We start from the raw sequence: 576,716 nt of genomic DNA, 5'->3' as shown, positions 1-576,716 counted from the left end.
GAACGAGTGAAGATGCATGTCGACGATCCGGTGACGCTGTGCTTGAGTTTTGTACTGGCGGCGTGTGAAACGAACGCGTCATTAGCTCATGGACCTGCTTGGCCCCGAGACAGATTTCAGATGTTTGTGAGGGCAGCGTATGTCAAGGTTTGGTTCTGGCTCGACACGGCAAACCCACCCACACCGCGAAGACCTCTGCGTCGGCTCGCGCTGGGAGGTGCCAGTGGGAAAATTGGTAAAACAGTGCCGCATACTGTCCACGCCACGGCACTCAAGAGGTGATGGAAGGATTAAATTGCCCCATGCGCTAATTTGCTCCATGGAAGTTCCGATCGAAAATTGCCTCCATTGGTGTTTCCTGGCCTGGGTAAGTCATCAACCGGCTATTCTTACTTCACCATTCGCTGATCGCCAATTGCGTAAAGACGCCCACTCCTCTAGTTCTAACTTAGCTATCAAGGAACCAGGTTTCATCAGCTGTGAACTGCTGTGATCTTAGGTCGTATACTTCGGTGGTATTACCACCTTAGTTCATGGTATACTACTTAACGTGGAGAACGTTGAAGTTAAATCCATTTAATAATGATGATTTCAACTTGTAATGCGCCATATTTGATTTGTTCACTCTCGAAGATAAAGAACGACTCGGAGGCATGAGGAACCACAAAGAGGTAGGAAGGAAGCAGCCGGGTCGTGAGCTGGTGCCAACAATTGTCCAAGCTCTGTGCTCCTCTATATATTAAGATGTTTTCAGCCAGAGCAATGTGTCTATACGTGGGGGACGAAACCGGAGCACCCGGAGAAAAACCCACGCGTGCACTAGGCAACATTCTATCCCATATGGATGTAACCAATGGAGATTTTGTTAACATTCTGCTGTATCGCATTATCCAGGAAAGTCAGGGAATGGCACCTCAACACTCACGAGATGAAGACCTACCCCAAACCGTCATAATCACGGGGGTTGTTTGACCATACTTCACCATGGCTGTCACTGCGGGTTTTCCAAAGTGGCACCAATTTCTTATATGGGCAAATAGAAGTCATTTATGCAATTACCTGCTCATTTTTGTCAATGGGTTTCACGTAGAACACTTTTCATTGCCAGTGTTAGAGACATTGGTGCGAGTGGAGATTTCCCTTCCACGTGTGGCACCCATAAGGTGATGTACGGTTGTTGGGCATTGGGCTCACGCATTTCCTATTGATATTTCACAATGTGGATGGGAATGAGAGTACCGGTGACAACACTGTGGGTAGCACACCGGTATTTATATTTATAAATACAAATGAGTCTTAAGACTCATTTTAGGGAGGGTCCTGCCAGTGGCTGATTCAGGGTGTGGGGGCAATACGGGCAATCCCCCCCCCCCCACCATCGACCTCCACCCCCTCCCACACCACCTGGAGACTCCGAAAAGAGGTAATCTATTTCGATTTAAAGCTTTCGTGACTGCAGGGATTCATCTTCTTGGTTCTTTCGGTAAAGTCACGTAGAAGGGAAATAATAAAATAATAAAAATAAAACATAATAAAATAAAGAAAATATGATTTTATTATGTTTTATTTTAATTATTTTATTTCCCTTCTACGTGACTTTACCGAAAATAAAACATAATAAAATAATATTTGATTTGATTATGTTTTATTTTTATTATTTTATTATTTCCCTTCTACGTGACTTTACCGAAAGGATCAAGAAGATGAAAATAATAAAAATAAAACATAATAAAATAATATATTCTTTTATTTCCTTTATTTTAATTATTTATTATTTCCCTTCTACGTGACTTTACCGAAAGAACCAAGAAGAGGTAATCTATTGATATATATATCAAGTAAAGTACCGTATATTGAATGTTTATTGTGATTAATGTAGGGACTTATTTAAAAACTTGGCATTTTGGGATCTCTCCTAAATCCCTTGGGAAGCTCCTAAATCTGCCCCCTGCATTGGAATATTTGGCAAATTTCCTGCAGGAATTGAAGTGCCGAGACAAAACCGAAGGGAAACGAAAGGATAACACAAATAAAAAAAACACAGGCAGGTTCACGTACGGTACCGACTTTCTGTACTGCCATCTGCTGGCCAACGCATGCCTCAGCAGGTTTGAGAATTTCGCGAGCGAACACGATCCACCCAGCCCCCCTGCACCCCCCCCCCCAGTGCTGGACCATCACAAGCGTGTTCCGATATATTTCCACGAGTGCGGGATTTTAATCGTCGCAATTAGTCCACAAGAAAGCGTAGATGCACGCGCGAAGGATGCACGTGCTTGTTGCGGTGTCTGTGGCGATGTAGTGTTTGTGCTAGGAATGGGCCATTTCGTGGGCGCGAAAATAATAATAATAATGTGGTGCATGTGCTAATTAGTAGGCAAGAAAATCTGTTGCCCATAGCGGTAGATGTTGGGTTCTGCTGTGTTGGGATAAAAGGTGGAAGTTGCACAAATACTCGACTGTTTGGTGCTACCCTAACTATTATTACTTTCATCATCATTATCATCATGATCATTATCATCATCATCACCTTCATCATCATCAGCATTGCCACAATCATCATCATTATCATCATGATCATTATCATCATCATCACCTTCATCATCATCATCATTGCCACAATCATCATCATCAGAACCAGCATCATTATTTGTACAGCGTTTCGAGATGCGGTTTACATTGGAGGTATAAGAAATAGACATTGCGTTGAGCTCGCTTGCGACAATCACCAGCGCTCAGAAGCTGTTTCCCGGGTCTCAGCCATGATAATGTAGAATTTCAGAACCGCCAAGACGTTCACCACCCAATTCTCATTTAAGCAAAGAGGACACCGGGAGATTTTGTTTTTAATTTTGACAGAAAACTCGTGAGTTACAAATGTGAAAGTGTCCCAATGTAGGACCATTCTGAAAAGGATTGGCATTATTATTTTGTTATTTATGACGCAGAGTATATTGATGTAAAGTGTGTATTTTGTGTGTGCCGTGTGATTGCTACAGTGCAGTGATTATGCAGATGGCTAAGATTATACTCCCCGTGTATAATATCTTTAGACGCCGACTTCATCGTTTAATTATATTTTTAACATCGCACACCAAGCCTTATAAGCCCACATTAGGCTTAACATGGTGAGACGTATGCGCTAATTAAATAGCCAAGCATGGATTAATGATGGCATTACATTTAATGTGCACTTACACTGCCAGTTCGGTTACGATCCACTTCATCGCCGCGATGAAGGAATGGTACGGCTGCAAATAAAACACACACACAAACAAAGACAAAGGTCCCCCATTTGCGTTCCACAGACCATGTGGGGCAAGTTCTGGAAGGTCACGAAAGTGTGAGTGGTCAGCACGACGCCCGGCCGAATTGTTCCCATGATTGTGATGTTTACACAACCGCGCCTGGGACTCTTTTTTAAAGGCTGAGTCGACCTAGGGGAGGCTCAGGGACCAGTTCAAATATTCGTCATCAAATGTAGTTCCCGAGCGGGAATTGAACTTTGTTTTGCCGGGCTCGCATCGCCACCGCCCGCCACACACACATCTCCACTGGCTACGTGCGGTGCCAGAGAAGTTCAATACATTGCATACGTACGCACGTGTGTGCGCGCGCGCACACGCAGAGGCGCACACAACTGCTTGTTGAGCCAAGTGCTCCATTATAGTTGGCGACAACGCCCAAGGTGTTGTTGTTGTTGTTGCAGCACCGTGCCGCAGTGCTGCAACATTACAGGACCACGTTGCTTTGCTCCGGTGGTAAAAGCGCGCGGTGCGATCGAGTGAGCGAGCGAGCATGCCGCTGCGAAGTCTATTTTTGAGCGCAAGATGCCCGCGGGGAAGCAAGGGGTGGAGGCGAGGGGGGGGGGGGCTTTGTGAGAAAGAGGGCAACGCAAAGCTGGGCGAGCGTGAGCAGATCTGCCGTTCAATTAAATTCGAACGCTTCGGGAATCGCGGGTCACTCACGTTGAGCAAGTTGAAAGCGCTGCTCTCATATTCCAGGTGCCTCTTGCACATGGCTTGGTAGTCGTACATCTCCCGTCTGCAATGCAACGGAAGTTATTTGCAGCGGTCCCGCTTGCCACGGGTGAGAAGGGGGAGTCGAAGGGCAGCTCGTATGGGACAGGCTGCAGGCAGCACTGATTGATACTCAGTGCAAGACTGGTTAGCCTCGGTCTGCGTCACCTGGCCACCATCTCCCGCGTGGTTATAGGGGCCGTCCATAAATGACGTCACGCGATTTTGGACGATTTTTTACCACCCCCCCCTTCGTCACACGCCGTCACAAAAATTCAGACCCCCCCCCCCCTCAAAAATGACGTCACAAAGCTCTGCCCCCCCCCCAAAAAAAAATGCTTCAAATCGCTTTAAACTATTGTCATTGTAGTGCGTATTTAATGTGCCGCTGCACTCTGATGTTGTAGGAGAAAACATTTATTAAGAAGTATTTTTAATTAAGTAGAACGTGTTGTCTATATTTATTTAAAGTTGCGCATTTTGATGTGACGTCACATTTCTCAACCCCCACCCCACTCGTCACACATCGTCACAAATGTCTGCCCCCCCCCCCCCCCTAGGTGCATGACGTCTATTTAGGGACGGCCCCGTTACAAGCTTATAAACGCCACAAGATTGTACATGCAAGGACATTTGTGTTTGTTAATCCGTGACCGGACGAGGGCCTTCCCATGCCGTGCTTTTTTGAGCGAGGTTATTTGGCCATGCACTTCGCTGAGCTGGTGAGAATGGGTTGGTGCAAGTGGGGAGCGTACACCTCCTGGGAGACGAGAAGTAGAGCAGAACAAATGTTGTTACAAAGACCCTACGCTGCCCACAACATAGCCCAACAGCCCCGTGGCAACTTGCTCTGTTCCTGGTGGTCAACCCATACGAGAAGCATCCAGGCTCACAACTGCTTAGCTACCAAGCTATGACAAGATTAATCACATATTCTTAGGTTGTTTCGGTAAAGTCACGTAGGTAAAAAATTAAAATTAATAAAAGTAAAATAAAATAAAAATCACGACGTTTCGATTGCAACACAAGCAATCATCATCAGGTATAAATGAAATAGCAACAAAAAATTCTAACCAGAAAAACTATAGACAGACATATAAGCAGACAGATATCACCAAGATACATAGAGAGAGTAACACAGGTACAGAGAGGGAGATCGTCTCTGTTGAGTGGCCTTAAATAGGCAGAGGGGGCAGAGAGATGGAGGGGATTAGATAAAAAATTAACATGTCAATGAGTGCGGAAAACGCGTAGTAAAGTAAGCAAGTTTGAACATGTTTTACCTACGTGACTTTACCGAAAAAACCTAAGAATATGAATCCTTGCAGTCACGAAAGCTTCAAATCCAAGATTAATCACGTTCGGGGTGATTTCACCATCGGGATAAAACTGTACCCCGATTAAAATTGCACACCTACATAGAGGCATTATTGGTAAATTAAAAACAATGTTAAATGAAAAGATCGGATTTTTATTTTGTTTTGTAATCGTATGAACAGCCTGTTGGTAATTGTTTTTACTCTTTTATCTGGCAAAACAAAACTGTCACCTTTTTTACAAGAAGTCATGTTTGCATTGACCACAATACCTGCGGTCGGAATGCAAACAAAAAACACAACTCTGATAATGTATGCACTGTCAGTTTTGTTGCCAGATAAAAGGGTAAAAAACCAATTATCATATTTTGCTACTGGCAAAGGATGTTCCAATGGAGCCTGTTGGTAACGAAGAGTTTTTCTCGTTCGAAAGCCCTTCGCTTCTTTTTCTAAGGCGGTGCTATTTAGTGAGGAATTAATATATTTCTCTACCGGCTGACACAAAATTGCCGAGATTTCCACGGGAATTCACCGTCCAATGGGAAGCAGTGTCGGCGGCTTTGACCAGTGGTGGTTGTGTGGCCAACAGAGGTAGGGTAAGGGCCCAAGGCCGCCACTGCGCCAACCGTGGCACTTGCCAAGGCCCTCCAACTGGTCTGAACACTCCATCAATACCAGCCCGACCACCATCATTACCACCACGAACATTACCCCCACATGCAACACCACCACCATTTGTACCATTACCACGACAATCACCACCAGCCAGCACCATTACAACATTACCACCACAGCCAATTGTCACTATGATCACCACCACAATCATCACTACCGTTACCAGCATCACTATCATTAACATTACCTCTACACAGCTCTCTCATTTGACTACATCTGTTCCATTCGTATATACCCACATCAGCACTCTCATCACCATCAATGACACGATCACCACCATCACCACTAGAATCACCACCATCAGCATCACCATTCCCATTAAGTCCACAACTCGCATCACGACCACGTTGTTGCTTCACATGCTATGCAAACGATATCCTCCACTTACACTCCACAGAACACGTGCTTCTCACTTGCTAAGTTCCCACGCGGTGACGCGGCCCAGCGGTAACGTGTCCTCCACTTGCTGCAGAGGTTCGCGGTTCGAATCGCGCGGCCACCCCGATTATCACCGCGTGTTTGATCCCCATTATTATAATGATAATACGCGCCCTGCCTGCTTCGCAGTGGACGTTAAAGATCCGCTGATGTCGTCCACAAGAGCAGGCCATTGTGTGTCGGCGTCAGGGTGCAAATTTGCCATCTCAGAAAATTTCCCACAAATTGCTGCGGTTGATGGTGGTGAAGGTGGCACGTTGGCCAATCCTGCTCGCCCGGTTAACGTTCTCGCGGTCGTCTCTGCGTCCCCGCCCCGACACCCGAACTCACCGTATGAACGCTCCAACGCTGAGCAGCTCGCTCATAACGGCCCCGTCCACCACCCCGAAGAATTCTCCCGTCTGCGGACAGGCGAGAGGCGCGCGTGGATAACGTGGGGATGGTGAGTTGGTGCTGCTAGCAAGCTCAGCAGAAGCTTAGGGGGCCCCCGATCGGCTCAAGGTGCCCCGGATTGATGGAAAAAAATATGGGACCATCAAATATCGAATTAAATTTAAATCCTTATAAGCATGGCAAAATGGCAATAATCTCATCAGTACATTGTCTGCATATCCCTTTTTTAAAAATCTAACTTCATGTCGCTCTTGTCCAAATCTCTTCCATTTCACTCTCATCTCACCACATTTCTTTCTCTCGCCTACGTCTCTTCTGTTATCTTATTCGGTTTGGTGAAAAATATAAAGCGGTGCTCCAACACTTTAGATGGTGACCGTGACATTTTTGATTTGCATTTCCATCGTGATATCGGTATTGCTGGGTATGCACGGTGCCTCTGGAAGTTGGCAGCTTTCACACACACGGCAAATAACAAAAACGTCAATCGTTACTTTATGAATTTGTATACAATTGGGAGTCAGTATACATTGCGGTTTCATTCGTACATAAATGTTGGTAATAAAGATGTAGCAATGAGTAATTATTATTGTTAATTGTGTTAGAAACTAAACATTTCTTGTATTTTATTTCCACATTTTGGATTGTCCCCCTTCTCGCTGTGCTAATTTAAATCCCGTTTTATGTCGTTCATATCCATAACACAAATATTGTGGCTTGGCTCTCCAACACACCGGTGTGCTGTACTAGTGACGAATTGGCCACGTTCTGTTTACGTGACAACCCTTACTAGTTGGCTGTGTCGGGTGGTGACGGGTTTTAACGACACGTTTATATATTTACGCGATCTAACCCCCAAAACCCCCCTCTATTATGCATGATATTGGTCGCGAAAGCCTCCTACGTGTTAAACCGTTAATATCGTTGTATGCACGACACCGATATTATGGGTCGCTTCTGCTTGGCTGCTTGGCTACGGTTTCGGCAGCAGAGGGCAGTGCAGTACAACAACACCCGTTGTTGTACTGCACTATGCTTCCGCATCTATGCTCTCCCCACCTTCACCAACCCGCACGGAGGATGGTCAAACATGCCCCCATAACCAGCACGGCACGGGGAGGCCCTCATCCAGCAGTGACTTGACAAAGGGGCCATGCGTGTGAAATGTATATTTAAAGCTAAGCATCTTTAAATAAAGAGATCCTTCTGGATTTGAAGCTTTCGTGACTGCAGGAATCCACACTCTTTTGTTCTTTCTGTAAAGTCACGTGGGTAGGAAACATAATAGATCACGACGTTTCGATCGCAACACAAGCGACCGTCATCAGGTGAAACAATCACAGCAGGGAAACTGCTGAAACAGGCTGTTTCGAAACGTCGTGATCTATTATTTTCTGCCTACGTGACTTTACCGAAAGAACCAAAAAGAGTAGAGAGATTCTTGTTCTAATTAACTCTTATTCAGATTTAAAATTATGTTTTGTTTATCACTGTTCTGCTGTATTGATGTAGAGTTCATGCGCACTTGCAATCTTATAGACAATCTGTTGTTTCTCAACTGCAGTTTTTGCGATTTTAACGTGTTTGTTTTTTTAAACGAAATGTTCAGCCTCTTTGTGCTCGTTTCACTGTCGCTGCCATTCGTTGTCACGTGCCACGAGTCGACACAAAGGCAAATTTGTGAATTTGGGGTGGTAGTCGGGAGGGGGAAGGGCGAGATGGGGGGGGGACAATGTCAAGGAACAGCGATTATTGATGCGTCAATTTCAGACGTTGCTCAATATTTCCGAAGTAGCGGCGACGGCGTCATTTTACCTCCCAGCGTTTTTTTTGTTGTTGAGGTAACTGCCGAGAAGCCATCACGACGATTGAAGGAGACAAATATTACGAACGTTCTCAACCGCTGATCGTTGGCAGCTGTTTCGGCAAATGGCAGCGATGTCGCTACGCCCCGGAATGTCACCATTCAAGCAAAGGTTTGAACGTTCAGTTTTTAGCCATCGAAATCTGACGATGCAAGCAAGTAGGACTTTAATTTCACATTAATTGGAGATGATTTCATAAAATGGATGACAGCGGGCGGATGACGATAATGAGAATCAAGTATTTTGCACATTTGAGCTAAACGATACAAGACACCGTGCGTGCCTACGGCGATGGGCATTGCCAAATGTGGCTTCAGAGCTTGCGATCGAATTAGCCATGCTACTTACAGCGCTTCGGAATAAATTAACGCTCAGCTTCGTGCAATGCACGGTCCAATTGCGCTTATGTAAACACGCGCAGCAGAAGCAGATGTTTTGAAAGATGAATATTTGACATAAGGTAAGACTTTTTTTGCATGACATCCCATGACTAAATACAGCGAGGTGAAGGTAAACATGTGGAGCCCAGCGACTGCTGTCGAAAGGCCCTCCACGAGAAGGAACTCTCGAGAGCCGGGTTATTTGGCCTACTCTTCCACGCTGGCCAGACGGCTTAGAAGAAGTGGGAATACCCACGCTATACCCCCAAGAGAGCATCTACGAACGTCAAAGCAATTTGCAGCTCTCATTCAATCCACGACTCCCTGAACGCCTTCCCGCGTTCCTTCAATGGGGGTTGTTTGACCCACACTTAGCCACGCTCTTCAGTACAAATTGGTGAATGTTAGATTTCAGACTCGACTGGGAATCGAAATCAGATCAGTGGGTTTGATAATGTGATAACCGTCGCTCCAGAGAGATGTGTAACAATTAAAACTAAATATTGGAGTTAAATAATAAATAATCTGTGCAAACACAATATGGATGTATAAACATCACGATGCGTGGTCAGAAATTGTGATATAGCAACAGTTTAGTGTACTAGTTTTGAAATGTCTTGACAGCCACTCATACACCGGTGCACCGACACATAACTAGATGGGCTTCGCTCACTGATCGTAATCATGACGAGGGTAGCACTGCAAGACGCCTCTGCACTAGGAAACGCTGACCGGAGGTGAAAACAAATGTCAAAGAAATGCCTCTAAAAGTTTCGGACAAGGGCAAAAAACGGGGGTCATCGATCCTCTGAATGCACGGCTAGAAGATGGTGCTTGTGTAGTGACACGGAATGGGTCACTACGTAGCATAGCGCTGGTTGCTGGCAGAGAAGGGGCTCTGCAGTTGCAGCAGCCCTGTCTGTGAGCAGGTCACCGGATACGCAGGGAGAAGGATGTAGGGATAGAGGGGGCACGTGAGGTCACCCCGGGAACCCGTTGGTAGGTTCTAGAAGGGGGGCGTGGCCGGGGCGGAGCGAGGCCACGCTGGGAGGATAAAAGGGGACCCCAAGCGAAGGCTCGGGGCTGTCGCTGTGAGCGGGATCCCCTCGTCGTGCTGCTGGAAGTCTTCGTCGCCGTCGTCACCATCTCGGCGTCGTCAGTCAGGCAGTCTGCCAGCTGTCCTGACTGGGAGCTGTAGTTACCTTTGTATCCTGAGAAGGCTGTTAATAGAGTGCCTCCTACTCCTAGTGTCTCTGAGTCAGTCACTACACTTGTACGTTATTTTTTTTCGAGTCATGTCAATGGGAGGGACTCATGTGACCCACAAAAGCAGGTCATTGTTTGGGTGCAAAAGCCAAGGGTTAGAGCAAGGAAGCCGCGTAGCTGTGACCCTGTGTTGTGTCTGAGGGGTTCATGTGGAGGTGTAATGTTCCTTTGTCTGAAGGAGTGGCATAGCTATCGAGTGTGCATGTGGTGCAACTGCTCATGGGCCCACGTAGAAATGTATAGCAGCAGTAGTCAAATAGAATAGAAATAATAAAATAATAAAAATCAAACGTAAAAAAATTATTCTTTTATAATGTTTTATTATTTTATTATTTACCTTCTACGTGACTTTACCGAAAGAACCAAGAAGATGAATCCCTGCAGTCACGAAAGCTTTAAATCGAAATTTAGTAGTCAAATACTCTCGGCAGCAGCCTTTGGAAGTCCGCAGATGGGGCCCCATTTCCATACCTCGCAACAGGGCCGGTGGCCAACCATGCCGTGCCACGCCGCTCGTCTAAAGTGCGCTTCTGCAAGACGGGGTTCATGTGGAGGTGTAATGTTCCTTTGTCTGAAGGAGTGGCATAGCTATCGAGTGTGCATGTGGTGCAACTGCTCATGGGCCCACGTAGAAATGTATAGCAGCAGTAGTCAAATAGAATAGAAATAATAAAATAATAAAAATCAAACATAAAAATTATTCTTTTATAATGTTTTATTTTATTATTTTATTATTTACCTTCTACGTGACTTTACCGAAAGAACCAAGAAGATGAATCCCTGCAGTCACGAAAGCTTTAAATCGAAATTTAGTAGTCAAATACTCTCGGCAGCAGCCTTTGGAAGTCCGCAGATGGGGCCCCATTTCCATACCTCGCAACAGGGCCGGTGGCCAACCATGCCGTGCCACGCCGCTCGTCTGAAGTGCGCTTCTGCAAGACGGGGTTCATGTGGAGGTGTAATGTTCCTTTGTCTGAAGGAGTGGCATAGCTATCGAGTGTGCATGTGGTGCAACTGCTCATGGGCCCACGTAGAAATGTATAGCAGCAGTAGTCAAATAGAATAGAAATAATAAAATAATAAAAATCAAACATAAAAAAATAATTATTTTATAATGTTTTAATTTATTATTTTATTATTTACCTTCTACGTGACTTTACCGAAAGAACCAAGAAGATGAATCCCTGCAGTCACGAAAGCTTTAAATCGAAATTTAGTAGTCAAATACTCTCGGCAGCAGCCTTTGGAAGTCCGCAGATGGGGCCCCATTTCCATACCTCGCAACAGGGCCGGTGGCCAACCATGCCGTGCCACGCCGCTCGTCTGAAGTGCGCTTCTGCAAGACGGGGTTCATGTGGAGGTGTAATGTTCCTTTGTCTGAAGGAGTGGCATAGCTATCGAGTGTGCATGTGGTGCAACTGCTCATGGGCCCACGTAGAAATGTATAGCAGCAGTAGTCAAATAGAATAGAAATAATAAAATAATAAAAATCAAACATAAAAATTATTCTTTTATAATGTTTTATTTTATTATTTTATTATTTACCTTCTACGTGACTTTACCGAAAGAACCAAGAAGATGAATCCCTGCAGTCACGAAAGCTTTAAATCGAAATTTAGTAGTCAAATACTCTCGGCAGCAGCCTTTGGAAGTCCGCAGATGGGGCCCCATTTCCATACCTCGCAACAGGGCCGGTGGCCAACCATGCCGTGCCACGCCGCTCGTCTGAAGTGCGCTTCTGCAAGACGCATCCTGCACGCTCACCTCTTCGTCGTTCTTGGAGACGATGACGAATCCGTTGTCGTCTACGATGTAGCAGTTCAGCGTCTGGCAAGAGGGTAACCGACGGGATAAATACCACAGGCAGTGTGCAAGGTGAAGGCCCCATTGCGTTCGAGTGTAGAAACCTCACCCTGAGATGCGATGCCAGAACTTACCGGGTCCTCGCAGTCGATAGGACATCGGCCTTCGATGGCTGAGCACTGGAAGACAGCGGGAGTGAAGACAGTTTAAATTAAATTGTTATTTTGGGGTTTCCCCCCCCCCCCCAGTAATTTTAGCTGACTAGTGGATGAAAAGGCACATGGAGTCGAGTGTTTCACTCACGTCAGTATCCTGTGGCTGAGATGTCGTTCGTGTACGTCGAGAAAAAAAGAGAATAGGATATTGGTGATTCCACACAATTGTGTAAATACATAGTAACTGGCAAAACTATATTTTATAATCAACGTTTTTGGGTTTAGATCGCGTTATTTATAAATGTGTCGTAACCCTCCACCACCCGACACGGCCAATCAGTAAAAAAGTGTCACGTTGACAAAAGATAAATAGTTCACTGCTTTAGCCCACCGGTGTGTTGAAGCCACAACATTTACAATTTGAGTACGACGTTTCGTTGGTAATTGCATCCAGCATCAAATAACGCGATCTAAACCCAAAAACGTTGATTATGAATAACATTGGTCGCGAAAGCCTACGCGTTAAACCAAAAAAAACGATATTTTGTTATCAATATTAAAACACCAAGAACATAACCTCGGTGTTTTACAATTTGGTGGCCATTTTGTGAGATTAATACAATCCTTTGGTGCTACCGGCTTGTCAAAAATGCATTCGTAATTTCAATATCCGTAGCAGCTGTAGACGAAATTCCATCCTCGCATTAATGCTGAATAACGAGACGCGTCGACACGGTCGGTTTGGATAAAAAAAACAATCACCTCTTCGTTTAATAATTACTTAATCACCTGTTTAGCTGCAGATAAAAACTTCTTCCTGAAGAAGTCCACTTTTATTTGTATTCCCACAGCTGAAAGATAAGTTGGTTGGGGGGGGGGCAGGGGGGGGGGGCAGGGGGAGAGAAGGAGGGGGGTGCAGACGAGAGGGCAGAGCAGTTAGACATCACGAACTTTGTAACGCACAATTAAATCAACCCGGCAGAGCTGCTCCCCACCCACTCGCTGTCAAACTCATGCCAGGACACCGAGGGTTGACTTCAGCGTAGCTCGTGTAATTAAACCGGACCACCTGCTGGTGATCGCGAGAACAATTCAGAGTCAGAATATTTATTTAAACTGAAGGAATCCGATGTGCTGTAAAGCTCTTTTTTTCATGGATGTCCAGTAGCGGGGCGGGGTCAGGACGTTACAGAAACAAAAAACTATAGGAGTGCAAAGTATAGGAAAGGTAAATGAAACCATCTTCTTGGTTCTTTCGGTAAAGTCACGTAGAATTGAAATAATAAAATAATAAAAATAAAACATAATAAAATAATTCTCACGACGTTTCGGCCACAACGCAAGTAGCCGTCCTCAGGTGGAGAACAAGTAGCCGTCCTCGACAGACCTGTTCTCCACCTGGGGACGGCTACTTGCGTTGTGGCCGAAACGTCGTGAGAATTATTTTATTATGTTTAATTTTTATTATTTTATTATTTCAATTCTACGAAACAAGAAGATGAATCCCTGCAGTCACGAAAGCTTTAAATCGAAATTTAAATGAAACCACTAAAAATATTTCCAAATAAAACTAAACATTGTTTTTAACCTTACCAGGTAAGGCCCACTGAGCTATTAGCCTATTTTTCAGAAGCGACCTGGCCACAAATGATAGCTCAGCCAAGTGGCTTATCACGTGGACATTTAAAGCGGCAACAATAATCGAAATAATCTCGACGCATGTTTCTAAATGTGAGAGGGAAAAACCGAAGGACCCGGAGTTTCGTCCCCTTTAGGAGTGGAGTGGAGAGGTTTGTGAGACGATGGGCAAAAAATATGGGGTTCGAATATGTTTGCATTTGAAAACGCAGGTCTCCTTTGGAAAATAAAAGAAAGACGCGTGGTATAAATGGAGATCTCACCTGGTTGTAAATAGATGTTTCTCTCGGTCTATTTTTATCTCATCTTTGAACCAACAAACGAAACGCTAGACTTTACTATTTTTCCGCGGAGAAACATGTTGCTGCCCTTCGGCTGACAACAATGATCGTTATTTGTTCAATATGATTTTCCTTCTGAAAATACAAACAAAATATTGCGGTGGGACGCGTCCGAAACGAGTTTGTTTTTTCTTTCCCGACGAGAGAGAGCGAAGACGTCACGTCATGTTGCGTGTTCTCGCTGGGTTGTTACATCGTACAACTTTCAGTGATGGCGACGACTTTTAGGGAGGCTTCCATCCAGCAGTGAGTGGATTGATCATGGTTCATGATAATGATAATTCGTTTTGGAAAAAAAAATTCACGGCAATCTTGGGCAGTTTTGAATTCATACATTTGACGTACGTTTCTTTTTTACTTTCAAATAAGTGCGTGAACAAAGCAAGTGAAAGTTGTCGGGCGTGGAATTTCGACAACTGATAACAATTATGGACTAAGGTGACATCCTCGAATGTAAGCAGTTTCCTATCCTCGGGCGCGCGCGACACAATGGCACGAGGCCTTTTACCCCGACGATTGCGAGTGCGCAACAATGGACGGGATAGAGTTACACAGCGCGGAGAACACGCTGGTCGTAACAAGGCTTACGGCAAAAACTGCGTCGTGTGTGTGTGTGTCACGCCTAGAACAGCGCATTGTGTGTGCGTGCGTGCGTTTCGTGCGCGCGGCGCCCGGGTGTGTGTGTGTGCCTTTGAGCGAACGCGCGCATCAGTCGCGTGCTCGCTGGGCACGTGTGTGCGTGCAGAGTCCTGTGTCATTTTTTTTGCGTCTATTCCCCCCTCCTCCCCCTTTCACGCTCGCAGCGCAACTGAAGTCGATTTGGCTCGGCGAAAACAGACAGTGCTTGTCAAGTAGGGCATCGTTGTCGTCGTCGTCATCATCATCGTCGTCGTCTTTGCAGCTATTCCCAGCAGAAGCGGTGAGTTCATTTGTTATGATTCCGTCTGCCTTCTTGTTGCGTTCCCATGTGGATGTTTAGAATTAGTGGCTGATTGAGGGCACGTTGTCTGCGCGATATGGTCGTCGTACAGACACGGACTGACTCCGTCGTTGCGACGTGGATGCTTAGGAATTGGTCAAAGTGCCAACGCAGGACGCTGCTGAAAAATAAAGGCTTGAGACTCGGTGAGGCCCAAATGGATACATTACTTAGATTGCTACATTTCATAAAGCACGTGTATTATACGGTCATAACTGGGGTTTCTGCTCAAATTGTGACGTTTTATATCATTGTTGACAGTTCTAATTCCGCTTTATTCTTTGCAATCCAATGCATTTTTTTTACTATATTAAAATAATAAAATGTAACTTCATTAATCATTGACGAAGGCAGGAATACCAATTTACAATCAAATACAATTCTGGTAAAATGTCAAATTGCTTTGTATATGGTTGAACACAGCACCGGCCGTGGCACTGCATGGGGAAATAATGCAATAATGCAGTCTCTTTGCCCCGAGGCTCTCATACACAACATAGCACTGTCACATTCAATAGTAATAACAATGTGACCTTAACCATTATTTCATAACTGTGCCATGACAGGCTGAAAACTCCAACATTCATGAAGCTATTTTAAATGTTTATCGGTACAACACATTGGATGCAAGCATGACGTACCATTGTAAACCACTCCACGAGTTTACATTGAATGTCTGTCAACGTGAATGTATCTATATATATTTACACCACAGCTGCGAAACGTTTAGCGGACAACTAGGAGATAAATAATAGTAAGAATATTAGTTTTATAAACGGCATAGCCACGCGGCGAAACCGGTATCAACAATTGCCCAAACTCCGCATTCCTCTATATATTCAGATGTTTTCAGCCAATTTGTGAGTACTGTATTCATATTTCTTTGCGTCTTTCGGTAAAGTCACGTGGATAGGTTCAAAAAATAATAAAATAAACAAAAAACAATGGACGTTTCGATCGCAAACACAAGCGAGTGTTTCCAAAACCGAAACACGTGGAGGAAACACATATATTGCGTGTATCACGCCTGGCATAAAAAAACAATAATCGGACACGCACGTTCCTGCCCTTCAATGCCCTCACAGTCTGCAGGACTAAAGTGACACATTTTAATCCTCGTGCCTCATATGCTATCGATGACGTGATCGAAGAAGCAACGAGAAGCATGCTCTGCTATTGCCTTTAGCGCCACACTCTGCAAATAATCACCGTTTGGACGTATCACTTTATGTAATTGATTCAGAATCATTCAAACCAACTTTCATAGTAGGCCGACGTCAAAAAATGTAAACATAATCTCCCCCCCCCCCATCATTTTTGGGGTCTCACAATGAAAAACAATTATTTTAGATGTTTTTTCTTGAGTTAAATTAATATCGTGGACAACAATTGTGCCAATGTACGATGTGTAGCCCCTGTAGAACGTCACTTAGTCACAACTGTCTATTTGTAGTGAAGATACCTGCACGCACATGGAGCCATAAATATCTGGATGATGTTCGTGACAACTCCCTGTCTTCAGTCAAGGCTTAGAACTTTGTTGTATATGTTCCCAAGTGTACTTGCATTGGATATCAAGCAGTGCAACCTCCTGTAGTAGGGAAAAGCCTGCAGAAGTGGATATCACTGAACTAATTCTTTAAGGGATTTTTCGATTTAAAGTATTCGTGACTGCAGGGATTCATCTTCTGGTTATTTAGGTAAAGTCACGTAGAAGGGAAGGGAAGTAATAAATAATAAAAATAAAACATAATAAAATAATTGTCACGACGTTTCGGCTACAACGCAAGCAGCCGTCTTCACCTGAAGACGGCTGCTTGCGTCTTTTATGTTATTACTTCCCTTCTACGTGACTTTACCGAAAGAACCAAGAAGATCTTTAAGGGATCTTTGATTCCCGAACTGCTGCTGTTCCACACTCCCTGGCGCAATGTTCGTCGCGTAACAGTCAAAAATAATAAAAATGTTAACTTTCAGAGCTCAAATGTAGTCACATTAAGTGCGATCATTGGTGACTGTGATGAGCCGGTCAACTCAATGCACCTGATAACATGGTTTAATCACAGGCGGCTGCCTGGATTTGGAACCTGAATCCAAGCGGTACCGGCTCCGCGCTCAGACTGCTGGGCTACCGGGCTTCCTCTTGAGGAACTATGTTGAGGTTGAGGGAGCTCGGAGACCAATGCCGAGTAGCCGTCGGGTGCAATGAAGGTTCATTATAATCAAAGGGGTACTGCGTTTGGATTGGCCACTGTCCGAAAGTTTGGGGGACAGCTCGTTGTCCGCCTCGCCCGCTATATTCTCATGCTGCATCATCATCATCATATGATGTTTGAAAACTATGAACTGAACTATAGTGAATTTTTCATAATCAACGTTTTTGGGTTTAGATCGCGTTATTTATAAATGTGTCATAACCCTCCACCACCCGACACGGCCAATCAGTAAAAAAGTGTCACGTTGACAAAAGACAAATAGTTTACTGCTTTAGCCCACCGGTGTGTTGAAGCGTGAAACCACAACATGTACAATTTTTGAGTACGACGTTTCGCTGGTAATTGCATCCTAGCATCATCGGGCAATTCGCCAGAATGGTGAGGCTCTGCTGTGTCTCCCGTTCTTATATAGAGCAGCAGCCGGGTGACGTCATCATTAACTCATCAACTCATCAGGCAAGGCAAGGCCCACACTGAGCTATGTAGCTCTTTTTCAGAAGCGACCTGGCCACAAACGACAGCTCAGCCAAGTGGCTTATCATGTGGACATTTCTCGCAGCCAAACACTCTAAAGGCGTGATGTTGATTCTAAATGTGGAGAGAAAAACCGGAGGAGCCGGAGAAAAATCCACGCGACCACGGCGAGACAGACATGCAGACTCCAATTATACAGCAGCAGGCGTCAGGGTCGGGATCAAACCCACGTCCTCCTGTACGCCAGGCGAGGGAGATAACATCTCCCCACCGCGACGCCCCTTTTAACATTCGAACCGCGTCTCCCACGCAGCACATCTCAAAGCGCCCTGCGGTAAGGAAACCCCCGCTGCCAGCTGTCCCTGCGTGACACCAAGTGAACGCAGCAGCCAGCCACAGCCAGCCAGTAGGCACGAGTCTGCATGTAGGGGGGGGGGGGGTGTTGCTATCTATGTGGCTTCCCAATAAGAAATTTGGGAGCAAAATGATTGCCGGCACATGCAGCCGCATGATCCTTCGCGTCCGCTGTGAATAACCAGGTCGGCCGCTGGGCTAGAACATTTTGTTCGAGCTGATTTTTCCGTTCAGTTTGTTACCGATCCTCCCCCTCCACCTCCGATCAGCACGGTTGGCTACGTAGTGTGCGAAAGAAGTTCCACGTACATACATCCATACGTCAGATTAACACGTAGGCTGTCGCGAACAATATTATCCATAAGAAGTCATCCTGCGTCGTTCACCCACCACCACCCGACAAAGCCAACGGGTAAGGGTTGTTACGTAAACAAAACCTGCTGCTTCCGCGCATCGGTATTATGGACACGTACAGCGTGTTATCGCTGGGCCTTTGCCCTGTTTTGCGGCCTTGGCGACAAACTCAGCAATTTACTTGGCGCAGTGTCTACGCTGCTGCTGCTGCTGATGCTGCTGCTGCTGATGATGCTGCTACTCTCGTGGAGGATGGAGAGGGAGGAGCGGTGCCCCAGGCGCACCTCGCATCGCGACGGGCAACCGTCTGGGACAGCTTCTCACATTTGTTCTGCGGTTGGCGGTAGCCAGCAGAATTTACAGTCTATCTCTCTCGCTCTCAAGCAGACTGCACGAATAGCTTAAACAGACGTTATTCGAATGATGATTGTTATTATTATTTTTTTGTGTAGTGTTTTCGTTGCGTTCTGTTAGACGTTAAGATTATTGTTAGTATTTTTGCCAAGGATCGCATGAAGGTAAGCAAGGTCGTTCAATGCTGCTTGCCATAGCAATGTGGAATTTCCAACATGGCTCAGTGCTGCTGCACACAGCGATGGGCACCACCCTCGTTTGATGTTTAGGTTGGGATTACTGACAATTCCTTTTTTGTAAAGATATATTATTTCGATTCCTGTGTTACAATGCGTTGACCATTCAATGTCTTGAATTAAATTGGCTGGATACGGTGCGCATTTAACGGACCTGTTCTGCTGCTACCAACCCTGATTGATGTTTGTGTCGATCACAAGGATGTCTAGGCTGTGTGTGGTTTGTGTTCTCACATGCTTGTTATTTTTCTTCTCTTCCCCCAGAGGTGACGCGGATTCAGGGACACAGTGTGGATGAAAGGACAACTATCTTCATCTTACAACTCAACAGGCATTGACACCAGCGTCAAGGAACTTTCACATCCATTGGATCCATTGGATTAACTACAATAATAATAAAAAGCCAAAGGTGCTTACTGGCAGATTTGGATCGTCACATTGTCATCATGTACTTGCCAGGTAAGCAGTTTGTTTATTGATCCTTATCTTACCCTGTTGCATTCATATGGTATATTATAATTTTGTTATAATAATTATTACAATTACGCTAATTTACCCAAGAAAAACCTCACTGAGCCTCAAGACACCTTTTCAGGAGAGTCCATGATAAGTTATGCAAGTAGCGGACAATATTGCTGCGTGCAATCCCAATTGAGTAATTTGCAGGTGATGTTTCAGCATTGGGAAGTTTTGGCCAATCTCAGTTACGGGTTTTTAATCTTGATTTGAAGCTTACGGGTTTTTCGTTTAATCTATGCGGGGAAACCAGATCACCCGGAGGAAACTCCATGCAAAACAGGGGGAGAACACACACAACTCAGCACAGAAAGTCTCTTGAGTTGGCAATCGAACCCAGGTGCCTTCCTTCTGTGAGCGAAGAGTGTTACCACTACGCCAACCTGCCGCCTCTGCGATGACGTTTCGCGTGTAAAGATGTGCTACGTAAATTCCAGATAGCAGCAACTGTGCCAAACTTGATCCACCCCAACTAGATTCGAAGCTTTCGTGACTGCAGGAATTACTCTTTGGTTCTTTCGGTAAAGTCACGTGGGAAATGAAATCAAATAATAATAGAATACGACGTTTCGATTGCAACACAAGCAACCATCATCAGGCAAGAATGAATGAGAAAAAACAAACATAGTAAAGTTGGAAATATAATGCAACACAACACAGAGAACCGGCCAACACAACAGCCAACACCCCGCCTGGCTGACCACACTCCTCCAAAGAATGACAAACAGAAAAACAGCGCCACTGTGTCGAGGCCTTACATAGAGAGAGGGGGGTTGGGGCAGAGAGAGAGAGGGGAGGGGGGGATTGGGGCAGAGGACAATGAGAGAGTTGCGTGGAATTCTGGACCATAGTGGCTGGAGGCTGGCCACGCTCCTCCAAAGAAGAGTTGTGTGGAATTCTGGACCATAGTGGCCGGAGGCTGACCATGCTCCTCCAGAGATGAGTTGTGTGGAATTCTGGACCATAGTGGCCGGAGGCTGACCATGCTCCTCCAAAGATGAGTTTTGTGGAATTCTGGACCATAGTGGCCGGAGGTTGATCATGTTCCTCCAAAGATGAGTTGTGTGGAATTCTGGACCATAGTGGCCGGAGGCTGACCACGTTCCTCCAAAGATGAGTTGTGTGGAATTCTGGACCATGGTGGCCGGAGGCTGACCACGCTCCTCCAAAGAAAAGTTTTGTGGAATTCTGGACCATAGTGGCCGGAGGCTGACCACGCTCCTCCAAAGAAAAGTTTCGTGGAATTCTGGACCATAGTGGCCTGAGGCTGACCACGTTCTTCCAAAGAAGAGTTTTGTGGAATTCTGGACCATAGTGGCCGGAGGCTGACCACGCTCCTCCAAAGATGAGTTGCGTGGAATTCTGGACCATAGTGGCCGGAGGCTGACCACGCTCCTCCAAAGAAGAGTTGCGTGGAATTCTGGACCATAGTGGCCGGAGGCTGACCACGCTCCTCCAAAGATGAGTTGCGTGGAATTCTGGACCATAGTGGCCGGAGGCTGACCACAGCTCCTCCAAAGATGAGTTGTGTGGAATTCTGGACCATAGTGGCCGGAGGCTGACAACGCTCCTCCAAAGATGAGTTGTGTGGAATTCTGGACCATAGTGGCCGGAGGCTGACCATGCTCCTCCAAAGATGAGTTTTGTGGAATTCTGGACCATAGTGGCCAGAGGTTGACCATGTTCCTCCAAAGATGAATTGCGTGGAATTCTGGACCATAGTGGCCGGAGGCTGACCACGCTCCTCCAAAGATGAGTTGTGTGGAATTCTGGACCATAGTGGCGGGAGGCTGACCACGCTCCTCCAAAGATGAGTTGTGTGGAATTCTGGACCATAGTGGCCGGAGGCTGACCACGCTCCTCCAAAGATGAGTTGTGTGGAATTCTGGACCATAGTGGCCGGAGGCTGACCACGCTCCTCCAAAGAAAAGTTTCGTGGAATTCTGGACCATAGTGGCCGGAGGCTGACCACGCTCCTCCAAAGATGAGTTGTGTGGAATTCTGGACCATAGTGGCCGGAGGCTGACCACGCTCCTCCAAAGATGAGTTGCGTGGAATTCTGGACCATAGTGGCCGGAGGCTGACCACGCTCCTCCAAAGATGAGTTGTGTGGAATTCTGGACCATAGTGGCCGGAGGCTGACCACGCTCCTCCAAAGAAAAGTTTTGTGGAATTCTGGACCATAGTGGCCGGAGGCTGACCACGCTCCTCCAAAGATGAGTTGTGTGGAATTCTGGACCATAGTGGCCGGAGGCTGACCACGCTCCTCCAAAGATGAGTTGTGTAGAATTCTGGACCATAGTGGCCGGAGGAGAGACCGTGGACTATAAACAAACCAGCACAGCAATATTTAGAGCCAGAAAATCGGAAGTTCGAAAAAGCAAATTTAGTAAAATTAGGAAGTGTAATGCAATGCAACACAGAGAGTCGGTTAACACACAATTGTGCAATCGAAACGTCGTATTCTATTATTTGATTTTGTTTTCTACGTGACTTTACCGAAAGAACCAAAGAGTTGATCCACCCGGTTGTATCTGCTCGGGACTTGCCGTCTGTGAGATTGGCATTTGTACGGGCAGGCAGTTTCTTAGCAATGCCGACTAGAACACAGAAATCATTTAGATAATGGATGCGTAATCTTTTTCGAAAATATTAATTGCGTTAACGTTTCTATGTTATGCATTTTTCACGACGACAGCCTAGATTATAATTGGAAATGTTGCCAAACATTTTTGTAAAAACCTTCCGATAAAAAAATCAACATCGTAATGTTTAATTTCACTACACAGCATAACAATCTGGGAAACAGAATAGTCGTTTATTATTAATCTGCACAAACTGGACCACGTGCTCATCATGGGCCCTAAAACCCCGGCTTACTTCGTGGGGAGGTGGGAGAGGCAGAAACTTGACCTTCAATTCCACCCCTTAATTAATTACAAACAAACCAAACGAATACGTGCGTTCATAGGAAATGCTGGCAAACATTACGCGGAGTTTGGTTCCGTAACGATGCCCTCTTAGGAAGTGGCAGGAGAAGAGAAGCACAGATGAGCGCAGCGAATGGGAGTGACCGCTGTATCGTGCTTACAAAGCGAGAATGCCCGCTCCCCCGTCCCAGCGAGGCACGTTCAGGTGATGTTTCGACCAAATATTGACTTGCGTTTGAGCGGCCTCTTGTTGCTTCAGAACAAACAAACACAAAGATCCACCGTATAGTCTTACATACTGTTGGGGCAAGTGCTGTGAGCGAGCACAGCACACGAGGGAGTGGATAGCAAGCACCATACCCGACCACCTTTGTCTCCCTAGTGGCGATGTTTGCACGCCGCACCAGGTACTCATTTGAGGCTGAGTCGACCTAGGGGAGGCCCAGGATCGCTCCAGATTATTGTCACTGCTGTTGGCCTTGACCGGGAATCGAATCTGTGTTGCCGGGTTCGTAGTGTGGCGCACTAACGACGACACTACCGCTCCACGACATCTGTTGTTTCAGAACACACAACACACACAACACACACAGAGGCCCATGCGCTCATAACCTCTGACTCCCGTGAGTTTGCGCACGTGGCTCAACCGATGTGGCCCAACTTACGAGCGGCATTTGTATCCATTTGTCACCCGTGCAAGGTGACTATTATTTGGGCTCGGAGTGCGGTTATGAAACCCACACCCACACACACGCGTGCTCTGCTCGTGGTATCCATAATAAAGGTTTTTTTTGGAGGGTTAGATCGTATAAGTATAAATGCGTCGTTAAACCTGCCACCACCCGACACAGCAAATTGGTCAAGTTTGTCATGTAAACAACATGTGCCAATCATAGGCAGAGTTTGACATATATTTGGGGGAGGGGGAGGCAGGGGATAGCTTTGTCCCTCCCATTGGGAATCGCGGGTGCATATAATTAATTGGTGTTTTAATCTTAATTGATGGTGCCAATGAGTTACTACTTCAGCATACTAGTGTGTTATGGAGTAAACCCAGAACATTTACGATTCGAGCACGACGTTTCGCTGGTGATTGCAGCCACCGTCATCATGCGATTAGCAAAAATTGTGAAGTCCTCCTGCTTCGGTCTTAAATCGAGCAAACGGGATGGGATGTCATCAGTCGCGAAGACCAGATTTGGGGCGGGGGGGGGTGTTAATGTATAGTCATATAAATTACAATGGATCATGCTAATTTCAGAATATACGGTACCGATTATTGGACGGGTTATTTCAAACAAAACAAATAACCATGGATGCTATCGGTCGCGAAAGCCTACGCGCTGAATTGCCACAGTAATTGCTGCAATTGAGGTCACTCGTTCGAATAATCGACGAGCCGGTTTACAAGCACGTGGCCGCGCGCTGTTTGCTCGTGCTTGTTTGCTTGAGCGATTGTCTTTCTGTGCTCGGCGGCGGCGGACGTTGTGGTGGGGTGGGTGGGCAGGTGGGGTGGGGTGGGTGGGCAGGTGCTGTGGCGAGGCGACGTTCAACAGTGGGGAGCGAGCGGCCCTGTTACTCCTCGTGCGACGCGCGCACGGTGCTGCTGCTGCTGCTGCTGTGCTCGTGTTACGCGCGTAGTTTAGAAACTGCCGCCGGAACAAACAAGAGCAGCCAAGCCAGCAGCAGCAAGCAGCACCCCCCCACCACCCCCACAATCCCTGAATGACGTCGCCCTCCTTTCAAAACATAATCGTCCGGCGTGGCTGCGAGCACACATGGCCATCACGATCTGCAACATTTATTATTGATCGCAAACCTCTTTGACGTTGGCCAGGTCACCCCTGGGGGTGGAGGAGGCGGGTCTGGTGTTTAGTTCCTCTCCCTCTGGAGTACAGATTGAAAACTAAATTTTTTTCGATTGAAAACTATTTTTTTTTATTGAAAACTTTTTCTTTAGATGGAAAACTAATTTTTTGAGATTGAAAACTAATTTCTTTAGATTGAAAACTCATTCCTTTAGATTGAAAACTCATTCATTTAGATTGAATACTCATTTCTTTAGATGGAAAACTTTATTTAGATTGAAAACTCATTTATTTAGATGGAAAACTAATTTATTTAGATTGAAAACTCATTCCTTTAGATTGAAAACTCATTTCTTTAGATTGAAAAAGAATTTCTTTAGATTGAAAACTAATTTCTTTAGATGGAAAACTAATTTCTTTAGATTGAAAACTAATTTCTTTAGATTGAAAAATAATTTCTTTAGATTGAAAACGAATTTCTTTAGATTGAAAAATAATTTCTTTAGATTGAAAACGAATTTCTTTAGATTGAAAAATAATTTCTTTAGATTGAAAACTCATTCCTTTAGATTGAAAACTCTTTCTTTAGATTGAAAACTAATTTCTTTAGATTGAAAAATAATTTCTTTAGATTGAAAACTCTTTCTTTAGATTGCAAACTAATTTCTTTAGATTGAAAACTATTTTTTTTAGATTGAAAACTAATTTCTTTATATTGAAAACTAATTTCTTTAGATTGAAAACTAATTTCTTTAGATTGAAAACTATTTTTTTTAGATTGAAAACGAATTTCTTTAGATTCAAAACGAATTTCTTTAGATTGAAAATGCATTTCTTTAGATTCAAAACTCATTTCTTTAGATTGAAAACTAATTTCTTTAGATTGAAAATGATTTTTGTGTTTAGTTTAATGCCCTTACTCCGTACCTCCAATTAGCAAGGCTACAAAGAAGATAAACATACATTTTATTTTATGCGTAGGTATAAAATAAAATATATATAAATAAAATATCTTTTATACCGACGTGACTTTACCGAAAGAAAAAAAGAGGATGGATTCCTGCAGTCACGAAAGCTTCAAATCAAGATTCATACATACAGAGTTTGCAAGTTTGAATTTGACCTCGACGCCTTGACGGATGTGTTTCTGTGTCATTTATCAAATGAACTTGCTGTCTGACAAAAAAAAATCGCGTGGATGTAAAATGAAAATGGAGCGATCTATAATTGGTAATTCGATGCCATTTGTAGAAGCAGGTGAGCGTACGGTATTGTTGCAGTCAAATCGTGAGACTAGTGCTGTTTAGCTTTCCAACTTGCTCGTCAAATCATTGAACCGGCAACTCTGAGAATCTGGGTTCAAACCCTGCCAACCACCGGCAATGATTGAAATGGTTTCCCAAGTAAAACGACTTGACAGTTTCAGCTTCGTGGCCACTATTAATTGCTCAAAAACAACATCGTGTGAATGTTGCTGTCACACTTAATTTGGATTATAATGGTTCTGAGGATGAAACCTACGGTTTGATTTCCATTCGCTTTGCAGAGCATAATCAAGTCTGCTTTGTATATATAAAACCATACCCAGACTTAATGTACTCTGATCTCACCAAATCTCAGAAGCTCAGCAGTGGTGGAGCCTGGGTAATACTGAGATGGGTGATCACCAGTGCCTGGTAGGTGTTGTTGATGAGGGGCTACAAGTTAGCCAGGAGATGGCAGTGTTGAGTTTGACCTGTTGTCAGTGTAGGTATTCTCTAGGTATTGTGGTTCCCTGTGAAATACAAAACCACTCATTTCATTGACTTGCACAAATATTCCTCGCAATACAGGACCTTCCTGACTACAGACTCTGGTGTTTCATTGAGGCTTTCCTGGGTAAATAATTTTAATTTTTCTGTGCTGATAGGAGGCCTATCAAAGGGGCTTCAGAAGAGGCATTTAAATTCATACGTTTGTCATATGAAAAAAATAGGTGTAGTATCGGAATACAATTGCAGAAATAAGCAAATAAAACACATATGGGAGGCAAGTATAAAATATAATACACATGTACACAAATGTTTCTATTTATGGCAGTTTAATTGACAAATCTGTTGGTATTGGCGCAGTACCAAAGCCTCGGTACTGCGCTGAACACCACTGCCAGCGCAACACCAAAACCTTCCGCGGATAAATAAACGTATCGTCGCGCTAACCCTGACCCTGCAGGCCACGGCGCCGCGTGGACTCTCGCGCTGCTCGCCCTGCTCTGGAGCCGGGCCGCCCGCTGCTGCCCGGCGCAGTGCGACTGCTCAGAGCGCGCCGGCTCCGTGGACTGCGCCGCCCGGGGCCTCTCCGCCGTGCCCTCCGACCTGCCGCCCGGCACCCGCTCGCTGCACCTGCAGCTCAACGGCATCGCCGAGCTGCCCGACGGCGCCTTCGGGGCGGCGGCGCCCTCCCTCGAGCTGCTCGACGTGTCCGGCAACGGCCTGGCGGCGCTGCGGGCGGACGCCCTGCTAGGGCTGTCGCGCCTCCGCGAGCTGTGGCTCGCCAACAACAGCCTGCGCGCGCTGGCGCCGGGGGCCCTGCGCCACTCGCCGGCGCTCCGGGAGCTCGACCTCTCGCTCAACGAGCTGCCGCGCCTCCCGCGCCGCCTCTTCTACGGCCTGCGCAACCTGAGCCGCCTGTCGCTGCGCCGGAACCGGCTGGCAGGCGTGGAGCGCGACTTGGTGGAGCCGCTCGTGGGACTCCGCTCGCTGCAGGTGGCCGGCAACCCCTGGAGGTGCGACTGCTACACGGCCGAGCTGCGCAGCTGGCTCGAGTGGTACACCTACCGAGGTGCGACGGGGGGGGGGGTGGGGGTCTGTCCCTCCGAAGATCGTCGCGCCTACTGCGGGTTTTTGTCGCATCGTGTTGATTGAGCCATGCGGTTTCAGCTTCGATTGTCTGGTTTTTGGTGATTCATGGGGTCTTGTTTGCATCGGTCGGTTGTGATCGATCCATGTGGTCGTGATTGATCCGTGTGGTTTTTGGCTGATCCATCCGTTTTTGTTTCGTTTTTGTGATCCTAGAAACTTAGTTCGATCAATGTGATATTTAAAAAAATCTTTATAGTTGTTTCATGGTTTTCTTTGATCTGTACGGCTTAGTGTGAAAAGTATGCACGATTCTGTTTGATTTGCGAATTTCTGCAACACTTAATTCGTTTCGATTGTCCTGCGTTTTGTCTTGACTGTCCTGCTAAATGTGCTTTATTTAATCAATTCGTTGCCATGTAAGAGATGGGGGGGGGGGGGGGGGGTCACAAAGGAAACGACATCCGTTTGTCTCTATCACAGGAGGCCTTGTGGACGAGCTTCACTGTGCCCTGCCACAGGAGTTTAAGGGCAGGAACCTGCTCTCCATCCCCTCCGAGGTGTTCTTCCTCTGCTCCCTCGTGCGCGACGGCTCGCCCTCGAGGGGGCAAGGAGGAGGGGACCGGGCGGGCAGCGTTCAGAGCGGCGCGGCGCCGTGCACCGTCGCGTCCCGCAACCCGCCGGCGAGCGTGCGCAGGGCGGTCGGCACGCTCGCCGTGGCGGGCGTCATCTGCGGCGTCATCTCGCTCATGATGGTGGTGGCCGCCACCTACGGCTGCCTCTACGCGGCCATGATGTCCAAGGTGCACCAGCCCGAGGCCGCCGCCTGCCAGCTGCTGGTCCGCGACGCGTCCGACGAGAACCGCGAGGCCAAGGAGCCGCTCAACCCCGGCACGGTGTGAGGGAGGGCCACCCACCCCCCGCCACGCCTCGGAGGGCCCCCCCCTGCCACGCCTCGGAGGACCCCCCCCTGCCACGCCTCGGCTCCCGAGGTAGCGGCGCGACCGGTGGCGGGCCATCACGACGTTGCCACCACGGGTCGGCGGTCTCAAATAAATGGGCCGCGTAGTGCGCAGCTTCCCGCTTCGACTGCTTAGGCCTGTGGGCCTCTGTGCGTGAGCCCGCGGGTCCCTTTGTGAGTCTGTGAATCTCAACGCGAGTCAATATCTCGAAATCGCTGAACGTATCGTTCAACGCCACTGCTGCCCGCTTCGATCAGTCACCGGCAGCATTTCAGATATTCACCAGGCTACTCGTGAAGCCACCTGCTTGCTGACCCACATCGACATGAAACTGCAAACATCCATGCTCTACTTCTCCCCACCACACGAGAGAAGAAGGGGACGATGCAGGGATTGTCAGGGTCTCGACGCGCGGCCACAGACCGCGTTTCTGAATCCGTGCGCCAACTCATAAGTTTGGGTGCCAACTCTGAGGTACAAGAAGCCGGGACATATGACGACAAGAATAATATCTCACAACACCTCAAGAGGGAAGAACCACGTGGTTGTGCGGTGTAGCATTGTTGTTATTATTTAGAAAGCGGCAATAACTGGGACATTCTATGTTCTGAATAGATTTGAAGATTTTCCAGGACAGCTTCCTCAAAAAAAGTTTCGATCCTGGGAAAACCAGGTACAAGTGGCAACTCTGCTCAAACACAAGCACTTTCGCAGCCGCCAGCCTGCAAAAAAATGCGCTTTTTTATTTTATTTTCCAACAAAATTGAACAGAGCTAACCCGAGCGCGTTAGTCATGCTCTCCTGCGGCACAGCAGCACTTATTCGCCGCCGGATAAACATCGCCTCCAGCGTCGACGCTTTACGACTTAGGTAGCAATTAGGTGTCCCTGCGCTTGATGGAACTTGAAGCTGCGATGACTAAAAACAATGGTGGTCTAACAACCTCTCCGCGGCTTGAGCGGCGAGTGTAGAATGTTTATTTTGGGGGGGGGGGGCGGGGGTAAGTGATGCAGAACGCGTAGCTTGTATGCACCCAGAGGTGCTTTCAAGGTGGGAGGAACTTGTATTTGGATCAACGGGTGATTTGTACAATGGTGAATTCAACAAGAGAGCACTTTTTCTTAAGGCCCCACTTGTCTTCCTCCGGGAAAAAGCCAAGATCCTTTCTGTCCTCTTCAGATTAACTACCACTGATGCGAGATGCTGTGTCTCACAGGGATGCGTGTAGGCTCACATGTTTTAAATGATAAATTGGGAAAACATTGACGTTTTGCGGGAGTTTTAACAATCTCAAAGCTCTGTGCGGTTGCCGTTTATTGAACTAGGAAAGCCTGATATCCACAGGATTATTTTTCGCCAGTTTCCTGCAATTCCACGATTGAGTGTTTGGCGTCGTGTGGTAGGAACCCGGAGGGTACCCACAGAATTCCCCGCGCATGGGAGGGGATGACACGAAAAAGCTCGGCACAGATGGATTCAGTCCGCCGCTGCCCTGCCATCTCCTGGCCACCTTGCGAGCCAAGCTGGAAACTCCCTAGGGCCGTCTCCTACCTAAGAACAAACCAGGAGCTCGAGCGTGATTAGCTAGCTCCTGAGTCCTGGCGATATTGGTCACATTCAGGGTCATATGGTCATAAGGCCATGTTTGATGTATTTGTTGTAAAACATAATGGTTCAAGTGCAATAAGACGTCAAACTGCGCAGGCACTGATGGAATGTGACATGATTCTTGATGATACACGTATATATAAAATCACAATCAATACCACGACAAAACAATTTCACATTGTCAACATGGAACGTTTTCGAATTAATTTTCAAGTCGATAGGAATTGATTTTCCTTCCAAGGTTGTAGTTTTTTTCTGACCTCCATCTCCAATCCTCTTGTTGTCTCGCTCAGTAACTGCGGGGCTATGCTCGTGCATCGATGGAGAAAGACACCCGCCCACCCTTCACGTCTCATTCTGCAAATTTCCAGCCACCAGACAAATTCAGATACGGAATTCTATTTGCGATCATAATTTAATTACCAGAGAAGTGAAACGTTGAAATTTGTATCAGTGTTGTTAAATGTCCAGACCGCTGACCAGAATTTCAAAATATTTTCCGAAAGTGTAATTCACATTGGATAGTTTGTTGTTATTTTTTTTCCAAATGATGAAGAATGAAAAGTGTCCGAGAAAATGTGAGTTGTTGGAATAATAGTTTCTGATCTTGGGAATGTTAACTTCTTCAAATAACGTCCGGTATTTATTCCAAAGTCTCGTATGTTTCTGTTGCGATGCTTCACTCCATTTGTACAGCAGACAAAGAGAGAGTTCACAGATAATCTGACAGTAAGTACATTTTCACCCTCTTCTGAGTTTTCCGGTTGTTCGGCACGATGCCCGACGTTCCGCTCCACCGCTCTGGTAGGAACTAATCACATCAGAGAGCTGCGCAGTACAGCTGCTAAGACCTATGCAGTAGTAGCAAATCATATTCCTCGTTTATTGGACGGCTATATGTATAGTTTTATGATCAAGGATCGTCTGCATTTTCTAGCTTTCCCCACTCCAAATACTTCCTGCAAAGCAAGAGTGCTGCTTTGTGTTCAAGTTGTTATGAGCACAATTATTAAGTTGCTGCCCCTTCTCAAGCCCCAGCTGTTTTCCTGGAACACGAAGTATCCAGTCAGCCTCCGCACAAATGCGCCCGTTTTCCCGTGGTTAACGCTTTTTTTGTTTTTGTACAGCCAGAGCAGTTAGTCCCCTCACCATTGCACCGCAATGCTTGCTGGCGAGTCGTGGAGGTGATAACCGACTGGACGATTGAAGCCCCACTTGACTACTTTTGCAAAGATGGAGTGATACAATCAGTAAAGTCACGTAGGTAAAATTTTTTAATTTAAATTAATAAAAGTAAAATAATAAAAAAATCACGACGTTTCGGAGGCAACACAAGCTTCCGTCTTCAGATGGAACAGTCACAGCACGATAGCTGTATCAAGTGATTTTTATTTTATTTTTTATTTTACTTTTATAAATTTTAATTTTTTACCTACGTGACTTTACCGAAAAAAACCTAAGAATATGAATCCTTGCAGTGAACGAAAGCTTCAAATCTAGAATTGATACAATCAGCTCGTGCACGGGATGGGTGGCTGCATCGCAAGATCACGAGACAAGGCAGCAGCTTGGGAAGACCCTTGTCGAGCAGTGGATAGAACGTGCCTGGTGATGATGATGGGGACTCTTTTATTTTCAACCCACTGGCAGTGAATCGAGCGTGTACTCATTTACTGAATATTGTTCACTGATTGAGGTTACGTTTGTTTCACTAATAGCTCATGAGCGCATATCCAAGAGTCGCATGCATTACTTGACAAGGCGACTTCCCAAAATTGGTGTTATTTTTCCTTCAGTGAGCATAGCTGACCTTGCGTAGATTATTACAGAAAATGGATGGATGTTTTAGTGCCTTTTCCTTTGTAAACGGCATACAGAATAAGCAAAATTGTTTAGAATAAAGTAAGCTACATATTTTATATTCAGTTTACCTAAATCGTATTGCTAAGCCATTCACAGAGTGTCTTCCATGCAACAGCAAAGTATATTTTGGATGCTACGTACTTATCCGCGATGCTTTTGCTAAGACTCTCCCCTCGTTACGGATAACCCTGAGAAGCATAACCCTCACCGTCCCCAATAAATACCGCGTTTCCTTTAATCACGGCTCGCGTCTGCTCGGGCGAGCGAGGCTGTCCGTGCGAGGAAGTTTCGCCGTCTGGATGACCGCGGCGACTGTGGTCCTCACCCAGAAAGCAACCGCGGAATGTCTAAAGACTCGGCGCCTCATTCGCGCATACCGAAAGAAGAGGCGGAGGAGGAGTAGGCGCCATCACAGTGACGCGCCACTCCGCTATCGCCCGGCCCGATCACCTTGATGTAAATGTACAGGTGTTGCTCTACACGTGAGTCAACCATACGAAGGAAAGCTAAGTCGCCTGGAACGAAAGCTCCACTAGTGGCTGTTGGCAAGTACCCACGTGACCTCGACCACGTGGCCATTGGCATGTACCCACGTGACCTCGACCACGTGGCCGTTGGCAAGTACCCACGTGACCTCGACCACGTGGCCGTTGGCAAGTACCCACGTGACCTCGACCACGTGGCCGTTGGCAAGTACCCACGTGACCTCGACCACGTGGCCGTTGGCAAGTACCCACGTGCCACTCGACCGCGTGGCCGTTGGCAAGTACCCACGTGACCTCAACCACGTGGCCATTGGCAAGTACCCACGTGACCTCAACCACGTGGCCATTGGCAAGTACCCACGTGACCTCGACCACGTGGCCGTTGGCATGTACCCACGTGACCTCGACTGCGTGGCCGTTGGCAAGTACCCACGTGACCTCGACCGCGTGGCCGTTGGCAAGTACCCACGTGCCCTCGACCGCGTGGCCGTTGGCAAGTACCCACGTGACCTCGACTGCGTGGCCGTTGGCAAGTACCCACGTGACCTCGACTGCGTGGCCGTTGGCAAGTACCCACGTGACCTCGACCACGTGGCCGTTGGCAAGTACCCACGTGACCTCGACCACGTGGCCGTTGGCAAGTACCCACGTGCCACTCGACCGCGTGGCCGTTGGCAAGTACCCACGTGACCTCAACCACGTGGCCATTGGCAAGTACCCACGTGACCTCAACCACGTGGCCATTGGCAAGTACCCACGTGACCTCGACCACGTGGCCGTTGGCATGTACCCACGTGACCTCGACTGCGTGGCCGTTGGCAAGTACCCACGTGACCTCGACCGCGTGGCCGTTGGCAAGTACCCACGTGCCCTCGACCGCGTGGCCATTGGCAAGTACCCACGTGACCTCGACCGCGTGGCCGTTGGCAAGTACCCACGTGACCTCGACTGCGTGGCCGTTGGCAAGTACCCACGTGACCTCGACTGCGTGGCCGTTGGCAAGTACCCACGTGACCTCGACCACGTGGCCGTTGGCAAGTACCCACGTGACCTCGACCACGTGGCCGTTGGCAAGTACCCACGTGCCACTCGACCGCGTGGCCGTTGGCAAGTACCCACGTGACCTCAACCACGTGGCCATTGGCAAGTACCCACGTGACCTCAACCACGTGGCCATTGGCAAGTACCCACGTGACCTCGACCACGTGGCCGTTGGCATGTACCCACGTGACCTCGACTGCGTGGCCGTTGGCAAGTACCCACGTGACCTCGACCGCGTGGCCGTTGGCAAGTACCCACGTGCCCTCGACCGCGTGGCCATTGGCAAGTACCCACGTGACCTCGACTGCGTGGCCGTTGGCAAGTACCCACGTGACCTCGACTGCGTGGCCGTTGGCAAGTACCCACGTGACCTCGACTGCGTGGCCGTTGGCAAGTACCCACGTGACCTCGACCACGTGGCCGTTGGCAAGTACCCACGTGACCTCGACTGCGTGGCCGTTGGCAAGTACCCACGTGACCTCGACCGCGTCCTCTCCCAGGAAGCACTCACCAGCAGCCACGGCTGTCCTCACGTCCTCGGTGACCGTGATGACGACGCTTGCTGTCACCACCATTTTTTTGTTGCGTTTCGCCCCTGCGGTGACAAACGCGGGGAAGGTTGGGTGGGCGGAGGGACATCAACAGCAAGGCACGGCATCCCGCGGGCCACGCACCCCAGAGCGCAACGCCTGTGCTGTTGTAGGTTCTGCTCACGTTGACTGTAGTCACGACGATAGCCCGGATCGCAACACTCACCGCAAATCCGACGCTCTCCATGTCTGTGGCTATAATCGCTTATTCATACGCTGTTCATGCCCCTAATTCTAACTCTATCCTTAAATCCTAGCGCGTTTCCTAATCTTGACATTTATCGTACCGCCGGCTCTATCCCCATCATAAACACTAACCTCAAATAATGTCAGACATTTAACCGAAAGCTGACATCAGCCACAGGCCAGGACATTCTTACATTTGTTAAAGATGAAGCAATATTCTGGTTGCATTTGTCATGGGCACCGTTACCCCAATACGTAATGTCAATTATTTGTTGCATTCGATTGGAAATGTAATATCATGGGCATCTAAAACGGGCCACCGCCTTCACAATCGTACGCACACCATTTACATTTTCACGCGGAACTTTGACACGCGCGGTGCTCAAGCCATCAAGGTCAGACTGGCTGGATGTCTGTTTGTGCGAGCGTGTAGCGCAATCAACCGTAATCAGGTCAACTGATTCTCAAAGAAATCGGTTGATTGCTGCCCCTGTTAAATCAATCGTGCGAGTGCCCAGTTGGGTTGATGGAAGGTCACCCATTCTCTTCTCTCCCCCAGCCACGTATGCCACTGTCTCCCTGCTCCAGTTCAAGTCCAGGTTCAAGGCCTTCCGTATTTCCTCTGCCCATGACCGATTGTCTATCATTTATAAAATCAACATATGCCCACTGTAGGTTCTCGCTAACAGCTCTTGCCCTGACAGCTTGTTAGATGCTACACGAGTTATCTTTGTCTGCGTGTGTGTGCGCGCTAACCTGCTTGGTAGGGCACGGTGTAGATGATTGTGCCCGGCGGTTGCTCAGCGGCGCGGCGGTACCAGATGGGGAAGTGGTCCATCGTGAAGACGCTTTCCTGGTCCTTGGTCAGGAAATCTCTGCCGGTGCACACGCTCAACGCAGCCTCGTTAGTTCACGCTCGTGACGTTGCCACACGGCACCGTGGTGACATCGGTAATTGGGGACATACCTAACCCCCATCCCCCCCTCTCAAACGTTTATACGGGGAGAAAAAGCCATGCGCTGTGTCATCTAAACCCCTTGTTGGCCTCCTTAGCTGCTTACCTGACAGTTAAAAGGGTGCTGCTATGTACCCACACGAACATTTACGATCTCGCCACCGCAACCACTACAATCACAATCACCATCACCCTGAACACCATCACAACTAGCTCAAGAAACCAGTTGTAGGCGCAGCAGAGAGGAACTAACGACCTCCTATTGGGGGCTTTTAAAGCACCCCTTGGTTACTTGAACAGAGGACACATGGCAGAGCGGAGACTAACGTGAGAGGGGGATCAGTAGACCGGGGGTGAGTCTATGGACGACCTTGGATGCCCTTGATCGCACGACAAAAGCCACTGCGGCAACTGTTCAAAGCCACGCGCACGGAGCTTCTTACTTGTCAGAGAGTTTCTCCTTGCCGATGTAGAAGCTGGTTCTGGTCAGTCCAGCCCGTGTCCCCAGGAAAGCCATTTCAATGCCCTTTTCAACGTTCCTGCGGTCAACCCAAGATCGTAAGAGCCATATGGTCACGACGGATTGGCTTTGTGATATTTCTTGTAAACCTTAGCCCCTCCGTTCCCCGTTCCCCCGCTTCCAAACACAATGCTGTCCCGATGCTACCGTCAAGTGTGTATGTTTTCCACGTTTGCAACAAATTACCCTCGAATAGGTACCGTAACACTCGACACGACTGAAAAACGATCTTGAGACTCGGCGAGGCTTTTCATGGGGTAAACAAGCATAAGTAACGGTATTCCATACTCTTTGCTTATTTCGGTAAAGTCACGTAGATGAAAAAAATATATAAAATGAAAATAACTAAATTAAATCATGACGTTTCGGAGGCACCACAAGCTTCCGTCATCAGGTGGAACAGCCACAGCAAAATTACTACTCACTACAGTAATTTTGCTGTGGCTGTTCCACCTGATGACGGAAGCTTGTGTTGCCTCCGAAACGTCGTGATTTAATTTATTTATTTTCATTTTATTTATATATTTTTATTTCTTTATTTTTCACCTACGTGACTTTACCGAAAGAACCAAACAGTATGGATCCTTGCAGTCACGAAAATTTCAAATCTAGAATTAACGGTATTCCATAGCAATGTCGTGCGACAAATAATACATTTGGATCTCTTGCAGCAAAGTGCGATCCTCCTTGTCACATACAATGTCCGAAAGAAGCAAATATCACAAAATATATTTCTGAGATTATTTGAGTGACCTTTGCGCCGCCGCACTAAGGCGCAACACTTTCTCACCTGTCCCCGCTACGGTGTAGTATCTGTCACGCGGCGGCCAGAAGCAACGTTGAATTCTCGCCGCTGGCTTTTAGCCACATTAAGTACAGGACCAAATATGCGTGAGCGAACAAACAAAAATTTGCGCAGTCATTGGTGACTGAGACCATCAACCCCACGACACTTGAGAGCTGCCCGGACCCGAATCCCGGCACTCAGCGGTGCCAGGTCAGCGCTGTGACCTCTGAGTCAATAGGCCACCTTTGTTTTGTATTTGTTTAAGTCGCAAAGCGATATTGCGCGTGCTCTCCTCGCAGCAGCCCGCCTTCAATAAAGAGTCGTCTGCTCACAGGGGCATGACAATGAAAGCATCCTCCACCGCCATCCCTCCATGATTACAATTCCTCCTAAAACGCTGCCCTGTGTGAAAAATAAGAATACGTTTTACCCTTTCTGACAATAAAACAGGTGTTACGTTATAATCTTGGTTCTTTCGGTAAAGTCACGTAGAAGGGAAATAACTAAATAATATAAATATTAAACAATAAAAATTCTCATGACGTTTCGACTGCAACACAAGCAATCACCATTAGGTGTGAAATCCACAGAAAGAAAATTAAATAAAAATGTAGGTGTTACATTGTTCAAACACCGAATAACAAACGTGCTCTGATAATGATATATGCATTATCTTTGAAACTGATTGGTCTACACCAGAGATAGCAGCCTTCTTTATAACACTACAAAGGCAATGAACCATCAGAGCATTTATAGCTCGGGGTGAGTAGCTATATCATGGGACCTTTTTGCATATATATCAAAGTGTGAAATATATGAATAAGGTTTCGCCTGTTTGCCTTTCTGGCGTTCTCTGCTCTGACACTGGCAGTGAGACTAGGCCCGAAGCAAGGCTGTCTCTGGTGAAGGACAATCAGTTTCAAAGTCAACGCCATTTATGATCAGAGCACGTGTGTTTGCATGTTCACCACAAGTACGTGTGGTTAATGCAGACTTGATTCCTGACAAAAGGTATAATCTACGTGGTGTTTGAACATCTTAATACCTTTGATTTAAAGCTTTCGTGACTGCAGGGATTCATAGTCTTGGTTCTTTCGGTAAAGTCATGTAGAAGGGAAACAATAAAATATAAAAAATATTGTTTCATATTTTTATTATTTTATTGTTTCCCGTCTACGTGACTTTACCGAAAGAACCAAAAATATCTTAATACCTGTTTATTGCCAGAAAGGGTAAAAGCTATTATTATTATTTGACGTACTTTGATGCTAGCAAAAAGGTCCCATGATAACGATGCTCTGATCTGCAAACCGGTTGGAACATGGCTACGAATAATGACAAATAATGGTTGACAACATTGAGTGGATGCAAAGAATGAGAAAAGTAAGTGGGCCTGGGCTAGGGACACGTTAGCTAGAAGGCACGTTGGCCAGTGGGCAAGTGTGTAACGCCAGGGTGACAGCTAAAGGAGGGATCGTGTCTGAGAAGACGTCCAGTTCAAGTTGGCAGCTTATTTTGTTGAGCCACGCGGTGAGAACTCGAGAGATAATGATAAGGCTCATTGGCAAGAGTGACCTGGGGCATTGATCTGCCCAGGAGGGGGCGATGAATGCTTTGTTGAATCTCGATTAAGTGATTTGTGAGCAATTTCGGAATTTGGGAAATTGGATCCTGACTTGGGCACGCAATGTCCTCCTCTTGCGAATGGCGTCAGGGGATATTTACCAGCAGGCAGCACGTATCATTGTTATTGTTGTAGTGGTTATCACGCACGCAGTGATAATTGGGGCAGCCTCTGGATTCGAACCGTGCACCTCTCTACAGCAAGAGGCGGACGCGCTGCTACTGGGCCGTGCCACCACCCCATCAACCGTGGAAGGTGGACCGATAAACTCAGCTCGAGCGATTGTGCGAGGTGGAATGTTACATCGCAGGATCGTGAGAGATGGCGACGACTTGGGGAGACCTTCATCCAGCAGTGGATCAAACATGTACGATGTATGTTGAACTTCTTTCGCACAGTACGTAGCCAACCGCGGTAATCAGAGGTGCGGGGGAAGGACAACAAGCTAAACACAAACGGCAGTTCTAAAGAAATGAGTTCTCAATCTAGATGATGTAAAAGCGTGTAGCTCCGGTGGCTTCCTAATATCGGAAGGGAAGAGCGTTCCAGACGGCCGCAGAAGCGCATCTGAAAGCGCGCGACGCGGTGACCGCCGTCTTTTTATTCGATGGTCAGCCGCTGGGGTTGGCCCTGATGACGACGACGACGTAAACTCACTCTGACTTGTTCATCACGAGGCTCGTCCAGTAGGCTTCGAGCGGGGCCGTCACGACGGCGTCAAACAGCACCTCCTGGAGGAGCTCATCGTCACCTGCGACCACAGCGCCCGGTGCAGCGCGCGTCAGGGATAGGTGACTCGTCCTGTTTAACAGCCCCCCCCCCTGCTCACCGATGCCCCCCACAACCCACACCCCCATCGCCTGCATTGTGGTGCCTCGCTGAACACGAAATGGCGAGCGTGCATTGAGCGCGTGTGCTGCTGGGAATAGACTTCCTGACAAAAAAATTAGAAAAGGAAGCATTCGTGATGAAGGTTCTTCGCTTCACACCGTTGTGCTGTACTAGTAACTCATATATTGGCACCGTTGTCTTAACGTGACCTTACTAATTGGCTGTGTAGGGTGGTGGTGGGTGAACGACACATATATTTACGCGATCTAACCCAAAAAAACATTTACGATGGAGAATATTGGTCGCGAAACCGCAAAAGAAATGAAAACAGGTTTCGGTAACGGTACTCAATGAAAGGGCTTACATTGCAGATCAGGTTCAATTCCCAGCAGATATCTCCTGACAGCCTCCAACTGCGTGAGCTTGCGATGGTCCGGGTCAATGTCCACGTTGCAGTAGATCCTGCGCGAGACGAGAAGTGGCAGTGACACGGCCGGGTGGAAACGGAGCACATTGCGTGCCAGGCGAGGGAGATAACATCTCGCCACCACGGCACCCCTTCTAACATTTAAACGGCGTCTCAAGGCGCCCTGCTGGCAAAGGGAACACCCGCTGGCAGCTGTTCCCTGCGTGACACCAGGTGAACGCTAGCGCCCAGCCACAGCCAGCCAGTAGGCACGAGTCTGCCTCTAGCGGGGCCATGTTGCTAGGTGGCATCCCAATGAAGTAATTTGGGGGCAAATTATATTGCGTTTGGATGCCGGCACACGTAGCCATAGTATCCTTTGTGTCCACTGTGAAGTGAGTGGTGCATATTTATTGTTTAATATCGCCAATAACCAGGTCGGCCGCTGGGCTCGAACATTTCTTTAGAATAGTTTTTTTGAGATTAGTTTTTTGTCCTTTCCCCGCACCTACGATTAGCACGGTTGGCTACGTACGGTGCGAAAGAAGTTCAACATGTGACTGGCTGTGGTTAGGCTGTCAAAAATAACAGCAGCAGGGTGGCTGGGTGGCTCAGCTTAATCGCTTAGTTGCAGGTTGTATGGGTCACACTCAGAAGGTTGCGTGTATCAATCCTGGTCGGTTATATATCAACCCGCAGCGCGTCATCGTGCCAAGAGTAATTGAGCCAGACGTGCTGAGATCCTGGGTTATATTTTAAGGCAGCCACGTGAACTGGATTCTCAAGTGGAGTATATATGCTGAACTTATTTCGCGCCGTACGTAGCAAACCGTGCTAGTCGGAGGGGCAGTGGAAGGACAACAAACTAAACATAAAAAACAATTCCAAAGAAATTAGTTTTCAATCTAGAGTAGGGTTCATTGTCTCAGCCCAGTCACCAATGACCGCACCAAAACAATTTAAAATCAAATGTGTTTTTTAATTCTTAATTTTGCAAGTTTCAGCATTAAAAAACAATTTCCGTTAATTGCCATTTCCAAGAGCACTCGTTGCAGGGCACGTGCGAAGATGCACCACCTCACGTGGACAAGAGACGATTAAAGAGACTTCAGAAATAGTTCTGGGACATCAACTTCCGAAGGCCCTTCACTGACAAAAGGTGATTTGCACTACTTTCTTTCTGTGACAGATCTAAGATAAGATGACTTCATCCCATGATGAGGTACGAATAGCACAATGCAAATATAATTATTAGAGCAGAAGAGCAACATGTCTCCATTATATTTCCCAACACTGCAGTGCTGTTCATAATCATGGTTTCTGGGGTTAGATCGCTTAAGCAGAAATGATGACGTCGACCTGCACTATTTAAGACCGGAAGCAGGTGGATAGCTTCACTATTCTGGCAAATCGCCCGAAGATGCTGGATGTAATTACCAACGAAACGTCGTACTACTAAATGTTGTGGATTCACTCTTCAAACACCCCGGTGGGCTGAAGAAGTAACTAATTGGCGTTTTGTCAACGTGACACATTTTTTACTGATTGGCCATGTCGGGTGGTGGAGGGTGGCGACGCATTTATACTTACGCGATCTAACCCAAAATAAAACATTATTATGAATAATAGTGGTCGCGAAAGCCTACCTGTTAAACTGACTGCGGTGCTGGTTGGCTGGAACTTCCAAGAGCACATTCTTTTACCCCCTAAATAAACAAACCATGTATCATTGGCTCTTACCAGTCACTGGCAATGTTGAGGTCAGGGTGCAATAGATCATGTAAGCCTGTGAAGGGAACGGTACAAACATGTTGTGTCACGTGTCAGACGATAGACACAAAATGAGACTTGGCAGGTAGGTTTTCGCCAGCCAATATTACGACTCGTAATTGATTCATCTTCTTGGTTCTTTCGGTAAAGTCACTTAGAAGGGAAATAATAAAATAATAAAAATTAAACATAATAATTCTCACGACGTTTCGGCCACAACGCAAGAATTATTATGTATTATTTTTATTATTTTATTATTTCCCTTCTACGTGACTTTACCGAAAGAACCAAGAAGATGAATCCCTGCAGTGACGAAAGCTTTAAATCGAAATCGTAATTGATTGCGAGTTCAGTCACAGGAGGATCCGTTCCATTACGAACCCTCCACACGGTCCAGTCAGTCATCATAACAATCCATGAAGTCATATTCGGACTCAATGAATTGTTCCTCTGACCCTCTGGATCTTGCTCTGATGGTGCCTGACGTCGTTTCAAGCGAAACGTTGAATCTCATTGGCACAATTTAATTAGTTTGGATGTGTTGGGTGGTGGAGGGTTCTTAATGGCACGGACATGGTCAGATCATTACGTGGCCAAATGAAATAATTTATAGTAAATTAAAGGAACATATATTGCAATTACATAGTCATGTTTCAGAGGCGTATTTGTATTTAACGTGCACACATGTCAGTATATTGTAATGTATGAATGAAATGTCACTTACGTGTTGTTTTTGTAAGCATCGTAAAGTTTGTAGCTTAATATACACATTCCAATGATGTATTTACTGGGGCATATAGAGTATTCATGGGTCCACGCTATTTTAACTGATACGATGTTCATCATCATTATCCATGATATATCTGTCCCGCAGTATAAATGGTCATCATCATCATGTTTATATGTTTTACATCGGGCTTGGATTGTGAGAGCTTGGGATTTACTGCCTTAATTTCCACTGAGTCAGTGCATATTTGTAGTCGACCTTGGGGTATTTTTACATCCTTTATATTAAGTTCGCTTGCTTGCTTGCTTGCGTGCTTGCTTGCGACTGTGCAAATCTTTCGGTCGTTTTTTAACCCACTTCCCGTGATCCAATCGAGCTGACATTTTGCACACAGACTCGTTGTGCGAGACAATTAATGTTCGTGAAAAAAATTCGAAAATTTTACACTGTTTAGGGAAAACAAATTAAATATTTAATTACCAATTGCTTAATACTGGCAGACAATCATCTGACCCATAGGTGGCAGCCATCTCAAGCCAGAGGACGAGAGGACTCTAGCCGCCACGCATATAAAGGATTTATAGTGAAAAACTTAGTTTTTACGGGTTATACTTATTGTAGTCGACCTTGGGGTATGCATCATGGTATTTCATATTCATTCGTCTTTTTTCCAGGAAACCGATTGATAACATAGCCTCCAATCACAGTGAGATGAATTGTCCACCAAGATCATTGGGAACGAAATAATAACAATAGTGGCCTACCAACCACGTGAGCAAAGCAGGATTAGCCAAGGTACGTTTATTTTATTTCTACCATCGCTACGATTAAAACGTTCGCATTACTCTTCTGTGGTACGTTTTGCTCAAGTGAAACTGACGACATCGCTGCTCAACAGAACCACAAATCCATTGATTTTGAAGGCTAACGGCTCGGTCGCTGCCGATGATAACGATGACGATGTGCGCGCACGTGCGCGTGCGTGTGCTCGTGCGCGTGCGTGTATCTCCGTTTCGCGGCCGCGGAAAATCGTCGAGAGCCGGTCCTCGTGTTGCGGTCATTCACCCTCCTCCTTGGACACGTTCCCCATCAGCACGTACTCTCCGTGGCCACGCGACAGGACAACTCCTAAACTGAACGAGACACGGGCGATTATTCCGCGTGGCCTTCCGACGTCGGCGGCGCGTTCACGCAGAACAGGACGACGCGACGGAGCCGCGGGGAACAGCTGGCAACCACCGACCTGAAGGGCGTGTCCTTGAGCGCCGTGAAGAAGTAGTCGTTGGTCAGCATGAGAACGCGTCTCTGAGAGCCACGAGGGTTGGAGGGGGAGAGGGAACGCACCTGACATCCGGTCACCAATTCCGGGCCGTGATTTCAAAGGCGAACGGCCACAGAATGCACCGACGTTTGCGGCTGATTCGACGGGTCTTACCCCATCGTCCACGGAGTTTTTCACTTCCATCGAGAAGGTGCCCGTCTGTCTGTTGACCATCGCAGTCCGCAGCTGGGAGGAGAGGCGGTCGCAGACGCGCCATGTGGATGAAAACAGACGGCGGAGAGACGCCCGAGTAAACGTGATTTCAGTGAACAAGATTGAAGTTTACCGCGGAGAACAGATGGGCAAGCGGCGAGGCAGTGCCGTTCCCTCGAGCGCAGTCGTGTCGTTTAAACGAAAGATAGTCGCAGAAAGTCGATCATCATGAATCACAATTCAATAGCGATGTTCACGTAAACATCTCAGGTGCCACGGCAAGGGGTCAAGAAGCATAACAACCCAGGTATACGCATTTCTTTTTTTTAAATAAACATCATCATCAGCTATGATAAGTCCACTGCTAGATTAAGGCTTTCCCAAGTCGTGATCTAACAATACACCTATTTCATCGTTTCATCTCCTCCGTGGACGTCATCTTAGACCAATTCCGTTCCTCGGCTGCCACGCCATCCGAAATACTACGGTAACGTTCAGTCAGCCTACAATAATAACAATATTCATAAATACTTAGCCAAAATATAACTTGATATCAGGTATAACCTTACCACATGACTGATTTGATCACGGACATGTGCGACTACGTGCAAGTTAACATTTTCATCAAACAGCAATGAGAGAGGTAATTAAGGAAATCACAACTCGGGATGTGACTATGAATTGCTGTTCGGTCAAACCGTTCCACAAGAGGGCACTATACATTAGCCCAGCTCTTTGAGTTCAAACATCGTGTGCACGTACTAAACTGTATATATTTTTTAATTTGACCAAGTAAGGCCTACTGAGCTATATAGCTCTTTGTCAGAAGCGACCTGGCCACAAATGATAGCTCAACGAAGTGGCTTATCGTGTGGACATTTATAGCAGCCAAATACTCTAAACGCATGTTTCTAAATGTGGAGGGAGAAACCAGAAGACCCAAAGAAAAATCCACGTGACCACGGGGAGAACATGCAAATTGAAAATATACAGGCTTCAGGGTTGGGCTCGAACCCCCCCCAATTGTCAATCCACTGCTGGATGAGGGCCTCCCCACTCGGAGGTGGCTGTGTGGCTCAGTAGGGCAATGCTGTTAGAGCACTCTGAGTTCACACTGCTGCTGAGAATCTGAGTAGAGATCTGGGCAAACTGTATGTGATGAAACTGGGTTGCAAGCTGATGATTGCATAAAAATACATTGAAATATGGTTTTGTAATTAATTTGGTTAAATTCCAGCTCAGTGAATCAAAATGTTTGGTTTCATTGGCATTTGACGGCCACTCGAGTGTGCATACGATGCAATACAAGGAGACCTCAGAATTAGTTCCATGACAACAATATTTCGGAGTCATTCTCTGCCACCAGGTGGTGCAATGGTAACTGCAAGTGTTCCACATGCGCGTGTGTTGATACGATCACGTGATACCGATAACAACATCGGAAAAATGAAGACATTTGAAAAAGGCCGCTGCCCTTCGTGTGGATTTTGCAGTGACAGCTCGTGGCTCCGGGTCTAAGAGGACGTCTAGTCCCCCGCGGGGGTTCCAGTCTCAGGTGATATCGCGTGCAGGTAGCCAATCGGTAATTGGGACAGAGGGACCACGTGGTGATCATTTAAAGCACCGGTGCTGGGCTCCCACAAGAGCAGTTCTCCTTGGAAACTGCACGGGCCGCGTACACCTGTTTGGCCAGGAAAGCAGGGATGATGAATTCTAGATTTGAAGCTTTCGTGACTGCAAGGATTCATATTCTTAGGTTTTTTTCGGTAAAGTCACGTAGGTAAAAATTTTTAATTAATAAAAGTAAAATAAAAATAAAATAAAAATCACGACGTTTTCGGAGGCAACAGCTATCGTGCTGTGGCGGTTCCACCTGAAGACGGAAGCTTGTGTTGCCTCCGAAACGTCGTGATTTTTATTACATTTTTATTTTACTTTTATTAATTTAAAATTTTTACCTACGTGACTTTACCGAAAAAACCTAAGAATAGGGATGATGAAGCCACTGACAGCGCATTCACGTTTCTCAGTGGGTCGCTGTGTGAGTCTACATAGCTCTAGGTTAAGCCTATGGATCTCAATGGAAGTCGCTCGCTTTCTACATCACTCTGTGCATCTCTTATATCTCTGTATGAGTCTGTGGGACTCGTCGCAAGAAACCACTGCCGGCACATTCTAGTTTCTCAATTAGGTCCACCTGCACGCGTTATGAATCTGAGACTGGAAAAGTCGAGGCGGACTTGGTTTCAGCTTCAACTTGAACGTGCAGCACGTGTTGGCACTGCCCAATTGGGAGGGAGGCGCTCCCCCCAAACATTTGCGGCGACGAACGCGACGGGCGCAGCACCTCACCACTTCGTCCACGTCCTCCCACTCCACCTCGGAGAGATCCACGCTGTTGTAGTTCGGCTTTGGCTTCATCTTCTTGCCCTCTTTGTACTGTGGAGAGGGAACGTCACCCCCGCGGAGGAGTTACCCGAGCCACCGGAGGGTGCGGCCACGTGGCCACCGCTCCCCCACGTCTCATTCGCTCTATGCCGTGGCCACGCGGCCAATTTAGGAAGAAGCCATGAGGGGCAGGAGTTTGCAACGTGCGTCGCATTCCCAACAAAGAGCCCTACCCACCGCGAGCGGCGCCAACCGCCGTTCGTGCGCTTTTTGTCAGCGCTGTCACAATTTGATCTGAATCCAGGTAAGTCGCAGCCTGTCCTCGGTCGGAATCGCCAGGGCAATAGGTTGAATGCAGATTGCCGCTGTTCGTGATTACACTGGGTTCTCAAGTGCAGCGAGTTGATGGTTTCAGCATCACTGATTGCGTGCACAATTTTTTTTAATCAGATATTGTTACCCTTTAATAATTCATTATAGCTCTGAAAATAAAAACATAATTTTGGCTGACATGTGATGAACACTATTTGCAGGGCAAATACAAAGTATGTTCCGAATCTTCTTGGTTCTTTCAGTAAAGTCACGTAGAAGGGAAATAATAAAATAATAAAAATAAAACATAATAAAATAATTCTCACGACGTTTCGGCCACAACGCAAGCAGCCGTCCTCAGGTGAAGACCAGGTCTGTCGGGGAGACAACCATTCAGACGCTGTCTCCTCGACAGACCTGGTCTGCTTGCGTTGTGGCCGAAACGTCGTGAGAATTATTTTATTATGTTTATTATTTTATTATTTCCCTTCTACGTGACTTTACTGAAAGAACCAAGAAGATGAATCCCTGCAGTCACGAAAGCTTTAAATCGAAATTTATGTTCCGAATGTGGATAAGATGTAACAGACGGGACATCAGACGAACAGTAGTTAAATGGGCAGCTTTTTCCTGTGTGCAAGTGGGCGGTGTAACGGTAAGATCGATTGGCCCACCTATTCGCACTGAACATATTCAAGTGCGGGAAATGCAGTTAAAGACATCTGCTTGTAAATTCTAGGTGCCATACAGACATTAACCCACAATTCAGATTAATTAGGTGGAAGACGCAACACTAAATAGGTCATCTCAATTTACAGGCATCCGTTGACTCAAACTTCTGCAGGAGAATGCATAGGTGGTCGTTGTCTGCAGTGGCGGCTCCTGCAAAATCTCTCAGGGGGGGGCAAATGTCTGGATGATAGATAAGGATAAGGTCCAGCCATGCAATGGATAAATTAACAGCTTAAGCATGTAAAGGCAACTTCACTTCTTTAATATTAATGAAAAATAAAGTGACTCTTACAATACATCTTGTTTGTTTCTATACTCACTATTAAAACAAACCACTCAAGTTTCTTTTAAAGATTCCACTAGGTGGCCACAAATTATATTGTTGGATGAAACGTGCTTACGTATGATGACGTAAGCACGTATGATGACGTAAGCACGTTAGGGCGAGCCCTCCCGGAAGCCATAGAGAATGCATTGCAGCGCCCCCGTTCGAAAAAAAAACATCTTTGAATGTAAGTCTATGGGGCCACTCGGGGCGATTCTCAGCCGGAGTGAAATCGCCCAAAAAGAGGCGGTACTCCACAGAACGTGACATGACGCTGATTGGACTATATCCAGAGGCTGCAGTGACGGCTAGCGTGACTCTGTGGTTGAATGACATTGGTGGTGCGTCGCCCAATCGCCCTAATGAAGAAACCGCCCCTGGTTGTCTGGCTCTAACAGGGCCAAGCTCCTTCGAAGTTATTCAGTAAAACCTCTTGATGCCAGACTCGGTGAGAGAGCACAAAAGGTGACCGCTAGTCGCGCACGTGGTCAACTGCCGCACTTGGTGACCCCGTGCCCAAGGACGTGTGTCAGTGCCCGCGAGCGGAAAACCGTGTGTTCTCTAATTTTTGAGATTTATTTTAAAACATATCGTTGTAAAAAAAATACAAATCGTTTATAAACAATTAAAATAATTCAGCCGCCAAAATATAGTTATGTCTACAGCCGAAACAGTATTTTCACCTTCAACCTATGGGCCTGCTAAAGGCATGAGTCACAAATTCACTTTAAGATGTTTTTTGTTCATGTTTGTGTTTTTTGTTTGTTGCGGTTGCACCCGATTCGAGAGCCGAATGGCTCACAGGGCTATACCTAATAAATTAACTTGAACTTGAACCAACATCCAAAGTTGCGAGAGGGCCAGACAACTAGAAACAGGTAGCGCTGCCTGGGGGTGAAGAGGCGTCACCGAGGTTGATGCTTCGTGCCACCGCAGCAGGGAAATGAGCAACGTCAACACGAGCTCGAGACGGAGGTAAAAAATAAGAAAAAATTAAAAAAAATAACTAATTAAAATAACTCAATTAAATCACGACGTTTCGGAGGCAACACAAGTAAATGTGGCTGTGATGGTCCCACCTGAAGACGGAGACTTGTGTTGCCTCCGAAACGTCGTGATTTAATTTAGTTATTTTCATTTAATATTTTATTTTTTACCTACGTGACTTTACCGAAAAACCCTAAGAGTATGAATCATTGCAGTCACGAAAGCTTCAAATCTAGAACGACCTCGAGAGTCTTAACAGAGAGTGGAAACTGGGGGGGGGGGGGGGGTCGACAAGAATGACGTCTGGGTGGATTAGAAGGACTCTCAATGAAAGACCGGTGGAACAATCTTGGCAGACAAATAATCGAATGGACCATACACACATAGTAACCGCCTGCGCTGGAGAAGTGAGCGTCTTCCCCCGAGGCTTTCCCATCACTCTCTGTTGCTTGAAAGCAGCGTGGCAGTACACTTACAATTGAAGCTTCGGACCCGTTGGGAGACGTCAGCCCTGTGTGCTCGCTGATGCCCTCATGTCGCTTTGCACACGAGGGCATCGGTTGGAGGCGCGGGTCGGGAGTGCGAAGAGGCTCTCCGTCTCGTTGTTTTGTGCGAGTGCAGGACAACTCACCATTGGGCGCAGGTCCGGGTGGGTGACGATGTAGCCGTTGTTAGTGATGATGAACGCATAGCCGTGGACGCCAAGCTGCAGCACACGATACAATCGTCACAACCAAGCATCTCAAATAAGCTCAATCTCTCCGACAGTGTAAGACTTTTTGAAAGTTAAATGAAAATGGAACACCCCCCCAAAAAAAACAAGAGACATTTTCTTGTAGATAAAATACACATGTCCCAGGCTGTCTAAAACAGATGTGAAGATATTTTTTTAAATAAAAACACATTAAAGTTCTGGCCAAGCACACCACGAATGTACTTGAGTGATGTCACTGCAGTGACGTATTGAAATGCACGGCAGTGATGTCACAACGATGTCGTGACGGTGATGGCTCTACAATGACAGCGTGTGACACACCGCATGCATCTACAAATTGGGAGCTCTTTTTAAATCCTTTATATTAAGTTCGCTTGCGTGCTTGCTTGCTTGCTTACGACCGTGCAAATCTTTCGGTCGTTTTTTAACCCACTTCCCGTGATCCAATCGAGCTGACATTTTCCACACAGACTCGTTGTGCCAGACAATTAATGTTCGTGAAAAAAAATTCCCAAAATTTGACACTTTTTAGGCAAAACAAATTTATTTTACATATATTCAAATAGAACTGATTCATGGCTTTGGCTGAACATCACAGTATAAGAGCCCAGAGCGTAACCCCTCCACAAGCCGTGGCGGAGTAGCGCAGTTGGTAGCGCCCTCGCTTCCCATGCCAAAGGTCGCGGGATCGATCCCCGCGTCGTCCACAGGCGAATATATTCTTAAATCCTTTATATTAAGTTCGCTGCCACGCATATAAAGGATTTATAGTGAAAAACTTTGTTTTTATGGGTTTACTTATATTAAGTTCGCTTGCTTGCTTGCGTGCTTGCGTGCTTGCTTGCTTACGACCGTGCAAACCTTTCGGTCGTTTTTTAACCCACTTACCGTGATCCAATCAAGCTGACATTTTGCACATAGACTCGTTGTGCGAGACAATTAATGTTCGTGAAAATTTTTTTCCAAAATTTTACACTGTTTAGGGAAAACAAATTAAATATTTAATTACCAATTGTTTAATACTGCAGACAATCATCTGACCCATAGGTGGCAGCCATCTCAAGCCAGAGGACGAGAGGACTCTAGCCGCCACGCATATAAAGGATTTAGAGTGAAAAACTTTGTTTTTATGGGTTATACTTATTTGTCAATTTTGTACTCCTGAGCTACTCCCTGGATGAGTTGTGCAAACAGAAAAAAGATTAATTCTAGATTTGAAGCTTTCGTGACTGCAAGGATTCATATTTTAGGTTGTTTCTGTAAAGTCACGTAGGTAAAAAATTAAAATTAATAAAAGTAAAATAAAAATAAAATAAAAATCACAATTTTAATTTTAATTTTTTACATACGTGACTTTACCGAAAACAACCTAAGAATAGTAAAAATATTAGTTTAATTATCCAAGTCCTTAGAGTTTACATTTTCACCCAAAAATGGCCATGACTAATGTTCCATGAGTAAAGAGACGCTGCTGATAATGCACAAACAGCTGCACGGATGGTAAGGTGTGGAGAGGCCTTCATCCAGCAGTGGAATGGTAAAGGGCTTCAATTCAAATAAATGGGAAGTGTTGTGACCCATGACCCCACCGGGACAAGCGCACAATCGCGAGGTTGACCCAATATGCGCCCATCATCATCATCATCAGGCCTTGAACGTACCTCCCTTTTATTCCCCCGTGCCTCTGATTGGCGCTGCTGGCTATGTACGGTGCGAGAGAAGTTCTACAAACACACACACACACACTGGACATGCCTTGTAGCGAGGAGCCATCTTGAGCAGCTCCTTGAGTGGCACGTCTGTGCCCACCACGCCCAGGAGGATGCCATGGGACCTCTGAACGCGCAAACCGGCAAAAGAATTCGTGAATGCAAACGCGTTTCGTCCCTGCCAGCTAATAGGGAATAATGCCCATCAGCCGATGCTCTCCGATACATTTCACTAAATTCAAAAGTCAATTGCCAAAGGGCATCAGGGCCTTACTAAGTAATGCAGCACCGCTGTTATTCCTGGTGCGGGTTTCCAGGTTGGGGGCGTGTTGAACATTTGCTATCGCAAGCCTTTGCCGCGCACTGCTGCCGGCATCTTCAGGAATATGCCTGGTGCATGCAAAAACCCACGTACGTGGCTAAACGCCTCTTGTTCGTGACCAGCATTGAGCCAGTGGTGGCAACCCGTTTTTATTAAAATCTGGGTCATGAATCGTCCGAGCCTGGTTAATTGTGTTGCCTGCCAACTCCTGTTGGAACAACTCATTAACGTTATTTTAAAATGTACGTTTTGATAAAAGTCTTTCATACTTTATATATTTTGCGGGAATGCTGCCATAAAGTGCAGTGGCTCTGCAGTCGAGCTCTATGAATTGAGGGCAGCACTGGGTGTATCTGATGCCGAATTCAGCCCATGTTTACGTATGCTGCACAGCACGAATGAGATGCAAGCATCTCTTCATTTCTTAAAAGTCCCGTTTCCACCGGTCTAAACAGAACTTGGAGTGGCATTCATGTGCAACACACAGAAAACACAACGATGCATTTCAATGCAGTATTAGGTGAACCCCACTCCCCCTTAAAAAGAGAAATACATAAAACATTTCGAAGGCCAAACAGGGAATATACGTCTCAATATGGCCGTGTTCCATCAGGTAATTTAATAAAGCACTTGTGGCAATGAGTAATGTCTACCACAGGGCCTCGAAGCGCCCGGCCCCAACTGATTTACATTTTGGTTTTAAACTGCTCTGTGAACAGGAATTGGATCCCATTTTTTGTTGTTGATCCGAGTCGGTAAGCTGATTTCGGTTTACCCCGTTGGTCAAATGTCTGTTGCAGGCTTCACTTCATTTGATTTACAATTCAATTTTGATGAGAAAAAAAACCCAACCCATTCCTAGACGTTCCACCCCCCCACCCCCCATTACTGTTTTTACAGTGGTCAATTCTGAACTGCTTGGCATTTGTAACCCTGTGACCTCTGGCTCGCAGAATAGTTAAACACCACATGTTGTGGTCAGATTGGAGGAATATTATTTGTGTGTGTGTATCTGTATCTGTTTGTACGTGTGTGGGGAGCGGTGGTGTAGCGGTTAGCGCGCTGCGCTACAAACCCGGCGACCCAAGTTCAATTCCCGCTCACGGCCAACGCTGGTGACGATTATTTGAACTGGTCCTGCGCCTCCCCTAGGCGGACTCAGCCTCAAATGAGTACCTGGTGCGGTGTGTAAACATCGCCATTGTGGAGACAAAGGCGGCCGGGCGTGGTGCTGGTCACCCACCCCCTCGTGTACCGTGCCGGCCTTCATAAGTGCTCGCTAACAGCACTTGCCCCAACAGTCTGTTCAGGCTATAGGGGGGATTTTGTCTTTGTGTGTGTGTGTACCTGCTTATGTGCATATGCATGCTTGTGTGTTGCGGGGAGAAATATTATTGGGACTAGTAGACTGCACTCCGATCCCAGCAACCTGGGTTCGGAGATTATCTAAACTGGTCCTAGGCCTCCCCTAGGTGAATTTATCATTAAATGAATACCATGTGCAGTGTTATAAGCAACAGCACGAGGGAGACAAAGGTGGTCAGACGTGGTGCTAGTCACACCACCCCCACGTGCGCTGGTCTTGATGGGTCCTTGTGTAGAGGAGTAAAATGGGGACGTGACGTCAGGTGTGCCGTTCAGTGCGATGACGTCACGTCTCCTAGGGTACTTAAGGGATACCCCGTGACGTAAGCGGGGTCACTGTGTGAACGGGTAGAGTAAGCAGGGTGAAGAGGGAACCAGGGGTAGAGAGAGGGATCGAATAGGGAGTCTGGGGAGAAGCCAGTGGTAGCCGTAGAGGTGCTTCTCTCTCCGCTCGGTGGAGTCGGCAGAGTCCCCGATCCGACACGAGAGAGAGAGAGACCGGAGCTAGCCGGCAGGGACCCGGACTCAGAGTAGGACCCCTAGCCCCTGGGAGTTGTGTACCCTGCTGTGTATTATTGTAACAGCTTTAATAAACCCTGGCGAAAGCCCTTAACATACCTCCGTCTCCGAGTACTTTTTCTTGGTTCTTTCGGTAAAGTCACGTAGAAGGGAAATAATAAAATAATAAAAATAAAACTTAATAAAAAAATTCTCACGACGTTTCGGCCACAACGCAAGCAGCCGTCCTCAGGTGAAGAACAGGTCTGTCGGACGCTGTCTTCCCGACAGACCTGTTCTTCACCTGAGGACGGCTGCTTGCGTTGTGGCCGAAACGTCGTGAGAATTATTTTATTATGTTTTATTAATATTATTGTATTATTTCCCTTCTACGTGACTTTACCGAAAGAACCAAGAAGATGAATCCCTGCAGTCACGAAAGCTTTAAATCGAAATTCTCTACACTTGTAACAGCACTTGCCTCGGCAGACTGTCTCGGCTACACACGGGATCTTTGTGTGTGTTTGTGAGTCTTTGTGTGTGTTTGCGTACGTGTCGTTTCCCACCGTTTCATTTTTCTTGCTGAAGACAGGCATGGCCACGGTGGTCATGAGCAGTAGCCCCTGGGATGAGGTTGAGTAGAGCTGGCGGGTAACAGAGCAATCGGCGTCAGTCATCGTCACGTCTGCGCGAGACAACTCACATCTCCCGCGAGACTACGGCTGAAAGTTTAAACAACACAACAACAATAACAACATATTGACGTTACGTTACATTGTCCTTCGTGAAAACGTGACATTTATCTGACAGGCGAGTTTGCAAATTATTTATTTAAACGTATTTGCAATGGCGTGTCCGGCGAGGCGTGCAAATTACTCTTTCGCAGGTTCCAGTAGCTTCTTCTGTCGCCAATGAGAAAGAGGTGGACTAATCGTCGCGAGGTGGACTAATCGTCGCGAGGTAGACTAATCGTCGCACGGTGGAACGACGGTGGAGCGGACTGGCATTGACATCTTCAAAGCGCCACGAAGTGCGACTCACTGAGCGTCAGGCTCAAGGGGTCGCACACCAAATGCCACGGCGAGTCTCTCTCTCTCTCTCTCGTTCGTTTATCGATCAGTTGACAATCAAAGTGCGCCTTTGCATTTCAAGGGCTGTAAAGCGTCAACAGGCAAGTGTTTTCCCTCTCTGTTTACCTTAATATTAACTTTATTCACGTTATTATTATTAATAACGAGGTGGATAATTAATTCGCAAAATTCACAGCTGGAATCAGCTATGTTTGAGCTGGTCCAACTATAGCGGGAGATAATTCATTGCCGATTTAGCAAAGACAACGCGACACAACTGCATTAACTGCAGATGACATTAAGCAATAGGTGCAGTCCACGGGTAGAGTTGGTCCTCTCTGAATCGCGTCTGTCTGCATAGTGAATCCATCTGTGCGGAGCTTTGAGTGCAATCCCCTCGGATGCATAGATTTTCTTCAGCCAATTATTCCCACGCGCCAAATGCTCATGAATGTAAATGGCCAAACATCCCAATGCAGGACCCTCGTAAAAAAATGTCTTGAGACTGAGTGAGGCTTTCTTTGGTAAATAACCAGCATATCTTATTATTACTGGTTTCCCTGCAGTAAAATTAATTTGCTGTGCTCTTACCTTTTGGGCTTGGGGCAGCTGTTGATTTGAATAGCCAGCATGCACAAAGTATAGCCAACCATTCAGAGAGAAAGAAAAGTGTATTTCAGCAACTCAGAATCAAAACGCAATCCCCAAATCAGTGGTAATCTCACACGTTGCGAGGGCCGCAAAATTATTCAATAAGCAAGCAAACAAAACTCACATTCATCAATAAAAGTGGCCTTAAAATGGAGAATATATAATCGCAATGGCCCTTCTTCATGTGTATATCTGGCTTGTTTTAGTTTATTATCCTTCCCCCGCACCTCCCAAGAGCACGGTTGGCTACGTACGGTGCAAAATAAGTTCAACACACATACATTTGAAACTTTAGTTGTTGCTGTGCATCTACATTAGCCTTGCCGAAGAAGAAGAAGCTCTTCTTCATAGCACAGAAAGGACATACCGTCCTTATGCAGCATCACAAAATAAATTATTAAGCAAACCACGTTGTTGCAAATGTAGTGTCAACGAGTCAGAGACAGAGTTTCTAGGTGGCACTTTCTTTATTGGAGGGGAGTGAGATGAGAGAGAGGGGGGGGGGGTAAGGAGAGTATTTGGAGGGTAGTGGAGTGAGGAGAGAGGTAGGAGGGTGCGGGGCGGGGAGTAGAGTGAGATGACAATTGAACTTATTTCACACCGTACGCAGCCAACCGCGCTAATCGGGCGCGCGAGGCGTGTCACCCATGCCGTGTTGCCGCGTTTCTCGGCCCCTCTGTGCACGTCGAAGGGTTGGCGGGGTGGGTGACGAGGGTGGTCGGGTGGGGGTCACGGCGGCCAGCCCCTCGGCCGTGACACTCACCGTGCTGTCCATGTACGCCTCGGTCCAGATGATGTCGTGGTCGTGGTTGATGACCATGGGACGGCTGAGCACGTGTAGGTACTCCATCACATTCTCCTGCACGTCGGCCAGCGTTGAGATCTGTGTGTAGTAGCCTGCGTACACACACACACACAGCACAGAGCACTGCAGATCACTCTGCTGCCTACTTCCCCCCCCCCTCTCATCTCACTCCCCTCCACGCACTCTCCTACCTCTCCCCTCTCATCTCGCTCGACTCTCCTCCACGCACTCTCCTACCTCTCCCCCCACCACGTACCCCCTACCTGTGTGCCGGCCACCTGGGCGCCCCTCCCCTCTGCGAGCTGGGCGGCGCATGGCCTCCAGCCAATCAAAATGCGCGCTGGGCGGTGCACGGGAAGTCATCCAGCCAGCCAGCAAAACTTGATTTTTTTATTTTAAACAAGTACGATAGTTTTTCGATTTAAAGCTTTCGTTACTGCAGGGATTCATCTTCTTGGTTCTTTCGGTAAAGTCACGTAGAAGGGAAGAAATAAAATAATAAAAATAAAACATAATAAAATAATTCTCATGACGTTTCGGCCACAACGCAAGCAGCCGTCCTCAGGTGAAGAATGAAACACCACCAAGCTTGGAGCGTATATTTAAGCTGGGTTGGAGGGGGGGGGGAGGTGGGAAGAAGAGCGCCTTGACAAAATAATTTGCATATCAAGAGGAATGTGTAGGAGGTAGGCGGGGGGGGGGTTCAAATTATTTTGTCAAGGCGCTCTTCTTCCCACCTCCCCCCCTCCAACCCAGCTTAAATATACGCTCCAAGCTTGGTGGTGTTTCATTCTTCACCTGAGGACGGCTGCTTGCGTTGTGGCCGAAACGTCGTGAGAATTATTTTATTATGTTTTATTTTTATTATTTTATTACTTCCCTTCTACGTGACTTTACCGAAAGAACCGAGAATAAGTACGATAGTGTAATTTAAACGTTTAATATCAACATTGCTGTAAAAAACATGAACGGCTTCAGATTAGAAAATACAATAATGCTGTGGTGTGGAAAGTAGGCTGTTCAGTTCAATTACTCTTGATTCTTTCGGTAAAGTCACGTAGAAATAAATAAAATTAAATTATTATTTAATCTGCCTGCATTTTATTTAATTTATTTCTACATGACTTTACCGAAAGAACCAAGAGTAATTCCTGCAGTCACGAAAGCTTCGAATCTAGTTTGTTCAGTTAAATGTTTCCAAAAAACTTCTGCACTACAACTGCAGGAGCAGCCACGTGATGTTGTGAGCGATGCACACAAGAAAAACTAAACCAGAGACGGTGGTAGCAACTGGATTTGTGTTCGCTGTGATTTATGCGTCTGCTTTTGGGCAGAAATTCATTAACGGCAAAGAGCCCAGGATCTTAGACAAATAGCCCGGCGAGAAAATTGGTGACTCTTCCACTTAAGAGCAGCACATATTGTTGCAAAAAAATCCATCTTGTTTCACAGTGTGGTGTTCTGCTTATCTTGCAGTCTGTGTTGCACGAGGGAAAACTAAGTTACAGGTATCGGGAATTAGTTTCCATTATCACTGCACTTTCTTTACTCTCTGTCCTGCATTTTTTAAAATTGTCCTTGTGTCGTGCCATTTACATCAATAATTATTTACGTGAGATGAAACGCCTGAGCAGCCAGCCATGCCAACGGAATGAATAAATACATTTTTAAAAAATCCTTTATATTAAGTTCACTTGCTTGCTTGCGTGCTTGCGTGCTTGCTTGCTTACGACCGTGCAAATCTTTCGGTCGTTGTTTAACCCACTTCCCGTGATCCAATCGAGCTGACATTTTGCACACAGACTCGTTGTGCGTGACAATTAATTTTCGTGAAAAATGTTTTCCCAAATTTTACACTTTTTAGGGATTTAAAAAAAGATATTTAATTACCAATTGCTTAATGGTGGCAGACAATCATCTGACCCATAGGTGGCAGCCATCTCAAGCCAGAGGACGAGAGGACTCTAGCCGCCACGCATATAAAGGATTTATAGTGAAAAACCTTGTTTTTACGGGTTAATTTTTTTTTATTGTCCTTGTGTCGTGCCATTTACATCAATACTGATTTACGTGAGATGAAACGCCTGAGCACCCAGCCATGCCAACGGAATGAATGAATACTTTTGTGACCCACAGTGTTCCCTTGTTCAACCACGTCGCTAATGTCAGCCGCGTCTCGTTCGTTCTTCCCAGTGGCACAGTGTTGCCTTCGGCGGGACGCAAGGATTATGCAAAAATGGACTCGGTGGAATCATTGGGGAACAAAATACAGCTGTGACATTTTGCGCAGGGACGGATCGTTCTCAGCCATGGGGACTAATTTACGTGGACGTGAAGGCAGAGTGAGTCCTTGTCCTTTATGAGCCAAGAGTCAGCCCTGCTCGCTGCTTGCACATGCATACTGTGTCACGCAGGCAGTGGCAGATCTTCGCAAGCGTAGCAGCAAATGGTAAAGGTGCAGCCCTGCAATTTCTTGGATCACGCCACTGCGGGTAGAAGGGCATCCACGAGCGGCTGCTTTTAAAGAGCCCCATCCAGATGTCTTGGAAGAGGTGGGCGCACCCACACACCTTTACCCCACAACGCACGACCTGCCGATCAACTTCATTGTGGTGGTGCCCATTTTCACTGCTGGGTGGACAGAGTCGGAGGAATTGAAGAAACCTGGACCATCGTTTTAATTGCCGTGCCGGGAGATCGCACCACACCTCTGGATTGTAATTCCAGTGCGCTCACGATGATACTCGGGCGGCATTTATGCGCTGAATTGCATACCGAGTCTCTTGAAGCCCACATAGAAGCAGACCTGATGTAGGCAGTAATGAGAAGGAAACTGGCACTTTTTGGGACAAAAATTTGTAAAAGGTGGACAACAACGGGAGAATTAAAAGTGTGTTTTGTTTGGGAAAAATGGAAGGAAACGGAAAGAGAGGAAGCCCTAACAGAGAATGGCTTGACAACAACATCAGAGATTGGTGTCAGAAAGATGTGGCACTACTTGAGAATATTGGCACACGACAGAAGAAAGTGTAAACAACTTGACGAAATGTGCAGTGGACACCTCTGGGATATTATCCCATGGATCGCGATGATGATGGCCTACCTGCGATACATTATTGAGTAGTGTCTTTCAAAACAGTAATTCTGGTGAAGTGAGCATTACATGTCACTCATTTGCCTTTTGTATATGTGAGCCAGGGGTGGAAATTCCATATTTCTATGGTGGAGGACGAGTTAGATCGTAAGGCAACCACTGTGGACATCCCTGTAAAATAGTACTTATGTTATCGACCCTGGATGGACGAAGTTACTGAGCCGACCGCCACTCTGTACTGCTGTAGCACGCGGCCGGTAGACGTGTATTATACTGAGCCGACCGCCACTCTGTACTGCTGTAGCACGCGGCCGGTAGACGTGTATTATACTGAGCCGACCGCCACTCTGTACTGCTGTAGCACGCGGCCGGTAGACGTGTATTATACTGAGCCGACCGCCACTCTGTACTGCTGTAGCACGCGGCCTGTAGACGTGTATTATACTGAGCCGACCGCCACTCTGTACTGCTGTAGCACGCGGCCGGTAGACGTGTATTATACTGAGCCGACCGCCACTCTGTACTGCTGTAGCACGCGGCCGGTAGACGTGTATTATACTGAGCCGACCGCCACTCTGTACTGCTGTAGCACGCGGCCGGTAGACGTGTATTATACTGCGCTGTATGTGTATCGATTACGACTTACCTTTGTTTGCACAGGCCATCCACTTGATCGGTTTGGCAAATGCCTGCTCTCGCCCAATGAGGTAGGTGAATATGCGGACCTGTGAAAGGCAGTGCTCGCAGAATGTCACCACAGGACATTGACAGAAATAGAATATCCACGATGCATGCACGCATGTACACTTACATATTAGTGTCTTCATTAGCATTACAATACAAAAAAACGCCTTTCACGCTTAATTAGAGAGAACAACTTCGCGGTTCTTCTCTCTATAATGAGCTGCATTTTAATTGGAGCTCTCTAATTTATACTGTTGGCCTCACTATGAAAGGCAGAATTAATGGTATGGAATGGACCCCAATTCAAGGTATTTAAAGAGGGCTGCTGCTTCGTTTAAATTCGGAGAAAATAGGACGTTCCCTCTGACCTCTGCGGAATCTTGACGTAAGTTGCGTTTTTTTAAAGCCAGATAATTGACTCCAACGGCTTTCGTATCTCACCTCGATATTTCGACAAAACATGCTCATGTCCCCATTCACCATTGGCTAACGTATTAAATACAGGCTGCGTTATTAATGAACGATAAAGTGGTCGCAACCTAATAACACTTTTTTTTTACTGCAGCTTCACATTATCAATTTTTCTGAGGCCCTCACGAATCTTGACTTATAAATGATATTCTTGGTTATTTCGGTAAAGTCACGTAGAAGGGAAATAATAAAATAATATAAATATAAAACAATAAAAATTCTCACGACGTTTCCCCTGGCTCACACATACAAGACAGAGGTTATTTGCAAGCCATCTGGCTACCATGAGAGGTTCGTTCATGAGGCTATTCATATATACAAACACAGACAATTTCAACAGAGAAGATGGATTCTGGCTTAGCAATCATTGGAAGGATTTTATCAACCATTTCGGGTCTTAATTGATTGTGTTCACGCTTACGGTGACTTTCAGACCGCATTCCATTCTCTTCCTCTCCCCTCTCCTCTTTACCGAACATAGATGACTCATCCATCTGGCCAACTGCTAAATCGCTGTTCGTGGTGCTGACGTTAAGAAAAACCGCCACTTTTTCAAATTTTCTTTCTGTGTATTTCACACTTGATGATGATTGCTTGTGTTGCAGTCGAAACGTCGTGAGAATTTTTTTTAATATTTATATTATTTTATTATTTCCCTTCTACGTGACTTTACCGAAAGAACCAAGAATATGAATCCCTGCAGTCACGAAAGCTTTAAATCAAAATTTTACGAATGATAATTAAATACAATTTAATAAAAGCGATCAAAATTGTGAAGAAGATGAAGAAGAAAAACGCGATGGTAAGGCCGGGGGGCCCATCGGACCATTCCCAACGGGCAAATTAAATTCCAGCAGCGCTGGTTAAATAAAGCACAGATGGACACGGGAGCTGAGGGGATGAGGTAAACGAAGGACCCCCTCTGTCTACCCCTAGCACTCGCTCCGCTTCTCACAGCAGCCGTCACTCGGCGTGAAAAATAAATCGTCACGTGGCTCCGTGTTTGTGCCTCCTTCCTCCGGTCTCGTCTTCCTCTATCCGTCCTTTCGATCCCTCCTTCGTAAAGTAGGCCTCTGCCCTCGATTTTAAGTTTTCGTGACTGCAAGGATCCATACTTTTAGTTTTTTTCGGTAAAGTCACGTAAGTAAAAATTGTAATAAATTAAGATGAAAACAACTCAATGAAATTACGACGTTTCGGAAGCAACACAAGCCTCCGTCTTCAGGTGGAACCGCCACAGCAAAATTGCTGTAGTGAAAAAAAAGGAGGCTTGTTTTGCTACCGAAATGTCGTGATTTAATTGAGTTGTTTTCATTTAAATTTATTTTATTTCATTTTTTACCTACGTGACTTTACCGAAAAAAACTGAAAGTATAGTCCTCTGCCCCTTCCATTCAAATTGGTTCAGCTAACGTGCAAATTGTTACAATGTCACCCGACCATATTGTACCGCTCTCTTTAAGATGATTTGCTATTCCCCTGCCTCCCACGCAAACCTTCATGTCCACCGGACGTGGTCCCCATCTGGGTGGGGTCAGCTAGCCCCACAATTTTTTCTTGACCCCATCAATGTGTCCTGCTCGTGCCAAAATCGGGCTGCTTTCCCACCCGCTACGTTCTGTGATCGGCCTTTTGTACCGGGCTCGCGTTGAGTTGTAATAAAAACAACAACAACAACAACAACCATAATAATCATACGACATATATTATTTGTCATTCTTTCGCTTGCGCCTTCGTGCCATCGTTATTATCGTTGTTGTTAAGACACATTTAAAGGCGCAGCCCTACAATTGCTTGCTCACACCCACTGCTGACAAGAAGGGTTTTCACAAAGATGAGCTCGGCGGAGGGTACTTTGCCTAATCTTCCACACGAGCCAAACGTGGGAGTACGGACACTACCCCACTGCACGCGACCTGCCGATGGACTAAATTTGGTGAACTCGTTCAACTGTCACTACGGAAGAATGAACGGGCGACCTCAATATATTGCAAGTCCACTGTGCTAACCATTGCATTGCGGCGGCATCTCTGCTAACGAAACACACGCGGTTGCGTCCCTTAACGGAACACATTTAAATAAAGTGTGCGTGTGTTAGTTCTTTCGGTAAAGTCACGTTGAAGGGAAATAATATAAAACAATATTTAATAATAAAAATAGAAAAAATATGAAATTTATTTTATTTTATTATTTCCCTTCTACTTGACTTTAGCGAAAGAACCAAGAATATCAATCCCTGCAGTCACGAAAGCTTTAAATACAAATGTGTGTGTGTTGTATATAATATGAGGAGCGGTAGTGTAGCGGTTAGCACGCAGTGCTACGAACCTGGTGACCAGAGTACGATTCCTGCTCATGCCCATCACCAGTGATTATCTGAATCGGTACTGGGCCTCCTCTACGTCGACTTATAACATATCATATAAGTTTAACAAGGCCCAAAACGTGGATATATATATTTTTTTACCTCAGAATAAACGGACGCACTACATCAGCTATAATTATTGTTAATTGTGTGTCGGGTGGCTCATTAAGCTACGCCACATGCTTGGCCCAGCCAGGAGCATCTCTGTTGGTAGTAGCCCATTACCGCTAATGGAATGTGAAGCCCTCTAAATTCGTTTTGAAGCTGCCTGGAAAAAGCCACTTTAGTAACCGAATCCTACGAATGGTGCATCAAAGTGCTAAAGTTAATTTACTTACAGTATAAGCTTTAGATTCAGTCGTGTGTCCTCTCAATGTTGCCTTTGGAGAGTAGAAATATAATAATTCGGCGCCTAAACCAACGCTGGCAATTTGCAAAGGTGTACGTTACAATGTTTTAAAACCATAATGTCCAAGCATTCCAAACAGCGTCCTCCTGATGAACAGTTGCATCGATGCTCAGGTTTTTCCTGAAATTTAGTCAGGGAAGGTGAGTATGATGCTGGAATTTTATATTTCCATAGTTTGCGATGAAAGAAAGTAGGGCTTCGCTTCAACCCCATCGTGAAGCTAAACGATAAAGGTGCAGACCTGTAATTTCTTGGTCATACCCTTGCTGGAGGAAGGGACTAGAAGGACATCGGGAGAACCCTTCTCGAGGGTGTTTGGCCTACTCTTCCACGCTGGCCACATAGTTGTTGCACGCGCAGGAAATCCATGCTTCGCAGCTCTCAATCGCAACCCAACAGTGTAGAATTTGTTCGTATTATTCGAGCGGGTCGTCTATAAATGGATCACCCTGCGTTGCACAAAAAAAAGAAAAGAGCTTCTTCTTGGTTCATCTTCTTGGTTCTTTCGGTAAAGTCACGTAGAAGGGAAGTAATAAGAAAGAACCAAGAAGATGAATCCCTGCAGTCACGAAAGCTTTAAATCGAAATCTTCTTGGTTCTTTCAGTAAAGTCACGTAGAATGGAAATAATAAAATAATAAAAAATAAAACATAATAAAATAATTCTCACGACGTTTCGGCCACAACGCAAGCAGCCGTCCTCAGGTGAAGAACAGGTCTGTCGGGTCCTTCAGACGCTGTCTCCCCGACAGACTTGGTCTTCACCTGAGGATGGCTGCTTGCGTTGTGGCCAAAACGTCGTGAGAATTATTTTATTATGTTTTATTTTTTTTATTTTATTATTTCCCTTCTACGTGACTTTACCGAAAGAACCAAGAAGATGAATCCCTGCAGTCACGAAAGCTTTGAATAGAAAAAGAAAAGAGCAATTCCTAAAAGCGTGAAAGCAGCGAGTGTTGTCAGTTGACCGTGAGGATCCACTGCGAATTGTACCTTCTTGTCGGGCGAGTTGTACTTCTCAAACACCTCTGCAAAGGTCTCGACGGCTCCGTCGGTGACGACCATCAGCGCCTGGTTGCATATGCTACCCTGCCCCGTGCCGTTGAACTGCAGAAGAGTCAAGCGAAGCGTGGTCACAGCACCGAAGGTAGAGCTCGGCGTGGTGTGCAAGGTGCTGGGCACGAAGATTTTTATTCTTGGTTCTTTCGGTAAAGTCACGTAGAAGGGAAGTGATAAAATAATAAAAATAAAACATAATAAAATAATATATTATATTATTTAATTATGTTTTATTTTAATAATAAAAATACTTCCCTTCTACGTGACTTTACCGAAAGAACCAAGAAGATGAATCCCTGCAGTCACGAAAGCTTTAAATCGAAATTTAACCACGAAGATTATGTTGTTGTTGTTACCATTCAATTAGATGGAGAATATGGCCTGGTGGATCGTGGTGGTGGGGGGGGGGTTAATATCATTGAGATTCTAGGTTCAAACCTGGGTAGCCAGCTGTGATTCTACTGCGTTGATGGTCTGTGCAAAGAGTGGTTGTATTGCATGTGCAGGAGGTCGGGGGTTCGATGCCGACCCTGATGCCTGTATGTTTTGAGTGTGCGAGTTCTCCCCGTGGTCGTCGTGTAGATTTATTTATCTGGGTCCTCCGGTTTTCCCCTCCATATTCAGAGACACGCATTTAGAGTCGTTGGCTGCTCTACAATTTCCACTTAATTGAGCTATCGTTTGTGGCCAGGTCGCTTCTGAAATAGAAGCTAATACTGTAGCTCATTGGGCTTTACCTTGTAAGATAAAAAAAAATGTGTTTAGTTTGATTTGTATGCATTTTTAAGTGATTTGTTTATCTTTCCTTAAATTTCTGACTCCTATCGTGTTTTTTATTGTCTGTTTTTATCACGTTCTGACCTGCCCCTACTAGACAGCTGTGTAGAAGAGCTTCATAGCTCATCGGATTCCTCAATGATAAATACCCATTCTGATTCTGATAATAATTAGACATTTCAGTTCGAGGGGGCACAGACGGTGTGCCCCGCGTGTTGGCAACCACATCTGTCAAGGTGATTTCAGAAATAGTTCAGGTGACACCATCTTCTGGGACCATTCTACGACACAAGGTGGTGCACTGATATCTGTAGAAGTTAGAAATAGAGATTTCTGCATGTCGTGACATACTCGAATTATTATTCTTTTTTTTACCAGATAAAGCCCAGTGAGTTATTAGCTCTTTTTCAGACGCGACTTGGTCAATATGATAGCTAATAGAAGTGGCTTATCATCATATGTCGGAATTTATAGTCATAGCCAAACAATATAAACGCATAGTTCTAAATGTGAAAGGAAAATCCAAAGGAGCCAGACAAAATCCAGGCGACCATGTGGAGAGAGAGAGAGAGAGCACGCAAACTCCAAATATACAACAGGCATCGTCAGGGTTGGGATCGAACTCACAAACTCCTGCATAGCAGACGAGGGAGATGATATTTGCAATATACTTTAGAGAAAGGAATGAAAGAGATGCAAATCATTGCAAATCACGAGGTCATGGATTTCATGCAGCTCGGTGGAAGAGGATGCAGTGATTTAAAACTGTACACATTTTCACGCTGCCTTTTAGAATTTGTACATTTGTCGAGATGAATGTAACAGGGCTCTGCATGAAAAAGACACCACAGGTGTGGCCTGAAGCTGAGCTTACCTGGTCCAAAATCACGAAACCTTCCTCCAGGGCATTTGACAAATCTGCCACCCCCTGTGCATGCATATCCTCCAAAAGCTGCTTAAAGTGCTGCAACATGAATCCAACACACGTACAACATACATTAAAAAAGTGTTACGATATAAACACACTTAAACCTAGGCACAAGCACACTTCTTTAGATATTTTTCATTTATGTTGATTTCCCCTGAGAGAAAGCCCCATTTCTTGCAGCGATCGTTGGATGTGTTTAAAGTTTTTACAAAATGTAAATGTTTTATGTTCTGTGAAATTCACCAGAATTACGATGTTGAGTGGGACATACAAGACTGGCAATCGATATTGAACATTTGAGCAATGAGCCAGAGCCACGATTCCTGGAAGCCACATGCGAAATAAAGTCAGACCGATCAGATGAGTAAGTGCAAACACATCAGGCAAACAAGATCACATGCTAACTGCTCTGTGCTTTGAACTAGTTTCGGCAATGCTTTTTGCCATTATCTCACCACAGTAGCCATGTACACAGGCGCTCATCCTGATGCAATCCTAGTACTTTTGGTTCTCCAGTTGGAAGACAGACCGGCAGGCACCCCCGTGCCAATGTCCAGCTGAGACTTCTCCAAATGCCCCCCCCTCCCGCCGCACTAGTGGCCTCGTGTGGTGACAAGCGGCAAGTCTCATGTACACTTTGGCAGTCCTCAATGAGCCGTTGTAAGATAACGGGTAATTGACCACTCTCCACTTCAGGTTATTCCTCCTCAAAAAAAGGTTAATTGTATTTTGCAAAAGGGCCAATTGGTGCCATTTCTACGTGAATCGCTCATCCTCGGTTCACATTTGGTCATTGATGTATAAAGTGTAAGTAATAGCATATTTTATAAAAATAATATATCTAGTGCTAAGATTATAAAAAAAAATACAGTAACCACATTCGACTCAAATGCCGAGTATGTCGAAAAACTTTTTTGCTGTGAACGCCATTTTGTTTTAATTCTCAAAGAGTGTGCTTTGTTCTAACCGCTTTACAAAGCACCGTTTAGGAATGAACATTTACAGTCCAATTTGTAATTCTACTGCTGGATGAGGGCCTCCTCCTGTGCCTTGTGACCAGTGCAGGATATCCGATCAATTCCCTCTCCTGCCCACAACGCCCATCAAACCCGCCTCTCGTGGACGTTTCTCACCCACATCCCAAACGCAGTCCCGGATCGAATCCTGCTTAGCTTCTGAGGTCTGACTGAGATCGCGAGCATGGAGGGTTGATTTGGTTATAGGCCATTTTAAAATTATGCTATGGGGGGTATCATTTTAGAGAGGGGGGGGGGGGTTCTTTTCTCACAAACGAACTAAAAGCAGTGGAAAAGATGGTGGTTGTCTGGTGATTTTAGTTCAATTAAATGCGCTCTTTGGGGCGGGCACAGCGGATCATTAGCATTGAAAATCGCCATTATTCAGAACCCGGAGTCCCACAGTCAAATCGAAAGGGTCCCTATAGGGGAGCAATCCAGTGTGACAATCTGGAAGCGGATTTCTTTGTAGCATTCATGAATGCCCCTTATAAAGTATCATTACCCCCGCACTCCCTGCCATCCGCACCTCCGATTCACACGGTTGGCTACGTTCGGTGTCAGAGAAGTTCAACAGACGTGTTGGAAAAAGAGTACCCGCACTTTACCCCGCCATACGCAACCTGCAGATCGACTTAATTGCAGTGCACTCATTCACACTGGTGGGTGGACAGAGGCGGGATGAATTTAATAAACCTACATACGTACACATACCCACTTCCCCAGCACCCTCGGTAAAACCGTTTCTGTGAAGCCATTCTAATCCTAGATTTCAAGCTTTCGTGACTGCAAGGATTCATACTCTTAGTTCTTTCGGTAAAGTCACGTAGGTAAAAAATGAAATTAAAATTAATAAAAATAAAACAATAAAATCACGACGTTTCGGAGGCAACACAAGTCTCCGTCATCAGGTGGGACCGTCACAGCCAGATTTGCTGCATCTAATCACCGTTTCACTCAGCCTGAAACGGCTTGCTCGTGACACTGCCGGCTGAAGGACCTCCAATGTTGAGAGCTCTTGAGAGCGCCCACTCTGGAGTGTATTTTGCCCTCCTCTTCCTACGCTGGCCAGACGTTTTGGAAGAGGTGGGAATGCCACACACGTTACCCCACCACGCGCGGCACTTTCCATCATTCATACCGCTGCATCGACAGAGACGTGGGGTGGATTTAGGAAACTAGCCTCATTGTTTCCCCTACCCATGCCAGGAGACGGAATCAAACTGGCAGGTTCTGGCTTGCTGGTCCAGCGCGCTTCTCATTATTCCACGACAGCTTCCGTTAAAATTAAACAATAGCGACCAGTTTGTTGTTAATGGTGCCACGCGTGTTTAACGATGGTTGTTTACTCTTCCATCAGCCATCGATCTTTTTTTTCGATTTAAAGCTTTCGTGACTGCAGGGATTCATATTCCTGGTTCTTTTGGTAAGGTCACGTAGAAGAGAAATAATAAAATAATAAAAATAAACATAATAAAATTCTCACGACTTTTCAGCCACAACGGCTGCTTTGTGGCCAAAACGTCGTGAGAATTGTATTATGTTCGAAAGAACCAAGAATATGCATCGATCTTTTATCAGGTGGCTTTGAAGAAGATTAGAAAAACAGTAAATTATCTCTGCCCCTCCTACCCCCACGTGATTAACGCAACTGCATTGTAAAAATGCGCAAACACAGTTGCCTAAACAAGTATGAATATAAATTGATCGCCGCATGCATCTCTAAATATCTGATTAGTTTGTTGGATTTTAGTGAGGGTGAGAAAAAAAAAACACTAACAAATTAACATTTTTATGGCGACGAATTTACATTTATTGACGTTCGCGCTTAGAAATCACGACTTTTTTTTAAGCCTTCAAATATATTGGCGAATTATTTTTGAATGACTATTACATATTCTACATGAAGCTCTGAGTTATAACATAATTGAAAACATCACGTACTTGACGATTTATTTATAGCTGACAAACTTCACAGGCCCAAGTAATACCTTCTGACGGTGATGTTAAATGCATGAGTTGTAGCGGTGGATGCTGGTGAGGTGTAATGGTCAGCACACTAGACTTGAAATCCAGAGGTCACTGGTTCAGTATCTAAAAGGGGCACAATACTTTTTTAAAATGGGAATGTTTCGTTACCCCCCCTCCCTCATCCCACCTCTATTTCAATTATTTGGCTGTTATAAATGTCCACGTGATAAACCACTTCGTTGCGAAGCTATCACTTGTGGCCAGGCCGCTTCTGAAGAAGAAGCTTATAGCTCAGTGGGCTTTACCTCGTCAAATTAAAATAGTTTATCTTCATTGTTCATTTTTTTGTAATTTGATTACTTTTTCTGCACTTCGCACTCCTATCGTGTTTTTGTATTGTGTGTTGTTGTTACTCTCTGACCCGCTGGTACTAGTCATCTGTGAAAAATAGTTTGATAGCTCATCAGATTCCTCCAGCATAAATAAGTATTCTGATCCGTATACAAAGCAGTCTGAATAAGAACACCACACTTAGTAGATCAGGTGGGTTGCGTGCGATGGGGTAAAGAGTGTGGATACTCTCACCTCTTCCAAATGTCTGATCGGCGTGGAAGAGTAGGCCAAAAATACCCACTTAGAGGGGCCTAAAGAATGGAACATACATTGAGGAGATGGAGCATTGAAATCAGCTGGTGTGTGGGTGCCAGGTGGTCGCTACAATCGTAGAGAGATGGCAACAGCTCGCGGTCGCCTTCACCCAGCAGTGAATTTATCATGGCTGATGATGACATTGATGACGATCTTATGATGTGGTTGCATTGAGCCGTCACATCCATTGTTGTTGTTGTATGAGGCACAAGTGCAAATCATCTTCTTGGTTCTTTCGGTAAAGCCGCGTGACTTTACCGAAAGAACCAAGAAGATGAATCCCTGCAGTCACGAAAGCTTTAAATCGAAAAGTATAAATCAGCCAAGGTACAGGAAAGATTGTTGTTTCACGAGCCGTTGTGCAGGCTTACCTCTCTGTTGTCACGGTTTGCCTGTACCATCCCTCCTTCGAAGCACGGCTCAATGTAATGCAGCTGCTCATTGTACTGGCACACAGAGAAGGGACACGCCATCATCATAATCAAACCATCATCTTAAGTCTTAAAGTCTTAAAGTCACTTTATTGTCAAGTGTGTTACATGCATGACATACAACACAGATGAAATTACAGTCCTCTCTCTTGGTCCCACGGTGCAACCAAGCAATTAAAAAATTAATCACAATTAACAGACATAAATAAACAATAAACAATCGGCGATCAACACAAGATAAATAATCAAAAATGTAATAAACTTAAAATAAACAACAGTCAAGAATTTTTTAAATGTAAAATATTATTTAAATTATTTAAATCATCATCACCATCATCATCATCGCCGCAGGAGTCAAAGCCACTCTGCCTCTTGCCAGGTCATCTAGATCAGCCATTGTTAACTTATTTCTTTACTGCAGTTTTTTGTGTTTAGTTTGTTGTCCTTTGCCCACACTTCCGATTAGCAAGGTTCACTACCTACGGTGCAAAAGAAGTTCAACATACATACATTATACTCCTGCACGTGACTGGATCTCATCGCCCCATCTCACGGACGCACAATACCTATGCACTCCTCTACGGAATGGCTACCAATCTGTTCGCAGTCTCGTCCGTTAGCAATCATCCATTCAACAAGTATTTCCCGCCCAATCCGACATTTCTCAGCATTCAACTTTCCGCCTCTGAGTTATGTTTGCTTCCTGATCCACGACCCCCTGTGTTTGCCATTCAATGCAAGTCAGAACATGCATCTGGTGCATGTTTTTTTGCACACTTTTCAGCTTTTGCTCCATTTGTTGTTTCAGTGTCCGCATTTCTGCTCAATGTGTGACTAATGGCAGTATAGGGTCAATCAAACAAAATGTTCCTCTTCAGCCAGACAACGAGTTATTGCTATCATCATTTATTGCACTTGTACGGTGAGATGTGACTTTGAGCCACATTCATTTTTAGGGGTTGGCTGGCCACGTGGTGGTTGTTTGATGTCTACATTTTTTAAATCCTTTATATTAAGTTCACTTGCTTGCTTGCTTGCGCGCTTACGACAATTTATTTTCGTGAAAATTTTTCCCAAAATTTTACACTTTTTTGGAAAAAATTAATTATATTTAATTACCAATTGCTTAATGGTGGCAGGCAATCATCTGACCCATAGGTGGCAGCCACCTCAAGCCAGAGGACGAGAGGACTCTAGCCGCCACGCATATAAAGGATTTGTAGTGAAAAACTTTGTTTTTACGGGTTAATTTTTTTAGGGGTTGTCTGGCCACGTGGTGGTTGTTTGATGTCTACATTTCTTGTCGTTAACCCTCCACCCACCCGACAAGGTTGCCACGCTCACAAAGTCATTGTTCGTACGTGACCAAGTGTCTCGATCGAGTTCTGGCCGACAGAGCCCCTCAGCAGCTGCTCAAGGGGGGGGTTATTTTTTTTGTTCACGGCGGAATTCGACGCGTCGCTTCGGGCTTCACCGGGGTGGTGGGGCTTGGCAAATGGAGCACGAGATGCCACATTGTGGCACTGCGACCCGCGAGAGAGATACGCAACCGCCGTCCGTGCATTCCGAACACTGCGAACACGTCAGAACGCCGTGGCTCTGCAGTGGCGCTCTTACGTTCACAATGGAAGTTGATTGATGGTGCGATGTTTCTCACGAATTACATATTTCTATAGAAATTATAATTTTACAAAAACAAATGATGAATTGGTTATAACTCATGTATTCACTTGATTTACACTGGAAGTGCTACTTAAATGCAAAAAAAGCCATTATTTATCTCATGGGATGATGATCAGTTGAAATGTGAGGCTTATTAGCAGCACATTACAACGTCCATTATTTATGATTTGGAGCAAAATATGGCACAAGTAATGGGGCGTGTAGTTCTGTGGATTAACAGACACACATCGAGCCAAACTGTTTAGCCAGGAGGTTCTAAACGCCATTTAAAATGCAATTGATGCCAGGTGTTGCGCCATCATCAGCGTTCTTTAAAATAAATGTACATCAACTAGATTCGTCATGCCTCATAGAATGATTGAAAAAGAACAGCGACGCGCTTCAAGGGAAGGCCGCTCCCTGGGCTGGTGCCACAGTCTTTTGATCACACGTGACGATGTTTTATTCAAGGATTTTTGGATAATGCTTTCAAACCGCCAAGAATTCTGGATCGATGCGCTCTCCGATGTGTTTTCGGGTTGTGCCGCGCGTTTGGAACTACGCAGTTCATCGTGAAGCTTCCAGGCACGTGGAGATCAACGTTGGACATCACGCTGAACAATACGTGGTTACAATTGGGATACACATCGTTGAAAAGCTACACGGCACAACGCGACAATCCTACACAGTATTATCAACGAGTTTTTTTTTACATTTGCTTACGACATTACAACTTGGGGTGCTGCAGTGGCGAGATGTTAATTACCTCGCCTGGTATGCAAGAGATTGTGAGTTCGATCCCGACCCTGACGCCTGCTGTATACTTGGAGTTTGCACGTTTCCCCCCGTGGTTACGTGGATATTTTCTCCGGGTTCTCCGGTTTTTCCCTCCACATTTATAAACGTGCGTTTAGAGCATTTAGCTGATATTAATTTTCCACGTGATAAACTTTTTCATTGGGCTATCATCTGTGGCCAGGTCGCTTCTGAACACAGAGCTATATAGCTCAGTGGGCCTTACTTGGTAAAATAAAAATAAAAAATAATTCGTTTTTAGTTCAACTTACACACTGTACAATGGCGAATGGTGCAGATGGAAGCCTAATACAGTGTGGATTTGTAATAGTAATACACGAGTATTTTGTTTGTTTTACTTATAAGCCCTTAATCCCACGGACGGTTTTAGTTTTGACAAGGTACGCACCCATTTTTTCCCATAAATTATTCCGGCAACATAAAGCAACGTGAATAAGGACACGTGCCTTGGGACTGGGAGGAAATTGAAGTGGGGCTGATAAAGTAAAGGACGTCGCTTGATTTGTTGCATGAAATTGCACAAGAAAGCACTTCCTCTGCCAACAGGGGTTGGCAGAGGAAATATTTTATTTTATTTTATAGAAATTAATCCATTGGTCATAGGTTAAAAGCAGTACTGGCACATTCCCAGATGTGTTGCTGCTTAAAAGATATTATACATACAAAGAGAGTCCTTTAATTAAAACGTCGATATAATTTATGACTAAAGTGCTCGCCATTAAGTTACAGGTAGAACTAACACAAAACAGTTTATTTTATGAACTCGAAAGGCAATATGCCCCGAACGTTAGACCATTTATCTGTGAATACGGAAATTCGATGTTCAACGCAAGTTCATGCGCACAACATCGATTGCCCGCCAAGGCTTAAACAGTGCTGCTTGCCTGTACCTCGTGTGCCCAACGATCATGTATGTATGTTGAACTTCTTCTTGGTTCTTTCGGTAAAGTCACGTAGAAGGGAAATAATAAAATACTAGAACAGGTCTGTCGGACGCTGTCTTTCCGACAGACCTATTCTTCACCTGAGGACGGCTGCTTGCGTTGTGGCCGAAACGTCGTGAGAATTATTTTACTAGTTTAAATTTTTATTATTCTATTATTTCCCTTCTACGTGACTTTACCGAAAAAACCAAGAAGATGAATCCATGCAGTCGCGAAAGCTTTAAATCGAAAAATATGTTGAACTTATTTTGCACTGTCCGTGCGAATCGCAACGAGCCGGGCATCCTTGCGAGCGAATTCGGAGTGAAGCAGGCAGCGCTGGTGAAGCAGGCTTTATGCAAGAGCACTCACTCTGCTGGGTTCAGTGACTTCCCCTAGCGGCCTAGCCTAAGCCCCAATGAAAGCTCTGGGTTCGGCCCTGCTGTAGGAAACACACGAGGGACGTTCTTGCCTAGCAGCAGCAGCAACAGCTGCAGCACTGAAACAAAGCAATCATCCCAATTCCTTAGTGACAATAGGCGACCGTCCTTCAGCGAACCATGCATTGAATGAAACGCCCGAGCAAGGCCCACGAGAGAAAATTAGGTGCTAATGCTCCGCGTTTGTTTAGTTTTTTTTTTGCACGATAGAAACACCGCGATGAGAATTCTAGCGGCAGACGGATGTGGCCTGGAAACCGTGGATTTGCTGAGCAAGTGGGGAGCTTTTTAACCTTTAAATAATGGAAGACAACCTTTTTACATTTTAAAATTCGTAAAGAGGGGTCGATTTCTGGAGCGTGTAATTGTGTATATGTGTGCGCATGCATGAATATATGTCAGTGCGCACTTATAGGGTAATGGTATAGTGTTAGGTTTGTGTTACAGACGGTTATTATTTTGGCAGAACAGCTTGTCTCAACGTTACATAGAACAGTGCTTCACATTGGAATTATAATTTTGACTTCATTTTTCTGGCTATATCACTGTGCTTTGAACTGGTGACCTGTGGTTAATACGGTCAACCCTATAACTGACATGGAGTAGAGAAGCGCATTGACAGAGCTACGTAAATTGCTCAGACAGTATTTTATTTCGAAACGGTATCAACGAATTGAGGCTCAATTATTTTCGTGCGGCCGCTTTTTCCGATGAAAACGCAGCAACGGCCGAGACGGTCGATGACACCGATGGAACGTGCACAACGTCGTGGGGGACACTCACAGCGATTCATATTCTTAGGTTTTTTTCGGTAAAGTCACGTAAGGTAAAAAATTAAAATTAATAAAAGTAAAATAAAAATAAAATAAAAGGTCACGACGTTTCGGAGGCTGATACAGCAATCGTGCTGTGACGGTTCCAGTTGATACAGCTATCGTGCTGTGACGGTTCCACCTGAAGACGGAAGCTTGTGTTGCCTCCGAAACGTCGTGATTTTTATTTTATTTTTTATTAATTATAATTTTTTACCTACGTGACTTTACCGAAAAAACCTAAGAATTTGAATCCTTGCAGTCACGAAAGCTTCAAATCTAGAACTCACAGCGATGACGTTCACAAAGTCGTTGTCCCCGAGTGTGTCCAGGATGGTGCTGATGGTCTGCTTGGCGATGGTGAGGCGCAGACCCTTCATGCTGCCACTCACGTCCACCAGAATGACGATGTCCTTGGGCGACGTCGCCGCCTGAATGTACCTTGCGTGCGGCGAGATCACGAGAGTGGTACAGACCAGAACGACGAGCAGTCTTGGCTTACCGGTGGAGTGTCTAATCAACTAAATGCCTGACTCACTAGCTCACTAATCAACTGAGTTAGTAATATACTGACTGACAGACTAATTGACCGACCCCCTGATTGACTGACCAATTCACTTATTGATAGACTGATTGATCATCCGATTGACCAATTAATTTCCTGGCCCACTGACTTAATGACCAATTATCTTATTTGATAATTGGCATAGGAACTGATTGATCAACTAATTTACTGAGAAACATATTGACTTAGCGACTGAATGATGGATGTAGCAAATGACCCACGGACTGACAATAAACATTTTATCAGCTGACTCATGCCTTTAGTGCATGCCTTTGGGGCAAAGCTGAGTACGGACCATGTAACTCACTTTGGGGGCAAGGGTCGTTGGATCACGTAGATTATGTGAACCTCCAAAACACACTCGGCTGAGTACTGGCCACAAGATAGCAGTACAGAAAGTAGGTTAGAAACCCATCTCTTATGGACCTCTTCTTAGTAATTGTCCCTTTTATATGCATGGTGGGGTTTCTCTGAGTATGTGAGCTTCCCCCTCCACGATCATTCGTGAAATCGGTCAAACATCCAAATTGCAGAAAGTGTTTTGAAACTCAGTGAGCATTTCCCTGGGTAAATAAATGACCTTATTTTTATTACTTTTACAAGTATGTACAGATACTCACCAGCCCCTGTTCCTGCAATCAAATGAAATCACTCCATTTTCATCTGGCGTCCATTTGATACCTGGAGACATGGGCATCTTAGAATCGGCATCTGGTGTAGGTGAATCATATATCACGGGGGTATTTCATTAAGTAAAGAGACAAATGCTGTAAGTTATGCGAGTGCAATTTTAGTCAAATAAGATGTGTTACTGATTGGGAAATCATACCATCACTTTTGTACATCGGTTTAATTCAGATGTTTCCACTAGATGGCAGATGTATCACGTGATTTATGATGGTAGTGCCCTTACACAACTGTACATCAGAAGAGCACTGTGCTGTTATTTGATGAAAATCATCAAGCATGACTGAAGCCGATGGCCTCGCGTAGCTGTCTACAATTAAATACCCTGAACCAAGATGCAGGCTAAGGTAGTTTAGTAGAATTATTAGAGACTGCAGTGCAGTGGGGAAGACTACATGTCATCATTAGATATATATGTATGTATCTAAACATTATTACTGACTGCACTGATTTGGCTGATGTGACAATTGAGGATCCCTTGCATAAAACGTGACTTTACCGAAAGAACCAAGAAGATGAATCCCTGCAGTCACGAAAGCTTTAAATCGAAACGTAAGGATGGACTAAAATTCCACACGGTAAAGGTGAAAAGGTAAAGGTGTAGCCCTGCAAAATCCGTTCATTGCTATTACTGGCGTAAGAGCCTCCACCAGAGGGAGCTCCAGACAGGGCCCTCTCGAGTATATTTGGCCTACTCTTCCACACTGGCCAGACGTCTTAGAAGAGGCGAGAATACCCGCACTTCACAGCACCATACGGCTGGGCGGTCAGAGAGTGCCAGGAGGATTTAAGAAACGTGCCCCTCTTGTTTCAACTGCCGCACCGGTGAACCACGTGACCAGCGTGCGAACCGTTGCACCGTGGCTCAGTCCACAGCCAGGGGGTACAATGGCGTAAAAAGTTCAGCCAGTTGGCAGATGTCTGAAGACGCACGGATGTTGCCCCGTTGCAGCGCCAACGCTCCGCTTACCCGGGTACTGGCGGAAGAATCCTGTGGAGCTGCCGTAGTATTGCCAGGTGAGGGTGGCATCGCGCTCGAAGTTGTCCTCAAACACGGGGTTCAGGGCCTCGGACCAGAATGCACCATTCACGATGTTTGGCTCTGAACACAAGAGGAGAGAGTTGGGGGGCTGCTCACTGCTGGCTTACTGTTTCACTTGTGGTCGCGACTGATGCTTCGCGCACACAGAGGGAATCAGGGCGATTCTTCCACGATTGACGCTGGCTGTGAAGTGAGAGGCAATATAATGAAGGGGTGTGCAGAGAGGCATCAAGCGGAGAAGAAGACACAGATACCCTAATGTAATAATTCGCTCCCCAATTCGATGAATTCTGGGTTGTGACTTGAATTAAGAGTCAATGTTTGTTTTACATATGTTGTCTTTTGTTAGAGCAGCTTTGTTAGCCATACGTGATGAACCGAGCATTATATGCTTAGGTGGCATACATACGTCAGGATAGATAAATACGGTATATGGAAATCATGAATGCAGAAGTATTACATGTAGATTCAAGCAGACAGGAGAATGGACGAGTGTAACTCATGAATAGAGGATGACCAGTGGGTATTGCTTTGATTGCCCAGAAATGACGTACAAAGGCTTTCAAATCAGAGACTTCTTTACAACGAGAGTGACTGGCAGATGAAACAAAATTAGCGCAACTTAAACTTGCTTAAGTCCCCTTTGGTGACTCCCATCTCTCCAGCAGCGAGGGAGTCCAATCTCGTGATTTAAAATGAAATTTGACAAACAATCAGAGAAGCAATGAAGAAGTTTTGCATCCTGCTAGAGACAATGAATAACCAGAAGCTGGCATATTCTATCCGCAGGAACAGTGGTGGTCTCCGATTCAGGGTGTTTAAAAATGATGTACCCAATATCAAAGCAGTATATTACACGATGGCAACATGTTACAATTACACGAAAAGTTGCAAACGGTTTAATGAGTTATCAAGTTTAACTAACCATTTTATAAATGCTCTATGTGCCCTCCACCTGCTGTACGGACAACATCCACTCCTTTACCAAAACGGCATTGAAACGCACGCTGCACCCCAATTACAGATTCAGTCTTGCTGAACTGCAGAACGCAAAACGCCTTGTGTTGCGGGGGTCACCATCTTGCCATATGACTGAGGCTAGGGGCTGTTTGTGCGCTGGGAGAGGCATCGAGCGGTAATCATTTAAAACTCTAAGCCCCGCCCTCTCTATGCCCCGCCCTCTCTATGCCCCGCCCTCTCTATGCCCCGCCCTCTCTATGCCCCGCCCTTTCAAGTGGTAAGAGTTTCGTTCATGGGCGGTTCGTGGTTGCAGAGATATAGCGATTTCAAATCGGGTCCATCACTTTTAAACATCCTATACAAATTTACGATGTTTTTTGCACAAAAAAATACGGTTAAGTAGATCGGGATGAAGTAAAATAAGCAAGGGAGTAGTGCTCATATCCATTGCTGACTGAGCCAATGTTCCACATTCCCTTGGCTGGGTCCATTATGTCCATAGGTTGACCACTGTTCACGTCCTGCAAAGTGGCACTTTATTTATTTGTTAGTCTTTTTCCCACAATGTATTCCAATAGTGTGAATGGCATAATGTTATGAAAAGAGAAATCAATCATGAAAATTTCACAGGGAAATGTGTCTATGTGCCAGATAATGGCTGCACGAGAGATTTTTCACAGGACTTCTGCAAAAAAATGCAAATAGCATTCTGATCCTAAAATTAATTACAGGTGTCTCTTGGCATTTTAACCAAGGTTCTCAGCGCTTCCAGTTGAGCGATCTGACGTCTGGACCACTCGGGCATGTTGGTACTTCCATATTTGCCCAGAATTAATGGTAGTCTCTCTCAACCCTCCAACCAGGATTTTAACTCACCAGCCTAGGTCCCACTATGAATATTGGGTGAGAGCAGTGGAGAGGTGGTGAGCAAAACCGTGCCATGAACCCAGAAAGCCAAATTAAATTCCTGGCCACGACCAACATCTGAAATCATCCAGGGTGCCCCTTGCTCTTTACCAATCCTCACTGAGCAGTATGCTGAAGTATGGTCTCAAACAACCTCCAGTATTTTGAGATATTCTTCTTCCTGTGACAATCTGTGTTTCCTGGTTTCTGGTACCTCCGGGGTTAGTGTGAGCTACTTAGAGTTCCCCTGGCTGTCACCTTTGTTGTACACGTTGGTCGGCACTTGCACGTTGCTGAGCGATGTGTTGACGGCCAGGTTGTTGAAGTGCGCGTTGGGCTCCAGGATGAACTCCCTCGCCAGCTCAATGTAGTTCCCCTCCTCATCCACGTCGTTGATGAACACCGCGTTGTAGTAGTCGTACTGCGAAACCAGGCCCAAGAGCGAAATGCGTTCACCCAGTGAGTGCAATTATCAAGTGGCCAGGCGGTGCAGCTGGCCCATGAGCTGGTGATGCTCGGGTGCTAGATTCCGAAGAGTTGGCAAGGGGTTAGTGAGCGCTGGCGATTGGCTGAGGGCCCTGGCACCACCGGATTTAGGCGGAGAGGCAACGTGAGGCATTTGCCGAGGGTGCTGGCAGATTGTTGGGACTCGGGAGGGGCACAAATGTCAAAGTCCTGTAAACTTAAACTATAAACTATTTTTTTATTTTTTCAGGTAAGGCCCACTGAGCTATATAGTTCTTTTTCAGAAGCGACTTGGCCAAAAAATTATCGCTTAACGAAGTAGTTTATCACGTGTGAATTTATAGTAGCAACCAAATATCCTAAACGCGTGTTGATTCTAAATGTGGAGGGACAAACCGGAGGACCAAGAGAAAAATCAATGTGACCACCGGGGAAAACGTGTAAACTCCAAATATACAGCAGGCGTCAGGGTCGGGATCGAACCCACGGCTTCCTGCATAGCGGGCGAGGGAGTTAATATCTCCGAGCCACCGCAGCACGGTGGGGAGTGCACACGTGAACTGTTCAAGTGGAGCCAAGATGCCTTGGCCATACATCAACGCGCATGGGCACGTGAAGACGCGAGTTGAGACGGGACAGTGATAGAACACCGGGGGCCTGATGTATGCGTAGCACCGGGGCCCAGGCCAACCACGCCACACTGCTGCGCTCAGCATGAGGAAATGAAGGAAAGACATCGTACACAGCTGAGAATTGGCATTAGTTAACGGTGGCCGGCAAGGACAGATAAGAGCGCCGCTCTGCGGCATCCATATAAATGACGGCCACGCTTTCAATAATTACGCATCCATCTTATGGCATATGCAGACGTTATTTACGTAGGTCCGACGTCGCCATGTGGCTGACAGCGAAACGCAATGGAGAAACGTGAAGCGCCAACCTTTACCGTGCCCACGCTCGCCCGGGACAAATGTCCTGTGCCGTTTGCTCACAGCGTTTCGGTCTGATTTCGGACTCACCTGCATTTCTGAGTTGAACTCATGCTTGAGGTCTGCCTCCTCAGCTGCCTCCACCAGTCTCTGTATTAAAAAAAAAATAAACAATATTATTCTGCTGCTGCTGCTGCTGCACATTGACAAGCGCCACCAATGCTGAAGGTGCGCGGGCTCATTTACTCTGCAGCGTGCATTTGTCAGTGGCGTAAAGTCCAACTCCTCTACACCGGCTGTGTAGAGGCGCTGCAGCCAAGGGAATAGGACACTGGGTGACTTCCTATAACGCGCGAAGGAAATGGATTTGGATCTCCGCGTACTTTTGTAGTGTAATAGCGCCGGCTGGTGGACAGCAGCGGCAACTGTGGTGGACAGACAGTACACACGCCGGTGAGGGTGTAAGCACGGTGTGTGGGCAGAGCGGAGGAACTAGGGCAAGGGTCACGGAGGACCCCGTCTGGAGGCCCCTGGAACCTGCTAGTGGGTTCGAGAAGGGAGGTGCGGTCAGGGCGGCGCCAGGCCACGCTGGGAGCATAAAAGGAGCCAAAGCGGGGAGCTCGAGGCTGCCGGTTCTGGGAGTGGACTCGTCTCGTCGTCGCTGTCGTCTCGTCGCCGTCGTCGCTAAACTTCTCCGCTATATATTGCGCTACATAGGATAGTAGTTGGCTATCTCAGTCAGCGCCGCAGTGTTAGACGGGATAGTGTTGTGTACAGGCCGCTGGGCCCTCCACTCCTTTACCAACCCGCAAGGCGCAGCGTGGGCCAAGAGCATTCGACCACCTCCACCCCGCCCCCACCTCTTCCGATGGCATTGCCATTGACGCGACACGAAATGGAATTGTTGACCAGAGGATTGACTGCAACACGTTGTCACCATCCACGTTTCTGCTGCCCCACGTCTCGTCTCTTTTGGTTGTTTTGAGTCTGGCAAGTACTTCCCTCCTAGGTGACGGCTACAAGGCATTGAGGGAGCAAGCCTGCCACAGAGGTGGGCAAGGGCACAGGTCATTACTAGAATTATAACGAGGCCAGTGTTAGTCTGTGTGCGTGCGTGTGTGCGTGTGTGTGTTGGAGGTGAGGTGTTTGTAAATTGACACGGTGTGCATGCACGATGCTTTATCGTGGTGTCGGGAGCAGTGGTGCAGCGGTTATCACAGCTTCGCTATAAAACCAGTGAACCAAGTTCTATTCCCGCTGGCTATTATCTGAACCAGACCTGGGCCTCCCCTAGGTCGACTCAGACTCAATGAGTACCTAGTGTGGTGTGTAAACATTCCCACTGGGGAGACAACGGCGCTCGGGCGTGGTGCTGGTCACCGCTGACTCGGTAAACCGTGCCGGCCTTCATAGTTGCTTACTAAGAGCGCTTAGTCCAACAGTCTGTTCAGTCTGCGAAAAGGGGATCTTTATCTTTGTTGGAGGTGAGGTGCTTGTAAATTGACACGGTGTGCATACAAGATGCGTTATCGTGGTGTTTGTGTTTCTGTGTGCGAGCGTTACAGAAACATTGCATGTGAGGTGCATATAAATGTGCCAAATAATCACGATATAGAAACATCTTGACTTAAAGCTTTCGTAACTGCAGGAATTCATATTCTTTGGCTCTTTCGGTAAAGCCACGTAGATTGATCAAATAATAAAAATATTTTTATTATAATTTTTTATCTATGTGGCTTTACCGAAAGACTCAAAGAATATGATATAGAAAAAGTAATATTCACATGCTCCGCACATTTTGTGGCGTAAAAAATTGAGTGAGAAAAGCAAATTCATTATTGTAAGAAGCTCTAGCTGGATTGTTTAATAAGGAAGAATATATATATAGATTGCACTCAGTGATTAATGGCAATGCTCGCTTAATATAAAAAAAAACATCTTCAGAAATTATGTTTTCTGCATCGGTCTCGGACAGCGTTAAATGTTCCAACTATACGTTATTGATTTAAACAACAGAAAATGAAATGTGCAAATTCATATACGAGCCAGAAATAAAACTTATTTTATTAATTGTTTAAGCTTGTTCTTTCATGAAATAATCAACGGTGTGTGCAATTGAATTACTGTGATGTGTTGACACTGCACCAAAATACAAATGAAATGCATGTGTTTGTCACGATTTATGAGCAGTCTGCGCAACTCCTAAAACACTTTAAAAGGAGTGTCTGTGTCAGGGCAAAAACAAATCCATCACGCATCCTATCCTTCATAAATAATAATTAGTTTTTTTAAAGAGCTCCCATTACGCCTGAGCGTCTCAGAGTGTTTTACAAGCAATATGTCAAGGAGCATAAACAATCAAGCGAACTCCGGTCATCCTCGCAGCGGCTTTTGGCTAGACATTGAACAAAGACGGTCACTGCATCGCGCGATTTCAGTTGAGCTTCTGCGGCCGTCTGGAAAGCCCTTCCTTCCGACATTAGGTAGCCACTGGAGCTATGCACTTTTAAATCTCGATTGAAAATTCATTTATTGAGAACAGCTGTTTGTGTTCAGTTTGTTGTCCTTCCCCGACACCTCCGTGTAGCACGGTTGACTACGCTCGGTGCGACACACATACGTGTGACCGCATCACATCTCAAATATTGGAAACGGCACCGCCAATAATAGCTGATCTTGTGTGGCAAAATGTGGCCAAGCACCTGGCGTGCAGGCGTAAGTTAGTTTGCCAGTAGGGGGCGATAATTGCAACGTGTAATTCTAATTGTAGCAACGTGCAGGTCATTTTTTTCTATTTTGGCAATTGGGCTACGGTGCCGGCACACAAATGGCCCACTCATTGCAAATGACGTGAGGCAATCGTTAACGTCCACTGTGACGCAGACGGCACGTGTTTTTGTTAAGGTTGCGACACCTGTAGTAATAACCAGCGCGGCCTGACGGATGCGAACCGTGAACCGCATAGAAGTACAACACGACAATAGTGACCGTATTTTTTGCCGCGCTGTCCTCTACTGACAAAATAGTCCCACAGCACAACAGCCTTCGACGGCCGTTAAATGCGTGATGGTCACCTATCAAAACATGATCGACTATCAATGTTGATTAGCTTTCGAGATCTGGCGATATCCGGCGCATTCAGAGAGAAGTGGTTTTCGGCATTACATCCCTTTTAAACAGAGTGTGTAAATGGATATTTCCTGACTAATCACGAGAAAAACATGTTTTTGTAACAAACGTAGCAGTGTTCGGGAAAGCATGGCTTATAGAAACCAAACTGTCCCCGGTTTTTGATGTCACGACCACATTTAAAGACGGAATTTATGTTTTGGTGTGTGGCTGTCACTCTGGTGGCTGTTGAGATGAAATTGTATTGCACAGGTTACACTGGTTCAAGGTATCTCTTTTTAGAGGGAGACTGAGAGCCAGAAATGCAGACACGTTTCACTGACGGTTCATTGTGATTGTTGCCAAGATTAATTATACTGTCATGCGTTCTCTGCAATGAGGTTAACCTTAGCTGTGACAGACAGAACCGGTGAATTCAACGATGGCCCATATATACATATGGCAAAGACAATTCTCGAAACATCCATGAATCTTTTATGTCAACTAGGGCGGAGCTGTTGACTGTAATGTTGCATCGATACACTGTGAATGCAAATGTGCCCGTACGAATTTGCATGTTACCAGGTAAAGATGTATGGCTCGTTTTCCACAAGCGACTTGGCCACAAATGATAGCTCAACGGGGTTGCTTATCACGTGCAAATTTATAGCAGCCAATTACTCCGCATCATCGTCACCAGCCATGGTCAATCCACTGCTGGATGAAGGCCTCCCCTAAGCCGTCCCTATCCCTTATGCCCCTGCCTGCGATGCAACAAGCCACTGAGTACCTGCGAAACAAGCTGATTTTGATGCTCCATCTCCCCAGTAGCCGTCCCTCTCGGGCACTCACATATCTACGCTGTATTCTCCATGGACATTCTTCGTCATAAATTTATGAGATTCCGGTCAAAAAAAGTTCACAAAGTTACACTATTAAAATATGGCATCAGCTATTGAATTGATATTGACCTTATATCATTCGTACCCCCTCCCTGAGTCTGTATGCATGGAGTCAAATGATTCAGCAGGGCCAATTACACAAGCAGGCCCTGTCCAATTCCAATGTAATCTCGGTAGGTCACCCACCGAACCTCCCACTGCGTTACAACAGCCTATGCATGGAACAGCGCTCACTTTGAGAGGAACCCGCTTTTTTAAGTCATCGAGGATGTCAAAGCGAATATGACGAAGCGACGGAGAGGCTACTTAGCGCAAGACTTCCAGCGCTGCTCGCAGAAGCCGCAAGATCGATGGCAGAGATAAATGAGTTGTAAAATTGACCGCCAATAACATCTGGTAACATGGCAGCATTTGTTTAACGGGCCTGACTCGACAGCGTCGATGACACCCAGAAGGTCAAAAACCGGTGCAGAGTTTGTGTGCTTAAACAAATGCTTATTGACAATTTAGGACTGGAAAGCCAATAGGCCGATTGACTGAAAAGTATGCCTATTGATACGTGAAGGCAGAGGAGGAATCTTTACTTATACTGCCATTGGAGCGACACTCTTGGTTATCCAGAACAGAGCATACAACATCCAACAATGCAATGCGCGATCCACAAATACAAAGGAGACATTGCAGTGATACATTCCGCTGCGCCTGACGTGGTTGTCTGGCTTGACCACCTGAATGTGCAATTGTAGAGTTGTTGCTCTGCGTCTCACATCAGCAGCCATACGGAGGAATAAGAAGAAGGAGGAGAAGGACTATCATCAAAAACTCGGAGCTCAACTGTAACGGATATTAAACACATTCCTGCGGAGGGAGCTGGTAGGAACGTTGGGTTGCTCGGTCAATGGCCAGGGTCAACGGCGGCGTGGTGTATTCTGCAAATATGGTCGACTGTGAGGGCGGGCACAAGCCGGCGTGAGTAGGTTAAACGTTGAGTTTTATATGGGCACCACGGGGTGACCAGCCCCTCCCCACCCAGCCCCACCCCTCCCAGCCCCACCCTCCCCACCCAGCCCCTCCCCACCCTCCCCTCTCCACCCAGTCCGACGCCTCCCATTTTTGGATTCACGACGGACGGACGGACACAATAATCCCGTGGAATGGTGGAACCAGGTGGTTCCTACCAGTACAACGTTGCCCTATCTGATCAGCAATGCTTTGGGCAATGACTCTTATTCATAGCAGATGAAGAATCCCAGACGAAGCAGGACCATCGCCCAACATGTTGATTGCAATGTGCACTGTTTGCTATTATGGCAGTGTTGTGGATGGATGTGTCGAGTACTTTGTTGTCTTGCGCTTACGCATGCCTGCCAGCACAGTATCACGGAGAAACATCTTCATGGTTCTTTCGGTAAAGTCACGTAGAATGGAAATAATAAAATAATAAAAATTTAAACATAATAAAGTAATTCTCACGACGTTTCGGCCACAACGCAAGCAGCCGTCCTCAGGTGAAGAAACAGGTCTTAGAGTCGCGGCATCTCTTCAGAAAGGTGAGAGACTCGATTAGCTCGATCGATTTAAATCGAAATTGAATCGCCACTACGGGGTGGGATTCCACAAAACTTTAAGATCTTTCAACAAACTCCGGGATAAGAAGGCTCAGCTAATCGAGTCTCTCGCCTTTCTGAAGAGATGCCGCGACTCTAAGACCTGTTTCTTCACCTGAGAACGGCTGCTTGCGTTGTGGCCGAAAAGTCGTGAGAATTATTTTATTATGTTTTATTTTTATTATTTATTATTTCCATTCTACGTGACTTTACCGAAAGAACCAAGAAGATGAATCCCTAGATTTGAAGCTTTCGTGACTGCAAGGATTCATATTCTTAGGTTTTTTCGGTAAAGTCACGTAGGTAAAACATCAAAATTAATAAAAATAAAATAAAATAAAGATCACGACGTTTCGGAGGCAACACAAGTCTCCGTCATCAGGTGGGACAGTCACAGCCAAATTAGCTGCATCAAGTGAGGCAATGATTCAAGATGTAATCCCTTAAAAGCGAGTTGGGGGGGAGGAGAGGGGGGGGCTCATCAGAATGTACGTTCCATTCATTGGCTACCACATTCTGATGAGCTCCCCCCCCCCTCTCCTCCCCCCCCAACTCGCTTTTAAGGGATTACATCTTGAATCATTGCCTCACTTGATGCAGCTAATCTGGCTGTGACGGTCCCACCTGATGACGTGTGTTGCCTCCGAAACGTCGTGATCTTTATTTTATTTTATTTTTATTAATTTTGATGTTTTACCTACGTGACTTTACCGAAAAAACCTAAGAAGATGAATCCCCGCAGTCACGAAAGCTTTAAATCGAAACGGAGAAACATGTTCGTTTCTGGACGTGATGCAGTGGGGGTGCGCAGTTTGCGTGCGCTGCACATTGGGTTGAGGAGGGTGAATGCCACAGGGTCACGACCTTCACTGCCTCCGTCTTCCTGCTCAGCATGTCCTCCATGAGCCGCGCCAGCTTGCGCACCATCTTCAGCCCGTGCATCTCCTCGATGTAGACCCTCTTCTCGTAGTCCTTGTATTTCTGTCGAGAGATGGAGAGCGCCAACAGCAGCAGCAGCAGCAACAACAACAACAACAACGGGTTAACACGTAGCAGGCTTTCGCGACCAATATTATTCATAATAAAGGTTTTTTTGTGGATTAGAGCGCTTAAGTATAAATGTGTCGTAACCCTCCACCATCCGACACAGCCTATTCTGGAAAATAACCCGATGATGCTGGATGTAATTACCAGCGAAACGTCGTACTACTCAAATTGTAAATGGTATGGATTTACTCTCCAATACACCGGTGGACTGGATATAACTATTTGGCGTTTTGTTTACGTGACAAATCCCTTATTAATTGGCTGTGTCGGGTGGTGGAGGGTTTCTACACATTCATACTTACGCGATCTAACTCAAAAACCTTTAATATGAACAACAACCGCCATTCGCCACAAAGCGGCAGTGACGTCACCACGGCCACGTGCACGATGTGCCAGGCCACGTGCACTCAGTGTGGAGAGCCAGGCTCCTCGGTCAGCCGAAGGAGCCGACGGCAGCGAGTCAACGTGAAGCAGCAACGTAGGATGGGTTTTGCACGCTGCCTGTGCTGATATTAATCACGACTGCAACAAGAACAGCAGCAGCAGCAGCAGAAAGCAGCGTCTTACGTTTGTAATGCGCTCAGAGCGTAACGGACGTCTCAAAGCGCAGGAGCAGATGATGATGATGATGAAGAAGAACGGGATAGGGAGGCAACGGGGAGCGACTGAGCAAAGGGAATTAGAGAAAATTGGGCAATTGTGGGAATCCAAAGGTGAGTTCAAAGAGGAAGGTTTTGAGGAGACAATTGAAAACAGAGAGAGAGGGGGAGGGGGCACACAGAGACTTGGAGGCAAGGTTGGTGGATCACAGCAAGATGGAGCAGTCATGGATGTGAGATACACAACCGCAGGGAGACAAAGTGCCACCTGTAAGAAGCAGTATAGAAAGTAGATTTTAATGCATCTGTATTCTTCACAGCTTTCCGTCCAAACACTTTGAACTTTGACAGTTCAACTAGTAGCTTTCTCCCGCTGAATATTGGGATTTATCCAGTCGCTGTAAATGTATTTTCTCGTGTACAATTACTCAGGGAGATTGTGAAACAGCGTGAGCAGGTACCTCCTGAGCAGGATGGTGTTGGTGTATCACATGCATTAAATAAAGTTTCCCAAACCCCATGGGCTGTGTGGTGGCTATTTGAGTGCTAACCCCTTGTGTCTATGGGTTTTCTCTGGGAGCTCCAGCTTAATTTAATTCCACACACAATTTAATTCCACAGATAAAACACCCCGTCACATTTAAGTGGATGCAACACAATGGTATGACCGTCTTTAAAAACGAGCGTAAAACACATTATTAGTGATATTTCGTGTTATAGAGGAATGCAGCCACCGCTAACATCAGTGGCGAGCGATACAATCAGAACTGGTCCTACCATCGCCTCACGCTCTTCCCTCCCCCCCTTCTTCACCAAGCCGAAGTGACCAGCATGGTGAAGTATGTAAAAATAACATACCTATGCCCGACATGGCATGAGCAAATCTTCAAATATCGGTGGATAAAAAAAACGGCTTAGAATGTCTAACTTCACATTTTTTTAAACCTTTGTTATGCAATTTCAAGGGAGACTCTTAGCATAGACATCAGTGTCGGATTAAGCTAGTGCGGGGCCTGTAGCATATTGTTATAAAGGGGCCCTAAATAAACAAACACACGTAAATATAAAAACACACATTTTTTACTTGCATAGTAAATTGTATTTTTTCACTTGCTATACAGCCAGATAATACAACAAATCGCTAACCTTAAACATCCAGTCGTTAATAAAAGTTGAAGGCAGTATAGTACTTTAGTAATAGAGCAAGTGCAGAATCACTGCACCGGAATTGATAGCTTGAAATCATTAAGCGCGGGGCCCTTGAAAGCGCGGGGCCCGTAGCTACATCCGTCACTGATAGACATAATGAGTTCATAATCAAGGTTCTCAGAAGTAAAGTTATGGAAACATGGCAAAGTGCCTCGCATCGCTGCTGACCGCTCTCGGTGGTGTTCGCTCACCTGGCGGCCGCCAGCAGGTCGGGCTGCTCGTGTGCAGGTGCGAAGCGAGGCTGATATCGATCTTTTTAAATCCTTTATATTAAGTTCGCTTGCTTGCGTGCTTGCTTGCTTAGGACCGTGCAAATCTTTCGCTCGTTTTTTAACCCACTTCCCGTGATCCAATCGAGCTGACATTTTGCACACAGACTCGTTGTGCGAGACAATTAATGTTCGTGAAATTTTTTTCTCCAAAATTATACATTGTTTAGGGAAAACAAATTAAATATTTAATTACCAATTGCTTAATACTGGCAGACAATCATCTGACCCATAGGTGGCAGCCATCTCAAGCCAGAGGACGAGAGGACTCTAGCCGCCACGCATATAAAGGATTTATAGTGAAAAACTTTGTTTTTACGGGTTTACTTGTTCGATTTAAAGCTTTCGTGACTGCAGGGATTCATCTTCTTGGTTCTTTCGGTAAAGTCACGTAGAATGGAATTAATAAAATAATAAAAATAAAACATAATAAAATAATTCTCACGACGTTTCGGCCACAACGCAAGCAGCCGACCTCAGGTGAAGAACAGGTCTGTCGAGAAGACCTCAGGTGAAGAACAGGTCTGTCGAGAAGACAGAGTCTGTCTTCTCGACAGACCTGTTCTTCACATGAGGACGGCTGCTTGCGTTGTGGCCGAAACGTCGTGAGAATTATTTTATTATGTTTTATTTTTATTATTTTATTATTTCCATTCTACGTGACTTTACCGAAAGAACCAAGAAGCTGATATCGATCGCTGCGAATATCCAGCCCATGCACCCCCCCCCTCCCCACGTCTCGCGCGCTGCTGCTAGGAGACCCAGAAAGGTCACAGCTCCCAGCGTGGAACAAAACGAACCCATCAGCAGGATCAAATGACGGATAACTCGGCGCCTGTCGGAGCTATCAAATCGGTTTATAACAGCTCATGAAGGGTATAATTATTATTATTGGTATGGGACAATCATTATCAGCAACATCGTAGTTTGTATCATCACCATCATCATCCTCATCAGCCATGGTTTATCCCACGGCTGGATGAAGAAGACCTCTTGTCGCCTGCCCACGCTGGTGATGAATGATGTGGAACTCACTCCCGCACAGGATGCTTAACGCATTGTCCCATCCCTTTAGTGATTGCCCCTATAGGCGCGCTCTCTCCTTTACGACAATTCTTGTCCATTTTGTGATGTGTCCTGCAAAAGGCAATTTTTTTAAAATTGATGAATATCAATCACTTTTTGTTCACAGTGTAACTGCGATTCTCGCTATCGCCTGGGTATTCCATATCGAGACGTAAACACAGCTGAACTTAAAATATTTATGGTTCTCATGTTAAGGGTTGTGACCGAGAATATTTTACGTACGCTATGAATAATTATGGGTTGTTTATATAGACACCAGTAAGCTACATGTGTAGTGCTTCAATAAAGACATACACACTACGTGAGTTGAGGCATTACACATGTACGAGTGATATGGCGTAATCATACGCGTGGTTCAGGACTTGTTTTCTTTTTAAATGTGGCTGCGATGAGGGTAACCGCACACCACGTGGATCCTGGGGGTTATTTGACCATACTTCGACGCGCTCAGTGTAGGTTGGTGCAGTGGGGAAGCATAGGTTTTGATTTATCATACAGTACAACAATGGATTTTACTGCACGGCGATCTGCGGGCAACTCAGCCCCGCAGCAGCAGCAGCAGCCTACAGACACCAGTTCTGTACGTGGTGGTCGCACAATTGTTTGACTTGCATCCCACTGGGATTTTTGCGCACAGCATTGATATTCGGTGCTTTTCCTGGAAGACTTTGCTGTTTTTCCCGTATTTTTCTGTTGCGCGTAGTCACTTTAAGATGTTTCTTGTTCATGTTTTTGTTTGTTGCGGTTGCACCCGATTCAAGAGCCGAATGGTTCACAGGGCTATACCTAATAAATGAAACTGAAACTGAAAAACATCCAAGCAGTATCCAGACTCGACGTAGCGTGGCTTCTGAGATCTGACACTATCAGGCAACATAGTTGTGAATGTATGAGTCGGTTCTTTCATGGGATGAGATACCTCAAGACAAACAAAATTAGGTTACCACCGTTCTAAACCAGTGTTTCATTGGGCCAGCTTAGCCTCAACAGGCGTGTGCGGTTAAAGACCACGATATGTGTATTATGTGACAGCAGCAGGCAAGCGAGTGAGGAAGCAGAGGCCTCTTCCTTCCCATAATTGGCTCATTCTCTACGTGCCGTAAGAATGTAAATGAGCTTAAACTACAACAGAATCGCGAGCCGAACAACGGGTTTTCCCTGCCGAGTGGACACCGCGAGAAGGCAAAAAGAAGCAGAGGAAGACAGAGGAGGAGTGCGGAGGAGACGACGAGACGAAATCAACGAGGTGGGGAGGCCAATGCCGCGCAGGAGCAAACGGGGGAAATGGAATGAATGGAAGAATATTGGGGAAGCATTCTAGATTTGAAGCTTTCGTGACTGCAAGGATTCATATTCTTGGGTTTTTTTACGGTAAAGTCACGTAGGTAAAAAATTTAAATTAATAAAAGTAAAATAAAAATAAATTAAAAATCACGACGTTTCGGAGGCAACACAAGCTTCCGTCTTCAGGTGGAACCGTCACAGCACGATAGCTGTATTTTTTACCTACGTGACATCACCGAAAAAACCTAAGAATATTGGGGGTTACCAGCTGACGAGAACAACGACAACAGCAGCAGCAGCAGCGTGGGCTCGTCGCAAAAAAGGACAAAATTGCAATGAAATTTCACCAACATGGAACGTTCACACGCGATGACATGTCGTGCACGCTGCCATTGAGTCCAATCGGGATATTGCATTCCCAGCCAACTTGGCAGAACAATCTCCTTGGCACTGAAATTTGCAGCGCTGCGCAACATTGTGAACACTCGGTGCGCATGCCACATGAAAACATTCAACAGATTTTACTCTTCAAACGCAAAAAAGCCGTGAGAGGTAGCCAGATGCACCATTGGAACCTCATTTGCCAATAAAAAATATGATAATTGATTTTTTACCCTTCTATCTGGCAACAAAACTGACACCTTTTTTTTTTACAAGGAGTCATGTTTGCATAGACCACAATACCTGCAGTCATAATGCAAACAAAAAACATAACTCTGATAATGTGCACTGTCCTTGAAGTTGATTGGTCCACACCCGAGACAGCTTTCCTTAGAGCCTAGTCTCACATGGGTTGGACCAGATGACGCCAAAAGGCGCACAACTCAAAGACAATGCACCATCAGAGTATGAGAGCTCGGGGTAAGCATTTACACCATTGGAACCTCATTTGCCAGTAAAACATATGATAATAGATTTTTTACCCTTCTATCTGTCAACAAAACGGACACCTTTTTTCATGTTTGCATAAACCACAATACCTGCAGTCATAATGCAAACAAAAAACATAACTCTGATAATAATAAAAAAAGGTGTCAGTTTTGTTGCCAGATAGAAGAGTAAAAAAATCTATTATCAGGTAGCCAGATGGTTTCAGGTTTCGCAGCACTGAATGGTACCCATTGATATCCTGGGCTTCAAATTGGGCAGCTAGCTGTAATGAAACCTGGTCCTATTGTGTAACGAGTTGACTGCACGGAAATTATATGTAATATTACATTTATGTTTTCACTTAATTTGCCAAAATTCCAGCACTGAGAAGAGAAGAAGAAAACACAATTGGCTTGACTGCCACGCAGCGAACACGGGAAGTGTGCCCACCAGTTTTTGTACCAGAATATTTATATATACTGGAAGAATCCGATGAACTATAAAGCTCTTTTTCACAGATGTCCAGGAGGGGCGGATAAAAACGTTACTACAACAAACAATACAAAGACACGATGAAAGTGCAAAATACAATCACCCAAACACATACAAGTAAAACTAAACCAACTCCATCCTACCATGCAGGCAAAGCCCACTCAAGTTTTAACTTATTTTTCAGAAGCGACCTGGTCATAAATGATAGCTGAACAAAGTGGCCTATAATTTGGAGATTTATAGTACTAAAATAATCTAAATAATGTCAATGCATCTTTCTAAATGTGGAGGGATAAATAAATCCACGTAACCACGGGGAGAGAGACATGCAAACTGCACTTAAAAAGTGGACATAAAGGCATCTTTGAACTCGTTCTATGAATTAAACAAAACATTTGACGATGCTGCTGCGTTCACTGATGCACAAATAACAACAAGCTCCATGCATTCGGGAATAACACTGCACTAAAAAAGCATGCATTCATTATTATAGATAATCGGCAATGTTTTGGGAAATGGCTCATCTTCATGCTTCAGAACATCAATTATGTATATTTGTTTTCCTTTTAAGGATGTGCTTGAATGGATGCGTTACGGGTTTTTTTCTTCCAATCTTATTTTTTCACAACTGCTGTCTAACATGGGGGGGGGGGGGGGTGCGCACCACTGACCAATATTTCTGAATGTCTATTTCGTCTCGTCATGCAATGCCGATAGCACAATTACCACCGCAACATATATACGAACACTTTCGTATTCATATACAAAAACAACCGAACTTAAAAAATTCCAGATGCAACGCAATTTCACCCCGGTTTGTGCCAGTGCTAAATTGGCGTTACTTAACAAAGTACGAATGGAGGGCGCGGCCACGTGCCGACGGAGTCGGGCGGGAGGATCTCGGGATAAGCTGTGTGATGTGGCAAGCTGCTTAGCCCAGCTGGAATCCGTGGCTCCGATACCCAACATCCCCCGCCCCCCCTCAACGTGTGCCGCGCGTGTGTCATTGGCATTTGTCAAGCCGAGTGGTCCATACATCAGGGATGTAGGCACACACGGCTAGCTGAGCTCACCTCTCGTCACAGTCAATGTTGACGCTCGGCGCTTCACAGGCCGGGACAATGTTTCCAAACACTGTTCCGGAACATTGTGCCGGGAGAGATTTTTTTGTATTTTGTACTTGTGATTTCTATAAAACCATTAATTGAATCATTTGGAATGTATGGTAGAAAAGTAAATGTTTATTATGGATAGGCGTACATTGTATTCTAGTGGTAGTGCCTTATACTGGGATTCACTTTAAGCCGGCCTACCAGAATTCGGTAAAATATAAAGTGAGAAATGAATCCCTGTTGATGATACTCATTATGCTCATTTGAATATCTCTTGTATTATTTATGAGCTTCATAACAATTTCACAATTTTTTTCATCGTAATAATTAATTCACATCTCTTTGTGTCAATCTCTTGCTGGATGAAGGCCTCCCCATACTGTTTCAGTCATGGAGGTTGCCTGACCATCCCTCACCACACTGGACAGTGTGGTTTGGTGAAGGGGGAGCTCAGGACCGGTTGTCACTCACTACTGAGGTTGGCCATCGCTGGGAATTGAACTCAGGTGCGCCGTGTTAATAGTGCAGTGCGCTGACCGCTCTGCCACTGCTCCACATCAGCCCATTTACATGTTCTGGGGTGGTAAATTTGGTACCGCTTTGTGATACGTCAAGAGTGTTGATACTATGGAGCAAAGACGGTCACTGCATCGAGCATTTTCAGATGAGCTCCTGCGGCCGTTTGGAACGCTCTTCCAATATTAAGAAGCCACTGGAGCTATGCATTTTTAGACCTTTATTGGAAACTAATTTCTTTAGAACATCTTCTTGTGTGTAGTTTGTTGTCCTTACCCCGCACCTCCGATTAGCGCGGTTGGCTAGGTACGGTGCGAGAGAAATTCAACATAAAAACACAGAATTACGGAATCTCAATCACTGGCTAAGGCACACCAGTGGAGCTGAGTGCTCGCTCTGTTGCTAATTTGAGCGGGAAGAAATTTCAACTTTGGCTTTTGAATTAAATTTAGAATCTAACAAGTGAAGTGGTTCATCGAATTAACGTCCCGTCTCTATGGTTTTTGACGAGTAGTGGCAATGAAGAGTTTTGCTCCGTGTCCTCATAGCGGAGATGCAGTCTCCAGTACAGCTGCGAGAGTGTACATGTCCATGTGCAGCCCTTTGTCTAAATCCACTGCTGGATGAGAGCCCCCCTGCTCCGTGGTGCAGGTCAGTGCAAGTCGTGGAAGACGGGAAAGCGTAGACATGGAAACGTCGAAGGGCAAATGCCTCCTTTGGATTCGCGACACAATCCACGGCTGCCCACAACATGGCACAGACCCACATGAGCCTGTGGGAATCCAGCGTGCGTGGCGACAGCCCATGGAAGCCTTGGCCCGGGCTCAACTCTGCTTAGATTCGGAGTTCTGACGAGATCGGGCGCATGCTGTGTCATTTGGTCAAAGGGACAGAACATGAAAACATGTGAATATAGGTACTGTATTCATATTATTTGGGTCTTTCGGTGAAGTCACGTAAATAGGAAAAAATATATTATTTTTCTACCTACGTGACTTTACCGAAAGACCCAAAGAGGATGAATTCCTGCAGTCACGAAAGCTTTAAGTCAAGATTTATACTGTATACACTTACCTGTATAAACGTGTATATTTACACATACATGACCGTAATAAAGAATTTGAAGCAGAGCAGTAGGGTAGTAAGTTAGAACACCGTGACACGGACCCGGCTTCGTGAGTCTGGAGGACAATTTACCAAGACATATTCCGTATGCACCGATTGGAAATCACTGGACGGAGACAGAAGGGCCGCACGTGCAATTATTCATTCAATGCAGATATCGTCACTCAAATGGCCACAATTGACCACGACTGCACGCAACTGTACGTTGTCTCCATTAGTCGTCAATGTTGATGGATTCAACTGAAACCGTCCCATTTCCTTTGCTAAGTGGGGCATTACCAGGACAATTGTAACCCACCGCGCAGCTCCTCGTTAAGTAGCACTCGCCCGGCGGCACGTGGGCGCGAGATCAGATGGGCACACCGCACCAAGCGGCGGCGGCTGCGGGGTGTCTGTGCGACGAGAACTGAGCTCGCTAATGTTTCACTCCGTGACATTGGCCGTAATCCGACGGGGTCAGGGAATCGCACGGGGATCACGGTGGTGCCTCTGGCTGTGTGTAAGGCACAGAAGCCCGTAGCGTGAGGTCAAAAAATAGCGCTCGCCATGATGCCGATCAGGGGCTGTGTTCAAATCCAGGAGAACAAAGCCCTGCATGCACGCTGCCTATCTATTCTTCACATCCCTGCATCCTCAGCCCACCTGCATTGTTGTTACGTGCTGACCTGCCCTTACAGCTTTGTAGCACATGGGATTTTTTTCCAGTAGAAGTAAATATTTTGATTCTGATTCTGACCCATTTGCGTTGCTTTTGGCCACCCGTTGGCATTGCTCAGTCAAGCTACACCTTGCGGACGAGGGTCCAGTTCGAGGCTGACCTCGTATCTATAAATCCTAATGGGACAATTGTTACATCACGGCACCGTGAAAGGTGGCGACGGGTTCGGGAGGCCTTCATCCAGCAGCGGATTGATGATGGTTGATGACGACGATGCAGAGTATTTGGCTGCTGTACATTGCCACGTGATAAGCAACTTTGTTGAGCTATCATTTGTGGCCAGGTCGCGTCTGGAAAACGAGCGAAATAGCTTCAGCTGGCAAAATACAAATTTCGGTACGGACACATTTGCATTCACAGTGTATCGATGCAACGTTAGTGAAAACAGCTCCGCCCTAGTTGACGTAAAGACGGGGACACATAACCCACAACTGTTGAATTCCTCCATTGAAACCTCATTTGCCAGTAAAAAATATGATTATGATTTTGTTGCCAGATAGAAGGGTAAAAAAACAATTATCATATTTTTTACTGGCAAATGACGTTCCAATGGTGTAAATGCTTACCCCGAGCTCTCATACTCTGATGGTGCATTGTCCTTGAGTTGTGCGCCTTTTGGCTTCATCTGGTCCAACCCATGTGAGACTAGGCTCTAAGGAAAGCTGTCTCGGGTGTGGACCAATCAACTTCAAGGACAGTGCGTATATTATCAGATTTATGTTTTTTGTTTGCATTATGGCTGCAGGTATTGTGGTCTATGCAAACATGACTCCTTGTAAAAAAAGTTGTCAGTTTTGTTGTGGAATTCCCGTTTACCCACGATATACATATCATATCAAAATCTACTTTTACTGCACCACAAATTGGGGAAAGCGCCATCAGCAAGCACAACATCACCTGCTGCGGGGTCCACTTTCTGCCCCGCTTCCCCCATTCTCTCACCCCCCTGCAGCCGAGGCCTACTATATAAACTCGTGCCACGGCAGATCTCTCACCAGTTTTTTTAAATCCTTTATATTAAGTTCACTTGCTTGCTTGCGCGCTTATGACCGTGCAAATCTTTCCGTCGTTTTTTAACCCACTTCCCGTGATCCAATCGAGCTGACATTTTTCGTTGTGCGTGACAATTTATATTCGTGGAAATTTTTTCCCCCAAAATGTTACACTTATTAGGAATTTTTTTTATATTTAATTACCAATTGCTTAATGGTGGCAGGCAATCATCCGACCCATAGGTGGCAGCCATCTCAAGCCAGAGGACGAGAGGACTCTAGCCGCCACGCATATAAAGGATTTATAGTGAAAAACTTTGTTTTTACGGGTTAATTTTTTTATGGCTGTGGTTGTCCCACCTGATGACGATTGCTTGTGTTTTGCGATCGAAACGTCGTGATCTATTAAATTTCTACCTACGTGACTTTACCGAAAGAACCAAAGAGTATGGATTGCTGGAGTCACGAAAGCTTCAAATCAAGATACAACACCACCTATTAAAGCCATAGCATTACAGGAGGGTAGTTTCGTGGTCAACACCACCCCCAGCAGCCTTTGTCTCCCCGGTTCTGACAACTACACCAAGTACCCATCAAGTAATCATTTAAGACTGTGTTGACGTTTGGGAGGCACAGAACAATATCTGATATCAATCTTATTCTTAAGTGTTTTCGGTAGAGTCACGTAGGTAAAAAATAAAATAAATGAAAACAACTAAATTAAATCACGACGTTTCGGAGGCAACACAAGCTTCCGTCTTCAGGTGGATTAATTTAGATTTTTACCTACGTGACTTTACCGAAAAAACCTAAGAATATGAATCCTTGCAGTCACGAAAGCGTCAAATCTTGAAATGATATCAATCTTGATTTGAAGCTTTCGTGACTACAGGAATCCATACTCACAGGCCCTTTGGATTGCACCCGTTGGGTTGCACTCCCTCGTCTAGCTTACTTTTACATGCTAATTCCTCACATTAACATAATGCTAATCTCTCACATTAACATCATGCTAATCTCTCACATTAACATAGCCACTTCCGTGCCCTCGTCGAGGAGGCCGCTCTCCTCCTATCTTACAGTTACATGCTAATTTCTCACATTAACATCACTCGCCCCAGCCACTTCTTTATGACCCTTGGGCTACACCCATTTAAAACATTTTAAAACAGTCTGCCTCAGCAGCAGACCATGCTTTCCCACCTGATGACGGACGCTTGTGTTGCGCCCGAAACGTCGTGATTTATTTTATTTTAATATCTGACATCACTTCCCACGGATGTTTTCTGTGGCCAGAATCGATAATTTCGGCGGTCGCGTTCGTAGCGCTGGGTGCTAACCACTCTGCCACCGCTCATCGTCAACATGTACATCCATTGTGTCAATCTGCTGATGGCCGATTGTCGTGTGCGTCACGGTGGTTGTATTACCATGCTGCACCAGGCTGGTTTGTACATGATATCCATACGCAGTATACGCAGAGCTTGAGCAGAGTTATTTTACGTGATGTGTTGGGTGAGTCAGATAACTGATGGATATCTTCTTGGTTCTTTCGGTAAAAGTCACGTAGAATGGAAATAATAAAATAATAAAAAATAAAACATGATAAAATAATTCTCACGACGTTTCGGCCAGGACGGCTGCTTGCGTTGTGGCCGAAACGTCGTGAGAATTATTTTATCATGTTTTATTTTTTATTATTTTATTATTTCCATTCGACGTGACTTTACCGAAAGAACCGAGAAGATGAATCCCTGCAGTCATGAAAGCTTTAAATTGAAATTTAACTGATGGATATCTTTATTATACTGCACATCTGTGAAAAAGAGCTTTATTGCTAATCGGATTCTTCCAGTATAAATGTACAGTAAAACCTTGGATTGCGAGTAACTTGGCAATGCGAGTGTTTTGCAAGACGAGCAAAATTTTTAAATAATTAGTAATTTGATAAACAAGCGAGGTCTTGCAATACGAGTAGTACGTGTATACGCATTGTCTGCCGAGCGTCACGTGATCACAACTGATATACGAATGCTTTGATATACGAGTGCTTTGGATTACAAACACGTTTCCGGAACGAATTGTGCTCACAATCAAAGGTTTTACTGTATATTCTGATTATTACATTTTCGTCTTGCTTTCTTGTTGGCATGTTATCAATTTGGTTCTTGCAATGCACTTTTAGAAATGCATACGAGACGTTGCGGCACTCATCATTGGGATGCCACGCGGCATGAGTGGCTTCTACTTGGCTTCTAAAAGGCAGATTGACTGAGAATGCGTGTAGCTTGTTTTTATTTGCAGCGAGCCTCGACAAATCTGTTCGAATAGCACAATGGACAGCACACATGGGCAGCACGTAAGTTGCAGTGGAAAAAGCGCACGTGTCAGCAGACTGTCGTGAATATACACAGTACATACATCCTTCATAAAATACGAACATGACATTAATTTACGGACATCTTTTATATATATAAATATTTACAGTGCTATATATGAAAACTCAAATAGCAAGTGCATTTGACCACGTTATCTCAGAAGCCTCCAGACAGTCGCTGCTATTCCCAGTACAAAGTGCAGGATCCCCAACTCCGGCTTAATCCAGAACATCCAGAGATTTCCACTGGTGCCGACTGCTGTCACAGAGACAAGCCTCTGACTTAAAGTGGCTGCCTGTGGAAGGGCGGGGGGGGGGTATGCAGACACCACGGGAGTTGGGACACGTGTTTTTGTGTGGTGCACGTGGCCTGATTATTCCTGTGCATGGAAACCGGCCAAGTGGCTCAGTGGTAGAGCGAGCAGCTCGGAAGCAAAAAGTTGCGAGTTAAAATCCTGGTTGGGGGTTGACTCAGCCCACGCATCCCTCCGAGTACCACTTTACAAGAAAGTCAACCGTCATATATGCCTATATTTGACCCCAACATAGAAATGTGGAATTTCAAGCCACTGGCTCCTGGGCTGGCTGTACACGGGCGATGAACACCGTCTCGCTGCTCATTAGAGCAGGGAATCATTTTTGCTTTTTGACGGGAAATGTGATCTCCGTCCGTCTGTCTGTTAGAGGACAATTCACATGCTTTGACGAAAACCAGAAAAGCCCCTTGAGCCAATCACTCTGAAAGTTACCACACAGCTGGACACATCCACTGTCCAGATAGCTTATGGGTTACAATGGTCAACAAAACTGCGTACGCAATTAGTTTGGGTGCATTGGAATGCCTGCGTGCGTTTGGACATTACGGTTGCACGCCGAACACCTTCAGGTGTGATGTTGTTCTTCACACAGTGCAAGTCCCGAATAAGTGTGAAAGCTTCCTTAATGTACTGGCTTTTCAAGCTCGTTTTCATGCTATATTTCAGCATAGAGGGCGTGAATTATATTGCAGTATTTTTTGTTTAATGATTTTTTTTATGGTGCACACTCATTTTTACTTAGTGGCCTCTATAACTCAAAGCACAGGGAAGATTTCTGAAAAGAGTCAACCTCTCCTCCATCCATTCTGCTCTCAGACAACCACGCATCCATATATTTCAGCCATATATTCCATCAAGATCATTAAGATCCTCAGATTGTGCATTGCCCAGTCCCCACGGTCGAGGCGACACACTTGGTGGTGACGGTGCCTTTGCAATTGCGGCACCTAAACTCTATAACTCGTTGCCCTTCGAGGCCACGACTTACGAGGCACTTACACATTTTAAAATCTCGACTAAAACGTATCTGCTTAAAGTGGCTTTCTCTCTCTTTAGTTATTTTCAAACGTCCATCTCACTTTTTCTTTCCTTGGTTGGTGTTAAACCAACTTCCGCCATTTAATGCAGTGCCGTGAGAACGAATGTTTAAGGACACTTTATACATTCCCATTATTACTAAGCACGTCCTTAACATATCCCAGTGGTAGGTACAGTGACACTGGGGCATGTTGGGTAAATGACATCACCCTCTGTCTGACCCGGTTATTTGTGTAGAGGCTGTCCGATCCATCCTCACACACTCGCACCAGATGAAGATGAGTCGGAGACTGGTAAGCACCTTCTCACTGGTAGGAACCTACTGGTTCCACAAGCCCACAGGGGTTTCTTCTGTCCGTCCGTCCGTTGTGCAGGGAGGGGCTGGGTGGGGAGGGTGGGGCTGGGTGGAGAGGGGAGGGTGGGGAGTGGCTGGGTGGAGAGGGGAGGGTGGGGCTGGGTGGGGGGTGGGAGGGGTGGGGCTGGGTGGGGAGGGGAGGGTGGGGCTGGGTGGGGGGTGGGAGGGTGGGGCTGGGTGGGGGGTGGGAGGGTGGGGCTGGGTGGAGAGGGGAGGGTGGGGCTGGGTGGAGAGGGGAGGGTGGGGCTGGGTGGGGGGTGGGAGAGGTGGGGCTGGGTGGGGAGGGGCTGGTCACCCCGTGGTGTGGGGGGGGGGTCAAAAATCGTCCAAAATCGCGTGACGTCATTTATGGACGGCCCCTAAGGCCCACAAGGCACACGGAGGGGTGCTGTGTCTGTAAACGCACTTTGCACTGGGTACCCGTGCGAGGCTGAGACGCCCCCTGAGGGAGGGTCCGGATCCATCCAGATATCCGTCACCGATGTTGACCCGTGAGCGAGAATCGAACTCGGGTCACCGGGTTCGCAGCGGAGCGAGCTCACCACGATCCGACACCGCCCCCCCCACCAACGCTCACACACAACCCACGTTTTACCAGACATTAACAATGACGCACTGACACTGACACACTCTGGTAACGACAAAGACAAAGACCCCCCCGTATAGCTTTAACAGGCTGTAGGGGCAAGTTCTGTTAGCGAGCACCTATGAAGGCCGGCACGGCACACGAGGGGGTGGGTGGTCAGCACCACGCCCGACCGCCTTTGTTTCCCCAGTGGCGATGTTTACACACCGCACCAGGTACTCATTTGAGGCTCAGTCGACCTAGGGAAGTCCCATGACGGGTTCAGATACTCGTCACATGTGTTGGCCGTGAGCGGGAATCGAACTCGGGTCGCGCAGCGCGCTAACTGCTACTACACTACCGCTCCCCACTCACACCCACACACTCACACACACCCACTCACACCCACACACTCACACACACCCACTCACACCCACCCACACCACTCACACCCACACCCACTCACACCCACCCACCCACACCTACCCACTCACATCCACACACACCCACTCACACACACACCCACTCACACACACACCCACTCACACACCCACTCACACACACACCCACTCACACCCACACACACCCACCCACACCCACCCACTCACCCACACACACCCACCCACACACACCCACTCACACCCACACACACCCACCCACACACACCCACTCACACTCACACCCACCCACCCACACACACCCACACACACTCATCCACACACCCACACCCACCCACCCAATCCGACACGCGGCACTGCACGCTGACGCCACGCTAAAAGCGGTGCGTGTTGTATCGAGCCGGCTGCTCGATTCTGGAGGGGCGATGCAAATGAACTCAGCTGCACTCCCATTAGGCCAAGCGGCCACCCCACCTCCCCCCGGTATTTTTCGAGAGTGCCATCGTTAGCCATGGCCATCAGATTTAGCGCGCACATTGAATGGAAAACTATCAATCACGGGATGAAAATGTATTGACCACGTTGTGTGTGTGCGTGCGTGCGCGCAATCTGCACTACCCGGACTGACTCATTTCAATTATGAGAGAGTTTAGTTTATTTTTCCACCGGTGGGATTTGAGAAATGAGGAATGCGTTCTGAAAGCCCTCGTTTGTCATTGAGAACCCTCAGACTTAGCGTGGCTTAACGTGGGCTCGCTCTGTGGAAATTAATACCGCAGTAGGCATTCGTCAATTCATAAATTACAATTAATTGCTACGAGCATGATACAGGCACCACATTGTTCGTGTGAGAATTGGCAATGTTCAAGGTGGCGCGGAAGTGGAGCGGTTAGCGCGCTGCGCTACGATCCTGGCGACCCGAGTTCGATTCCCGCTCACGGCCAACACATGTGACGAGTATCTGAACCGGTCATGGGCCTTCCCTAGGTCGACTCAGCGTCAAATGAGTACCTGGTGCGGTGTGTAAACATCGCCACTGGGGAGGCGTGGTGTTGGCCACCCACCCCATCGTGTGCCGTGCTGGCCTTCATAGGTGCTCGCTAACAGCACTTGCCACAACAGTCTGTTAAGGCTATACGGGGGATATTTGTCTACGTTAAACGTATGCAAATGTATTGCAAATAATTGCAATAAATAAAATCAACACATTCTCAAGCTCTCCATTTAGGCAAAATTTTGGAACACGACAAAACGACCGAGACAGAAGAGACACAGGAGAGGCAGAACAACACGACATGACATGGAGAGAGAGAACAACCGATAAAGGACAAATGAGATTCAGAACGATGGATACAAATTAGACAGACACAACACACGAGACGGTACAATGCGAGACGCACGAAACAGTCGGCACAAACTACACAAGCGACAGGAGGAGTACGGTCACATATGAGAGAGTACAGACAAGAGAGGCGGTACTGGAAGTCTAAATGAGACGAGACAAAAATAAATCAACTACGAATGGCTCATCATAAACAAACATCGTGCTTCGTTCTATCACTTCCTATCAGTGACCCGTAAGCAACCACATCTTGTAGCTGGGGTCAATGAAGACCTTCACCACAGTCATCCATGAACCATTTTCCATCCTATTAGCTTAATAATATAGTAATATATCACATTAATAAAAATATTAATAGGTTCCTTCGTATACATCTCTGTTTCATCTTGCGTCATACTGTTCAGCCCACCGTACACAATGAAACACGTGTCCTGAAGCATGCCTCTTCAAATATGTCTCGGAAATATTGGCAGGAAACATGGCTTGGGAAAATGTTCCCTAGCAAGTGACAAGATCGATGGCTCATTCTCGCAGTCTCCCCGCACAGGCCGAAGGTGAAATGTTTCTTGACAATTCTAGATTTGAAGCTTTCGTGACTGCAAGGATTCATACTCTTAGGTTTTTTCGGTAAAGTCACGTAGGTAAAAAATGAAATTAAAAGTTAATAAAAGTAATAATGGAAATAAAATAATAAATCACGACGTTTCGGAGGCAACACAAGTCTCCGTCATCAGGTGGGACCGTCACAGCTAAACTTAGTGCATCACTTGATGCTAAAATTACTGCATCACTTGATGCAGTAATCACTTGATGCAGTAATTTTAGTTGTGATGGTCCCACCTGATGACGGAGGCTTGTGTTGCCTCCAAAATGTCGTGATTTATTATTTTATTTTATTTCCATTATTACTTTTATTAACTTTTAATTTTATTTTTTACCTACGTGACTTCACCGAAAAAACCTAAGAGTATGAATTTCTTGACAATGTTTTCCAGAGTAGAAACCGAGTCCTACTTCCTTGGCAACGTTGTTCCCTTGCTGCTGGAAACACGGAAACATCCAGGGCAGCGGAGGAAACGCTTCTTGTCGTCTTCTGGGGGACACGCTTTCTCGTGCACGCTCGGCTAAGAGGAGCCGGTAACCTGCGAATAATGAAGCTGAATGGGATACATTTCAACAGTCCGAATCGCAGCTACCCTTACCTTACTGTGATCGATAACCAGACTAAAGGCGTGTGTTGGTAACTAGTGGTAGAGATCTTCTTGGTTCTTTCGGTAAAGTCACGTAGAAGGGAAGTAATAAAATGATGAAAATACCAAAAATAAAAATAATTCTCACGACGTTTCGGCCACAACGCAAGCAGCCGTCCTCAGGTGAAGAATGAAATATACGCTCCAAGCTTGGTGGTGTTTCATTCTTCACCTGAGGACGGCTGCTTGCGTTGTGGCCGAAACGTCGTGAGAATTATTTTTATTTTTGGTATTTTCATCATTTTATTACTTCCCTTCTACGTGACTTTACCGAAAGAACCAAGAAGATGAATCCCTGCAGTCACGAAAGCTTGCAATCGAAATTTAGTGGTAGAGAGTGTATCTGTTTGTGCTGGGAAATTCTCCCCTCCGGCCCAAAAGCAACCTCAAGCCACGGGCACTGGACTGCCCTCACTCGTCCGCAACGACAAAACTAGGGGACATTGGAGTCGATGCTGGACATGCAGACTCAGGTGGCGTTTTTCTAAACACGATCTGTAGAGCAAAACCTCTCGAATCCGCACTGGGAGAGAGAGAGACAAAGAGAGAGAGAGAGAGAGCACAGGGACCCCACTCCTCGTGGCGCACGTGGCAGACTGACGCAATCGGTGTAGTCTTGCAATTTAATGTTTTCATAAATGTCAGCAAAGGAGAGAGGGAGAGATAGAGCACGGTCACCACTGACACGTGGTGGACCCATGAGTGACACACGGTGAATCTTTAACCTTGGGAGTGTCAGTCTATGATGCGTTCTGCTAGTCACAATATTGTAGCCTTCTCGTTTTGGGACATTAATGTTGTAAATATAACACGTATTTATTTGGTGAAATGTTTAGTTATTTGTTTCTAATTACATTTCAGTCACCAAAAAAACAAATCAGACACCTCCCAAATAATACGTTCACCCGCCATGCGAACTGCAGTAAAGATCCAGGGTGATCACGTGATTCACACACATTGCCTGTGTCAGGGCTTGCACTGCTGGCAGCTTAGCCTTGTGCCCACATGTCCTCACACCTCACCTGTCGGCTGTGTGAGTACGTGCGGGCACACACTCGTTTCGGGTGAATTAGACATACATGCGGGCAGTGTTTAATTTAGCAGTCGGAATAGTCCAGAGCATGTCACATCCATCCTGCCTTATTTTGTGCATTTAATATTTTTTTTAGAAATCAATGTAGGATTCTTTTTTTAATGTATAGGCGCACCGTGTATTCTAGTGGTAGTGCCTTACGCCGATACTCGCTGTCCCAAGCCAGCTTAGCAGTGTCTCGGAAAATACCGAGTGCAAAATTAAGCCCTGCATTGCAAGTGCCTGTGAACTACGCACGCAGATGCAGTTGCATATCGTGGTCACAGTATTTCACAGCGATGTTGATGGCAGAGACACGTTAAATGTCACCACACTATCGTTTGAGCAATGGAGAAAATGTACATGGCCATCCCTTATTTCCGGATGAGAGCCATTGGTTAGCGTGGGTTGGTGAACACGAGCCGTTACATTGATACTGGTAATTACATTAATCCCTCCAGAAAAAAATGAGGACAGAGTCTCACGGCTCGCTTTCAGGAGGGTCTTGCATTGCAATGCTTGGCCAATTCCTTTCTTGCGTGTGGGAGGAAACTGGCGTGCCTGGAGCAAACTCACTCGCACGTGGGGGTAAGACACACAGGGTCACACCGACTGGATGCATGAAGCTGCTTGCTGCACCGTCAATTCACTGCTGGATAAGGGCTTCCCCACATCGAGCGGGCCATGGGGGTTATTTGATCATACTTCACCACGCTGGTCAGTGCGAGTTGGTGAAGGCGGGTAGCATAGACATGGGAGCATATAAGTACAGTATAACCCTGGGTTTTTACGCACCGCCTTCTGCCCACCACATGACCACATAACACTTGTTATGCGTACACTCATCAATTATTTCACGAAGCTTTGCTTATGCTACTCTTGTGCTCAGCAGCAATGCCGTCAAACAGCAGAATTCTCTCTGAGCTGATCATTGCTGAATAACTGCTTCTCCGTGTGCAGCGCAGTGCAGAAAAAAAAACTGGGTCATCTCTACAGACTGATCGGGAACAAACGGCAGATGTGCCTTTACGGTGCATGACTGTGAAAATTGACGAGGACTCTTATGGGATGAAAACCGCATCCCATTCAATCACTGGCATTAAGCGCTGTAGCATTGTTAAGAGTTTTTTTTTTACGTGATAGTTTTTGATAAGGGCCTTTCTGAGGCCCACCCCTTGTAAGGTTATAACCGCCTCTGAGGTACAGAAACGCTGCCACATCATGGGAAGAAGACAGTGGCGTAGGCAACTACATTATCGGCTCAGGAGGTGCGGCAATTGGCCATGTGGGGCCCCAATATTGGATATGCGCAATTTGTAGAAACCAAAAGTTACCGCTCCCATTTAATGAAAATAATACGTGGAACGTAAAATGAACGCGTTTTCTTGAAATTCACTTCAACCGCTTTTTTCCACGAGTTTTTGTTCTTTTCACACTTTTGAAAACATATCTCTCATGGTAGTTGTCAAGGGTGGCCTATCTTGTGGCTTTGGCCACGAGGGGGGGGGGGGGGGTAAGGCACCCACTGCCCCCACGCTCGTTACGCTACTGAAAGAAGAATATCTCACACTAACTGAAGAGGCGACAACTACACGCACTTTGCGCGCATCGTCTTGTGAGGTGTGTTGTTACACGTTGGCACAACACTGGAACGTTTAATGTCTTCGGATTTGTCTGGATGGCGACCTCAAAAAAGAAGATCCCAGGAAAATCAGGAGGTGTGGCAATCCTGCCAGTTGGGTCCTTTTTTGAGGCCCCCCTCTGATCTAAGGCCCAGATTAAACTGCATCACCTCACCACCAGAAAGACGCATCATTGAATCGATTATTACATATTTTGCTCAGGATAATGCAGCTAAATTGTCCGTGTAAGAACATTTTTTTTGTTGGTATATGTTGTGCGTATTTGGTGTACGTGACCCCCAAACTATTGACCACAAGTGTAAAATCTTAATTGATTAATGAATGAAATCGCAGCCCTGAAATTCAACAATTAATGAAACTGCTGTAAAGATGGGAGGGGTAAACAATCCCACCCATCATCATTATCACAATCAGCCATTGTCTATCCACCGCTAGATGAAGGCCTCTCCATTTTATCACAATCCCGCAATGTCACAATCAATCTCACATCTTCTGCACACCAACTAATCTCACCGCTAAATCTGCATCGTGGCCATCCTCTCAGTCGCATTTCCCTCGTTTGACTGCCATTCCATCAGCAGTCTCGTCCATCTGTCGTCTCAATCCCTGCTCCCCCGTGTCCACGCGTGCGGCATGGAAAACACGTGCTGAGTGTGACCGTTGAGGCGCGGCGTATCAAGCGTCCGTCCCTGGCGACGACTCTGTGTACCTTTTGCATGAAGCTGTACCCAGAGTAGCGGGTGGAAACGAACCGCATCTCCTCCGCAAATGTCCTTGCCCATTCTCGTACGCTGCGAGAAGCAAACGCGGTAACAGGCTTAGGTCTCGGCGATCAAAATCGGGAGCTTAGCGCAATCAGGGAGGGGGGACATCCTCGGTTGGACTTGGCGTGCCAGCGCCTCGGTGGCTGCTCGCGCAGGGTCAAGTTCACGGGTGCGACAAATTCCGTCTCGCGGTTTACCACTTGCAGGCGGCGAATGCAGGCGGGTTGATTGACGATTTGGCAAGCGATGTCAATAAGTAACAATGCAGCTGTTCGTTACTGGGAAAAGACCAACTCCTTCTGGTTATGAACGCCAGGTGTTCTAGTTTGTCATAATAATTGACAATGACATTGGTTTTCTCTGCACGGCTTTAATTTGACATGAAGGATAGAGAAGGCGTATTCTCTCTCTGCATTCAACGTAACCGATTACACGTTAACCCAGAGTATAAAAACCTGAGACGGAGTTTGTCAAATGTGTGAACTGCAGCGGTGATCTGCCACCCAACTTATTTGTGCTGCCCAACCCAACCAACTTGGCTGCTCATGTATACGGATGCCTGGCAGAGCGGTGTATATATATGACGTATGCATTTTTGACTTCTTTCGCACCGTACGTAGCCACCTGTGCTAATCGGAGGTGCGCGAAACAATGGATGCACCCTTGCTACTTGGTACATGCCGTTACTTGCTATGTGTGCACGAGTGGTGGAGTTGAATAACTGAACCCAGTTTTGGAGTCGTGCCTCCAAACATGTGTCCTTGGCTCACAACATTGCTCTCTCTCTCTCTTTGTTCGTTCCAGCTTAAGCCACTGGGACCAATTTGTAAATCAATAGTTAAAAAATATAATGGTGCTGAATTCCCCCGGGATGTTTGTGAGCCATCCGAGCAATTTTACCATGGCTTTATGCACAAGTGTCACGTGATGCTGAAGCATGGTTTAAAAGCTCATCCACTGACAACTCATAACCAGAAAAAATGCGTAATGCTTATAGGACTGCCACTGCTATAAAAAAAAAACCGATGTATTGTCCCTGGGTGGATTTTGCAAGGTGCTTAATGCAATAAGTAGAATTTAATCATTAACGTTACAAACAAAGTAAATAAACAATGCATGCATTGTATTATTACAAAAGAAAACAATTGCATATGTAGCCACAAAAAAAACACAAAAGGGTAAACTGAACTGTCATGAAATGCACGTCGAAAGCGCCACTTACGTTTCTGAAGGTAACCGTTTCTGCGCGTCAGTGGCATGCAGGGCGATGCCGCTCAGTGCGAGAGCCACGCATGCCAGCCTTAAACCCACCGCCTGTCCGCCCAACTGCATGGCCACCGATTTCACGATCAGCCCCACAGACGAATGAATACAAAGCGAACTTGGAGAATTCCCTTCAGCCCGTCCACACGCACGCGGCGCTCAAATGGACACAAAAAGGCAGTTGCGCATGCTTCCGTCACTTAGCCGCCGCATTTGTCAAACGATCGGCTGCCCCCATAATCCAAGGACACTAATATAATGTAACAAAGTCGACGTCAAATCGATGAAACTGGCTTCATGGTCAATCCACCACCACGGTTAAGTTTTTTGTCGTGAAGCGCCGACTCTTCGTCGTTGTTCCGTACAAAAACCGCGAAGATCTCTCGGCCATCAAACTTAAAATGTGCCGAGTCTTTAAATCCTCCGTAAGCAAAAAAAAAACACAACAAAAATTATCGAGTGCGTCCTCCCTCCAAGCCGCCGCTCCCCTCTTTTCGTTGACCGTGGAAGCTTCGCCGCTGGCAACGCCGGGTAGCGGTGCTCGGAGGAGGGATGCTTCTTGCCAGGGATCCCTGCTTCACACTGTACACACCTAATCCAGCCTCCTTGCCTGCCGCCTAAATAGGATGAGGCTCTCGCTCCTGTCACTTCCAATATGTGCCAGGCGAATTTACCTGCGGCGGCTACGCCGGGGGCAAAGGAAACTAAGCTCCGTGCCCGGCCATGCGCCGGCCTCTGTGCTGAAAGGGAACGCGCGCACGCTGCCTCCTACAGGCTTGCGGTTCGGGATGGGTTGAGGCGGGTGGGGGGTGTAGAGGAGAGACGGATGGACGGAGGGAGTGAGCGAGGGAGCGAGCGAGCGAGCGAGTGGTTGAATGGGAGGGAGCTGCAAAGGGAGAGAAACAGAATACCATATAATTTGACAGGCACTCTGCGGAGCCTTTGCCTGTGGCTCATGTGCAATGATATACAATTATAATGCCACGTACCCAATAACGCAGCTTGTAAATTAAGTCACAATTGTACCGTGTAGCGAAGTATACACGAAAATATGAAAATCACTTTTTTGGCAAATGACTCATGACCATGCTGAATTGACTGTGCAGTCGATAAATTGTCAGCCTCTGCTGAAGTTTACATTAACACGTAAATCAAAGCTGGTCCTTAACTGCAGTGTACTAAATTGCTTACGAATGCATCATCCCACAATCTGCCGGACGAGAAAACTCTGGAGCATCACCCTTTTTGTTTTATTCTCCAAATATCAACTTTAAACAAACGTAAAATGCTGATCAGGCAGCACGGTCTGATTTCGTCTCCCGTGCTACTGCCGTAGCTCTCACGTCCCGTGTATGTGAACCACAGCCTCTGACGGCCATCACTTAACGTTACTCATCTCTGCATTTGGTGCAGTTTGAATATGACATGAAGCTTGCAAATCGAGATAAGGATATTACAGCAGGCCAGTCAACGTGTGTGTGTGTGAGAGAGTAGCAATTACAACATAGTAACAGCTATTTTTAAATCCTTTATATTAAGTTCACTTGCTTACTTGCTTGCGCGCTTACGACCGTGCAAATCTTTCGGTCGTTTTTTAACCCACTTCCCGTGATCCAATCGAGCTGACATTTTGCACACAGACTCGTTGTGCGTGACAATTTATTTTAGTGAAGTTTTTTTTCCAAAATGTTCCACTTTTTAGGAAATTTTTTTTCATATTTAATTTAAAATACCAATGTGATAAAAATGAAACTCTTACTCAAGAAAAACAGAAATGAATAATAAAATAAAACCGACGCCACGCATATAAAGGATTTATAGTGAAAAACTTTGTTTTTACGGGTTAATTTTTTTGACCTGACTTCAAAAGTTAGAAGTAGGGGTTGGCTGGGCTTTCAGTGCAGAGAAACACTCGGGATGGAAATATGGCCACAATGAAATTGAATTTCTAAGCGCCAGTAGTCAATGAATCCCAAGTACGCGTGGCGACCCAAAGCAATATATATCAAGCCCAACAACAATCACACGTTTTAATGTTTTTCACTCCAAAGTTTTGAAATGTTACGCTTTTTTTTAATCTCCTAGGAGACCAAAGCAACTGGAGGAAATGGCGGAAAATAAATTGACCAATTCCCCCAAGTATTTAGGGGACATTTCTGAGGTCATATCATAGCTCTTTTGCAGACCAAAATCAATGTAGTGAAATCTTGATTTGAAGCTTTCGTGACTGCAGGAATCCATGACTTTCGGTAAAAGAATCAAAGAGTGACTTTACCGACAGAACCAAAGAGAATGTTAAGAAATGTCGCACGTGCTAATTGTTGTGGCTTGTGGCCGCTTGTTGGGTTGTGTGTCGTTCTATGTATTTGCGTCTGTCACGATTGTGTGCTGATTTGTTTACTATCGAACACAATTTCATACCGATTTGCATTATTGACCCAAATTTTGAGGAAGAATACTTGGACAATTTTGTATGCCGCAATAGAAATCACATTTATTTTCACGAATTAATTTTGGCAGAAGCAAACAATTGCAGGGGTGCACTTTTGTTTCTTCTTATTTATTTAGAAGTGCAAATTATAATAATTATTTCATCATAGACAGCAACAACCTATAACGGCTATGATAAAAAAAACACAGCACATGTATATGATGTGATGCATTTGCTATTGCCGACCAAAACAACAACAGCATCACCACAAAGCACGCACCTTGACCATTTGCGCAGTTGCATGTCGTACCATCAGCATCAGAACAGAATCAGAACCATACACACGAGTGGGCGAATAAAAGGTCAAGTTTTATATGCACGGCCATTCACAAGTTTCGCATAGCATTATATTTATGTGCAAATCTCACATTAAGTTTTAAATATGTTCAGTATGAAGGGTCAATTCTGTCAGCAGGGATTCATTTTCGTGGCATTTGCACAGATAAGCAGCTGACATTTGTAATAGCAACAAATGCTATACATTGATGTCTGGGGTTATTCAGCCACTCAACGACTCTGGCTGCGAGCCGGTGAATTGCTCTGCTGCCACCGTCTAATGGTCTTGATGGACACTCAGCAGTTGTGCTTCATTTTTTATTCCACTCCGCACTTTCAGGTGGAACTAATCATTCAGGAAGATCATTGTTTTTTTTTCTCTAAAACAATCCAAACACGTTCTTCTGCCTGAATACACACGAATACACCAACAAACGTTCAACATACTTGCTGAAGTACCTCGTCCTCTTCCTCGAGAAACTGCTTGCCCTCTGCAGGCGACCGTCTGTTGCTCATGACACACGCGCTCGTGATCCACCTGCCTGCGTGCAAACAATGCACGTATATTGCTCTTGTCGAGACAGCTGGCCATTGCTTGTAATCCCCGCGCACCCACGTCGACATCGGATTTTGAATAACGCATTGCCCATGCCACAGCACGGCGCTTTACAAATACGTGTTCATCTGCATGCATCTGCCAGGGATGGTGTGTGCAAACTCTATGACATCTCAGTGGCAGGATGCGTGCAGTGGTATTTAACGTGTTTGTGCTTTGTGCTACGCAGCATTGTTTAAAAATATGTTTACTCGCACGTATGGATGCACAGTCCATTCATTGACAATTTGTGCTGAGTGGAATATCAGCTCTGCACATGAAGAATATAGTTTATAATCACAATAGCACCCTCTGTTGGAAATGTTGCATGATAGCAACGTAAGTTGTGCTGGTGACCGAATTGGAGATCTTTATTGATTTGTGTAGAAATCCAAAGGGTTGTTGGGATCATTATTGAGGAGGGGATGGAAAGGACATCAGTTTCATGTCCCTTGTGAAGGAGGACATCTCCTTGAGCAGCGGTCTCTAACCCGTGGTCCGTCGAAGACTGGTGACCCGCATGCCCATAGGAAGTGATCCGCGGATCTGTTGCAGACTTCGTTTTTCACAGAACACGATAGTGGTCACTGCATGGCGGTCCGCAAAATGTCTTGAGGGTTGATGGTGGTCTGCAAGCCCAGAAAGTTTGGGGAATACTGCCTTAGAGATGATTGCTCTGCCACTAAACACGATCAAGTTCAAAGGACGCGAGGTACAAATTCTATGGGCCTTCTAGTTGTTATTAGGGTATGGTGGCACTTTGCAGACAAGAGTTTGTGCATTACATAGATTTTTGAAATTCCCATATTTGGGCTATGATTGAACCAGGAGACAGCAGCACATTATTTTGGTTCATAATCCCATGCGTGTGAACCTTTAGAGTACTATCCGCCTGTATATGTGGGGTTTATCTGGGTTATTTGGCGACGCCTGGACGATTGATTGTTCAAACATCCCAAATAAAATTGGTCAAATGCCAGCAAGACCCTCCTAAAAGAGGGTGATGAATTTTTTTTTTTAAACAGTCAGAGAATTGGTCAATTTTAAAAGCATGCTCAGATTGGTTGCGGGTGGAGCTGGAGACGAATAAGATAAGCTGACAGCTGTCTGGTCTGTTTTCTAGAATATCAACAGGAGCTCATCTGGACATTGTGAAGATAGTGGGGCCGATAGCAAAGAGTGTCTTTTAATGTTAAGTGGATACGAATGCCTGCCCCAGAGCCTGTCTAATGTTAAAGGTCACATTCTGTGCTTGACAAAATGACCTTTACAATGCATGGTGGGGCCTGTAACCAATCACATCTATTTATGTTCAAGCCGGACTATGTAAATACATTATTCAAGTAACTCATGTGTTTCCAAATGTCCATGGCTTTATATTTAAAACGTGGTCGTATTTGTATTCTCAATTGAATTTAGCAGGAATTGTTTGGTAGGATACACTATTGGCTCACAAATACATTACGTTCCACTCTTTGTCTCATTAGTGACCTCCGCCACAACATTAAGTGGCTTTTCTTCGCAAAAAGCAACTGCAATGGAAAACAAGACAAGGCCTATTGAGCAATTAGATGCATTTTTCAGAACCACCGCGTGCTCTCTGACATGAAGTCTGACGTTTCACTGCCATGTGCTGGGGGCTTTTTCAGGAGCTGGCACGTGGAGTGAAATGTTAGGCAACATGCCGAACAACAGATGGTACAACTCGAACAGACATCCGAGAATTACAGAGCACAACCTTGAAAACTCACGCAGTTGTATTACGGGGGCTGTGCTTATGAACGTTATCGAAACCCATCACGATTGTTTCTGTCATTTCTGTAACATGCGCGATTCGTGCCAATTCACGTTTACCATGGACGATGATTGTTGACGAGCAGACTACTCTAAACTTTTTTTAAAATAAATATATAAAAATAAAATACACGGGGGATGATGCTGGAGCCACTGTGGAACAAAATCCAAGGACTAAGACTCGTCATCGTCACTGTTTAAAATATAGCCATTACTCAATTGCTGTGCCAACAGCTTATAAATGAGAATGCAGTGATGCTCAGTGGATTTCCCCGGGGAACTCAGCACTAAACCTCAAGCATGATAGTTATTCAATTGTATCTCATGATGTGCTGCGTAGGAGCTTATGTCAGCATTAGACGTACTGTCAGCCTTGTTTAACTGCCGTGCACATTTTTTTCGGTTTTTACTTCATCGAGTTTTTGAGTGTATTGTCTTTTTTTAAAAACAAAACTACGACAAGAGTGTGTGCCTCTCTCGTGGCGTGCAAACATGCTGCACTTTGAAAAGTTTTCACATTCAGTGGTGTATGTGCAGCAGTATTCATATATCCAATATAATCAGCAACCACATTAATTAATCCACTGGTGCTGGGGATTCCTTCAGAAAGTGAAGCTCCCAGCAAGTGGAGCGAAACGGTTAGGCACCATGCTGAACAACATGCGGCACAAGCGAAAGCAACATCGGAGAGCTATGCAGCACCACGACGAGAACGCACGCATCGCTAAAACTCCTCCACCCTCTTCTTGGTTCTTTCGGTAAAGTCACGTAGAATGGAAGTAATAAAATAATAAAAAATAAAATATAATAATAAAATAATAAAACATAATAATTATTATGTTTTATTATTATATTTTACGTGACTTTACCGAAAGAACCAAGAAGATGAATCCCTGCAGTCACGAAAGCTTTAAATCGAAACTCCTCCACCCTGTTTACGGCACTGCCGCTGCTGCTCACCGGGCTTGGTGGTGGCTGCCGTTCGCTAAGGCAGCCGCTCAACTTTGCCTGGCGAACCTGGCAGTGGCATCAAATAACGAAGTTCCCCCGTGTAGCCTCAGCACGTGCCGTTAGCGAGCGGCACCTATGAAGGCCGGCACGGCACACGAGGGGGTGGGTGGCCAACACAACGCCCTTTGTCTCCGCGGCGGTGATGTTTACACATCGCAACGGGTACTCATTTGAGGCTTAGTCGATCTAGGGCAGGCCCAGGACTGGTTCAGATAATCGTCACCGATGTTGGCCGTGAGGTAGCCGGGTTTGCAGTGCAGCGCACTAACCGCTACGCTACCGCTAACCGCTACACTCCCGCTCTCCAGCACTAAAGAGGGTGTCAGTGTTTAGGGGGTAGGGTCAGCGTTAGGGTAAGCAATATGGTTGGTGATGGTGCGCTGTATGCACACCATCACCAACATGCACAACAGCTTTTACCTCGGTCAAACAGCGTGCTTTGCAGAGATTCCTGCTATGACGTTTTCAGTAAGTAAAGATAAACAATGTATGCAGTAGTTCCAAGTAAAAATGCATTTTCAGAATTAAATGCTCGTACACTGTCCTGCGCAGATTTTTACGGAAAAGACGAATCGCAACACATGGTTTGTCGATGATTACGATTATGGTGATTGCTCACGTGTATGTGTTTTGTGGTTCATAGTATTGCTTTGAATTAACGCAATCGTCCATGGCACCGAGCAGGAACGTATACCATATGAAGGAACATTTTTTTAAACAACGCCTGTATACGTGCTGGGTGTTTTGGCGTGCGCCGCTATAGCGTGCCGTCGTATACCGGCACATACCTGCATGTGCCCCCAACACTAAATATGTTTGAGAATACGATCGGTGGCATCGAACGACGTGCAGGGAAATTACAAAAATCGGAAATGCCGGTCGACAATTAGACGGTCCTCTCCGTGTGTCACTGCAGAGGGAGCCATGCATGGGAGAGCCATGCATGGGAGAGCCATGCATGGGAGAGCCATGCATGGGAGAGCCATGCATGGGAGAGCCATGCATGGGAGAGCCATTCATGGGAGAGCCATGCATGGGAGAGCCATGCATGGGAGAGCCATGCATGGGAGAGCCATGCATGGGAGAGCCATGCATGGGAGTGCCATGCATGGGAGAGCCATGCATGGGAGAGCCATGCAGCTTTCCATGGTACTAATGCGTCAGGCGTCGATCAAAGCACCAAATAGCGCCGCCGCGTGGAGATTTTCATCGATGCCAAGTTCGTTTTGTTTCACCGGTAGAGAACACAAATGCCCATTGATGTCTAATTTGCAAGAGTTTGCTGGGGCGTTGGGGCGTTCGTCTGCCATTAGGGGGCGATGATTGTAGTGTGTAATCCCAAATTTAGTTACTGGTTACTAGTAAGTTACTAATTTTATAAATTGGGAAATTTGGACCCTGATGACGGCATGCATTGCCCTGCTCTTGGGCAATGAGGTCAGGAGATCTCTCATGTTCACTGTGACGCAGACAGCGTGCATTTCTGTGGTTTTAACAGCTGCAGTAATGATCCGGACAGCCACTGGATTTGACCCTGAACCTCTGTAACAAGCAGCGAACGCACTACCATTAGGCCTTATCACAGTTCAGAACTAAAGAGGGTGTCAGCGTTAGGGTCAAGAATTGCGTCAGTGTCCAGGCTAGAGATAAGGTCGGAGTTAGAGGTAGGATAGCAAGCTAAGGCTTTTGTGGGATGAGGAGTAAACGTAAAGATGCAGCCAATTGGTGGGCAGGCCTCCACTAATATGAGCTCTAGCGATACCCTCTTAATGGGGATTTGGCCTTGTTGTCCACGCTGGACTGGCATCTCGAAAGGGGTGAGATTATCCACGCTTTACTCTACCAGACGTGAATTGCATATCGACTCACTGTAGTGTACTGATACTGCTGAGTAGACAGGAGAAGGGATTTTAAAAAGTTGCCACCCATTCGTTTCAACGACCACACCGAGAGATCAAATTGAAGTCATGGGTTGCAAGGCACATGAAGGCTGCCAGTGGAAAACACTGCAGCACAGTGCAGTACACATACGGCCCAGGAGAAATGATCTTTCTCCCTTTCGCCGGAGGCAGGGGTGAGTTAAAATTGAATGAGCTAATATCACTGTGTAATTGCCGCTATGAATACGAATCATACAACTTTAATTTTTACACCCAACAGTAAAAGCAGGGGCCTTTTTCACATTAACTCCATTAAATTACCACGCACAATGGCTGATAGTTTATTTTAGTAATTTACGTAAAAAAAAGCTATGTCCGTGCTGTAACTATGCAAACATCACAATGTGTACATTTTAAACACCGAAACAAATTTCGTCATAATCTGCCAAATGTTAAGAAAGTTAAGCAAAATATGCATGTTTTTATTGGGAAAAAAAACACCGGTTTTAGGACAACACATTTTAAAGCTCGTTGTCAATCCATTGTTGAATGAATGAAGGCTTCCCTGCACCACCATGTCAATCAAGAGGCTTGTGCGACTACACACCAGAACCTTGCCATTCGCGGGTTTCCACCATCGCGGATCTGACCATTCGCGTAAATTGTATCGCGCAAGGAGAGACGCGTCTCCCCGTCCTGCACCTCCTGTGCAAGCCCATGATCACGTGCAAGCTCAGGATCACGTGCTTCTCTTCCCAGCATTCCGGTGAAGCAATGTGGCTCTCGGCCACCCACGATTGTTCTCACTCTTAGTGTCCATTAATGTACACGTATACCCAATCCTGTTGCATTACTGTAAGACGAAATTAGGTGTTTTTGTCTTCGTTCTATACATTGACTGTACTGTACAAGTAATGTTTAACGGTAAAGAAAATATGAATAATATTTTAGGTTAAAACACTTCCTGTTTGGGTTGATGTAAGGTAACATTAAAAAGCAGGGGGTGTTTTATTATGAACCTTGAACCAAAAACCCTCTTTTTCCAATTTGCCTTTGAGTTTGCAGATCGCAGATTTGCCGATTGCGGCTATTTTCAAGAGCATAACCCTCGCGATGGGCAAGTTTTTGCTGTATTTCACTGTGCTCATTAATGCGGGTTGGTGAAGGGAAGGGGCAAGAGACAAGTTGAGATGTCATTAGCCGATAACTTTAGCCATGACCAGGAATCAAACTTGGATGACAAGGTTGATAGCGCAGTCCACTGACCGCTACGCCACTACTCCAACCCATATTTAATGTGCGTACAATACCTTTAAGCACAATAATTGTGGCCGCTTTGAAAAATAAAAGCAAGCAAAATAATGCCTTTAAAATTATTTGAGCAAAGTTTGTTAAATGTTAACAAATATTAATAATATTCTATGAATTATATTCTTGGTTCTTTCGGTAAAGTCATGTAGAAGGGAAATAATAAAATAATATAAATATAAAACAATCAAAATTCTCACGACGTTTCGACTGCAACACAAGCAAACATCATCAGGTGTGTTTTATATTTATATTATTATTTTATATTTAGATTATTTTATGATTTCCCTTCTACGTGACTTTACCGAAAGAACCAAGATTATGAATCCCTGCAGTCACGAAAGCTTTAAATCGAAATTCTACGAATTACTTGATTCTTCGCACACAACATTTCAATTAAATCGATTGACATGAAGCTACACCTGACAAGTTATTGCTTTAAAATAAAAATGCCAACGCTCATGTCTTGTGCAATTAAAAAAAATGACTGCAATGAAGTGCATTGTTTTGTGCTTTATTTAATTTAAGCAAACAACCTTTGAAAAGTTAATTTTTGCATTTTAAAGAAATGTACGGGTGTTTTAAAAAGCTTTCAGAGTTCCTCATTAAAGTGTGCATAGAACCACACGTATACTGTACTTTTTAACATCTTAAGCAACGGCATTAATACATTTATCCCCCAATATACAATTAATGCGTGCACGTGGGCCTAAATAGACGCATCAACTCATAATTTTGTAATTAACTCTTTTAAGTATTTTATTTTGTTACATATTTACCGCCACTCAAATCTAGCCCAGAAAGCCTTGCGCTTAAGAATATTAACACCATTTTTTTTTATCCATCTCACATTAGAAAAATCCATATATTAACCCAAAGAAGCCGCATATTGATGTGTACATTTTATTTTATGACAAAACAAATCTATTGTCCTTCCTCTGCAATCAATTGTACAGTTACGACAACAGTAGCGTAGATTTAACAGCGTCGATAGGACTCGCGTAGAGCGGACGAGCCTGTTCAACAGCAGCCTGGCCATGGCAGTCTTAAGCACCCCCCCCCCCCCCCCCCCGATGAAGTGCCAAGCAAGGAGCATGAACATCAATGTAATACACAATGTGGGTGGCTGTTGTGAAGTTAATTTTCTCTTTTTTATTCAGCTACAGAAACAAAAAATGATAATAATTCAATGGTGCAGAGCCAAGCACGATGTCTTGTTTTTCACAGAAAGCTTCCACAGGCGCGGTGGCATCATGCATGTGACGCACATGTTGGTTCAGCCACTTTGCACTGACGACCAAATCATGTTTAGTCTCCCCACGATTGGTAACCGAGTACAACAATTGGTAACATTGTGATCTCGTGGTAGGGAGATCATACTCTTATCTCCATATTGGCAACAAATACATAGATGTTTTTTGGCTCCTTTAAGATTGTTTTTTTTATTTGAGCCACTGTCGCTGCATCGGGCTGCTTTGAATCACATTTTGCACAAGCAAAGTTACTCTTGCTAAAAACGTTCATGCTTATGTTGGAATCAGTTAAGCAACATCACTGCCGATGAATGAAGTTTGGTGTATGAGATATTACCCTGTTTAAGCTAATCAAAATATCAAACCGGATAGCGGATTACTTACTGTATTTAGTTTTCTAATGTTCAAAATTAATCTTTTATTTGAGTGGCCTTATTTACATGTGACCGTTCAGCCCTTTTGTAAATTCTACGAACAGATGAGGGCCTCCCCAGGGCGTGTGGGTCACGGGGTCTATTTGGCCATGCCTCTCTCCGGTCAGTACAGTACGACTTTGGATTGTGTTGCACCGTCCTCTGTTGAACAAAACACAGCCCTGCAGCCTACAACAAACCTGTTCTACACAACGCTGGCCTTCTGGCGCAAGACCCTGATTATCTTTCCAAGATCTGACGAAATCGGTTCCATCCCGTTGATTTGATAAGACAATTATTTCCTTCTGCCTCTCGTGAAATCATACAAGAAAAAACAAACCTCCCCGCGCCGTTGTAATGTTCACAATAATGCTATAAACAGTATGTGCAACACGACGTGGATAACCCAACGTTGGATCGCATTGGCTGGCCATACAAAAAAAAATCCTCCACTTGTCGTGTGATCCAAGTGGGCGGCCGTCAGGAGGAAAAGCTCAGGAGGCCACAGACCGTGGGGGCAGCATCCAGACCTGGGGTCAACACTACAAATGTCATCACAAAATAAAATAAATTTCAGCCAACGATGCTGCTGTAATTGTAATGTATTATTGACCCCCCCAGGTCTGGGCAGCTACACTCATCTCCCAAGAAAAACACGTGCGTTTCACCATCATCTTGTGTTAAAAAAATACATTTATAAGCTTGTTTTTTTTACTTTAATATTATGAAAGCCCTTTGTTACTGTGATTCACTTTTCGAACAAGTCACCCAACGGTACGTCAACTTTCAGGTGAAAGTGCAAGGTAAAATACATCATGTCGTATGTGTCTGTATGTGCATATATACACAGAGGTATATGTATACATCGACACATTTATATATATACAGTATATACGTAGGCCTATACAGTCTATATAGATATTTGTTTTCTTGTCATTCGCATAGCACACACATCGCAACGTTAATCCCATCAACAGTCAATGCAGTGTAAGCTGTATCAGCACCCAGTGCTGCTGCTGCTGCTGCAAACAAAATATAATTAGCCAAAAAATTAGTCACACGCTGCAGCAATATGAACAAATGGGTAATGCACAATTGCTCCGAAGCAGACAAAGATGTGCACAAATCAATAAACACGAGCACTGCCCCGCCGCATTGGCGTGGGACACACGGACGGGGTGGAGGGTGGGTGGATTGGGGGGGGGGTGACGTCGGCACGACGCACGAACCCGGCTCAATGCCCACCCGCGCGCCAGCCAGCCAGCAAAACTTTTTTTTTAAAAATATATATAGCATGATTTTTTTCATTTTGCGATCAGACCTCATGCCTAATGGATGGAAAGTTGGTAGAAATTTTAGGCTGTGGGTATGGCACACTAGCGCAGTTAAGGATGTTTGCAGTGTGTCTTTGTTCTGGATTAATTTTCTAAACAAACAAAAAATCACACACAAAAAAACTAACACAAAAAATCCGAGCCATCTATTGTCAGCAGAAATGCTCGAAATTAACTTTTCTCAAAACTCCAATTTGTGTGGCTAGTCACTTTCCATTCGCCCCGGTCCAGACGTCATATCAAATCAACATTTTCATTCAATTTCGATGTAAAGCTTTCGTGACTGCAGGGATTCATCTTATTGGTTACACAGCCCCGCCTTCCCACTATGAGCAGCCATTCACCCAGTTACATTGATTGGCCAACCACGTTACCTTGAATGAAAATCTTCTTGGTTCTTTCGGTAAAGTCACGTAGAAGGGAAATAATAAAATAATAATAAAACATAATAAAAATTTAATGAAATAATAAAAATAAAACATAATAAAACATTTATTATGTTTTATTTTTATTATTTTATAATTTCCCTTCTACGTGACTTCACCGAAAGAACCAAGAAGATTTTCATTCAAGGTAACGTGGTTGGCCAATCACTGCAACTGGGTGAATGGCTGCTCATAGTGGGAAGGCGGGGCTGTGTAACTGGAGTTTTAGGGGGAAAGCCACCGTAAGGATATCCCCTCCGCGTCTGTCACTGTTGCAATGAAGAACACAAATAAAAAAAACGAATGACCTGAAATCACCATACCTATCACCTGTGCAGGTGGCGTCTTGAGCACAGATTCAACAAACACGGGTGTAATACAGAGTATTTCAAATGCACGTGCGCGTAGTGGTGTATAGCGATGCAAACACAAAAGTAACCCCCTCTTTTGCATACGGCCAGACACGCCTTTCACGACTCGCCAAACTTCCAAAAAACATTTACGTGAATAACCACTAGGGGGTGGGGGCAAACCTCATTCACAGACCCCATCGAGTTAGGACTGAAATCTCGTGCCATGTCCCATCAAGAGAAAGTAATTTGTAAGAACTATGCATTGGGTGCGGTGGGGAGGAGGGGGGGGGGGAAATACATTCTGCCAAATATAAATATAGTTTGTTTTGGTGAACCTTTCCACCTAATGCAAGTTTTGAAAGTGTCTGTCGGAGTACTTTACTCACCTTAAAAATTCACATTGCATTTCAGAATGACCCAGGCGACGGCTTTCTCGATTGCAAGCAGAGGAGAAATTGAATGGCAATCACCCTCGGGAGCCCAATGCGTCAATACTTGATTTCAGTTGTTTCTCTGCATTTTATTGTTGCTGTAGAATGACGCAGTGGCCTACGCAAACCTTTGCTACAAAATCGAAATGAACAACACTTGCGCGTGTCGAGCTTGTCAGTAAGATTCATGCCCATGAACGGTACCCTAAACCTGCCAGCTGATCTCTCACCCCCCCTCCCCCTCAGTAAACATGTTCTTTGGTAATACTCTTAGTTCTTTCGGTAAAGTCACGTAGGTAAAAAATGAAATAAAAATTAATAAAAATAAAACAATAAAAATCACGACGTTTAAATGTTTTACCTACGTGACTTTACCGAAAGAACTGAGTATGAATCCTTGCAGTCACGAAAGCTTCAAATCTAGAATGTTCTTTGGTAAGCCAATGAGAACATCAGTGATGAACACGTTGGGTCGACATTACCGCCTTAACATTTTTCAACAGAGAGTGACTAAAAAAAAAACCACAAACGGCAACGGAAACCGGCTAACGCGCACCGACGTACAACAGAAACGGAACAAGGGAATGCCGCTAGAGAACGGTGCGCGAACAAAAAACGTTCTCTCCGCTCCGTTCAAGTTAAGGGGTAGATTGAATGAAACGTTGCTGCCCGTGAAATGCGCGCAATCGAAGCGGGGGGTCATACAACGAGCTCTCGTACTGGGCAGACGAAGACATCGGAATCCCACGACAATGCGTCGGGCAACAACTCTTAGACGGGCCAAATTGAGGACAGCGTTTACCGGCAACGCAGCCGCGAAACGAAGTAACATCGAGGGCTCCCGCTGGCGATCGACGTGATTCGCCGTGCCTTGCGAGTATTGTGCTAGCGGATGTTTTGTATGCTGGCACCATAGGCTAAATTGTTATTAGAAACAACGCTTAGCAAACTCATAGATTCCCCGAAACGATGGCACTACGCTAGACTGCGTACGTGAAACACTTCTCTGACGAGCGTTTATATATAAATTGTGTTTCTGATTTGAACGCGCGTGTGCAACCCATACGGCGCACGTCTATAGCTCAAAAGTATATCGATGTTTTACATTTTGTACAAATTTTAAGATTGATAGATATTTTTTTTATAAAAACGACAACACATGGCCTGCAGCAATAATCTATAAAGCTTGTACGTACATGTTGCTCAAGGGCAACGGCAAAGCAACTTAATACATTCGAAACAAACCTAACGTTAGGTGGCCTTGAGTTTGTGCGCGCGTGCGTGTGTGTGCGTCTTCATTTGTGTTGTGCGGTGTGACTGCAGCGGTGATTCTCATGCCGTGTTAACAGAGCTGGCCCAGCCACTAAGCGACCCTTGCAATTGCAAAGGGCCCCGTGGCCAGCAGAGGGCCCCCTAGAGTCACTGCTAGCTTGTGGGTGAAAAAAAATCATACATCAAAGGGGCCTCCAACCAAATTTTGCTTAGGGCCCCCAAAGGTCTAGGGCCGGCTCTGCGTGTTAACGTCCAAGCGACCTGGAATCAATTCATCATCATTCACACTGGCGCCGATTGCTATACGAACCTTCCCTTGTCCATCCTAAAAGTAAGCGTCTGCTGCAGTGCAGCTGAGACCGAGCTGGTATCATCAACAAGGCCCACATGCTCGCTAACAGTGCCTGCCAAGAGCTGAGCCAGGTTTAACGAATGACCACGAGGTGCGTAAAACGTGTGCGCGTTTGCCTGAGCGTTTGTGTAAATATGATACGAGACTTAACCCGTTCGTTTCTTCCAGAAGAAAGTAAAATATGTTTAGCTGCCCAATAGCCCACAAGTCCTTCACGCGAATATTACTCAATGGCATTTGTTTCAAAACTCCGAATAACAATCGCTGAGAGATAACGCTCAGTTATGGAGGGCCCATGGGCTGGTGGGTTCAGCGCATAATGAGTTGTGTTGTTGTTGTTGTATGTCAATATCAGTAGGTTTGCAGCATCTTAGTTAATAAAAGTTACGTAGAAGGGAAATAATAAAAAGAAAACATAATAAAATAAAAATTATCACGACGTTTCGGCCACAACACAAGCAGCCATCCTCAGGTGAAGAAACAGAGCTGACGGAAAGACAGCGTCCCAATGAACACCGCCAAGCTTGGCTGCTTGTGTTGTGGCCGAAACGTCGTGAGAATTTTTTTTTTATTATGTTTCATTTTTATTATTTTATTATTTCCCTTCTACGCGACTTTACCGAAAGAACCAAGAAGATGAATCCCTGCAGTCACAAAAACTTTAAATCGAAATTTAATAAAAGTGTTGACGCAATATTGAAACGGCTATCCTCGGTGACTCTCCCCGCGGCGGATAAGAATCGCGTATCCCTGAGTAGGCAACCACGCTACCTCTGCAGGACCTGGCACGTCAAACCCAACCGATCGTTCGACCACAGTGGACGCCTCAAAACCACAACTAACACGGAGCTCACACTGTTGCGAGGGGTAGGCTGACATTCTAGAGCAGCATTGAGGCACCGTTCTCTCACTGAGGGCCTCATGATACCTTCAATTTCCTTTGGCGGGCCACGCGTTAACACCAGCGGCAGTCTATTCTGCCACTGCAAGAGGCCCTTGCAGTGGCAGGAGTGACCGAGCACGCGAAAACTAGAAACACAGTGTTGCCGGGTTGAAAATATTCCCCTCTATTATGCAATTAGTCTGGTTAAGATACTTGCAGTGATGGATATAGATATTTAACACGTAGGCTTTCGCGACCAATATTATTCATAATATAGGTTTTTAGGTCAGATGGCGTTATTTATAAATGTGTCGTAACCCTCCACCACCCGACACGGCCAAACAGTAAAAAATGTGTCACGTTTTTTAAAGGAAGTGAATTATTTTGTCCTTTGAAAAACGTGACACATTTTTTACTGTTTGGCCGTGTCGGGTGGTGGTAGGTTACAACACATTTATAAATAATGCGATCTGACCCAAAAACCTATATTATGGATATAGATATTGTTAGTTGGGCCCGTGCAGTGACAAGAGGTGAGTGAGCGTGTTAATATGGGAAACGCAAGTGTTGCCGGATCGAACATACTCTTCTCTTGCACGTGACTGGTGAGGCTTAGATGCTTGCGGTGATAAATATTGTTTGTGGGCCGTCTTTAAGTGGTAGGCCTCACGTGGCTGAGTGCCCAATGAAATGAAGTTGCAGGCTGTGTACGGCACCCGCGCGCCAGCCAGCCAGCAAAACTTTTATTTTTTTATATATACAGGCATTGACACAGATGGATCGGTCTCTCAGCTGCGTCCACTCGCCTTCGCGTTCACATGATTAACCAGGAGGGGTGTGGCGTTTATGTGGACTCAGCTCGGGGCTGTACCAAACTACCAGGTGTTGAATCCATGCGAAACCGTGCCACTTTCACAGACTGCATTCACTACCAAGATGAGACATTCAAAATATGATCGCTGCATGTGAAGACACATTGAGTGTACGCATCTCACGTGTGGGTTAAGCTTTCCACGGAATACAATGTGCAAAGATCATTTAAAAGTGTTAAAAATGTCATTCTGTTTGACTAAACTGCTTGATTTTCTGATATATATATATTTTTCCCCATTTTTTATGAAATACTAAACAAATGTTTTATTAGAAATTCCCACGTGTTGTAAAACAACTTTAAATCTCTTATCTTCAGTACCCTGAAGAGCTATGCTTTAAAAATAATTAGATCAAGTTTTCATTCAAGTACTTACAGCAATAGGTATGTATATTATATCTCTATATAAATAAACTTTAGCTGATTTGTGCTGTCTATGCCGATTTATAAAACAGGCTCATGGTAACGATATGGTCTGAAATGAATGATGATTGTGTCTGCATTAGATACTAAACAGAGCTGTAGGATGCACGCCTTAAAATGTATGTGCCATGCATGCCCAGTGAAGTATAAATAATATTAATACTTTTGCGTAATTCAATGTCTTAAGCAAAATTGTATAAAATCACACTTGTGGGCAAGTGGTATACATGTGTATGGCGGACATGCAAATATCTGCTGTGCAGAATGATGTGTCGAAAAGTGTCTGAGCCGCACTACGTCCTTCGAATGTGTCTCTATAAACACTGATGATTCCTGCTGTGGTCTTGCCAAACAGGGCGACATTCGTGGTCGCTTCTTATGAGCTTATTCTTTCACAGAAGATCCATCCTCCTGCCTCTGTGTTCCATTTTAACGATAAAAACAACGCTCAATGACGAGCCAAGGAATAAAGTAGCGGCGCAATGAGTCCTGGTCGTCCTGCACGTGACTCTTGCACTCCTCCAATACTTCAGGGGTATATATCCTCCGCTACCGCACGGTAGACGAAGGGGCCACAGCCGCCACTCCGATCAACAGGTGCCAACGCGGCACTGCCCGTGGCTCTGGCTCGAGCGAAAAATGGTCCCAGCGATTCTGTCCAATTGGCATCGTTTTACTACGAAAGCAGCTCAGAGAGCAGTGCTCGAGGGAAGGATGCGTGGAGTGGGGTTGGTCTGGAGGTGAGTGGGGGGGGGGGGGCAGGGAGGCGTCGAAGGAAATTCTCGGCGACTGGAAGACAGCCCCAATTAAGTGGCCACCCCGCCATTCGCATCGCTCTCAACGGCACATGTCGAGTCACAACGGGGGTGCTCTTCCAGCTGTGTTCCTCCACACCTCCCACGCGTCCCCTTCGCTTGTCCGGCTTTTGGTTGCAGACAGGCAGGGAAGCGGGCGGGCGGGCGGGCGGACGAGCGATCGCGACGTTCGCCGCACGTCGGCGGGGCGGGGGGGGCCTACGCTACAAAGTGGTGACGCAGATCATCTCGTCCGACAGGTCCTCGTCGTACTTGACGTGCACCGGCTCGTCGTCGCTGGCGCCCGAGCCGAAGTCCTGGGGGTCGTAGTCGCGGCGCGGGGTCACCGGCGCCGAGCGGGCGTGCAGGCCGCCCCCGCCGCCCGCGGTGGGGCTGCCGTTGAGGAGGTGGCTGGCGGCGCTCTCCATCTCGTCCATCGTCATCTCGCAGGCGTCGGCCAGCTCGTGCTTGGTGACCGCCACGAAGCGTGGGTCACGGGCGAAGCGGCCCAGCCCCTCCGAGATCAGCACCTAGGCGCAAGCGCAATGGCAGCACGACGTCCGCTGTGCCGCTCGTTCCCAATGCTGCCCGTTGTGTGAAACTCACCGCCCCGTCTCCCCCCCCTGCAAAATCATTCGAGCTAGCGGCTCCCTGCACCTTGTTGTTTGTCTAAGCCGGTGACTGACTGCCTCTAATCCTATTGGAGTGCATTCTCAGTCAACGTTGTATTTTGTTGAATTTGTCGTCCTTCCCCGCAACTCCAATTAGCATGGTTGGCTATGTACGGTGTGAAACAAGTTCAACCTACATACATGCGTATTAAACACTGCCTGTGTGTCTTTTGCCCCTGTGTCTTGGGATACAGAGGCTGCAAGAAGCACATGTTTTACTCTACCACAAGTGGAAGTGACTCCTTTGGTACCATTCCATTTGTGGCACATTAGAAATGTATCACTCTTTTAATTATATCATTGTGCAGCAAGGGAGCAAAGTGTGGTTCTGTGAAAGTCCTGATGTGCTGTGCAGTGCATCAATGCATGTGTGTACAGCAGCCTGCGATGACTGAGTTGGGCCTGTAGGTGGCTGGCAAGGTTATTGAATAACCGCACTTGGACACCAGCCACATGGTTAATGGCGACTCGGAAGAATTGTTGTGTGTGACACACGTGCTGTTGCATTTTACAGAGTGACGGTGCTGTTCTTCACAAGATTGCCATTAACCACAAGAAATGTGTTTGCCCTCGATTTGGAGCACCGGCCCACGTCCTTCATTTCGAGTGTGCAGCACGTTATCTTGGGCAGTGTCCACTGTTGTCCGTTTACCGCAACGGATGGATGATGAATGCCATGCAATGTCCACAACTCTCTCACTTTGCCTTATCCAAACACACTCTTTTGTATACTCTCTGATATGCAATCAACATGCGTTGCTCTTCAATTCGCAGATGGCAGTGGGGTGCAGGCGATGACCCGCCCCGACTGGACATCTGTGAAAAAGAGCTTCATAGCTCATCGGATTCCTCCAGTATAAATAGATATTGAGATTTTGACGAAACTGTTCTCTCCAAGAAATAGCTTTGCCTAATCACCAGGTATGGTCAAACCCTTTCAAAACAACAAATTAGCTTTTTAGAAAATGCAATCGTGCATTGCTTATCCTTGTGCTACTTTCGGTTCTCAAATGATCACCTTTCATTACATCGGTCGTCGTGTGATAACCACATTCTCTGTGTGCTGCTCAGTGTGATGTTTATTGATCAATGCATTATGGATTTTGATGTTTGACCGTATCATAGCTTGAGAGAGACCGTTTGTGATTGAGGCAGTGTCTGTGGCACCGGCTACATGTGTACAGGAGAGGGCGCTAGTGTTATACCGCAACTGGCTAAATCTTAGAAGAGTGTCTTCTTCAAAATACACAGCAGGGGAACACAGATGGGAAGTAGTCAGGCTTTCCCTTGATTCATCAACAAGTATTGATTCTTGCACTCAGAATTTCTGCGTAACATTATGCATTTAAGAATACATTGTTTTAGGTGTGCATGTGTTACGTGTGTTATTTATTGATGGAAGCACCCTCGCCAATAGCGGGTGCAACATTCACAATGGTACAAAAAGATAACAACCATCAATTTGTTTTATTCCATTGAATCACGAAAGTGTCCCGAATCGTTACGGGGTTGAATTGTTGCACGCCTAAGTGCATATTAGGATGAATTCATGCAATACCCGGGCCCGTTAATGTCAACATTTATTTCTAGACAAAGGGTCAGAGCCAAGTTTGCAGCTGGCAGAAAGTCCAGGGGGAGGCCCCACCAATCCCATTAAACATGAGTTTATTCCCCCTTTACACTGAACACGCGAATTTTCACACAGCCCAGGGTCAAATTTTTTGTAACCTTCCCCTGCTCGAGTACAATGTGCACCTTGGCTCCAGCTCGTCTGGCCATGGATTGAGGTTGTGGGCTTCTGTACAAAGAGATTTAATTTTCATTAAAAAAATGGCTTTCTATTTAAAGCTTTCGTGACTGCAGGGATTCATCTTCTTGGTTTCTGTCGGTAAAGTCACGTAGAAAGAAGCAAGTAGCTACTTGCGTTGTGGCTGAAATGTCGTGAGAATTATTTTATGTTTTATTTTTATTATTTTATTAATTTCTTTCTACGTGACTTTACCAAAAGAACCAAGAAGAATATAACCCGTAAAAACAAAGTTTTTCACTATAAATGCTTTATATGCGTGGCGGCTAGCGTCCTCTCGTCCTATGGCTTGAGATGGCTGCCACCTATGGGTCAGATGATTGCATGGCAGCATTAAGCAATTGGTATTTAAATATAATATTTTCGTCCTAAAAAGTATAAAATTTTGGAAAAAATTTTTCACAAACATTGTCACGCACAACGAGTCTGTGTGGAAAATGTCAGCTCGATTGGATCACGGGAAGTGGGTTAAAAAACGACCGAAAGATTTGCACGGTCCTAAGCAAGCAAGCAAGTGAACTTAATATAAAGGATTTAAAAATGGCTTTCATCGCAGCATAGCTGCTCCCAGGTGTGGGTGGGTGGGTGGGTGAGGAGGGGATTTCTGCACCCTCAGCCCAGCCTCACTTCCTACGCCACGCGCAGCCCTGCGTCCCGAAGTAGCGTCTGCTCGAAATGTTGCCGATGCGCTCGAGACATCCGGTGGGATATATCCCAAATTCTAGCGTCATCACCACGGATCTTTGTCGGTCCGCCAACTACCGGATGAAGGCCTCCTCTCCCCAACGCCATGGCAGCCGTGCAGGTTGTGCTTGGGTCGCACGGCTCTCGGGAGTGATGCCAACGGATATAACAGGAATAGCATGCGGGCAAATAATATGAAACATAATGTAAACTAGTTGGCAAAATCATGCACACGCTATAAAATGCTTTCCAAAATGCATTTATCTTTGGAAGAATATCCGTCACTCGACTGCATGTTTGCAAATAGTGATTTTTGGCTATGATTTGTGTCCCCAAGTTCTGGGCAAAGCTTGTATCGATTTGGTTAGTTTTCAAAAAGGGTAAGTTCTTTAAAGGAGCATTACTTTATACTAATGCTTAATTAACATTGGACGACCTTTACAAGAGTTAAAGCATGCATTTGAACGTGAAGGTAATTGGACGCAGCTGAGAGACCGGTCAATATGGGGTACAGACTGTGTCAACGCTCTTTAAAACTGAGGTGGCGGGCACCTATAGGTCTAGATTTGAACCTCACTTGATACAGTAAATCTAGCTGTGACGGTCCCACCTGATGACGGAGACTTGTGCTGCCTCCGAAACGTCGTGATTTATTATTTTATTTCTATTATTATTTCTATTATTTTTTATTTTTTACCTACGTGACTTTACCAAAAAACCTAAGAGTATGGGCACCTATAGCCCATGGGCCGTACGCAGCCTGCGACTTAATTCCATATGGCACTCAGCCACGTGAGGCCTACCACTTCAAAATGGCCCACAAACAAGAAGGCGCCAGTGTATGAGACGAGCACTCGACGACTCACGGCTTCCACGAGGCTGTCGGCGCTGCCACGCGTCTCGGCGTATCGGTCCCGCAGTCGGGCAGACGGCACGGCGAGCCCTCCCGGCACGAAGCTGCGGTACGGCGCGTCGGGCCCGTCCGTGTACCACGAGCTGCGGTCCACCGATGGCAGGCTGCCGTTGAGCTTGCCGCCGTGGTGATGCTGCTGCTGGTGGTGGTGGTGGTGGTGGAGGAGGGCGGAGGTCGCGGATGCCCGCGAATCGGCGCGCTCGATGAGGATGGCGGGCGTGTAGTAGGGCGGCCGCGGCAGCGAGGACACGGGGGACGGCAACGACGGTGGCGCCGGCGCAGGCGGCATTGGCGGCATCGTGCGGCTGTTGTGGTACGAGGAGCCGCGTCCCGGCGTGGAGGATGGCGTGGCGGGTGGCGTGGCCCACGACGTGGTCGCATGCGCCGATGAGTGGCGCCGGTGTTCAGCGGCGAAGCCATCCAGGCCGGCCACGGCGAGGACCTGCGGTTGTTCGCACGTGGGAGGACACAGGGAGAGTTCGTCGGCTTCACTCGTCAGGAAGCGAAATACAACTCGATTCCTCAACCTTGCTGCAAAGCGGAGTGGGGAGGTGGAGTTTCTTGAACATTCTTTGCAAGCCCCTCCATTCGAATAAGTAATGAGAATAATAATGAGCATGTCGCTTTATAGACAATAGGTCTCCCTTCAGTAAGATACCACGCTGAAGAATGGTTACCCAGGATGTCGTGTGTCAGCAACTTTTCATCGTTTCACTCAATACAAATGAGTTCACGTTTAAAATTTCAAGGGCTACTAAGTATCTACTGATGGGTAACTCTTCATATTAAAATGTAACACTGTCCATCTAGAAACATTATTAAAAAAAACAATCACCATGGCGTACAGTTGAAGGTTTCCAACTGCCCTGATATTAACTCAAATCTCTCTGCCCTCTCTATCTCTCTGCTACGAAGCTTGGACCCTGGAATGGAACGAGGCCCCCTGCACAATGCCCTCTGTCTTCGTAGTGTGGGACAATGACTTCCAGTGCAGTTGCACTGCCTGTGCACTCGATAGCCACGTCGCTGCCACAGAACACTGGATCCACCCCCTGGGAAGGAATGGACTGCAGAAATGTTTGGGATGTTGCATCCGTGCAACAAGAGGTGTTCTGCTTGAGAGGCTCAATATATATATTTTTAAAAACCTGTAATTACGTTCAATACAAAGTGAAAACAACTGCTTCATCGCTGGGACATTTATTCATATTGATATTTATCAATTGATATAATAAAACACAACCCTTTAACTCGGTGAATCCAAGTCATATTGAGATGTAAAATACACAGCAAGTATGATATTATTTTTATAAATGTGCCATGGATAAAAAATAGCTGTGAAGTCATTGCAAGCACGTGTCAGTGGAGAGCGGTAACTTTTGGTCTTAAGTAATTGTTAATATAAAGTGATACATTGCTCAATAATGCATCCTTCCAAATGTGCATATGATTTTACACAAGTCAATGCACGTCCAAATGAGAAACTGATTGATTTATTGAGAACACGATTTTGTTATTACTGGCCTACTGAGCACAAAACCTACTGGCCACAGGTCTGCAATAAATTAATGCTGCATTCCATCAAACCCAGCGAGAGAGAGAGCGAAAGGAATGATACCAAGAATTTTCATTTCAATTCAAATGCAATTTGACATTATTACCAATCGCATTCCTAATGCAGGCTGGCTGAGCAGCTTCAGCTAATTGGGCACTTATCTCCCCAACCCTCGGCCTAACAATGCCCCTGATGAATGCGATAACTGTCAGTCACATGTAAATCACCATCAGTCTTTTTTTGAGCCGCTCGAGTCATTTCCACCCACATTGTCACCATTTCATCGCAGAGGTAAAGCAAGGTTGTTGTATGAGCGTGGGACAAAAACTAAATCATAAACACGTGGCAATTTTGGGGGGGGGGGAATTCGTCGCATTTTTTTCGGATTGCCCGTGAAAAACAAGAGATATTAAAGTTAAAAAAGCGTACTCTGTAGGTGAATTAATGAAAAAAATTAATAGATCCAATGCCAACAGGAAAATACTTGAAATTGCGCGCGTTCAAACTAAATGAACTTTTCTCTTTAAAGACAAAGCCTTACAGACTCTGTTGACAACCACCTGTGAAGGTATGCAGTACATATGAGAATGTGGTTAGCACTATTCCTGCTAACCTTTGTTTCCCCGTCACAGCATAAGGAACTCAATTAAAGCTCAGTACATTTAGAGACCCACACACTCATATACTAATTGTTACTCATATTATACGTGGCTAAATATCAAATTAAAACCTCTTGGATTCTAGCGCAGTGGACAAACCACTACTCAACCACTCTTCACACAGAAAAGAGCCAGACGAAGCTAAATTAAGTAAAGCATTACATTTGTTATGATGGTGTTTTGTGTCACCCTTAATCACAGGTGGTTGCCAGAATTTGAATCCGGCATGTCAATAGTGCAAGCTCAGTGACACAAGCTCCAAGCTGAAGGGCCACCATACTCTACTTGAGAACCTCGCTTGTTCACAGGTGGCTGAAAAACCCAGATCCAAACCCAAGATCTCAGAGCGGCACTCTTACACAAGTCACGTCTTTTGTCTGATGCAAGTGAAAGCGCACAATGTCTCCCATCACAGGCAATGGGTAAAATCACCAAAGCCCCTTATCTTCTTGGTTCTTTCGGTAAAGTCACGTAGAAGGGAAATAATAAAAAATAAGGCACGTAGAAGAGAAATAATAAAATAATAAAAATAAACAAGGGAAATAATAAAAAAAATAAGCCCTTTTATTATTTTTATTATTTTATTATTTCCCTTCTACGTGACTTTACCGAAAGAACCAAGAAGATGAATCCCTGCAGTCACGAATGCTTTAAATCGAAAAAAAAGCCCCTTATGTTGAGATGTGAATCTGGCCCGCAACAGCCGCTCGGCGCGATGCCCTCACCTGTTGTTGGGCGAGCCGCAGAGGAAGGGACGAATTGGGCGCGTAGTTCAAGGACATGGGTAGGTCCGACTCGAGACTCGACTGTCTCCGCAGGCAGTCGATGTTAAACGAGGGTCTCCTCCCTGCGCTCACACGCACACAAAGATCCCCACGTATCGCCTTAACAGACTGGAGGAGCAAGTGCTGTTAGCGAGCACCTATAAAGGCCGGCACGGCACACGATGGGGTGGGTGGCCAACACCACGCCCGGCCGCCTTTGTCTCCCAAGTGGCGATGATTACACATCGAACCAGGTACTCATTTGAGGCTGAGTCGACCTAGGGGAGGTTCAGGACCGGTTCAGATAATCGTCACTGGTTTTGGGTTTTGGCCGTGAGCGGGAATCGAACTCGGGTCGCCAGGTTCGTAGCGCAGCACGCTAATCGCTACACTACCGCTCCCCACGCACACACACACACGTGCACACACACACACATTCACACAGGAGACAAAGCACCCCCCTCGTATAGCCTTAACAGACTTGTGGGGCAAGTGCTGTTAGTGAGCACCTATGAAGGCACACAATGGGGTGGGTGACCAGCACCACATCTGGCCATTTTTGTCTCCCTAGGACAGGCACAGGACCGGTTCAGGATAATCATCACTGGTGTTGGCCAAGAGCGGGAATTTAACTCGGGTCGCCGGGATCAAAGGCACCAATGCTAACCACTACACTACCGCTCCACTGCACACGCACAACACAAACAGCTGCCATCTGCCATTGAAATGGCGGTGATGTCACAATGGCCCTTCTGCCAAGTCAGGTGCACTCAGAGGCCACACATTGCACAAAGACAAAGGTCATCCGTATAGCCTGAACAGACTGTTGGGGCAAGTGCTGGCAGCGAGCACCTTTAAAGGCCGTTACAGCACACGAGGGGATGGGTGGCCAACATTAGGCCCGGTCGCCTTTGTCTCCCCAGTGGTGATGTTTACACACCATACCAGGTACTCATTTAAGGCTGAGTCCACCTAGGGGAGGCCCAGGAACGGTTCAGATAATCGTTACTGGTGTTGGCCGTGAGCGGGAATTGAATCTCGGTCGCCAGGTTCGTAGCGCAGCCCGGTAACCGCTGCACTACCGCTCCCCACGGTGCACACACGCACACACACACACATGCACCGCGCACACACACATGCACCGCGCACACACAAATATGCACTTGAACAGCAAGGAGTGCCGGTGTCAGAGAATATATTATGCCCCCCCCCCCCCAAATATTTGTCCCCTGAGGAAATAATATGCGTTGGCTCGAGAAACCAATATTTTGAAATATTGGATCCCCTTCTGAATATTTGTATGCCCTTATTTTTTTAATAAGAAAAGTCACAATTGTTTTGGCATATGGTTATGGACATGAATTTTCAACAAAAGCCTTAATTTTTTTTTATTACTTTCCAAACTTATTTGTGAAATTATTTCTCAGTTTATTTTATGGACACTTTTACCTTTCCATACCATCTGTTTGGTCCAAACCTTGCACGAACCAAATGTCGTGCCTAACCCTAACCCGAGGCTACAAACAAGTTCCCTGGGGAGAACACATGTTCACCGGTGAGTACACATTTTCGATCCACTGGAGGCCAAATTACACCGGCGTGTCTTGTGCCATGTTATTGCAGGTGCCACCTTTATCACACTGCCCGGCACAATGCCTGGGCCTAATGGCACCCCCTGTGAGACTGCAACTGCTTCTTATCTCAAGAAACCTGGTGTTATTTTGCATAAATAATCAAAATGAAATAAAATAGAATTTGTCTATGAATTAAATAATTGCTGAATTTAAATATTCTTCTACAGACAGCGACTGCTGGGTTGAGCCAGAAGGGGCTACACTCGAGGGAGCTAGTGGGAACTCCTCGCGAGGGGAATTTGGCATGGCCAGGTGTCTTGGACGAGGTAGGAGTACCCAGACTTTAACCGACTCACTGCTGGGTGGACAGATCGTGGGCCGGGTGGGGGATGGGATTTTGTAAACTTGCCCATTGTTACATCTTTGGGACCTTTTTTCAGTATCAGGTGGGGGGTGGGAGGGGTGGGGCTGGGTGGAGAGGGGCTGGTCACCCCGTGGTGCCCTTTTAAAACTCAACGTTTAACCTACTCACGCCGGCTTGTGCCCGCCCTCACAGTCGGGCATATTTGCGGAATACACCACGCCGCTGTTGACCCTGGCCATTGACCGAGCAACCCAACGTTCCTACCAGCTCCCTCCGCAGGAATGTGTTTTCGCGGGGGTGGTGGGTGACCGCCAACCCACTCACCTGGCGGAGTTGGGGGCAGCAGTCTCCTGCGCTGGGGATTCCTGCTCAGCTCCTTGTCGTAGGAGCGGCAGGAGGACGTGTGGGTCAGCGGCTCATCGTACTGCCGGTCAGCTCCCCGGTAGCGCCCGCTCGACTCCTTGTAGTATTGCCTGCCGGGGGCACAGCATTGTGAAGTGCAGAATCACAACAAAAATGGTCAAAGATCCAGTTTCAAGTTGATTTCGTGAAAGTCGGTGAGAAGGCAAGGGACCCGGATAGGAGTCTCATTTGCGAGAGTGATCTGGGCCACCAATATGACGAAAGCTAAACAAATAAAACATAGTACAGCAATGAAACGACTGGAGATCACATGTAAAAAAACTGCATCACATGATGAAATCGAAAATATTGCACAAACATAAATCGGTGTTAATACGATCACTGTAGTGTAAGACTCACTTCGGGAAGATAATTTTTTGACTAATAATAGTACAAATATTGATTTAAAGCTTTCGTGACTGCAGGGATTCATATTCTTGGTTAAAGTCCCTTCTACGTGACTTTACCGAAAGAACCAAGAATAATAGTACAATTAAATTTAAGTTACGCAGATATCGTGTGACTCATTGTACTTAAATGTGCGCAGGTCGAATTGTCTAAAATTCAAAGCAGCCACCAATACAGAGAGAGCGAGCTGATGAGAACAGAGCAGATAAGAACTTACACGTGTCTTGAGCTGAGAAAAAAATCGAAACCAGGGAACAGAGATGATAGGGTAGAGGGAGAATAACGAAGGTGGAAAAGAAAAGTTCTATCCTTCAATACCGTCGATTGAACACGGCATAAAATTGAGAGGAAACATTCAGTCTGGTAAAAACTTGTTATTTGGTATTGAAGTGAAGTTTACGGGAACAATGGCTGTAGTCGGCCCTACGTTGAAATATAGAGGGCGCGGAAATAGTATGGGGTTAGAAGACACTCGCCAATTAAATAATAGCAATGTCTATAACCATAACCAACGACTAGCACTCCCACTGACTCTAATCCTACCTCTAACCCCACCTTATGCACTTAGAAGTGCTCTCAGAGGTAGCTCTGTGCTATCTTCTTCCATGCTCCGTTCTCTAATGCGATGTGCTCTGCAAGAGATCCGATTGGATCTTTCGCCATTCTGCCTATAGCACCCATGGTGATAAAACTGATATATATATATGTGTTTATATATGTGTTTAACCCGTCTTGTCACTCAGCAATAGGGCAAATCTAGTGATTTCACACCAGTGGAATGCATGTGCTTATTAACACATCTATATCAATATATCTATACGGGAGGTCTGGACCGCCCTACTCAATATGCTGCCGCCGCGACCTTCGCCAGGACAAGCGGATTGAGTCACGAACGAATATCAATAGACACATGAATATGAACGTGAATATATCTATATGGATATGCAGCAATGGCACTAGAGCATGCCCATTGCAGTGATGTGAAAGCACGTTTTTCCTCACGAGAAAAACTGTCAAATGTTCGGACAGCCCACGACGTACATCCGTGACATAAGAGTTCCATTTAAAAAGAGTAAAGATGGCTTTTGAGTCCCAACAGCCATTTTCTATGGCAGTCCCTGCTTTGTAACGCGTGGACAAATGATCTTTTCTACTTCTGTCATCCAAGCTTTTATCGGAGCTTCCTCTCCCAAACGGCGACATTGGAGGACAAATCGAGGAGAGAACGAGTAGTGTAGGGTAGTTTCAGTTTCATATATTTGGTACAGCCCTGTGAGCCATTCGGCTCTTGGTTGGCATGGTGACTGGGCCCCTCCGGCCTGTGGACACAGGTGCTGTTTCACCGCATTCACACCCAATATTCAATACACTGGCGAGCGCCCACCGTGCATTAACACCGCACTCCGATTGTAAGTCCATCAGACGGACACTTACTCTGAGACCGGAAAAGGTGAGGTGCAGTCCTTCCATATTAAAACCGCTGCTATTGGAACCACACAATGGAGACACTAATTATTATAAATGGCTTCCGTTTACCTCGGACAGTTCTCACTAGGCCTGAAGACTCGTTTTAAGGAGGGTCCTGCATCTGGGTGTTTTGGCCATTTCTGTAAATGAATGCTTGAAGTACTGTAGGTATGTCACGACTCACCGCCATGAAATTCTGTGAAATGTCATAACTTTATTTAGGAATTCTTTCACCGTCTCGTTTTGACCATCTCAGATGTACTGCTCCTTTTTTATATTCTTGGTTCTTTCGGTAAAGTCACGCAAGAAACGTAAACATTTTCTTGCTGTGGATGTCACACCTGATGATGATTGCTTGTGTTGCAGTCGAAACGTCGTGATAATTTTTATCGTTTAATATTTATATTATTTTATTATTTCCCTTCTACGTGACTTTAGCGAAAGAACCAAGAATATGAATCCCTGCAGTCACGAAAGCTTTAAATCAAAATGCTCCTTTTTTGTTCCGTTTCACGTGTGCACCTTTGTTCCATCCCATCAACACGGGCAATCTATTTGCATATACATTACATAAATCGTCACAAATCTATTCTCACACACATTATTTGATGCACATATCCTGTCTGTAAGAATCAAACTTAATTGAAGAATCGTTGGACCTCTACAATGAAGCACATGGACTCCTGCCTGAGGATAATTTTTCCCCTATGTTGCTTCCCCAAGTCATCCGTGCTCTTGATTTCCTGCCTCCGTTCAAGTCCATGCTCAAGGCCTCCCTGTTTTCTTCTTGCTGTCTCTTGCCTGCCTGTCTTTTTCTCAATACGATCTATATTCCCACTCCTTTTGTACGGCATCATAAGATTCAATTGAATTCATATGCTACCTAAACACAAAGTGTACCGCATCAAACACTGCCCTGTATCCGTACACAGATCCTGCTTTAATTGCCTGGTGTGCTTCACACAGCGACTGCAAGCAGCACATATTTAGTGGGCCATGAGCAGGACACATCGCTTAAGAGGAATGAAGGTCGAGACTAACAACAGAGTGGCAGCTAAAGGAGGGTTTAACGCCCGAAAGAGTATGTACGATCACGCGTATGGAACGGTGAGATTAACTGATGTGCGGGTAGGCGCGAGATGGATTGCTGCATCCCAGGAACGTGAGATGTGGCAATGGCCTGGGGAAGCCTTCATCCAGGACTGTGTTGATCACGCCTGATGATGAAGACGACGACGGATGGAGAGGTGATACTGAGTCAGCGGTTCCGCGTGTCCGGCAGCCACACAAATACGGGGCAATGAGCGTTGACGACGATGTTCCGGTGGGCATGGGGTTGAGCACCTGTCCCTGGTGAGCGGGCTGCCCTCCTCGTCGTCGCTGTAGAAGCTGGGCTCCGCCGCGTAGCCGTCCTCGTCGTCGACGGCCGCCTCCCTCTGGATGACGGGGACGCGTCCATCCCCGGTGGACGAGCTGCGGGACAGAGCGCGGGGACACGGTCCATCCCTCCGCACGTGGACGCACCCGCACGCCCGCGTTCTCGTTTTGCTAACGAAATGAGCGAGGTTGAAAAAAAAGGTAAGTGCCAAACCTAGTGGAATTTTTTTTTCGTTCTTTTTCATTTTAGCCAATGGTGAAAATCACCAAGCGTGATGACGACTTGTGACTGTGCACCGACTATCTAAGCGCGACCATGACGTCACAACGTGACCGGAAAAATTAGTGACGTTATTAGAGACTGCAGTGCGCCGGGGAAGACCAAAGGTGGTAATTTGCTCACATATCCTGTCATAGAAATATTACACAATGGTGGACTTTGCGGCACTGCCCTCTGTTGTCCACCGCTAAGCCTCGCAAGCCTACGGCAGCCTATTTGTGCAGGGTACTTATCCATCTTATGCGATATCCAGGCCCAAATTCCTGCTTCGATTTTGACATCTGAGGAGACCGGTTGATTTGGTCACAGGCAATTCACAAATTGAAGGTGAAAAATGTAAATGTCCAATTGGGGGCTTGACTGCCCATCAATCGCCCCTTTAACGTGATCCTCCAACTGTTTCCTCCAAAGCTTTGGATCAAAGTTGTGCACCGCCTTGCCTATAGCTTGATTCAGCAGCAGTCACTGGTGAATTATGGACAAGTAGAGCGAGTTCCCTCATCGCATTGCAGGTCCAGGTTTTTCAGTCAATGTACGCAAGATCGGTTCGTCATTTCAAAATAATGTTTCACTCATGACGATCATTGTCCCCGCCACACGAACGTGTAGTTTGTACGCGAACACTCAGGGGCTCCCAATGGCGATGAGAACTGCCCAATGTTCATTTGAGCAGAGACAAAACTTTGAATTTCTATCATGTGAGTATCAAGGGCCCAGTGAATGTAATTAGGGTGAACATAATTAGCTTTGAAGATTCCACCTGATTTTAGTGCGGGTGAGAAATTATTGTGAAAATGCAATTGGTGAATGATTCATTTGCACGAGCAACAATCGCTGCTTTCAATGACATCAAAGAGGGAGGAGAAGTGAAGGTCTATGTGGAATTGGCATAAGCCTGAAAGGATAATTTGGCTTAATGAACAAGTTGTGCTCATTAAACGTTAATTATATCACGGTATAACTCCTAACTCTTACCACCAGACTCTCACTCGATATCCGTATTGATTATAAGTCCACTACGCTCACCATTACACCATGGTACCACCCCCCGTGACTGGGCATTTATTGAAAGCAAATGACTAATTACAACTGTTTTAAGAGATAATTGATGTGTAGCTGTTTACACATTATTTACATGACAATTTGGAAATATGAATCGAATTAACGTATTGCCCTCTGTCATTCGACTGTTGGATGCAGACCTTCCTATGTCTGTTGATCATAGCTGTTTTATTGTTTACGTATAGTTTTTATATTATTATAATGCTTGTTTTACCCAGGAAGACCTCACTGAGTCTCAAGACTCCTTTTCAGGACGGTCCTGCCAAGTTTCCGCAGGAGAAAGTGATGTTTGCTGCGTGTAATCTCAATTGCGAAATAAAAAATCTTTGGTTTAGCTTTGAACCCCAGGTTATTCTTACTGCGAGGCACAAGCATACGCTGGAGTCAGAAGATGTGATCTAAACTCGACTCTTGGCAGTATTTATAATATTATAATTAAAAAAAATATGCCCAGTGTCTGCTGCGGCTGTCTCCTGTACAGCGCTTTGAGATCCTTGATGGAAAGCACTATAGAAATTGAATTATTATTATCAGTAATGAGTAATGTTTGAACAAATCATGGTGGCCCACTTCGCCAAACCTGCGCTGACTAGCAAGGTGAAGTATGGTCAAACAGCCTCGATGACTGACACAGTTTGGGGTAGGCCTTCATCCAGCAGTGGTTTGAAGACGGGTTGTAACGTATTATTATTTTATGTTTAACATTGATATCTTAGGACTGTTGTCGTCCACTGCTTCTTAAAAAATTAAGAATACATTTCGGAAATGTGGATACGAGACATGACACGGTATTATGGGTAAGATGAGCGACAACGAGAGATGAGACACGACGCGAGTTACGACAAACGCAGGTGGCGCACATTGACGAAAAGCGCACACTGAAAGGGCCGCCGTGGCAAACACATCTGCCAGCGTGGTCCATTCCATACGGGAGGAAGCTCCAGTCCGGGTTTCACCGTAGCGTGCCAACGCCGAGCTGTTGTTAGCGGGAGCATCTATAATGATACTACGCATGCTACTGGTTCACCTTTTCCCTGCTTGATAATTGTTTTTTTACCCTTATATCTGGCAATAAAACTGACACCTTTTTTTACAAGGAGTCATGGTTGCATAGACCACAATACCTGCAGCCATAATGCAAATAAAAAACATAACTCTGATAATATATGCACTGTCCTTGAAGTTGATTGGTCCACACCCGAGACAGCTTTCCTTAGAGCCTAGTCTCAAATGGGTTGGACCAGATGACGCCAAAAGGCGCACAACTCAAAGACAATGCACCATCAGAGTATGAGAGCTCGGGGTAAGCATTTACACCATTGGAAGCTCATTTTCCATTAAAAAATATGATAATTGTTTTTGTACCCTGCTTCTTCTCGGTAGAAGGGTCTGGTTATGCTATTTATTCACGTATTTCTATTGCGTCCCTCGCTTGCATTCACGTCCACTGTCGACTTAGCTCGTTTCACCGCTCACCTCCCATCTCGCCCTCCGTCTGCCCCCCTACTCCGTCTGTTTACGCACCGGTGGCGTCTCCACAGCCCTCATAGCTGCATCTTCTTTGTCTCTGCTCGATACGTGTCAAAACCACCTCAGGCTAGAATATTAGTACCTGCGAGGCGAATCGATGAGTTGTGGAAAATTGTGGTTGTGTTTATATAAAAAAAAAAAATCGAGCCTTTTCATCTACTTTGTTTCAACCTCATTTGCATCGTTGATCTCCTATGTTACGTATTGTTTGACCTGTCTCATTCGTTAAATTAACATTTGCAGGAGATCTTCATTCAAGTAGCATCGATCGTGAAGACGCATTCCTTACAATGCACAATCAGATTGCGTGCATCATGAATATATGCAAAAATTATCTTACTTGAAAAATGATTAAATGCTTCAAAATTTACAACTATCCTTCCATAGCCTCGCTAATGATGATGGATTCACGATCGTTGACAAGAGGAAAAGCCCGAGTAGGAGCTACCTCCCCGATGGAATTGGAGCCACATTTTGAGTCAGACACACACACACATGTAATGTATGACACATTAAATCCAACCTTATTACAGTTTGGAGACATTTTAAGTATTTATGACTGTCGGTCATGATACAAACACACTTGAAATAAGTCATGCATTATACAGCTTCGCAGGCTTTAAGAGAAGACATAACATGCACACGTTGACCTGAAGTCTGGTACATACCGTACATACGTCTCATAGTAGCGATTTCGGCTTTAAAAAATACATATAATCACATCCGTATGTTGGCAGAATAGGAAAAAATATATATTGGTTAGCGGAAAACATTTCAACATGGTGCAATTTACCCTACAAAACAAACAGCGCCTTATGAATGAATAAAAACCACTTTCGATTTGGTGTTTGTAAAAAATAAAATATTTCCATCGAAAACGGAAGGACAGAAAATGACAATGAATTAGAGGTCGAGACAAAGGTTCCCCTATATAGCCATACAGACTGGTGGGGCAAGTCCTGTTCGCAGGCGCCTACGAAGGTCAGTGCGGTGCACAGGACAGAGTTGTGACCAGCAACACGCCCGGCCACGTGCGTCTGCCCAGTGCCGATGTTTACACACCGCATAAGGTACTCATTTGAGGCTGAGTCGATCTAGGCGGAGGCCCAAAGACCCGTTCAGATAGTAGCCACTTAATGCCGGCCGCGAGCGGGACATTCTCAGGTCGCCGGGTTCGTCGCGCAGTGAGCTAACCGCTGCGCCATCGCTCCACACCGACTGGTAAAACCATAAATAAATATGTCCCACAGAACACTGCACACTCACATCCACCCACAATCCTCAATCAATATGTTTGTCAGCATTCGATCTGGAGGCTTCAACCGATAACACAACAAATATGAAATGGGCCATATAATTTATTCTGGGCAGAATATTAATTTACAACGTGCAATTTTATTATTATTTCTATTGTTATTTGATAATGCCATTCGGTAATACGATCAGTACTGATGTTACATGGCTTATGTGTCCTCCATAGAATGTATATTTCTGTGCACAAAGGTCTCTTGTATGGTCTTACCGACTGTCAGTGAGCACCTATTTGGGCTGGTACTGCGCATGAGGTGTGGTGCAAACAGTAGCACACATTCCTCCTTTGTCACACAACATCTGCCATTAATCACAGCACCACACCATAAAAGCAATTGATGGTATTACACAAACACACACACACCACACCGCTCAGTTTAGGCCGAGTCAAATTAGGGGACGTGCAGATTAAGTAACCAGTTGCCACCACTGGCGTGGTGTAGTATCGTAACCAGGAATGAAACCATGGATTTCTCTATACTCTTAGTTCTTTCGGTAAAGTCACGTAGGTAAAAAATGAAATTAAAATTAAAATAAAACAATAAAAAATCACGACGTTTCGGAGGCAACACAAGTCTCCGTCATCAGGTGGGACCGTCACAGCCAGATTAGCTGCTGATGACGGAGACTTGTGTTGCCTCCGAAACGTCGTGATTTTTTATTGTTTAATTTTAATTTAATTTTTTACCTACGTGACTTTACCGAAAGAACTAAGAGTATGAATCCTTGCAGTCACGAAAGCTTCAAATCTAGAATGGATTTATCCGATTGTTGAATCGATGTTTTTTTTTTATTTGTACATGTTGCACGTGATAGGTTTGCTTGACCTCCTCTAGCCACTCGAGGCCACGGCATTCACCACAATGTTAAATAAGTATAACCCGTAAAAACAAAGTTTTTCACTATAAATCCTTTATATGCGTGGCAGCGAACTTAATATAAAGGATTTAAAAAATATATTCGCCTGTGGAGGACGCGGGGATCGATCCCACGACATTTGGCATGGGAAGCGAGGGCGCTACCAACTGCGCTACTCCGCCACGGCCTTTGGAAGGGTTACGCTCTGGGCTCTTACACTCTGACGTTCAGCCAAAGCCATGAATGCGTTTTATTTGAATATATGTAAAATACATTTTTTTGCCTAAAAAGTGTAAAATTTTGGGAATTTTTTTTCACGAACAATAATTGTCTGGCACAACGAGTCTGTGTGGAAAATGTCAGCTCGATTGGATCACGGGAAGTGGGTTAAAAAACGACCGAAAGATTTGCACGGTCCTAAGCAAGCACGCAAGCAAGCAAGCAAGCACGCGAACTTAATATAAAGGATTTAAAAATAAAAATAGGATCAAATCAGCAACACCACGTCCAGAATGCATTCAACCACACAGGCAGGGACTTTTTTTAAAATCCTTCATATTAAGTTCGCGTGCTTGCTTAGGACCGTGCAAATCTTTCGGTCGTTTTTTAACCCACTTCCCGTGATCCAATCGAGCTGACATTTTCCACACAGACTCGTTGTGCGTGACAATTAATGTTCGTGAACATTTTTTTTCCAAAATTTTACACTGTTTAGGGAAACTCTTTTTTTAATTACCAATTGTTTAATGCTGCCAGACAATAATCTGACCCATAGGTGGCAGCCATCTCAAGCCAGAGGACGAGAGGACTCTAGCCACCCCGATGCCACGCATATAAAGGATTTATAGTGAAAAACTTTGTTTTTACGGGTTAATTTTTTGCACACTTGAATTGAACTTCCCCTGTTATCTGTTTATATTCTTTCAAATCTTTGGCGCTTAATATATTCGGATCAACGAAGCCCAACGAGCTGAAATATTATATACAGACTCGTCTCACGTGAAAAGTCAAGATTTCATTATAAAAATCGGTCCAGGTCCCGCCGATCCTGGGTCTATTCGTGTTTTTTTACTTCATTTTAACAATTGATACCCACACATTCCGCCCCACCATGCCCTTTCGAAATGTTTAATTTGCCTTATGCAAGCCACTCACTTTTATTCAGCACATCAACTTTTATTAATTCTGGGGTCAGACATTTATTTTCTAATTTAGAGTGCAAATAAATGTGTGTGCAATGAAAAACTTGTTTTTCACTTATTATTTTTTAATGATCCCTGCCCAAAGACAAGCACATACAGAGACAAAGCTCACTGATTTCGCCATATAAACGTGTTGGGGTTAACTACCGTTAGCATCAACAATAACAGCGACTTCCATTCGCCACTAAGTGGCAGTCAAGCCATCACGGCCCTTGTGCCAGGCGAGATGCACTTGAGGCCACGTGCAATATTGAACGCTCGCTGGCAGGAGGTCACGGGACAGACCCAGGTGTAATGGGGTTACTGATTGAAACGACTGACAGATGCACCACCTGTGCTCCCCACTGTACCGACTTGCTGTGTGTTAGCCACCCTGTGCTCGTTTCATTGTTGTTTTACTTGCTCCACACTGTTTGCGAGCACACGTGCCCACAAAGACAAAGATCCCCCATATAGCCTTAACATACTACTGGGGCAAGTGCTGATACCGAGCACCTATGAATGCCGGAACGGAACATCAGGGGGTGGGGTGGCCAGCACCACGCCCGGCCGCCTTTGTCTCCCTAGTGGCAATGTTTTATACATCGCATTAGGTACTCATTTTAGGCTGAGTCGACCTAGAGGAGTCCCAGGACCGAGTCAAATAATCGTCACTGGTCTTGGTCGTGAGCGGGAATCGGAAATTGGGTCGCTAGGTTCATAGCGCAACGCGCTAACCGCAAGACCTCCGCTCCCCACCACACATGCACACGCAACACATACACACAAAGACATACACACCAACACACACACACACACGATACCTTTTAGCCGAGGCCCTCCTGACTGTGCCGTTGGGGTGGTGCAGGGACACGTGCTGCCCCGTGTCAGACGGGAATAAGCCCCCCTTGCAGTTGCCTGCCGCGGGCAGGTGGCTGTTGTTGCCATTGTTGATGTTGGAGTTGGGCGGAGACCCCGGAACCTTGGCTCCGTTCTGGCCAGGCTGCACGTGGTTGCCGAGCAGGTGGCTCTCCGGTCCTTCCTCCGCATCTTGGCCACAGCTGCCCTGGTGGCGGTCGTCCTCCGTGTTCTTGGTCAGCTGCAGCGGCCGCTGAGTGGCCTGGCTCTGCGGGAGGGTGTCCTTCCTTTCGGACGATGGCTGCGGCCCCACGGAGTCACCGAAGAGACCCCCGGATCTCTGCGTGGTGTCGTCGGGTGTGAGGATCAGAGAAATCGGCGTTTCTGAATCGTGAATATTTTACCAGTAAGATTGATAACACTCGCTGCGTAAGTTTTGCGCAGTTGTGCTACGTGGCTCTCGAATGGTATTTCGAGTTATACCATGATGTCCGACGTTTTGGCACGTGGAGCGAAATGTCAGACAGTGTGCTGAATAATACGCGATATAACTAAAAAACATATTGGAGGGCAATTGCAAAAAGTGGGCACGTATCAATGCATCTCCTCCCACCAGCAATTCTATAAATTGTCACAAATCAGGGGTGCAATAAAATAAGAGAATATTTTATTGATGAATTTAAAGAAACAATTAATTGCTGTGTCATTACATGTCTAACAAAAATGGCAACACACAAATGCTTGCAACCATGAGCTTGATTACAGCATCATTTTAATGTATTGTGCACCACATCGTGTGACAAATGGAAGGAAAAATGTAATGAACGTATTATGATTCGTGACACTGGCTGACATGCTCGCAGCCATACTGGGCAGCAGTCTGCTGCAGCCGTTTTTTAATCACATCCTGGCAATGGGGTTCCCTGTGGGTTTTTTCTGGCACTCAGCCCGGATTTGATCCCACTGAGAGCCAGGGTTAGAATCGGGCAGCCACATCTGATTGAACTGAATTCTGAAGTGTTCGTGGTCTTAGCTGGGTCATCAATAATTGCACGCGATAAAAAAAATCCATCACATGAAATTTGCTTCTGGACTTAACGTGGCTAAATTTCACATCTGCCAATTAAAATTCCAGTCTGTCATGTGATGAACATTACTCCCATGGACGGGAAAAGTTCTGCTCCCTGCTGTGTGGACCAGAGGTCACTTGAAGGAATCTCAGAGGGAGCTCTGCGACATACACTTCCGTGGGTTGTACTCTTACACACGCTGCTCTGCGATCGTTCCAAATAGATACGTCGCCTCGTGACAAAATGCCTGTATCACAATCAATATCAAACTGAAAGTACAATGAAAACAATTTTGAAAAGAAAATAGCAATGGGGAGGCCCTAGACCATGGTAATGGATCACGTGACACATTGTCCCCAGTGAAATTGGCTAAGAGTGCACATCTGGTGTCAGTCACTCACCCGGAAGATGGCTTCGTCTTCTTCCTGCGAGTGCACCGACGTCGCGTCCTCCTCCTGCAGGTCACCCGAGATGGCTCTGCGGATCTCTGGACCGATATCATGCAGCGTCCGCAAGCCCGCCTGTCGAGTAAACGGAACAATGCAACAACGCGGGGGACAGGGGGGGGACGCACACGAGCAGGGGAGTCACGACTCGCCTTGCTATAGCAGAGACAACACCATGACGAGGGGTAAGGGAGGTTGCTCGAGGGGTACACAGAGGGGGAGCCGCATCTGGCTCCCGCGCACCACCAGTGTACCGCCAATATGTTCATTCGTATCTGTTGCCAGCCCTCTAAGGGAATAATTAATTGCATCATTCATTCGGACTGAAATCACAGAGCTTTGTTGTCCCTTGACTCTTTGAAGGCCTTTGGCATTATCGTTGCTTCTAGATCTCACTGGAATTTAAAAGGAGAGACAGTAAAGCTGAATTTGTGTGTTGTCCATCATCGCCACTGATATATGCCATCATCACAAGTTTACTGTTTTTATACGGCATAACTTGGATAATATTTGAGATAATGCACCTTTCAGTTGCAATCACGTTTTCCAACTGCCTTTGTACATTTCCGAAGTTGCGTTCTGAAATAAATTACTGCATTCACTCAACTAAAGTGGAAAATAGCATTATTAGATGTTCTACTTTTTGAGCTGATAAAACAGAATTTTAATTCCCGAGTGTGAAAAGAGCTTTCATTATAATGCAGAAATCTGCCCATGACCACATCACTCGGATTGTGCCCGATCTCGGAAGCGAAGCAGGGCTGATCCTTTCCTGTGAAGTGCTTGCAAAGGCAACCACTTTATTTTGGTGATTTTCGCTAAGTTTTTTGATTTGGCCATGTTTGTTTATTGTAGTACAGAGTTAGACTAATGGCCTTAATCTAAGTTGTCTTGTGGTTGTTGTTTGACTTGCATCCCACTGGGATTTTTGCACACAGTGTTGGTGTACGGTGCTTTTTCTGCAATATTTTGCTGTCTTTTTCTTGGATTTTCTGTTTGCACTTAGTCACTTTAAGATGTTTTCTTGTTCATGTTTTTGTTTTCTGTTTGTTGCAGTTGCACCCGATTCAAGAGCCGAATGGCTCACAGGGCTATACACAATAAATGAACTTGAACTTGAACATGACGCACACGTCATCCACCGCTGTCGGGCGCCATCGTGACCAGCGGAGGGGATGGTACAGCCAAATCCATTGTCGTACTGCATTTCTACGCTTCCACATCTAATACGTCCCCCCCCCCCCCTTCATCGATCCCCACTGATCAGCGTGGTGAACTATGGTAAGATCACCTCCACAACCAGCATGGAGTGGGTGGGAGGCCCTCATCTAGCTGTGGGTTGACAAAAGCACTCCACCGTATTCTGTATCGGATTGTAAGACGTTCCGAAAAAATATAAAACATCACCCAAAACTTGTCCCCCCGGTGTCAATAAAATTGTACAAATCCTGTCACACGCAAACGCACGCGCGCAACCCGCCAGATTGTAACACCACTCAACACTTTTGCTTTCAAATACATCGGGGGAAAGGAGAACGTGGCACATGTACACGAATATAATGCAGAAGCAGCAAGTGCTCAGTCCTGTTTTCCGGCCTATCCACCAACACCCTCCGCTCACATGCTCGCAATTTTGCAAATTATAACGATACTTTTTTTTACGTGGGTGACTACGATGAGGCTGAGACTAAATAACGGTGCCGTTGTCAAGGTCGGCGCTGCCGGAGGGCACCGCGAGACGAACCCACGGCCTGGCACCGCACCAGCGGCAGCTCTCGTCTGTCCAAGTGGCAGACAAGCTTGCACGCTAATCCATCTCTACGGGCGATTACTGCAGCCCCGGCATCACGGCTCCCCAGCGCCGGGCAGACACTCGAGCCTCCGAACAACACCCACCGCCTGTATCGCAGTCGGCGGTCGCATGGGAACACCTGCGCGTGTGCGCCGAGAGCGGCTAATGTCGAACGCGCGAATGATAACGCCGCGCCGTCGTCCTTGACAAAATTGCCGCGTGCTTTCTCGAAGGCTCTCTAGCCAGGATGTTAATACTGTGGGGAGAAGTTTTGTGAATTTATTCGGGCGTTTGTGTGTGTCTTTGTGTGGGGATCGGTGGCGCGGCGGTACAAATCCGACAAACCGAGTTCGATTCCCGCTCACGGCCAACACCTGGTGACGATTATTTGAACCGGTTCTGGGCATCCCCTAGGTCGACTCAGCCTCAAATGAATACCTGGTGTGGTGTGTAAACATCGCCACTAGGGAGATAAAGGCGACCGGGCGTGGTGCTGGCCAACCACCCTCTCCTGTACCGTGCCGGCCTTCATAGGTGCTCGCTAACAGCACTTGCCCCAAAAGTCTGTCAAGGCTATACAGGGGGATCTTTGTCTTCGTGTGTATTTTTAAGGGCATATTTTTTTTAATTAATATATACATATATTTTAATTCAGCATGTAACAATCCTTTCAGTGGATTCATCATCGCTGACTATGGTGACGATGACGATGATGAATCGAAGACTTGCCACGATATCGAGGGTTCTGATTCTTTTCATGAATCAATTCTATATTTTTTTAAATAAAATTTTCACGTTTAATTCATCTTGTTTCTAATTTATTTGTCTCGTCTAAATGTATTGTTACATTATTGTCCGCATACCGATTTAATAAATTGTGAACAATTGATTCTCAAACGCATGATTCGATGCACGTATCATCACTGTAAGAATTATATTTGAAGCGATGTAAATGTTGTGGCTTGGCTCTCCAACACACCGGTGTGCTGTACTAGTGATGAATTGGCATGTTCTGTTTACGTGACAACCCTTACTAGTTGGCTGTGTCGGGTGGTGGCGGGTATTTTAACGGCACATTTATATATTACCGCGATCTAAACCAAAAGCCTCTATTATAGATCTAGCCCAAGTTTAGTGATCAGAAAATCCACTACATAAAATCCTCCTTATACTATGCAAGAAGCGAAGGCAATGGCTTTCGTAAATATACCAATATATATTTGGTAAAAAAATAGACACCTGATTGAAAATTGAAAATAACGTTTACGATTGCTCCTTCAAAAACATAAATATATATGAATCTCCTCCAAGCGGACAACTAAACACTTTTTTTAAAATACATATTTGCCTCTTCCACACATTAGGTCATTGGTAGTGACCTCTGTCCCACGGGAGTTGCACCGGGTGGCCCATTTCCCCATCCCGGCCAAAGTCACGTTGAGGGCTCCGGTGCGTCGGTGACAGTGAGCGCCGGCCCCGCGCTACGAGCATCGCCTCCGATCATTGCGACGCCGACGACCTCACTCCCTGAGCTGACACGGCAGAGCCTTCTGGGCAGACTTGGCAGCCGCCCCAGGCAAGCGGGCAGCTGGACTTTACAACGAGGTCTGCCTTCTTCGTAAGCTCGGGGTTTAAGCCCCGGCGAAAATTAATTCTTCCACCGTGACGGTCGGCACACGTGGACGAAAGTCCGTCTCGCTGCGGTGCGCGTGAGCTCACATTGAACATTGAGGGCGGGTGATTTGCATGCACTGGCATACACGCGGAGACTAAAACCACGCGTCCTATTGCCGTGCGCAGACTGTTGTTGGGGAGCAAGTGCCGATAGCGAGCATCTGTTAAAGGCGGCAAGGGTAACGCCTGTGCCTCAAAAGAAGAAGCTCCTGGGTTGGATTCCTGACCGACAGCTTTCTGTGTGGGGTTTGTATGTTTCCCCCCCTGTTCTGTATGGGTTTTCTCCAGGTTCTCTGGTTTTCTCCCATAGTTAAACAAAAAAACACATATAATCTAACTGGCATTGGCCAAACATCCCAATGCTCAGAAATGATCTGAAATTTCCTCATTTGGGACTAGAGATAAAACATCCAGCCCCCTACAGCAAATCTCTGGCAGGACCCTCGTTAAAAAGAGTCTTAAGCCTCCGTGAGGCTTTTCTGGTAAAAAGGTGTAGTAATAATACAATAATAAGACTGGTATGGCACACAAGTGGGTGGTGTGGACAGTACCATTCTCGACCGCCTTTGTCTCTCCAGTTCTGATGTGCACACACCACAACAATTACTCATTTTGAGGCCGAGTTGACCGAGGGGAGGCCCGGGACCGGTTAACACGTTCACCACTAATGTTGGCCGTGGTCAAAAATCCAAACTCCGGTCGCTGCGTTTCGTCGCGCAGTCCGCAACGCCGCGACGCCCACCCCTTCACTCAAATGCCACGCCGTAAAGGTTGAACCATTGAGAGCCAGAGACCTCTGGATTGCAAATTCCAGTGTTACTAATCATGGACACCACGGCAACATCCCATCCGAACACAATGGGGGGGGGGGGGAGTGTTGCATGCGTAGCGGTGGGTCGATGGTCTCTGCAGAAAATGCCACTCAGGTAATGTTGCTGACGTGAGCATTCGGCGCATCTGCTTTTTGACCCAAATTAAATTTGTTGGTAAGGGTCCACAGGAGGTGGGTGGGAAGGAGGGGGGTAGCTGGGTGGGAGAGAGTTGGAGGGAAAGTGGGGGGGGGGGGGGGCACAAAATGCGGGGGGGGGGGGCGGGGGGAGGGAGGCTACAATCACGCACAGAATCCAGCCTCTCACTCGCCACCCATTCCACACAATGCCACGGTCATCGCTCCACATCCTGGCCTACTTTCAGAATTCTTCTGCTGTGTAAGCAAGCCAAGGTGCCACGGGATGCAACCCCCCCCCCCCCATCGTACTCAATAATTATGTACGGAAAAAAACTCCCCTCTAAGGAACACGATCTCTACTTGCTTTGATGCCTTGTTGCGAGTGTTACCGAAGCAAAAGTATGCAAATATTTTCAGACATGCAATTAAAAACAAATCTACCCCTGTTTTCCTTTTGCGTGCATTAAAAACGAAATCCTTAAGGCAAAAATCATTGTCTTTCAGCAAACCAGTGTTAACGCAGAAGCTGCTGCATTATAATGTGTTTTGCAGGCGAAACGATTCTCTAATTACAATTCTTTGAAATAATTCAAGTCTGTGTATATGGAAATGCATTTTTTTTCTCTGCTGCTGTATTACATTCATAATCCATAAGCGTTTTAATGTTAATGAACTCTTGCTAAGAAGCGATGCGAGTAAAAGTAAACCTATAGAGACAAAGACAATGGTGCACCGCGTATAGCCTTTAGAGGCTGTGGAGCAAGTGGAGATAAACACCACCCATGAATACTCTTAGGTTTTTTCGGTAAAGTCACGTAGGTAAAAATAAACAATATAAATATTATGTCTATTTTTTTATAAAAATTCTGCATTATTTATTTCTTTATTTCCCCCTACGTGACTTTACCGAAAAAACCCTAAGAGTATGAATCCTTGCAGTCACGAAAACTTCAAATCTCGAAGCACCCATGAAGACCGGCACGGCTCACGAGGGGGGTGATGGAGCCAGCACCATACCCAGGTGCCTTTGTCTCCCCAGTGTTGTTGTTTACGCACCGGACCAACTCCTCGTTTAAGACTGAGTCGCCATAGGGGAGGCCCAGGATTGAGACTGGTTCATATTTTTTTTGCCACTGATGAAGTCCGTGAGGGAGAATAGAACTGAGGTCACCTGGCTCAAAGCGCAGCAGCAGCGGGCTATGCATTATGTCACCGCTCCCCAAATGCACACACTCTTGAAATTGCGATGATGCTGGTGTGTTGGGAGTTCTCGCCTGGCTAAACAATTAAAAAAGAATCACGACTTGACACACACACAAACAAAATCAACACAATGTAAAGTTTGCACAGTGGGCAATATTCAGCAGAGGTATTTCCCAGGGAGCCTTTGAGCGTGCCAGACCATCAGTAACGACGCACGGCCTCAGCTGCACAAACTCCTTGCTCGCTCTGCCGCACAGCTGGGCAAGCTGCTTGCACAGCCTGTGCCGGCGCCTGAGCGAGAGTGTGGGGGGGCGGCGGGCATGTGGTCAGCTGGTGGCTGGGGAGTGATCGACGGGAATGCCAGAGGGCCGGCTCAAGGGGGAGGCAGGTGGAGAGCAGGAGAGGGCCAGAGTCTGGTGCTGATGCTGCCCATGAGTGAGATGGCATCATGGGAAAGTGATGCCCTCTACTGCGTAGGACAGAGGCCACTTGAAGATATCTCAGAGGTGTATCTCTGTGTTATCCACTTGCACAGGATGTTCTCTAATACGCAGACGAGCATAGAGGAAGATAGGCGAGAGATGGGGAGAGGAGAGCGAGACAGAGGGGACAAGAAGGGAGAGGCGGTGATGGGAAGACGACATGAAGAATAATTCTCAGAAAGGTAAAGGAAAGGAGAGAGAGGATGATAGATTTCGATTTAAAGCTTTCGTGACTGCGGGGATTCATCTTCTTGGTTCTTTCGGTAAAGTCACGTAGAAGGGAAGTAATAAAATAATAAAAATAAAACATAATAAAATACACTTCTCACGACGTTTCGGCCACAACGCAAGCAGCCGTCTTCAGGTGGAGAACAGGTCTGTCAAGTAGACAGAGTCTGAATGTTAGGTAGGGGAGATATGGGACGAGGTGAGGGAGAGAGAGAGAGCAGGAGAGAAGAAGGGAGCAAAGACGGCAGAAATATTTACGTGCAGAATTTGGAGAGAGGAACGTAAAGGAAGACGTGGGAAGTGACGAGAAGACAATCCTCTTGAGATTTATTATTGGTGATTAATTCTTTTATTTCTATTATTAATTTTATTAATTTTAATTTTATTTTTAAATCCTTTATATTAAGTTCACTTGCTTGCTTGTGCGCTTACGACCGTGCAAATCTTTCTGTTGTTTTTTAACCCACTTCCCGTGATCCAATCGAGCTGACATTTTGCACACAGACTCGTTGTGCCTGACAATTTATTTTAGTGAAAATTTTTTCCAAAATTTTACGCTTTTTAGGAAAAAATAAATTATATTTAATTAACAATTGCTTAATGGTGGCAGGCAATCATCTGACCCATAGGTGGCAGCCATCTCAAGCCAGAGGACGAGAGGACTCTAGCCGCCACACATATAAAGGATTTATAGTGAAAAACTTTGTTTTTACGGGTTAATTTTTTTACCTACGTGACTTTACCGAAGAAACCTGAGAGCAATCCTCTTGAGATGTATTATTGGTGATCTATTATTTTATTTCTATTATTAATTTTATTCATTTTTATTTTTTTACCTACGTGACTTTACCGAAGAAACCTGAGAGCAATCCTCTTGAGATGTATTATTGGTGATCTATTATTTTATTTCTATTATTAATTTTATTCATTTTTTTTTTTTACCTACGTGACTTTACCGAAGAAACCTGAGAGCAATCCTCTTGAGATGTATTATTGGTGATCTATTATTTTATTTCTATTATTAATTTTATTCATTTTTATTTTTTTACCTACGTGACTTTACCGAAGAAACCTGAGAGCAATCCTCTTGAGATGTATTATTGGTGATCTATTATTTTATTTCTATTATTAATTTTATTCATTTTTATTTTTTTACCTACGTGACTTTACCGAAGAAACCTGAGAGCAATCCTCTTGAGATGTATTATTGGTGATCTATTATTTTATTTCTATTATTAATTTTATTCATTTTTATTTTTTTACCTACGTGACTTTACCGAAGAAACCTGAGAGCAATCCTCTTGAGATGTATTATTGGTGATCTATTATTTTATTTCTATTATTAATTTTATTCATTTTTATTTTTTTACCTACGTGACTTTACCGAAGAAACCTGAGAGCAATCCTCTTGAGATGTATTATTGGTGATCTATTATTTTATTTCTATTATTAATTTTATTCATTTTTATTTTTTACCTACGTGACTTTACCGAAGAAACCTGAGAGCAATCCTCTTGAGATGTATTATTGGTGATCTATTATTTTATTTCTATTATTAATTTTATTCATTTTTATTTTTTTACCTACGTGACTTTACCGAAAAAACCTGGGAGCAATCCTCTTGAGATGTATTATTGGTGATCTATTATTTTATTTCTATTATTAATTTTATTCATTTTTATTTTTTTACCTACGTGACTTTACCGAAGAAACCTGAGAGCAATCCTCTTGAGATGTATTATTGGTGATCTATTATTTTATTTCTATTATTAATTTTATTCATTTTTATTTTTTTACCTACGTGACTTTACCGAAGAAACCTGAGAGCAATCCTCTTGAGATGTATTATTGGTGATCTATTATTTTATTTCTATTATTAATTTTATTCATTTTTATTTTTTTACCTATGTGACTTTACCGAAGAAACCTGAGAGCAATCCTCTTGAGATGTATTATTGGTGATCTATTATTTTATTTCTATTATTAATTTTATTCATTTTAATTTTTTTACCTACGTGACTTTACCGAAGAAACCTGAGAGCAATCCTCTTGAGATGTATTATTGGTGATCTATTATTTTATTTCTATTATTAATTTTATTCATTTTTATTTTTTTACCTACGTGACTTTACCGAAGAAACCTGAGAGCAATCCTCTTGAGATGTATTATTGGTGATCTATTATTTTATTTCTATTATTAATTTTATTCATTTCTAATTTTTTACCTACGTGACTTTACCGAAGAAACCTGAGAGCAATCCTCTTGAGATGTATTATTGGTGATCTATTATTTTATTTCTATTATTAATTTTATTCATTTCTAATTTTTTTACCTACGTGACTTTACCGAAAAAACCTGGGAGCAATCCTCTTGAGAGACGGAGCGGCTCACCTGGAGTGCCATCGTGGTGCTCCGGGCCGGGTGCCTTCCCAGAACTCCCTGCTCCTTCCTCCTCTTGAACTTGCGGAAGTAGTCCTGGATGAGGAAGGTGGCGTAGAACTTGCCCACCGTCACCTCGTCATCTGTCGCGATTGACGACGAGCACACGTAACGGACCGGCGTTGTGCCAGTGGGTGGGCAGAGTCTCAAACAAGGGGGCAATAGGGTGGGCAGAGAACATCGGTTATAGTGACCTTCACAAAGAACACGCGGCCACTTACCACCTGACGGAGGGATGACCTGGTCCAGCAGCTTCATGCTGGTCCTCTTCCAGATCTTCTTGATCACCGCTCTCAGCTCCTCGTTGGCTTGGTCCAAATTCCCTTGGGTGCAGAATTGACGTATATTGTTGAGACTCGATACAGCAGTTTGTATAGCTACGAGAACATGCACCGATTGTACATTGTTCACAACAGCACCGTTGTTATTATTTTCCTGTTTCTTTCATTCTCTACAATACAGATAATCCACAAACACACTTTGGTGGGGGAACCTTCCACGTGCGGGTTGAATCTGACTTGTGACTTTCCTTTCACATGGCGAAATACCCCACTCACAACATTGATCCGTCGCTGCAGGTTATCTGAGCCGCACCAATCGGGTACCGGATTGGAATATTTGTGACCTGGCAAAGTTGTGTTTTCATTATTTTTCATTTCAGCGCCACACTCAGTCAATGCATACAGTCGTGGCGTCATCAAAGTCTAGCGTCAACTAACGTACGGCTCGCCAAAGGTAATTTTTTAAAGTCCTTATTTGCCCATCATTTAAAGGGGCCTTCGAGGTCACCAAGAACAAAGCAAGGAGCTCACCCTCTGTTTTAATCTTGAGGGACGTTCTAACCAGGGCGAACAGCGTTGCGTTGAACATGACCGTGCCGTCGCTGTTCAGCGGCATGTTCATTGAGACCAGCCTCTGTTAGGAGAGTGAGCACAGACAATCACATGTGTGTATGTTAAACTTATTTTGCACCGTATGTAGCCGACCGTGCTAATCGGAGGTGCACGAGTGGTCTTGTGTAGCAATCTCTGCATTGTAGTAACCATTTCCAGGGGCTATGTATCCAGCGTGGCTTATGAGTGCTGAATAACTGCTAATTAATAATAATTGTCACTACACCCAAATTGAAAAAGATAAATATATCCACGTGCCGTCAACTCACTGCTGGATGAGTGCCTCCCGGTGCCGTGCAGGGCCGTGTGGATGGTTTTGTCAATTGTTCACTATGCATATTCAGATTCCAAAGAACACAGGATGAGATGTTACTATCCTTTGTGCAAGCACTTTCAAGAGTTCATGAACAGTGAGCCTGGTGAAATTTGGGGAGTGCATCGTCAGTAGTGAACCTTTGGTTCCTAGGGTGTTTCGGCCTTTCATACTATACAGGTCAGTATTGTTTAGTGAAGGTGAAGAGCAAAGACGTAAGAGCACATAAGTACAGTACAACAATGAATTGTGCTGCACTGTTGCTAAGCACTTCAGCCTCACAGCCTTTAACAACTTGTTCTGAATTGCTGGTCACTCAACCAAGCACTATCCCAGGCTACACCGGGTGCATTCTGGGTTGGTTGGTGACAAGCAAAATAAAAATATACGATCAGAATTTGTCCAGAAAGTTTTCTACAAAGTATCTGAAGACTCATCCAGGATGGTCCCCCCAAGTGGGATGTTTGGCCAAATTGATTTTAAATATTGTTTTTATTTGTTTGCATGTGGAAGGTAACCGCAGTCAAAACTGCTATGGAAATTGAATTCTTTTGGCAACATTCTGTTTGCCAAAAACAGTAAACGTAGTCCTTTAGTAAAAGTAAAGGTGCAGCCCTGCAACGTCTTACTTATGGCACAGCCGGTGGAAGGGCCTTCATTAGTTGGAGCTCTAGAAAGCCCTTTAGCAACTAGAAATATTTAGGAGTAATGAGAAGTCAGCATTATTGCCAACGCGGGGAAAAGAAGCTTCCGTGTTTTAAGAGCAATTACATCAACGAAACTTTTTGGAGCAGTCACTACAAATTGACAAAGGAAACGATGTACAGCGGAGTGTGCGTGTAGAGACGATACCTTGCAGGCGACGCGATGCGGACACAGTTTACCGAACCCCAGGGGAGGCTGGATCCTTCTCAGGAGTGTGACAACATCCAGATGTTTTATCCGTCCCCTAGATACGACGGTGAGTAAACAAGCACACACACACATACATGCACACATGAGAAAAGAGTCTTGCATTGGGATGTTTGGCCAGTTGGCCGATTCAATTAATGAGTTTATTTGGCATCTGGGAGGAAACAAGAGGACCCGGAGAAACCCCACTCATGCATTAGGAAATCCACAGTGCATCGCGGATTTTTCGAAACTGATTTAAAGGCCTCATTATACCTGTGCAGTAACACCATCATCATCATTCATCATCACATTCATCGAACTGCACAGGTCTGTCATCGTCGTCATCGTCATCGTCATTGTCATCGTCGTCGTCGTCATTACTGGAGTCAAGTCTCAAGATACTACTGTCATTGGTGAGTGTAGAACACCATAATACGTATCGTATGAGAGAGAGAATGGATAATATTAAGGTTTTATAATTAAATAGATTTAAGTAAAATATATATATAAAGTATAAATATACATATTTTAAACATTCTGGTACCCACACACACATATTCCTAGGGGGCCAATTCTACTTCGCGGATTTTAACCTATCGCGAGGGGTTCCGGTCCCATTAACCGCGATAAGCGAGGGATCACTGTACTCGTATTCACGGGAGTCTTCCCATCCAAATACGAGCCATACTCAAGCCTACTTAGCTTCTGAGATCTGACGAGACTGTGGCCACATTCAGGGGTGATTTGGTCACAAAATCAGGGGGTAGGGGCTCACTTGGCTTCTGGGTCGTACTCAGACCAGATCCTCTTGAACTCGTCGAGGTGGTGAGGCCCCAGGATGGACCAGTCTCGCGTCAGGTAGTCAAAGTTGTCCATGATGACGGCCACGAACAAGTTGATGATCTGAGAGACAGAGAATGCGGGGAAATTCCCCGACGAGGATGACAACAAAAAAATAACGTACATTTTGGATCATCGCAAAGCTGTGGAACAATGGTGAGCCTTGAGCCATGCCTCGTTTCATGTCATTTAACCTCCCCAGAAATGTCCCTGTCGATGTAAAAATTTGGTTTAGATTAATTGTTTCAAAGAGGGGGGCACTTAGAGTGAAAAGTCATGCATTCCGAGAATGTTTGTGTCAAACTATAATTACTTTTATCTTAAAACGTTCGGCAAATGAGACAACGTGGCTGTGACGGCCTCATTCAATGAATTGCTGGATTAATCCTAACACCACAGACAAGATTCAGAAATGACATACCACCGACATTAGCTGTGGCCGGGAATTAAACAAAATTCGCCGGGTTTCATTCTGCAGTGCGAAAACCATTGCGTGCGCCACGTAATTTTCATCACTCGTGGGAATCACGAAATCTACTTAGAAAGTTTCATGAATCTGTGGATCGTTCCGAGCGTCGCGGCGAGCGAGACGCACCAGGAAGGCGCACAGCATGTAGAAGCTGATGAAGTAGATGATGGCGAAGTTGCTGCCGCAGGTGAACTCTTCCCCGACGTTGTAGTCCGACTCGGGGTCGCAGCGCCGGCCGGACATGCACCCGAGCAAGATCTCCTGCCACGCCTCGCCCGTCGCACAACTGCCACAGCAGAAGCCACCCCCGCGGGAGGAGGGGGAGGGAGATAATTAGCATCGCCGGTAGTTGCCACCTCCAAGGTGCAAAAAGCACCGGGAAATATCGCGGGGAAGAACGAGATATCGAAATTTCAGAGAAGAAGAGAGAACTCAGTGTGTGGTATATGCGCTGTCTTGACTGGTGTAGTATTGGGCAAATGACAGGTTTGTTTGTTTATCGTGTGCTCATCTTGCCGAGCCAGGCGGAAGCCGCTTCAGTAGCGGAGGGAGGGCCCTGAGACCACTGACAAGGCAAGCCAAGGATTGTTCGTCTAGAAACAAGTATAACCCGTAAAAACAAAGTTTTTCACTATAAATCCTTTATATACGTGGCGGCTAGAGTCCTCTCGTCCTCTGGCTTGATGATTGCATGGCACCATTAAGCAATTGGTAATTAAATATAATATTTTTGTCCTAAAAAGTGTAAAATTTTGGGAAAAAAATTTCACGAACATTAATTGTCATGCACAACGAGTCTGTGTGCAAAATGTCAGCTCGATTGGATCACGGGAAGTGGGTTATAAAACGACCGAAAGATTTGCACGGTCGTAAGCAAGCAAGCAAGCGCGCAAGTGAACTTAATATAAAGGCTTTAAAAAAGAAAACTCAACTGACAGAAAAGGGGGACTTTTTGTGTGTCCCGGGAAGACTTACAAATTTACCGGGACAGCTACTCAACTGATAGAAAAGGAGACTATTTAAATCCTGGGAAGACTTAGACATTTAGCAGGACAGCGACCGAAACAAGAAGACGATGCTAGGAAAACCAGAATATGTGACACCCGCTAGATTCACCGCCAGCAGCGGTGAAAGGAGAAATTGATCTTCTTGGTTCTTTCGGTAAAGTCACGTAGAAAGGAAGTAATAAAGTAATAAAAATTAAACATAATAAAATAATTCTCACGACGTTTCGGCGACAACGCAAGCAGCCGTCCTCAAGTGAAACCAGGTCTGTCGAGGCGAAAGCGTCTGAATGACTCTGTCTACTTGACAGACCTGTTCTCCACCTGAAGACGGCTGCTTGCGTTGTGGCCGAAACGTCGTGAGAATTATTTTATTATGTGTAATTTTTATTATTTTATTACTTCCCTTCTACGTGACTTTACCGAAAGAACCAAGAAGATGAATCCCTGCAGTCACGAAAGCTTTAAATCGGAGAAATTGAGTTTCACGCAGGAATAACGTGGGTGGATATAATGTGCCTGGCGTATAAAAGGGTTTATTTTGGTAGAGGAAGACGGGGGGGGGTGGGGGGGGGGGTTGGAAGGAATTCACAAAAGTTAAAAGAAATTGGAAAAAATGAAAATCTAACCCCCGAAGCTCAAATACTGAGAAACGAGCAAATAAATACTGTGGCTCTTTTCTGAGGAAACATGCAAAATATAGGGTGACGTTGACACCACTGGTTATGAGTGACTCCTGTTAAATTTGGAAAAACAAAACATTAATAAGGCTTCTTGGAAATCTCTTCCTAGTGACTAATTTGTGGACAGACGCGAGTATGTTGAGTGTGCTTCCAATTCTGGGTCTTTCATCTTCTCTGCAAAATTGTTTTCATACAATAGAAAATCTGCATCTGGATTCCAGGATGTTTTCCCAGACCAATTGGGGCAGATGTTGTGGAAATCCCTGTACATTATTTCATCTTTGGATTTGCCCTTCCTCCCTGTTATTATTCACGCCACGAAATGAAGAAACGTCCAATAATAAAGTCCCAGTGGATTTTGGAAACCCAATCCCCGCAGAACAGTCCCCGTTTCCTAGCCCCGGGAAAGCAACCACCCCACCTGGTGTTTGGTAAATTTGACAAGAAGCATCCCACAATGATGCTGACTATCTGCATTAAATACACGCCGGTGAGCTGCTCTCTGTCGCAGTTAATTCGTGCTATCATTATGCACAATCGACAGTCCGGAGGTTTTTGATTATTGGATAGAATCCCTAAACGAGACCGTTTTCAAGTAAATACATTCTGAATGAAAACCTGTTTATGTGCACAGCACAGGGCAGTTATTTCTGGGTAAAGGAGCGGCCGTTGCTTTACTCCGAGGGCGCGAGAGGGTTTACATGGAGCTGTGTGCAGGAGCCAGCCGTCAGGGCGTTGCGTGCAGGATTTACCCAGGAGGTGAAATTGCTCCCAGGAAGGAGGGGGGTGTCTATGATGTCAGATTTTTCAACTGGTTCATAACTCTGGTCGCAGACGCTTAGAGTGAAAGAGGCTAACGTTTTTGTTTTATTTTCTGAAAAATAAATTTACATCCTTGTTACCCATAGAATCTTGTTGCCCATTGAATATCATCTTCTGCTTCTTCTTGTTTCGTCTCGTATGGCTGATGTTGATTTACAGCAGCAGCAGCAGCAGCTTTAATTTCATATCGAGGTGGTTGAGCCCAGATAATCGCGTCAGGAGTAGCGGGGAGGCTGTGCTTAATCCTTTGGAACAGCAGAGACAACAAGGCTGAAGAGGTCTGCGCTTGAAGCAGCGAGGCTCGGCAGATGGTGCAATGCTCAAAAGCGGCCACCTGCTTTGTGAGCTCAGCCGCAGCCGACGGGAAGTAACGAGCGCGCTCAATTGCTTACCGGAAAAGCAGGAAGCACAGCCTGAGGGAATGTTTGAAAGTTGTTGTTGCGGTTGATTTGCATTCCATCTTGCATCGCGATTTTTCCAAATATCTGACAAAGAAGAGAAAATCGTTTACTGCTGATACAAATCAAACGAATATAGGTTTTTTTTGTTTACGTAATAATTAACAGATACAAGAATCCATCTCTCCACAAGAAATAAGTTGTCACCTCTACGATGTATTTTTGGGTTTTACCACCTGTCATTCGGGTGTGCTGTGAATCTTGACACGTGGAATGAAACGTCGGACATCGTGCAGAACAATACGTGGTACAACCCGACAACACATGAGACAGCTATTGGAAGAAACTGTGGAAATCTACTCAGTAAATAATGTTTTAGCTTGGAAAGAAAGCCCGTGGGCTTATGGACTGAAGTATTATTTCATGCAGAGCCATGACCTATAGTCAATTTAATTCCAAAATTATGTTCGATAGCAGCATTTGCTTAAGCAGGAAAACTCTGGAGAGGCTTTAGCCATCATTAGACCTCCTTTGCCAGTACCAAAATATAATAGTAGAGTTTTCCCCCTTTTTCTGGCAACAAAACTGAAACCTTTTAACAAGGAATCATGTGTGCATTAACCACAATACTTGTGGACAAAATGCAAACAAAAAACACACTGATAATATCTGCATTGTCCTTGAAACTGATTGATCCACCCCAGAGACGGCTTTCTTTTAAGCCTAGTCTCAATTGGTGCTAGACCAGAGGACGCCAAAAGGCGTACAGCTCAAAGACAATGCACGATCAAAGTAATGAGGGCTCTGGGTAAGCATCTACATCATTAGACCTCCTTTGCCAGTACCGACATATAATAATAGGCTTTCGCCAGTCAATTCTACATCATGGGACCTCCTTTGCCAGTGCCAAAATACGAGAAGAGGTTTTTCCTCTTTTTTCAGGCAATGCCTTTTGGTGTCCTCTGGTCTAACACCGCTTGAGACGAAGAAAGCTGTCTCTGGTGTGGACCAATCAGTTTCAAAGACAATGCATATATTATGAGAGTATGTTTTTTGTTTGCATTTTGACCACACGTATTGTGGTTAATGCAGACATGATACCTTGTAAAAAGGTTTCAGTTTGGTGTTTTAACAACTTAACACCTGTTTTGTTGTCAGATAAAAGGGGAAAAACCTATTCTCCATTCAATTCTCATCATCGGGAGTCACCTACACAAGCAAAACTAGAACAGAACAAAAACTACACTGATCACATTTGAATTTCCAGATATGCCATCCAAGCTCGGCATTGTTTGCGGCACTTCGTGCTCTGACTGAGTGATCCACATCGATGCGTAGGAATCACCTGCATTCCGATCACGGCGTAGATGAAAAACATCATCACGATAAGCAGGGCGACATATGGCAGGGCCTGTGGAGAGAAGCAAGGGAAATAAGCGCGATAACATCATGGCATACTCCGGTACTCGACATGGCTTTTGGCCTTATACGAAGGAAAGAATCCTCATTGCCGCGATACATTCAAGTTTATCGGTTCGGTTGCAACATACATTTTAAAGAAAGTTTTGCTAAATAACGATAGTCGCTTTTACTCCTTTGCTAATCGACTACTGGTTGGTCAGCATGGCGTTTCGGAGGCAACACAAGCTTCCGTCTTCAGGTGGAACCGTCATAGCACGATAGCTGTATCAAGTGAGAGAAATTATTTTTTTATTTTACTCTTATTATTTTTTATTTTTGACCTACGTGACTTTACCGAAAAAACCTAAGAATATGAATCCTTGCAGTCACGAAAGCTTCAAATCTAGAATTAATGGTCAGCATGGGTCTGTGAAGGATGGGTCCCCAGCTCAGATCCCCATTTAATTCGCCACTGATGTTAGCCGTGGCTGTGAATCGAACTCGGATCTAGATTTGTGGATATGAGATTTGTAGCATAGTGCGCTAACCACTGTGCCCACCGCTCCTTCCCCAAAGCATTATCGACTTATATTTCCGCCGCTATTCACGCGTAACTTATTATTTCATTGTTCACGTATTTGATTCTGTAATTACCCGCTGTGCCGATAAGCTTTGACAAGAACTGATGGAACGAATCTCAATTTCACGATACGCTCAAGTTTATTGGTTTGCATGTAACAACGCTTTGGAAATTGAAACTAAAGTTTAAATAGAAACTGTCAAGAAGTAGTATGCCTTGCAGTGGTTCAGTGTTCCCTATTTAACAGACTTTGAAACACAAGTTAATTTTTTGAAATCGATTTTTGCTCTGTGTAGACTTGTGCCTCAAATGTCCCCTCGTGTTTTCTCACAAATGTCTCGTTATAAATCGAGTTTGTCTCATACAATGACGTGTAGTTTTCCATGCAAGATATAAATGCACGCAATCATACATTAAGGGATTAGTGTATGTATGCGTATTTATTCTCCAATTCCGTAACCATGATATGTATGGATCGTGATTTTGTATGTTAAAATCAATAAATAACCTTGGTGTGTGTATATATGCATGCATGTTAGAGCAGTTAACACTCTTTGCCCTGAAGCTAGTGACTTGAGTTTGATTCTAGACCACGGCTGACATTAGTGACAAATAATATTGGAACTGGTTCTACCATTCCACCCCTTCCCCCCCCCCCCGCCACCTGAGGACGGCTGCTTGCGTTGTGGCCGAAACGTCGTGAGAATTATTTTATTATGTTTTATTTTTATTATTTTATTACTTCCCTTCTACGTGACTTTACCGAAAGAACCAAGAAGATGAATCCCTGCAGTCACGAAAGCTTTAAATCGAAACTGAACACTGTCATATATATCGAAATAAGAATATTTATTGGGACTGGAAGAATCCGATGAGCTATAAAGCTCTTTTTCACAAACGTCCAGGAGATGCAGGTCAAAACGTAACAACAAGAAACAATATACACACACTTAGACTAACAGAATGAACCAAACGCTATAAAATAGACTAAAACAATAAGAAACTGTACAAAGGGGGCCATAGATAAAGGATAATCAGAGAATAAATGATTCAATCTAAACGTGACCCCAAATTGTGACAAGACATCGGATATCTGTAATTCATTGACAAAACTTGTTGCATGCCTAGCGACTATTGTCATGATCGAATACGTTTGCGGTCACGTGTGTTTGGGTGTTCACCTTCAGTTGACGCTTAAATACCCCGGATAAGCAAACAACAAGGTAGACGACCTCTGTTTATAACCAGGTGAGAACCCATTAAGGTGAAAGTCTATTTTGTCAAAGACAACTGGGAAGCAAAATTGGCACTTCTACGGAACTTCAGATTTACCGGAGGAGGAGTGTGCAGACCTTTGCACTGTGCAAATTGAATTTCTCGCTGCAAGAGGGGGTCATCGGGACTTGATGAAGGTCTATCCCGGACCTGACGCAGCGCTCACCTGGAATGATTTTATGAAGGTCCACAGGAGGGTGCGAATGCCCTCCCCTTGCTTAGGAGCTTGACGAGTCTCATCACACGGAAGAGACGGAAGAATGTGATGGAGATGCGGGAGCTGTCCTCGGAACTCTGACGGATAAAATCGACGAGCAATCCGGACGTTAGCGTCGAGCTCCGTGCGCCGTCCGCACGCCCATTCAGGGTCCTCGTCCGCATATAGCGCATCATCACAAAACAGCAAATAAAAACAAAACGACAACGAAAAAACACCATGCGCTAAGGTTGTTGTTGGGTTTTTTTTTTTTGGTCGCGTGAACGTCTCAAACGCAAAAATGCAGTTTTGGACAGCCATGCTGAATACGCAGCAATTGGCGCAAACGAAAAAAAAAAGGCAATGCAATGCCACCCAGCTTGCATCCCAAAACGTAAACATCACTGCAAAAAAATCACTGCGATGGCTGGAGGAGAGGGAGGAGTTGTGGGGGCGGAGTGTGACCATGCCAGGGCGTGCATTGGTTGTCACGGCACAAGGTGCTGGGGGAAGGGACGAGAGGGCACCTTTGTCTGGCCCATCTTACCATCGTGGGCAGATCAAAATTAGTATCAGCGGCAGGAACATCATCATCATCATCATCTAAAGGGCAAGTTCCAGTTGGCTTCGAAGAGGGGAACACAGACAGGATGAAGTGAAGTGTCTCACAATCGACAAAATACACGGTGGTGTCGACTGCGTAACGTGGACGCGCGATGGCATGCTGGTGATTTTTAGAAGGCTCGGAAATTCACACAATCGGGTTAATAATGCAACGGGACAGGCACGGGAGTACGCCAGAATGAGAGCCACACTACGAAACGTCAATGGATGCGATGCAAGTAAAGACGACTATGCACAATCCAGGCACAGGAAACTAGAATCTCTTAAACAGTAAATAAAAGCCAAGTGAATCCGTTCACACAACATAATCGACGGACGTTGGTAAAAAAAAAAACCTGACATTTCTTAACACTGAGCAAACGATGACTGGGCAATAAATATTTTCAGCTTTTATGCTCGTACCGGTAAGCCTTGGGGTGTAGATATCTCTGTTGGAAAAGGGGTTCAGAGCCAGGACCCGCAATTTCCCTCTTAAGTGGCATCGACTTTTGACGGACATAATTTGCAGGAACAAGGAAAGTTTGCGATCTGGCATTTTGAAGGCAAATCTTTTTTTGGACTCTCAAAACTGCTGGATTGCGAGGTGGCCATGGTGTTGGCAATATATATCAAAGGTATTCACGTGCCCATCTGTGTCGACCTTTTGGTGCTGTACAGACGTCTGCACGGGTTTTCTCTGGCTATTGAGGTTTACTGTCGCATCCAAAAGACTCCTTTAAAAAGACAATGGCCGATCAAGACAAAAATAACATTGAGCCTCAATGAGGTTTTTCTCTATTATGTAAAAAAGTTAAAGGAGCGGCCCTGCAAATGCTTGCTTATGCCACCGCAGAAGGGCCTCCACTCGGAGAAGCTGGGGAATTCTCACGACCCGAATTTGAACCATTCTCACAGCTTCTTGATTACCAACTCCACCTTTCCAAAGGCACCATCTTAACACTGGGTAGAGTCAGTGGCCACGGAGCCTCGCTAGTCAAGAGGCGAGAGCCCACGGCAAGCGGACAACGTTCAGGAACGCCCGCGGGCGCCCGTGGCGGCGGCAACTCAGACGGACGGCACGGCGAGGTGGACGGCAAGCGTGATGGTGCATTACCTCTCCCAGGTGGCCTCCGTTCTGATGGATAGAAGCAAGCGGCAAGCGTGGGAAGCGGCCGACGAGGAAAAAAAAAATGGGCACAAAAAAGTAGAATAACAAAATAAATAAAATGACATGAGTGGCTGTGGGGATAATAAAGGGGCGAGCCATTTTGATGGTGGTGGTGGATATGGGGGGGGGGGGGGGGCAGGAAGGGAAGGAGCGATGGTGGTGGTAGCAGTGAGGGTAAGCATGGTGTAGGCAGGGTACGTTGTGCGGTTGGGATGGTTTTGGCGGTAGTGGGTTAGTGGTGATTTGCGCGGGCGGGCGGGTGGCTTTTTGCAGCGAAACGCGCAGTATGGGCAGGGAGAGCACGCATGCAGACACAACAATGACAATGAGCCGGTGAGTTATGCACAAACAATTCCTGCCCACTCCCATCGTCTAGGACTCATCACCCAGTGGTTGTAGCATGCACCCTTGGGTGCAAGGACTTAAATGGAGCCCCGTGTCCAATTCCCCCCCCCCCCCCACCACTCTTCACAGACTGGCACCTGGGCCGCTGCACTGCCTACACACTCAATCGCTCCGCTGTGGTCGCGAGTGAAGCATCCAGTTAACCAGGTTGTTCGGCGTAACCCCTTTCACTCTGCCCAACGGCCGTCCTGGGTTAACACTGCAGGTCCGATGAGCCGTGAAATACTACGGCGCCATCTGCTTCGCTTCACAGTGGACTTTATTGAAAAGTCCAGTATGCCACGGTGTGTGTGTGTGTGTCAGCGTCACAGTCGAGATTTGGCAATTTAGAATTTTTTTTACCAGGATTTACCGTACTTAATTGCGTAAAAAACACATTGCAACATCGCACCCGCTGCTGGTGATCTCATGCCCATTTGCAGGCCAGCGCTGCATACTCCTTGTGCGGTGAAGGGGCAAACTGCAACAAACCTAGCAGGTCCTTCCCAATAAAAATAGTATCTCTCTCTCTCTGTCATCTTTCTGGTGTAAAGAAGGGACATCGCATGAAATATCAGCCTACAGTATATGTCCTATTAAACACAGCGTCAACTACAAATTTAGCGTATTTTCAAATTGAGCCTGAGCACCACTTGCCAAAGCAGTCCCTCGATAGTTTTTTTTGTCCTTTTCAGCACCGTTTAAGCATTCCTGTAAATAAGTGTGGTGGCAGAAGGGCACCTAATCAAATCGATCGTCGCGGAAATGTAAATGAGCGGGGGAGTACTTACGTTCACTTCGGTGATAGCAATATCAACGACGCTACCCACAACAATCAAGGCATCAAACGAGTTCCATGCGTCAAAGAAATAGTGCTGTGCACAGCGAGCGGCAGCGAGAGAAGAGGAGAGACAGAAAACAAAGGAGGGAATGGAAGAAAAAGAACAACAACAACAAAAGAACAAAAGAGAGAAACATTTAAAAACAAGCAGCCACCAATGACGCTGACTCTAAGAGCAAACTCGGGCTTGAGCTGGACGCAAGGATGTCAGTTTTCTGCCACAACCCTGGTGGCCTACCTCTCGGACATTAACCTGCAGGGAGAATAGAGAGAGGGCTTCTAATTCATCCCCTAGACAAAGAAGTGTAGGACTGTTTATGCGTATGCTCACCAGGAGGTATGAAAAATAACAGTCATGCGGTTATTGGTGGCTGCCCCAAGAGCATCAACTCACGGCACTCGAGAGTCCAGTATAGTCACGGTTTGACTGAAACCCAGATTCAAACTCCCTGCGGTTTTGGCTCAATGCTCTCGCAAAGTATTGGTCTCTGAAGCACCCAGCCACCTTCGGAAAGGTGTCTTAAGTTTACGTTTCTTTTGCATAACCTGGTGAGACCTCAAGCGACGGGATGCATCTGGTTTGCAAGAGTGAGCCGGGTCACCGAAATGACGACGGCAAAAATGAATTGAATAAAGGTACAGCGATAAATTCGGCACTGCATTAAAAACCCTCTCCTATATTCGCCGCGGGGTCGTCTACGTTCACCGGGAGGTGTGTAGTCATGTGTGACTTGCCAAACAGAGGCACGGGGTGGAGGAGGAAGAGGGGGAGGAGGATGAACGCAAAGCAGCTGGGCCTGATGTAGGCGAAAGGCGACGGGGGGATAAGCGAGGGGACGAGCGGAGGGAGAGAAGGGACAAGGGTGGCTCACATACTCACGTCGATTTCACTGAGAACGACGTCTATAATGCTGCCAATCACGATGAGGGAGTCAAACACGTTCCAGGGGTCACTAAAATAGCCCTAGACAACACGAGGATCAGGACGCAAGGGTAGACGTGTCAGGGGCAAGGAGGTCAACGGCGACTCGGCATCCCGGGGAACTCTGTGAAAACACTGAAAATGGTTTCAGATAAAAGGGTGGGGGGGGGGGGAACCACTCGAGGTGCAAAAAAACCACAGCGACTTAACATTCCACACGTGACAAACGAAGGGACAGATGTTTGTCTGGCCAACCAAATATCAAACGAAATAGAATGTACGTCCATTAGCCTACGGCCTTGTTGAATCGATCTTTATCGGCAGTAGTTTTCTAAGCGCCAAACCCTGCACCGATTTTGTGATTCTCAGGCTCATCAGCAGTGCGTGACCTGTTTAAGGATTGCTGCTGATGCTGCTGATTTGCCCTGGCGTTATGGGAACGAGCGATCAGCAGACAACACGACGCTCGCCCAGCGTGTTGCAGGCTCTTGTCTGTCACGCCGGGCAACGCGTCGGCATTTGTTGAATAAGCCACGCTGCCGATGAGAGGCAAAATGGGCAAAACTGGTCCAGAATTTGCAGCCGAAACTATTTCTGATGGGAAACATTTGTCCAGAAATCCCACAGGACGATGTTCGTGAGCATCATTCTATTTTTACTCGTGAGAAGCAGACATTCGCACGTTTATTTATATCTTAACAATCTTTTAGCCAAAACCCACCAAGATGGTGCGTAATTTTGTAACGTTAAATTCCATTTATTTTAATAAATTACGGGCCAGATTCACATCTTCATGATATGGATACAAACCTATTATTTTGGCAATACTGTCCACCCCCAAGTAGTTCACCCCCAAGTTGTTCATCGAAGCATTGGCACAACTTCATCAAAATATGTTTTTTCAAGATAATGGGGGACACTTTAACAATCACGATGACATCTTTACTGCCGAATATGTACCGTTCATTTTTCAGGAAGAGCGAAACAGCTCCTGTGGATATGGAGCTCGGATTACATCGTGCCGTGTCTGGGGTATGTGAATGTTAAATACTGCCACTGCCGTCTCTCACTGGCACCACTGCCAGGCTGTCTGGCCAGGCAATGAGCCCCCCCCCCCCACCCACGTCACCATCATCTCAGAGAAACATTTGACACATCTACTGTTGTCATTTTACAAAGCGCAAAAATTCACTCTCCTGCGTGCATTGTTCATTAGCAGCCACGTTAGCCGTGTTGCTGCAAACGCAGTTTCCATTCTGCAAGTGCTAGAGCGGCTGTTTTGATTAATATTCGGCTGCTCGGATATCAGGCGTGGGATCTCTGAAATGAGCACATTATTACCATCCAATTCACTGGACGTCAACACGATTCAATTCCCCGCAGCAGCCGAACTATTACCGCCATCGCACACGCACTTGCAAGCAATGCCGAGAATGAATCTTCACGTCGCACGGCATAGCACACGGTTACAGATCCTGGGGTTATTGTTACGCAGGATTTCAGGGGAACAAACACACACGCACACACACGCTAGGGTCCAAATCGTGGGGCGGTTTTCATGGGGGCAGAGGGAAATGTTTGGTCAAGTCATTTCATGATCCTGATAGAAGAAAACAAATCAAGAGCTTTCCATAGCCAAACAAAACTGTGGCAGCCTAGGGCTGAGAACTCACAAGCATCCGTTCCTTTTTGTTGACAAACACCTGCAATGCATTTGTTTAGGACATCAACACATAATCTGCCTGTTGGGGAATATCCACGCCTTGCTTGAACAGTGCAGGCCCAGAACACGGAATAACGAGATGACGACAAATTATTTATTAGTCTACTAGATTAGCCCGTCATTAGCAATGACACACAGCCTAATCCCATATGACAGACACACGAGTTAATTATACTTGCCCTTATTGTTTAGGCATGTCCCGTAAAGCACGCATTACACTGCATTACGAATAAATGCTGTCTCTCTGTGTATGCAGGCACACATGCTCACGCGAGCGTGTAGCGGTAACGTGAGTGTAGTTGTTCACACAACTGCAACTCCAAACCCAGCCAACTCGGTTGAACTCCCCGTAGCGAATGGTATCTGAGCCCGTCCTGAACCTCTCCTCGATCGACTCAGCCTCAGATGACTCACTGGTGGTGTGTGCACATCTGAGCAGTGGGGAGAATAAAGGTGGCTGGGAGTGGTGCTCACCTCACCACCCTCTCGTGCGTGCCCGGCTAACCTGAATTGCTGCCCGATAACAGAATGGGGACCCCCCTCCCCCCACCGCGCTATGGGTGGATAAACAGGGGACGCACAATTTAACCGTATATCATTGCGTGAAGGTGGAGATAGGATGTTCGATTTCCAGCCTTGACGGAAATCCCCGTGGTAATTGCTCTACGAATCTGGCCGATGTAGACTCAGGCTAGAATTGGTGACTCGGTGGCAATAGTGTGGGCAACGTTGACACTGGGGATATGAAGGCAGCTGGGAGCGCATGTTTATGGCTACGACACTTGTCCTGCGTAGTAAGACATGTCATAGTTAAAAAGACTCCACTGAAGATCTTTGGCTATTGTGTGTAATTTCTAGGGATGTTTTGTTTGAATGCACCCTTTAAAGGATACACGGGGGGGCTTTGTTCGTGTGTGAGTGCAGCGGTTAGCGGGCTGCGCTACGAACTCGGCAACCCGAGTTCGATTCCCGCTCGTGGCCAGCACCGGTGACAATTATCTCAACCGGTCCCAGGCCTCCCCTAGGTTAACTCAGCCTGGCGCGATGTGCAAACGTCGCCACTGGGAATACAAACGAGACCGGGCGTGGTGCTGGCCACCCGCCCCCTCGCGTGCCGTGCCTGCCCTTCATAGGTGCTCGCTAACAGCACTTGCCCCAACAGTCTTACAAAGCTACACGGGGGATCTTTGTCTTAATTCGCACGCCATTGTCAATCACTTGTGGGATAAAGCCCCCCCCCACCTCCCCGCACCCAGGCTTGGTTGTTGTTGTTATTTGCCATACTTCACCACACTGGCTTGTGAAGGGGAGGTGGTTGGTTCGCACGTCGATTGCCACTGACGTTAAACCCGTGGCCGTGAAAGTGAGCCAAGGTTCATCATGCAGCGCAAGATCCACCGGCCTAATCTAGATTTGAAGTTTTCGTGACTGCAGGGATCCATACTCTTTGTTTCTTTCGGTAAAGTCACGTAGGTATAAAATAAAATAAATTAAATCTGTGGACGTCCCACCTGATGACGGACGCTTGTGTTGCGCCCGAAACGTCGTTATTTAATTTATGTTATTTTATACCTACGTGACTTTACCGAAAGAACCAGATAGCAGAGGTGTGGACTCGAGTCATGTGACTTGGACTCGAGTCAGACTCGAGTCATGAATTTGATGACTTCAGACTCGACTTGGACTTGCATAACAATGACTTTGTCCCACCTCTGAGGTGTGGACTCGAGTCATGTGACTTGGACTCGAGTCAGACTCGAGTCATGAATTTGATGACTTCAGACTCGACTTGGACTTGCATAACAATGACTTTGTCCCACCTCTGCCAGATAGTATCCACCGGCCTCACTGCTGCTCCACCCTGCCCGTGCATTCACGTGAACTTATCTAGCTAGACGATCTCATTACCTTGTCTCCAGACCGAGAGATGCTTACGTATTGAGTAACTGTGTCAAATTGTATATACACACACACATATATATGAAGTAATTATACTTGCCAACCCTATTGTTTGAAGCTGCAGGCTGCCGAATCTTTAACCCCCTATTGGGCCGGACCGGTTTAGAAGGGAAAAATTTGCGACATTTTTTCTCGCAAAAATTGGGGCAATATTTTTTTGGCGGGAGAAACGAAAACTATATTTAATATTTCTAGATTTGAAGCTTTCGTGACTGCAAGGATTCATATTCTTAGGTTTTTTCGGTAAAGTCACGTAGGTAGAAAATTTAAATTAATAAAATAAAAATAAAATAAAAATCACGACGTTTCGGAGGAAACACAAGCTTCCACCTCAAGACGGAAGCTTGTGTTGCCTCCGAAACGTCGTGATTTTTATCTTATTTTTATTTAACTTTTATTAATTTTTATTTTTTACCTACGTGACTTTACCGAAAAAACCTAAGAATATATATTTAATATATATAAAAAAATATTCTTTGATGCGTTACTTTGCTTTTGCAAAGCAGCACGAGTAGCTTCTGTGCGAGGAGAAGTGTTATTGCGTTGCCTGGATAAGAGGTGGCAGCGGCTCGGGAAGTCCTTCATCCAGCAGTGGATTGAGCATGGCTGAAGATCATATTTGAAAACTGGCATGCGGTAACAAAAATATTTAAACATAGGCAGCTACCGTTTAAATCTGCACGGCTGGCAAGTATGCGGTGTATAGCATGTTGAAGTGCACATTGCAGCACGGATATGGTGCAGATACAGAGAAAGTAATGCACATCCCCTTGATATCTATACAACACATTGCATTATTACGTCGCATCAATATTGTCAATTCCCACCATATATAATTCACATGGGATGAAACGTATACATCAATATGTGTTGCACACTTCATGTAGGTGGAGTGGGAGCTGGCGAATATGAATAGGTGGAGTGGGCGTCTCTTTGCAGTATGCCGACAGCCAAGGCTTACCCTCGGCTTGAAGGCAATTATCTTGAGGACCATCTCCACAGTGAAGAGCCCAGTGAACACCATATTGAGGATATCCATGGCGTAGTTAAACAGGAAGGTTTGGTTGTAATGCTGAAAAAACAACAACAACAAGCGGCCGTCTTCAGTGGTTTCATGCGCTCAAGTGACAGCAGCAGGGGACGAAACCCATTGAAGCTGCAAGTGCTACTGCTCCATGGCGCCGTGACGCCGGGTGATATGCGTCCGTGTACGAACTGTACACGTCTTGTGTCGTGGGGGGTTAATTGGCCGTACAACGAGATGCTGGCTAATTCAGGTGGGCGAAGGCAGAGAGAGCGTAGACAGGGGAGCATAGAGGCGCAGTACAGCGATGGATTTTTCTCTGCGCTGCCCTCCCTCTGCCGCTCACCACATAGCCCCCGCAGCCTTATGACGCATAGCGGTCAGTCATTCGAGTACTGCTTCGAGGCTCGACGCTGCTCGGCCTCTGATATTTGATGACATCAGGGAACATTTGGGGTGATGAGCGATATGGCACAACATGCACAGTGTATCACATGTATTCACACTCAAGGCACGTGCGTATATCCAAGCTGCATTGCCGGTAATCACAGGCACAGCTGTCATGTCAGGTGAGCTGGCAGCACGCCTGTGATTCAGTGCTTTGTAGGCAAGGGTTGGTGAATTAGGCAGATTTAAGAAAAAGCCCAAACAAAACAGGGTTTGCAGGTGGTTAAGAGGTGGCAATGCGGAAAACTTGAGTGTCAAATCCGTCTGTGTAGGACTTTGTAATGTGCGGGCTTTCTCTGTGTACTCTGGTTCCCACTCTGCATCTTGAATCGAATTGGCCAAAACATTCCAATGCAGGACCCTCCAAAAAAAAGAGAGTGTTTAAGACTCAGAGAGGCTTTCCGGGAGGAATAAAATAAAGGGCATATCAAGGGGGCAACCTGGTCCTCCGATTGACATCGGCAGCTCCGAGCAAAGATGTTCCCCAGCCGTGATGCTGATAGCGAACAACTAAAGGTGACAGACCCGGACCACGCATTTCTCGAGATAGACAGGCGGACAGAAAACGTGATGCAATGTCAGTGACAGATGGACATTAATCCATAGGCCAGTGATCACGTATATGACGTCTGGTGCCAATGCTGCTCTCCGGGATAACAACTGTCCTCTCCTGTGTTCAAGTGGTAGTCGCAGTTTTTTTGCCTGCAGTTTGGTAGCCACAGTCCATGGGAACGTCTTGATTCATAGTAATAATCATGATGCTAATAATTCACGTGATTGGTATTCATGCCATTCGTACAGCACAATGGCACGCATGATGGTGCTGTGTTTCACAGACCAATATAGTCTGCCAGTGGTAAGGCAATCCCGACACATAGTTGATCTCAATCCACCCATCTGGCAAATTTGTACCATGATGCTGACACACATGGCCTAGTCTTTTTTGAATGACGTCACGGGATCTTTTGACATCCACTTAGCAAGCAGACGGCACGTACTGTATGTATTTTTTGTTAAATATATCCAAAGTATTAATCAGGATGGTCGCCTGGTTCGACCCATGAACCTCTGCACCTAGCATGCTACCGCTCGGCAGTGTCACAACCCCCACTGATTGTAGACACTAAACAAAAAACTAAACACTATTTTTATTTTATCAGGTAAGGCCCACTAAGCTATATAGCTCTTTTTCAGAATCGACCCGGCCACAAATGATAGCTCAACAAAACGTGGAGGGAAAACCCGGAGGACCCGGAGAAAAATTCACACAACCACGTGGAAAACATGCAAACTCCAAATATACAGCAGCAGGCGTCAGGGTCTGGATTGAACCGACGACCTCCCGTATACCAGGCGAGGTAGTTAACATCTCGCCATGGTGGCACCCACAGTAACGAGATGTTATCCAGCCTAGGCATGAACCTAGGCTGGTTATCCCAGGCTATGAGACAAGAGTTTTAAGTTTAGATGCAAGTGTTTTTGTTTACCCAGGTGAAAACCCCCCAACGGTCCATTTGCCAGAGTGACCTGGGGTGTTTGTCTGCCAGAAAGGGGGGGGGGGGGATTGCTCTGCATTGTCCCCAGTTGAGTAATTTACGGTATGATTTTTTAATTTGACCAATATGGACACCGAATTTGAAGCATCATTGTAAAAATAGACATTAAAGTGTATCATTATCGTACTCTCGTGACATTGGCGTGCGACATCGCTGACACATGTTTAAATACAGTGATTTTATTTTGTTCTTTATGCCAGAGCAACTGACCTTGACATGAGGCTATCGTCTCGTTAGCGAAGCTTCAAACTGGAGTCAGAGAGTCTAGAACACGCACGGCTTAGGTCATAACTACACATTCGGACCTTTATGATTCCGTAAGTTGTAAGCAGTGCGCTCTGCAACTCTCTGGTTTGTTTTTGGTTTGTACCGCGTGTCGTTCGGCATGATGCCCGACGTTCCGCTCCACGTGAAGAAGCTCGCAAATACGTGGAGTGAAGCGTCGTACGTCACACGTTCCACAAAACGCGGAACAACCCAAAAAACACAAGGGAGAGCTGAGACTCATTTTCACGTGGATTAAATCATTCTTTGAGAGCTCACGTAGTCAGAGCAGTCAGGGGAGAGCGATTGATGGGAGTTAAGTGTGAACGTGTGCTTTGTGTGTGTGTTTGTGTGTCTTTGTTTTGTGTCGAGCTGTAGTGCAGCGTTTAGCACTGCTCCGCTTCAAATCCGGCGACCCGTGTTTAATTCCTGCTCGTGACCATCACAAGTGAAGATCATCTGAATTGGTTTTGGGCTTCCCCTAGGTCGACTGAACCTCAAATGAGTACATGGTGTGATTTCGATTTAAAGCTTTCGTGACTGCAGGGATTCATCTTCTTGGTTCTTTCGGTAAAGTCACGTAGAATGGAAATAATAACATTTTCACCTGAGGACGGCTACTTGCGTTGTGGCCGAAACGTCGTGAGAATTATTTTATTATGTTTCATTGTTATTTTTATTATTTTATTATTTCCATTCTACGTGACTTTACCGAAAGAACCAAGAACATGGTGTGATGTTCAAACATCTGCACTCGGGAGACGAAGATGGCCGGACGTGATGCTGGCCACCCACCCCTTTGTGTACTGTGCCGACCTTCATAGGTGCTCGCTAACAGCACCCGTCCCAAAAGTCTGTTAAGGCTAAGTGGGGGAGCGTGGGTGGGGGGGGATCTTTGCGTTTGCATAGCGCGGCTTTTGTACAGACAGGCACTGACCTGCATGCCAAGGCAGAGGGTGTTGAGCATGATCAGCACGAACATGACGTACTCGAAGGCGGTTGAGTTGACGACGTACCAGAACTTGTACTGGTACGGGTTTTTGGGGATGTATCGGCGGAAGGGCTTGGCTTTGAGGGCATACTCCACACACTGACGCTGCGCGCACACAACGCACCGATTGGTCAATCGCACCGCTGCTGCTTTGCGGAGAGGTCCATTGCTCCATTGCTCGCCGTTCCGAGTATAATGCAAGAACCAACGACAGTGCGAGGAGGAGAATTACGTTTCAAATGACAGTAAAGTATACATGTTTTTTCAAGCAGGTAAGGCCCACTGAGCTATCTAGCTCTTTATCAGAAGCGGCCTGGCTGTCACAGATGATAGCTCAATGAAGTAGCTTTTCATCATGCGGAATTATATAGCAGCCAAATACTCTAAACGCGTGTTTCTAAATGTGGAGGGAAAAACAGGAGGACCCGGATAAAAATCCGCGTGACCCCAAGGAGAACATGCAGACTCCAAATATACAGGAGGCGTTAGGATCGGGATCGAACCCACGACCTCCTGTATAACAGGCTAGGTAGTTAACATCTCGCCACCGTGGCACCCAAACTAGCAAATAAATCTCCGCACGTCACGGGTTGGTGAAAATAAAATGGAAGAGAAGCCAAGAAGTGAACAATTAAGCCTGTGTAGATCAAGAGAAACGTGCTTGGAATAACACTAATTGACAGGAAAAGGAACGCACGGATTAGAGAACATATGCAAGTCATAGACATTGTATATTGAGAGTTAAGAAAATAATGCGGGCTTGGGTAGGATATGTCACTGGAAGAAATTATTCTCAGTGGTCAAGGTTAACGACAAGAGTGGCAGCCAAAGAGGGATAACATGCCCTTGTAGGTCGTCCAGCCTGCAGATGAAGCGATAATATTAGCTCCTAATTTTCATTTCTATTTATTACATTTTGATCCATGACCTCGATGGATTTTTCTATCGCAAGACGTGGAACAGTTTTGGGAGGCCATCATCATCCAAGCCGTAGATAGATCATGGCTGATGCTGATGATGTTGAATCAAAATGAAGCACCAATCGGTGCTCCCTTCACACATCGCCTGCCGTGTCTCCACCCAGTGCCCGGACACTAACCTGGTTCTTGTCAAGCTCACAGTTTTCGTACTCCTTCTCTCCCTGTTCCTGGAAGGTGATGATGACGAAACCCACGAAGATATTCATCATGAAGAAGGCGATGATAATAATGTAGATGATGAAGAAAATGGAGATTTCTACGCGGTAGTTGTAGATGGGTCCAGAGTTCTCTGCGTTGGAGTCAATCGCCTTGTACAGCAACCTGCCCAATGCAAACGCAAAAAAAAATTAACCCGTAAAAACAAAGTTTTTCACTATAAATCCTTTATATGCGTGGCGGCTAGAGTCCTCTCGTCCTCTGGCTTGAAATGGCTGCCACCTATGGGTCAGATGATTGCCTGCCACCATTAAGCAATTGGTAATTAAATATAATTTTTTTTTTGCAAAATGTCAGCTCGATTGGATCACGGGAAGTGGGTTAAAAAACGACCGAAATATTTGCACGGTCGTAAGCGTGCAAGCAAGCAAGCAAATGAACTTAATATAAAGGATTTAAAAAAACATTGCATTCTCCTCATCATCATCACTTAATATTTAAACCTCACTGCCACCTAAGGTAGAGGACCCTCAGTGGCAGCTGTCTTTGCGTAGCACCAGGTGAACATATTACTGGCCTCCACATCGACATGAGCCTGCCGGTAGGGGGGCAACGTTGCTATGTGGCTTCCCAATGAAGCAATTTGCGAGTAAACTTTGGTGAATTTGGTGCCATGTTGCCGGCACGGAATATTAACATCCACAGTCAACCAGACGACACACATTAATCGTTAATACATCCGTAATATTAACATCCAGCCAACCAGACGACACACATTAATCGTTAATACATCCGTAATATTAACATCCAGCCAACCAGACGACACACATTAATCGTTAATACATCCGTAATATTAACCAGGGTGGCCACTAACCTCTAACCATGACCGTGAACCTCTCGGCCATGTAACTGTCCTGAATTTCCAGTGAAACACATTTTTAGTTTTTATTTCCACCGATAAATTCATCACTTTCTAATGGGTAAGCGCAACGACATTAGCACTGCGGCTTTATTTGATAAAAACACTTTTCCATTTAAAGCTTTCGTGACTGCAGGGATTCATCTTCTTGGTTCTTTTGGTAAAGTCACGTAGAAGGGAAGTAATAAAATAATAAAAATAAAACATAATAAGATAATTCTCACGACGTTTCGGCCACAACGCAAGCAGCCGTCCTCAGGTGAAGACCAGGTCTGTCGGGGAGACAGCGTCTCCACTTTGTACTCAACAGACAGCGTCTCCCCGACAGACCTGGTCTTCACCTGAGGACGGCTGCTTGCGTTTGTGGCCGAAACGTCGTGAGAATAATTTTATTATGTTTTATTTTTATTATTTGATTACTTCCCTTCTACGTGACTTTACCGAAAAAACCAAGAATAAAAAACACTTTTTTTGGGGGGCCCGGCACCAAAACACCCTCGCCACCACCGCCGCCGCCGCCGCCCTGCTGCGTCCGTCCCTTACGCGGGCCAGCCCTCAAAGGTGGAGACGGTGAAGAGGGCCATCATGCCCGTGAGGACGTTGTCGAAGTTGAAGTCGTTGTTGTGCCAGTTGCGCTCGCGGAATCATCGGCTGGTTCACGTCGCCGTCCTTGTACACGATGTACGTTCCCCTGGAAAACGAGGGCGCCTCCGGTTTAGCACGTCGCAATCGTCGGCGTGGGGGGGGGGGGGGGCAATTCGAACATCGCACTTGGTTGCATTTGGGGGATTGCTGCTCATAGGAGACACTTCAGGTGATGCATACGAATTCGTATGAATTTGGGACTTATACTTTATTCGTGGGAATGTCATCAGTGCCGTGATCTATTTCATTGTTGTACTGTACAATATTCCAATATCTACGCTCCCCTGACCAAACGTGGTGAAGTATGGTCAAGAAGCCCTCACCATCCGCATGGCGTGGGAAAGCCCTCAGCCAGACAGCCATGGATTGACACAAGGGCTGTGCATGTGAATGTTCGTATACAATCGTGGGGACTGAGATAATTAATAAATGGCCACATGTTCATGATATCCCCATGAACGAGTGTCTACAAATCTAAATCTGTTGAGTACAAAGTGGAGACCTTATTTATTTGGGTATCGCTCGTATAATTATCATAATACCGTTTACTTATTAACCCTGGAATTCCACAGAGTCCGCAGACCCTTTTTTAAAGAGGTTCCTGCTACATTGGATATTTGGCTAACGCCAATTATATTTAAAGTTTTTTTTTTTACTCTGGGAGCAATCCGGAGAACCCAGAGGAAACCCACGCAGAACAGAGGGTAAAACATCCACACTCCACATGGGAAGGCACCCGAATCAGGAATCGAACCCAGGCGCTTCTTGCTTGCGAGGCGCACGTGCTCACAACTTCGTACCACCCAGCATACCCCCCAAACAATGTCGAGGACTAATACGCGGCGTGAACACGCACAGACACACGGGATTCACAAAGCGACGCGTTGCAAAAGGCACGGTGTGGCGCGCGCAGGAACAGTGCGTACTTGCATTCCTCGGGGTTGTGCTTCGCCTCGTCCGTGCAGCTGTAGAACTTCCCCTGCGGGAGAGGAATTAAATTATCGCAGCCCGGAAAACTCACCGCGGTGTTGTCGGCAACCCTTCACACCGAAACGGCAACCCGGTTTGCGCGAACAGCGGTTCGCGCAGTGCGCTTCAGACTTTCGCTTCGTTTCGGTGAGCGCGTGATTATTTAGTTAGTGATTCGTTTGTTTCTCGAGGTAAAAGGTGCAGGTCCTCTAATTGCTTGCTGAGGCCCACTGCTGGCAGGAAGGGCCGCTACTGGAGGGAGTTCTTGAGGACTCCCCCAGAGTGTTTGGCCTACTGTTTGCACGCTGGCCAGAAATCTTAGAAGAGGTGGCAATGCCCACGCTTTCTACCACCACACGCGACCTGCCGATCGACTCGCTGGTGTAGATTCATTGACACCACTGGGTGGACAGCGGGGTTTAAGAAACTTGCACCGATATTTCAACTGTTCCGGAAGATTGAAGAGAACCGGAAATCTGTAGATTGCACATTCGGTGTGCTATCCTTGGCCACCATGGCAGCAGCCATGTAACAATTTATTTGTTTATTAAAAGACAATCACGTAAACTCTGTATATATTTGATGGTGGCTTTCCTAAGGGCCCGAGCGTGTGAACATGCTGAGCTCTCATGAATTTTGACTACGCACAAATCATCCCCACCATCACACCATCGACCACCCCCCGGACATTTCACACGCGACGTGCGATCGTGAATGTGTGGCTGCCGCTCTCGTCGGAAGAGAGATCCGCTTCGCAGCGAACACGCCGCTGCGCTCCATTTGCTCAACGCATTGTTCCATTTCGTTCACCTGGGGCGTGGACTCCCATGGGCCACAAGGCGTATTCGAGTTAACAATCGCCAATGATGCTCAGCCTTTCGTCGATCCACTGCTGGAATGTGGAAAGCCTCCCCGCGGGGCTCCATCAGCCATGCTTAGGAGAAAATGAGGGTCGCTTGGCTTGAATGTGCATAGCGCACTGCACTATAAACACAGCCACTCGAGCTTCAACTCCCGGCCGTGATTTCCTGCTGTCAGTCGAGAGTGATGTCAGAACAGGTCCTGGGCCCTCATCCCCAGATAACAGATGGGAGACCACGACACGTTAAGCAGGTGTCATAGATTGCTGCCGGAAGGGCTACATTGTGGGCAGCAGAGGGCTTTAAAAATAAATATTGTACTTTACTATGAACTCAAGTCGATGCTCCCCCATCTTCACCAACCTGCACAGACCCACGTGACAATGTATAATCAAACGGACCATTTGACTGGGACAGCTTGGGTGAGAGGAGGCCTCTGTCCCACGGTAGATTTATGAAAGTCTGTAAACTACTCTTGATTATTATCAATACCCATTACGAGAATGAGGCATTTCCTCAATACAGTAGAACCCCTCTTAACGACCACCCCTGTTAATGACTAATTGCTTAACGACGGGCCTCCATAGAGCCCAATGTGTTCACTTACCGATCCATTCGCCTGTTAACGACGGGCTTACAACGAGCACGCGACGGCCAATTTCGGCCAATCGGTGAGCTCCAAAGCGGTCTGACTAGGCCTCGGGCAATCAGCGACGTTCATTCTTGAGCGTTGGAGCATTGTTAAAATGCAATGTCTGCTGTGCTTTGAAGTGGAAACATGTCGTTAAGCGAGTGGAACCAATTACCGTCGTGAAGGGGGGTTCTACTGTATTTCCGAGATCCCTTAGCAAACAGCCCCGTGGTGGCTTAAGCGTACCTTGAAGAGCTGCACTCCAATGCAGGCAAACATGAACTGCAGCAGTGTGGTGACGATCATGATGTTGCCGATGGTCCGAATAGCCACGAACACGCACTGGACCACGTGCTGCCCGACAAATCAGCACGCACCACCAGATGCATGATGTAACACGTAGGCTTTCGCAGCCAATATTGTAATACATGGATCATTCTTTTGGGTCAGGCCATTTAAGTGATCTGGTCAAATGTGTCGTAAGACCCTTCACCACCCAACATAGTCAAACATATGTAGATGTGACACGTACAAGTGTTGCACGTGCCAATAGTTATTGGTTCAACTTATCGGTAAGTTGAAAAACGACCCTCAGCAATCAAATTCAGCGATTAGATATGCCACGTTTGGCTTCGAAACTACGTTAAGCATCTTCAGGACAAAATACAGGAAAGTCACAATAAAATCTAGGAAGATGCTCGGCTTCCTGGATTTGTCTTGAAGGTTTTTTGTTTTAACTGTTGTATCTAAGTGGTAGCTTTGGTTGTGAGAACTATTGTTCAATGTAGCGCTGAGCGGAAATAATAATAGAGCGTTAAACGCGTTGTACACAGTGAACATTTCATTTGTTCAGCTATGTCCGGTTGTGAAGGGTCTTATGACAAAATTTGACCAGATCAGCTTCAGCCAAAAACCATTATGAGCATCATTACATCTATTCATCAAAATCATCATCATATTTCAATCATCATGATACATACATAATCGTGACCAGCAGAAATACATCTGAATCATCATTAGACTCACCATCAATCGTGATAATTATTATTATAAATGTTATCATCATCAATCAACCACCATCATCATCATTAATGCATCCACCATAAATAACAATTACAACATTCATCATTATCAATACTAATAATTCAATCATCACAATCATAATAAACAAACCCATGATCAACATATACTCTTCACCACCATCATCGGCTCCATGCGAACTGCCTATGAACTCTGAGCAGCCAATTGACCATTGCTCATCATTATTACATATTGTACGTGTAATTTAATGAGGGCAACTCATATGAATTACTCATTGGACTTATGAATGAGTGAGCGGGCCAAAGGGCTCAGACGTGACAACATCATAGGCATTAATGAAAGGAGAGAGAGAGAGAGCGAGAGAGCCACGGCGTACGAGATAATGGGGCGAACATTTTACCTTGAGGCCTTTTGCTCTGTTAATGGCCCTGAGAGGCCTTAGCACTCGAAGCACGCGGAGGATCTTTACCACGGAGATTCGCGCTTGATCTACAAAGAGAAGTCGACAACAACCATCGCTCAGAGGTGGCTATTGTGCCACGTGGTGACCATGAAGGCGCGAGCGAACTGGCCGTGGGGCAGGGTAGTAATCCCTAACCTCTGTCCTGGCTACAAAAAGGCTCTAACACCTAAAGGTTGCCACCAACGGCTCATTGGAATCTGCGGATGAAATGCTCCTTAAAAATGTTGATTTGTTATTATCTTTAGATTGAAAGCTTTCGTGACTGCAGGGATTCATATTCTTAGTTCTTTCGGTAAAGTCACATAGAAGGGAAATAATAAAATAATAAAAATTAAATTATCACGACGTTTCGGCCACAATGCAAGCAGACGTCCTCAGGTGAAGAAACAGAGCTGTCGTAAAGACAGCGTCTTAATGAACACTGCTAAGTGTGGCAGCGTATTTTAAGCTGGGTGGGAGGAGGAGAGAGCCTTGTCCTGGTTTTCCCATACCGTCATCTATTTGTGGTAGCTGTTCTGAGAAAAATCTGGAAGTCTTCCTGGAACAATAAAAGTCCCCGGGTTTTTGTCAGTTGCATAATTATGCACTCCTTAAGACGATGCATTCGCATGTAGTTATTCCCTCTCACAGTGGAATATTCTTCTTCGCGTGATATGTCCTGGTGTTTGATACCCCAGAGATGACAACTATATTCTGACTTTTGGGTTGTTCAAGGTCAGGGCTGGAAAAAAAGTCAGACTCCATTCAAAGCCACGGCCATTTTGCAAGTGAATCATTATCCACAAGATGAGAACAATCCATCTCTGTGAATGCAATTCAAGTGAACTCAACTCTAAGACAGAATGATCGTTTCACTACAATGTAATATGATTTATTTCTCGAGAAAAAACCTCACCGTATCTCAAAACTTTTTCCAGGAGAGTCCAAGATTGAAAATGATGGCCAATTCCATTGTCTGAGTGGTTTGCAAGCAGGTTTTCAAAAAGGTCTGCACAGATGGGTTTATGAACCCGCATTTAGCCATGCCACCATCTCCTGGCCAACTCTCGCAGCCCAGCGGCTTTGAAAGTTGCACGAACATGTAAGCTCTACCAACCCTTGCCACAGTTCACTGTTTTATTCTTACAAATCAACAGCAACACTGAATTACCATCTCATGTATAAGTGAATGTGGTGATGCGGGTGAACGAGCGTGGTTATATTATAAATGGTACCCTGTATTCTTTTGCCTATTTTCTTTTGACATTATTGTCACATGCCACAGACAGATGATGAAATTACCCATTTCACTGATGATGGAAAATGTATATTTCTAAGTGCACCCAGGCACTCAAATTACTTAAAGCAATGTAAAACTTCTAGGCTGACTCCGCCCAATGAGTGAAGCCAATCATACTGTGTTACCTCTTCCCTTTCAGAAGCCCAAATGTGAAAATTAGCATTTTTGTATTATTTTAGACATAGGCGTACACCAGACAATAGTTGTGATAAATGTCATGTTTTTATCCCTACAATAACTTAATCTGAATTTGCATGAGTCTTTCCATGATGATGTATCATACTTTTTCTAAAGTAATATTTAAAAATGAATACATACTCTGGAATAGACTAGGCTATTCCCGCATGCCATGTAATGGTATGCCTTATTATAGTACCTATACATATGTCTTTAAGGTGGTGCAGTGTTTGTGTGTTCGGCAGGTGTGGTGGGCAGCTGGGGGCTTTGGCTTACTGAATTCCAAAGGAGACCAGAGAAACGCCAACCACGAGGAGGTCAAGGAGGTTAAAGTAGTTCCTGCAGAAGGAGCCTTTGTGGAGGAACGCACCGTAGGAGGTCATCTATTAAATAGAAACAGTCACTTGCATCAACACGACCTTGAGACGGTTAAATAACTTCTTCCAATGTAATTCATTTAACGTTGTAATACCTCTCCCGCATTACAAGCAACATATCATGGCATGCAGGAGAGAGAGAGAGAAAAAAAATCGAGCAAATGAAAAGCACAGATAAAAAATAAAATTCACAGCACTGATTTAGCCTCTCTTGAAAATAGACTTTACCTTCATGATAATAACTGGCACAGAGGCGCTACATTTACATAGAATCCCCCACTTTCCGCCACCACCAGAGTAAAAAAAATAATCACATGCAGTAATTTAACCAAAGCTGGGAGGGTGGGTGGGGGGGAGCACACAGGAGGAGAAGACATAGGTCGTGCCTGCCACGACTCTCATTTCGTTATTTTTGGTGGCAGGTCTGCACAGTGAGGTTCAGGAGGCAGTGCACGAGGGAAGACACTGGACGGAGAGCGCCAAAGTTCACGCCCAGGGCGCTCGTGTGGGTGGGGGTGGGAGAGGCTGTGTGGGAGAGGCTGTGCCCGAATTTGAGGACGCACCTCGGACACCGCCAGATTGTTTCGTAATTGCGAACGTGCGATTGCAATTGGATTAAAGTCACATTTGTATCAAGCGCAGATGCCCCATGCAAGAAAGGCACTTTCGTCGCAATTGTTATTTTGTCCATTGCAAAGCATTTTTTTTCTTTCTACGTACTATTGCGTTACGTATCTAATTGTGCAGGTGCACTGTTACAACCCGCAGCATTTCGCAATGGGGATAAACAAAAGGTTACGCCGTGGTATTTTCTCTATTTTGAGCTGTCCTTGGCATTTGTGTGCGAATGAAAAAAATTGTTCATTAAAATTCCGATGCACATCTACTCGAATTATGAGGCTTGCGCGTGGCGATACTCGGAGACTGTACGAGGCGCCTCTGAATGAATGAAGCCAATCGGTCTCTACTCGGCACTCCCAACAGATTTCACTCTTGGGCACGGGGCATGCGTACGTACGTGCGTGCGCATGTGTGCGTGCGTCTCCTCGTGGAATGCATGGACACCTCACTGTGCGTCGTGCGCACGGAATGTTGTGCTGCAGATTGAAGCGATTCATTGTGTGCTCAGGAGAATTTGGATCGATGTTGTCTGTCTGCAGCTTTCATGTGCGAGGTGTGGGCAAGGCAATTGATAGTTCACCCATAATAGAGTTTTTTTTGGGTTAGATCACTTAAATAGATAAATGTGTGATAGTTCACACTTGTTTATGAATACCTCGACTGGGGTATGTGTGCGAGTTCACATGCCACTGTGGCGATTAACTCAGACCATCAGCTCTCTTGGATGAATAAAATGGTACAACTATGTGAGACGTCAGCGAATGTTTGTCTTTTAGATTGACTCAGCCATGCCATAGAAAGGTGGCATTGCCACTTATGGTTCAGGAATAATAATAATAATAACAAGATATACGCTCTTTTGAGCAGAACATCTTTTTCTCAAATGTCACATCCCACTTGCTTGCCTCGTAGCCCTCCGATGTGTTTTCGGGTCCGGAACTAACGGGTAAGCAAGTGGAGTGTGGACTTTGGCGTGACTCATATACCCGACATTTCGTTCCCTGTGGCTGGGAGATTCTTCGGGCAAGTTTCTTCAGCGCACCAGAAAAACGTCGGAGAGCCGTACGGCAGAATCGCAATAACCTACGGAGATTTTTTATCATCTGACACGCTTTTGTGTGTGTGTGTGTATTTTAGATTGATAAACTTGGTGGATATATTGCAGAAATTCCTACTTCTTTACAAAATCAAATAATAAACATTTCGCTGAGCAACACACAGCATGAATCATTAAATTATTTGCATAATTATCAAACACTTGTCCTGACACAATGTATTGTAAGTTGAAACCCATGCCCTGCAAACATTCAAAGGAACTCCAAACAAAAGCACTAAAAACCTTGTGTTCATAACAGAATACATTCAGTTTGAAACAAACGCCGTCATAAATGTAAAAGTGACAATTTGGAGCCAGCTGCAAACTTTTTGTTTTTTCATTGGTTCAATGTGGTCAGGTCAAGCGTATTTGTTATATTTGGATGTCAAAGGAATGCCAAAGTAAAAGTAATATTGAAGGGCAGTGCACTGGCAAGTCTTGCAGAAACACAAAGATGAAAATGATTTATCACAGTAGTAGCTATCAGAGACAACCTCACAAGTGAAATACGTGACAAGCCAATGATGTAAAAAAAAGCCATCGCCTGCACCATTCGTATATGATGTTTTTTTTCCCCAACATTGCAATGCAGTGTTTGTTAATGATGCAGGTGGCTTTGGAATTTGCGAATTTAAAGTAGTGCAATAGATGTATTTGGTACGAAAAATGTGCCACATTAAAAAAAAATGAACTCCGTTGACCAATTTATTGTGATCTGGTCTTCGGGTAGCCAATAGGAATCGCGAGTATTTAATTTTTAACTGAATATTTTCAGTGTTAATATTCAACACAAGCTTCACTAGGCGGGGGGGGGGGAGGATGGCCACTACTGCCACCCAAGATCGTGGGTATATTACACGGGAGAGAGAGAGAGAGATATTCATATTCTTAGGTTTTTTCGGTAAAGTCATGTAGGTAAAAACATTAAAATTAATAAAAGTAAAATAAAAATCACGACGTTTCGGAGGCTTGTGTTGCCTCCGAAACGTCGTGATTTTTATTTTACTTTTATTAATTTAAATGTTTTTACCTACGTGACTTTACCGAAAATTTTTATGTTTTTACCTACGTGACTTTACCGAAAAAACCTAAGAATATGAGAGAGAGTCTTCTGAAGAACGCGGGTAGGTAGGGGGGGTCACACGAATTGGCACGGCACACCCACAGCAGCGAGGATGCCTAAGTGGCCACCACACTCTGCTTTACCTTCAGCACGATCTCAAACGTAAAAATACCAGTGAAGACATAATCTGCATAGCCTAGGATCTGCAAGGCAAGGACAGCATCATCACCCTTGTTACAGCGACTACTTTGGCCGGGCACGACACGCAGGGAACATGATTACCTTCAGGAGGATCTCAACAGTGAAGATGGCTGTGAAAGCATAGTCAAAGTAACCGAGAATCTGCAAGGGCGGAACATCGAAGGGATAAAAACAGGGTGAGCAGAACATTCCTGTGGCTTATCAAGAACCACCACACACGTGCAGAGCAGCTTGCAAGCAAACAACCACTGAGAAGTTAAATATGGCAGTGTCCCTCTTACTGGCAACCCTATTATTCGTCACGATTGTTATCCGGGGCGAGTCAACACGCAAAATTTCGTATTATACGTGGGACAGATTGCTCCAAACGTATCTGTGGATATTTCCCGGATAAGTACGTGTGTGTGTGTGTGTCTGTCTGTGTGTGTCTGTGTGTGTGTGTGTCTGTGTGTGTGTGTGGGGAGCGATAGTGTAGCGGTTAGCGCGCTGCGCTATGAACCTGGCGACCCGAGTTCGATTCCCGCTCACGGCCAACACCAGTGACGATTATCTGAACCGTAAACATCGCCACTGGGGAAACAAAGGCGGTCGGGCGTGGTGTGGTGCTGGCCACCCACCCCCTCTTGTACCGTTCCGGCCTTCATAATTACTCGCTAACACACTTGCCCCTACAGTCTGTTAAGGCTAGCCAGCACTGCTGAGAACCGGGGGTTCGAATGCAAACTGCCGCCAGTGATTGCACAAGATTCTGTGGAGCGATTTGATGGGAAATAGTAGAAAATCACCACTGTCATGCATGCCAATCCACTGTCTGCATGAATACGAGGAGGGTTGTTTTGTGGACAAGAGGATCGGTAAAGTGCCGCCTCCCATATCACCCCACGGATCATGGGAGTCTCACTCCTGAACACATTGTAAATGCTCCAGTAGAGCTCTCAATTGCCAGTGTTTCAGTGACCACGATACGCTTTAAAACTGGTTTATTGGGTAGTCATAATAACACAATTTTAGACGGGGAATAGATTATAGTTACATTTTAACTGATATTTAAAACCATTAGCGCAAGATAATATGGTAAAAGGGCGATTGCCACTTATTTACTCGATTACCAATTTATTTCAGACTCCCCGGCGTGCACAGCGGCGCATCATGGGGCTTACGCTGCCTCGGACTCGTGCCCCGAATCCTTCCCAACCCTTCACCCAAAATCCCAGCGATCCCACCGTGGAATGCGCTGGGACGCCGTGCCCACCGGCGGGCGTCTGCCTCTGGGTCGGGCGCACACAATAGAACGAGACAATAAACACCCGGCAGCATTTCCAATCGGCCGTGGCCTTCACTGGCACGCTAAGGCAAAGGTGCAGCGCTGAAATTCCCTGCTCGTGCCGCTCGCTGCCGGAAGACAGCCTCCACTGGAGGAAGCTCTGGAGAGCCCCTCCAGAGGATAACTTTGGCCTAACTCTTCAACGCTTTGCTGGAAAATCTTGGAAGAGGTGGCGGTATCCACACCACACGCGACAAGCCCATCGACTAACTTTGGTGTGCCCATTTATACTGCTGGGTGGACAGAGGTGGCGGGACTTTCAAGATTTGCCGGTGTGCAAACGGTCACACACCACGGCAGCGTCCACGACCCAACTCAGGACTTCTCTGCCAGTGCACTAAATACGGAATAGAGTGAGCTCCAGAGGTCGCAACAGGGTACCCGATACCCGTACCCTACCCGATACCCGGCTACCCGTACCCGGCCAGGTACGGGTACGGATACGCGTTTGCGACCCTGGTGTGGCCGGGTACGGGTACGGGTAGGCCGTGAGTCACTGGTGAGTAACTGTTTGTCACTCATTTCGGGTAGGGTACGGGTACGGGTAGAGTACGGGTACCCATTTGCGACCCTGGTGTGGCCGAGGTACGGTTAAGGAATCAAAACCCGTTTGCGACCTCTGGTGAGCTCACATTTGTTGGCCGTGGTAGGGCATAGCCGGGCCATACGTTAGGGTCAGACCAATGCAACATAACAATATGCAAGCCTTGGGTGTGTCGTATCAATTGCGGCAGCTATCACAGCTTGAAGGATGTTATTTAACGGGTAAAAGACGGACACATCTGCTGTCACCAGTAATCAAGAGTCCTCGAATCTGATGCAGGGGTAACATGTGGTTTTGGACCATGTACCCTGGCCACCTGGTACCCCAGTCAAGCAGGCTGGGGCTGCGTTGCGTAGACACATCTGCCGTGGGTGGAATGACAGTGCATTTCAAGTGACAATCCCAGGACAGCCAGGTGAAAAATAAATCCACACACGCCCACGTGCTCCAACACGCAGTGCGTTTTCCACACCCGACTAAAGGTTGTTGTTTGCTAACAAGCTGATCTGAGCAACAGTAAATGCAATATTCGCTTTATTACGTATACACGATAACAGCATTAAAAGTTGCATATTAAAGCATTTATATTTGTAAAACAAGATTGGATGGCAGCATCCAAAGACCCTATCCAGCTTCAAATGATCTATTCCATGTTTTACAAATTATTTTGTGATGCTGCTCCTGTATTGGCCGTGGTGCTCCAACACAAAAAAAGACTCATCACATCCGTGAATAAATAACACTGTCGTCAAAGGTCAAAATATGTAATAGGTGATGTTTCTGGCAATAGCCCTTCTTCATGGCATATAATTTATCCATAATAGAGTTTTTTGGGGGGTTAGATCGCGTAAATATATAAACGTGTCGTTAAAACCCGCCACCACCCGACACAGCCAACTAGTAAGGGTTGTCACGTAAACAGAACGTGGCCAATTCGTCACTAGTACAGCACTAGTGTATAGTGTAGTGTATAGTGTAGTGTATAGTGTAGTCTGTAGTGTAGTGTATAGTGTAGTGTATAGTGTAGTGTATAGTAGTGTATAGTGTAGTGTATAGTGTAGTGTATAGTGTAGTGTATAGTGTAGTGTATAGTAGTGTATAGTAGTGTATAGTGTAGTGTATAGTGTAGTGTGTAGTGTCGTGTATAGTGTAGTATACTAGTACAGCACACCGGTGTGTTGGAGAGCCAAGCCACAGCATTTACAATGTGAGTACGACGTTTCGCCAGTAATTACAACTAGCTTCATCAGGCAGACAGCCAGATTTGCAGAGAAGTCTTACTGTTTCGTTCCTTATATAGAGGCGTAGATGTGTTTTGTAGGCATGCATTTAAATAATGTATTATTTTATGATTCGCTTCCACGCAGCACTAAGGCGGTAGCTATCCAAACGGTTAAAGTTATTTTGCCTTTAACCGTTCGGATAGCTACTTCAATAGGGATTACCGTTGGTAGGGCTATTTGAATAACACAATAGACAGGAAGGACAAGTTGAAAGGGCCCGCATAATGCACACGCATAATGTACGTTGCCTCAGTAATCCCCCCCCCCGCCCCCCACATTGAGCAAGAGCGCAGAAGGGTGGTCAACACATCTATGCCTCTACGTAAGGAACGAAACAGGTGGACTTCTCCACAAACCTGGCTGTCGCCTGATGAAGCTAGTTGTAATTTCTGGCGAAACGTCGTACTCAGATTGTAAATGTTGTGGCTTGGCTCTCCAACACACCGGCGTGCTGTAGTAATACACTACACTATACACTACACTTTTCACTACACTATACGATACACTACACTACTATACACTACACAATACACTACACAATACACTACAAAATACACTACACTATACACTACACTACTATACACTACACCAGGGGTCGGCAACCTACGGCTCCGGAGCCGCATGCGGCTCTTTATGGGCTGCTTCTTGACGATATGTACGTATGTATAGTATGTACTCAGATGCATTGCGGCTCTTGAAATACTGAATTTTGTACCGAATTGGAAAGAAATGGCTCTTCTTGTTATTTTGGTTGCCGACCCCTGCACTACCCTATACATTACACACTAGTGCTGTACTAGTACACTACACTATACACTACACAATACACTACACTATACACTACACTACTATACACTACACTATACAACTATACACTATACTATACACTACACACTAGTGCTGTACTAGTGACGAATTGGCCACGTTCTGTTTACGTGACAACCCTTACTAGTTGGCTGTGTCGGGTGGTGGCGGGTTTCAACGACACATTTATATATTTACGCGATCTAACCCAAAAACCTCTTTTTATGTTCACAGTGCTTAAAACAGCATGAATTAGACTTCTCTGACAGGTGCACTAATTGGAATAGTGGTGTACTCACACGTATTGGCTGTGGTACTGTGAAGCTGGGATATACAAATTAGGTTCAGACCCATGAAACACAACATTATGATTCCGTATGGCCAATGAAAAAAGATTCAGCTCTCAGTAAATTAGCAATCGCATTGCTTTGCTGAGAGTCGGTGAATAGATTTAGTTTTTATGTATTGTAAATAAATTTGATGTTTTTCTTTTGTAAATCCCATGACCGCTCTCTGTGTTCCGTTATGCCAATCATTGTTCGTGCGAGGTGTGCGTGTCATCCTTCACAATAGAACAATTGCGATGGCAGGGAGTCATTGGGTTGCCACTGTTCTCAAATACAAAATGCTTTTTTTGAGAATGTGATAAACGGGGATCATGACAGCAGGATAGGGCGAGCATGGCGACACAGACACAACGTGCGCAACTCATAGCAAACACAACAGGCAGGCTTACGACAACAACAACAACAAATAAAACAACATTCATGCAAAACTAAAATAATTTCATTTATAAATATCACGAACAAGCAAATAAATAAATAATGAAAGGTCAAATGCATATCTTGGCATGCTAGAGATGTAAGGTCGGATTACATGCTGATGTTATCGTTATGACTGTATGCACAGTTGTAAAGTGATGTACGGTGCCGCATCATGTTCATTTATTAAGGGAAGTCACTCACGTTGTTTCGGAAAGAATGATTGCGAATCGGGTCCTCCGCGGCCAAAGAAACACTGCTCAGCATGATCATGGCCAAAATGAGGTTGGTGAAAATGTGATGATGAATAAGGCGATGGCAACACACTCGAACGCTGAAGAAAGAAAGACAAAAAGAAAACGTCAAACGCCAGCGTCACGGCATCACGAGCTAAACGGTGGTTAAGGCGCAGCCGTGCTACCGCTTGCTCAAGGCACTGCTGGCAAGAAAGGCCTCCTCCACCGGTCAAAGCTATAGAGAGCCCGTCTATTCGGTATTTAGCCTCCTCTTCCATTCTGCCCACACAATCTTGGAAGAGAGGTGGGTGCATCCACACTTTATCCCACCGCACCTGACCGACCTTATCGACTGACTGTGGTGCGTCCCATTTATACTGCTGGGCGGACAGAGGCACAGGGTGGGGGAATAAAAAAAAAGCCGCCAAGATTGAATAGGCAACCTCTGGATTTCAAGTCCAGCGTTGCTAATTGCACCGCACGCCGTCAGCTCTCCTTGCTGCCAGCGTCGCTAGCGAGAGACGCGCGCTAATTGGCGAGGCTCGCAGCAGCCGAGCACTAAGGGAATAGCAGGGATGCGGCTCAAGGCTCGATGAGCAGGACGGCTACGCGGACACGTGTCGTCCGCCGCGCACGCTTGACAGCTAATTCGCACAGCTTCACACTCCGCGGGCCTCGCACTCCAAGCTCCTGCAGTGTGCGCCGGCGCGCGGCTTCATCGGGGGCTTTCGAGGGAGGCTTACCGAAGCGCGCTTGGCCACGTGGTCGCATGCCTCGTGAACAAAAAAAACAGCGTCGTGGCTGAGCTAATTTTGTTTCGCAGTAGGGAGGCCAGAATTAAACCCCGCAGCGGGCTGCTTGGGTACGAAAATTGCTATCGCACACACGATTACAAAGGGGACACGTATGCACTCGGAATGCAAGAATGAGTTTTTGGTGGTAAATTGTTGAGGCTTGGGATTTTTGGGAATTTGAAGGACAATGTTGGATCTTTATTTCAGGTATATTCAGATCAATTTACGATGCGATGATTTTTACGCATCTTCGTGCTGACAAATGCGATGCCACCCAATGCCAAAGAAGTGTGACGTCAATGTGACGTCACACTTTCATATTGCCTGGAATTTTGTGTCTAGGCCTAATTTTTTCTGATTTTGTAGATTTAATCTCGAAACACATCCCAAGTGTATCTACACAACTATCCACATTCGATATACGTGGCTGGGTCCACAATCCCCAAAACAATTCAGGCATACATATTAAAACCGTGGAGATTTAATGGGCTCATTTATGTTTCGTATCAAGCTACTGTGTAAGGACATTTAGGCACTATAAAAGCACAAATTATACCTCTGTTAAATGATGTGATTATCATGTCCCCATACTGTAATTGTATTACCTTGGGCTTGACCTTATGAAGCCCACAGCCAACCCCTTGCCAATCCACTGCTGGATAAAACACCTGCCCAATGTGGTATTGGCCATGGGGGGATGTTTCACCATACTCCACCTTGGCACCATTGTTTCAAATGATGCACCGGGAGGTGAAATTGAACCAGGGAGCTCTGGCTTGCAAGTCCAGTGCATTAACCATTACACCACGGCAGCATCGCTGGTGAACGGGTATATGCAGTATACTTTAATTACTGTAATCATCATCATCATTCATAATCAACGTTTTTGGGTTTAGATCGCGTTATTTATAAATGTGTCGTAACGCTCCACCACCCGACACGGCCAATCAGTAAAAAAGTGTCACGTTGACAAAAGACAAATAGTTCACTGCTTTAGCCCACCGGTGTGTTGAAGCGTGAAACCACAACATTTACAATTTGAGTACGACGTTTCGCTGGTAATTGCATCCAGCATCATCGGGCAATTTGCCAGAATGGTGAGGCTCTGCTCTGTCTCCCGTTCTTATATAGAGCGAAAGCCTACGTGTTAAACCATCATCATCATTTACAGCCCTTTCTCCACGCAGCACTAAGACATTTGCACAAGCAACCGTGTAAACAAATCAGTGGGCTATGTTTTAGACTTTGGAGGACAAGGGGAGGTACAAGGAGAGGCATGCGGCGTACGGGTTCGTGCTGCTGAAGATAAAGAAAGAGCTCCCCTCTGGAATGGGGACCACTTTCTCCTTCAGGTTGAGGTCAGAGAGGCGACGGGGCCGAGGACCAGAGGGCATGTCCGGCTCCTCCTCGTCCTCCTCCTCTTCCTCCTCCTCCTCTTCCTCCCCCTCGCCGAGCTGCTCCTCTTCCTCCTCCGCCGCCGCCTCATCTTTAAACAAAAAACGCGAGGGCAAAAACGCAGTGGGATCCGCCCGTTTAGAATCGTTGGGGCGAGCGTTATTCGCGAAATTTTGCTTTTGAGATCGGGCGGGGGTTCAGGGTGACTTAGTCACAATTAAATTAAACTAAACTAAACTTTTTATTTTACCAGGTTAAGGCCCACTGAGCTATATAGCTCTGCAACTCCTTTTCAGAAGCGACCTGGCCATCATGTGGAAATTCACAGCAGCCAAATACTCTGAACGCGTGATATTGATTCTAAGTGTGGAGGGGAAAACAGGAGAAAAATCCACGCTAGTGAACGCATTCGGCGTTCACGGAATTCTAGCGGCACGAAGGCCACGTGGAAGACGCTGATGTTGATTCCTTGAGAACTTTACACAACGTTTCTGACTGTTCCAGATCAACACTTGCCCCGCCGTCGTCCCCGCGTGTCCGAGTGTCTCCACACCTCTTCCACAAACCTCCTATGTCCGCTCGCTTCGTTCAACCGGATCAGAGCCCGTTATTCAAATTAAAAGCTAGCAGATGCTTTTAATTCCCGCAAAGACAATCAATGGAAGCGTTACCTGCGGCATGAGATCCGGAGGATGGAAGAGCCTTCTTCCCGTCGTCGGCAGTAATCTGCAACTACAAATAAATCGGGCGCCGCCCATCGTTACCGCAGGGCAATGCGGAGGTGTACCTTGGGTTAGCGCAATGCGTGGCATCGTGTGCCCATCATTACCACCGCACTGATCGCGTGCGGGAGACCTTTTGCCAGCGTCGATTGGACCACAAAAGGAAACATGAAGGTCACGGCCGCATCGCTGGTGCACCGTTCTTCGCGCGACGCAGAAATTTAGATCATGCCTGTGGCTCAGCTCGAAGCTTCGTGCCATGGTCTTGAAAATGTCTGCTCGTCAGGACGTAAGCTCGTTCATTGTGAATTAACGAGGTTGCCAAATTAAGAGAGAATGAGCAGCAGGTGAGTCCAAAAATAGAATAATCGACTGCCAGTGACAGGAAAGGATGATCTGAGTGTGTCAGCTGACTGACCTTTATAAGGACGAGTTGACCTTCATTGACAGTAATAGAGAAGCCCTGTTGTTACTCATAATTGGGTCTGTTGTTTTTTGTACAGGGTGATCCGTGTACTGATGCCCCACTGACATATGCCCCTCTCTTCCTTCTTAACAGCTAATTGACAACTGTGACAACGACGACTCCGCATCTTGCAAAAGCGACCAGACACCTCAAGTCAATGCAAACATTAAACAGAGAACAATAAAACAGCAATGAATAACACAGCAATAATAAACACTTAATTAACAGCAAGCAAAACACAGTCTAAATTAAAGCATTACAACTTAATATTACAGCAGAGAAAATTTTAGGTGTTGAGAAGGGTATAATTAAAAGTAAATTATATTCATGATGACAAAACTACAAATCCAATGTTTCCATTAAAAATAGTTTCATCAGCAAAATAGTTTTTGTTAAGTTTCTTTGTTAAGTGATTATATGTCCCTGATTTCTTTAACCAACCAGGTACCTCAGGGGTAGAGCGAGTGGCTCGCATTTGGAAGGTTCCGAGTTCAGAATTAGAATATTTATTTATTCTAGAGAAATCCGATGAGCTATGAAGCTCTTTTCACGGATGTCAAGTAGAGGCAAGGCCAGAGAGTTACACGAACAAATGGTAAAAAACGAAAGGAGTACAAAGAAGAGGAATGACAAGCAAATCACTCTAAACAAGTCAATTCACTTTAACTAAACCATTTTTATTTTACCAGGTAAAGCCCACCGAGCTATTTGTTATTTTCATAAGCAACCTGGCTGCAAATGAGAGCTCAACGAAGTGGCCTATCATGTGTAAATCTATACCGGCCAAATATTCAAAATTCATGTTTATATTGAGAATTCACACAGCCCATCATCCTTATGGGGTCGATAAAGTAAGTACCACTTTGTAAGACAGTCAACAGTGGTTGTCCTCTGGAGAGACTGACCTGCGCCATATGAATTATTCACAGATGATGAGCACTGCTTCGATGCTCATATAACATAAATTAAATGCATCAAATATACCAACGTGCCTGGGTAAAATGCAGCTGTATAATCACCACCAATGTATGCTAATCACGTAATGTGAAGGACAACTCACACGTACACCCAGGTGTGTAAATTACCTGGCGTTCAGGTCACCTGGCCCGTCGTCTGGCCGATGTTAGGCCACGTTTCTCACGGACTCTCTGGTGGGCAAACCAGCTGGAATTCTGGTAAACTTGGCACAAAGGCCACATGGTGCATATGTCTGGAGCGCTCAATTGAGTTTTGGATGCAGCCACAAGGACACGCTGCATGAACAGGTGGTTACCAATTAGAGCATTGCCCTTGGCTGTGTGTGTGTGTGTGTGCTCAGAGGGCTGGGTGTTACTGCTGTTGCTGCGGCCGATGTCCTATCGTACCTTGGTGCTGGCATCAGCGATTTTATCGAGTTTGCCCCTCTCCCCGTCCTCTTTCTTTTCCAACTTGCCATTCTTCTCTGCCCTGTGATGGTGTGAAAGCAGCATCCGCGAGTCAGCGGATTTCCTCTTTGTTGTATAGTTACGTACATGTACAGTATATGGAATATTGTGGGTTTGTGATGTTAAGGATATGACATCGTCCTATATGAGTATAAAGTATAATCTGAAGTCACTCAATTAAATGTTTCCTTCCATCAGCCTATTGGCTTTCCAGTCCAATATGATCATACAAACATTTGTTTAAGCGAGCGAAACATGTCTTTGCGTTCATGTTCTCTATTAGCAAGCCGTAATGTAAACATGTTACTAAACATTGCTTTTTTATTGAATAAATTACATCTTTCAATTACATTTTCTTGTACATTTTGATGTGTTCATCACGATTACGCTTTGGATGACCCACATATTCCATTTGCTTTGATAATTGGCCAAATACCAGCTTTCAAAAATATTCTAATCGGGCCGAATAGATGCATCCAAACGAATCTAGAATTTCAAATAACAGTTCACTGTTTTAAAACCCTCACAGACATCGCCCGCAACCGATGATGATGATCATTAACAAGCGATTGATAATGTTCACAATGATGATACATTGGTGATTGATAAATGGATGACTGCTAGATGGACGATGACCACATTGATGATTCAATGACAGTACAATTGCCATTCAAAGATGTGGACGTCATTGATGATGACGACGATGATTCTACCTGGCACTCTTTTTCTTTTCCTTCTCCTCCTCGTCCTCTTTCTGCGCAGTGTTGAGACTTTCAGCGTCGGCCAAGTTATCCACGGCAATGGCCAAGAACACGTTCAGGAGGATGTCTGTGGCCCAACAGCCGCTCAGGATCCAAACCTGCACTTACAACTTGGGAGCTCGGCTCGGCAAAAATTCGGACGAACGGCAAATTTTTTGCACCGAATTTGTCCCAAAGCCTGCAGCGCTCTCATTCGGCTAGGGTGAACCCGTGGTGTGACGAGCTAATGACATCTCTGTTGTGAAATAAAACAAAGTGTAAATAAATAATGGCAACCAATGCCCGGTGTTGTAGTATTATTTTTCTTTCTATCAGATTTTATGTAATGACTCTTTTAGAGCTGAATCATCCGAGTGATGCATTAAACTCATAATGGGAACACTGGCCTCTTTGTATAAGGCTTATTTGTAACAGCGTGTGTTGGACCGCAGTCAGTGCACGGGTTCCTACAAATGTAAAGGTAAAAGCGCAGCCCTGAAATTGCTTGCTAACGTCACTACTGGCAAAAGGGCCTTCACTCAAAAGAGCTCAAGAGGGACCCTATAGTGATGGGTATTGTGGCCTAATGTCTGTGCGCTGGTCAGATGCCCTGAAAGAAGTGGGAGCGCTCACACTTTAACCCACCACGCGCGACCAACCAATCGACTGATTTACACTGCGGGGTGGACAGAGGCATGGGGGCATTTAAGAAACTTGCACCATTGTTTAAAATGCCAAACTAGCGGAGATCAAATCGAGCCGGAGACCTCTGAATTTCAAGTTCAGCGTGCTAACCATTGCACCACGGCAGTATCCCCGGCACCTACAAAACGCTTTACAAGCAAAGTGAAATAGGTGACAACAGATAAATAAATCCAGCCAGTGCCCGTGTGACGACATTGTCCGTGGGGCTGAAGGTGACCAAGGGAGTTTACACCTCTCATCCGCGCACAGCGGTGCGGGCGGAGGTTCTGCTTTCCGTTTGGCGACGAGGATACAGTTACCGCAGATGAAGAGGATGATGAAGTAGATGCACACGAGCATTCCCGTGGAGGAGGGCCCACCGTACGCCATGATGCCGTCGTACATGACAGCGTTCCAATCCTCTCCGGTCAAGATCTGGTGGGGGGGGGGGGGGTCACACGATGAGTCTCGGTGCAGCCACGCTCATTGTCGCCATCATCGCAGTCGTCATGAGCGACGATCTGCTGGATGGGGGGGGGGGGGGGGTCACACGATGAGTCTCGGTGCGGCCACGCTCATTGTCGCCATCATCGCAGTCGTCATGAGCGACGATCTATCCACTGCCTCGCCAAGCTATCGCAAATCTCCTGCGGTCCTGCCATGCAACAATCTACGTAGCTCCCGCACACAGGCTGATTTCCTCGCTCCATCTCCGCATCTGGCGTCCTCTCGCGCATTTTTCTGCCTCCTCCTTTTGGCTGCCACTCCCATTGTTCGTGTCGACCACCGGCTGTCATCTCCACCAGCGACGCGTCCTGCCCAAGTCCACTTAATTCTTCTTAATGGTCAATAAGAAGTCTATAGATTGAGTCTGCACGAGCTCTTCCACCCCGTTATTGAGTTGAACTACAGAGAATATCTTCTTTCACTTGTGTATAATAAATAGCACTTTGAAACCATCACACTGTGCGATTTACAAAAAAAAGGAGCGAATGTTTTCCGATATCGCGAACGGAGCACGGGAGAGGAGCACGCGCGTGTGTCACTGCATAGGTTTTCGCAGTCGTGCTGCGTGTTCGTCCGACGTTTCGCTCCATGTGCTCGGGCAGAGCTACGTCTGCGCGTGCAAGCTCGCGGAACGACGGAGGCCTGGCCGCAGGCGTCGCTCGAAGCCTGACCTGGAACACGGTGAGCAGAGACTGCGGAAAGTTGTCGAAGGTGCTGCGCTTGGTCTGCGTCTCGTCGAAGTTGAACTTGCCCCCGAAGAGCTGCATGCCGAGCAGCGAGAAGATGATGATGAAGAGGAAAAGGAGCAGCAGCAGGGAGGCAATGGATCGCATGGAGTTGAGCAGCGAAGCCACCAGGTTGCTCAGGGCGGCCCAGTACCTGCGGGGTGGAGTGCGAGCATTGTGAACAAAAGCCGTGGACCCAAATACCTTTTTTCCACTGGCACATCTGAGCCGAGCCAGGTGGTTTTTTTCCGTGAGTTTGGTCACGAGCCACGGTTTAGCTCACAACCGTCACGCACTGACTTCACGCAATGTATGGATCTACCCCCTGGCCAAAGCAGAGCCTAGGGCGAGGTTATCGTCAGTTTAATACGTAGGCTTACGCAATTAATATTTTTCACAATAAAGGTTTGTCTTTTGGGTTAGATCGCGGAAATATAAATTTGTCGTTAACCCACCGCCACCCGACACAGCCAATTAGTAAGGCTTGTCATGTAAACAAACCATGCCCGTTAGTTATTACTTCAGCACACCGGTGTGTTGGAGCGTAAACCCACGACATTTAAAATTGTTGGCCGACACGCAACACAACCGCGTTTTGTTCTCACACGCGAGCCCCAATCCGCGAGTCGCTCACTTGGTGACTTTGAAGATGCGGAGGAGGCGCACGCATCGGAGCACGGAGATGCCCAGGGGCGACATGACGCCGAACTCCACGAGGATCGTCTCAATGATGCCGCCGAACACCACGAAGCAGTCGAAGCGGTTGAAGAGCGACACGAAGTAGGCCTGCAGGCCCAGGCTGTACATCTTGGTGAGCATCTCCACGGTGAACATCGCCAGCAGAACCTTGTTGGCGATGTCTGCACACGGGAACACAGCACGTGGGTGGGTGGGGAGACTGCTGAGAGAGGTCCACATCACGATTCTGACCCTCGCAGGTTCATCCAAGAATTGATTCTCCTTCGGCTCATTCGCAACGTAATACGGGGTCGCCGTTGATGGTGGATAATAACGGCAATCACAGACAGCAGCGAAGGGGGAAAGTGTGGAGTGTTTGGGCGGCAGGGTAGCGCAGTCGTAACACTCGTGGCTCAAAGCAAGAATGCCCTGGGTTTGATTCCTGACTCGAGCACCTTTCTGCTCTCCCCCTGTTCTAGATTCGTTTCTTCTGGGTTCTCCGGTTTCCTCCAATTGCTAAACAAAACCATACAACATGAGGCCTCCTTTGCCAGTACCAAAATATACTAATAGAGGTTTTCTCCTTTTTTCTGGCAACAAAACTGACACCTTTTGCAAGGAATCATGTTAACATTAACCACAATACTTGCAGTCAAATACAAACAAAAAACAATACTCTGATAATTTATGCTCTCATTACTCTGATAGTGCGTTGTCTTTGAACTGTGCGCCTTTTGGCGTCATCTGATCGAACACCGTATGAGACTAGGCTCGAATCAGTTTCAAGGACAATGCATATGTAGTAAGTATATGGAGGCTTGACGACAGGATCGGAGGCACACTTATTTATTACACCAACACAGTTATTTACAGGTCACTGGGCTACAGGGATTTCTCGACAGCTAACCCCTCTAACCTATACCAATTCCTCCACTACGGGACTAGGGGAGGCTATCTGTCCCAGCTTGGTTAAGCTGGGATCCCGGCTCCCTGAGTCACCAGACCAGCTTCGTCTGGGCTCTCGGGGCCACGCCACCGGCTTGCCCTGGTCGGCCCTTATAAGGACAGCGAGCCAGGGGAGCTCTGGGGCCTACACTAGCTGGTCTTCCGTCTTCTCTGGTTATAGCTGAGTCCCGACCCCGAGCCCTCGAGCTCATCACCTTTTATAGGACTCGCCCCCGAGGGGGGGCCCGTGGGGGATACACATGCGGACGTCGGTGCTAGCGCCACCCTTGTGTACGGCCGTAACCCCGCCCATTGTGTTTGTTGGCCATCCGTGGCCATGCATAATCACACCTCAACATTCGTAGCCATGCGCAATTACACCTCTACATCACCCCCCCCTGTACAGCTCGCAGCCGTCCCTGGCTGCAAAAAAAAAATCAGAATAAAGGTGCATCCCTCACAAAAACCCCGTGTGTGTGCCTCGCGTAATTTTTAACAAGAACAAGAACAACGAGAGGAAGAGAGAGAGAGAGAGAAAAAAAATAACCCGACGCACCCCCCCCGGATAACACCCCAAAACCAACATATATATACACTCCGGACGTCACCTTTCCCATCGTCCGCAAGGCCCCCCAACGGCCGACCTCACAACACCCCTCCCCTTTTGTCCGCAAGGCCCCCCAACGGCCGACCTCACAAAAGTCTGCGCGTTTTGGCGCGCGTTCTCGCGGCGGGTCCGTCACAAGGGTCCGTCCCGGCACGCTCAGTGACGGTTGTTGACGGTCCGGGTGCAAGAGGGTCAGGCTCCGCTGCCGAGTGACCCCCGACCCCTCCGGGAGGGGTTGGTGGGCGTGGGCCCGTCACTCCTGTTTCACCTGGGGGCGGAACAGTTGGCGTCAGGTTAGGCGAGTGCAGCGACGACGGGGAGTCGGCGACACCCTCACACGTTTGGCCATGCGTGTGTGTGTGTGAACCCCGGGGCGGCGTGACGAATGGTTTTAACCTTGAGGGGTGCACATACCACCGGCGCCTCCCCCATTTGACGCGAACACATTGCGGCCGCAAAACCTGCACGACCTCCACTGGCCCCCGCCACGGCCGTACCAATTTCGACGAGGTTGCCAGCGGCACCTGAGGACAGTGCAACCACGCCCTGTCCCCTGGTACCCATTTGACCACCTGCACCCGCCCCAACCGAAGCCTCTCGTTCGCCTTCTGGCGGAGTTCAGAATTTTGCACGGCCGCTTCCCGCGCCTCAGACAATTGAGCGATGTTAAATTTAACGTGTTCGGACAACTTAGACTTCGCCTGGAGCGCCGAGAGCTTCAGCTGGGTCGCCACAGGAGGGTTAACTTCGCGCCCATACATTAAAAAGAAAGGGGAAAATCCGGTGGCCGCATGGGGAGCCATTCTGTAGGCCTGCAACACACCGGCTATGCGGAGGTCCCAATCCGTCTGGGATACCGACACCTGCTGGGACAGCATGGACGTGATGGTCCGATGCAGCCGTTCCACCATCCCGTCAGTTTGTGGGTGATACGGAGAGGTCCGAACCTTCTCCGTACCCAAGAGGTCGCACACCTCACGTAGGAGTTTACCAGAAAAATTCCTACCCTGGTCAGTAAGCAGCCGTTCCGGAGCACCCTTGTCGAGGACATAGCCCTGGACAAAGGCCTCCGCGATGGCTGCTGCCGATTGGTTCGCCAGGGGCCAGGCCATAGGCCATCTCGTGAAGTATTCAACCCCCGTTAGTAAATACCTATTGCCCCTGGGTGTAGCGGGAAATGGGCCAAGTATGTCCAGAGCGACGAGCTCGTTAACCCTGGAAACTTTTATGGACTGCAGCGGAGGGTTGGATCCCCTAGCAGGTGGCTTCCTCTGCGCGCATTGCGTGCACGACCCCAAGAGGTCCCCCACGTCCTTTTCCATGCCCGGCCAGAAGAAATCTAGCTGGAGCGTGGCAAAGGTCTTATGAACCCCCAAGTGCAGAAGCCGCTCATGAACAGCCCATACCACCTTACCCCTTAAAGCAGCAGGCACCACGAGCCGCTGGCGCCGGGTTTTACCATTCCAGTGCATCAAAAGTCCCTGGAACAACCCCCACGAGTCAATGTTTTCCACCCCCTGGCCAATCCCCCCGGCGCGACGGCGCAGAGCGAGGAGGGAGGTGTCCTCCATTTGGAGGCGACCCCATTCCGCGACTGACAACCCCAGCAACGAATCCCTCCCTTCTTGCTCGATAGGACCCGAAACCGAAGGTGCATCGGCAGCGGCCACGAGGACCGAATCGGTGGTGACGTTCGGAGACCTACAACGCCCCGAACCCAAGAGGCACGCGCACTCCGAAGTGGGTGGCAATCGCGACAGGGCGTCAGCGTTCGTGTGGCGGAGACCCTTACGATATGTGGTGACAAAGTCATAGTCTTGGAGAATCTCCAACCATCGAGACAACTGGCCCGATGGTTGTTGAACCCGCAGGGCGTATTGTAGGGCCGCATGATCTGTACGGACGGTGAACCGCCGACCGTACAGATACGGGCGGTACTGCTGAATGAAATAAACAATCGCCAATAATTCCCGACGGGTAACGCAGTACCGCTGTTCGGCTGGAGACAGTACCCGACTACCGTAAGCCACCACATGCTCTACGCCCCCAATGAGCTGGGACAGCACGCCCCCGATGCCCGTGTTACTTGCATCTGTATCGAGCAAGAAGGGTTGTGAAAAATCCGGGTAATTCAACGGCGGCGCCCCCACCAAAGCATTCCGGAGGGCGCGAAAAGAAGCCTCCTCCTCCGGCCCCCAATGAAACCTGACTCCCTTGGACGTCAAGGCATGCAAAGGTTTCGCAATCGTAGCGAAGTCAGCCACAAATCGCCGATAATACGACGCGAACCCAATGAAACTCCTGACCTCTCCCACAGAGGTGGGAGTCGGCCAGGAGCTGACGCATTCCGTTTTGGCGGGATCAGTGGATATCCCCGAGCGCCCAACAATGTGACCCAAATATCGCACCGATTCGCGGAGTAAATGGCACTTCTGTGGTTTAAATTTCAAATTGGCAGCCCGCATTTTGAGAAAAACAGCACGCAACCTCTGGAGGTGTTCCTCGAAGGATTTGCTAAAGACGATGACATCGTCTAAGTAAATCAAACACGAATCCCATTGCAACCCTGCCAAGACCAATTCCATTAACCGCTGAAAAGTTGCCGGCGCAGAATGTAAACCCATCGGCAAGCGGTTAAATTGGAAGAGACCCTGCGGTGTCCGAAAAGCAGTCTTAGGTTTTGATTCGTCATCCAGAGGAAGCTGCCAGAATCCAGATAGCAAATCGAGGGTGGAAAAGAATCGCGCCCCCGCCAAGGCATCGAGCGACTCATCCATTCGAGGAAGCGGGTACGCATCTGCCACAGAGATTTTGTTCAGACGCCGAAAGTCGACACAAAACCGCAGTGATCCGTCGTGTTTTTTCACCAAAACGATCGGCGCGCCCCACGGGCTATTGGAAGGGGAAATGATATCGGCGGCTAGCATGTCATCAACAGCCGATTTGACATGATCCTTTTCGGCGGGACTCAACCGAAAGGGATTTTGGCGGATTGGCGCGCTGTCACCCGTGTCAATATGGTGTCGCAGCAATTTAGTACAACCAATATCAAATTTGTGTTGACTAAAAACGTCAGCAAATTCGCTCAGAAGAACTCGCAGCTGCGCGCGCTGCGAGTCGGACAGGTCCACTGAACCCGCGCAAAGCGCATCCAGCCAACCGTCATCACAGTCCGAATGCGGTCGCGACGGAGGATCGGTGGATACCTGACCCACGAGTGGTTCCTCATAGGGTACCGGCGTTGCGTGTGCAAGCACGGTCCCTTGAGGAACCACGGCCGTTCGCGATCCCACATTAAGGACTGCAATGAAGGGGTCCCCATCCCCCCTCACCATGGTCTGAGCCGCGAGCAAATCTGGTCCATTTACCCCGGCCCGAGATGGTCCCAACAAGACCCCCCGATCCGCAACCCCTTCATTAAACGGCCGACGCAATCTAAGAGGGACGAGCATCTGAGCCCCCGGAGGCACGCGCACAGTTTTTGTGACGAGCGCCTGCACGGTGGCAAACGCCCGACGCTCCGTGGTGGGGGAAGACAGAAATGTAACGCGTCGGCCCGATGGGAGCTCAATGCACCCTTGGTCAATAAGGATGCGGATGGGCATTTTGGCCAGAAAATCCGTCCCCAACAGGCACGGAACCGCGAGTGAGGAGGAAACCAAAACAGGCCCGGATAATTTAATGTCCCCAATGCAGATAGTGGCGCGGATTTGGCCAATAATGCCCAGAGAGCCCCCGTTAGCGGCATAGCACGGCACGTCAACAGGGAGCAAGGGACGACTTTGAACGGGAAGGATGTTATAAATTAAATCAGATATAATGGTCGCCGATGCCCCTGTGTCAATTAAAATCCGCACCTCTACCCCATCAATGTGACCGACCACGACCGAAGATCCCGCCGACGCAGCAACGACACGATGGGCGAGCTCCGACCACTGACCCGGTTGGAGCGCCCGCCGCATTACCGAACGATCGCGCGCGACGGATGGGGAATTTGGAGCCCTGTTTAGTTGGGCGCGTGAGTGTGTGTCGGATGTGTGCGTGGGCCAAACGTGTGAGGTGCCGCGACTCGCCGTATTTCTCTGCTGGAGCTTGGGAGGAGACGGCGTGGCGTCCTGACGAGGTGTCGCCCCGCGCTGACGGGGAGCCCGGCATCCTGACGCAACGTGGCCTTGCAGGCCACAGTTGTAGCAGCGTGTGAGCGCCCCCGATGTCCTGGGCTGCTCCTGGCGGCTCGGTCCATTCCGAGCCTGTGGTACTGCCGCTCTCCATTCCCCTCGCCGCTCCACCCCGCAGACCTCCTCCGATGGGAGGGCGGTAGCCGCCATGGCATGGCTGGCCGCCCCCTTTGCCGCCTTTCGACGAAGGGACCGCAAGCCCCCGTGGATGTGGCGCGCGACCAGCAGGGACGACATCTCTGAGTCGTCTTGAGCCAGGACGTTGACGTCCAGCTCATCAGCGAGTAGCAGCAGCTTCTCAGCCACCATGGCATCCACTCCTTCCTCGTCCATCCTTGGGAAAGCAGCCTTCGCTAGAGCCAGGAGAGCAGTCCGGAAGGCCAGAGGTGATTCGTTGGTGCCCCGACGCCGATCGTGGAAAAGCTGCCTGCAGTCCGAAGGCGGCCCATAGACGGCTGACAGCAGCTGCAACGCCAGGTGTAGGGTGGCGCGCTTTTCCCTCGGCGCCGAGGTGAGGGTAGCCAGGGCGTCGTTGTCCAGCATCGCTGGCAGCGCGCGTAGAGCCTCGGCGTCCGTCCAGTTCGCCATCTCCTGATGAGCGATGAACCGTCTCTTGAAGCCGCCCCAGTCTCCGTCTGCGCCTACGAATTCTTTCAGAGGTGGCAGACGCTGCTGCAAGGCGACGTCCGTGGCTGTAGATCGCTCTCCGTCGCTCCCCGCCGATGATACAGTGTGGGCGGGCTGTGCACATGGCATCGCCGGTCGCTCCGATGTTGACGCGCCGGCCGGTGTTGATGATGTCACGGCTTGTGCTTGGCGCTCAGCAGTCACGTGACGCGGGCCGGCCCCGCCGTCCGCTCGCACTGTAGAGATGGCGGGAAATTTAACCGCCAGCCGCGTCGGGGTGGCGGGAAACGTTGCCGCGCGCCGGCTGCTGTCGTCGACCCGCGCTGCCCCTCCAGCCCCCAGCCGCGTGATCTCCTCCAACGCAGCGGCGGCGGCGTAGAGCAGTTCCGCCAGGCGGGAGTGGGCCAGCCGGAGTCCTTCAGCCGACGCATCCCCCCCCTCTTGTCGTAGCGGCACGGGCGTACTTGGCCCCGGCTGCTCCGATCCGACCCCGGCCATCTCTGGTGTTGAATCGGCCGCGGCGTCTTCCATCTCCGACTCCTTGGTACGTGTCGTCCCTCGTGTGTCCATCGTTTGGACGTTTTACTTCTGACACCAGATGTAGTAAGTATATGGAGGCTTGACGACAGGATCGGAGGCACACTTATTTATTACACCAACACAGTTATTTACAGGTCACTGGGCTACAGGGATTTCTCGACAGCTAACCCCTCTAACCTATACCAATTCCTCCACTACGGGACTAGGGGAGGCTATCTGTCCCAGCTTGGTTAAGCTGGGATCCCGGCTCCCTGAGTCACCAGACCAGCTTCGTCTGGGCTCTCGGGGCCACGCCACCGGCTTGCCCTGGTCGGCCCTTATAAGGACAGCGAGCCAGGGGAGCTCTGGGGCCTACACTAGCTGGTCTTCCGTCTTCTCTGGTTATAGCTGAGTCCCGACCCCGAGCCCTCGAGCTCATCACCTTTTATAGGACTCGCCCCCGAGGGGGGGCCCGTGGGGGATACACATGCGGACGTCGGTGCTAGCGCCACCCTTGTGTACGGCCGTAACCCCGCCCATTGTGTTTGTTGGCCATCCGTGGCCATGCATAATCACACCTCAACATTCGTAGCCATGCGCAATTACACCTCTACACATACATTATCAGAGAATAGTTTTTTTTTGCATTTGACTGCAAGTATTGTGGTTAAGGCAGATATGATACCTTGCAAAAGGTGTCAGTTTAGTTGCCAAAAAAAGGGGGAAAACCCTATTATTAAAACCATAGAATGCAATGGGTATTGGCTAAAACCGCCCAATACTGAAAATGTACCTGCAAATTACTCAATTGGGATCACACAAAAGCACCAGCAACAGCCGCTACTGCAGACATCTTGGAAGGACAACTTCTACAACGTAGGTATGGAGACTCAGCCAGGCTTTCCTGAGTAGACAAGTGGAATATGATTCATGATTGATTTTGCGAATAAAAGTCTGAGATTGAAGAGGGAGCGGGAGTGAACGGTTTGAATGAGCAGGGGGTGGCAGGAGTTCCAGAAAGTGCTTTCTATTGAGCGCTACAAACTAAGAACATTCTTTTGATTTAAAGCTTTCGTGACTGCAGGGATTCATATTCTTGGTTCTTTCGGTAAAGTCACGTAGAAGGGAAATAATAAAATAATAAAAATATTAAACAATAAAAATTCTCACGACGTTTCGACTGCAACACAAGAAATCATCATCAGGTGTGAAATCCAAAGCAAGAAAATTTGAAAAAAAGTGGCGGGTTTTCCTGTGGTGCTGATGTTAGGAAAAACCGTCACTTTGTTTCAAATTTTCTTGCTGTGCATTTCACACCTGATGATGATTTCTTGTGTTGCAGTCGAAACGTCATGAGAATTGTTATTGTTTAATATTTTTTATTATTTTATTAATTCCCTTCTACGTGACTTTACCGAAAAAACCAAGAATATAAGAACATACTGTTCATTGCTTTTCTTTTAAGATTTGAATTGGGAATGCATGGAGAGAGGAGGTGTGAAAATGTTGTGAACACATTGTCCTTTTAAAATTTTATTAAAGCGAGGCAACAGCTACCTCCTGAAGAGGATGTTTAACTGTTTGGCAACCCAATATACCGTATTTGTAACATTCTGTGCCTTGCTGCCACGCTAATTTAATTATTGTCCCTTGATTCAACAAAGCCTTAATCGCCGATTGATTTGGTGAGTTGTGGTTTATTGATGGGTTTCTTACGTTGAAAGGCACGTCCGAATTAAGTGCCACCATAGTTGATGATGATGGTGATTCTTTTTTTATTACGATTCCTGTTTACACAGGAAAGCCTAACTGAGTCTCAAGGCTCCATTTTAGGAGGATCCTGCCAAGTTTTTTTGCACGAGTGGGCAATGTTTGCTGGTGTGTAATCCAAATTTAGTAATTTGTGGGCGATTTTTTTCAGCATCAGAACATTTGGTCAATACCAGTTATATCGCACATCCGAATAGCATGGTTGGCTATGTACAGTGCGAAATAAGTTCATATGTATGAGTTTTTTCCGATTATTTTTAATAGCTGATTATAATGACAGTTATGATGATATTCACATTTTCCTCTGACGGTGTTAAAAATGACAATTGTAAGTTCATTGTATAGATCAGGGGTGGGGAACATCCGGCCCGCGGGCCGTATAAGACCCGCGAAATCATTTGGTGTGGCCCTGCCAAGGCAAGCGCAGGCGGGACTCGAAATTCAATAAATCTAGGAGCAAACCTGGAAAAGCAGTTGCGAGTAGCAACATCATCAACACCAGCTAACATCACACGCCTCGCCAAAGAGATGCAGTTCCAGCCATCACATTAGGGGTGAGTTAATTAAATGTTTGACCAAATATAACAGGCAAATTTTAAGTTGATAATTTTGTATGGCCTGCGAATAATGTTATAAATATACAAATGGCCCTTGGTAGAAAAAAGGTTCCCCACCCCTGATATAGATGATTATGATGATGATAATTAGGAAAGTGATAGAACTTTGGATTTATAAAATAAAATGAAATCATGTATGGCCTTTGTCAATCAATTGTGGAATGAAAACGTTCCCATGAAATATCAGTTAGGGAGGGCCCATGACCGGCTCATATCACTCACCCACTGATGTTAGCCATGGCCGGGAATACAACTCTAGTGGCTAGCATCATGGCGCAATGTGTTAACCACTGCACTACCGATGTCCTCCCGTTGGATTACTCTCCTCCATTAACACCGTCTAAATGCAGCCAAATCTCAAGGCGCTGATGGTGATAATATCGACTATGATAATGATGATTATGAAGTCGTAATTTGCATGTCATCCACTGGTGATTACAGAGATGGTGACGAGAATATCAATCATCTTGATGATGATTATGAAGTCACGTCTTGAGCAATGTTCATTGTCATCAACTGACGATGGTTGTTACAATGATGACGATAATAGCAATAACAATGACGACCATGAAAAAAGGTCAGTTCATGCCCAACGCCTCGTTGTACGGGCACTCATTTATAATGTGCACTGCCCGCTGTTACCTTGGACCTGGGTGAGCCAGTCAGGCTGGTTGTAGTGCTCAGAGGCGATGGTGAGCGTGTTGAGGAAGACCAGGATGATGACGACCCAGTAGAAGCCAGTGGACTTCACCGTGAGACGTGTCTTCCTTCTGCAGAACCGGTTCCACCTCCGCCACCGCCGGCTGCAATGGGTACGGAGCACCTAGGACTTGTTGTGGTCGACTCAGCAGTACATCATCCCGCTCGGGGTCAATCAAATGAGCACCAAGGGTGGCCTTTTCTGGGCTCAGCTGCGTGTTGAGAATTTCTTCCATAGCACTTTCGCCACCGCGCGCTACTGCGGGCATCGTCTTCGCTTCAACTCCTGAAGATGCCCGCAGGAGCGCGCAGTGGCGAGAGAGCTCGGGAGAAAAAAACCCACCGCTCAACCTGTGGCCAAAGCCGGAGGACCGAACTTGGCTTGCGGGCGCCTGCTGTGAGTAGCCCACGTGTTAAAATGATTACCGCCTTGTGGGAAGGTAAAAGTAGGGCCATTCATACTGTGGTGAGGATGGCCCCGGTCTTAGCAATGTCAAATCTCCACCACTGCCTCAGGACCAACCCCCCAGCCTGCCCACCATGCTTGTTAGAATGTTTATTTATTTATTATTGTTTACATCAAGGATAATAATTTACAGCTTATTGTTGACACATTTATCAGCATAAAAATGGGCAGCTCTTTGTCAATCCACCGTTGTTGGATGAAGGCCTTTGCATGCCCATGTGGCATAGCAGGTTGTTTTTTCGTCATACCTCACCATGCTGATCAGTGTAGGTTAGTGAAGGGGAAACCCATGACCGATTCAGATGTCACTCGCCACGGATGTTAGCCGTGCCTGGGAATCAATATCAGGCCGGTCGCCGAGTTAATAGCCCAGTAAACTAATCGATATGCCACGCAACATTGAAGTAACGATGGCTCGTTATTTACACTTATTTACACTGGAAAGCAGCGCTGAGTCTCACGACTCTTGTGCAAGATGATCCTACCCGGTGGTGTTTGGACTTTTGTCCATTATTGAGTATTTTTTACATGTAGAGTGCCCAGAGAAAACCCACGCATATAATGGAGGATAACGCAGGCATAGACCAGGAACCTACATGCTGTACTGATTCCCACAAGTGCCTTGTTTCACTACAGGAGGAGATTTCATTATATCCTGCCTATGCTCTGTTGATAGCATGTGCGTGCCTGACTCAATTTTATAAGATACTCACCGATTGCTCTGCTCTCCATAAATTACGTCATATCTAGTTCACGGCCACAACGCCTCCCATTCATGTGACAGCATCGTGAAATCACAATTGGTTACGGGTTATGAACATATTGTGCCATCAAAAATCACTAAATATCACAACCTCTTTTGGGGGGGGGGGGGGAAGGTTCACGTAATCAGCCTGACCATTTTTTGCACGAACAATTTCACACTCTTTGAATAATTACAGAGGCTTCAAAAACTTGGGAACTTCATTATCTGTTACAGCCTGACCCATGGATACCAGACTATTATCTGGGCATGCCCGCTGCAAGAGGCGATGGCCGACGGTCAACAATAATGACTGCAAAAGGATGGAACGCACCCGAGAAGATTCCAACCGTAGGAGACGGAGCACTGAAATCAATTGACGCGCAGGCGCAAGATTGATTGTTACATCGCCGGATCGTGAGTGATGGCAATGGGAGGCCTTCCTTGAGGTGGTGACGTGGCCCAGTTGGTAGCGTGTTCGCCGCTTGTTGCAGAGGTCCAAAGTTTAAGTCGGGCAGGCCACTCTGGTTAACACTGTGGGTGTATTAACCATAAATGAAGTGCTGTCTGCTTCATAGTGCATGGTAAAGATCCTGTGACGTAATTCAAAAGCAGTAGGCCATTGTGTACTGGAGTCATTGTAAATAGAATAAAAAAATTTGTATTACCTGCAAATTACTTAACCCTTTCCTGTTCCGATGACATACACATATATTTACGCGTATGTCATCGGGAAAAAAACAACTATCGGTACCAATACTCCCACAAGGCCATGTGGGAGTGCGTGTGGCACATTTTGGTGCCAGCTATCATAGAGTGTGGTCGCGTCGCTACGGTTCGCTACGACCAGTGCAATGTCTTTAAAAACAACGGCGCTATGCCTCTAATTAACATTAACACTGAACCGCTTGGACGTTCCGAGGTTCAGCGGTGAACGAGACACTCACCCTGCTACTTGAAGCCCTCTCGGAACGGGAAAAAGTTAATTGGAATTACGTATCCCAATCATCGCTCCCTACTACTGTAAAAGACTCAGGCCCACTTTCAGGCCGATGCTGTCACATTGCACCACGCAGGGACAGCTGCCACTGGCGATCCCCTTCAAATGTTGAGATGAGATGCAAGGCACTGTCATTTGTTGAAGTATTGAAATGCCATATTTGTGCATCAATTACTATTCATGCAGCAGGGGATTAATCATGCCTAATGATGGCTTGCCTATCCAGGTAATCGATCTCAGGGTCACTGGGCACTCTATGTGGTTGTAAACTATTATCATTCACTCTACAATTTAATCAACCCTTTGTAATAATGATTAAAAAGCTAATAATTGTATTTATTTATTTCACCTTTTATTTAATGTTTTTTCATTGAATAGCTATTTTTTTCTCATCAAATAGCGCATGTCAAAGTCGTTTTTATTTTTATGTAGATGATGTTTCTTTTTTACAAGTGATATAACAATTGTGCTCTCAATATCATGTCATGACATTAATCCCCACACTATTAGATAACAGCTCTGGAATATGACGTCCTATAACTACTTGGGAAGTCACTTTAAAATGCCTCTTCATTCACTCTCATGGTACACTCCTTCCCTGTGCCACGAAAAGAGTGTTTTCATATCTCAAACTGATTTTGGTAAATAACCAGAGCTGGACTTTCACTAAATAAGGAGAAAACTAACTATATAATGAGTTTTTCTTATTTAATTATCCCTGATAAAGCTGAGACCATTAACGACTGAAACCCAGATTCAAACCCAATATCTCAGTGTTTTCAGCATAGCGTTCTAATTTATGAGGCACCCAGACACCTATTTTCAAATCTTCCTCATAGCATTTTCAGAGTTTTGCTGTTTTAAAATTTAAAACGGCCTTTCATGAGTTATCGTGACAGACGCTCACTATGTTAACCTTGGTTGTTGTGATTTTACGCAAATAAAGTAACATGGGAATAAATGAGACACAACAAAACAACACGGCAGAGCGAGCAACATTCCTCTGCTTTCTGGCAATATAGAATCTTAGCAACCGCGGTGCTACACACACACACACACACACATTGATGCATCATAAAAACTAGGTGCAACATACCTGAACTTTGACTTAGAAATTGCTAATCTGCAAGACAAAACAAAATGGAGACAATGGAAAAACAAAATGGCGTCTTAAAAAACCCAACAAACACGCACATAAGACTGTAAAGCAAGACACAATACTTAACAAACATCGCGCATAAAACACTGATGAGTATTAGCGGCTCAGGACGTACTGCGTGACATGTGTTGGACCGCAATCGGGGTGAAATAACAGCGCCTAATCCCATAAAGTATAATCATAAAGTGTGGCGTTTTAATTAGGACAGAGGAGTTGCGGTAAGCTTGGGGGGGAAACTAAACTTGACACTCTCGTCTCCATTAATGAGAGCTCATTCATTTGTGGGTAAAATTTTGGACATTAATCATCACAACAACAACAAAACCCCCGAGCTAATTAAAGTATTAAAATATTAAACAATAAATATTTAAATTAACTTTCATTAGAAATTTCAAATCTCTATACTCCCGTCCTGACTTTTAGGGAATAGCAATTCTGTCACAAATTATTTATTTTACAACTAACTTTACCTACCCGTATGTCTGCACCATCTATTAATAACAATACTTTCCCAGTTGAAGGGTTTGGTCTTTTTGGCTTTTACATGTAGGTGGAATATTTTTTGCATGTGGGTGGAAACCAGAGTACCCAAAGAAAACCCGTACATAACACACTATCTCTGCAACACCACACACACACGTAAATATGATTCTCCACCAGCCCTTTTAAACATGATGCTCTTCGCATACAAAGCAACATGACATCTATATCAGGGTCAGTTTTTAAAGAACAATTCAAGTCACTGCTTGGACACAATGAAAATAGGTGCTTTTAAGCCACACATAATACCTCATTACGAAATATATGCCACTGACTCATGATTAGGTTAATTTTGGATTATAGATCATCGTATAGGTATAATGTAATGTTTTCACTATAATCCCCCACCACCCGACAGAGCCAATCAAATCAAGTTGTCACGTCATGGGCAAATATGATGACTGATTTGGTTTATCAGCAAACCGGAGGAGGAGAAGGAGGAGAGACGTTGAAAAGCGAGCAATTGACCTCTGGTGCACGTAATAGAATGCAGACATTTACCGCCCACTCTATCAGATGAGTGCAATGTTTGTCACATGATAGTGAATCCGATTTGTTGAATCTCAGAGCTATAATTTATCCATATCAAGAGCAGAACAATTTTTTACAAGAGATTAAAATGTGTTATTAATCTACATGCATCAAATCACATGTGTTTTTGATTCATATATACTGTTTGGAAAGATTTCACATGACTCATGAAACTTCTACTAAAGGCCGCTACATTCATCATAACGTTAAGATATATTCTTTATGAGCATTGTGACACTTAGTTGTGACAATTTATTGAATAAGAAAGAACAGGTTAATGTTATTTTCAGCGGGTGCCACCGTATGAATTGTGGCTGCCTAGATCACACACGGAATGGGTTCCCTCTGGAAGGGAAAGGTGTGGAGGGCTGCACATGAGCTGCCAGCGACCGAATGACCGAATACTTTTAGGAGCTGGGGCGTCGCAAGTGAAGAGGCTAGATTGATGATGGCTGGCCACGAACAGATGGCGATGTTTCTGTGTAACGCAACTACCCATTAAGGTTTTGAACGTGACTGAGTGACAGACCGCTCAGCGCCTGCCACCGCAAACTCTCGGCCGCATCGCTTCCTCTCTCACGCGCGCATTTTCATCTCTCCTCCTCTCCCTTCCCGCTCGCTTCTACATCATTCCACAGAAGACTGGATCGCGGAGGCTGAGAGAGAAGAGTAGAACGGCACAACAAAGCGGAGGACTCACGCGAGGCGCACGCAGCAGCAGAGGGACTCGGCCTCATGCGCTGTGTTCTCCGTGTTGACGGAGTCGGCATCGCTGGCGGGGATGCTCGCTGTGGACACAAAGGAGTGGTGTTTGTTCGTGGGGAATTCTCCACACGCGCATGCAACGCCACATGGCTCGCCCCGCACACCGCTTCTGAACGAGATCGCCTGGCAAATCGTGTGCCGCAATCACAACTTGCTGTCATTCAAATCGGTTTCGTCAGTCGCCTATGCGTACGGAATTCTATTAATCGGATTCAGTGACGTGACCGTAATAGTGTTTTGATATAATTTTTTTTATTATTCTGTAACCGATGTTGCCAGTGTGATTTTTAAAGGGAAATACATTGTGTGTCAATGCAGCTACTTTGTAAATGTTTCCTAAATACAGCTGTCACTGAATTGCCGCTTATTATTTTGCTACATTTAATTCGTCTATACACCCTTTTAAAACACAAATGATAAACAGCTCACTGCTCTTCGAATGTGCAGTTGTGCAAGGATTTCTTCCCTTGATTATGTGATATGTCTGCCATCTAGTGGCAAGATCTGTATTTAAAAAATTGCACGGGCATCAGGATCGTGCCCCATTTACCACAATTTTTGTTAAACCAAAATTGCGGTGACATAGGTTGCAGAATTATTAAAACGCTTTACTTAATCAGACGCTCTTATTTGCAAAGGCTCTAACTTATTTATAAAATTCGTCATGTGCATTTAAACATTTTAGCTCAGACTATTTGTAAAAGGTTTTCAGAAAATTAGGACAATATGAATAACAAAAAAAAACTCAACGCATTTGTCAATAACACTACCTTTAAATGAAAAGCATATTAGAGGCAATGCTTTCCAAAATGTCACCTTATTACGTACTTTTACTTTTTAGACCACACAGTGTTGTTGACGAACGCATTTGAGTTTATTTGGTTTTTTGTGTGTGTGCGTGTGCACCACGGCCAATGCAGGAGCAGCAACATCACCAAATAAGAAGAAAATATATGTTTATATCTGCAGGCGACAGACGAACGCGAATGCACTTTTGCTCGCCGAATTGTGCGTCGCCAATTTCTCCGAAAGAATTTGCACCGAATGTAATTTTGATCTTGTGTTGACCCCCCTCCCCTCCACCAACGAGCAGCTTATCAAATCTAGCTATTAAATATTTACTTTGCCGTGGATGAGGAATTATTCAGAAGTGCTCACCAGGCTGGTACACACGCGCATTTCTGTCATACATAATACTAACTGAGACATTTACTGATAACATTTTAAGCAGTCTTAGTTTAACTCAATGATAAATAATCCACCAGTTTGTAAAAACACGTAAAACAAGTGAAAGTGGACCACGTATATTTCGATTATAAAATAATTCAACATATTTCGCCGTAACAAAATGTTAAGTTTATGCGAATTTACTGCAGAAATTTCCATAGAAATGTTAAATCTCCCTTTTTGCAAAGATAAATAACACATTTTACACATTAAGCAACACGCCTTATGCTCCACGTAACATTTTCATATTTTAATTTACACTAACATCGAAACAGCAGAATAAAATAAAACCTCACACAATAGAAGAACACACAAAAACAAAATTCAAGCCAATAAGCGTCAATCAAAGGCCACTTGTAAGTATTTTTTGAAAAACTGACAACAGCACACGTCAGAAATGAGGAAGTGATTTAATCACACGTTGGGAGAATGGACTTTCCTGCCCCAGAAGAAGATCAAATGTTCTATTCAAACTGCACATGCTGAGTTTGAATGGACAAGGCAACATTTAGCTGTGATCGGAGTATTTATCTCCAAATGAAACTGAAAGGCAGGCAAGCCAATATATAATATCTCTGGATGAAAAGCACCAGGTTCCATTGGAGTGCAAGAGGACAGAAGAGACATGGCACTGGAGACAGAACAGAATGATAAACCCTCACAGCAGACAGAGCAAAACACAAACCGCCCTATATATATAAACCACATGCACATACCGTATAAGGATACGCACTGCATACACAGTATGTATGTGTGTACATATATGAGGGCAATGCATGCAAGGACAAAGACAAAGGCCACACAGGAAGATGCGACAGCATTACCATGGGTCTCATTGGAGTGGCTAAACCAAGCAAACCTTCCCTTCTTCTTATCGGTCAGATCGGCCAAAGTTATCCCTTCAAAGGGATACTCAGGGTTAGTCCATGTGGGGGGAGACAGACACAGGACATCGACAACACGAGGCAACAATCAAGCTCTATCGAAGCGAATCGCTACCGGATACAAGCAACGCAAGTCGGTTTTTTGAGACCGCAGTATTTGGCATCTTGCCCACCATTTCCCTAAACAGTCGATCCACTTAGAGATTAACTAATCGCTTCGACCAGGGGTGGGGTAACCGCTTCCGTACTCGATGGGCCTCGGTTGCAAAGGGTAAAAGTGGAGCCCCGCAATTGCTTGCTTATTGCCACTGCTGGCGGAGAGGGAGATATAGTGAGCTCCATCGAGAAATATTATTGCCTACTCTTCCAAGTTGACCAAACATCTTGGAAGAGGTGGGGGTATCCACATTGTTTTTACCTCGTGACAAATAGACCTGTCAATTCTAGATTTGAAGCTTTCGTGACTGCAAGGATTCATACTCTTAGGTTTTTTCGGTAAAGTCACGTAGGTAAAAAATAAAATTACAATTAATAAAATAAAAATCACGACGTTTCGGAGGCAACACAAGCTTCCGTCTTCAGGTGGAACCATCACAGCACGATTGCTGTATCAAGTAAACTTGATACAGCAATCGTAAACTTCAAGTAAACTTGATAAAGCAATCGTGCTGTGACGGTTCCACCTGAAGACGCAAGCTTGTGTTGCCTCCGAAACGTCGTGATTTTTATTTTACTTTTATTAATTTTAATTTTATTTTTTGCCTACGTGACTTTACCGAAAAAACCTAAGAGTATGACCTGTCAATTGGCTAACTGTGGGTGTACCCATTTACACTTCTGCGTGCACAGAGGTGGGGTGGGATTGAAGAGGTCTGCACCACTGTTCCAACTGAAGGCTGAAAAAGATATTCAAAATATCTTGTGCGGGACATACTTTAAAACACACACCTCAGGCACGTTTGCCGCTGCAAGAGACCTTCCAAGTGACAGAAGTGACTGCGAGCACTACACCGAGAGTGTTAAAGTAGTCTCTTTTAGTTGCAGTGATGTTTTAAAAAATAATGTGGTGGGCCATTTCGATTTGGCAGGCTTCATGTGGCCACGGGCTTATTTAAAATGAGTCACGGACCTTATTCGGCCTCCTAGCAGTAGGTTCCCCACCCCTGGTTTCGGCTAATGGCCGACGTTGATAAATGCCAAATTCCACTGGCTTACACTGGGAACTGCTGGAAGTTTGAGCAGTTAATAAACATTTTCACAGCAGATGGCCAGTCACTTTGCCACGCAGCTGTTGCTGGGAACGTTAATAAGTGTGGCTGGCCCGCTGGAAATTCGTATGCGCTGCTTTCAGCCAGTTTTTTTGGTTTGTTTCTAAAGGTAGGGCTCAATGTGATGTCTTAGAATTTTAGGAAAATTGGTTTTGTTTGCCAAATACTCTTTCTATGGTCCTGGAAACACTGACAACCGGTGGTGACACGTAGGGTCATTCACCTAGGGTCATTCAAGGCAGCACGCAACATGAACCACAAATCAAACCGGGCCTACACGCCGCACCACACACAACGCACACCGTGACATCAACAACACAGATGAGAACGATGAAAAACCAAAAATAAAGCACAACAGACGCTGCAATATAAGATCACCAGAACTGAATGATTGGGCAATGTTTTTCCTTATTCATTTTGAAGAATCGTTAATCAAGTACAGTATATTTTATTCTTGAAATGAGGCATCAGCAGGATTTTATATTAATCAATGAAGTCAATATTTAGTGCCCATCTGCAATAATTACTGTCACAATCATCGTCATCAGCCATGACCAATTCACTGCTGTATGAAGGCCTCCCTAGGCACGTCCGCCTCCTGCAATCCTACGATGTACTAAAGACAAAGATCCCCCCCCCCCCCCCCGTGTAGCCTTTACACACTGTTGGGGCAAGTGCTGTTAGCGAGCACTTATGAAGGCCGGCACTGCACACGAGATGGTGGGTAAGCCAACTCTACGCCCGGCCGCCTTTGTCTCCCATAACAGCGACGTTTACTCATCCCACTAGGTACTCTTTTGAGGCCGAGTCGACCTAGGGGAGGCCCAGTACCGGCTCCTTCGCCGATGTCATCGCTGCGGCTCCTTGGCGGCCACTGTTATAATTGTCTCGTGGCGCCTGCTGCGAAGTTGACCGGCTGATTTAGCACAAAATGTACCAGCGGTTGGTCACTTTCACGAAGAGGCGCGGTGCCCTTTAGACAATTATAATAACAAAAATATGTCAGACCCCGCAAATTTAAATCCGTGACCAAATCTCGCCATTTCTCCACTCTCTCCTTCTGCCACGCGCTCACTCGTTAATTGGCAAACTTTGAAAGGGGGTGGTGAGTGGATGGGTGGGTGGGGGTCTGGTGTTGAAGCAGTGGACCGTGTCACCCACCCACGCCACCATCCCCACAGCCCTTCAGGTATCTGGTGCAAGCTGGCCAATAAAGGAGCGTGCCGCGCTGCGCTCCTGAGTGATTTTCCACTTAAGAGCTCCACTGGCCCGCTGCCAGTCTCGACGGGGCCGAGGGTGGTGGTGGTAGTCACGTGCCGCGGGCCGCGCGTGGCTGTTGGAGCGAGTTAAGTGGGTCGATCCACGCGCTTGGAGGCTGCGGGCCCGCGCGTGAACTGTTGCCCGTACGGGTGCGCGCGCTCGCGGTACGGAGGTGGAGATTGTCGGTATTGAGACGAAGGCGTGCGCGACCACTATGGGACCGTCCATAAATGACGTCACGCGATTTTGTAGGATTTTTTACTCACCCCCCCCCCCCGTCCATCGTCACACGGCGTCACAAAAAGTCAGACCCCCCCCGCGCCTCAAATATGACGTCACAAAGCTCTGCCCCTTCCCCCCCAAAACCATATTTCCATTTTGAAAATAAAAGATGCTTCAAATCGCTTTAAACTATTGTCATTGTAGTGCGTATTTAATGTGGCGCTGCACTCATGTTGTAGGAGAAAACATTTATTAAAAAGTCTATTTAATTAGACAGAACGTGTTGTCTATATTTATTTAAAGTTGCGCATTTTTATGTGACGTCACATTTCTCACCCCCCCCCCCCCGTCACACATCGTCACAAATGTCTGACCCCCCCCCCCCTAGGTGCGTGACGTCATTTATGGACGGCCCCTTAGCCCACCACATGCAACCTGTTAACCAACTAACTGGTGCACCAATTTATTTTATTCTGGAGAAAACAATGAACGCGACTGGGTAGGTGTGCCCAGCTGTTGCGTTGTACAGCAGCTGCCTGTTGTTTCAAGCCACTGGTGCATTAACTCAATTTCCTGAAGAAGAAGACGCAGCAGCCCCTGGCGGGCGGAGCGAAACGTCGAGCATCGCGCAGAACAAACACGCGGGTTCAATGCGAAAACCACGTAATAATAACTATAATCGGAGAGGCTAGAACAAATGTGTGAAACGCATAGAACGCCATGTCCTCCCCGTACACCCATCGCAAGTCACTGGAAGTGAAGTTACTGCACTTTCACGCTGATAAATGTTTGATTGAACGCGCTCCGCTGCTAACCATCAAAGAACCGCATATCCAGCCCTCGCACGAGACACTCTGGCTTTAGAAGCCAGCGTGGGAAACAATTTCCGTGTGTGCAGGGCAGATTCATCACTCGGAGGCCCTCCGCAAACGACATCTACGATTGAATTGTATTCACTTAAAAACTGTGACCCACAATGTAACTTTGAGCGGCGACTGTTAATTGTTGCAGAGGTGCGCGGTTCAAATCCACCGGCCGCCCTGGTTATTACTTGCGCGTGTGTATCAGCAATGAGAATACGTGTGGTCTGCTAAAGAACTTCCGTGGCAAAGTTTTTCAAGAGCAGGCCCTTTTGCGTGCCGGCGTCATGGTACAACTTTGCCAAGATTCTGTCTGTTCTCGTCCAACGCGTGTTTGCATGACGAGAATTGGATATAACACGGGGAATGTAGGAGGGAACACGTTTTTTATAACGCAGATGGGAATTGGATATAACGCGATTGAGTGAACACAACTACGTCGTGCGAGGAGGAATAAGCGGATGTAGGGCTGCCTAAGGGTAGCATCGCACAAGGCGGGATGCTGCTGGATGCTTCTAGATGCTAGTAATAGGTTTTTACCCTTTAAACTGGTACAAAAACTGACACCTTTATACAAGGCATCATGTTTGCAATAACCACAACACAAGCAGTCAAAATGCAAACAAAAAGAAACAACTCTGATGATGATAATGATATGCACTGTCCTTGAAGTTGATTGGTCCACACCCGAGACAGCTTTTCTTAGAGCCTAGTCTCCATTGGTGTTGGACCAGATGACGCCAAAAGGCGTACTAGATGCTACCCACGCACCTTTGTTCAGCCTGCATACGCATTGCATCTGTTATATTATTTATTCTAATGAGATTTTCCAAAACGCGGTGTTCTTCAGGAACGCAACTACCACGTTATAGAACAGACTGGAGTTTTTAAACTAGACATATAATTATTTACCCCCCACTCCCCTCTTACATTCCTGTCTTAATTTGCTTCATGAATCACATTTTTTTAAAACCAAAATTGTATGGTGGGTTGCAGCATCCTTAACCTCGAGTAGTTGCAGGGATCACACTAACTACTTACATACAGCATATACAAATACAACATTGATAATGTTACTATGCATGGTTTAATGCATGCAACTTGGCCATAAGAATCGCTATTTATTAATCGATACGCAAATACGTTTAATAAAAGACCCAAGCATTAATATAATACGAACAATGTAAGAAGGTTACACAATCAATCAATATATTTGATCCCTGCCTGCTGAATTCTGACCAATGCTTTTCAAGAAATGTTTTACGTTTGATAGAAAACACGAGTGCCCAGGGAAAATTCACTCATACAAATTGGGTGGCAGCACTAGCATCACGTGGCCACCTCATAGCCCCGTGTCTATAATCCCATTACCGGGCTCTTGCGGATGATGCCAAGGAATATTTGACATCCACTGTGAAGGCAGATGGCACGTAATTCTTTTTTTTTATTTCACTGTTCAAAACACCTGCGGCAATAACCAGGGCAGCCGCTTTACTCGAACCGCGAAATTCTGGACCCAAGTTGCGAACGTGGTTCCGCTGGGGCATGTCACTGCCCAGGGCCTCGTCACCACCAAAAAAACTGAAATTGTCGATTTAATCATTATCATTTAGTTTGAATGCATTTACATTGCAAATGTATACAATCATCTAGAACAGCGGTCGGGAACCTATGGCTTGCGAGCCATATATGGCTCTTCCGGTGACGGCATATGGCTCCCAGACAATTTTGAGTTGAAACAAATAATAATAAAAAAATAATAATAAAATCAGTTTGGAACTGATTTTAAAATACTTGTGATATTGCTTAATAATACTGTGTCATTTTAAAGTAAACAGAAATTAGTTTTGAAGATAAAATTTCTCGGGTCACGGGTCCCGTGACCAAAAGTCGCATTAAAAGTAAGACATATTTAATTTATTATACGTTAAAAATACTATATGGCTGTCAATGAAATATATTTAGAAATATTTGGCTTTTATGGCTCTCCCAGTCAAAAAGGTTCCCGACCCCTGATCTAGAAAGCCCAATTTTCTGTACTAACATATCGTAAACACCTTTGGGAATCTCACAAATGTATGCGGTCCACCAACCAACACTGTCTACACTAAGGCCACATTAATTATGATAAAAATCATAAATGGATGGACCACTTTTGCTCGGAGCATATTCTTCTAATTTTAACAAACGCCCAAGTATCTTTAATAAGTCATGAAAGGCTAGACAGCTGTGTATACCGACGACTTATCTTGACTAATCTGTCAATTAATGAGATGAATACTGTACTTTAATCAAGCCATACATGCATTTGCAGCTATGAACCAAAACTACGCACAAGAGGGCTATTTTTGCGTACGCTAGGAATGTGGGTGAGATGCAGAATGATTTGAGATGCGCTACTGTTGCAGGACTGAACAACATTTCATTGCAATGTAAATGCGTGGCTACAGTTCATGGAATTCCTAAAATGCCATCGCCTCTTCACCCATAACCATCATCTCAAGCCATGATCCATCCACTTCCAGGTGAAAGCCTCCCCAAAACCGCCACAATATCTCATGATCCTGCGACGCAAACATCCACCTGCAAACGAGAGGATGTCACCGTTCTCGGACACGTTCCATCCGTTTGGCTGCCACTCCATGAATGCGCTTGACCATCAGTCAACATTCCTGCAAGTGACATGCCCGAGCCCAGTTATTGTTCTCAACAGTTTGAATGACGTCTTATAACCTGCGTACTTTAATCCGCAAAGTTCATTCCTTCACCTCATGTAATGCCAAGCATGAAATTTGTCCACGCTTCTTTACACATCTTCTTGGTTCTTTCGGTAAAGTCACGTAGAATCGACAGACCTGTTCTCCACCTGAGGACGGCTACTTGCGTCGTGGCCGAAACGTCGTGAGAATTATTTTATTATGTTTTATTTGTATTCTTTTATTACTTCCCTTCTACGTGACTTTACCGAAAGAACCAAGAAGATGAATCCCTGCAGTCACGAAAGCTTTAAATCGAAATTCTTTACACATGTTAAAGTGTTTTTGAGTGTGCGGACAACATGAGTGGTATCTGCACTTTGTCGTGGGTTTCTCCTAGGAAAACGAGTAACTGGTGCAGCATGCGAACATCAGCAATGAGGAGACAAAGGTGGCTAGGCATGGTCTAGGCCTCACCACCATCATGTGCACTGTCCTGGCCTTAATAGGTGCTCGCTAAATGCAATTGCCCCAACAGTAGATAGAGCAAGGTAGTTAACAAGGCTCTATCTACTGATAATTGTTTTTTTTACCCTTTTATCTGGCAACAAAACTGACACCTTTTTTTACAAGGAGTCATGTTTGCATAGACCACTATACCTGCAGTCGTAATGCAAACAAAAAACATAACACTGATAATGTATTATCAGAGTTATGTTTTATCAGAGTTATGTTTTTTGTTTGCATTACGACTGCAGGTATTGTGGTCTATGCAAACATGACTCCTTGTAAAAAAAGGTGTCAGTTTTGTTGCCAGATAAAAGGGTCAAAAACCAATTATCATATTTTTCTACTGGCAAATGAGGTTCCAATGGTGTAAAGACTCTATCTACTGTAGGCCAGTCAGTTTCAAAGACAATGCATATGTTATCAGAGCATGTTTGTTTGAATAATTTGCCACAAGTACTGTATGTGTTTCTTGCCAGCAAGCGTAAAACCTATTCTTAGTTTTCATACTTTGTACACGTGATCTTTGTCAGCCTTTGTGGGAGACGAAGGCTGACATTTTGCAGACCTTTAATATATATTAAAAAAAAACTAAATGAAGAAAACCACACCGTTGGTGGCACACGTGATCGAACAAACGTATAAACTAACGGGGGCACGTTATCGATCGCGATATTTTCCTCGCGAAACTAACGGACACTACTGCGAGGATTTCCCCCACCACGAAGGCCCATTGCACGACACGCGTTCACAACAACACGCACGCGCTCGTTGCCGGAGGCGTGAGCGATACAAGGTAACGCCACTGTTGACCACGGGTGGAGCTCATCAATTAATAGATTTTTTCTTTTCTTCAGCCAGTCTTCAGGCCAGGGCGGGAGAGTTACGGTTCAATTGACGCGTGCATTGTCGAGGCACAAAAGCGTTCCCCTCCTGACCGCTCGTCTTCGTGTTTCGACTGAAGTTTCACAGCAACTGAACGCTTCCCCCCTCCGCGATTTTGTGACTTCCCTTCGCAGCAGACACTCTGTGGACGTGTCATACATACATATGGACCTTTTGTTGTCCATCTTTTGTCACTCAATCCCCGATAACCGAAGCGTGAGGCTTACGGGTTTGGCTTTTTGTTTGTATTTATTCGCCATGCTGGTCAGTACGGGTTGCTGAAGGTCGAGAGAATAGTTGTGCCTGCGTATAAGTCATCATCATGGCTTGGCTTCGCGAACGAAGATCTAGGAAGGACATCCACATCTTCTGCAAGACGAGGACTATGCGGGACAAGCAGGTCCTGCCACAACGGCTGCAAGTATAGGTGCGTATAAGTAGAGTACAACAATCGATGCAGCTGCAGTGTCCTCTGCTGCCCACCCCATAGCCCACAAGCCCTAATAACAACCTATTTGTGCATGGTGGTCACCCATACAGATGCCATGCAGGCTGACCCACCCCTACTGGACAGCTTTGATAAAGAGCTTTATAGCCCATCGGATTTCCTCGAGTATAAATACATATTTTGATTCTAATAAAAAATGTATATTCTGATAGCTTTTGAGATCTCACCATATTATCAGGAATAAATCCCAATATTGTTAGACCTTGGATAAAAACAATAATGTAGTTGTTTAATACCAATGATAATCAAACCAATGATAATGGGTGCAACCTGTTCCTGAAAACAGTAGCCAAGAGATATTAACGCAAAATAAAAGTAGCATTATTCTAAGAACCACTCTTTTAAACTTGACAGTCTTTGCAAGGCACCGCATTGTCAAATGCTGGATGCAAGTATGAATCTCAATCTCCGAGGGACTGTTTCCCTGTGGACATGACAAGAAGCTTTCCCACACGATGACGACTTGGATTGTCTCATTTCTATGTAAATTTTGGTTATAAACTGCGGGAAAGCAACGGTGTTTTTCCTCGCCTCAAGACAAACCAGAGATGATCTTGCAAACCCGCATGATCTGATTTCAATACAGAAACAATTATTGCTGCACTCATTTGAATTACCTTCACCCGAGTACCCTAATTAACTCAATTAGTTAGCTAAATTAAATTTTTGTTTTACACGTGCACCTGCTGTTTAAATCAATGTGGTGTTTGAGTCTTATTAGAGGAATATTCAGCCTCAGTTGAGAAATAACGTAGCCTCAAATGAACTGTTGCGGATATTATTTGAACTTGGAAGATGTGTGCCATTACACGATGTACAATTGCCTGCTCTTATGCATTATTTTCCTTGGACTTTAATGTCCATTGTATAGCCAACGGCAGAACAGGCATCATTTTGTTTCGAATGCTTTCAACTGTGGCTATAAAGCATTAATGCACTGGCTCTGTCTGCCATGTCCGTCTGGACCAGTGAGGGGGAAGGGCACGGCACTTAAACAGGACATTTGTGAAAAAGTGGTTCATAGCTCATCGGATTCCCCGAGTACGAATACAAAGCCTGATTCTAACTATGCCTTTCGTTAAAATGATCCAATACGAACCAAACTCTGGAATAAAGGTGCGTTGGTATGAGACATGTACTCGACTGAAAACCGGTTAGATGTATCAAAGTGTTGGCCGAAAAACGTGGGAGACACAAAGCAGAGCAAAAAGTGCTCGTTGCAAATGAGCAATCGGGTTTTGCTCCAACAGCTACCCCCCATCAACTTCAATACCGAGTAAATATTTTTCATAACAAACACATGTTGGAGAGCGTTACATATTCCACGCAGAAATATACATAGCATGTCTTAGTTTGATGAATCATGAGCTTTGTTAATAGTGTACTAGATCAGTATGGCACATTTCTGGCAATCTTAGGACATTTTTTGAGGATGTAGGGAGGCCGTGGTTGGTAGGAGGGGGGGGAAGAAGGGGGCAGCAGGGGGAGAAAGTGGGGTCAGGTCAGATGAGGGTGTGGAGGTTTCGCGGTTCATACCACTGAGAACAAATGCAATGGGTTCCGCGCAAACAGGAAAGGTCACAGATTACGAAAGGTCACGACTGCCATGTGCCGCTTGGGGACGTACTGCTGCGTGGCTTTCCATCCCCGCCCGTCTCGTCCTCGTTTTCCGGATCGATGTCCTCGGCCTGCATGATCCAGTCCAGGTAACCCTTGAGGTCTTCCTCCAGCTGCTGTTTCTCCCGCAGCTTCTGGAAGTCTCCGCGAGCCTTGGCCTTCTCTCGCTCCTTGGAGAACTCTCTGTTTCGTGACGGGACACAGGCGGGAGGAGGAGAGGCGAAGGAGGGAGGCTGAACGTCTGTAAGGCTCTGCCGACGTCGCTCCTCAATCATCCTCAGCCTGTGATTTGTTTTCGTTTGAGACCTCAGAGATGATGCGTCACAGATGGCAGCACGATCGATCGCCTATGAATGCTTTCCCGTAGCCGAAATTCCCTGCCAAATCATTCTAAGCATTGGGCCAACAAATTATATTACAGCTGCTCTAAAGCAGAGAAACCACGCCAAGCAATTAAAGCCATTGGAATCAATTACACTCTTTGCAGTAGTTTCATTGTAAAATATTACAAATGCCAAGAAAAGTGGAAGTCTATCGGCATTCAATTGCATTTCAAGGGTACTCATAAAAAAACTACAAAATTGCACTCCTGCATTATTTTTTTCCCCCATGAAAGAGTTTAATTGCGTCACAATCACCCCGTGTATCTTTGAACGTAACGAGCCACTTGGAAGGCGCTGGTTTAGTGGTCACCGATTTTTTTGTCCAATCAATTTTGTATCAGGCTTTGCTCATCACCGGTAGCAAATGGGCGGCCAGCGATTGATTCCTCGTTCCACTGTTTTGTCACGCTGCTAAATCACAGGCCACACTGGAGGCCACAATGCATTTGACCGTTTGATTTTGATTTACAATTATTGTTTTTTATTCTCATGTTCAATAATAAAAGCAACAATGTCATTCGTAATAAAGTTACACGTAAATTATTGGCGGAGCAGTGGCGACGGTGCTTAGCGCACTGTGTTATGAATCTGGCAACCCAAGTTCAATTCCTGGCCAGGGCCAACATCAGGGAAGAGTGATATCAGAATCTGTCCCAGCCACCCAATCCTTCAGCAACCTGCGCTGACTAGCGTGGCAAAGTATGGTAAATAATCCCACGGATGACATGACACAGGAAGGTCTTCGTCCATTCATGGAATGAGAAAGTCTGAAATTTGTTTAATATAAATAGCATTTTGAATGGTTAGAATGCCCATTAAACAGTTTAAATGGTTTCCTACTCAATTTAGCACAGGGCGTCATTTGTCTCCGATTTATCATCATAGCCAGTGGTGGAAATTCCACATTCCTATGGTACAGGTGGATATTTCGTTCAGACCACCACTGGTGGATTTCCCATAAGGTGGTTCCTATTAATCGACCTGCCTGTTCAGGGTTTGAACTTGAAACGTTCTGATTGCAAGCCACGCATTCAACCATTGCACCCCCCCTTCCCCCCAGAGTGCATTAGGTTGTAAGTTGACAGCCAGAAATAAAGCTAAGTTTTATCTTTTAATTCAAGGTAAAATTAATACATTTATTATTTTAGAAACACAGAGTATATCTGACAGTGTGTACTGCCTGCATGCTGGGAATAACGATTCTGTGATTAGAGCTGCCTTTCAACACTAAACTTATTAGCGCCTGTGCGTTTTCATTAGGGCGACGATAAAATGTCGAAATCTTTCAAATTATTTGTGGGTCAACTAAAGTTTAACGAGATTCGCACACGGCTCCATAGTAAACCGGCACAATGCTTTACTGTGCGCCGGTGGGCCGTAATTAACTGAGCAGGACGCTGGCACAACAACGAGTAATAACAGCCAGATAATTGATACCTGATGAAAAATACTGCCCCGTGTAAACTTCAAAACCTCATGTAATTTAAAAATAAAGAGTAATAACATCATCATTGGACCTCCTTTGCCAGTACCAAAATATACTAATAGGGTTTTCCCCCTTTTTTTCTTGTTTTTTTCTGGCAACAAAACTGACACCTTTTGCAAGGAATCATGTTTACATTAACCACAATACTTGCAGTCAAATGCAAACAAAAAACAATACTCTGATAATTTATCCTCTCATTACTCTGATAGTGCATTGTCTTTGAACTGTGCGCCTTTTGGCGTCATCTGGTCGAACACCATATGAGACTAGGCTCTAAAGAAAGCTGTCTCTGGTGTGGACCAATCAGTTTCAAGGACAATGCATAAATTATCAGAGTATTGTTTTTTGTTTGCATTTGACTGCAAGTATTGTGGTTGATGTAAGTAAGCATGATTCCTTGCAAAAGGTGTCAGTTTTGTTGCCAGAAAAAAGGGGTAAAACCATATTAGTAATAACATCATTATTTGTCTCGACTGTGCACGTTATTTAAATAAGTAGTGTGCACGGTCGAGAAAAAAAAAAACACATTTGTGCCAGGGCCGGATTGGCAGCATGCAGATTTACTGCAACATAATTTGGGAGTCAGTGGATGTTGTGTCTCTTGTGTGTGGGTGCATACATGGGATCTCGGGCCACAACATTATGGTTGCTAATGCATTTTCATAAAAAATTAAACGACCTGCATCAGAATCAATGCTGTTTATCGTGCATCTGGCAGCACAATAGACCTGTTCACCCTCAAACAATGTCAACAGTTTGGAGCCAGACTGCCCGGTTTTGGTGGGCCTGGCCAGCGATCAGAAGTTGTGAAATGTTGTCCTTCCTTCCATTGAGCCATCAAGGCATTGTCTGCTTGTATACAATCACTGCTTTCCAAGGGCACTTCGATGCATTTGGTTTATTTTGGTTGGGTAGAAGATGCCCATAGTAGACTAGCATGCTGAGCATTGCTGCCATTATTATTGACATTATTTTTACCTTTGTGTTATTATCTTCATTAATCAAGGGGATTACATCACCATTTTCTTGCGAGTTAGCCTCAACATAACTTTGCTACCCCCACCACCACACACCCCGGTGCCAAATCGAGGAGAAAGTGACAGGCGACTCGCAACGTCGCGGTCAGCTGCCACTTTGTCCGTTTCACACTTCCCATCACAAAAACGATCGTTCGCTGTGGGGGGGAGCGGGGGGGTGTCTTCAAAGAGATTCCCCCTCACCGCCCCCCCCCCCTCCACCCAGCTGGCCATTTAACAAAGCACCTCGGCACAAGACACCGACACAAACATGCGGCGACGTGGATGGGCTTTGTCCTCCAGCACACACGATGGAAGACGAACAATGCGGCAAGGGTGTCAAGGGGTTGGGGAGGAAGAGGACAAGGCAGCATGGGGCTCTAATAAGTACCGCACGGGGCGTACGGGCGACGTGGCACGTGGCGCTTCATGGTGATGCGGGGGTGAGACGGCATCAGGCGAGACGCCTCTGGGCTCTACTCGGACCGCTTCTTGAGGACCCGCGGACGTTAACGAGCAGAGGCAGTGCCGACTATGCGAGAGGCAGAAACTGCGCCCGTTGGGTGTGATTGACGTGGAGCCGCGGTTTGCAATGCTCTTATAAGTGCTGATGGTACCCACCCGGCTGAAGTCACACGGGACAAATGCTGTGGTCTTCAGCCACAGTCAGGTCACACCTTTTACGAAACCAAGGATTCTAACATCAATTCTAGATTTGAAGCTTTCGTGACTGCAAGGATTCATATTATTAGGTTTTTTCGGTAAAGTCACGTAGGTAAAACATTTAAATTAATAAAAGTAAAATAAATAAATAAATCTCGACGTTTCGGGGGCAACACAAGCTTCCGTCTTCAGGTGGAACCGTCACAGCACGATTGCTGTATCAAGTTGATACAACTATCGTGCTGTGACGGTTCCACCTGAAGACGGAAGCTTGTGTTGCCTCCGAAACGTCGTGATTTTTTATTTATTTTTATTTTGCTTCTAACATCAGCAAAATAATCCCTGAAACGGTTCTGGATTAACACAGAGGACACTGAAAGTGGGACCTAATAGCAGTAACACTTTAACTTCTGTATCAAGGAAACTATCGCTCAGTCTCAAGGCTCTTTATTTAGTGGAGCCCTGAGTTTGGATGTTCGGCCAATTGCAGTAAAAAGTAGTTTGCGTTTTGGAGGAAACTGGAGTACCTGCGAAACCCCCACACATACGAGGGAAGTGACACTGTAAGCTCCCTATAGATGGGTTCATTAATCCCTTTGCTGTACTCACCATCTCTTAGTTACCTGGCCACGCAGGTTTATAATAATAATTTAGCATCTTCTTGGTTCTTTCGGTAAAGTCACGTAGTAGGGAAGTAATAAAATAATAAAAATTAAACATAATAAAACAATTCTCACGACGTTTCGGCCACAACGCAAGCAGCCGTCCTCAGGTGAAGAATGAGACAATGCCAAGCTAGGAGCTTATATATAAGCTGCGTTGGAGGTGGAAGAAAGAGCGCCTTAACAAAAGAATGTGCATATGTTAAGGCGCTCTTTCTTCCACCTCCAACGCAGCTTATATATAAGCTCCTAGCTTGGCATTGTCTCATTCTTCACCTGAGGACGGCTGCTTGCGTTGTGGCCGAAACGTCGTGAGAATTGTTTTATTATGTTTTATTTTTATTATTTTATTACTTCCCTTCTACGTGACTTTACCGAAAGAACCAAGAAGATGAATCCCTGCAGTCACGAAAGCTTTAAATCGAAATAATTTAGCACTTGCAATGTACAGAGTTTATGCTCACTCTCAAAGAGAGAGAGAATGATTCAGAGGCGCGGAACACCACAGCCAAGTGGGAAGGCAACCAGAAACTGGCAACAGCAAATTGCCTCAGCTCTGTGATCCTACATTGGGATGTTTGGTCAACTCACATCTACATGATCAACAAACGCACGGCTCCAGAGCACCTATCATTGCCGAGGACACTTGGAGAGTCTGGAATTGCCAACATCTGGTCTTTGTGGGGTGGGCATCGGTCTGAATCTCGCCATAAGATATTCAGCATGAAGCTCCACGTGCCAACCAAACAGAGAAGCGTCATTCGTCATGCAAGACTTATTTATTTTTTTATATTTAGAAATTTTGCTTTGTAAAAGAGCACACAGTTGCTCACAGACAGGAATACAGTAGTAATAATAATCATGAATAAAGATTGACGATTAAAACTTGGAAGCTGAAGTTTCTTACCCGCTCAGCACACCGAGAACCAGGTTAAGCACGAAAAAAGAGCCTACGATGATTAAACTAACATAATACATCCACGGCCACTCGTTCCCAATCGCATCATTTACCTGGAAAATGGAAGGACACGGGATAAGTGTGGTTAGGAGGGCAACACACTTTCTGACAGATGCTGGGCAATCGCTGGAAATTGATTCGCATTAATGGAGGATCTGTATGCAGGAAGGGTTTTCAGTTTTTTTGCATTGTGCGTGACCTTTTGGCTGGCTGTGAAGACTCACAGTGCGTGCGCGCCATCGTCGCCAGGGAATAGTCGCTTCGCCGTGAGCACAGCGACGGAGGGGTTATTTCTCGCAAGGTTAATCAGACATCTAAAAAGAAGCGTGGCGGTGAAATGGACCTACGATTGCGAGGATATATATATTATCAAACACGTACCAGAGGTGTATATAAAAAAAACTATTCGTAAGAACTATGTCAAATCGGAATGTTTATTGTGGTGTTCAAAAATAAATTAAATTGGGCACGTCTTAGGAAGCGACGCCTCCATTGATGCCAGCGATTTCCAGCATCCACACGGCACACGCAAACGGAAATCAAAAGCAAGACTTCCTGCTTACCCGCTCAATACACCAAGAACGAGATTAAGCACGAAAAACGATCCGAAGATGACCAGACTGACAAAATAAACCCAGGGTAACTCAAAGCCCATGGCGTCATTCATCTGTGGAGGAGGGTGACACAGAACATCGGGGTTTACTGCTTGTGGCTTGCGGAGGGAGAAACACGCTCCGGAGGAACACAAGGATTAAACAAAACATGGAAGAGTAGATCTGAAGAAGAATGTTGCGTGTCACTCAGATAATTCCCAGGTGTACATTTAAAGGCTTCTGGGGGGAGACAGTGGAGACGGGATCACAGCTTAAGAAGCTCGCCGTTTCTCTAAAGGTGCTTAGCTGCTGCCGCCGCCGCTGTTTGATATATTTGTATTATCTTCTCGAGTCCCAAGATGTGTGTCCCAGGCCGTGCGAGGCTACAACAGAATCAAGGTGGGGTGAAGTGGCACGACTTAACTGGGGGGGTCAGACAACACAGAGGGCAATCACGTGCCCGAGCGAATGTTTTCATTCTCGACATTTCACGTCGGCCTAAAAACGCATCATTTTAAATCACATACGCGACACGTGTACGAAATGAATCATTAAAACTTACAGGTTAAATTCACCCATGTGCGTATGCGTCTTTGTTTATCATGTCAGTGTTGGCGTCATTAATTGGTCGTTTTATTTCAATTTGTAAAATTGCATCGCAAAGCAGCTCCGGCATGAAATGAAGACACAGCATCACCTACTCAGCTGGGTATTAACGCGGCCTAACGCTAGCACCGCACTGGTCATCACTGTGCATGTGATAACCGTACTAATACTACATGCCGTCTGCTTTACAGTCCACGCTAAAGATCCCCTGACATCATTAGCAAGAGGAGGCCCATTGTGTGCCGAAATCATGGTCCAAATTTGCCAAATTCTAAATTTGCACCGCTAATTACTCAATTCGGATTACACATGCCCCCCTACTGGCAGACTGATTCATATCCCCAGGTCACTCTTGCAATGAGACATCATGGGTTTTTGTGTTCTCACCGCCTGGTTAAACAAAATTTACTTGAACTATTCATCAAATAATTTTGCACAAATGAAATTTTTAAAATGTTTTCTATATATATATCTCAACCAAGTGGCTTTTTATTTTTATTATTGCTTTTTAATATTCCAGATCTTTCTTTAAAAGGGAACTATAGCATCAATGGGCACTCTGTTTGAATACAATTGATACCTTACCAACGCATGTAACAAAATGCCCACGCATTTGGAAATAGCACTGCCCTAAAATGATGTGTACAATAGGTGACGTTTTGGGCAATGGGCCTCCTTCATAGCAAAGAGATCATCTCTCAGCAAAGATAAATACAGTATATATTTCTTATTTAGGAAGCAGTGCCATTGACAAATTTGAGGGATTATTGTTCTTTGAGGATTATGCACACTAACAATGCCACATCACAATATTATTTATTTATTTTACACACATGTGCAATTTGTTTTCTGCAGGCCAGGGTTTCCCTCATTCGGCAAAGAAGTGTAAACTATTCGTTAAGATTATAATAATGATAATTTGTATTTTAACCAGCTAAGACTTAACTGAGCTTTCAAAATAAAACTCACCACCAACCCTCTACTTCCAATGGCCCATTCAGCCCTCTATATAGTCACACGCAAGCTCATGCAGTTAATGTAATGAGAATGTCCTGGATTTGGTTTCCCCTGAATACTCTTTTATTATTACCATATACATTATAAAACCGGCCAAGTTGATTAAAGTGTTGGCAAAATCTTGGCGATAAAAAACTTAACTGAATAGTTAATCCGCCTTGGCCTCGGCCAGGGGTTGGCAACCAAAATAACAAGAAGAGACATTTTTTTCGGATTCGGTAAAAACTCCTCAATTCTTCAAGAGCCGCAATGCATGTGAATACGAGGCGGTGGTCATAAGTGTACTTGGTACCAGAGCACCTTGGGCTGAAGGTCAATTTTTGATTTTATAAGGCCGTATGTTCTGGACACTCGGATAAAGAGAGGGACAGAGCTATCAACTTGTAAGTTGGATCCGACGCTTGGGGCACTGACCAGAGAGACGTTGAAGGCCCAAATGAATGGTGCGAGTTGTCTGGGACCGTCCGATGGAAGACCCAGTGTAGAAATATTTAAACTTCTACCTCCGGGGAAACTTCTCCTCCACTCCAGGGGAGGTCGTGGACATTGAGTACGAGTGGACGTTGTTCTAGACCTCGATTGTGGATGCAACTGTGAAAAGCTGGAGCATCAAGGCAGTTGGTGCCCGTCATGGCGGAAACACTGGGGCCCACTGGTGGACACCAATGGTGAGGGGAGCTGTCAAGTTGAAGAAGGAAGTTTTCTTAGTTATGCTCGGAAAAAGGTCTGCTGACTCGATTGAGAGGTAAGGCTTGCCAAGAGGGTGGCAGCTGCAGCAGTCGCTGAAACGAAAGCCCGGGCATGGAAGAAGTTTGAAGAGGCCATGGAGATGGACTACTGGGACAGCCTCAAAGATCTTCTGGCCAACCATCCGACGCCTTCGGGAAGGGTCGACGGGGCGTGGCCCAGGCTGTTTTCAGGAAGCGTGGCGTAACATTGACCTCAACTAGGGAGATAGTAGAGAGGTAGAAGGAACACTTTGGGGAGCTCCTCAACTCAGTGGACATGCCCTCCTCTCAAGAGGCAGCCCTGGAAACAGCCGGGGAGGTAGGATTCTTCACGGTTGCTGAAGTCACTTCGGCGGTCAAGGGCTTTCGTAGCGGCAAAGCTGCTGGGGTGGACGAGATTCGCCCATTGTTGTTTAAAACGCTAGACAGCGTAGGAGCTCCGTGGATAACACGCCCCTTCAATGTTGCATGGAAGGTGGGTGCAGTACCTCTGGATTGGCAAACTGGGGTTGTGGTTGCCATTTTTTTTAAAAGGGGACCAGAGGTTGTGCTCCAACTACAGAGGAATCACACTTCTCAGCGTACCAGGTAACGTCAGAGTGGGACAGTCCTTAAAGAGCCGCATGCGGCTCCAGACCCGCAAGTTGCTGACCCCTGACCTAGGCGATGGATGATGTTGTTTGGCTCGTTGTGCAGTTTGGATGATACATCACTGCTGTTGTTACTGAATTACCTCCGAGGACAAATACACGTTGGAGCGTGTTACAGCATCCAAGCATATGCATGATGTTTTCCCATGTTTGTCTTATTGATGTGTATACTGCCCCACTTTACATGACCGGCGGTAGATTAACTCCAACGCTGTCTGTACATGGTGGGAAACGCCATCACAACAGGAAAATGCATACATGATCTAACAACATGTGAAAAGATACACTCACACAAACAGTTGAAAGGCACAACTCCCATCATATCGTGTTATGTGATTACCACATTGCATGTACAATGCTCTCAGCTTTGTCCAGACCACCAGCTCAAGAGCTGAAGCCGTGGCCATATTGTCGATTAGACCACCAACTCAAAGAGTTGGAAAATGTGGCCAACCCAACAGGCAGCGGTAAAACAAACATTCAGCAAGTGAACTGGTGGTGCGGACAAGGCTGAGGGCATTTTAAATACAGTGTGACGATAAAATTGCCGCGGTGGCAAGATGTTAACTACCTCGCCTTGTATACAGGAGGTTGTGGGTTCGATCCCAACCCTGACACCTGTATACATGGAGTTTGCATGTTCTCTCTGTGGTCGCGTTAATTTTTCTCCAGATCCCCCGGTTTTTCCCTCCACATGTAGAAACATGCCTTTAAAGTATTTGGCTGCTATAAATTTCCACACAATAAGCCACTCTGTTAAGCTATCATTTGTGGCCAAGTCGCTTCTGAAAAAAGCTACGTACCTCAGTAGGCCTTACCTGGTAAAATTTAAAAATACAAATAGTCTATAGTATATTTACAATTACACGCACGCAAGGCATAGGAATGGGAGTTGTGCCTTCCTGCTGTCTGTGGGCAGCTCGGCTCTGCGCGTTTGTTAAATCCACCGGTCGCGACGCGGCTGGGGGGGAGCGGGCGAAGTTAGCCGCGAGCGCCGGCTACGAGCGGCGCGTCTCACCCAGTACAGCACGTCGGTCCAGCCCTCCATGGTGATGCACTGGAACACGGTGAGCATGGCGAAGAAGAAATTGTCGAAGTTGGTGATGCCGCCGTTGGGGCCGGGCCAGCCGCCCCGGCAAACGGTGCCGTTCATCGCGCACTGCCGGCCGTGGCCCGCGAAGGCGCACGGCTTTGGGTCGTCCTCCACCATCGTGTCTGGGTGGCACCACGGATTGGGTCAAATATTGTCGCATGTTGAACTTCTTTCGCACCCTACGCAGCCAACCATGCTAATGGGAGATGCGTTTACAGTTGCACTGGCCACCGCACGTCTGGGTAATGTTGCGGCTGTGTTAACCGTTAACATATTTAAATACTACGTGTCGTCTGCTTCTCGACGTTTCTAAAAATGGTGGGCCATGTATGCCGCCAGCGCGCCATGGGCAAATTTTTCCAATTGTTATGGATGCCTCCTAAATTACTTCATTAAGAAGCCACAATCCAATGCGGTACGGAGGAATACATTGTTAAATACAAGTGCAGGGTGCATCATGGATGACAAAATTATGTAAATAAAATTATCATAATTTGCCAAGAATGTATCTTAGGAGCTCGACTGAAGAAATTAGAGGCATGTATTTTATTTATGCTCTTCCCCTTTAGCCGAATCTGCCCTCAGCCACCATTACAGGTGTGAATTGGGCCATAAATGCAGATACCTCGAACATTGTCATTGGCCATAAAATCTAACAACCTTCCGTTTCCACGCAATTCGTGTTTTTGTTTTTTCCCAAGCAACCATTACCAATATTTGTACCCCCCTTATTTTGTTGAGCCTAAGCAAACTTTCTCAGCGTACTCTCAAATGTAAACCATAATGTTAGGTGCAATCTCCAAACGTACTAATAAAGCAGTGGCTGCTTTTCATTTTGCACAAATTAGTATAGTTTTATATTTTGGTCCTGTTTCTGTGCCCTATACCCCAAAGTCTTACCCTTTTAATTTTAATTGCATTTTTTACCTACGTGACTTTACCAAATAAAACCTAAGAGTATGAATCCTTGCAGTCACGAAAGCTTCAAATCTAGAATCTTACCCATGAGCCTAACCCTCACCGATTGCAGAAGGAGGCAATAAGTAGGGAGGGGACGGACAACAAATATCCGTTTCTCCCACACAAATATTTATCTGCTGGAACCTGCCATCATCACTCTTCTAAACTGGCAACCCCCAAGGCAACTTCTTACCGGTGTTGACGTAGAAGCAGGTTTTGTGCATTTTGCCAATGAAGAGCTCGAGACCGATGATGGCGTAGATGATGATTACGAAGAGGACGAGGAGGGCGATGTGGAGCAAGGGGACCATGGCCTTGATGATGGAATTGAGCACGACCTGCAAGCCTGATTTTCGAGAAACATCACCAATGCTGTCAGCGAGCAAACTATCCGGACCTCACGACGCGCCGTGGATGCTGAATTATGGGTAATGGTTAAATAATGAGCAGGCAGGAAGTCCATATTTCCAGAATCGTTCTTTTTTGTCCAGTGACCTCTTCACCTTTTGCACCCTCATCAGCAAAGTTAAGCCTGTTAAGTAGATGTTGCTGGATAATGTTAATCCGGAAGGTCAAGAGGTTGAGCGGCAACAAACATCTGTTCTTTTAAGTGGAGAAGGCAGACTTCCTTCCTGCTTATTATATATCCGTTAAGACTGACACGGCATACATGGTGAGGTGTGACCAGCATCGTCATAGCCCAGCATCCTTCATCTCCCCCAGTGTGTATTAACCAGGTCGTTGTTTCAGACCGAGTTCAGCTCGGGGAAGCCAAAGCGAGGTTCACAATCTGATTGCGTCTGGCGTATGGGCATCACAACCAGGAATGAAACTCGAGTCCGCCAGTAGCGTAGCACAGTCCAATAAGTAATGTTACAAAACGGCACTCACATGCACACTCTCATCATCATCACACACAAAGCCACTCGCGCTCACACACAATCACATACATACACTCAAATACTGCACACACACACACACACACAATGCCCTGCACTCATATATAGCGCTCTCGTGCACACATTAATCACGCTCATTACTCACACACAAATACCAACCCATCACTCACTAAAAAAAAACTCAGTCCGTTTCACTCGTACGTATAAACGACAAAGAACCCCCGTATAGCCTTGAGCAGACTGTTGGGGCAAGTGCTGCTAGCGAACAGCCATGAAGGCTGGCACAGCACACGAGGGGGTGGCTATCCTACAAAACGCCCGGCCGCTTTCGTTTCCCAAATGCTGATGTTTACACACCGCACCAGGTGCTCATGTAAGGCTGAGTCTAGGTGAGGCCCTCGGTAAGATTCTCATCACTGACGTTGGCTGTGCATCGCAACACTCGCTCGACAACTGCCATTCGCCACAAAGTGGCAGTGGTATCCTCACAGTGCTTATTGCCAGGCTATGTAGACTTTCGGATCATGTGAAGTGTCGAAGTCTCGCCGACATGAAATCATAGGGCAGGCTCAGGTTTGTATGGATTAACTGATAGGTTACTGGCACATGCACCACCTGTGCTCCCCACTGTGCCACCTTGTTGTGTTTTACCCACCCGATGCTCTGCCCATTGTCGGAAGTATCGCTTCTCTGTCTTTGTTGGTGTAGGTTGGCTGCCTCCACTCACATGTAGTACCATTCACAAGCCTCCTCCTAGAGGCTGGCCTTGACACCGCTGGTACCATTTATCAGCAAATCTAACGAGCTTGAAATCCTGCCGTACCACATCAAACCATCTCCTCTTTAGCCCGTGACATGCCCATTTAGCCTCCTCAATCTGGCCAAACAGAAGCTGCTTTGGCATTCGGTAGCTGGGTTTGTGGGCAACATAACCCAGCCAACACAGCCTCACTTGCTGGAGGTGCTCACCGACGTACTGCAGTTAGGCCAGGCTGAATGTTCCAGGTCAGTGCAGGTGTTAACTGTGAAGGGGTCAAATCTTGACTTAAAGCTTTCGTGACTGCAGGAATTCATATTCTTTGGGTCTTTCGGTAAAGTCACGTAGATAGGTTATTTTCTTTGAACCTATCTACGTGACTTTACCGAAAGACCCAAAGAATATGTAAAGGGGTCAGTGTTGCTCAGGTGACAGATAAAATAACGCATTATTATTTTCGAGAAGACCCGGAGGTTCGTGTGGACTGCCATCCAGGCAGCTTTCACGCGGCGCTGCGCAGCCGATGAAAATATAACGTCACTTTCGTGATTTGGAGTGAGACCTCCGCTGCCAAACCGCGGCTGGTAATGAGCACACTGCCAAGGTACAGGATATCCTCCATGCTCTCAACAACTCCCCCATTACTCATGGCGAGCCGAGGATGTGGAGTGTACGATGACATGGTGTACCCAGGCCGGTGTTTGTTTTGGGAGGGCTGGTAGTGGAAAGCTCCAGGTTTATGAGCAAAAACTTATCGTCAGCCTGAGCAGTAGTTTGGCAAATCATCAGCGAGCATGACGTGATTCATCAGTATAGAGCCACCCCTTGCCCTCACGCAGACTTCGATCAGCCTCCCATTGCATTTGTACCACATGTTCATTGCATAGGAACGGCCATGGTTATCTTCTCGAACTATGTGGCAAAAAACAAATATATATAAATAGTGTTGGGGGCAAAAAAACCCCCTGATGGACAGGGAATGGTACTGACTCTTTGCCATGCAGCTTTTCCTGGAACTGCCCACCATTGAGAATTTGTGTAATAATCTTGAGCAGAGTTGCAGCAACACATAGGCCTTATCCACGTAAAAGGGGCACATATGTAGTTGCTGTTGAAATCCCCGACACAATTATTCTGTAGAAGATGGACAGAGAATATGGCATCTGTGCAAAATTGTCCTTGCCCCATAGTTGTGTTTGGGCTGAGGAGATAATCCTACCCCAAGATCTCACAACAATGCTCAGCAAATCTGCAGACCTAATGCTGAGGGCTGAAAATCAAATTACCATTCTGACCCTTAAGGGAATAAATTGCAGTGGTGCTGTAAGTTATTTTTTGAGTGATTTGTGGCCGTGGCCCCCCGAGTCACTTTTCCATCTCCTCAGCAGCCCACGACCGCCACTCATCCTTGCAGTCAGTGTGGAACGGCTCTCCAAACATCTGAGCGAAGGCTGCGGTAAGCCTCCTCATTTTCACGCGTGGGATGTTGTTGAACGGTGGGAGTGGGACCACCATTTTCACCATGAAGTATTGTGAGCAATTTAAAGCTTTCGTGACTGCAGGGATTCATCTTCTTGGTTCTTTCAATAAAGTCACGTAGAAGGGAAATAATAAAATAATAAAAATAAAACATAATAAAATACAATTGTCACGACGTTTCGGCCACAACGCAAGCAGCCGTCCTCAGGTGAAGAACAGGTCTGTCGGAAAGACAGCGTCTGAATGGGGACGCTGTCTTTCCGACAGACCTGTTCTTCACCTGAGGACGGCTGTTTGCGTTGTGGCCGAAACGTCGTGAGAATTATTTTATGTTTTATTTTTATTATTTTCCTTCTACGTGACTTTACCGAAAGAACCAAGAAGATATTGTGAGCAATGTCATGAAGAATGGCTATTACCCAAATTGCCATATATTTAATATTTATTTATGTTTCCATTGAGGGCAGTGTTATCGACGCAATATTGTATGCTGATATTTTGTTAATTGTGCTTGTGCATTACTGCCAATGCAATATCACGAAACAAGTTTAATTTTGTAGAAAGGGTCCGGAAAAATAACCCTCACCTCCATATAGCAGCAGACGCTCATCACACACACTTACACATGAACAAACACGCACACAGCGCCCTTCACTCATACAGCAACAAACGCCATTCACCACTAAGTGGCGGTGACGTCACCACTGTGCTTGTGGCAGGCTATGTGCACTTTAAGGTAACGTGAAGCGTCGAACTCTCGCTGGCACGAGGTCACGGAACAGACCCAGGTACCATGGGTTGACTGACTGAGATGCACCACCTGTGATCCCTACTGTGCCAACTTGCTGTGTTTTAGCCGCCCTGTGCTCCACTCATTGTTGTGAGCGTTGTTCCTCGACCTTCCGCTATTGGTGGAGGGCGACTGCCTTCAACTGCCCAGTAGCATCCTTTACGAGCCTGCTCTACAGAGGCCGATCTTGGTACCAGTCATTGGCAAGCCCACTTAGCTCCACATCCTCTCATACCACATCATTTCATCTCTTCTCTCGCCAATGCCACGCCCGTTTAGCCCCCTCTATTCTGGCTGAACAAAAGCTGTTTGGGCATGCGGTGGCTGGGCATACACACACATTTCAATATATCTGGTTAATCATTTGATTTGCACTGCCAACTTAATTTCATGGATTTATAATCATTGTTCTTCTATTTGTGTCAACTTCAATAAATTACGGTCTTGAATATGAATTGTAATTTATTTTCTCATATTTATAATTGTCAAACGACTTATCTGACCCAACTCTACTTTAAAAAAGAGACTTTGGGCTCTTACCTGGTGTGAATTTCTTGATTGAAATAACGAAAATGCAAATGCGGTGGCTTTATCAGCATTCTCCCCACTAATTATGGATGGGCATTGTCAATTCTTATCTGCCCGAGCATCTCAAAGCATCGTACATCGATCACATCTCATCTAAATAATTCCAATATCCAGCTGTAGAATTTTTTTTGTGTGAACATATGCAGTGCAGGTGTATTGATCTTCCCAGTAGACATGGCCTGCTGCGAGCCCACCCCTGGTGGATGATGATCACAAGTTGCCCCCACATTCCACACTTTAATTGAAGCCACCTCCTCCTGTCATTAAGTATTCATTATAGTGGTGCCTCGGTTTTACGATGCCATCGATTATTTCAATTAACAATCCGCCTTCCAGAGTGGTCCAATTGTTTCGATCGACGATAGATTTTCGATTAACGATGTTTAAGATCTTCTTGGTTCTTTCGGTAAAGTCACGTAGAAGGGAAATAATACAATTATAAAAATAAAACATAATAAAATAATTATCACGACGTTTCGGCCACAACGCAAGCAGCCGTCCTCAGGTGAAGACCAGGACTGTCGGGAAGACAGCGTCTGAATGAAACACCACCATGCTTGGAGCGTATATTTAAGCTGGGTTGGAAGGGGAAGAGCACCTTGACAAAAAATGTGCATATCAAGAGGAATTTAGCATATTTATGGGAAATGCAGATATGTGATTAGTACTACTCGTGAAATGCGTAGGAGGTGGGCGGGGGGTTTCAAAGTCATATTATGCCCGTGCATTATGCAGGATTAGCAGCATCAAAGAGAGGGGATAGGGGTAGCATTAATAAAGGGAAAGAATGTTAATAGTATGTAGCTGCAGTAACTAAACAACCACGTAAAAAAAACTAAAGTATAAACTGTTTACGATATCACGGGGACCCGCCAATGTTGGTCAATCGGAGCGCTCCAAAGCGGACTTGGCAGACCTCAGCCAACCACAACCTTCTCCGTAAACCTATTGAGCCATCCACATTCTTAACCTATAGTAAGAATTGTTATTTTATGCTCTATTTGTGCACCTTTAAATGCTCCATTTATTCAGTATTTATCCATGTTTCTATTAATATTAATGCTTTAATATGTTCTTGTAACGTTTATTTACGAAAAATATGCGTGTTTAAATATTACAAACGATGTTTTAGGGTGAAAAAGGTCAACTTTCGATCGTCTTGGAACAAATTATGCCTTTAGCATGTATTTCCTATATTCGATTCACGATAATTTCGATGGTCTTCGTGGAACCAATTAACATCGTTAACCGAGGGACCACTTTCAAACTGCACAACAGTATTCGCGCGCATCACAATACATTAAACACAGCGCTCACCTCGCCGATATCCTGCCATTCTAGATTTGAAGCTTTCGTGACTGCAAGGATTCATATTCTTAGGTTTTTTCGGTAAAGTTGGCTACCACATTCTGATTAGCTCCCCCACCCCCCCGCCTCTCCTCCCCTTCAACTTGCTTTTTAAGGGATTACATCTTGAATCATTGCCTCACTTGATGCAGCTAATCCGGCTGTGACGGTCCCACCTGATGACGGAGACTTGTGTTGCCTCCGAAACGTCGTGATTTTTGTTTTATTTTATTTATTTTATTTATTTTTATTAATTTTGATGTTTTACCTACGTGACTTTACCGAAAAAACCTAAGAATAAGATTTCCTGGCATTATCCCTCAATTTGGCAGGAAGGGTCGTTAGAACTCAGAGGGCACTCACGAGTGCACCGCTTCTTTTGTTTCGATGTAAAGCTTTCGTGACTGCAGTGATTCATCTCCTTGGTTCTTTCGGTAAAGTCACGTAGAAGGGAAGTAATACATTTTATTTTAATTTTAATTTTTTTATTTTTATTTTTTTATTTTTTTTATTATTATTTTTTTTTACTTCCCTTCTACGTGGCTTTACTGAAAGAACCAAGACGACGCTTCTTTGTGTTTTTTTTTGTTATCTTTAAGCCGATGCAGTCCATTGTACTGTCGGTTTATTTCTCCTACCGGTACGATGCACACCACTTCGTGCAACTTACCATTGGGCGATGCTGCGTTGGCAGTGGTGCATGATGAGCGAAGCACATTGTGGCTTTAAAAGGAAGACTATACAATAGGTGACGCTGCCGGCAACTGTCCCTTCATCGCAGCACGATTGGCTTCGTACGGTGCGAAAAAAGGTCAACAACATACATGCATACGAAGAGGGGACATTGCAGGTAACGTCGGCAATTATATATTTTACCCTTTTAAGGCCACATAAGGTGTTACTGACGAACGTGCCGAGGTTTTTAAATCCTTTATATTAAGTTCACTTGCTTGCTTGCTTGCGCGCTTACGACCGTGCAAATCTTTCGGTCGTTTTTTAACCCACTTCCCGTGATCCAATCGAGCTGACATTTTGCACACAGACTCGTTGTGCGGGACAATTTTCGTGAAATTTTTTTCCAAAATTGTCCACTTTTTAGGAAAATTTTTTTTCATATTTTATTTCAAATACCAATGTGATAAAAATGAAACTCTTACTCAAGAAAAACAGAAATGAATAATACAATAAAACCGATGCCACGCATATAAAGGATTTATAGTGAAAAACTTTGTTTTTACGGGTTAAATTTTTTTTTCACTTTTTTTCCCCTTAATTTTCTTCTTTCCCTTGAACCACCGATCGTGAGCGACGGCTTTTTGGAAAACCGCGGTGCGAGCGCGAGCGGGACAGACGGGGAAGGGGCCGACGCGACGGCGCTCACTGGGCACGCCGGAGACGAGTCGAAGTGGTCGCAGCACACGGAACGCTCGCAGCGCCTTCACGTCGAAGCCGCCCGACTTGCCGCCCATGGGGCTGCCGCCTTCGCCCACCTTTGTCACCTGCTCCAGCACGACGCTGAACAACCTGCGGTGGGTGGTGGGTGGTGTGGGGAGAGAGGGGACGCGCGCGCGTGATCGTCTCGAATCGTCCGTCCGTCCGTCCGCGAGTTTTTTTTTGGATAACACCGGTCCGAAAGGCCAATGAGCCGATTGATTAAAATTACAGCGTGCTTGAAAAAAATGTGAACACTTCTGAGAATTTGCAACAATGCCACAAGAAATATGCTTCCTCCGGGCTCTGGAGACCACCAGGAGAAGATTCCAGGCCACGCGTTGACAATGATGGCGAACAAGTGGAGACCCTTTGGCTTTTTGAAGCTATTAACATGACATTTGTTATCATGTTACAGTGTAGCATTTTACATGGTAGGAACCTCCTGGTTACACCAGCCCACAGAGGATAATTGTGTCCGTCCGTCCGTCGTGCAGGGAGGGGCTGGGTGGGGAGGGTGGAGAGGGGCTGGGTGGGGGTTGGGAGGGGTGGGCCTGGGTGGGGAGGGACTGATCACCCCGTGGTGCCCTTATAAAACTCAACGTTTAACCTACTCACGCCGGCTTGTGTCCGCCCTTGCAGTCGGCCATATTTGCGGAATACACCACGCCGCCGTTGACCCTGGCCATTGACCGTGCAACCCAACGTTCCTACCAGCTCCCTCCGCAGGAGGAATGTGTTCCGTTCTTTATACATTTAAAGCAACCTCTATTTTATTTTTTAGTAAAAAAGAGACGGAAGTCAGTATTTAATTAATTGTACTGTCCATAACTTTCTACAGCCTATGACCAAATAACACGGAATGTGCACAGTCTCGTGAGATCTCAGAGGCTAAGCTGGTGTGAGCCTGGATAGTGTTTGGACGGGTGCATAAACAGGTGTTGTAGGCTGCCACTGCTGCTGCGGGACTACGTGGTTGGAAGCCGAGGTCAGTGCAGTGCAGCAAAATCAATTGTTGCACTGCACCTCTATGATCCTACTTGTATGCTGTACTGGCCAGGCGTGTAGCACAGTAAAGCAACCCTCCTGAGTGAGACAGAGTGGGGAGGTCCCTTGTCCAGCAGTGGATCAACAAAGCGCTGTACATTTATAATGCTCCGAAACTGAGCAAAGACCCCGGGAACGGCCCAGCACACGCTGGTCGGACTATGTCGCTCGGCTGGCCTGGGAACGCCTGGGAATCCCCCAGTAAGAGCTCGAGTCTGTGTATAGTGTAGTGTAGCAGTGTATAGTAGTGTATAGTGTAGTGTAGCAGTGTATAGTAGTGTATAGTGTAGTGTAGCAGTGTATAGTAGTGTATAGTGTAGTGTAGCAGTGTATAGTAGTGTATAGTGTAGTGTAGCAGTGTATAGTAGTGTATAGTGTAGTGTAGCAGTGTATAGTAGTGTATAGTGTAGTGTAGCAGTGTATAGTAGTGTATAGTGTAGTGTAGCAGTGTATAGTAGTATATAGTGTAGTGTAGCAGTGTATAGTAGTATATAGTGTAGTGTAGTAGTGTATAGTAGTATATAGTGTAGTGTAGCAGTATATAGTAGTATATAGTGTAGTGTAGTAGTATATGGTGTAGTGTAGTAGTGTATAGTAGTATATAGTGTAGTGTAGTAGTATATAGTGTAGTGTAGTAGTGTATAGTAGTATATCGTGTAGTGTAGTAGTGTACAGTAATATATAGTGTAGTGTAGTAGTGTATAGTAGTATATAGTGTAGTGTAGTAGTGTATAGTAGTATATAGTGTAGTGTAGCAGTGTATAGTAGTGTATAGTGTAGTGTAGCAGTGTATAGTAGTGTATAGTGTAGTGTAGCAGTGTATAGTAGTGTATAGTGTAGTGTAGTAGTATATAGTGTAGTGTAGTAGTGTATAGTAGTATATAGTGTAGTGTAGTAGTATATAGTGTAGTGTAGTAGTGCATAGTAGTATATAGTGTAGTGTAGTAGTATATAGTGTAGTGTAGCAGTGTATAGTAGTATATAGTGTAGTGTAGCAGTGTATAGTAGTATATAGTGTAGTGTAGCAGTGTATAGTAGTGTATAGTGTAGTGTAGTAGTGTATAGTAGTATATATTGTAGTGTAGTAGTGTATAGTAGTATATAGTGTAGTGTAGCAGTGTATAGTAGTATATAGTGTAGTGTAGTAGTATATAGTGTAGTGCAGCAGTGTATAGTAGTATATAGAGCAGTGTAGTAGTATATAGTGTAGTGTAGCAGTGTATAGTAGTATATAGTGTAGTGTAGCAGTGTATAGTAGTATATAGTGTAGTGTAGTAGTGTATAGTAACGTAGTGCCGGAGTCAGGGAAAGGGAGGTCTGGACCGTCCTACTCAACACGCTGCCGCCGTTGCGACCCTCACCAGGACAAGCGGATTGAGAAACGAGCGAACGAACCAAACAGCACATCGTGGGTCTTTCAAGCCGCTGCGCCACTCAGCCCCGGAGCAATCAGGCCTAAGGGTTCAGCAGTGGAAAGATTTTCGTTCTGCAAATGTTTTGGTAGTTCCGCTGGCCTGGTCGTCACGCTGCCACACGACGATTAACCCCTTTGCGAACGGTGCCACGGGCACCCGATACCCGTACCCTACCCGATACCCGGCTACCCGTACCCGGCCGGGTACGGGTACGAGTAGCCGTTTGCGACCCTGGTGCGGCCGGGTACGGGTACGGGTAGGCCGTGAGTCACTGGTGAGTAACCGTTTGTCACTCATTTCGGGTAGGGTACGGGTACGGGTAGGGAACGGGTACCCGTACCTGGCCGGGTACGGGTACACATTTGCGACCCTGGTGCGGCCGGGTACGGGTACGGGTAAGGAATCAAAACCTGTTTGCGACCTCTGCTGTGCTGTGCCAGAAGCGTGAGGCATGTTCGCGGTGTTTACAATGTTTGCAGTTTCTGAAAGAACGGGTGAGCTTCGCGCTCTGTTTTCGCGAGTCAACATTTATGTTTGCGTGTGCACAAAAGCGAGCTGTGGCTTTAGAGCGTTTCAACAATGTTGATGCGAGTTTGATTTTGTGAACACACGTGCCTCCCCTCCCCACCCCAACATGCGCAGAGGCGCAAGGTGCAGTGCCTGGTTGACGAGGTGTGACGATGAGGAGGTGGCACGGAACCCCTCTGCTCGTTGAAACAGCCACAATTTGAGCACGGTGAAATGGGGGCACGGGGTCAATGTGTCCGACACTCTTATTAGCGATCGTGATGTAAGAGTGCGCTGGTTTAGCGAGATGTTATTTCCCCAACCCCCCCCCCCCCCCCCCCGAAGCTAGCAGCGAGCACTTAAGAGAAGAGACTGTGTCTCAGCGAGGAAGCATCTTCGGGTTATTCGTTAACGCCACGAAACATCATTCATTGCACCGCTGACAAGTCTAGAGGAACCCCTCATTAGCAAGCGCGTAACGATTCACCCCCCCCCCGCCGTCGTCCCCCTTTTGCGTCCGCCCTCGCCCCTTCCCAGCGATCGGTTTCATCGCCACGAGTCGTTTTCAACTTCAGCATCGGTCCCCCCCCTCCCCCTCTCGTTTGCATAGCAACTCCCTGCCTTGCTCACCGCAAAGAGAATTGGCATCGACGTAGCAAGGTCATTGGTTAGCAAAAGTAATTTGCAAGAAATTGTAAATATCCAATTGTTACACGCACAAATTGACTGGCGTCTCATCAGCATAATCATGTATTTCACTGCTAAAATCAATGATATATCCAAATATACATCGCGTGTCAGTCTAAACCTCAAATTGTCTTTTTCTCTGCAGAGTGATATTCCAAAGCTGCATATACACAGGAATGCTTACGTAAACTGTGATAAATATTTGTAATTATTGACTATCGCTGGTGTCAACGTAATACAAGAAAAACACAAATCCATTAAAAATTAATACATCCTCATAAATAAACATATGCCTCTGTGGGTGCTGTTGATTTGGTTCAAGGGGTGAAAATTATTGAGATGTCAACATATTTTCCAAATGCTTATGAACTGCTTGCTCAGTGGTCCTGCAGGGCATACACTTAGCATAACGCTTCCACATTTGCCATGCAACAGGGAGCTGAAGCCATATAAATTTCAGCGGCAGGTTATGTGTTCTGCTGGATTTAATCGGCAAAAGCCAAACTGATTTCCCGTTCAAAATATGCATTGAGGCAGCGGTCATCTCCCGTCGACAGCCCTGAACAAATGGTGTAAATACCCCATTCCTATGACAGGGGCAAGTCTATCCAGAGGACAACCACTGTTGACATCCGCACAAAGCTGTTCCTATTTTATCGACTGTGGAGGCAAATAGGTTTAATAATCACTGAAGATTCAGGATGTAACCTACGCCGCCGCGCTTATGTGCCGATAGGAGACGCGACAAATTGCAATGCAAGGAAATGGATTTTTAGCTCGAGTGGTGAAGATCGTGTCTATTTATTGCGGTCGCATTATGTCCCTGACTCTAAAACGCTCGCCTTAAGCAACGCAACGAGGCATTCCTCCCCACGTGCACAAGATTTGTTTTTGTCGTGCGTGAATAGATGCGAACGCAGAGATTAGATTGCACCGTTGCCGTGTCATTTCATCAAGAGTCTCATAATAGGGCTGATAAAAATGGACTTAATTTGTGTGCAATAACACGTAAAGACTTTGTTCCCATGAAATGCAACATCATGGCAGAATGGCGATTAAAAGACAGGCCGGAGGTTCCACTGAAGGTGCAAATTAAGAACGTGTAATTATCAAAAACAAATTTAGCGCTCGTTTTTTTCAAATTCAAAATGGGTTCCCTGAACCTCGTTAAGATAATTAATATTGACATTCACTTATTTGATGGCAAAGAATCCAAAGCCTGCTTATGAATAAAAAAAAACACACCGAACAATGACAGGTTCATCATTAACGCAGAGTGGCACGTATTTGTTATAAACACATCATGATTTCACTGTTTTACTTCGTATACAGTATGCCGTTAAGTCCTATTCACAGACGACCGGTTTTCTCTCCTCTGAAATGGCTCAAAATAATGCAACAGGAATATTTTGGGGAAAAAAACAGGACGGCATTATTTCCTAAGCCGTCACCAATTTAATCACCACTTTGCCTGCTTCCTCCCTGGCTTTCCGCAAGCATTAAATTATCTCAATTCGTCACGTGGAAAATGACGGTGACGTGGCAGGTGAAGACCCACACAAGGCCTATCAAACAGCCATTAGCCGGGGGACAGCGTGGTCAAGACAGCGATGATTGGGTAATCGCCGAGGTCAGGGTAGGCCCGGGGGCCCAACGTGACCCGTGGAAAGCGTCGGAAACGGCTCGCCACACGCACCAGAGGCCTGGCGTGCATCTTCGCCGCTGCCTCCGCCACGTGCGTCGTGCTGGCTCGTGTGGGTCGACACGCGGAGCTGGATTGCATGGGGTGTGTGTCCGCGCGGAAAAAAAGTCAGGGGCCATAGCGGTTGCGAGACTGCGTTTCTATTTTTTTTTTCGTGGGATACTGCGTTGGCAGTGGTGTGCAACGAACAAAAAAAAACTCGACACGTCCATCAATAACACGCCCTACAGTGGAAAAAAAATATATAATAGGGGACACTTCTGGCAATGGCCCTTCTTTAGAGCAGAGATCTCTCAGCCGCTATGAGGAAGAGCCATTTCCTGGAAAATCACCCATTATATAATTTCACCTCTTTAGGGCACTGTTATTGGCGAAGCTGTTGAGTTTCTGTCACGAGTGTGTGCGAAGATCAATGTGGATCCGGCCGCGAGGAACAACCAAGCGTCCTGGGTGAAGTGGATTGAGACGCATGCATCCAAGCACGTGGCGCACCGCTCGAACGCCCGCTATCATTTGCCGTCCGGACGTACGGTTCTTGACCTGTGCCGCACACTGCACCACGTCCTGAGACGCCAGCCGCGTTTGGAAGGGGAAGTTCCGCGCGTAGAACGCCGGACCGCGCAATTCAAGTTCAAAAATCGCGATTGGGGATGGATTCGATGAATCATCCCTCTGGGGCAGAGGTCGCAAACGGGTTTTGATTCCTTACCCGTACCCGGCCGCACCAGGGTCGCAAACGGGTACCCGTACCCAGCCGTACCCGGCCGGGTACGGGTAGGGCACAGGTATCGGGTACCTGATTGCGACCTCTGGGATGAAGCCATGTTGCAGGGGCGGGTGGGTTGATTCTAGGAACTTGAATTGTGAGAAGAGACATGATGTTGGGAAATGAGTGACAAACAGTTACTCACCAGTGACTCACGGCCTACCCGTTCCCGTATCCGGCCGCACCAGGGTCGCAAACGAGTACCCGTACCTGGCCGGGTACGGGTAGCCGGGTATCGGGTAGGGTACGGGTATCGGGTACCCGGTTGCGACCTCTGCTCTGGGGTAGAAGAGGCGAATTTCACCCTGTAGGATTTTATGAAGGTCCGTGCTAACAATCAGACTGGCTCCCGCCATGGACATTTTAGGAATGCCCACAAACATTCGTGGTTTCCGTGCAAATTTGAGTGGGGAAATAATTAAAATTAAGGCAATCATTATATATTATTGATGTAGTGCTCCACACCTCCATGCTAAGTTAACGGGAGGTGTTGAAACAGATTTGACACTGAAAGCGCACACATGTGCTAAAAGGAAAATGCATTAGCACGTCCTAATTTTATGATTATTTTATGCCTGCTTACCCAAGACACCTCGCGCGCTCATTTCGTTGAAGGTTCCTTAATTAATCCCAAGAGTTATTTGGGGTAGGTCATTTCTTTCAAGCTCGGCAAATTTGGACCATGAAGCCGGCACGCAATGGCTTGCTCTCGTCAATGGCTTCAAGGGGTCTTTAACGTCCAAAGCAAAGCGGATGTCGCGGGGATGTTTTACCGTCGAATGCACGCTGGGATTCGAACTGTGAACCCCCGAGAGCGCACGGCGAGCGCGTCACGACCCCACACCGAGCGTGCCCAGCAACATGAACGCGCGTGGACCTGGAAATACTTCACTCGAGGCAGTGGCGCCGCACAGGCTTGAGTGGCCAAGGCGATATTGAATTCTACAGTGGCGGGCATTCTACAGAGTCGCGGAGTGTTAGAAAAGAACAAAGGGAAAAGCTTTTGGCTTCATCTAAGACGCGCTCCGTGCTCCTCTTCCAGCGCATCGATGCAATTTAACGTTATAAATAAAATGTGCAAACAAACACGAATGCACCGTAAAAAAATGTGGTTGCATCGAGATGGGCCAGCTCAACCCTCTCGTCCGTAACTTTCACAGCCCCCACTGCCGCCCCCCGCCTCATCAGTGGTCCCTGTGAGCTAACAACGCACGCGGCTCGCCGTGCGAGATGGCGGTCACATCGGCAGGCTTCGTAAATTGACCGCTGCGTTGCGCCGCCGACCGGCAATTTTGGAGGCGAAGGGATTGCTGATGCGTGCCGCAGATTAGCGACACTCCGCCCTCCTCGCTGAGATGGGAGGCGACGCTGGGAGACGGACAGCGACTTGGTGCATAAACCCATACATACGTAGAGACCCTGGTTTTCCCCCTCATACTCGTTTGGTGTTTCTGCGGATACATTGATTAGCTCACCTCGCAAAGACACATTCTCATTAAATGGGTCAAACATTCTGAACGCAGGAGACCCTGTTCAAAAGTGGTCGTGTGTGAGCTTTCTTTGGTAATTAAACGAGGATAAAAAAAAGACTCTGTAAATTGCTCATGTAAACATAGTTAATGAATAATGATGGGAATTAATTAAATAACGGTTGCTAAATAGACAGTAGATAATAGGCTTCCAACCGCGCATCGATCCATTGATTAAAACATAATCTTGCACTCATGATACTTGCGTTGATTTCTGCGTGTACGAGAATAGATTATTATCAATTAGAATACATGTTGTACTTAATTGGTTCACATGACCCCTGCAGCCACTAGAGGTGCTACACTTACAACAAGAACAAAAAGAGTAAAATACATTCTTAAAATCGAATCATGATCCTGAGAATATTGACCATTCATAGAATCTTGAGAGGGTAAATAATTTATTTGTCTTGCTTACAACACTTCTGGTGGAAGGACCTCACAATAGAGAGCTCTAGAAAACCCCTCTAGCGGATACTTGGCCTACTCTTCCACGCCGGCAACACATCGTGGAAGAGCTGGGATCACAAAGACAAATATCCCCCATAAAGACGAAACAGGCTGTTGGGGCAAGTGCTGTTTGCGAGCACCTATGAAGGGGGGTTGGGTGGCCAACACAACGCCCGTCCGCCTTTCTCTCCCCAGTGGAGGTTTACACACCGCACCAGGTACTCATTTGAGTCCGAGTCCACCTAGGGGAGGCCCAGGACGCGTTCAGATAATCGTCACTCGTGTTGACCGCGAACGGGAATCGAACCCGGCGGGTTCGGAGCGGGCCGCTCACTTACCGCTATGCCACCACTCCCCACCAAGGTGGGAGTAACCACACTTCACCGCACACCACGTGACCTGCCGATTGATTCACCGTGCTGTACCCATGAACACTGCTTGGTGGACAGAGATGGGGGCAGGGATTTAAGAAACTTGCACCGTTATATTAACTGCTGCTGCACAGGGGAGATGAAATCGAACGGTCTACCTCTGTGTTATTACAATTCCAGTGCACTTAACCGTTACACCACGGCAACAGTGTGTTTGAAATCTGATGCCATCAGCACGCACTGATGGCGTTGGTTGTAACTGGACATCTGAGAAAAAGAGCTTCATAGCTCCTCGGATTTCTCCAAGGAAGAATAAAGATTCAGACTCCGACACACAAACGTGCATTCTTACCCCACGATGACGATGACGAAGTCGAGCAGGTTCCACCCGTTGCGGATGTAGGAGCTGGGATGCATGACGAGCCCGTACGCCAAAATCTTCAGGAACGTTTCGATTGTGAAAATAATAAGGAACGCATATTCCACTTTTTCCTGCGGGAAAAAAAAGAGAAACGCATCAAAGCGTTCGTCAGTAATTTCCTCCGACGCTTATACCGGCGTGTTGTTCTGAATGATGTCCGACGTTTCGCTCCACAGGCTGGGAGGTTCTTTAGCGCGTGGAGCAATAATATGAATCTGCCGTGTAAACATGACACCCCCTCTATCCATGTCCAAGGGCACGAAGAGCATTTTGCCCTTGAGACAAAGTAAGCAGTCTGACATGCTGATGAGTCCCAAAACGCGTGCTGTCACAGTATGTAGTTGCATCAACTTGATCAAAGATGCAAATGTGTCAAGTGTGATGACAGCATTTGAAAACTAGGATTTTTGGGGAGGTTTTTTTTTCCCAGCGATGAAGGACAGGCAGCTTCCCACTTAATTACGCGCACATTCCCAATGCTGCGCGCATTATCAACAAAACCAACGTTCGTCGATTTGCCATTCCTTGCCATGACTGTGAATGGATTTCTGGTGGGTTAGTCCGTGTTGCCATGCTGACCCTGTTAAGCAGGGGGGAAATAATAACACAAGGCACAGCACAGACAAAGCAAATGTGTGTGAATGGATTAAACCGTTGCTGTCCGCTAATATCCAGTCCCTGTCACTCCACTGCTAGATGGAAGGTCTCTCTAATGCCGTGTCAGTCATGGGGAGGGTGTTTGGTTATTATTATTCCCCCCATCCGATCAGTGCTGGTTGCTGAAGTCAGGGGCCACAAGCGGGTCCGGATATCAATCGGCGCTAATGATGGCCTTCGTCAGGGAATCGAACTTAGGTGGCCCAGGTTCGTACCCGCAATGTGCCGACCGCTACACCGCAACTCTTCCATTCACCGCCACCCATCAGCTGTTTAATATTCCGTAAGCGCCGGTGCGAGAGTGTGGGTAATTGCAGGGGAGTTTGTCACAAACACAAAATACATCTCCAACGCCCGCAGATATGTAATCTGTGAGCCTCATTTGGAAGATGAATATGCGAGCAACGTGTTTCAGTTCAATCAGAAGCACGAGGAGTGAGGATGCAGATCTTTACACAGAGGCCGAAAGCGATGCTACAACAGCGCCTCATTATTACAGATCGTTGATAATGGTGGATTGATGCACTGAAGTGGCCTAATACGTCAACTCTGTGATGTTTCCAAGGGTAATATACTAATTACAGAGCATTTGATTCAGCAATATAATTAATGACCTGTACCCTTTAGCTCTCGTTAGTGTAACCACTGTACCTTGCCCCACTGTATTATCCTACAATGTTTGGTGAATTTCTATCCTATATGTTGATAAAGAAGCTCGCTTTTTTTAAATATAGCTTGTACACTCAATTTTCAAACCGTCATAGGATTATTTGGCTAATGGTTCGGAGGATTGAGCCGGCATTGAAGAGATATTGGGATCTAATCTGGTTTCTCAAGGGCAGCGAGTTAATGGCATCAGCCTAGTCACTAATTACGTCACAATTTAAAATGTGTATTTTTTTCCAATGAACTTCACCTCCGAGAAATAACAAAAGAATATTAGTTTGAATGCAATGCTACAACCGTCCGTCTGCACGCAGGGCATGTGGGTAAGCACACTTCGTAAGCGTGTGATTAAGCAATCTCGCTCAAAGTTGATCTTAGAAGCAGGTCTTGTGATACCACGTTTCACGGGCCATTCTTCAACGTGTGGGTGATGAGAGTTCCAAAGGGAAAGATCTTCGTCGCATCACACGAAGCCAATAACACAACAGGAATAACATTTGGAAAAGACCAAAAACATACACACTTTAGATCGTCTTGATATTGATCACAGTATTATACGAACGACAGAGTGGACAGAAGGTGGCATGCTGTGAGTCCAGAGAACCCGAGTTTGATTCCCGATCACAGCTGATGTCAGTGTCGAGTCATCACTAAACCGCCCCCTGGCCTCCATTCACGAACCCACACGGACCAGCGCGGTGAAGTATGGTAAAGCAACCAGCGTGGTGAAGTATGGTAAATCAACCAGCATGGTAAAGTATGGTAAATCAACCAGCATGGTAAAGTATGGTAAAGCAACCAGCGTGGTGAAGTATGGTAAATCAACCAGCGTGGTGAAGTATGGTAAATCAACCAGCGTGGTGAAGTATGGTAATGCAACCAGCGTGGTGAAGTATGGTAAATCAACCAGCGCAGTGAAGTATGGTAAATCAACCAGCGTGGTGAAGTATGGTAAATCAACCAGCACGGTGAAGTATGATAAAGCAACCAGAGTGGCCGACACGCCATGAGGATTCCTTTATTCCTCGATGGATTCACAAAGGGCTAGAAAATAAATGACGAACATACATTTCACTTGACATGCCACGGTGTCAATTGACACAAAGACCCCCCGAATAGCCTTAACAGACTGATGGGGCAAGTGCTGTTAGCGAGCACCTATGAAGGCAAGCCTCTGCACACCCTCACGATTAAGTACAACATTTAAAAAAAATACGCCCGATGGTCGATCCCACAAAACGGAGGCCAAGCGAACACCCGAGTCTTATCGGCGACGGTTAAATGCGATCCGTCGTGCTTTTAAGAGGGTAAAATGAGGAGAGAGGATTTGGTGGTGGGGTGCATCTCGAACGAATTCCTCATCGGCCACGGGGAACTCAACTCCGAACGCCGCCGCCGATGCATCCCGAGTCACGAGACGCGGACACGTAAAAGCCGTTTGCAACCCAAACAAGTATAACCCGTATAAACAAAGTTTTTCACTATAAATCCTTTATATGCGTGGCATCGGGGCGGCTAAAGCCCTCTCGTCCTCTGGCTTGAGATGGCTGCCACCTATGGGTCAGATGATTGCCTGCAGCATTAAACAATTGGTAATTAATATTTTTAAAAAAAATCCCTAAACACTGTAAAATTTTGGAATTTTTTTCACGAAAATGCATTGTCATGCACAACGAGTCTGTGTGCAAAATGTCAGCTCGATTGGATTACGGGAAGCGGGTTAAAAAACGACCGAAAGATTTGCACGGTCCTAAGCAAGCAAGCGAACTTAATATAAAGGATTTAAAAAACAAAGCGATAGAAATCCTCACGCAGTAGCCGACAGTGAAGCGATGGGTTCGCGTTGAGTCACTTGCTCGAGACTCGCAACCCCCCCCCCTCCACCCTGACGCTGCCGTGAATCGGCGCAAGTTTGCAGCGGTGGAAGGCGTGGCCAGCGTGATGGGTGGGGGCGTTGGGGGGTGCGTGATGTGCTGCGTCTTGAAGAAATTAAGGTGGGGATCGCATGACATATATAGGGGTCCTTTTGCTGTGCGGTAGGGATGAACGATTAATCGAATGCAAATCGAAATCGCAATTTGAAACAATGCGGTTAGCAAATCACGTCGATTTGAAAAGTCCTATTACTTTCTTGTTGGAATTTGTAACTTTTTTATTATTATTATTATTATAAATAAAGAATTTTATTTATTTTACTTAACAATTGTTCTGTTTGATTGTTTTATTTCAATTCAAACATTTTAATAAATACATGTTGCAAGCAATTAATATAATTTAAGTTCTCATCCTTGCAGTTCATATTTTGATGGTATCATGTGATAATGCTGCATCACATGTCTTACATCTATTACACAGTGAATATGGAACTGCAGCTTGACTTTTAAAAATGTAATCGCAAATCAAATCGCAATCGCAATATCTGTCAGAAAAACCGCAATTAGATATTTTCCCCAAATCGTTCAGCCCTACTCTGTCGGCAGTTCAGTGCACAACACCCGTTCTTAGGCGGGAAGCGCACGTGCGCACAGTGGTACGTGCGCATAGTGGTACGTGCGCACAGTGGTACGTGCGCACAGCGGTACGTGCACACAGCGGTACGTGCGCACAGCGGTTCGTGCGCACAGCTGTGCGTGCGCACAGCAGTACGTGGAAGTCTGTGCCACACAAAGGCAACGATCGTCCCCTGTAGCCTTAACAGACTGTTGGGGCAAGTGTCGTTAGCGAGCACCTATGAAGGCCGGTACGGCGCACGAGGGGGTGGGTGTCCAGCACCACGCCCGGCCGCCTTTGTCTCCCCAGTGGCGATGTTTACACACCGCAACCAGGTACTCATTTGAGGCCGAGTCGACCTCGCGCAGGAGGCCCAGCACCGGGTCGCCGGGTTCGTAGCGCAGCGTAGCGCTAAGACGCACCACACCTGCAGCCGCGCGCGGTCATGGCAAGTTCACCGTGCCCCTTGTCGCGGTGTTAAGCGTAATGCCCTGTAAACACACCGTGGCCGACGATCGCACCGAGGTATATCATGCGGCAGAGAAACGGCGACGCAGGTTTCCCGGCTGCTGGGATTTTGCGTTCGAAGGCTGGTGACCCACCCAGTCCCGTGGTGATTTTGCATTCGAAGGCTGGTGACCCATCTAGTACCGTGATGATTTTGCATTCAAAGGCTGGTGACCCACCCAGTCCCATGGTGATTTTGCATTCGAAGGCTGGTGACCCACCCAGTCCCGTGGTGATTTTGCGTTCGAAGGCTGGTGACCCTCCCAGTCCCATGGTGATTTTGCGTTCGAAGGCTGATGACCCACCCAGTCCCATGGTGATTTTGCATTCGAAGGATGGTGACCCACCCAGTCCCATGGTGATTTTGCGTTCGAAGGATGGTGACCCACCCAGTCCCATGGTGATTTTGCGTTCGAAGGATGGTGACCCACCCAGTCCCGTGGTGATTTTGCATTCGAAGGATGGTGACCCACCCAGTCCCATGGTGATTTTGCGTTCGAAGGATGGTGACCCACCCAGTCCCATGGTGATTTTGCATTCGAAGGATGGTGACCCACCCAGTCTCATGGTGATTTTGCATTCGAAGGATGGTGACCCACCCAGTCCCATGGTGATTTTGCATTCGAAGGATGGTGACCCATCCAGTCCCATGGTGATATTGCGGAATGGGGCTGGAGATGGCTGAAACAACTTGTAAAATGTTACAACGTAAAAAAAACTGCAAAACATTTAAAATGAAGCCATACGTTTTGCAGACTTTCCTCGTATACTAACACATAGGAGGGTCAGAGCTGGAGGCAAATGCACGATAGACAAGATATTATATCACCATTCATTCTGCTTAGCGCTTAACAACATTTGTTTACAGTGTGTTTAATATCTAGTGTCGTGCCCCCGCTTCCTTTAAAATGCTACAGGGCAGGGATCGCCTAAAAATTATTCGCAGCCAAAGCGATGTCTCTCGCTTGCAATCCTCCCTATTCCACGAGTTCTTCCCGTCTCTCGCTGCGCTTCCAAGCATGCGCGCCTCTCCATGGCCCCTCGTGCATTTGTTAGCCTTGGCTTTGTTTTTATTCCTTTGCCAGGGTTCAATGCGTCTTACAAATACGTTTTGCCGGTGATGTCCACCGATTCCGTCGACTGACAGGGAACAAAAGTAAGTGGGATTGGGCAGGGCACGTGGCTGGAAGGGTTGACGGTCGGTGGTCAAGGCCGACGTTGGAGTGACAGCCTAATTGAGGGGGGAACAGGCTACCCAAGAGGATGTCAATCGGTGGCCTGGCGCGATGAAACCAAACGTTGCGTCGCAAGATCGTGGGAGATGGCGAGGGCTCGGGCAGAGACCTTTATCCAGCAGTAGATGTATCACGCTCGACTGTTACACTCCTGTAGCAGGAGACACTGAAAATAGCATTTGGTGGACCCAAGCGTCTGTCGCATCAACGGCCCAAAAGCCATCATCGCCCTTCCTGAGCGCGGTAAATTAACGCAAGTCTCGCCTGCATCACCGTGAATCCCTGCTGATTCCCAGAACGTGGGTAGGGCTGGTGACGGAAAGGAAGTGTGTGTGTGATGAGCAGAAGCTGTGCATTGCCATTTTCAGACTCGTTACCAAACACAGGCGAAATCGTGCGGAGCCTTGAGCACCGGGGGAATTGTGTAAGGCCGTACTTTAGAATCTGATTTGTCCTGTTTAAAAAATATATAGAAAAATGTCGATGTATTTTAGGTTATTAGTGCTTATTCCGAACTCTCGCAGAACAACACAACCTCGTGCCTTAGAGAACAGCCCACGGAAATAAATGTTTACGAAACTATTTCAGAGATCCCTTCATCTGTACCTTTTTTTTTATCTACACAGTACCAGGCATAATTTGTTGCACATTCTGCCGCAGAAAAATAATCCATAAACGGGCAGTCAAACTGATGTTTGTCATTCTCTAAAGTGGAATGTATCCTCATCGAGTGAAAACACGTCTTTCTTTTTAGGATACATATTTGTCTTATTACATTTATTGGTGATCAATGGGCTATGCATGAGGACCCCCGGATTAATCACAGGTGGCTGATAGCTGAATTCAAACCCTGGATTATTTTTAGGAGGAGGGGGGGGGGGCAGGGGCAGGTCAACGCTCTGACCTCTGAGCCACACGGCCACCTCGGAATGTCAGGTGACAGTGAGGGGATTGGTTGGCGCTGTGGGAAGACACCCTCCAACCTCAGGTGGGTGGCGATGGCTAATATTGCACCACGCAGAGAGCACAGCGGATCAAGTCGGTGTACTCTGAGGAGTAATCGTCCAAGCACTATTAATGATACGATTACTGCGGCCGTTATCAATCACAATAATTAGAGCGAGCTCTCCGTTTTCTGCGTTCGCCTGGAGGGAATGAAATGTGCCCGATGTTTGTCCCAGTGTCAGCCAAGACTGCTGGTGGGGGGGGGGGATGAACAAAAACCCATCCAGAGGAAGTCAAAATAAATTCCCGGCAACGTGTGGTTGTGAGAAGCGGCAATTGCGAATGTCGGGTTATGCATCGCCATACTCTAGAAGAGAAAATGTATAAATATCCTTAAAATGGTTTATCTTTACCCAATGTTTACTCGATTGTGCTATTGGTGGTGCCGTGACACGAGATTAAATCATTGTCGGAGCATGTTTTTGTTTGCATGTTCACCGCGAGTACGTGTGGTTAATGCAGACTTGATTCCTTGCAAAAGATATCCATTTGGTGTTTGAACATCTTAACACCTAAATTTCGATTTAAAGATTTCGTGACTGCAGGGATTCATAGTCTTGGTTCTTTTAGTAAAGTCACGTAGAAGGGAAATAATAATAAAATAAAACAATACAATTATTGCAAGAGAAGTTTCTTGCTGTGGTTTTCACACCTGATGACGATTGCTTGTGTTGCAATCGAAACGTCGTAAGAATTTATTGTTTAGTGTTTTATTTTTATAATTTTATTATTTCCCTTCCACGTAACTTTTACCGAAAGAACCAAGACTATCTTAACACCTGTTTTGTTGCCAGAAAGGGTAAAACCTATTCTTATTTTTCATGCGACTAAGTATCCGTTCTGATCTTTGGCCGAGCAGAGCCCGACCCTTCATTGTCAGCAAAACGTCCCACGGAAGCAGATCTCACAGAGCTACCTCCAAAATCCTTTTCAAGTGACATCTGTTAAAAACACAGCAGGGTGCGGGCACTTTTTTTGTTACCTACACGGCCCTGGCCACTGAGAGAGGAGGATCAACGCCGCTCGCTGTGCTTGAGCACCCCGGTTTAATCGTAGGATTTGAAATCAGCATTGCAACATTACCGCGTGACCTCGAGCCACGCGGCCACCCTCGGGATCGCTCACTCACTCTCGACACCCAACCCAACGCGCGAAGCAGACCCAATAGGCGGGGCGTCCACGCCGGAACTCAGACCGGTGCACGCCGGGCGTTTTACGCGTTCAATAAATGTTTTAAACGTATCGTTAATGTATGGCAAATTAATCCTCGGCGATATATATATATATTTTACTTCCCTTCTACGTGACTTTACCGAAAGAACCAAGAAGATGAATCCCTGCAGTCACGAAAGCTTTAAATCGAGATATAGCAATTGTCATTTGCTGAACATGTGAGAAACCTGGACATGTAAAAGGATGAAAATGTGACCATTTCTCAATTATGATGCAGGGCTCGAGCTCAAATAAATTAGTTCGCCAAAGAATCCTACGACAACCGCCCACGCAGTTCCATCCGTCTGCCTGCTCCCTCCCGCTCCGCTCGAACCAAAAAACCAAAAAAACATCGCGCAAAATTACCCCACTCTTGTGCACCGCCACTGTGTGCAACAACGCTAAAGTTTGCAATTGCACAACTCGGCGGCTACGCCAATCGAATCGGGCTCAACGGACGTCGTCGATTTGACGTTGGCGCAGGTAGACGGGTGCCCCACGGCCCCGTCAGACCGCATCGTGGACCACGTGACCGCCCGCATATTGCACCGCGCGGCTGCAACGCACGCGCACGCAGGGCAAAAATCCTTGCTATGCAAAGACAAAGACAAAGATTCCCCCCCGTATAGACTGCTGATCAAACGTTTGGGGCAAGTGCTGTTAGCGAGCACCTATTTAGACTGACACGGTACGCAAGGGGGTGGTTGGCCAGCAGCACGCCCGAGCGTCTTTGTCTCCCAGCGGTGATGTTTATAGACCGCACGAGGTACTCGCTTGATGGGGATAAATGGGAGTTAACGCGCGCACGCACATGCACACACAGTTCTCTGCACGCGTTGTTTGGGGCAAGTGCTGTCAGCGAGCACTTGTGAAGGCAAGCACGGCCCGGCCTCCTTTGTCTCCCCAGTGAGGGTGCTTACACATCGCACCAGGTACTAATTTGAGGCTGAGTCGACCTAGGAGAGGAGGCCCAGGACCGGTTCAGATAATCGTCACTGGTTGTTGTCCCTGAGCGGGAATTGAACTCGGGACCCGCTGGGTCCGATCCGCGCAGGGCGCGAACCGCTCGCCAACAGCTCCCCACGCACAGAGATCCCCCCTATAGCTTGAACAGACTGCTGGGGCAAGGTGTTATTTTAGCGAGCACACACGCAAGCGCTGCACACACGCACACACTCTGCACTCACACACACACTCTGCACACACTCTGCACACACACAGTCACACTGCACACACTCTGCACACACGCACGTACACACAGTCACACTGCACACACGCTGCACACATACACTCTGCAAACACACTCTCTGCACACACACTCTCTGCACACACACTCTGCACACACACACACACTGCACACACACACTATCTGCACACACACACGCACACGCTGCACACACACTGCACACACACACTGCACGCACACACTATCTGCGCACACACACACTGCACACACACACTCTGCACACACACACTCTGCACACACACACTGCACGAACACACTATCTGCACACACACACACGCTGCACACACGCGTGCGGCAGTTCGCGCGAGGATTACACGCGGCGAGGGGGGGGGCATCAGCGCTATTGCGCCCCCACTGAGCAAATCCACGCTAACGCGCGCACCTTGACCCAGTTCTCGGGGACGTGGGCCAAGGAAGCCGCCTCCTGCGGTGGTGCCATCAAAGCCCCCCCCCCCCCCAGGTCGTCGCTTCGTGTGTGTGTGTGTCCCCTCGCCCCCCCCACCCTGCAACACGCACGGCGTGTCCGCCGGCGTTTCGGGTGAAAGGGCTCGCGGTGACCTAATGTTTGCCGCGAGCACGACGTATTTATTGCTTGGTATTTCTCTCTTTCTCTCTCCCGCATATTTCTATTTGTGTGCGGTTCCCCCTACACCACCACCACCTCCTCCTCCCCCAGTGGACTAAAATCGGCTTACGTGCAAATACCCTGCAGAGCCCCGTGGCTGTGGCTGTGGCCTCGGAATCCGTCCCCGTCCCCCCCCCTACTGTGTTTCCCCTATGTCCTTGTTGTACAGTGTGCGTGTCGAGTTTGTGAATTTTATTTTATTTTTAAATATTGTTGCTGAGAACGCTGAGCGGTCACTTTGTGTTGTCCTTCCCCCCCACCTCCTCCTCTCCTCCCCTCCCCTCCACCACCACCGTGGTCGTGGCCGATGTCGAGCAGAATTGTTCGAAACGAAAAGCAATGTCCAATTTGTTTTTTTCTTGGTTCTTTCGGTAAAGTCACGTAGAATGGAAATAATAAAATAATAAAGATTAAACATAATAAAATTATTCTCACGACGTTTCGGCCACAACGCAAGCAGCCGTCCTCAGGTGGAGAGCAGGTCTGTCGAGAAGACAGCGTCTGGATGACACACTCCAGGCTTGTCATTCAGACTCTGTCTTCTCGACAGACCTGTTCTTCACCTGAGGACGGCTGCTTGCGTTGTGGCCGAAACGTCGTGAGAATTATTTAATTATGTTTAATTTTTATTATTTTATTATTTCCATTCTACGTGACTTTACCGAAAGAACCAAGAAGATCTTCTTGGTTCTTTCGGTAAAGTCACGTAGAAGGGAAGTAATAAAATAATAAAAATAAAACATAATAAAACAATTCTCACGACGTTTCGGCCACAACGCAAGCAGCCGTCCTCAGGTGAAAACCAGGTCCGTCGAGGCGACAGAGTCTGAATGAAACAGCACACGGGCTTAGAGCATATATATAAGCTGGGCGCATTGACAAAGGAATTTGCATATCAACAGGAATTTAGCATATTTATGGGAAATGCAGGAATGTAATTAGTACTGCATATGCATGTGCATTATGCAGGATTAACAGCATCAAAGGGAGCTGCAGTTACTGCTGCTGCAGCAGTTGCTGCTGCTGCTGCAGTTTCTGCTGCTGCTGCAGTTGCTGCTGCTGCTGCAGTTGCTGCTGCTGCTGCACTTGCTGCTGCTGCTGCACTTGCTGCTGCTGCTGCACTTGCTGCTGCTGCTGCAGTTGCTGCCTTATCCATTTTAATATAACACTATGTATTATTCTACCCACCCTAATGTGTATCATACTGCTATATGTTTACTGTACAATTACGACACCATACATTACTCTGCACACTGCACCATGCCAGTGAGTGGAACGCGGTCTGAAAGTCACCGTTAACGTGAACACAATCAGTTAAGATCCGAAATGGTTTATTACGTCCTTCCAATGATTGCTAAGCCAGAATCCATCTTCTCGGTTGAAATTGTCTCTGTGTTTGTATATGTGGATCGCCTCATGAACGAATCTCTCATGATAGCCAGATGGCTTGCAGAGAACCTCTGTCTTGGAGAAGTCAATGTCATGTGAGCCCACTGAATTGTAACAGTGATCTGCCACGGCTGAGGTGTTTGTCCTACCGTGTTTCAGGTCTGCCTTATGTTCACGGATGCGGTCCGAGACATGTCGTTTGGTTTCTCCAATGTAACTGCTACCACAGAGGAAACTTAGTTTGTAGACGCCAGGGTACTGTATGTCTGGAACCACATCTTTTACAGACGGGACCAGATCACGGATTTTATGTACTGTGTTGAATCGGACCTGGATCTTGTGTTTAATCAGGATTTTGGAGATCTTTTTTGTGACCCCAGCAATGTAGGGTAAGGTGATGGTCTTGAAAGGCTCCTCAACAGGATCCTTCTTGACCTTATGGAAGAGGTACGTAGACGACACTTTTGTCATCTGGCCACATGGCCGGCCTGCTCTAGACCAATTTCTCGACCACATCAATTCCATACACCCAGCCATCAGATTCACCATGGAAGTCGAAAATGATGGCAAGCTACCCTTTTTGGATGTCCTAATCAAAAGGAGACCTGATGGTTCAATGAGCCACTCTGTCTACAGGAAAGCCACCCACACGGATGCTTATCTAAAACCGGATTCCCACCACCATCCATCCCAGAAGAATTCCCTCATCAAGACTCTATATCATAGAGCCCAATGCATCTCCGACCATGAACACATTTCCAGTGAACTCAAACACGTACGCCAAGCTCTTAAGGCTAATGGTTACTCCGACTACACAATCCGCAAAGCCATCACTCCAACCATCAAGAAGGATCCTGTTGAGGAGCCTTTCAAGACCATCACCTTACCCTACATTGCTGGGGTCACAAAAAAGATCTCCAAAATCCTGATTAAACACAAGATCCAGGTCCGATTCAACACAGTACATAAAATCCGTGATCTGGTCCCGTCTGTAAAAGATGTGGTTCCAGACATACAGTACCCTGGCGTCTACAAACTAAGTTTCCTCTGTGGTAGCAGTTACATTGGAGAAACCAAACGACATGTCTCGGACCGCATCCGTGAACATAAGGCAGACCTGAAACACGGTAGGACAAACACCTCAGCCGTGGCAGATCACTGTTACAATTCAGTGGGCTCACATGACATTGACTTCTCCAAGACAGAGGTTCTCTGCAAGCCATCTGGCTATCATGAGAGATTCGTTCATGAGGCGATCTACATATACAAACACAGAGACAATTTCAACCGAGAAGATGGATTCTGGCTTAGCAATCATTGGAAGGACGTATTAAACCATTTCGGATCTTAACTGATTGTGTTCACGTTAACGGTGACTTTCAGACCGCGTTCCACTCACTGGCATGGTGCAGTGTGCAGAGTAATGTATGGTGTCGTAATTGTACAGTAAACATATAGCAGTATGATACACATTAGGGTGGGTAGAATAATAGATAGTGTTATATTAAAATGGATAAGGCAGCAACTGCAGCAGCAGCAGCAAGTGCAGCAGCAGCAGCAAGTGCAGCAGCAGCAGCAAGTGCAGCAGCAGCAGCAACTGCAGCAGCAGCAGCAACTGCAGCAGCAGCAGAAACTGCAGCAGCAGCAGCAACTGCTGCAGCAGCAGTAACTGCAGCTCCCTTTGATGCTGTTAATCCTGCATAATGCACATGCATATGCAGTACTAATTACATTCCTGCATTTCCCATAAATATGCTAAATTCCTGTTGATATGCAAATTCCTTTGTCAATGCGCCCAGCTTATATATATGCTCTAAGCCCGTGTGCTGTTTCATTCAGACTCTGTCGCCTCGACGGACCTGGTTTTCACCTGAGGACGGCTGCTTGCGTTGTGGCCGAAACGTCGTGAGAATTGTTTTATTATGTTTTATTTTTATTATTTTATTACTTCCCTTCTACGTGACTTTACCGAAAGAACCAAGAAGATGAATCCCTGCAGTCACGAAAGCTTTAAATCGAAACCAAGAAGATGAATCCCTGCAGTCACGAAAGCTTTAAATCGAAAAATGTCCAATTTGTTTGTCTTAGACGCCGCTTGGAGTGAAGTAGAACAGAGAGCGGTTGGGTGGTCGTCGTGAGTTCTGGGCGCGAGATGCGTCGATTTCACTTAAAGTCCTGGCTCTGACAATGTCCATACCTGTCCACCCCTTAAATCAGTGCCATCACAAGGGAGAAAGACAAACAATCACCACTGCTACTCACCACTAGTGCACTCACCACGACACTCACCACTACATATTTGTCAACCCCTTATCAGTGCTTAGCTTATTACAGACCAATTCAGACCTTCTTCTTGGTTCTTTCGGTAAAGTCACGTAGAATGGAAATAATAAAATAATAAAAAATAAAACATAATAAAATAATAAAAAATAAAACATAATAAAATAATTCTCACGACGTTTCGGCCACAACGCAAGCAAGTCCTGGTTCTGACAATTTCCATACCTGTCCACCCCTAAATCAGTGCCATCACAAGGGAGAAAGACAAACAATCACCACTGCTACTCACCACTAGTGCACTCACCACGACACTCACCACTACATACTTGTCAACCCCTTTATCAGTGCTTAGCTTATTACAGACCAATTCAGACCTTATTGGTCACCCCGTGGCCCTAATAAATGGCAAAGTTCATCCCACAAAGTCCCATCACAAGGGAGAAACACAAACAAATAGGCAAAATAAAAATTTTAAACCAAAAAAATGTTTGTTTACATTGTTATAATTGGTGTCAATGATGCTACTTATCGTGCTACTGTCTGTAATCTTGCATGCTGATGCTGCTGCTTGCTTGATATGTGGACACTCATGTTGTAAATGTACAACAATAAACATAAAATTATGAAGGTTTAAAAATATACGTTTTTATTTGGCCGTATCATTATTTTTCCCGTATTGAAACGGCTGTACGCCGTAGAGAGCTGAAAACTCAATTTCCCTGTGCAAGAATACGGGGTAAACCGTATGGGTTGACAGCTATGCAATTTGTGTTCGCCTATTATTGCTCATTATTTTTGAGATACGATTTTATTTGGATGTACGGTACTGTATACGTTCATCGCAGTTGTATGATTATATTGTAAGATATGGAATGGGTGTTTATTTTACACAAATGTAAAATAGTTATACTTATCCTTCAACAATAAATCAACACGACGTGCAAATTTTGGTGAACCATCACCAAAAACAAATGCTAATTGCGCCTTCAAATATGAATCACTTATTTTGCAACCTATGACGATCTGAAGGGGACTGGGAGAGAACTAAATTAAACACTGCTTATGGGCCGTCCATAAATGACGTCACGCACCTGGGGGGGGGGGATCAGACATTTGTGACGATGTGTGACGAGGGGGGGGGGGAGAAATGTGACGTCACATCAAAATGCGCAACTTTAAATAAATATAGACAACACGTTCTACTGAATAAAATAGACTTTTTAATAAATGTTTTCTCCTACAACATCATAGTGCAGCGGCACATTAAATACGCACTACAATGACAATAGTTTAAAGCGATTTGAAGCATGTTTTATTTGGGGGGGGGGGCAGAGCTTTGTGACGTCATATTTGAGGGGGGGTCTGACTTTTTGTGACGCCGTGTGACGATGGGGGGGTTGGTGGGGGTCAAAAATGGTCCAAAATCGCGTGACGTCATTCACGGACGCCCCCTTACCAGCCACGAATGAAACCGTTACCCAAAAGTATATTTTGTTCATAATAAAGGTGTGTTTGGGTTATATCACGTAAATATATAAATGTGTCGTTAAACCCACCACCACCCGACACAGCCAATTAGAAAGGTTTGTCGCCTAAACAGAACGTGCCAATTCGTCACGAGTACAGCACACCGGTGTGTTGGACAGCAAAGCCACAACATTTACAATCTGAGTACGACGTTTCGCCAGTAATTACAACCAGCTTCATCAGGCGACAGCCAGATTACGCGATTAAACCCCCAAAAAGAACCCCCTGTATTATGGATGATACTGGTCGCGAAAGCCTCTTTTGGCGCTCAGCTTTAATTTCTTTGTCTCCGCACGGATGGTTCGCGGGGGGCTATTCCGCAATATTCATTCTTGAAAAGAAATGCATGAACTCATCGATCGATCATTGGTCGGACGGCTGACACCCGTGCAGGCCCAACTGTAGCCCCACGTGAACAAGCAGGCGGGTGTGTGTCTGTGTGTGTCTGTGTGTCTGTGTAGGTGGGGGGGGGGGTGCGAGCTGGGATCAGCATTTAAAAGGGGTTTATGTATTTTTCACTAACGTGCTGACCTATACTGTAGCAATCCCTCGCCCGGGGGAGTCGTGTAGGGCAGAAGTGACAACAGCGACCGTTACACGCAAATTAAAGGACCCTCACACTCGTTTCGAGACACGGGGCTATACGGGGGGCAGAATAATTCACTGCCCTCCACCCCCACCAGCTTCTCACCCCCAACCTGCATCCTCCCATCCCAACCGCTGCCCCCAAGTATCAGAGCAAATTGTCACTACGCGCTACTCTATTTGATGCAATAATCGAGATTTCCCGCACATCGCCGGTGATGTGAACCCCACCCATTAATTACATAGCACACGTGTGTGTGCGTACACGGATGTACGGCGCTTTGACAAACTACTGCTGGGCGAGGGCCGTGTGGCTGGTGAGGGTTATTTGACCATACTTCACCACGAACTGCCGGTGCGAATTGGGTAAAGGCAGGAAGCGTAAGACGCGACAGTATAGAAGTATCGTCCAAGCGTAGATGTTGCCGCGCTGCGCTTTGCCCGCTCCCAACGTTGCCTCTCAGGCCGATAACAACCGACCATGTACTGGGGTTACACTTACAAGCACTATCCAGGATCGATCTGCTTAGCTTTTGAGATCTGATGAGATGTGTTCGTCCTTCCCCCGCACCTGCGATTAGCACGGTTGACTACGTACGGTGCGAAAGACGTTGTGGATACAATTATGCGTGATTTGATCATCGGCACGTCTCAAATATATGCTTTGGGAAACGCGAATCGAAGCGTGCATGCAATCGTGACGTTTAGCAATCGATAATAATCGATAATAATCGATATTCATCAACTGCATCCGTTACAACGGCTGCGAACGACTATAAACCCACAGTGCTGTCAAACCGTGGGACAGTTTGAAACCGTGAACAAACAAGGTTCACGTCAATTGTTGTACATGTTGATCGCTTTCATTAGAACAGCTGAATACATCGTGGGGCACGTGACAAGTTGTGTTACTCTCGGATCACGGCGCAGTGCAATATTACAGTGAAATGGATTTGAACTGATTGCACCGGCAAAGCCTATACATAAAATTAAATTCCAAGGGGCTGCACGCATGGCGAGCACTGTGTATACGCGATAATATAATGGCGTGCCTTTTGGTATTTTACACGAAGATCTCATATAATGGCAGTTTGGAGCCCGCCTCAACACACGTCCCTTCTTGCTTTCGTATCTAGAAATTAGCTTCACTCCGTCTTCTTTGTTTTACCTCCCGTTGGCCTCCGGTATTGATCTTAGTGCTTTACAAAACCTCGATTACCCAGTGGAAAGGAGCCCTCTAAACGTAATTTACTATTCTATCACCAGAAAGGATTACTTAAATTCGACTACATTTCCTTTTTGTATGCTTAGTCATAAAACTGTGCGTTTGTTCATATGAACGGAAAAATCATCGTTATCATCGCCAGCCATGATCTATCCACTGCTGAATGAAGTCTTCCCCAAGCCAACGTCATCCTTCACAGTCTTGCTCCTGCACACGAGCCGATTTCATCGCTCCGCGCAAGCAGCCGACACCCTCCCGGGAGTGCTTCCCTCCTTTGGCTGCAACCCCATCGTTGGATCTCGACCACTGGACATCATCCCTTAGCGTCCAGCTGCATTGGCTTCCTGGCTGATCTCGTCAAGGAGGAGAGACCATGACACCAACTCCAACAAAGACGGCCACTGCATCTTGCGCTCTCAGATGCGTTTCTGCGGCCGTCTGGAACGCTCTTCCTTCCGATATCAGGAAGCCACTGGAGCTATGCACTTTGAGGTCTAGATTGAAAACGTATTTCTTGACAAATGCTTTTTGAATTTAGTTTGTTTGTGTTTCGCTTGCGCCTTCGATTGGCACGGTTGGCTACGTATGGTGCAAAAGAAGTTCAACATGCGCGTACAAAATCACGTGCCCAGCCCAAGCCCAGTTTTCCTTAACAGTTAAAAGGCACGAGAATAGGTCAGCACAACAGGGCAATTTTGGATTTAGAGAGCATCGGAATGGAAATGCGTCTCATGAGGCTGTGCGGAACACGTGGACGTGACCATTACAGAGGAAATTGAGGTTATATATATATATCCTTGTTTGTTAACAATTTTGTTGTTCAACAGGGACTGTCCGTCATAGGCAAAAAAGAATGAGGAATTATTTAAGTCTGGACTCATAAATAAGCAACTGGTCAAACATGCTGAATATTGCCTCTGCCATAAATTGGTCAAAGTTCAAATGATACTGGAGACTGGCAGGTAGGCGTGCTGAATCGGATAAATTGGACAGAAAATACACGAACGGAGGGGGACATGGAGACCTCGGTACAGGATGTTGTTGTCACAGCCAGCTCTGAAACGTCTTGGCTTGACGGGGCACGGTCACAAAAAAACTGACGTGGGCCCTAAAACACAAATCTTGGAAATGTATAACCGAGGACGTGCACGGTTTTATTACTTCATAAGGAATATTATGAATGTTTTAGTGAGCTCTGCGTACACACCGCCACGCTAATCAATATTTTTGTACTGAACAGGCACTTTATATAGAATTTTAACGGGTTGTAAGAGGCGAACACTTTGAGACGAATAAAAGCCACACATTTGACGTGATTTTATCACACGGAGACAAGTAACACCAACGTATTTTTTTCATCTATATTAATACAAGTGCAGTGGGTTCAATTGAGGCGCATACTTGAACTTGGAGGCAACACGATTTATTCCGCTAACATCACAGTAACTCTTAACAACGACAGAGGGTGGTGAACCACCACTCCTATACTGACTATATACACTTGGGGGGAGATGGCTATTTACACACCGGATGGGACAACTCCTAAATCGGACCAGGACAGCCAACACGCTGCGCAAAGACCGGAGACCAAATACCACGAGGACGGAAGTTTCTTCCCAGAGATGAACAACCTGGATCCCCACCGGGACTCGGCTTTTATCCGCTGCGGCGTGGCCACGCCCCACCCTTAGCCACGCCTCTTTTCCAGATCCTTCTCGACGGCTCAGGACCCACATCACGTGTTCCTCTCACTTCCTCCCTGGTCCTCGTTACCACCTCATCCGGTCACGTGACCCGTCGGGTTTACTTAGCCTTTTTCCTGCGGTATGCTCACTCGGGTGCCAGGGAGAGGCTCCGCGTATACAGTACCACTCACACGGACACTGTCGCCATACTAAAGTGCCATCATCAACGACACTACACAAGTTAGTTACGGATGAAAAGGCAGAGGGCAATATAGTCCACTCTACTGGAAGCCAAGGTGGAACCATTAGCCCTACCTGTCACACTACCACTGCCAAGTCAGAGTGATTTACTGCTCAAATACGCATTGAGGCTGTGTTCATCTCCTGTTCGCAGCCCTAAGACGGTGGTGGAAATTCCACATTCCTACGGCACGGGTGAGTTTATCTAAAAGACAACTCACTGTTGACCTCCCCACAAAGTTGGTTACCCATTTTCCTCATCCCCCCGCAAAGATCATTGGGGTTGAGTCAATTTCAAAATAAGATTTGCACTCTCGCGACCTTCCGATTGCCCGCCGCGCGCTAAGACTGCAGAGCCACCTGGATGTTATTAACCAGAGCGCCGATTATCCACGACCCTGAATCGATCTGCAAAAAACGCATTTCATGGATTCATCCCATTTTCCATCCCACACACTCAGATAAAAGGGGCCAACTCAGAATTGGTCGCCGCAGGAGCTGAATTCATCTCGTTTTCCGGAGCATTGGGAGAAGTCAACGCAGCTGATAATTTCGTCCAATTTGCATTTTTTGTTCCACTGACAACAACAAAAAAGTCGATCATATTAAGTGCCTTTAGCCGCAGAAAATGTTGAGGGTGAGGAGATATTTTGGGACACAATAGGACGAAGAGTGCCCTCCCGTCTGTTACTTTGATTGCCAACCAACTGTACCTGCCCTAACCCCTGACATTTTCACAGATGAGAGGCAATACACTCTGCACTTGAACAAATCCCAATACGCATCAGCTCCATTATTTCATCCAAATCACATATTTCCTTCACGTTATTGCAATTCTTGCAATTATTACTCATTGCTAAATCCGGGTGGAGGTGGTGCAGTGATTAGTGCACTGCCCCGTAAACCAGGTGACCTGAGTTCCAATTGCCAGCCCCAGATAACACGAGTGGTGAGTGATATTTGAATTTGTCCTAGGCCCCCTGCCTTCACCAACCCACAATAATTAGTTTGTACAAATGCCTCGACTTACCCACCCCGACTGGACATCTGTGAAAAAGAGCTATGAAGCTCGTCCGATTCCTCCAGTATAAATATTCAGATTTTTTTTTTTACTTTTGTCAGCTAAACAAGGACCCCCACGCCACCCAATTGTGCGAAATTTTCGGACAAAGAGTGGCGTGCCTAAACAAGAGCCGTGCCGAAGTCCCGCGGAGTAGCAGGCGACAGAGTGGGGACCGCGTCCCAACCGCGTCCCAACACCAACCACACGCACGGGAGGAGGGCGTGGATATTTCCTCCATCAATGCAACGATCACGAGACTCGCCAAACTGCGAATGCGGTGAGGTGCAAACCGTCAGGCGTGTCACTGATGGCCGCCCAACCGAGACATCGCGCGTACTCTGGTGAAACAAGCGGACAACACTCAGCTACGAATCCCGAATGCCTTGCAGTGGCTGAGAGAATTAAAAATACAGTTGTAGCCTGTTGCTCTTTTCAAACGTCAAATGGAAGACGATGAAGAAGACTCGGTACGTGGATCAACTTGTTGAAATGCAATGATGGCAGTTAATATGCAGCAATGGTGCTGCACGGCAAAATAAGCATCCTTCCCAGAAGACAAGAAGGGTCATCTCGGCAACCGCTTGTACATTCTGTGGGCCTCGTGTGTTTCCCCTGTCGCTCAGGTGGCTGCGATGTGTCTGCCGAGCTAGAACCTGGTTGTCGGTTGTAGTTTGCTCAGGGGGGCGGGGGGGGCATGCGTAACCCATCTGGGTGACCCTGCATGTTGAGCCCTACGACACAACTCGAAGGAAAAGCGGCGCGCGCGCGTGTATATAAAGCAAAAAACCTTTTAAGATCTGTTTGCTCAACTTATAATTCACGGCCCACAAAGTAAACGGCAGCTCACTCAGCTCGTGCAGCAGCAGCAGGCTGATCCGAAACAGATTTTTTTTTTTAGCCCATCGATTTCCAGACGCTCAACGTTTGCGGAAATAATGCCGTGCTGCGAGGTGGTAACGGGGCTTGCGAAGGGAGAGAAACGGTATGGGTTCACCTCAATTGCGATCAGCCTGACGACTGCGGTTGTTGTTCGCGAATATGATGTCGGCGAATTATTTGCAGGCGTTTGTTTGAAAGGAATGGACGGTTTTAGGATGTTTCCCGCATCTTTCGCTTCGCAAATAGCGGGCAGCGCGTTGGTGAACTCTTATGCAAGAAAATGAAAACGCGCGTGACTTCAAAGGACGCTCAGGGACGTAATGGGAACGTCCCTGAAGTGTTTTCCTTTTTTAAAGTACGTGCGAATGTATTTTTTAACACTTCACTTATTGGGCAATTCTCTCTGCACTTGATGCACTTTTCGGTAGTATTCTGGAGGCTAAAAAAAAAGATTCTGGACATTCTCAACACGGCTTCCGTGAGGTGCATTAAGGATAAGTACCAACTACTTTTTAATGCTTTCCAACCAGGGTTGAAAACCTTAAATCCATTAGTTCCCCACAACGTCCCATATGTCTGTAACGAGGGGGGCAACACAATAACTCTCATAAAGTTGATCCAACATTAACACAATCCTTCTGTATAAAGTTGCGTTGCTTTTAGGACCCTACCCTGGAGGAAACTGGCCACGTGAATCAAAGAGTTGCTCAAAAATTGACGATGAAACCTAGCGCTGAAAAGGTTTTGCTTTTCCAGGCCAGGCAAGTCAATGGCGTGCCATGTAAAGCACACGCCTGGTCTCCCCCCCCCCCCCCCCCCCATTGACCGTGATTACGTGTGACATCACACGTCACGCTGCGTGTGACAGCCTTTTTCATTTTGCTGCTTGAAACATGACACTTCCGCCGCTGATTAAATACCTCGGAGGGTAAAAGTGAGTGTGCGTTGGAAATCGTTGCATGCTCCATGCGTGTGGACGATTTTTCTTCCTTGTTTTGACCGACTGGAGGAGCTTCTCTCTGTGGTTGTGGATACAAAGGTGTTGTCAGCACTCCTGTGTGCATGTGGGATGACGTCAGAACGATGGCCCTACTATACACATGAACCCGATAAATAAACGGGAAGCAGCAAGACGTAATGGTGTGTGCACTGCACTGCTACGACCATAGCAACCGAAGATCGATATCCGGCATCTGCTAACGCACGTGTGCATGTCCAACTTCTTTCGCACCGTACGAAGCCAACTGTGCCAATCGGAGATGCGAGGGAAGGACAACAAACTAAACACAAACAGCAGTCCTAAAGAAATTAATTCTCAATCTAGATGATTTCAAAGTGCACAGCTCCAGTGGCGTCCTAATATCAGAAGGAAGAGCGTTCCAGACGGCCGCAGAGGTTCATCTGAAGGCGCGCGATGCGGCGACCGTCTTTGTGGCGAGTGATACCTGAACCGGTCCTAAACTCCCTTCCCCAACTTTCACCAACCCACACTGACCAGCGTGGTGAAGTGTGGTGAAACGAATCCCATCACCAATACAGTGCGGGGTAGCCTTCATCCAGCAGTGGATTGACAAAGGGCCGTAAATGATTCCTAATATTATGACTATTTACATGCATATGCCAAGTAATGAATGCAAAGATGAAGGGTTAGATGGCTTCATATGCGGATTGATGACAGGGATGAATGTATGACTTGTATATCACCAGATTGATATCAGATATTTTTAACACGATGGACCCTGTGAGATTGTTTTTCCTATTCGTCCCATTTGTTGTTGAAACGCGCCATTGTCTGTCTCCATCACCAACAATTGTGACAAATCATCGAGCCGGTGCGTTTCAGCCGTTTTGTCGAGGTATAAATCAAAGAGGTCAGAGCAGTATCCCGGTATTGCCGAGATCCTGGGTTCGAATCCAGTCAGCCGTCTGTGATGCGATTCAAGCTGGGCTCTCACCTGTCGTCTCAGCCCGGTCACCAATGACAACAACAAAAACATCATCACGTTAAATGTGGTTCTGTACTTAATTTGTTTTTTTTTTATGTCAACACTGAGAAATAAATATCAGTTTGACTTGTCATTACTCTCACAAGCATAGCAAGTGGAAAAGCGCTACCTTCTAAATGTGTGAGCCTGTGGTCACTTTGAGGTTGTTCTGCAATATCCGCGTCCGTGGGCCGTTTTCTAGCACGAAGGGTTGCACTGCTCTGCGAGAGATCTGAATGGATTATTCGTCTAATGACGTGATGCTGATTGGATACAACTCGGGGGGGGGGGGGGTTGGTGGAGGTGGGGGGATTACAAAAAAACAAACGACACAACTGTGATCCGAATTGTTCAGACAAGCAGACATACAGTCACGCACGCACTGGTTGTCGATAGCAAACGGTAAAGAAAAACATTTTATTTTGGACGCGAAGGTTAATGCATGTCGTTCTATTTATGAAGGAGCCCCTTGGGGAAATAGATTTTCATCTTTCCTCAATGATCGTGCCCTGCCAATGACTCGAGATGCAGGCACATGTGGCCCTGGGAAAGGTCCCAGATGTCTGCAGCCGGTGGCTCTGATAGCTCATTGTCCACCACACAAACCGAGCCGCACTGGGGCCGTGCCTAGAGAGCCCGACGCAGCGAAGGAGCCGCATGGTTGATTTGCCACCGCTGAACGCAAGCGGTTCCACTGACGCCGCATGCAATGAACGCGCAATGTTAGCATCACACGTTGAGGTGTACCCACTGATAAGTGACATGCGGTGAGGCAGAGGCCGTAAACGGGTTTTGATTCCTTACCCGTACCCGTACCCGGCCGCACCAGGGTCGCAAATGGGTACCCATACCCGTACCCGGCCGGGTATGGGTACCCGTTCCCTACCCGTACCCTACCCGAAATGAGTGACAAACGGTTACTCACCAGTGACTCACGGCCTACCCGTACCCGTACCCGGCCGCACCAGGGTCGCAAACGGCTACCCGTACCGTTCCCGGCCGGTTATGGGTAGCCGGGTATCGGGTAGGGTACGGGTATCGGGTACCTGGTTGCGACCTCTGCGGTGAGGTCAATGACTGGGGAGGCACTGGCTAGTGTCAGAGCCAGATTCACACACCGAGGGGGGCGTGTCCTCACTGAGGGGCGTGGCCTCACTGAGGGGGGCGTGTTAGACACGTCCCCCTCGGTGAGGCAGAAGTGATAGCTGCCTCCCCTAGTGCTTTTTCATTGCAGTTTCACGACGAGACCAGCGAGCCTAAATATCTTTTTAACACGTAGGCTTTCGCGACCAAATTGTAAATGTTGTTGCTTTAACACACCGGTGGGCTAAAGCAGTGAACTATTTGTCTTTGTCAACGTGACACATTTTTACTGATTGGCCGTGTCGGGTGGTGGAGGGTTACGACACATTTATAAATAAACGCGATCTAAACCCAAAAATCGTTGATTCTAAATATCTTTATACACATACGTGAAATAAGTTACCTGGAGTATGGAAGGCGAGGACATGAAATGAAGGGGTCTACAAACATTACATTGGTGACATACTGAGATAGTAACAGGCACGCGCTTATTGCCCGCGCTCCATCCAGTTACTGAGGGGTTGCGCAATCAGAGGGGAGGCTGAGCTCGTCGCTGCCTCACCTCTCGTCTCTGCCTGTAATTGCAGCAGAGCTCCGCAAATTTGGCGATTTTGACTATTAAAATGATTGAAATCGTACATAAATTACATTTAAACACAGATCAGTTGAAACCTCTTAATATTTATTTTATTTGATTATTCTTTTTTTTTTACTTTTCGTAACAGCTGTTTTCATTGGAGTATGACAGGGTGAGGCTCTGCCTCCCCTGACCGCACGTCCCTGCGACTGATGCAACGTCCGACGGATTTTTTTTTTATTCCGCCCCTTGCCCTGCTTTCCCCTCCCCTTCCCCCCCAGGCAGATTCAGATGTCTTGTGAGGCCACCGTTGCACGGCCTGATTTTGCCTCAGCTCGGCAAATAGCCAGTGGGACAACCAACTGTACCACCGTGAGATGCCCCGCGAGAAAACTGAACATTCACCAATTGAGCATCAAGCCTCGAAAAATTGCCAGATAGAAGGGTAAAAAAACAATTGTCATATTTTTTTTACTGGCAAATGAGGTTCCAATGGAGTTGGTTGACTTCTTCGAAGCCAAAATTTCCGTTTATTGCATGAGTTCGGCTGCGCGGAATTCCATCTCCATGTCCCTTCTATCCGGCTCCACCTCTCTCGTCACATCCAATGTCCTCACATCTCGTGCCACCGCATCCTCCCATCTCACACTCGGGTTTCCCGTCTACGCCTTGCAGTCTGGTATTTCCTTTAGACGTTCCTAATTTCATCTTCTCTGTCTCTTCTCAACAAAAGTTCAAGATCTCGCCTTCCTCGTCTTCTCTGCTTACGCTCTAAAGTCTTCATTCTGCTTCCTTTCTCTTAGTATGTATGTAGAACTTCTTTCGACCCGTACGTAGCCAACCGCACTAATCGGAGGAGTGGGGTAAGGACAACAAACTGAAGGAATATTCTCAACATCCGTCTGAGTATTCTCAACTCTGGTTGACTCTTAAGGACATCGAAGCATGTGTATGGCTACTTTCCAATGCAACACAATCTTCAGTGCTTTCCAACTACATTACAGAAATTATCGTGGACATTGCTAAATTATTTGATACTCTGTTGTTATTAATACATAAAAGCTTTTGATCCAAACATGAAAAATGCGGCAGACCACAAATCGAGGGCAGGAGGACCTCCTAAACGATTTAGAAAAATCCTGTATAGTACAGAATTATACTCTACAGTGAATAATATCTATTCTAAATAACAGTGCAGCCCCATATTATGGAAACAAAGACATATATGACAAATAGGTTGGTCGGGGTTGTGGTAAGGATTACGGGCGAGGCTGGTGGTCAGGGTTTAGGCATCGTCAGTGACGAACCAGCCAATGACAGTAAAAAAAACCCGCAGCGCTAAATAGTCATCTGTGGGCAAGTGTCCCTTAAAACACCGGCTCGGCTCTTCGTGTGCATCTTGTGAAAGTGCATTGGCAGAATGCGCTGTCACCCCCCCCCCCAACCACTACCCCCCAAGCCTCCAAGCAATCCACCGCCCCCCCCCCCCCCCATGGCCTGAATGCATTGTGGTTAAAGCTCAAAGCCACCACTAATATGACAGAGATGTATATGGGGTAGAGAGAGTGAAATAAATCCACTGCTTGGTTGAACGTTAGCCCGCCGTGTGTATATGTCGGTGCGTCTGATGCGGAACGTGCCGAACGACGCGCGCGCACTGCCCCAGCGCGTTACGCGAAGGACGTCTTCACGCGACATTCGCCGGGACGTTTGGGTTGTTTCGGGGGGCGGCGTGACCATTCTTTATTTATTACATGTACAGCAGCATTGGTAATCGTTTTAATGGGACTCTCCGATTCTAACCCCCCCGCTCCCCCCACCACTCGCAATCGTTTCGCGTCCTATGTCATCCTTCCCTCGTGTGACATTTAGCTCCGCACTTGAATGTAATGGTAAATCGATGTCACCATGAAGCACACGCTATTGATATTACGGTGGGTACAACATATTTAGAAAAAAACCAAGCGCAAATGCGTTGTCACTGTGCCACGCTTGTCACGTACATGAAACCAGGTGCGATTTAAAACCAGGTGAGAATTTCCATCTGAAAGTGGAGGCGAGGGCGTGACCCTGGAATTCCACGCTCCCACCATTCTTGAGAGCCTCTCTGAACGCTACTTTGGCCTCCTCTTCCATGCTGGACAGACGTATGCTGAACTGCTTTCGTGCCGCACGTATCCAACCGTGCTACGATCATATTCTTACGATCGCTGATGTCGAAACTGGCCTTGAACCGAGCTTTCGGTTTTGCCCACCGCGTGCCGACCTTCCGATCGACCAACTGTGATGGTTCCCATTTCCACCGCTGGATGGACAGAGGCGAGCGGGCGAGGGGGAGATTTAAGGAACTTGCCTCTGAATTGCAAGTCCAGATGCGCTAAGCATTGCACCACTGGGGCAGCAAAAGCAAGCAACAAAATGCCCCCACAAGAACGATGTTTGCGGCAAAGTCCCGGGTCAATGCATTCATTCATCCGTGCCGACAAATTACATCTTGTTAGGCACAATCATCCTCACTGTACGGATGAGGAAAGTACAGCCGTGGCAGTCAGATACAACGTGTGATGCCTTCATGTTAATCTTAGCCCACTTAACTGAGGTTCCGATGCTAAATTTATCCAAAAATCATTCAAATCCTTAACGATGTCCCCCCCCCCCCCCCCCGCCGCCGTCCCCCCACATAACACTTGCCATTTCGAACGATGGCAGATGCATTAAGGACTTATTGCATCTGACCCTTATCGAATTATCTCCGGCTATTTGTGGAGACTTTGGACGAAAACGGTTGCATGGTCAAAGGCACCCACGATTATTTTCTTGAACTCGATACGATGAATTGTTTTCATTTCGGCAGATGGCGGGGTGGTGGGGTTGATAAGGGGGAGAACAATGCACGGCTGAAGCTCACGGCGTGCAACGTACGAGCGGTGTGATGAAACGATTAATCCAGCTACAAAGACGGGCCCCCCCCCTTTCTACGCTGCGCGCAAATAGATGGCGAGGGGATATTTCGTTTCTAAAGAAAGGAAAAGGCCACGCACGTTGCAGTCGTTGTCTTGCAAGTCGTCGCGTTGGTGGTCTCTTACATGCAAAGGTGCTCATTACGTGACAGGAGCTAAGCCAAAAGGCAACAAAGCTACCATTATCCAGCAAGCGAGTTCGTTCAAGCATTGAGAGCGCGTGCGCTAATAATGGCCACGGAAGTGCCTTGGGCTCAGGATATTCCTGGCCCGGCTCTTTCAACGCGACTGCAGAAAACATTGGCATGGCTCAAATGCAGATAACCAGTGACACACGGATGAGAGTCTCTGTGTGTGTGTGTGTCAGTGTGTGTGCGGGAAGCTATGGCGCAGTGGTTAATGCATGGGGCTACCAACGTCGTCGCTTTAAGATGTTCTCTGATCATATTTTGTGTGTTGCGGTTGCACCCGACTTAAGAGCTGCATGGCTCACAGGGCTTTTACGAATAAATGAAACTTGAAACCCACTGATCCAAGGTCAGTTCCTGGTGATTGAGATGTCAGTGTGTGTGCCTGTGTATGTATGCGTCCTGGACGTACTTTCTCAACGCTACTGCAATGAACATGGCCTGAAGTTGGCTTCCAAGCGAAACACACGTGTGAATCTGTATGTGTGCGCGTCAAGTGACTAATGCTTGGTAAATATTGGAACGAGTATCTGGCGCAGTGGGTAAATATCAGCACTGGGGAGACAAAGATGGCCGCGCTTGGTGTTGACCACCCACCCCCCTGTGTGCCGTCACGGTCTGAACAGGTGCTCGCTAACAGCATTTGCCCCAACAGACCGTGTAGTGCAGTGTTCTTCACTCATTTTCATAGGGGGTCCACTTTCGCCCATAAGACATCATCAGTGTGAGGGCCGCCACACATTTGATACCACTGGGTTGGTTGGACAGCTTGATGGGATGTGTTGTCACGTGTTGCTGTATTTTCGGGGGCGCCGCACGTCAGCGGCCGCACAAAAGGCCACCAGGGGATGCCAGGGGCGCGCGGACCTTGCAACGAAGAACGCCGGCATGGGCTATTCTGGACATCCTTGTGTTTGTGGGGACCAGTGGCCGATTGGTTCTCACACCGCACCACGAACCCAACTCCACATGTTCGATTCCTGGTCACGGTGAACAGTGGTGAGTGATGTCCGAACTGGTCTTGAGCCGAGCTTTAACGAAGTACCTGGTGCAATGCATAAATATTAGCACTGAGAAAACAAAGGTGGCCTAGCTGGGTTGCAGCCAGACACCACCGTGGCCCCTCCACACACCCCCAACCCCAAGGCAGGCGCCGTGACGGCCTTAATAAGCGCTCGTTAACAGCACCTAACAGGGTGTTAAAGGCTATAGGGGGGATATTAATCTTTGTTATCAAGGTTGATTGCGCACTGCGCTATAATTACGGCGACCTGGGATCACCTCTTAATGACGAACAGCGCGAGGAGAAGGTGACGTCTGAAAAATATCCTGGCCCTTCTTCGTGCCAACTCAGCCTTCAGTGGGTATCTGGTGTGGTAAGGGGCCGTCCATAAATGACGTCACGCGATTTTGAACGATTTTTGACCCCCCCCCCCTCGTCACACGGCGTCACAAAAAGTCAGACCCCCCCCCCCTCAAATATGACATCAAAAAGCTCTGCCCCCCCCACCTAAAAAATAAAACATGCTTCAAATCGCTTTAAACTATTGTCATTGTAGTGCGTATTTAATGTGGCGCTGCACTCTGATGTTGTAGGAGAAAACATGTATTACAAAGTCTATTTAATGAAGTAGAACGTATTGTCTATATTTATCTAAAGTTGCGCATTTTGATGTGACGTCACATTTCTCAAACATCCCCCCCTCGTCACATATTGTCACAAATGTCTGACCCCCCCCCCCCCCCCAGGTGCGTGACGTCATTTATGGACGGCCCCTAAGAGAACGTCAGCGCTGGGGAGGCAAAGGTGAGCTGTAAGTTGCGCTGACCACATCACCTCCTTGCGTGCCGAGACGACGTTAATAGGGGCTCGCTAACATCTTCCCTATGAACTTCCATCGTCGAAGGCTCAACGGGAAATAACTATTTATTTTGATTGTATGTCATTGTGTGCATACCAGCATATACACGCAATTGGTATCTGAATCTGGCTCGTGTGGTTAACATTGGCACTGGAGAGACAAAGGCAGCTGGGTGGATACACCGTCGGCTCCGATGTGAGCAGTCATTGTATAATGAATGAGACGACTACACTGAAGGCTTTTGTGAACACATCTTAGGCGTGTTTTAGGTTTCATCAAACCATATTGACCAGCATGGTGAAGGATGCTCAAAATAACTCCACGATCCACGTGGCATGGAGCAGCCCTCATCCAGCAGTGGGTGAACAAAGGACTGTACATGAACTTGTCTTCAGGATACCCTGGAACATGTTGCATGATGGGATTTTTTTCTTTCTCCAAAAACCTTGAACCATTCAAACTTTTTTTCAATATCATTGGGAGCTTTTCCAATTTCAAATACCAAATTCCAAAAATTGTACAAGTCCTTGAAAAAAAAAATCATAATCACATTAAAACCGATTTTTTCTTTCTGTGCACCAATAACTCTCCTTGGGGTCTAATTTACAACTTAAATTTGAAGATCAATATTTTATTTTACGTGGAATTAATATTGATGCTTGGTCTCGACTGGGCAATCTCACCTCGAACGTTGGCTTCAGTCACCGCTCGGTTTAAAACAAAATTAACAAGTTACTCGTAAACAACGTCAAGAGCAAAAAATGTTTTTGTTCTTCAATAATTGAAATCACAATCTTAGAGTCTCCAAGACTGTAAATCAAACAGAAGGAACATATACATGCGTGTGGTATGGATGGATTAATTCTGGGGATTGATTCCAACCGGGCCTATCTGGGTAAGTGGCCTGTAAAATATCAAATATTTACGTGCTCAGCACACCACATTCAGTATACCTCATTATGGCTGTGGCTACTAATCATATGCCTACTAATCGTAGGCGAGATGTTACCTGCCTCGCCTGTTATGCAGGAGGGCGTGGGTTAGATTCCAACCCTGACGCCTGCTGTATATTTGGAGTGTGCATATCTTCCCCGTGGTCGCGTGGATTTTTCTCCAGGTACTCCGGTTTTTCCGTCCGCATTTAGAAACATGCGCTTAGAGTATTTGGCTGCGATACATTTCCACGTGATAAGCCACTTCGTTCAGCTATCATTTGTGGCCAGGTGGCTTCTAAAAAATAACTGGTAAAAATTAAAATAAATAGTTTTTAGTTTAGTTTATAATTTACCAATGACTAAGAATACATCCGTTGAGAAATCATGTCTTGCTTGGAACCCTAGGAAAATTCTTTGACTTTTTTTTCAGTGTAACTGCATTGGAATGGGCAGGGCATGCACCATTAACATACAGTGTTAAATCAAACCACGTGGTACACTAATGTCCTCGTAATAAGATTTTGGTGCATGCCGTCTCAGCACAACGAGTGCGAGTGTTGAAGGTAACATTCTATTCCTGTTAATTAACCAGGAGTGGGTTTTTTGTTATTGTGTCCTGCCACGGATGAGCTTCGGACTTTCACTTCACTGGTGCCTATTAGCAAGGTACAATCTGCACAAGTTGGCATAACTTAAAAGAGCCGTGGTATAGTCATTACAAGCTCTATGTGTACATTGCCACTGTGCAAATATCACAGCTCGGTACAATTCTCTTTATCTCTTCATCCGACAGGAAGGGTTCTTTGCACAAATGTGGAAAATAAAAATAAAACTCTTCGGTGTGCGGAGACTGCGGTCACCAAGAACAGCGAGAAGGACACGAAGCACGATACACACACGACGCCGGAGACATCATCACAACGACGCACCACTCCGCTCTACTCATGACGTATTTATCCAGCTGAAGCACCTCAAACTTTAAAACTAGAGTTGTCGCTGTCCACTAACATCAGCCATACGAAGAAGAACGAGTCACAAATGCTCGTGTGTAACGGGCGGGGTGAGAAGGTGCGGGGCTGCGCGGATGGCAAAGATGATGGAGCTAAAGAATGCTCGTCTTGGTTCTTTCGGTAAAGTCACGTAGAAGGAAAATAATAAAATAATAAAAATAAAACATAATAAAATAATTCTCACGACGTTTCGGCCACAACGCAAGCAGCCGTCTTCAGGTGGAGAACAGGTCTGTCAAGTAGACAGAGTCTGAATGGCACGCCCCAGGCTTGGAGCGACTATGTATGCTGGGATGGAGGAGGGGCGAAGAACCAAGACGATGAATCCCTGCAGTCACGAAAGCTTTAAATCGAAATTTAAAGAATGCTGTGCAAGCAATGGAAAATATAAGAAAATATAACCAGCGCTCTTACCTGCTTCTAAATTAAGGCAATTGCTTATGGATAAAAAACTAAACTAAAACTAAACTTTATATTCGCTTACCAGGTACGGCCCACTGAGCTATGCATGCAGAGATGTATAGCAGGCAAATACTCCAAGCGCATGTTTCTAAATGTGGAGGGAAAAACCGGAGGACCCGGAGAAAAATCGACGCGACCACGGGGAGAACACGCAAACTCCAAATATACAAATATCAGGGTCGGAATTGCACCCACGACCTCCTGTATACTAGGGAATTAACATCTTGTCACCATGACAATTTAATCATAATACTAATTATAAGAGTAAATACAGATCTTTGTCAATCGACTGCTGTAAGAAGGCCTCCCCGCGCCGTGTCGGCCATGGGGGGGTGCTGGATCATACTTCACCACGCTGGTTCAGGCAAGGCCGAGTTGGTGAAGCTGACTTATGGGTTGGACGGGACCCGATTCGAATACCATATGGACTGACATTAGCCACGACTGTGATTAATTTTGCCATGTTTATAGCGCAGTGCGATAACCACTGCGTCACTGCTCCAATTCTAAATCAACGATATATGAAGCAACGCTAAATATGAAGTGCAAGACAATTTAAAATATGCTTAAAGCACAAATTAATAAAAGGTACATTTTGATGAGAGCTATAAAACGAGGTGTCATTTATCAAATACGAAAGTCAATGGGTAATACGATTGGAAAATCTACAAATATATTAAAACTGAGAATAAATTAACAATACGAACACTGCAGGCACCCCAGACGTTATTAAACACACGTTTTGTATGAACATTGTTTGAGTAGAGAACGCTGTAACGTACGATAGAATGCCCAGGGCGGAATAATTATTACATTTAACGATGGCGCTATGCTGTTCCATGCGTTGAGGGGCATCACAACTGAAAGTGTGCGAATTTAATAATCGATCACTTCGGTAACGAAAGCATAAAACATTTGAGACGAATATTTGTTTGTTCTTGCGTTAAACAAATCGACACGATTGCGTCACCTGTCGCCAGCCACTCTCCCCCCACCGTGGATAACCCTCGTCCGTGCGCAGCTAAAGACACTGTTACTGTGTTGGTTTTGTAGCACGTGGGGGGGTGGTGGTGGTGGTAAGAGGGTTCACTCAGAGGGAGGCAGAGTGAACCGGGAAAGCAGGTGCGCATGCCGAATGCGGTCTCTCCGTGAGTTCGAGATAGCAACAACAACAACATAATCTGTGCACACATTCGCTGCACATGTGCTGCCCCCCCCCCCCCCCCCCCGTGACAGAGGTGCCGTGTTTCCATGACCACTGGAAAAGGTGCATGGGCTCTGCTCCTTGTTTGCCACGGCAACCCCACCTGGGCCAACACAGCAAGCGCCCAAACGGTTGGACAAGTGGCAAGTTAATATTCTTGGTTCTTTGGGTAAAGTCACGTAGAGACAGAATTTTTTTTTAAGTAAATGAAATAAAAGGAAATAAAAACTACGACGTTTCGATCACGACGCAAACGATGGTCATCCGGAGGAAAAGGTTATTTTGTTTTGCCAGGGTGAAAACTCAAAATTTGTATGGTGAATATGCAGCAGTGTGGTGTGCAGTAGGGTGGGTAGAATAATACATAGTGCAATATTACATAAATATGCTCAAATTCCTCTTGATATGCAAATTATTTTGTCAAGGCGATCTTCCTCCTCCCTCCCCGCTTAAATAGACGCTCCAAGCCCAGGACGTGTCATTCAGACTCTGTCTTATCGACAGACCTGTTCTTCACCTGAGGACGGCTGCTTGCGTTGTGGCCGAAACGTCGTGAGAATTATTTTATTATGTTTTATTATTATTATTTTATTATTTCCATTCTACGTGACTTTACCGAAAGAACCAAGAAGAGACCAGAATCGTCTCGTTTTGCAAAAGTAACCCGGGTCACCAAAACGATAAGAACAACAGAATCAACGAATAAAAAAATAGCACAGTCGCGAAGGAAATATAAATCAGAGCAGAAAACTACTGTCACGTGCGGTAAAACTGCTTAAACCGGAGCTATTCATGCCTCGGCGTTTGCGTCGTCCCTGTGCCGTTCACTTGTTGGTGTTCTTTGTTCTATAGCGCAGAAGAAGACCCGTGAGACGAAGCGATGGAGGAGGCCGTCTCTTGGTGTAGGCCAATCCGTTGCAAGGACAATGCATTTAATATCAGAGTACGTTTTTTGTTTGCATTCTGACCACAAGTATTGTGGTTAATGCAGACATGATTCCTCGTGAAAGGTTTCAGTTTGGTGTTTAAACATCTTAACACCTGTTTTGTTGCCAGACATAAGGGGAACGCCTGTATTATTGGCTGAGAGGGTAAAGCCTTTTCTTTAATTACACGATGTAACACAATTTTTGTTCCTGGGTAGTAAGTGATATTTCGTAATTGCTTATACCTAAAAATTATAGAAAATGGCTATTATTCCCAACAAACTTTGCTTTTGTGACCAGGACAGTAATATTTTTTAATTTACCTATTTTCAATGAGAAAACGGGCGAAATTGTGTATTTTCGTTCACGTAAAGTCATAAAAAAAATGAATCAAAATTAACATGTATTTATACTAAAGTAATACAAAACTTACTACAAAAAATTTAGAAATGAGTAATTTTTTTGAGATTTACGATTATACTGTAAATCAAATTCACGAATTAGTCCGCAAATGTAGTCTCCCATCATGTTCTCGTTCTACTGTCGTTCAAAGTCCAGCATATCCTGGTGGAAGCGCTCGCCTTGCTCCTCCGAGTACGCTCCCATGTTCTCCTTGAATTTATCAAGATGAGCATCAAGGATATGGACTTTGAGAGACACCCTACAACCCATTCTGCCATATTTCTTCACCAGTCCCAACCAGTTCCACATAGTTTTTGACCTTGTGATTGCCCAGAAAGCCACGAACCACTGAACCACTGCGACAAAGCTGTTCCAAGCCGCTTTCTTCTTACTAGTGAGGTTCTTAGGGAATTAATTGCACTCCTGGATCTTCATTATCTGTGGTCCGACGAAGACACCGGCTTTGACCTTTGCCTCAGACAGCTTAGGGAAGAAGTCTTAAAGGTGCTTGAAGGCTGCCGACTCCTTATCAACAGCTCTGACAAATTATTTCATAAGGCCCAATTTGGTGTGCAGTGGTGGCATCAGCACCCTCTCCGGGGGTCCACCAGTGGCTCCCACTTGACGTTGTTCCTCCCCACAGAGAACTCGGTCCGCTGTGGCCAGTCCCACCTGTGGTAGTGCGCCTTGGTGTCTAAATCTTTTGTAGTAATTGTTGTATTACTTTAGTATAAATACATGTTAATTTTGATTCATATGTTGTTTTTTCTGACTTTATATGAACGAAAAGACACAAATTCGCCCGTTTTCTCATTGAAAATACGGAGATAAATTTCAAAATATCACTGTCCTGTTAACAAAAGCAAAGTTTGTGGGGAATAATAGCCTTTTTCTGTACATTTGAGGCATAATCAATTAGGAATGAACACTTACTACCCATGAACAAAAAATGTGTTACACAGTGGTCTCATTACATGGTACAACTAGGCTCGATGGGTGGGCTTACCAGCTCTGATTTAAAAGGGAGCACACATGTTTCAACCGGATCAATCCAGTAGCCAGTTGTGACATTGTTTACGGCTTTATTTGGTCTCTCTGTAAATATTAAGTGGAACCTCTGCATCACTGCCATCTTTCCAGGATCCTCTTGGAAGTAACATGTGAATCTCAAGGTTCTGTCCCTGTTTAACAAATCATACTATTAATACCAACGTGAATGCATAGTCAATGGCTTCCGTCACTGGTTTGAAACCATTTTAAAAGATAGTTTCCCTCTGTTTTTTTCAAGATACTTATCCTGCCTGTGATTTTAACCCATTTTAGGATGGCCTCCCTCCGGAAGCAAAGGGGCTATGGGAGGGGGGAGGGGGGATAGACAAAAAATGGGCCAGGAACCGGGAGCCACGTGGCGTCCGCGGTGTCAGGACACGGACTCGCCCAATGCTGCCGATCATTAAACCAAATTGGGCCAATCCCTGGGCTTCTGAGCCTCGTTGCCAGTGGTCATGGCAACAAAGCAGCCATCCGTTTTTTTTTCCTTTTTTTTGTGTTGAGAACCACTTGGTACACGTCGTCCGCCAGCTCCGTGGATTCATCGCTGAGTGCCTCCGTTGTCCAAACAGGGTCCCCGCTGGGTTTTGTGGGGTGGTCAACGGCTTTTAACGAGGTGGCGTGTGGCGTACATTCGTCTGAATGCGCCCCACATTCCTTACATCGCTACTGAAGTCACAAGAGCTCAGCGGTATATTCCACGTGAATATGCCCAAAAGCTTAAGTGGATCGCTCACGCCTCCACGATAAGTGGTTGTCTGTGCCTCAACATTGTCCAGAACACATTGACCATGGGCTGAGCGTTGGTCATCGTGACCTGAGGTTGCGGCCGCGAAACACAAACAGCCGGAGAGCATCATCGACACTCGTCACCGTCAGATCTTTCGACGGAGGAAATGTAAGGCGTTCAACTCGGCATCGACGGAAGCTAAAGCTAAAAACAACCGAGAAGACAGATCTATGCTCACTGCTGTTCAAACACAGCCACTGCACGGGAAGAATACAAAGAACATGCAGAGTAGGTCTTAATGTCGCAAGGCATCAAACGCGCAGTCAGCGAAACAGAAACGCAATAAAATAAACATCACATGCCCATTTACTCACACGTAAGAAGTCGTTTAAAAGAGTGACAATTATCTCAATCACGCGTGGGCAGGAGGAGACTGTGGCTGACAAAGCGCAGACAGACGGGGGATACAAATATTAACACGCGATGTTCAATAAGCTCCGACCGTAGCATTCGACAATTAAAAACTTTGTAGGGCATGATCAAGCTGCGGGCAAAGTTGCATGGCATTGATCGCATCGTTCCACGTTGCAGGGGACTGAGAGGGCCTCTTAAATGGCCAACGCCGCTGCCGTATTGCTAATTTTAAACCGGGTTGACTGCGGGCGGTCTAAGAAATATCACGGAATTGTCTTAGTTGTTTGCAATTTCAAAGAAGGCGCTGAGCATCCAAATCCTCGGTGGAATCGAATATGCCTGCGATTACGGCCGACGGATGAAGGCGGACGTGTGGGTTAATACGTGGCAGCCAGCCACGCGGACAAGGTTGCACTTTAGTCATGAAGACAACATGTAGACGCAGCCAATAATTTAAAGAGATCTGCTGGCAATACGTTTCATTGATTGCAGAGCTGACATTCACACTGGTAACAGGCACAAATGCAGGGGGCATGTAATGCGAGCGTTACTGCGTTGAACGCTGCCCGAACAACCAGCTCGCACGTTGTGACTCATCGCGCACAGTGAGCACGTGCACAATCACACGGGTGAGAGGAGGGGAAAGTAAAGGTACAAGCTTGCAATTACTTACTCGCAACGCTCCAAATGGAAGGACCTCCACTATCAAGGATTTTGCACAAGAGCCCCTCTGGAAAAGGGGCATTTTGGGTTCGTCTTCCACGCTGTACCCACACTTTACCCCACCACTCGAGACCCGTCGAGCCGCTGTGGTGACAGCGGCGGATTTAAAAAATTTCCATTTTCTTTTCAACTGTTGCGCCAGGAGATCCAATCGACAACCTCTGGATTTTTCAGACGCTGTCTCCCCGACAGACCTGGTCTTCACCTGAGGACGGCTGCTTGCGTTGTGGCCGAAACGTCGTGAGAATTATCTTATTATGTTTTATTTTATTATTTTATTATTTCACTTCTACGTGACTTTACCGAAAGAACCAAGAAGATGAACCTCTGGATTTGCTAACCATCACGCGAACAACCCTGTATCTGACACAAGCCTTGTCTAGACAGAAGTCTAAGATTTTGACCAATTTCATCAGAATAATAGGATTTTTTTCTGCATACATATATACCTACCTCCGCTTTCACTTTCTGCCTTCTGTGCGCGGGCGTCGTCACCGATGTAATCGACGCAAAACTAAAATGGGACCATATGTAATCAGCGCAGTGAAAATGTTGGGGATATTGCCGCTGTTCTTGGCCACAATAGCGCAATTTGGCTTAAAAAATGTTTTACAGCCGATTGTCTGGAGGCAATTCTCACGTTTGCCCACGTGTGTGTGTGTGCACGCGTGTGTGTGTGTGTGTGCACGCGCGTACGCACGCACCTGCGAACGCGCGTTCTATTTCCAGCAACATTCATCGGGAATGCATTCAGCTCCAGAAATTGTGTTAAGTTTGCCATGATGGGGTATTTTTTTGGTTGTGCTCACGTATTATTGTCGCCTGTAACTTCTGCCGTGGTCTGGACCGTTGGTGTCCGTTGCTCTGTACGCGAAATTTTGATGATGATGCTGCTGCTGCTGATGATGCATTTGTTCTGTGCTCATGAACTACGGATTTCTCTTGCTAACTAGCTGTGTATCTGGCCAATAATATTTATGTTTTAAACATCATTGATGGCAGGCAAATGTCTACGTGCATACATAGTCGTTCTTGTTCTAGTCCAGGGGTCGGCAACCAAAATAACAAGAAGAGCCATTTCTTTCCAATTCGGTACAAAATTCAGTATTTCAAGAGCCGCAATGCATCTGAGTACATACTGTACATATCGTCAAGAAGCAGCCTATAAAGAGCCGCATGCGGCTCCGGAGCCGTAGGTTGCCGACCCCTGTTCTAGTCTATTCACAATCAACTGTTTATTTACATTTTCTACCCATGTTAAAATGAAGTGTGCAAGGCAAAAAACAGGGCATGGTATACCAGAGGCGCGCGTGCTAGTGCTCATTGTATATTCCATACGGATTTAAGGAATCAGTCAGGCAGATGATCTCACGTAATTCAAACTCAAGCTGCACGCAGTTATTGCAAAGCAATCTCTTTGAGTGACACATTTTCGCACCGGCACCAGAGGTTGTATGCAGAGATGCGGCTACGAATTAATGCAATAATTGATTCATATATCGATCAGTGCTTTGATTAACCTCTTTTCTGGAGGCTCGGTTAATCCGCAATCCAGATAATCTGCCTCACACATAATAGTGAACTCTAATGGCATTTGACCCGAGGTCAAGGTGGGCGGAGCTCAATGATGCCATCCACATCGCTCCCCACGTCGCACTGGGCGTTTCCAACGTTTTTGATTTGTGGATATGAGATGTTCAGTGTCCACCATTCAAAATTGACTGCTGGTTAATTGACTATTTAAAATAAATAATGTGTTTTTTTGCATTGATTAATCCTTTCAGCACTACAGTAGTTGCATGTTGACTCAAGCAGATGTATTTCAGAATCTGTATTTATACTGGAGGAATCCGATGAGCAATGAAGCTCTTTTTTCACAGCTGTCCAGTAGTACAGGTCACAAGGCATCTTATGTTATCCAGCCTGATTTGCAGAGCAAACTTGGACATTTTGCCCGGGTAAAGAGAGAGCAGGCCGTGTTGATGCTGGCCAAACTCAGCAAAACCTTAAAGCCTCAAGCAGCTTAAGAGGACCCTTGATTCATGACGTCAAAATATGGGTGAACAAAAGTTCATCATTCTGAGACTATTAATAATTGCAATTGCAGTCTGTTCAAAGGAATAATTCACAAAAATGTGATGTATTTAAGTTATGTAGTTTCCATTCTAGGTGCGTTTAAAGTAGCACAGCACTCGATAAGTAATTTCTGATTAGGACGAGCGCTTAATTTCAGCCAGAACAGTTTGGAATTCCATTACCAGTCATAACTTTTTTTAAATTAACATTATAATGCAAAAAATATATAATTATTACTATGGCTGTAGTATACCTGTTCATGGGACTATGGGAATATAGGAACACTCTCGATATGCATACCTCGTACTCCAGTGGTAGTGCCTTATGCCAATAACCCCCACTCCAAGGCAGTCTCGCAGCATTCCGCAAAAACATCGAGTGAGAAATCAAACCTGGCTTGGGACCACCCCACAATGTGCTACTGCCGTACCACCGCCAAGTGCATGCAGAGTTTCATTTAATCTAAGGCAGGGGATTGGTACCACCTGACCCTCTACTCTCCTCCCCTATTACCCACCACCGACCAGCGGGCTATGCCCTCGGAATGTCACACGGCAACGCTTAGGGCGGAGGGCATTGGCAAAAGAGCGGGAACTCTTTATCGGCGAGCGGCAATCTCATGGATGCTCGCTCAAAGAGGGCAGGGCCCCTGGGGGAGTTGGAAGAGAATGTGAAAAAGAACACAAGGTGCACCCCTGCCTCATCGCGCCAACATCACAGGGCTTTGGAAAATACCACTCGTTTGGGCGTTCCTTTTGAAATATTGGTCCTGGAGAGCTTTCTAAAAAAACTAAACTCACCATTATTGCAATTCCAACGGCAGTTTTTAGAAACGGGTTGGTAAAGGTAAGGCGACGAAAGAAAAGTCCCTTGGCACCTGGACAAAAGAAGGCTGCCATAAACAACAATGATTTCCAAAGGTGGCAAAGAGGTTTCCTTTGCATCATTATAGTCAGAACTTTTCAGGAGACTAAATGCTTGCCCTTTTTTGAATATAATTTAATGGAAGGGATATCGCTACAGTGGTGATGTTATGATTAGCACACTGGACTTGCAATCCAGGTCACCATCTCAATTCCATCTCCGAGTCCGATGGGGCAAGTTTCTCGCATCCCTCCGCAAACGTATCCAGCAATACCAATGTATGCACCACAGTTAAGTGATTGGTAGGTCGTAATCCGGTGGGGTAAAGTATGGGAACTCCTACGTCTTCCAAGGATATCTGGGCGCCCTTGTGGAAAGATGATTATTACATTGCCTGGTATGCAGGATATCGTGGGTTCAATCCTGACACTTGTATATTTGGACTTTGCATGTTCTCCCCGCGGTCACGTGGATTTTTCTCAAGGTCCTCCGGTTTTTCCCCACCACATTTAGACACATGCGTTTTAGAGTATTTTGGCAATGATACAATTCCACGTGCAGGCCACTTCGTTGAGCTATCATTTGTGGCCAAGTTGCGTCTGAAAAAGAGCTCAGTGGGCCTTAGCTGGTAAAGTAAAAGTAGTTTCGTTTTTTTTATATCTGGCCAGCATTGACGAGTAGAATCTCTTTCAAGTTCCTTCTAGTAAAGGCACTTATGCCACCAACAAGACCGGGTAGTCAGTTTGAAAGATGAAAGTAGAGAAAATACCTCTTGCAGCTGCCATGAGCAGCAATGATCAATCCAACGCTATACGAAAGCTTTCTAAGTCATTGCCATCTCTCATTGTCCTGCGATACGATCCGTCTAGCATCTGAACACGAGCCGGTTTCATCGCTCCATCTCCACAGTGCACAGTCCTTGCAGGAGCAATCAAATGCATTTAGTAAAGGTATCGACAATTATTAACTTACTGTGCTGTATATTCAAGATCCTTTTTGATTGGGAATGTACGCGTGCATCCTGAAGTTCGCATACAAGTACATTAAGTACGGAGCATTATCCTTCATTTTAGTGCCAAATTGATATTCTATTCAATCCACTGATCAAGATCAATTTGCTGTCTCTTCAAACGAGTTAGGCAGACATGGATCAACATTTTCTGCCCTGTTATTGTCAAATATTATTTCGCCTGGAAGCCACGCGTTTCTATGCTTGCCAATGTCTGCTCAGCTTGTCTTCCATGGCTACTGAGGAAATAGACAGACTCATCTCAGCTGACACGGCCACAATCTGAAAATGTCTTCCCCTATTGTAAGCCATTAACTGCTGCTTGAGCTTCGATGTTCCCAGAACCACGGTATTTGTCCTCTCATCGATTCAAGGCGACTTTCCAATATGCCTACTTAACGTCTGAATTTTAAAGCCCTCCAGTTCATTGCTCTCATGCCGGCTCTGTAAATCGGTCTCTATTGCGGTGTTAGGTGAACTCAAAACAGCGTTCGTCACGCATGTTTTCTTTACAACTCACAGGCCCCCAACAACATCACCACATCTTCTTGGTTCTTTCGGTAAAGTCACGTAGAAGGGAAATAATAAAATAATAAAAATTAAACCTAATAAAATAATAAAAGACTATAATAAACTAATATAATATTACATTAATTAATTTACTTTATTGTGTTTTATTTTTATTATTTTATTATTTCCCTTCTACGTGACTTTACCGAAAGAACCAAGAAGATGAATCCCTGCAGTCACGAAAGCTTTAAATCGAAACATTACCACAACTGGGGTCACCACCAGGGCCATCATCAGAAAAAACCGGTATGCACGAACAGCTTCCGGCTATGTAAAACGGCTATCTATAGCCCCGTTATATTGCAGGAGCTGAGCCAATTTCCCAGGCACACCCTGGGTAACGGATGCCATCTCCCGTCAATCAGGTCAAGATGTTTATGTATTTAATCATCAGCCCCCCCTGCCCCCAGCACGATTGTATGTACCTGTTTGTGTATTTGCAACCAATTCCCTCCATCGCTTACACATAGCCGACGCCTGCCGCTTCTGTGACATACCTACATAGTGATCACCCATACAAGTGCTAACCTTGCTCAACTTTGCTTAAGCTACGGATATCCGATGTCATTGGGCACATACAGGATGATTTGGTCACCTAACTAGTGGAAGAATTTCAAAACAAAATCTTGCTATTGAATTCTTTTTAAAACGTCTGTTCCCTTTTTGATGTAAATACCAGTGTTAATATTTTCAAACACCAAATAGACACCAATTACATGGCACCAATGTCTACATCAGTACATACTTGTGGTAAAAATAAATAAAAAAGCAAACAAATATCTTCCTTGAAAATTAATTGGCCTGCACCGGCAGGCCAATTTTTTTTACAAAGTACAATGGAAATACCAATGCATTGATAGCCAGTTGGGCAGTTATAGCCATCATAGCCAACGTCTTTCTATTTATATCCATCCTGTATCTCATGACGCACGACAGACATATAAATGTTTGCGTGAAACATTCCACATCTATGTTACAACAGATCATCGGTGGCTCTTTGTTTATATTTAAAGCCATACCTTTGTTAAGGGGGGGAGGGGTGGTGACACATTGATTGTTAACAAGCTGCTGTATCAACTCTGGGCCACAGCTAACGTCAGTGGCAAGCGGTATCTGAATACGTCCTGGTCCTCGTCCCTTTACCAAGTTGGACCAGCGTGGTGAAGTATGGTCAACATGAGGCCTTCATCCACCAGTCGTTTAACAATGGCCAGTACATTAACATGAATTAATCTTTATTTTCATCACACAATGTTCACTTTTTTCATTAATTGCAGCCATAACTTTCTACAAAAATCCACCTTTGTACATATCTGACACTAGAAGCCTGAAAAGTCCTTTGGACGTGACCCTCTGTCCATCCCTGCAGCCAGCCAGCGAGCAAAACTTGCCATCGTGTGATAGCGTATCCCAAGTGCAGGTGGAGGAGGGTGGGGTGGTTGGCACAGTAGGGGGCACAGGTGGTGCTTCGGCCAGTCATCTCAGTCAGTCGACCCATGGCACCTGCGTCTGTCCCGTGACCTATTGCCAGCGGGCGTTCGACACTTAACGTGGCCTTTAGAGTGCACGTGGCTTGGCACATGCGCCGTGGTGACGTCACCACAGCTTAGGGGCGAATGGCTGTTGTTGTGGGGTGGGGGGGGGGAGGCGTGACGTCAATGCGACGCACGAAGCCGGATCGACGCTGTGGGATGCGGGTGACGTCATCATGCAGATGGTGCGCTGTGACGTCCCCACAGCAGACGCACGTTCGCATGGCCGTATGTGATGAGCAGGGAAAGATTGCGTGTCATTTATCATCGAATGAATAATCCAACGCAGCCACTGATTTGGCTTGAATAAAATAAAATAAGCTGAACGTGAATGTAACGGACTTGGCGTTATCGTCTTACCTCGAGTGGCGGACATTCGAGGCGGCCAATTCTTCTGCATTGCACGAAATTAGAAGCGCTCGATGTTTGTCACAAAAATGTCAGCACATCTCATTATAATTAAGTGGAACTGCCTGCGGTATTAAGCAAGCCCACGGAAAATGGGGGGGGGGGGGGTAAACCCACAGCTGTAGCAAACACGTACGAAAGAAAGAGAGAGTGTGAGAAAAAAAAACCAACACAATTACAAGGTGTGAAAATTTTAAATAAGAATTCCGCAGAAGAAATTACCCAAAAAAATGTCAACGCATTTGCATAACAATAATAAACAACTGCCATAGCCACGTTCCAGGAGCAATCGCATGGGTACAGTGCAAATGCACCATGTTTCTATAGCATCGCACTTAATCTTTAAAGCTGTTAAGAGACCTCCTCGCTAATCCAAGCACTGATCCGTAATTCGCAAGGCAAGCGCTCCATCTTAGCCAACTGCCGGAAGAAAACTGACGGGGAGTGAAATACGAAGACGAAAATAACGAAACGGTGCGAACGAGCGTTACTGACGCGGCGGTCGGCAAACGTTTCAGACCACGGCCCTCTTTCAGAGTTGCTTGGAATGAGAGCGCAGTGCAGTGTCACCTAATTTGGATGTGCGTGGCATCTCGGTGCAGCTGCGTCTCAAAACTCTGGAGAATAGCAGGCCCGTAATAATAATTAGTGGAAATTTGATTCGAGATTAAATCTTTTTTCATCTCGGTGCAATGTCGCGCCTCTATAGAGGCAGCAGGAGTCACACAAACTAACAACACGTAACACATAACGCAATACATATTCATTCTTAAGAGTACAATTGTATGCATATATGCAAAACCAATGCGTCAATTAATCCATACACTGTTACGTTCCGATCATAAAGGATGTCCATCGAGGACAGTCTACTTTTAAAGCAAAGTTCGAATGAAGGAATATCACAGGAGACCGTTACAGGCAGAAGAGAAGGGGATAGGTCTTGAGTCTAGGCTTGGGCAGGGAAGCTGGCAGTACGAAATTGCCTCGGAAGGGGTTTCCCAACACATTTTGGAGGGAGCAGCAGCAGAAGAGGGAAGCGACCTCCCATTGGGCGGAGGCTAACACAGATATTTGAGAGGTCTGGAGCAGAGATCAGAGGGCACGTGACAGGGAATCGGGCAAGATGAAAGAGGTGAGCACAGGAGGATCCATTGAGGGTCTTGAAGACGGGTGAAGACAATCTCGTAGGCCAGCTACAAAGTCCACATTCGACAATTTACCCGCAACATTGCTGAAACGAGATTATACATGGTAAGCATTGCCCCCCCCCCCCCTACTAGCAGACCAATGTCCCAGGTCAATCTTGCTAATGAGGCTCCTGGTCTCTTGAATTCTTCTCAAGCGAGTAAACAAAATCAACTTGAACACCTGAGCTTGAGCGACGACACTTTGACTGAACGTCGATGCACTGCGCGGCGTGGCGCCATCAGTGACGTTCGCGCGCAGAAACTGCCTGTAAAATCCAACTAACGGACACCTGAGTTAATTCAACACAGATAATGCATGACGCTGCATTGGTCGTGGTGCACAGGCACAAATAATAGCTCAACACATCTGTCAATAAAATATTAGAAAGACCCACTGAACTACAGAGCTCTGTCTTCTTGGTTCTTTCGGTAAAGTCACGTAGAAGGAAAATAATAAAATAATAAAAATATTTATAATTAAATAATTCTCACGACGTTTCGGCCACAACGCAAGCAGCCGTCTTCAGGTGTCTCCTTGTCTCCTTGACAGACCTGTTCTCCACCTGAATACGGCTGCTTGCGTTGTGGCCGAAACGTCGTGAGAATTATTTAATTATGTTTTATTTTTATTATTTTATTATTTTCCTTCTACGTGACTTTACCGAAAGAACCAAGAAGATTAATCCCTGCAGTCACGAAAGCTTTAAATCGAAATACAAAGCTCTGTTTCGGAAGCAATCTGGCCACAAATGATAGCTCAACGAACGGAGTGGCTGGTCACGTGGACATTTATATCAGCCAAACAATCTAAACGCACGTTTCTAAATGTGGAGGGGAATCCCAGAGGACTCGGAGAAAAATCCACGCGAACCACGAGGAGAACATGCAAACTCCAAATATGCAGACGTCGTGACGGGGATCGAACCCATCGGCCCCCCACATACCAGGCGGGGTAGTCAACAGTTTCAATTCCAGACTGGGGCACCTTTATGTTGCGGAGTTTGTATGTTCTCCTCTTCTTCTGCAACGGTGTCCTCCTCAACACATACGTCAATAACACTGCCCTAAAGAGGCAATAAAAAACACGCGACGTTTTGGACAACGGGCCTCCTTTATAGCAGAGATTGAAACAATTCTGGCTGCGGTAACCGCCCCCCCAACCAGCCTCAACAATGATTTATCTTCATATTCTTTGGGTCTTTCGGTAAAGTCACGTAGCTGGTTCAAAGAAATAACAACAATATATTTATCTTCAATCAATTCAACCCCCATCAACGACACCTACTTTTGTCACTCATATTCCGTCCCATCGGAGCCATTGGCGATGGGATGGAATTTCCGAAACGCCAGCAGATGCTGCATCGGTAGCACTCCTGGGATCGAGCCTGCTGCGTATGCCTTGATGTTGACCTTTGTCTGGCTGAGAGGCGCACTTGCTTCTCTTGACAGGCGGCTCTCGAGGGGAAAGTGCTCTTCCTCCATCTGTGGCAAACACTGCCACGCTCCCTTTGCCTAAATAATAATAACAACACCAACACCAACAACAAGTGGCCGAGGCGCATGGTGCCAACTCAGCCTCGTTGGTGCGGCACCTTTTTGCGCTCCAAATTAACCGATTGTGTTTTGATTGCGTACATCCTAAATATTCCAGCTGCTGCCAACCGCTCGAGGTGGAGGTGGCATCCGCGCCCACCATTAACACGGTTGGCTGCGTACGGTGCGAAAGAAGTTCAACACATACGTGATTGGTCAATGGCAGCGGAACCTGTGCCTGTTTCGATCACCTGCGCTTCTCTCTACTTCACCCAGGATGGTGACGCAGTTGGAAGGTTGAATCAAAGTTCAACAAGGGGAGGTACAAGTTGCCCAAAACAAATGTTGAGGACCACTGCTCTAGAGCTTCCCTAAAAATAGAGATCCTTCCACTGGCTGTGCCATGGCGAAGACAGTGCAGGGCTGCACCTTTACCTTCAGCTTGTTGTGTTTTTATATAGGCATGAAATCAGGCAGTGCAGACACTACACAGCACAGCATCCATCATCCATGCATGCATGGATTAATCTTCCACGGGATCGTGGACCCGTAAATCTAAAAAAGCATAAGAGGAATTTTTTAGAATAACATCAATGTATGTTTAAAGGTATTTCTAATCTTGACTTAAAGCTTTCGTGACTGCAGGAATAAAAAATTATTGGGTCTTTCGGTAAAGTCACGTAGATAGGTTCAAAGAAAATAATCAAAAATAACAGAAAACTACGACGTTTCAATCGCAACGCAAACGGTCGTCTTCCTGATTATTTTCTTTGAACCTATCTACGTGACTTTACCGAAAGACCCAATAATATGGTGTTTGTAATGTTGCATAATGCAAATCATTGAAGCGCCACTTCGATCTGATTAGTGCTGCCCTGAATAAAGTCTGCCGAGCAACAAAGGGAATCTACAGTTATAATAAATGCATGTTTCCACACCTCCGATTGGCACGGTTGGCTACGTACGGTGCGAAAGAAGTTATACATATATAAATACATATAAGCATCACTGTGCTTATATCTTGTCACACGCAGCGAATGCTTCATGACACGTCTTATATTTCAAGTCACGGTGACGACACATCTTCTGAAAATCTATTCCGAGCAAAGACGGTTTAAGTCGAGCAGTGCAATCGGTAAATGTATGAATTGCATTGGGAAATGTGCAGAATAACCATTTCTTTGAACAGAAGCAAATGAATGAGAATGCGCGAAAAACTTGGAAAATCGATATTTCCTTTGTTGCGTTAACCACAGTTAGGTTTGTGTGTAAATTAAAAAAATCCACAAATGGATATTTACTTATTAATCGCAATATTTTGCACTTACACAGCAATTGGTTTTGTCAGCAATGTGTCATGAAAGAGAGAAGCGTCCAATCCTAATGGCTGTGCAGAGAACATTGCAACGCCATCAGCCCATGTTGGAGTATCGTCTCTACCGGTGCTCCAGCTCAATGTTGTGAAGCGGCATTAGCTCCCTGGGCCAACTTGGCCACTTCTATATAAAATTTCGATTTAAAGCTTTCGTGACTGCAGGGATTCATCATCTTTGTTCTTTCGGTAAAGTCACGTAGAAGGGAAATAATAAAAGAAAAAGAAAACATAAAATAATTCTCAACAAGTCTGTTCGTGTTTAAATATACGCTCCAAGCGTGGTGGTGTTTCATTCAGACGCTGTCTCCCCGACAGACCTGGTCTTCACCTGAGTACGGCTGCTTGCGTTGTGGCCGAAACGTCGTGAGAATATTATGTTTTATTTTTATTATTTTATTATTTCCCTTCTACGTGATTTTACCGAAAGAACCAAGATGACACTTCTATATTGGTTTTTGTTTTCGCACCTCAGTGGAATAAAGCACAGTAGGTAAAGGTGCAGCCCAGAAATATATTGCTCATGCCCCCGATTGCAGATGAGCCTCGACTAAAGAGAGCCCCCTATAGAGAAACCCATACAGAGAATATTTTCGCCTAATCTTCCACACTGGTCAGACCTCAGGGTAGAGGTGTGAGCACTCACACTTCACCCACCACGTGCCACCTCCCGATCAACGAACTGTAGTGTACATATTTATACTGCTGCCTTTTCAGAGGTGGTCGTAGGGGTGGTTGTAGGGAATTTAAGACATTTTCCCCTTTTATTATAAGGTCGAACTCATTACCCACAACGTGCTTGCCACAAATGAGCCACAATCCTTTGCTTATCTCGTGAAGGAGCATAAACAATCACGTGAACTCCGGTCATCCCCGCAGCAGCTCCTTTTGGCTAGCCATCAAACAAAGGCGGTCACCTCATCGCGTGCGGCCGTCTGGAACGCGCTTCCTTCCGATTTTAAGAAGCCACTGGAGCTATGCCCTTTCAAATCGAGGTTGATGACTCATTTCTTTGGAACTGATTTTTGTGTGTAGTCTTGTTGTCCTTCGCCCCACCTCCGATTAGCACGGTTGGCTACATAAGGTGCAAAAGAAGTTCAACATACGTACGTCCAACTGCTGATGCAGGAGAGTAAAACAAAGTGCACGACCCCCTGGACTGCAAATCCAGTGCACTAGCCATTACACCGCGGCAGAAAATCCCTGGTCACATTAGCATCGTGTTAAATGTTCTCAAGAAAAATTAAGTGAACCTTTCGCTTGTAATGGAAAGCCCGGCACAGTGGGACTAGTAGAAATTGACTTCATTACACGCTGCTGGGAAATTCACTCCGATCACAGCATGGCCACTGCCACGGAAATGCCCATTAGGCTTTTTCACCGAATCATAATAATCCAAGCGTATTCGACATTTGGTGAAACATTGCAGATTACGCAATGCTGAAACGCCGATATCTACATGGTATATGCACTGTGCGGATGCTGCCGTGGTGTGATGGTAAGCACACTGAGTTTGCATTCCCGAGACCGCCGGTTTGATCCCCTGGAAAGATTATTGAAGCCCCTTCACCTGTGTCAACTCAGCAGCACATCAGGGCAAGGCCACAGTCAAGCGTGGTGGGGTCAAAGTCTGGGGACTCCCACATCTGCCAAGATGCATAGACAATAATGGAGGAGTAGGCCAAAAACACCCCCGAGAGGGCCTCTCTTAGACGTCCCTCGAGTGGGGGCCTTTCTCGCAGCAGTGGCTGCACCTTTGGCGAATATGAATAATTAACAGTTACATGTTTTTTTTAAAACTTTCGTGACCGCATGAATTCAAGCGGTCGTCTCTCTGCCTGATGACGACCGCTCGTGTTGCGATCGAAACGTCGTGAGTTTTTGGTTTTTTATTGTTTATTTTGTTGTTTTCTATCTACGTGACTTTACCGAAAGAACCAAATAGTATTAACAATTAATAATAATCCGAGCATTGTGTGCACTTATCGTGCACTCTATCGCGTGTGCATGTAACATCACGAGCAAATTAAATCCAAGATGATGAAGAAAGGGTGTTGATAAGCTGTCAGCCATTATCCGGTACCAGAGTTTAGGTTCGTCAATAGAACGACAATAGAGTGGAGACCAAATAAACACCATCATTGAGCTCCTGCATTATCTCTGAAAATGCCGGCGGATTATTAAAGCGACGTCTTAATCTTGCGGTGCCTCCTGTAGACAGTGCTGCTTCAATGCCAAGCTGCAGCGAGTACAAAATCATTTGGCACGTGTCGTGATGGGTAACTGCAAGATCCGACCATGTCCGTCCAGTGCTCGCCGAGGCACATTGGCTTAACGGTTGCCGAACGAATGCGTGATCAAGTCACGCTCGTTTACGCTCAAAGTGCTCGCCACAAATGAACCACAATGCCTTGCTGATCTCGTCAGGGAGCCGAAACCATCACGCGAATTTGGGTCAGCCTTGCGGCGGCTTTTGTATAGCCATTTAACAAAGACGGTCACCGCATCGCGCTTTCAGATGCACTTCTGCGGCCGTCTGGAACGCTCTTCCTCCCGATATTAGGAAGCCATTGGCGCTATACACCTTTAAATCTCGATTGGAAACTAATTTCTTTCAAACTGCTTTTTGTGTTTAGTTTATTTTCCTTGCCCCACACCTCGAATTAGCACGATTGACTATGTACAGTGCAAAAGATGTTCAACATACGTACATTCAGTGCACACCCAGTGCTGTGTGCGACGTCCTCTCGGTGAACGCGTTATTGACTCGAGATGGGATTGCCACGGTCAGCCCAGAGATAATGCATACACTCAACGACGATTTTTATTTAGTCTTCACCGTTTCATCGTCGTCCCATTGACCGACCTTAACTCTGATACCAGATAATGGCCGACAGCTTATCAACGCCCTTTTATTTCCCCTGAAAACCACTGCCAAGTTACAAAATAACATTTGAAGAAGGCCAGAGCATCATCATCCTCAGCCATTAGTCAATTCACGACCGGATGAGGGCCTCCTCCAAACCATCGCCAATCCCTCACGGCCCCACGGTGAAACAAGCCACCCGGCAGTGGCACACGAGCCGATGTCATCCTCTCGGGCAAAATTTCTTCCTGTGGCACCAACTTAGTAGTCGTGACCAGACACGTGCCCATAATCCCTTCCAGCAACTTGTCCTGCCAAAACCCAATTACTCTCGCAACAGGCACAATTATACCTGTAACCTGCGTATGTCCTGTAAGCCATGCATTCCTGTCACTTAACGCAATTCCAGGCATGCGTCTACGCACGCTTCTCTGCATATTTTTGTTCCACGAGGAAGTTTTTTTTTTATCCATTGGTACAACTTTAATTTGGTAAAGTGAAAATGTACACTTCTACGTGAATGTTTAAGAATGAAGGAAGAACATGAACTGGGATATTTTTTTTTTCTTTTGATACCTTTCCTCGCTTAGATCAGAGTGGAGGGAGACCGTGGGTGAGATGGGAGGATGCGGTTGGAACAAGATATGAGGTCAGTGATTAGATTATTTTTTTATCCACGAAAGCCACACCAAATCCAAAGACTCTTTTTTATTCAGGAGGGTCCTGCTGCATGTGTCTTTACCTTAAGGTGTCCTCAGCCAATCAATGACTTTTTACACGTGTGGGAGGAAACAGGAGTACCCGGAGAAAACGCACACACGCGAGGGGGCAACGCTCGATCTCTGTACAGATGAAAGCCTATGGAGATAAGTGCACTTGCTGTGCTGCCAACGCATGGCACATTGATGCCCATGGGATGGGAGTTGTCACAACATTCGTGTGATCCGCCGACCCTCGCGAACTCCACAGTGCTGAATTGCGGCCACATGTGGCACCCACCACTGGCCGACAGTGGATGCGATGAGAAAAGTGGCGCAGAAAAATAAACACGGAGAAAAAGAAAATCCGAACAGCCAATTCCATGCAACAATGGGACTTTTCCTCCTTTGTTTCGCTTGCAATGGTATTCTTAGTCGGTGGTTTTACGACAAACCTACTGGTTGAAATATACTGTAATCAAGCAAAATACATCTTTCATAACCGAGACGATTTTTGTCTCTCCTAAGATGACAATATCAAGGAAAATGTACTCCTCGATCCGCATGACGTTCGGACGTAAGATATTCAAACATAGATGATTGAGGCCGTTACGGTAGTTACATAGCCGTGATTGAAGTGGGAACAGATTTAAGTCTTCTTTAAGTATAAAGCTGTCCAAAATTTCTTGGCAAACAGTATGCATTTACCCAGTGAAGAAAGACACAAAAATTACTGCTTGAACCTACGTGGCATAGTTATACGTATGTAGAGGAGTAAAATGGGGACGTGACGTCAGTGCAGTGACGTCACGTCTCCTAGGGTACTTAAGGGATACCCCGTGACGTAAGCGGGGTCACTGTGGGAACGGGTAGAGTAAGCAGGGTGAAGAGGGAACCAGGGGTAGAGAGAGGGATCGAGTGGTGAGTCTGGGGAGAAGCCGGTGGTAGCCGTAGAGGTGCTTCTCTCTCCGCTCGGTGGAGTCGGCAGAGTCCCCGATCCGACACGAGAGAGAGAGACCGGAGCCAGCCGGCAGGGACCCGGACTCAGAGTAGGACCCCTAGCCCCTGGGAGTTGTGTACCCTGCTGTGTATTATTGTTAAGCTTTAATAAACCCTCGGCGAAAGCCCATAACATACCTCCGTCTCCGAGTGCGTCTGTGGGATACGCACAGGGCACAGCGGTACATTCCTGTGAGGCAGCACTCTAGAGGCAAGAGTTGGGGGGATCATGGAGTGTGAGACTGTGAAACTCACAAACTCGGTGGCGTGCGAGGTGAGCGGGAAAAAGGGGCAGCAGAGCAAGCGGGATACGCACCCATCTGTGCGAACCTTCGAGAATGATCTTCCGTGTAAGCGTTTTCACGGTGAGCGTTGTTCTCGGGATATTCGATGTGCAACAAAGAGAATAAAGAAAACTCCTCATTCCAGGAATGGGCCAACATCCGAATGAGTCTTGAAATCCGAACAAGATTATTTGGTGCAACTGCATTGGCGGTGGTGCACACGCACAAGTGACTAAAAGCAAACACTGACTACATTTATCAATAAAACTGTGGTCTTAAAAGGAAAACAATATATATAATAGGTGACATCTTGATTTGAAGCTTTCGTGACTGCAGGAATTACTCTTTGGTTTTTTCGGTAAAGTCACGTAGAAATAAAAAATAAAATAAATAATAGATCACGACGTTTCGATTGCAACACAAGCAACCGTCATCAGGTGCAAGCTCGGAGAGAGACATATACAGAGAGAGAGAGAGACAAACACAGACACGGAGAGAGACACACACAAAAAGAGACACACACTGAGAGAGACAAACAACACAGAGACTTTTAAACAACTTTTTTTGCCGCCAGCAGCAACAGCACTGGAGGCGATTCCGATATGAAATACACAGTCACCTGCAAACAAATACATAAACGCTATAAATCCACGCGCTGTGGCGCTAAATGCACCGCGCACAACACGAAACAAGAGAGACACACAGAGATAGAGAGACACACACATAGAGGAGAGACACATAGAGAGACACACACACAGAGAGAGACACACAGAGACACACAGAGAAACAACGCCTCTATGACGAGGCAAATCGAAACGTCGTGATCTATTATTTTTATTATTTTTTCTTCTTTCTGCGTGACTTTACCAAAAGAACCAAAGAGTAATAGGTGACATATCGAGCAATGGCCTTTCTTTATGGCACACACATGTACGTACTGTAATAAGGGGCCACTGCCTGCACCGTCTTGCTGCCAACTGAGGCATTTATATTTTGCTATTATTTAGCCATCTTAAGAGTATTGTTTCATTGAGATGTTTTGCATATGGGAAGAAATGGGAGTGCCTGGAGAAAACGCACTCGTGCATTGGGGAGTGACTCTTAGCCAGAGGTGGGACAAAGTCATTGTTATGCAAGTCCAAGTCGAGTCTGAAGTCATCAAATTCATGACTCGAGTCTGACTCGAGTCCAAGTCACATGACTCGAGTCCACACCTCAGAGGTGGGACAAAGTCATTGTTATGCAAGTCCAAGTCGAGTCTGAAGTCATCAAATTCATGACTCGAGTCTGACTCGAGTCCAAGTCACATGACTCGAGTCCACACCTCAGAGGTGGGACAAAGTCATTGTTATGCAAGTCCAAGTCGAGTCTGAAGTCATCAAATTCATGACTCGAGTCTGACTCGAGTCCAAGTCACATGACTCGAGTCCACACCTCAGAGGTGGGACAAAGTCATTGTTATGCAAGTCCAAGTCGAGTCTGAAGTCATCAAATTCATGACTCGAGTCTGACTCGAGTCCAAGTCACATGACTCGAGTCCACACCTCAGAGGTGGGACAAAGTCATTGTTATGCAAGTCCAAGTCGAGTCTGAAGTCATCAAATTCATGACTCGAGTCTGACTCGAGTCCAAGTCACATGACTCGAGTCCACACCTCAGAGGTGGGACAAAGTCATTGTTATGCAAGTCCAAGTCGAGTCTGAAGTCATCAAATTCATGACTCGAGTCTGACTCGAGTCCAAGTCACATGACTCGAGTCCACACCTCAGAGGTGGGACAAAGTCATTGTTATGCAAGTCCAAGTCGAGTCTGAAGTCATCAAATTCATGACTCGAGTCTGACTCGAGTCCAAGTCACATGACTCGAGTCCACACCTCAGAGGTGGGACAAAGTCATTGTTATGCAAGTCCAAGTCGAGTCTGAAGTCATCAAATTCATGACTCGAGTCTGACTCGAGTCCAAGTCACATGACTCGAGTCCACACCTCAGAGGTGGGACAAAGTCATTGTTATGCAAGTCCAAGTCGAGTCTGAAGTCATCAAATTCATGACTCGAGTCTGACTCGAGTCCAAGTCACATGACTCGAGTCCACACCTCAGAGGTGGGACAAAGTCATTGTTATGCAAGTCCAAGTCGAGTCTGAAGTCATCAAATTCATGACTCGAGTCTGACTCGAGTCCAAGTCACATGACTCGAGTCCACACCTCAGAGGTGGGACAAAGTCATTGTTATGCAAGTCCAAGTCGAGTCTGAAGTCATCAAATTCATGACTCGAGTCTGACTCGAGTCCAAGTCACATGACTCGAGTCCACACCTCAGAGGTGGGACAAAGTCATTGTTATGCAAGTCCAAGTCGAGTCTGAAGTCATCAAATTCATGACTCGAGTCTGACTCGAGTCCAAGTCACATGACTCGAGTCCACACCTCAGAGGTGGGACAAAGTCATTGTTATGCAAGTCCAAGTCGAGTCTGAAGTCATCAAATTCATGACTCGAGTCTGACTCGAGTCCAAGTCACATGACTCGAGTCCACACCTCAGAGGTGGGACAAAGTCATTGTTATGCAAGTCCAAGTCGAGTCTGAAGTCATCAAATTCATGACTCGAGTCTGACTCGAGTCCAAGTCACATGACTCGAGTCCACACCTCAGAGGTGGGACAAAGTCATTGTTATGCAAGTCCAAGTCGAGTCTGAAGTCATCAAATTCATGACTCGAGTCTGACTCGAGTCCAAGTCACATGACTCGAGTCCACACCTCAGAGGTGGGACAAAGTCATTGTTATGCAAGTCCAAGTCGAGTCTGAAGTCATCAAATTCATGACTCGAGTCTGACTCGAGTCCAAGTCACATGACTCGAGTCCACACCTCAGAGGTGGGACAAAGTCATTGTTATGCAAGTCCAAGTCGAGTCTGAAGTCATCAAATTCATGACTCGAGTCTGACTCGAGTCCAAGTCACATGACTCGAGTCCACACCTCAGAGGTGGGACAAAGTCATTGTTATGCAAGTCCAAGTCGAGTCTGAAGTCATCAAATTCATGACTCGAGTCTGACTCGAGTCCAAGTCACATGACTCGAGTCCACACCTCAGAGGTGGGACAAAGTCATTGTTATGCAAGTCCAAGTCGAGTCTGAAGTCATCAAATTCATGACTCGAGTCTGACTCGAGTCCAAGTCACATGACTCGAGTCCACACCTCAGAGGTGGGACAAAGTCATTGTTATGCAAGTCCAAGTCGAGTCTGAAGTCATCAAATTCATGACTCGAGTCTGACTCGAGTCCAAGTCACATGACTCGAGTCCACACCTCAGAGGTGGGACAAAGTCATTGTTATGCAAGTCCAAGTCGAGTCTGAAGTCATCAAATTCATGACTCGAGTCTGACTCGAGTCCAAGTCACATGACTCGAGTCCACACCTCAGAGGTGGGACAAAGTCATTGTTATGCAAGTCCAAGTCGAGTCTGAAGTCATCAAATTCATGACTCGAGTCTGACTCGAGTCCAAGTCACATGACTCGAGTCCACACCTCAGAGGTGGGACAAAGTCATTGTTATGCAAGTCCAAGTCGAGTCTGAAGTCATCAAATTCATGACTCGAGTCTGACTCGAGTCCAAGTCACATGACTCGAGTCCACACCTCTGCTCTTAGCACCTCACAGACAGACACTTTAAAACACCTGGGAACCCATCGTGGTTGTCATCTTCATCCAAGTTATGACCGGCTTAGCGTCTGAGATCAGACGAGATTTCGTTATGGGCAAATGAATGAGAAATAAATGGCATACATTGCATGACATCATAGGAGGGATGGGCCTGTTGCAATTTTTTTGTTAAATGATTGTAGGATTTTGAGATTATGATTCATGCTGAGCAGAGGATTTAGAACGGTAGAAGGGTAGAAGCTCACGTGTACAAGCCATAGTTTCTTCATCGCAGGGAAAGTTTGGCCACTTGCATGCGATGGCTGCTGTGAAAATGAATTTAATCTGGAGGCTAATTTGGCAAGTGGTTTAGCTATCTCACCCCGAGGTCAGCGTGCGTAGAGAACAGGAAATTTCAGTCATACTGCTGCCGAGAAACTTCTGCACAAAGAAATATCAAAATGAACTGCAAGCCATCAACTGTACATGACGACCGCATCCCACAATCATTTTGGACAATGTGTGAAAGGTCAGAATAAAACATCACCCACAATTAAAGTGTACACAATGACAAATATCTCAGCCTAAACTAAAACTATTTTTTTTATTTTACCAGGTAATGCCCACTGAGGTGTATAGCTATTTGCAGAAGCGACCTGGCCACAAATGATAGCTAAACTAAGTGGCTGATCACGTGCTATTTTATAACAGCCAAATTACTCTACACGCATGTTGATTCTAAATGTGGAGGGGAAAACTGTAGGACCCAGAGAAAGATGCACGTGACCATGAGAAAAGAGAACATAAAACTCCAAATATACAGGAGTCAGGGTCGAGGATCGAACCCACGACCTCCTGTATACCAGGCGAGGTAGTTAACATCTCGCCACTGTGGCACCCCACGTTAAAAACGACTGGACTACCAGATGTTTCAGGCGTAGGACTGCAAAATGGCCAGCAGTTAGCAGTGCTGAGTGTTACCACTCCCATACAAAGCGTTAACACTCCCATACAAAGCGTTACCACTCCCATACAAAGTGTTACCACTCCCATACAAAGTGTTACCACTCCCATACAAAGTGTTACCACTTCCATACATAGTGTTACCACTCCCATACATAGCGTTACCACTCCCATACATAGCGTTACCACTCCCATACAAAGTGTTACCACTCCCATACAAAGTGTTACCACTCCCATACAAAGTGTTACCACTTCCATACAAAGCGTTACCACTCCCATACATTGTGTTACCACTCCCATACAAAGCGTTACCACTCCCATACATAGTGTTACCACTCCCATACATAGCGTTACCACTCCCATACATAGCGTTACCACTCCCATACAAAGCGTTACCACTCCCATACATAGCGTTACCACTCCCATACATAGCGTTACCACTCCCATACATAGCGTTACCACTCCCATACAAAGCGTTACCACTCCCATACAAAGCGTTACCACTCCCATACATCGTGTTACCACTCCCATACATCGTGTTACCACTCCCATACATTGCGTTACCACTCCCATACAAAGTGTTACCACTCCCATACATCTTGTTACCACTCCCATACATCGTGTTACCACTCCCATACAAAGTGTTACCACTCCCATACAAAGCGTTACCACTCCCATACATCTTGTTACCACTCCCATACATCGTGTTACCACTCCCATACAAAGTGTTACCACTCCCATACAAAGTGTTACCACTCCCATACATCGTGTTACCACTCCCATACAAAGCGTTACCACTCCCATACATAGCATTACCACTCCCATACATAGCGTTACCACTCCCATACATCGTGTTACCACTCCCATACATAGCGTTACCACTCTCATACAAAGCGTTACCACTCCCATTCATAGCGTTACCACTCCAATAGATTGCGTTACCACTCCCATATATAGTGTTACCACTCCCATACATTGCGTTACCACTCCCATACAAAGTGTTACCACTCCCATACAAAGCGTTACCACTCCCATACATAGCATTACCACTCCCATACATAGTGTTACCACTCCCATACATAGCGTTACCACTCCCATACATAGCATTACCACTCCCATACATAGTGTTACCACTCCCATACATAGCGTTACCACTCCCATACATAGTGGGCTATCTCTAGGCTCTCTGGCTCCGTCCCACACGTATAGCTGTCAACCCCTGATCAGTGCCTAGCTTATTACAGGCCAATACAGACCTTATTGGTCACGCTCGTGCCCTTATACAACGCAACGTTCATCCGACAGAGTCCCATCACATGGTGAGAAACACAAAGACACATATTTGTTTTGTTGCCCGTGTTGAAACAGCTGTATGCCGCATAGACCTGAAAATGATATTTCCCTGTACAAGAATACGGGTAAACCGTATGGGTTGACATATTGGCCAAACAGCCCATACGCAAAACCCTCCTGAAATAACGTCTTAAAACTCGGCGAGGTTTTTGTGGTTACGAATCGGCATTATTATTTATTTACATCCACTTTGGTAAAAAAGCTGCTGGATGAAGGTTTCCTCATATCCAGTCAGTAATGAGAGCTTCATTTTCTTGGTTCTTTCGGTAAAGTCACGTAGAAGGGAAGTAATAAAATAATAAAATAATACAAATAAAACATTTATTTTTTATTTTATTACGTTTTAATTTTATTATTTTATTACTTCCCTTCTACGTGACTTTACCGAAAGAACCAAGAAGATGAATCAAAACAAGTGAAGTTAAGGGGGCAACTGCACCGACAAGTGAGTTAGTTTGGAGTGAATCGGTGAATCTGCGAGTGCTTAAACCTGTGGTGTAGTGGTCCGTGCACTGCGCTAGAGTAATGAGAGCTGTTTGACCACACTTCACCATGCTGGTCCGTGTGGGTTTGGTGAAGGGGGCAGCCCAAGATCGGTTCAGACACTGCTCAGGTTTAGGGATTCATCGCGTAGTGGCGTAAACCTCTACGCCACTTATTACGACTATCATGAGCCAAGAATGTCTGTGTGTAACGCGCGTGACGTCACTCCACGTGCCGCATCTCATTAATATTCATGAGCGGGTGGATTTTTACACTCACGTAGAAGGTCGAGTGGAAAGAAATCAAATCAAGATTAATACAGTGCTACGGTGAAATGCAGTGAAGTGTTTGATGACGTACTTTCGTGCAAGATTCACTGCCATTTAATTTACACAAGATACACAATGATACTCTGCTCAATTATTTCGTAAATATTACAGCTTCCGTCCTAGGACGGACAAACAAGCTAGTTGTTATTATTATTGCACTGACCGCAGCAAACCACCGCGTCCTACAGAGGACATCTACTAGTCTGCCCATCGTACCCAGAACCAGCCATCTGGGGACAATCTCCATCTATACACAGGCAGCATGCAAGCACCATACACTGCCAAGCATCAGCTCAAGGCTCTCACCTGTTCAGGCATTCACCTGTTCAGGCTCTCACCTGTTCAGGCACTCACCTGTTCAGGCTCTCACCTGTTCGCTCTCACTTGTTCAGGCACTCACCTGTTCAGGCTCTCGTCTGTTCAGGCTCTCACCTGTTCATGCTCTCACCTGTTCAGGCTCTCACCGTTCAGGCTCTCACCTGTTCAGGCTCTCACCTATTAAAGCTCTCACCTGTTCAGGCTCTCACCTGTTCAAGCTCTCACCTGTTCAGGCACTCACCGTTCAGGCAAGCGTACCAACGACTTTGAGCGCCGACCTCGTCGCCATACCAGTTATCGATCGAACGTTGTGTCCAATTTGTGAAATATATGCGCTCGTTAAAAATTGTTGGTTAATGTTTTTAATATCATCAGACCTCCAGCACTTAATTCAGTTTGTTTTTTTGCGGATACCAAAGCGACATGCAGGGTGAATATAAGTCGCATAAGCCAATCAGGGTGGTTGAGATGAAAGTGCTGTTACTGCCAGCCTCCTCTGTCTGTGGCCAATTCAGAGGAACAGAATCATAGTCTGTTGAATACCAACCCTGCCACCACCCCCTCCTCTCCACCCAGGTTAAATAAACAACCTTCATTCAAAACAAAATTCCAAGGCTACTTTGATAAAGGGCAGCACCGCAGAGATGCACACTGTTTTATCTATCCCCACATTCGCAGGTGATAGGTGATGCAAGATTGAATTTAAATTCCTAAATACAAACTAAATTCTGAAACTACGTTTTCCACAAATACAACAGTGTGTGGTTTGGGTTGCAACTTGTTCTGTTTTTTTTCAGAGGATCATCGTCCCTTTGAAGTCGCTGTCCTGGAAAATCTGTAAAGTCTTCCTGCGACATGAAAGACTAGAGTTACGTAATACTGCAATGCACTGCTCAAGACAATGCATTTACATGACGTATTTCCCTCTTTCAGAATGGTGAAATATTCATCCTCCTCCTGATACATCCCTTTTTATTAACCTCAGGTGACAGCCCTTCGTGCGGCACACGATTAACATTTCGTTTCTCAAGATACATTTTTTTTGTTCCCGTAGCTTTTTTCTTCTTGTTTCCAAATATGATAAATAAAAAGAATACAGTTGAAATACTTGATAAATGCCGTACCGAATTGAAAAGATATTGTTACATGCATTGGCAGCATCGTACGGTGGCTATGATGGAGAAAAAAGACACCACGATCTGACGTGGCCTTAAAAACTGAATTTACAAGTGTGACCCCCCCCCCGCCCGCCTGGACTATATCTCGCGCAGGTATTTCCATCGCAAAAAGTGAGCGCGTGCAGACGACGGACGGTCCAGTGACGGCAGCAGGGCTCCGATTCCGAGGAAGAGTTAAGTCTGGAGGTCATCGTCACCACGCCCGTTCGCGCTGCGTCCCACGAACATGGATGGCGCGGGTGTCAATTTAGATGCTCAGAGTATTTGGCTGCGATGAATTTCCACTTGATAAGCCGCTTCGTTGGGATGCTATAATTTGTGGCCAGGTAGCTTCTGTTAAAGTGATAACATAGCTCAGTGGGCCTTACCTTTTAAAATAAAATAAAATATCGATTTAAAGCTTTCGTGACTGCAGGGATTCATCTTCTTGGTTCTTTCGGTAAAGTCACGTAGAAGGGAAGTAATAAAGTAATAAAAATAAAACATAATAAAATTATTCTCACGACGTTTCGGCCACAACGCAAGCAGCCGTCCTCAGGTGAAACCAGGTCTGTCGAGGCGACAGCGTCTGAATGAAACAGCCGAAACGTCGTGAGAATTATTTCATTATGTTTTATTTTTATTATTGTATTACTTCCCTTCTACGTGACTTTACCGAAAGAACCAAGAAGATAAAATAAAATAGTTTGCAATGTCCTGATCCATTCACGTCTCAAGGCAGTGGAGTTTAAACATTAGCGATGAGATTTTCGTATGTACAGATTTTTCTTCTAATTGTAAGGTACTTTTAGGATATTTGAATAATTTTACATGTTGTTATATCTATGCGCCTTTTGACTTGCAAAAGTGATCTCCCTGCAAGCCACGTGCCCAACTATCTTTGGTGGGAAAACTGCAGAAGTGATGCCAGTAACGTCACTTCAGTTTTTGTAATAATTCGGAGGACGAAAAAATATGGGGTGCATCAATAGTATGAACGTAAACCTTTCTAATATTTCCTCATCGTTGCGAGAAATCGCTATATGCATTGCTCCTGTTTTACATTGTCATATATCGCGGTGCCATCGTGTTGTTATACACCATTGCTGCTGCATATTAATATATATATTACTGAGTTGAGAGACGAAATTAACTACGGACTGTAAAAAAACGCAGATGAAGAGATGGCAGAAAGCGAGAGACGAAAGAGCAGGCGCGAGAGCGACTGCTGCACAGGATCCACTCAGGAAGGAATGTAAGAAGTTTTTGTACCCAGCAGCAGTGGCTGGTTAGAGGCCGACACCGATGGACAACAATGTTTGTCGTGACTTCTTCAATTAGTCCACGTTTACATGTTTTGCATTCGGAAACCTGCTTTGCTGTTCGTGATGTAGCCATGTAAAAATGTAGACCCACATCTCTCCGCTCAAAACTAGAAGTCGAGTTTCAATTGATTCTTATCCGGTTCAAATAAAGGCGATCTAATAATATGGGTTTCTTATACCAGATTTAAACCTGCGCAGCCTAAGGCGTGCCTCGGCATTCCCCTGTTTCCCGCGCTGAGGGTTTACATTCCAGATTTAGACAACTATTTCTCAGCCGTGCTCAGGTGAAGAACAGGTCTGTCGGGGAGACAGTCCTGGTCTTCACCTGAGGACGGCTGCTTGCGTTGTGGCCGAAACGTCGTGAGAATTATTTTATTATGTTTTTATTTTTTTTATTTTATTATTTCCCTTCTACGTGACTTTACCGAAAGAACCAAGAAGATGAATCCCTGCAGTCACGAAAGCTTTAAATCGAAAAATATTTCTCACCCTTCATGAAGCTGGAACAACATAGGCGCTCTCTTCCATCTAATGACTTACGTTTGCATTTCATGGTGGTGGCGGGCGGGGGGGGGGTAAATTACGTCAATTGGGCCATGTTTCTAATTAAACTACATGCTACATAGACCAAGGAAGGCAGTTAGATGCAACCTGCTTCTGCTGTACTGGGACACACGAACGTAAGATACTTTACTCAACTGGGGAGTTTCGTTCTATAATTTAGGATGTATGCAAACAAATATTTAATATATTCTTTGGTTCTTCCGGTAAAGTCACGTAGAAAGAACCACGAAAGCTTCAAATCAAGTTTAAATCTTGAATATATAACATTTGTAAGATTAGATTTAGTTTTTTTTCCGTAATTTAGGATTCATCCGAAAACATTTTTTGAGGATGTCACTTCCAAGCTTTTCCATCCCAAGAGTAACGTGACATCACCACAATGTGAGCACGAAGATTTTTGTTTAACTAGTACACAACGTATATGATGGCCCAAACACAGTATATCCGCAGCAGCAATCACAACAACAAAAATCTGAAATTTGTCTTTAACAGTGAGAATGTCCAAAAATCTTGACTTAAAGCTTTCGTGACTGCAGGAATTCATATTCTTTGGGTCTTTCGGTAAAGTCACGTAGATAGGTAAAAAAATAACGAAAAACTACGTTTCGAACGCTTATGTCGCGATCGAAACGTCGTAGTTTTTCGTTTTATTTTTATTATTTCTTGAACCTATCTACGTGACTTTACCGAAAGACCCAAAGAATATAAATGTCCAAAAATATTTAAATCCGAAATGTGTCCCCTGTTGCTCGCACGAACTCGTAATCCCTCCGTACGCGTGTTTGTCGATCGGATGGCTGCCACGACGTTTGTCTACGGATGAGAATGCACAAAGATCACACGGATGATAATGATCTTGCTCAAGGATTAGAGCTGTACGGTTCGTGTGCTCTAGTTTTGCATCCCATTAATTTGGCATAATTTATCAGGCGCGTGTGTGTGTGTGTGCGCCACCGCACAACCGTGCGTTGTTTCAAAACAAATTATGAAAGACATGCACGCATTTACATGTCTTAATATGTTAATGTTATGATGGGGGTGTAAATAAATAATTGAGTGTAAGTTATTGACTGGCAGGGTTAGCTTTAAAAGCGTAGTATTGAGGTCACATTAAAGAAGTCTGTATACAGTTAAGAGGCTTACAGTACAGCATTTGTGCTGATAATAAATACCCTGTGTAGAGTGCATCTGACAGGTGACTATGCATGCACATAATCATAATATAGAGCCCTCTGTTAATCCACTGCTGCATAAGGGGCCTCCCCAGACCGCGTCAATCACGCAGATTGTTTGAGCGTACTTGTTAGTTAGTTTGCAGTTAGTTAGAGTTGGTGAACGGGCGAAGGGCCCACGGCCAGTTCAGATAAATCACTCGCCGATGATAGCCGATGTGGCCGAGAATCGAATTCGAGACGCCCCCACCACTCGTGTCACTACTCCCCCCGCCCCCCTCTCACCGCGGCTCGCGCATATTTCTCCGTGTTAATTCGTTTATTAAAATTTTTGACATTTTTATTTTGCTCTTGGCCACAAATCACACACTTGTCGGCGATCGCCGTAACTTAACGCTTCTTCTTTTTTAATTATTTACGGGTTGTTTTTTTCGTTTTTAGAAACCGCGCACCGCGAAGCGCCGAAAATATCTCTAAATAAAATATAAACGCCTCGACCAGATGCCGCGCTCAACGCATTCAGACGTTTCGAGAGTTGCCGTGCCATCTCGCAGCGGAATAGGCAAACAAGCCGACAGCTGGCAAGGTGGCAATCTGGATGGCCCCCGCCAACAAGGAATGGACTTTGCACCAGAGGCAGCGGGCAGGCAGATAAGGGTAGCACGCAACTGGGTGACTGGTAGCCGCAACGTTTCCTTGTCCATTACCGCCGTCACGCTCGCGTCTCCTCGATGAGACACTTTTGCCATCGACCCCATGCCTAATCCTAGCTGAACTCTACAATCCAAAGGATCTCAAATATGGGGCGTGTCCTCGGAGCATTCGTTCGAGTGGACGCCTGCATTGCATAGACATTGCACTCCAAGCTGCATCTCTTTCAAATGAAGCCAGGATGGGCTGAGACATCTTCAGTTGTTCTAGATTTGAAGCTTTCGTGACCTCAAGGATTCATACTCTTAGTTTTTTTCGGTAAAGTCACGTAGGTAAAAAATGAAATTAAAATTAATAACAATAAAGTAATAATATTTTTTTTTAGTGACTTTCATTTCATTTTTTACCTACGTGACTTTACCGAAAAACTAAGAGTATCTTCAGTTGTGCACATCAAGCCTGGGCAAAAATTTGACACAACAATACTGTAGGATTAAACCGAGTGGGAATAATAGAGATGGTGTGTGTGTGTGTAGCAAGTAAGTTCATTCACCCATAATACGTGCGTCTGTTCCTTAACCTCTTGGCAGTAAGCCTTTGACAAGTAACGTGGCCTCAAAGTGCACCTAGCCTAGCACAAATTCTGTGGTGATATCGTCACTTAGTGGCGAATGGAGGCTGTTGTTATAATAATAGTATCGGAACTTGTCATGGACCTCCCCTAATTTGACTCACCATTCGTGCGCTGCGTTACTATCAGCACTAGGATGAAATTAGTTGCCGGGCATGGCGTTGGCCAAGGAAGAGAACCCATATAAATAGTGATCCACCGCGGAGATGGAGTCACGAAATCAGCTCTTGTGCCGGCGCTTAGCAGATTGTTACGTTGCAGAATGGCGGGAGGTGACACTGGCTTGGAGAGGTCCTTCATCCAGCAGTGAGGATGTATGGATCATGACTAATGATGATGATGGTGGTGGTCACACCACCTACTGGCACGCCGCTCCCATGGCCTTAGTAGGCACCTGCTCGCTCAACAGGGGGGATCTTTCGTCTTTGTGCATGCCGATGATGTCCAAGGAATGACACAGGATCATTAAAGAGCACACGCGGTAGAGACTCACACCCAGCCGCACTTGTGACACTTACATCGCAGCCCTTTAAAAGCCCCCCACCATCACCACCGCCACCACCACCGCCGCCACCACCGCCGCCACATTCGCACAGTTGGGGAAACGGTAATGAATAAATAAAATATCAATCACATGTACGAGGTCAGCCCAGAGGGAGCCTGCTCAAGCGAGAATCTGCCTGTAAATACCATTCCCACAATCCTCCTCACTCACAAACGCTCCCATCATAATTTCCTCCTCTTAGCATCAACACACGCAAAAACAGACGACGAATTATTGCCGCTCGTCATTAGGACAGGTCGCCTGCTTCTCTTGCACAGTGGATAGTTTAAAATGTGTTCCGTAATTACGTAATTTACAATTACACCATGACATGAAATATTGTGTAAATAAGATAAAGGTGCAGCAATGCAATTGCTTTGCTCACGCCACTGTTGGCAGGAAGGGCATCCAGTAGACAGCCCAGAAACAAAAAAATTAACCCGTAAAAACAAAGTTTTTCACTATAAATCCTTTATATGCGTGTTCAATGGGCCACAACCCAGCCCACATTGGTCTTTGAAACTGGCGGCTAGAGTCCTCTCGTCCTCTGGCTTGAGATGGCTGCCACCTATGGGTCAGATGATTGCCTGCCACCATTAAGCAATTGGTAATTAAATATAAAAAAAAAAACTTAAAAAGTGTAAAAATTTTGAAAAAAAGTTCACGAAAAGAAATTGTCATGCACAACGAGTCTGTGTGCAAAATGTCAGACCTGTTCTTCACCTGAGGACGGCTGCTTGCGTTGTGGCCGAAACGTCGTGAGAATTATTTTATTATGTTTTATTTTTATCATTTTATTATTTCCCTTCTACGTGAATTTACCGAAAGAACCAATAAGATGAATTCCTGCAGTCACGAAAGCTTTAAATCGAGCTACGCTGTGTTGAACGTCTTTCGCACCGTACGTAGCCAAGCGTGCCCATCAGAGGTGTGGGGGGAGGACAACAGACCAGACACAAAAAAGCAGTTCTAAAGAAATTCGTTTTCAATCTAGATGATTTAAAAGTGCATAGCTCCAGTAGCTTCCTCATATCTGAAGGAGAGAGTGTTCCAGATGGCCGCAGAAACCAATCTGAAAGTACGCGATGCGGTAACCGTCTTTGTCCGATGGCTAGGGCAGAGGCAGGGAGAGATTTAATAAAAATGCCCGTTGTTCCAAACGAAACGCCGGGACATTAAACCGGCGACCTCTGGCTTGCAAGTCCAGCGTGATAACCATTACACCACGACAGCATTCCATTTACATAATTACTTAATTTCAATTTGAGAATTACATAAAAATGTTGCGTAATGAGGAAATTAGTTTTTTTATTGTCTTGTTTGCCATATGGATGCTGGAGAAGGAAGACCAAAACATCACATTAAATATATTGCATGACAGCCAATTGGAAGCAGCATATTTGTTTTAAATTCCATGATGAAAAGCATTATAATATAATGTCAAATATGCATTACATGTATGCCTCTTCGAAGTGAAATCTTGAACCCGTGTGCAGAATTATCACAATAACAACCGAGCGATGTCAAGCCTGTGGGTTTTACGAGCCCATCCAATAACATGACCAAAAGAAAACTTACAACGATTTCCCACGTCATTGCTTGCTGGGTATGAAGTGACAATGACTACATTGCATTCACATTGCCTAGCAATCATTGCAGACAACAACAGCAACAACAAAAATGGATACTACTTCTAGATTTGAAGCTTTCGTGACTGCAAGAATTCATATTCTTGGGTTTTTTCGGTAAAGTCACGTAGGTAAAAATTTAAAATTAAAATTAATTAGCAGCAGTTGCACTTTAACAACTCTGGCACCCCCCCCCCCTCTCAGCCAGTCTACATAACAAAGGCTCAGTCCTTTGTTATGTAGACTAGCCGTAGTTTCAGCCGCACCAACCTTACCATAATAATAAAAAGGGGGCCTATCCTGGCTCCTCCCCCCTCAACCAGTATAAATACGGGGTCGGATCTCTTGGAATTTCTCATTTACTTGATACAGCTATCGTGCTGTGACGGTTCCACCTGAAGACGGAGGCTTGTGTTGCCTCCGAAACGTCGTGATTTTTATTTAATTTTTATTTTACTTTTATTAATTTTAATTTTAAATTTTTACCTCCGTGACTTTATCGAAAAAACCCAAGAAAAATGAATACTACGTTAAATTTAACACGCGGGCTTTCGCTCCCAACACGATTCATAATTGAGTTGTTGTTTTTTTGGGTCGAGTGAGTAAAAAGTGCGCCGTACACCCTCCTCCAGCTGACAAAGGCGCCTCAGGAGAAGTTGTCACGTGATGAACAAACGTGCCATGTTGTGCCTGCTTCAGCAGCAGCACGCTGCCGGTGTGTTGGAGACAAATCCGCACGCAATCGTTCTGTATTAATTGGCCGCGTAGAGTGGCCCCCTTCTCTGCGTTGAAGAAAGAGCCATTGCCCCAAACGCCTCAGAGAAGACATGAAGGTGCATTGCCAGAAATGTTGCCTAGTATATATATCCTCTCTATGGCACTGCTATTGACGAACATATTGTTTACACTATGAGACCTCCTTTACTAGTGGCAAAATATAGTGATAGGTTTTTACCCTTTAAACTGGTACAAAAACTGACACCTTAATACAAGGCATCATGTTTGCAATAACCACAACACAAGCAGTCAAATTGCAAACAAAAATACACAACTTTGATAATGATATGCACTGTCCTTGAAGTTGATTGGTCCACATCCGAGACAGCTTTTCTCAGAGCCTAGTCTCCATTGGTGTTGGACCAGATGACGCCAAAAGGCGTACAACTCAAAAACAGTGCACTATCAGAGTATTGAGAGCTCGGGGTAAGGATTTACACTATGAGACTAGGCTCTGAGAAAAGCTGTCTCGGGTGTGGACCAATCAACTTCAAGGACAGTGCATATCATTATCATTATCAGAGTTGTTTATTTTTGTTTGCAATTTGACTGCTTGTGTTGTGGTTATTGCAAACATGATGCCTTGGATAAAGGTGTCAGTTTTCGTACCAGTTTAAAGGGTAAAAACCTATCACTATGAACATGTTGTTGTTGTCGTCACGTAGGCGTACTCCTCAACGATATCCTCCATACACTCTGTATTCGTCAACACGGAGTGTTTGGAGTGAGACTGTAATTCAGGTTGGACAGATATGTTCACATTCATAGAGACTGAGTACTGTGGGCTTAGTGGCAGCGAGTCCGATGCAGTCACATGCACGCTACTGCCCGCTAGATTTTTTTATTTTTTGGCGCAGCTGCCGATGTAATCTGCCTTAGACCTCAAATGTGAACGCATTTGCATTAAAATCGCCCGGCATTAAGCCGCGTTTCTATGAAGGTGAAGGTAAAAGTGCAGTCCCCCAAATTATTGTTCACGTCACTGCTGGCAGAAGTGCCTTCAATAGAGGGAGCTCTAAGAAGCCCCTAAAGGTGGAATTTTGGCCAAAATGTCCCACTTTTTCGCACTGGCCAGATGCCTTGGAAGAATAGGGAGTCCCCCATTTGACTAACTTACCTGTATAGGGAACAATATCACTTGATTAATACCATCCTTGGATATTGTGGTGGAGCAGTGGTTAGCACACCATGCTATGAGCCCAGAATCTTGAATTGTCTTCCAAGCCACGGTTAACATCAGTGACTAGTGATGTCTGAACTGGTCCTGGGCCACCCTCCCCACCCCCTGCCTCTTCACCTATCCGCACTGACAGCCATGGTGAAGTATGGTAGAAAAATTAAAACTCACGAATAACACGGCACTTGAGCGAGGAGGCTTCATCCAGCAGTGGATTAACAAGGTCACATGCTAGAACTAATTCCACAGTGCCCGACGGTTTGACTTCAATTTATTGAGGATTACGAACAATTATTATCCTAATGCCCTTCATTCAGCTAAGAAAGGTTAACCGATTCTCAATACTCCTTCATAGGTGGGTCTTCCATTGGCAGGTTTGGATCATTCCATTGTTGAGCATGTGGCTTTTCGGAGGAAACTGGAGTACCCAGTGAAAGCTCATGCAAATGAGGGATAATACGCAGAGCTCCACGCATACAGATTCAATTAATGTATGTAATGTCATTGCTAGGCCACCTCGTATCCCATGCCTACAACACCTGGTGTGTCCAGATATCCTCTCATCCCAGAAAATAAAGCAGCAAATCCTGCTGAGCTTCCGAGATCCGACAAGATTGGATGCATTCCAGGTGACTCTTTCGTAGGCACTAGGGCGACACCTGACATTAGGATGGCACCTTGGGTTCTGTGAGCAGTATTCATGCATGTCCTCATTAATGTTTAAATGTAACGCTAATTTACAACCAAGCGTGACAGTTGAGAACTATTTGCTTTTGGAAATGGCAAAAGTGTGACTATTTAGCGAAGAGTTTATGGACTTTTCCATATCGCAGTGTGGAGAATATTCAGAAAGTTAGAACTCATTCAATAGGCTTGGTACAGTCAAAGTGCCCAGAGTCTGAATAGTAAAAAAAAAAGATTCCCCTTCAGCTCAGACAGGCAAATGAAGGCTTTGAAATTGTTATGGAGAAGGATTTGCATCTTTCCTGATTTACCCAGGAATCTCGTAATTTTTAAGAAAATCTGTCAAGTACTCCAGAGACATTAAGAGCTTGGATTTTCGTCAGTTACGCAATAATATACCACTCCTTGGGCGCCACGGTGATGAGATGTTAACTGCCTCGCCTGGTATACACGAGGTCGTGGGTTGGATCCCGACCCTGACGCCTGCTGTATATTTGGAGTTTGCGTGTTCTCCCTGTGGTCGCGTGGATTTTTCTCCGGGTCCTCCGGTTGTTCCCTCCACATTTAGAATCAAAATCACGCGTTTTGAGTATTTGGCTGCTTTAAATTTCCATCTGATAAGCCACTTCGTTGAGCTATCGTTTGTGGCCATGTCGCTTCTGAAAAAGAGCCACATAGCTCAGTGAGACTTACCTGGTATAATAAAAAATATATAGTTCATAGTTTAGCATTCATCCTCTCTTACAGTATTGTTCAATATCCCAGCTTTTTTTTTCGAACCTCAGAGGTGGCAATCCTATTAAGGAGTCTGGTGTTCAGGCTAGAAATGTTACATTTTCCAATAAAAGGTATTTGACCCAACATGAGAATCGTTGTATCAGAGTCTGGCAACATGGGTGACCAGTACACGTGCGCGCACCACACACATCTGCAAATGTTAACAATTTAATTATCTAGCGCGTGGAGCAATCACATTTCTTTCCTACGCCTTGCCCCAGGGAAAGAAAATCAATACAAACTGCCATGGACTGGTGTTATCCTCCGTGTTGAGCTGATGTAAGTTATGCCATTAAAATGCTTATCTTTCCTTTCATGTGCCTTGTTTGTCCGTTATTTACTGTCCGACATGAATGTGAATAAAAATAATGCAATTTATGTGAGTGGACTCAATCTAACGAATACAGCCAAATGACACCCCCACGCCCCCCACCCAGAGGAGGAACTCCCTGTCCTGATGCTGCCTGCGTACAACCAGGACTGATGAGTGGGGAGGGGGAGAAAGGGGGTGAGTGAAGAGGGGAGGGGCGAGGGGGGGGGTACAACTGGAATGGTGGTCCAAGGAGCTCAAAAATCAAAACCTCTTCGGTTATTAAATGGACGTGTTAATATAAGTGGGATACAAATTGTCTAGCTCGGTAGATGTTGTTTTTTGTTGTTGTGTCATTTACAAACGATGCATTCCCAATGACGACACCTAACATGGGCAACTTAAATTTGCAATGTGCCCACGACGTACACACAGACGTCTCGGAGAACAAAAATGTATGCGATGAACAGAAGGTAACCGGGAGGAGGGGGGGGGAGCAAGGGAAGAAGTGGAAGGAAGAGATTGAGGGGGTCTGAAGGCATTCTTGGAGAGGAAGGTGTGAAGGATGAAACTCGAGAAATAAGTAACAAATATCGTAGATATCAAACCAGTTGCTGTGATAAACACTTAATTGTAGAGTACGTGGCAATGTAATTTTGCGGGCAATATCTAAGCCACGAATTAAAACAAAAATATATTTAGATTTAGAACCCTGTTCTAAAAACAAAATTGTGTTTACCAAGAGCATTATGACGCAGGATAGGATCTCGGCCTCGTCATAGTTGCTACTTTTGACCAAGGTGATATGGCGATGGGAAGAGTTGAGGGCCCCCAGCCAACATTGTCACGAATCGGGGCCCCAAATTCTCTCAGCGGGCCTGCTCACAACTCATCCATCTCCAACAGGAACCCCACGCGAACCTTCATCCAACGCCAGCGCACTTTTACACCCTCCCCGTTCATCTTTTTGTCAAACGAGCAGCGATGTTCTGGCTCTAGCGCTCAAACACAACTCGAATCAAGATGTAAACTTTCGTGGCGATGTAAACAAAACAAATGAGAGCATGTAAATTTAAAATTAATTCTTGAAAATAGACAGGAATGCATAGTTAAATGAATGAAATTTCGACCGTATTATTCACGCATCTGGAAAACAACACGGCTGAAATAAGAGAGAAATACATAAAACTGTGCCTTTCCCGAGCAATCTGTCCACTCCGCGCAGCTCTTGAAGCAGCCCACAAGTGGATAAATGGCAGACACTCAATTCAAAAACACAGAGCAGCACTCACCGTGGAAAGGTTAATTATATTAAATTTCATGCGCCATGTTACAGGGCTGTCCCCTAATTCATGTTATAGCCAGCCAAGACACGCACATGTACCATACATACATAACATAAAAATACAGGGGGCCTCTCAATAAGGCAACACACAATCTACGTCAATTGCAAAGTGACATTTGGTTACATTCATGCCCTGCCCTCGTTTTCATGCAACAGCACTTCGCGTTAGAAAAAGAGCTGCTGTTGATAAATGGAAATTTGGTGCAGCTTCGAAGCTCAGAAAGATGACGATTGCTTATGCTAAACAAGTATGAAGACTACAACAACAGTCGACAGACACAATTTCTCATTGAGAAAACATATTGTATTCTCGGAAGATTGGGCATTTTTGGTAATAAATATGTGGGTAAACCAGCACTGTATATGACGTTGATATAAATGTAAAGCATGTATTTTTTTTTCATTTTTCAATTACATGAGCCGGGCATATTTATCCAACGTAATCTGCTTTTGTATTTCATTGTTACGCGTTCATTCTACAAGCGTGCGTGCTCGCCACCACAAATCTGAGAGAATATAACTGCGAGACACGCGGCGAAGGGACGTATATGACATTACACAAACCCTTACTTTGCAGGACGAGATTCATTGGTTAGTTTTTGTTTTCTTCTTCCTCCAAAATGAAATTAGTTTAATTACGCAACACAGTTAAATTGTTCTGACGGAAATTAATTCCGAAAGTGGACAGAACACAGAGCTCATCCCAGCCGTTCCCTAGCAACGTTAGGTTTTCAATCAGCCGCCTATTCCCCTATGATTCAAAACCATCACCCTCCACCAAATTCAATATTCCCAGTGAGCAATCTGGCATCTTCTGTGGAGTAACTGCAACAGCTGGAGTTGGTCCATTGATTGCATGTCGTTGTGGTGCAGAAAAAGACGATGCTAGTTTACTCGGTGGGCTTTTTGTTGGTTGGGGGGTGTGATTAACATTGTATGATTATTATTTAACTTCATGGAGTGGTAGCTCTGCTATCTTAGTTTGATTGCCCGCCACGGCTAACATCAGTGGTGAATGTTAACCGAACCAATCCTGGGCCTGCTCTTCACTATCCGTCTTGGTAAAGAGTGGGTGATTAATGGTCAAAAAGCCACCAACACTCGGCATGAGAGGGCCTTCATCCAGCAGTGGATTGACAGCACTATACATGTTCGTGAAAACGCTGGACTCTATGTAAATGAAATATTCTCAGATTTTCTAAAAGTCCTCAACAGTTTTTTTCTTTACACTTTAGTTCAACTTTGTGCGCGATTGTCCTTTCTTTCTGTTATTTAGTTTTATCTGTGCAAGTCAGGCTTGCGTTGTGCTGTGTCGTTGCCTCTTGTTGGCTCAGTTCACCATTAAAAACATGTCTACGTCTAAAGAGGTTCTCACCTGCCAACAATGAAGTCTACCAATGAATCAATAAATACGGTAAGATTATTGGTTGCATAATAAAACAATCGTCTTCTGACAAGGAAGACCCCGTGCCATTAAATAAATAAACACATCTCTTAACAATTAATATTACTGCTATAATAATTGACAGCCCATTGTCAATTCGACATCCCAACTCGCCACTGCTTGTCAGCCACGACTGGGAACTAAACTCAAGTCACCAGGTTTCTAGCGCAGTGCATGGACCACTGCACCACAGGTTTAAGCACTCGCAGATTCACCGATTCACTCCAAACTAACTCACTTGTCGGTGCAATTGCCCCCTTATTAATTGTCCATCACGACTATGCGAGTGGCGTTCCCATAAACTTCACTTGTTTTGATTCATCTTCTTGGTTCTTTCGGTAAAGTCACGTAGAAGGGAAGTAATAAAATAATAAAATAATAAAAATAAAACATTTTTTTAAAATATGTTTTATTTTTATTATTTTATTACTTCCCTTCTACGTGACTTTACCGAAAGAACCAAGAAGATGAATCCTTGCAGTCACGAAAGCTTTAAATCGAAATTGTTTTGATTCCTCCACCTATGCTTATGACTCAGTCGACCAGACTGACTGTTGCATCTCACCCACACTGTGCTCAGCCACTACGCTCCGGGGCACGGCACTTTCCTGTCCTCACACCGCTCATCTCTGGAATTCCCAACCCCCTCGTCTCTTTTCTCAAGTTCTGATCGCCTTCATGAATTCAATACACCGATTTACTGTTATTTATTGCACCTTCAAACAGCGCTGTTTGTTACTGGCTGCTTGATGGCTTTGCACGTTTGGCCTGTGCTCAGCAACTGTGATTAAATTAAATACAATTTAACTTCACCGTCAACCTTCACGTAGACTCCTCACCTGAAGCCAGATTTAAAATGGAAAGGTGAGACGCGAAGAAAGTTGCATATCTTGTCCGCTAGACTTTATAAAATGTAAATTGTAACTCTGCATAAAGGCAGCCGATAGAACACGTAACCCAACAAAAGCCAAAGGCCGTGAGAGGGGTTTAGAGCATATCTCATTTACGAATCTCACAGGTATAAGCAATCACACGGAACGAGTCTAAAATCAGAAGCCCGGCATTAATAATGAAAGGCAACCTTAATCTGGTAGCACCGTGGTAATTGCACTACACTGTTGGGATCACTCTCATTCTGGAGGAAAACTTTGCCAATTTACATAATTACATTTTTTCCCCCCACACATGGCTAGTTAAAGCACCATTTTTTTTAAATGTGACTTTACACTCAGAAGGCATGTGTGTGTGTGTGTGTTTTAATAACACAAAAATCTACTTAAGGATGAGCTGGAATAAAAAAAAAATAAAACACAAAAAAACCCATTGCCACGTCAACACAGGACGGGAAAAAATTAACCCGTAAAACAAAGTTTTTCACGATAAATCCTTTATATGCGTGGCGGCTAGAGTCCTCTCGTCCTCTGGCTTGAGATGGCTGCCACCTATGGGTCAGATGATTGCCTGCCACCATTAAGCAATTGGTAATTAAATATTTTTAAAAAATCCTAAAATGTTGGAAATTTTGGAGAAAAAAATTTCAGAAAAATAAATTGTCACACACAACGAGTCTGTGCGCAAAATGTCAGCTCGATTGGATCACGGGAAGTGGGTTAAAAAACGACCGAAAGATTTGCACGGTCGTAAGCGCGCAAGCAAGCAAGCAAGTGAACTTAATATAAAGTATTTAATCAATAAAACCCAAATAAAACCCATTGCTACGTCAACACAAGACGGGAAACAAACTCAGCAGTGACTTCTCCTCCCGAGGACGTCTGTGCGATAATTACGCACGTAAACATGTATATATATATATATATAACCCGGAACGGGTGACGCAATTCGATGTTATGTTGAGAACTCTGATGAAAACAGAGGCGGGGAATGAATCTACGGCATAATCCAGACTTACAGCGGGAATAATCAGCTTACCGAAGCTGCCGTCATGTTCTGGACGGGAAACCTTCCAGTAATTATATCCACAGGACAAACCAATAAGAACCCCCATGCCAGCACCACCAAAAGCAATAATTATAACGAAAATCAACAGTAAATGTACCTGAGTAAACAAAATACGGCACTCACCATCACTCCTTAACTCTCATTAGCAGAGAATGCCCCCCCCCGCCGCCGCTCCCCCCCAAAGGGCTCAGTGGTTCTTCAACCGTGTCTGTTAATAATTGAATTACTACTGGGAAAATAGTGCAGCCCTGGCAGAGCGTTGCACTGACACACACATACACACACGCGTGTGTGTGTGTGTCAGTGCAACGTGTGTGTGTGTGTCAGTGCAACGTGTGCGTGTGTGGGAGACGTGTGCACGTACACCACCAACAACCACATTAGGGCAGAACACTGGCCCCCACGGGTGCAAAGTGAATGGTGCACGACTACAAAGCGTACAGCGCTCGCCCCCCCGTTCCCCGTTTAGCCTCACGGGGTCTGTCAGAGCAAAGTGCTGTTCGTGAGCAAATATTAACGAGCTGCTTCGTCACGACCAGTGCTACCCAACAAGAACAAAGTCTGCCCATCTTCGTCTCCACGCACAGCTGACGTGACATTCACAGTGGCACGCGACACAAATTCACAGTAAAAGTTACGTTGGGTTCGATCGCGTCGTTATAAGTGTGTCGTTCAACCTGCCACCACCCGACACAGCCAATGGGTAAGGTTTGTCACGTAAACGGAACGTGCCGACTAGTTACCAGTACAGCACATCGCGGTGTTGGAGAGTAAACCCACGACAACATTTACAATTTGAGCGCCGTGATGTTTCGCTGGTAATTACAATTGTGTCGGTGTTCCGGCACAGTAACTAACTGGCACGTTCTGTTTACGCGACAAACCTTACTAAATTGATATTCTTAGTTTTTTCGGTAAAGTCACGTAGGTAAAAAATTAAAATTAATAAAAGTAAAATAAAAATCACGACGTTTCGGAGGCAACACAAGCTTCCGTTTTCAGGTGGAACAGTCACAATACGATAGCTGTATCAAGTACGTTTGTGTCAGGTGGTGGTGGTGGGTTAGCGACACATTTATATTAATGCGACCTAACCCAAAATTACTTTCATTATGAATAATATTGGTGGCGAAAGCCGACGTGTTAAAATGCTACGCAAAATAATCTTCTGTTGTTGTTGTTTTTTGGCCGACTTAAGCTATGGGGCTGGGCAGGAGGGGGTGGTGGAAAGGATAACTTCAGGTAACAATTTCCCTCACTGTCGGCAAGATCCACTATGGACTACTCACATCGCGCCTCGCCCCTGCCGCCTCCACGTCTGTTTTAATCTTGCCCGAGCTCCCACTCACATGCTCCCTACTCTGGCATCTAAGGCCTTCTGTCAAAATCTTCAAGACAACCCCCCCTCACTCGCTTGAAAAGTTGCTCCTCTGCACCATCACCCACTTGTTTACTTTGCCCGGCCCCACCTCTCAATCTGCTCAAGGACAGACTCAAGACTGTCCTCTTCTCCTCTGCCACATGTCCGGCAGTCTGTCCACTTTGAAGGGTCTCAAACAGCAGCACCTTTACCACACCATCATCTCTCTACGTGCCTCCATCACCCTCCCCTCCCCGCCCACAGTGCGCGTTCAGTCTTGACATGCAGATTTATTTAGACACAACATCATGTCCAAATTGTATTGTACAGATGTCTTGTGATCCCCCCCCCCAACATTTAATTATGCCTATTTAAAACAGAAGTGAATATTTCTAGATTTGAAGCTTTCGTGACTGCAAGGATTCATATTCTTAGGTTTTTGTCAAAAAAAATCACGTAGGTAAAAAATTATAATTAAAATTAATAAAAGTAAAATATAATATTATTTTTTATTTCATTTAACTTTTATTAATTTTTATTTTTTACCTACGTGACTTTACCGAAAAAAACTAAGCATAGAAGTGAATATGAGTAGAAGTGAATATGCACAGGAAAACAATGGGGGTAAATTAATTGGGGGTTACCAGATATCTGAACCACCCTGTATGGTGTACAACGTCGCATGTTTGACCATCACCATGACCAATGAACCACCCACACCCAGTGTAATATTTCTGCACAGTGTAATTGTCATCTTCTGTAGATATCCACCAATCTGACGTTTTCCCATGCAGTGATGTATTATTCATATTTACTTACTTCTAAAGCACAGTGGAGCGTTTCCCCACTTTTAAGAGTTTGTGCTTTATTTTTGTCCAGTGACCTATTTGTGCATTTAGTATCCGTCATATTCTGTTGATGTTCACATATCTGACCTTTTCATCTATATTCGCCTATACCTCAGTCCCCAAGTAAGTTGTACTGCGTCACTGGTGCTGTAATTGTACAGGCATCAACGCCACATCATCAGCATGGTAGCACAAGTGTGCATACACTCACACGCACCAATGATCATCAAACGAAGCATTATTGCATTGTTGACTTTGTTAAATATCTAGGGGGAAGTGCTGTTCGTGAGAAACTATTATTGTGGTGAGCGAGGAACACAGGAACGCGAGGCGAACATCATGGTACTCAAGCTACACTGTGTTCCCAGAAGACACTGAGGACTTTACTCAATGTATGCTGATTAAGCCTCGGGAGGTCCAGGGCAAGTTTCAGATACCAATTGTTAATGCTGTGACAAACAACCAGGAATACAATCCATATTGCCAGGATCATATGATATATTTACTCGTGCTCACAAACACTATATTAAAAAATAAACAATACTAATTCCCTTGTTGGCATTGCTAAATGGCTGGGGATAGCGCTATTAGCAAATGTTTATTACAGTTGGCAAGGCTCACGGGAATGTGGGTGGAGACAGGGGTAGCATAAGGCAAAAGCAAATTAACCAAATGCTTTGAGCAGCTCAGGGAAAACAAGACTCGTGGAAAAAAATTCGGATGAACCAAATATCAGTTCGAATTCAAATCCCAGTAAACACAACATGCTCAAAAACATATAAAAGCAAAGTAATATCTCTCTCATCCCCATTCTGTGTGTCTCTCTTCTCTCAACCAACTCAATCTTTGTCTCAAGTATACATTACTCAAATTTCACTACATCTCCGTCTCATTTGTATGTCTCCTCTTATCTCGCTCCATATCTATTCTAATGTCCATATCTCTTCTGTAATCTCATTATGAGTGTATACATTGAAAGGGGACTCCCCAAATTAGGCTTTGCCCCCCTTCCCATCCCTCCCAATGGGACAGAACATCAACAATCCCAGCCACCTCTTCCTCCCCATCCCTAGCGTTGCAGCATAACAAAGACAAAGATCCCCCGTATAGCCTTGAACAGACTGCTGAATCAAGTGCTGTTAGCGAGCACCTTTGAAGGCCGGCATGGCACACGAGGGGTGGGTGGCCAACACTACGCCCAGCCGCCTTTGTTTCCCTAGTGGCGATGTTTACACACTCACCAGGGACTCATTTGAGGCTGAGTCGACCTAGGGGATGCCCAGGACTGGTTCAGATAATCGTCACTGGTGTTGACCGTGAGCGGGAATCGAATCTGGGTCGCCAGATTCGTAGCGCAATGTACTAACCGCTACACAACCGCTCCCACACACAAGATAAACAACAACAACCGCCATTCGCCACTAAGTGGCGGTGACGTCACCACGACGCTTGTGCCAGGCCATGTGCACCTTAAGACCAAACACATACACACCCTGATTGTCCTCAATTTTAGACTGCATCAAGGGAGGCCCAACGTTCGGCAGGGATGACAACTGCAAATAATGTGCACGGCCAGGGATCAAACCTGGGTCATGTGGACTGCAGCACAAGATCTGCCGAGGACAGCGCCACCACGCATGGAAATGCAAGCCAGACAAACACAGCGCGGGCTGGAAATCTAATGCGTGAATGGATACACGAGGGACTCACCAGATTGTGATTCGTTTCATTGGAGTCGTCCTCTGGAAAGGGGATGTAGACAGCTAAGGCCACGCAGTTGGCAAATATTGCCACAAGGATAAACAAATCAAATGGCCTGAAGTGTGGGGTTAAGGAAGACAAAAACCGAAAATGCTGTCAACCGCACACCATTGTTACACAGCATAAATGAATGCAGTCGCAAGCCACTGTAAAGAAAGCAAGGCAGTTGTAAATGTGTCTTGTCTGTTACAAATCATTTAATTGTGAACCCATTATTGTGAATTAATGTGCACATTGCCGCGGATGGAACTTAATTGGCTCAACGCTCAATTTTATAGGCCAGGTAAATTGTCGAGAAATGTTCAACCGCCGGGTTTAGTTAAACATTTTGTTAATCAGTCATAATTGTACGACTGGTGTTTAATGGCGTTGTTGCGCTTACAGTTTGTTAAAAGCCTACACCGTAAAAGTAAATGTTTAGCCTAATGACTGTGGTGACCATTAAATGTGAATCGTTGCTTTTTAGAGCAAAAGGTACTGTACGTTGCAAAGACACTACTCTCAGGGGGGGGGGGCATCTTAATGCCATATGAATGCACAAAGCTATGTTGAAAGGATGCATAATGTGTCACAGAGATTCAGAGGGAGAGAGAGGGAGGGGGGAAAAACATCTAGAGGCCATATCCACGTAGAAAAAAAATAGTGATCTGAATGCGTTGAATGCGTTCACGTCAGCAGTGCAGAGGCAGTGTTTAAAGCAAAGTGGCTTTCAGCACCAGGAACAGCTCCACCGTGCAAAGCAACAGCCCCCCCCCTCTCCTTATGTGAAAGCCGCATCGACTCCCAGTGCAGTCTCCCGATTTAGATGAATAGATTTTCAACCAAATTTATGTGACGATGTTTTGTAAAAAAAAAAAATTTACGCAACATAAACGCGCCGTTGCGTGTGCTCCATTGTGTACGGAGAGGGGGCAGCATTTTGTTAAGCGTATTTTTTTCTCTCGCTCTCTCTCTCTCTCTCCAACGGTTGTCATCGATTTGGCAGGTGGCTTGCTAAGAAGACAGCGTTGCATTGATTAGCAATTTAAAACCTCTGAGTCTCGTTAACACAGATGAGAGGTTCGGGTCTATGGGTATTAAGGAGGTCACTGGTGCTGGGATTGCAGAAAGGGCATAATGAGTCCCGACGCTGCTCTGTGGGTCAAAGGCTCATTTGCATACCATACTTGTGCAACACGTGTGATGCAGAGGTGATGGGGGTGGGAGGAATTCCACACCCATCCGCTGGAAGGACTTCCAGAATCATGATAATGTTAGATTTAAATGGAAATTCAAATCACTTGGGAGAGAGGGGAACGACTAAACACCGCATACATATGAATATATTCATTCTTCCAAGATGTAAACAAGATTAAATTCATGATGGCAAAAACGAAGACACCAAATTTGTCCGTTAGGCAGATTGATAAGGGGGTGATTATCAATTGTGCAGTGGATCCATGAGCAGTCGTGTAATTCAGAAAAATTAAAGAGCAAAAGAGCTACAAGGCGTTGTTGTCAAGATCAAAAGTGAAAAGTAAATCAAATTTGGAAGGTTATATTGCCAATTGGAGGAGGTGTACACGACTCAGGCACAGGTCACATTAGCCAATCTATCCGTATTCTATCACCAACGCTAACCCCATCTCCAACGCTTAAAGATGCAAACAAAAAACAAATGTCACTACTCTAGTAGTGGCATACTTGGACTGTGTACCCGTGGCTGTTGGACACAGGTTTGCCGCATTGTTCATGGATTACCTTTCATGTGCTCTGAGGTCGCCTATAAACAAATCAGCCGAATTCACCTAATCTTGTCAAATCTCAGAAGTCAAGCTAGTTTTGATCCTGGATAGCGCTCATTGAACTGAACAATATCGATGCTCTCTTCCTTCACCAAACCACACTGACCAGCACAGTGGCGCACAGTCAAATAACCTCCATAGCCCACATGGTGCGGGGAACCCTCCACCACAAAAGTGGATTAAAAGGCTGCACATGTGCATGTTACCGAAATCAGATTAAATACCATTGTGTTAACAAGGCACAGCAATTGCAGCATAATAATACCACGAAAGCACACCTTTAAGACACTTAAAACTGTTTTTGCTCTTATTAACACAACTGTAACAATTCATCGGACAGGTTCGGACTAACAACTTGGGTGTGCATCTTTCTCCCAAGATAAGATAGAAGCCATTTGACACATTTTTTTGGTCACATGTTCTTTTAACCAAGCCTGCAGCCACGTCTCCCTGACTCCTTATCTCCCCCCTAATCTCCCCTGGGGATTTTCCGTGCCTTCGGTCACAAAGCGGTGGGGGGGGGGCCGGGCGAGCCCCCCCCCACTCCCCGCACGTTTCCGCGCGCTCGGTAGCCAAAGGATACTTCCACTCGACGAGGCTGATGCACGCGCGTCGCAGCGGATTGTTCAGATCGAGGCAGAAGAGGGCCCTCGGGGGTCGGTCGTTGGCGTTGCTGCCCTGCTTCTTGGTCTTGGCGTACTGCTGGCGCTTGCGCTGAGCTGTGTTCGCGGCAGCCCCCGGGGCAGCGGCCGCCCCCGCTTCGCCCTCGGCCGCCCGGCTCATCTCCTCGGCCTCTTTGGCCTCTTTGGCCGCGGCGATGGCCGCTTGCCAGGACAGGAAGCCCTGGTTGGAGTTGGACTCCCCAGCGCGGCCGCCGCCGCCGCTGCCGCCCCCGTTGGATAGGCTGCGCCCGCAACTTTCAGCCGCATGCTTTGTGCCTGGATGTTGGACAAGGCGGGGGGGGGGGGGAAAGATCACCCGGTGATGCCCGTGTGGATACACAATGAGACCTGTCCGTTTGACACGTAAGTTTTCGCGAACAATATTATCCACAACAAAGGGTTTTTTGGTGCGGTGAAGTGGTAACCAATTGGCACGTTTCATATACCTGACAACCCTTACTATTTGGCTGTGTCGTCTGGTGGCGGGTTTATCGACACATTTATAGTTACACATCTGGCTGTCGCCTGATGAAGCTAGTTGTATTTACTGGCGAAACGTCGTACTCAGATTGTAAATGTTGTGGCTTGACTCTCCAACACACCGGTGTGCTGTACTAGTAACGAATTGGCATGTTCTATTTACGTGACAAACCTTACTAATTGGCTGTGTCGGGTGGTGGCGGGTTTAACGACACATTTCTAGTTTTATGCGATCTAACCCAAAAAAAAACGTATTATGGATGATATTGGTCGCGAAAGCATACGTGTTAAAGGCCTCTTTTTTTGTTCAAAGAAACCCTGTCGACAGCAGAGAAAGCACCTTCGCCAGCAGATCACTGCTGTGGTCATTTTGTTACACACAACAACATTTTGATATACACAACAACATTTTGTTACACACAACAAAAAGACCACATCTATTCTGTGCCATGAAGAAGGGTCAGCGCCCAAAACGTCACTCATTATACATCTTTCCTTTTGTTGTTGACGAAAGCGTCGAGTGTTCATAATACACAAGGATCATTAGATTAAGGAAAATCACTGTGAGTCCATCTCTTTATTATAATGTGTAAGTCTACATATGTCGGTGATCCCACCGTAACATAATTGCAATATGTGATGATGAAATTGGCTTATTTTATGTTTCACGCCATGCTGCTATGTATGAACGTTCAGAAACCATAAAAGCCCAAATGGAGCTTGTTAAATTTTTTGATTATCAAGTTCTATGTGTCATGATGTATAGTAATTCCATTAACTGTGGGATTGCACCAATAAAATGTATTCTAATTATTTCAGTTTCATGTCAATCTACTGCTGGATGGGGCATCGCCATTCCATCGCAGTCAAGGAGGGTTGCTGATAATATTATACTAAAATAATAAATTCCATGTAAGAGGCTTTCTACAATATATTTAAAGACCTGTACATCACATGAAGACATTAATTAAACGTTCGCTAAGGGGAGGAAAAACTAATAAGAATCCTAAACTCAAGGATGTTTCAGATATAATTTTGCACTCAGATGCCAGCCATCCCTGGGAATCGAATTCAGGTCCAAGGTTTCATAGAACAGTTCGCTAACCACTGCGATGATCGTCCACCACAGTTGTATTAGGGTACTGTATATTTCCATGCTGAACACAATATGGTAATTTTGAATCCAGACAAGACACATGGTGTTTTATGGGATAATCGTTAGATTTGAAAATGTTTTTACAGATGGTGTACATTTTAATATTTCACACGTTGATCGCAAATCACCAGACTTAAAATATAAAACATTTTCATGCACTTTAAGATTTCATAATATGACAATTGCCAAAAGAATGAAAGCAACATGCTGGCATGATTGTGTGGGGTAGCATGAGCCAATAATGTAGATGACAACGTTGTGTCATTTCATTTTAAAGTCAATTTTGTCGTTGTTTTTAGTTATTCATTATTACAAAAAAGCACAAAACATTAAAATCATAATTTGTCTATGCCAATGAAATGCCTTTGATATTTATATACCACATTTTCCTGCATACCCCTGTTGTCACACCACTGCTGGATGAGGGCCTCTTCATGCCATTTGGATAAGAAAATAGAATATATATATTTTACATTGCTGTTTAAAAAATTCGCAAACGTTACATTTTTCACGTGAAGCAGATGGTAATTTACCTGCGCCCATTTAAAATGGTTTGGGAATGATATACGTGCACGGTAGTCATCGCTTAAAAATGAGATGAAAACGGATCGGTAACATTAAATTCAAAAGAAGTGTAAGGTATACAGCTTGCAAGCCAGTTCCTGACACCTGCACGATGTTTTTTTTTTGCAGCGTCATTAAAACCCACCAGCACTGACGAAGCAAGATCCCCCAACAGCATTGTTACTTCGGAGCGCAAATACACGGCAACCGTAAACGCGATCGCATCTGAATTCAATATTCGAGCGTGGCCCAGGAGTGAGTGGCCCAGGCTAGGTGCGATTCCCCGTCGTGCAATGCCCTCCTCCCCGCGTCCCAAATTCGCTTGATTCATATTTGGAGCAAGGTCACCGTCATGTCGGACGCGGCGGGGGGCGCTTTTATAACAAACAAGTGCCCGGTCCACACGCCACTAAATCACATCTCCCCAGAGCCAAGGCGTTAAGAACGGCCGACCCCAAAAAAGAAAAAAGGTCTTTCGCCGTGGGTAAAAAAATCGAGAACTCGCCACTTTCGCCGATGACATTGAGAGGGGGCAAAAAAAAAAGGCCCACAAAAAAACCGTGTTCAAAAAATTAAAAGCCACCTGCTTGTTGTTGAATTTAACAGGCACGGGGCATTTGTGAATAAATGTTGACTGAAGACTTCCGCTGTCCGCAGTACATCTGTGCGCGTGTTTATGATAAAACTGCCACACTGCCTTGTGTCTGTGGCGGTGTATTAATAGCTGCCATTATTCAAGGACGGGTGGTGGACTTGGTGTCATGATGAAGGCAAGCTCTGCCGTTCCTCATGCCAGACTCCACATGCGCAGCGACTCCTAATTTTGACAAAATAGAATGTCCCCCCACATGACAAAATGTGTGCCAGTGCCCCAGTTGAGCTGTCTGCCTTTCCCACAGTCACAACCGCAATATCATCGGTGCGACTGTGTGCCTTGGACACATTGAGAGGTTGCATGCGGGGGTGCCACTTTAACAGACACGTCCTATACCACAGATCCGAAGGTTCTGCTCTCATACATACATTAATACCTACCAATACTCACACAATTACCGACACATGCTGACAAAAAACGAACACTCACGCAAAAATACACAGACTTGCACAAAAACATGACGCACAGACTCAAAACAAACACACGTACATAAAAAAACACACATTGGTACACGTACCACACAAAGACTCACACGAGGAATATCCAAGAATACATGCAAAAACAAAGGTCCGCCATATAGAATGTGTTTACTTTTGCGGAAAGTGCTGTTAGCGGGCACCTATGACGGCCATAAAATGGTGCGGCCATTCCCACGCCCTGTCACATCTGTCTCCCCAGTGATGATGTTTGACAATAAACCAGTCACTCATTTAGATGTAGTTGACCTAGGGGAGACCAAGGGCTGGTCAGAATATCTCAGTATTGATGATATCCGTGACTCAGGCGGACGAGTTCCTTACGCAATGTGTTAACCACTGCGCCGCCACTCCCCCCAAAATAACAAAGACAATGATCCCTCATGTAGCCTTTAACAGACTGCTGGGACAAGTGCTGTAAGCCAGCACATATGAAGGTCGGCACGGCACACGAGGTGGTATGTGGCCAGCACCACGCCCGGCCGCCTTTATCTCCCGAGTGGCGATGCTTACAGATCGCACCGGGTACTCGTTTGAGATCTAAATAGTCGCCACTGTCATTGGTCGTGAGCGGGAATTAAACCTGGGTCGTCGAGTTCGTAGCGGAGTGAGTTAACCACTCCCCACAAAGACAAAGATCCCCCGTATAGCCTTAACAGACTGTAGGGGCAAGTGCTGTTAGCGAGCACCTATGAAGGCCGGCACGGCACACGAGGGGATGGGTGGCCAACAACACGCCCGACCGCCTTTGCCTCCCTAGTGGCGATGTTTACGCACTGCACCAGGTACTCGTGTGAGGCTGAGTCGACCTAGAGGACGCCCAGGACCGGTTCAGATAATCTGTTGTTGGCTGTGAGCGGGAATCCAACTCGGGCAGGCGGGTTCGTAGCGCAGCGCATTAACCACTCCATCCACACACAGTCTCTCTCACACACACACACACGAGTAGTATCATAGACTCACGCAATTGGGAGGCTCACTGAAAAATATTTCCATGCAATATCTTACACCGAAACACACTGCCAAACGCACACACAAACGCGCACACGTACACGGAGCCTTACACACGAAGATATACACACAACTGCACACACTTAAAAACACGGCATGTCACCGACACACCACCACGAACGTGCGCACAAATTGACACACGCACAAAGACACTGGGAGACACCTTAACACCACACACACACAAGGCAAGAACACACACACACACTGGAACACTCTCATATGTATACACACGTGCTCACAGGACGCAAGCTATCCACACACATACATGTGCAAAAACGGACACGTATACACAGTGACACGCGCAGAAATGCACTCTGTCACACACTCAACACACACACGTCAACAAACATACACACAAAAATCTTTGAGAGGCACCCACAAACATTGATACACAAGAACTGACACACACAATACATTCACACACCCACACATACGCGGACTCACACAGAGAGATACACACACATACGACACACACAAATTGACACAGTGACGAGCAGATAAACTCAAGTACATTAACGCATCGAATAGCCTTCAACAGACTGTGCGGGCGAGTGCGGTTAGCGAGCACCTATGAAGGCCGGCACGGCACACGAGGGGTTGGGTGGCCAACACCACCCCCGACCGCCTTTGTCTCTCTGGTGATGATATTTACACACTGCACCAGGATATTATTTAAGGCTGAGTCGACCTAGGGGAAGCCCAGGACATGTTCAGATAATCGTCACTAGTGATGGCCGTGAGCGGGAATCGAACTCCGGTCGCCGGGTTCGTAGCGCAGCGCGCTAACCACTGCGCCACCGCTCGCCATTTACAAATAAAAACAGACCCACACACTCACCCACCCACGTACAAAGACACAGACGCATACATTTACACGCAGAAACTCACGCTCTCAAGAGACACACACTCGTGTACGCAAAGACAAAGATCCCCCGTATAGCCTTTACAGACTGTTGGGGCAAGTGCTGTTAGCGAGCACCTATGAAGCCCGGCACGGCACACAAAAGGGTGTGTGGCCAGCACCACGCCCGACCGCCTTTGTCTCTCCAGTGGCGATGTATACGACACGCCGCACCAGTCATTTGAGACTGAGTCGACCTAGGGGAGGCCCAGGACCGGTTTAGATAATCGTCACTGGTGTTGGCCATGAGCTGGAATCGAACCCGGGTCGCCAGTTTCATAGCGAATGCGCGCTAACTGGTACACTACCGTTCCCACACTCGTGTACACACACACTCACATACATTTATAGACATAATTGGCACACAAACAACATTCACACGCGTACACACAAACACTCGGTACACTCACTCACACAGAGAGACACTCACATATGCTCGCACACAACACACGACACTCACCCACATACACACACACACTGACATTTACACACATACACTGACACACACACACACACGGGTAAACTCACGCACACACGCTCGTGCAGAAAACGCACACTCACACACGATAGTCAAGGTGCGCACGCACACACACACACACGGGATGTGAAGCGGTACTCAACGCGTTCATGAATCATCATCACCATTATCAGCATCACTCGCCTGCTTCATTGGTGTCTCCCGACTGGTGCATCCTTTCATTAAATCCACAGGACGCGCAGAGCAGCAGCAGCAGCTAGGAGCGTGGAATCGGCTATGTGGCACTGAGAAACGTGCGGCGCACATCAGCGCACTCCCATTGTTCCACCGAGTGACGAAGCCGACAGGAGCACTGCTGCTGATGATGTTGCTGCTGCTGTTGCTGCTGCTGCTGATGATGATGATTCCGCTGCTGCTGATGGTGGTGGTGATGATGACGGTCGCAGCGCGCAGCCCTCATCAGGAGCGCTGCTACCGCAGCCGAAGAGCGCACAACGTGCAAGCCGGCTACCCCCAGCCTCACTCAGCGCATGTCGCTGAATGTCCCCCGCCTCTCTGTTCCATCATAACCCCCCACCAGCCAACCCTCGCATCCCCCACCACCACCGCTCTACCCCCCCCCCCCCCCCCCCTTAGCCTGCCCGCTTCCCCCTTACCGACCCGGCAGATTATATTTCTATTTACTTGCTTCGTTAAAATTTAAAATCGCTGTCCACCGAATGACACTCTCTCTCTCTCTCTTCCCATCCGCATATGCGCGTGTTATGTATGAGACAGGAATTAATTTCAGCCGGAGCTGTCCGGGGCTAAGCTCCGGAAAATGGGGAAAAAAATCCCCCCCCCCCCCCCATCTCCTGCTTTCGGGAGGGAGGGGGGGGCGGTCCGCGTGATTGGGGGGATGGAGGCGAAACATATTCCACTAGGAATGACTCCCTGTGGTCAGTGTTTACGAATGTGTCTTTATATGTGGACTGCTCTGCGCATCTCCTATTTTTGTGTGTATCTCTCCAGTGTTATATTTTGTTTATCGCGAGTGTGCTGCCGACGTCAAGTCGTCATTTGGGAGTGTTCGTTAGGAGCTCTCGCGAAGCGCTTTACCCAACGAGAGAACGGCCCGCGGAAACAGATGTCACAGAATTTCTTCCGAGGTCCCTTTTGAGTGCGATTGTGTTTATTTCGCTAGGAGGCGAGCGCTCGCGCACGCCCTGATAACGTGGGAATGTTTGTCCGCACGTCAATCTGAATGTGTTTTATATTATAAAAAAAAAACTCCGATCCAGGGGCCTACCCTGGCTCCTCCCCCCTCAACCAGTATATACACAAGGTCGGGTCTCTTGGAATTTCTTTTTACTTGATACAGCAATCGTGCTGTGACGGTTACACCTGAAGACGGAAGCTTGTGTTGCCTCCGAAACGTCGGGATTTTTTTATTTTACTTTTATTAATTTCAAATTATTTTTTTTACCTAAGTGACTTTACCGAAAAAACCTAAGAGTATGAATCATTGCAGTCACGAAAGCTTCAAATCTAGAAGTGTTTTATATTGTGCTAAGAATGAGGGGCCATTGCCCGAAACGTCGCCGCTTACATATATTTTCATTTGAGGCAGTGTGATTGACGAATGTTGAGTTTTTTTGCCAATATATTTTTTGTAACTCCTACGACTTAAGCAAGAATTTAGTCAAATTAAACTGACACCATCAGCTTTATTACGGGTACGCGTATCAGAAACTCGGATTCAAACCCAGTTCCTCTGCACTTGCCTTGCACACGTTGCCGTCACCTCGTGTCCTCGATTCGCAGAACAAATTAAGCCGCCGTCTGTTTAAAAAAAATATATTTTTTCAGAAACTATTACCATTCTCAATTAAATTGCTCTAATTGAATATCAACGACGAATGTTACGCATAATTGTTTATCCGCACGCGTGCGGGAGTACATACCCAATGTGAATTACGTTCCACTACTGAAACGTTTCTAGACAATGGGCCTCTTGATAATGAATGTTAATAGGCCCTCACCTGGTTAAACAAAGGACAGCAGCCGATCCTCGGCACCACGTACAACCGTGCAAGTAATTCACTGTAATGGAAACCAATGGAGGTTCATTATCGCTTTTGCAATGTAGATCACCAAGGGAATTCAGTGATCAAACGGGAACGCATTATCGGCAGATACTGCATTACACAAGTATGCCACTGAGTACTGTAATGACTTGCAGGCCCCTGTGCCAATCCACTGCTGGATGAAGGCCGGCTTCCGTGGGGCGGAGGGGGGGTTGTTTGGCCATAGTTCACCGCCCTGGTCTGCAGTGCGTGATGGTGATGAGTGGTGTAAAATTCAAAGTTCACTTATTAGGTATAGCCCTGTGAGCCATTCGGCTCTTGAATCGGGTGCAACCGCAACAAACAAAAAAACAAAAACATGAACATGAAAACATCTTAAAGTGACTACGTGCAAACAGAAAGTCCAAGAAAAGACGTCAAAATATTGCAGAAAAATCACCGTAAACCAACCCATCTATTCGGATATGTCTCCACCGATGGAAGAAGCCGCGGCAGGAAATAAAACTCAGGTGCCACTGAGCCACCGCACATTGTGTTTGTGGAACTACAGGCTACAACACTTTACAATAGGACGAGCGCATAGTGTTGTTAAGTTCATTAGCAGCAATGATTAAGCTCGCCGTGAACGCGTCAAATGGCACGTCAGTGAATTTAAAGTCCGTAGAAGATGCTGCACGCAATGGGTTCACGTGGCGCATCCAGCCGCTAGAAGCCGCTATAATCACATTTCTAGCTTTTAAAAATAAATAACCGCATGTATTTTTTTTTATATTATGCGTACAGGACAACATTTTAATTAACCTACATAGATTAAATCTCTCTGACGTGCAGGGCGTCAGGAGCGGTGCTGCAGCGGTGAGCTCTTACATAACACCGCGACTTGAGTTCAATTCCCGGCCACGGAACCGGTCCCGGGCATTCCCTAGATCGACTCGGCCTTAAATGGTGCCGTGTTTAAACATCAGCACTGTGGGTACAACAAAGCCTGCTGTGGGACGTGGTTGTGGCCATACCGCAACACGTATGTGTGCCACGTCGGCCTTAATTGATGGTCACTCGCAGCACTTGCCCCAACAGTCCGTTAAAGCTATACGGGGGGGCACCTCTGTCTTTATTATAGAGACACGATGGATTACCTCTGGAGTAAGAGTGACCAGGGAATTTAATTTAAACCCGCTATTTTTAACTATTCAATTAAAGTGTTTTTACAACTATTTTTGAACTACTCCATTTTGCATGTACAAAAATTACAATTACCAATAGGCGCTATTGATTAGTGCACCTGTCATATATTCAATCTTCATTTGTCATATATCGTTCATGTCCCGAATGAAAACACGAATGCATCAAAGGTAAGTTTAAACATTCCCGTTTCACTGTACTGTATATATGGGTTTTGTCATGCTCTCATACGCCACATTCTCCGGATTATAAGACGCACTTGCCACCTCTATATGTTAAAGAAAAAGTTAGAGGTGCGTCTTCTAATCCCGTAGGTGTGTGTGTGTAAGTGGCCAGACTTGTTGACCAACACTGAACAATGCTGGGACGCGTCTGACTTTCCAGAGCGTCTTACAATTGCGGACAATAATGTCCCATGGCAGTGCGTAAAACTGGAAATTGATCTACCTCGCAGTTAACCCTATAGCCCGCTGTGAGCTGTAGCGTCACCCGAGGCACACCTGACTCGCTGGTCCCAAAATAGCAGCTCCGCTACCATCACACAATAGGGCGGCTCCAGGTAACGGGCGGGAGGAGATGGGAGGGGAGTAAGATGACACCTGTACGGACGCCAATGCCAAACGCCGAGGTGGTTATGTGGAGGAGGGATGGGGGGGGGGGTGTTAGGTGAAGCCATACATACGAGACGTCTATGATGCACCGTCGACAGCAGATCTGTCGTGTCTCGTGCATCTCTCGCGAAAGTGAAACAAACGAAACGTTACGGCGAGTAACCCACTTGGACATCGGAGCAACGTTGGTGCCAACGTTGGTCCAACCACTTGCCAGCCTTGGATCAACGTTGTTGCCAACGTTGGTCCAACGGTTCGTTCCAACCACATTCCAGCCTTGGCTCAACGTTGCTTTGCTTATTGGGATACAGCACAAGGTATCGAGGGCGACCTGGACAAAGTAAATAAAATACAACATTAAGGACGGAGAAACCGTGCCGATGCACGGCGTCAATAACGTATGTCGGAAAATCATCCGTTTTTTCCGAGGAAATATTGTGTTCGTTAAATATCATGAACGTGTCTAGCCTGCTATGAGATATGGCTCAGAAGCATGGACGTGAACGAAGATGATGGAAATTGTAGAAGGAATGTAAAGTGTTCAAACAAGCATGGAGAAGTGCGCGAGGAACATACACCGTACATTAGGAGCCACACGCAGATATAAAAAAAACATAATTCTAACTATATTAAGACAAATTATTCGATGATGATGCGTTGGCAGTGGTGCAGATGCAAAATTAACGAAAACAACGTTATACATTCTTCAAAAACACTGCCTTAAAATAAAAAATGCGCAACTTTAAATAAATATAGACAACACGTTCTACTTAATTAAATAGACTTTTTTAATAAATGTTTTCTCCTACAAAATCAGAGTGCAGCGCCACATTAAATACGCACTACAATGACATTAGTTTAAAGCGATTTGAAGCATGTTTTATTTTTTGGGGTGGGGGGGGGGGGGCAGAGCTTTGTGACGTCATATTTGAGGGGGGGTCTGATTTTTTGTGACGCCGTGTGACGAGGGGGGGGGGGGTCAAAAATCGTCCAAAATCGCGTGACGTCATTTATGGACGGCCCCATTGGGGAGACCTTCGTCCAGCAGGCTCGTGATGATGATGATGATGAGATATAAACCGAGAGATATTTTGTCAATTCAATGCTCGATTAGGGCCTCATCCCTCTAGTGTACAGGCCGTGGTGGTTGTTTGACGACACTTTATCACACCGGTCAAGCAGTTGTTGGCAGTGCCGGATTATCCTCGTAGCACAAGTAGCTACATCTGCTACGGGCCCCGCACTTTCAAGGGCACCGCGCTAAATGCTCTCAAGCTATCAATTCCGGTTGAGTGATTCTGCACTTGCTCTATTACTATAGTACTATACCGTCTTCAACTTTTACGAACGACTGGGTGTTTAAGGGTAGCGATTTTTTTTCTGGCTGTATAGCAAATGAAACAATACAATTACTTTACTATGCAAGTTAAAATGTATGTGTTTTCATATTTATGTGTTGGTTTTTATTTAGGGCCCCTTTATAACATATGCAGCAGGCCCCGCACTAACTTCATCCGGCACTGGTTGTTGGAGGTGGGAAGGAAGACCCGGGGGGCACTTAAGATACCACACTCACACCACTGATGTGAGACGTTTAAGTTAGGTTTAAACTCCGGACAGCATAGTGTGCTAAACACTGCACCACCACTCGCGGCATATGTTTTGTTGTTGTTGTTATAAGGCGGTGTTGATGACAAAGGCGGTGACGTTTGTTTTGCTTGCGGGAGTGCACGTCTCACATGAGCTATGCGATGCGAGTCTACGGACCGTGTAACGTGGGGGGTCGCATGCGATACATTTGGTGACGGGAGTGTAAACACTAAAAACGTTAAGTCAAGTAAATAGAAAACACACAATCTAAATAAATAAGTAAATAAACTAAAAATAATACAAAAGTTTAATAATAAAATTTTTTTTATTTTAAATAATAAAATAAAATAATCCACGCCTGATAAAGACCGCTTGTGTTGCGATCAAACCGTCGTGGGTTTTTTGCTTTTATTATTTACAACGTTTTATTTTTATTTCTCTTTTTTATTTTATTTTCATATCTCTTGTTGCTGAACATTATAAGTTCGCTTTGAATTTAATTCACGGCATTTTCGCTAAACTTTCATTTAATATTTTTGTTCTTGTTTTGATGTTATGTTTGATGTACCTTTTTTTATCTTTAACGTTGTTTATTTTTATATTATTCAAATGTGTGTGATTTCTCCCGTTGCTTGCTTTTGTCTCCCCAATATCATTGTAGCTGTAATGCCAGCATAATGTCATAAGGAGACATGTAGAATCGGAAGCAATCAAAGAGCACTGCATCACCTTGTGTTATGGAATGGTTCCGCGGAAGGTGATGTCAGAGAACTACTTCCGAGATTTTTCGATTTCAAGCTTTCGTGACTGCAGGGATTCATCTTCTTGGTTCTTTCAGTAAAGTCACGTAGAAGGGAAATAATAAAATATTAAAAATAAAACATAATAAAACAATTCTCACGACGTTTCGGCCACACCTCCTACGCATTCCACAAGTAGTGACTAATCCCATATCTGCATTTCCCATAAATATGCTAAATTCCTCTTGATATGCAAATTACTTTGTCAAGGCGCCCCTTCCCCCCTCCAACCCAGCTTAAATATACGCTGCCAAGCCTGGTGGTGCCCATTCAGACGCTGTCTTCACGACAGACCTGCTCTTCACCTGAGGACGGCTGCTTGCGTTGTGGCCGAAACGTCGTGAGAATTATTTTATTGTTTTATTTTTATTATTTTATTACTTCCGAGATCTCTTCGAGTGACGTCTTATCCGCACCTTTGGTGCAGTGCCTTCCCATGTGCCTTGTAGTAGATATCTATATATATATATCACAGTTAATCCAACATTTTATTTTTAAGTCTCAGATTTTAACCCTTTCTTCCCTTTTCCTTTCTCTAGTTTTCTATTGTTTCTTCATTCATAACAAGGGCCCCCATTGTTTGTTGCACAGTTTTATGGCGGTCATCTGAACGTCGTACACCCTGCTTCTGTGCTTTGCTGTATTTGTTGTTGAAAATACGAATGCAATGTAAATGCATGTCTTAGATATAGAGTTTTACCAACTAACCAATTAGCAACTTGTATTAGCCCTATCCCTAACCAAAACCAACTGGTTAACCAGCTATGGCAGTGTGTAAGATTTGAATACTGTTCCTGCATTGCACTGAATGAGGCCCCCAGGGTACATGGAAGGCTCTTGCTAATTACATAGGGCAACCCAGCAGCATTTATTTCATAATCCACTCCCTGCCGATGAGACTCAAAAACGTCCAAGCAGGCCAAGAATTTACCCGCTTCAATAAAAAAAAACTGACACACAAAGCCCAAAGGCTGATTGATCTAAACATAGTTTGATTTTATTATTCACTGCTGAAACAGCTGCTTGTCTTTACGTTATGTTAGTATCCGCAATGCGCCAAAGCAACACATTTTGGAGTGCCATCTCACTTACCAGAATGACCATTTCCCTTAATTATTATCCCGCCTCTGATGCTTTGCCCTGGACCCACCACTGCCGTTTTCTTCTCTTTTGGTCTTTCCAGCAGCTTCAATGGCCACTGTTCTAATGGTTAGTGTCCATTCATTACATATACATCCGGGTAACTAGATAATTGCTTAATTCTTCTTGGTTCTTTCGGTAAAGTCACGTAGAATGGAAATAATAAAATAATAAAATAAAACATAATAAAATAATTCTCACGACGTTTCCCATAAATATGCTAAATTCCTCTTGATATGCAAATTATTTTGTCAAGGCGCCCTTCCCCCCTCTTCCAACCCAGCTTAAATATACGCTCCAAGCATGGTGCTGTTTCATTCAGACGCTGTCTCCCCGACAGACCTGGTCTTCACCTGAGGACGGCTGCTTGCGTTGTGGCCGAAACGTCGTGAGAATTATTTTATAATGTTTTATTTTATCATTTTATTATTTCCATTCCACGTGACTTTACCGAAAGAACCAAGAAGATGAATCCCTGCGGTCACGAAAGCTTTAAATCTAAATTGCTTAATTCTTGAATGTTGTATCAATTTTTAAGAGAATAATGTGCAATGTAAGAGATGATGATGGCTTGGTCAGGCCTTCATCGGGCAGTAGATTGACCCATGGCTGCTGCTGATGATGATGGTCGTGATTTTGACAGCTAAGACAATGCTAGAGAAGATAATATGCACCTGTAAGCCAGAACCTTGGGATGAAAGCATTGGTGATTTATTAAAATTGCTTTTTTAAAATCCCAAACTTACTGGGTTTGCTCGCTGCGCAACATTTTCTCAGACCGTAAGTAAATAGAAACACTGCAGGGTTGCCATGTCCCCTGCAGGTCATCCCGTGCATTCAACAGCATCCCATTTCACTCCCACGGGGACACTTCAACTTGACACATGCTCTAAAATGTAAATCCCAAACAGTTAACCGGCCAGGATAATGGGGGAGCGTTGAGCAATGTCCCCGTGGAATCTCCCGTGCTCTTTAATGCACGTCTCCAGTGCGATGCAATTACATTTAAGGGTGTTATCACTGAGAGATGGATCATGCGTCGTTGCATTCATTTCACATGGGGTAAATGCACTGCATTGCAATTCCGCAGGTGCGCTCACATACACCCATTGTGCGCCGTAATGTGATTGCTAATGATGATAAGTTTTCGCGGGGATTGCATTGTTGAAAATGAATGTGCCATTCTAAGTGTTGATTTGAAAATATAGATGTTCGTCATTTTTTTTGCGTGAGAAATGTTATACGAAATGGATGGGATCGTTGGGGATTTGATAAATGTTTCGCGTATTTTCGGAAGCTAAGCAATACAACGCTTCAACAGATGCTCTGTTGTAGGTTTTATAATAAGGCCATACTTAGTAGTCTATTGTTGAAAAGCCTTAACTTGCCTTGCATACACAGATACACACAAACTGAAATGCTTATATATACGGATGCACAAACACTCAATGACAAACATACCCCATGTTGCCCTACAAACTCTTTGGGCAATTGCTATTTGCGAGCACCTATTAAATCCAGAATGCCACTTGAGTGGATAATGTAGCCTTTGTTTTCCATAGTGCTGAGTTGTACGTACCACACTAAGTATGCATTTAAGGCTGAGCTGACCTAAGGGAGGCCTCAGACACATTCATATATCCCTTGGCACTTATTTTAGCCACGGCCAAGACTTGTACCACCATTCTGACACGAACACACATACATGCGGAAATACACAGAAATCAATGAGTTTGTAAGTCATAACACGTAATATATACGTTATTTAACCGTATCATGCTATTTTTTCTGTATTGTTTTGAACGGTCACCTAACCCAAATGACCAGCCGAGAGAGGCCAATGAAGCAAAGAGTTTGACCACCTGCTCGGGAACTCGATATAATTAACTGCATTTACGTTTCATGTACATTTTTAAATAATGTGAGTAAAGCTTGTATAATAGCCGATACATATCCATGGAGTTGCCATGGTCTGCCATTGTCTATAACAATAGGACAGCTGCATGAATGTGTGTTATGCGGAACTGCAATTGGCCGACAGTCCTGCCGAATGCGTGGCCAATTGTTTTTTATTCAATATCAGTTGATCACTACTTTGAGTATCGATGGCGTTTAAAATAATGCGTTTTCAATTACCCTTCATCAGCCATTTTCAAACTATATTCTGTTGTGTTTTTTTATAATAGTTTGGATTAATGCCAAATCTCTCTTCTTCATCATCTCTTGTGATTTCAGATAATTATAATCTGTACTCTTTGCTGTTTACCTTACCACAACTTTTAGTGAACTGCCCATTATTATGCTCATTATATATTATTTAAAGTGGCTCCATCCATTTAATGATTGTGCTTCTTTGGAATTTGAATATGTTGCTTAGATGTTGTCTAATTTATCCTGACCGATAGATTACTGATGATAACTGTCTTGTTTGTAATTTTAGAAGTAGGTTTTCGGAGCCAATACAATGACCGATGTTTTAGTTAGGGATAGCCCACGTGGTAGTCACGTGTTTATGTGTTTGCAATTAGCTTTGCTCTCCTTTTGTCTATGCTGTATCTTGCATCGGGCCAGATTATGATAACTGTGTTGAACAGAGACGTCTTGACAATCTGAGGTCTGTCCATTCGAATCAAAACGCCGCCATCGCACACAATGCAGGGTACAAAAAAAATCGAACAAAAGCAATTGTATACGCGCAGCAGCTTTAAAAAAAACAATTGTGTATTAAATTGACCAATCTGGCAGCCCAATCTGGCCGCCCAGATTGGTACATAGAGGACTTGGTGAGCTGAGAAAATAAATAATTGCTTACATTTTAACAGTGGAAAGCTTTTCTATAATAGGGGGAGAGATAATAATGGAGTGAAATTCTGAATCCCTTCAGCCATCAAGCATAGAGATTTATGATTCAATAGTACTTATAATCTACAGGCCCAGCTATATTATTACGTACTCTTTGGTTATTTCGGTAAAATCACATAGGTATAAAATAAAATTAAGTAGATCACGACGTTTCGGGCGCAACACAAGCGTCCGTCATCAGGTGGGAAAGCATGGGTCTGCTGCTGATGCAGACTGTTTTAAAAGGTTTTAAATGGGTGTACCCCAAGGGTCATAAAAAAAGTGTCTGGGTTTGTGATGTTAATGTGAGAAATTAGCATGTAACTGGGTACGTAACTGTAACTGGAAATTAGCATGTACCCAGTTGCATGCTAATTTCTCACATTAACATCACTAGACCCAGCCACTTCTTTATGACCCTTGGGCTACACCCATTTCAAACCTTTTAAAACAGTCTGCCACAGCAGCAGACCATGCGCCCGACACGTCGTGATCTATTTTATTTTATACCGACGTGACTTTACCGAAATAACCAAAGAGTATGAATACCTGCAGTCACGAAAGCTTCAAATCAAGATTATATTATTACGGTTTTTGAGGTTACTACATGTCATGATGATGCAGTATTATACCAAATCTATGAAGCAATTAACGAATTTCCTGATGACGGCAAAGTGCCTTCAATGCAAATGTTGGTAAATAGATAACACATTCCTGCGGAGGGAGCTGGTAGGAACGTTGGGTTGCTCGGTCAATGGCCAGGGTCAACGGCGGCGTGGTGTATTCCGCAAATATGGCCGACTGTGAGGACGGGCACAAGCCGGCGTGAGTAGGTTAAACGTTGAGTTTTATAAGGGCACCACGGGGTGACCAGCCCCTCCCCCACCCAGCCCCACCCTCCCCACCCAGCCCCCCCCTACCCAGCCCCACCCCTCCCACCCCCACCCAGCCCTATCCTCCCCACCCAGCCCCTCCCCACCCTCCCCACCCAGCCCCTCCCCACCCTCCCCACCCAGCCCCTCCCCATCCTCCCCTCCCCACCTAGCTCCTCCCTCCCCAACCAGCCAGCCCCTCCATGCACGGCGGACGGACGGACGGACACAATATTCCCCTGTGGGCTGGTGTGACCAGGAGGTTCCTACCAGTATTATATTCTATTCTTACATGTGGAAATATGTTCAGGAGCTAAAAGAGGCGCCACGATTGCTAAATGTTAACGACCTCGCCTGGTAAACTGGAGGTCGTGGGTTCGATCCCGACCCTGACGCTTGCATATTTGGAGTTTGCGTGTCTCTCTCTCCCTGTGGTCACGTCGATTTTTCTTCGGGTCCTCCGGTTTTACCCTAAACATTTAGAATCAACATCACGCGTTTAGAGTATTTGACTGCTATAAATTTCCACACGATAAGCCCATTTGTTGAGCTATCATTTGTGGCCAGGTCGCTTCTGAAAAATAGCTATTTAGCTTTACCTGGTCAAATAAAAAGTTGAGTTTAATAAATGCTAGTTAAAGGTCTGCTAGCCACAATAGGGCGTCAGGAGAGATGTGTACGCTTGTATGTTGAACGTCTTTTGCACCATACTTTGGCAACCATGCTAATCGGACGTAGCCATCAAGAAATAAAAGGATGGTTGGTAGATGTCATTGAAGTGTTGACCAGGAGATAGGGGTTTATCCTCGTTTGCATCCCACTGGGACTTTTTGCACACAGCATTGCTGTACGGTGTTTTTTCTGCAATATTTTGCTGTCTTTTCTTGGATATTCTGTTTGCACTTAGTCACATATTCACTTTAAGATGTTTTTTGTAAAAAAAAAATTTTTTGTTGCGGTTGCACCCGATTCAAGAGCCGAATGGCTCACAGGGCTACACCTAATACATGAACTTGAACTTGCATACAACAGGGACATGAAGATTTCCGTAATAAGGAAAGTCTGCAAATTAACGTTTTAGGAGCCCCAATGGACAAATTAGAAATGACATTTAATTTATGGTAATGAACAAATACCACATTTCTGGAGGTGTGGTGTGACGTGACCTCGTGGAAGAAACAATACGGGAATTGTACTTTATAATAATAATATTTATACTGGAGGAATCCGATGAGCTATAAAGCATTTTTTTACATTTTTAGGATCAATCGGAAACAAACCGCATCGACATTTAGTATCCAGGCCCGATTTTCGGAAATTTAAGCCAAAGTCCTAAAAAGATCCGAAATAGTTGTGAAAGTTCATCGCATCCGATATCTCAGGGGTCGGGAACCTTTTTGACTGGGAGAGCCATAAAAGCCAAATATTTCTAAATATATTTCATTGAGAGCCATATAGCATTTTTCACGTATAATAAATTAAATGTCTTACTTTTAATGCGACTTCTGGTCACGGGACCCGTGACCCGAGAAATTTGAACTTCAAAACTAATTTCTGTTTACTTTAAAATGACACAGTATTATTAAGCAATATCACAAGTATTTTAAAATCAGTTCCAAACTGATTTTATTTTTATTTTTTTTACTATTATTATTTTCAACTCAAAATTGTCTGGGAGCCATATGCCGTCACCGGAAGAGCCATATATGGCTCGCGAGCCATAGGTTCCCGACCGTTGCGATATCTGATAGATGAGAATCATCCCAAATTACACGCCAGAGCGTGACGATTATGCGCGGTGTGACGTCAGATCGATTATTTGTTTACGCTTTGCGATGACGTCACGCCGGCGACACGCGTTCTTGTTATGACGTCAGGAGAGAGGAAGGGAGGGGGGTCACAATAAATTGACGTCACGCGGATCGGGGCTGTGATGACGTCACAGCGACTCTTAAAAGACAAAGATGGCCACGGACAGGGTGAGGGGCATCAGCCTGGCGGCGCTGCAGCAACGCGACCCGTACGTCTCGGGCATCGTGGACGTGGCCAGCCAGGTCGCGCTCTACAGTTACAACACGGCCTCCAACGAGTGGGTGAGTCCGCCGAGGCGGTGGCGAGCGAGATAGCGGCAGGAGTGGTGCGAGGGCTTGGGGCCAAGTTTCCTCGGGGTTGACGGAGAAGCCTCGGTCTTGCCTAGGCTGCTCGCCCAGGTTGGAGGGAGGCACCCCCGCAGAGGCCCCGCGCGGCACGAGCCACCGTAACTGCGTAACGGCAGTGCGCATCGCTTTGCGTGGGTTGTGGGTTGCTGTTCTCATCGACATTGTCACTGACCAGCGTCCCTCCTCCCACCACCTCTTCTGCCGGTCATGACCAACACTTCTAAACTCTGCTGTCGCATTAGTGATGATAATAAAGTGTAACGTGTACATTGAGGAGCATCGGTGACGTTGACGTTGTACTTCTATGAGCACACCGCTCATTAACAAACCCCGCACAGACCAACGTGGTGAAGTATGGTCAGATACGCGCCACCATCCGCACGGCGTAGGGAGGCCCTTATCCAGCAGTAGATTAACAAAAAAGGATATACTGTAGTAGAGTTAGTGCAGTACAATGTTACTGTATTAAGCGAACCAAATTTGACCACATGTTAGGTCGCGGTCTTCCACGTTTCAGAGGTCGATAAAGTGAGTACTTTTTTGTGGAAAGTCAGCGGTGACTCATGTGGATCGGCTCGCCTCCACCACAGGAATTTGGAATTTCCACCACTGCCTCAGAGCCTTATACTGACATTGAGCAGTGTGGCTGTCTGGCTTCCTTAACGCTTAAGGTCGGTGCGATGCTGTAACATGTTAGTGCTATATTGCCCCATTGCAGTTTGTACAAAAAGTCTTGCAATTACAGATAATGCGGCGCAATGGGGAGGTCTTCGTCCAGCAGAGAATGACCGCGGCTGATGATAATATTGAACATATTACCCGCTACAGACATTGACTGTCGTGACATTAAAACGCATCGTCACAAAAGCAAAAGTAATTGTCAAGTCCGTTATATGTGTGTGACACGCTTGCACGTGAGATTAATGATGGGATATTTGACATGAGCAATACAAACTAAACAAACATCAACTTAGTGCTGATACCGTGCTTGTTATGCCGATCAAAAACAGCTGTGGAACGCAGTTTTTGATTTATGGTTACGTACAACATTTGACTGGAACGTAGTTCGTTAATACGTCGATATGTACATTATTTCACAGACTGCATTGATGCTTTTGTAATGGAGCATATAAAAAGTAGAGTGAATTACACCTGTGTAATTAATGGAAGTTTCTGTTCGGTGAAGCATACCGTGATACTAGAATGTATATAAAATTGGAAACCATAAGGTTTGCAGCTTCATTTAAGCCATACATTCGTATAATTGCTGGCATTTATGAAAGTCACTTTTCTGCCTTAAAGAAGCCCCGATGCTTGTTTAAAGTGTTGTACAGCAAAAGTGTATTGTTTCACCACAAGATGCCATTTTCCTCGCTGTTTAGGAGAAAACTGAAGTTGAAGGTACATTATTTGTGTATGCCAGGTAAGTCGTTACCTTAAAATCCATTATAATGACAACATTTAACCATAGGCCATCGTTTTAACACATATGCAACAAATGTTCATGTTTACACCGTTCTTTTAGGGTAAAGTATATATTTTTTAAGTGGACAGTATAAGACTTGGCTGAAATTGTTACACGGGTAATGTAATCTGTTTTAATGTTGAATGTTCTTACCTTACAATGAAGAGCATGTTGCTTTTAACAGCGCTTTTCCAGTTGCAATGACGCATTTTCCAGTGAACAGTTGTTATGCTGATCGGTTGTATCAACGACTTTCTTTAGTTGCTTGCGAACACATTCGCTGTTTTTTTTCTAATAATTCCTTCGCTTGCTATGACATACGACTCTAGGTTCAAAAGAAAATACTCTTTTACTCAAGTTCTCACGAGAAGATGTCCCTTAATTGAGTCATGAAGATGGGACCTTCACTAGAATTCTCTCGTTTTCAGTTAGATTTTAAATCGCACTAGAGCCAACCCAGTAGTGAAGGTCACGTTACAGCGGGGCAGGCTTAAAATCTTAATAGGCTTCCCAATTAGCATTCAGGACCGTGGAACCGGATCTGATTTCCCAGCCAGCCTGGCGATTGAGCAGAGAATATTTGTTACTCGTTTTGTTGAGCGAGTCTTTGAAATTATTTGTAGAGCTTAAAAGTGGATTAATTTTTTAAATCATGGTTTTTTTTGTTAATATCGAGTGCCCTAATTCCTGTCTAAGTAGCTTAAAAAAATTTAAGTACATATTCGGTCAATAGTTGTCATTTTAGCAATTTCGTGTATGGGTTTAATTACATTATATTGTTTTACATTTGAAGAACATATTTGTAGTTGTATTTATTTAGAAAAGTATGCAGGTTAGATAAATGGCTGTCGCCTGATGATGCTAGTTGTAATTACTGGCGAAATATCGTACTCAAATTGTAAATGCTGTGGATTTACTCTCCAACACACAGGCGTGCTGTACTAGTAACGAATTGGCATATTCTGTTTACATGACACACCTTACTAATTGGCTTTGTCGGGTGGTGGCGGATTTAACGACACGCATTTATATTTATGCACTTTAAGCCAAAATTAACCTCTATTAAGATAAATGCACGTGAAAAAAAATGTAAAAAAAGACATGACAACACATGGGCTGTACATTTGTGGTGATAATTAGTCATGTGTTTGTAAAGCACAATGCTGGTTAGATTATCGTCTTGTACGTTTGTTGGCCGTTGCATTGTTAAATGGATTTGTTATAGTACAGTGTGTTGCAGAATTACTGTATGTAATAAAGTATATAATCCAATTACAATTAAGCTTATTTGCACAAGAAATCTGTTCTCAATTATGGTGGGTTCCTTTAGCTGCTTTATGTATCTATGTAACATGGGGGTAGATGCCAATGGGACCGATCTCCATGAACATACTAATGATAAACAGGAATGCCTTGACATATATTTGTTTATCTTGATTTATTTGGTTATAACAAAGGATGATTATAATTTTGATTACGCACATTGAATCTTCAAGACATTGAAAACCATGAGTTCAATATGCTTGGACTAAATAATATGGACATTTGAAGTTCAATAAAATGATCGTAGTCACTATACATTTTGGGCATATCACAGCAGCTCTATATATATATATACATTTAATCAACTATATTATTTTGGTGGTGTCGTGGCACAGTGGTGCTCTGCTATGAACCCGTTGACTTTAAGTGCCATTCCCAACCATGGCTAGCATAATTCCCGAGCAATATCTGCACTGGTACTGCCCCTTCTTTCACCAACCAACTATTGTGTTGAAGTATGGTCAAATCCCCATGACCAACACGTCGTGGAAATTCCCTCGCTGTATAATATGAACATCCCTCAACACAAATGTATTTGAGTGACAGGTTATAAGAATGAAAGTATATCATATGATTAATAGTGTTTTTGGCCTCGTCAATTTAAAGGATTACCATTGATCATTTGGAAAAGTTCTACACTCAGCCCGCTATGTTTTTTTTTCATTTGTATAATGCATGGGTGTAAATCTGTCACAGGTCTGCATCCCCTCACAATGGCTTTACAATAATGAACAGGCTGAGCATGGACAACCTGATCCAGCCCATCACCAAAGATCTGGACTTCAAGCTGCAGGACCCGTTCCTGCTTTACAGGATTGCAGACTGTAAGCATCTGTCCTGAGTGCATCTTAAATCCCGCGGTGAACAGGGACACATGACGCGTGCGTAATCCTTGGCTGGTTCAGTGGGTCAAATGTTTATATAACGGGCAGGTATTGATTTATTTATACGAGGAAAGCACGAATTGGAACACATGGTACTCTGCTCACTAGTCTCATGCACAGGTGAACTTGATTGTATAGATCTTGTTTGAGTGGACATGAACCACAGATAAATCGAAAGTTGTATCTTAAATGGTGGCTCAGCTGCAGCGTAGACATGTGAAGGTTAATCCATTCATGAGTTCACATCGATCTTTACACTCATGACACATCAAATTGTAATGTAATAATTAATAATTTACGATTTGTGTAACTGTTATGTTTATTTTACGTTCATGTGACAAATGTAATGAAACAACCAAAATGGAACAAGGAAAAATCTTTATAAATGAGACCGGAAAAAAAAATAATAATATTGGAACAAATTTGAGTGAATTTGTCATATTTCGATTTAAAGCTTTCGTGACTGCAGGGATTCATCTTCTTGTTTCTTTCGGTAAAGTCACGTAGAAGGGAAGTAATAAAATAATAAAAATAAAACATAATAATAGTGAGAATTGTTTTATTATGTTTTATTTTTATTATTTTATTACTTCCCTTCTACGTGACTTTACCGAAAGAAACAAGAAGATGAATTTGTCATGTTTCATCGAATTGCATGGGTGTAGGGTTGGGCTATATCATTAAATTAGGCATTTTAAGCATTAAACAAAAAATATATATCGGTGGCTTTCTGTTATTACTTTTTATGCAATCTTCATTGTGCTCTCTGATAAGGATGGTCAATGAACTTACATATAGGACCCTCCCTTTAAGTTTATCGATAATTATCACGGTGCAGTAACGTGTTTTAATTCATACATGCACTGTGATTGTGTGTAGATATGCATTATGCACATCCTATGTAGTAGTATATCGCGTGTAGGAAGTCCTACGTCTTAAAGAGATTTTTTGAAGTTGAGTTGACTTGGCCGCAGCTGTGTGCCTCAGCACGTGTATTTTTAGACACTTTGTGTGGAATTTAACTTCTAAAGACACCCCGTTCTTCTTTCTAATGTGCACCGATGTATTTGCATTGCTTTTAAGTGCAGGTAAAATGAGTTGATTTAGCTACATTCATCACAATTTAACATAGTGTGATATCCATTCATAGTTTTACATTGTGCAACTTATTCAGAATGCAGGTTGCTTTTTTGATCCTTTCGACAAGCATATCGGAGGTATAAATCAAATGAACAGCATGACTCAGGAAAACAAATAACATTTCATGTAATTTCTTATCTAAGCAGAAATGTGAATATGTAATGTAGGCAAGTGTTTACCTCTGTGATGCTCCAAACCAAGAGAATTATCTTCCAGCCGTCTGTGTGTTTTTTCGATGATGTTCGAATGGTAAAAATGTTGATCTTCCAACATTGTGTCGCAGTACAGATTTAAATAACGCACACTAAATCTATGAATACTCATATTTGAAGTTATTGCCATGGTACAGATTACTTTAGTTGTCGGCATATATTGAGATAAATCGTAGCATCCCAGAACAAGCAAAACCTGTTGGCATTAAAAATGGAAAAAATCCACGTTTCACCGCTCTCTTTGGTGTAGAGTCCACTTGTGAAGGTCTTCCATCACCAGTCACATCAGCGGAGTTGAGCAAGAGCAGTATCCTTCACGTTTCATTTGACTGTTGTTCACACTTCACAGAAGTATTGAAACACTTGAAGCATCCACGTTGGAATCTTTGTATCACCCGTTATGGGTGATACCGGTGTTCCAGTCTCATTGAGCTTTAATTACCTTGCACTCCACTTGCATTGGATAACTCCTGTGCCTGACGTCCAGTGTACTCATTGTGTTACATATTACTTGAGCTGCGGTCAGTCCCCCCTTTTTAACGTCGGAAGGCTTGAGTAGATGTTCAGCTATAGTTGATGACTGACGGTGATTTGTGGTGCCAGGGTTTGGGTGATGGTTGTGTTGTAATGCAACGTGATCCCAAACAGCCCAACTCCAAAAAAGGCAAAGCCATTTGGACCAATTGGTCACAGTCAATAGAACGGAAACTCCAAAATTATTTGTCTCACTCGCACAATTAATATGTATTTGCTCGTGTGTTCATAAGCACTGGGAAATATTGGTTTTAATGTCTTGTTAAAGTTTTGATGTTTGAAAAGAACAACCTTTGTAACAGAATGTACATTTACTGAAATTTTTTATTTCAAATCGAATGGTGCTTTCTACAAATGTATTTTAAAGCCTCTTACATGTATGTTTACAGCTGTTAAATGTATGTCATCACAAGACGGGTCATACCATTGCAAACGTTACTGGTCATTTTAGAAATCAAAGCTCGTACATTAAGTAAAAGTAAAGCCCTCAATTGTATAAAAACAAATGCCCAGCAAATCCTCGGTCTTTGTTTTGTTAAGTGAGCACTTGTTCAAATATGGCTTCGACAAAAGCAACAATAACAATGGGGATGTATACAGTGTGCTGCCTGCAACTAAAAATACATTTGCAGGCACGTTGGCTGGCACATAGTTGCTGTGGCTGGGTGGTATTATTAAAAGATATATTAAGCTCAAGGACCGATGTATCTTCTGAGAAAAAAATATTTGGTGATTGGAGTTTGAATTTTTTATGTATGACATCTTTCACACATCTGTGTGTGACTGGCAAAGGTCACCCGAAGCCAACACATTTGTAATAAATGGGTGCAATGTGTTATTGGGTTTTGATGTAGAGATTTTTTTTTTTAGGAAAATCCACACTGAATTTGTTTGTTCTAACTTTGTGATACAGTATCCATACATGGCATCTGGTTCTATGACAAGAATGACTGCCTTCGGATTGCAAATTTGATGACCGAGTAAGTGAACGTTTCATTCCGGCTGCGACTTATTTATTTTCCTACTCTGTCCATTACCCTTTGTGATGGATAATGCATGAAATGCCTGTTAATAGTGAAGTATGCTCATGCAAATAAATCCGAGTCCTAATTCTAAAATTCTAAAAAGCAAATGACGAATGACACGTGTACTGTGTGTTTTGTATTTTTAGCTGTGTATTTTTTTTCGGTAATTTATCAAGTATTTTGTTAATGTTGTACTTTACAAAGCGTCACATTAATTATCCAAAATGGTTCGATGTATTTGTTTATGAATTTATACCTTGAATGTCTAATGTGAGAAATTATATTTTACCGAAGCACACATTTCAACAGATTGTAAGCACATTTACACTGCACACAGTTATTTTTTTGAAATATGATGCAAATATGTGCTTTGGGATAAACTTTGTCACGTTAATAGAACATTTGACTCTATGATTGCAGAGTGGCTCTATGTCTATCAAAGCTGATTGAGTGTGGGGTGTTGTTAACTCTTCCCCTTACCAAGCCAGCTCCTTACAAAATCCACGACAAGAACATTCCTGATCAGCTCAATCACCCTACACATCAATGAGACCACATCACACCAATACTCCCAATCATTTGACTAGCTCCCAATTTGGGAAACATTTTGAAATAGCACTTACCATTTTCAACATCCCCCGTGAACTCGCCCCTGCCAATCTCCCTTCCTCCTCCACCCCTGCCCTGTCATCTCACCTCCACACACTTTCTGCTCCAGCAACAAGGCTTTTTGTCAAAGCCCAGTTGGAAGTCGGTACTTTTTCTTTGCTGCCCTCAGTCTGGGATTCCCTTCCCCACATCCATCTGTGCTGTCCCTCTGACCCTGTTGAATTCCAGGCCTAATACCCTAGTTTTTTCATTTGCTTATGACTGCGTCTTTCTCCCGATAAAATAAATATGGCCACTTTTTGTACAGCATTCTGAAATGTCATATTTAGACACTACACATATATTAAATAGTACAGTAAAACCTTGGATTGCGAGTAACTTGATCTGTGAGTGTTTTGCAAGACGAGCAAAAATTGTGAATAAATATGAATTTGATAAACGAGCGAGGTCTTGCAATACGAATAGTACGTGTATACACTTTGTCTGCCGAGCGTCACGTGATCACAACTCATATACGAGTGCTTTGGATTACAAACACGTTTCTGGAACGAATTATGCTCGCAATCCAAGGTTTTACTGTATTAGTATATGGAAATGGTCACACAGAGTCAATATTTTTTCTGCACTATAAATGTGCAATGGAAATCGATTGTGCATGTCCTTGCTCTCTCCACAATGCAGGCTAGCTCAAACATCGAGTGGGAAAAGCACAGAAAGTCGTGAAGCATGCACAGAGAAATCTGTTAATATCCTGGAGATGCTGAACCGAGCAAGGGAGGTGTACCAGCAGGTCAGCACACATGACACAAACTAGTTGCCAATCATCAAGTTTTCTTAAATACGGTCCTCTGATAGGTGGCACAGAGGTCCGAGCACTAAACTGGCACTGCTGAGCTTGGCTTCAAGTCCAGGCAGCCACCTGTGATTAAACGTAGGTGCTACGGTTGTTAACTACATCGCCTAGTATGCTGGAGCTTGTGGGTTCAATTCTGACCCTGAGGCCTGTATTTGGAGTTTGCATGTTCTCCGTGTGGTGTGGATTTTTTTTTTCCGAGTCCTCCGGTTTTTCCCTCTAAATTTAGAAACATGCGTTTAGAGTATTTGGCTGCTATAAATTTCCACATGATAAGCTACTTTTCTGAGCTATCATTTGTGGCCAGGTCGCTTCTGAAAAGAGATATACACAGCACAGTGGGGTTTACCTGGTTAAATAAATATAGTTTATAGTTTAATTTATAGTAAACGGGGTTTGCAAGTGGAGTGAGTTGATAGTCACAACCCGGTCACCGATGACTCCACAAAAAACGATTATGCAAATTTTGGCTTTGCACTGAATGTAGCCCAATTCCAGCTCTTGGGTATTACAAATTTAACTGACCGTCACGCAATGAGTGTTTCTCAGAGTGGGTGGGGATTTTCTGACCCCGAATGTGTGGACCAGAAGTCCCTTGAAGGGATATCCGGTATCTCCGTGATATCCGCTTCCCTGGGCCAATCTCTTAACATAAAGGGATACATTACTTTGCTGGAGATACGAATGGATACTTCGTCTCAAGACACGGCATCGGTCACACAATTGTTAACAAAAATTGGGGTAAAGACCAACATTGGACGATACAGTTGTGTTTGGTCATCATCAGCCATCATCTTGTTGAATACAAATAGGGTAATTTGCAGCATTTTATTTCAAATATATTTTTTTGTCAGCGGTGCCTCTGGACATTTTCTTAAATTTATTTTTCTCATTGATCTACAGACGAGACCGGGACAGGAAACAAATGCAGCCGGTGCCCCTGGCACCACAGAGATACTCGCCGTTGCCCCAATGACAAGTTTGACGCATCAACAAGTTGCAGTATGTCTAGAGCATTACACATACATAGCCACACGTGTACATATTGGACTGAATATATATTCGCTATGTACTGCTTGTTATTTATGTTTAGAGAAAACAGTAATACATTAATTTTCAGTATTCTGTTTTTTTTAAACGGATACAAAACAGATGAAAACCAATTTTCACATCTATACGAGCTTTACGTTCGAGACTTGCGCTGTGCCACTTCCATTAACAACACCGCTTGTCACTTCAAAACAACCCACGGTGTGCCATTCTCACATGAAATTGTAACGGTGTCAGTTTTTTGACAGTGGCTGCTAACACGTGCCATTTTATCATTCTGTAAAGAAGTGAATCGGTCAGAAAAAGTAATAATCGAAACTCAAAACCAATTTCACAGAATCCCCCAGAGGACTCCTGCAACAAACGGCTGAGCGTGGCGGCGCTGCTTGGTACATGCGCACAGACGGACAGTGCATGCAACGCCGCCCCTTGTGACTCCGTGTCCCAGGGGACCAAGTCTTCCTGCAAACTGGCAGTGGCACGGGCCCTATCCTACGAGCAGGCTGCATCTTCGCAGCATACGGCAGCTGGAGAGAGACATAGCTTCCAGCAGGTGGCACCGCAGGCCCACTTGCAGTCTGTCCACGAGCCGCCACCGCCGCACCCTGAGGGCCGGTGTCAGTTGCCCGCACAGGTGACCATATAACGAAAGCACGGGCCAGACATACTGGAGTAATATTAATAATAAATACAGAAAAATCCTTGCAAAGTCTCTTAACGAGCAACATGAAGTATGGTCAATGCAGTGCCCATGACCCCAGTTGTTGGGAAGCCTTCATCCAGCAGTGCATTGATGAAGGGCTTTACATTCTAAATTATTAATAGTTTTTATACTGCTACCAAGTCTGAGTCATTGAGTGTCAAGTGCTTTCATTTTAAACCATTCACCCCCCCCCCTCACGAATGAATACATTGTTGCCGTTTGGTGTTGGAATTCAAATTTTTAAAATGATTACTTTAATGTGAATGTCGCGCTGCTACTGGCTGCAGCGGTCGCGTTAATTGATCACAAACTGTACATCAGGAAAGTAAGAACAGATTTTTATCCATGAATTTTTACATGGCTATTCTGCAAGAGGTAATTCGGGATGGTCCTGTTAATGTGGTTTCGCAAATCAAATATTGAAGCGAGTTGATGGCAGATATAACATTATTACAATTTCATTATTCACAAATTAACCAGCACCATGATATGCCTAACATTAACAACTTTACCGTTTGATTTAATGCATTTATTGCTTTTAATACAATTACAAGCTGCCATTATGGATGTCCCCTAGACTCAGAACACCTGATTCCTAAGATGTGTAATTTCTTGGAACATTTTAAATGCCAGTATCCCTTTATTCTTTATTACAGGTTCACCAGTGCCTGCCGTATGTGGTAGAATGCAGCAAAGACAGGGGCGAGAATGAGCAGCTGCTGCAGAAGCTGCACGGCAACCGCATTCCTGCAAAGCAGGGGGCCGCAATGCCCATCGTTCAAAGCTGCCCAGATTTCGGCAGCCCGGTGACAGCTCGGCAGATGCCGCCCGGGACCGCAGACTCGGGCGCTGCCACAGGCCAGGTTTGGCACAACGTCAGGCTGCCCCACGCGCCCGCCATGCAACCGGGAAGCTGCTTTGTTCCGCAAGCAGGCGGCCCAGAATTCCAGGGTGCACCTCATCTGAGGAGCGCGCTGCAGGCCGGCGATTTGCACGTGGCTTTGAAGAGCGGACAGACTCCGGGCACGGTGCCGCAGGGGAACGGCTTTCAGCCAGTGGCTGGGCTCGTGCAATCGAACACAGAGCCACCTCTCTTTGACTTGCTGCAGAAACTGCAGATAGTTAAACCGGAGCCACAGCATCAGCACCAACAGCAGCAGCATCAGCACCAACAGCAGCACCAACAGCAGCACCAACAGCAGCACCAACAGCAGCACCAACAGCAGCACCAACAACAGCAGCACCAGAAGCACCAGCAGCACCAGCAGCAACCTGGACATACGTCCTGCAGTGAAACACAACAAGGGCCCATAGTGACGCTTTTGTCACAGGTGAGCGTTGAAATTGCCAGTGCAGTATTGTGTGCGATGTGATGCATTGAGGAGCGGAGAAATTGAGCCTTTGAGGTTTTTGTCTTGTGTTTAGTGAATCTAGTGTTGCCGTATTATGCACAGTTGTGCTGTGTGGTGTGCTTTACAGGAGGATTTGAAAAAGTTGCCAAAAAGTGATCGAGAAAACCTCACATTACCATTTCCTGTGAGTTTATTATACTGCTTTAGAGTGCACTGCATTGCTGTTGCAAAGGTTACGTGATGTTAATAGACAGCATTGACATTACTAACGTGACATTCTTTACTTACAATTCAGGGCATCCGTTCGATATGAAAGCTACATTACAAATAATATGTTTAATATCAGGTATTCATCATGGGATGAGTAAATAAATAAATGCACGCATGAGCAAATGGAGACGAATGCGTAGAAGTATCGGGATGGGCATATACTTAGATTAAGATGAATACCCTACATGGTCGAATGAAGTTGGTTGATGAAATAGATAAAAGTATAGTGGGCATTATCATTACATCTAGTTCATGAGCTTACCAGGGCATATACCTACATCTTTTGTAATTTAATCTACAACCATTTTTCTTTGCCTCAGTAGGTAGCATCAAGTTGCACGGCATTGACACAAAACTAATGTGGCAAATTATCCACTGGGGGCAGAACCAATATACATCTTGAATGTCACGCTAGGGTGCATTTGATTAAGTATGTTGTGTAACGGCTTGTTACGTATTTCAGTATTTGCATGTTTCCAAGCATATGCAGTAGTTGTAGCGATGCCTGTTACCCATAGCTGTGTGTCTTCATATGATGCTCATCCCACCACAGCACATGACTGGGACGATGGCGGCCGGAGTCCTGCTTTCACCGCAGACATTTCAGCAGTCCTCCGTGAAATTGTCAGCGCCCAATGCTTCCGTTGCACAAAGCATGCCTCCCCAGATGGCCCACGAGACTTCTCATGGTGTCGTGAGCAGGTCCCACCTGCAGGAAACCCTTATTCACCTGCTCAAGGTATGGACACTTCGAGGAGTTTGTCTCAAAGGAGTAAATGTCCAGAACTATGTTGAGTATTGCAATAAATAACCATTTAATATAACCCCCATCAGTGTGATTTTGATATAGAAAAAATAGGGGATTCAATGGGACTCTACACTGGCATTCATGTAAACACATTTTTCCTGATTGTAGCTTGATGGAAAATGTGTTCCATGATCAAAAGAACTCAGCTCCCTTCTACAATTACACATTGAAAGAATAGTTTTTTTTGCCCTCTTGATGGTATGAAGAAAAGTTAAATGTATTGTAGAATAAAGCTTGAAAATGATCACAGGCCATGCCATTATTGACTGGCATTTGAAACTCACTGATGTAGGTTACATATTGAAAGTCTATTGAAATACCATCGCATAAGCTAAAATCAAGTCATGGTAATAACACAAGGTAGTGAAGAATATGTTAATTTATTGCACAATACAAATTACATTAAAGTACACCATTACATTCCAATGGGTATGAATTGAACATGAATATGATACAGTTGAGCATTTGAATATTATGTTTAATGCAGCAATAGATTATTTAACATTTGACAAGTATTCAGCCTCAATAATTAACACATCCCACATTGATTATCTCTAAAAGATTATCATTGATATCAAATCATTACCACATATGAAGCGAGTTAAAGAATGTTATAACTTAGTTCTAAAATACTATTGTGTTCTTTTAACTGCTTTACCATATAATATTGTTTTCATTCTCTTGTTTCCCCAGAACGATAATGAATTCCTCAATATCATCTATGAAGCATACCTGGAAAGTTCAAGAAAAGCCTCTCTCAATCTTTAATTCATCATTGCCTCGAAATTAGTGAAACTGGAAGTAAAATGGCACTGTGATGTAGAAATGACTTGTAATTAAGGAAAGACACATCATTTTAGTTCTCCGTTCTTAATACTCAATGTTCAGCCTCAAGCTTTCTGACATTTTTTTAGATGTAGCAAGCTGTTTATTTTGTACACGAGGTAATCTTATGAACAAGGTGAGATATAGCATTTATTAATTTGTCTTGACTGAATAAAATGTTTTTAACCTGTTTCAGCATTCCCTATGGCGTTATAATTTACAAGTAAATAATTGTATGAATTTCACTACTTTGTAGATGGAAATTTGCAGAAATGTTTTACTATTTTTATCCTAAGTTTTGAAGATCGTGTGTTTTTATTTTATTTACGGATTGTTGGAAGCTCATGTATATTTGTACTTTTATACTGTGATTTCAAAGCGACCTGGATTATTGAAAGAATAAAAATGAATGAATCTCATTGTAACAGGAGAGTTTTGCAGTATGTTTGGGAAAGTATTAACGAATTTGGAGAGTATTAAAATTTGAGCTATTTCAATCAACTTAGTTATTGTGACTGGCAAACGTTATCACATCCTCTTGCATATGCAGTGCACAGTATAATTGTATTGGTCCTCACGGGCTCTCTGACTTCCACGAGCACATGGAAATCTGTGTATCTTGTTCAAAACTTGTACGGCACAGACATTTGAAATAAAACATTCAAACTGCATTATTCAATCACATTGTTATTTTTTTTTGCTCTTGTAAATATTTGTTCCCTTGTACATTACTCTAGATTTCCAAAAACGTGTATGCAAGAAAATAATAAGCCTAATAGCCATTTGTGTTAGAGAAAAATAAATCCTTGAGTGAATGGTCAGTGGCATGAAGCGGCTAAGTGCAAGTTTATCGCGTTTTATTTCTGGAGAGAAGGCATGAAACGCTAAAGGAGGCTGTGGAAGAGATGGAGATATTAAATGTAAGTTCGGAGGCCAGTGCTAACCAAGAATAACTTAGGAATGAAAGAAAATGACATACTTTGGCCCAGTAGTGGGATTTTAGAGGCTGAGAACATCTAAATCTGCGTTTTCAATCGAGCTATTTAATGCATCAGACAGCTATTATGAACACATTGATAGGCCATATTCAAGCCTCGAATGCTAACTATTAACTACTGACTGCAATTAAACCGCGAGTAGGAATCTGACCCACCAAATGAACTGGTGAGCACAATCTCAACAGCATTTTCTCTTCATTCTGGCACGGCCGTTATGTATCTCATGGACCACTCATAAAAGCCACCCTTATCAATCACCAGTGCTCCTGTAAATAAAAACAGCTTCTAGCGAACGTTTTAAAGACTCCCATTAGTACTTAACCTTCAATTCCATGTCCATAAAAGAGTAAAATATTGTTAGTCTCAAAGACATTGGACTGGTCCCAACTCCCTGGGTCTCAGAAGGGCCAGGTGTGGTAGACAAATACTGTACCGCTGAATTACCGTATATTATTGGTAAGTGCGCTCTCGACACCATGGGCCATTGGCGCAAGAAACATTTTATACTTGTTGCTGGTTAACATTGACAAGATAGCACCTACCAATGGCATCTGTTAAAACATCATCAGCCATAGTGAATCCATTGCTGGAAAAAAAAGGAGAACCAGCTTCAACTGTGCATACTTCGCCATTACGATCATGGTGGGTTGGTAAAGTGTGGGGCGGGGGGGAGCATAGAAGTACTGCACAACAATGTATTTCCTGCACTGCCCTTTATAGCCCACCACGTTTCCCGGCATAGCTCTATAAAAAAACCTATCCGTAACGTGGTGGTCACCCATCCTTGCATCATACCTGTAAAGCCCATATCAGTGCCAATCTTATTACAGACCAATTCCGACCTTATTGGTCACCCACCTGCCCTTATACATCTCAACGTCCATCCGACAAAGTCCCATCACAAGGGAGAAAGACAAACAAATCTACTTTTTTTTGCCCATATTGAAACGGCTGTACGCCGTACGGACCTGAAAACTCTGTTTCCCTGTGCAATAATTGGGGGTAAACCGTATGGGGCTGACACGGTATGTGTCCATTATTCACATGGCTCAGCCATGGCTTTAGCATGCCCCGGTGTGATGAGTTCATTCATCCCGTGGGCTCAACTTTGACCCCCCCGCCACCCCCTCCTGAGCGCACGGTGACGTCACGCAAGGAGGGCTGACAGCGTGGCCCAGCGCTCGAGAGAAGAGAGAGAGAAGACGAAACTCGACGACGAACGCCACCATGAGCCGCTCCTACAATGACGAGATGGCCTTCCTCGAGAAGATCGACCAGAACAGCTGGCGCATCAAGAAGGGATTCGTGCCCAACATGCAGGTGCGTTGACGCTGCAGCTGCTGCTGCTGCTGCAAACTACCGGGGCTCCCGGCCCAAGCCTCCGTCTTGCCTGGATGGCCCGGCCGGGAAAGGCGCGGCCTTGGCGGCAGCGAATGCGCCGCCCACCGGGCACGGTGTTTTTTGAGTCCCTGGCTTGCAGCTGTCACGTTATTTCAGCTGCGCAGTAGCGTGCCCAGCGCTGTGTTTGAATGAATATTCTAGTCTGCTGTTGGTAAAAGCAAAAGTAACCGGAGTTCATAATTAATGCTGCATTGTAACGTATAGTCAAACCTGTGTTGCGCTCAGGAGTACAGTACTTTATCAACTAGCTCAACTCTACTCACAAATAACGCTTTACGCGATTTCGCGTATATGCGGATAACCTGTTTCTCACCAAAATTCGCTATATGCGGTTTGAAGTCACTGATGCGGCTATGCGGTCGGACGTGGGACAACATTGTGCGTGCTCTGTGCGCTGTGCGCTATTCGACATGCCTCTTGCGGTTTCGCTTTGTGCGCCCTGGGAATGCATCTACCGCATAAAGCGAGGGATGCCTGTATTAAGAAAGTAAATTGCTTACCATTTCAACTTCACAAACTCAACTGGTGACAAATTCGAATGCGAATTTGGCTGTTCTATTCAACTACACAACAGTTTTAACAAATTTATTTTGGAAGAAAAACCAACGAGAATACCCTTATAAATAATTTTTAACACATTACGATATAAAATTAGTCAATTTAAAATAGAAATAGTACACACACATCACGCTGTCTGAGATCATAGCTCATATCCACCCATAATTTACAGCAGAGGTCGAGAATATTTGCCTCACCAACTTCACTATTTCAGCCGGTCCCCTTGAGTTGTTGTATTCACTCATTCAATATCACCAAACTAATTTATAGTATTTATAGATTAACAAATTGCAGATCAATACTGTGTTCAATTCAGCAAACGGCGGATATCCTGCTACACGATTCACGAAATCAGTTAGCGTCTCTCTTACCCTTGTAGGTAACACAACTTTCAGGTCGCTTGTCCCTGGATGTCTATCTGACATGAGTTTTAAATCTTCATTCGGACTTAGTGCGTGATCTTATCATTGCCACTGCAGTGATGTGTTGAAACTCATTCACTCGAGCGTTCTTGTCCGTACCTTTTAATGTTGCTTTTATTATGGACAAACCTTCAATCTCGTGTCGTACACCCGAGGACACAGCCAAAAGTTTGGCCCTACAAAGTAAACCTGTTTATTATTTTTCGATTTAAAGCTTTCGTGACTGCAGGGATTCATATTCTTGGTTCTTTCGGTAAAGTCACGTAGAAGGGAAATAATAAAATAATAAAATTCTCACGACGTTTCGATTGCAATATAAGCAATCATCATTATTTGGGTGACATCATCACTGCACCTGCAATACTGTGCTGTACTGCCAAAGGCTTGCAAGTGTGCAATGTTGTCGTACTGTATTTCCATGCAATTACTACATTCGGGGTTTGCACATTTTAGGTGATTGTTAATGCAATTGTATATTGATTCTCATGTTTTATACATTTATCCGATAGTGTTGCTTGCACAATATGATTAGTTTATTGTAGGGTATATAGCCATTTGTAAACGTGTGTATTTGTAGTAAGTTATTGCCAAATGTTGACTTTTATATGCATTTCTAAATTTGTTTGACATTGGTTGCCATGCATGGACTATTTCGTGACGTGTTGGCATATGTCTGTACTTGTTGGAGAAATATTACTTAAGACTGAGTTATTGAATCTGTATGTGATACGGTCTAAAAGTATTATATAAATGTCAATATTAGATTCAAACAGATGTAAAAATCTAACTGACTTAAATATCCTTCACAAACATTTTTTACCGTACCTGGAAATCTTACGTAAGAGAGAGCACTTTATTGGTGCATGTCCTGCTTTGTTTTTGGCTGCAGGTCGAAGGGAAGTTCTTTGTGAACGAGCAGCTGGAGAAGCTCATGTTTGAGGAGCTCAGAAATGCCTGCAGAGGAGGAGGTACAAGCTATTCATCCAAGTGCATGCCACGTGTCACAAATGTCTGTTCCCGCAAATGAGAGAATAAAACACATTCCTGCGGAGGGAGCTGGTAGGAACGTTGGGTTGCTCGGTCAATCGCCAGGGTCAACGGCGGCGTGGTGTATTCCGCAAATATGCCCGACTGTGAGGGCGGGCACAAGCTGGCGTGAGTAGGTTAAACGTTGAGTTTTATAAGGGCACCACGGGGTGACCAGCCCCTCCCCACACAGCCCCACCCCTCCCACCCCCCACCCAGCCCCACCCTCCCCACCCAGCCCCTCCCTACCCTCCCCTCTCCACCCAGCCCGACCCCTCCCATTTTTGGATGCACGACGGACGGACACAATAATCCCCTGTGGGCTGGTGGAACCAGGTGGTTCCTACCAGTATATGTACAGTGCATGATGTACAAATGGAGGAGACGCGTCATGATGCATTGGTTAGTCGATTAATATGACTTATTAACTGTACGATGCAAGCGCTGCATCACGTTCATAAGAATGCATGTTTTTCGAACCTTGTTGCAAAGTAATCATAAGCAAGACATTGGGGCACAAGGTCAGGCAGTTTTCTGCAGACCTCATTGCAGGTGGTCTTGAAAAGGAGGCCTCATCTTGCATTTTGCCTCAGGCCTCCAAATAGCTTTTAGTGTCCCTGTTTCTGTACTTGAGCAAGATGAGGTGAAGTTTCTTACCGACACAGCTAGATGGTGCACTACACAGTGCTGAAACAATGTTTCTTAATGACTACTATAATTGCCCAGAAATGTGTGTAACGCACGTGACGTCACTCCACATGCCGCACCCCCCCCCCCCCGTCATTAATAATAAAATTATAATGAGCGGCTGGATTTTTACACTCACGCGGAAGAAGGTCGAGTGGAAAGATATTTTTTTTCGAAAAGTCGCTTCAAAAATGATGACGCTTCTTTACAGAAAGTGACGGTCAAAAATAAATCACTGCAAAAGAGTGTGTGTGTGTGTGTCCCCCCCCCCCCCCCCGTTATTACTATCATAAGCAAGACATTTTTTAATGCAAATTCACTTTAAATTTTACGTTTCTTTGTTGAAAGTTACTCAAATAAATAACTCTACGCAGACGTTTCTTTACTTAAATATTACAGCTTCCATCCTGGGACGGGCAAAAGGCTGGTTACAATATATTTAAACAAATGGCAAATGTGTTAACACGATTAGTTTTAATCCAGAGCTGTCTGAGTCATAGAGATTGGCTCGGTGCTGAGACTTATTCCCAGTTGACAGGTTCCACTTGTTGGTATAGCAAGTGGTGACTGTGATATTGCATATTGAAAAATATTCTCAATTAACTATTAAAAGTGACACCGTTTTTTCACATTTTCTTATCATTTTCATTTGTGAGTAACGTGTCTCATTGTGCATGACAGGTATTGGTGGATTTCTGCCCGCTATGAAGCAGATCGGCAATGTGGCTGCATTGCCCGGCATTATACATGTAAGTTAAGCAGCTTACCTATCTCCATTGTGAAACACATTGCGCTACTTGTCAGCATTGAATTGCCGTTGCATTAGGTTACCACTGAAGTGAAGATGCCTGGGTGCTTTCTTTACATTATCCCCAAGGTCTTAATACTCATAAGCAGGGTTCTTCAATTCTATTTTCCGATGGCCCACGTAATACAATTGATGTGTGCTGACAGCCCACGTGTTATGGCATCACATGGCATCATGAGCTGTACATGTGACCACAAATCTGTACCCCGTGCTTCTTGATTTCTCTCTTGTTTACTTCTGTTTGATCTCCTAATCTGCATCTCTTATCCAGGTCTGTCATCGCTCTCTTTCATCTCACTAGTCTGTATTCACCTGTCAGTTGGCCACTCCAAGAGCTTTCCATGGACCACATGTGGCCTGTCAGTTGAAGAATCCTGCTGTACATTATCACCGGGCGCAATGGCAATGAGTGATTGCATCTCACATTTGTGATGGCACTTGCATTATTTCACAACCCGTAGACTTGACAGCAGGAGGCGCTGTTCTCTGACACCAATGCCTGTGTTCCATTGCAGAAATCCATTGGCTTGCCGGATGTTCATTCTGGCTATGGCTTTGCCATTGGTAACATGGCTGCCTTCGACATGGAAGACCCCACCTCTGTGGTGTCGCCAGGTATGGTGGAAATATGTTTCGGGAGCATTGTCCTTTGCGTGCACTTTGCTAGCGCGTTTGTGAGTGGCTAGCCACCAATACATATTCACGAAGCACTGCAGAAATCATACATTTCGCCGAATGTGAACTATTCATTGGCAAAACGTCATCCGGTGTAAATTTAGTCCACATTTATAATTTAAATACCAAGTTAAATCCGCAAACTTAAGACTTGACTAAAATTGCACGGGTAGCCGTTGAATAGACGAAGACTGTGACCAACATTAACAACGGTGTTGACACTGACGGCAGGCGGCGTGGGCTTTGACATCAACTGCGGCGTGCGGCTGTTGCGCACCAACCTGGAGGAGAGTGACGTGCAGCCTGTGAAGGAGCAGCTGGCGCAGGCGCTGTTCGACCACATCCCCGTGGGGGTCGGTTCCAAGGGAGTCATCCCCATGGGTGCCAAGTGAGTGCAGCCGCTCACAGAGTTCTCTCTGTGATGCAGGGGTGGAGAGCCTATGGTCCATGACTTTATTTCACTGTTTTTATTTTATTTTACCAGGTAAGGCCCACTGAGCTACGTAGCTCTTTTTCCGAAGCGATCTGGCAACAAAATTTCGTGTGGAAATTTCTAGCAGCCAAATAATTTTTAACGCATGTTTCTAAATGTGGAGGGAAAACCCGGAGGACCACACGACCACGGGGAGAACTTGCAAACTCCAAATATACAAGCATCAGGGTCCGGACCAAACCCACGACCTGTTGCATACCAGGCGAGGGAGATAACATCTCACCACCGCGGAAATTATGGCTTACCACTTCGTAATGACCAGCAAATGATATGCATCTGCTGCTGCGAAGCATCTTAGCCACTTTAAGTGGGTAATAGAGGGGCTTTTTTGACTTGGCAACACTGTTTTAGAAAGAAAATGAGCACTAATTAGTATTCACATTATTGAATAATGCAAAAGAAATGTGTTCATGCTAAAGGTTTTTGAAAGTCCTATTTAGCCCTTGGTGAGGCAAATATCCCCTACCTTTGCTGTAAATCATGGGTGGATATGAGCTATGATCTCAGACAGCGTGATGTGTGTGTACTATTTATATTTTAAATTGCCTAATTTTATATCGTAATGTGTAAACATTTATTTGTAAGGGTATTCTCGTTGGTTTTTCTTCTAAAATAAAATTGTTATTATATAAAATGTTCACGGCAAAAAAATGATGCCTATGTTGTGACGTTATGTGGCTTTCTAAAATAATATATGAATTCACAACCACATGCCATGTCTGGCTTTCTTCCAGCAATCTGTTCCACAAAGTAATTGAAATAAAATGGGGATCTAAGCAGGGCCCCGAGGGTGTGTGCTTATGTGCATCATTGTTAATGGTGTATCTTGGCAAGCTTTACCCTATTTATACTGTTCATCGTAGCATAGTGGCTGTCAGATCATCATGGACACGCCTAGCGCATTAGGAGGAAAAGGACATTTTGTTTGTTGAGATCACAGCTCCACCGTCAAGACTATTCACGCATCTGTGGTTCATGTTCTGAGCAAAACTAGTTTGACGTGGATGCCTTTTAACTGTGTCCGTGCGGGTGTGTGTGTGTCATAAGTGAAGTGGTGGCATCGTGACTAGGTCACTGCTATAATGTGTGCCAAAAATGGAGTGGTGGCTGATTGATTAGTTCATTGTGCTATGAACCCAGCAACCTGGGTTCAATTTATGACCATGGCTAACATCAATAGCAAGTGATATCTGCCCTGGTGCTGGGCCTCCCCTGGGTCGACTTGGCCTTAAATTAGTATCTGGTGCCCATGTGTAAATATCAGCACATGGGAGACTCAAGTTGGCCAGCTGTGGTGTGGGCCACACTACGCCATTTTAGTGCCGTTCTGACTTTAATAGATGCTCGCTAACAGCACTGACCCCATCAGTCTATATGACTATAGGGGGGTCTTTGTGGTTTGTCAAAAGGGACTTGGAGGAGGCTCTGGAGATGGGGGTGGACTGGTCTCTGCGTGAGGGCTATGCCTGGGCAGAGGACAAAGAACACTGCGAGGAGTATGGCAGGATGCTGCAGGCTGACCCCAACAAAGTCTCCTCTAAGGCCAAGAAGAGGGGGCTTCCACAGGTACGCAGGCTGCTTGATTTCCAAGGCACTCAACCCTGCCATGCCAACTTGACACACAAAGCCTGAGATTCACACTGCTAGTCTGCCGTAAACTAGTGGATAACTCTGTTCTGTGCTGATGTGCCCTAGATCTGCCTTGTAGTTTAGCTGGTAACTGGCTAAATTGATTTTTTTGTGTAACAAATGAACACGGATTGATTGAGTTCTCAGAGGTGTACAGTTCTATGTTCTAACGAGGCATGTAACAATTAATTATCATTCCCACCGTTTGATTCGATTAATTAACACAATTGAGAGTCAGGATTCAATGTAACAATTAAAACATATTTGAATGCGGTTGCATTTAGACACTTTATCATCCCAATTTTACACATGCACTGTTCGGTGGCAGTGGCTTGTGAATGCATCCAGCAGTGGATTAATCATGAGTTGAGAATGACGATAATTACTACTATAATGTGGAACGCGCGTGACGTCACTCCACATGCCGCCCCTCCCGTCATTAATATTCATGAGCGGGTGGATTTTTACACTCTCGCAGAAGAAGATCGAGCGGAAATACATTTTTTTTCGCAAATTCGCTTTAAGTTTGACGTTTCTTTATTGAAAGTGAATCTAACAAATAATTATACGCAGCAACAAACTGGATTTGGTGTCTTCATTTATTTCTACAGCACTAGAGACAAAGGATAAGTCTAATTTATGCTTCTACATTATGGAAAAATAGACATTTAATGGTGATTTTCCAGATATTGTATCGATTTCCAATTAATTTCAACCCCAGCGACCGAAAGCAGACGAGAATAAAGTATCAGAGCAGTGAATTTGAACAAATTGAAGGTCAGTTATATACAGTGCTACAGTGACATGAAGTGAGGTGTTTCATGACGTAGTTTTGTGCAAGAATCACTGCCATTAACACAGTGCTACAGTGAACTGCAGTGAAGTGTTTGATGACATACTTTCGTGCAAGATCCACTGCCATTAAATTTACACAAGATATACAATTGTACTCTGCTCAATTTTATTCGTAAATATTACAGCTTTCGTCCTAGGACGGGCAAACAAGCGAGTCAATAAATAACAATTTGCATTTGAATCCCCCCACCCTCAACCAGTATATATACAAGGACTATTTTCTTGGAATTTCTCTTACTTGAAACAGCAATCGTGCTGTGACGGTTCCACCTGAAGACGGAAGCTTGTGTCGCCTCCGAAACGTCGTGATTTTATTTTTATTTTACTTTTATTAATTTAAATTTTTTACCTATGTGACTTTACCGGAAAAAACCTAATAATATTTAAATCCCCCTTACAGCTGGGCACACTGGGTGCCGGAAACCACTACGCTGAGATTCAGGTGGTGGATGAAATCTTTGACCAGCACGCGGCACGCAAGATGGGCATCGACCACACCGGGCAGATCTGCGTCATGATCCATAGCGGCAGTCGGGGGCTTGGCCACCAGGTGGCCACAGGTAAGGCCATCTGTTCAGCAGACCACGGTCACACTTTGGGAATAGTCTTGCAGGTGCTGTAATGGGAATGCAAACAAATACATGATAATATGGGGGCATCCTAATTGAATAAGAGGACAGGCAGTTGATAAATATCATTGTCATAATGAATGTGGACATTTTTTTTGTAGATATTGAAATATATTGGGATGAACTTTTAATTTTAAATACCCCCTCTGCGTTTCATAACCAGTTGCAAATTATCTACATTCCTAATTAATGCGTTAATTCATTTTCTCTGCATTGTTGCATGTTTTAATTTCAATATGTATGTGGGATTGTCTCGATAATGGTTACTGTTCTAAAGAGATGATTTAATTATCCATGGCATTGCCAGAAGTAAAATTTCATTTTAAAGCGGCACGCAGTCTTAAATTTGCTGCTGGTGCTGAGGGAATATCACCAACCACATACAAAAGCTGGCAATTTGGTAACGGTCCCACATTTACTTTTTTTAGTGTGGCCAAGCTATGAATTGTGAGCTAAAGATCGCTGCACCGAGAAGTGAGAGCTCTAGATCTCGAGATCACCTTTTACAGACACTTCAAGTGCTTCCAATTGCTCAGCTACTGAAGTGACATTTTGGATAATTGCTTTTCAGATTTAAATTTTAACACCCCCAGTTTTTTCACGGTTTTGTTGGAAAAAACCCCTGGTGGTGCATAATTTAAGTGCCAAATGAAGCTGATTATTTCAGAAATAACATGAGGATGTGTGCGTTCATTAATTTTTCCCCTCTATTTTAATGCTGAATTTTTCTCAGCATTTTGCCCAGCACAATTAGTGCATCCTCGGCTCCAGGCTGGTGTCAACACTTGGTCTTCTGAGTGACGAGCCGGATTTTGACACTTTAATTATTCCACACATTTCTATGAATGCATTATCGGGTGCGCGCAAAAAAAAATGTAAAAGATAATCTCGCGCTAATTTCTCTGCAGAGTAAGATTCATTACAAATAGAAAACTGGTAGTGGTGCAAGACGTAATTATATGGGTGCTGAATATCATCCTCATCAAATAATGGATTTCTTTTCTTATTTCAGATATTTCCTCATAGGTCACCAATATAATTTTTTTATTATTACTATTATCTCATGGCCTATACTAAACGGTGTCTCGTGTGACCAAGAGATGCATTTACAATGTTTTACTCTATTTAGAATAGATGCTTGGAATGCATTTAAACTAATGTGTTAATTTTTTTTAATTATTTGTGTTTTGCCTTCGGCACTTTGTGGTCTCTTTGCTTTGTACATTTCCAAAGGGTCCCACTTGTTAGTGGATAGTTACTCGTGCACACTGACAAATGAATTCTGTCCTATTTGCATTTTTTTTCTTTCAAAACAAAAGCACATTTGTAAACCCTGCGGCGTTTGGTGAATTCGGCATCGTCACAAGGCAGGCAATTTCAACTCAACGAGGTTTGCCATGTATAAGAACGTGAGAGAGAAAAAAAAACTGCTCACATGAGAATAAAAAAAAGTCCTTTTGTTAAACGTCTACACTGAGCCTATGCTGGTGCACACAGATGCGCTGGTGGCGATGGAGAAGGCAATGAAGCGAGATAAGATCATCGTGAACGATCGGCAGCTTGCCTGCGCTCGCATCAAGTCGCAGGAGGGGCAGGACTACTTGAAAGCCATGGCCGCTGCCGGAAACTACGCCTGGGTCAACCGCTCCTCCATGACGTTCCTCACCCGTCAGGTACCTTCGTGGTAGTCCGCTTCAGTCACTCGGCGGTCGCTTGTGGAATTTCGAGAAAACGCTCGTGAGATGGCATGGTTTATGTACCTTACCTCCCCTACTGATATCCCAATTTGCCTCCTACACGATACCCGTATCTTTCTTCATTTACTTGATCATGCATTGGTTGTGGTGGTTAGCGCACACTGGATTTGCAACCTCCCGCCGTGGCATTTGAAGTAATGCGCCAGTTTCTTGAATCCCCTTTTGCCTCTCATCCCAGCCGTATGTATGGGTATGCCACAATTGATCGGCGGGGTTGCGTGTGTTGGCGTAAAGCATCGGTACTCCTGCCTCTTCTAAGACGTATGGCCAGCGTGGAAGAGTGGGACAAATACCCTCTAGAGGAGCTCTCTGGAGGCCGCTTCCGCCCAGCAGTGGCGCGATTGAGCAGTTGCTGGACTGCACCTTTATGAAACTATTTCTTACTTACAGGTCAAAAAGATAAGAAATCGGAAGAGTTTTGAAATATATAGTAACCCTTTAGCTTAACGTAGTAACAGGTTTTAGTCGATTTGTATGAGCTCATCACCAATACTTTTTGGTCAGAATGAGCACTCATTAAGCTGTTTTTTTATTAAAATTATTCAGGTAATGCAGTAACCCTGAAGTGAAGGCTGAATTGGAAGCTCTCTTTCTCACTTGTAATTTGTGCCTTGATTTTCTTCCACATAGTACTTGGCATGAGCCTGTAAGCCTACCTCCAATAATTATTAATCTTTACTTTCTTACATGCATCTATAATTATAGATAATAATTAATTATAATTCATGATTTCTGCGATACATATTTGATGGTGATTTAAGCGGAGGAGATTTTACTGTTTCAGACTTGCTGCGTATGTTTACATTGTGGTTTATGGTTACGTCCTTCACTCAAATGGTTTTGGAAATGTAAAAGGAGATTTATGAACCTACAGAGATTTTTTTTTTAAGCACAACTATTACTTGCGAATGAGAACATTAAACATCTCAGTTTGGATATCCTTCACATCATCATTTGTCAAACAAACTGATGAGCCAGTCGATTAAGGGAGCCTCCATTTTGTTTTGGGGTTATGAAATATACAAATAAACACGTGCTAAAATTTGTACTTAACTTTCGTGACGGCAGGAATTCGTATTGTTTGGTTCTTTCGGTAAAGTCACGTAGATAGAATTTTTTTTTAATTAAAACCACGATGTTTCGATCGCAACACAGGCGGTCATGCAAATGTACCAACGCGCAAATGGTCGGTGGCTTAAAGCTACGTGCTAACATCCTAACGCACGCACGCACGATAATGGTGCATAGCATAACATTGCATTCACTTAAAAAAAAATTAAACACTCTTTTATATTTCATTGCCATCTGTACCCATATTATAGACAGATTTGGGTAATGGTTGTTGGTAAGCTATGTGCTAAATTGTATAGTGATTGGTTTGGGTTTTTTTTTTAGTTTTCGTTAACACATGCAGTAGCCTCGAACAGAAGGGGGGCGGGACTTAATATTTTCCAAAGCATAATATTTTATGATCTTACCATAAAGTTGGCCATGGAATATCTTTGTTCATTCATTTCTCATGAATTCATTTATGGGTTTTATTTAAAGCCTGGCGAGAAACCGTTGAGATTAACGATCTTTTTCAAGGGACCCCCTGGGTGGAAGAAAAAAACGATCCAGTATGACAAACGGTCAACAACGTCAATGCACACAATCTGAAGTAATCCAAGTTTAGGTATTCTAATATTTATACTTTGCAATATAACTGAAGATTTTGTTATACCCATTTTAAAATAGGTATAGTTTTGGCATAGCAGTGGCACAGTAGATGGTTGCTTAACATAAAAGGGTTGCAGTATAACATGCACGGGTAGCAATTACGGCAGAATAATTTTTGTTACCAATTTAGCCATTGTCCACCCACTGCTGGGTGAAGGCTACCTCGCATCGTTATCATTCCTCACAATCCGGAGCTGCTCCGATCAATCCATCTCACTCCTGCACGTGAACTGATCTCATGGCTCCATCTCCGCGTTCTCTCCATTTGCTGTCTCCAGTCTCGTAGGTAAAACATCAAAATTAATAAAAAATAAATAAAATAAAACAAAAATCACGACGTTTCGGAGGCAACACAAGTCTCCGTCATCAGGTCATCAGATGACGGAGACCTGTGTTGCCTCCGAAACGTCGTGATTTTTTTTTATTTTATTTATTTTTATTAATTTTGATGTTTTACCTACGTGACTTTACCGGAAAAAACCTAAGAATATGAATCTTTGCAGTCACGAAAGCTTCAAATCTAGAATTGTCTCCTGTCTCATTCATCGGCCGTCATCCCTTCTCGCGGTGTGTCCTGCCTGACCCCATTTGCTTTTCTTAACCGTGTCGGTATGTTGTCTCGTGGGACACAGCACAGGAAATCCTATCGACGTGGTGCCAATGTCATTCATGTTATTGTTGTCCAGGCTTTTGCAAAGGTTTTCAACACGACGCCCGACGACCTGGACATGCACGTGATCTACGACGTCTCGCACAACATCGCTAAGGTGGAGGAGCACATCGTGGACGGGAAGATTCGGACGCTGCTCATTCATCGCAAGGGATCGACACGAGCTTTTCCCCCACACCACCCGCTCATCCCCGTCGACTACCAGGTACGCGGGCGGGGGCCTGTGCCTTTAGACCCGAACCACTGAGCAGACACAGCCCTCCATGCCTCCACATACCATGCCGTGATATAAAGATGCAAGTAGATTATTTTGTTCACAATATGCATCTACATTTACAATCCTTTTGGCAATCCACTGCGAGCTTAGCGCCTCCCCCACCCTTTGCAGATCATAACGTTTCGTTTTGCAATGCTCTCTACTGACAATATAGCCCTGTAGCAGCTTACAGCAGGATGGCCACAGTTGCAATCAAAGCACTCGGAGGGTGGGAGTAGATCAGTGCATTTCGTCAACCAGATACCACTATTGTGAAGTCTAGAATCGGTGTCCCCATGCTCAAGAGAATGATCGGGTGGTGTGCATCAGTTTCGGCGGTCGAGAGCTTGTGGTATAATAATAGTCCCACTTGTCCAGAAAAGCCTAGATGAGTCTTCAGACTAATTTCAAAAAGGTTTCTGCACTGTGGCCAATTCCTCTTGAATTCTGTAATGATAGTACCATGTATTTATCGCTGGAGAATAGCCACACTGAGCCTCAAGAACCAAATTACCAATTTCAAGGATCGTCCTGCATTGGCGTGTTTTGCCAAAAAAAATTAAAGAAAATGTTTGCACTGCTTAAAAACATCTCATTCTATAGCAGATACAAGTCTATCTATAGGACATCTGCTATTCAGTACCACCATTAATGTTGATCAGGTGGTGATATTTTTGTTTTATTCTGGAAGGAATTACCCCTGGTTGGGTGTTGAACGTGTGTTATCAAGGTGGAGGAGACTGCTTTTCTGCCTGAGCAGTATCTCAGAGTTTTTGACCTTTCCGACAAGGCACTGCCTCAAACCGTGACTGCAATTTGTACGTCTGATCCGTGACTGACACAGCACGTCAGTTTGCCTGAATGTGGACGAAGAAATGGAACCCTGTTTGTTGCTTACCCCTCGTTTGAGGTCAAAGAGCTTTACATTTATTTATTTTCAAAGCGCAGCACATCGGCTTTGAAAAAAAATGACAAAACGTGATTGAGTGTTCAGCCCCTGGCTGTTCAAAAAATCTTTCTTTTTTGTAAGAGCTACTTGGATTCTGCTGAAAAGCACTATAGCGTCCACACGGTAGGCTCCTGTAAGAGTAGAACCTCGTAGGTTAGGTTTCAACCATGCAACTGCTGACCGATCTGGCAGAACGAACTAAGTGGTGGCAAGGTATGGTGGCACCATGATGATCTTGAATGTTATTAGGGCGGTGACATGGCATAGCTGTAGCACGTTCGCCGCTCGTTGCAGAGGCTCGAAGCCAGCGGCCGCCCTGGTTAATACTGCGTGTTATAACCCTAGAAATGCGCACCTTCTGTTTTATAGCGGACATTAAAGATCTTGTGACATTATTAGCAACAGTACTCTTGAAGGTATAATAGAAAAGAGTTAATACCTTTCTAGAATTGACCAAGGTTATAAGAACTTGAGAAAAGACATGATATAAGGAAATTCCAAAGTCGAGCAGTACGAGGAAAGATGCATAAAGAGAGAGGTGTTGTGAGCAGCAGTGGGGCTGTTGAATACAGTACGGATGAGACAAAACAGTCAGCCTGGTAGTCCCGAGTCTTGAACATCGGTGAAGGAATCTAGGAATGAAGTTCGTGGGTACATTACACTGGTCGACAAAAAAAAAACATGTTTTTCTGGCCTGGACTTTTGCAGCTGTTTTAGACTAATTTCAGGGTGCTGATTCCAAATCTGATCTCAGATTTGCTCTATCACATCTCATTTTATGCTATCGGCATACCCCATTTTCATTGGTTTTACCCGAAATTAACTCTCTCACTTATGATTGCAAGTTGTTGCGAGTCAGTGACTGCTTTAGTGTTAAAATATGGTGCTGCATTTTTAGGATAGTGTGTTTATAATATATTATGTAGATATCCACATTTATTTAATATTTTTCTTCTGCAGTTTTTATTGAAAATGCAATATTTGATAGACAAAAACTGATGCCAGATTTGGAATCGGCACACCAAAATTACCTTAAAACCGTTGGAATACCTTATGCCAGAAAAAAGTGTGTTGACCAGTGTTATCAATGGCAGTAGCCATAGAAGAGTGATGAGTCTAATGAAATCCGATGAATCAATGACTGGAGTGAATCGCTGAGAGCTGGGTCATCGATCAACCTGACTGCTTCACGTTGAATTCCATCCGGTCTTATCTCCGCCACCCTCCGCACAGCTGATCGGGCAGCCGGTGCTGATCGGTGGCACCATGGGCACCTGCAGCTACGTGTTGACGGGCACGGAGGAGGGCATGAGGCAGACTTTCGGCACCACGTGCCACGGAGCGGTGAGCCCCATCCAAGGCCGTGCTTTGTTCTGTGCGCCGACTATTACCAAAATGAATGAATCCATTAATTTTTCCCGCGGTGTTCTAATGGCGCTGTCGTTGTGATGCCGTGCTGCCGTGCGGTGCTTGCGGGAAATCTGCTCGCGCCTGATTTATGCGCCGAGAACCTGCGCGGGTAATTGATTGATTCATTTTCTTCAACCATTGTTAATTTTTTTTTTCTTTCCTCAGCACGGTATTGAAATTATCTTGCCGTGCCTTAATTACATCGCCTAAATCAAGTTTCAGAAGAAATGTATTGCGCGGCGTGTTATGTTGCGGCAAATAAATAAATGAGGCATTCTTACATGAACATATGTTCATGCAGAAATTCATTTAAAAAAAAATTGCAAATGTTTATTTTTATTACTGTTTTATGCAGCAGTTAATTCTTTTCTGAAATGATGTAGGCCTGAAGTATATGAGTAATCGCAATTCTGTTAGTTTAAATATTAATTTAATTAACCAGTATTTATTTTGAGATTTAAAAATATGGGAGCTATGGCTTGTAAGGTTGAACTTGACACCTCGGACACCCAAAAAGGTCAAATCTTCAATGACCCATAACTGGGAAGCTGTTTGAACCATTGGCTTCCAATTTAGAATGTTATCATAGTACGTACAACTGTGCAATATTTCATCAAGGTTGCAGGTGTGAATTATTTTCGTATTTTATGACGCTGACATTTGCTATATCTGCAGTTCGTATATAATGCACATGACCTCTTTTGTGAAAAATATTTGGGTTACCATACCTACAAATAGATTTGTACAATTTTTATTTTTTATTACAGGTGCTTTTCAAAGGAGGATATAATGCCATTGCACTTTCATACGGTACCACGGGGTCACTGTGTTTCAAATGAGGTAATATTAGTATATTCAAAGTTGTAACACCCCGATGAAATCACTACCCATGCATGCCTAAGTGGCAAGTGTGCTGACTCAGAGGTAATTATACATATAGGCTGCAACCAGCCCATCCGGTGAAGGGAATGAATAATTTTGTAAATCACAATCCTTAATAGAAATGAATTGCACGAGTGACCTGAGTTTAAATTAAATAATGTCTGCCTGGATTACGCCCAACCCAAATTCTCAAGTGGCCGTTGTAGACACACATGTGTCGCCCAGATTATTATTTTACAAATTATATCCAATTCTCAGCTCGGAGAAATCTGGGGAATATGAAAAGCATTAAGGAATGTCAATATCCCTGTAAAAGTAGCATGGTGAAAATATTTGACCGTGTTTTTTTTGACCAAGGTCACCATAATTCCTCGGTTTCTTCTGGTCAAAATGAGCCCTTGATCAATTCTGTACTATATAAATGACTCAACTAAGTGATGTGCGACTGACAGACGGAAGTCACAGGGGTAGAAATTAAGTTTCTTATAATTAAGATCACACACACTGCGATAATCTGTGTTTAATTCGTACGTTTTTTTTTTTGCATGCTCAACAGGGGAGGGCCCTGTCTCGCGCCAAGTCTCGCCGCAACTTGGACTACCAGGACGTGCTCAACAAACTCGCCGACCTGGGCATCGCGATCCGGGTCGCCTCGCCCAAGCTTGTCATGGAGGAGGTACGACCTCGTGGTTGCATTTTCCACTGCCCCTCCCCTGCTGCACCCACCTCACTCGTGCACACCCAGCCCCTCCGCTCCCATCCGTAGCCCTCAAACGCCCTCCCCCTCATTATATCAGAAGCGAGCATTGCTTGAATTGGGCAGTTGTCAGTGGCAGATCGTCCATTTCCCCGTTTGATCACCCACTTAAAAACGACACAAAAACTACACCCATCTCCCCAGAATGCGGGCATAATAAATGCCAGCCGTTCCGCACGCGTGTGCTTGAGACTCGTGCTTTTTTTCGTTATTAACCCATCCATTATCTATTATTTGCTGCCACATGCCTTTAGAGATACAGCACTAATGAGCAGTTAATTCAGAGCCATCTGTTTGGAATGGAGTGATTTTTTTAAACAGTTCCTCCCAGTGGGTGATGAATTGCAGCACTCTCCCGAAGCGACGATAATGTTAAAGCGTGCGCGATTGTCTCTCTGGCTGTTGGCCTCTATCACGCGGGCAGCAGGGCACCCGGAGTAAGCTCTGCGCAAGAGCAGTTATCGCTCGCGTCCAAGACGGTTCTGGTTCAAAACGCAATCCGGGACCCCACAGTGATGTGATTGGCGCGGCATATCAAAGGGAACGTTAAGCTCGCTCTTACGTGGGCATTAAGGGAACCTGCTCTCGCTCATTTTTGCTAAAACTAGGCCATGGTGTGCCGGTGTTGAGGTTGAATTTTGCACTTTCTGCTCGTCAATACTCTCCTGACACAAACAGGGCCTCGGCACCTCCGATTAGCACGGTTGCCTATGTACGATACAAAAGAAGTTCAACATACATACAAGTAGCGGCGTGCACCTTAACTGAAGCTAACCCAATGTTAAGAATTTAATTAAAGCCGTTTGACGTCAAAAGATGCATTGAGCCTCGGAAGCTAGCAGTTTGACGACACTGCACTGCGGCGATAAGCATTCTCTTTGTATACTTTACTTCTCCCGTCTAAGTGTCATGAGTCGTAAAATGTTAAGTTTTTTCTCTTCCACCGCCACGTGAAATGTTATCATCCCGTGAATTCTGCCCTTTTCTCATTCATGTGAAATAGACTGGAACGATGCAGGTGTGTGCATGTCAGTGATTACATTCTCCACACAGGGGAGTACATCAACAAGCTAGCTCATGCTCGCTAGTACTAACTCGTAATAAATAGTACCAGCTAGCTTGTTGATACCATTACGGAATATCATCTTGCTAGTACGGAACACGGTCTGTATTGACTTCACGGCATTGGCTGCTGACAAACAGGCTATTGCGATGAAACTTGCTTCGGACACACGCCCCATAAAACGGCTTCATTTTTTTCACGAACGTTGCTCCCAGTCGTGATGTTTGCTCGCAAAAATGTTCCGTGCACGAATAACCACGTCTCGAAAACCTTGCTTAGCCAAGTGAAATCCAAGGCTGGAACGTGAGTGCCGTCCTCGGACACTTTGTTGCGTATTTTCCTTTATTTAGGAACGTCGCATAACTGATTTAAAATCGCAATTTTGCAGCCTTCATTTAACCCCAGTTATTATCGTGAGCAGGCTGCCTTAAACCCAGACATCGTAGCTCATGTCTGCAGTGTACTTGTGCCGTAAATTGTGAGCGACAGGCGCGGCACGGGGCCCACACTCGCACGACCGCCACCTTCTCCCAGGCCCCCACCGCGTGCTGCTTTGATATTTAATGTGGTCATTAGCACTTTCCTGTCTGACCTCATCAATGGGATACGATGGTTGTGGCTCGAGTGTTCATGAGGACGGGTTGTTGTGCTCAGTGCTCTGATGAAGCCGCCCCAGGTTGTGTGGGAAATGATCCATAGCCAGCCCTACTCAAGTGTCACCTTCGGTGCGTGCCTCCGAGGCACTCACCGCCTCTGTCTGAGATTCATTGCTGCTGCCCTTTGCTTTATTATGGTTTTTTCTTCTTCGCCATTTGCATAGCGTTAAAGTTTGAAAGGAAAAAAAAATTCGCGTGAACTTTGGAAAATGTATTCCTTGCTTTGACATGTGTCTGTGCCGTGAGTTCAATTGAGTGCATTGCACCGAGTACATTTGGCTTACACCGAATTCCCACCCCCCTCTCCCCACCCTGGAGATTTGATGAAATTCTGCAATACAATTATTTTTCACATTAACTAATTACGTGCAACATCTATAACTATCAAATAGGCTAATCTCACATATATGATTCTGTGCACGTGTTTTGAGTGTGAGAATGGATTTTAATCGATGACTTGATACATCGTTACACCGCTATAAAAATATATATTATTCATATTTTTTTTTCTTGATCCTTAGTTTGTAGATATCCACACACTGCATATAGAGTTAATATTATAATACACTATGCAAGCCAATTATGTTTGGGCATCGTGCCTGCCTATCCAAGGGAACACTGATTAACATGTCCTCATTCCTCGGTGTTGTTTCGCTTGTAAATTGGCCTACCACGTTTTTGTCTCATCAATAATCTTGTCTTGTGAACGTTGTAATTCCCATTCATTTACGGAACCGACCACAAATCCCCTGGATGATGGCTCCATAGCTCTGTTAATTTGCACTTGGCATTGTCAACAATTAAAACTCCTATTCCAATTACATTGAGATTATTGCATCCAAGGCATAGAGCCACATTTCCCTTAGATATCACCATACTATACATTCATTTCAGGATAACGTGCAGTGTCCCTTTGAAGTGCTGAGAGATGAAACCACGTTTACTTAGTGAACTCGTGAAAACCTTTGACTGTTTAAAGCCAAGTACAGCCACTGGCGGATTATTTAACCAAATGTCATTTATGTTTGAGAACATTTAATGAAACGCAAATGCCTGCTCTCTAGAATATATAGTTTTTTGCACAGCATTAAAGCATCAAATTCATTCACATTGGAAATGCATTCTTTTTTTTGGTCTGCAGAGATTTTAAATATTAATGCTCATCGTTTAGCCGTTGCTATTATGCATGCTGACCAAAGAAGCAGAGACTCGTGGGGGTGACGAATTAAAAATACCCTCATTTTGAATTTGACGCCGTTGCAGTTCATTACAGCGAGATAGAGATTGGCAGCTCTGCATGAGAGCGTGCTTTGGGGACACGGCAGATAATAGACACCGGTTAAATGACTTTGGGGCTTCTTTTGCGACATTCGATTGATCCGACTTAATGTCGTGTGGCAGACACCATGAGGATTCCGCGATTGTTATCTCTCCTGCATATGAGGCACATGGCTGTATCCCCCCCCCGACCCCCGCCCCCCCCCCCCCCCACGTGTATCGAGTCACGCCAGGATTGCTGCCTCTGCTGATGGTAATGTGTCAGCTAGCGTACCCGTAGGCAAGCCCAGAGATTGCTCGTGTTCCCCCAGGCTTGCGGTAAAGCAATGTTATCAACGCTGGCAGCAGTGTTTGTGAGTGTTATGAGGCAGTCTACCAAATAATTGTTTCTTAAAAATTGGGTTAGGGTCCTGTGTTTCCACAAGATAAGTTGACCCGTGTGTAGGGGCGCCATGGTGTCGAGATGTTAACTACCTCGCCTGGTATGTAGGAGATCGTGGATTCGATCCCGACCCTGACGCCTGTATATTTTGAGTTTGTATTTTCTCCCCGTGGTCGAGTGTGTTTTTCTCCTGCTCCTCCAGTTTCTCCCTCCACATTTAGAAACATGCATTTAGAATATTTGGATGCTTTAAATTTCCACATCGTAAGCCACTTCGTTGAGCTATCATTTGTGACCAGGTCGCTTCTGAAAAAGAGCTATATAGCTCAGTGGGCCTTACCTGGTAAAGTCTAAAAAATATATTGTATGCCGGGTGTCCCGGGGTTTATATAGTCTTACTTCCTAATTGTTCTAGTAAAGGGTGATTGGGATGATTAATGCAGTGGTTAGAGCGTTGAACCAAGTTACCCGAGTTTAATTGCCAGCCATGGCGAACATCAGCAGTGAGTAATATCTGAAACAGTTCTGGGTTTCCTGGGTTCTCTGCATTGATCATTATATATTCTGAACCTCTCATAACGAGTGGATACATTAATTTCTTAATAAGTAGCGGTTGGTGACAGCAATAAATTGTTGCCGTGCAATGAAATGCACACAAATAAGAAGAATGATTTGCAGCCCTTTCTGAATTCACCGCTCGATAAAATCATCCCTGTGCTGTGTCACTGATGGAGGCCTTCGAAAAATAAATCACGTGGCCGGTCAGCGCGGTTTGGTGAAGAGGGAGCCCAGGACCGATTCAGATCTCATTCGAGACCGATATTAGCTGCAGCTGGAAATCAAACTCGGGTCTCTGGGTTTATAGCGCAATGATCTAACCACTGCAACACCTCTACCCCCCCCCCCCCCCCCCATATCGTGCACACACTGAATCTATCTCATGTACTGTGTACCAGATTTTAAGGTGTATATATCACTTGGAATTGGTCTATTACAATGAGAACAAGAATATCACTCCGTTCAATTTTCTCACCTCGACATGGGAAATTAACTACTGTGGTCAGCTGCCCGTGTGGACGCAGCTTTAGCTGGAAATAGAAACCAAGCACTCTGCATATTTCAACTGCACTCTGTTGTCAAGATTCAATTCAAACAAGTTAGGAGGGCTGGGAAATGAAGGCTCTTGTTTCTAAACCGGTGAAGCATGGGATTGTTTCTGGTATGATGAATTGCACTGATGATGCATGCGCTTAATTAACATGTTCTGCTTGTTCCACTAAAATTGTTGAGTGTTTGAACACCTCAACAGCAGGGGAAATTGCAATCGTCGCCCATCATGTGTGTATGTGTACATGCCTGCGCGTGTATATTTACTGTGCATTTTGCAATCCTGTTATGAGAAAAAAATGTGTAGAAATATACGTCCCTATGTCAATCTGCTGTTGAATGAAAGCCTTCCCACATTGTAGAGCTTGTTTCACTACTTCACCATGCCGGTCGTTTCGAGTGAGTGAAGGGTAAGGAGTGGATGATATGAGCAGTTCAGATGGCACTCGCCACCGATGTTAGCTGTGGTGGAGAATTAAACCTGGGCTCCCACTTTAACAAAATTTTGCATGAACCGCTGCGCCACCGCTATCCCCCCCTCCCCTTTGTTATAAATGTACATACAAAAAGTGTTAGCCGTTTAATAATTAGCACGTAAGTTGTACATCGTAAATTATCTTGCATTGGTTACCCTCTATCTCACCTTCACTAAGCGTGCCTGTGTATAACCACGCTGTAACTAATCAACACACTTTTGCATCTGGAGCAATTTTCCCATCCCCCCCCCACCCCGACTTGTGCTGAATATTGCACAAAAGCAGTGACTCCAGCATGCCCCTGTGTACGAGACGGGAGAAGCTATTCTTAGGAAGCGTGCGCGAGTGTTTTATGTTCCTGTCCCAGCAGCTCTCATCTCCCGCCCGTCTGCTCATCACCACCACCACCCCCTTCCTTCCCACCTAATTTCTGCACCTCTCTCCCCCTGCCCAATCACGCCCCGGAATATCTAATTGAATGTGCTATGTGTTTACGTCGTTCAATCTGTTTTTTTTATTCGGTCGCCAAAATTGCAATATAACCACGTTACCTATCGTGCGATTCACGCGGTTAATTTTGAGTAGCTGTGTTTCCATCCTTTCATTTTAACCGGCGATTTTTTTGGCAAAGGGCCTATTGCGCCACTTATTTATATTGCAAATAATGTTTGCATGATAACCCTCTCTCCCATTTTTATGCTCGTATAGCATTGTCTCACAGTAGTGCGGCAATTCTTTATTTTACACCTTCATGAGTTTCAGTGGGCGTGTTAAGATTCTCCCCCCAGAGCATTTCAGTTGAACAGTCAATTCTGTCCCGTCTTGTTAAGTGTTGTCTTACCGTTTCCGTCTCATTGGTGAGATGTTGTTAACTCCATCAACCTAAATGTAACAGCATATAAATGATGTAAATATTAATAATTTAGTGTCATTTGTAGTTGCTTAATCGATGCATCTGCTGCACACATCCTGGGGCATTTGTGAGCAAAATTGTCTGTAAGAGAACCCTGTATAATCGGTCACTCCTCTCACCCGACAGGCGCCAGAGTCGTACAAGAACGTGACGGATGTGGTGGACACGTGCCACTCGGCTGGCATCAGCAAGAAGGCCATCAAGCTGCGACCCATTGCCGTCATTAAAGGCTGATGAGGCCCAGCACCCCGTCTCCCCATTCTCGTCCACACACGCGCACACACACACGCGCGCACACACACGCACGCGCACACACACGCACGCACACGCGCGCACACGCACACACGCACACACGCACACACGCACACACGCACACGCACGCACACGCAAGAACGTGCGCACGCATGCATGGGCAGGTCCTGCCTTTGGTAGCCTCGGCATAATGAGGAATGCCTTGGAGCCATTAAAATACATCTATTAACAGTAAAGAGAAAGCAGTCTTTTGAGTCTTGAGTCTTCACGGTGGGGGCAGGTGGAGTTTTCGCAAGAGCCTTGCGTGCGCACAGCGCGACGTTTACGGCAATTATGAGAGCGTTTAAATGCAGATTTTTATTTTATTTCAGGTGAGATCTCAAGATACCAGCAGAGTCTAATTTGCAAGAGTGACCTGGAAATATATTCCGTTAATTTACATTTTATGTCTTTTTAATTTGAGGGCTTAATATTGTGAAAAGTCTCGTTCATAAAGTCACTATCTCGAAACATTTTCCGCCTCTGCTTTCTTCCATGGTGGCCAATTTTCACTCTCATCCTGGGTGTCAATTGATCCGTGCATTAGGGGATATGGCGCAATGCACATAGCTAATTCATAGATGTGAAAAGCAAAGACTGTCTTCAGTGGTTGTGGGAGGGTGTGGTGTTGCCAACGAGCGTTGTAGCAGGAGTCATGTTTATTTATCAGCTTCTGTGAAACGAAAGTGTCTCTCAACCTCAAATGCTACTACAGAGACACTTGTAGTCGTGATTTATTTTCATAGAGGTAAGCCAGGTCTGAAGAACTGCACACAACTGGGGAAATGATCCATTCTGCATTGTTCTGAGTGGTTTGAATAAAATTGCACTTAAATTCTATTATTGCAACATTACGCCTGCTATTAATCATTTTTTTCACATCTCCATTTACAGCAAATTCAACCCAAATGGATCTGTCGTATGGAAATAGCAACATTTACAAAAGGGTAGATCAGTTTAGATGCCCCGTCAAGCACATCATCAGATGCGGATTTAACTTTCATCTTCACCACTGATAAGCGAGTACAATGGGCGACTGTTCACGATGTATTCCATTGTGTGAAGTTCGTCTGCACAGCTGCAGTTGCGGATCTTCTTGTAATCATTGCCAATCGTACATCAGACATGGTCCACATGGCTCTGGTCTCGTTTCTGATCGCCCACTACCGCCAGGATGGAGCACAGCGAAGAGGTTCGGCCGTAGGATCTTCAAATAGGCTCCTGTTTTTGACGTCTGCGCCGCCCCCAAATGGGTGAGGTCTGTGTATTTGCTAGTACCATCACGTTTCTACGTGTTGCAGTGTGTAAAGGTATGCGTTTGTATCATTCATCAATTGCATTCGGGGCTAATGGGAAGGTTTGTTAAAATTGAAAAACAAGATGTGGTTTTGTGGGCTGCTTGGAATGTTTTTTTTTTTACGTAAGAGCAAAGTAGAGAAACAGTAACCTTATTTTAAACGATAAAATGGATATATGTCATCAAACGCAACAACAATGTTTAAACGAAGATTTCAATCGGTGTGTTCTGCCATATGGGACACGTGGGTATATGCACACGTCTGTCTCCATGTAACTGAAATTTATAGAGATGTATGACGGAGACCGTCTGCTTATTTATTTTACTTATATCTGCCACGACCACCCAATTTTTTTCTTTTGTGGATATATATAGATCGGAAGCAATCAATTTCAAAAATAACTGAAAAATGTACAAGGACGCGTGGGGTGAAACGTGCTTGCATAGACACTTCGACAGAAACGGGAGCACATTTATCAGGTAACAAACAAAAATAAGACTTGCTCGCATTGACTTGAGAAATGTGGACTTGGGGATGGAGACATCGCCAGAAGGGGTGCGAGCCAATTGACGAGACTGGTGATGGAATGACAACCAAAGACGAGGATGTGCTCAAAAGCACGATCATTGCGGAGGTGAGCGATTACCTCGTTTAATGTGCGTGGGGGATTGTGGCATTGCAGGACTATGAGGGATGGCCACATCACGCGGGAGGCCTTTATCCAGCCGTGTATAAACCACGGTGGCTGATGGTGATAGCATCGTTGCAGCTGAGCTGTAGCTACGAGCTAAAAGATATGACGAGGGTTTGTCCGCTGCCTTTTACAGGCGGCGAGGCACAGTTATTGTTGATGCACTATCGGCAAGAAACGTGTGCCGCACGTCAAAGGGGTGAAGGGTTGTGATAACGGACCTTGATACTGGGATTTAACAAGCTTGCGTCCGTTCCAATCGATGCGAATCTCAGTTGACCTCAAGTGATCGCTGATCACGGCAGTTCTTGGATGAGGCTCACCCTGGGTATGTAACAATGCATCCATTAAAATCCAATGTTGTGCTCAGTACTTGGCATTGACTCGCCTGTCAGAATTATATTTCTATTCAAATGTAATTGCATGCCTCCTACCCTCTTCGACAGCCACGAAAGGCGCCGCAATGTTGACGCGACACGACAAAATGCGTTCTTGAATCGAGTCGCGACTGTAAATCGTGAAGATCCATAATACAGTTTATTTTCTTTTTAGGGTTAGATCGCGTTAATATCAATGTGTCGTGAAACCGACACCACCCGACACAGCCAATTAGTAAGGTTTGTCCCGTAAAGAAAACGTGCCAATCAGTTACTACTTCCAGAGTAAACCCACGACATTTGGAATTTGAGTACTCTGACGTTTCGCTGGTGTTTACAGCCAGCGTCATCAGGCGATTTGCCAAATGTGTGACGAAGTCATCCTGTTTCGGTCTCAAATGGCTTACGCGTTAAACAAAGCGTGATGATTCAGCATCGTTGCAGGCCTTGCTCCCATCCGTGTCTGACCCGCCAACCCCACAGGAGGGGTTTTACATATGTGCATCGCCACTGCAAGTGGCTCGCGCAGCGACGAGTTTGTCTCGCCACGTGGAGGCAAGTAACCACGTTAGCGCACGTGATCCCAAAGAGCTATTGTCCGAAAACGTGACCGAGCACGTGCGGGATTAATTAAACAAGTGGGACACGGCTAATGGCAATTAATTCGTCGGCAGCACTGCCCGAAAAAGAATATACACCATTGGAACCTCATTTGCCAGAAGAAAAAATATGATAATTGTTTTTTTACCCTTTTATCTGGCAACAAAACTGACACCTTTTTTTTTACAAGGAATCATGTTTGCATAGACCACAATACCTGCAGTCATACTGCAAAAAAAAACATAACTGATAATATATGCACTGTCCTTGAAGTTGATTGGTCCACACCCGAGACAGCTTTCCTTAGAGCCTCGTCTCACATGGTGTTGGACCAGATGACGCCAAAAGGCGCAGAGAAAATATACATTTGGCAACGTGCCTGGTATGCCCCCTTCCTAATTGCACCTCTGCTCCGAAGTATACCTCTGTTGTGAAGAAGGGCCATTGTCCGAAACGTCGCCTATTAAATATCTACTTTCCTTTTTGGGCAGTGTTATTGACGATTGTGCTGAGGTGTTGTTATTTCCGTACATATGCAACGCCTCCCACAACGGTTTGTGGGATTAATCAACGCATTCATTTGTACCATGACAGCTTTACTTTCAGCACATTTACATAATGTGGTGGATGGTGGTTGGGGGGGAGGAGAGCGGCGAATGAACTGGGGGAATTAAGGATTGCAAATTATGGAAACAAGAGTTGGCTACCGTCGAGTGAAATAAACCTTGTGGGGACAATGCTGGCGCGTGAGATCGGAGGCAATGCCATGTAGAGTGCGTGTTGCGTTCAGTCAGCACTTCGCCGTCAGATGCTGCAAGCGAGGCAATTAGCATGCACTGCCCTTCATCTGTGCAGCTTAATGTGCAGTAATCTCGATTTTCCTTTGATCAAATTTGGCCACTTAACACGTGTCTGCCAAAGTAACCTAAACCGTAAAATTGCCTTTTATAGCCTTATACATAAGCGATGCGACATTACGGTCCATTGTCAAACCATGTGTAAATGTAAGCTAAACACCCATATTTATCTTAAGTATGCGTGTGTAATTTAAGGGGAGCGATAGTGTAGCGGTTTGCACGCTGCGCTACCAACCTGACGACCGGCCAATTTGAGTGACGATTATCTGAACCGGTCCTGGGCCTCCCCTAGGTCGACTCAGCCTCAAATTAGTACCTGGTGCGGTGCGTAAAAACATCGCCACTGGGGAGACGAAGGCGGCCGGGCGTGGTGTTGGCCACCCACCCCCTCGTGTGCCGTTTTGGCCTTCATAGGTGCTCGCTAACAGCACTTGCCCCTACATTCGGTTAAGGCTGTAACTGAATTCATCACCATTATCGGCCACGATCGATCCACTGCTGGATGAAGGCCTACGATAGTAATGGTAATTTAACGCACGAAGGCAACACATCACATCCGTCGTTATCACTGCCTTAGAATTTAAAAAATGACGTTTCAGGCAATGCCCCTTCTTCAGAGCAGAGTAACCGTTTTGGTGTTGTTATTATTACAAACATTCCCCCACCCCCAGGTGCGACGATTCAGGTCGCGATCTGATTATCTCGTTTTTAACTTCCTCGTATTGTTTGTTGGTCTCATTTGTACATATTTATTGACGAGCCTGTTTGCCCGTCTTAGGACGGAAGCTGTAAACTTTACGAAAAAACTGAGCAGAGTACAATTGTATATCTTGTGTAAATGTAATGGCAGTGAATCTTGCAACAAAGTATGTCATCAAACACTTCACTGCAGTTCACTGTAGCACTATATTAATGGCAGTGATTCTTGCACGAAACTAGTCATAAACAAACTTGATTTGGCGCTTTCGTGACTGCAGGAATTACTCTTTGGTTCTTTCGGTAAAGTCACGTAGAAATAGAAAATAATAAATTAAATCATTTTTCTTTTGGTTCTTTCGGTCAAGTCACGTAGAAAGAGAAAATAAGAATGATTTATATTTCGATTTAAAGCTTTCGTAACTGCAGGGATTCATCTTCTTGGTTCTTTCGGTAAAGTCACGTAGAAGGGAAATAATAAAATAATAAAAATAACACATAATAAAATCATTCTCACGACGTTTCGGCCACAATGCAAGCAGCCGTCCTCAGGTGAAGAACAGGTCTGTCGGAAAGACAATGTCTGAATGTCGGAAAGACAATGTCTGAATGTCTTTCCGACAGACCTGTTCTTCACCTGAGGACGGCTGCTTGCGTTGTGGCCGAAACGTCGTGAGAATTATTTTATTATGTTTTATTTTTATTATTTTATTATTTCCCTTCTACGCGACTTTACCGAAAGAACCAAAGAGTAGTCATAAACACTTTACCATACTTCATGTCATTGTAGCACTGTATATAACTGACCTTCAATTTGTTTAAATTCACTGCTTTGATACTTTATTCTCTTCTGATTTCGGTCGCTGGGGTTGAAATACTGTAAATTTGAAATCGATACAATATATGGGAAATCACCGAGAAATGTCTATTTTACCATAATATAGAAGCATAAATTAGAATTACCTTTTGTCTCAAGTGCTGAAGAAATAAATAAAGACACCAAATCCACTTTGTTGCTGCGTAGAATTATTTATTAGATTCACTTTCAATAAAGAAACGTCAAACTTAAAGCGAATTTGCGAAAAATATTATTTCCGCTCAATCTTATGCATGTGTAAAAATCCACCCGCCCATGTATAATAATGACGGGGGGGGTGTGGCATGTGGAGTGACGTCACGCGCGTTACACACAGACATTCTTGGCTCGTTATAGTAATGCCATTAGCCTACATTTAACACCGGCATACCGTTCGCATACAAGTTACACAAATCGCCAGTGACCCATGCGCCCACGTTTAATACACATCCTTATTAGCTTAAGTATCGATCGATTTTTTATCGATTTTAACCGATACATTGCAGAGCAATAGTTCTTAACCTCTGGTTCTCAATTGTAAAATTATTTGTATGTTAATACATAGGTTTGTTGAAACAAAGTAGTTGTAATTGCGTGCCCGTGCTTAATTTGTTTTGATGATTTACCTTCGAAGAAAATCTGACCACGTCTAGCTACCCCCAGAAAGGGCATCTCGCACCCAGGTTAAAGAACCACAGAGTTGTTGAGTGACGACTCTTACAGAACCCAGAACACATTCGCGGAGGGTGACACCACTGCCGTCTCCCGGCTACCTCGCAACGCCACACCTACAACGTCTGGTGGCCCGTCACGCACACTAACCAGACCCAGACGCGATCCACTTCCGACATATGACTATATCGAGCGCATTTGAGGGCGATTTCGGTCAGCAACACAGTCCAGGCAAACATTTGCTAACGTCTTGATGGGAACCTACATGTTGCGGGGCGGGGAGCCTTCGTCATCCAGCAGTGGATTAACAAACAAGCCGTATGGGACAGGGGGGGGGGGGGCTATATTGAGTCATCAGAAGAGGTCGCAACCGGGTACCCGATACCCGTACCCTACCCGATACCCGGCTACCCGTACCCGGCCGGGTACAGGTACCCGTTTGCGACCCTGGTGCGGCCGGGTACGGGTACGGGTATGCCGTGAGTCACCGGTGAGTAACCATTTGTCACTCATTTCGGGTTGGGTACGGGTACGGGTAGCGTACGGGTACCCGTACCCGGCCGGGTACGGGTAAGGAATCAAAACCCGTTTGCGACCTCTGGTCACCACATCAAGAAGCCACGTGCGAATGGGAGAACGAGGGGCTAGACGGTAGGGGTGGGGAATGTCCGGCCCGCGGGCCGTATAAGGTTCGCGAAAAGATTTGGTCTGGCCCTGCCAAGGCAACCGCAGGCGGGACTGGAAATTCAATAAATCGAGGCGCAAACCTGGGAAAGCAGTTGCGAATAGCAACATCATCAACACCAGCTAACATCACACGCCTCGCCAAAGAGAAGCAGTTCTAGCCATCACATTAGGGGTGAGTTAATTAAACGTTTGACGAAATATAACGGGCTAATTTTTAAGTTGATCATTTTGCATGGCCCGCGAATTATGTTTTCAATATCCAAATGCCCCTTGGCCAGAAAAAGGTTCCCCACCCCTGGGCTCGGGCCGTGTGAGTGGACAACAAGCGCTCGGTGGAGACTCCACGGAGCGGCGGTGTTGTGCGCACGTCACAAATGCCAGTGCGTGAAAGGGCGTTCAAAGTTGCGCGCTCGTATTCCTAGGTTTTTTTGGTAAAGTTACGTAGGTAAAAAATTAAAATTAATAAAAGTAAAATAAATTAATAAAAAATTAACCCGTAAAAACAAAGTTTTTCACTATAAATCCTTTATATGCGTGGCATCGGTTTTATTTTATTATTCATTTCTGTTTTTCTTGAGTAAGAGTTTCATTTTTATCACATTGGTATTTTAAATTAAATATGAAAAAAAAATTTCCTAAAAAGTGGAAAATTTTGGAAAAAAATTTCACGAAAATTGTCCCGCACAACGAGTCTGTGTGCAAAATGTCAGCTCGATTGGATCACGGGAAGTGGGTTAAAAAACGACCGAAAGATTTGCACGGTCGTAAGCGCGCAAGCAAGCAAGCAAGTGAACTTAATATAAAGTATTTAAAAATCACGACGTTTCGGAGGCAACACCGTCACAGTTCGCGTGCTGTATCAAGCGTGCTGTGACGGTTCCACCTGAAGACGGAAGCTTGTGTTGCCTGCGAAACGTCGTGATTTATTTTTTACTTTTATTAATTTTAATTTTTTACCTACGTGACTTTACCGAAAAAACCTAAGAATATGAATCCTTGCAGTCACGAAAGCTTCAAATCTAGAATTGTGCGCTCGGTCCGGCGTGGCACTGTTGTTGTGCCACTGGTGCCGCCGTCCCGTCCAAGACCCACGTCTGATGGCTTTGCGCTGCGTTACGTCGCCGAAGACCGCGGCACACCCTAAGCACCTGCTCACCCTGTGAAAGCCCCCAAGAGAGGAATTGTTCATAATGTCATTTGATGGCGACGTTGATCGTGACCGTCTTATTTCGTAGACCAGGGACGTGTGGTCAGGGGAAGGCAGGAGAGGAAGAGCCTCACCTGGCATACAATGAAAATAGTTGTTACGAAAAGTAAAAAAATCCAAATAAAAATTAAGATTTTTCCACTGATCTGTGTTATAAATTCCATTTATGTACGATTCCAATCATTGTTATAGTCAAAATCGCTAATTTGCGGAGCTCCGCTGCAAATAGAGGAAGACACGAGAGGTGAGGCAGCGACGAGCTCAGCCTCCCCTCTGATTGCGCACCGCCTCAGTAACTGGATGGTGCGCGGGCAATAAGCGCGTGCCTGCTACTATCTCAGTATGTCACCAATGTAATGTTTGTAGACCCCCTCATTTCATGTCCTCGCCTTCCATACTCCAGTTAACTTATTTCACGTATGTGTATAAAGATATTTAGGCTCGCTGGTCTGGTCATGAAACTGCAATGAAAAAGCAGCAGGGGAGGCAGCTATCACATCTGCCTCACCGAGGGGGACGTGTCTAACACGCCCCCCTCAGTGATGACACGCCCCCCTCAGTGTGTCAATCTGGCTCTGACACTAAGCCAGTGCCTCCCCAGCCATTGACCTCACCGCACGTCACTGTCGTAGACCCTCTTCATCTTGTTAGATGTCGCCGTTGAGCTTGATAAGCTTCCTTGGATGGGTCGCCCCAAAGTGCAATTACACGGGTGCTAAAAGCTGCCGATGGCCGACGAGCCGCGCAGCAGAGGGCAGTGTGCTGCAACGTTCATTATTGTACCGCACAACCTTCCCAAGTCGATGCTCCCCAAACTTCACGCATGCGCACCGATCGGCGGCGTGGTGAAAACACATTCCTGCGGAGGGAGCTGGTAGGAACGTCGGGTTGCTCGGTCAATGGCCAGGGTCAACGGCGGCGTGGTGTATTCCACAAATATGGCCGACTGTGAGGGCGGGCACAAGCCGGCGTGAGTAGGTTAAACGTTGAGTTTTATAAGGGCACCACGGGGTGACCAGCCCCTCCCCACCCAGCCCCACCCCTCCCACCCCCACCCAGCCCCACCCTCCCCACCCCTCCCTACCCAGCCCCTCCCCACCCAGCCCCTCACCACCCAGCCCCTCCCTGCACGACGGACACAATAATCCCCTGTGGGCTGGTGTAACCAGAAGGTTCCTACCAGTATAACGACTTTACCAGTTGCATATTTTGAACAGGCAGACAATTAGTTATATTAGAGAGAGACAATTAGTTATATTAGAGAGAGACAATTAGTTATATTAGAGAGATAGACAATTAGTTATATTAGAGAGAGAGACAATTAGTTATATTAGAGAGAGAGACAATTAGTTATATTAGAGAGAGACAATTAGTTATATTAGAGAGAGAGACAATTAGTTATATTAGAGAGAGAGACAATTAGTTATATTAGAGAGAGAGACAATTAGTTATATTAGAGAGAGAGACAATTAGTTATATTAGAGAGAGACAATTAGTTATATTAGAGAGAGAGACAATTAGTTATATTAGAGAGAGAGACAATTAGTTATATTAGAGAGAGAGACAATTAGTTATATTAGAGAGAGAGACAATTAGTTATATTAGAAAGAGACAATTGGACATCGTGATTGGTTGATTACGTGAGTATAATTATGGACTGTATTTCCACGTGTAGGCCTAAATATATCCGAATTAGTTTTGTTTACAGTTTCTATGCACAGGAAATACGCTAAGTTTGCTAATTATAACTAGTTCTCAAACGTTGTATTTTGGAAATCCTCGTCATAAGAATGGGGAATTTCCACCACTGAGTCTGGGCTGCACAGAAAAGAAGCACTGGGAATCATTTTCACGTTGTGACTTATGCTCAAAAACTTTATGAAGTTCCGTGGCAAACATTACATCCAGGATACGCTTCTATCATATACAGTACGGTACTGCACACTGACATTACTTGAGGAAGGAAGGGCATTCCTTTAGCCTTGTACGAGGTGATTATTTTTAACTTGCCCTGAAAACATTTCCAAACCCGTTAATACAGAATAGGCTTGAGGAACAAGATTAGCGAATTGGTCTGGCAGACGGCGAATGATATATAATCTTGCAGCAAGGGAAATTCATGTTTCCTGGGCCACGCACTTTTTAACATATACAAAATTTGACTACCAGCCATTCTAAATCCACGAATGGAAAATAAATGCCTCGCCATACAATGTCGGTCATGAATTGTGTTGTTGTTGTGCCACCATCCATCAGGGTTGGTGACGAGTGAGTAGAACAGGGCCCGTCTTAGAATTATCACGCGACCCTGTTTGTTAGCCATAGCCGTCGGGTTGGGAGCATGGTGGACTAACCACGTGTGTTTCTCTCCTTTGCGCAGTGACTTCTCTCTCTCTCTTCCCCAAAATAAAAAAGGAAGTAGACCTCCCACCTCCCCCCTCTCACCACCACCACCATCATCCCCCCGCAACTCCCCTCTCCAAATCCAAATCTCCACAATCTTTCCCTGTGCAACGTGCCTCTGAGCCAATGCTATAGCCGGCAGCAGCTGACGTGTCACCACCAGAGCCGCAAAGTCTCTGCACCCACACACACTCTGGCATGTTGGGAGGAAGGGGAGAGGGCCCAGCCATGACATCACCAAAGGAATAGGCATCTGTGCAGCCAAGGAACCGGGGGCGTTAGCAGGCACACAGGCTCCTCCTCATCCTCCATCCCCCCCTCGCCATAAACCGGCTCTGCACTGCGCTACGCTCCTCGCTGCGAGTGCGGCGCGCACAGATGGCGACGCGCGTAGCGGGGAGAGATTTCCACGCTGTTCCCCGTTCTTCACCGTCGTCTTCCTCGCGTTCCCTTCAAGCGAGATGAAGGCAAGGCGCTCGGCTCGCCCGGCCAGCGAGGAGAGAGAAGGGGGAGCGAGCGGCGAGGGGAGCCAAGGAGGAGCGGAATAGGAAAGCGGAGAGAGGGGGGATTGTGTCCGAGACGCGTGCGCACGCACTTCGCGACGGTGTTCTCCGTGCCGCGTAAACACCGCAAAGCAACGGAGCGGGTGGATCGACTGACTGACTGACTGCGCTGGCGGATACAACAACAACACACACGCACACACACGGAGACACGCGTCGATGCGATACACACGATAGTCGCAGATAACGTAGAAAACGAGCGGTGGCTGCTTCAGGCTATAAATACAACACACCAGCTGAACACATACATACATACACACGCGCATAGATACTGCATAGCCAAAAGCAAACGCATAGTCGCAAACACTTAAGCACACGTCTAAAAAAACACGCACAACCACAACAACCATCTACTGTCAGAGCTATAAACACCCACCACATCATATGCACAGCCATACACTCTCACAGCTCTAAACACCCAGCACACCACACACACACACAACTATAAACGCCGGTCATACGGAACACACAAAAACAAAACACACTCATCTTGCACAAGCGCAAACACTCAAGGGCACAACACACACACACAACCACACACATACACACAACCACACACACACAACCACACACATACACACAACCACACACACACAACCACACACATACACACAACCACACACACATAACCACACACACACATAACCACACACACACAACCACACACACACATAACCACACACACACACAACCACACACACACATAACCACACACACACATAGACACACACACACATAACCACACACACACAACCACACACACACAACCACACACACACATAGACACACACACACACAACCACACACACATAACCACACACACACAACAACACACACACATAACCACACATACACATAACCACACACACACATAACCACACACACACAACTACACACACAACCACATACACAACCACACACAACTACACACATAACCACACATACACACATAACCACACACACACATAACCACACACACACATAACCACACACACACACATAACCACCCACACACATAACCACACACACACAACTACACACACAACCACATACACAACCACACACACACACACAACTACACACATAACCACACATACACACATAACCACACACACACATAACCACACACACACATAACCACACACACACACATAACCACCCACACACATAACCACACACACACAACTACACACACAACCACACACACATGCGCAGTCCTGTGTGCTCCTGAAGGAGAGGAATCTGAGATTCTTAGATCCACAGAGAGATCGGGGTGGCAGGGTGAGAGAGAGAGAGAAACTGGGCTCTTCCCGGCGTCACCAGGTGCCGACTCCCGTGGCGTGACATCAAAGAGGGTCCTGCACCATGGATAGCACCGCAGTGGGCCACTGCGCTCAGGACGTAACCGTCTTGTGCCGACCTACAACCGGAGACCACGGAGACGGAACGATGTGCAGTGGCTTCTCACCGTCTAGCTCCTGCCGTTCCACCACCTCCTCCTACTCATCCCTGTCGTCGTCGTCGTCGTCGTCATCATCGTCGTCGTCGACATCGTCACCCAAGGCTTCATCCTCTTGCTCGTCTCCCTGCACCGGCGCGGAGATCGGCGGCGACGCGTCGCGCGGAGGGTCCGCGATGGAGGAGGGCGAGAGATGGCTCCTTGGCGAGGTGGATAGGTTGAGTCGGGAGCTGGCGGAGACGAGCAAGCAGAAGATCCAGGCTGCCGAGTACGGTCTGGTCGTGCTGGAGGAGAAGCAGATCCTGCAGCAGCAACACGACGAGCTGGAGCAGGCGTCCGAAGTCATGCGCAAGGAACTGCAGATCCTCAAGGAGGTGGGTGGGTGCACCCTTCCGTGTCTGTGTGTTGACCAAAATCCGAATGATGCGTTTATACTGGAGGAATCCGATGAGCTGTGAAGCTCTTTTTCCCCCACAGATGTCTTGTCAGAATCGGAATACGAAATGTATACTGGAGGAATCTGATGAGCTATGAAGCTATTTTGTCACAGATGTCTTGTCAGAATCAGAATACGGAATGTATACTGGAGGAGTCCGATGAGCTGTAAAGCTATTTTTTCACAGATGTCTTGTCAGAATCATAATACGGAATGTATACTGGAGGAATCCGATTAGCTGTAAAGCTCTTTTTTCACAGATGTCCAGTAGACAGCTGTGTATGTGTTGGGTAGTCCTTTGATGAAGAGACTGATGGTCTTGAGGAGGGGGGATCTTTAACATCATCGTGAGCCATGGTCTACCCACTGATAGATGGAGAATGAAGAGCTACACACGCAGTCGCCCTCCCTCACGGGCCTCTGGTGCCACAATCAATTATTTCACTCTCCTGCACGCGAACCCATTAATCTCATTTCAACATCTCCGCGATGGTTGGACCTCTCTGGCGCGCTGGTTCCATTCCCTGGGCTGACATTTTCTCACCAGGCTCAGGTCAATGCGATGTCTCTGATTTGCGTTTTTTTTCCCTTGATCCACGTGTCCCCTCTCTCCTGACTGTGTGATTCCTCCACGCTGCATCTTTTCTTCTTTTTCTTTTCAAGATTTATTTCCATTCGTTTGTCATCGTTCATGGCCTCTTGGCCTGGTCTTGAACGTGACCTGTCAATATTGTTACCAAGGTTCGCTCGGATAGCCTTAACAGACTTTTGGGACAGTTAGCGAGAAACTGTTAAGGCCGGAACGGCACACGAGGGGGTGGGTGGCCAGCACCACGGCTGACCGCCTTTGTCTCCCCAGTGGCGATGTTTACACACCGCAACATCCACTCATTTGAGGCTGAGTCGACCTAGGGGTGGCCCAGCACCGGATCAGATAAACGTCACTGGTGTTGGCCGTGAGCGAGAATCGAACTCGGGTTCGCCTGTTTCGTAGCGCAGCGCGCTAACCGCTACACTACCGCTCCCCATACACAAATACACACACACATACACCCACCCCACACAGCGTTTACACACCGCACAAGAGTACTCATTTAAGGCTAAGTCTACCTACGAGAGCGCCAGGACCCGGGTTCAGATATCCCCCCTTCCCCCCGCCCCTACTGTTATTGTTCGTGAGCTGGAATCGAACTCGGGTTCGAAGCGCAGGATGCGCTAACTCCGCTACCTACACACCTGTGTTTACCTGTAGGCGCGTGCGTGCGCGCGTGCGTCTGTTTGGTGTGGCCGCACACCTGGGCTGTGATGTCCCCGCCAGCGCGTGCAACACACTCTATCCCGCATTGCGGCTGCGGGTCTTGATTAGCATTCTCAAATGATTGTGTCGCCAATGTTGTCTTTTTGTGTACCTCGTTGGTGTTTGACGAAATGCGCCGAAGCCGAATGGTTGATACGATGATGAATATTGCCTACAGGCATGAAATCAGACTCGTAAGAATTGGAAAATCAGTCCAGATACATCTACTTGAATGTGATTATTCCAGAATGCATTATTTGTCTCTCCGTTTACATGAGATGCAAATGGCTGTTGGAAATGTTTTGTAAAAAAATCGCCTTTCATGAAACAGTTTTACATAATGTTAAACTACATGTGCATATATACACTGGCCATATATGCATTGTTTAACGTCAATCTATTTATAGTACAAGTTACGTCTATTGCCAATGTGAATTACAGTTCGTATGTACCTGTTGACACTAATGTATAACCATTAATCGATACGATACAATATGAAGGCCTAACCCACGCCATTTCTGTCGTGGGTGTGGATGAAGAATGTGGGGGGGGGGGGGTGTTTGACCATACTTCACCACGTAGGTCAAGGCAGGTTGGTGGGGGGGGCGTCAACCAATTCTGATATCACTCGCCACAGATGTGAGCAGAGTTCACAGGGATCATATAAGAATGTGCCAATCCGATCCATTATAAAGTGCCATCTCGACAGAGGGCCGGGAGTGGGTTCTGACGGCTCTCTGCTGTACAGCGCCACGACCAATGGGGAGAGGGGAGGGCGGGAGGTGTATGGGGGGGTGGGAGCTGGATCGGCCACTGAACGGCACAGAGGGTCCGTCTGTGCTGGCTTGCTAAGAGTAAGGTTCATTCCTTTCCTCTGCCAACAAAACACCACGGCACTCCAGGGACGTCTCTTGTGGCATGCCAGTCTCTGAACACACTACCCTAGAATGCGTGTCTGCTGTGTTGTCTTGCCTATCCATCTCGTGCCATCCTCGCAACTGGATGTTAATGTCCACGACGCGTGCTTTCCACCTCTCGGGATCTTCAGCGTCGTTTGTGTCGCATGCCATGCATTATTCACGCACGCCGTGCGTATGGATACAGTGCATGCATATATAAAGACGAATATGCCTCGCTGTGCCACGGCGGCGTGTTTTTCTTTTTAAGAAGCTCCTCAATTGAGATGTCTGTCCACTACACGAATAAACTCTGTTGAATTCAAAATCAACATCCGACAGCATCGACATACAGCCAAAGTTTTAAGTTGGACTAAAACACATTTTGACATGCATTTGCAGACACATCAGGGTGGGCTGTTGTTGTCATTAACCTCAGAATGCTCCTCTCTAGTGCACAATGTGCGTTGAACTTCTTTCGCACCGTACGTAGCCAACCGTGCCAATCGGAGGTGCAATGAATTTCGTATGCAAATGACCTCCGTGTGACCATATATGCCTATCGAGGTGGTGAGATCATTATTACCGGTGCCGATGATGGCTGCAAACCTTATCTCCCCCTCCCCCCACCTTATGCTAAGATCCCTCTGCTGTCACACAGTCGACACCCGTCTGCGTCGATTCCCAGCCATTGATAACATAAGTCACCAGTGATATATCTGAACCGGTCCCGTCTGCTCCATGCCACCCGCCCCACCTCCACTTCATCAACTCTCACTGACCAGCGTGGCGAAGTATGGTCAAAGAACAGCCACGGTGTGGTGAGGCCTTCATCCAGCAGTGGATTGACAAAGAGATGTAAATTAATGTATGTATATCTTTGAAGCTAAGCAGGCGTTTGGACCTGGATAGTTGTTGGATGGGTGACCACCATGCTTAATACATGTATTGTGCATAACAATTATTGTTGTACTGTACTATGCTAAAACGTCTATGCTCTCGGCATTCGTCAACCCACTCACCAACGTGGTGGTTCATGGTCAAAACACATTCCTACTAAGGGAGCTGGTAGGAACGTTGGGTTGCTCGGTCAATGGCCAGGGTCAACGGCGGCGTGGTGTATTCCGCAAATATGTCCGACTGTGAGGGCAGGCACAAGCCGGCGTGAGTAGGTTAAACGTTGAGTTTTATAAGGGCACCACGGGGTGACCAGCTCCTCCCCACCCAGCCCCTCCCCACCCTCCCCTCCCCACCCAGCCCCTCCCCGCACGACGGACGGACACAATAATCCCCTGTGGGCTGGTGTAACCAGGAGGTTCCTGCCAGTATAAGTCCCACTACCTGCACGGCATGGGACGTGCAGTAGGAGTATACTTGTACACGTGCCTGCGCGTATTGGCAATGTGTCTGTGCTGTACTTAGATGTGCAATACAACAATACAACATTGTCCTGCTTGTACGTACGTTGGACTTCTTTCGCACCGTACGTACTAATCGGAGGTGCTGCTCGTGATTGGAACACGTGTCAAGATGTGCAGCACAGTGCCGATAACTCATCAGATCATTATAATCCTCCGTGCGACGCTCCGCACCTCCGACTAGCACCCGGTTGGCTTCGTACGGTGCGAAAGAAGGTCAACATACAAACTGTGCGTACGACCTGCACTCATTCTGTCGAGGCAGACAGGGTAAAGTGAACATGACACCTGTGCGAATGTGTAGCTTGCAGTAGGATTGCAAGTGTGTGTGCGGCTGCAAAGGGTCCGTCCATAAATGACGTCACGCAACCAGGGGGGGGGGGTCAGACATTTGTGACGAGGGGGGGGGGGGTTAAGAAATGTGACCTCACATCAAAATGCGCAACTTTAAATAAATATAGACAACACGTTCTACTTAATTAAAAATACTTTTTAATTAATGTTTTCTACGACAACATCAAAGTGCAGCGCCACATTAAATACGCACTACAATGACAATAGTTTAAAGCGATTTGAAGCATTTTTTTTTTGGGTCAGGGGGGTGCAGAGCTTTGTGACGTCATATTTGAGAGGGGGGGGGGTCTGACTTTTTGTGACGCCGTGTGACGAGGGGGGCGAGGGGTGGAGGTAAAAAATCGTCCAAAATCGCGTGACGTCATTTATGGACGGCCCCAAAGTTTATTCGGCTGAGTAACACCGAGGCTGGATGGAGAGGAAAGTGTCAGAGGGCCCACGTGACCCTCTGCTGTTGCGCTTACATCCTAAATGCCTGCGCGATGACTCTTCAGCTTTCAGAGGGAAGGTATCTGCCTTGCCAAGCAACATTTACCGCACATGTGGTCGTCCACCTAATTTTTCCAAGCAAGACGGGTAATCAGCCGTGCTTTGATGTGTAATTTGGCAACCGTACGATTGAACCCAATGCTTATTATCGCTAACTGGATGTGACAGTTGAAAATGGGTGGGCTTTTAACTATCCGAACCCATCTTCCCCCGATCGTCTGTGTAATGAGCTTACTTGGGCATGAATAGATGCATAATCAAGTTCAGATTTTTCAAAAATAACTACAACCTGCCCTCGTTTTGCCACCATCTCATTCGTTTGTTCCCTCTTCACCTTAAATTGTTTCCCGAGATCGGCAGTACTGTAACCTTTGCGTGTTTACACGTGTGTCCGTTCAACAATTATATCCGTTTGCCGAGCGAATTTGTCGCGCGTGCTGGGTGACCTTTCGTTTTATCGCATTTATCTTGAAAGAAAAGTTTATTTTTAACGAGTGGACGTCGCCTGTTGCGGCCCAGCGCATCGGAAACACGGACACCGACAGAGGAAATGGAACCCGCCGAGCGGGCAAAGAAGCACGTGGCAGTGAGCGCTTGTAAATAACATCGGCTGACAGAAAGAGGGAACCGGGGGTGAGAGAATAAACGCGTAGTGAGAGACGTCTAAATTGACTTTGGAAGCCACTGGAGCTTAAATCTGGATTGAAAACTCAATTCTTTAGAAATTATTTTTGTTTACTTTTGTTGTCGTCCCCCCCCTCCCGTACCTACGATTAGCATGGTTGGCTATGTACGGTGCGAAAGACGTTCGACACGCGTACGTACACATACACGAGACTTTGAAGTAAAGTCAACGGGCTTGGGAAGGACGCGTCACTCGATGGGGCGACGGCCGGTGGTCGAGACTAACGACAGAGCGGCAGCCAAACGCGGCAGCGAGGATGACTGCTGCAGAGATGGAGTGGTGGAATACGTGTCGACAGTATTCTCTCGCTAGTGGCGAGCACGTTCCAGAGATGCTCGTGAAGAGCAAATTTTAATTAATTACCTTCAGTAAATACATAAATAAGCGATTAAATACGTGAAAATGATCAAAAGACAAAAACATGCATTGAAAGCTTCTACAAGTCTGCAGATGCTTCTAAAGTTATATCTCTCTCATCTCTTTATCTCATTACTGTCTCCCTCATCACTTTCTCTCTCATCTGTTTATCTCATCGCTTTCTTGCATCACATTCTCTCTCATCACTTTATTTCTCTCTCTCTCTGTCTGGCATAATGCAGTCGTGTCGAGTGCCGGATGCGCTTCGCGCATAGCCAAAATTGCGGATATCAACTTCGTGAATAACGAGGGAATATTCACAAGCCGCGCGTTCACATGCCCGCGCGTTCAAATGCCCACGCGTTCACATGCCCGCGCGTTCACATGTCCGTGCCAGCGGCATGTGCTCTGCATTCATGGCAGGCGAGCAGTGTTGACCACGTCAAACTCTTCTGCGCGTATGGCCAGGAGCGGGTGATACAAACACATATAAACTTCTGCTGCGTGAGCGGACGTGAGATTTGTTTTTACGCTTCTTTCATACGGCATTAGAGATTCAGTTGTCCATGACTTAGCCGTTCAATTGCTGTGTCTTACATTAGGCGGATTGAAGAGACGCCCATCGCCTCTAAATTTATATCTGGGGCAGCGCGAAGTTCAGATGACCGTGGTTTGGAGTTCATGTCCGCAGTCCACACATGGTAGAGTCTTTTGAATTCCCACTCATGCATTAGGTATCTGCATCTTCTCTGGTTTTCCAGTTGAAAGTACTGCCCTTTTGTTTCCACGGCGGTCCGTGGGTCACCGGTTTGGTGTTTGTTTGGACACGTTACTCGACGTCCGTACATTGGTGCGCGCCGTGTTTAACACCGCCAGTCACGTACGGACATCGGCACGACACGCAGCAGAAAGGATGCCTCTCCACCTGGGCTGAACCGAAGGTGGAGCGGGTGACATTAATGATTGCTTTTTCCTGGAATAGAAATCCTCCACCGTGCGCGCATACCAAGTGGAACATTGACCGATGTGACAAAGCGACTCCCAGAGAAGGTGGTATTCTATTCTGGGCGGGGGGGGGGGGGGGGCTCTTATCAGGTGAACGAAGCTCATCAATTCACGTGAAATTACACATTGTAATTCAAATAAGGGAGACGGGAGCGGTGTGGGGGGCGTGAATTGTGCTGAGACGGGCTTGGCCTCTGGGAAATTGGCCCTGCTCTTCAAAAACATGACACACATACACCTCACCTCGCCGATCATTAATGAATCGATGCTGCACGCACAGAGGATGGCCCTAGGCTGCGTTGAAGTCTCCAGCAGGAGTTGTCGCTGGTTTACTAATTTGGTTTGGCTGGAAGTTTCAGTGGCAAGCGTCTTCACGATCGAGATCATGCCCACGCAGGAGTTTGGGGATCGATAGATAATGATGATGTGTTTCCATACTCGTTATGAGTAACAATGGCTGTTTTCAAGGATGTCCGCTGTCTGGCTATCACTGCCCCTTCCAGCTTGCCTTTCATGTTCTTGCTATAGGCCATTCCTATACAAAAATAGCCCTGACTACATGATATATACGAATAGCCAATATATATGATAGCATCCATTTATAATGTGAAATATTTAGTTGACAAAGGGCTGTAGTTCGTCATATGCAATGACTTCGGTGTAGGCCATTTAAAGAGTCAACGCTAGTCAACGCTACAATAGTATCACTTGAATTCTTTTTAATGGATGCTCATCGTGCATAATCGATTGTATAGGCTACGGGGCTACATTGTGGGTATCAGAGGGCATTGCTGCAAATACCAAGTCTACTGTGCTTCTGTACCCCTTACACCCGCACTGACCAGCATGGTGAAGTATGGTCAAGTAAATACTACGATCCGCACGGTGTCAATCCCAGGCTGTACGGGTATTGTGCACGTCATGAAATAAGCTGGGAGCACATCCATTTCCTTACTCCCAACATGTCTAAAATCTGTTAACACTTTTACAGGCCTCTATTCTGATACTGTATATACCTTTCGATTTAAAGCTTTCATGACTGCAGGGATTCATCTTCTTGGTTCTTTCGGAAAAGTCACGTAGAAGGGAAATAATAAAATAATAAAACATGATAAAATACAATTCCTCACGACGTGTCGGCCACAACGCAAGCAGCCGTCCTCAGGTGAAGAACAGGGCTGTCGGACGCTGTCTTTCCGACAGCCCTGTTCCTCACCTGAGGACGGATACTTGCGTTGTGGCCGAAACGTCGTGAGAATTGTATTTTATTATGTTTTATTTGTATTATTTTATTACTTCCCTTCTACGTGACTTTACTGTATATGCCTCTCAAGTGTCACCTCAGTTGTGTGGCTGTGACTAAAATCTAAACTTAGAGTGGAACAAAATGCAGCACTGCGTAGCCGATAGCTGTGCCATCTTTGTTTGCACTGGCAGCTTGATTAGCATTTTGTGTCATGCCGGTGTCAAATTTAGATCGTCTGTGCGTAGAGGCAAGTGCAGTGGTTACCGCTCACCGATGGATTTCCAGGTCGTACCGCGTGGCGTAGCTCGGCACGGTTGTCCGATTTCGCTGAAGAGGCTCGCAGCACGTGGAGCGGAACGTCGGACATCGTGCCGATTGGGCACCTGGGTGGCGAGATGTTAACTACCTCGCCTGGTATGCAGGAAGTCGTGGGTTCGATCCCGACTACGCTGAAGCCTGTATACTTGGAGTTTGCGTGTTCTCCCTGTGGTCGTGTGGACTTTTCTCCGGGTTCTCCGATTTTTCCCGACACATTTATAATGGCGCGAATTGAGTATTGGGCTGCTCTAAGTTTCCACACGATAAGTCACTTTGTTGAGCTCTTCAGTATGTTTTAAATCTAGATTTGAAGCTTTCGTGACTGCAAGGATTCATATTCTTAGGTTTTTTCGGTAAAGTCACGTCGGTAAAAAATTACAATTAATAAAAGTAAAATAAAAATAAAATAAAAATCACGTTTCGGAGGCAACACAAGCTTCCGTCTTCAGGTGGAACCGTCACAGCACGATAGCTGTATCAAGTAAGAGAAATTCCAAGAAAACAGTCCTTGTATATATACTGGTTGAGGGTGGGGGGAGCCAAGGTAGGCCCTGGATATTATTATTGTGAGGTTCGGTGCAGCTGAAGCACGCTGTTAGGAATGAGCCTTTGTTGTGTAGACTGGTTGAACTCCGAGGTTCCAAGAGTTGTTAAGGTGCGGCTGATGTAAAGGTGCGTGTAAATGGGACTGAGCCTTTTGCTATGTAGAGGTGGTGCGGCTGAAACCGCTGCCAGTATGACCCTTCTTAACGACGCAAACGGCCGTTAAGCGAGTACTGTATAGGAAATACACGCCAAAGGCTTAATTCGTTCCGATAGCATCGAAAGTTACCTTTTTTCACCCAAAAACGTACTTTATATTTTAACAGTGGCTATTAATACATAAAGATACTAACGACATTATAGACGCATGCTAAAAGAAACGTGGCTAAACAATGCGTTAATTCATATTTACCTGTACCTACAACAGCCCGTCGTTGAAAGGGGAACGGGTCGGTAAGTGAACAAATCGGGCTCTAACTCCCCCCCTCCCGTTCCTAACTCCTACAGCCAAACTCCTCCTCCCCCTTCCCCACCGTGCCTATATAAAGCCACAACAGCAGATACTTTTTCTCACCTGAAGACGGCCGCTTGTGTTGCGACCGAAACGTCGTGTTTTATTTCATTATTTTTTTATATCTACGTGACTTTACCGAAAGAACCAGAGAGTATGACAATTGGGCTCTTTTTGGGCTCAAGTGGGCTCAAGTGCGCCTTTTGACGTCATCTGGTCCAACACCATGTGAGACTAGGCTCTAAGGAAAGCTGCCTCGGGTGTGGACCAATCAACTTCAAGGACAGTGCATACATTATCAGAGTTATGTTTTTTGTTTACATTATGACTGCAGGTATTGTGGTCTATGCAAACATGACTCCTTGTAAAAAATGTGTCAGTTTTGTTGCCAGATGAAAGGGTAAAAAACCAATTATCAATTATCAATTGGGCTCTATTTACCATGGTTGTTCGGTAAGAGGGGTTTCTACTGTATAGCTCAGTGGGCCTTGCCTGGTAAAAATTTAAAAAGTTAATACTGTAGTTGGTTAAATAGAGTAACACATGACATCACCTGATAACCCGTTGAAGAGTGATGCAGCAGAGCCGTGAGGTCGCAGGTTCCACAGTGTCACAGACCATTGTGTACTGTCAGAAACAATTTGGCAACCCCACACCACACTGCTCATTTAACAATGATATTCTTGTCCATAGTAAAAGTCAAATTAATCTGCTTGGCACAATCTCACGTGACCTTATTATGGAAGGACCGTGTAAGTAATCTGGCAGACGGGAGGCATCGAAAGAAAGCTTGGCTTTTTTTCTCTTAGTGCCAAGGCCTTAACTAACTAAAAATAATTATTACTGCTGCTGTAACACAGTACAAGTTCGGCCAAGAGGTAGAATCTTGCTCTTGTTACATGTTGTAGGGGGTGGAGCACCCAATTCATAACTCGCTGCGCTTGAGAGAATTTCGTGGCAAGGAACTTGGGTTGATTGATGATCCAGCGTTCACGAATTCACTTGGTTTATTTTCTGACCGGCGATTATGTTGCCTCCGTGTAGCTCTGCTGTCGCTACTCCCATAGCGATTGTTCTCGTGAACTCCACTCGTGTTGAGGACTCCGTCTATCAGAATTACTGTTTCGTCTCATCCACACCGTGCTCAACTACTACCAAACTGTGGATGCATGTTGAACTTCTTTCGCACCATACGTAGCCAACCGCACTAATCGGAAGTGAGAAGCAACAGGTCACAACACCACACTCACCACACTGTGGTTAACCACCACACTACAGATCACAACACCACACTCACCACACTGTTCAACCACCACCACCACACTACAGATCAACAACACCACACTCACCACACTGTTCAACCACCACCGCCACCACCACACTGCAGATCAACAACACACTCACCACACTGTTCAACCACCATCACCACACTGCAGGTCACAACACCACACTCACCACACTGTTCAACCACCACCACAACCACACTGCAGATCACAACAACACACTCACCACACTGTTCAACCACCACAACCACCACACTGCAGATCACAACTACACACTCACCACACTGTTCAACCACCACAACCACCACACTGCAGATCACAACACCACACTCACCACACTGTTCAACCACCACCACCACACTGCAGATCACAACAACACACTCACCACACTGTTCAACCACCACCACCACCACACTGCAGATCACAACACCACACTCACCACACTTCAACCACCACCACCACACTGCAGATCACAACAACACGCTCACCACACTGTTCAACCACCACAACCACCACACTGCAGATCACAACAACACACTCACCACACTGTTCAACCACCACCACAACCACACTGCAGATCACAACAACAAACTCACCACTGTTCAACCACCACCACCACACTGCAGATCACAACACCACACTCACCACACTGTTCAACCACCACAACCACACTGCAGATCACAACTACACACTCACCACACTGTTCAACCACCACAACCACACTGCAGATCACAACAACACACTCACCACACTGTTCAACCACCACCACCACACTGCAGATCACAACACCACACTCACCACACTGTTCAACCACCACCACCACACTGCAGATCACAACACCACACTCACCACACTGTTCAACCATCACAACCACCACAACCACCACACTACAGATGAAAGTGCTTCTCTTTCTGATTCTTCCTTGGCACTGCTGGACTTCGAAACATTCTCTCTCATCTTCTATTTTTCCAAACTCTTATAAACTTGTTCAGTAACGGTGCTTAAAAACAAAACTCGCAGTCGAGTCATACATTCATCAGTGTACATTATTAGTACCTTATGACCATACACATTACGCCGTTGCAAAGCGTGTAAAAACTCATACTCGTGTAAAAATCCTTCCAACACGCGAGCTGAACGGCGTAAATGTTTACTCTGTTGGCAACAATCTCCGGGCAAAAAATTCCAAAACTTTGGCCGCTAAAACCGTCGTGCAAACAGTGCCCGCCCTGTGTTTTGGGGCCGTCCATAAATGACGTCACGCACCTAGGGGGGTGGGGGGGGGGTCAGAAATTTGTGACATGGGGGGGGGGGGTGAGAAATGTGACGTCACATCAAAATGCGCAACTTTAAATCAAAATAGCATTGTTATAACACCACTAATTGTTATAGCAACACTCCTACAACATCAGAGTGCAGCGCCACATTAAATACGCACTACAATGACAATAGTTTAAAGCGATTTGAAGCATGTTTTATTCTCAAAATGCAAATATTGTTTTGGAGGTGGGGGGGGTGCAGAGCTTTGTGACGTCATATTTGAGGGTGGGGGGGGGGGGTCTGACTTTTTGTGACGCCGTGTGACGAGGGGGGGGGGGGGAGGTCAAAAATCGTCCAAAATCGCGTGACGTCATTTATGGACGGCCCCTTTCCCCACTCGTGCACATCGTCCGTGGCGGACCACAGCTGCAAAACCTGGGGGCTCTTACTCTTCAACGTGGGATGGCGTGCGGGGATGGTCTGCCCGGTGGTGGTTGTCGGTGTTTTAGGCATCGATGGAATGCCTCGCTGCCTCGTGCCGTATTAGTCGGTGGGCCACGCGAGAGGGGGGATGGGGGGGGCAACGTTGACTCAAAAGCTTTCGTGACTGCAGGAATTCATATTCTTTGGGTCTTTCGGTAAGGTCACGTATAGATAGGTCGCTTGGGTTGCGGTTGAAACGTCGTGGTTTTTTGTCATTTTCTTTGAAACCTTTCTACGTGACTTTAGCGAAAGACCCAAAGAATAGGGGGCAACTGTTTGTTGGGGTTTTTTTGGAGGGGGGAGCAGGGTTCTTGCCACAAGGTGAAACGCAAGACGACCTTGCCAATCACGGTCTAGGAGCAGAGATCATCACGCGAACCTGCCGGTCATCCTCGCAGCAGCTTGTGGCTAAACATTCCTTCCGATGTTTGTAAACCACTGGAGCCATGGCACTTTTACATTTAGATTGAAAAACTAGTTTCGTGAAGAGTGCTTTGTTGTGTTTAGCTTGTTGCCCCCCCCCCCCCCCCGCATATCCGACGAGCACGGTTGGCTACGTACGGTGCGAAAGAAGTTCAACATACATACACAACAGTCAAACTTATCCGGAATTGCTAAGTGTTGGTGTCATGCGGATTCCCAAAGACAACATTGACCCAACGTTGCATGTATACATGGAAGCATCATTGTTGTATGCACTGTACCATGGTGAATTGCAGGATGACTGTTTGGGTTAGATCGCGTAAATATATAAATGTGTCGTTAAAACCGCCACCACCCGACACAGCCAATTAGTCAGGTTTGTCACCGTAAACCAAACATGCCAATTCATCACTAGTGCAACACACCTGGATACACTTTACATATAAGGTCCGTTACCTAATACGTTTATTCTCTCACCCACGGTTTCCTCTCTCCGTCTCGACAGTGTCTGGAGGTACCAAATCTGCTGACGCCCCTGGCAGCGGGAACACAAATACGTAGGGAGCTGTATAGTGGCGTAGCTGCCGTCCGTGTGTGCAGGCGGTGCAACTGAGCTGCCCACGGGCTGGAGGCAAGGTTTGGGGGAGGACAGCCACCGGGCCTGTGAAGAGTGAGACGGGGAGCAGGAGGGTTATATCATACTATTAGTTCTTTCGGTAAAGTCACGTAGGTAAAAAATGGAAATAAAAAATAAAAAAAATAAAACAATAAAATCACGACGTTGTGATTTTATTGTTTTATTTTTATTAATTTTTATTTCATTTTTTACCTACGTGACTTTACCGAAAGAACTAAGAGTATGAATCCTTGCAGTCACGAACGCTTCAAATCTAGAATGGATATATCACCCAGGTCACAGGGAGACCCATTTCATTCCTTGCACCGGGGCCCATTGCCAGACACGCACGGCCACGGGTACTGTACGAACACGTGGCAGGGTTTTTTTTTCTCCTCTCTCGCTTTCCAATACGCATTTCTTGGTTGGGAAAAACAAGGCCATATTCGCACACAACAAGGGCTGCGTTGTAGCTTCTAAGCAGTTGCGCTCAGATCAGTATTACACGGCCATGGTGGCTGGGGGGTAGGGGGAGTAAGTGCCCTTCACATGCAGCCCTCCCCTTCACTGAGGGCCCTAACGAGTCAACGTTGCCCTTTGGAGGGATACAAAGCGGCCGACGGTGGTATCGTCGTTTCTCCGCGGGTGTCCAGCGGCGCCAAACAAGAGGCCAGGAATTGGGGTTGTCGGTCACGTCACAAGTATTCGCATCGTAGTTTATTCATTTTGCGCTGCGATTGTGTTGCAGTGAGATGATATGAGGGGGGGTGGGGTAAAGTGTGTGTACTCCCACTTCTTCCAAGGTAACTGGGCCAGTGTGGAACGGTGAGTCCAACAGCCTCTAGGAGAGGGGCCCTCTCTCTAGGACACCCTGCAGGGAGAAGTCCTTCTGCAATCAGTGGTGAGACAGGGAATTTCGGAGGTGCACTTTTACCTTCACGTTTCTACTTAACGGTGAATGCTTCCCGTTGGCATTACATCACGAGGTGAAGAAACTACCCTTCGGAATTCCGCAGCGATCCAGCAGCGCATCACCATGTGCTGGAAAACGTTGCCCGTAAGATGCTGTCGCAGAAGTACTGCACCACCTGTGAAGTCACTTCATTAGGCCTCTGATTACAGTGGGGCAGAACTTTTAATGCTCTGCAAACGGTGTTGGTCTCATTTCAAAATGTAAGTGAAAAAAGCTAATTGAACTTGATGGCCCTTTGTGCTATCACATCGGTAACCACATTGAGACCATCAACTCACTGCACGTTGGAAACCGGTTCAATCACGGGCGGATGCAACCCGGATTTGAACTCGGGGGATGCCGTTGCAGAGACACCCCGGGGCCACCTCTGCAAGCGATGCCGTTTATTTCTCAAAGTCGCACCGCTGTTCTCGGCAAGGTTAAAGAAGGACGTTTGCTCTCACTCGGCGTGAGAAAAGAGAATGGTGACCCCCGCCGTCACGTTACGTCCGGTGGTGCGGCAAACCCGGCCGTACGGTGTGGCTAACCCCCGCAGAATCGGGGTCGCACCTGTTCCCGACAGCTGCGGTGCGGGTCCAGGGATCTCACGAGCGGTGGGGGAACAGACTACGACGAGTCGCCGCAACCCCTTCGGCTCAGCTGCTGCCTGCTGTCGTCGGAGAATAAGCTGACGCCGCCGCAGCCGCAGCAGCAGCAGCTCTCATCGTGTTGTGTTTTTCGGGGTTTGCGCCGCTTGTCGTTTTCGGCGTTAATGCCCGACGTTTTGCTCCGCCACGTGCCGGCAGGTTTGACCAAACCGCAAGGTGTGGAATCTGTTCGCTGAAAACTACATAGGCTCCAGTTGAAGTCATTTCGGTGGTTTGGAATTGACTCTGCACCCGTGTGGGCCGGTAGACGTCAAAGTTTATGCGTTCATTATATTCAATTACGTAGCACTTCCAACCTACACACAGAATGAACTAAATTTTGGGACGCCCTACTGTACACTGGGAATTTAAACACCGCTGGGTGGAGGGGGGTGGAATTTCTTCGTGACAAACTGCCCACGATGCTCCTGGCTGACACGTGGTGCGAAAAGATGGAACATGCCACGGTAACAACCCCGGGGAAAGCTGTACAGCACAAACCCGTGAAACAGCGCTGCGCATCCGTGAAAGTCACGAGGCCTGAATCTATTTTTAAAAGTGCAAGCCTCGCTGTCCGCAAAAGTTTGCCTCTTTTGTTGATTATGCCACAGCAGTAGTTTTGATTATTTGGGTCTCAGCTGTAATGACTTTTTGATACATAAAATGCCTAATTAGTTGAAACAGCACATCTAACTTACTGAACACATGAATTATTAAGGAATTTGCCAACTATCCCAGGAGAGTTTGATGTAGAACCCCTGTAGAGTAATAGTTCTGAGCCTCAGCAAAACCTTTTTGGGTGAATCAAATGATTTATTATAACCTGGTTTCATAATTTAGAATTAACAATTAAATTAAAATCCACTGCTCCCCACACCATGCAACTGAAAGAGGCATTATATTTTTTAAATCTTATTTGCCCCAACATATTTCTGGTATTAATCTTCTAGATTCAGAACAGTGGAACCTTTGTAGTTTCTTATTTTATTAATTATTTCAAAATAAGCTATTAGCTCATCGAGCATAATGCAACAGTTCTCCAATGCCCTTTCGTGTACAAGTGCAGCATGTGCATGTACAGTGTATGCAAGTTGGGGGAGCGGTAGTGCAGTGGTTAACGCAACCGGGGACCCGAGTTGCATTCCCGCTCACGGCCAACACCAAGTGACGATTATCTCAACCGACCCTGGGCCTCCCCTAGGCAACACAGGAGGGTCTTTGTATAAATATTCACAAATGACGCACTTGATTACCAGTTAGGGTAATAACATGTTGCAGCATTGATGCCGCGTTGCCTAATCGTAAATAAAGCACGTTACTGACACGAGTGATTGCAGAGGGCAGCTGTTTAGCGGTACTCACAATCGCCCTCTTGCACCACGTGGTATTGGGATCCCCCTGTCGAATGGGGTGAGAAGGTATTATATGCAGACATCTGCTTCCAATTTTGGAACCCCGACTAATTACACGGCCTCAACATTCAAGTCTGCAATTTTCATGCCACTTTGTCAGACATATCTGCAGCTGGGGCTTTCAGATTATGATGGATTCTCGTGGACTTGACTTGTGTGTGTGTGTGATTTACGCTTATATTGTGGGGAGTGGTGGTGCAGAGGTTAGCGTGCTGCGCTACGAACCCGTGACCCGAGTTCAATTCCTGCTCACGGGCAAACACCAGTGATGATTATCTGAACCGGTCCTGGACCTGCCCTAGGTCGACTCAGCCTCAAATTAGTACTTGGTGGGGTGTGTAATCATCATTATGAGGGAGACAAAGGTGACCGGGTGTGATGCTGGCCACCCTGCCCTGTGTGTACCGTGCTGTCCTTCATAGGTGCTCGCTAACAGCCACTTGCCCAAAAAGTTTGTCAGGGCGATACGGAGGATATTCGTCTTTGTACGCTTCAATAGTTCAAGATTCAGTATACTTTTAGAGGTGTAACAATTGACCTCTCCAACAGTTCAATTAATTGTTGCGATGCTGGGTCACGATTTGACTTCAAGAATCGATCCTGCTTGCTGTAGTAAATGTATTTAGTGGCAAACTAGCGCAGCAAAAAAAAGCTTACTTTCAAAGTTGTGAATAACTCGCCCCTTTTTTGCTGTGAGCTCGTCGTGGCAAGAGGCCCCCTCTTGCCAGAAAGAGCGAGTGGATGGATCAGATAGCGCCTCTGTGCCTTGTTTACGTTTCAGAGGCTCACCCTCCGGTTGGTGACAAAGGCTGGATAGGAAGAAAATGCATCCTTAAATGGGCGTGGGCTGCGTGCTTGCCATGTGCCCTCTGCGCCTGCATACTCGCTGACAACGTTGCGCTAGCCGTGTCGTCGTTCAGCATTCCCACTCACTTGTGCCTTGTTTGCAGCTCTTACCTTCACGAATCAGAAGTGACATAGACCAGTGACCTAATGTATATAACACAATCATAATCATTTAGGTGGAGAATATAAGGAGCAAAATCAATAAGCAGACATAATGCCCCTTCCCATATTTGTCTCTGTGATATATAAAATAGCAGTATTTGTTGACACATCCCATTGGCTGCAGAGCCTTCAGGGTTGATATTTTCAGCAGCATTGGACTCATGCAAGCAGACCTATAAATAGGGGCAGCGACACGGCCCGGTGGTAGGGCGTTCGCCGCTTGTTTGCAGAGGTTCACGGTTAGAATCCAGAGGCCGCCCTGGGTAACCGTGAGAATATACGCACCGTCTGCTTCACAGTGGACGTTAAATATCCCGTGACATCTTTCGCAAGAGTGGGCCATTGTGGGTTCGGGATTAAACCCACGACCTCATGCATACCGAGCGAGGGCGTTCACATCAGGTCACCGCGGCCTACTTGGATGGGTGACCGGCAGGGCTGACGTTGCAGGCGTGAGGCTGTGAAGTGGCCAGGAGAAGGCAGAGGAGGTAGCAGTGGGTTCAGTCTGCACATGGATTCAATGGGTTGGGACTCTCTCCGTGGATCGTATCAATCTGCACAGAGTGTTGAGCATCATCCCCTCGTATGTGCGGGCCTTCTCGAGGCACTCCGGTTTCCTCCCACACACCAAACGCTGGATGCGTTCTTGACGTGTTTTATGCGTTGCATGTTCAACATGCGGTACAACCCGAAAAACACATTGGAGAACTGCTATCTAGTACGATCATAAAAAAAAACCTACGCAGCAGTATTAATCATAAATGGAATTGCCCAAATGTTCAAGGTCGGGCTGATCTGAATAAGAGTCTTGAGATTCAGCGAGGCTTTCGTGAGTAATTAATTGGCGTGATAAACCCGAAGAGCATTGAGGTGTTTAACTCTGCCTGAGGACCTTCTGCTATTGTAACTACAGCTTCAGCCATAAATCATTTGCCATAAAGCGACGTCTCGGGAATAACAAACACACAAGCAAATCGGACTTGAAAAAAAAAACCCACTGCATACAGAATGCTGCCACAGTGGTGTAGCAGTTAGCATGCTGGACTTGAAATCCACAGTTCTCCTAGTGCCAGTTGAAGCAATGGGTAAGGGTTTCAGGTTTCAAGTTTCATTTATTAGGTAAAGCCCTGTGAGCCGTGCGGCTCTTGAGTCGGGTGTAACCGCAACAAACAAAATATGAACCGAGAACATCTTAAAGCGACGACGCGCAACATAAACATCCTGGATAAACCAGCAAATCTTCCAGTAAAGGTGTTTCAATATCCCCCCCCCCTTGCCCCCGCCCCTATCCAGTGTAAATGGGTACCGCAGAGTGAATCGATCAGCAGCAGTTTGCGTGTGGTGGGGTGAAGTGTAGGCACTCCCACCTCTTCCAAAACATCTGACCAGCATGGAAGACTCAATCAAATATCCTCTTAGAGCAGTGTTCACTAATTTTCAGAGGGGGGGCCATGTTCGCCAATGAAACATCATCAGTGCGAGGGTCGCCGCACTGCCTGCAAGGGGTGTTTTTGCATTTGTGTATTGTGGGGGGCTGCACTCAAGGCCACCAGGGACAGCCAGTGGCCCGCGGGCCTTGCAATAAAGTACACTGCTCCAGAGGACCTCTCTACAGCTCCCTCCTTTGGAGGCCCTTGCACTCGCAGTGTCGCGAGCAAGCAATTTCAGGGCCGCATCCTACACGGTAAACTTTTTTTTCTACCTTTTGCTCCATATGGCACTCACTTGGTAGCAAACGCTACTTGCAAGCCATCGCTGAAAGGAGATCAAAGGGTCACCATAAAGAGGCATCCGTACCGCATAGCTGAGCAGACTTGACCTTTCACGATGTGCTAATGGGCCTCCGGGACGGTTCGGGGCTGTCTCAGTCTGGCAGGATGACTTGCCTGCAGACACGAAGACAGGCTTATGATTGGAATCCGTCCTACTCTGCTGGTTGGTTTGGCTTTGTCGTTTGCGTGATGTGTGCGCTGCCCATGTGTGTGTGTTTGGTATGTCTTCATTATTGTGTGCTAGACACCTACCCACGTGTTTGTGTGTACGTGGATGCCGTTGGTGCTTCTTGCTCTTATATTTTCTGCATACTGCAGGATTGCAGTGGTTAGATCGGCACGCTGCAACGCATACATATGTTCATCGATTGAAATTGATCCTTACGCTCGTGATTGATGCCCCACAATTTACGCAAGTGTGAATCACCCCGTGACGTCCCCTCCCCCCGCCTTTACTAGCCCAAACTGAGCAGCGTGGCAGTGAAGTATGGTGAAACGACCCCAGAGGTCGCAAACGGGTTTTGATTCCTTAACCGTACCCGGCCGCACCAGGGTCGCAAATGGGTACCCGTACCCGGCCGGGTACCCGTGCCCGTACCCTACCCGAAATGAGTGACAAACGGCTACTCACCAGTGACTCATGGCCTACCCGTACCCGTACCTGGCCGCACCAGGGTCGCAAACGGCTACCCGTACCCGGCCGGGTACGGGTAGCCGGGTATCGGGTAGGGTACGGGTATCGGGTACCCGGTTGCGACCTCTGAACGACCCCCATGGCCCACACTATGTGGACGCCGTTGCTCAGGCGGCCTCAGCCTATCAAAACTGTGCAGTACAACGTGATGAAGTTGAACGCGGTGCACACCAGATCTCGGTACAAATAATTTTCCGCCAACTGTGAACACAGACGCCAACTCCAAGTCCGTCCAGGTTAATGCCGAGTGGGTGGAGACTTCTCTTACAGCGGAGGGTTAACGGTCAAGGGTTCAGTATGCACATGATATGCTCATGCGTTACGATTTATTTTTCGTGCTATAAATTTCCACATGATAAGCCGCTTTGTTGAACTTTCATTTGTGGCCAGGTCGCTTCTTACAAATAAGATAACAGCTCGTTGGGATTTAGCTGGTGAAATAAAAAGTTTAGTTTTCTTTTAATCGTTTATTTGCGATGTGTTTACCTTTCCGATACTTGGCACTCCTAGCGTGTTTTCGTATTTGTTGTTGTAACATTCTAACCCGCCCCTAATGGACAACTGGGAAAGAGCTTCATAGCTCATCGGATTCCTCCGATGAACTACGCAGTTCTTCGAGTGAACAGACAGAACATTGAGAAACAATACAACGGAGGAGTGGCGGTGTTGGTCACCCAGCCTCGTAATTCAAGAGTCGTGAATGTAGCGGCCTCCAGTGGATGGAGGTATTCACGTGAACTCATTCAATACGACGTACAGGAATTTAAAAAAGGGACTTGATGCACGTGATTGTGAGCTTAACCAATATTAATGAACCATTCATTGCACTGTTATACGGCTAATTAATACAATTACATGTTAAACTATCGCTCTGTATGTCCACGCGAATATAAAATGTATTTCAGGCTGTCGGCCTACCGGTCTTCCAGACGTACGTGAAGCAGAAACATTTGATTAAGCCCGCAAAGTCTGCACCGGTTTCTCAATTCAACATCTCACCAGCAGTCAGGCATGCCAAACACATTCCGCTGGATTACCATATTCCATTGGCAAATGCCCTTTCTCTATACCATGGACAGTGAGAAGACATACCCGTCAACCCACACGGTCTACCCCGTATTCCTGTACAGGGAAATTGAGTTTTCGGGTCCATACGGCGCACAGCCGTTTCAATACAGACAAAAATAATAGTGGATTTTGTCTATTTGTTTGTGTTTCTCCCTTGTGATGGGACATTTGCAGGATGAACGTCGAGATTTATAAGGGCACCACGGGGTGACCAATAATGTCTGAATTGGTCTTTAATAAGGTAGGGCACTGATAAGGGGTCGACGGGTATGGGAACAAAATAACAATGTTGTACAAAACAACGTGCGGAGCACGCTGGATAATGAATCACAAATATACTGCCACTCTGCCAGTTGACACAATCGTCTCATGCAACTCCTCTTCTTCTGCTGGCGTACGGCTAGATTGTGCGTGAACATCTCAACTTGAATGTCGTGGTGTCGTGAGCCATCTCCCCCCACCCCCATCACAGCTTCGGGTGCGTGGCGGCGTTTCCGTTGATGCCATTAAGCGTCGCTTCGGGCTAGAAGTTGACGACGCGTTTCCATTGTTTGGTTACCTTCACAGCGGTCACATTGTCGACTATACCCACCCCCACCTCCTCCACCTCGTGCATAATTGTGATGCATATACCCACCTATGCATTCCGTTTATGCTCTATGTACAGTTCAGCACACGTAACATTTTTATTATTCATGTGCATGAGTACTTGTCCATTCATATTCTTTGGGTCTTTCGGTAAAGTCACGAAGGACAAAACATTTTACAAAAACCACGTTTCGATCGATTGCTTGTGTTGCGATCGAAACGTCGTAGTTTTTTGTAAAAAAAAATTATTCTACGTGACTTTACCGAAAGACCCAATGAAAATGAATTCTTGCAGTCACGAAAGCTTTAAATCAAGATTTACTTGTCCATTGCAAATAATCCTTGGCCGGATACTGTAACTGTTTTTGTCAAGATCCTTATGCATTATTAAAGCGTCAAAGCCGAGGCTTTTTCGTAATGAATTTCATTCTCTGGAGGGCAAGATTTTTGTTGGAAGCGAGTGCATTTTGGGTGTAAAGCGGCGACAGATTTAAAGCTCCTGAGAACAAATTCACTGATTGCAAGAGTACGTTTTTTTGTACTGCGATACAAAAAAAAGAATTAGCAAGATTAATAGCTATGACGGATAATCGTTTGTTGCTTAGGTCAAGTCAATCTGCTTGCTGCAATCCATGAAGGGGGGGGGGGCATTTTTAATTTAGCTCAACCAATTAAATCAAAACCAGCGTCAGTGAACCAATCAATCAGTTACAGAGACTCCTTGACAAATAGTGGTACGCGGCACACAGAAAGAAAAAAAACATCCATCAAGGATTTTGTACTTATTTGCGTTATGAGCGAAATCGGAATTAAGTAGTAGCAGCGTTCAATTAATGCCACGGGAATTGTTTATGGTTTTTAATTAATGATGAATATATGCAGTGGGATGAGATGAATTATTACCGCGAGATGGGTGAAAGTTTGAAGCCTCCCCGCTAGTTAGAGTGCGCGTTTAATTACAACTTTTGTATTCGGGAGACAATTAAGCGGAGATGGCGCTCAGACTGAAAATTAATTATTGGGCGTTGAGAGGATGCATCAATAGAATGTTTAATGCAGGTAGCAATGACGAGACGTTGTTGAGTCGGCATGCCATAAACAAACACTCCTCCTGCCCCGAATGGGTTGGATCAATCAACACGATTCGGTGTCACGGTTTGATTAAATAATATTCTACTTTTCGTCACTTTGTATTACGTCTCGTTTTTTTCACGATCTCAGCGTTCTTTGCTTGAACATTTTATTTGCTTGTAAGTTGCATAAATCACAAAAGGATCGATTCCATTTTGACATTGCCAGCCATTACCTGGCCTTCTAAAATTTAAAAGCTTACAACAATTGTTTTATTCCCAGGCAGTCTCCCATCAGTACGAGTTCAATATTAACCAGGCTCAGATTTGCTTAGCTTCCGAGATCTGACCAAAGATCAGGCGCATACAGTGTTTTTATCGCCGGCCATATCATTAATATAAGAGTGTGTAATACCTATGCTCATAATAAAGGTTTTTGGGTGAGATCGCGTAAGTATAAATGTGTCCATACTCTTTGGTTCTTTCGGTAAAGTCACGTAGGTATAAAATAAAATAAATCACGAAATTTTGTGGGATTTAAATTTGATTACAAAAAATATTTTTGCTCCAGTTCAGGTGTGGCTTGTTAGCATGTCCCCACTCGCAGATTTCATTAATTGTCATGATTTATGGTCACGCGAAAAAATATATAATTGTTTGTTATGTATCTCGTTTGTCTACTTTGTGTGTCGTCTTTCTCGTTTGTTCTTTCTCACTTATTCCAATAGCCTCGAAGTAGCAGCATACAGTTTGCATAAATCACAACAAAAATCGATTTTTGGCTGCACGGTTCCATGCGTTTATCTTGAGCGTAGAATAGAAAACGTTGGGCTGCTTAATCTACAAGTTGTGTACAGCAAATGGCCTGCAATTTTGTTCCAAGAAAAAAATGATCATCTCTCTGATGTTATTTGTGGATTCTGCAACTCACAAATCAAACAAACGAAGCAAGTGGGAATGGCAGGCGTGACATCTTTCAATGGCGTGGTCACTCGTAAATATAATATATTTGAGGATTCGCATTTTACTAGCGGTGATCTTGAGCAAACATGCATTCCTCCAGCAGCGATGAAGCAGCACTAAGGAGGGGATATTAAAAGTTGCATGAATGAGCATTATTCTGCAGCCGTATTCATTGGCACGGTGACCTTATAACGAGGCAGTCCTGGTAGGAACGATGAATGCATCCGCAAAGGTGCACAGCAGCAAATCACGTGGAATCGCACACCGCCAAACAGCCAGTGCAACAGAGGCAACAAAAAATATAGACTCGTAAAACATTTTAACACCCAAATGTCATCGCCACCGCCACCCCAAGCCACCACCAACTCTCACAATGACGTGATGCGATAATTCTATCCAGCATCTGCACACGAGCCGATCTCATCGCTCCGTCTACATTTTGGAGGTGCCAACCCTCCGACTTGTCCCACTCGTCGGCTGCCACTCAGTCGGTTATTACCTGCTCGTTACCCACTATAATCACCCAGAAATGTCTGTCCGTCCCGCGCGTGACGTCACTGCACATGAGGCCCACCCCCCCTAATTAATATTCATGAGTGTGTGGATTTTTACACGAACGGAGAGCAAGGTCGAGCTGAATTAAATAATTTGTTACGCAAAGTCGCTTAAAATATGACGGTTTTTTTTACAGAAAGTGACGGTAAAAAATCAATCTACGCAGCACCGTGCTACATCCGTACGTGACGTCACTGCAAAAGAGACCCCCCCCCCTTTAATTAATATTCATGCCAGCGTGGAAATTTACACTAACGCACATGCCGCACCCCTCCCCTCATTAATAATCATGAGCGGGTGACGTCACTCCATATGCCGCACCCCTCCACAATAATGAGCGGGTGACATCACTCCACATGCCGCACCCCTCCCCAATAACCATGAGGGGGTGACGTCACTCCACATGCCGCACCCCTCCCCAATAATCATTAGCGGGTGACTTCACTCCACGTGGGGCAACCCGCCTCAATAATAATCATGAGCTGAACAATTTTTTTTATTGAATATTTCAGATTTACTGCAATATACACCTGTCCTTGGACGGGCAAAAAAGCTAGTTATTATTATTGATTACGCGAAACAATCGCAACTGAGTTAAAATAATACATCAATACAGCAAAAGTTCCAAAGCAACAAGTAAAAATGCAGTACGAACATTGTAAACAGCAACGACAAAACAGGATTTCGCGCTTAGAAAAACAGAGTTTATGTCGTAACGGTTAACAGTTTATGATCTTAGCAGCTAACAGCTAAACATAAATATTATCTTGACTCCAATAAAGTCAAAAGGTGGACTTCTATATCTCAGCATCGTGTCGTAATAGTGCAAGGTTTCAGAGCACTGCAACTTAAAATGCATAATCAAACATCATAAACCATACAACATAACAGCTTCAGAGGCAAATATAAGACCTCCAGTTAAAAGTCATTTTAAAGCACGATGAAGAAAATTAACTCTACAACAAAACAGTATAAAAACACACCAATATAATTAATTAAACAACAAAACACCACAGCAGTATCATTGAGTACTGTGCACAGCATTAGTAAATGTTAATTACCAGCTCGCTGGGAATTTACCTGGGAAGGCTGGCCATGAAGTCATGCCTGTCTCACATTTGGGTCCAACTGAAACCTCAACTTTGTTCAGCCAGAGGCTATGGGCAGCTGGAGCTGAGTATCAGATGGCCCAATTCCATGGCAGCCAGCATTCCAGGCTCATGCCCAGTTGCCCGGTTTGCCAAGCTAACCTTCATTGGGAGCCCTCGTGCCGATGGTAACTTCGCCATTATTTAAATTTGAAGATGAATTATGGGGAAAAAAATTTACTTTTTTCGTTCATGCGTAATGTTTTGTGATTGATAGTCGTACAGTGTCTAACATTTAAACCCGCCTAAGAGTACAAGGCCACTGTTCAATATCCCGCAGTGTTTATTAGGGACTGGTGCTCATTTGTATGTAAGGAAAAGCAGTGTCCTATTTTATTGTCCACATTTATTGCACGGGGCTTCTTAGCAGTGACCTAAGCCCGCCTCCAACTGCAGAGCAGTCCTGCCGTTCTTTGATGCCCTAATTTGTGATAATCCTGAATCAATGACTGCCCTAGAAGCGGGCTTGGGCAATTGCTCGGGTATCTCTCTCTCTCTCCCTCACTCCCTTCCCCCTCTCAGCCACCCCTCTATGTAGGCCGCTGGGTTCACGGACTTCCAGCAGCAGAATCTCTCAATTCTTGCCGATGACCGTTTCCTGTCAGTTCCTGATGTTTTCGTGCCATTCCTCTTTGTTTTAGTGCCCCCTCCTCCGCCTCCTATTCCGCTCCATCGGTCCATCTTTTTTTCTCGGCCGTGCCTTGTCCCACCGTTTCTCTCCACCGGTCTTGCCATTGCGTTTGCTCCGAATGCTGTCACGGTGGCATTCTACGGACGTGACCGTATTGCCGGGGTGCGTGCGTTTCTCAGCTCGTACCACATCGCCGTTCGTGTTTCGTCTTCGGCGAGCCCATATTCATGCGAGGCGTGAATCGCCGAACAATTAGTGATTACAGCCACAATGATGATAAATCTGTTCTAATTATGCAAACCGTTGTGGAATTTACCGTACTTTGAGTTTAATTGAAGCTCTGTTTGAAAGGCAATTTCCTCTTTGTCCTGATGGCGATTAGGAGTAATGTTTACCGCCTTTTTTGTTTTTCTAATTTTAATTTCTTCCATTAGTGCCACCATAACAGGGGCCTCCGAGAGTAATTAAGCATCCTGTATGAGTAAACATTACAGTAAACAAAAATAGTTAAAGTGAAATAGTTTTGATGCTTAAACTCCTTGGAGAAACTGTGACCTTTCGTGTGTGTGTGCATGGAGTTTATTCGATAAGCAAGCAGCCACTGGGGAAGACGGGTGGGGGGGGGTTCCTCTGCAATTCTAAGCACATTTACCCAATCGGGGCCCATTTCGGTGCCCGTTTAAATATTTAACGCAGAAACCGCCTCTGTTTGGTTAATACAGCTCATGCCGCTTGCATGTAAGTGGGCGATAGAGGAGGAATAGGGCTCACGCAATATGAAGACCATGTCCTTGCTTTGAACGCTGCGCAGTGTGGCCTTTTAAAGAGGGGGAGGGGGGGGCATACAAAAAAGGCTTTGGGGGTGGGGGGGGCAAGACACAGTGGGTATGAAACGAACTTTAAACACATTTTAAATGCCAAACAATGAATAATGCAATTACTGTACCTTATTTTGTCCTTCTCGAGCACTCACCTCCTCTGTCTAGGAGGAGAGGCTGTGATGGCTCGTCGCTTAATTGCACTCATTTATGTGCCAATATTTTCTAACGAATATAAGAATTTAGCAAGGCAGGCTGAGCCTTCAGAATGTGGGGGGGGGGGGGGTCTCAGCCCTTTCCAGCACCTCCCCCCGCCGCCCCCACCTCGATGCTGTGAGGTTGCTAGTGCCTGCCTCATTCACAGGGGTCCTTTCTCCTCCTTCACATCGGGAGGCGATGAGGAGGTGATAGCCTCAGCCATTTACGCGCCGTGTCGAGGTGAATTACACTGAATCCTCTGGGGGGATAGGATCTGCTAAAGTCTGTCAGTGTCGGTGTCAATCAACTGGATGCATGCCAATTTGTGCAGCTTGATCGTGAATGAGAAAAGGCGGCTTTCAGCTCTCCGATGCGTTTTCGGGCTCTCCCGCCTGTTGTCGAGCACGATGCCCGGACCTTTCACTGCTGCATGCTGGGAGCTTCTTGAAGAAGTGAAAAATGCGGTGTTCAGCTCCTGATGAAGACGCTCCCAGAAGGAGAATCTGTCCCCGAAAAATCACAACCCGAGCGCCGTGCAGCGCACGCAGCCGCGAAAGTCTACGGCGACGGTGTAGCGGTGTGTGCTGAAAATGTATTTAAGAGGACCGCTCCTCTGTCTGCAGCCGCCGCCGCCGCCGTCGACCGACCTTAATATCGTCTCGACGCCGCTGAATTCTCAATTCACTTTGTCACCCGGCTCGAATAAAATTTGCACATAAAACCCCGATGTGAAATGCTAGAGGCCGTGGCGCGCGTCGACGCTTTACATAAATCGCACAGATAGCGCCGGGAATGCGCGGCGTGAAGTTGCCCCTCGCCGCCTCTGTGGAGGTCCTGGCACTGGCTCAGCGGCGACGAGAATGGATTCTAAGCCCCCCCCCCCCGTGACAAAAAAAGCTTTTCTTAATTTACGTGCCGGTTTTAAAATTGGGGTTTAAAAAGAAAAAAAGCCCAGCAGGACCGTTGTAGCCGTGGCCATTTAATTCCCAGCGCGTGCGTGGCAAGGCGTGCGTTCGACTTACGTTGTTTTTTTCTCCTTTTCTCAGCCGAAGTCGATCTGTAACCTTGGCGGAAATAAAATACAAAATAGAAGCCGCGCGTTGAGGTCATTTGAGGTATAAATGCAGCAGCATTGGCTGGAGTCAGTTTTGTATAATTTAGTTTTTTTTATCCACCCTGCCCCCCACCCCTTCTTCATTTTTTGTGCTCGGATGCTGCCACGGTGGTGCAGTGGTCATCGCAGTGGACTAGCTCAGTCTCTTATCCCTGCGCAGCAGTTGCCACGGTGGCGAGATGTTAACTCCCTTGCCTGGTACGCAGCAGGTCGTAGTTTCAACCCCAACCCTGATGCCTGTATTTTCGAGTTTGCGTGTTCTCCCCGTGGTCATGTGGATTTTTTTCTCTGGGTCCTCCGGTTTTTCCCTCCACATTTAGGAGCATGCATTTCAAGTATTTGGCTGCTATTAATGTCCACGTGATAAGCCACTTCTCATTGAGCTATCATTTGTGGCCAGGTCGCTTCTGACAAAAAGCTACGTACCTCAGTGGGCTTTGCCTGGTCAAATTAAAATAGTTTAATGGTTTAGCTTAAAAATTACCACACTCGGCCTCTGTCCATCCACGTATATAAATGGATGCACCACAGTCGGTTGATTGGCAGGCCACATGTGGTGAGGTGAATTGTGGGTACTTCCACCTCTTCCAAGATGTCTGGCTCGATGAAGAATAGGCCAAATAGTCTCTAGAGGGTTCCTCTCTAGAGCTCCCCTTCTCGTGGAGGCCCTTCCACCAGCAATGGGATGAACAAGAAATTGCAGGGCTGCACCTTTGCCTTTTGTCTTTGCTCGTTAAAGTGGAGGCAGCAGCAGCTGCTGTTGCGAGGAGGAGGAGTAACAGAGACAAGGAGCAGAGGGTTAATTAGGGGCCCTCCCCCCCCCCCCTGTTTGAGAGCACACGTTTGTAAATATTTAACGCCCCTGTTAATCTTTAATGGCATGCTGACCATTAAATAAAATGAGCTTTAAAGGCATGCTCTCAACAAGTTGAAGCCGAGCGCTCTAAATGCCACGCATCTCTCGGCTGGGAGCGCTGTTCGTTGTGATTTGCAGCGCACCGCAAAAACCTGACTTCTTGCTTGGCTTGAGCATCTCTTCAAAAGTTTGTAAACTGGCCATATGTGTTGTTTTTTTGTTTGTTGTTGCTACGAAAACACCACCATCCAGCGAGCAGCCGGCGATGGCACCGGCCCATTTGGGATCCTAACCGGGCATGATTAAATGTATAAACTCCTCGTCAGATGACAGAAGAGATCTAGACGAGGTAGAGATGTAGTCTGTTAGAAGAACTGCGGACACAAATTAAGATATCATGAGATGAGCGACGGAGAAATTCAAGATGCAATCGCGTTGTCGTGAAATGAGAGCTGTGGCGAGACGAGAGGCACAGACCAAGACGGAGTTAAGAGAGCTCAATCAGATTTGCAGAATGTGAAATCAACTTGCGAAATTTATGATGCGCATTCGAGCTTCCATTTGTTATCGGCCCTATCTTCTTTTCACGAATCCTTGAAACCCCTCTCTCTCGCTTTAGCGCCTGCCACCGTCTGCGACGATCGAAGCTGTCGCTTCCCAACTTCTGAGCCCCGGGGCCCTCGCGATAGCCGCAATTTGGTGGTGCCGAAGGTCGCTCGCGCAAGCAGAGCCGATGGGCCGTTCTGCCCAGAGCGCCCGCGCCAAGCGGACACACACTTTGCATGCGTAAATTGCTCGGTTAATTCGACCTTGAACTCAGATGACCGTACACAATGGTTCTGCGCGGGCTGCCAAAACGGGGGAAGGTTTGGCAGAGGCAACGCATGCGGAATGTGCGATCCAAAGGCTTTTCAAACCCCGCACAAACACGACTCGTGCCGTTATTAAAGCTCTCTCACGGTGTCCGTTGTGTGCACGCGTTGACATTTATTTGTTTTCGTTTGCCGAGCGCACAAACACAAGTTCAGTAAAGCAAACTGAACTTGTTTGCATTAATATAAGCGGCGAGTAGAGACTACATATGTTTGTGTAGAATTGTTCTGAATGGTAGTGAAACTTTTGATAATAATGTTAAAACAGAATGTAATAATTAACAATCCATTATCAATGTACTGCTATATGAAGGCCCACCCAATGCCAGACTGATCATGGGGGTTGTGTGACCGTACTTCGCAATTCGGGGAAATGTGAGTCGGCGTGTGGAGGTTAGGGTTGCATTGAATCATGGCCAGGAAACATAATGATGAATGCTTTCTCTATCCAGGAATTAAACTTAGGCCACCTATGATAATTGTTTTTTACCCTTTTATCTGGCAACAAAACTGACACCTTTTTTTACGAGGAGTCATGTTTGCATAGACCACAATACCTGCAGTCATAATGCAAACAAAAAACACAACTCTGATAATGTATGCACTGTCCTTGAAGTTGATTGGTCCACACCCGAGACAGCTTTCCTTAGAGCCTAGTCTCACATGGTGTTGGACCAGATGACGCCAAAAGGCGCACAACTCAAAGACAATGCACCATCAGAGTATGACAGTGCATACATTATCAGAGTTGTGTTTTTTGTTTGCATTATGACTGCAGGTATTGTGGTCTGTGCAAACATGACTCCTCGTAAAAAAGGTGTCAGTTTTGTTGCCAGATAAAAGGGTAAAAAAACAATTATATTTTTTACTGGCAAATGAGGTTCCAATGGTATATCAGGCCACCTAGTTCAGAGAACGTTGTGCTAACCACCGATATATTTGATGCACTGTACTGTGCTATTGACATTCTTTCCTTTTATTTTGTTGCAATGTTGCACTGTTTACGTCGGCGATGACGCTGATAAATGCCCTTCCGTGTGCTTTAACGGATTCTCTTGCGCTTATCGGGCCTCAGAATAATTCCCGCAGATTTTTGGGGATTTCTTAAGCGGTCGATTTTTTTTTCGTCTGATCTTAATCCCTGGGGGCCCAGGGTTCAAAGCTTCTCTGATTGAATATCCGCGGGATATGGGTTCACACTGTGGGACTAAACGATTAGAACCACATTGCGAGGATCTGACTTCCTAGTTAAAAAAAATAAAATCACCACAATTGTCATTGATGTAATATGAGAATATATCCGTCTCACTGACGTATCACAACTTGTCATGGTGATTGGCTCTGCCGGTCCTGGTTTACAGCCAATGGGGGGTAGCCTGGACGCATGGCCCTGACGTAATGGAAAGGTGACAGCTAGGGAGATTGGTTCTGCTGGCTTTGGCCTCAGCCAATGGGGAGATGAGTCAGGGGCGTGTTCTCGGGAGCTGACGAGGGAGCCTGAAAGATTCGATGCAGGCTAACGAGGATTGGCGGAAACGTACCACGTGACCCGGGTATTAAATAGGGGTGGAAACGAACGACACGGGGTCAGAACGGGAACGAACGGAGGAAGGGGCCACGCGGGAGCGGGGCTCCGGGTTGCCACGTGGCAGTGCGTCTCTCTCTCGGTCTATCTGTCCCCTTCACGTTGCCTATCATCAGCGTGAAGTAACTGTAACCTAAAGTGAATAAAAGACGGATTCCAGAAGTCGTCTCAACCAGCTTTATTACATTTACACTGCATTGCAAAAGAATAATATATACTGCAGACGGCAATGACCCTTTTTGCAGACCAGAGAGGGATGTGATAGAGATTTATCGACTATAGTTTGAGATTTTTACACTGTGGGAGCTTGAGAAAACTGGGAAATGTCACGTCATCGAATGTTCAGCGTCATAAGGTGGTGCCATCATGAGGATGGGAGAGAGAGGGATGAAGAGCGGGGTTTTTGTAAACTATGCGGTCTCATCAGAACGTTACTCCTGTCAGCTGTGTGCCATGTGTTCGGGGCTGTGTTAGAAATGCGCAGGATTCATACCCAGCTAAATGTGGCCTCTGCATTACACGCGGTATCATAATTAGATTGCACAACTGGAGTCCCCCCCCCCCACGCCCCACGTAGGGACTTTAAACTCTTAATCCCAGCATGGAGCAGTTCTTATTAAATTAAAAGTACATTTACCCAGGGGAGCTTCACCGTACGTACGTTGGAACTTCCTTCTCACCGTACTAATCAGAGGGGTTGGGGTAGTGATAGAGGTTGGGTTAGGCCTGGTCGTAGCTGTTCACCACTTGCCTTGCGGCTATTAAAATATTGAGCTGTTTATCGAATTCGAAATAAAATGGCCTTTCTTGTTATTTTGGTTTGCCAACCATGGGCTAGGGTGTGTTAGTGTGTGTTTAGACATGTTTTTGCACCGTATGTAGCCAACCGCAGAGGAACGGAAGCAGGTGCCAATAGGAGACCTCTGTTTTGAAGAGTTAAAATTACATCGTCGTAATCGGTCGCCAAGATCTACCCATTGCTGGATGATGCCTCCCTCAAGCTGGTTTTGCGATACAGTGATCAATCGAGTTCTTGCACATGCAGCTAATTTCGTCGCTCCATCTCCACAGTGGGCTCCCCCTTAGGTGTGTGTCCTCATTTAGGACTGCCACTGGTGTTAGCCTCCATCACAGGCAATCATTCCCTCCTGGTGACGTGTTCTATCTAGCCCACTTCTTTTCACGATCAATAACATCTCTCTAACTTCCATATTTATTTATTTTTCCAGGTAAGTCTCACCGAGATACATACAGTAGGTCTTTTTCAGAAGCGACCTTGCTATTGAAAATGATAGTTCAACGAAGTGTCTTATTACGTGGACATTTATAGCAGGCAAATACTCTAAACGCATGTTGATTCTAAATGTGGAGGGGAAAACCGGAGGGCCTCGGGATAAATCCACGCAATCACGGGGAGAACATGCAAACTTCGAATATATAGCCGTGTGGGTCATAATCGAACCCACGGCCTCCTCTATGCCTGGCGAGGTTGTTAACATCTCGCCACCATTGTTATATGTAAAATAATACCAATAAATGCACGTATCCCAGGATGCAAGCCAGGAAAGTAACAAAAAATAACAACACATAACACACAATGTTTGGAATGACCCCACCAATTGGTCTTTATTTGTATTGTTGTTAGTGTGTAAACAATTAACCCGTAAAAAGCAAAGTTTTTCACTATAAATCCTTTATATGCATGGCGGCTAGAGTCCTCTCGTCCTCTGGCTTGAGATGGCTGCCACCTATGGGTCAGATGATTGCCTGCCATCATTAAGCAATTGGTAATTAAATATAATTAATATTTTCCTAAAAAGTGTAAAAAAAAATTAAAATAAATTGTCACGCACAACGAGTCTGTGTGCAAAATGTCAGCTCGATTGGATCAAGGGAAGTGGGTTAAAAAACGACCGAAAGATTTGCACGGTCGTAAGCGCGCAAGCAAGCAAGCGTGCAAGCAAGCAAGCAAGTGAACTTAATATAAAGGATTTTAAAAAAAGAACTACAGTCCAAAATATTGTCACTCAAATCGTAATGCTGCAGGCAATCGGTGCTCCTAATACCAGACCCCAACCCGACCCATCCCCTTTTTCCCATACATGGCTGTGGCATGGCTGATTAACACGCTTATTACCTCGCCCATGAGCTTCAAAAGCAATTCAACAATAATCATAATATTATAATGCCCTTTAATTACCTGGCAAAGCCTCAACTCGGTCTCAAGATTATACATTCTTTCCGGAGGATCCTCCATTGGGATGTTTGGCCAGTTCCGTTCATGAGTGTTTGGCTTCATGTGGGAGGAAATCTTAACCTGGAGAATAAAAAAAAGTAAACACTACACAACCTTTGAGGAGATAACACAATCCACAGTTAGATACAATGCACTGATTCATCTGTGGACTGAGCCCATTGTTGTACTGCCGTCTATGCACTTGCAGCACCGTCCCCCACCCGGCTGACATCAACCCACAAGCCCTTGCGGTCAACCTTCCAAGGTCAAAGCAGGCTCATCTCTGCTTAGCCTGTGAGGTTCACTGAGAAGAGGGCCCATTCAAGGCCGACATGGGGCGCTATCTAAATCCCATGCACGAGAAATATCTCACTTTGATCACTTTTGTCATTTCTAATCGTCATCTAAGTTGCACACTTCAGAGCAATCAGTCATGTCTATCTAGGGAACAGAACGGGTGTCAGGCCATTTGTATCTACGTCGAATTGCTCCAGTAATTTGTAATTCGAATGAATTTTGCCCACGAGGGGGGTGGCTCTTTCATTGGCCATTGGCGACGGCGGCGTTTAATCGCCACGGTGTCGCGTGCCACGGCCGCTCCCACTGCCTTCCCCACTCCTGCCATTCCTGTTCCCAATGCTGCCATCCCCACTCAAACTGCTGCCACCACCGCTACCACTGCTGCCACCACCGCTCCCACTACTGCCATCCCCGCTCCCGCGATCCTCATGGCCGTGCGCCCGCGCAGGTTTACTGTATGGCCCCGATTCGATCTGTGGCAGCAGATGGGATTATGCACTCCTCTGTGCCTCCCTCCCTCCCTCCGCTCTCTCTCTCTCGCTCCCTTTCCTCCGGGGTTCACTGTACTGGCTGCGCTCCACTCCACCTTGAGCGTCCGCTCGATGAAGGGCACAGAGCCTGGCGCGTGCACTCTTCGGATTTGGCCCCTAAATTAAAACATCTGCCGCCGCTGCGTCGGCGCATGCCGGCATCCTCGGACCGGTGAGGAGCCAGCGCCACTTGAGATAAACAGCGCTCGAGTGCGCTGGTGTTGCGTTTCCATATTCCTTCAGTTCGGTTACCCCCTTCACACTGCTTGGCACCTCCAGCTCCCTTCGATATTTCTTTCCACCCATCTGCTGGTCCCACAGTCTTGCCCCCCTCCGCCACTGTGCCGCATTCTCTCTCACTTTCTCCCTCACTCACTCCTCTCTCTATCTCCCGTTGAAGCTCACTCAGATCAGGGGAGGAATGTCTCGTGCTCGGAAAAAATTGCTGCCGACGCGAGATATAAATCTGCCCCCATGCTACGCGGGGCGCGGTAAATAATGGGATTGATCCCAATCGTAATGGGCGACATTGACAGCGAGCGCTGGCCTTCGCCGCCGGGATGTCACAAACGCCGGGCGACAACCACCACCGTGCTCCCTCGCACAGGATGCCACTTTGCCCGTGGTTACGCTCGCTCGTTACGCTGGCTCGTTACGCTGGCTCGTTACGAGAGCGTTTTACCCCAGACATCGCGAGCGACACTTCATCGTGCCCGCTGCAAAACACCGACCGGGAATTGAAATATCCGCCGTTTTGCTAACGGCGCGCGCCCCTATAGGAGCTACAACAGTCTCCTCATTGGGTCCAGGCCGTTTCGCTAAAAGGCCGACACAATCAATATCGCCTTTTTTTCCTACACCACCACCCCCACCGTTCCTGCAAAAATCGATTGCTGTCTGTGGAGGTGGCCGGGGGCGGTTTGGTAGCGGTGGCTCCCCGACGCTTGCGAGCCTGGCGCGTGCACTCCCTCCGCCACAGCCCGCCTCTCCTTGCAAAGGACATCTTCATTATCGCCCAATTTTCCCTGGCTGCGTCAAACCTGTGGAGCCGTGCCTGGCTCGCGTTTGAATAATTTGCAGTTTGCCCTGTGCTGATGGTGACAATTAATGCACAAATTGGACTCGGCACACCGGCTGTGTTGTGTGTGTGCTTCACGCTACGAGCCTTGTTAGCACCTCTTTTTGTGCAGTATGTTGAACTTCTTTCGCACCGTACGTAGCCAACCATGCTAATCGCAGGTGCGCTGTGGGATAAATGCGCTCGCTCAATATAACTTTGGCCGAACTACCTGAGTTGGAGTTGATGTCATCACTGTGAGCCTATCATAGCAGACTGAAAGAAAGGCTTCTTCATATCGGACCGAAACAGGAAGGCTTCTTCACAATTCTGGGTAATCGCCTGATTAATGCTGCTCATAATCACCAGTGAAACATCATACTCGAATTGTAAATGTTCTGGGTTACGCTCTCCAAAACACCGTGTGCTGCAGTAGTAACTCATTGGCACGTTTTGTTTTCGTGACAAACCTCATTGGCCTTGTCGGGTGGTGGCGGGTATAACGACACATTGATATTTACGCGAGCGAACCCAACAAAGCCTTTATCATGGATAGCATTGGCCGCGAAAGCCTCCTGTGTGTTAAAGGAGAGAACGTGCCCCAGAGTACTACCACCGTGGGGATGGAGTGACGAGACGCAGGGTGAGCTGCGTTGTTTGCGCCGTGGAGAGGCCTTTGTCCAGCAGTGGATACATGACAGCTGCCGACGACAAGCGGCTTGGCGCTCGCTATCCCCGCAGCCCCCCCCCCCCCCCCCGGCCTTACTCACCCTTGCGACAAAACAGCAGAAGCCCCCTTGGTGAAAATTCGACGCTGCGCTCTTTGTTTTAATTTACATTTCATTAGCGCGGAGCGCAATTGCTTGCTACGGCTGATCGTGATGTGAGCGAGACGTAACGAGGGGGGGGGGGGGGGGGCAATGCCTAGGCTCCCAAACAGGAATAATAATAAAAACCTCACGCGATTAAGATGCAAGGAGTGGATTTATTAAGGTTGTGTTTGATTTCGTTATCGTTTCCGTGAGCTGTTTTTCGTGTGACCCTACACCTTGAGACTTATAGACGAGTCAGAATTTAAATAAACCCTTCTCTGATCAGTATCCTCAAACCATGATGATAATATAATCGTTGCCTGAAAAATATGTCCTATATATTATACACGTCGGGTGTTTGTGAATGGTAATTTATTTGTGTTAAAGTAGTTATTGGTGTGGGTTCATGTAGTGTCGTTTCTACGTTTTTACATACAAAAATGCTTCTTTGCATCTAAAGTATCTTCATGATAGGCTGGAGAATACCGCAGTTTCCTATTGTAAAGTGTGTACAGTTTATCACCGTCATTCTCATCTATCCGCTGCTGGATGAAGGCTTCCCCCCATGCCATCAGCCGTCACTCACGGTCCTGCGAGGCCACGATCCAACACACTGCTGCACACGAGTTGGTCTCATCGCTCCATCTCCGAGGAAGTCGTCCTATCAGGCAATTTTCTCCCCTCTGGCTGCCATTCCCATCGCCATCCTTGGCCACCGGTCCCTCCCGGTGGCGTCCTGCCCAAGCCCACTTTACTATCCTTGACCTTCCCATTTGTGCTCTTTAAATTTGTCGCTTGATCATGAAAAGCAAAGACTAAATGTGCCTGGAAAATAACCTTTTAAATAAGTCCATTTATCCAGTTTTTAATACACTCCCCACTTTTGTTTTGTTTTAGCAAGGTCGCACAACAGGGCTGGATGCCTGGCACGATTGCAGGGCGGTTGAGCGTGTCGAGCCAGCGGTCTTGGCATTACCTAAGATTAAGATTTATACTTTCTGGCCGATCCTTACACAGCAGAAGATTGCGGTTCACTCGAGGGATCTCGGGAAGAACAAAATTGTCAACAGTTCCACGAGGCGTGAGGGCAGCTGCGGGTGGGTGGAGGAGCTCTCTCTCTCTCTCTCTGGCTGTTTGGGAGGGGCGGCGACATTCCACACTGCAAGCCCGGATAGCTCAGCAGTTTTCGTGCGATTCACCGTCCCCGCCTTAATGCACGTATGCACGGTATGTTGAACTTATTTCGCACCGTACGTCGCCAACCGTGCTAATCGGCGGTGCGGCGGGGGGCGGCAGGACAAGAAACTAAACACAAAAAGCAGTTGTAAAGAAATGCATTTTCCGTCTAGATGATTTAAAAATGCATAGCTCCAGCGGCTTCCGGATAACGGAAGGGACGTGCGTTCCAGGCTGCCGTAGAAGTGCATGTGAACGCGTGCGATGCGGTGTCCGCCTTTGTTCGATGGCTCGCCAAAACACCCCGAGATTACCCTCCCTCCAGTGCCAAGCACATTTCACAGTCGCCGAGGCACGGAGAGCAGACAAAACGACACCCACGGTGAGGATGTGATTTATAAAAAACCGAGCCTTTGATGGCAGATTCCGGCGGGTGGTATTGACCGATGAGTTTCGAGGAATTGTGTTGTAAAAGGGGTTGACGATGGAAAAAAAGCGGTTTTTTTTACTGAATTGCATACACATTCTTTTGAATTTTTTACCGTTATCTTTTGGCACCTAAATACTGCAATGTTAACCCGGCGACCTGGATTCGATTACCAGCATGCACCTTCAACTCGCACTGACCACCGTGGTGAAGTATGGTCAAACAACATCCCTATGACTGACACAGCATCGGTGGGGGGGGGGGGGGGGGCTTCATCTAACATTGGATCAATAGGACTATAAATAATTTATTCGTGTTATTATTGTCATGAAAACTCGTTACATCGCAGAAATGTGAGAGAGGTAGTGGTGGCTTGGGGGAGACTTTCAACCAGCAGTGGATTACCCATGGCTGATGGTGGTGATCATGATGATGACGATGACAATTAACTATCTAAATAGCATCTGGTCTGGTTCTTCGAAGCATAAACTGTTATTTATTTATTTCGGCAAATATTTTCACGGGGTTTTAATTGGTGTTGTGTTTTCACACTGCCGTACGCCCCCCGAGGGAATTCAACTCGCACGGCGATGGCAAGCGGAACGCAGGAACTAAAGGACATCGCCCTGTCTTCCCCCTTTTGTCAAATCCTGCCCATAACCACATCCTTGTTTTTGATAAACGCCACCACCCCGTTGCCTGGAGACGGAACCCAGCAGTCGCCGAACTATGTGCCAAACTATTAATTCTCTGCCCGCCGTAAATAAAAATGCAAAATTGTAATTATTACCGCGACTTTTTTTCCCTCTTTTCTTTTTTTACACGCGCGAGCCAGATATGAGCCATAATTGAGGTCCCTGATTGAATTCCGGAGGTTTACAGGGAGATAAATGCGATGGGAGTGGCTGCGTTTGCGAGCGGTTTTCTTCCTGTCATTACCTAGAGGGATTCCCGTGTTGACACATGTGCGGCTCGTCCCATTTTCACCATATGAGTTGTCATCATTATCGTCAGCGTCAGCAGCTATGATCTATCCACTGCTGGAATCACCTGATTGCAGCCCTGTAGTGCCGATGGGGGGAAGGGGTGGAGGAGGCTGTGCCATGTGCACTATGCCATGTATACTAAAATATGAATTATTATCAAGTTGTGTTCTTGATCTCTCCAAGTTTGTTGCAAACGAGAGCCAAGTAGTTGCTCTACATGGCCGCATTCGTGCATTTTTGCTCTCAAAACAGCAACGCGCACCCCACTCTGCTCACACAGATGCACGCACGCACACACGAACAGACACGCACGCACACATGCACGCATGCGCGTGCGAGGCGGGATGAAGGGTTAATCTGTGTCAGATGGGGAAAATTGAAGCATGAAATTGAAACAACTTAATAAAGCAGCAATTAATAAAATGCAGCATTCTTCATGTTGCTCATGTTAAAACAATTATAGGAATGAACGGGGTCGACTTTTATCCAAGTTCGAGTGCTTGTGGAAAGCTTAACTTGATCATTACAAAATAACATTTCCAATGTGTCGTAGGAATAAACGTTTTAATCAGTGCAATCTACCTCCTGTCGTGACACCGTGGTTCATAAACACGGTCGTTAAGAAAAAAAATATACACTGCAGAACAAAAGCTGAAAAGCGCACGAACAAGCAAAGAGTCGCATCAAGTGACGGAAAGAGAAAGACACCGAGAACGTGCGCGGGCCCCTTGGCGTCAAACCGTTCCGAAGAGTGAGTTGGCTCGGGCAGGATATGTCGCTAGAAGGGACGATGGCCGATGGCAGAGGCGTAGCTAGGGGGGGGGGGGGGCAGGGGGGTACATGTGTCCCCAGGCGCCAAGGTAAAGGGGCGCCAAAATTAGGCTTACAACTTCTTGGTTCTTTCGGTAAAGTCACGTAGAAGGGAAGAAATAAAATAATAATAAGAATAAAATAATAGTAAATAATAATAAAATAATAAAAATAAGACATAATAAAATAGTTGTTATGTTTTATTTTTATTATTTTATTACTTCCCTTCTACGTGACTTTACCGAAAGAACCAAGAAGATGAATCCCTGCAGTCACGAAAGCTTTAAATCGAAATTTAGGCTTACAACGTTACATTATAACTTATTGCGGCGGGCGCGGCAACCTGAAACTACTGCACAAATCTACACCTCAACCTAAAACTTTATATATCCCGCCACACACAGCCTACATGTCATGTAATTACATTTTGGTTTGTGATTAAACGGGGGGGGGGCGCCAATTTTATAGTTCGTCCCCGGGCACAAAATTTCCTAGCTACGCCACTGGCCGATGGTCAAGAGTAATCGCGGAGCGGCAGCCAAGGAACGGAACGCGTCCAAGAGGGCGTCCACCAGAAGGGCAGCCTGCAGCCAGGAGGTGGAGCGACGAGATCGGTTTGTGGGTGGAGGAGCCCGGGCGGATTGTCGCATCTCAGGATCGTGAGAGGCGGCAGTGGCTTTGGAGAGCCGTCCATCCAATCAGTGGATTTGACTATGGCTGACGACGATGGTTAACTTCTTCATGGTTTATTCCTTTATTTTACTCCCGAGCCCCACTGGGAGTTTTGGACACCTCGACAAATGTCCCATTTGCCCCTCCCCCTTCGAGTTGGGCCCTGGGTTGCAAAGAGTTTCCAGCGCCCACGCTTGGCCAGAAGACGCTTTCGGCCGCGTTCCGATTTATCGCCGCCTCTCTCGTTACCGGCTCCCAGCCGTCGCGCTCCATTAACCGCAGCGTGCACTTTATACTTTCTCCCCTCTCCGTCCTGATAGAGGGCAGCGGCCACGCACGTGCGGAGTGACACGCTGCTGCCTGACCCGTGCCGCGGGAAGGTTAAAGAGACGCTCGCGAGCGTGTGCGTGTGTGCGAGCGAGCGAGAGAGGAAGCGAGGAGGGGGGAGTGTGCCAGCGGACTGGGAAAAATGAGATTACCGGGTCAGAAAGTGCCCTGCAGCGAGCAATGGTGGCGCTGGCTCGCGCGACGCACAATGCGCCTAACTCTCTCGGTCGCGCGTTTGATCTCGCTCGGCTTTCGAGTTGTTTCATTCTCCGCCGTGAAACATCCGCACAATAAAAAGGGGGTTGGCCGTGCTGCTTGTAACGTCGAGGCCGTTGCTCCGCCTCAGACCCAGCGTTGCCAACTCCGAGGTGCAGGAAAACCGGGAACGTGTCACGGGGGAAAAAGGATTGTGTCACGATAACGGAAGGGGGGGGGCGGAGAATTACGTGTTTTATAAATTTTCTTGAGTGGTGCGTTATCACGTAACCAGCAAAAAAGAACGAAGCTTGTGATGTCCCAAGAAGATGTGCAGATTTCCCAGGGCAGCTGCTACCACAAAGAGAGGATAATCCTCGGAATGCCAGGGCAAGCGGCAACCACAGCCGCTGATGGATGAGGGGGAATGCTTTCTCGAAATGCATGGGGACTTGATGGGCAGCTCATCATCGCAGGATCACAGATGTGTTACCATCCCAAGCAATACGAGGTTAGGACCACTCTGCAGATGTCAGCACCTGCCACATTTAAAAGACAAGGACTTGCACTTGCCAGTTGCGTGACAAATGAAACGTCCGCTAAAAGTGTTTTTATAATGGTGTGAGGTGCCTGTAGGAGATTGTACCACAAGCATGTCGTCAATGTATGATGTCGTCTTGTATATATGTGGGTTTTCTTCAGGCGCTCCAGTTTCTAGCCGTGTGACGCAAAAAAGGAGACGGCCAAACAACCCAAGCAGTAACCTTCAGACTCATTATGAGGCCTTACTGGATAAAATAAAAATGTATTCATTAATTTCCATTGTTTCAACGCAGTGAGAGCCAATTCGGCCGACAAGTCGATACTTCAAGGCAGACCTGAATTACAAGGCAATGACAAGAGTAAAAGGCGATTGCACAACGTGCAAAATGATAATCGTAGCTCGCCATAGACAAAACGCAGGCAATTCAAAGCCAAACAAAACCTCTCCGTCGTGTGTTTTTTTGCGTTGTAGCGCGTGTTATTGCACGCACCGTCTGAATCTTCGCTTCGCACGTGCCGGGAGGCCCTTCAGCGAGCGGTCGACGGCACGACCCCAAAAACGCGTCGGGGAACAGCCAACGCGGCACGTCCGCGAACACCTACGCAGCAAGCACAACACATCCTCGTGGTAGCTTCATCATCATTATTATTCCCCCCCCCCCCCAAAAGCCCCTACCGTGGCTGTGGGAGACAGAGAGAGAGCGAGTGGGCTCCGGGATCTGCACCGTAATTAAACCCGCTCCCCCCCCGGTGCCATGGGGCGGCGGTGGCGACACCACGGCTCTCCGCCGCGATGCCGGGAGACGCGGAGACGCGGCAGCCTCCTCCTGAGACGGAGGAGCCGGCGGCCCACCGGAGCGTTCGCGCGGAAAACGCCGCGCTCGCTCGCACGCACGCCAAGCGCAAAGACCCACCCCACCCACCCCATGTCACCTTTTACACACTGCTGGGGCAAGTGCTGTAGGCGAGCACCTATTCAGGCCGGCCACGGCGCACGAGGGTGTGGTGTGGCCAGAAACCGTGCCTCGGACACCTTTGTCTACCCGTTGCTGACGTTCATACATCTGTGTACACGAAGTGGCTTAGCAAATGTCGCGGTTATAATTCTCGAACATCTCTTATAAAAAGAGGGGCGACGCGGGTCAAAATAGGGGGGGCCCAGAACCGGTTTGTTTGTTTGCCACCAATATGAACCGTGGCCCCAGGGTTCATAGAGCGGTGTGCTAATCACTGCACCACTGCTCGAAAGACAAATATTCCCTGTATAGCTCTAACAGACTGTTGGGGCAAGTGCTGTTAGCGAGCACCTATGAAGACCGGTACGGCACACGAGGGGGTGGGTGGTCAGCACCACGCCCGGCCGCCTTTGTCTCCCTAGTGGCGGTGTTTTTACACATCGCACCAGGATTCTCATTTGAGGCTGAGTCGACCTAGGGGAGGCCCATGACCAGTTTATATAATCGTCACTCGTGTTGGCCGTAGCGCAGCGCGCTAACCACTTTGCCACTGCTCCACGCATGCACACTCCGACACACATGACAAAGACACACACACACTTCGACACACAAACACTCAGACAACAACAACAACAACCGCCATTCGCCACTAAGTGGCGGTGACGTCACCACGACGCTTGTGCCAGGCCATGTGCACCTTGAGGCCAGGTGAAGTGTCGAACGCCCGCTGGCAGGAGGTCACGGGGCAGACCCAGGTGCCCATGGGTCGACTGGCTGAGATGACCGAGATGACTGGCTGATGCACCACACACTCGGACACGTGCACACGAGGCAGCTGTCGCTGTCCTCCAATAGCTGTGCACGTGCAGAAACACGCTCTGCATAATGTACGAACGTAACGAGTATTAGGCGTGTAAAGATTCACGTGATCCTCCAGCGATTTGTTGAAATGTCACGATTGAAGATTTTAGAATATTTTTTTTTTATCATTTGTACCGTTTCTGTGTCATTGACATCGTTTTGTTCGTAATGTTTGTTCCGTATCGTGTCCTGTCTCCTTCAATCCGTCCCTTTTACTTGATCATATTTATTGCTTCATTTCTTTCTCTCTGTGATATTTGCCCTCTAATTTTTGCATCAGTTGGCTTTAATGTACATTGGCAGACCATTTGCACGTCGTTTTTAATAAATCATGAATAATTCATTCTAAAACCTGCGCAGGGTGATTCACGTATCGCAATCGAGAGAATCGATCTCAAAAAAGATGAATCGACGCATCGGCACGTGCCTAATAAAGCAGCGGCGGGAGCAGCAGCGTATCGCCCTGTTCGCTTCGTGCGCGTTTCTTCCGTTGCGTTGTTTGTAACCGGTCGCGTGCGTGCCTGCACGTGACCTGGCGGCCCTTAATGTTGACCTCTGCACGCTGTTTGCAAGTGATAGCATTTGGACGCCCGGGCACACATTTTGATGTTTATCAGCACGGACAGCAGTTCCCGTAGCCGGAGGCAGAACCCGGTTTCTTCTTTATGAGACGTAAGACATTTATCTTCCGCTGCAGCGCAGGTAGCCGGCGTCTGTTGAAAAGCATCCACTTTGTGGCAATGCCCCCTCCACCGTAACCCACTTTCAAATAGACCGTTAAAAAATGTATGGATTTGTCGGGAAGGGAGCAGCGTAGTGCATTTTTTTCGCGACGCTGTCCGTTGATTAAGTTGATTTTCCGCAGCAGCACCACGGTGCCGCCGGTCCACTTTGGAATCTAATTTGACCGAATTTCGGCTCCGCCACCGCGGGCCTCGGTTTTTGCCGCTCGTTTCCTCCGACGGAGCAGATGGCGGTGACGGCGGCGGCATTTTTTTTTTTTACCTGGCGCTGAAGGTATTACACGCGGCGCGTCGGAGAGGGAAAAAGTTACCGGGTAAATTTTTTTTTTCCCGTGTTGAAGCAAAATGCAAATTGACTCTAGTGTTTTACCTTCGAGACCCCCGCATCAGAACTGATTTATTTTCTCACTTTGTAGCACGCTGTACTGGAAGGGCTCGTGCCGCGGTGAAGAGCAGGCGAAGCGGAGGGCTCTGCAGTGGATGACTCCGCCTGCTAATTTGGCCGTTGCACCGACACGCAGCGAGTGGGGGGCTCGCTCTTGATTGCCTGCAGCACCCGTCTGCGACAGCGGGGGTGTTGGAGTCGGAAACTCTTGATGTGTGCGAGCTCGCGGACGGCCGCAGCCGCTTCGAAGCAGACACTCCGAGCTTCCTTCCTCCCCAAAGTGTCCCGCAGAGCGAGAGGAGGCCGGGTGGCTGAGGGGGTGATATTCCAGCGCCGTATGGGATCGCAAAACCGCCACTGCTGAGACAGACGGGCTCCAAATTGCGGGTTTTTGCGACCCGACCATAATTAAGACGAGCTTTCTCACGTGCCGCGAGTTGACTGTCTCAGGCCAAGAGGTGGCTGGGTGACTCTGAGATAATTTTGAACCGTGTCAGATTTCTGAGCCACACACCGCTGATATTCATTGGGTTCTACTGGTCCCTAACTGTACAAAAGCACTCGGAATAATGCATTTAGTTTGTCAGTTCAATTAGCTTATTTCAGTCCTAATAATTCAAACATATGAAATATATGTGAGGAATGCTCTTTTTTTTCAGGACGTAAAAAGGGCATTGCCTCATGTGGCCGTGAGGCTTACTAAAGTGATTTCAGAAGTAGTTTGTGCGATGTCATCCTGCGGTAAATTCTTATAACGCTAAATTATGACGTGCTGCTAACCAGGGAGCGTTCTAAATGGCAATGTGTTTTTTGTTGTTGTCTCGTAACGAGACTAGTGTGATGGCACATTTGAAATGTAATTGGCAGAAAGGGTCGGAAAAAAAATCTTACGTCCCACCGTGCCCCTCCGACACACTGTGGCGTTTACTCGCTTCGGCATTCGTGGAATTTAATTTGTCGACGTGAGAGACGGGGGAGGGGGTGGGAGCTTTGGCTTCCTCCTGGGAGTCTGTGTTTGTATGTGGGGCACCGCAATTGTCGTGGGGAGTGGTGGTGGCTGGCCCACTGCTTGTGTGAAACCCACGTTCGATTTCCGATCGCAGCCAACTCCTGTGACTATCATCTGAACGTGTTCCTCGGCCTACCCTCGGTCGACTCAGCCTGTGTACCTGCTGCAGTGTGTATTAAACATTAGCACTTGGGGGAGACAAAGGCAACTGGGCACGATGCTGACCGCAGCACCCCCCTCGTGTACCGTGCCGGCCTTCATAGGTGCTCGCTCACTAACAACGCTTGCCCCCTTACAGGTTACGGGTGGGTGGGGGGGGGTCTTTGTCTTCATGGCATCGCAAAGAGGGCCCGTTCGCAATCGACAATGCTTGTGATGTGCAGTGCGCTCGGGCACAGAAAGCGCACGACGCAAACACAAGCTGCCTTCGCATGGCACCAACACAGAAGAATCCGCGGGTTCTGCTCTTAATGCCCCCGTCGACAGCCAGTGCAGTTCTGGGCAAATGTAATGGGGGAAGCCTTCGGGGACTCGTAAATCCATACTGTCAAGGGGGGGGGGGGGGGGGGGACAGGCCCACTGAGCTGCATTGTCGGGCTTTTGTCCCTGCCGACTTAGCTCGGTTGTAAACTGAATAATGCAATTTCACGGCCAAAGTGGGCAAATGCGCCTCGGTTTTAAACAGAGGAGCGGGGATTTGGCCGAGTTCCACCGACCAGTCGGGCGATTGTCGCCGTCTGGGGTTTCGTGGGGAGGGCCTCGTCAGGTGTTTTGCATTCCCCTCGCCGGCACGGCGAGCGGTTTCCTGTGAAAGTTTTAGGGGGAAATGTCTGGCTGACCTTATGTCTGTATGGGTGTCTGGTTGGCTGTCCATCCATCTGGTTGTCTGTCTTTCTTGTCATGTTGTCTTGTCTGTCTGGTTGGTGTTTTTGTTTGTCAGGCAGTCTGTCTTTCTGTCTCGTCTTTCTGTCTGGTTGTTTGTCCGTCTGGTTGTAAATGGCAGCGTAAATGGGTTCACCGCAGCGAGTCGATGGGCAGGTCACGTGCGGTAGAGGAAAGTGTTTGGGTATGGCCATCTCTTCCGAGACGTCACGTCAGCATGGAAGAGTAGACCAAATACCCTCTCGAGTGCTCCCTCCGGCGTGACGAAGCATGGGAGCAAAATCGCAGGGCTGCACCTTTACCTTTTTCACCGGGAAATAATGCCAAAGGTGCCGCGCAACGAGTTGGGCCGCTGTGCCGTTCAATACGTTCGTTTGTGCCAACCGGCTCACCGGTCGCTACATTCGTCCTGAACTTTCGCAAACCGGTAATCGTCCACGGAAGCGGTCACGTGTTTGCCCGGAGTGTCGTTCAACAACCCCGATGCGAACTCCCCGTCCCCCGATGCCCGTCCGTGTGTCCGTCTGAACCCGTCTTCGTGTGGCCCGTCCCTCCCGGCAGGCGTTTGGGCAGGCGTACTCGAACCACAAGCGCGCGGCGGAGGATGGGGAGACGCGCGAGGAGACGCTGCTGGAGGAGTCGGCGTCGCGCGAGGCGCTGCACCTGGCACGGGTTCTGCGCCTCGAGGGCGAGCTCAAGGCGGCGCGCACGGCGCTCAGCAACGCCCTCGCCGACGTCGATCGACTCACCGTGCTCGCCACTCAGCTCAAGGAGGTGCGTGCATGCGTGTGCGTGCGTGCGTGCGTCGGGAGCGGCCAGCACCACGGCGGGCGGGCGTGATGCTGGCCACCCACACCCCACCTCGTGTGCCGTGCCAGCCTTCGTAGGTGCTGCTCGCAAACAGCACTTGCCCCAACAGTCTGTTAAGGCTGTAGGCGGGATCTTTGTCTTGTTGCGTGTGCGTGTGCGCGACGCCGCGAACGAGCGGAGCGATTGGTTGACACGGGGTTCGAAGGTCGTTTCCCCCCTACGACGGTGGCCGTCTGTCAATGAGTGATTCGAGCGGAAACAGAAGTGGCCGCTGGAGATCCTATATTTCTGGGAGGCTCAACCGGGACACGTGGTGAGCTCGCAGCCCTGCCCTCCGTCAGCACCACCCATTTTTAAATGGCCACTCCAACTCAATCGCTAACCGCTGGCCAAAGAAGGAATGTTCTCTCCTCCATGCCGACGTGAGGCCCACCTTCTCTGCCCATAGGGCCCATCGGAATGCCCATCAAGGCTGGTCGTGTGCCAAGTAGATTGGTCATGTGGTGTAAGAATTGGTTTTACCCTTTCTGACAATAAAACAGGTGCTAAGATGTTAAAACAGTTTAACACGTAGGCTTTCGCGACCAATATCATCCATAATACAGGTTATTTTGTTAGATGTCGTTAAACCCGCCACCACCTGACACAGCCAACTAGTAAGGGTGGTCACGTAAACAGAACGTTGCCAATCCGTCACTAGTACAGCACACCGGTGTGTTGGAGAGCCAAGCCACAACATTTACAATCTGAGTCCGACGTTTTGCCAGTAATTTCAACTCGCTTCATCAGGTGACAGCCATATCAGATGTTAAAACACCAAACAGAAACCCTTTGCAAGGAATCATACCTGCATTAACCACACATACTTGGTTAACATGCAAACATGCATGATGTAGATGCTCACCCCGAGCTATAAATGCCCTGGTAGTGGCGTTGTCTCTGTGCTGTTCGCCTTTTGGTGTCCTCTGATCTAACACCGTTTGAGACTAGGCCCTAAAGAAAGCTGTCTCTGGTGTGGACCAATCAGCTTCAAAGACAATGCATATATTACCAGAGCATGTTTTTGTTTGCAAGTTCACCACATGTGTGTGTGTGTGTGGTTAATGCAGATTTTATTCCTTGCATAGGGTTCCTGTTTTGTGATTTAGCAGCTTAGCACCTGCTTTATTGCCAGAAAGGGTAAAACCGATTCTTACATTTTGATACTGGCAAAAAAGGTCCCATGATGATCACGTGGTGTAAACCACGGCGTATCCACCAATTGTTTGCAGCCATTAAAGACCCCCCCCCCAACCATGTGGTAGGGGATGGTGAAGATTATGGTGACTGGAAATGCCAAAAACTGCACCCAAAATGAGCCATTCTGAGTCACCGCAAGGTGCGTAGGCCGTGCACAGTGGGCGTGGTGGGAGGGCTTCACGGGACGGCGATTACGAGTGCCGTGTGGTAGAATTTACCTGAGCCACACCTGATGATGATGTGGGCAGATGGCAACGAACGCCCGAATTCGCCGACTCACTTTCGCGGGGCAGGGTCAACGCGGATTTCACAACGGAGTGCCTTTCGTGCCAGAAGCAAACGCCCATTATTCTTTTTTGTAATGTGTGCGCAAAATAATAATGAGTGGAGAAATGTGCAGATTGATGCAACCAATATATTACAAAATTACAAGTGTGAATGGGGTTTCAAAGTATAAACGGAGTGTGCTTTTGCCAATAACATCTGATAATTCGGCAGCATTTGTTTAACAATGCTTAACCGCTGACGAGACCCAAAAAGTGGAAACCTGGTCCAGAATTTGCTTGCTTAAATGCCGCTCGATAATGTCGGTGTGGAAAGCCCAATAGGCTGGTAAAGTAAAACAATTCCATTCATATGTGGAGACACAACTGAATTTTGTATACATACGTATACATTTTTCAGAAGTGATGAAATACACAGTAATCACTAGGGGTGTAACAATGCACGGATTAATCAATATGGATTCCTAAGGATCAAGGTATATGTTTTAAATCACAGTGGTAAAAGCAATGTTTTAATATGACATTTTCAATACGTTGTACGTTATGGGTTCGTGTGAACTCTGAAGCCACTAGTGGCCGCTCCATTGATTGCAATGGGAAAAAAAAGACTTGTTGATTGCATTATTAACCTGAATGGCAACAATTTATAAGTACATAACTGTGGAAGGTTATGGGGAGTCATGAGAGTTATCGTAAAAATGCCACCAAACGCTCAAACCGGTCAAAAGCTGCTTTAAATTTACAATAAAATCCATGAAACATTTGGATTCATGTCGTGTGTAAAATGTGACCGAATCTCAATAAGCATTATTCCGCCGGCAGGGAGAGAGAGAAATCGAGTGAACAAACACGAGCTGTGTCACGTACGATAACCCCTGGATGGGGAAAAATTCATTTCACGTAATTATCCCACGGGAACACAAATCTCGCGTCAACCCCATCGGCCGGCATAGCCAACTTGTTTAGACAGTAAATTCCCAGCCTGTCCCCACCGCTCAACGCGCCGGTCCCTCGTGACGGCACTGGGCCTTCGTGACGACACCGGTCCCTTGTGATGGCACCGGTCCCTTGTGATGGCACCGGGCCTTCGTGACGACACCGGTCCCTTGTGATGGCACCGGTCCCTTGTGATGGCACCGGTCCCTTGTGATGGCACCGGGCCTTCGTGACGGCACCGGTCCCTTGTGATGGCACCGGGCCTTCGTGACGGCACCGAGCTAAAAACCGCTGCGAGTGTTGACTGGAGCTCGCGTGATGGATCATGCTCCTTGACTAGAACAGCAAGGTATTGTGTTTCATGCGGCAAGCACTTTGTGTGTGGTTCAGGTTTTGCTCACCACTCATGTTAGCTTGTGGCTGGGGATGGAACGCAGATCGCCACATTCACAGCACGGTGAGCTCAACACTCTCCCGACTGCTCTTCATGCAAAGCTCGCCCATATAGCCGTGTTTGTTATGCTGATGGTTGCAGGTGCTGTTAGTGAGCACTTATTAGTGAGGCTGGCAATGGCGCATGAGGTGGTGGTGTCAGAACAATGCCCCCAACGACCTTTCTCTCCACAGTGCTGATGTTGATGCACTGCACTAGCTACCTATTTAAGGCTGAGTTGATCTAGTGGATGACCAGAACCTGTTCAGATATCACTCGACGCTGATTGTTAGCCCTGGTCGGGAATCGAACTCTGGAAAATGTGATCGTAGCATGTACACGCACGTGTACAATACATGTACTTAATACTTACATACAATACATGTACTTAATACTCGTGCACGGAGCTGTTAGAAAGGACATTGCGGCAAGGAGGATGACGGTAGAGTGGAAGCATGGCACAGCGTGCTAACCACCGCACCACCACTCCCCATAATCAAAGCCAATGGGCTTTCTTGTTAAATCCTTATTGTATGCTCTTCGAGTGAGCGCATTACGGAGCACCTATTAAGGCTGGGGTGCAGTTGTCAGCACTGTGCTTTGGCCACTTTCATCTCCTCAGTTCCGATGGTTACACGCGCCCCGTACTAGGGCGCTCATTTAAGGGCTCAATCGACCTAGGGGAGGCGCAGGACCGTTTCGGATGTTCCACGACCGAAATTGAACACGGGTCGCCAGGTTTTGTGGCCCGGTGCACTAACCGCTCAACGCTACGCTATTGCTCCCCACTACAAGCCTCGCCCAAAGACAAAGATCTCCCGTATAGCCTTAGACTGTTGGGGCAAGTGCTGTTAGTGAGTAGCACCTCTGGGAGCCGGCATGGCACACTAAGTGGGTGGGTGGCCACCACCACGCTCGGCTGCCTTTGTCTCCCCAGTGACGATGTTTACCAGAGGTTGCAACCGGGTACTCGATACCCGTACCCTACCCGATACCCGGCTACCCGTACCCGGCCGGGTACAGGTATGGGTACCCGTTTGCGACCCTGGTGCGGCCGGGTACGGGTAGGCCGTGAGTCACTGGTGAGTAACCGTTTGTCACTCATTTCGGGTAGGGTACGGGGTAGGGAACGGGTACCCGTACCCGGCCGGGTACGGGTACCCGTTTGCGACCCTGGTGCGGCCGGGTACGGGTACGGGTAAGGAATCAAAACCCGTTTGCGACCTCTGATGTTTACACACCGCACCAGGTACTCATTTGAGGCTCACCCATACACTGTCACACAGACGCACCATGTATGGGGGGGGGGCTGTGATTGTCACGCAAAATTGGACCCCACTTTCCGTTGGAATGAAGGCACACGTGGGAGAACAACCTGGCCACACTGATGGCAGAGCCATTGACACGTAGTGGTTGAGCGTCGCCGGTGTGAAGCCACTTAGCCTGTCTGATTTTAATAGCAAGTTCCACGCAAGCGTACGTCAGCCACGACGCCGTTTCCACCGGTGATGTCTGGGCGAGTGCGCTGTGGGGGGACGGAGGGCACGTGGAATGGGATGCCACGTCTTTATTTCAGGCCTGAGCTGAGTGGCCGCAAGAGACGGTCGACAGTGCCGCATCGTCGGTTGAGGACATCACCTGTCGCGTAGATCACAGCCGCATCTGGATATCGCCCGCGGTCAATGCAAAATGAAACCACGTATCCTGGAATGAATGAAAACATCTGCGCTGATGTGATGGCGATGATGAAAATGCATCGGAGAGCTTTACAGCCCAACGGTGGAAACCTACGTAGTTGCAGTAATGAATGAAAATCTTTGAACATAAACAGGGCATGATTTTACCGAGCGAGCATGTTCTGAACTAACAGGGCCTCGGAGGAATTGAGTGAATACAAATATGTATTCTTGTAAAATAAGGGCAAACGCCAATTTAGATCCGGTCTTTGGTATAGTGTGCCAACATCTCTGTTATTCGTAACGGGGGAAATTGCACAGTTTCGACCATTGCTTCAAGATGTGAATCTGGCCTCAGCATTACATTGTGCTCCTTAACGCTTGCTTGTGAGATGTTGCATTGGAACAGTTGGAAGGGTCAAGTTTGCGCTGTCAGTCACTGGCAGCTCATGGAGCCAACGGCATCGCCACACCATGAAACAACTTCCCAGTCACGGTGTAGCCAAGGGTGGAGAATATCGCCCTGCTCCAGTATTAGTGATTAGAGAGCATGGGGGCGGGGGGGTGAATGGACGATCCGAGATCTGGGGATATTGTTCCACATCTGGGAGCACGAGAGGTGTGGCACCCATCCGGTGGTGTTGAACATGAGCCGAACCTGTTCCTTCAAGTGTCTCTCTGCCTTACCACACCTCCCAGCACCTCTTGTCACATCGCCCCATCTCTCAACATCTTCCGATGCTTCCCAGTGACTACTTACCTCCTCTCTCCTCCCTGCACCTCCTCACAACTGCTGTCCCCTCACGTGACCTCTCAGCATCTCGAAGCATCTCGAAGCATCTCCCAATCGCTTCTCAGCAACTTCCAGCAACTCCTCTTCTCGACTCCCCGCACCTTCCTTCAACCTCCTCGTGCCTCCCCAGCCCCTCGGCTGTCCTCTCTGCACCTCACTGCGCCTCCCTTCACCTCTCCTGCATCGTCTGCCCCGCATCATCATCTCCCCCTTACCTCCCCACAAGCTCCCAAGTCACTCTCATTTTCTCCTGCTCACCTCCCCACGCCTGCCAGCGCCTTCCCCGCCTCGCGCCGGAGCTGTCGTTTGATTAAGGGGAGCGTCTCCTTCGGGGAGCTCGTGTCAGCAGGATCGACGCACCATGCTGCGTCGGCAAGACGGCCGCTCTTGAGAAATTACACTTCCCCCCCCCCCCCCCCCCCCCCCCGCTGCTGAAATTGAACACCTTTCGGCCGAGATCAGCCCATGGCAAAAGGCAAAAAGATATATGAAACGAGTGTGGACTGTATAATTCGATACGTAAATAAGCACATAGGCGAACGAACAAAGAAATGGATGGGTTAACTTGGTTATTTTAATCAATGAAACCGCGGCGTGATTAATTTGGTGATTTAAACGTTTGAGTTTCAGCCAAATGAGACGCGGGGTCTGGGGATGACGTTTCTGTCGGTACCCCGGGGGGTGAGGCTGCCGTCCCTCCGCCGAGTTCTTGGCCACGACTCGAGATGGCACGGTGGGGGGGGGGGGGCGCGGCGAGAATCTCTGGGGCAGGTTGGGAGGCAGAACGGCGGAGCGGTAACACTTGCGCCTCACAGTGCAAGGGAGCCTGAGTTCGATTCGTCACCTGGGGGGGGGGGTGCCTTTCTGTGCGGAGTTGGTATGCTCTCCCCCCCCTGTTCTGCATGGGTTTACTCCGGTTCATCTGATTTCCTCCCACTGGCTAAACGTTTTTTTTCACAGGCATTGGCCAAAACATCCCAATGCTGAAAAATGACCTGCAAATGACTCGATTGGGATTACACATCACACACAGCGGCAACATCGGCCTCGACTGAAATAAACTTGGCAGGGACGCTCCTAAAAGAGACTCCTGATGCTCTGTGAGGCTTTCCTGAGTAAACAAGTCAACATAACAACAAGAAAATTATTCAAAAAAACAAGTTACGGCTGTAGTTCTCGGCGTTATGCCCTGCCTCCGCTGGGTGTGTCTGTGTTTGTGCCCAAACACGTTGTGGCTTAAACACAATTTGTGTGTTGGGGCATGTCTGGCTGAGTCTGTTTGTATCAAATAGTTCTGCGTTTAATTGCAAGCTGCTGTATCACTCAGCGACGCAGTGGTGCGCACACTGACCCGAATTCTATTGCCGGCCACGGCTGACGTCAGTGCCGAGTGACGCCTGAACCGTTACCCGCGATCCCCGCTTCACCAACCCACACTGACCAACGTGGTGAAGTATGGTCAAACAACTCTCGGCTTGGAGAGGCCCTCATCCCGCAGTGGGTTGACCGAAGAAGCTGTAAATTATTATTACAAAGGAATGTCATTATGAGCCAAAGTAACATGTGTACATTGCTAGATATATATACTCTGTGTAAACTTAGCTTTTATGGAAAAATAAGCTGAAGACATCAAGTCGGGTTTCAATATATAATGCAGCAATATTGTGTAGTGATAAAAGTATCTTCTTCTTTTGTATGGCTGATGTAGATGCAGAACAACAGCTACAATTTCACATTCAGGTGTCCAAGCCAGACAACCGCGTTAGGAGCGGCGGAGTGTATCCTTCGTATTGGTGGATCGGGGCATTGCGTCGTGATCCACTGTACGGTCCATTTTGGATGACCGCAGTTGCACACTACTGGAGGGTTTTTAATTTTCCATTGGTGAATCAGGTATCCGCATCTGCCAGGGTTTGTCCAGATGTGGTTCAGGGTGTACCATGAGCTTCGTGGAAGTTCAAACCCAGGGATCTTCTGTTTTGGGTATTTACAAGGTGTTTGTTTGCGAGTTGTTTTGAACTCCATTCAGCTCTATCCACTAAGATGCACCGTCTACGTGGATAGTTAGGGAGTGCGAAATTATGTTTGACACTTGTGCTAAAATGTACTGGAAAGTGTATGCGGATCGCTCGTGCGCCTACAATCATCAGGCACCCGGCAGCGTTCGTTTAACGGGTAACACGCTGCTGATGAGACTCGGAGAAGTCAAAACCGCTCCGGGGAGTGCCGCTTTAACAAGCAGCCACTGGAAAGTCATCGCTCCAGGAGGCACGTCGCCTCATGGCCTCAAGTGTTTCCACTTGATTTGTTTTGAGTTTTGCGACAAAACCACAACCGTGTTTGTTGTCATGCTTTAATACGGCAATGGCCTGCAGGGAAACGTCATTAGCGAAAGTGTGTTCCCTCTGCTGCCTCGCGGACCCTTGCATCAATCTCTCTCGGCGGTGTCAAGGGCGGGCTTTGCTGTGCTCGGCGTCCTTCTGCGCCGCGTGACTCCGCGCTCACCTCTGAGCTCCCGCGTCTGCCAGGTCGATGGCCGAGGCTCCCCCTTTCCCGTCGCGTTATAGTACAGAGTTAGACTGATGGCCTTAATCTAAGTTGTCTTGTGGTTGTTGTTGTTGTTCGACTTGCATCCCGTCGTGTTGTAGTACACAGTTAGACTGATGGCCTTAATCTAAGTTGTCTTGTGGTTGTTGTTGTTGTTTGACTTGCATCCCACTGGGATATTTGCACAGGGTTGGTCTACGGTGATTTTTTCTGCAATATTTTGCTGTCTTTTCTTGGATTTTCTGTTTGCACTTAGTCACTTTAAGATGTTTTCTTGTTCATGCTTTTGTTTTTTGTTTGTTGCGGTTGCACCCGATTCAAGAGCCGAATGGCTCTTGAACTTTGTCGCGTGGCCTCCCGTCGGCGCTTAACGGCGAGCGCCCGCGGAGCGTTGGCGGCTCGCGAGCGAGAGCGGAGACACGCGGCCGATTGTGGACGCGCAAACCACCCCCCCCCCCCCCGCTGGGGTTGAGATCGTGACGGGAGCCACTCGGAATAAATAAACGTTGGTTTGCCTGGACGTGTCTTTGTACGTATTGTGGAGGCTTATGCACAGCAATAATATTCTTCGGCTGGCTCGGTAGTCATCGGATATATGGCTCGTAAGCAGAGACGACGGCAAATAGAAATGGTGTGGGGGGGGGGGGGGAAGCTGAAAAGTGCACGAAGAAGCGTGCTGAGATGCAGGCGTGTAATTACACTGAGAGACAGAGTGGTCCACATGGATTAGAGAACGTACGCATGTTAAAGACACCGTTATAATTATTAAGAAATGTTAAGTGTGCTTGTGAAGGGCACGTTGCGAGAAGGGATGACAGCCACTGCATGAGACTGGTCGCAGAATGGCAGCCAAAGGCCCGATTCTCCACGGTTGACCGGATTAACCGTGGAGGAGAATAATGATTATGATCTCTTGATTTAAAGCTATCGTGACTGCAGGGATTCATCTTCTTGGTTCTTTCGGTAAAGTCACGTAGAATGGAAATAATAAAATAATAAGAATAAAACATAATAAAATAATTCTCACGACGTTTCGGCCACAACGCAAGCAGCCTGTCCTCAGGTGAACTTTACCGAAAGAACCAAGAAGATTATGATCTCGTCGCCAAAGGCCAAGAGGTCATCGTGGCCAGTGCTTTGATGTCACCTCACTTTTCCATTGCTCTCCCTCGCTCTGCTAGGTCCAATAGTTGTTGTAAAGTCGACACCCGACCGTCCACGGACCGCTGTGGCGGTCTCCCGCGTCTGGCTGTTATGGTCCTCACCGTGGTCGCCGATCCTCCCAGGGTGCCACTGGTTTGACCCCGTCTCGGTGACCTGCCGCCCCCCTCCACGCGCAGTCCCTACCCATCTCTACCTCCTCTTGCCGATTACACCTTGCCACGCGCTATGCTTTTGCGGTGTTGCGATTCAGTCTGCGATACAGTTTTATTTTGGAATATCTCCTATCATGGGACCTTGTTTTTTTGCCGGTATCAAAGTATGAAATAGAAGATTAGGTTTGACCCTTTCTGGCAATAAAGCGCGAGGTGTAAGATGTTCAAACGCCAAATAGATCCCTTTTGCAAGGAATCAAGTCGCATTAACCACACGCACTTGTGGTGAACATGCAAACAATCGTGCTCTGATAATAGATGGGCATTGTGTTTGAAGCTGATTGGCCTACACCAGAGAGAGCCTTCTCTAGGGCCTAGTCTCACTGCCAGTGTCAGAAGGGAGAATGCCAAAAGGTGAACAGCACAAAGACAATGCAAGTATCAGAACACTTGTAGCTCCGGTTGAGCAGATATTTAATGGGAACCTTTTTTGCCAGTATCAAAGTGTGAAAAATAAGAATAGGTTTTACCCTTTCCTTTTTGTCAGTATGAAAGTATCATGAAGGAGAAATTTAGTATAGTGGATGAATGATGAGAGGTGATCCTGCTTTACACTTAAAATATAGTCAGAGTCTAAATATGTATTTATCCTGGAGAAATGGAATGAGCTATGAGGCCCATTTTTCACAGATGTGCTGTCGGGACTGGTCAACAACGACAAACAATACAAAAACTCGATAGGAATGCAACGTGTATGAAAAGTCAGCAAATCACTAAAAATTAATACCTTAAAATAGGTCAAGTATATAAGATCAAAAACCCAGTCCATTTTTGCAAGCACTCGTTCTAAGCTCCGTAAATATTCCGTATAAAATCACAGTGTACACACCTACTCGGTCGCACGCCCTGTGACATTCACCGACTGTACAATAAGGAGGAGGGATAACGCCGCTTATTCCAATCGAAATCGATTCTTACTGACTCGAGTAACGTTTACCGTTTTACGAAATGCAATCACTTCTCTTGATCGATCATTACTGGCATCATTGTTCTTACGGTAGTCTGCTGATTTTAACTTTACGCGATTCGGATGGAATCCATCCCACGTAGTTTCATTTCGAAGGAAAACATTTAAGAGTCTTAATTTTAGAACTTTCGTGACTGTGTTGTACTACATTACATTTCGATATTTTACTAGGTTATTGAATTTTAGTTTGTCCTTCTCCTGATTTTCAGACTTGCTTGCCGTGTCATCGCACTTGCAGAACCTTGTTTTTGGACCACTCATTGATATGCAAATGTTTTCTCTAACCCCCTCCCTCTCTCTGCCTCCTCCCCCCTCTGTCTATTTAAGCCCACCCCACAGAGATGATCACCCCTCTCTGTTACCTGTGTTGCTCCCTCTATGTATCTTGGTGATATCTGTCTGCTAATATGTCTGTCTATAGTTTTCTGGTTAGATTTTATGTCGCTATTTCATTATACCTGATGATTGCTTGTGTTGCAATCGAAACGTCGTATGCTATTATTTAATTTAATTTATTATTTTATCTTTAGACGTGACTTAACCGAAAGAACCAAATAATAACATTTAAGAGGTAGCAGCAGCCCTCCAATCGCTGGCTCTCACACTCCTGTTGACAGAGGGGCCTCCACTAGAGAGGCAGCCTTAGCCCCTCGATTGGGTACTTTGGCCTACTTTCCTACGCTGGCCAGACGTCTTGAAAAAAGTGGGAGTATTCCCACACTTTATCCCACGCGCGACCTGCCCATCCGCTAACCGTAATGAACCCGTTTAACACGTAGGCTTTCGCGACCAATGTTATTCATAATCAACGATTTTTGGGTTTAGATCGCGTTTATTTATAAATGTGTCGTAACCCTCCACCACCCGACACGGCCAATCAGTAAAAATGGGTCACGTTGACAAAGACAAATAGTTCACTGCTTTAGCCCACCGGTGTGTTGAAGCAACAACATTTACAATTTGAGTACGACGTTTCGCTGGTAATTGCAACCAGCATCATCGGTGGGCTAAAGCAGTGAACTATTTGTCTTTGTCAACGTGACCCATTTTTACTGATTGGCCGTGTCGGGTGGTGGAGGGTTACGACACATTTATAAATAAACGCGATCTAAACCCAAAAATCGTTGATTATGCGTAATGAACCCATTTACGCTGCCGGGTGGATGGAGGCGGTGAAATGTCAAGAAACCTGCGTACATTTTTGAACTGCCGCGTCGGGTAGAACAAACGGGTGACCTCCAGGATTAACGCACAATTATTTGGAAAATAATAATGATTGCAACTTTTAAAAGTGTACAGCATTTGCTCGCCCTCAAAAAGACAGAATAGCTTTGGGGCAATGAGAAACTACAGCCGTTCGACCCTTCCCATCCAAGCTCTGCGGTCCTCTTTATATGCTGGTGTTATCGGCCAATTAATGAGTGTTCACATGCGGGAACAAACTGGAGCATCCAGGGAAAACCCACACGTGCAAAGAGGGAAACGCTGTATCCCGTACAGAAGGGACCAGAGGAGTTCACATTTGCTGTACCGCCTTCTCCTGGTGAGTCAGAGCATGGCACCTTGATGCCCACGGGAAGAGACTTTCGCTACATTTTGTGTGAGCCACCAACCCTCGCCTCCACGGTGCCGGAATATAGGCGTACCCGACCACTCTCCGGCATATAATAAGGATATGTACATTTTTATCCCGTTTGCAAAAAAGGACACGGTTTTTGACAGGGCGCGTAGTGATTATTCCAAACAACTTTCATTTGAATAAACAGCAATTATTCAAACAAAAGGGTGACTTGTAACACCCCGTGAATGGTTTGTCTTTCAGCCGGACACTTTTAATCCGCGAATGATATCCCATTTAAAAGATATTGACGTTCTGTCAGCCTGAACCGTAACTTTATTCACATTTTTCTTTTTTAAATTTAAATGCTTTTTGCGCAATTATTTTTCTTTCTCCCTCATTAAATCCCGCCACAGGAAAACGCTGACCGCAATTATTCACAATAATTGCATTGCTTCAGCAAGGGGAAGGGAGGAGGGGGGGGTGCACAGGAGAAGCCTTGACAAACTCTAGCTTGCTCAACAAAATCGATAAATATGCTCATTTTAATGTGCCCTGAATACAGACGCTAACAGCAATGCGGCGTGTGCCTATTCTAACAAATGGGATGACATTGTCAACAAAGCACGGGCATCTGCCGCGATTCTCCGTGGGTTCAGATGCTCACGCAACAGCTGCTCCATGCTGGATCAAGGGCCTGAGACCCAATTCACGCCGATGGCATCGTCCAAACTCGGCGCATTCCAGAAGCTCCGCCGGATTGAACCTCGATTGCACTCTGATGGGAGGACTGGCTGTGAAATGGCGGGTGGTGCAGGCCAGGGACCGCGACATGACCAGAAGATTCCAGCAGGGCAACGGATTCTTAAATATAATCTGTGTGGAGCTTTGAGTGTTACACTCTCATGTGCGTAGTTGGCTTTCATTCGGGTGCAGCCCTCCAAATTTTTGCCAAAAGTTCTTCAATAGGATTTTACAAACATCCCCAATTCAAGACCCTCCTGAAAAAAAAGTCTTGGGACTCGGACCGCTTTTCCATGAGCCCCAGAAACCCGTCAGTTCGTGGCACCGCATTGAAGTGTTTCTCTGTATTCAACTGGAGTGGGCCGCCATTTATGGAAAGAGCCCCAATTGTCCAGCACGACGTCACCTAGCGGACTGGCCCGAATGCATGCAAGGAGAGATGGAGGCCGAATGCTGCCGTGCAGATGTGGACTTTCACCGATTTCCACGTCGGTGACACTTTTTGTTGTTTTTAGTAAAGGAGGAGTGTAGCGGGTGGGGGCTGTTTGGGAAGTGGGGGCGGCCCAGTGGAGACAGCACTTGGCTTCGGCCACTGATTTAGGAGTGGAAATGGCTCACGGACGTTTGGCCGAGTTAAACAAAAAATTTGCCAAGATTCTATGATCCTTGTGCCTGTCTCCTGGGAGACCTGACCGTCCGGTCCCGTGCCTCCCCGTAGTCCCGTGTCTTTAATTTGTCAGGGCAAATTTAATTGGTCGCTTGTATTCATCCCTTTATTTATCTGGTCCTCTCCGCCTTAAGAGTTTAATGACCCTGCTAAGTAACACGGAACTTTCTGTTTATTTTTCCCACCTTAAAGAACTCGAGTTACATTTCAGCGGCAGCGGTTTCTTTATATATTTTTTTAGCCCCAAGCTCTTTTAAAGGTCGCGGTGTGACGGCATGTGGCGTCTAGACGGAGCCGATTGGGACTGTCACTTCCCCGTCCTCCCCCTGAGCCTTGCTTTCTGTGAAAAAAACACCTCTGAGGGAGGCAATTAAAGGAAAGCAAGTGCACGGTTCTCCGCCATCCGGAGGTGAAGTCCTGCACGAGGCCAGTGTTACTCTCGTCAGCGTTGTTTATTTTAGGCGCAGCCTCAGTCCAGTCTGACGCCGGAATGTGGAATCTCACTTGAGGCCTCGTCTGTGGATTTCATGAAGTCATTCTATTGGTCTAGTTGACTAAAGCGGTAAAGCGTTTTTAGTCAAATGCCTTCAGTTATTAGATGTTTGTGTGAGGCGCATGCAATCCCCTTCCTGCCCGGTATTATCAGGTCAGCTAATCGGTGAACTCTTGTTGAAATACTTATACAAAATATACAATTTACCATTACGGGATTCCTCGGTGCACTGTTCCCTCTCGTAACTTTACTCAATTAACTTATTCTGCGTCATCATTCTGAATACTTAATATCGTCTCGTCAGAGTCGGTCATCCCTCGGTCGCTAGTGCGAGTCGTTGCCCCCTGACTGAAACAACAAAACAAACTTGATCGACGGCACATTTTTCTCACCGCTCGTTTCCACCAAAAATCACCCAACATTTCCACCGCGTGTGTCCGAGCCCCTTTGAAAAAGGGCCCACGACAAAAACAACCGTCATCATTTTTCGATTTAAAGCTTTCGTGACTGCAGGGATTCATCTTCTTGGTTCTTTCAGTAAAGTCACGTAGAATGGAAATAATAAAATAAGACATTTTTATTTTATTATTTCTATTCTACGTGACTTTACCGAAAGAACCAAGAAGACCGTCGTCATCATCATCATCACCATCACCGGGGGGACGAGCGATCGAGAGACGCACGGGCGGACGAGTGGGCGGATGGGGAGAGGCGAAGACACCATGGCTCGCGTGCGCAACGTCTCCTCTGCCCTTGGTCGGAGTCGCTCTTTTTACGAGCCCATAAATTGTGTTTCCCCTCGGAGCGGTGTTTTTGAAGAATTGCAGCTCGGCAGCGCCGTGAAGTCGACGAGCGCCGTCGCCGGTGTGGCTGGTCGCTCGCCCGCACGCCACGCACGTGGTTGGGCCATCGCGTGGCCCAAAGTCGCGGTAGCAAAATCTAGATTTGAATCTATTATGCAGTCTATTCTTAGTCTTAAGCCTCACCTTACCATATTAATAAAAAGTGTGCCGTACTTGGCCCTTCCCCTCTTCAACCATTATATATACGGAGTGGTAGCTCTTGTGATCTCTCATTTACTTGATACAGCCGTCGTGGCTGTGACGGTTCCACCTGAAGACGGAAGCTTGTGTTGCCTCCGAAACGTCGTGATTTTTATTTTATTTTACTTTTATTAATTTTAATTTTTTTACCTACGTGACTTTACCGAAAAAACCTAAGAATATGAAAAAACCTAAGAATATCGCGGTAGCAAAGTTCACAGGGCCGTGGCCTAAAGTGACGTTTTGTTTCCGTGGATTTATCTGCGGACGATTAAATCCTCCCTTGGAAACGTTGCTGAGGCAGCTGCTGCTGTGGTCCACTGGCTTTTGAAAACATCCACATTGGTAATAGGTGGGGAGCGGGTGGGGGATGGTGGAGATGAGAATGAGGGGATGGCAATGAATCTGCTTCTCCAGATCAGATTCCAAATGAAATAATTTGTCATGTTTATATGAAAGTGGGTTATTGCTTTTTCTCCATGCAATATTAAATAGATGAGATATTGTTGTGAATTAATTTCGGCCAAACCAGTGATTTTGTTTGTATTCGCATCTATGTGTGTGTGCATTTATAGTATCATCATGCATATGTGCATTATACTGTACATAAGGGAAAAGTAAAAAAGTGATTAGCTCACTGCACACCCGGTAACCCGAGTTTAAGTCCTTGCAACAGTTTACATGACCGGCAAATTATTTAAAATCAGTGGTACCGAACCCCACTGAAACCAACTTGGACTGACCAGTGCGGCGAAGTATGGTCGACAAACACGTGACCAACACGACATAGGGATGCCTTCAGCCAGCAGTCGATTGACTACCCATAAGTAACATGCAAAGATACACGGGGACAATTCACCCAGAGTGTTGAGGCAAGTGCTGTCATTAGACGGCTGTTCATTGCACACGAGCGGTGGTGTGGCCAGAACCATGCAGAGCCACCTTTGTCTCCCCAGTGCTGATGCTCGCACACTGCATCAGGCAATCATTTCAGGTTGAGTTGATCTCGTGGACACCCGGGACAGGTTCAGATACCACCTGCCACTCGTGTTCTACATGGCCAGGAATTCAACTGCCTCGCTAAGCGTAGTCATATCGATATATTATTGAATCTTTCTGCGTGGAGCTTGATGAGTTAACCTTGCTACCAAGTGGCTTTTCACTAGGTATTCAAATTTCCTCCCACGTGCCAAAAACTCAAATTGTCGGCATTGGCCACCGCATCCCAATGCAGGGCCCTCCGCCCTCCTGATCTAAGAGTCCTGAGAGCCTTGGTGAGCTTTTTCTCTCGTCACCGTTATTAATTCTGCACGTCAGTATGCGCAGTGCGGCATTAGACGTCGGAACACGCTTTTCACAAACCGCGCGGACGCAAGACAAACATTAATACTTGAAAGATCATTGCCTCCATGTCGGGCTCTGCACATTAAAATAAATAACAGCGTAAAGAAGTCGGCGGGCCACGATTGCCAACCGCCGGGATTGCGTGCGCTCAATCTCCCGTCCTCTGGCGAGGAATTAGCGCAGTCCCATCGTGACTGACCCACTTTCCTCGGGGGTCACGAGTTCAAGTCTGGCTACTTACGGGGGCCCACACCCTTCCTCCGCCACAGGCAAGCTCTCTTCCGCAGGGTGGAGGGTGGGGGGGCAGGAAAGGAAGCAGAAGCAAAGTGGAAGACTGAGACGAATCTCTCAGGGTGCCTAAGTGCACTTGCATTATTATCACGTGTGCCCCGGTGTCCTTGTGTGGTGGGCATCTGACGGTTGCGTGCGCGCGCGCGCGCGTGTGCGGTCGAGGGAAAGTGGTAGGGAGCGGTGGTGCCGCGGTTAGCGCGCCGAGCTATGAATCCGGTGACCCGAGTTTGAGTCCCAATCACGGCCACCACCAACACCAGTGACGATTATCTGAACTGGTCCTAGGCCGTCCAGTAGGTTGCACTTAGCCTCAAATGAGTTCCTGGTGCGGTGTGTAAACTTCAACACTGGGGAGACAAAGGCGGCCGGGAATGGTGCTTGCCCACTCTCCTCGTGTGCCGTGCCGGCCTTCATAGGTGCTCGCTAACAGCACTTGCTCGAGCAGTCTCTTAAGGCTACACGGGGGATCTTTTTATTTGGTAGAGCGAAAGGGATGGTTTCCTTTGTACATTATTCATGTTGCTCAGATGCCTCTCATGTGTAAGGAATAAAGGAAATGAGGATGAAATTATAAGGCTTGGAAAATTACAGCATCTCTTGGTTAACCTACGTGTTCCCGCATGGGTTTTCAAGAATGTAAATAGAACCTGACGAAAATGATTGCTGAGTGGAGGGAGTCTGTCGGTTTTTTATTTGCTTAATGGTATGATTAATTTCCGTATTACCATTTAGGCTCGCTCATTGGACACTTTGATATTTGCGAACCGCTGAGATGTTAATATTTTAACTAAAGGGCGAGTGTGGAAATGGGAAGTATTAGCAGGCAGTGCCTTTGAAACGAGGAACTCGCATTCGCCTTTGGGATTATCTTCAGATGCGGTCCAGTTTGCATGTTTTGCGAGCATTCGTCCGGTCTTCCACCTCCCGTGCCTGCACCTCGAGTCTTGGATCCGCATTTCCCACCTCACCCCCCCCCCCCCCCCGTAAAGTCTCTAGAGAAGCACTGATAGCCTCTTAGAGTCTGCACGTTTACGCTGCTGCTGTTCTTGTCATTGCCGAGTGACTCGGCTCTCGTGCGCGTGTCGCTCGTCACGATCTCGATCCGACCCGAATTCGGTTCCCGCGAAAGCTCTCCCAAGCACGTGGAGTGGAACGTCGGACATCACGCTCCGATCACCACCTGGTTCAACCCCAAATAAAAACACGCACATTGGAGAACCTCCCTTGCGACGTCGATTGAAAGCGCCATTCCGCAGCCTCACGTCGGGCAACACGCACACAGAACCAATACGCAAGATTCTTTTTTCTTTACAATTTTGCTTCAACGGGAAGCTCATGTATGTATGTTGAAATGTTTTCGTACTGGACAACAAACTAAACAGTTCTAAAAAAAATTGTTTTGAATCTAGATGTCAAAGTGCACAGCTCCAGTGACACCCTAATATCGTTAGGAAGAGCGTTCCAGACGGCCATTCGAGCTTAGCGGTCACCTCCGGGGGGGGGGGGGAGGAGGCAGTGGTGACGCGAGACGACCGTGCGCGAGACTTGGACATGATGCGACATCCTCGCGTCCTTGAGGCGTTTCACAAAGAGTGATTTTTTTTTGCAGCGGTTCCTTTCAAAAGTGGAAATAGACGCGAAAAGACAAAGGCTCGAATTAACTGAGGCTTACGGGATTAAGGATATCAAGTAGAAACTGGGTCACCAGGTGAACCATAATCCACCGGCTCATTTTCGTCCCGCGCATTCTTCAAAGGGTCCACGATGGTCAATTTCAATTAAATATCTTGCTTTGCCACGCATTTATATTGATAGTGATGCAAGCAATTAGCGACCTGCTCCCACGCAGCGGTGGAAATGAGCGAAGGCCAGAGGGGGGGGGAGGCAGTGACTTTGAAGGAGGCTAGGACACGCCGGAGGTGTGAAGGGCGCATGTCAGAGCAAACACAACACACACACACAGACAAAGCGCCACCGTAGAGCCCTAACAGACTGTCGGGGCAAGTGCTGTTAGTGAACGCATATGGGGCCGTCTATAAATGACGTCACGCACCTGGGGGGGGGGGTCAGATTTTTGTGACAATGTGTGACGACGGGGGGGGTTGAGAAATGTGACGTCACATCAAAATGCGCAACTTTAAATTTAGAATTATTATAACAACATTAATTGTTATAACAACACTCCTACAACATCAGAGTGCAGCGCCATATTAAATACGCACTACAATGACAATATTTTAAAGCGATTTGAAGCATTTGTTTTTTTTGGGAGGGGGGGGGGCAGAGCTTTGTGACGTCAAGCAGGGTGTAGCACGTGCTAGGTGTTCGTTTCTGATTTTTAAGAATATCATGTTTTGGGGTTTTAAGGACAATTTTTATTGTACAATTTCCTTATGTACTAATATAATATGGTTAAAGTTCAGTTATTTGGTGTACAAATTGATAATGATAATAATAATAATCCAACAATATCCGGTGTGCGACTACGGTCATCCATAACAGACCATGGAACAAATAAGGACTCGATGCCCCGATTCATGAATACGAAAGAGGCATCACCGCAGCGACACCACTCCGCTACTACTGACTCAATCGTCTGGCTCAACCACCCCAAATGCCAGCTCTCCATCAACAGCAGGCGCACAAAGAATTAAAATGTCTTCACGCTCACAATAGTGACGTCACCCGATGCCACGTGACACCGCCTTGGGTGGGAAAAGTGGCACGTGAGTTCATGGACAATCTTTGTCTTCGCGTGCAATCGGTCCGCGTTTATGTTCGCGCGTTGCGATGGCACTGGTTAGCATGTCCGGCTACAAAGCGGACGACTCTAGTTCAATTCCCTGCTCACGACCGATCCTGGGCCTCCCCTTGGTCGACAAATGAGTACCTGGTGGAGTGTGTAAACATCAGCATTGGGGAGACAAAGGTGACCGGGCGTGATGCTGGCCACCCACCGCCTCGTGTGCCATGCCAGCCTTCGTAGGTGCTCGCTAAGAACACTTGCCCCAACAGTCTGAATGTTGAAGGCTATCCGGGATATCTTTATATGTCAGAATCAGAATCTTTATTAAGACTGCGGGAGGAATCCGATGAGCTAGGAAGCTCTTGTTCACAGATGTCCTGTATGGTCGGGTCAGCAAGTTACAACGGCAAAAAATACGCAAATCGGTAGGACTGCAACATCGAGAAAATGCTAAGCTAGTAACTAAATTTGAATGAATAATACATCATTTAATTATACATGTCCTAAAATTATCAGCATTGTGTGTGTGTGCGCTTGCGTGCGGTCGTGGCTGTCAGAACTCGGAGAAGCTGGAGCGGCAGCGCAGCTGTCTGCGCGACGAGATCAAGCAGTACAAGGTGCGCGAGTCCCGCCTGCTGCAGGACTACGGGGAGCTGGAGGAGGAGAACATCTCGCTCCAGAAGCAGGCCTCCACCCTGCGCCAGAACCAGGTGAGCCCCCGCAACTCGACGCATCTCTCCTGCCTCCTGCCGGAGGCGTGGTGGAGTGGTGGCGGGGTGGAGTGGTGGAGTGGTGGAGTGGTGGAGTGGTGGCGGGGTGGAGTGGTGGAGTGGTGGCGTGGTGGCGTGGTGGCGTGGTGGAATGGTGGAGTGGTGGAGTGGTGGAGTGGTGAATTGGTGATGTGGTGACGTGGAGTGGTGGAGTGGTGGAGTGGTGGAGTGGTGGAGTGGTGAATTGGTGACGTGGTGGCGGGGAGTGGTGGAGTGGTGGAGGGGTGGAGTGGTGGAGTGGTGGAGTGGTGGCATGGAGTGGTCGCGTGGTGGAGTGGTGATGGGGTGGAGTAGTCGCATGGTGGAGTGGTGGAGTGGTGGAGTGGTGGAGTGGTGGCAGGGTGGAGTGGTGACGTGGTGAATTGGTGACATGGAGTGGTGGCGTGGTGGTGGGGTGGAGTGGTAGCGTGGTGGCATGGTGGCGTGGCTGGCATCGGTCCCCGAGTTTCCCGCTGTTGAGTTCCTGGGTTTGATTTTGGAGCATAGTCAGTTGATAGGTTCAGCCCGGTCCAGATGCGGATCGAGAATTTCCCTAAGGGAAGTGCGGTCCCACAGGAACTATATAAATAATTCGACATGTTTTGTCTGCTAAATGTCAATAAAATACCAATTTATTTGGGCCTCAAGGGGCAGGGTTTTTGTATTCTCTTAGTGTGGAGAAATTTCATCTCAAAGAATTAAAAAGTATGACTGTAATACTCTGCAGCAGGGTGGATGGGAAATTACTTCCCACTATCTTGTGGACACGAGGGCAGCACTAGAAGGGATCTCAGAGGTAACTCTGTGATATCCACTTTAGCGGTCTGTTCCATAACACGGGGAGGCGGACGCTTACTACTTTTTGAGAGAGTTCTGAATGTATCCTTTGTCTCATGATGTGACGCCAATAGCATTATAAGTAAAATTTTGGTTGGCCAACAAAAAAAACTATTAAAATAATATATATATTTTTCCCATTACAGAAATCTTCAAACTAATATCACCAAAGCGTGTAATAAATGTTAGGCTCTGTAAAGCAGAAATCTGGCGTATTTAGAAAAGCCACGGTCCTTTGAGCCAACAAAATTCAAAACTCATCACAGATATATTATAGTATGCACAGCCATTTCCCAGGACACCTCCCTGTTAACGCCTACCACAGCTTGGAGACGTATCTACAAGACAAGAGCCACTTGAATTTTGAGTCGCATCTTCATGCAAGTCACGGAGCGGGGGGGGGGCACGCCCGCTGGTGGTGATCATCAGCAAGCAGCTGGCTCAACGCAGCGGCCACATGGCCACTGAACCTCCTCCGATTTGCACGGTTGGCTTTGTGTGGTGTGAAAGAAGTTCAACAAATATACATACACTGTCACTGTGACACTGCCTTCCCGTTCAAGATTTCCCGAAGGCGTCCGTTGCCCCCCCCCCCCCCAACCCGCCAACCGCTGGCTCGCGAGACACGGAGAGGGAATGGGACAATCAATCGAGAGACCACACCAGCCGAAGTGACCGAGATAAGACTTAACGAGTTATTGAGCCAGCGGTCACAGGGCTCGCCGGCGGCTTATGGGAACTCGTGAATTCGCGCGCGTCGGAAAACGAGGCAAGAGCGTCAAGTTTCTACCACGGTAATGTTTTGCCGCCGTTGTCCACATCTCCGGGAACGCGTCAGACCGCGGGAAGCTATGCCGGGTTAAGGCTGCACGGTGCTTGGGTGGGCGACCACCGAGCATACACCGGGCGTAGGCTCGCAGGTTCACGGAGAGGCAGTGCGGCAAAATCCATTGCTCATACCGACATATGCTCTTGTATCTATGGCTCCTCTGCCTTCGCCAACCTGCACTGACCAGCTTGGTGAAATATGGTCAAATAACCTGCACGACCCAGGGGGTCCTCATCCAGCAGTAGGATTGATAAAGGGCTGTTCAATGCAATAAATATTTTGCTATTTGGTTTACAAGTTGGACGTGTAACTAGCAATTTATTGGGTCAGTGAATTCGATTATCACAGTCGCGTGACGGAAAGCATTAAGTGTGTCACACGTGTAGCCCAGTTGGCTTTAGATGCATTGCACCTGAACATGTAGGCCACGTTAACCGTGAGAAACTACTGGAATATAAATGCTTGAAAAAAACACACACATTGCCCTTCTGTAGCTAGAATTTCCCACACCAGCCCCGTGAAGTCAGAGGGGGCTCCATTCGTGTGTTGCCGAATGATGGCGAATGATGGTGATGAGATATTCATCTGCAGCATCTTCAAGCGGAAGCTCCGCACTGCTTGTCGACGCGGAGATGAGAACCTTGGCAGAGTCTAAACCGCGTGTCGACAAAACGTCACCGCCGTGTTACGGGAAAAACGTACCTCGATCAGTGAACCGTGTATATCCGAGACACGCGTTCAATAAAACGGCGTTGGGCAAGCTTTAAATGTTTTTTTAGTTTGTTTTCCTGTGGGCCTTTCTGTAGATTTGGGGCCTGGCCCAACGTCCTGTGTAGATCTCCGACGTTGTTTTAAGGCTGTGACGTCCGTCATTTTTGCTCCATGTGCTGGAAGCTTCTTCCCGGCACGTGGACCAAAACGTCGGACATCGTGCCGAACGACACGCGCAGATCAACCTGACAAAACACATCGGGGAGCCACACAGCGCAGCCACTAAAACCAGCGTAGGAGTAAATATCCCGGGGCGAGGGTTGGTAGATCACACGGTTCCACGAATCTCCTTGCCCATAGGTGTCGAGGTCGCCCTCTTCTGGCTTTCCAGAGTATGGCAGTACAGCAAGTGGGTTAATTCCAGCTATATGGGCGTTGTCGCCCCCCCCCACCCTCCTCCATATGTTTATTTTTCTCTGGGTACTCCAGTTTCCTTCCACCCGTGAGTGAAGTCGGTCCAACGTCCCAATGTAGCACCACAGAGCTTGGGTCATTGTTGGCGGCGGTTTTGGCTGCCTTCTTGTCCGTGGTTTCCCGCTGCCTCCGAATCGATCTCTCCGTCTTCGAGAGCGAACGAAGCGCCGTGGTGGCGAGATGTTAACTACCTCGCCTGGTGTACAGGAGGTCATGGGTTCAATCCCGACCCTGGCGCCTGCTGCTGTATATTTGGAGTTTGCATGTCTCTTTCTCCCCGTGGTCGCGTGGATTTTTCTCCTCGTCCTCCGGTTTTTCCCTCCACATTGAGAATCGACGTGGGTTCAGAGTATTGTGCTGCTGCTATAAATTCCCACGTGATGAAAAGCCACTTCCGTTGAGCTGCTGTCATTTGTGGCCAGGTCGCTTCGGAAAAAAGAGCTACACAGCTCAAATGGGCCTTAGCCGGTCAAAGAAAAAAAAACTGTGAATCGTATTTTAATAGTGGTGGTCGCTGGCACGCACCGCACGCGACCGCAGGTGGAGTTCGAGGGGCTCAAGCACGAGATCCGTCGCCTGGAGGAGGAGACGGAGTTCCTCAACAGCCAGCTGGAGGAGTCCCTGCGGCTCAAGGCGATCTCCGAGCGGCAGCTGGAGGAGGCGCTCGAGACGCTCAAGTCGGAGCGCGAGCAGAAGAACGCGCTGAGACGCGAACTCGGAAACTACGGCTCCGTGGCCGGAGGCGGCGGCGCTGTGGAGGTCATCCAGGGCCTCTTCTCCAATGGTCACCACCACCACCAGCAACAGCAGCAGCAGCAACCTTTAGGGTGAGCAACTGGTCACTTGGGCAGACTTTTGTACGTTCTACTCCTTCGCAGTGGCGTAGCTAGGATATTTTGCGCCCGGGGACGAACTATAAAATTGGCGCCCCCCCCCCCCCACCCGTTTAATCACATACCAAAATGTAATTACATGACATGTAGGCTGTGTGTGGCGGGATATATAAACTTTTAGGTCGAGGTGTAGATTTGTGCAGTAGTTTCAGGCTGCCGCCCCCGCCGCAATAAGTTATAATGTAGCGTTGTAAGCCTCATTTTGTGGCGCCCCTTTACCTTGGCGCCCGGGGACACATGTACCCCCTGCCCCCCCCCTAGCTACGCCTCTGCTCCTTCGTAGGTGTTCTTACAGCTCTCCAATGTGTTTCTGTTGTTTTCCAATTTGTTGTTCAGTATGATGCCTGCCCACCGTTTGCTCCGTGGGGTGGAAGCTTCTTCGGTTTTGGAGCTTCGGTTCCTTGAGGCAGAAACGTCGGACATCATTGTCGAACGTCGACACGTGGCAGCAATCCGGAAACACGTCGGAGAGTTGTTCACGTATCCTGCACGTATGGGAGATTCTCACGGCAGGATTATTATTGGTGTTAATATTGTTTACCCACGAAAGCCTCACTGAGTCTCAAGATTCGTGTGCAAGGGGGTCCTGCCAAGTTATCACAGCAGGGGACGATGATTGCTATATTTAAAATTCAATCGAATAATATTTCGAGTAATTTTTCAAATTTGGCAATCTGGATCCTGACGCTGGCACCGACTGGTCTACGCTCGCGAGTGACATCGCGTGATCTTTAACGTCCGCTATTAATAATCGGGGTGACCTGCTTAATTTGAACCGAGAGCCTCTACAACAATCGACGAGGTTGGGACTGACCGTCTGGTGTGGATGGTGAAGTGTTTGGCTCTCGATGTGAATATTTGTAGGTCTAAGGATCTCTATGTCAGTATTTGAGTCTCTTCAAAATTGTCTAACAATAACAACGATTTATAGCACCTTTGTCGATCCACCGCTGGACCTTGAAGTTTCTTAAATCCTCGCGCCTCTGTCCACCCAGCAGTCCAAACGGTGACACTGCAGTGAGTCGATCAGCTGACGGCGTGTGTTGGGGAAAAGTCTTCGGTACCCCCCATCTCTTCTAAGACATCTGGCCGTGTGGAAGAGCAGGCCAAAGACCCCGTTTAGATGAGCTAACGCTCCTTCTCGTGGAGGCTCTTCCACTAGCGATGGCGTGCGCGTGCGGCGGCAAGGGCCGTGCCGTCTGCGGGGCGGTAACTCGTATGGCCAACCGAAATGGCAACCGACAGTCGCCTCCCAGGCGAAGGCAACAAACCGGACGTCGCTGTTAATTTCATCGGCTCGTTTTCCTGCCTCGTTTCTCCTCCTCCTCCTCCTCCGTCGTTGCCGCCGTCGTCCCAACGCCAGGATATCGGCTCTGGAGCTGAGCTCGGCGCTGGTTGGTGACCCGTCGCCGGCGGAGGAGGACGCGCCGAACGGCGAGGGCCCCTCCCTCAACGGCCACGACGGCCGCAGCAACGGCCATGCCGAGGGCACCGACGCCCCGGGCGATCAGCGCTCCTCGCCGGCGCCCAGCCTCGTGTCGGATCTGCTGAGCGAGCTGAGCTTCAGCGAGATGAAGAAACTGCAGCAGCAGCTGTCACAGGTGGGCGACTCCGCCGCCACGGCAAGTCAAAGCGAGATCAGTTGGTTAGAATCCACGAGGCTTTCGGATGCCCCGAGATTACACCGGCTCTGGGGACAAATATAGAATTATTTTGTTAATAAGTAGCTGGAAAGCACAGAAGTCACAGAGCTGAGCTGGTACCACACAGAGATCCTGGGTTTAGAATCAATGCATCGGATAAATTTAGTTTTTCAATTAATTTGGCTTACTCCAGCTCGGCAAATTAAAGTGTTTTTTTTCTTCCCTCCCATGGGACGAACGCTCTTTGCAGGGCATGCCCTGAGATCCAGGTCCCCATTGAAGCCGCATTTCCATCCAGTTCCGTAACATCGTCTTACGAGGCCCATCCTCTGGCAGCAGGGTGGTGCGCCGCTAGCAGCGAGTGGGGGGTCATGGGCTGGGAGCGGTGGGGGGAGCATAACATAAAAGACCTCGCCCGCGTATCGTTCGGCGGGGTGACGTTCTACCCGCGCGTCTCGTCCGCAGATGGAGAAGGAGAAGGCCTCGCTGCTGCTCAACCTGCAGGAGTCGGAGAAGCAGCTGGAGCAGACGAGGGGCGTCCTCTCGGAGCAGCACGAGCGCGTGAGCAAGCTCGCGGAGCACGTGCAGTCGCTGAGCGGAAGCGGCGCCGCCGCCGACGGCGCCGACGGCGGCGGCCAGCAGCAGCAGCAGCGGCGGCGGCAGACGGACGCGGCCGACGCGGCGTCGCACGAGTTCGGCGCCCTGGTCGCCGACCTGGCCCGGCTGCAGGAGGACCTGAAGAGCTCGCGAGCGCTCGGCGAGGAGTACCGGGAGCTCTTCGACAAAGAGCGGACGAGGCACGAGCGCGAGCTGGTTGCCGTCGGAGAGAAGCTGCGCTCCCTCGAGCGGGAGAACCGGAGCCAGCGCGAGCGCAAGCTGGGCCTCGAGAAGGAGGTGCAGGGCCTAGCGGCGGCCGCGGCCGAGAGCCAGGGCAGCCTGAGCGTGGCGCAGGAAGAGCTGGTGACGTTCACCGAGGAACTGGCCGGCCTCTACCACCACGTGTGCCTGTGCAACAACGAGACGCCCAGCCGCGTCATGCTCGACTTCTACAAGGACCCGAGGAGCCGGCGCTCGCCGACGCCGGCGGCCAAGGACGCGGAACAGCCGGTCGGCGGTGGCGGCGGCGGCGCTCCGCTCCGGCGCGGCGAAAAGGGCGCCGCCGTGGCGACGGACCGCCCCGCGGCGGCGCCGTCGCCGACCGCCGAGCTGCGCCGGGAGCCGATGAGCGTGCACAGCCTGGTGTCGGTGATCCGCGACCAGGTGCACCACCTGCAGCGCGCCGTCGAGCGCTCCGCGGCGCTGTCGCGGCAGCGGGCGCGGGCGGCGCACGACGCCGCGCCGCCATCCGGCGACCGCGAGGCGCTCATGGAGGAGATCCTGAAGCTCAAGTCGCTGCTGAGCACCAAGCGCGAGCAGATCGCCACGCTGCGCACCGTGCTCAAGGCCAACAAGCAGGTGTGCGCTCGCCGCTCGCCCACCCGCGATTGTCTGCACCGGTGCTCGGGCCTCTCCTGAGGTCGAATCGATCCCAGAGAGCGCCTGGCGCAACGTGCAAAACATCGCCACCGTGCGCCGTGTCAGCCTTCGTGAGGTGCTCCGAGCCGTTCCCGCTCCCCGCTTCTGACCCACCTGCTCCCGTGACCTCTGCCCCGAATGACCCTGGTGTCGTGACCCCCCACTCCCCACTCCCCGCTCGCCCCTCCCCACCACCACAGACGGCCGAGGTGGCGCTGGCGAACCTGAAGAGCAAGTACGAGAACGAGAAGTCGATGGTGGCAGAGACGATGATGAAGCTGCGCAATGAGCTGAAGGCGCTGAAGGAGGACGCGGCGACGTTCTCCTCGCTGAGATCCATGTTCGCCACGCGGTCCGTCCCACCCCGCGCCCCGTGGCCAGTAATCCCTTAGATTGGTTCGTTTTAGTTGAAGAAAGAAAACTCGCGGAGATCCATGGTACGAAAGGATCACTTTAACAAACCAGCAAACTGATGCCGCCCTAACGCAGCCGCTTCCTTGCGGAGGGTCCCTGGTAAACCGGCGCTCTCGCCGTCGCGATGGCTTCGGTCTGTCGCTTCGCGGGAGGTCTCAGCTTTCGCCACGTTTGTGCTGGCCCCGCCCCCCTCCCCGGATCTCGCGCTCACCCTTTTGTTCCTCCGCCCCTTGGTCTCTCGCCCCGTGCGTCCGCAGGCAGAACGCTCCGCGCCACGCCTTCGGTGTGTGTCCGCTAGGGCGCGTACCCCCCACCACCTCGGCCGCGCTTCTCTCGTCTCGTCATTGATTGCTTCTACCTCCATCGTCTCTCGAATCTTCTTATTTATAATTTTCCTTGCTATTGCTTTTCCTAAGGCTCACCCTTAATATTGTCATATTCTCATTTCCGCTGCGGGTAACATCCGTCTTTGCAGCGCCCTTGCATTCAGACCCGTACATCACGGCTGGTCTAAACCACGCTTGTAAATCGTGCTATTCAATCTCACAGGCGTCCGCTTACAACGAAGATTTTCTGTCTCTTACCCACACGCTCCACTGTGAGATTGGCATTCGTCACGTGCCAGTGAAACCCGTGTTAGTAGCCAAATGCAATTAAAAATAACATTTAAATGTGGGCTTGTTGTGCAGTCATTGGTCAGCCAAACTGGGAACCCGGTTTAATCGCAGGCGGCTTCTTGGGTTTGAACTTGGGTTTTTCAATCCCAATGAAAACAACTGGTAAAAAAACCGCTTCCAATTTGCTGCACATATAGATAAACATCACATGTATTCTACCTTATTAACCGAGAAGCGTGGTGTAATAATTAGCACAATGGTATTACTATCCAGCCTGGAAGAGTAGACCAAATACCCCCTAGAGATTCCTCTCATTGGAAATCCTTCCGCCGGCAGTGGCATGAGTAAACCAGCAGCAATCACACGATTGCACCGTTGCTTTTTAACTGAGAAATTACGGCAAAATGAACCACGAGGTTTGCACATTCGCTCGTTGCAATCAGTGCGTTCGTTGTCAAACTTTTAATGGAAACTGTTAACAGATTCCTGAACACTGCGACTGGTAACCTATTATAAAAACGGTTACTGGGTTGTCATTTGACAAACCTAGTTTGAACCCAGGATATAAGCGGTTCTGGTTCAGCACTCTGACCCCTGAGCCACCGGGCCACCTCGAGAAAATGGGAAATTAAGTCTTTTAAAAAATCCATCTTCCTCTGATGGCTTTGTGTGCATAAGTTGGTAACTGGGCCAAGACCGTTAGCTCGCTACGCTTGAGGAGCAAGTTAAGCCCGTCGGGTTTCAAGGCCAATATGATTCACAATACGGTAAAATAGTAAAAGGGTAAAAAAAAACAATTCCTTATTTTTTTCACACGGTAAATTACGTCGTCCGACAACCCTCCTCTAGTCGACGGATCGATTCATCGGCACGTCCCGATGTCCCGCTGCCGCTCAACGGTTCACCGCGGGCTCGCTGCGCGGCTCCACGCTCGCGGTGCCGGATCGCGGTCGACAATCGCCGGGCGCAGAATTTCAAGATTTTGGACATTGGACCAATTGATATAAATTATCAAGAAGGCGTAACTTTTTTGTCACTCTGCCAACGGCCCGTCCTGTAAAGGCTTCCCCTTGGCTTGGTTAGGAAGTCGGGATTATGGTCTGGGATGTGTAGTAGTAGGCCTCGTAGTCGGGTTTTAATTTGCTTGGTAGTGCCTGTATATGGTATTTGGTCCTGATATACAATTAATAAATAGCGTTATGGGATCGCTATAAAACTAAACTTTAAACGTTTTTTTATTTTACCAAATAAGGCCCAATGACCTCTGCTGCTCTTTTTCAGAAGCGACCTGGCCACAAATGATAGCTCAACCAAGTGGCTTGTCCCGTGAAAATTTATAGCAGCCAAATACTCTAAATGCATGTTTCTCAAAGTGGAGAGAAAAACCGGACCTGGAGAAAAATCCATGCAACCACGAGGAGAGAGACACACAAACTTCAAATATACAGACATCAGGGTTGGGATTGAACCCACGACCTCTATGCACATGAATGACGCTATATAAAATGAAAATATATTATTATAATTAAGAAGCGATCGATTTAAAAAAAAAAATGTTGACGAGCGGCCCGGCGTTTCCCCCCGCAGGTGCGACGAGTACGTGTCGCAGCTCGACGAGATGCAGCGCCAGCTGAACGCGGCCGAGGACGAGAAGAAGACGCTGAACTCGCTGCTGCGCATGGCGATCCAGCAGAAGCTGGCGCTCACGCAGCGCCTCGAGGACCTGGAGATGACGGACGTGGACGGCTCGCGGCGCACCCGGGCCCGACCCCGCGTTGCTGCCGGGTCGACCGCCGCAGTCGCCGCGTCGCACTCCAAAGTAAGTCCGTCGCCGACGCCGACGACGGCGGCGGCGGCGACGCTGCTGCGGCCGCCCCCGGGAGTCGCGCCGCTGCCCGGCGCCGGCCGGCTGGGATCGTCCGTCCGACATCCGGCGCCCGTGGCGTCGAGCTACGGCAGCCAGTGAAGGCGGCGTCGCGAGTCGCGACGCGGGATGCGGCCGAGGTCGGCGGGTGCTGGTGGGGTGGGGGGGTAGCGGGCACGCGCTACGGTGCGTCATCGGTCCGCGGGTCGAAAGTCGATTCTCACGCGCTGCGACGCGTGCGTTGAGTCGTGCGCGTGAGAATCGTGATATCTTTCTGATTTGTGCGAGTAATAATGATATGCAAATTGCATGCTAATGTGGCCATTGAAGAGAACAAAACTGTACGAACGAGACAAAAGAAAATAAGAAACGGGACGAACGAAATGGTAAAAATGATAAAACAAAAATAATTAATTCTTGAATAGAATTGTGACCCCTCCCCCACCACACCCCCCTGTTGGTTGACATTGCGGGGTGGAGAGATGAATCGTTACATGCCTGGTTAGTGGTGGGTAGTGACGCTGTAACTGAAGGTTGAGCTCTGTTATTATGTTAACCGTCGAAGATGCCCGCGCCCTATTGGCCTGTACGAAATAAGAGCCGACGCCGTCACCTGAGTCGCCGAAATGGAGCGAGTGTACAAAGCGACTGGTACTGTGAGCGCGGCGGAAATGCCAACTTACTGAGGCTTTCGTTGGTTTTCTCAAATCGATTTAAATTGGTCGCCACAGCACAAAAGCTGCCCCAAACTTGCAATCGTGCAGTTGCGAGCACAAGTAAGCGGTTCTAAATGATAATCGATAACATTTATGCGACCATTAATGTTATCGTCGCTAATGCAACTGACGCGTTGCTGGTCGCGTTAAGAACCACATTAATGATAACTGTGGTATCAACAGTCGTTCGCAATCGTAAATTAACACGTACGATACCGTTGCTTCGTTCATAACTTAATCAGCCACACTGACAGCCGCGGCGAGTGCTCACAGTACCAGGTGCAAATGCTTTGAGTGCAGCTCTTAGCTTCTAACGGAATGGCTTCTCATCGACTCGTCTCTTGAGTGTTAGACGTTGCGCCGAGCAGCTTTTCCCCCGCGCATGCACGTTGGCATCCGTACCAGGTGGCCTCGTAGTAGTAATTAAAGAAAAGCAGAAGCAGTTGCTCGCTTTTGGAATGAACCTTGGCAGAAGGCCACCACCCGCATGCTGTGCATTGCTGCTTGTATCGCGATGCCCTGTTCTGCATCGGAGCTACGCGCAATGGGCGGGGGCATCTTGTCTCATCGGGTAAGGACCGAGACGGGCGCTGAAGCCGCAGGGCGGGCGGGCGGGTCGGCGGACGAGCGCGGTTCGAGCGCGGTGCAAGCGAAGGAAGCACTTAAGACAAGCCGCGTGCATTTGCATGCAACGAACTCCCTGGGTGGTTTCGCGCACGTCCGCAGCAATTTGAGGCGTAAACGGACGCTCCCTAGAAGGCTCTCCATTTCAAAAGGGAACGTTCAGTGCTTCGAGATCATGGTGGTACATCAAATGGTCGTTTAGATTAAACTGCCGGGTTTTTTTTCCCCCCCCATTTCAAAGAGGGCCTGGATAAACTTGGCCCCCGGAGCGGGCAATCGAGGCCCCGCTGAGGTTAACCAAGGAGCCGAGTCTCCGCACGTGGGTTTGCCGCATGCATTCGTTCGCCACGCGTTTCCCGCGCGGGGTTGGCGTGATTGCGTGCGTGCGTGCGTGCCCCCGCCGTGCCACTCGCACTCGGGGTTGGCATGTCGCGCAAGGACGGGGGATGGCATTCGTGTAACCGCTGCATCATCAGTGCTTCACTGGCTGTGCATGACTGCATGCTGGGAGGCCGTGACTCGAATTTGTTTGGGCCATCTGAGAGGGGAGGCGGTTTCTGCGTAGGGTTTCGTACTCCCGCTGTGTCCACCTCTGCGTTTTCGGGTGGTGCTGCGCATTTTTTCCGGCGCGATGTCCGACGTTTCGTGCCGCGTGCATGCCAGGGAGCTTCTTCAGGAAGCTGTTTCAGGAAGCTCCCAGGCACGGGGAGTGAAATGTCAGACGTCGTGCCGAAACATCACGCGGTACAGCCCGAACACACATCGGAGAACGTGACAAAGGCTAAAGTGGTGCATGTGAAATACATCGAGGCCACGTATGACGCCATTGGGACGTGGGTATATTTACAGTGTTCATTGGAAATGATGTCCCGTAGCGCAGACCAGCTCATGCGGCTTCTTAATTGGGGTGTTTAAATATGCAATAGTGTTCATTGTCATATTACATCGGATAATGACACAAACAAAACGTGTCAAAAATAAGTGCTTAAAATGAGGAAGAAAAAAAATTGCAAAAAATTTTACTCATTTGACCTCTCACATCAAATTATTTTTATACGGGCAAAGAAAATCAAGCAATCGCATTCATCGACGTTTGTGACGAAACCTCGAGAATCATTTTGCGATCTGTCAGTGTTGAGATTTTTAACAACTTGAGATACTTTCTATATTTTTACATCGAATTTTTTTATCGCGAATATGTGCCGTTGACATTTTATACCAGATTTCCTTTTCCTGAAGGTCAGCCCCTTTTCCCCAGACCACAACGAGTGTGGCTGGGCGTTGCTCGCAAAGCCGGCCTCCAATTACCCAGAACGCAACGCTCTCCTTTCTGGAGAGAGAAACACCAGCGAAAGGCGTCGGGTGCAAGTCCTGAAATTCATTCATTACTTTGGGACAAATGCACTTCGGGACTTGCACTCGCTCACCGGCGCTGTCTTATCCTCATCGCTGAGCGTGCGTGACGGCCGTCTGACCTCGTAAGGCTTCGGTCACGACTGCCGATCGTCGTTTGGAAATCTTCAGCCTCTTCTGCCTCTCCCTCCCTCGCGCTGTGCTGCGTTGCACGCCCCGCGGCTTTCAGCGCCAGCTTGTTAATCTCTTGCCGCGGCGCTCCGAACCTGACGCGCTGTCTTGTCTGTCCAATGTCTCTCCTTGACGGCAGTTTCTTGCCGTGCGCCACCACTCCATGCTGACTCTCTCCTCCAGCCACTCCTCCCACGGACGCGCTCTTGGCGTCGCTCGCGAGAGGTAACTCCGCTAACCTCCCCGACGCCCGTCGCTTCTCCTTCCGGCTTACCCCCCCGCCCTCTCCCCGCTAAGTCCCCGAGCTATCGGCTTCCACGTGCGGCTCGGCCGCCGGTCGCGATAACGATGCCGCTGTGCGATCCATGGTTCCCGCGCGGTCGCATCGGCGCGAACGAAACCGAGCTTGCGGCCTTGAGCCGCGGACGAGCGTCGGTGTGCGGCGACCGGAAAGTGGAGCACGCCGATGGCGTCGACTTAATCCCTGCAGGGTGGGCAGCAGGGTCCGGCGCACCAGGGTTCGTGTCCGGCTCGTTGGGTCCTTGCGCCGAAGCGCAGCAACGAGCACGATCGCAGCGATTGGTGGCAGTGACACCAGGCAGCGCTCGTTCACTATCTCGCAGCGGTGGAGGTGAGCCGATGGCTCAGAGAGCAGAGCGATAATCCCACACAGCTTAGAGCCCGGGTTCGAATCCGGGCAGCTTTCCCTGATTAAACTGAGCTCTCCAGGGTAGTGAGTTGATTGTTTCGGGCCGGTCAACAATGACAGAATTTGGCTAAATTCCAGCTGAGAGTAAAAAAAAGATCGCGTTAAGTGTCGTGCGACATCTCTTGGCAGAGTGAGTGGATTAAATGCGTCTCTTACGCTATACAGGATTTACAAAAAAGGCCACTTGAAGGGTTTATTTGGGGAGAAGTCCTGTGAAAGATCTCTTCCGCAGATCACTCTCCGAGACACGGGGGCACGTTGCAAAAAAACGATCCAGCGCCTTATTCATCTCGCGCTACGACGCCAATAGCGCACTTCTCATAAATGATTTCAAACGACCAAAAAACGTCGAGATGGGTGTGGGGGGGGGACTCGAGTCAGCCAACGAAGTGCACACAGGCGTGACGCAGCGAGCTGCCGGCATTTGGCCTTTCTTGCTGCGAGTCTCCTGGGCGACTTCACAATCGTGCAGCCGTCAGCAGCAGGCGGCACCACTCGCAAAGGCACGCGGCGTCAGGGCGGCATGGGGTGTAAGATAAGCCACGGCGCACGCGCGATAAAAAAAAGGCTAAATAAAAGGTCACGTTTCCATTGAACCATGGCACAGTAGGAATTGCAAAGCGGCTTTAAGATGAACACTGGATCATTTTTTTGTATGCGCACAGCTCCCTCTTGAGGCTGTGCACAACCAGACCCTGGGCTTGAGGATCACCAGTGGTTCCAAATTCTCAGTGACTTCTTGTTCTCGGGAATAGCATCTGTTACCACTTGAGTCCGCGAAAAGCCAGAGCTGAAGTTACTCCAAGGCTCCGTTGCTGCCGATGGGACGCGGCGCGCAGTTACGTTGGCTGCCGAGACGGCAAACGGAGCCACAGGCCTGTGATCCGCAACAACCCCAAGTGTTCCAGCGTCGGTTCCGTTTTGGGCAAATTTATTCGAACAAAATGCTACAGTCCGACAGGCCACGTTGTTCATTGCGTCTGAGTGATGCGAGGAACATTTATTGAAGGACGCTTTTAAAATGTTCCGGAGGCCTTCGTGCAGCTGAGCTTTGCGCCGCACGTTTACAGAGAAAGCCATGGCAACACATCGCATGGCACCTTGGCAGCGTTTTTAATTCCTCCACAAGAACATCTTCTACCGTAACTATATTGCCTCCTGTCTTGCCTGAACTATTTCATTCACTTCCGTATATCCCTCAAAATTGCCATCATTAAAACAGGGGCCGTAACCTGCATGAGATTCTCTTTTTCTCTATTCATGAAATGGCAGTTTCACATTTCTTATCGGCCTCATAGCCACTTCGAGTGCCGCCGTATGCTCGCCCGTAAAGTGTGCGACAAATATAACGGTCTCAAATCGTCGCCGGAGAACCTGCGCAGTTTTCAAATCTCTGACCCATTTACTTGGGCCCCTTCCGAGCCGTCCCCGTTGCCTCACCCCTAAACCCCCCACCGGATGTGGAAAAACGTTGCTGGCGCTGCATGTGTCCACGCGTGTTTCACGTGGGATCAGAAACGTGCGGCCGTTATCGCGTGCACGTGTGTGTTGTTCAGTGTTTAGCCCCGATCCTCGTGCCAAAAAGTAGTCTTGGTTTGCAAGCTGCCCGACGCACGGTGAATCGTCTCCGGAGGATAATGGTCTATCGTCCGGAGGCCGAAAAACGTTGTATTCCCGGGCGTTGGGTGAATTCCTCCCGAGGAAACCAGGTGTTGTGACGTGCGAGTAGTCGACGTTGAATAGCGCGGTCGAGCTGCCTTCGCGAGGCAGACCCGATTCTTCCGTGTTGTTTTTATTTTCTTGTTTAGTTCATTTTCGGTGGCTAATATTGTGACGGCTATATAATCCGCTGCTTGGCTTAGAGAAAAGAAGAAAAAAAAGGAAGAAAATTTGTTAAATGGTGCTTTACGAGATGTACCGTCGTCGGTGAATTGAATTGTCGTCGGTAAATAAATAACCCTCTTGGTTGTGAGTGTCGAGGTCAATTCGCGTAACAGATGAGACACCAAACAAAAGGCAAGTCAGTATTCCGCCGTGCTTTCTCTTCCCCGTTATGGGAAGTTTTGGACAAGTGACGTCAATAATGTTGATTTTTAAAAAAAACTAAAAAAAGTGCCTCCTCGATGCCTTCAGTGGAAATAAAAAAACACAGTCGGTCACCGACCATGAAACCACGTAAACGTCCCAATTACGTCTTTTGTGGTCTGTGCCGCGTCCGACGTGTTTTTTTTATTCTAATTCCTAGTCAAATTCCAGCTGTGTCTACCGGAGAATATTCGCTGTTTTAAGCGTAATGTGGCCTGGGGTTAAACGATTGTTGGACTTCTTCAACAAGGGACCTTGACACAGCATTCGATACCAAGAGGGTTGATCGTGCATGTAGTACATGCTAAGGCACTCCCTAATGGTGCGATATACGTATGAACCTTGTGCTGAAATGTTCTGTGCCTGCTGACAGTAATAAACTAACGGGGCATGGCTTGGTAGCAGCTTGGCATACGCACACCTTGAGGGCAGCGCGAGTTGCCCGCGGCAGATTCATCATCATTCAGGACTAACGCTGACTTGCAATGCATGGCTGTTGATTTCGCTTTGAACAAAAACAAAACTAAATAAGCACATTGTTAATCGTGGCTAGCAGCCCATTCAGGAACTCCAGTCGCTGGCATGAGCAATTCCCCCCGAAATACGCTCGTCTAATTAACAAGCACTAACCGTAACAAACGGCGAACGAGAACTAACCGCATTAAAAAAAAAAAGCAGCGCTGACCCGCACGCCACCCTGGCTCTTCAGCTGTTGCGCGCATGACGTTTTTTTTTTTGCCCGACCGTAAGTGCCGGTGGGGAGGAAGCCCTGACGCTCACGTCTGACGGCCGTAACTGTTCTCCCTCGTCTCGACAGCGCTAGCTCGTCCCGCCAAGCCAAGACGCACTCGGGTCACGTGCCGCCGGAGCCGTCGCCGCTCGGCGCAACAAACTCGGGCCTAGCCAGGCCGCCGCCGCCGTCGCTCTCCGGGACTCACTCGGAGCCTCGCACCAGGCCCTAGGCCTTGCGCATAAACCTAGGGCTTGGGCCTACGATTGTGCAACCGCAGGCGGCGTGCGCGCGCCCTCACAATCGCACCGGCTGGGATCCGCCCGCCGACAACTATTTAAAGTTGAACCTTATGGCGGGACCCCGGGGTTCCCATAAGCCCCCGGCTCTCGCATAAACTGCGTTACGACGTCATTTTATGCCTGTTGAAAGCGAACGATACGGCAGTCTATTCCTCTCGACGAGCTCTACACGATGCGCTAATCAAAGTTTCACAGTTTTGTTTCTTCTGCGCATTCGTCCTCGCTGCTGCGCTTGGACGACACGACAACGGAATGGTCCGTGCCAGGCGGGTCACGGCGTTCATGTGCGCGGTGGGACGGAGTCACCAATTTTTTTAAATTAATTACGATTTTGACTTCCGTTTATTCGGGAACCCGGGGTTCCGCCATAAGGTTCAAATGTATACAGCGTCCAAATGTGACTGCACCGAGTCTTCCGTCCGTTTAAAAAGGCAACAGCCCTCGCTCTGCCTCCACTTCAGCAAACGTTGAAATTTTCCCGCGACGAGAAGGCGTCATAGAGATATTGTGCTGCGTTTACATGATTAGCAGCTTTAGAAGTGGTATTGATAAATTCAGGTTATTTTCTCTTTACATTTAGAAATACGAAAAAAAGAATTACTTGGTCTACTCAGTCAAAAGTAGACATTAACAGTTACAATGAGCACATCGATGATCCAGGATACTTAACATAACGCTTGTATTTGTTACTTCAGTTTTTAACACTCGTTAAATTAAATATCAGTTAGGGGGCAGTTAATACAGAGATTCATGTATGTATTATGCGCAATAACAATTTATTAAGTACATTATCACTGTCGTTTTTGGCCAGTTAGAAGCCAAATATTTTTGGTCACAAAATAATCTTGGTTTTAGATATTCAGGACCATCAATGCCTATTGCTAATGCAGGAGGCACTTCAGCATACGAATTGAACACTAGATAAAAGTCTCACAAAGTCTAATAAGCGGATGTTATTTCATCAACAGGATCATAACGCTATCGACCAAAGACTACGGCAATGGAGGCAACTTTGAGTCGAGAAACAAAACCCAGGTTTCCAAATTCAATTTCAATCGGGGCTCACGCAAGGCCTCAGGCTTTTCATGAACTTGCAGATAGTTCTATTTGATTTCCATTTTCGGTCAAACGCCGGTTTGGTTGGAACCTCTGAACAGACAGAGAGAGAGCGGTGAAAACAGCCATGCACTCTCAGCCAGCAATTTACGCACTGAAATTTATTTTCGCTTTCCGTCCGAAGCAAACGTGCCCCTCAGGTGTCCGGCTTACGTCCTGCTTGCCACCTTGAGCTGCGTCTATTTCCGCGAGAAACATTTCGATTATTTTATTTATCCCTCCGCTGTTGGCGTTTTACCCGATGTTGTGTTATTGTTTGTTTGTTTGTTCCCCCCCCCCCCACCCGCCTTTGCGTGCCGCTTTATCTTACGTTTAAAAACAACAACCGGCATTGTTTTCTCCCTCTTTACAGGTACCTTGGCATTGAATTAGGGTAGTCGTTCATCTTGGCCGTAGCGACCCTTGCGTGTGTGTGCGGGGTGCGTGTTGTAGCGAGGTGTGTTTCACAGGCGATACCCCCGTGACGTGGACACCGATTTGGTTCGTCGCCCACTTTGTTTTTCAAATTAAACAAAACCTCTCGTTTTGTACGATCGTGATCCAGGATTGCACACCCGACGGCAAAAGTATTACCCCGCGTGTTGTTTTCTACGTTGCGTTTGAACAGTCATTTAATGCAGACTTTCACGTATTTTAAAGTGTTACGAAACAAAAAAATATGCAAAGTTGCGCAGTTTCAGCATTCTTTGTATTGCGGTGATTTTTTTAAAGATACGAACAAAAAAAAGAATACGGATAGCGTGCGTTTTCAATTGCACAAAGAGAAAAACTAACTTTTTCTATCGTGGGCAATGCATACCCTTCTGTTAAATTGGTTCCAAATTGGAATGTTTGAAGTGCCACTGCCCATCGCAGTGATCGTCAGATTTTACCTGCATGCAGAGTAACGAGAGAAATAATTCTGACAACGTTTGAAACTTCGTTTTTCTTTGACACCAGTTGTGCCTTGTTTATATATTTCAATCACTTTAGCGGTCTTGCCACTTTCTATTTCAAAACAATTTGCACCTGCTCGCAGATGCGTGTACTCATTTTTGTTGTTGGTATTTTAAATATTTATTTTATTGTTTTATAATTACGGTTTTCTTTACCGACTTTTTAATGTCCTTAACGAAAGTAGACTACAGCTTACTGTAAAAAAAATATAAACATTGTTTTCCTAAAAATCTCTTGCAAAACAGAGGCCTGTGTTTTAGTTGACATACAGCTCGCAATTTGGTAAAGGCCAAACAGAAATTTGCAAAAACAGGTATGCTGTTTGAAGCATAGTCCTTGGATATTAATAGCTGTTACAACATTTTTTTAAAGTGTATAAATACGCGTAATTATGATGGCAAACTTGAACCCATCGTATCGCGCTTTAAGAAAGCTTCAAGCGCAGCAATGTTCCGTTTGACCTCCGTCGTGTTCGTTTGTGCTTGTGTTGCTGAAATGGAAAAGTCGTTGAGTGTTTCACTCTCCCGTCGCTGCTCGAGTACGTCTTGGGCAGCGGCCGTCCGTTTTTTTATTTTCCAATCAAAAGAAACTATCATCTTCACGCCATGCAAAGCAAAACTTTATTTAAACGTTACAAAAGAATAAAGCGTAAAGAAGAAAAAAAAATATCATATATTAAAAAGAATATGATTAACCAAACCATTTTTGCGATATTTATTGTTATAAAAAAAAATTAAGAAATACTACTACTTTTGTTTACAATTTTAAAAACGAAAACCTAAAAAAAAAAAAATCCGATTTGGAAAAGTTGTTGGGAGTTTTATCACGGGATGGGGCTTCCATGAAAATCGTTGCCTCGTTGCTGGCACATCTCGGGACGATGAGCCCTTTGCAGTGCACGCGCGCAACAGAACCACCGTCACCCTCATAGGCTGTGCAATGCTATCACCAATGCTAGACAACGTGTGTGCGATTTGTTATGGCACGTAGATGCACATTGCTCGTAGGCGGCAATGTCTTGAGCCCAGGGAAATGCACGGAAGGACCAAAAGTACAATTACAATGCAATGGATGTGGAAATGATTTATATGTCTCTCTCTATTTTCATATATTTACGAAGAAACGTTGACAAACCGTAAATAATTCAACTTTATACAAACTAAAAGAGAGGAGTAATTAAAAAAAAACTCACAATGATCATCATTAATGCCGCTTTATAACAGACTGGTTTATTTGGCAATGGCACTTTCTTTAAAGCCGAGAGAGAGAGAGAATACAAAGAGATGTATTGATTTATAGTTGATTGACTTGTAGACTTATAGTTGGAGATCACATTTTACACCGTGGGGGGGCCCTGCTGTGAAAACTGGGAAATGTTTTAAGAAAGTTCTTGTTGACATGTTGAGCAGTTTTCTACCAGTAGACACTTGAGTATCAAATGCACCATCGGGGCATCAAAACCGAATTGTATATTTCAAGCAAAAATTGTCAAATTTCATCGTAACCACTGGGCATCGTGGAAATAACCAGTTGGCTGTGCAGTACCACCGATAGGTATTGTGAACTGGCTAATGTGGGGGCGAACTTACACCGAGCTAACAGATCCATTGGCATTTGACGGAACCGAAAAAAAACAACCTAATTTCACCACAAAATGTCAAAAGCTTTCCCAGTTTACCAGATGCCCACTGCCACCAGCGGGTTGCTTTTGCCCCCTCCGCTGTCGAAGTAAATAATTCCTGCGTAAGTTATCGCCTCTGAAGCCTTCCGTGGATTTCGCTGGCTTTTTTTTGCCAACGTGTGTGCTGTAACGACATAAGATAGAGGAATATTGTGTAGCAAATTGTCTTGCATTGAAGTGTCCGTATATACACAGCATGCACGGTGTGTGGCGCGGTCGTGCCCTCCAACGGATGCGACGTACCCGTCATTGAATTGGTACAAACCGGTCCTGTTCTGGCATTGATTGGCTATTGAAAATAAACATTTAAACTTCACCCCCTGCTTCTGGCCGTTGTGTTCGCCGAGCGAATCGTCACACCCTCGCCTAACCGCGTGTCTGTGTTTTTTTTTCCCCCGGGAAAGTGGCAATGTGAAGGCCACTTCTAAATTCAGGAGGAAACCAAACTTTGGTGCTTCTCACGAGAAGACATATTTATCATCCTCGTCAGCCAGGATCTGTCCACTGCTGAATGAAGCCCCCCCCCCCCCCCCCGAGATGTCGCCATTTCTCATGTCCACGTGATCGATGCAACGATCCATATAGCACCTGCACACGAGCTGATTTCAATGCTCCATCTCCATGGTGGTCTTCCTCTTGGGTGTTTCCCTACTTTGGCTTCCACTCCGTCATTAGTCTCAACCATCGGCTGTCATTCCTTCTCGTGACATGCTCAAGAATAGCCCTGTGAATTTTTTTTAAACAGTCGATTGAAATCTTCTTGGTTCTTTCGGTAAAGTCACGTAGATGGGAAATAATAAAATAATAAAAAGAAAACATTATAAAATACAATTCTCACGACGTTTCGGCTACAACGCAAGTAGCCGTCCTCAGGTGAAGAACAGGTCTGTCGGAAAGACAGCGTCTGAATGAGCACCACCATGCTTGGCAGCGTATATTTAAGCTGGGTTGGAGGGGGCAGGGCACCTTGACAAAGGAATTTACATATCAAGAGGAATTTAGCATATTTATGGGAAATGATTGAAACTTGTCTATTCTGCATGTTTTTTGATCCATGTGTTCCTCATTCTCTCTCAAAGTGGATTTCCAAGCACGTAACCTGTACGTGCTACTTTGCAGATTGTTCTACTTTTGTTCAAATTTCCTTGTCAGTTTCGTTGTGTCTAATTCATGTCATTGCATGCAATCTACATTGATTTAATAACTTCTTAAAGCACGGATCAAAGACGAATCGTCATTATGTACAGCCCTTTGTCAATCCACTGCTGGATGATGGTCTCCCCACGCCATGTCGGCCATCAGGTTTTATTGGAACATACTTCACCACGCTGCTCGGTGCAAGTTGGTGTGACGGGGTGATGCTCAGGATCGCTTCAAATATCACTCGCCACTCATGATAGTCCTGGCTGGGAATCAAACTCATTGGGTGCATCGCACGCAGTACACTAACCAAATTCATGGGGAGGAATGAATCATTGCACCCTGACTGAAAACAGATGTTGGGTTGTTGTTTTTTACACTAAAACCTCTTCGGCTCCCTTCAGAGGCAGATTGAGATGGGGGGGGGCACAGTCAGAAAATGTCAAGGTGTTTAAAAGTGAGCTCCAGAATCAAAAATAAAAATCGCTCAGTGTATTGTCTCTGGTAAGTATTAAATATATTTATTTAATAAGTATTAAATATAACATACATTTTTGGGGTCTCAAGGAGCAAAGGGGGGGAGCTGATGATTGCCTCCGCCATGCCTTCATCCGCCGCTGTCTCCTATTTGCTATGGAACAATTTTTTTACCACAGTTCGAAAGCAATTGCAGCTGCGCACGTGTGCGCACGCGATACGCGCGAGGTGGCTTCCTAAAAAAAAACCGATGCAGTGCCATGAACAAATCCAGATCTGGGCCCCCACTGCTCTGACCTTTCGGCCACCGAGCTATCGGTGGTGGAAGTCTTCAGCGGGCACGTGACCGGCTCGAGATGCGTCGGATTCCACCGCACGCGGCACAGCGATAGCTCCAGACACTGACCGAAATAGCCATGCTAGGAGCACCTGTAGTAGAGTTACCCACTCGATATTCACAAACAGGGAGAGCTAATCGTTGACAAGGGTTTCCCGCTCAAACTAACGGTCAGGGTCTCACAAGTTGTGAGAGCTGACCGTAAACAAGGTTTTCCCGCGCGACCTAACGGTCAGGGTCAGATAGGGTAAATTGGGATCGAAAAGCAGATTGGGAACGACCAATCACAGGGTTCCACAAGGTGGCCGGGGATTGGACAACCCGGCCACGAACGAGTATAAAGCCAGAACGCTCAGAGCTCTCGGGGAGTTCGACGACACGAAGACCCAAGACGGCGGAAGAAGCATAGGACCCTGGACCAAGCCCTCCAGCCCTTATAAGGGCTAGGGTTCAGAGTAACCAGTGGTCAGGGAGACATCTCCCTAGGTCCAGTCAGAGGACACTGAAGGAGCGGGGTATGAGTAGCCTGTAGGCTTGTACGTTCGGAGTGTAACGGGTGAGGGGACCGTATACCCCTCAGTGCATAGGGACTGTATTCACAAATAAAGTGTGTGCTACTAAAAGACGTTGAAGAGTCTGTCTGTACAATACTACACACCCATGGCCGAGTCCTGTTCAGGATTATCCCGTCGCTTCGATGGATGAGTGTTCAGCTATTTGTTGGCTTGAACTTTGGCCTCTACTTTTGTTTTGCTTCTAAAGTGGGAGATGAGTCCTATCCTGGACTCACAAATGTGGCAGCGCATCTGGCGAGTGTAGTAGCCGTTGAGGGTCTGGAAGGTTTAAAGCACCAGCCTTGCGGCGACACGCGATTTACTCCTGCAGAGAGCTCGCGCGCGCCACTCAACATTGGGCACAGCGTCGCGTGGGGAGCACCCGGCTCAGTAGAGGCATCTCAATGAGTGGCTTTGGCTTCTGCAAAGAACTGCAACACCACTTACTTCGTATTGTGGCTTTAGTCGATCTAGAAACTTGCCAGAGGGGTGGGGGGGGGGGCAATCCTGAAATCTCAATCTTTTAAAATGCAGCCCTACATTAATAGTAATGAAACGTATAGAATGCATTTTCTCTTATAAATATCGATAAAATCCCAGTTTCGTGATGCAGTATCTCAAGCATCGATCCTGAAGTCGTCCACGTCGCTCACCAACCTGGACATCAACTCCCACCACCGATCATCGCACGACGGGAACGCCGGAATACACGAACGCACGAAGACCATGCTTCAAGCCACGCTGGGATCCCATGGTGGCCATTGTGCCCGAAGGGCCCTGCCCGACTGTCGGCAAGAGAGAGTGGGCTCACGTCGTGTCGCCTAATTGCTGCTATCATCAATTAACGCGCTTCCAGTTCGATTACACTGGTCAAAAAAAAAAAAACATTTTTTTCTGGCCTGGACTTTTGCAGCTGTTTTAGACTAATTTCAGGGTGCCGATTCCAAATCTGATCTCAGATTTGCTCGATCACATCATTTTTATGCTATTGGCATACCCCATTTTCATTGATTTTACCCGAAATTAACTCTGTCACTTATGATTGCAAATTGTTGCGAGTCAGTGACTGCTTTAGTGTTAAAATATGGTGCTGTATTTTTAGGATAGTGTGTTTATAATATAATTTAATGTAGATATCCACATTTATTTAATCTTTTTCTTCTGCAGTTTTTATTGAAAGTGCAATATTTGATATCTCAAAAACCTGATGTGATAGACAAAAACTGATGCCAGATTTGGAATCAGCACCCCAAAATTACCTTAGAAAACCGTTGGAATACCTTATGCCAGAAAAAGTGTGTTGCCCAGTGAATTATCGGAATAAGTGTCGATTTTAATGAGGGGTGCAGCGGCGGTCGTAGAGGTTAGCGATCAGCACTCTTTAAACTGGCGATCCCGCAGGTGTTCATCAAGCAGCAAAGATAGAGAGGGATGTGAATTAAAATAATTTTTATCGGATGAAGGTTGTTTTGAAAATCGACACGACGGATAAACAACGTCGTATACGGTCTTCCCCCAGAAAAAAATCAATACACCGTATTCCGCTCGCGAACGGGATGGTAATATAAATGTACATTCACGTCCAAACAAATGCCCTTTGGACGCAGTGAATTAACTTTGGATAGAAATATGCTACCCGTGACAGATTCTATTTGATCACAGTTATAATCGGGACGCTGCCGCTGTGAAATCAATGCTTACAACGCGATATTCAGCGTCAGTCGTGGGTTGATGCAAGAGAATGCAATTCTGTTAGTGGAAAATGTGTAAGTGGTACGTTGAATACAAATAATGTATACGTTTTGATTCAAGGATGTTTATAATGAATATCATATTATTGGAAACACAGTATGGAAACAGGCTTTGGGTGTTGCTGTTGTTGTATGTGTGTGTGTTACTGTGACGCTACTGGGCAGTTGGGGGCAGTCGCCCTCCAACAACAACGGAGGGCGAAGGAGCGACGCTCACAACAACGAGCGGAGCGCCGGGTGGCTAAAGCGCAGCAAGTTGGCACAGTAGGGGGCACAGGTGGTGCATCAGCCAGTCATCTCGGTCATCTCAGTCAGTCGACCCGTGGCATCTAGGTCTGCCCCGTGACCTCCTGCCAGCGGGCGTTCGACACTTCACGTGGCCTCAAGGTGCACTTGGCCTGGCACAAGCGTCGTGTTGACGTCACCGCCACTTTGTGGCGAATGGCGGTTGTTGTTGTGTGTGTTTAATCATGGTTCCTTAGCACAGGCCCCAAAGGCCCGCATTGCCAAGCAGCCAGGATCAAAATAGCACCGTTGAAGGTGTAACGGATACGCGTTAATTGCATTTCTTTCATTGAACAGCGTTTGTAAGAACTGAGCAGGGGCGGTTTGTTCATTAGGGCGATTGGGCGACGCACCACCAATGTCATTGAACCACAGAGTCACGCTAGCCGTCACTGCAGCCTCTGGATATAGTCCAATCAGCGTCATGTCACGTTCTGTGGAGTACCGCCTCTTTTTGGGCGATTTCACTCCGGCTGAGAATCGCCCCGAGTGGCCCCATAGACTTACATTCAAAGATGTTTTTTTTCGAACGGCGGGCGCTCCAATGCATTCTCTATGGCTTCCGGGAGGGCTCGCCCTAACGTGCTTACGTCATCATACGTGCTTATGTCATCATACGTAAGCACGTTTCATCCAACAATATAATTTGTGGCCACCTAGTGGAATCTTTAATAAAATATACTTGAGTGGTTTGTTTTAATAGTGAGTATAGAAACAAACAAGATGTATTGTAAGAGTCACTTTATTTTTCATTAATATTAAAGAAGTGAAGTTGCCTTTACATGCTTAAGCTGTTAATTTATCCATTGCATGGGTGGACCTTATCCTTATCAATCATCCAGACATTTGCCCCCCCTGAGAGATTTTGCAGGAGCCGCCACTGGAACTGAGAAAGACGAGACGAAAAGGAGGGAATTCCAAAGTCGCGCAGTGCAACGGGTACCGTCAGCTGACGTGCAATGAGAATTAAAATAGAAAGTGAGATGTGGAGAATTCAAATAGAAAGTGAGATAATCCCTGGTTCTTTCGGTAAAGTCACGTAGATATAAAAAAACAATAAAAGAACACGACGCTTCGTCCGATGACGCACGAACACGCACGCTCACGGTACAAACTAAATCTGCCCTGCCCTGACATGAAAGTGGACGTTATGAATTCGTTTTTGGGCTGCCAAAACCTAAAACGTAATACTAGATATTAATTTTAAATAACTTCTGTCGAGCGACTTTTTCCTGTTGTGGCAATTGTCTTTGAAAGGTTATTGCCACCGGCTCAGGTTTCAATTGCCCGGGCGAGACACGGGCTGGCTGGCTCTCACACACACAACACACAGTGGCTATTGTTATGCCAGCCTCCGCTGAGCATGACCTGAAGCATGGCGAGAGCGAAACGTTACGCAAAAAAATTGCCAGGCATGGGAGTTGAAACAATAAGGCAAGATTCTAAACTATCATTTTTATTTTATTTTACTAGATAAGGCCCACTGAGCTGTTTTTCAGAAGTGGCCTTAGCACAAATGATAGTTCAATGAAGTTGGCTTATCATGTGGAAATGTATAGGCAGCCAAATACTCTAAACGCTCGTTTCTAAATTGGGAAGGGAAACATCGGAGGACCCGACGAAAGGTCCACGCGACCACGGGGAGAGAGAGAGACGTGCAAACTCCAAATATACAGCAGGCGTCGACACGGTCGGGATCAAACCCATGACCTTCTGTATACCAGGAGAGGTAGTTAACATCTCGCGACCGCAGCATCCCTTAAATTCTACCCCCCCCCCCCGCCAGCCTCTGGCCACCCAGTGGTATATAAGTATAACCCGTAAAAACAAAGTTTTTCACTCTAAATCCTTTATATGCGTGGCGGCTAGAGTCCTCTCGTCCTCTGGCTTGAGATGGCTGCCACCTATGGGTCAGATGATTGTCTGCAGTATTAAAAATTGGTAATTAAATAGTTAATTTGTTTTCCCTAAACAGTGTAAAATTTTGGAAAACATTTTTCACGAATATTAATTGTCTCGCACAACGAGTCTGTGTGCAAAATATCAGCTCGATTGGATCACGGGAAGTGGGTTAAAAAACGACCGAAAGGTTTGCACGGTCGTAAGCAAGCAAGCAAGCACGCAAGCAAGCGAACTTAATATAAAAGATTTAAAAATGGGTTCACCACGCTCAGTGGGTTGCAGTACTCGCACTCATTCCAAGACGATCTGGCAAGTGTGTACTGTAAGACGAGGTGAAACGTATCCTCTGGAGCTCCGTCTAGTGGAAGCCTTTCCACCAGCAGTGCTACGAGTAAGATAATTCAGGGCTGCCCCCTTACCTTTACAAGGCATTCGAGAATGTTACATTTTCTGAATTTTTTTATTTAATTGCCAGTCTTGCTAAAATTGTTATACAGTTCAGGGCCAATTGTATTGGCAATCCGTGTGGTAGCAATTTATTTGGTGGTGTTGGAAGTTTTTTTCTGAAAGAATGAAGTGTCCTCAGGTGGCCAAAACGGACAGACGAGAAACGTACAATTTCTTGGACATAGCGATACGTAGCTGGTTGCCTTGTTCAACAAAGTCGAGTCCTTTAAATGCACGGGACGTATGCATGTTGCACTTCTTTCGCACCCTACGTAGCCAACCGTGCTAATCGAAGGTGCGGTACAACAAGCCACCAAGAGAAGCAAAGCAGTCAACAAAGTATCTGTTTTTTTAAGCGTTTAGTTTCATAGGTAACTACAGCTGCCTTCTCATTTGCAGGAAATAACAACAACAACAACAACGATGATACGTGGGCACGCGAGGGAGGCCGTGTGATTAAATGCCACTCTCTCACACGCCGGGTGCGTGGCTTGAACCATGCGAGCGTCGTACAGTGCGACCGGGATGACTGAGCGTGTGCGTGGGATGAGGCATTTGGCATCTTGGCATCTTGGCAGGGAATCAAACTGCCCCCGCTCGGAGGTCCGCACCGCCGACAAAGTTTCTACCAAAGCGTTGCCTGCACACCCTGCCCCAGGGTGGATGTGACGCTCAGATGAACGCTCGTGAATTGACCGATTGCACCTTCAAGTTTAGAGCGCGGGGTGGAATTTGGTTTCCGAGTCACCGCCTTGGCTGCTGCTGCTGCCTTGCAGCTTGTTTCGTGGTAAGCACAGACAAGTATTCTTGGTTCTTTCGGTAAAGTCACGTAGAAGAGAAATAATAAAATAATATTAATATAAAACAATAAAAATTCTCACGACGTTTCACAGAAAGAAAATTTTCTTGCTGTGGATTTCACACCTGATGATGATTGCTTGTGTTGCAGTCGAAACCTCGTGAGAATTTTTATTGTTTAATATTAATATTATTTTATTATTTTCCTTCTACGTGACTTTACCGAAAGAACCAAGAATATGAATCCCTGCAGTCACGAAAGCTTTAAATCTAAATTTAAAAAGCACAGACAAGACAGAGTTTTCCTTTCTGAGACCCGAAGTCTCATTGAGGCAACCCTCTCATCCACTGGGACAAACTCCAACTGAACAGCACCCAGCCAGGAGCTTGTGAGTATCCTCACACCCAACCGGGGCCTCTCACCGGGGGTTACTCCGGAATAGGAGACCACTCCCGTTCGAGAAATTTGGTTCCAATGCCAATACTGAGTGTGGAGGTGAGACTGACTGCAATAATCGGTACCTTTACACCTCCTCCACTGGCTTCTCCCCCCCACCCACCCACCCCAGTGAGTGACATTCCACGTCCTCATAGCTCGTGTCCATCGCCAAGGTCCAGTCTGTCTGAGACCTTGCCTCTCCCTGCCACACTGGCACCGCACCCGGCCCTCACCCTTCATCCTGGGCCCACAGGATGGTGCCACGGAGACATTTCGGGCTGGGCCCGACCGGGTTACGTGGGTCACCTGGCCACCAGGCACTTACCGGCAAATAACCACCCCAGGCCTGGCTCCAGGGGAGTGTCCCGGTATCTCTTGTCTGGGCGAGGTTCTCTAAAGATGTTTGTTTATTTGTTTAACTATTCATGAGTGGGATTTTTTTTGGCCCGTTATTTGTTAGGAAACCTTCCCCCAGACCTGTTCGCCAAGGGAGACCCTACTGAGTACAATACTCCAGGCGACATAGCTCTAAGGGTCATTGTCACACACAAACCACACCACCACGATGCGGTTACGATCCTTCGGTGGGGGTGTGCCTGTGTGTGTCTATGTATATCCCCCATAAACATGAAACGTCAGTCCATCGGTTCCAACCGCATTGCCAACGTTGCATGTTTACTGCGTAGTTTTAGCAGCCTAGCTCAAGCCTCAAACTGTTGTCTAATTATAAAATAAAATGTAATAATGGATGATATCTTTCTGCGCACTCTGAATATTTATATAGCAGCACGAGCACCTGTCACGGCCCGCTTCTCCACACCGCTCGTATTTTTAATTCGGCAGGCGGGAACAGCAGCGGCCAGCACGCTTGAAGAATTGTAAACAATTTCAGATATCGGTCCATGAGTCTCGGGGGAACAAGGACCTTAATAGGTGCTCGCAACAACAACAACAAAAACATACTTGCCCCAACGGTCTGCATTGCTTCTGCAGGGGATTTTGTGTACGTTCACGCAACGGTGCAGTGTTATTTTAAGCACGGCCAAACAACCTCATCACTCACCCCCCCCCCCTTGGCCAAGCATGGCATGGGGGGAGGGGGGGGTGGGGGCCCCTCATCCAGCAGTGGAATGGCAAGGTACTTTGTCGAGAGCCAAAGATAAAGTTGAAAGCACGAGGTCATGGTTGCATGTCCACAGCAGTCCTTTGGGACAGTGCCGGATTAATCTAGTGCGGGGCTTGTAGCATACGTTTAAAGGGGCCCTAAATAAAAAAAACACGTAAATATTAATGGCCAAATTTTTTACTTGCGAAGTTAAGTAATTGTATTTTTTTTATTTGCTATACAGCCAGATAATACGACAAATCGCTAACCATAAACACCCAGTCGTTCATAAAAGTTGAAGGCAGTATAGTACTATAGTAATCGAGCAAGTGCAGAATCACTGCACCGGAATTGATAGCTTGAAAGCATTTGGCGCGGGGCCCTTGAAAGTGCGGGGCCCGTAGCTACACGTGTAGCTACTTTTGCTACGAGGATAATTATGGGGGCTCGTCTCATATTTGTCCAAGGACTTTTTTGGACGGAATGTCTTTGACCGTCTGGTTTGGCGTCGCTCAGACACACCGACCACCACGGTCCGTCCCAATAGAAACACTCCGTGCGCACAGAAGACGCTCGCTCAACAGTCCCTACTAGCTCGGCCGATGCATCTCCTTTTCAGAGCGGGGAGACACAGAGGCACAGGAGGGGAGAGGGTGGAGAATTGCTTACAGCTTGGCGATGGCATTGCTTAACCTGCAGTTGGGACAGATTTCCATTTAAAGCTTTCGTGACTGCAGGGATTCATCTTCTTGGTTCTTTCGGTAAAGTCACGTAGAAGGAAAATAAAAAATAATAAAAATAAAACATAATAAAATAATTCTCCGAAACGTCGTGAGAATTATTTTATTGTTTTATTTTTATTCTTTTATTATTTTCCTTCGACGTGACTTTACCGAAAGAACCAAGAAGATGGGGCCGATTTGTCAAGGGGAGAGGGGGGCGCTTCAAAAGGCTTCGACCGATTGAGGTTGTGTGTGTGTGTGGTGGGGGGGGGGGTGGTCGCAGCAAGCTGCCGTGCCTTGTATGGGAAGAAGCGGAGTGGCCGTCAACAGGAACTGCTGCGATATATATAGAGGCGAGGGTTCCACTCTGCGCGTTGACGCCAGCTCCACTCGCCCTGCCCCGGCATTGCAATCCCGTGACATCACGGCTGGGGTGTGGTTCCAGCCGCAACGATTTCATCTTCTGTGCGTTAGGTAGCAACATAGATAATCTTTGGTTCTTTCGGTAAAGTCACGTTGGTTTTAAATAAAATACATTCAATCACAAGCGTCCGTCATCAGGTGGGACTGCCCCGAAACGTCGTGATTTAATTTATTAACCACCTACGTGACTTTACAGAAAGAACCAAAAAGTATGGATCCCTGCAGTCACGAAAACTTCAAATCTAGAACAACAAAGATTCCCCTCCCCCCTCGTGTAGCCTTCAACAGACGTTAGCGAGCGACTGTGAAAGCCGGCACGGCACACGAGGGGGCGGGTGGTCAACACCACGCCCGACCGCCTTTGTCTCCCCCAGTGGCGACGCTTGCACACCGCACTAGGTACTCATTTGAGGCTGAGTCGACCTAGGGGAGACCCAAGACGGGTTCGGATAATCGTCACTGGTGTTGGTGGCCGTGAGCGGTAATTGAACTGGGGTCGCCGGGTTCCTAGCGCAGCACACATACACACGCTGTCACCGTCCATGATCGATCCACTGCTAGATGACGAAATCACAAACCGTCGCCAACACTCACGATTCTTCGTCTTTTCCATCTATTGCATGGAGTCGATGGCACGACTTTACTTCCCCGCCCCCCATCTACTTCCATGGCTCTTCCTTTAGTGCAGTGGCTCTTCGCCCGTGGGTGCACGCACCCCCCAGGGGGTGTGAGATGTCCTTTCTGGGGGTGTGAGACATGCCCAGTAAATTTTCCCGTCTCTTGGGTATTTTCGCCAAGAATGTTCTCCACTTCTATTCGAAAAATGTCCATCTTTTCACCAATTTGCCTTTTGAATAAAATGTCCCTATCAATGTCCCATTCTTCCAACATTTGCAACTATTAAACCGCAAATTTCAGTATAATCGGAATATTTTCAAATTAACTACATGTGTTGTTCAATAATTGTGCCTTTTATCCGCAATTTTAACAAAGCGGCAATTTTTGCGCGGGCGATCTGCATCCGCACTTTCTCCGTTTCATACAATATATCATCCACTATCACAGATTATTGTATTCGGTAATTCATCGAAAACACAAATGAGGCACGGGCACGCAAATACAACGACTTTGTTTCATCAAACCCTATGCATTTATTAACATCATAAAAAATAAATTTTTACGATTGAAAAACCAAAACGGTGGCAGGCTTGCGGTCAAGATGAAGAAGCACTGCCCTGGTCACATCCACTCTCTCTCCCGCCTCGCCCTCGGTCCTCCCTCTAGCCCCATCATGGCCTGCACCTGCGACGTCTCCAAAGCCCTTCCAGCCGTATCTCCTCTGCAGCCCCGCTGAGGGTTCAAACCACCGGGCACTTGAGCGTGAGCCGATTTCATCGCTCCATCTCCCCAGCGGGATGACTCCGTTGGGCGTGTTCTCTCCCTTGTATGGTAGTACAGATGTTGAACTTCTTTCGCACCGTACGTACTCTAATCGGAGGTGCGGGGGGAAGGGCAACAAACTAAACACGAGAAGCAGTTCTCAAGAAAAGGCTGCCTGCTACTCCATCGTTATCCTTGATGATCAGCCGGTCATTCATTTATTCTCGTGACACAGCCTGCCCTGTTCCACCGTTCATGCTCGTATATATGATGTCTCTAACCTGCCGATGTTCTATGAGATGTTGCCTCCCTCGCCTGGTATGCAGGAGGTCGTGGGTACGATCGCCACCGTGGCGCGCACTGTATATTTGGAGTTTCTATGTCTCTCTCTCTCGCTCTCCGTGGCCGCGTGGACTTTCTCGTGGGCATCCGGTTTTGCCCTCAACATTTAGACACACGTTTAGATTTAGATTATTTGACTGCTATACATTGCCACAAAAGCCATTTAGTTGTGCTATCATTTGTGGCCAAGTCAAATCGGGAGGAGAGCTAATAGCCCAGTGGACTTTACCTGGTAAATAAAAATAATAAATAAACTCGTGTGTTCCTTTTTCTGTAGTTCTCGGCACATTTTATTATATAATGTTCAGCCTTTTTTTCCATATTACTAGTTTATGTCCACATTTCTGATCTATGTGGCATAGCAAATAATGTACACACCAAATACGGTACACGTGAATTCTTTAAAGTTTCACATTTATTCATACAATACATAGAGCCGTATACAAATGTTTCAAAATCATACTGGACTGACATGAGGTTATAATGGTTGCGGGTAACGCTCGGGGCGGAACCGTCGATTAATGTCCATCCGTGAGCTCATGAGACACGCATCGCATCGAGGATTAATGTTATTTTTTGTACACATTTTAAATAATGGGTTCACACATCATCCATGCAACCACTGGAGGTGCTACAATTCACTGCAACGCCGAAAAATGAATTCGTTCTTGAATCGAATTACAGAATCACTTTAAGGTAGGAAGGAGAATTAATCCACAGCTATTCAAAATTTCATGCGTTGAGATCTTACATCATAAAAGCATGTTTATACTTTAAGCATGTGTACTATAAGTCGCATGGATGAGATAGGTGGAATATAAATCGGTCATGCAAGGAACACATTTTCCAAGATTTACCGCAATGCGACAAACTAAACGCAGCTCAGATTTCCGGCTAATGATGATGTATCGGTGTGCTAGAATATCACAGATAAGTTTATTATTTTCCTCATTTTCATTCTTTCATGATATCTCAGCCGTAATAGAAGCGCGACAGATTTTAACGTCTCGGGCGAGCGAAAGATAAATTCGAATTTTAACGCAACAGACAGCGAGGGGATTTGGGAGCACATTTCTTAGACCCCACCCCCCACGCAACCACTGCTGACACTAAACAATGCAGAATTGACTTCGTCAGAGACTGCGGTGTGCGTCTGATCGCGTGCTGCAAACGTCCTCACCGTGCGTGGGAGAATTGAGGGCTTGAGGGCACGAGTTGCAAAAATAACTCAGCCCCAGATCCGTCACCGCAACGTGATCCTGGCGATTTGTCATCGGTGAAAAGTCCAGTGCGGCCATCGTGAACCGCGCTTGGAGTTCACTTTTCAAATATAACTTAGGGGCCGTCCATAAATGACGTCACGCAATTTTGGACGATTTTTGACCCTCTCACCCCCCCTTGTCACACGGCGTCACAAAAAGTCAGACCCCCCCCTCAAATATGACGTCACAAAGCTCTGCCCACCCTCTCCCCCCCCCTCAAATTGCTTTAAACTATTGTCATTGTAGTGCGTATTGAATGTGCCGCTCCACTTTGATGTTGTAAAAAATATTTATTAAAAAGTCTATTTTATTAAGTAGAACGTGTTGTCTATATTTATTTAAAGTTGCGCATTTTGATGTGACGTCACATTTCTCAACCCCCCCCCCCCCCTCGTTACACATCGTCACAAATGTCTGACCCTCCCCCCCCCTAGGTGCGTGACGTCATTTATGGACGGCCCCTTAGGGCCGACTGATTTGGCACTCATTTTGGAAGCACAGACTGAAAATACGTCACCGCCGTCATTGTTAGCACCGCCCAAAGCCAGAAATATAAATGTAGTAGATATATTTCAGCTACAGGTCATTGTGAATGATGATGGTGGTGGTGGTTAAATATTGTTTAGGCAACTTGTGTGCATGTGTGCGTATGATCAAGAACAGTGGCAGATATTTGAACCCCGGTGTGTTAACATCAGCATTGGGGAGACAAAGGCGGTGGGGCGTCATGCTGCCACAACTGCCTGTGTAAGGCTATATGGGGGGAGAGGGGTGGTCTTTGTGTATCTCCGTGAGCTTTGTACAATATATTTCAAACATGGTTTCATTTAGACACTTTTGAACGCAAATTGTTGCTGCTGCTACTTCTGCAACATCATCTGCGTATGGTTGCGATCAATAGTGTTGCCAAAGTGTTAGGTTCTGCATGACTCTGCCAAACGCACATCGTTATATATATTTTTAATAAAATGTAATGTGCGTTAACACATTCCTTTTGAGGGAGCTGGTAGGAACGTTGGGTTGCTCGGTCAATGGCCAGGGTCAACGGCGGCGTGGTATTCCGCAAATATGGCCGACTGTGAGGGCGGGCACAAGCCGGCGTGAGTAGGTTAAATGTTGAGTTTCATAAGGGCACCACGGGGTGACCAGCCTCTCCCCACCCAGCCCCACCCCTACCACCCCCCACCCAGCCCCACCCTCCCCACCCAGCCCCTCCCCACCCAGTCCCTCCCCACACTCCCCACCCAGTCCCTCCCCACCCTCCCCCCATCCAGCCCCACCCTGCCCCACCCCACCCTCCCCACCCAGCCCCTCCCCTCTCCACCCAGCCCCTCCCATTTTTGGATGCACAACAGACGGACGGACACAATAATCCCTTGTGGGCTGGTGGAACCAGGTGGTTCCTATCAGTATAAATGCCGCAAATTGTACCCGTAACGAATGCTACAACATTTCTGGAAGGCTCATCCAGGGCACGTGGGTGGATCTGGCAGACCCCTCCCTCAATCGGCTTCAATGGCCACGCCTACTCAGCCACTAGCCCCGCCCACAGCGCCTACCGTCCATAGGCCCCACCCACTCCAATATTACTAAACTATTTTTATTTTACCAGGATAAGGCCCACTGGGATGTATAGCTCTTTTTCAGAAGCAAGCTGGCCACAAATGATAGCTCAACGAAGTGGATTATCACGTGGAAATTCATAGCAAGCAAATGTGGAGGGAAAAACCGGAGGACCCGGAGAAAAACCCACGTGACCACGGAGAGAGAGACACGCAAACTCCAAATATACAGCAGGCATCAGGGTCGGGATCGATCCTACATCATCCTGTATACCAGGCGAGGCAGTTAACATCTCGCCACCGTAGTACCCAACTCTGCCCACCACTACTCGAGTAGCCCTCACCCTTTGCCCACATCATGGGTCAAGCATGAGGCCAGAAATGTTTAAACCGGGGGACAAAAATCCCTAATTTTGCAAATTGCTTCGGGACACCGGGATAGACTGAAACCGAGACTCACGATCATCATCAACCACGGTCAATCCACCGCTGGATAAAGGCCTCCACCCAAACCACCGCCACAGCCTCTCGCGAACCTGTGGTGTAACGCTCCGCCTGGCACCTTGACACGACAACATTGCCCCCGGGCAAACCCAGCACGAGTTGGCAGCTTCGCCCAACGACTCCTCCCTCCCTAGACCTTCTGCTTGCTCGCCTCCGCCGCTCCGACGCTGGTCACGGCGAAGAGACGAAGCCCCGAGTAGAAGACCTCGTAGCGGTGCTTCCACATGATGTAGCATGTGAGCAGGCACACAATGGCGAGCAGGAGGTTGAGGGCGACCTGCAGGAGCAGGAACGCCTTGAGGCTGCCCGTCACGTCGGAGCAGTCGCTGACGCCCGCGTAGCGCACGACCCGCGCGATTGGGTCCCTGGGGTCGACGCGGCACTCGCACGTGCCGTTGCGCGCGTTGAGCTGGCAGCTATAGCGTGTGAGCTGCGTGTAGTGGTGCCCGCAGAAGGACACGGCCAGCAGGCTCAGCGCCATGCCCAGCACGCACAGCAGGAAGTACGTGATCTGGCCACGGCGGTTGAGAGAGAGGTAGGGGAGGAAGGGAGGAGGATGAAGAACGCACAAAACGGCGGAGCGATCCAAACAGCTGTCACGCGTCGCGAGTGCCCAGGGTAAATGCCAGGTCCAGCAGCGGCAACGCACATGATTGTGCATAAGGAAGACAGTTTTCAATCAGTGCGTATTACCTGCTATGACATGGATAAGACTTTGACGAAACAAGTGGAACACATGTTAAAAGTGTACAAAGAAATGTGGAGAAGTGCACGATTGAAATTGCACCGAGACAGAAGGAACATATGGATTAGTGAACATATACATAGCCTAGAGAAATAGAGGCATGTTAGTGAAATTTCTCTTTTAATTATAAATAAATAAATCTACATTCGATGTAAAACATACACGCTCACACGTAAATATACACACACGGAACATTTAAAATAAGTGCATTCATGCGTCCCATGTGACATATTGTTGATTCAAATTAAGACAGACTTATCCTTTGTATGTGTGTATGTCTGTTCCACGTTCCGCATAAAGCATTGATTACATTTTTGATAGATGACGTTAAATTGAATCAACGCTCTCTGTGTCACGTCCGACGTGTTCTGCCTGATGAAGACCGTTTGTGTTGCGATCGAAACGTCGTGGTTTTTTGCTTAGATTTTTTTTTTTATATCGATGTGACTTTATCGAAAGAACCAAGAATACGTGTTAACCAATCATCAGACGCGTGCAGCATGTAACAACCTCATTCGTATTTAAATAATGAATATTGGACTACGGTTTAGTGGCATAGCGTGATTCGTTTGGGGACCCTGGCGCTACAAATTACATTGGGGTGGGGGCATGTCTAATGTAACCCCCCTAATCACAGCCCAACACCCGGGGCCTGTCTGGCCCCGTGGCTCCTGGTGTAGTTACACCACCTGCGCACTCGACAGCGCACGTACTTTTGTGCAGAATTGTAGCGAAGTGTCCTCCTCCGCCTTGTAGTTCACGCACAGCACGACCAGTCCAATGATGGCGACGATGCAGACCTGCACAGATAGAGAGAGGATAGGGGGGGGGGGTTGAGCCAGAGGTCGCAACCGAGTACCTGATACCCGTACCCTACCCAATACCCAGCTACCCGTACCCAGCCGGGTACGGGTACGGGTAGCCGTTTGCGACCCTGGTGCGGCCGGGTACGGGTACGGGTAGGCCGTGAGTCACTGGTGAGTAACCGTTTGTCACTCATTTCGGGTAGGGTACGGGTACGGGTAGGGAACGGGTACCCGTACCCGGCCGGGTATGGGTACCCATTTGCGACCCTGGTGCGGCCGGGTACGGGTAAGGAATTAAAACCCGTTTGCGACCTCTGGGTTGAGCACAGCCCGTTCGGTAAGAACGCCACGTGCCCCATCTGGGATGTGCCGAGCGTCCGTCGTTCATCCGCGACAAACCCCGCCATCTGGAGCACCATCGTCCCGCTAAACGTTAGCAGCGTTCGATCTCCGCCGAGTTCTAGGAGGCACTCGAAGGCGACGAGACTCTTATCGCCTGGCTCTCAAGTAACACCGAGCTTGACTCCACACCTCGGGTCATTTGTCCGTGAATTGTTGTGCGTGTCATAAATTGCATCCTCTTTGTTTTTATCGGTAAAGTCACGTAGGTAAAAAATTAAAATAAATTAAATCACGACGTTTCGGGCGCAACACAAGCGTCCTTCCTCAGGTGGGGACAACTTAGCGAAAGCACAACCGCTTACCTACGTGACTTTTCCGAAAGAAACAAAGAGTATGAATCCTTGCAGTCACGAAAAGGTCAAATCTAGAATACATTGCATCGTTTATTATTTATATCTCCCAACTTAAACGCACATCACCTGCTCTGAAGTTATTATGGCATGTGCAATGTATACAGAGGCCAGGTGATGCAGATTTTAAAATATGGGACATCCATACGGCCTTAATGTTCTGGGATGGGGCAGAGTGCGGCTAGAGCGCTGTTTTAGCAGTTTAATTGTAAAGCGCTTCAATTGTAATTAAGTTTAGCAGGCTAACAAATGGAGGGAACCCAATTTGAATGCAATTACAATGAATTACCGCGCGGTCTCGTTTTGGCTGCCAGATGTGGTATAAATGTCTCCTGCAAATTGGTCCACCGGACTCATTGACACGTGACCGCACACACAGTTGTCTCTAATCACAGTTGAGTCTCGTCCAAACTGAGATGGGAAACCAGATTAAATGTAAATGCTTCCTCCCATTAATGCAACACCTGGTGATAAAATAGCCACCTTCGACGGTTCGGGGAAATGGTTCGTTCTTTGCCCCTTTCCCCACCCAGTTCTCCTTAACGATGCTAAAAAAAATTCTGCTCCGTCCCAATGACTCATAATAAGAGTGAATTGTTCGATAAGCCATCAGTCACTCTCATTGGCCCACATAAAGAAATTGTAACCACATTAAAGCAATGGCATATGTTACTGTACGTTGAACTTCTCTCGCACCTGCATTTTCCATAAATATGCTAAATTCCTCTGATATGTAAATTCCTTTGTCAAGGCGCTCCTCTAACCCAGTTTAAATATACGCTGCCAAGCTTGGTGGTGTTCATTCGGACGCTGTCTTTCCGACAGCGCTGTTCTTCACCTGAGGACGGCTGCTTGCGTTGTGGCCGAAACGTCGTGAGAATTTTATTTTATTATATTATTTCCCTTCTACGTGACTTTACCGAAAGAACCAAGAAGATTCTTTGGCACCGTGTGTAGCCAACCGTGCTCATCAGAAGTGCGGGTACTGACAGCAGGCGAAGTGTCTGGTCCGGGCACGTGTACGGCGAGTCTTGACGCGTGCTGCCGGCGTTTTAACCGAGTGCTTGGTGATCAGAGGCAGCATATAGGAACGTCTCAAGTGAAGACATTATCAAACCTTGAATACATATTAGTTTATGTTGCAATGCATACAGTATTTGATTACGTAAGGGGTTGTCTGCCAAATATCTACTGAAAGGTAACGTTAATTTAATACACTGTTCATCTGTAAAAGGCTCTGTGCATATGTATTTAAGGAGCCATTGCCACACCATCACCTACTGCCCACCTATACTGGGCAACGGTCAATAGAATTTAAAATGACTCGAGGTGTCGTCTTAAGATGGACAAATACATAATAATTGGATGTTTTTACCAACTTAAAGTTGTTGGTACAAATGGAGTTTTGCCATTTCAAGTTTTCACCAACAAGTATAATTTTTGGTCTGCGCCCATGTTCATATGGTGAGTAGAGATGAGTTTTGTGAATGAATAAATTGATGATGTAATTTAAAATGTGTATTTTAATGGATTTAATAATACGATTATGCAGCTGCACGCTATAAATCGTGTTTGTAATAAGACGGTTTTGGAGATGCTTTAAAATGAAGTCTGCGAGTCAATAACGAGTTTAATTGTAAAACATTGTTTATAAATTAACATATGTATGCATGGCATGGGTACAGTATTGTGAAGAAAATGAATATTGTAACGCTCATAGTTTAATTGTTTAGTTTAACAACTCCAGACTGCTATTGTGATTAATGCACAGAGGAGCGAGTGTTCAAACATAGCTCTAACTCATTTGAACCTATTAATAATTTGTTGCCAAGGCTTTTAATAATACATCATCACCCCTTGTGAATATGAAGTTGCCTGCCAACACAAAAGGTTCAACACTCAACTGGATTACATTTTTAAAAAATATCCCTGGCCAACCCATTAGCAACACACACAAACACATTTGAAACAATAACTTTAAACGTCAAAATTCTCTATGATAACAAAAAAAATCAACCTGAATCCGCCTGATCTCATCTGGTCTCGAAGGGGTTGGATGGCTGACCGCCAGTGTGCACACCACGTGATGTGCTGTGCCTGGGGGCTGCATGCTGGCGGTTCGATGGCGGCACAATAACGGATCCTTAAATCCACGTGTAGTGCGCTCAAAGTCGAACAACGGTTTCCGCCTGCAGGTGATTGTGTGCATTGGGTGTTTGAATTGAATCCATCTGCACCGTTGGCTACGTACGGCGCGAAAGAAGTTAAGCGTACAATACGTATGTGCGGAGTGCTGAGTGTTCGATATCCCTTCATATCCGCGTGCGTGTTCTCTCTGTGTGCTGCGGTTTCCTCCCCCAACACTTGAAGCCGAAAAAAACTCTCCGATGGCAATGACCAAGCTTCACCAATGCGGCAGCACCCTTCTGAACAGGAGTCTTGAGACTCCGTGAGGCATTTGGGGATAAATAAGGGGCAGCGTCACGTATGGAATTATCTGAACTGTGGCTCTATTCCACGAAACCACCATTTTTTCGCAGCATTCTCATGATTCTTTTACCAGTTAAAAATTCTACCCCATCCCCTCCCCCAGAACGAATTTGTCGCGTAAATCTACGCTCAAATATCATACTCGTTATTGTTAAACTCCCAAGCAGCCGCGCTGCTCATGAGAACTGTGAGACGCAAACATCAGGCGTTTATACACTTCTCCAAATCAGCCCACGGGCAAAAGTATATTCAGATAGCTGCGTGCCCGGCTCAGTCCATTATTAAACCACCAGGATTGATTGCACTGACGCCACGTGCTGCGAAGTGTCAGGAGTAATGGCCAGCCCTGCTCGTGGTCAAAATAGAAGCGGGTCGTGCCGTGAGTCTGCACGTAAAGAACGAGCGAGATCATGCACGCCGTGTCAAGAGAATGAAGAGCCGGTGAAGATTATCCCTCCCTTGGTTTCGATCTTCCGTAAAGCAAACAGGGGGTGGGGGGCAGAGCCCCCTAAACCGCATCCCTGCACAGACCGTGGCACAAATGGGAAATTAAATTTAAAAAAACTCTCCAACTGAGCGGTTTCGGTCACCCAGAATAAGCCATGAAACATTTCACGACTCAACGCCCGATTCATAAATACAAAGGAGGCATCATCACAGCGATTGCACGACTCCGTTACTCGTGATGCAATGCTCTGCCTCAAGCTTCTCGATGTAAACTTGGAGCTGTTGCTCGACACACGATTAGCACGGTTGGCGACGCACGGTGCAAAAGAAGTTCAACATACATGCGTAGAACAACAGCAAACAATTAAAGACACAGATCCCCCGTGTAGCCTTAACATACTGTGGGGGCACGTGCTGTTAGCGAGCACCTATGAAGGCCGGCACGGTACACGAGGGGGTGCTCCCACACCGAGACACACTTTGTCTCACACACACAGACACACACACACTTTGTCTCACACACACAGACACGCACACAAAGACAACGATCCCCGTATAGACATGCCGTACTGTATAGAAGGTTGCAGCAAGTAAAGTTAGATAGTCCCTATTGAGACCCGCACTGCGCCCGAACACACACAGCGTGAGAGAGTGAGAGAGTGAGTGGGTGAGAGAGTGGGTGGGTGGGTGAGAGAGTGGGTGGGTGAGAGAGCGAGTGCGTGAGTGGGTGAGAGGGTGGGTGAGTGGGTGAGAGAGTGAGTGGGTGAGAGAGCGAGTGTATTAGAGAGTGGGTGAGTGGGTGAGAGGGTGGGTGAGTGGGTGAGAGAGTGAGTGTGTGAGTGTGTGAGAGAGTGAGTGTATTAGAGAGTGAGTGAGTGCGTAAGTTAGAGAGTGAGTGCGTGAGTGGGTGAGAGAGTGAGTGTATTAGAGAGTGAGTGAGTGCGTGTATTAGAGAGTGAGTATATTAGAGAGTGAGTGAGTGTATTAGAGAGTGTGTGAGAGAATGCGTGAGTGTGTGAGTGAGTGTATTAGAGAGTGAGTGCGTGCGTGAGTGAGTGTATTAGAGAGTAAGTTAGTGTATGAGTGAGTGAATGTATTAGAGAGTGAGTGCGTGTATTAGAGAGTGAGTGAGTGTATTAGAGAGTGAGTGAGTGTATTAGAGAGTGTGTGAGAGAATGCGTGAGTGTGTGAGTGAGTGTATTAGAGAGTAAGTTAGTGTATGAGTGAGTGTATTAGAGAGTGAGTGAGTGTATTAGAGAGTGTATGAGAGAATGCGTGAGTGTGTGAGTGAGTGTATTAGAGTGAGTGCGTGCGTGTGTGAGTGAGTGTATTAGAGAGTAAGTTAGTGTATGAGTGAGTGAGTGTATTAGAGAGTAAGTTAGTGTATTAGAGAGTGTGTGAGAGAATGCGTGAGTATGTGAGTGAGTGTATTAGAGAGTAAGTTAGTGTATGAGTGAGTGAGTGTATTAGAGAGTGAGTGAGTGTATTAGAGAGTGTGTGAGAGAATGCGTGAGTGTGTGAGTGAGTGTATTAGAGAGTAAGCTAGTGTATGAGTGAGTGAGTGTATTAGAGAGTGAGTGCGTGAGTGAGTGAGTGTATTAGAGAGTGAGTGCGTAAGTTAGATAGTGAGTGAGTGCGTGAGTGGGTGAGAGAGTGAGTGGGTGAGAGAGTGAGTGCGTGAGTGAGTGTGTGAGTGTATTAGTGAGTGAGTGAGTGTGTGAGTGAGTGTATTAGAGAGTAAGTTAGTGTATGAGTGAGTGAGTGTATTAGAGAGTAAGTTGGTGTATGAGTGAGTGTGTGAGTGAGTGTATTATAGAGTAAGTGAGTGCGTGTATTAGAGAGTGAGTGAGTGTATTAGAGAGTGAGTGAGTGCGTGTATTAGAGAGTGAGTATATTAGAGAGTGAGTGAGTCAGTGTATTAGAGAGTGTGTGAGAGAGTGAGTGAGTGTGAGTGAGTGAGTATATTAGAGAGTAAGTTAGTGTATGAGTGAGTGAGTGCGTGTGCGAGTGCGCTGCGCTATTACGGGGATGCCGGCCCAGTGCGGAGTATCCCTGATCGCCAGAGGAGCCACACCGAGCATCACGAAGGCCACCACGGCGATGGACACTCCGAACAGCAGCTGCAGGATCGCGGCGAACAGCGGGAAGCGGCAGCCGCAGCACTTGTACAGCTTCTCCTCTTCCTCCTGCTGCTCCTGCACCTGTACGCGTGCCCCGGAGCTCTGTGCACCGATGGGTGAAGTATGACCTTGTTGCTGGTGGGGTCCCTTGTTGTGGTCAAGGCCCCCGCCCGGAGCCGAGGGGGTGCTGGGCTGAGTCCCCCCGACTCCTCGCTCCTTGCCCTTGGAATTGGACATCTTTGTCCGTGACAATCTCCTGCAAGTCCGCTGGAGATGCGCTTCAACCTTGCTAGGCTTTGTTGTTGTTGTTGTGGTTGTTGGTGGTGGTTGTTGATGTTGCTACGCGCTTGCTTGCTACTCCGCTCTGACTTTCACGCGCGGACAAAAACCAACTCGCCACGGCTAAAAATTCCAAAACTTAAATTCCAACTTTTTTTTTGTCGGGGCTGGAGGGAGAGAGGGAGGGAATGTCCGCGAAGTGGAACACAGCAGCTTAGCAGACGCGGAGGCTGGCTGCTGAATCTGTCGAAAGCCTCGGTGCTTCTTCTGCCTGTGAGAGAGAGAGAGGCAGAGTGGAGGAGGAGGCAGGGCAGAAGATGCGACGGGAGCGCCGCTGCCTAGCGGATAGGCGGAGGATGGCTACAAATTTCGCGGCTGGATTGTTGACAACCCCCAATCGCGTCGGCGTGGAGAGAGGCACCATGGGAGGGAGACGGCCACGAGTGAGAGGAGAGATGATGGAATGGGGAGGGAGAGAAGGACAAGGATGGGGGTGGGAGGGTTGCCTTGCCACGGAATGTTTTCGCGTTACGTGTTTCCCATATGCGGCGAGTGAGCCAGCCCAGAGCCTCTGGTGCAAAGACATTGGATAGGAACAGGAGTTGGTGGAGGCGTCAAAGTCTGCACTCGTCTGCACTGGGTGTGGGGTTTAATTTAAACCCCATGACGCTGCCGTGGTGCAATGGATGCTTAAACACACTGAGGTTGCAATCTCGTGGTTGCTTGTTCGATCTGCCGGCTCGGCATCTTAAACAGTGGACAAGTTTTCTAAGCCTCTGTCCAGCCAGCAGTGTTGTGCGTTTCCTTGCAGTCGCTGCTACGTGTCACGATGTGTTACTTGCCTCGCCTCCGTAGAACATGCGAACGCAATGTTGTTTCTCTCTCTAAAGCAGTGGCTCTTCGCTAATTGTGTCAGAGGTGGGGTCACTGTCGCCGATAGGGCATCATCATCGGTGTGAGGGCCACCACGCATTCTAAACCATCGGGGTTTGACAGCACGTTCTGTTTACGTGACAAACCTTACTAATTGGCTGTGTCGGGTGGTGGCGGGTTTAACGGCACATTTATATGAGAATTGTTTTTTTACCCTTTAATCTGGCAACAAAACTGACACCTTTTTTACGAGGAGTCATGTTTGCATAGACCACAATACCTGCAGTCATAATGTTGCTAGATTAAATGGTAAAAAAAACAATTATCATATTTTTTTACTGGCAAATGAGGTACCAATGGACACATTTATAGTTATGCGATCTCACCCAAACCAAATCCAAAAACTAACTCTTATGGACAATATTGTTCGCGAAAGCCTACTGCGTCATTGGTACCTCATTTGCCAGTAAAAAATATGATAATTGTTTGTTTACCCTTTTATCTGGCAACAAAACTGACACCTTTTTTACGAAGAGTCATGTTTGCATAGACCACAATACCTACAGTCATAATGCCAACAAAAAACATAACTCTGATAATGTGCACTGTCCTTGAAGTTGATTGGTCCACACCCGAGACAGCTTTCCTTAGAGCCTAGTCTAGTGCGCCTTTTGGCGTTATCTGGTCCAACTCATGTGAGACTAGGCTCTAAGGAAAGCTGTCTCGGGTGTGGACCAATCAACTTCAAGGACAGTGCATACATTATCAGAATTATGTTTTTTGTTTGCATTATGACTGCAGGTATTGTGGTCTATGCAAACATGACTCCTCGTAAAAAAGGTGTCAGTTTTGTTGCCAGATAAAAGGGTAAAAATACAATTATCAGCCTACTTTGTGTTAAAATGATGGGATGTGTAGTCACGTGGGGGCCGCACTCAAGGCCACCCAGGGGCCACCAGGGCCCCGCGGGGCCTTGCAATGAAGAACGCCGCTCCAGAGCGGTCGTGATCCGATGCACTCGCAATGAGTCGTAAGCTGCGTAAAATCCACGTTGAATTTTGTTTTACATGGGCCGAGCGTTTACGTCGGCATGGTGGACGTCCTTCATCCAGCAGTGGATAGGTCGTGGCGAATTCATGATCATTAAGTGGTATCGGGACGACAAAAAGGCATTGTGAAACTTGAGATCTCAATCTTGATTTGAAGCTTTCGTGACTGCAAGTATTCATATTCTTAGTTTTTTTCGGTAAAGTCACGTAGGTAAAAAATTCAAAATTACTAAAAGTAAAATAAAAAATAAAATAAAAATCACGACGTTTCGGAGGCAACACAAGCTTCCGTCTTCAGCAGGAACCGTCACAGCACGCTTGATCATTGTGTGGTATCGGGACGACAAAAGGGCATTGTGAAACTTCAGGCCTCAATCTTGATTTGAAGCTTTCGTGACTGCAGGAATCCATACTCTTTGGTTCTTTCGGTAAAGTCACGTGGGTATAAAATAAAATAAATCACGACGTTTCGATCGCAACACAAGCAGTCGTCCTCAGGCGGAAAAAATATAATCCAGCAGTGGAACTGCTGAACCAGCGAGAGAGCTGTTTTAACAAGGTTATATATGTGGCGAGGGGCAAGCAGGCGGGGTTCTGAGATCTCAACTTGCATGCAATTCACGCCACACTTTTTGTTTCTGAGCAGTTAATCATTTAGCCACACTTTTGAGCAACAGCGCTCCCTTTCCTGCGGGTACAATACCATCGATTCCAACGCATGCAGCAGACCCCGGAGAGAGACCGTTCATAGTTTAAAATGCAGCCTCAAGACAAAGTGTCAGATATATCATCGTGCTTTTATGAATTCTGTTGCGAGCCCGTTGAGATTCTTGGGACTCCTCAAGAAATATTATTGCTGTGAAATATATTCGTTACTTTCCCAGGCGTAGGAAACTTTGTTTTTATTTTCTTTAATCGGGGATAAGCGCGTGTATGCATTGAGGTTGATTACCGCTCAGCCGCGACAATTTTAATTGAGTTAATTCCAGAGACGTCGTTCGTGAATTCCTGCAGGGCGTGTGACCGGGTGGCTCTCAGAGGTTGAAGCAAAGAGTCCTGTAACGTTGAGAGCCTGAGTTCCAGTCCGAGCCCACTGCTGGTTACGTTCTCGGCCTGGCCTCCAATGAATGCACAAAGAATAAGTAATATATATGTTTTACTTTTTAAAAAAACACGCTTTAATGAAATGTACCGTACGAGTAATGGAAGTGGCCCCGAAGCTTGCCGTAACGTACGGTGGTGATTTACAGCCAACGTCAGTTGAGCGTGGACAAATAGACCCAAGCCGAAACATAACATATAAAAAAGAATGTTTACAAATATTTTATTCTATTTTGAATGATAAAATATAGTATTGTCATCAGTATGACATAAGTATACCAAGTTTGCAGTCGATACCACATTGGGAAGTGGGTTAAAATTGAGTTACAAGATTTGAGGATACGACGACAGAGTGAGTTAATTCAAAGCGTGTAATAAAAAAGCGATCACCTTCAACCTGGTTCTGAAATTCATTTGTCTTGATTTCCAGCTCTCGAAACAACAACATTATCATTTTGGCTGCCATGCGGCAAGTAGCATAAAGAGGCCGAGGGCCGGTACCACCCTGTTGTGGATAAGAAATGTGACTTGAAGGAATCTTGGGTGGGGGGGGGTCGCTCTGAAGATTTTTGCTTCCACGGATATTACAAAACTACTTGTGTGTGTGGATATATTCATGAGGGTTATTGGACCATACTTCACCACACTGGTCTGTACAGGTTGGTGTGAATACGGGAAGTATTACAACAATCACATTTACTGCACTGCCCTCTACTGCCCACAACACCTGTTTTTTGTGCGTGGTTGTCACCCAGCAATCTATCTTTATTTTCCGTGCTAATATCGCCCTCAATAAAGTAGGCATCAGCGCACATTACACTCCATGCAAGCACTATCCAGGCTCAACAACCTGATGAGCTTCTGAGGGTCTGACAATATCGGGTGTAATTCTGGGCGAACGTCAACGAGTCTGTCTCGTGTGGAAGAGTAGGCCAAGATGCAATCTTCGAGGCCTCTCGAGTGGCCGCCCTCCTGCCAACAGCTGCACATTTACCTTCGCCTAACGTCAATAAGAATCTTCATTTAGACTGCCGGAGGAATCCGATGAGCAATGAAGCTCTTTTTCACACGTGTCCAGTCGGGGCACGGGGACAGACCGTTACGATACGAAAACACGATAGGAGTCCAAAGTGGAGAAACGGTAAGCAAAATCACTATAGATCTAAATTTCGATTTAAAGCTTTCGTGACTGCAGGGATTCATCTTCTTGGTTCTTTCGGTAAAGTCACGTAGAAGGGAAATAATAAAATAATAAAACTAAAACATAATAAAATAATTCAAAAATAGTCGCTCCAAGCCTGGAGTGTGTCATTCAGACTCTGTCTCCTCGACAGACCTGCTCTCCACCTGAGGACGGCTGCTTGCGTTGTGGCCGAAACGTCGTGAGATGTATTTAATTGTTTTATTTTTATTATTTTATTATTTCCGTTCTACGTGACTTTACCGAAAGAACCAAGAAGACACTATAGATCTGTTTATTTTACCAGGTAAAGCCCACGGAGCTATTGTATTATTTTTTCAGAAGCGACCTGGCCACAAATGATAGCTCAGCAAAGTGGCTTTTGTGGAAATGTTATAGCCTCGAAATACTCTAAATAATAGAAGCCATTCAGCTCGGCGGCGGCGGTGGCTATGCACGTGGCCTGTAGATCAACACTGTGGAGTTACCGAGGGCTGGGGGATCACTGCACAAATGTTGTGAAACTCCCTCCCCGTGGGGCGTCGAGGTGCACATACCCTGGCTCGCCAGAAGACGGCAGTCCAGCAAAAAAATGTTCACTCCACCCGTTCCGTCTTGAGTGGAGTTTTGAGTGTTTCTCCCTGGCAACCTTGGGGTCACCTTCGGGCGCTCCGGGTTTCCCACCCGCGTGTGAACACTCGTTAATTGATCCTTATGGAGGTACCCAGGGGTACCAAATAATACAAAATATGCCGAGGCAATTAAATATTTTATTTCTGGGACACTATTTTTTTCCAGGGGTGTACTTCACTCCGCGACTGGGGTAGCAATCAATCCGAAATCAGTGCCACTCCGCGATGTCGAAACGCAGCGAGGACGATTGCGCCGAAACCCTGAACGCACCGTAGTGGTGCATCGTGTACAGCTCGTCGAGATGAGTCGATTGCCGCATCGCCGACCATCAACAGACTAAAAATGACTGCATCACGGACATTGTGCGAGAGCCCGGGTGCTATGGTATACCACGGGGTACCGCCATAAGGTTCAATGGGCCGATAACACCTTCACGCAGAGAGGAACTGCACAAAGCTTGGGCAAATATTGGTGGCGGCTTCAGCGCCGGATGAAGATAGTGCGGGGCCTGTAGCATATGTAATAAAGAGGCCCTAAATAAAAAACACATTAAAACATAGTTTAACTTGCATAGTAGTGGTATTTTTCATTTGCTATACAGCCAGATAATACGACAAATCGCTAACCTTAAACACCCAGTCGTTCATAAAAATAGAAGGCGGTATAGTACTATAGTAATAGAGCAAGTGCAGAATCACTGCAACAGCCCTTTCTTGTTCAGCAGTTCGACTGCTCTATCTCTCTACCTGATGACGATTGCTTGTGTTGCGATCGAAACATCGTGATTTATTATTTATTTGTATACCTACGTGACTTTACCGAAAGAATCAAAGAGTTCGGAATTGATGGCTTGAAAGCATTTAGCGCGGGGCCCTTGAAAGCGCGGGGCCCAGCAGCACATGGCTACTTGTGCTCCTGGGATCATTGGGCCGCTGGGTCTGGCTCACCGCGTGGCGACCTCTTCCCCACCTCATCCCACTGGGATTTTTGCGCACAGCGTTGGTGTACGGTGCTTTTTCTGGAATATTTAGCCGTTTTTCCTGGATTTTCTGTTTGCACATAGTCACATATTCACTTTCAGATGTTTTCTTGTTCATGTTTTGGTCTTGTTTGTTGCGGTTGCACCCGATTCAAGAGCCGAATGGCTCACAGGGCTATACCTAATAAATGAAACTGAAAACTCTCCGTGGTTTCCTCCCAGCTGCTTGTGCCTCGGTGTCGTCCTCTCGCTACGGGCGCGGTGCCGACGACATCATTCCAAAGCACCGAGAGGGGGGGGGGTCAAGAGAGCAGCAGCTGCCGAACAAACTTTTATTTTCACAGCGTGCGCGCGCGCGCTCCACGGTAACCAAGAACAACTTTGTGAGCAGCAAGAAACTTAAGAGCTTCATTTTTAACACTTCCTCCTCCTCCTTCTTCTACTCCCGTCTCTCGTCTGTACACGCGCAAACGCGGGCATTCCTGTCCGGCACTTGACGCGACCTCACACGATAAAATATATCCCTCTTTTATATTTCTTCATTAGCATTCTTTGGTCATTTGCAGCAGCTCGCAGGAGCCAAACTGCCCAATGAGAGAGGGGTGGGTGGGCGAAGGGAAGAAAATAAACAGACAACAAAAACAAACAACAGCCCCGTGGCTTGGTTCAGACGAAGCTCACGCGTGATGGAAGCGAACTTTTTTTTCTTGGCTACATATTCTACTCAAACTTGCTTTTTAAAAAAAAAAAGTTTTCTTTAAATGTTTTTTTTTTCGACATTCATTGAACGGCTACGTGTCGTACTCTGTATATATCCAAGGCGTGTTAGGTCGTTAGGCAGTTCATCCAACTTTTCAACGTTTACAAAACCCTACGATAAAAACTTAGTTTTTTTGCTTCACCGGAAAGTCGTGCGGCGCTCACCGCTTCTCAAGGCAGCCGCCCGCGTGCCCGATCATCTTCCGCGTGACGTCCGACGTTTCTGGGGCCACGTTTTTTTTTCCACCGCCACCGTGGCTATTTTAGGAGGAAAACCGAAACGTCGAGACAGAAAAAAAATCGCCAATTTACCACCCGCACGACGACCGCGGCGGAAACCCGAGCGGAAGAAGAAAAAAACACAAACTCCACGCATGAGTAAAAGCCACCCCAACAACTGCGTTTTTTTATGCTTTGCCAAGTGGTCATGCTCCACGAACTCCGCACTGAAGTCAATCGATTGCTGCCGATGAACCGCGACGTTCATACCCTGGCCAAAACGTCGGGTTGTATTCAGGGCCGGATTAAGAGGCGTGGGGGGAGGGGGCTTTAGGGGCTGCAATCCCAGGAGCCTCCACCAGCTGGAGGGGCCACCAGAGATGAAGTGAAAAGTAATTTCACTTGTGAATGCTGAATTTTATTGGTTGTTAGCCTTGTAAAAAAATACACTTTATTTTTCTTCAACTTTGTTTTCCTTTTGGAAATATTACTGGGGGGCGGCCTCACAGTACCTGCAAGCCCAGGGGCCTACACAATCTTAATCCGGCCCTGGTTGTATTATGTCTGCGATAAGAACGCATTTGTTGTGAACGTATGTGAAAACTTTGCATGGCGGTGCATATATCTAAAGTGGTCATGGGGTTCCCTCCCCCCCCCCCCAACTTTTTAAGAAACCTGCAATGACCAGCATGGTGAAGTATGGTCAAACAACCCAAGTAACTGGTGCAGCATGGGGAACATTGATACAGCAGTGGGTTGAAAGAGGGCCGTTAAATCATTACAATTTTGAATTTATGCATTACAGTAGTTGTCAACGTGGCAATTGGCCACGAAGTATATGTGGATTTAATTTACGCAGTCGACATATGCGTTAACACCTAACTCACGATCGCAGTTGGTGGGGTCATAACACGTTAGCGGCAGGCAATGCGCCAATTAAGCACCATGTGTCGAGCTAAAATGCGTTGTAGAAATGGCATTTGTTAATGTTTTGAGATGAAAGTCAAAGTGATGTTCTGCTCAATTGAGCACCGAGGCATTCGTGCTCATCTCCTGTTTACAGCCCTGAGCCAGCAGTGGAAATTCCACATTTCTATAACAGGTGGAGGGGGGGGGGGGAAAGTCTATCCACAGGACAACCAACTGTTGGCTTCCTCAACAAATTGGTACTAAATTTATCGGCCCTGGAGAGATGATGGGCAGAGTCAACCCCACCCCCAACCAACATTTGAACTCCAAAACCTTCCGGTTTGCTAGCCGCTCTCTCCACCACGGAGCCACCTGGCAGCGATCAGGCACCTCTTGATAAAACCGAACTTATATTTTTTCGTATCATCATCATCATCATACCGAACGCACCATGCCGTCTAACAAATGAACACAGGTGAACGTGGCGGCTGGGGAACACGAACTCTCGCTTCACCCGAGCTGGGGGCACACGGCGGCGTTTCGCCCCGACAAGGAAAATGCGTTCACACGCCGACGCGTGAAGACAAACGGCGAAGACGTTCTCGGGACCAGGAGACGACCCCGATGATCTCCTGGCTACGGGTCGAAAGGTTCCGCTTGTTGTTGCGCAACAGCCGGTGTTGGCCCAAGTCGCCGCGACGGATTGTGGTGCGTGCCGTTTAAAACGTTGGCGGCTTTCGCGACCATGAGGTTTTTTTGGGGTTAGATCGCGTAAATATATAAATGTGTCGTTAAACCCACCACCACCCGACACAGCCAATTGGTAAGGTTTGTCCACAACATTTACAATCAGAGTACGATGTTTCGCCAGTAATTACTGACCAGGCAATCGGTTTGCCTGATGATGACAAATTGGTCCGCCCGATGATGCTAGTTGTGATTACTGGCGAAACGTCGTACTCAAGATCGTAAATGTTGTGGCTTTGCTCTCCAACACACCGGTTAGTGCTGTACTCGTAACGAATTGACATGTTCTGTTTACGTGACAAACCTTACTAGTTGGGTGTGTCGGGTGGTGGTGGGGTTAATGACACATTTATATATTTACGCGATATAACCCAAAAAAAACCTCTTATGTGCGCCGTGTTCACCCGATTTAGAAGACACACCCCACAACTTGGGCCCGGTGTCAATACAAGGAGAGGGGAGGGAAGGTGGGGGGAGCAAAGTGTATCTGATAGTCTGCAGAATACCGTAACAAAGTTTAACGCATTTTTTTTTCCATCTGGTTAACCGATCCCAGATGAACGCTGGATTTTCGAAGATAATGTGCGATTAAAGTGTAACGCAAGATAAGGATTCCTAAAACTGGCAGATTTACCGTAAACGTAATGCCATTAATCCCACGTTTTAAGTCTTTAATTGAATAAACGCATGTACACGTCGGTTGATTACCCCCGCCCGCCAGCTGCGACGACGATGATGGAAAGAACATTGGAGACAGACCGTTCATGAATTCAAGTTGTCTCCAATGTTTTTTTTTTTACCCCGGCGATACAGTTATCACGAATGACCGTGTCAACAAATCATAATTCACCTAAACCCATTATGCACCGCTGTTTGCGGGGTACAGTATTTATTGCGGATATATGCCCAAGTTACACTTGAAGCTGTTATTCAGAAATAAATGTACAAGTATGCTGGTGAAAAGCAAAGTTTGTGCGGTAAAGTTTCATCCTTTGCTCCGGCCCCTCGCGATGCTGCAAAGACCCTGTCCACTGTTCAAGTGCAGGCTCAAGACCCCCCCTCCTCTGCCGATGTCTTTGTGCATCTCTCTCTCTTTGAATTGCTTTCATTTTGTATCTCGAACCACACGGTTCCTTCCCTGGCTTGTGGGCCTCTCCTCCACCGCTCAGACCCTTCCCATACAAAAGCGACAAAAATAATCTACATTCAAATCATCTTGGTGTGCACGCTGGCCAAATCTGTTCAGTGTCTTATGATGCGATCACATTCACAATATTAATTGTGAAACGCACATTTTATTACCGTGTTCGGTTTCGTAGCTACCGAGTGTGCAGGCGGTGCAACTGCAATGGAGCCTATGGGGCCCAAGCGTCAGGCTTCGAAGACGGGCGGGGGGGGGGGGTAAGATGAACAGGGGGGCCTCGCATTCAAATCCTTGCACTGGGGCCCACGCCAACCACGCTACACCACCGATTGTAATGTCATTTATGTCGAGGAAACGTTCAACACAACCCTTGAACTACCTTGTACAATTTCACACCGAAAATTGCAACAAAATTAACAAGTTAGTAATGTGCTGTAATCTCTACCATGAAGTTTTGTTATGATAATATATTTGCTTACGTTCGTACTGCGTTGTGATAATTATGCTTTAAATATGAAAATAAAAAGTTAAAGTGTGGGGCTCGCACGCTCATCCTTCCCGGGCGCGGATCGTCGTTGGGCACGGCGCCGCCCGCCGCTACCGCCCCGCACTCCGTCTGATCTCACTCCCGATGACCGGCAGCCCCCTCGACGCAAGGGCAGATTACAGAATGTCGTAATCCGTGCGCTCGCGCGGCGATAGGATTCAAGAAAAACACAACAATAACACTTTTGAACGGAATAATAACAACCATGTTACAAATCCCACAAGGCATAGGGAGATGGATCTTCATCGAGTCGTGGACACTGACATCGCCGCGTCACATGTTTGGGAGGCTGCTTTGCCATTCACAGCTGAAACCCGTGACGGTAAGGGCTGCAGCTGCGTGAGGATGCTGGATTTGCTCGGTTGGTCCATGAGCAACCCAGACCAGATATTTCACTCGTCGTTGGTACCACCACAGGTGGCGTAACTTTAGTGGTTCTAATGATTTGATGTGGCCAATTATAGCGATTTATGTGATAAACCGTTGGAAATTGGTGGGGTTTATCGGGTAATTCACACTCATTGTCCACGTAAGTAAATCGGTAGGACTGAAGTGTTGCTACCTTAGGTGGTACCAGGTTTTTTTCTCTGGCCCACGGACTAAGTAGTGCAGTAGATATTCCATCTTTATCGAAGATCTTTCTCCGATCCACGGTTTCGTCGAGGGCTACATCACCAGGAGGCCCTCAGCCAGCAGTGGAATGACAAAGGGGCTGTACGCGTACATCACAGTTAAAGGAAAATTAACCAAATGAGACGAACATATCTCATCTTGTAGCTATGTACTCAGTAGGCATGTAATAATACATCAATTAAAATCGATTCCTATACAGGTGTATACTAAATCGATAATTTACAATTTATGCAAATAATAAGCATAACGATTATATACGCAAAGTCTAACGGCACAACCAAGACGGACAAAAGGAATGAGACAGAACATCGGAGAGACAAGGACGATGACAAGGATTTGTTTTTGATATAGCGCCCTCATATACGCTGGGGCGTCTCGCTAGGGCGCTTGACATCCCACGTCTCATTTCAACACGTGAAAGGGCACCCCCAGTGGCAGCTGTCCCTGTGCGGCACAAAGTGACTCAGCACCTGGCTTGCAAACGGACACGAGTCAGCCGGTAGTGAGGTGGTTGGGGGGGCAGTGGGGGATGGCGATGATAAGCTCTGTGTAATCCCAATTGGGTAATTACCAATTATACACTGGTCAAAAAAAAAAAAATTCTGGCCTGGACTTTTGCAGCTGTTTTAGACTAATTTCAGGGTGCTGATTCCAAATCTGATCTCAGATTTGCTCTATCACATCTCATTTTATGCTATCTGCATACCCCATTTTCATTGATTTTACCCGAAATTAACTCTGTCACTTATGATTGCAAGTTGTTGCGAGTCAGTGACTGCTTTAGTGCTAAAATATGGTGCTGTATTTTTAGGATAGTGTGTTTATAATATCATTTTATGTAGATATCCACATTTATTAAATATTTTTCTTCCGCAGTTTTTATTGAAAATGCAATATTTGATATCTCAAAAACCTGATGCGATAGACAAAGACTGATGCCAGATTTGGAATCGTTACCCCAAAATGTCCTTAAAACCGTTGGAATACCTTATGCCAGAAAAAGTGTGTTGACCAGTGTTATTGAATCAAATCACAACTGGAGATAATGACTGATGATGGAACCGCCGGGCGAAGTGTATCACCAAACCCCTGGCATGCACCGCGAGCGTCCCTTGCTACCCAATGCGAGTTTGAAGCTTCGCTAATTTTCATCATTGACTTCTTCAGCCATGATCTATCCACTGCTGAGTGAAGGTCTCCCCCCAAGCCGTCATCATCCCCCACGCGACCTTGCGATGAAACCGCTCAACTAGCTCCTGCACACAGGGTGTGTTTTCCTCCTTTAGCCACGACCACGGGACCCCTTATCCCTCCCTCCCAGCGCCCTGTCCTGCCACAAGCCTTCTTTTCTCGACGTTAAAATCGACGCCTCTGACGCACACTCAAGTTTTTCACGGGCGCTTAGATTGCCCCACTTTGCCACCACGTGTCGGCCTTTTGCGTGAATTTACAGCGAGCTTCTTGCCGGTGCCATCGTGCGTGCCACGACGCTGGCGTGCGCACTACGTCACACCGCGCGCACCGCCGATCCAGAACGCAGCCCGATCGTCACGTCTCACCGTCACCGAGATCGCACGGTCGGTCGGTCATTCGCGTCCCGCTCGATTACGTAGGGGGGGCTGACGTGGCCCGCTCAATGACGTGGGGGGGTGACGTGGGGGGGTGACGTGGGGGGGGTGATGTGGGGGGGTAATGTGGGGGGGTGACGTGTTCCGCTCGAGAGAAATGTAATCTCCTGGAGAGAAGGAGAAGCCATCACCCCACTGCCCCTCCCCTCACCCCCACCAACGCCCTCCCCCCCCCCCCCTTTGAGTGTTGCTCGAGGAATATTACGTTGGCCTGTTGATAGACACGCTGCAGTCTGTATTTGGCGACGAACGAGCCACTCCCCTTTGTCGCAGAGATTTGAAGAATCGTCGCGATTCGTCCCATTTTGTTTTCTGTCGTTTTTTTCCCCTCCCCCCGTCTCGTTCGTGCAGTTTGCTAGCTTCCGTTAAGACACAACTGACGTTGGCGAATTATTTTCACGCAACTTGGAATTCAAGTTGCTAATCATCGTCACGCGCGGTTTCCAAACAGGCGACCACCCTGGTAAATGCGGTTGGGGTGCATTGGCCATAAATACGCCAACGGTCTGCTTCGCAGTGCACGTTGAAGGTCCTTTGATGTTATCGGAAAAAGAATAGGCCATGTGCGTTGGCGTTGTGGTGAAAAAGTTGCCAAATTTTATAAATTACTCGCAAATTACCGATTTGGGGGAAAAACAACCACATTGCAGCATCACCTCCCTACCTTGTGCTGTACAGCCACAGGGGAAATGAAAATGGATGAGATGGGATGGAAGGCGCTTGAAGTTGCAGAAGTATCTAAACAAGCGCACTACACATGCACATTACTATCATTTCATGCCCTTTCGTATTAATCGGTTCAAACAAGCCCGACTGCTGATGAGACTTTGAATGTCAAAAGCGAGTTTGCTTGTGTTGAAACAATCCTGCTAAAATCATGCACTCCCAGAAGGCCGGTGTAGCTGATGTGGATGTGTAGTAAAAAAAAAACTTGAAATTTTTTTTACATTCAGCTTATCGTCTCTGCTTGTTCACCAGCGGACGACGTAAACGAAGCGGCGTCCTCCGGACGGCAAAACCGCGAGAGAGCGTTGGAGCGCAACGGGGCCTCTTGCGCCAGCCGCTCCCGTCACTTGGCGGGCGGCTGCTGCTGCTGCTGCCGTCGCTGTTCGCTGAGGTTCACCGAGCGCGAGCGCGTGTTGCGGCACGGGAAGGAGCTTCGCTTGCTCCTCTCCGTCGCCGTCGCCGCCGCCTTCTGCCCGGCCTTCCTGCCCCTCCGCACGTGCACCAGCTTGTGGTTATCCAGGAAGGACTTCTTGGTGTACGCCTTCCCGCACTCGTCGCACTGGTACGGCAGAGCCGAGCTAGCTGGATGCGGTGCTGGCGTTGCCGGAGCCGCCGGCGCCAGTGGCGCCGTCAGTGCCTTTGGTGCCTTTGGTGCCGTCGGTGCCTTTGGTGCCGTCGGTGCCTTTGGTGCCATCGGCGCCGTCGTTGGCGCCGTCGTTGCCGCCATCGGCGGCGTCGTCGGCGCCGCAGCCTGGCCCTTCGCTTTGACCGGCGTGGCCACCGACGCCGCCGTGCCAGCGTTTTCCAACGGCGACGCTGCAGAAGATTCGCCGCCGCAGCCGGCACCGTCCGCGGTGCGGGCGACGGCCCCCGGCTCCGCTTTCACGCGGAGACCGGCGCAGTGCGGCAGCCGCCCGCGCCGGATTTTGCGGTTGAGAAAGGCATCGACTGGCTTCTTGATGGAGCGGCTCTCCAGACTGCCGGCGACGCGGCGCAGGTAGCAGCTCGTGTGCTTGTGCACCACCGTGAGGTGCCGCAGGATGTCGGACTTGCGCCGCGACTCGTAGGAGCACAGCGGGCAGCGGAAGAACTTGACGTAGAGGCGGTCGCCGTCCGTGTGCATCTCGATGTGCTTGCGCAGGTTCTGCCGCGTCGAGAAGCGCCGCTTGCACAGCCGGCAGTACAGCTGCCGCAGGTCAAACAGCTTCCCCTTGGCCTTGGTCTCCGGCCGCGGCGGCGGCGGCGTCCGTCGGGGCGACTGCTGCCGTTCGGCGTCGCCGCCCCCCTTGGTGGGCGTCTCCGGCTCCGCAGGCTGCTGGGTGCCGTTCTGCTCGAGCTTGACGTCGCCGGCGTGCGTCGTGGACATGTGCTTCCTGTACTCGACCCGGCTGGGGAATGCGTGCCCACAAACCGTGCACAGGTTGTCTTTGTGCGTCAGTTTGTCGGGGGGCGGCTGCGCCTTCGGGTCTCTGTCCTTGGCGCCGGCTTTCGTGGGAGTCTCTTTCTGCTCCGGCGGCTTCCCCTTGGATTCCTGGACGTCCGCGACTGTGGAATCGTCGGGCTGATCCCCGTCGACGCCGATGCCGCCGACGCTGCTGCCGACGCTGCCGCCGACGACGCTGCCGACGCTGACGCTGCAGATGCTGCCGCCGCCGCCTTCCGTCGGGGCGTCCGAAGGAGGCTCGGCCTCCTCGTCGCCCTCCATCGTGAAGTTGTTCTGCTTGTGGAAGAGCTGCAGGTGGCGCTTGATCGCGATCAGCGAGCCGTGCTTGCGGTTGCATATCGGGCAGATCCACACGAGGATCTCGGCGCCGGCGCCTCCGTGCCGCTTGGCGGGCGCCGTCACCTTGACGGGCGCCAGCGACCAGGGCGGCGAGAGCGAGGAGCGCGACGACGGCTGCGCCCGGCCGGGCGACCTCGACTCCTTCCACGCGACATCCCACTTGGCGTCGTGGTGCGTGTCGTGGAAGTGCCGCCGCACGTTGGCCTTGTTGGCGAAGCTCTTGTGGCACACGGGGCAGGCCTTGCGGTCGTGCGGCACGGTCGCCTGCCCCTGCGCCAGCGCAGCCGCGGCGGCGTCCAGGCGGAAGTAGCGGTTCACCTCCTCGGCGAGCTTCTTGTGCACCACGCGGATGTGGCGCCGCACGCTGCGCCGCAGCCGGAAGCTCTTGGCGCACACGGCGCACGAGTAGCCCAGCGAGATCGGCGAGAGGACGCTCGCCGTCTGGTCCGCGGCCGGGCCCACCGTCGTCTCCGCCTTTGCCGGCGACGTCTTCGACTCGGGCCCGGCCTCCTTGGCCTCCGTCGGGCCGACGGGGGTGGTGCCCGACGGGCCTTGGCGGCCGGGCTCGGCCGCGACGTGGGCCTCCCACTTGGGGTCGTCCGAGGTGATGACGTGCTGGTAGACGGCGTTGCGGTTGGTGGCGATGGGGTCCAGCTGGATGACGAAGTCGACGCGCTTCTCCTGCGGCCGTGCCGGTTCGGGGAGGGTGTCCCGGTGGTGGTGGTTGCGGTGGTGGTTGTGGTGGTGGTTGTTGTTGTCCTCTTCAAAAAAGGTGTCGTCTTCTAAGAGGGGATTGAACGCAGGAAAAAAAGAGTGTGGAGCAAATTGCGAATGTGCTGTTTTTCGTTTGCAAAAATGTCAAGGAATACTTGAGACAGAATATAATATTAAAAATATCATGAATAAATAAACACAGCCATTAAAATGTTAAATCAAATCACACTTTCACCCATCGGACTTATCGCCTTCAGTCAACATTTTCCAGCAGCGTTTGGTTAAAGCAGCAGACTCCACTTACAGTTCCAGATTTTCCCTGAACCCCATCGCCTTGGTTGGTGTCTCCAACCCCTCGCCGAAAACAGCGCATCACCGATGGTTTTTTATTTGCCCAAACATTAAATTTCGATTTAAAGCTTTCGTGACTGCAGGGATTCATCTTCTTGGTTCTTTCGGTAAAGTCACGTAGAAGGGAAGTAATAAAATAATAAAAATAAAACATAATAAAATAAAATAATTCTCACGACGTTTCGGCTACAACGCAAGCAGCCGTCTTCAGGTGAAGAATGAGACACTACCAAGCTAGGAGCTTATATATAAGCTGCGTTGGAGGTGGAAGCTGCCCAAACATTGCTGTTACCGCCCTGAAATGGCAGTAATTTTATAGCCTACTTCACCACAAAAACCTGGGGGAAACTTTTGCTCGACGGGCCACTCATTGGCACGCGTCGTTTAATCAAACGATGCTGGCCAGCGTGGAGGGGGGGGGGGGGGGTCTGGAATCCGGCGTTGGGGGGAATCCGTGGCGGCAAGAGCCGGGGGGGCCTGCGCGCGTCGCTACCTGTGCACGCGTAGGGGTGGCAGTAGTTCTGCCGGTGCACGATGAGGTTGGGAAGGCCCCGGAAGAGGCTGCGGCACAGCTGGCACTCGAAGACGATGTCCACCTCGCACAGCAGCAGCTGCTTGAGACGCGGCGTCCCTGCAGGGGGTGGGGGACGATAGCATCATAATAAACCATGGTCTATCCACTGCTGGATGGGGGTCTCCCCTCCCCCCTCCAAGCAGTCACACCATCTCAGAGCCCACTGCCTTCGGGGTAACGTTAATAAGAGTAAACGCTTATCCTGAACAGTGGCAGGAACTTCCACAAGCCGCAAGCCAACTCTAATTCCAATTACTCCTATAATTCAACGCCACAGCTTCAGGGAAGGTTATAATCTCTGGAGGTGGTCCGGATGGATCAGGGGTCACAGTGCTTTAAGCCGGCACCGGTGAGACCCTGGGGTTTTTTTTCCAGGCTTCAGCTGCCCGTGATTACGCTTGCCTCTTGAGTGTTGCACACTGATGGTCTCGGCCCAGTCAGCAATGACTGCGCGAGGAATCCATGATGTTAAATTTGGTTCTGCACTCAATTTGGGTAACTGGTGCAGCCGTCAGAATACAAAATATCCAGTTGACTGCCGTACCACAAACGCCTCCATAGCAGGGCACGTGTGAAAGTGCAGTTGCCCCCCGAGTGTGGATAAGCAATCGAATGAAGGGAACTCAGAAGTAGTTCTGTGACGTCACCTTCCGCGGCGGGCTATTCTCCAACACAGGCCGATGCACCGTTCCGCTAGAGTTCCCAAAGGCATTTTCTTTGCCTCAATACCGTGATGTCGATTAACACGATTGTAATATAAATTAAGGGGGGGGGATGTTTTAAAACAGCCTAAAAACCTCATGCATCTAAGAGCTCTTCTGTAGACAGTAAGGCTCCTTCCTCTCTCTTGCCAATTAAGTACACCTTTATCGCAAGTGTCAAGTAAAGCAGCAAGCTATAGATAGCACAAATGATAGTAGAGCAGATAAGAGCCAACACGGTTTTTGGGAATTGAGCAAGATTAGAGATACTTAGACGAAGAGACAATGAGAGGTCGTTCCAAAGCCAGTAACATACAGAACTAATGACAGCACAGCAAATAAAGAAGAACACACATTTATTGAATGGTTCAAGGCTCTAGGAGAGCTTGGAAAATGAGACAATGGGAAGGTAGTTCTAAAGCCAGTCACAGAAAGAACAAATGACAGCACAGAAGGTAAAAAAATTACTCGTTAATTGAATGGTTCAAGGTTAAAGGGGCTTAGAATGAGACGACAGGAGGCAGTACCAAAGTCAAGCCATACGAGGCAAATATTGTGGGGTGTGAAGCGATTTTGTATTGTTTGTTGTTGTGACTTGCTGACCTGCCCCGACTGGACATCTGTGTAAAAGATCTTTATAGCTAATCGGATTTCCTCCAGTTCAAATAGACATTCTGATTCTGATAATACAAAAACATATTTTCTGAGAGCTTTTGAGATCTCACCATATTACCTGGAATACACCCCAATATTGTGAGACCTTGGATACAAAAAAATCATATCATCGGATTCCTCCAGTCTAAATAAAGATTCTGATTCAATAAGATTCGTCCTGCAGCATGGTTGTGGACCGCAATGCGGGTGCCAATGGCACGAGTCACCATGGCAAAAATGAGTCCTTGACATTGTCGGGATTCATATTCTTGGTTCTTTCGGTAAAGTCACGTAGAAGGGAAATAATAAAAATATAAAACAATAAAAATTCTCACGACGTTTCAACTGCAACACAAGCAATCACCATCAGGTGTGAAATCCACACCTGATGATTATGTGAAATCCACACCGGATGATGACTGCTTGTGTTGCAGTCAAAACGTCGTGAGAATTTTTTGTTGTTTTATATTTTTATTATTTTATTGTTTCCCTTCTACGTGACTTTACCAAAAGAACCAAGAATATGAATCCCTGCAGTCACGAAAGCTTTAAATAAAAAATTGTCGGAATTATTAAGGAGTGAATTTCATTGAATATAATGGCCGTGGCAGACCTAAACCAGATTTCCAGACACACACGCGAGCCTAACGAATAGTGATTTAACACAATTTAATTAATAAAATGAGGTGACGTTATATATATATATTTTACAATTTTTCCACAATGTATTTTCAATAGTTATTTTACATTACATCCAGCCTGCCCTTATAGTGGCATTCATCACAGAAGCGATGAGGCAAAGAAATAAACAATGATATTGAAACGATATTAATAAGGATTACTTAATTTAACTTTGTATTACTAAATTAAGTCATTTGTATGAAATTCCATTGCTGAAGGGTTTGTCTGTTAATCAGTAGCTACTCAGTGTAAATATTCATACGCTAATTAAAAACACATAATCGGGGAAAGATTTGAAAGATTACTATTTTTTATTCGGCCCCACAATGCATAGTGCAGTGTCCGACTCTTATCCACTCTGGCTCTGGCCTCTCTTTATTTAGGATGAAGGGCTATTTCCCCAAAACGTCACCGAGTATATATTTTTCCTCTTAAGGCCACAGTGTTGTTATTGACAAACGCGTGGAGTTTTGTTTGTTGTAATTTATAAAGTAGACGGGAGGGCAACACGGGCTGCAACCACTGAGATCCTGGGTTCAAATCTGTGCAACCACCCCGTGATTAAACTTGGTTCTCATGTGCAGCGAAGTCTACGGTCCTCAGCCTGGTCACCAACGACTGCACACACAAAAATTCGTATTGAATTCCATTTTTAGTTTTCCCCAAACTTCATTTGGCAAATGCCAGCTCCGAGAACTTAACCAGGGGTTGTTCAGCCGTACTTCAACACATCGGTCAGTCGCGGATTGGTGAATGTGGGGAGCGCAGTTGTGGGAGCACCAAAGAATTTTTAAAGAAAGCTAAATTTCTTTCTTTTTCACAACGCAAAAAACAGACCACGCAAAGCGCTGTCTGCGGAACTAGCACTGTCCGCTGTAATATTCTGCTCCAACACAGGGTGATGCCAGGAGCCACAATTGAAATAGCCATGGAATTCAACGCAAAGCAGTCAGGCTGAGTGATGATGCAGACCTCAATGAGTCACTCCAGTCACTCGTTCACCGGTGGTCATTCGCCTCCCTATCACTCGTCTATCGCTACTACCATTGTCACTGCTCCTGTGAACGTCACTCATTCTCCATCCATGTTGGCAGCCAGCAGTCTTATCCACACTTTATCCAGCCATCACTCCGCAGATCAAAACAACACTCACTCACCGCACTGTGTTCACCAGCACACCGCAGGTCACAACACACTCACTCACTCACCACACTGTGTTCAGCCAGCACACTGTGCGTGCGCTGTATTGTGTGCGCGTGTGCTCCTGTGCGTTGTGTACGTGCGCTGCTGCTGTGTGCGCGCGCGAGTGTCGCTGTGCGTGAGCGCAGGCTGCTGTGCGCGCGCGCGCCGCACGCACGTACGTGAGCATGCGTGTGTGCGCACGTGAGCGTGCTGCTGTACGTGCGTGCGCACGAGCGCGTGCGTGTGCGTGCGCTGCTGTGTACCAACGCGGAGGCACTCGAGGATCTGGCGGACGCCGTGTCTCGACGTGTGAAGCTGCTGCTGCACGAGAGGAGGGTCTCCCAGCTCCGCCGCTGGAATGGAGGCCACAACAAACATGCCCTTGCACAACTCGCATCTGAATTTGCATCTAAATTAACAATAAATAAATAAATCTCAATTTTGTTTAGCAAGGCAGTTTTGACCATTTAACTCGCAGGGATTTCTGGGGGGAAATCTTAACTCAGACGTGTTTCTGGGAGAGTTTAAGGTGATTTTGTTTAACCGGCTGAGAACTCAAGAAATCAGGAACGTCTCACGTGCAAGAGTGGCCTGGGGCATTCGTCTGCCAGTAGGAGGCGTGTGTAATCCCAAATGAGTAATTTTCGAATGTGGCAAAATTGGCCAGCTGGCCAGCACACAATGGGCCTACTCTTGAGAAAGACGTCGTGGGATCTTTAACATCCACAGGAGATGCAGACAGGGCATTTAGCGTTATTATTATGGTCATCACACGTGAAGCAATAATCAGGGAGCCGCCGGATTTTAACCGTGAACCTCTGCAACGAGCGGCGAACGCGCAACCGCTGGGCCACGCAGAGATGACTTCAACTCGGTAAATCACAGAAACACTACTTATTTTTTTTGCCAGCTTAAGCTTTAGTTTGTCTTCAACTCCATCGTGGGAAAGATCAGTCCGATTCAGTCAGTCCAGCTGGGCTCAATGTGGCAGTCCCATTGAAACTCGATATTAGGCCTGATAATGGGGCCATAATAGTCGACTTTATTTTTGAAATGTACAAACAGACAGGAGTGTGCAAACTCAGCTTAACAAAACAATAAAAATAAGACACCCACAGCACTTGCAAATTTCTGCACAGCGTCGCGTAGAACGTAATTAGATTTTGTATTTTTCTAAGAGAAAAAAACCCCCCACAAACGTCACAGGAATACGCATTTAGTTTGTTATCCTTCCCCCACACCTCTGATTAGCACGGTCGGCTACGTACGGTACGAAAGAAGTTCAGCGTACATACATCCATACAAGCGTGCGTTACAAACGGACGTCGAAATGGCACTGGTTACCTTATGCTCTTAGTTTTTTCGGTAAAGTCACGTAGGTAACAAATTGAAATTAAAATTAATAAATACCTTCCGCGCAGCATCGCGTGGCCCGCAGGTCAGCCTGGCAGCCCTGGTCCCGCACGCCGGGGCAACCGCCGGCCGCTGCCCCGGGCTCGTCCGCTCCCTGCGCCCCCTCCTCCTGCAGACGGCATCAGTAGACGTTGAGCATTGTGCCGATCTAACGGCGATCAGACGTCGCGTTGACCGGCTTCGCGTGTGAGGTGCACGCAGTTCAATGTTGAGATTCGTAAATGTTGTTTTTGTTGGGTTCGGCCACCTAACGGTCCGGGTCCCAAATTTTTGTGTCGTGCCACCCTCCGCCACCCCAACACGGCCACGCAGAAATTGTCACGCGCGGTGTGTGTGTGTGTGTGTGAGTGTGCGCGAGCGTTTAAAAGCACCGATTGTTGTCGTTTGTGTTCGCCGGCAAGTTAAAGTACAATTCTCACAAAAACATTTCGAGATTAGTTGTGAGAATTGTTCCTCGGCCTCCCGGTGAGCTGAGACAATGAAAATTAGTGCGCTGTTAAACTCGTGCACACGCGGTAATAAAATTTGTCTGGCCGTGTTGGAAGGTTCTTAACGACACAAATTTGGCCGGATTGTTACGCCGCCCAAATCGTTACATTCGCTGTGAACAATACTACGCGTTAAGTCGGATACCAGTTTGTTGGGCACGACCGGCGACTGACGCTTACCTCCATCTCCAGCTCGGCGGGGCAGCTGCTTCTCGTTGAGTCAGGAGGCAAAGCCGTCACGTCCATCAGCGAGCCGCAGTCGGACTGCATCGCGCCCCAGCGTCACGCTCTGCGACGCGCGGACGAGGCACCGAGAAGGCAAAACGAGAAACGCTATTAGGTTTTTGTGGCGCTGCTTCTTCTCCTCCTTGCGTGTGGATACGAGTTGAGTCGCGACTACAAAGCAGCGTCTTCTAAGTCGTAAGTCCAGCTGCTTTTGCCTTGAGAGAGCAGCGAGCGTCTACGCAGTTCGTGCCCGCGGGAAGCGCCCGCAATGGACACGAGATCACACAGAGACCCATTGACTCGCAGAGACGCGCAGCCTCGCACAGAGATACTTTGTTCAGTAGGTGAAATGGTGGTTCACTGGAGCGAATGGATGGAACACACCTGTCGAAAGCTAATATCGGTGTGTTTTGTGTGCCAATCATTTCCGGCAACACCTACATGCACGGTCCCTTTTGTATCAATTCACTGCTAGATGGAAGCCCCCCCTCCTCGTTGAAGGCCTGTGTGAGTGAGGGGGTTATTTGACCATACTTCACCAAGCTGGCCAGTCCTGATTGGTGAAAGTGTGGTGAATATGTAAAGTCATCAAAGCACAATTTATGTTCCTTTACAAAGTAATCATCACTTTACAGGGCCTTTATGGACTTACCCCTGGTCTACCTCTCCCATCTCATCTCGCTCACTCCCCTCCACACACTCTCCTACTTCTTCCCTCTCATCTCACTCTACTCCCCTCCACGCACTCTCCTACCTCTCCCCTCTAAACTCACTCTAATCCCCTCCACGCACTCTCCTACCTCTCCCCTCTCATCTCGCTCCACTCCCCTCCATGCACTCTCCTACCTCTCCCCTCCACGCACTCTCCTACCTCTCCCCTCTCATTTCACTCTACTCCCCTCCACGCACTCTCCTACCTCTCCCCTCTCATCTCACTCTACTCCCCTCCATGCACACGCCTGCCTTTCCCCTCTCCTCTCACTCTCCTCTCCTCAACGCACTCTCACCTCCAGCAACCACGGATTTCTGTGGAAGCCCCAAGTCAACCTTAACTCAATGGGAGGTCACTCGTTCTCCGACACCGCAATGATGGTCTAAAACTCCCTTCCCTCAATCGTCTGTACTGTCATCTCCCTGCCCCTAAACAAGTCCAGGATCAAGGCTTTTTCCTCCTCTGCCAGAAACCGACAGGCTGCCTATCTCTCTAAAAGAAAGCCGCCAACCTTTTTATCTGCCGAATCAAGATGCATTTACATTTCGACGCCACAGCAATACAAATTGCAACTGCAATTGTGCTCTTTGTAACTGTATTTTTTAGTGACCGGAAATGCTCATTAAAAAAAAGACGCTCGTGCTGTATCAATCGAAATTGGATCGACGAAACGAAATTACATTTTCCAGTGGCACTGCAGCAACGTGGCTCTATTGCCCCCTGCCAAAAGAAGCGTGGCACTGCAGTGGTTCGGCGACTACTGTGAGACGCGATGGCCTCTCCCGATACCACCGATGACGCCACGAACGGCGGCAATTCCACGGTGACTCGTTCGGTACACGGGGAGGGGGGGGGGCAGCAACACTTGCGGTCACAGCCAATGCACCTGCTGGCACGGGCCTGCTTCTTCCTGCTTCCCCACCGAACGATTCTCATCTCTCTCGACGGGCAAAACCAATCGCGGGGTCCTTAACCACTCCGTTCTTAACCACTCTGACCGTTCCGCGTGCATGTACGTTTAACTTCCTTCGCACCGTACGTAGCCGACCGTGCCACGGGTGGACGTTTTCAGCGTCTCGCGCTTCCGCTTCTAGCCATGGACGAGGTGGGCCCGAACGTCGGGGCGACGCCGCCGCAGCCTCCAAGGGCGGAGGCGACGCCGCCGTTTGAAACCGGTCACGACTTCCCCCGCGGACTCGCCGTCGCGATAAACCCCGGTCGTAAATCGTGAGGTTCAAGGCCTGTGTCCGGTCCCTGCCTGGCTGGGGGGGGGGGGATCCGCGTTGTTTATGGAACACGACGCAGAAACAAACGGAACCACCCGGGGCTCTGCGCAGGGGGAGCACCCCCCACGTTGACGATTTGTATGCGGCGTGAGCGTGGAGCTGCTGTGTGAGTGTGGAGCTGCGCCGGGCGCTCCAGCTGTTGTGTCTCTCGTACGGGAGGGGACGCGTCTTTGGCAGTGCCCTAACCTCGTGACCGTCGGACCCTCAACTTAACCCTCACCCCAAATGCCTGTAACACTTAACCCTGACCTCCCCACATTTCTAAACCCCTATTCTAACCTCTGGCATTGTCCTAAACGTCCTAGCCCGCCCCATTTAACGTTCAGCCTCCTAATCCCCCCGTGCGCGCTAACCCCACGGCTCGAAATCCTAACGCTGCTCAAGAGCCGACCCTTAACCCTGATCCCACCTCCGACTTGAACCACTTAAGCCCCCAGTGCTGCCGATGACACCTCCACACAGCAACGCCTCTGGCCCGCCTCGATCTTTCGCCGGCGGCGTTCCAGATAATAATTTACCTTGCGGCTACTCCTGACGCAGTCCACTGGCTCACTCGCTCACTCACTGACCAACCTCGACACGAGCAACGTGGGGAGTGCTTGCCGATCAACACTCGCCACCGTGCGTACGAAAGGTGAAGACGGGAATAAAAAGTTAAGTGCGGAACTAACAAAGCGGATATAAACATTCGCCGACATATAACCGGTGAGTTTGACAATTTCTCTGCGAGCCACGGCACATCCCGGCGCGTGACTTGGCCGGTCGTTACAGTAATTGGAGGGTCAGTGCTGCCAAAGAGGGGCCGAAAATAGCCAGTGAAATTTGCCACGAGCCCCTGCTCGAATCTGCCGTTGCTAAATCGGGGGGCCAACTCCGGCGTTTGGGCGGCCCAACTGCAACGTTGTTGCTGGCTCGTTCTCCAACGCAACATCCCGCGAGCTCGAATCGCCAGCCAAGAAGGCAGAACGCCCAGGAGATCCATGCTAGCTTCCTGATCAGCACCTGGGCCACTGGTGGCGGCTGGGGCCGCCCACTCTCCCTGCAGTGTGTTGTGACCACGGTTTAATTTGCGGTGAGGGAAACGCCTGGGAAGCACGTCAGAGTGTGGCGTGCCCCGAGCAGTGAAGCGAATGTGGACTGGGATGAAAGAGATGGCAAGAGAGGCTAGTGACCGCCGGTCTGAGATGCTTGCATTTACAAAGCTGAAACTCGTAAGGAGAGGCAACCTAGCAATGTTGCTAAAAGGCCAAATGTTAATCAGTGCGTACGACCCGCTGTGACGTACGGAACTTAAGCTTGGAATTACGCTAAGAGACAGGAAGAGGAACATATGGATTAGAGGACATACGCAAATTTAAGACATCGTCGTGGGAGACGTCACTGGAAGGATGACGACCGGTGGTCAAGATTAACAAAGGAGTGACGGCCCAACGGACCGGCGACACGTCCGCTGCGAAGATGGAGCAATTGAACAACCTCGCCTGCCGGAGAGATATATACAGATTGTTGCATCGCGAGACTCTGAGATGGCAGCGGCTTGGAAAGGGCCGTCATCCAGCAATGGGGAGAAAGTGCGAGGGGGTATAGGGTGAGAAGTAACACAGCGGCCTGCTCCGACGAAAATTGTCGAGTCGCGTGACGAAACGAGCCAGACGAACGTCACCTTCGAGGTGCCGATTTGCAATTCAGCATTCCGACGGCACGGCCTATGCCCCCCCCCACACCGCCATGCGCCCCCCGTGCACACGTACAGGCGGGGCGATTGGCGTCCAGCGGGGCTCCCACGCCGCACGTTAATATCGGTAATGATGGCGATGATGGCGGCGTTGGCAACGGCTGCGCGATTTGCCGTAATAGCGACGTTAAGAGAGCGGCTGTCAGAATGTACGGCGTGGATAAAAGAAGAGTTCAAGATTCGACGGCAGCGGCGGCGGCGATGGTGTCCCCCCCTTAATTGGACTTCAAAGTCGGGCAGAGTGTGGGAGTGAGAATTCAAGGCACCGACGGCTCCCAGTGCGCGTTTAGAAAATTGCCTCCGCCAGATGCGACCAAACGAGGTGAAAGAAAGTGCGGCTTGCTCTGCTCCGAATCAATGATCACACCCAGGGCATTATTTTCCGTAAGAATGCGGTACTTTTTTACGGTCGCCGATAAACTGGGGCAGGCACGTGACTAGCAGCCACAGCCATTAGCAAGAGGTATTCTGGATGGTGTGTGCCGAGTGCAGAAATATTTTCCGGATTACCAACCCAAACAGACCCGGCTGCAGTTAAGCCCTGATCACACAAAGGACGCTGCGACAAAAACAGTTTCTTAACAGACGTAAATTGAAATGCCTCCCCTTGACAGCCACACACATTCCCTTATTGTGCGTGAGATAGTGCGAGTTAATCCATCGGCGCTGCCATGAATATTCGAACATTTATGCTTCCTGCTAGACTCAAACAGCAATTATTAAACATGTTTTTTAATATTCACCCTGCTCCTCATTCTGCGGTGGAAGTTTCTTTTGAGCTCTTTGTTGTGCAATTATTTATTTAAATTGGACACGAGAAAGTCCATCTACCCTCACGTGGGAAGATCAACTCAGATTCTTGACCTCTCCGTGTGTAGAGCAAAGCATCCCTCGCACAACCCTAACATTACAGGTTAACAGCACATATCCCCTTATCTGTGATCCTCCCCTACCCACTGCTCTGACATTGCTCCAATTATCCACGGGAACTGTAGGGTCCACAAAAACTCCTATTTATCCGTGGTCCTCTTCTTCCCACCATCCAGTTTTTCCATCCCGAATTACGCAACGCCTTCCTGTTATCTGCAAGTTTATCGTGGATAATAATTAATCTTATTATTCCAAATATTTTTCCAGATTATAGGTGGGAGTAAATTTGCGGATAACATCGACGATTATTAGAATCTCGATTATAGGTCCATGACCTCATTTTCCATCGCTGTGAGCAATTTAGCCACAACAATCGGGTACTAGTAGGGAATATTTGACCTGGAAATGCTGTATTAGCACTGGGATTAGTCCTCACCTCTGGTTTATTTGCACTTTTGATTCCATCGGCCAGACCAGACATCGGTACCGCCTCGGGTGCCGAAAACTTTCCCTGTACCGATTTATTTTCACGGCCAATGAAGAGTGAATTTCCTTGATCATCCCGCTCATTTCAAGCGGTTATCAAATTAATCCCTATAAATGGGCCACATAAATAAATAGGAACCTCTCAAGCTGTGCCACCTCAAGTGGTACACCACCGACCAGTGAAACTATGTGGGGGCAGGACTAATCGAATATATACACAAGTGTGCGTGTCATATCTGTGCGCGTCTCCCGACGAACATGATGTAACCTTGAAACGTGGATCGTGTGGCACCGATGTCCACGCGTCCCGAGTGCTCCATTAATTGCAATAAAAAATGCATTAGCGCGATATCGCCATTGTTACATTTACACATCTTGCAGAGGAGCACTTTGCCTCGCCCGCCCTTTACGGAGTCTATCCCAGTACTAGCGTGGCGCGGTCGGCATCGGAACTGGCGGGAAGGACTGAAACGCGTCCCCCGTCCCCCGCCACGTTGCCCGGCACCTGCCAAAGTAAAGGAGAAACATTTCCCCCGTGTCGGCTGAAGCACGGCTGTCTGCCATGGTCGCCCACCTCCTCGGAGAGGGTTGCACTGTGCCCGTGTGGTTCTTCGCTGCTGCACAAGCGTCTTGTTCTTCTCCTAAGCCACGCGTCCCATTACTTCGCGGGGTCAGATGCACGGATTTTCTTTCTCCGTGCGCTTCCGTTCCGCACCTCATCTCTAGTCACATCCACGCTCCTCATATCGCGTTCCACCGCATCCTCACCCTCGGTCTCCTTCTACTCCTTCTGCACTGCACCAGTGGCATCTCCATAGCCCTTTTGTCTCTGGGTCTCCGAGTCTAGGGGTGTCTTTGCGAGTCTATGGGTCTCTGTGCGAGTCTATGGGTCTCTGTGTGTCTCTCAGTCTGTGTATTTTTTGTTGTGCTAGTTGTGTAATATTCCTTAAGTACGCTCTAATATTGATGTTATTGTCTTTGTTTTGCCGAGGCTGTGCTCGCGCACCATGGATCTCCCTCGTTAAATATCTAGGCAAATGGCTAAATGGGATTATCCCACGTACCAAATAAATAAACTCAGACTGTGTGCGTCTGCAAGTCTCTGTGCGAGTATGTCGATCTCTGTGTGGGTCTTTGGGGCTCTGCATCGATGAGTCTTTGGATCTCTAATCTCTTTAACTTTTCTAATCGCGTCTTCTTCGTCTCTTCTCGACACGTGCCCCAAACCAACCAAGTTTCGCCTCCCTCATCTTTTCAAGAATATCAGAAACCACTGCCAGGGCTCAAACTCCTTCATTATGCTTCCTTTCCCCTAAAGAGACGTTGTAATCTCAGCATTCATGTTCACATGCTCATCTCTTGCTTCCAAGCAGCCTTTCCTACCTTCCTTCGTGCACACGTCTGCTTCGCAATAACCCCATCTCATAGAGCCGCGTGGTCAATTCAAACTATTCAACTATTTTGTATTTTACCACTGAGCTATGTAGGTTTTTTTCAAAAGCGACTAGGCCTCAATTAATAGCTCAACGAAGTGGCTTATCATCACGTGGAAGTTTATACCGTCAAATTCTCTAAACTAATGTTTCTAAATGTGGAGGGAAAAACCGGTGGGCCTGGAGAAATATCCATGCGACTGCGGGGAGAACGTGCAAACTCCAAATATCCAGCAAGCGTCAGGGTCAGGGATCGAATCCACGACCTCCTGTATATCAGGCGAGGTAGTTAACATCTCGGCACCACACAGGGCATGTGCATGCTGCACTTTCCGCAACACGCACCTTGCGAACCACAGCCCAAGTTGGTGGTATTATTCTCGTCTGGTAATCTGCGAGTGATCTGCAAGGGTTAGGGTTAGGCCGAGACCTAGTTGCTATATTTTCCGGGTCGCTGCCAGGTCAGAGTACGTGTTCACGTGACCAGTAGCCACAGCCACAGCGAGAGTTATCCTGGATATGGTTTGCTGGGTTACAGAAATACATTCCGGGTCGCTCAACCAGACAGACACGGCTGAAATGAAGCCCTGGGGGTTAGAGTTGGAGCTCTACAATGATCAAGTTTAGGTAACACAAGCAATTACAATCTAAAGGTCATAGATCACCACTGTACATAATTGGGCTGCCACCTGTCCTAGATTTCCCAGGATCATCCTCTAGTTGAGGTAGTAGCCGTTGTGGGAAATCTGCGAGTGTCCCCGGGGCATTAAAAGTAATAAAAAGTTGCCAGTTGTGTAACAATACACCACTCGCGACAATGGCATTTATTCCGGTATTGTGAGATGCTCCATTTCCCGTGATATGACCCGGCCTTTTTAACACTTCAGGGATGGCAACCCCCCATATTAAACTATTTAAAACTACGAAACAATGTATTTATTGTTTTCCATGTAAGACCCACTGAGCCATAAATCCCTTTTTCAGAAGCGACATGGCTATCACAAATGATAACTTCAACGAAGTGGCTTATCACGTGGAAATTTACAGCAGCCCAATACTCTAAACACTCGTTGATTCTAAATGTAGGGGGGAAACCGGAGGACCCTGAGAAAAATCCATGTGACCACAGGGAAGGAGACACGCAAACTCAAAATATACAGGCATCAGGGTTGGGATCGAACCCACGACCTCCTGTACACCAGGCGAGAAAGTTAACATCTTGCCGCTGTGGCGCCCCATATATACGGTCGTCCACTGACCGGGGAAAAAACCCTGCGTGCGCGACAGAGGTCGCAACCGGGTACCCGATACCCGTACCCTACCCGATAACCGGCTACCCGTACCCGGCCGGGTACGGGTACGGGTACCCGTTTGCGACCCTGGTGCAGCCGGGTACGGGTACGGGTAGGCCGTGAGTCACCGGTGAGTAACCGTTTGTCACTCATTTCGGGTAGGGTACGGGTACGGGTAGCGTACGGGTACCCGTACCCGGCCAGGTACGGGTACCCATTTGCGACCCTGGTGCGGCCGGGTACGGGTACGGGTAAGGAATCAAAACCCGTCTGCGACCTCTGGTGCGTGAGTACGCTCTGACCATCGCATGCGCACAAGACGACGACGATGATTATTATGACGGCGTCCCGCATCTGCCGTGCCGTTTGCGCCAAGGTAACCGAGCCGGTCTGGCACGCCAGGCCATAACTCCGCGTGGACGCTCACGGCCCTGCCCGGGGTTAATTTGCACCGCGCGTTCGTGCCCAGCGGCTCGGGTTGGCGACACAGTGAATTTGCAGCGGTCGTGAATTTGTTTTGCACACAGAGCGAAGCACCCCCCCACCCCCCCACCACCCCCATTGAATTTCCGTCAAAGCTCTATTCACCGCAGAGGCACTCGGCTCGACGGCAGCGACGCGCCATCAGCATTGTTGATCGGGATTTTCGAAGCCATCAAACGCTCGCTCCCTTGCACTCCCTCCCCGCGCGAGCGCGCGCGGAATAACGGGCGGTCACACACACACACGCCGCGCGCATTATCACCAAGTTTTCTGTCTATTTTTTTTTTTGCGACAAGCGGTGTCCCCCGAGCGTGCTCACGTGTGACCGGTCAGTCGACACAACCGCTTCCTTTGAGCTCCTTTAACGCGAGTCGTGAGTGAAAGTGGCCCCCGCCGCTCCCCCCCCACCACCACTGCCCCCGCCCCCCGCTTCCCGGAGCACCCCCGCGAATTTATATCCACAAATACATCGACGGATCACTATGCACGACCGGGAACACGGTCAATGTATGGTGTCTGACGCTGTAGTTTTGCACGCATTCGTTTCAATGCGTCCCCACATCCCGTAAAAAAGAAAAAGTAAGCCGTTTATGGTGAATGAGGACCGACCAACAGGTGGCAGATTCCAAAATGTTTCTGACTGGTCTTTTGTGGTTCCCCCCATCCTCTCCCTACAAATGCGGCTTTTTCAGTCTGCCACCCGCCCCCGCGTCTCCCCCCCCACCACACCCCCAGGCTAAGTTGGTGCCTTCCTCCCTTGTGAATCCTGCACTGAACAGGGAGCTGCCTGGTGCCCTGCCTCGAACCCAGTGGTTCTCAACACACGGGTCGTGCCGACCCCACCCCCCCCCCCCACATTGCCCAATCCTGCCAGGAGAACACGAAAGCCTTTTAAGGGAGGGTGAAGGCTGCGGCATGGATACCGTGCAAGATAAGTAATCGAATGTGCGCGGAGAACGGCAGCGCCGCTTCGTGGTGACAAAACGAAGCAAATACACGATGCAAAACAAATGCCTTCATATCGCAAATCATATGAATGCACGGCGCGAAACGAGTGCCTTACTAACACCGCCTGGACATGTGATCACTCTGTGTGCCGTGGCCTGAGTGAGTTGAGGGGGCCGGAGTGGTGGAGGGGGGGGGGCGTGTGGCCTGAACGTGCCAAATGCTTGTCGAATCTCCGAGGTCATGAGCCTGATTCGTGCTTGCAATGGGAGAGTGCCTGGGAAACACCGGGTGTTGTAGGTGTGAGGAGGGAAGAGGTGGCCAGGAAATGGCAGTGCTGAGTGTCGGTCCCTCATGTGTGTGTGGGGTTTTTTTTTTACACGAGTTCTCTGGTTTACTTCCTCATGCCACTCATTAATGGAATTGGTGAAACACATCCCAATGCAGCGGGATCAACATGAGAAAAATAGTCTTGAGGTTCGGTGGGGGTTTTCTGGATTCAGTTTTAGTTGCAGTTAACTATGAAGTGAACTATTTTATTTCACTCGGTAGAGCCTACTGAGCTTTGTAGCTTGTTTTCAGAAGTGACGTGGCCAACACACGATAGTTCATCAAAGTGGCATATTACCACGTGGGAATTTATCATTTAAAAAGCACCAGTATTCGTATTATTGCTACAATATTAACGGACACTGGGCTGATGAAATTTAACTGTGGTCCCCCCCCCACTACCTCTGGCCTTGCCTTTCCACAAACCTACAATGATGGGTGATGACCACTGCCAGTCACAACTGGGCTGAGCATTCATTGGCTTTTTAAATCTATCATACACATCATAAGCTGCACACAATTGTGTTTGGATTGTGTCCTCTGAAAATCTTGACGACTATACCGATCAAAATCAAACTAAGTTTACAAAAAAGGTAATTCTTCAGTCACTCTTCATCTACATAAATATCTAACCCGTGTTGTGCACTCTGGTTGTAATGATTGTGTGCTTGGATTGTGTCCTCTGAAAATCTTGTCGACTATACCAATCAAAATCAAGCTAAGTTTACAAAAAAGGTCATTCTTCAGTCACTCTTCATCTACATAAATGTCTAACCCGTGTCGTGCACTCTGGTTGTAATGCTATTTGATTTGTGCCAAGTTGAATTGTCGATTCAAGTTCGTCACCAGTCTTCAAAACACCAACGAATATGGAACAACAAAAACCGACGCCAACTCTTGACGCCAAGTTGATCACTTGAACTTTTAAAAACTCACTCCCAACATGTTTAGGCCACCACTATCATATTCTTAACGTGGGGAGTGGTGGCGTAGGAGGATTACCAACCTCCTCTTGATTCCAGGCCAACATCAGTGACAAGTGACACATCAACTGGCTCCTGGTCACCCCTTCACCAACCCATAGTGACCATCGCGGCGAAGTATCACCAAATAGCAACCACCGAGGCCGAAAGTTGCGTAGAGGCCTTCATCCAGCAGTGGATTTGCAAAGGACCTGTTATTAACATAATCCCATGCCACTGCACTGTCGTGTGGATTTTTACCAAATAAAGTCAAGCCATGGATTGACTCTCATAGCACGTCCCACGAGGTGCAAACACCACGAGTGTCACCCAAATAACTCACCCACCGGTCCCAGGTAATATACCTTACATTGTGAGTGATTTACTCGGGCCACGATCTCTAATAGCTTAGCCCAAGCAGAGGGGGGGGGGTCACACTGTTGCGAACTGGGGAAAGCACACAACGTGACCTCTAACCCCCCCCCCTGCAGGCAGTTTTATATAACACACACCTGATCGTCATACAGTACACAAACGCCGTGTACTGCTCGTGCTGTTGTGTACGAAGGACGAGCTACCGAGGCTTCTGTCATCATCACCAATCACGATCACCACCCCCACCACCATCGCTATCACGCGTATCTTCCGCGCACTCAGTTACGCACCGCTCCTCCATATGCAGAGGGTTGCGCCGTGGCTGAACACAAACAAGAAATGCATCACTGAGCACTGAACAGCAACAGCAGCAGCCTCTGTTATAACCGTGGCCGTAACCTCCGGCACAATGGCGAAATAAAACTTAAACTTTATCCCTAAACGACACCAAACTACCGCCGCTGAATTGTGCGACACGCGGACGCAGAGGAGGAGGAGAGGGGGGGGGGCGCTTCGCACGATTGTGCCAAGCGCGTATCGCTACTCAAAGCTTTTACAGTTCGTCCTTGATGCCACACCCCCCCCCCCCCTATGTTTGCCACGGAAGCGACTGCGTGTTTCCCTCGCCGAGTTTACCACGAACTCACCGATCAACGTGGTGGTGGAGGGGGGAGGAGGGGGACAAAAACTTGACGGACGCTGCGAGACGGCAGTGGACTTTGCGTGGTTGTTGACCTCCCCTCCTCCCTCCTCCTCCTCCTCGTCGTGCCGATGTTCTTGTCCACCACCAACCCGCACACACCACGGCCAGAGCTGCGGCGGTGTTAAACGCAACGATGAAACGTGGCGTCGAGTCGTGAGAATCGTAACAACCTCCACCACCACCACCCCCCAATACCTCCTCCTCCTCTCGGTGTTAGACGACTCGGAGGTGCACGGTGGACAAGGCACGTGTTGATGATGTGGGGAGTGCCGTGTCCCACACACACACACCACACACACCACACGTTCACCCGCACATCTTGCGAGAGTGACGATCTCAACGAGAGAGTCGTGCAAAGTGTGTAGGCCACCCGGGCATCCTGCTCAAGACCGCAGCGGCGCTGCGCAGCGCGTTTACGCATTTCCAGCTCAGCTGCGCGCTGTGTTGCCCTCCCTCCCCTACGCCTCCTCCTCCTCCTGTTCCCAAACCTCATCGACTCTCCCTCGTCTCGTCCCGACGACGATGACGACGACGACAAAAGCCACGGGGGACACGTGAATCACGCGGTCGCACGAGGCCTTACGAGAGCCGCCGTCGCTGTTGTTGCGAGACGCGCCGATTACGACGACGATGATGACGACGACGACGACGGCGGCGGCGGTGTTGTGGTGGTGGTGTTGTGGTGGTGGTTGTGACGACGGTGGTGGTGGTTGTTGTGGTAGTTGTAGCGACGGTGTTGGTTGTGGTGGTTGTTGGTTGTTGGTAGCGATAGCTGCGTCGACGGCGACTTGCGCCGCTTGAATTCGTGCGAGTGTCGTGAAGTGTTCGAGTGGAAACTTGCCGCGAGCGGGCGGGCGGCAGGGCGGGCCAAGTGGCGGCGAGGGGACGGCTCGGAGTCGTCCTTCTTCTCCTCGTGGGGGGGTTGGTGGGAGTCGTCCTCGTGGGGGGGGGGGGGTTGGTGGGGGGAGGCGTCCTTGTGGGGGGGGAGTTGGTGGGAGACGCGAGCGATGGTGGCGCGGGCCGATGTCGCGACGAGACGGCGGCGGCGGCGTCCGGCGATGACCGCCCCCGTCGCAGCCGCCGAGTGAAGCGGGAAGGGGAAGCGACGACCACCACCACCTCCCTCCTCCTCCTCCTCCACCCTCACCTCCCTCCTCGTCCTCCTCCACCACCACCACCCCCCTCGTCCTCCTCGTCGTCGTCGCACGCAGCGAGTTGAGAAACGCGGCGGTGGCGACGCAGCAGCGCTCGCAACCCCCCCCCCCCCCCCACGAGCTGAGTCCGCAGTTGCGAGTCGCACGGACGCGTCTCTCCCTCCCTCCCCTCCAGCCGCGGGGGCTCGAGGCACAGCGGCCGACACAAACAGGCACAGGGCGAGCGGGGAGGGGAAGAGGAGGGAGGAGGAGGCTGGCAGAGCGCGGGGCTCACAACACAGAAAGTGCGAACACGGCGCAAATCAGGAAGGGCGCTGCCATCTTTGAAGCACACGCGTGTCCGGCGCCGATCATGGCCGAACGGATTATCCACTGCGAGGAGGAAGAGGAGGTGGTGTTGGTGGTGGTGTTGGTAGTGGTGGCGGTGGGAGAGGAGTAGGAGGAGAGAGCTCGAGAGGAGGAGGAGGAAGCTGGAGAGGAGGAGCCGCGCGTTCCCCCCGTGGCGTGCGTGTGTCGTGATGGTGCCGTGCGAAGCGACGTTGGTGGTGGTGGGAGGAGAGGAGAGGGGTGGGGGGGGTTCGATAACTCACTCGGCAGAGCAAGGGGGTGGGGGGGGGGGTCGCGATCTCGGTGTCTGATCCGGGACAACCACGGTGCGAATCGAGGGCAGTTGATGGGGAGAGGGGAGGGAGGGCGGTCACTGCTCGATCGAAGAACACGACAAATAATAACGACGACGACCCATACGGCGATGATGATAATAACCAACGAAACACTCGAGAGGCAAACCAAAAATAAGCGACGCGTAAAAAGAATCGATCGAAAGTGTCGACGATGAAAGTGACGGCAGCGGCGGCCGCGGCGGCGACGTTGACCGCTGCGATGAGCGAACGCGCGCACGCCGCTGTTACGCACGGAGACCTCTTCTTCTTGTGAGCGCTGCGCACGGGGACGCAGCCAAGTGGCCGCGTGGCCACGTGGTGCGCTGCTACCTGGACGTGACGGCTGCTGCTGCTGCCCCTGCCGCGTGGCCACGTGGTGCCCAGCTACCTGGACGTGACGGCTGCTGCTGCTGCCCCTGCCGCGTGGCCACGTGGTGCGCTGCTACCTGGACGCCCGCGTGCGTCGGGGCCACGGGGGAGCGGTAGCGTAGTGGTTTAAAGCGCGCTGCGCTATAAACGCTTCGACTCGAGTTCCGATTCGATTTGTTTTGCTGCTGCTGCTGCTACGACAACAACGACGATAACCAACCGTGGCGATCATTTGAATCGGTCATGGGGCTTCCCCTAGGTCGACTCAGCTTAGCTTTTTTGACCGGGACGATTTGTAAAACATCACACCCAGAGAGACAAAGGCGGCCGGGCGTGGTGCTGGCCGGCCACCCCCCCCCCCTCGTGTGCCGTGCCCGTCTTCATAGGTGCTCGCTAACAGCACTTGCCCCTGCAGTCTGTTAAGGGTATACGGGGCGTCTTTGTCTTTTGTTGGAGAGTGGGTTCGTGGGGAGCGCTGCGCTACGACCACGTCGACCCGAGATCGATTCGATTCCTGCTCACTGCCGACACCACCTCGGGGTTAGCCGTCACGATGATCTCAACCAGTCCCCTGGACATCCCCTAGGTCGACTCAGTCTCAAATTAGTACCTGTTGCGACGAGAAAAAAAATCGCCACTAGGAAGACAGGCGGACGGACGTGGTGCTGGTCACCCCCCCCCCGCCTCGTGTGTCGTGCCGGCCTTCATAGGTGCTCGCTAACAGCACTTGCCCCTACAGTCTGTTCAGGCTATACGGGGGATCTTTGTCTTTGTCCGTGTCGGCATGAGTGCGTATGCCCACGTACACCACCACTCAACCACGTCGTTGTGATCAAGGGAGACCCATCGATGTGCGCTTTGACACTCGAACCAAATGTCTAGACACGTGCGTACTACGGCGACACTTAATGGGAAGAGCGAGAGAGAGATGGGGGGGGGGTGGGCTACATGTGGCTCGATCGTGTTCTGTTAAATGCTGTTTACAAATGTAAAAGTGGCTTGCGGATTAGACGCGCGGCGTTGGGATGATTGCGCGGAGCGATGTTGGGGGGTTTCTTTTTTCATCCGCAAAGACTTGGTGGCTGCAGCAGTCAAAGTCGCGCCGCTAAAGGGCGGAGAGCCTCCTTAAATATCTCGGGAGGAATTACTCCGGACAGTTGGCCACCCCCCAAATCGCCCTTCTCCATTTAGTATCGTCCCCTCTAATTTAGTATTGCCCCCTCCCACCCTTTAGTATCGTCCCTTTAGTCTCAATCACTGCGCTCACCCCCCCCCCCCCCCTGCTCAAGCAGACTCCTCCATTTTAGAATGTAAAAGTCTGTGCGTCACGGTTTACTCCCGACACCGCATGCATGGCCATGTCTGTGTGCGTGACTGTGTGCGTGCGTCTGTGGGGAGCGGTGGTGCAGCGGTTAGCGCGCTGCGCTATGAACCTGGCTACACGGGTTCGACTCCCGCTCACCGCCAACACCGGTGACGATTATCTGAACCGGTCCTGGGTTTCCCCTAGGTCTACTCAGCCTCACATGAGAATCTGGTGCGGTGCGTAAATTTCGCCACTGGGGAGACAAATGCGGCCGGGCGTGGTGCTGGCCACTCACACCCTCGTGTGCCATGTCGGCCTTCATAGGTGCCTGCTAACAGCACTTGCCCCAACAGTCTGTCAAGGCTATAAGCGGGATCTTTGTCTGTGTGCGCGTGTCTGCTAAGGATGTGTGACTAACCCTGATGTTTGGGTGGATGGAGTGGGATGGTGCTGGCAAGGACACTGATTCTGGTGAGGGATTTCCACATACGGGGGCAGGGGAGTGGGATGGGGGGGGGGGGGCTACACCAGCAAAATGGGCCGCATCCGACGCATTTCAAATCAAATGATTATTTTGTACATTTGGTATTCGCACTATTCTCAAAGCGCACTGCTGTTTCAAAAAGACGCTTCGTTTCACAGACGAGAGTATAGGTCTGTAGTGGTTTCACGGTATGCAAGGGCGCAACCGTTGAGTATGCAGCGTGATGCGACGCATAGGGGCCCAGTCGGCCACAAGGGGGCCCCGAATCAACAGGAAAACAAAACAAAATATGACAGCAAGAAATATAGCCTACATATAGATGAACACGGGTTAAACACATCCGTGGCAATTTCAGTAAAAGTGAGAAAGGAGGGAGGCCCACAGTTCTCGCTTGCGTTGCCCCGTTGAGATAAGTGGTTGAGCCCCTGACAGTGTGGGGTAATGTTGCTCAAGTTTGGCCACCTCCGATGAGCACGGTTGTTCCACGTAGAGTGCGAAAGAAGTTCAACACATTGTACAACTTGAACCCTGACACCGGCACACGTGGCCTACTTTCGTGGAAAAACGTCACGGGACCATCGACGTCCACTCTGCGCGTACAGCATTTACGGTTAACAGACCCGCAATATTAACCAGGGCGGCCGCTCGGCTCGAACCTATGCACATCTGCAGCAAGCGGCCAAACGCGCTACGTCTCGGCCTTGTCACCACCTCCACGACAAATACACAGAGTCATTCACGACCAGTGCCGAACATCAAAACCAGAACAGTCGGGATCAGAGCTGTTTTGGTATACGCTGCATCCTCGCCCGATGTTGTCATCCACCACATTGCGTTGGTTTCCGTCAGTGCTGTTCATCGAAAGGCCCGTGTGGTCACGTGCGGCACCCGAACAATATACACAACACGTGTTAAAACACATCCCATCGAGATGGCAAACCCAATGGTGTAAGATGTGTGGCGGCCCTCACACCGGTGATGTCTTATCGGCGAAAGTGGCAAACCTCTGAAAGTCTGTGAAGAACACTGTTGTACGGCTGTGATGTGCACACAAAAAAACAAGTGCTTAAGATCACCAGGTCTCCTTTAGGATTATCTTCAATAGGCGTACCTCGCCTTTCAAGTATTCTAGTGGTAGTGCCTTACACCGATAATAATCCATATTCCCAAGCCAGCTTGGCAGCGTTCCGGAAAATATCCGTGACTTTTTCAAGCCCCTGTGCACGATACCCCGCACCGCCCGAACCCCGCGCCCTCTCATCTGCACGACACCGCGAGATGTGCCTTCATTCCGTCAATCGCTCGCCCGTACGAATATCGCAACGTTGTTCACGCTGGCACAACAAAAAAGACACACTGTACCGCGTGGGTAATTTATTTTGCATCGCTGTTGTTGTTTTCCGAAGAGATGGCAGGCAAGCGAGTTTCGCCGTGTCTCGCAGTGGCATCCATCACACGGTGGTGGGTTTCGCCCCCCATCATTGTGGGACGCGCGTGTGCGCGCGAGTCTTTGATCTTTGTTTCCAACACTTGTGCATCGAGATGACAAACAAAAGACAAAGTCCCCCCCCCCCCCACCACGCCTCCCCCCTGTATAGCCATAACAGACTGTTGGGGCAAGAGCTGTTAGCGAGCACCTATGAATGCCGGCACGTGCACACAAGAGCACGGTGCTGGTCACAGCAGCACGACCGCCTTTGTTCAACCCAGTCCTGTTCTTAGGTTTTTTGGTAAAGTCACGTAGGTAAAACATCAAAATTAATAAAAAATAAAATAAAATAAAGATCACGACGTTTCGGAGGCAACACGTCGTGATCTTTATTTTATTTTATTTTTATTAATTTTGATGTTTTACCTACGTGGCTTTACCGAAAAAACCTAAGAATATGAATCCTTGCAGTCACGAAAGCTTCAAATCTAGAACCCAGTCCTGTTGTTTACACAACGCATGGGATTTGGACGGCGAATGGCCATTACAATTAAGAGGGGGGGGGGGGGGGGGTCACCAAAAAGCCACAGCGAAACTCGCGTCATGCGACCACAAAATAGGTCGCCGGCTCTCTTTCTGCTCCAGTGCTGGCCTCAAACATAACTCGGACGATTGCCCCACAGATTAAGGCTGTGTTTGCTGGTTATTCCCTTTGGAGCGTCCCGCTCCGACAAGGTTTGGGGGGGATTAGGGCAACACGGCCGCGCCGCTTTACGCAATTGCAAATGGGCTGTCCGATTAAGTATGTAATCAATGACTCTACCGATTCGATTACTCAATCGGATGACGGACAAAGTCGGATATGTTCTCCCACGTGTGCCGCTGGGCGGGAGTTGAAGGGAGGTGGACTTGATCAAGGTCATCATCAGCCGCGTTGTTAACACTGCAGGGTTTGTTGTCGATTATGGGGGGTTCCCACCTTTGAGAGGGCAAGATATTGGAGGCAGCCAGCCAATATTGAAATTGACATGAGTATTAAATCGATTAGAAGAAAGAAAAAAAACAGTCGATATTTGTGTTGTAGATTAATAGATGTCTCTTACCAGCTCCACACACGAACCTCTTCATTGACGCTACATCGCGTAATGCGTAAATCGTGGACACGACGAGGGTAGAAGAAAGTCCATCGTGACCCAACGTTGAATTGAGTTCGGAACATTGAGAATTTCTCCCACGTGCGTGTTGCAAGTCGTCGGTGCACATCCTGAAGAAGAAGAAGGAGTGTGGGCGGTTTCTCGCCATGGCGAGCACGTGGTGCATGGCCCATCAAGTACAGCGCTGTCATTCATTTCCACGTTTGAAAGGAGTGGGGATCGGAGCAGCGGAGGGTTGTTCGTGAAGGAACGGGGAGTCCCACTCAACCCTCCTTTGTTGTCTTTTAAAGCAACTTCGTGCGAAGCAGCTAAAACACACGGGGCCGTCTTTAACTCGGGTCTGCTGAGCAGGAAACTTGCACGACGTATCCCAAAAGACGAGCAATCATCCGCTCGTAGATTTTTCATTTTTTTTGGAGCGTTTGTTTGCCTTTTTAATCGGGATCACATTCCCGCTCCGTGTGTGCGTTGCACGTGGTTCGGTTAACGTGTTCATCGAATTGATGGAACACGTGGGTGTTATATAAAAAAACAACCAACTCCCATACCACATTTAACCACAATCGCGTTACGTTGTTAATCATTACGAGACTGTGTGGAGGATGATGGTGACGCCGTCAGGGTCGGATTAAGGTTTTGAGGAGCCTGAGGCTGAGGGAAAGGCCTAAGGACGAATGTACGACTGTATTACATATTGCAAAAATAAATGATGAAGTCATCAAACGTTTTCCCCTTGTAAAAATTAACAAATGTGTTCGATATTCTTGGTTCTTTCGGTAAAGTCACGTAGAAGGGAAATAATAAAATAATAAAAATACATCGAAATATGTTCGGCTCATGGTAAAGTCATCGAATATAAGTCACATCCACGGCGCTAATTTATTTTTTAAAAAGATCAAATGTAGCTGGAGCAAAGTCACGAATGGTTGTCCCTGAAGAAGAATTGAAGACGCAGAATCGTCACGGAAGTGGAGGATCGGAAAGAGCTGAACAGGAAAGAGAAATCACGAAGCGGGTGAAAGCCTTTCGGAGAATGAGCCGACACGTGTCTGGGTTATTGTTAGGACTACCCTTGCTTTTTGTTGTTGTTGCCAAGTCAAATCTGTAATACACACGTAATAAAGCAAGGCCTCCTCGCGTACTGTTTCAAATTCATGGTTTTCGGGCCTGCGTTATTATTCTGTTCTGTTGTGCGGGGTTTTGTTCTTGTTAACGATGTATCCCTTCCACCGCACATCCGATTAGCACGGTTGGCTGCGTGCGGTGCGAAAGAAGTTCAACGTACAAAGACAATGTTCCGATGGCCACGCTACCATCGTTCATCTGTTACTTCAACGTGGAAGGCAGGAGGGCCTACAGAACACGAGGGCCTTATTAGCATTCGGGTTAAGTGGGCACCTGGTCGCCACCGCAGCGCTTAGTGATACGAATGGTTTGGCACACCGAGTGGACTTGCGAGCCCAGAGGTCACCGGTTCGATTTGACCTTGAAAGTTGGAACAATGGAGCAAGCAAGTGTCTTACATTTCACCGCACCTCAAACTTCATTTGGAGCTTTCGTGACTGCAAGAATTACTCTTTGGTTCTTTAGTTAAAAGTCACGTATAAAGAGAAAAGAATAAATTAAATAATAGCATACGACGTTTCGATTGCAACACAAGCAATCATCATCAGGTATAAATGAAAGAAAAACAAACCTAGTATATTATTGGTTCTTTTGGTAAAGTCACGTAGAAGGGAAATAATAAAATTATATAAATATAAAAATTCTCACGACGTTTCGACTGCAACACAAGCAATCATCATCAGGTGTGAAATCCATAGCAAGAAAATGTGTTTTATATTTGTATTATTTTATTATTTCCCTTCTACGTGACTTTACCGAAAGAACCAAGAATATGAATCCCTGCAGTCACGAAAGCTTTAAATCAAAACCTAGTATACTTAGAAATATGTTAGCCGACTCTCTGTGTTGTATTGCATTATATTTCTAAGTATACTAGGTTTGTTTTCTCTTTCATTTATACCTGATGATGATTGCTTGTGTTGGAATCAAAACGTCGTATGCTATTATTTAATTTATTATTTTGTCTTTATACGTGACTACCGCACCCCGCCCATGAGCGCCCGGAGGTATAAGTTTGGGTCAATCACAATTAGTAGTAGAACGGCAGGTTGCATGCCCATCACTTTCAAAATAATCTGGTCAGCGTGGAAGAAGAGGCCAAGGTATCCCCGAGTTGGATCTCTCTCGACTTTAAGAGACCCTCCTGCCAGCAGTGGCACATTGTCCCTCATTTACCTTTGGGGCTGTCCATAAATGACGTCACGCACCTGGGGGGGGTCGGACATTTGTGACGAGGGGGGGGGGGGGGGGGTTGAGAAATGTGACGTCACGTAAAAATGCGCAACTTTAAATAAATATAGACAACACGTTCTATTTAATTAAATAGACGTTTTAATCAATGTTTTCTCCTACAACATCAGAGTGCAGCGCCACATTAAATACGCACTACAATGACAATACTTTAAAGCGATTTGAAGCATGTTTTATTTTGGGGGGGGGGGGGGCAGAGCTTTGTGACGTCATATTTGAAGGGGGGTCTGACTTTTGTGACGCCGTGTGACGAGGGGGGGGGGTCAAAAATCGTCCAAAATCTCGTGAGAAGGGTTGTTCCAAAACGTCACAAATAAGCTCCAAATGTGTCGGCAAGAAGATGCACGCAGTCACTTGAGTTGTCACTCACATTCTCTTGAGCCACGAATTCTCCCGGCTGGGATCATGTCATTAGGAGCGGTGGTGGCAGTGGTAGTATAACACTGCACACATTATTTCCTAAGTTCAACTCCCGGGCACGGCAAATTAAATCTGAACCTGTCCTGGGCCATTCTTTTTCACCAGCCCACACTGGTTAGTGTGGTGAAGTATGGTCAAACATCCCACTCCACTCCCTCATACGACGTTACTCTTCACAGTTGGACTCCCAACCCATGTCTCGGTCAAAACCTCAGTCATATTGTCGCGATTTCATTTGAAAATATTCTTATTTTTGCATTGTGGTCAATATTTCGGCATCTCGTGACTAAAGTGGGGTCACGTGTTGCTCATTACATGATACGATGCACGGATCGTACCGGAAAACATCGACTTTAAGCACAATCATACATCTCACAATGACTGAGCAGGCATCTTGTGTATGTTTACACCGTGGCATTGATAGCTTAGTATCATAAACATTTACCTACAAATAAAAAAAACACAGACTTGTAGTGCCCCGCGTTTATTTCATCATCGTAATAGGCGCCATCAGGCACGATCTATCAACTTCTGGACGAGTTACTACGCACGCCGTGGCCATCTCACGGCCGTGCGACGCAGCAATGCATTGAGCTTCTTACTACACCATCTGAGCTCATCGCTGCGTCTCGCTGGCGTCTTCCCTCCTTCGACTGCCATTCCACCACCGGGCTCTTCCATCAGCCATCGTAACTTTTCACGATGTTTCCTCCCCCAAGTCCAATTGTTTATTTCTTCTTAACTGTCAAATTTATGTATCCTTAACGGTCTGTACACGACGCGTGTACGATAGGCAGAGCCGTGTTCCTCGTGGGGTACGGCGAATCGGGTCGACCGCCCCGGGCCCAGCACTTGGGGGGGGGGCGCGCTTTGAAGTCACGGTGTCAGATGTAATACTTCTGGTTTAGTTTGAAGGCGTCAGGGGGGATTCGCCCCGGGCCCCGCAGCCCCCCCCCCTCCCCCACCTATTAACGGCCCTGAGTCTACGTGGACATCATTCGTTAGGTGTGGAACACCAATTCACACTTCCCGCCGAGTTGACGCATTGTTGATATTCTCGGTTAAAGGTTTGATTCGATAATCGACATTGTTGTGAACGGCCTCTAGCGGTGGGTATGATTTATATACGAATTAAAACATCGTTTGCTTTAAAAATCGATACTTACTCGATAGGTCAATACACTCCTAGTAGTCATGTCGTGTAAAGATGAATCCAATAAAAAATCGATGATTACGCTCACAATACATGCATCGAATCAAGCACGTTATATGCACATTATAAATACAGTAACGACTTGGCGTATATGTGAGAGAATATACATCATTAGACCTCCTTTGCCAGTACCAAAATATAATAGAGGTTTTCCCCTTTTTTCTGGCAACAAAACTGAAACATTTTTACAAAGATTCATGCCTGCATTAACCACAATACTTGCAGTCAAAATGCAAACAAAAAACACACTCTGATAATATATGCATTGTCTTTGAAACTGATTGGTCCACACCAGAGACAGCTTTCTTTTTAGCCTCGTCTCAATTGGTACGCCTTTTGGCGTCACCTGGTCGAACACCAATTGAGACGAGGCTCAAAATAAAGCTGTCTCTGGTGTGGACCAATCAGTTTCAAGGACAATGCCAATATATTATCAGAGTTTGCTTTTTGTTTGCATTTTGACTGCAAGTATTGTGGTTAATGCAGACGTGAATCCTTGTAAAAAGGTTTCAGTTTTGTTGCCAGAAAAAAGGGGAAAACCCCTATGATTATGCGCAAGAATATTCGAGACAGGCAATAAAAACGAGATTTTAAAAATCCAATTGTGACAGTTATTCACATCGTGGGGGTGTAAATTGTTAGGGTACTTATCTAATGACTGGTAAATGAACGATTTAGTGAATATACGAGGCGGGCAAATGTGTTGAGATAATATCCAAAGCGCGCTGATGAGATGCCCCGGAGCAAAGGGCGCGATAACGGAAACAAATATTCATTTACCGATGAATATTGATAAGCTAACGATACGTGCATCGAATCGTACGATTAATTATGCTGTAGATCGTATTATTTACGATGAAAAGTATATGTGAACAATTAATTAAGATGATATTTAGCCGAACCGAGCGAACAAAACTGTACAAAAGAGACAGAGATCGACAGGAAACAATATCATGCACAGTCTGATCGAGCACGTTGGATGAAAGGGTAGGTGGATCACGTTCAGATCTGTCAAACTTCCAAACCAGCTGATCAGCGAGGTGGCTAGGGGATGGCAATAGAGCAAATAGGTTGTGAGCCTCTCTGTGCGAACATTTAAAGGTCTATTCATGTACGTGAGTTTTCTCTGGGTACTCCGTTTCATCACACGGGCAAAACAACTCATTGGCCGTCCAAACATGACCCTCCTGAAACAAAAAAAGTCATAATCATAGAGGCTTTCTTGTATAAAAGGAAGCACTATCACTTTAGTTGCAGTTGTGTGTGTGTTCTACAGAGAGAACTGTAAACGCAATGTGTACATTTTTTTTATTTATTTGACTATTTTTTTAGGTATTATCACAGTAGGACGTAGGAACGTGCTGCGTGCAATGGCTAACTCAGTGCACTATGACTCAGCGGTCCGAGTTCAATCCCCGGCCACAGCTAACAACAGTGACGAGTACTATATACCACCAGTACTATATAAACCAGTCCTGGACTCCACCTTCACCAATCCGCACTGACCAGCAGAATGGATTTCAATCAAACAACTCCGATGACTCACACAGCGTGGGCCAGGCTTTCATCCAGCAGTCGATTTAAATTCACCATGGAATCTCCCTCCTGTCCCCTGCGACCTTTACTCAATAGGAGGTCTAAAATGAACGAAACAGGAGGATTTCATTCTCCTCTGCTGCTCCATAATCTTGAACTCCCCTCCATGCCACCCGTGCTGTCGACCAGCTCAATTCCTTGTAAAAAAAAACTGCCTCTCGCTATGAAACACATCTGCCCCTTGTTTCTGCGCTTGCATTTAGACGCTTTATACATCCCACACGGCATTGGATAGTGTTATTAAAATAGCAGTGAACGCCGTTTGTCCTGGTCGCGGTGGTTAATTTGGCAATGACACCGCCTTAATCCAGCCAGAGGGGGACTGGAGCACGGCTCACAGCGGGAGTGACTTCATTCCAAAGGTCGCCTCCGCCTGGCGCCGTCACTGCCGCATTTGAATCCGCAGCCTCGACATCTTGCGCATTCCCCGCGGAACCTAGAGATAGTTTATACCCATTGATAATTAGCGTGACATCCTTGCTTAAGTTTAGGAATTCATTTTGTCTTTTTGTTTTTATTCTGTAATTATCTTCTAATTGTACTGTCGGCGTTGAGACGAAAAGTCGATTTGAAACTCTCACGGAGCGCAGTGTGACCCCGTTATAAAAAAAAACTGCCCGCAGAAGAAGATATCGCAGAACTTATTCTTAGGATTCCATCAAGTGACGTCTTCATCCACATACACTCAGAGGTGCACTTTACCACCCACCCTGTAACACAAGATACATTTACGCAAATTAAGCGCAAAACCAAATGTAATAGGATGGGGTATTTGTCTCATGCAAACGTTTGTAACGAGGATGATATAATGAACTCGCTACCATTTAGAGCCCACGGGTAGAACTGGGTTCTAAAATGAACGAAACAGGAGGATTTCTCCACAAATCTGTCTGTCGCCTGATTAAGCTAGTTATAATTACTGGCGAAACATCGTACTCAGATTGTAAATGTTGTGGCTTGGCTCTCCAACACACCGGTCTGCTGTACTAGTAACGAATTGGCCACGTTATGTTTACGTGACAACCCTTACTAGTTGGCTGTGTCGGGTAGTGGCGGGTTTAACGACACATTTATATATTTACGCGATCTAACCCAAAAAACCCCTCGATTATGCTTGTGTAAATTCCTGCTTAAGGCTCAGTAAGTGTTTACTGCTACTTGTAATATTTAATCCTAAAATACAGTGGGACGCCTTAATCCAGCAGTCGATAGATCACGGATGAGGACGGTGAGGAAGGCGAGTATCCAGTGTGGAGTGAAGTTAGGATTAGATACGTGAATACATGCTTCGTATTGTTATTCAACGGGAGAATGTGTACGCACAGTTTTATTCATTTATAGGAAATGTTGGACGGAACCCCACATAGAGAGAGATTGAGAGAAAAACAAACAAACAAGAACAGAGGACAAGATGTGTATTAACAGCAGGCACAGAAGCGTGACGAGACACGCTGATGCAAAACTTTATTTGTGAGAGCTTTCCCTCTTACAAATAGACATCGTCATTTCCACCAAACCCACTAGAACTTGTGTGCTGTGAGTCTACAATGGCTACAGTCCTACACGTGCACCTGAGTAGTTTATTTACATCAAGAGGGGGGTCGAGGCATGAGATGGACGAAGCGAAATGTATACGCGTTGATTAGCATCCTCTTTACAATGCATTTGAATACTACGGACAATTCAATTATCTGCGTAAAAGACGAGCAATCGATTGGGATAATAGAAGGGACAACGATCTCAACGGCAGAAGGCATGGTACATTTTTTCTCTGCAGACCTCGGCTTTATTAAAAGTCACCTGAAGTTTGTCGATTGATAGAGTTTTAACGACAATTATATTTATGCGATCTCACCCAAAAAAAAAACTATATTATGGATTGATAGCGTGTTCGTTAATGAAAATTGGGGCTTTGTTGTTAATTAAAATGGGCCTATTTCGCATCAAAATGTGTCTGAATGCAGGCAAGTGTATGCCATCTGCTATTAAGAAGGGCCATTCCCCGAAATAACGCCTATTTTTATTTTAACACGGTATTATTGATGAACGTGTTGAGTTTTAGATGTAATCATGCTTGTACGCCACTGCCCAAAGCAGCATCACAAATAATTTGTTGCGGTCTATGTTGGCGGTGGAAAGTACATTCAAAGTTGAGTTTTAGTTTAGCCAAAGGTTTTTTTTTTATACAAGCTAGTTGTATACGATTCAATGTCAGTATTTTATCTTCATCATCACGGTCCATGATAGCCCATACGTATCCACTGCACATTTCGTAATTTTTATCTTTGCGTTGTTATTATTTATGGCGTTACAGAATGTATGCTTTGTTACTTCAACATATTTTGGGTAACTTGGCGATATCAAAGCACAATCCTGGAGGGGGTCAGACCACGTTTCAACTCGTGGTCTTGGTCGTACCAGTGTTCCAAGTATTCCAGAGGCGTGCACGAATTACAAAGGCACAGCGTTTAGCATAGTAATGCGTGTACATCACACTGCTTGCTTATGGGAACCGTAGTCTCAGCCCGATTGAAATGCAAGGTACAACGTTATCTCTATGCTGTTGGTAGTAGTTCAATTAGTGCTCTAACTAAAGCGTGTTTTGTTTTCATCACATATGCAACCCCTTTGACAATCCACTGCTGGATGAAGGCATTTACGTAACGTGTCGGTCGTGAAGGCGGGGAGCGGTGGTGTAGCGGTTAGCGTGCTGCGCTACGAACTTGGTGACACGAGTTCGACTCACGCTCAAGCCAACACCAGTGACGATTATCTGAACCGGTCCTCCCCTAGGTCGACTCGGCCTTAAATCAGTTCCTGGTGCGGTGTGTAAACATCGCCACTGGAGAGACAAAGGCGTTCGGGCGTGGTATTGACCACGTACCCCCACGTGCGTCGTGCCGGCCTTCATAGGTGCTCACTAACAGCACTTATCCCAACAATCTGTCCAAGCTATACGGGGGGTGGGGGGGAATCTTTGTCTTTGTTTGACCGTAATTCACCAGGCTTGTCGGTGCAGTTTCGCGAAGCGTTTAGGTGCCAAACACCGGTTTAGAAAACATTCACGAATTGAAACACATCAACGCGTGCTTGCAACGTGAACGTAAGAACATCCTTACGCGTATGGATATTTATTTACACGTAAGTCGCGAAGGCAATGAGGGTCCGGGTCGCGTTCGCGTGAACGCGGCTCGCAACACGTGGCGCGCGAGGCGGCCTCAGGTCAAAGGTCAGTTCTGATGAGTGCCCTGGCCACAATGAAGAGAGATTCAATGCATTATACGGATGCTTTGCTGATAATGATGCTGGTGATGAGACGTTGAGCGATGATTAAGAATGTTCATCTGGAAGACACGTTTTTTATTGTAATTGACGTCAGAGGCGGATCTGGGAAAGCGGGGGATGGTGGTTCAGCAATGTCACGCTTTTTTTTAAATAGGGCCCTACGTCAATAATACACCAAAACATTCAACGTAATAAAATACTATTTGTAGGGGGATCTTAAGTGTGGGTGGGTGAAATCGCCCCTCCCTCCTGGATCAGCCACTGATTGGTACAGTGTTGTAACGTCATTGGAAGCAACGTTAATTTTCCATTGAAATCTCATTGCACGATATGCCAAGCCCAATTCGTCGTCTCTATCAATGGGGGCAGACATTCCAAACGATGTGTAAATTAGTGCCTGCGTCGTCTGACCACGGTGTATGAAACAGGTTTCAGTTTTTCAGTTTTCATTTATTTGGTATAGCCCTGTGAGCCATTCGGCTCTTGAATTGGGTGCAACCGCAACAAACAAAAAACTAAAACATGAACAAGAAAACATCTCAAAGTGCCTATGCGCAAACAGAAACAGGTGATGTAGGCTGATGCGGGGCTACGTGGGCGGGCAGTAGAGGACAGCAAATTGAACTACATCGCATTCCACTCGCATTGATGAGGTATTATATCAAGAAAAATATCCTCAGTGCTGTATAGCCTTTCACAGACTGCTGGGGCAAGTGCAAAGAACAAGCCAAGGGGGGTTGTGGCCAGGAACACGCCCAACTGTCTTGGTCGCCCCAACGTGGATTTAAGGCTGAGCCGACCTAGGGGAGGCCCAGGACCAGTTCAGATATTCGTTATTGATGTTGGCCGTGAGCGGGAGTCGAACTCGGGTGGCCAGGTTTATAGAGCAGTGCGATGACCACCACGCCCAATGACCAGCATGGGGAAGATCCTCATGCAGCAGATGCTTAACAGAACGGATGTGCTTGTAGAGAGTCCCTTTATATCAACACTTTAATATTTAAACAATCGTCACTGTTCGAATTATGGTGGTGGTGGTGGGAGGGGAGATCGTATTGGTGACCGGGAAGATGGAGCGATGAGGCCAGCTCGTGCACAGAAGCTGAACGGATTGTTGAAGGATGGCAACAGCGTGGGGAGTTTTCCATCCAGAAGCAGATAGATCTTGGCTAACCATGATATCCATACCCGTCAACCCCTTATCAGTGCCTACCTTATTACAGACCAATTCAGACGTTATTACAGACCAATTTAGACCTTATTGGTCACCCCGTGCACTTATACATCTCAACGTTCATCCGACAAAGTCCCATCACAAGGGAGAAACACAAACAAATAGACAAAAATTGTTTTGCCCGTATTGAAACGGCTGTACGCCGTATGGACCTGAAAATTCAATTTCCCTGTACAAGAATACGGGGTAAACCGTATGGGTTGAAAGGTGATATACTGTATAGATAAAATAAATGCCCGGCTATAATTATTACGTTACATGCCACGGCTTATTTTATTTTAGAATAACCGATCTCCTTACACAATTAGAGTAGATTTGTTATTTGTGAAAGGGTTTCACAAAACGTTAACGCCTTTCGTTGTAAAAAAAAACACACAAGTGGTGCCTTCCTGTGGTCATGGGAAAGTGATCCACGGAACTCGATTTAAGAGGCGTTATATAAATTGCAAAATATTGTCGGTGCATGTTGGTCCGAAAAGTTTGGTAAGCAACGAACTAAGATATACGGACTGTGACCAAATCGGCAGGAATGCGACCGATCCCCAACTAGCTCGCTAGCTTGTATGGGGGTGAGCACCACGCGTAGCGAATCGCTACGTGTATAGCCGAGATGCGTGGTGGGCATCAGTTGGGGCAGTGCAACGACACATCGTCGTAATGCACTTCCAAGCTCCCCCACGCCTTTGTGCACAGCGTCTTGGGGATTAGGCCTCGGCAAAGGTAAGGTAAAAACAACGAGCCTTCCTTTATCCTACCTTTTACCCTTTAGCAGGTAAGGTAAAAGGTCAAAAACAACGAGCCTACCTTTACCCTACCCTTTACCCTTACCCCATAAAAAATTACCCGATTACAGGGTAATTACTGGGGTACTACTACACATGAAAAAGGTTTATAACGGTAAATGTTAGGTAGAGTGCTTTATTCATATAAAATACGCTCGATGATTCCAATTTTACACGCTTGTTGTTGTTGTTGTTGTATCCTCAAATATTGTAACTCAATTTTAACCCACTTCCAAATGTGGTATCGACTGCAAACTTGGTATACTTATGTCATACTGATGACAATACTATATTCTATCATGAAAATATATATATTGTTTAAACATTCTTTTTTATATTTTATGTTTCGGCTTGGGTCTAATTGTCCACGGTCAACTTACGTTGGCTGTAATTGGCCACGGTCCCTTACGTTATGGCAAGCTTTGCGGCCACTTCCTGGAGTCGTGGAGTTCTGCCATTACTAGTACATTTAATAAAAGCGTGTTTAAAAAAAAAAGTTTTTTTAAAATATTACTTATTAAATGGAGGTCACGGACTGCACCACGGAGCTTTTAGTGGTAAACAAGGTACCGTATTTATCGGGTAATACTTCACGCTACCTTTACCCTACTGGGTAATTCTTCCGAGCTACCTTTACCCTACCCTTTACCTTACCCCTTGGCATGTCGACACCTTTACGCTTTTACCCGGTAAAAAGGGTAAATTACCTTACCTTGAAAAGTACGGTCAAATTACGGTACAACACACACGGCTTGAGAAAAGGGCTGTGCGCGTAAAATAATGTGTCGCTACCCCTACCCAGGCTATTCTTGCGTATGGCATTTTGTTCAAGAACTAAATGAAAATGTCGAGGTCTGCTGGCCACGTGAGTGCTTCAAGAGAGAGTTTGTGTAGTTTTGCTATTCCTCCTTCGTCGAAGCGCAGACTTCAGGGTGCTCCTCCAGATGTCTTGTGATCCGCATTTAATTCTCAAAAACGTAATGTTTTTAAAGTAAGGTTTTATTTAATACAGAAATGAATATGCAAAGTAACAACAACAAAAGATGTTAGGGGTCAAGTAATTGGGGGTCACTAGACCTCTGGACCACCCTGTACTCTGGTTTACGGTATGGTTCACAGTTTCCATTGTATTGTCACAGTCGCGGTGTCTTCTCTTAAACCGATGACAATCTTATTGTATAATTAACGAGCTTCAAGTGGGCACAAATGTAGTCACATTTTCATGTATTCTCCAACCTAATTATGAGATGTAACCAGGTCCGCTTAACTTAATAATAATGGCTCATTGTTATCGGTCTCTGCACTAATCAAGGTATGTATTATAATGTTGCACGTGAGTGCGCATGAGTTACTGTATAAAATACATAATTGCATTTTGTTAATCCACTGTTGGGTTCATCCACTGCCACCCCATGCAATTTTGATCATAGTGGTTGTTTGGTCATACTTCACCGCACTGGTTAAGCATAGGTTGGTGAAGGGTTCATAGTGTTGGTGTACGGTGCTTTTTCTGCAATATTTTGCTGTCTTTTCTTGGATTTTATGTTTGCATATAGTCACTTTAAGATGTTTCTTATTCATGTTTTGTTTGTTGCGGTTGCACCCGATTCAAGAGCCGAATGGCTCACAGGGCTATACCAAATAAATGAACTTGAACTAGTGCCGTGTGATCATCATTGCGTCGTCGAATTCAAGAACATTAATGCAGCTCCAGGTAATTTAGTTTTTATTATTATTTAAAGTTGAAGAATACTAAATGTTAAGTGTCCTACTTAATGCGTACTGTAATTACGCAATTCCACTTGCATGGGCTGCGAGGTGGTCAGGATACGAAAGTACAGCAAATTGGTTGTGAACTCATCCGTGCGGACTTTTAAAACTCATATCGAATGACTGGGGAACCCAGCAGTATCTGATTAGCAGGCCTGACTGCTGATGAGGCCCTGAAGGTCGAGAACGTCCCAGAGCTTTATTGTTATAACAAACGCTGCGAGGTCTTATTGGTATTGAATTCCAATAGGCGGATTAGAGCTGGTTTTGTTCATTCACATTCATATACCGAGCCAAGGAGTCTCCATTGCATAATGCAGCAAAGCTTTATTATGCACATAACTAAGCACACATTATTCGATTACAGTAATCGTCTTATTCATCTCACAAGCAGTGTTTAAGCATCGATGTTGCTCGAATGTAAATGTTTAGAGGCTGCTACATTCACCGCATTCATGTTAAGACTATTCATTCACTCTAAGACATGGAACAATCACGTTCTCAATATTCAATCATCTGTTAAGAAGAGCTTCTTACAAGGAATCAATTTGTCATATGAAGAGGTTGGAGAGCTAAGGAAAAATGCTGTTTAGCATTTAACATTTAAAATGTGTTTAACATCGGATGTGTCGTACTCCTCACCTCCAATAGGTAGGTGAATAGGAATCAGTCATTGGGGGTATCTATAATTGAATCACCCCGTCTGATAGCGGCGGATCTAAGGCATAAGCAAATCAAGCAAATGATTAGTGCCTCTAAGTAACTCCATGGGACCCAAATCTATGACAAAATATATTGGCTAAAATAAAACCTATCTCATGCATCTTGGATCTAACACTCTCTCATTTCACGTCATCGTCTTGCGTCTCTCATATTCCATCTCTATCTCTCATCGCACTGCATCTTCGTATCTTAACATCTCTCATTCCACTGCACCCTCATCTGTATCTCGTCTCACACATCTTACTACACGTCTATTTCTCTTTCGATTTAAAGCTTTCGTGACTGCCGGGATTCATCTTCTTGGTTCTTTCGGTAAAGTCACGTAGAAGGGAAATAAGAAAATAATAAAACATAATCGAATAAAATTCTCAACGTCGTGAGAATTTTATATTATTATGTTTTATTTTTATTATTATTCTCAACGTCGTGAGAATTTTATTTTATTGCTTTATTTGTATTATTCTATTATTTCCCTTGGTTCTTTCGGTACGTGACTTTACCGAAAGAACCAAGAAGACGTCTATTTCTGCCTACATACATGTTACTTCACGTCTCTTTCGCTTGCTTACGTCTCACTAGCAATGTATACAACTGAAAGGTGGGTGGGTGGGATCATCAAACATAATTTCTTAGGGCCCTCATGGGACCAGCAATTCCACGAAACTATATATTTGTATTATTTATTTACCAGATAAGGCTCACTGAGCTATACAGCTCCCCACCCCAAATCTACCTGGCCACAAATGATAAACTTAACGAAGTGGCTTATCATGTGGACATTTATCGCAGCCAAACACTCTTGTTTTCAGCGCACGTTTCGAAGCGCGTGTTGCTGATGTACAGCAAAGGGGCCGTCCATAAATGACGTCACGCGATTTTAGACGATTTTTGACCCCCCCCCCCCCTCGTAACACGGCGTCACAAAAAGTCAGACCACCCCCTCAAATGACGTCACAAAGCTTTGCCCCCCCCCCAAATAAAACATGCTTCAAATCGCTTTAAACTATTGTCATTGTAGTGCGTATTTACTCTGTTGTAGGAGAAAATATTGATTAAAAATTATATTTCATTAAGTAGAACGTGTTGTCTATATTTATTTAAAGTTGTGCATTTTGATGTGACGTCACATTTCTCAAACCACCCCCCCCCCTCGTCACACGGGGTCACAAGTGTCTGACTACCCCCCCCCCCCCCCAGGTGCATGACGTCATTTATGGACGGCCCCAAACCCCACCGCGTGCGTTCGGGGAGCGGCGGTGCAGCGGTTAGCGGCCAACACCGGTGACGATTTCCTGAACCGGCGTTGGGCTTCCCCAAGGTCGACTCGGCCTCAAATGATTTCCTTGGTGCGGCGTGTAAACTTCGCCACTGGGGAGACAAAGGCGGCCGGGCGTGCTGCTGGTCACCCCACCCCCATCGTGTGCAAACCGTGCCGGCCTTCATAGGTGCTCGCTAACAGCACTTGCCCCAAACAGTCCGTTAAGGCTACACGGGGGATCTTTGTCTTTGTTATTGCCCCCCCTCCTCCTCCCCTTTCCGAAAGGCAAAATCAACACGAACTGACCACGCCAAGCCTGCCACGTCATCGATCCCGGCCAGCCAGACAAACACGTGGAACAAACTCAGCGCTACCACCACTACCCTCCTCCCAACACCCACCCAACCCACCACCTCCAAACACGTAGAACACACTCAGCCCTGCCACCACTACCACCCTCCTCCTCCCACCATCTCCAAACACGTGGAACACACTCAGCCCTACCACCACTACCCTCCTCCCAACACCCACCCAACCCACCACCTCCAAACACGTAGAACACACTCAGCCCTGCCACCACTACCACCCTCCTCCTCCCACCATCTCCAAACACGTGGAACACACTCAGCCCTACCACCACTACCCTCCTCCCAACACCCACCCAACCCACCACCTCCAGACACGTGGAACACACTCAGCCCTACCACCACTACCACCACCCTCCTCCCAACACCCACCCAACCCACCACCTCCAAACACGTGGAACACACTCAGCCCTGCCACCACCACCCTCCTCCCAACACCCACCCAACCCACCACCTCCAAACACGTGGAACACACTCAGCCCTACCACCACCACCACCCTCCTCCCAACACCCACCCAACCCACCACCTCCAGACACGTGGAACACACTCAGCCCTACCACCACTACCCTCCTCCCAACACCCACCCAACCCACCACCTCCAAACACGTGGAACACACTCAGCCCTGCCACCACCACCCTCCTCTCAACACCCACCCAACCCACCACCTCCAAACACGTGGAACACACTCAGCCCTGCCACCACCACCCTCCTCTCAACACCCACCCAACCCACCACCTCCAGACACGTGGAACACACTCAGCCCTGCCACCACTACCCTCCTCCCAACACCCACCCAACCCACCACCTCCAAACACGTGGAACACACTCAGCCCTACCACCACCACCCTCCTCCCAACACCCACCCAACCCACCACCTCCAGACACGTGGAACACACTCAGCCCTACCACCACCACCACCCTCCTCCTCCCACCACCTCCAAACACGTGGAACACACTCAGCCCTACCACCACCACCACCCTCCTCCACCCAACACCCACCCAACCCATCACCTCCAAACACGTGGAACACACTCAGCCCTACCACTACCACCCTCCTCCCAACACCCACCCAACCCACCACCTCCAAACACGTGGAACACACTCAGCGCTACCACCACTACCACTACCCTCCTCCCAACACCCACCCAACCCACCACCTCCAAACACGTGGAACACACTCAGCCCTACCACTACCACCACCACCCACTCACCCAACCCATCACCACCTCCATTCCACTACGTTTCAGATCTTCTCCCGAGTCGCGATTGTATTCTTGAATCGATTCCGGTGGTTTTTCATGATGTCGTTGTTGTGGGATAATTGAGTACTAGAGGGACACTACTGTGTATACCGAGCGTACCTTGAAGCAAACATCTCATCTTGTCAGCAGGCTTGAGCCTGGATAGCGCTACTTAGGTTATTAATATTAAATGCTGCATATTGGCAGCAGAGAGCAGTGTGGTAAAAGCCATGTGTTGTACTGCATTGCACCTCTATGCTCCTACCCCACAAAGCATGATGACGTATGGCTAAACAACCCCCCCAAAAACATAGTTACAGAAGCCCTCGATTATTTCAATTAATCGACGAATCGTCGCATATCCGAGCAGGAGAAGCTGCTATAAATTAAACTCTTCCCCTCCCCCCCCCCTTGTTGACATGCCACGGGTGATGTAGGAGGCGTTGTGAAGTGAGACACCCCCACAGACCACACAGATCACTATTAGCAGTCATCGTGATGCCCATCATCAGCAGCAACATCATCATCAGCAACAAAGAAGCAAACGCAACCCACGCCAATCATTATCAGCAACCTAAGCATTGCAACAACGCCACCACCAGCATTGCCACACCACCTCCAGCAGCAGCAGCAACAACAACAGCAGCAGCTATAAACTACAGCACTGTACCAGCAGCAGTAGTATTGCTAAAACCAGCTGTGTAGTAAGCACAGCTGATAGCGTTACAAGCTGCAACCAAAACAACACAAACTCCTGTACAACCAAAACTAGTTACGGTATCAACAGCAGCACAATAACTCCCAACAACACCCACTCTGGAACCACGAATGATAACAGGACAATCGTTCACCAAGGAGGCAACCATTCCCACAGCAAGTGTGATTAGTAACAACAGCAGTGAACACTACCCAATGGCAAATACTGTACCAGCAGCATGGCAAATACTGTACCAGCATGGGTTACCATCTGCAGGGCCAACAGCACAACCACCAACATTATGAGCAATATGAACAGTGTAAGTAGTCATTAACGATAGGATAATCACTACCAACAGTAGCAATAACTGTATAACTACAATACCAACAACAGCACAATCATTCCCATCAATACTGTACAGTTACAGCAACGTTAACCACTTCCAATAACAGCTAAACTACATTACCAACAATAACACAACCACCAACCACCACAACAACAGCACAACCACCACCACCAACAGCACAACCACTCACAACAACAACACAACCACCACCAACAACAGCACAACCACTCACAACAACAACACAACCACCACCAACAACAGCACAACCACTCACAACAACAACACAACCACCAACCACCACAACAACAACACAACCACCACCACCAACAGCACAACCACTCACAACAACAACACAACCACCACCAACAACAGCACAACCACTCACAACAACAACACAACCACCACCAACAACAGCACAACCACTCACAACACAACCACTCACAACACAACCACTCACAACACAACCACTCACAACAGCACAACCACTCACAACACAACCACCAACCACTCACAACAGCACAACCACTCACAACACAACCACTCACAACAGCACAACCACTCCACCAACAGTACAACCACCAACAACACAACCACCACCAACAACAACACAACCACCAACCACTCACAACAACAGCACAACCACTCCACCAACAGCACAACCACCAACAACACAAACACCACCACCAACAACACAACCACCAACCACTCACAACAGCACAAACACCACAACAACAGCACAACCACTCC

The 576,716-nt window shown here is 46.5% G+C and overlaps 8 protein-coding genes across 13 annotated transcripts in view; 4 read left to right on the top strand and 4 right to left on the bottom strand.

Moving 5' to 3' along the window:
- The window catches only part of LOC133342646 (voltage-dependent calcium channel subunit alpha-2/delta-3-like), a 161,579-nt gene extending 52,426 nt beyond the window's left edge, over positions 1-109,153 (bottom strand). Inside the window, exons 1-34 of the mRNA XM_061551930.1 lie at positions 108,395-109,153; positions 107,118-107,199; positions 85,597-85,713; positions 79,206-79,265; positions 77,980-78,142; positions 75,784-75,915; positions 74,747-74,807; positions 73,852-74,002; positions 68,849-68,923; positions 64,789-64,878; positions 63,072-63,185; positions 58,797-58,875; positions 55,015-55,148; positions 54,192-54,209; positions 53,097-53,174; positions 50,392-50,472; positions 48,553-48,627; positions 45,530-45,616; positions 43,139-43,210; positions 42,947-43,008; positions 42,769-42,836; positions 40,947-40,992; positions 39,165-39,262; positions 38,627-38,720; positions 35,482-35,577; positions 34,839-34,957; positions 33,818-33,901; positions 13,100-13,161; positions 12,459-12,473; positions 12,290-12,334; positions 12,117-12,179; positions 6,779-6,849; positions 3,969-4,044; positions 3,199-3,251 (exon numbers count right to left, since the gene is read on the bottom strand). Coding sequence (XP_061407914.1) covers positions 3,199-3,251; positions 3,969-4,044; positions 6,779-6,849; positions 12,117-12,179; positions 12,290-12,334; positions 12,459-12,473; positions 13,100-13,161; positions 33,818-33,901; positions 34,839-34,957; positions 35,482-35,577; positions 38,627-38,720; positions 39,165-39,262; positions 40,947-40,992; positions 42,769-42,836; positions 42,947-43,008; positions 43,139-43,210; positions 45,530-45,616; positions 48,553-48,627; positions 50,392-50,472; positions 53,097-53,174; positions 54,192-54,209; positions 55,015-55,148; positions 58,797-58,875; positions 63,072-63,185; positions 64,789-64,878; positions 68,849-68,923; positions 73,852-74,002; positions 74,747-74,807; positions 75,784-75,915; positions 77,980-78,142; positions 79,206-79,265; positions 85,597-85,713; positions 107,118-107,199; positions 108,395-108,504 — 2,831 coding nt within the window. The 5' untranslated portion in view covers positions 108,505-109,153. The remainder of the gene's footprint in view (positions 1-3,198; positions 3,252-3,968; positions 4,045-6,778; positions 6,850-12,116; positions 12,180-12,289; positions 12,335-12,458; positions 12,474-13,099; positions 13,162-33,817; positions 33,902-34,838; positions 34,958-35,481; positions 35,578-38,626; positions 38,721-39,164; positions 39,263-40,946; positions 40,993-42,768; positions 42,837-42,946; positions 43,009-43,138; positions 43,211-45,529; positions 45,617-48,552; positions 48,628-50,391; positions 50,473-53,096; positions 53,175-54,191; positions 54,210-55,014; positions 55,149-58,796; positions 58,876-63,071; positions 63,186-64,788; positions 64,879-68,848; positions 68,924-73,851; positions 74,003-74,746; positions 74,808-75,783; positions 75,916-77,979; positions 78,143-79,205; positions 79,266-85,596; positions 85,714-107,117; positions 107,200-108,394) is intronic.
- LOC133342644 (leucine-rich repeat and transmembrane domain-containing protein 2-like) lies at positions 15,078-32,012 on the top strand. 2 transcript variants are annotated; one of them, XM_061551928.1, is made up of 5 exons: positions 15,125-15,208; positions 15,321-15,414; positions 19,521-19,715; positions 26,722-27,330; positions 27,831-32,012. In XM_061551928.1, the coding sequence occupies exons 3-5, from the start codon at positions 19,703-19,705 to the stop codon at positions 28,247-28,249; spliced, it is 1,041 nt and encodes a 346-aa protein (XP_061407912.1). In that variant the 5' UTR covers positions 15,125-15,208; positions 15,321-15,414; positions 19,521-19,702; the 3' UTR covers positions 28,250-32,012. The 2 variants fall into 2 exon arrangements, with proteins under 2 accessions (XP_061407910.1, XP_061407912.1); XM_061551926.1 differs by lacking the exon at positions 15,321-15,414 and having other exon boundaries at positions 15,078-15,208.
- Positions 109,154-125,006: 15,853 nt separating the features above from the next.
- Positions 125,007-348,588, bottom strand: LOC133342645 (voltage-dependent L-type calcium channel subunit alpha-1D-like). Its single transcript, XM_061551929.1, is given in 51 exon segments — positions 125,007-127,124; positions 130,623-131,111; positions 133,609-133,730; positions 135,910-136,058; positions 139,207-139,335; positions 142,780-142,809; positions 146,286-146,659; positions 147,791-147,910; positions 156,556-156,686; positions 156,825-156,926; positions 157,416-157,518; positions 158,662-158,758; positions 159,479-159,606; positions 160,139-160,298; positions 162,914-162,924; positions 162,926-163,006; positions 164,265-164,330; positions 166,342-166,391; positions 166,394-166,469; positions 169,318-169,401; positions 170,248-170,331; positions 174,933-175,043; positions 178,200-178,358; positions 179,353-179,554; positions 180,852-180,949; positions 180,951-180,999; positions 181,880-181,932; positions 183,660-183,767; positions 184,855-184,937; positions 186,630-186,756; positions 189,674-189,733; positions 194,652-194,781; positions 196,765-196,963; positions 197,544-197,604; positions 199,425-199,506; positions 200,198-200,312; positions 201,223-201,343; positions 202,087-202,294; positions 202,775-203,000; positions 212,724-212,884; positions 216,085-216,111; positions 217,919-218,006; positions 229,928-230,100; positions 235,035-235,138; positions 239,698-239,894; positions 240,926-241,078; positions 247,974-248,116; positions 256,850-256,989; positions 336,491-336,596; positions 338,909-339,263; positions 348,457-348,588. Coding segments are annotated over 50 exon segments (6,576 nt in total). The 5' UTR covers positions 339,109-339,263; positions 348,457-348,588; the 3' UTR covers positions 125,007-126,818.
- Positions 348,589-357,757: 9,169 nt separating this feature from the next.
- Positions 357,758-371,693, top strand: DCP1B (decapping mRNA 1B). 2 transcript variants are annotated; one of them, XM_061551921.1, is made up of 11 exons: positions 357,758-357,903; positions 359,352-359,392; positions 361,454-361,581; positions 364,441-364,507; positions 365,843-365,951; positions 366,918-367,016; positions 367,402-367,698; positions 368,424-369,098; positions 369,247-369,303; positions 369,943-370,128; positions 370,891-371,693. In XM_061551921.1, the coding sequence occupies exons 1-11, from the start codon at positions 357,775-357,777 to the stop codon at positions 370,963-370,965; spliced, it is 1,863 nt and encodes a 620-aa protein (XP_061407905.1). In that variant the 5' UTR covers positions 357,758-357,774; the 3' UTR covers positions 370,966-371,693. The 2 variants fall into 2 exon arrangements, with proteins under 2 accessions (XP_061407905.1, XP_061407906.1); XM_061551922.1 differs by lacking the exon at positions 369,247-369,303.
- A 1,470-nt stretch (positions 371,694-373,163) lies between these two features.
- RTCB (RNA 2',3'-cyclic phosphate and 5'-OH ligase) lies at positions 373,164-396,609 on the top strand. The gene is made up of 12 exons (XM_061551918.1): positions 373,164-373,340; positions 375,291-375,369; positions 376,796-376,863; positions 377,438-377,537; positions 377,829-377,985; positions 379,500-379,656; positions 380,975-381,134; positions 382,701-382,876; positions 385,366-385,554; positions 387,788-387,898; positions 389,403-389,522; positions 395,605-396,609. The coding sequence occupies exons 1-12, from the start codon at positions 373,248-373,250 to the stop codon at positions 395,710-395,712; spliced, it is 1,518 nt and encodes a 505-aa protein (XP_061407902.1). The 5' UTR covers positions 373,164-373,247; the 3' UTR covers positions 395,713-396,609.
- Positions 396,610-406,417: 9,808 nt separating this feature from the next.
- Positions 406,418-495,845, top strand: LOC133342637 (protein bicaudal D homolog 2-like). Of its 2 annotated transcripts, XM_061551916.1 has the most exons (10): positions 406,418-408,509; positions 455,175-455,387; positions 475,118-475,270; positions 478,701-478,987; positions 480,417-480,654; positions 481,162-482,151; positions 482,412-482,563; positions 484,830-485,061; positions 488,110-488,195; positions 491,582-495,845. In XM_061551916.1, the coding sequence occupies exons 1-10, from the start codon at positions 408,042-408,044 to the stop codon at positions 491,724-491,726; spliced, it is 2,964 nt and encodes a 987-aa protein (XP_061407900.1). In that variant the 5' UTR covers positions 406,418-408,041; the 3' UTR covers positions 491,727-495,845. The 2 variants fall into 2 exon arrangements, with proteins under 2 accessions (XP_061407900.1, XP_061407901.1); XM_061551917.1 differs by lacking the exon at positions 488,110-488,195 and having other exon boundaries at positions 491,582-491,700.
- Positions 495,846-510,211: 14,366 nt separating this feature from the next.
- Positions 510,212-519,088, bottom strand: SSPN (sarcospan). Its single transcript, XM_061551915.1, has 3 exons — positions 518,224-519,088; positions 512,418-512,504; positions 510,212-511,470 (listed from the first exon to the last, which is right to left on the bottom strand). The coding sequence occupies exons 1-3, from the start codon at positions 518,554-518,556 to the stop codon at positions 511,090-511,092; spliced, it is 801 nt and encodes a 266-aa protein (XP_061407899.1). The 5' UTR covers positions 518,557-519,088; the 3' UTR covers positions 510,212-511,089.
- Positions 519,089-524,731: 5,643 nt separating this feature from the next.
- Positions 524,732-553,296, bottom strand: LOC133342635 (zinc finger protein 800-like). Of its 3 annotated transcripts, none has more exons than XM_061551911.1 (6): positions 552,945-553,296; positions 540,447-540,555; positions 539,776-539,887; positions 538,629-538,718; positions 535,067-535,204; positions 524,732-534,290 (listed from the first exon to the last, which is right to left on the bottom strand). In XM_061551911.1, exons 2-6 carry the CDS (start codon positions 540,534-540,536, stop codon positions 532,069-532,071), a joined length of 2,652 nt encoding a protein of 883 aa, XP_061407895.1. In that variant the 5' UTR covers positions 540,537-540,555; positions 552,945-553,296; the 3' UTR covers positions 524,732-532,068. The 3 variants fall into 3 exon arrangements, with proteins under 3 accessions (XP_061407895.1, XP_061407897.1, XP_061407896.1); XM_061551913.1 differs by lacking the exon at positions 552,945-553,296 and adding an exon at positions 552,687-552,767; XM_061551912.1 differs by lacking the exon at positions 552,945-553,296 and adding an exon at positions 552,048-552,186.
- Positions 553,297-576,716: the final 23,420 nt, after the last annotated feature.

This window comes from Lethenteron reissneri, chromosome 15 (assembly GCF_015708825.2).
Source record: "Lethenteron reissneri isolate LAM-NWPU_2019-01 chromosome 15, ASM1570882v1, whole genome shotgun sequence".
Lineage (NCBI taxonomy): Eukaryota > Metazoa > Chordata > Hyperoartia > Petromyzontiformes > Petromyzontidae > Lethenteron > Lethenteron reissneri.
Note: the sequence above shows the minus strand (reverse complement) of the source record. Positions and strands in the feature narration are given on the sequence as shown.

What these genes read in the sequence shown, in the direction of transcription:
- LOC133342644 (XM_061551926.1), top strand. An exon ending in CGAGTGGTACACCTACCGAG is followed by an intron (nt 27,331 to 27,830) that starts GTGCGACGGGGG and finishes TCTCTATCACAG; the next exon opens with GAGGCCTTGTGGACGAGCTT.
- DCP1B (XM_061551921.1), top strand. Translation starts at nt 357,775, where the DNA reads ATGGCCACGGACAGGGTGAGGGGCATCAGCCTGGCGGCGCTGCAGCAA. An exon ending in ATTGCAAATTTGATGACCGA is followed by an intron (nt 364,508 to 365,842) that starts GTAAGTGAACGT and finishes TCCACAATGCAG; the next exon opens with GCTAGCTCAAACATCGAGTG. An exon ending in CAAGGGAGGTGTACCAGCAG is followed by an intron (nt 365,952 to 366,917) that starts GTCAGCACACAT and finishes ATTGATCTACAG; the next exon opens with ACGAGACCGGGACAGGAAAC.
- RTCB (XM_061551918.1), top strand. Translation starts at nt 373,248, where the DNA reads ATGAGCCGCTCCTACAATGACGAGATGGCCTTCCTCGAGAAGATCGAC. An exon ending in CATTGCCCGGCATTATACAT is followed by an intron (nt 376,864 to 377,437) that starts GTAAGTTAAGCA and finishes GTTCCATTGCAG; the next exon opens with AAATCCATTGGCTTGCCGGA. An exon ending in CACCTCTGTGGTGTCGCCAG is followed by an intron (nt 377,538 to 377,828) that starts GTATGGTGGAAA and finishes CACTGACGGCAG; the next exon opens with GCGGCGTGGGCTTTGACATC.
- LOC133342637 (XM_061551916.1), top strand. Translation starts at nt 408,042, where the DNA reads ATGGATAGCACCGCAGTGGGCCACTGCGCTCAGGACGTAACCGTCTTG. An exon ending in CCACCCTGCGCCAGAACCAG is followed by an intron (nt 475,271 to 478,700) that starts GTGAGCCCCCGC and finishes ACGCGACCGCAG; the next exon opens with GTGGAGTTCGAGGGGCTCAA. An exon ending in CTTGGCGTCGCTCGCGAGAG is followed by an intron (nt 488,196 to 491,581) that starts GTAACTCCGCTA and finishes TCGTCTCGACAG; the next exon opens with CGCTAGCTCGTCCCGCCAAG.
- SSPN (XM_061551915.1), bottom strand. Translation starts at nt 518,556, where the DNA reads ATGTCCAATTCCAAGGGCAAGGAGCGAGGAGTCGGGGGGACTCAGCCC. An exon ending in CGCACTGGGCCGGCATCCCC is followed by an intron (nt 512,505 to 518,223) that starts GTAATAGCGCAG and finishes CTATCTGTGCAG; the next exon opens with GTCTGCATCGTCGCCATCAT. An exon ending in CGCTACAATTCTGCACAAAA is followed by an intron (nt 511,471 to 512,417) that starts GTACGTGCGCTG and finishes CGCCGTGGCCAG; the next exon opens with ATCACGTACTTCCTGCTGTG.
- LOC133342635 (XM_061551911.1), bottom strand. Translation starts at nt 540,536, where the DNA reads ATGCAGTCCGACTGCGGCTCGCTGATGGACGTGACGGCTTTGCCTCCT. An exon ending in CACGCGATGCTGCGCGGAAG is followed by an intron (nt 538,719 to 539,775) that starts GTATTTATTAAT and finishes CCTCCATTCCAG; the next exon opens with CGGCGGAGCTGGGAGACCCT. An exon ending in CCACCCCTACGCGTGCACAG is followed by an intron (nt 534,291 to 535,066) that starts GTAGCGACGCGC and finishes ATCCCCTCTTAG; the next exon opens with AAGACGACACCTTTTTTGAA.